This window comes from Pseudopodoces humilis, chromosome 7 (assembly GCF_049639895.1).
Source record: "Pseudopodoces humilis isolate 2021_Gansu_Grassland_sample_001 chromosome 7, ASM4963989v1, whole genome shotgun sequence".
NCBI lineage: Eukaryota > Metazoa > Chordata > Aves > Passeriformes > Paridae > Pseudopodoces > Pseudopodoces humilis.
The window spans coordinates 10264433-10813267 of NC_142206.1; the positions used below are offsets into that span (position 1 = coordinate 10264433).

The following is a 548835-nucleotide window of genomic DNA, read 5'->3' on the forward strand; positions in this document are numbered from 1 at the left end:
GTGTGGCTGAGAGGTTAGATGAATTTTTAGGGAGTAGTATCTATACCTTTGACGATCTTATGGCAATCCTGAGATCATTGTTTAATCAGGAGGAAAGAGAGATGATTAAACAAGCCGGTATCAGAGACTGGGACAGACGCAATCCACAGGGGATGCCAGGTAACCAGAAATGGCCTAGCGTAAGCCCGAGCTGGAATGCACAGACGGAGGAAGGCAGACGGAACATGATGGATTTAAGGAGCATAATTGTACAAGGTATAAGAGAAGCGGTCCCTAGGGGCCAGAATATTAGCAAAGTTTTTGGAGAGTGTCAAGGAAAAGAGGAACCACCCACTGAATGGATCGAGAGATTACGGCGAAGTTTACAGATTTACTCTGAGACTGACCCGAACTCTCCTGTGGGGGAGGTTCTGTTAAAAACACAATTCGTTGCTAAATCTTGGGAGGACATTAGGAGAAAATTAGAAAAGATCGAGGAGTGGCAAGATAAAAGCCTCCAGGAGCTCCTAAGGGAAGCTCAAAAAGTATACATGAGGAGAGAAGATGAGAAGCAGAAATTGCAGGCTAAGGTTTTAGTAACTGCGGTGAAAGAGGTCCAGAAACAAGAGCAGATGCAGGGTAAGTTTAAAACACTACCCGGAAAAAGTCGAGGTTCTCACTGGGCAGCCCCGGCCCCACGGAGAGAACCCCCTGAATGCTACTACTGTAAACAGGTAGGACACGTTCAGCGGAGTTGTAAACAAAGAATAAAAGATGAGAAAATTTTTCAGGAAGATTAGGGGTGTCAGGGGCTCTTTAATTTGGGGACCGGAACATCCAAGGAGCCCTTGATAAAATTAAAAGTGAGACCCCAACGACAGGAGGTAAGTTTTCTTGTGGATACTGGGGCAGAGAGAAGTACCCTGCAGAAATTGCCATACGGATGTGTGGCTAGCAGAGAAAAAGTTTTTGTAATCGGTGCAAAGGGAGACCCCTTTGAAGTGCCTGTAATAAAAGATGTGGAAATAGAATCTGAAAATAAAATTTGCTTAGGGAATTTACTATTAGTGGAAGAAGCAGATTACAATTTGTTGGGAAGGGACATGATTGTCGCTTTAAGAATTAATATCATGATTAAAAATTCTGAATTAGTGGTGAAAATATTTAAGTTGACTCCTAAAGATGAGGAGAAAATAAACCCTGAAGTATGGCATTCAAAGGGAGAGGTAGGAAAGCTAGATATCAAACCTATCAAAATAGAAATCGAGAACTCTGAGAACCCTATAAGGGTTAAACAATATCCCATCCCGATGGAAGGGAGAAGGGGGTTGAAACAAATAATTGATGACCTCCTAAAAGGGGGTACTTTAGAACCTTGCATGTCTCAACACAACACCCCCATCCTGGCTGTAAAGAAGACGAATGGCAGCTTCCGATTGGTCCAGGACCTATGAGCGGTAAACGCTAGGACCCGGACTAGATTCCTGGTGGTGGCCAATCCCTATACTTTACTAAATAGACTCACACCAGAAGATGTGTGGTATAGTGTAATTGATTTGAAAGATGCTTTTTGGACCTGCCCTCTGGATGAAAGGAGTAGAGATTATTTTGCATTTCAGTGGGAGGACTCAGATACAAACCGTAAGCAACAGCTAAGGTGGACGGTCCTCCCCCAGGGGTTTGTGGAGTCTCCGAACCTTTTCGGACAAGCTTTAGAACAAATGTTAACCCAATTTGCTCTTGAAGACAGGACAAAGCTTTTGCAGTATGTAGATGACTTGCTAATAGCTGGACCGACTGAAGAGAGCGTGAAGAAAAGCACGATTGCCTTGTTAAACTTTCTAGGAAAGAAAGGTTTGAAAGTATCAAAATCCAAGCTGCAATTCACAGAGCCTGAAATAAAATACCTCGGACATTGGATATCTCAAGGGAAAAAAAAAAAAAAAAAAAAAAAAAAAAAAAAAAAAAAGAATTGGACCCAGAAAGAGTAGCAGGCATCCTTGCATTGCCTGCCCCAAAAACAAAAAGGCAAATTAGACAAATTCTAGGGCTCTTGGGACATTGCAGGCAGTAGATTGAGGGTTTCAGTGAAAAAGTGAAGTTTTTGTATGAAAGATTAAACACTGACAGGCTGAAGTAGACTGAACAGGATGAGTCTAATTTCCAGAAATTAAAAACTGTTCTTATGACTGCCCCGGTACTAACTCTACCAGATACGAATAAAGAATTCCAGTTGTTTGTGGATGTGAGTGGACAAACAGCACAGGGAGTCCTGACTCAGGAATGGGCAGACAAAAGGAAGCCTATAGGCTTCAAAGATCTTAGATCCAGTCAGTCGGGGTTGGCCTACGTGTTTACAAGCAATTGTAGCAGTGGCTCTGTTAGTGGGAGAAGCGAAGAAAATAACTTTTCCTCCCCTGGTAGTTTACACTCCCCACGACGTGAGAAACATATTGCAGCAAAAAGCAGAGAAGTGGCTGACTGATTCCAGGCTTCTAAAATATGAAGCCATCTTAATCAGCTCACCCGATTTAGAATTGAAAACCACTGCACAAAAATCCTGCTCAGTTTCTATTCAGAAAAATTAGTACATGATTGTTCTGAGATCGTAGAGCTGCAGACCAAATAAGTTACATCAACACAAACTGTGATTGTTTTCCATTTATACATTTTAAATGTGCTTATTGTAAACAAATTTGAGTAACCCACTGTTGGGGAGAGTACAAGTCTAAGGGATTGTGTACCGATTGTCTGACTAAAGAACAGGAGCTGACAAGCCGTTTCTTAATACTTGTCACCCGGGCGGGGTTTTTAGAACTTGACTCTCCTGAGTGGTACCTGCTTTTTCAAAAGGGGATTAGAGGTAAACTTAGACTCCAAGGCAGAAACTTTAGAAATTGAGTGCCAAAAGACAGTCAAGGTACCGTGCAAGACAGACACAATTAAGTCGTCTCGGTGGGCTGCTTTCAAGAGAAAGTACGCCATTAGGACTACAAGGGCCCCTGAAGAATATCCTTGCTGCCGAGAAGATGGTAATCCCCGCCGTATATTTCTATATGGGCGAAGGGCGAGGCAGAGGGATACACTGGTGGGGAATCCTGACTGTCCTGAGTCTAGCCGTGTGCTTAGCTGAGGGAATGATTCCCGAGGTACCTCCGGGGGAGCGTCTCCTGGGGAAGTGTGAGCAGTGTCGGACTGCCACAGATACCAGACGAATAATTAACTGTCCTCCGGAACGTTGTTTGTCTAACGGCACTCAGTATAATCTTTGTGAATTAAAGGGGGAGGTCTGGTGTTACCACTCAGGGGCAAGTTTTAAAGACGGGCAGTCTAAAACTCCTATGAGAAAAAAACTAAAGCTACCCACTTCAGGTATAGGAGAGAAGTGGGGATGCTCCCTCCAATTCCAATCTGCAGCCAATGTAACAAAACTGTCTGGATAGGAAGAAAAAGACAATCCACCTTTTTAGCATATTATAAGGTTAACCCTTTATGTTACAATAAAGCAAACTTAAAAATGTGTACCATGGGGGAAAAGTGTATTGGGAAAGTAAAAATTTAAAACATGAAGAAAAAGCCTCTTTTAATAATGAACCGATAATTCTTGATTTGTTAAAAAGTGATGATGACCGAGTATGTTTGCAATTCGACCAAGTGTTCTGCTTCTCCAGAGATGAGGAAGGGATGGACCCTGAAAACAAAATAAACATAACCTGTCACAAGAATATTGTGAAAATTCGTTAACGGACTAGGAAGAAAATGAATGTGAGTGAAAATTATAGTCCTTCCCCCGTAGAATTGAATAAAATAACACGAATTTTTAATGTGATGGATTATTAGGAGGGGGACTGTGATAAATGTAACCTTGGATAAAAATTCGTGAAAGAATAAATAAGGATATAACTAGATTTGTAACAATGTAAAAAGTATATAAAATATAGTGTGGCCGAAGAATTTCCCCAAACCCAGCAGTAACTACCCATTCAGGCGGTAACGACCCTAGGCGACGTTCATCAGCCTGAAAGAAAAAGCAGGACACGAACGGTTAAGCTAAACAAAGAAAGGAGCCAGGCCGAGATGGCTATCGACCCCACACCGCACCTGGGCACCCCTCCCTGCAAACCCCAACTGAAGATGCAAACGGGCCGGACAATAAGTGGAAGCCCAGCCGAGATATCCGTCGACTCCACACCGGACTTGGATACTTCACTCTGAGAGCCCAAACCGAAAATGAAATCAAAGAACACTCAGAACTTCTTTACATATGAGGAGACTCTGCCCGGACGTCTATTTGACTCTATTCTCCAATGCCAGGAAATCAATTCATCCAACAATCAAGGACCCTTGGTGAATGGTGCCTACCTGGAATTTAGCCTCAGGACACAAAATCCCTATAAAAACCCCAGACAGTCTACCCTCCTGTGTGGATTTGGGAACACCTATACCTTTGGGTATAGACCCCTGTCCACCCAGCGCTGCGCTGTTTGTTTTATTGTGGTTTTTCCTCATTGTTTATTTTTATTATAAAAATTGTTTTATAATAAATTGTTCTTTTATTTAACCCAAATTTGCCTTTGCATTTATAACACTGACCAGCAAGAATAATCATGACCAGCAAAAAATATATGTTGACCAGCAGAAAATAAAACTGTGAAGAGCATGATCCAAGAAGGCAGAACCAGGGAGAGGACATGCTTGAATATGCATTAACCCCTCACAGCAAGGAGGAGATAAAAGGGGTATCCCTAGGATACCAGGTGTGTTCCTGGCAAGGTGCCAGGGCACCCGGCCGTTTTAACCCTTTGCTTTATTTCTTATGTCTCCTAATTGTCTTTTATTTATATTAAATTCTTTTTATAATTTATTAAGTGAATCTTGTTTTTAAGAATTTTGGGAGCTCTCGCCCGGGATAAGCACCTCACCTCTAGGACCACCGGAGATCCAGAACGGGGAAACAGGCGCGCCCCTGCTGAGTTCAGCAGACCCCGCTCCGTTTCTCCTAGCGTGGGCCAAGCGGCTGCAGGTCAAAACCCCGAGGACAAGAAGGAGAGGAATAAAGCAAAGGAAAGGGGAAAAGGCTCCCTAAAAACCGCGGTATTTTTGCTCCATAATTCTTGTGCACGAAGACCCAAAGAAGAAGACGGGTTGTAAGTAATCTTTGGGGGGAGCGGGAAGCGGGGGTTGCAAGATACCCCCGGGGTTACTGGGACTGGGTCTCAGGGGAGGGGTTAGCCCCTCGGGAAAGGGAGCCCAAGGTTTTCCTGGCACAATCCACTGGGAAAACAGAGTAAAATGTGGATTCTCTAAAACTTTGTCAAGTTGAGGATTAAATCCAAGAAATTTGGACTTAAAACTGCCAAATTGAGGAATAATCCAAGAAACTTGAGATATTTGACATATTACAGTGCCCATGGGCGTATATTAACAAGTAACTGGGAAGTAAAGAGCGCCTTATTGTCTTGCTGTGACTGGGTAGAGTTGAATGAATAGATGTGAGAATGTGTAAATAGGTGTGATTGTTGCGTTAAAGTTTGGTTTTTTTCTGGAATTGTGTTGCTAAAGAGGAAAGGTTTCCTCTGCTGTGCTGGAGTAAGAGTGAACACGGGTCGATGTTTCCACAGGGACTGGATCACGGTGAGGACACATGGAGTAATTCGCTTCCTCCCTGTGAGCTCCTGTCATGGAGCCCCGGGGGGGGCAAACCAGAACTGAGATTTGTAGCCCAGGAGCCGCAGGGGTGCTGTATCAAATCTGTTCTCAGCGGGTCTGGTCTCAGAGTAAAGCCAAGGTTTTCTTTAGTGGTGATGGTCCCTCCGCGCCTTTCTTCCCCCCCCCGGGCAACAAGAGCTGCTTGCAGGGGAGGGATCGCTTTGGTGAGCTGGTATGTGATTCAGCATTTGAAGTTGTTTGTTTTTTGGTTTTTTTAGAAGTTTTTTTTGCCCCACTGTGGCGGTGGTGAAAGGTTTTCCTGGGAGATGGTGCTCCCAGAGCTACTCCCTGCCGAGCTATTGGGACGGAGGGGCAGGTCAGCCTCAGGAGTGCAAGGGAACTCCTGGAGCTCCGGCGGCGGTGAGTCGGGCCGAACCCTGATAAGATCAGGGCACGGAGGGTGCCCTGAGGGGATGAGTTCAGCCTATCCCTTTTGAGAAAAGTGAGGGCAGGGGGCTTCTAAGTCTTGGTGCCCCTGGATTGTTTAAACTTATTTTGGAGCTCTCAAGCCGCAGAGCTGTGTTTAGGTGGCTGCCGGCAGGCTGGATTGAACCACAGATGCTGGTTCGGGTTCCCTGCTCCAGGCACAGGGGGATCAGAGGAGCTCTCAGTGACTCCTGGAACCTCCTGAAGCTGTGAAACAGGCCGGGAACATGCCCAATGGTGAGAGAGCCAGGCGAGTCCCTCTGGGACCCAGCTTTTCTAGGCCGGGGTCTTACGAGACCTTGGGCACATTAAGTTCTGTGATTCCGGGAGTAAGGACTGGTGTCAAACTGTCTCAGAGAGCTTTTTCTTAGCCAGATGTGTGAGTGAGATATGGAGCAGTACTGGCATATGGTATCAGCTCCAAACCAAGGGAGCTGCAAGTTGCAAGCCTTTGTTTTACCGGGTTCTGAGAGAATTCCATGTATGATAGTCCTGTGGGCTTCTGCAGCAGTAAGCTGTGTCGGTGATTAAAATTTGAGATTTCAGGAAGAGCAGAGAAGTTTTGAAGAGAAGCTTAGAAGAATTCCAAGAAATGCATCCTGGGAGAAAGTAGAAAAAGAAGTAAGCTCTGTTTGTTTTTTTTTTTCTTGAGTGACTGCAATATTTATTTTGTAAAGAAACAAACCCATTTCTTAGTATGCCTTCCAATTTCTTTACTTTAGTGAATATCGTAGAATTTTGTAGTTGATTTTAATTTTAAAAGCAAGTTACAGTAATTTGCATAGTAGTCACTTCTTAAGGTGAAAACTTATCAGGTTGTCAATAAGTGTCAGGGCTGTTAACCCTAATGTTGTTTGTGTCCCGTGCTGATGGGCACAGCCCATGGTTCTTAACAGCAGAACCTGGTACCAGCCTAAAAGCAAAATCCTATGGATTGTTGTAAATCTTTTTACTGCTGCTGAAAATTATTTTGTCTCTCTTTTCACAATATGAAATGCTGATCATCTCTCTGATGATTTCTAAAAAGAGTTATTGTGATGGTGTGTTTAAGTGAAGATCAGGCTCAGAACTGCCATGATTTCTTGTTCTTTTGAATTTGCCAAGAAAGTGCACGTCTCTAAGAGTGCTTGTGTTGTTTTGCAGCTGTGCTTATTACAGAAGCAGAAGTGGACCCAGTTAAAAGATTAGAATTAAAACTGTTAGTCTTTCAAATTGAGAAGAGAATTGTGGAGACTCTAAACTTGGGCTATTTTAATAAGTACATGTGTTAATTTAGAGATGAGTCTTATTTTGTGAAAGAAGAGTTTGAAAACAATTGTAAGACTGGTTCTTGCTATAGATTGTTCATAGTATATAAGCTGCAAGTGCTGTTGAAACATAAAGGTATTGTCAGAAACTTGTCAATGTATCTAAATTCCTGTAAAAATAAAAGACCTGATCATATCTTGTCATGAGAAAAGTTACACTAGAGATTATTCACATTAAGCAGCTGTGTGAGGATAGACTCCTTTGTACCTGTAGAAGAAAATTTAAAGAAGAATGATGTCTGTGTCTTCATTTCTAGCTTGACTGAAGATTTGTTCAAGGCAGTAGAAATAGTAATTGCAGGTTTGTTTTAGTTGGTAAAAGTAGCTGGCTAGCTGACTGGTCTCTGTGTCTAGCGCCTCTGGGGCTTTGGGGAGGGTCCCCAAAAAGGAGGTGTTAGAATTTGTAGTTGATTCTGAAGCAAAGTAATTTGTGTAGTGGAGATTCTGGAGGGATGTGGTGTAAAGAGTGCGAGATGATATTGGCAGAGAGAGAGAGAGAGGTTTGCGATGCCTTTCATTAGAGTTGTAAAGATTTTTAGAAAGAGAGTGAGAAGTGTCTTGTTGGCTCCGAAGAGTGTACACTGGCTTGTGAGGAGAAAAAAAAAACTTTCAAGCGCGATTAGAAGTGAGAATTGTGCCCGAAATAGGAGATATTAAGAGCATCTGGAGTGCTGAGTTAAGAGTTGTTAGGTTTAAGTGTTGTTTTATTGCTTTTATGTAAAGCGGCTGCAGCAGGACCCGGTCCCTGTGAGTGGTGAACAGCGGGGCCCGGTGTGGCGGCTCCCGGTCCTCTCCCACCCGATGTGAAGGGCGCGGAGCGCGGTTCGTGAGGGGCGCTGCTGGAGTGGGACCCGCCGTGTCTGTGCTGGGGTCTCGAGGGGTGCGAGGTGCCGGCAGCGCTCGCCGGCCCAGCAGCGGTGCTGGGTGAGGTTTGCCGCTGAGGAGCGAGCTGGCCCAGCAGAGGAGCCCCAGACCAGAGCACTGTGGACTCCGGGCTCTGCCCCTCGGCTGTGGTGGGAGCTGAGTGTGTTTGAACATGCCAGTCCTGTGTGTGAAGGGACGGCACAGCAGGGAAAGAGGGGACATGAGCTTTGCCCCAGGGTCAGCATGCAAGTGACAGCCCCTCCCTGCAGAGCGAGCTGCTGAAACAGCCTGCTTGGCCCAGAGCTGCGGCAGCAGGAGGGGGAGAGAGAGATGGCCTGAAAAAAAAAAAACCTGCTGTGAATGGGAAAGAAGGAACGGAACAAAGGCCAAAGAAACAGACCGGTGTATGATGAGACCAAAGCAAAAGTAGTCTAGCTCGTTAAGTTCTGAAAACCTCATCAAAGTGTTTAATTTCTTGAAATAAGATCTCTTTTTCTCTTATTTTTTTTTTCCCTTTCTTTCTTTTACTCTTGTTGTTAAAAGGAAGGGGTTTGTTCTAAGAAACCAATAAAAGAAGTTTGTGAAGCTAAACAAGTAAATATTAACCAAAGAGTAAAAAAGTAATGAATGTAATTTATTTGAAGTCAAAACTAACCTAGCCTTTCTTGTTTAACTAATTTGAACGCGCAGAAAGAGATTGGCTCCTATGTTAACTGTTAAATTTCGCTTAACCCAAGAATTTTAAAGAATATTGATAGAAAATTTTGATGTGATGTTTTCATTCTCCCTGTGTTATTAAGAAATTGTTTTCAGGTACTACTGATAATTAAGGCAGAGAAGCTGCAATCTGGACCAAAGAGTGAAGTTGGATTCACACCAATAAGATCAAAAGACCTGAGGACTGGACTGTAACACCCAAACCGAGTGATACAAACTGGACTCTTGGATAGAGGCCGGCGGTAATGAACTGAAACAATCCAAATGATCCAAGGAATGAGCTAAGAATCATGCCTAACTGAGAAGTAAGACCAAGCCTGTATCAGTAGTTTCAAGTCCTGCCTGGACAAGTTCTGGGACACTTTCGATATCCACCTTGGGGAGGAAAAATCCCACTCCAAACAGGAGGATTGGGGCTGTTTTGGTCGGGAAATCCTCGTATATTTTTGCTTTTGCCTGTGATTTGTATAAAGGAGGGGGGGAGAACCACAACTTCCATCAGTGCCACATCATATACCTTGTCTAAATCATCCCAATACGGGACATGCTATCTGGATTAAATATAAGTGTTTAAATTAGAGAATAATAGGTATTATGGTTCACAAAGTTAAGCCTCTCATTGCAGGAAGTGTTGGGTGCCAAATCTATTAAGAATAAGTTAAATGATAACTTTTTTTTACAGATGGGAAATTACTAGTGCGTGTTGAGTGAGAAGTACCTGAGGAACGGTGAGAAACTGCTGTTAAAAGGTGTCAAAAGAAATTTGCTTGGAAATTACAAAAGAGGAAGTGACAAGGAAATAGGGGGCAAGACCAGATTTGCCACTACAAGTCGCCACCGAGAAGAATATAAAACACCTGCTGTGAGCTGCAACCTCATAGGCAGAGTGGGTGGGGTGTAAGTCATACTGGACCCCTATTATTCCTTCTTCTGTCACTTATCCTTTTCCCTTTCAAGACGCCAGCAAAGCCATGTTACAAATGCTATCAAAAGCTTTACATGGAAAGACACCGGGGTTTCTTTCTTATTACCCACACCAGTATCAATAATCACTGCTATAACCCATCCAAATGAAGTACCTGTATGCATAAAGGGGAAAATATTAGACCACAGAAAATCTAGGAACAAGTAGTAACAGATTAGAAAACAACTGCCCAAAAAGAGAAAAAGATGGATTTGGTTCACAGTTGTTGCCAAGAAAAATAACCAAGATTTGGTAAGAGACATGGTAATAGAACCAGATTCTCCCAGTGTAATAATACAGGGAAAAATCCTTACTCTGGAATCCCAGAAATAGCCAAATTTTGGGAAAATATAAATCAACAGAAAAATGACTATTAGAAAGCACCAGATGTCTTATTTTGAGATATGTGAGAAAAGTGCATACCCAAAGCTCCCTTCGCAATGGAAGGGGAGTTGTACTCTGACGAGACAGAAATCAGTTGGGGGTGTTAGTTTTGGAGGTCCTAAAAAGAAATGAAAGAGAATGGTTTTAAGCACCTCAAAAATGGGGAGATGAGAAATGGCCCCTGAACGCATATTGGAAACATTCTTGGGCACAAGATGGAAGTTGGGGATATCAAACCCCAATTTTTGCATTATGAAACTCCAAGCTGTTGTAGAAATCATAACCAGTGAAACAGCTGGAGCTATAGAATTAATAGCCAGTCAGTGATGAAAGCCACAGCGGCAATATATCAAAATAAGCTGGCTTTAAACTATTTATTAGCTAAAAGGTGTGTTCTGTGAGAAAATTAATACATAAGATTGTTGTTTTCAATGACAATAAAAATGCCATTCTAGATATCGCCAAAGATATCAGAAAAATGGCCCATGTGCCGGTCCAAAAATGAAAATCAGTAATGACCACTAATTGATGGGATAATGTACTGGGGATAGAGTAGTAGAAGAAGCTAAGCTTCTTCCCCTTGTAGCAGTGCTACAGCTGGTTTAATAGTTCTTCTTTGTTTAATCCCCTGTTTAATTTGGCTGATCACCAATATAGTTCAAAGCATAGCAAATGCCTATAGACCTGAAATTAGCTACATCTGGAATGGAAAAGAACAAAAAAAAAAAAATCATGGTATTAAGAAAACAAAATAATGCGAAAAATCTGTTAGAAGAAGCTAAATTGATTTGTGAATAAATAAACGAGTGCTAGAAGCTAGAAAACAAGAATTATTGCTCAAGCCAAATGATTTATAAAAAAAAGAAGAGGAGGGGTTTGTTATAAATTTGTATTGTGATATTGGCTTTCGCAGATGAATATTATATGTTAAATACTTTTTAGCTATGTATGTACTTTTTTTCTTGTTAACAAGTCTTAAGTTTAAAAGAATTTCCTAGGTACAAGGCAAGGAAACCCCAGAGGGCAAGGACAGTGGGGCCCAAGCTCATATCAAGAGAACAATAGAGGCCAAACTGTTATCAGCGAAAGATATGAAACCCAGCTGTCCTCAGGGGAAGGATGACGACCCCGGACTGTTATCTGCCCTGACCATTTGCAAAAAGAAAGAAAACCAAACTCCAGAATAATGCTGACCAGCAAGAATAATCATGACCAGCAAAAAATATATGATGACCAGCAGAAAATAAAACTGTGAAGAGCATGATCCAAGAAGGCAGAACCAGGGAGAGGACATGCTTGAATATGCATTAACCCCTCACAGCAAGGAGGAGATAAAAGGGGTATCCCTAGGATACCAGGTGTGTTCCTGGCAAGGCGCCAGGGCACCCGGCCGTTTTAACCCTTTGCTTTATTTCTTATGTCTCCTAATTGTCTTTTATTTATATTAAATTCTTTTTATAATTTATTAAGTGAATCTCGTTTTTAAGAGGGGTACATGCAGAGGTTGATGGGGATGGGGTTTTAACTGGGGACCCGAAACTCCCACTACCTTTTTCCCCTCTTTTTCCAATGAAAGGATAATTTTTTGAAACACAGGAAAAAACTTGGCAACAGAAAAATCTCCCCTTGCTTGAACACTTTGTCCCCACATTATCCCAAAAATTTCCCGATTTAACAGATTCAGCATCGATCTTAAAATGTTTAAAAACCCAATGAATACACCTCTTTAACTCCCATTTAGAAAGCTTAAAATTTCCCGCTTTTAGGGTGCCCACGACTTGGACATAAAAGTCCCTCTCAGCAGGGGTCAGTCTCGATCTCGAGGACTGATTTCCCATCCTTATCCACTCCCCACCCAGCAGTAAAATAGCAACGAAAAGAAAAGCCCAAAAACCCTTCACGGGATTGACTTACAATTTCTCTTTGGCAGATGCCAACAGGTGAAAAGAAAGCTGGTGGGTGGGTGGTCACCTGGCGGCCGGTCCTCAAGGGCTCCTCCTCCTTGCCCCAGATGGTAGGCAAGGGTCCCGGTCACAACCTCTCGGATCGCCTCTTGCTAAAATGCAAGAAGGTCTCTTAGAGGGGTGGCAGCTCCAACAGCAACAACCTCCACAGTTAAAACTGCAGGCAGACGCTTCCCCAGGGGCTTCTTCGAATACCCCATGGTGAGCACCAGTTGCTGCGGAGGTGGAAGGGGTGCCGTGACAACCTGGAAGAAGCGGCCCGCGGTTGGACTGCCCGGGGGCACAGGTACATCCTCTGCCTGGTGAGTGATTTCGGCTCAGCTCAGCAGCAGCGTGCAGGCGACGCGGAGAGAGAGACTAGAGCGCTGTGTGGCGTTCCGCAGAGAACTAGCCTTTATTAAAGCAGGGCCTTCGGCAAAGGGAGCCAGTGACAGCAGCTCTCGTCGAACAGGGGAGAAACTGGGGTATTTATAGGGGAGGAGAGGGGTGTGGGGGAAACTGGGATACATGTATCGGGGTAGGATGGCAGGGGAGAGCACCAACGGAGTGTAACAGTTTAACATAACTAACTCCAAGATTTCTGGGAGTGACACTTTTCTCTCCCTGAGATAAAGTGCCTTGCCTCCAAGGGAGAGCCAGGATCTCTGAATCAGCTGGTTTCCCGGCCCCCACAATAATGCACAACTATTCAGTCTGCTAAAGACTCTGCCATGGCATCCAAGCCAGAACCTACCATTATTATATTTTACACATCAGGAGTCACGCAAATCTACCAGGTTTTATCACAGAAGGCAACGCCAGAGCAGATATGCTAGTGAGCCCTGCCTGGAGAGCACCACAGCCAGACACACTAGCACAAGCAAAAGCATCACATGATTTCTTCCATCAGGGTGTTTGAGCCCTACAACGGCAATTCCAACTGACAAACACAGAGGCTCATAATCTTGTTAGCACCTGTGCTGACTGCCAGGGCCACACTGCACCACTGCAGCTGGGGGTAAACCCTCGTGGACTGCATGCCTTTCAAATCTGCCAAACCTATGTCACACACATCCCTGAATTTGGATGCTTTCAGTATGTACACTTATCCACTGATACCTTCTCATCAGCAATATGGGCTACAGTGCACACAGGAGAAAAGGGTCGGGATGCCATTGCACATGGGCGGTCAGCCTTTGCTGTTTTGGGCATCCCTCCCACCATCAAAGCAGACAACGGCCCTGCATACACTTCACAGAAAACAAGACATTTCCTACAGCTCTGGGGTGTAGCACACCACACAGGAATTCCTCAAATAGCAATGGGACAAGCCATTGTGGAAAGAGCACATGGCACTTTAAAACATATTACTGAAAAAGAAAAGGCAGGAATGTCTGGTGAGACACCACAGAGCAAGAGAGCTAAGGCTATTTACACACTAGATCACCTAACAGTATCAGAAAAGTCCCAGTACCCAGTCATTTTAAATCCCTTTCTATCATTACAATCATCTGGAGATGAACAGTTGCCTAAACCCAAGGTAGTGGTGAAAGACCTTCTCACTAATAAGTGGGGAGGCCCATGGAGTTTCATTACCTGGGGAAGGGGATATGCCTGTGTTTCCACAGACACTGGAACAGAATGGGTACCTGCCAGATGTGTCTGTCCTGCTCTGTGTCCTGCCCGGGACCACAAACAACAGCCTCCTGACAGAACCTCAATGGATGTAATGGAGCAGATTGAAGAAGAGTGACCAGAACAACTTGTTCATCTACCTCGTGGAAATCAGAGACTCTTGAAAAGGGCAGTTCATTTAAAAACTCTTTGTTTACAAATTGTTTTTCTGCTGAGTTTTTCTCACGGTTCTAAATGTTGAATGTTTTTGTTTCTTGTTTCTAGAGTTCAAGAATAATGTCAGTTCTAAGCAGTTTCTTGTTTCTAATGTTAAGTTGTAACTTGTACCAATAAGTAGTTAACCCATGGCATGTTAACTTGAAGGATTCTGATCTTACCTGCCAGTTCCTGGAAGTGAGTGGTTGCAAACTCAATTTAGTACACAAAGCATGTTGCTAGCCAAAGAGAACTAAGTTAGTCAAATTGATTCAAAAACTTCAAATTAAACCTATGCTGTACCTGTTATCATGTCTGCAAAGGGCCCTTGCAGATAAGACAACAGAGAGCAATTTATATTTTTTTTAATTTAACTAAAAAGGGTGAATTGTTGCAGTAATGTCACATTGCAGCTGGTCTGGACTGGACCAAGTAAATCTAGACATAACACAAATCTAGTCTGGCTAGCCTAATTTATGTGTGAACCACTGCACACCACTGGCCAGGACGCTGGGCAGGGAAAGAAGTATCAGCCAATGGCTGTCTAGCCCGGGAAATTTGAACTGAGTATTTAACTGAGTTCTAAATAATAAATGAGGCTGTTTGTCTCATGAGCACCTGGAGCATGAGTTGTGCATTCTTTGTCTCCCCATCCACGACCATCACGTTACACACACCCACTCCTTCCCAAAGCTCCTTCCACAGCATCTGCTACAGACACATCCCCCGCTACCATTCCTTGGCCAGGAGCCTCGTGGCTCATGCCAGACCCTTCTTCCTCCCGAGGAAGCCTCCTCCCAGTAAGGGGGGAGCCCCCCACAGCCCAGGATTCTCCAGCTCAGCCCCCCTAGAGCCAGGCCTCCTTCGGAGCCCCACATGCCCTGAGCCAAGTGGGGATTGGTGGCCATCTTGGCCACAGCAACCACAAATAAATTTAGGTTCAAACATAGGACAAGAGAGAAAGGGCCAGCAAAACCTCAGCTCGGGGCATGAGGAGAGCAGACTTCAGGCTGTTCAGGGAACTGGTACGCAAGGTCCCCGGGAAAAATGTTATTGAGGGTGCTGGGCTCCATCATTGCCGGTCACTTTGGAAACATCACCTCCTAAGGGCACAGGAGCAGGCGATTCCCAAATGTTGGAACCCAAGCAGGCAAGGCAGAAGGCTGGCTTGCCTGAACAGGCAGCTTCTCTGGGAAAGAGGATGGAAAAGGAAGTTGTGTGCCCAGTGGGAGTGAGGTCAAGAGAAGAATACACAGATGTTTCTTGCCACTGTAGGGAGAAATTTGGTATGGTGAAAGCTCAGCTGGAGATGAAGGTGGCCAGAAATGTGGGACACAATCAAAAGGGTTTTAAAATACATTAATGGAAAAAAAACATTGTAGAAATAACATTGTCCCCTTCTAGGGTGTGGATGGTCACCTCACAAACAGGGACAGAGACATGGTACAGGGGTTTAGTGCATTCTGTGCCTCTGTCTTCAACACTCATCCCTCCCTTCCCAGTGGAAAACATTGCATTGTACCAAGGGACACTGCAAAGTCCTTGAAGAGAGTAAGTCCTGCTCAGTGGAAAGCAAACCACCCCTGTTTGATCCACAGCATTCCCATCCAAACTCAACATGTGACAGCTATTGGGAAGAAAGACACCTTATCCCAGTCAAAACCAGAGCAGTGGAAGCACCATGAGCACTCCTTGGCAAATCCCGATTTATTTATAACAGAGGCACTGCAGAAGTCAGTGAGCTGCTAGCAAAAAACTCGTCCTGCCCTCAACAGCCCGTTCAGGAGAGCTCCCCAGAGACCGAGGGACTTCAACTCCCTTTGTCTCTGGAGGATATTTTTAGGCACAGAGTAGTGTTTGTTTCCAGCTGGTAGTGCGGCAGCATCTTGGGAGCTGTGGGGTTGACACTGCTGGCACCAGCACCCTTCCTGATGTGCCACCATTTGGTCCAGGGAATGATTCATTGCAACAACGGACTGAGCTCCCGTTCTTACTTCCAGGCTTTTTCTAGCCACGTCCATCTTCAGAGATGAGCCAGTTCTGCTGACCCCTGAGGTGGGCTGGGCTGTGACGGCACAAAGGGGCTGAGAGCTGGCATGAGGCAGGGCTGTGATGTCCCACAGTTGTCCTGGCCACAGCACTGTGACATCATTGTGTTGTCACTCTATAACACGGGCCAGCACCCCCAGCTGCCAGTGCAGTCGCGATGGGACGTGCCGGAGTCATGGATGACGGTGTTGTCCTGATGACTGTACTTGTCCTGCTGCTGGCCGCTGTGGCTGTCTGGTGGGCTGTTGGCCACTGGCAACCATGGAGGCAGCAGACATGGAAAGCGAAGAAGATCAAGCACCGCTGGGCCCGGCCTAGAGGCTCACGGAGGAACCGAGGAGCCCCTGTGGCTCCGAGATACTCCAGGCCCCTGGCGGCCCCTGGCAAGTGGCCACGTGCTCCCGCGATCCCTCTGGACAGCTCCTGCAGCTGGGGCTCCTGCATGGCAGTGGCCCAGGAGCTGCAGGAACTGATGCTGCTGCTCTGGGATCGCAATGGGACATGTGCGCCGCTCTACTCTGGGATGTGGCAGGCACTCTGGAAAGAACTGGAGGAGCTGGTGAACCGAGGCCACCTGGCCTGCTGTGGCTCGTCTGGTTCCTCCAGAAGCCGCCATCACCCCAAGAGGCTGCTCCCAGCAAAATTCTCCACCACCCCTGGGAAAGCCTCAACCCCTGCAAGGATGGCACAGCAGCAGAGACCCACCATCCATGCAGGAACCTCAGGCTGTCAGAGACCCTCCATTCTGCCAGGAGCCTCTGCTATCTCTGACAGCCTCCATCCCTCGCAGAGGCTCAGGGAGACCTGTCAGGCTGCAGAAGGTGCAGAGCCCATGCACAGTTCTCCCAGCTCCCTTGGACTCCCAGACTTCAACAGTAAGGGTACAAGCCTGACCATTGACGTGGTCAGGGAAAGCCCAGAAGTCCAAGTGGGAGCCCAGCCCAATCCAGGGGAGCCTTCTCAGGAGCAGCTGGCGGAGCAGCAAGCATCCTGGGAGCAGCAGTTGTCATCCCACAGCTCCCAGAACTCTGGGCAAGTTGTGTCAGCTGCCAACAGCCCAAGCCTGGTGGTGGAGACGACCCTCAAGACACCAAGGAGGTTCCTCCATCTCCAGGAAGCTGCCCCAAGAAAGCCCTTGACTACCACAAAGGCCTTTCTAAGAGCAGGTGAGATCTCCCGAGGAGCTGTCTGAGGCTCGCCCAGTCCTCTTGAGGGACACCCCAGGCCAGGCCATGGCCCCTGAGAGCAGCCCAGTCCCTGGCTGTTTCCAGTGCCTCTGATGGCACGGCTTCAAAAACCCCTCTGCTTTGCAGCTGCTCCTGGCACCCCCCTGTGCAAAGCCTTGGGCTGTAGCCCCGGCCGTTCTCAACAGCAGAGTCCAGCCCACAACGCCGGGGACAGTGACAGTGACGGTGCCATCCAGCCACACTGCACTCCGGCTCCTGCAGCCTCTGCGTGCTCTGCTGTCCCAGCTCTGCTGCTCAACAGCCCGACGGCTGCGAGGCGGTGGCCACTGCTCGGCAGGCAGCAGGAAGCAGGTCAGAGCAACATGACCCACAGTGGCCCGGCCCGCTGCACTCGCGGGCATTGGGGGAGGTTCCTGGGCACAAGGCTGATGGCTCGGTCTTGGTCGCAGAGCAAAAGAAGAAGCTGCAGGAGCTGTACCAGCTGGGTCCGCAGCTGGGGAGTGGTGGATTTGGCACCGTTTTCTCAGGCATCCGCCTCTCGGATGGGAGCCCCGTGAGTGGCCGTGATGGCCGGGCGTGCGAGGAGGGTGAGGGATGGGGAGGGGCAGGACTTGAGCTAAGCCTCTCTCTCTCAATGCCTTGCAGGTGGCTATCAAACGCGTGGCTCGGGACAGCGTCCTGCAGTGGGACGAGCTGGTGTGTGAGCGGGGCCAGCGGGACAGAGCGGGGCACGGCTGGCAGGGATAAGCCCGGGGTGCCGCGAGTGGGAGGCGGTAGATGGCTGGGGGAGCGGGCATGGTCTCAGCGTGCAAGCCGGGGCATTGTGGGCCCAGAGATGCCAAACATCGACCGTAGGGCCGGGCAGGGGGCACCTCCAAGCAACCCCTGGGCAGGAGGAATCCCAAACACCAGGGAGTCTGCCCGAGAGGGCACTGGGGCATCCCAGGCAGGAGGCAGCACAGCCACAGGGCAGCATCAGGCCTGCTGGAGGCATTTTCTCTTCCTCACAGCCCGATGGCACCCGTGTTCCTGTGGAGATCGTGCTCTTGGAGAAGGTGGGCTCTGGCTGCCACAACATCATCCAGCTCCTGGACTGGTTTGAGCTGTCTGACAGCTTCCTGCTGGTGATGGAGCGTCCGGAGCCATCGCAGGATCTCCTGCACTTCCTGCTGGAGCAGGGGTTCCTGTGTGAGGAGGTGGCACGCTGGCTTTTCTGCCAGGTGCTGGAGGCCGTGCAGCACTGCACTGCCTGCGGCGTCCTGCACCGAGACATCAAGCCGGAGAACCTCCTCGTGGACCTGGAGAGCGGCCACCTGAAGCTCATTGACTTTGGTTGCGGCACCTTTCTCCAGGAGCGCGCCTTCACGCAATTTGCCGGTGAGCCCACAGCCTGGGCCCTGCTCCCAGTGCCAGGCACTGCATGGCCCCATTCCCTCCTCGGCTGCAGGCTGCATCCTTCAGCTGGCTGCTGGCTGCCCTTTGGCAGCAGATGCTGTGCCCCAGGAGCTGGCTGCTGGCCCTGCCGACAGGGGGAGCTGCAAAAGCCAGGTCCTGGCCCCTCAGCTTAGCAGGCCCACAAGGCCTTGGGCTGCTCCGCTGGCCTTCTTTGCCTTGCAGAATGGTTTCTTGGCTTTGGCCACTTGGCTGGGGGATGTGGGGTGGCCTCGGGGAGAAGCTGTGTCCACCGGTGCAGCTCCTGCCGCTGCCAGGAGGCGGGCACCAGGCGCTGAAAGCCAGCAGCCTGCGTCTGGACAGCGCCACCCATCTCCCCTAGGAACACGCGCGTACAGCCCACCCGAGTGGATCCACCTTGGCTGCTACCATGGCCATTCAGCGACCATCTGGTCCCTGGGTGTGCTGCTGTATGTCATGGTCTGTGGAAACCACCCCTTCCAGGAGGACCGTGACATCATGTTCGGGCAGCCCTTCTTCAGGCAGCAGGTCTCTCCAGGTTGGTATCTGGCCTCAAGAAGGCAGACTTTTGCAGATGGCAGCATGCAGCCCAGCATGGCCCTCACACAGCTCCACAGGACATCCACCTGCCCTCAAGAGCTGGCTGCAGGAGGTGGCCCGTGCAACTGAAGGAGCTGGATGTGTCCCACCGTGCCACTCTCCCACACAGGGCAGAGTCGGCTGGGAGGCTGGCGCAGCTCTGAGCACACGCAGGGCGGCCTGGGCCCCGTGGGCGCCATGAGCAGCTGAGCAGGAGCCTTTTGAAAATGACCAGCACTTTCTGACTTCTCTCCCCAGAGTGCCAACATCTGATCCGCTGGTGTTTGTCCAAGCACCCCGCGGACAGGCCAGAGCTGGAGGAGATCTTGCGCCACCCTTGGGTGCGGGGCAGGCGTTTCTGATGCCTTGCTGGAGCCTCTGCAGCACCCACTTACTGAATCCCATGCAGGACTGAGGACCCAAAAAATAAAACCATAAACCCATTCTAGGCTGTCAAGTCTGGTCCTTGTTAGCAACTTCAGCTCAAGAGACCTCTTGGGAAAAGGGGTAATCAAAGGCACTCCCTTCAGCCTTTGTCAAGCTTTTGATGCCTTTCCTCCAGGATGGTACTTTTGTGTCTTCAAGCACAGGCTGTAGTACAGTTAGGAGGGCGTTTAACAAGCCAAGAACTGCAACAGTGAAACAACAGCTGCCCTTTCAGACTGTCAAGCTTCTTGGTGTCTCCTGAAATGAAACTAGGGCTGTGTGTGCATTCCAAGGGCCAGCGGGTGGCAGGAGCAGAGATGTTCCTCTGCTACCAAAGCTGTGCTTCTGTAAGCACCAAAACTTCATTTCAGATTGAGCCCTGATGAACTCTTCCTCTTTCTTTCCCTTAAATGGAAGGCAGGGCTGGGCCTTTGACCAGCTGGGTCCACAGCTCCGGAAGTCATGGACATGGAGCTCAAGGGAAATGTTGAGATGCTGGTGTCACTCCCATGGTGCTGGGTTCATTGCACTTCCCCAAAATATCTTCCTCTGCCTTAAAAACAACTCATGGAGATGGAAAGTGCAGTAACTATTCTAGTCACAGGAAAGCACCCAGTTGCCTGCCCTGGCCCTGTGGGCAGGTGCCATCTACTAAACCTGTGCCACCTTCTGTCTACTGCACTCACCTACCAAAACGGGTGTCAGGAAAATTAATCCACAAACACCAGAGGTTTATGTCCAAAAAGGAGACAGAGGAGTCCTTTTTTCTTCATTTTTCTTCAAGGGAGAGGCCATGGGGCATTCCCCTGGGGTCTCTCAAATTTTTGGAGGGCGCAGCCTCCTTTTTATCTTAATTCCCGGCCACTTGTCCCTTCTCTCTTTCCCCACAGGCTGAGGTACTTGAGAGGTACAGACTTCCCGGAACGCCTGATACCTGCGATACCTTCCCCCCTGCACCCCCCCCCACCCCACCTCCCCAGTGCATAATCCCTTCTTAATTCTTAACTTTTATGGAATTCATAATGTTCTTTCAGTGCCTCTTTGATCTTTTAGTGGAATCCATCCCATTGTTTCTGTTGTCTCTCCCTGATAGCTGCATCTTATCAGCAGACCCACAGCTTGTTTGTAAAGACAAACCCATCATTCCTCCCACAGGGATTGGGGGGGAAATGGATTTTTTCATAAATGCGCCCGTTCTTTCATTTTTCTTCCCTTTTATGAGGGCTGCTGACCGTCTTGTGCCCTGCATGGCTCTCCACGCCTCTACCTGAAGACCTGACCTGAACTGTGATCCTTCCAGCCAGGACCCCACTGTGAGGGGATGGTGAGAGCTCTGTGTGTCAGCCCTGGTCTGGAGGCTGAGCTGGGAGTGATTAATTATCCCTTTTCCAATGACCTACAAGCAGTGGCTGCTGTAATACATAGCATAAATAAATTCGTGCTAAAGTTATAATCTCGTCTAATAAGAATCCTGGCATATTTCCAAGAAACCTTTTCTGACAAGATTATAGTGATATGCAGCAAGGCCAACAGGAATATGCATCTGCAAGGAGCATATTTCCAAGAAACCTCTGTCTGATAAGATTATAACTTGTGAATATTTGTCTGCAATAAGTGTATTTCCAAGAAACCTGACAGAATTACAACATATACACCCAAAACAGCATGAATATTCGTCTGCAAGAAGAGTATTCCAAGAAACCCCCAAAAAGCCTGAAAACATATAAAAAACACCCTAGGACAGTCGCAATTTGTGAAGCATGGTGAAGCGGTGCTAGCAAGCCCCTCCCTGCCTCACTCGATGCTGTTCGCCTAGTATAGCATCCAACTGATTTTTGCTTGTGGCTTTTTACGATTATATTTTTTTAATAAATTATTTTTATTAATCAAATCGGCTACTCATTTATAACACTGCCAATCCTCCAAGGGCCGTAACACATGTTCTCCAGGAGTGTGAGGTCCCCATAGTCCTGGGATGCTAGTGACTGCTCTGCCTGATCTGACCTGGCCCACAGCCATTGAGAGCTGGAGTTCTCCAGTCACCCCATGGTTTCTTCTCAGACTAGAGGAGATGGCGTCGCTCTGGGGGCTGCCAGAGTCTCATCTCACCTGGGAAGCTTTTGGGTGTTTGACACCTGTGGGTGTTTCCCAGGTTATCCTCATTTCTTCAGGTGGTGACCGCTTGCCCCTCACGGCTTGCCCTAAAATGGCGGCTCCTCCCTCACCTGGCGGTCATTATGAGGCGACATTGGGGCTCAGCTGCGGGTGGAAATGGTCCTAAATGGCCTTGAAGTCCTGTGAGAACCGTGCCAGCCAGAAGGTGGCACTACTTCTTTCAAGGAATTGCGGAAAGTCAAAAGCTCCCCGCTGAGCCTCCTATTCTCCAGGCTGAGCTCCCCCCGCGCCCTCAGCTTCTCTTCACCCGACTTGTACTCCAGAGCCTTCACCAAGACATTGCTTCCAGCTGCTGAAGCACAACCCCCCGAAAAATTCGCCTTGTCCGCGAAAAGGGTCCTTGTCCGCGACCCAGGGGGACCCTGTGCTTAAACGAAAGATTTTTTTCGGTGTGGCTGCCTGGGTAAAAGGGAAGGAGCCATTTCAGGCACAACTGAACAAACCTGGAAGCCGCGGATCTTCCCGCCCAAACGGCTCCGCAGCAGCCGGGGTAGCTCAGGGATGGCTCCCCCGGTGCCCCCCCGGTGCCGCCCCGGTGCCGCCCCCGCCAGGGCCGTGTGTGCCCGGCCCCGCCCCGCAGCCGTGCCCAGGAAGCGGGAGCAGGAAGCTGCGGGGCTGCGGGCATGGCGAGCAGCGGCCCGGCGGTGAGCGGGGAGCCTGCGGGCAGTGCCGGGGCTGAGACCCAGTGCTGCCCGGGCCGGGGGTGCGCAGCGCGGCCGCGTGCCCCTGGCCGGCGGCGGGGGCGGGGCCGGGGCGGCCGCAGTGCCGCTGGGGCCTGGCGGGGGCTCCCGGGCAAGAGCTGTTCGTGTGCTACCCTGCGTGTGCCTTGTCTGTTCCCTCGCGTCGGTTCCTGGCTGCACGGGTGGCACTGTGGCTGCCAAGTGCGTTTCAAACCTTCCCCAAGGGTACGTAGGTTGTACCTACGGCTCCCCAAGGTCATAGGTTGTGGTTTCTGGTGTGGCAGCGGTGTTGTGGGTGAGGCTGCTGTGTCGGTAACCAGCTCTGCAGAGTGCTGAACGCCTCTAATTTGTCCTGATGCACCTTGACCACATCCCTGCTGTCCTCCGCAAATACAATGATTGATTTCTTGCTAGGAGGTTTTAAATGTGCTTTGAATTAACATCTTCGTTTGTATTAACAGAAACTAACACGCACAGTGAGTGCTTCTGGTAAAGAGAGAGGTGTGTGTGGTGTGCAGCTGATAAATAACAATGGTTAATAATTGTTTTGTTAACCTCCAGTGTAAAAGCCACTGCCATGGGTCTCATCGACCTCATATGCACAGCAGCCGCAGCATCCATGGAGAAAAAGATCTCCCAGGCCCATATCCCATTGCTGAAGACCCCAGCACCTGTGATATTGTCAAGGCTACACAGTAAGTACATGTTCTGAGTGTGCAGTGTTGAAATAGATGGGAGAGTGCTCAAATGTGAGACAGGCTGGATATTTTTACAAAGGAAATGTTTTCAGTTTCATTTTCTCCCTGTAGTAGAAGAAGAAAAATCACTTACAGCTGCTATTGTAAATGGAAGCATTTAAAGCAAACTTGTTTCAGTAGGAAATTCTACTCATCAAGGCACAGCCCCACTCTTTTTATAAGGCTTCCAGTGAATGCAATGTGGAATTTGCTCCAGTAGGAACTGCTGGGTGATGCTTACTGAGATGTATTTTTTTCTTTAGGATGCAGCTGTCTCTGGACTGGAGAATACTGAAAAAATTATAAGTAAATTGATTTATTTTTATTTTCTTATTTAAGATATGGACTCCTAGAGCGATGCAAAGAACTGGTAGAAGCAGGATATGATGTTCGACAGCCAGACAAAGAAAATGTGACTCTTCTTCACTGGGCAGCAATAAACAACAGACAGGAGCTGGTGAAGTGAGCTGGGAGTCCCTGTGACAGTAACACAGCGTATTCTGTCATTGTTACCTATAATGACTTTGTTGCTTTTGTACTTGAAAACAAAGGATTGTGCTGCTTGAGAAGAAAAGGGTGTAATTCAAATTTTAATGCACTTATCTTTGTGAAAATGTCACTGAAGTGTAAAGATAGCCTGTTTATTTACATGTGAAATCATGTAGTACATGAAATCATGTAATACATGAAATCATTAGATTTTCCTGGGTTTGTTTCTGATACAAAGATGAAAGCTGAGTTTAGAAGTACCCTGCTAATGACTATATTTTTTCTTCACCATCTTCTTGAAACAGCGTTATTTACTACCAAACCACTTTTGTCCATTTGCTTCTCTATTGAATTTTTATTATTAATTGTTTACTCCTTTAACTATGTTATCTTTAGTATAATGTTTAGCTACTTTATTATGTGTGTTCCTGACCTTACTGTGTTGTTATTACACAGATATTACATTTCCAAAGGTGCGATAGTGGATCAGCTCGGTGGAGATTTGAATTCTACGCCCCTGCACTGGGCCATTAGGTAATGCTGCTTGCACCCAGTAACTGCAAATCTGTCGATGTTCACAGCTGTGGTAGTGTTTTCTGAGATCCAGAGAACAAAGCACTGGTTGTCTGTAGAAAACATAACCTGAAATAACTATTCTGGGAAAACTTCTCCAAGTGTGAAGTCTCCCATTGGACAATCAGTGCTTTCTTCTAGAGTGTCAGACTTTTGCTAGAGTCAGAGGTTTGGATGACTGTTCACAGGAGAAGTTACTGTAGAATAACCACTGTATTCTAAATTAATGCTTTGCCCTTGGCTCATTTATTATGGTGTATATATTTAATATAATTTCCTGAAAAAAGCCATGAGAGTCTGAATTTTTTTTGGGATGCCTGTGAGAATTGTTAAGGCGATGCTTTCATTTAAATACCCATTTTTTTCATCATCTCTGTAGTTTTATTTCACGTATCGTTATAGACAAGGACACCTTCCCATGGTCATGTTATTGTTGAAATGTGGAGCGGATCCCAATCTTATTGATGGGGAAGGATTCAGTAGCATTCATTTAGCAGTGCTGTTCCAACACATGCCCATCATAACCTACCTAATAGCAAAAGGCCAGGTATGTTGCTGATGTCCCTAATGTTGTTTTCTGCTTACGAGTAGCTGCCTGTGTGTAGGAGACATTTCAGAATTAACTGGTGTTTTTCCCTAGATGAAAAGCAGTGACTCTACACCTATTTTTCTGTGCTAGAAGTGCAGACAAATTTAGATCTTTTTTATATTTGTACATATTATTTTTTAATACTCTTCCCTATTCCTGTCATTCCCTATATCCAGATTCACCTGCATTTCAGCATGAAATATTTATGATTTGATTACAGTTTTGTAACTAATAATATGTGCAGTTCTTCATCAATTGAAGAATGCAGAATAAATGATCAGTTAGGTCTGAATTTTCATTAGAAATTTCTGTACTGTATCTGTGGTAGTTGATGTCTCTTAGCTTATTATCTGAAATTAACAGAATTAATGGCAAGTGTAACAACTTGCTAATAAGAATGACAGGAGAGTTCTTATATGACCTAGACTGATTCTGAGGAGCAATATAGTGTTAGGATTTAAAAGTTTGCTAAGTCTATTTTCTTTCTCATGAAGTTCTCTTTAGGGAGAGTAACTGTTTTCTGGAATGTAGGTATAGTGGTGTATATCACAAGCCTAATAAAGTTGCTGGCCCACCTATCTTCTACTAAAAATATCCAAGTGAATAATTCTTCTAAGAAAATCTGTGCTAATGTAATGATGGATGGAGTCAGGGAATAAGGAAACTTTTCTTGTAAAGAAGGAAGAAAAGTAAAAAAGAGGAAGGAAGAAAATTTAGGTTAGATATTTAACTATGTCTTGAGATATATAATCCTTCTTTGTTGTTTTAATTATCATGGCTTTCTTATTTTCTGTACATCTGTTATGTACAAATATTTACACAAGAAACATGGTTAGCATTGCTTTACAAGATCCTTATTTATTGTATTTCTTTGCAAGGAGGACAAGAAATACAGTTGACATGATTCACTTAAAAATATCCTTATTGGAGTCTCTCCCTTAAAAATTTCCTTAAATGGAAACTCAGAATATTCTGAAAGGAATGATATACAAGACTTGTAGGAGGATAACATTTTAAATGAGTGTTGGCTTCTTGGCTGATATAATTTGATTTCTGTCCGTTTTCTGTTCATTAGTGAAGCTAAGCTAGTTCTATAGCCTTGAATTCCACTGTTTCCTGAAATCACTGGTAATCGCTTGTTATCTTATTCTTAGAACATAGACACAATAGACTTCAATGGACAAACACCTTTAATGTTAACAGCACAAAAAGTCATTGGGTAAGTAGAGAGTAACTGAAGAAGAGTCTATTGTATTGTACTCAAGAAGCAGTTAGGTGAAATTTTCCTTACTGTTGTTTTGTTTTCTTTTTAATATGATATTCCTTTCCCTTCTATTTGTACTAAAATATGAGGTGTTTCAGAGATCAGGAGTTGGGAATAGCTCACTGGATATAGAAAAGAAAGTAAAAGAAATTTCTAGAAGAATTTTAGGTTTGTGGCTGAATCATCTGCAGCCTTATTGTATTTTCTGCAAAATGAAAACAAATGGGTGTGGATGCAGTGAAATGCATTTAAAACAAATAAAATGGGGAGATACAAGCTATGTATGGTGTTGTAGAAGATATAACCTGTGTTATGAACCTCATATTTGTTAAAATGGTAAGGTAGCATGGTCTGGAGAAAAACTCCCAGGGTAGGTCTGGAATTCTAAACATGGATCTATCACCGATGAGCTGGTTCTGAGAAGGCATTATGTATCTGCTGTTGTTTCACAAATGGGAACTCTTGTTTTATAGTGTTCAAAAGTTTCATTTCCAGTCTAGATTATCTTCTGTTTGTTAACTCTCATACTTTATTTTCATCTAGACCAGAGCCCATGAGGTATCTCTTAAAGTTTAACCCCTCTCTCAATGCTGTAGACAATGTTCAAAAGAATACTGCACTGCATTGGGCAATAGTCTCAGGAAATACTAGTGCAGTGGATTTGTTGCTGGAAGCTGGTGCCAGCCTGAACATAAAAAATGTCAAGGTACAATTTCCTTTGTGATACTTTGTCCTATGTGGCATGAATGTGTAAAATGAATGTAAAGGAAAATCACAGTCCTCTCCATGTTGTATGTGAATTACAGCAGGGGTCGGCTAAGAGCAGATGTTCTTAGTCTTTCCCAGAAGGAAGTAGCACCTTTCTTGAGTGTGACTCAAAGTATGGATGCAGAGGTTCTTTGCAACCTTTGTGTAACAAATAGCCAAGCCTTGTGTTCACTCAACAGTAATTGTGTCCTTTGCACATTCTGCTCCCTCACCCTTTTTAGTTTCATTTTCTTGCGGTGTTTAATTAGTTTCATTTTCTTGGGACCTTGTTTAAATTCTTTTTTATCTCTTATTTTGGCTGTTTTCTGTTTAAAAACGTCATGAGGACTTGGGCAGATTTAAAAAAATATGTTTCTTAGTGTTCAGTCAGACTTGTAAAGACTTAATTTTAAGTGAATGTCCTCCTGTGAAAGCTGATGTTTGGCAATGCCTGTTTGTACATTGAAAAGGTTATCACATATGAAAAGCTTCTACTTAATATTTGTAGAAATTGATAGTATAAATGTTGAGAGTATAGATTCCCATGACTATATAGACATGTTACTGGAGGCAGTCCAACAGATAAATAGGTGGAAGCTATTTGCAAGTATCAGTTTTTAGAACTACGAAGCTCTGATTTGAGCATGTTAGCACTCTGAATTTAGCTTACCTTTGCCATAAAAGAAATAGTGGGGGGAGATGGAGCTGGGAAGTAACTGCCCAGTTAGTCTTGTTTTAACTATATTCATTTCTTGCTTCTGTTAAAAATGAGAGTATTTATGTGTTAAGTACATAAATAAATAACCCTTTCTGTTGTTAAAGGGAGAGACACCGCTTGACATTGCTTATCAAAGTCAGAATCACTTCATGATTTATATGATACAAGAGGAAGAAAGAATGAGAAACAGGAGAAATAATAGGTTGCTGAAAATAATAGAGAAATATGAGGTAATTTCCTGAGTAATAACTAATGGAAATAAAGCTTGAGCATACTGTGGTTAGTGACATGCAAATTAACAAGAGTAATTTCTGAAATTGTGTGAAATTCTGAAATACCTCACCCCTGCTTTTGGTGTATTGATGTGTCCTATCTTATTTTGAGTCTTTCAGCATTTATTATTACATGAACTGAATACTTTTAGATAAGACCTGCTTAAGTACTTTGTCATATTTTAACAATTATAATTTTAACAGCTCTTTCTGATGTTGGCATCTTCCTTGACATTCATATGGGCCATTGGATATGTCATGGACTTGAGTTCTGATTCTTGGCTTTTAAAAGGAGGTTTGCTTCTCGGCCTGCTATTTGGGATGTCTCTGTTTGTGAGGTTTGCAGCTTTTTCTCTCTGTTTTTGTACTTACTTGTCAAAGGCACTTTAAAAAGTATCTGATGCTTAATTATTTTCAGAGTTTAGTTTCATTTAGTATAAAGGTACCTTCTGAGAAATGGTTGCATGGTGTGTGAAGAGTTTAAATACAGGTACTTTTTAGAATGAATGACTATAGAAATTGAATGTATTTAAGTGTATACAATAATAGTTTCTTGCCACTGAAGGATTTGAAAAAAAAACCCCAAACCCGGTCTGTTTGCTAATTTTATTGTCAGATCGTTATTAACGGTCTGCATCTGGTAGACATGGAGATATCTGCTCAGAAATGTCCTTTATCACAACGTTTTCCTGCTATATTCTGTCAAAGATGAGTTTTAATGAGCAGTCCCATGTTTCTCTGTTCCCCAGAACTCCCAGTATTATCTTGAGTTGTTTCTCACTTTTTTCTCCCACAGTCAGTGGTCACTGATATGACAATGCTGTCTGTGTGCAAATAGATAGATTGGAGTTTTCACCCAGTCCTACAGCACTTTTCTTATATAATATTGTACTGGAACAGAGCACTCTTCAGCTTTATTTTTGTATTGTTAATGCCCTGTATATGGATAAATAGTGCTTTTGAGTGGCAGTTCTTGACTGCTTTGAGAGACTTGAAGTAAACCGTAAATGAAATTTTTACAGTTACAAATAAGATTATTTCTATTCTATGGATTTATGTTTCAGATGTGTTTTGAAAAACATTTTTTTCTTTTAATGTTCTTTCAGGCAACTCATGGGGCTCAAGAATCTAAGGTATCTTCCCACAGCATTTCTGCTAAGTTCAGTTTTTTGGATGTCCATGACCTGGTTTTTCTGGTTCCTTCCTGATATCCTTTTTACTCAAGAAATGCAACTCTCCTTGGAGTTTCTTGTAAATCTAAACCTGGTTGTGCAAACAGTGATGAGCAGTTCCAGATAATTCCAGATAATTCCATGTGACTTAGTGTCAGTATTATTAGGTAAGATTAGTTTAATCCCATTGGGAAGGAGCAAAATGACTTTTAAGTTATACGCTGGCTAAAAATCTGTACCTTCTTTTGTCTGTAGATTTTTGTCTTTATAACCTGAACTATTTCATGTGTTACTGGAGTATCAGAGTGAAGATGTTTGTTATAAAATTAATTGTTTCTGTTAGCATCTCCATGTCACTCTTTAGTCTTCCTCGCTGAGACTGTTGTACAGTGATGTATTTTGGCATGTGGTATAACTGGGTAACACCTATATTAATAATAATTTTAAAAGCATCTCTTCTTTCTGAAATGGTAAGCGTTCGATGGTTAGTGGTATTCATGCTCCTGCCTTTAAAAACAACATCCTTTACCTCCACCTCCCTAAAAAAAAAGAAAAAATTTCTTTGTATTCCTGCAAAATAGACTGTCCAGTCTCCCATTTTTATTCACAGGTTACACTGAATCTTTAGTATACAGTGGATTAATTTCTGACATTTACTTTCTTTGAAGAAGCTTTTCACTGATGAGTACAAAAACAGTTTAGTAGTTTGTGCTCTCTTTCCATTGCTCTGCTCTTTTGTTACACAGTGGGTATCTGTTTATTGGTAAAGTTGTGTGAAAAGGCCTTTAGGAAAATACTTAGAACTGCATATAATTTTGTAGTAAACCAGCTATAATATATTGCTCCACAGTTTTAATTAATTTTTAATTTAGCCTTTAAATGACATTTTCTCTTGTACTGTTCCAAATTAATATGTCCTTAATAGAATTATTAGGATCAACTTTGATCTGATCAAGTATATTCCTGCTGGGGATTCACGCATATGCTTGTATAAATGGAAATGGTGTTATTCAATTGTTGTGAAGCTTTAAGGTTTGTTTTATTGGTCTCATCTAAGTTAAAAGGAAAAAATAATTCCACTGGCAGGGATTTGAGTCAGACACTTTGCTGAAGATAGTGAGCATAGCAATATTCTGAAGTCCTAACCATAGCCTGGTGAAATGGGCCAGTGGCTAGGTTTCCATTTCACTGTCCAATCCTATTTCTCATGAATGTGTTTTCCTTCTGGAGCTGGTCACATATCTGAGTGTCTTAAAAGTTTTCAGGATTTTAGTTAGCTGCATTTGTCTGTCAAACTTCCTCTAGACTGAATGAAAATCCAGTCATACTAATTAAGGATTTCTCTGAGCTCAAAAAAAACCAATAGCAGTGCAAATAGACCAGCAGTATCCACAAGAAACATATCATCATTTTGACTTCTAAAATTGTACCCTGCAACTGCATTGTAACAAACACAGCTGGTGTTTGTGCCACTATTTCCTAAATTATCATATTGATTTTAATTAGAACTGTTGGCAGTGTTGTTAGTTCATAAGACAAAACAACCTTGAGGTTGCTATCTTGCATTTTTAAAAATTATATGCACTGAGTGACTGAGGGGTCACTGGAGATGCAGTCCAGCTTGAGCTCTCTGCCTGCTCCTTGGTGGCAGCAGGGACTGTCCTTTAGCAGCCTGAGTCTCAACTTTGATGCTTGAATCGAATTAGTATGAAACTTGTCCCACTCCACATTCTTCTGTTGTTGTACAGAGACAATCTTGACGTGTTTTTCTTCCCCACTCATCTGATACAGAGATGGTTTTAGTTCATGGTGTAAAAACCGTTCCTAATATCCCATTACCTTCAGAAGCATTTAACAGTGTGTTTAGTGTTTTTTGTGTGACAAAAATAGTTTCAGGATGACTTCCAGTTACATTTTTCTGAATGAATATATTTAGTTGCTTTTAGCTAAAACGAATAGGACAAGGTAAGACTGCATGAGAGCCACCTGTTTGAGTTAGGGGTGGGTGCAGCAGCCAAACAAATCTCACAGCTGTCAGAAGCTTTATAGCTGTGCATGTCTGACTGATATTGTTTAAATAAAGTACAAAAGCTTCAGAGGGAAAGAAGAAATCAGATTTGTTTCATATCTGTGAAATAATCAAAGGCAAAAATCTGGAGGACTTTTGAGGACATGGAGCCATATTATGATGCAAATTTATACAGTTGTAAGAGTCTTCCCCAGCACTCAAACTAGGCAGAATATTCCATTTCTCTGATAAGATGGCCTTGGAAGGACAGAGAGGATCCTACTGTCAAAGTGAAAGTAATTTTTTCCTTCTTGTGTCTTGCTTGTAAACTAGTATAAACTAATTTTAGGATATTTTGCTTGTTAGACAAATAATGGTGTTATGAGTTATAAGAATATAGTCCTTAACCTGACTATCACATACCACAAATGTAATTCTTAAAATCACTGTCATGTTCAGCATGATGGGTCTTGTCTATTATTTCTATAAAACCTGGAGTACTGATCCTGGATATATAAAGACTTCAGAAGAAGAAAGGAAGGAGGTAGGAGATTTTTGTAAAAACAAATTGAAAGGTTGATGTGGTGCAACATGTATGTACTTCTGGCTTGTCATCATGTGCAGCTTTGTTAAACTGGAAAGCAGTGAAATATTCTTCCTCAGAGTTTTTAGCAATGTTGTTTAACAACACAGGTCTTGGAGAATTTCTCCTTCTACTGCTTTTTTCCTCATCTTCCTCGTTCTGCTATAATTTCCTTGCATCTCTCCTCTCTTTGAAATGCGAGCTTTGGCCAAAGGTTGTACAGACTCACTGGTGTTATCTGTGATATGAATTCTCATAGAAGTTCACTAAAAAAATAGAAGTTTTGCATAATTTCTGCTCCAGTTGTCTCTGGTTAGAAAGAAATAGTCACAGTGCTATCCTATATATTATATGCTAGTAATTATTTCAATTTTACCAGGCGCTTTGAGGATATGTATAATGGTTTGATTTTTGTTCTTGAACATTGTGCAACTCACATGCTGTTTCCGAACTGTTTTATAGTGGCCAAAAGAAATCATGAGCAGCCAATCAGTAGAGAATTTAGTGTCTGGTCTCCCCAGCCTATGCGTTAAGGAAAGCATTTTGTTTGTGATCGCGTGGCTCTCCTTGAGGTTGTATTTCTTCATATTGCCAGGGAGAATAAACTGCAGTTTTAAGATATTGCCACAGGACTCATAAACATGTCCTTATAAAGGAGCAGACTTGATCTCCCTGAAGTCTGACTGACTATATGAGAGATGCCATCTCATTGTATGGAATATGTAATTCACATAATTTTTTCATTTTGGCAACACAGAGATACTTTTCTGAGCAATCTTGTGTGGATGAAGGTGCATTAGTGTTTATTAGTTTGTTTTTTCTTGTGCTCCTCTTTATATAGCAAGTTCTTATTCCTGTTCATGCTTGGCACTTTAAATACTTAAAAAATGCAGAAGTCCTAATGTAGAACTCTTCATAGCACCTATGGAATTGTGATCCAAGTTCAAGCACAAAATACTTTGTCTTTCAGAACATAATAGCTCTTGCAGAAGCTGGTTGCTTGGACTTCAGAACATTCTGCACATCATGTCTTGTAAGTGGGGCTTTTGTACTTCTGTTCTTTGTGAATCTGCCTTTTACTCAATACTGCCATAAAAAGCCTTTTTCCTCACTGCTTGTCATTAAAGTGTTACAAAAGTAGTTTGTTATATATTGTTTAGATTTCTCTATTTCTTTTATGGTGACAAGAGATTCTTTGAGATTCTTGGACTCTAATCTTAAATTTAAAAAATTGATTCCATCTTTTTTTTTTTTGAGTATATAGTTCTCATCTATGTTCTGTGATGTGAGGTCATATTGCAAAATGTAATTATGCAAAATGTGGTTGTAACTGTAAGGTGATGCCTTAAACTCTGAGCAAATGCTTCTGCCATGAATGTATTCTTTTCTTTCATCCTCACCTAGGTAAGGAAGCCTTTGAGATCTGTGCATTGCCTTGCTTGCCAAGCATGTGTAGCCAAATATGATCAGCATTCTCTGTGGACTGGAAAGTGCATAGGTGAGAGTGTGTGTTTTATCAAATTTGAAAATGCCACATATTTTAAAAGTTGCGGAGATAACATTTATTGCCTTAAAGAGAGAGTACACGTGATGCAAGAATATCCTGTTGATACTGAAGGGGTAGGTGCCCGTTGATAGGTGCCAGAGGGAAATTAGTTGGAAGAGAGAAAAGCAAATAAGATTATTCAGGGGTTGTTAGAGTGGTCACCCTAAGGACACAGACCACACAATCTGTAACTCTTTCTTTGGAGAGGGAGGAAACAGGGGATATGATTGAGACTTTAAAAAAACGAAAGAAAAAAATTTATAAGATGGTGGCTTAAGTGAATACAGAATTATTAGCCAAGCACATTATAGTAGAACTAGGGATTTAAAATTGATAAAGGAAAAAATGTCTCCACATGGCAGGCAGTGAAATTTTAGGCCTTGTTGTAAGGGGTTGCAATCATAAGCCATATCAGCAGGTTCAGAAAGGGATTAGACAAACTTTTTTTGACAGTGTATCCAGGAATAGATACTAAAAGAACCAGACAAGTGTGCGCAGTCTGACATTTTAATGCAGTAGCTGTGGATGAGGAGAATGAACACACAAAGTGGCTGGACTTCTGTGACTTCCTGAACTTCCATTGCCTCTTGTCACTGTTAGGGACAGTTCTGAGTGGAGCAGCTGTACCGCTGAGATAATGCCGTAGGGCGTTTCCATCTTCTTGTGTTCATCTCACCCTCTCTCTTCCTTTCTGGCTCGTTACTGGTGATGCTCAGGATAGGAAGGTGATAGCTTCACATTTTTAACAATGTATTTCTCACCTTGTTTTTTGCCAATAGCTTTTTTCCTAGTGTTAAATGCTATATTTACAATGTTTGCTATTTACGAGGTGCTGAGTCATCCTTCTGATGCATTGTCTCAGAGGTTTGAGCAATACGATTGTAATTTAAAAAAAAACATCTTCATATAACAGTTTTTGTGACAGAGGTTTGGGGTTTTTTTATGTGTATGTTTTCAATTCTGAAGGACACAAGGTCAGACAAATTGAACAGCTTAGACTTCTCAGTCATATGAGACAGTTTTATTGTGCATGGGAGGGAGTTGTGGTTGCTTAATTAGTTTTCATCCTTCTAAAACAGCTGAAGATACGCTCTGAAGGAGAGACAAATCCTGGTTGACTTTATCTAGCTAATTCTATTATATAAATTGGAATGGCTTACAGGAGAAAGTTGAGAGAGAGATCAGCCTTGCCAAGCTCTCTTGTGGATGGCAGAGATTAAAATAAGAAATGGTTTTGACTCTCTTTTTATTTCTGCTAACTTCAGTGGGAATGCAAGTACTGCTGAATTTTAAAATGTCCAACTTTAAAAAATTATTTTCCTTTTTTTCCTCAATTTCAGGCATTGGGAACCATTATTACTACCTGTTGTTCCTGTTTTTCATGATGGTGACTGGTGTCTGGCTGCTTTATGGAACTTTTCAGTGTATGTATCCATGAATTCAGTTTTATTTTGCTTTCAAACCCCTCTCTGTGTGGTCTTTACTTTTCAGCATTTCATTTCCAGCAAGTGTAACCTGCACAAGTGATACCTTATTTCAGCAGTGATGTTACTGTGTAGCTTAAGTGAGACTGCATCCTTTCTGAGTCTTTGGTCGAATACCTTACTGCGTTTGTGTTGAGCAAGAACAAAGATGCTGCTGTAGTGGGATATCCATTGGAAAATTAAATAGAAGGAAGCATTTTGTTAGAGAGGAAATAGGAAAGCCATGTGGAGAAAGGTCAGGTTCTAATCTGGATGCCCTTTGCTGTAACAAAACAAGTTCTGTAAATAGTTTGTAAATACATTATTGCAAAAGCTTGATTTATTTTTTTTTTTTTAATTTGGAAATATCTATAATAAACACAAACTTTTTTTTTTGTTTTAAAGTACTTTAATTCTGAAGAGGAAAAAGTGTATTATCTTATTAACAAATCTGAACTGTTACTTTGAAAAATTAAAAAAATTATTGGAAAGGAGAGGAAAGCCCTTAGAATTTAGTTGCTAGGATGAATTACCATAGCACCAACCTTTAAAAATATGGATGTTTTTCTGTGGATCATGAGCACAGAGTGTAGAGATTATGCAGCCAGAACAGCAAGCAGTCATGCATCTGTGTGGGTGCTTTTACGTGGCAACAGGGTAGATGAAATGTGGTATTTCTACAAGACGTTGCTATGTAATATTCATTTTATGCAAATAGTCTTTGCTCAGCTCTTAAGGGCTTAAAAGCACAATTAACTGATTATGTGTCTTGTCAGATTGGTCCAACCACTGTGCAAGTTTCCTTCAAGATGGAGCCTGGACATACTTCACCCAGACAGTGTCCTGCTCTCCCTGGGTTTCCTACATCTCCTCAGTAGCCTGTTTCCACACCCTATGGGCCTCTGTGTGGCTCACTGTTCAGCTTTATCAGGTAATATTTTCCTTCAGTTTATGCTTCTTGTCACATTAAAGCTTTTCCCTGGATAATTTACTCCCATAAAAACTCTGTGCCTGCTCTCCCTGATTATTGTCACAGGAAGGTGCTTCTTTTAAATCTCAGAGCAGACCTTGAAGTTTCACAGGTTCTTGTGCACTCATAATTTCCCTGTTGGAAGCAATAGAATTACAGTCTGCAAATTGTTCCTATAACTGAGTTTGGGTTTACTACTCATCAGAAATTTCAAGCCTGTAAAAAGTTGTATTTAAAGACAAGAAATTTATTTGACTAATATAACTGATATTAATGACCCCAAAACTGCACTAAAGCTTAGCAGCATGGCTATTCCTGAGTTGAAAATTCTATGGCAGAGCTCATCCATATGTCATTAGACTGTATTAAATCCCACTGCTACCGTAAAAACATATGACCTGGATTTTATCTTGTTGAGGACAGTCAAATTTCTTGTTTATGTTTTTCTCAGAGAAAAACTTGGCTATGCAAACAAAATTGAGAAGAGCTGTCTTAAAACACCTGTGAAACAGCTTGTTTATCAGCTCTTGGGAAAGAGATGTCTTTGAAATACGTGTTAAACGTACTGAGCTAAAGGCTTATTTTATATCTTGTTTAGTAAAAAAAAACAAAAAGCAAAAGCTCTACAATTTTAGACATGTACTGCTAAATTTTTGCAGTGTCCAAGACACGGGGATATCATGCTGGTAAAAGATAGAGAGGATATTTACAGTTTAACTACTGTGTTTCATACACAGTGATTTGAAAACGTACTGCTTTATGGCATTTAGTGTCATCGTGAATCAAGGGATCTTTTTCTACCATTTTGTGTGGTAGACTGTAGACAAAAAATCTGAGGAGATTGGTGCTTAACTGTGATAGATTTTATACTTCTACAGACATCCCAATTAAGCTTGCCTTCTCTGGAAGCTGGTGTTAGAGCTTGCCAGGTTCTGTTTTAGCCCAGGAGACATTTAAAAACATACCTTTCAGTCATCAGTGACAGTAGTGGTTACTCATTTGTTAGATATGTCTAGCCTCTTCCCCACTGCTCCCCTCTAATTAGTACCTTTTGGTCTCACCAGAATTTTAATCTGTGATGTTCATGTTGTAAGCGTTGCTTGCATTTTTTTTCCAATCAGATTGCGTTCCTGGGGTTGACCTCACATGAAAGAATGAACATCCTGGTACAGAGAAAATCCTCTAAGCATCCTGTTCCACTCAGAAGGACTCCATACAAGTGGGTATTATTGAATAGAGTTTTTTAAGCATGTTATCTCTTCAGTACTAATTTGTTTCACTGCTTCATAAATGCAAAAACACTGTTCTGGGGGTGAGGGAGTACTGTCCTCAAATTTGTTCATCAGTCTCTGTGTCTGTTGTGTAGGGTCAGAAAGAGCATTACAGTATGAACTGGTCCCTTACTAGCTTCTCTTGCAGTATTTAGCTTTATTAATAGAAGTCGGTACCAAATTTTGCCTTTTTCCTCAGGTATACTAACAGAGGAGATCTTACTAACTTATAAATATTTGAGTTCAACTTAATCTACTCTCATTTGTTAATGTAAAACATGTTGTAAAAGTTCAGCAAAGGAACAATGCTCAACTGAGAGCTGTTTCTTCTCCCTGAGCTGTCTCCCTTGACAGGTTAATATCTTAAGTAATGTCTCATGGTGAAGTGGTATTTTTCATGCTTGCACTCTTCTTTTTTTAGGTTTATTAATGCATATTTTTCTCTTTTTTTCAGCCTTGGATGCTTCCAGAATTTTGCAGACTTTTTTCAGTGCAGTTGCTTTGGTATGTTCAAACCCAACATAATTGACTGGACCAAGCAATACAAACTTTTTCATCTGGCAAAGGAGAAAAATGTTCATTCTGTGTAAAGTTTTGCTTAATTTCTGAGACAGTTGAGCTGAAAACTACATAAAACTGGATATTTTGTTAAGTTTTACAATTTTTTCTGAAGCTGCTTGTTTTTATTTTTTCTTGTTGTTTCAAATATTAAACTTAACTTGTATAAGAAACAGCAGATTTGTATATGGAACAGTCACTGTGTGTCTGTGTATGTATAGTTTGAGCTGAAACAATTTAAAATTTTATGTGAGGAGATGACACAAATATATATATTTTTAAAGGTAAGTTTTTGGGATAGGATTTCAAAGTGATGTTGGGACTCTTTACTTTTCTGGTAATAAAAGACACTTGAATTTGAAAATTAAGGTGAATGTTCATGTTTAAAAATTTAATATTACAATTACATTGTAGTTTTATTGCTTATGTTTTGCAAACCTCTAGTAAGTCTTTGTATTTGAAGAGTTTATATGTAATAAAATAGAGCTTTCATACTTATAAATGTATTTTTGCAGTGTGAAATAGATGCAAGGGATATGTGACCAGTGAAGAGTGGGTGGGCACAAAACCATAAGGAGTGTGACTTTTATGTTTTTCATATATATATGCCCTGTTAGGGTATGAAAACAGGTACGTTTATGGTGGAAGATAGCAATATACATAAAGAGAAGCAATTGTTCCCCACTGCATCTGTAATAGCTAATGTCAGTCACATTCCCAAGAAAAGGAGGGGCTAGCTGAACAGTGTGATATGAAAGTAACAAAGTAGGTAACAATGAAAACCAGCAGGGAAAAAGTTCAAGATCAGGAAATTAAAATCAGATACCATCTAGAACTGGCATCCTAAGTAATGTAGTGAAATGCAATTATTGAAATTAAAAAATGGGGGGGTTAATTCATCATGGTGAAATCCATTTATCTGAAACATTGTAGAATGTATAAGCACAAGCAAATACAAATAAAAATAATGTGAAGCAGTAATTACTTTATTATAGCTTAAAAACAGACAAAACTTACTGTATTCTGAGAAAATGTTGGGTTTTTCTAAAAATACCTCCTTCAGAGAGAGAAAATTTAAAATCCTTTTTAATTGTCTCAAAGCAAATGACATCTACTTGTTATAACACAAATGCCAGCATGTTCAAAACTCAACTAGGAGACTGGTGGAAGTACAGATGAGTTAACATTGTGAACAAAAGAAAGTACAGTCTAACTGGGAGCACCTGGACCCTTCACTCCAGAAGGGATCCCTATCGTAATGGGGCACCATGATTCTAAAATTCCAGTCTAAAATGTGACAAGTACTAGTTCAAGAAGTAATAATGTTCCATGAGGTTCCTTGTCCTTATATACTAAACACAAATTTGAGTCTAGTTTTATCACTGTACCTTTTTAATCTACTCTAAGAATTTTTGAAGATGCAACTCATTAATTTTTCCTGCAAGGTGGAAAATCTTAATCAAATGCTCTAGGTTCTTAGAAGTATGTGGTGGTTAATGTTTTACTTGACAACCGTCACTTGGTGGCATCAGCAGCAGTTTGAGTCTGTTGCATCTATTTCTTCTCATTCACACTCTTTCTTTTCCACTTGAGTGAGGCCACCAAACCCAATTCCTTTGGGACCAAAATTTTTTGCATAGCAAACTGCAAAAGAAGGAGGGGGAGGTAAATGGCACTCTGAAGGCTCTCAGAGGTAAATGTCTTTTATTTTTCATTTCTAAATTACTATCAAATCTAAGTTGATAAAAAGGAAGCAAATTTGAAATAGTGTATTTCCCATAAGTTTATCCAGACCTTAATAGTGAAACTGGTATCACATATTTGAATTACACAAAAGTTGAATCTGCTGATCTCATAAAAAATTAAGAAACTATACAGATCTAAGTAATATTTTCATTAAAACTACTTTCCTGTCTGAAAATGCTCAGTAAAACTTGGTCTGAGGAGTAATACAGAGTAAGCCAGAGATTTTTAAGGAGAAGAACTTGATCATAATCCAGAAACTATTGATGCGCATTTAAGTAATTCCATTTGAACTCTATATTCATTAGTGTGTGCATAGTTATTTATCACAACTCTGCTAAGAGGTAATGGTGAGCATATTTCTCCAAATATGCCAATTTGATCCACTTTGGGTTGACAGACTGTACGCAAAATCACATAACTCTGGTATTCTTTTTAAGGGTTCTCTATAAAAATTAGCTTTGGATATTAAAGCTTTGCCTAATTTTTTCCCCTTTAGCTATTTCTAGAAGTCAGGTGAAGTCTGTGACCTTTCTGAATCTGAGAAGAACATCTAGATGTATAATTTATCATTTTTGCATTATCTTCTGTGCTACCAACGCAATGGAAATATCTTTAAATTTTACTGTCAAGAATTCTGATTTGGAGGACTAAAGATCTGTATCATTGTGGATTTTTTTTTTTAAGTGAGTGAGACTGTGCAGGTACAAGAGCCTGCCCAGCAGATATGGTCAGTGCTCTGTTAGAAGGTCTGACAGATTTGAGATGTCACATTTGTAGAAAAATCATAGCTTTAAAATTTAAATGTTAATAGTAGAAGTTGCAACTGCAATGTTACCATAGCACTTTGCTTTGAGAAAGTTGTTAAAAAAATAAAATTTCCTGGGGATGTTAGGTGTACAGCAAGGTAAATTGCAATGGCAATCATAGGTCTAAAGAGACTAACTTTACATTGACTGTACCACAGTTCAGCTCTCTGCAACTCTCACCTTTACAGTAGAGCTCTCCATCCTTGTCCGTAACATTCGTGGATTCTAAACTCTTCCCACAAATAGCGCAGCGGAAGCAGGTCTTGTGCCAAGGCTGAGCAAAGGAAGATAATTCATTGTGTGGCACAGAAAGTGCACAGCCAGCAGATACAAGGAACAAAGAAGTACTGCTTTGTGTGGTGTGGAAAGGTTAAATTAATTTGTTGATGCTGTGGCTTCCATTTTAAGTCATTCTGGGTTAGCCTTTTTAACAACAGTTACATTGTCTAATATATCTTCAATTGCCACTACAAATAAATGTTTATACCCAGAGATGGAGGAAGAGCCACCTTGTACAGTAATCTGTGCTTGGTCCTCAGACATCAGTAAGAAGCAAAAAGTTGAAAAATGTTTACAAAAAGTACAAGACTTTAAACCTATTGTAGCAATTTGCAAATTCATCCTCATATTTTCTTTATGAATGAAAATTTGAATTATCTAAGACCTCTTAGCTATAGTTTCTCACCATTATAAAAATGGCGGAGTTTTTCTCCTAGCACTGAAGTCAATACTTACTTTCCCTCCTCCCATGATCTTCTCCGCAGCATACACTGATTTGCCACAACGGGGACATTTATCCACATCTACCATCTTTTTGGCAAACTTGGAAGCATTAGTTGGTGTTGAAGGGCGAGCAGGCTTTGGTGACCCCCTAAAACAGAAGTTTTAAAGCTGCTTGAAAATGTTACCTTCTTTAGAAAAAGTATTTCATTATTTTTTAGTAAGGCATAAAAAAATACTAAATTTCTGGTCTCTGACATGCAAAAGAGAATAAAAAAAGAAGAAAATTGAAGTATTCTATTGAATTCTGTGTTGTGTGATTGAGAAGCTGGCAGCAGCCACATGCAGAAAAGATTATATTTAATAAAAATTGAAGTGAAAACCAGTTTTCTCTCATTGAGAGGCAAGAGGGAAAATGGATGAATGGAGGAAAAGATGTCTCTAGTCTTTGTAACTGGTTATCTGCTGGCACTCATCAAACTAAAAATAAAAATTCAGATTTTTCATGCTGTAATTTCATTAGGCAGTGAAATATTTGGACAGGGAATTGCGATTCTTACCTGGCCTGGGGTCAGGATGTCAGAAAAGTAGCTTTGTTTTTTATTTCTGAGCTTTGTGCTTTATATCTTTGTGCATAAAGCCTTTTGCAGAGTTATTTCTGAATTATCAGACAGTTGGACTGCAACAGGTCATTATATCCACAGGATGCAACATTTTTCAGTGCAGAACTCTGCCCCTAATGGATTTGTATGGTACAGGAGCTACAGTTTAATACATCGTTTAAGCTTTTATTTCCTACACAGCTTATTGGTTAATTGGTTTCTTTATAGTCAGACCACCAGAAGGAAGAAGCATCGTTGATTTAGAAATGTGCAGCTTTGAGAATTGCAGGAAAATCCTATAAAAATGAACTGTCAGAGCCAATTATGTGCTTTTGGAAGATGGTATCCCATTAGAATTTCTTTGTTCAAATACATTCTTAGTGTGTTTGTAAGTGTTATTTGAACCACAGGGAGGATTTAGAAATGTTATTTCCCGCATTGAGAGGAGAACTAACAGTATGGGGTAATGTGATTATTTCTCTAAGAGTAAAACGTTAACTGTATTTTAGCCTCCAACAGGAAAAAAAATCTTTTTCTGTGGTGAATGTGACTTTACCACTGTGCTGCAAATGGCAGATTACAATTGCAGTGAGTATTTACATGTGTGGTGGCATATAAAGGCTGTTTCTGCAGAATAATTGCCTATTGAAGGAGGAGATAATTTGAAAGCAGACTTAAAGAGATTGAACATCATAAAAAACTGTAAATTACTGTGTCCATGGAGGGAAAGGGTATAGGAAAGTCTGCTCTGTTCCTTATGCTGGATGTTGTTATGGAAACAGAATAAAACATATAAAACACCCTGGTAAGAGACAAGTAGGACCAGAAAATCATTGGGATTTAACTCACTGCTGAAGATTCAAGCCCAGGTGGTCTCCAGTGTCAGTGCTGAGGCATCCAGCCCCTTGTCCAAAGCCAACACCTTTGGGGCCGTATTTTCTCCCATAACAGGTTTTGCAGTAGATTTCAGATTCATGAGCTGCTACGGTGGTGCTGTCCAGAGCCTTCCTGCAAGCCACTGAAAACAGGGAGAGAGAGGCATGTAGCAGCATTTGCCTTTTCAAATTTGAATTTGTGTGTTTAAAATAATTAGAATTAGTGCTTGTTTTTTGTTAGCTTTAAAAATATGGGGAAAGGAGCCAGTAATTATAAAACTTGTCAGTGTAAAACTTGACTGGGCTGTTGCTGAAGTAAGGGGGAGGTGCATGTGCATGCACAAAACCTGTTATTCTTTCGCCTCTCTGAAGTTATCCTGTAACCCCAGGGAAATCTGGATCTGTGAAGCTTAAAATGGACTTGAGATAACCATCCTCAACTCCCAAACCATTAAAAGGCGGGGGAAAGAAGGTTGCAGGGACATCAATGCTACTGTGCATCTGGACTTTTCAAAATACTTGCTTTGAGTCTGTGGTGGCTTTCTCAGCTCAGCCCAGGCTGTTTTGATGTGGTGTGTTTCTGAAAGAGGCTTTAAAATCGACACCATGTCTGGAGTCAGGCCAGACATGTTGGGGTTCTTTTATCATTACTTGTTTGTTGGAGCTGTGGCACTAGGGCAAAGCAAATGTCAGATCTGTCAGACTTCCTCTACAATGTCAAGACTGTGGATGTAGTCATTCCCAAACAGAGCTTTTACAAATCATGTTTGGTACAGATAACGATGGTTTAGCTTAGCTCACTAAGAAAGGTCTGGCAGGCTTTTGGACAGAAGATGCCATAGGAATTCCCAGCTTTCATCAGGGAATACAAATTATATCATCTACAGCACTACTAATAATGAATAGGGGAAAAAAAATAGTAGCTACACTCCTCACTACTTGCTGAGGAGTGCATGCCTGTGTTTGCTGCACCACTTTAAGAACTCCATGTGAGACAGCCTCCACTCCACAGAGAGGAAGATCTTTCAATTCAGAGTCTCCCTTGAAAACCAGGAGTTTCTAGTATGCTAAAAAATTACTATTTCATACTTCTTATGAATTGTTCACTGTTCAACAGTAGTTTATTAGAAGTGGGGAAAAAATAGGCAAAAACTTTCTCTTCAGGATCCTTAGAATGAATACTTGCCCTCCAGAGGGCATTCCAGTCATGGGCTATTGATAGCTTCGAAAACAAAGTTGCTGAGTTCATGTATGCAACAGAAAGCTGTGAAATACAGACGTATTAGAAATAGCCAGTAGTGCAAGCTCTGGAGGAGCTACCTGGGGGTTTGATTAGCCCCTTTCCCCCACGTTTACTTTAAATGTCCTCCTCTGAATCCAATTTATCCACTGCCAGGAGTTTTCACCCTAGAACCTCTAAAGCTTTAATTACAGATTCCTAGAATGGTTTGGGTTGGAAGGAACTTTATGTAGTTCCAACCCCCAGACCAGGTTGCTGTTAAGGGGCAGTATGTAATACTAGTTATACATCCCCAGCTCTCCAGTTATCTTTGTGGCTTTCATCCTCCCTGCATTGCAAGGAGGAGGAAATAGTTTGCGAAGATCTTTATACTTAACAAATAAAATGAGGCACTTCTGTAAATGTGTGAACCTGATCTCCTCATCTTGCTTTGAGATGATAATTATATTTGCTAAGAGAGTTATGGGATGATGGAAACTCTAGCAGCAGATAAAGTGTTTCTATTTCTGGTACCCTAGGGATAGGGTATCAATTCACCACGACAGACGGAGCAAAAGCCCTTGAAGTGCTATTGTTGAAATAACTTTGAGACCTGTCATCTGCCAACAGATCCTGTTCTCCTACCAGTGCTGAGGAGATCCAGGTTGATGGCGTGAGATCCTGCCAAATATCCATCACAGCTGCACTTTGGGTAAAAGCTCTCAGTGAAACAACAGTCTGCAGGTAAACAGGAGTCTGCATGGGAAGGAGGGGCTGCTGGAAACAAGTTTCTCTCTTGCAATACTTGTAGGGAAAAACTATGGAGCAGAGAGGGCTATATAAAGTTTAGCTTGTCTGATTCTTCCTGTGTTAACAGGTTGCTTTGAATTGTTTCTAATTCTGCTGAAATTTCTTTGGTCAAAAAATACTGATGTGTTTTGTATGCCCGGTCAAATATAATGGGAAATAGAAGTTATATTTGAAATAGTTTTATTTAGATATGTAAAAATGTGCATCTAAACTAACTGTTTCCATGCCTGAGTTTAGGCTGGGGAGAAATCTTCCTTCTGTTGAGAAATGAAATCCTATAAATGGTTCATAGAAAAGCCCATGAATGTGATACATGATCCTGAGGCACCCATGGCTGCTGAATAGTGTATGTGAACCATGGGGGACAGTAAAGCCAATTAACATACCTTTCATATGCCAGCTGGGTAACTTTTAGGATTTGACCTTAAATATATTTCTGATGGGAACACTTTTTTTAGTATCTAGCCTATCAATAATTCAATTCAAACTTAAAACAAGGGGCAAATAAAAGAAAATTAAAAAAAAACAAACAGCAAAATACACCATCAACCAATCAACCAAGAAAAGCCCCACAGCAAACCAAATATTCAATAGAGCTAATGGATATAAGTCATTAAAGTCACTAAAATAAAATATTTCAGTTGTACTAAGAATGAAGTTTACACTTGAGAAATGTTCATAACTATGCTCTATTAGGATTGCTCTTTATTTTTATTTATTATTAATAAAATAGTTATAGGCAGAACATGGAAGTATTAAGAAGGTTCTAGTTGAGACCGAGATTTTCCTTCTGCCATTCTCTAAGAGTTAGCTGAAGGTTGTCAGTTAACTGAAAACTTTTTGAGGGAATCCTTTCTTACTTGGTCTTTCAGGCATCACTAAAGGCATCATTTGGACTTTTAGGCATCACTTTTAGGGCACCTGGAGAAAGGCAAAGACAGCTCAGGTGTGTCCTTTGAACTCATTCTGCAAAGTGCTGCACTTTATTAGCTAAGCACAAAATGTTAGTCTCATACCTTCAAATATGAAGTCTCTATCCCTCCAGGAAAGGAAGGAGAAAATTTGATTCAATGGCTCCTGAACTGTCATGATGGAAGTTGTACTAAAAAGGTACTAATCCCAAGTATTGTCCACAAAATAAATTCTTCAGTGATCTTTAGTTCTTAACAAATTGTTTGCTCTCTCCCTCTCTATAAAAGGCAAACAAAACTGAATTGGTACCTTCTCTCTGGTTTTCTTGGTTTTTATTTCTGCCTCTTCTGCAGAGAAAGCAAAACTGCAGAGAAGCCGAACATCACAGAGGAGTGTGGAGGGAAAGAGTAAGTGAAATAGATCTACATGAAATATGGGAAGGAGGAGGCTGAGGTATGTGCAGAGCATTGGTGGGAAGGTTTTGATGACACCAGGGTCTTTCAGCTTTTCGGTGTGAAAAAAATCAATGTCGGGATTCACTGTGAAAATAATCATCTCCTAAAAGTGAAGGAGTAATTGTCCTTCTGTCTAATGAGTGCTGTTTGTTTAGTTCTGCTGGACTTTTTAAGCTGAAGCAAACCTGTTACGTGCCACATTGTGGGGCAGAAGGAAGTGTTTCCTGGAGATGGGCCTAGATACCTTGATTTTGCGGCAACTCTGTGTCCCTGACAAAAAAAGGGACAAAGAAAAGCCAAGGGCCCAAGAGGCAGATTGCTCCAGGTAAAAGGCAGCAAAACTGCTGGCCAAGTAATACAAAAATAAATGTTCTGGCTTTAATGAAAGAGTTATACAGAGCTGTAGGGGTGCTGTAATGTTAAACCATTCAGTCCAGCTTACTGCAGAGGAAGCACGACTTGTGGAAACTCCTTCCATTGCACTGGATTTCCTCAGCGTGGTACACTGTCTTTTCACAGGCCCCACACTTGGCTCCTCCTCCCCAGTTTGGCATCCTTATCTGGAGGGCTAACCTAGGAAATAAAATTACATAAATAAATACAACAGAAAATGTGATTTTTTTTAAATGGAAGAGCTTGGTTTAATAAAAAAGAAAAAAAATTCTCCCTCTCCAGTCAACTGCTACTGCATACATGCGATATACTCTATCCTTGTGTGGTAGCAGAAGTGAGGGTGCTACCCTGGTGCTTTGGGAACAGGCACAGTCTAAATCACTGTGATTCTCTCTTGTAAAAAAGGTTATTCCTTAGCTTGGTATATTGTGATATAGATATGTGAAATAATTGCAAGGTGTTTCAGTGAAAAGGTGCTAGGATCATTCAACCCTCTTCTGGAAAAGAGGATCTAGGATTTATTTTCCATCAAGTAGTCATTTTCTTTCAACATTGCCCACTCCTGTACCCCAGCATAGCCTTTTCTGAGTTCTTCATGAAACAGCCACAAGGTCACTGTGCTGCACAGCCAAAGTAATAATGGATAGGTTCCTGAAGTGCTTAAGGCATGGGTTTTTTCCTTTGTCAATTGCATTTAAAATCTAAGCATCAGAGAAAAAAAAAAGAGCCATGGTTACTGTTCCAGTTCTTGCTATTCCAATTAGCACTGAAGTGCCTTGCCCAAGGTCACACAGGAGGGCAGGAGCCCAGCCCAGTTCTCCTGATGTCAGGCTCAGTGCCTGCCCTGTGACTGTGCTGTCACACACGTGGAACAACCCCAGCCCTTAGCCTGCCCTTCTGTTTTCTTGTTTGAGTCATTGTTTCTGGAAAGACTGGGACGTCATCTTGTCATCTGCACACCATATTATTGGGGTGTTCCAAGCTCCTGGCATGGACCTTCCTCCTCCTTCTTGGAAAACTGGTCACCTTCTTATTATAGTTACTTTGAAGTAACTTGTGCTATTTGTGTTTGATAAAATTCACCAAAAGGTACTTTTAACCAAGAGGAGGATTTTAAAAGCTGAATCAGACCTGCTACCTGAGAATTTTCTTCTGAGGTCAGGTGATAGAGAGAGGGGAATTTATCACAGCAGTGATGTAAAAGAGCTGATATTTTCAATTAATTGCATTTTTGACTAACATTTTACTATATATTTACATTGGACTAATGTCCTGTGCTTATCATCTCAGTCACTTCTGCACTTTAATCTTCTGAATTTCAGAATGAAATGAACAATGTCTATATGCCAGCTCTGCACCCTGAGGGGAATCTTTTCTGACAACTAAGACCAAAATTCCTGCACTGGTACAAAAGAATTGTCTGTCTAGCAAAAGGATGGTGCTCACATTGAATCAATAGCCCTGGAGACGTGACAATGGGGGGCAGGTTTTGCAGTCTTTGTTTGGTAACAGTGCAGATACCAGCATATCCAAACATCTCTGCCTTACCACAGCAGTTATTAGCATATCCTTAACCCTGTATAATTAAATAGTCACTCTTATGATTGCTACCTTCACTAGACAGCAGTACCTGTCATCCTTGTGCAAGACCCAATCTCTCCTCCTCTTTGTGAGGCTGATTTATGCTCAGCTGAACACCCACCCTCCCCAGCTCACTCAGCCCAGCGTTCTGCTGTCATACAGCAGCAGCATCATTAATCTCTTCCAGACCCTCCCAGCACTCTTGGGAGGCTGCTCAGGAGCAGAACTGCTCTGGCAGTTCTAAAACAGTAATGGTGAAGGAAGAAAAACTCTGCTTTCTTCTAACTCTGTGTATCTGTAATGTAACAAGTGAGAAGCAAAAAAAACCTGATGTGTCTGAAATAAGAAACGAAACTAACCATGCACAATGAACAGATGATGAATTTGATCTCTCTCTCAGTGAAGCCTTTACTGAACAGCACCGTTAAATTGGCTTTTCCATTTCTTTTAAATGTGAGATAAAGGACCAGAAAGGAATCTTTCATGTAGGTAAAAGATTATTCCCACTCTGCCATTCTATATTTTCTTCTGTTTTTAAAGTACTTTTGTATTGGTGCCATTTTTTCTTTCTCTTATGAAAACAGTTCAAGCAATGCTTCAAATATTTTAAAAGCAGGAAGAGCAACTGTGGATAAAAATCAGTTTTGCGACACTTCCTTGAAAATTAAAATGAAGTTTTTGTGTCTACAGTGTTCCCTTCCAAATAAGGTTTCCAGTGGAATCCCTTCCCAGCTGAGGCAGCACTGACAGCTGCCTGGGAGAAGAGTGGTTTGTACCTCTGGTCTCTGTAAAGCTGCTTCTTCTCTGTTAGCTCTCCTTAAAGGCACACCAAGCCTCTGAGTCTGTGGCAGCAAGGACAGTTGTTGGAAAGTAGCTCAAATTATATCATCAGTTGAAGGGGAAAAAATAATCTCTGAAAAAGTCTGATAAAGTGTGATAGTGAACCTTGTGCTGTCAAGGGCTGTGGTTAAAGCTCTTAGAAGGACCATTGTTCCTGAGGCTAATTATAGTAACATGACTGGGCATGCATACACATTTTCCATGTTTTTTTGCCATCACCTGATGGGAAGCTGTAGGAGAAAGAAGAAAGGCACGGCAGAAATATTCCCATAAGGATACTGGTGTACAAACAGCAGTGCACACCATGATGTCTGTGCTGGCTGGAGGAAGAGCTAGGTGAGGTACTAGGGCATGTCTCTGCTCTTCCTGTATGGGCTTTGCTCATCCCTCTGGAGATGAGTAGCCATCCCTGCAGATGATTCCTGTGCAGCAGGGTTACCTTGAGAAAGTAACCTCCACAGGGGGTGTGGCACTCATAGTTCTGTACTCATCTAAATTATAATGGTGGATAAAGCTCCATCCTTTCAATGTGCAAATAGAAATTGGGCTCCCATTTGTCATCAGAAAAAAATAGATCCAAAGTCCCCACTTCCCATAATTTCATTGGATGTCAGTGTCTAAATCCCCATGAAATTCCCTAAACTTTGTTGTCTTAATCTGGTTAACTTTTCGCATCTGTTCATCAAATGGTACCTGTTATATTCTGGTGATCTGGTGGGAAGTGGAGCAGACTCATCCTAAGCATAAGAAACGTGTGACACAGAAACTTGTGTTAGTGTTGCGACGTGTGGGCACTCAGGCTGCTGCTAAACTGGAGGAGTGTTCTTGGGCCTGCTCAGTTGCCACTCAGAGCTTGTGTCATTCTTCAGAATGCAGCTTCTATATGGAGCAGAATTTATATACAAGATGTGCAGCCAAGGATTCATGCCTCCCATTATTTAGAGCTTATATCACTACTTCGTAGGCTGGGCTCGGAAAAAGGAAGCCTTTGAAGCGTTGGTGTGCTCTGCACAGGCATGAAAACATTGTGAGCTGTCTTCTTTTGGGCTGTTAGTCATACTGTCCAAATCTGGGTGTCACATCACTGCCACAGAGTGTCTCTCTGTAATCAAAGTGCTATTGATAAGGATATAATCCAAAAATGTATTTTGATCCATTAATCTAAATGGGGCATAGGTGCAGTATGGGCCTGATGAAATGTGGAGGAGTAAAAGGCAGTGCTAATGCCTGACTGTGCTGCTGGTAAAAATGTAATTAATTAATTGATTAATTGGAATTCATTCTGGTGCTTCCTTGCTAAACACAAGTTTTCTCTTCTATGTGCTCATGCATTTGACAGTCTAGAGCTCAGGTCTTATCTGAATGGACTGCAGGGCTGTGCATTGTGTGGCTGGCAGGGTTATCTCGGGGCCACATGAGCTGCAGGATGGCTTTGAAGGGGATAAACAGAATGGGGAATATTGGTCTTTGTGACCACTGGTAATAGAAATGTTGAGTGGGGAGTGGTGGGCAGGGTGTGCCTTGCATCTCTCTGCATTCTAGTTCCAGCTAAGGTGCTTGGTCCAGACTCAGGTAAGAATACTGATTCCTTGATTCCTCACTTAACAAACAAGAAATAAAAATAAAAACTCAAACATTGCTGTCTACATTGAAATGCAAAGTATCAAGGCCATATTTTAAATTCTTTTCCCAGCTGAAGTCTGTGGGAATAGCCAATGCAGCCAGAACTTCACTCTGGTATCTAATCACAGCTCTGCTGTGACCTGTCCTGTGACCACCATGACTCATTTGACCGTCTTTAGTGGTTCTCACTCCACCAGCACCGTGGGGGTAGCAAGATATGTCTTCCTTTATATAATAGCAATAAAATGTTGCTGTGGTTTTTCTCTGCAACTGACACTCACAGTGAGGCTTTATTTTGATGTGTCTGCATTTGAGATTCCACTGCATCTCAAACAGCCTGGAGGTGTTTCTGTCAAAATCCAGCCCCTTGTCGAATGCTTTTCTCCCTCAGCAGGAGAGATTCACAACAGAGGGAGCATTTGTGTTTGAAGACTAAGCTCATTTGACGGAGATGTGATGTTATGTTTTTATAATTGTATTTCTGATATTCCAATGCATTCAGTGGACTGTGGCAGGTAAATTTTATTAGTGTCTTTCATTGAGCTTCCACCATGATCTCTTAATAACCAGCATTTCCCCCTTAATTCTTCAATAAAGCCACAGAGAGGTCAAGGGATGGGAATTCCAACACTGGAAAGTACTGATTTTTCACTGATACTGGTTACACTAAGTTACACGTGGCGCTTTGAAACAAAAGATTTTAACTGACTTATTTTAACTGACTTGATGTGAAGCACATGATGTACATTTCTGAGAGCTGGTAGTGTTCTATTTCCTTGCTTTCATCCATGTTTTCTTCCACTTTTTCTATTATTTTCTAGCCTAGTGATGCCACATTTCCTTTGAAACTTCCTTGATGCACACTTTTGCAGAAATTTAAGATTGCATCTTCAAAAAATACAGTATCTTGACGCCAGGAAAAGGTACTTCATTCTGACTTAGAAACCAACCACACCCTACATTCACATGCTTGTACATTTACACTCATAATTCAGTCTGATCCATGTGGCTGTGGGAAACTTCATCATGCTGTACAAATGACCCATTCCTTTTTCCAGGCCTAATCCTGGGCTATCAGCTTTCACTATTCCTTCCACAAGATCCTTCTCTAAATCCTTATCCCTGCACTAAGTCTTTTAAGTGCCAGGCAAAACTATTACAGACTTTGAAATAGCACTGTATGACTGAGGTAAGACATAGAATTATTTTATTTGCATACACAGCTTTATTCTCTGAAATAATTTTACCTTTAGGCAGAAAACTTTACATAGTAAAAACACGTATGTATTTATGTGTTTATTTATTTGAATTATTGGGGATTTTTCCTGAAGACTTGGCCAATTATGCTCTCTGAGAACGCTTGAATGATGGATTTGGGAATAATTCTTTCATCCCGTATTCTTTCCTAGCCATTTTCTGTCAAGTCTGCATAGATATGCAGATATTATTTGACATGAAACCAATTGGTCACTGACATTAAATATTTTGAAGATTGCGGGGGGGGGGGGGTGTGTTTTAATTTTTTTACTTCCAGGATACTATTATGGAAGCACACAAATTTGTATGCTGTGTACATGCACTTTCTAAAGACTGGCTGCTTGCAGAAAAATAATTCTGTAGCTTTGTAACAAAATTTTTAAACATTCTGAAACTTCTGTTATCCAGTACAAATGGGTGTCTCTAATCAGGATCCCCCCCAGCCCTGCTCTTGCAACACCAGTAGCTGCTTGCTTGGCTGAGCCAGAAGAATCTTTCTACTGGCTATTCCAAACCTAAAACACTGCTCCTATAGGACTCATATTTCTGTACTATACCTACATGGTTTTCTTTATCAGGCAACAAATTGCTTCTGTTAGGAATAAAAAAATACCCAAACCCATTTTGGCAGAACCCGTGAGACTCTACTTACCGGAGTTGCTTGAAGTTTCTCCCTCTTTTTTTCAGTCTCAACGGGTTTGAACAGGAGGGGTTCCTGCTCCTTTTAAATGCAGTGACCACCTCTGCCTGCCGTACAAGCTGGGAGGGGAGGGGAATCAGAGTTTCAGGGATCTGAGCAATGCCATTTGCTATCACCAAGCTGAAAATAACCTCTGACAAAAGCCTGGCATTTTGTTCCCTTATGTCCACTTGTGAGTAGGTGGACAACAATGCAGCCCCTCAGATTACACCTAAAGGACATTCCTGACTGCAGCCTAACAGATCAGAAATAAAGATTAAAGTTTTATAGTTGCTCTAATGCATTGCATAAATGTGAATCATAAAATAACTGTCCCGAAATGATGACCTAGTTATTAATGGTCACATTGCCAAAAGTAATTTACCAAAATAATTGTTAAAAATAATAATACATCAAAACTTGTTTGTAGCACCCCCAGGAAGACAACAGTTTTAAACTAAATAGCATTTCATTCTGCAGTTCATGGTTTGAGAGATACAACTGGTTTGTCTTCTAGGATGCAGAGAATTAGGCTTTTAACTCAAATCTTTCCTTTTTTTTTACTGTTTTTAGGAATTAAGATGGGTAGCTAACATGTATAATATTTAGCTTGTGTAATTATTTCAATTATATTTACCATGACTGACTGAGCCCCTTGGAAATGCATGAGGCTGCAGACATGTTAAAGATGTGGGCAGTAAAGTATGAAGCACTGTTTTACAGGGCTTTATTTTAAGGGCTTTGAAGGTTCAGAAGCAAATTCTCGTTTTCTGAACAGATGCCTGAATTTAGCACCATTTTTCAGGATCATGGACTTTGCTCTGTATGAAAGGATCCATCCCAGGGGTTAAGCACTAGAACTCTCAAGCTGAAAGTCTCAACTTGGGGGCTTTCATGGAAGCATAAAAAAATTAGATGCCAAATCCACGTCATACTTTAGGATTTAGGGGTCTGTTAGCTGAGGCTGCTAAGAAAACTCTTAGGAACCTATAAATCTGTTTGCTGTTGAGTCTGGCATGGATTTTATAATGCAGAGACAGGTCCTTGGTGTAAAATTGGACTATTTCTTCCCTGAGAAGAGGATTCCATCTCTTCTTGGTCATTCTCCCCAGATAGTTAATGGAACAGTTCTCTATCAGCTAAAGCCAAATGTAAAAGAGGGTGCAGTGTGTGGTATGAGGGTTCATTGTAGGAGGGGTTGGGGCAGGCCTGAGCTCCCTTTTGGAGTACATGGGAAGCACCAAGAAGCTTCTAAAGTCTTTGTATTTGCACCCTTGGTGACTCCTATTAGGACCCCTGACATTTGAGAGGGATGAACCTTCTCTAATGTCCATTTATATTTTATAGATCATGTACTTGGATGGATTTGCACCATAACCAACTGCAGGGAACTCTGCATACAAAGTTTTTGCCCCAAAATGTAAGTATTTTCCCTTTAGTTTTGGTAGAGGATTTAAGGGAAAAATGGGGTGAAGAACTTTTAGTTTTCCTGGTGTTGGGTGCTGCTTAATTTCTGTGTTGCTGTGTGCCCCTGTAAGGATTGTTGAAAGGCTCTTCACAGCTCCAAGAAACAGCTGGATCTATACAGGTTAGTTGGGATTACCTATCATTCCGAGTCAACTGTGGTTAGCACAGAAGTAACACTTCCTGGGATTGGAAGAAAAGACTCAAGATACGCAGCTGGAGTTGCATATGTACGAACTGGAGTGAGAACATAGTTTTCTGTAAATCAATGGACTGGATTTTCCCTGAGAGCTGGAACACAGCGACTCAAAAGGCAGCCTGGAGATCAGAGGGACTTCCCAGAGCCCATCAGGTACTCAGGGCACATTCCAGGGGAGGTGAGACAGGTGGGAAGAGCAGAGACCTGGGCTGTCAGAGACAAATGCAGGTCTGCTGGGGCATGAGATCCTTGGAGCTGAGAAATCAGATTTTCGGCCTGCAAAACCAGCACATAGGAAGAAAAGTGCTCATGAAAAAGCAACTGCAATGTGTCAGGAGCCAAGGGACACTGGACAGCAAGTCACAAAATATGCTCAACTTTCCAAAATACGCTCAGCTTTCTCAGCACCATGTGTGAGACCATTTCACCAAGCCTGATTACTGGAGTTTCTTAGTCTGTCAGGGGTGGTGCTCAAAAAATGAAAGGAGCGTAGTTTGTTTCCACTGAAAAATGCAAGTTTATGAAGCTTTTACCTTTATCTTTCCAGAATGAAATTCATAGGTGTAAGGAAGATCAGTTATCTCTTTGGATACTCAGTGCTCTAGTGAGAATTCTTCCCTCTTTCAGCTTTTATTCTTCTTTCCCCTTTGTTTAGGAATATTTCAATAGTGATCCTGTTCTGTCAGGTGTATTTTAGATCTCTGCACTGTTAAAGAGCAGATGAGTTTGTTTTACTGTGGTAGCTGTTTCAATTGTATTTTTTTATGCAGACCAAGCCTGAATCTTGGGTTTTGCTACCATTTTTCCTATACCAGGCCCATTGTACCTGGGAAGGCAGATATACTGTATTTTTATTTATTTTGTTAGCTGTTACTTGTTATATGAGTGTAAACTGTATGAGGAGCCTTCACCTTTCTTCCTTAAGTGTATATGAGACATGGCTGCCTGTATTTAAATTCAAGTGGTTTGATTGAACCTGTTTGAAATTTCTGTGACGTTTGGACACACGTTCCTGAAGGCTCCAGGATGATATCTTCGTTCCTGTTTTGTTCTAACCTGGTTTTAGGAGTTGTATTATCTACTGCTAAGAGTTCAGAAGTTACATTGAGTTACTTAATTCACTTTTTCACAAAATACCATTTTTTCCCCTTCCTTCAGAACACAGCAATGCCCTGCCTGACAAAAAAAGAATGAAGAGATGCCAGTGAATATGCAATGTAAAATTTAGGTAATCTAATCTGATCAAACAGAAAAAGCCAGTGTAGAGTTTTATGTAAGTTTAATCTGAACAAATCGATTTAAAAATACAGTATAAATAATTCTTAACTTATATAAAAATTGATTAAGAAAATTTTGGGGGGTTTTTGTGCTTCTTATTAACTTTACAAGAGAGCATTATTAAACATAAAATGTTTTGCTTCTAACAATAGCCTTTTTGCTAAGACGAAATATTTACACACTCACAGTACTTTTTTTTTGGTGCAAAATATGTACTGACTGTACCTTTCTGTACAAAGATAATTTCATCTTACTTTGCATAGAAGAAAACACACAAAAAACCCCACTAGATACATAACTTTGTCGTTAAAACACTTCAGATAAGCCTTTTGGAAAAATTAATTAGGCATTAACTTTCTCCTTAAGAGTCAGTTTTATTTTCTAAAGCATCAATTAAGGCTATTCCAGCATTGAGAACTTGGCAATACATGTCCAAACCATTGTCCATCATACAATGCCAGACGTGTGCAGTGTGTTACCAGTAAGTAATTTTGCCTGCTAACACAGTCAGCAATTCCCTATCCCAAAATTAGTCTTCTGAAACTTCAAGTTTTCGTTGAGGAATATACAGAGCTTCTTGAGAGGTTCTTCGGGTACCATCTGAGTTTGCGGATAGTGAAGGTTCTGTGTTTGGCCCTCCGGGTGTACGGAAAAAGTTTTCTGTAACTGTCTGAGGCTCCTGAGGTTCCTTTGGAGCAGAAGGCTGAAGAGAAAAGAGAAAGATACTTTCATTTATGGAGGAATAAAAAGTAAATTCTACTTCTAAGTTTCTGCAGGATGTCTGAAATAGAAAAACTTGACTTTTTACCAAGAAGGATATATCTGCATTCCTTGATATATATATAAAAAATACATAAAAATATGCTTTTTCTATTCCGTTTCTTTTTTAACACAAACAGATATTAGGCAGTACAGTATTACATAAAATATAGAGAAACTTCCTGGGGGGAAAAAAGTATTTAAAATCCTGTATAGTCCTACCCTACTAAAGAAAAGCCTACTAAAGAAAAGCTATTATTAAACACAAGAACTTGAAGGTAGATTAGGGAAATAACAAGAAGGAAAGATAAAAGAACAAAGGGACAATTTGTTAATAAGTACAATCTCAGATCTATGTAAAATCCTCCCTCTAAAACAGTTGTCTCTTCACATCTTGTCATCTTCCAGCTGGCTCCACTTCCACCAAAAATAAGTCACTTATCTTCCTTGCTAACCTCTCATTTCTACTGTACTTAGGCTGGCCTTCAATGCTAGCTCTTTTTGGGCAGTGCTGATTTCTAAAGATCAAAAAGAAATGTTTATTTATAAATTTTACCTGCTGTAAGGGAATTACTGCACCACACTTCCCACTCAACCCACCATGTTGGAGTTGCCATATATTTTAACTCACCTTCCCTTCTTGCACATTTGTGCTCCCTGAGCTATGGCTGATACTTTCTGATTGGGAAGAGACTGGCACATGCTGAAGAACAGGATTTGCAGCAACTTGCACACCAGCAGGTAGTAGTCCTATGTGTTGCAGCATAAAGTTCAGAGCTGAAGAGCTTGGATTTGGGGCAGAACTGGTACTGCTAGAATTGAGGCAGGAGTTGCTCAGTACAGGTGCAGCAGCTATGGAATTTGGTGACACCATTATGTTCAATGGTGTTATATGAAAAGCAGGAATATTGACTGTTTTCAGTTCTGAGGCTGGCATTGGAATGACACCTAGAATAGAAACATCAAGTGTTGAAAGGAATTAGGATAAACTGCCCCCAGCCTCTTGAGCCAGCCCCCCATGCCTTTTTCCCTGGACACGCACCAGTGATGGGAGAGCTGTAGGGTGTGTGCTGCAGAGAACACACCCCAGCCTTCTCTTTATTGGAGCACTCTGCCTTGTTGCCATGGGTGCAGTGAGTCAGAGGAATAAGATAACCAGATGGAAAAAAAGTCTGAAAAAGAAAGAAAGAGACAGCACACCTTTAGCCCAAACATATAATAAACAAACCCCAAATGTTTTCTCCAAAACTGTAATCCTCCCTCGCCTTGTTCTTTTTCTTTATCCTCCATGTCCCCAAGATGCCATATCCCACACCTGTACTATTTTCTGTCTGAAATGAGACACAACAGACTCGAGGACATGCTTTCAATTAAAACCACACAGAAGGTCAGCTGGCTTCATTTCCAGCTGATACTCTTGGTGAGGAACTATAAATCCACCTGGGATTAACACAGTACAATTTGACCAGATGGAAAAGAAACCCTGATACTGAATATCATTTTTCCAGAAGAAACATCCTGGACCTAGCAAATAAACATGTCACCTCATTCTTGGATTGTGTTTTTCATAAAACAAATATTGGAAGACAAAACTTTTGCATTTACACATTCTGTTTTTGTCAACAGAACTGTTCTTTATTCAGGTTCTCCACAGCAACCAGTCTTAACTGCAGAATACTGAATTTTACTGATGAAGAGAGTTTCATGTGATTCTGTTTCAAATTATTTGACTCTAAGTATGTGCAAACAAAGGATTGGGGAGGTAAGGGATCTCAACATTGCCCTCAGCTACTTAGTGTGACCTTCATTCCAATGGAAGTCTGAAAGCCTCTTTATGTCCTTTTATTTGTGTACTCAATACAGAAACAGAAATTCTACATTCCTACAAAATAAGGTTTTAAAAGCACACTGAAATGAATTCAACCAAAGAGAACCTGTGTAGGTGTAGTTCATTATAGTTTGTTTCTTTTGCTAAGGCTCCAAGTAGTATTTTCCCAGGGAATGGCAAGAAAATCTTACCTCAGGAGCAGGAATGGCAAATGCCACAGGTATGTCTTGTTTTGTTTTGATTTTATCTTCGTCTTCTGGAATATTTTCTTTTGTACATTGGTCACAGCAACTTGACATGTTTTGATCTACTGTTTTGGTCTCATTCTGTCTCTCTTCCTGGACATTGTCCATTTCACGATTCATTTGTGAGCTATTGGAAGGTGTTTTTTCATTCTTAGTGGATTCTCCCTTTGAAAAAAGTACATATAAAAAGAAAGGAAGGTGTTGAAAGGCTTAACGATCTCATTTAGAGCCCTACAACGATATTTATCCATTCTTAAAAATCGGAAAGCAAGCTTTTTACTTCCTCTTCATTCCCAAGTTTGTGCTATAAAAATTTCTGAGCCAGGTCCATGTTATCACCTCTTGTTTCTTCCCAGCTAGTGGGTGTTTGATAGCATGTGCTCTCATAAAACACCTATATCATATGATGACTGTTTAGGCAAGCCAAATTTACAACAGATTTATAATTTATAGAGATGTTAAAACAATCAGCAATTGAGGAATAGAAAGCAATCCAGCCCAAATCTCCATACACATCAAATTTATCTGAACCTCTTATTCTCTTCATGTGCTGTTCTATTATGCCTACAACAACCCAACACTGGGTGGAAATATTTAGCAGGTATGAGGATTTTGGGATGTTCCCTGTCCAGTGATTTTTATACATCCACTTTCTCTCCTAACTCCTCTAAAGCCAAGAATGGATGCCAGCAAGTTTACAGAATCCTAGAATTCAAGAGACATTGACCAACCTCACTCTCAGCCTGACCAACTCCAGAATCATGTATAAATAGGTACGTTTTGACATCATGGTGTTAGTTGTTTTATTTTCATTACACCTGTACACTTTGTCTTCTTAGAAACAAACCCCAGCCTCATAAACATTGGCAGACTCAGCAAGTGAACACCATCTCTTCAAGCCTGATGTTATTTAAAATGCCTACACTCACTGGCAGACTCCTACATCACTTTGAAAATGAGTAGGTGGCAACATCGCTAAGCCATAAAATGGCATTTTAAAACTAATTTAACTTACCAAAGAAGAATCAAGGCTTTCCTCATCACTTTTATGCCTTTTAATTAAATTATTCTCTGGTAATGCTTGTGATCTTTTAAGGCACCGCTGAGATGAAGTTTCTGATTTCGTCTCAGGTCTTTCTTCAGCTGCCAAGGATTTTGTAGGCTCATCTAGACCTTTCTGAGTGTCCCCTTCCTCAGTGGTTATTTTATTTAATACCTTTGAATTATTACTCTTAATTCCAGTTAGGTTAGCACATGGCAGAGGCTGCAACATGAAGCCTGGGCTGTATGTTGTCACCGGGTGGGCTTGGGAAGGGTGCAGACAGATTGCATATGAAACCCCAGACTGAGGATGAGGTAAGATGACTGGTGACATGGAGCTGTGGCTTGCAGGGCACACCCCAAGGGGCTGGCTCAGACCTGGCTGCTGAGAGGGTTCAGGCTTGTGAACAGCCTCAGGCGAGGACACGGCACATTTCATTTGCACCTCTTCTGCTGCCCTTCAGAAAAAAAAAAACAAAAAGATTCGCAAATGTGTTTTAATTCCTTCATGCAGAAATGAATGTCCTGACAAATTATTTTCTGTAATACAAAGACTTAACATGAACTTGTACTTCTCAATCCACCCAAGAGAAAATAATTGAAAAACGAGCCTGCAGTACTCAGGGTTACTGGTTTTTGCAGGCTATTGCCCCACCAAACAAATCATAACTTTAACTTGTTCTCATCTTTAAACTTGTGCAAACTTACTTGGATTGTCCTTCCAGCGGATGTTTAGTGATTGCTGGAAACTGAGTTATTGTATTTGGGAAAACTGGTAAACTTTGATAAGTACCTGGTCAGAGGAGAAGAACAAATCAAAACTGAGTACCTCAAATTCAGAAGTTAAAATTTAACTTTACGTTGAGGAGACTGCATTATGCAATGTAACATACACATTTAATGATACAACTTATCCTCAAACTCAGCCTAGATTTGATTTGATCAACTGGACATCAGCTTACATCAAACAAATTCTAAAGGCCCAGAAAGGATCCCTAGCAAGAACATGAACACTGACAGGTACTTTTCCGGACACTTTTTGGAATACAGAATTGGTTAGATAGTATGCTCCAAAGCAGAGTTTCTACAACAAAGTAGGTTCAGAAAAGATCCAGTATTCAGAGATTCAGTGATTCTAGACAAACAGAAGGTTTGTAGTCATTTCTATATTTTTGACAGTTCTTAAGAAGGATTTTTTGAAAGGAGGTACCACCCACACACCTGCATGTCCTGTTACAAGAGATCAAGCTCAAATATTCAATGCAAGACTACATCTGATTTTAAAAACAAAGAAGTTTCTAAAAGAAAAATTAGGAAAAGATATGTACTGGCACTTATTTTAACTGGGCTGGTTGGAGCAGACTGGATCTTCCTTCTGTCGTTCTCTATACTCTTAACTAATTTTATTAGAGATGAATGCCGAGTGAAGTTTTGCTTTCCTTTTGAAGGAAAAAGGGCTTTTGAGCACTGCTCTTTGGAAGGGATGGATTCTGAAACAGGTGGGGAACAGGTTGTAGAAGTTGCTTCCAGCTTAGTATCTGAAAGACAGAAAAAAAGAAGAAAATATGTACCAAATGCAGATTCAGTAATTAAAAGCAATTATTTGAGCCTGGCTTATAATTCTTGAAGTACCAGCAGCAACAAACAGGGAAATTCAAGAATCTCAGTAGGTGAACATCCACTATGTGCAAATAGATACTGGTTGCTGTGCTGTTAAGGACAGTGATGTGACTAGTAAAGGATTTTCTGCTTAGTTATTGTCTCTTTTGGTCAAAAAATTCTAGCAGAGAAAACAAAAAACCAATCATATCAGCAAAACAAAAGGAAATGATAGATACACCTACCCTGAGTATTTGGCAAGACATCAGGTCCTGTCCACTTGAATGCTGGTTTTCTACCTCTCTCCTCTGTAACATGAACTTTTTTGATAAGCTTAAGGCTGCTGAGAACATTCGCTATGTCATAAAGTCTTCTAATTTTGGCTGAAATGAAAGAAATAGTATAGCAGCTGCAATTAACAAGTTAGCATGTATCAGATAAAGAAATGTTGTAACATCCGTTAAGCAGCTAAAAGGAAAAAGCTTTTTAAAAAACTGTAAGAACAATTTTGTGGAACAAAATTTATACAATGAAATAACACTGTGATACAAAGTTTACACATAAAAATAGAACAATATAGGTACAGACCTACACAAATCCTGTAGTATCCTTAAATATAAGTAGATTAAAAAGGTACACACCTGCAATGGCAAACATGGGAACTGGAGGGAAGAGAGACACTAAAATAGAACAGGATAATCATCCTGCATGTCTTCCCTGTCTCTAGGTTGAGCTATTAGGGAAAAGTTTCAGGTAGAAATCAAACTACAGCTGAGTTCTAGAGCAAAGTGAACGTGCTTAGGTCATGGAATTTTTTGGCTTCATAACCAGGAACGTGGTAAAACATGGAATTGATACTTGAAATACAGGTAGACAGACGGAATGCCCTGAAAATGCTTTGACTGTGTATCAGGCTCTTATGGAAGAATAAAAGCAAGCAAAAACCACTACTGAGTAGCCATCCACCCTCACTATGTTGCTGTGAGGCAATGGAAAGGAAATCAAGAACTGAAACCAGAAAGGATCAGTATTTGCATAGACACAATTCCACAAAAAAAAACCAAAAAACCAAAACAAAAAATAACCCAAACAAGCAAAGGAATCTGAGAATCAAGCAAGAGTCTAATTTCCAATGAAACCCACAACCATCCCTCAAAAGCAGCACATTTTTAATTATTATATGTCTACTGACCTAGACCTAGAAATACCATTTCATTTGAATGGAGAGGAAGGGGAGGAAGTGCACAGGGAACTGAGAGAAATGTAAAAGGATGAAGAAATAATTGGCAGTTAGAGCACAGGGTTTCACTTCCTCTGACATGCAGATTGGTTACAGGACTTTTACAGAATTTCTTTAGATTTCTACCAAGTTAGTTATGTGGTCAGAACACAGATTTTGCATGATTCTGGGGCATCTTTGGTGAAATGATGCTGAGAACTTTGACAGGCTGCTTGAGGAAAGAGAAATTGTTACCAATATGGAGCCTTGTGACATTATTTCAGGAGGGAGGATTTAATGGACACTTCCTCTCAAGTGGGTATCAATGACCAGAAATTATGAACATCATGATTATCAGTGATACAAAAATTATGAACAGCAGAAGGTTAGTGAGTTTTTGGAGGCTGAAATAAACATCTGTGGCAGGAAAAATAAGAGCATTTTTTAGTTACATGCAGTAGTACTAGGATAATTCATTTAGCTTACACTTGTTGTTGTACTTACTTTTAAACTTGCTTTTATCTAAGTCTTCTAACTGATCTTCTCCAATCAAGATTTTAGCAGCAACTTCAAGGCTCACGATTTGAGGTGTTGACACAAGGAAAAGCATCACAAATTTCTGACTCATGACTCGTAAGGACTTGTATTTCCTGCCATTCACTGATGCTGCAGCAGACAAGAGAAAAGATTACAGTATTCAGTGACACACCAGATACAAACACAAAATACTGAAGAAATTTGTCAGTAATAATAATTGTAAGAATAACACAGAGACTAGTCAGGGTCAGTGCTGACTCCAGAATCATGTTTCTACATGACAAGGAACAGATAATTGGGTGGATACCAAGTCTAACTACAGAGGGGTAGATACATATATCCCACATATAAATTTCCCATTATCTGACAACTTGTACTCTTAAAGATGCTTAACCCTCAATTAAATTTCTTCCATGAATCGGAGCAAAATTAATAAAACAAATTGAGTAATTTATGCTTCAAGTTTCTATACATTCAGTAGTAACTTCTGATTTCTGTAATAGTTTAGTGGTAATGGCAATTGGATTGTATGTTGGTGTACTTGATAGTTTCACTTGATGTAGAAACAAATTACAAGAAACTGAGTGAATAAGACAAGTGAAAGAATGCAGAGCACTTTTTTCTCACCACAAACAGTTGTGGTGCCTTTGGGGCAGAACCACCTCAGAAAAAAAAAAAAGGAAGGCTAATAAATCTTCTTTTTCCAAGTTCATAGAAATGTAACATTTTAAGTACATATTATTCTTGGCATTATAAAGAATTATTACCAGCGTGAAATTCCACTCCTGGGAGCTCGACAAAAGACATTTCTGACTGGTCACTTGAGCCAAAAGAACTTGCCATTTCTTCATTTCTTTCACTGTCAGGATCAAATTCATGCTCATACTCTCTTTTCTTGATCATCTGGATTTGCTGTAAGTATTTGTTCTCTTCTCCCACCTTTTTCAGGGCCTGCAGAGTCTGGGGGAGGTTGTGGCGCCCATGCCAGACGTATCTGTTCCTGGCCAGGCGGCTCACCATGTGCAGGCTCTCCAGCACGTTCACAATGTCATAGATGCGCCTGCGCTCCACGTCTGCAGAGGGAAAGGTGAACCTGACATCTCTGCTACGTAAAATATATGCACTCATGCATTACCTGCAGAACAGATTTCTGTCCTTCCCCTTAATATACTTCTAAATAATTTTTGCCAATTCCATATCACAAACAGAAAATAGCCCTCACAGGTCTTGCCAGCAAGGAAAACAAATCATGCTTCATATATGGAACGACTTGCTGTTCCAGAGTTACACTTGACTTTCAGCATTCCTTAAGAAATAAAACTTACTGTTGCCAGAAGAGCCATTACATGGGTTTCAATCCAGCTTTAGAAAAAACAGAGCATTTTTAATTATACACTGAATTGATTTTAGATTGTGTCCTTAAATATCCATGGAAACTCATAAGAAACTGTTTTGTAACTTTTTTTTACATGTTATTTTATTAGCATGCTCTTCTTTTCTCATTTGTCTGATAAACTCTTGATTTTGACCAGACATTTCTTAAAAGATATGTTCTTTTGTATAAAGTATAAAAAAACGTAAATCATACAGCTTTAAAAAATTTTATAACCATCAGCATTTTAAAAGAATTGCTCTAGGAATGAGGAATTTAAAACTGGGTTTAAATAAATTTGAGAACAGTATAAGCATCCAAAATTGTATGGAGCAAAAATGTACTAACAAAAATGGTAGGTTATTGGCAAATTTGCATGAAGAAATATTTAATAGGATGAACAGCAACTTACGTAGCTCTTCAGTGACTTCATCGAGGCAAATGTAACTTTTCTGTGAAGGGCTGGGGTAATCAGGATATCGAGCTAAGAATTTATGACACAGTAATCCGAGACTTTTCTCTTTGCGACTTGGTTGAGATTTTTCATATTCATCCCCCAATAAGTGCTCCTACATGGAATAAGAAAAAGAGATTGTGAGTTTTTTGACAATATGTAAGCACAGATAATTATCAGCTTTGTAGTAAGCACTGAGGACAAAGGGCCAGTGTTCTCCCTTTGTCCTCAGCAGCTGTAAAATAAAACCAGAACATTGCCTGTTGCATGTAGCTAGTCAATATCCTTACTTATATTTGGTAAATGCTCCAAAATCAAAACTTAAAAAAAATGATGTGCCATGTCAATGTATAATTTTATACTGGATAAACAGCCTTCAGCTAACTTAAAAAAAAAAAAGAAAAAATAAATACAAACAACTTTACAACGTACCTGTGAACAGTGTTTTGTCTGTGGGACCTCATTTGAACTGTCTGACAGTTGCCTTCTCTGTTCTCTGCTCCTAATCTCAGGACTAGCTGCACTAATCAGCATTTTCAAGTTGGAAGTAGGTGTCCATGGATCTGCTGGAGGGGTTTCCTTCAGTTTCGGGGGTGTGGTTAGAGGCTGACAGTCAGGCTGTCTCTCTGTCAATACTAACTGTGAGGTAGCCGCTTGTTTCAAAGGGGTTTTCAGTATATTTTTGCATGGCTCAGAATGCTCATTTTCCTACATATCAAGAAAAAGAACAACGGTGATATTAAAACCCAGGTGCACCATGACCCATTTATCAATGTCAAAGGGGAATAGAGATCCATTGCATTTTTTGGGTAGCTCTGAGTCAAGGGTTCCAGTCCTACTCTGAACCAATGGGTACCTTCCCTGAAACCATTTCTGTGCCTGTAGCTTAAGACTCGAGTCCCGTGGCATTTATTCCTCGGGTAATTTCCCCTTTCCTTCCTCTGAGGCAAATACAATCAGAATGTACATCAATGCATAGCAAAGAGCAATAAATAATGCCTGAAACATATCATGACCCGGGAGCGGGTGTGATGTTGCTTTATAAATTCTTGTTGGGCTAAATAGACACCAGCCTACATGTTAGGGAACTCTTACCCTTTATCATATAATCGCCTTAACTCCGGCGACCAACCCGGTACTCAGCAGTCATAGGAGTGTTGGCAAACAAGCCCTTAACTTTTACAGTGAACTTTAACAAGCTCCCAACTCTCTCAAAAAAATTCGGAGTGGTTTAAGGTGTGGAATGTAATCGCGGGGCTTACCGAAAAAGAACATGAGAGGATAAAGACGGGAAAGTGAAGGAAAGGGGTGCCCGGGCGGGCTGGGTCAAGGATCGATCCACTTCCTTGTAGTTTCCCTCGGATTCCCCCCCTTTACTTTTCCCGCCGTGTCTCTGCGCATGTGCGGTCGGGCCCGCAGAGCCCTCCAATAAATGGGTCTGGGGTCTGCGGTGGTCCTGAAGCCCCTTTAGGTGAGGTGCCCGGGGCTCCAGGCGGGCTGGCGAGACTGGAATTGTGAGGGAAGCGGGCTCGGCCCAGCGCCGCCCCACCTTCGCGGGACCCTCTTCCAGTCGCAACTTCCCTGTCACAGCACTACAGAATGTCCGAGACAAACACGCTTTAAAACATCATTATACCTGTTTCTCCACACACCTCCTGCTAAGGAAAAAGCAAAGAGGAAAGGAGAGCCAGGAAGAAGATGTGTTCTTTATGGACTGTGTGGACAACGGTCGTGAGAGATGAAGTTCAGGAACTTTTGTTGAGGACAGAAATTAAAGCGAAGGTAAAACACCCTCGGTTTCTGCCATCCCGCGGTTTCTACGCGCGATCGTTCCGATCGAAGCGGTTTCACCCCCAGCGGGGCTGAACGCGGGCAGCGGGGCTGTCACTGCCCCGCGGGAAGCGGCAGCCCCGGGGTTTGGCGGCTCTCGCCCACCAGAGGAATTACCTTGTCGCCGGCCCCCATCTCCCCGCCCGCCGGCCGCATTCTCCCACCGCCTCAGGAGGCGACACCCGCCGCTCCTGCCGCGCCGCTCCGCATCGCAGGTCCCGCCGGCTCTACAGGGCGGGAGGAGGGACGGATGCACTGGTTGAGGGTCCCCGTGACGAGCCGGTTCCTGCTGCCCTCCGCGGCCGCCGGGCTTGTCCCGCCGCCTCCCGCCTCCCGGCCCGGCTCGCGCGCGCCCACCGCCCAACGGCCCTGGCCCCGCCCCGTCCGCCACGGCCCAGCACCGCCCATCGGCCCTGCCGGCGGCGAGTTTAAACATAGGGGAGACGCTACCCCTGCGCTCTCCCGCCCCCTCCGCGCACCCCACGGTCCGGGAGCACCGGCGGCGCCCAGGAGCGGAGCTGCCACCGCCGCCGACCGGGCCCGGCTGAAGCGCGGGGCCGCTCCCAGGGTCGATTTGAAATCAACGCGCGGGGCCGCCGCGGGCGGGTGGGGCGGGCGCGGCAGCCAATCAGCTCCCGGCGCTGGGCCCCGCGCGGCCAATGAGAGCGCAGCGCTGCGCGGCCTCTCCCTCCTCCTCCCGCCTCCCGCTGCCGGGCGAGCGCCGGCGGGGCTCGGGCCGGGGCTTTGGCGGGTTCCCTCCCTCGCCCCCTCCCTCCCTCCCGCCCCAACGGCCGTGGGGTCGCGGGGCGGAGCGGGCGGGGGGCGCCGGGCGGTTTAGCGGAGCCCATTTACCCGCTCGCCCCGTCCCGTCCGTCAGGGACCGCGCGGGCTCCGCGCGCACCTCGCGCTCTCCCCCGCCTGCCGCGCGCCCCTCACGGGGTCCCGCCCGCAGCTCCGGCGCCCGTTCCCAGGGTCTCTGCGGCTGCCGCGCTCCTCGGAACCCTCCGCACACATTGCGTTTAAAACACACCGCGTTTTGTGTCCGTGACCCGGCCCGGGCTGGGCTGAGCTCCGCAGTCGGGGCCGGGGCTGGACACCGGCTGGAGAGATTCCCCCGCTCCCCGCTCAGCAAAAAGAGGGGATAAAAGGTGAATGGCTGAGCCGGTGAGGGGGGCGCAGTTGGGTGGGAGCTCTTCGATCGCCCCTGGCCAAGGGGTGTTAGTGTCCCCACATAAGGGTCTCAGCCGTCTGGTGCCGCTTTTCGCAAAATCACAGAACCAGCTAGGTTCGAAAAGACCTCTGGCATCACCTAGTCCAATTTATGACCAACCCGACTATAGCAGTGAGTGCCACGTCGTCTTTCCTTAAACACCTTCAGGGACAGTGAGTGACTCCACCATCCCTCTGGCTAGCACATTGCATTGTCTGATCACCCTCCCTGTGAAGAAATTCCTCCTAATGTCCAACCAAAAAAACCCTGTCTCATCTTAAGACATCTTGTCCTGTCCCTTGTTCCTTGGAAGCAGAGCCCGGCCGCCACTGGGCTGCACCCTCCTGTCAGGGGTTGTGGAGATTGATAAGATTGCTTCTGACCTTATCACAGAGGTTGCTATACTTTTGTTCTGCAGGCAGGAGTCTGGGATTTAAACCCACCTCGCCTCGGCTGCGTTTTATACCAGAGCCGGGATTTGAAAACCTTTTAATGTGACTCTGTAATTTCTTCTGAAAGGGAAGTCTGAAAGCTTGTAAACCCAAATGAAAAAATTGACCCCAAAGTGACCTTCACTCCTTGGTGTCACCAGCCATGTAGCCGACAAGGGTTATTCTCTTGCAGTACAAGAAGTGGACATTTGCTTTTTTTCCTAGTTTGTGCTTTGATACAATTACTGTGTATTGGTTTCTTTCCATAAAAGGTGCACTGGAAGGTGTGATTGTTGTAATCTAGAGCTGGGGTGTGACTCGCAAGAAGTACAAATCTAAATACTAAAAAAATAATGTGTGTTTTTTCTTTACCCCCCACAATGCCAAACATGACCACACAGAATTCACATGGAATTTGAGTTACTTAGATGAGGAGCACTCACATGTTTCAAAAATCAAACCAGGAAAAAAAAATCAGGCTTTTACATTCAAGCTGTCATTTGAATATTTATTTATGTTGAGCTTTGAAAATTACCTTTATCACCTAATCAAGAAACCATTATCTCTGTTCAAACAGCACACTTGTGACCTTTGGTCAGGGGACTTCTTTCCTGGTCTCCAAGTTAACCTTACAAGCTGCCCATTATGACAGGATCAGGCATTTTAAAGTAAAGGTTAAAAGAATTTCCAAGGTTATTACATCTACTGAAATAATTATTCTGTTAATAATTTGTGTGCCTCTTTTGCCATGCTCCTTGCTATGCTAGTGCCTTTTGTGTTTCTGAGATTATGGAATTACATGGAGCAGTAAAGGGCATTCTCACTTATAGCCATCAATTTAAATTGTTTCTGTTTCTCTCTGCTCTTGCTTGAGTTGCATAAGAAACTGCAATTATATTTTTTATCAGGAGCCTCTTAAAGGAAAAACAACAAAGATTGAAAATTTTAGTGTCCTTGACATGGCAACTGAAGGTACCAGTAGCAAGTTAATAATGGGTCCTTTAATATATAACCTCAAAGCTTTTTGTGTGATGATCCTTGTGGAGGATGTTTGCTGTTTTCAAGTATTGTGCTGAATCAAGACCCACCTGATGCCAGAAATCAGAGTTGGAGAGTGATAGGTGATTTTATCTATGCTGGTTCAGCCAAAGAGTGACTTGTAGTATTGTCATGTGGATTAAAGAGAACGTGTGACATATCCTAGTGGTTTGGTCAAATCAAATCACTGATAAAGTGGTAAATAAGCAAAACATTTGTGAAATTAAGTGCTTCCAGTGCCTCTATTATAGTTAAGCATCCCTCCTCATCTGCCTGTAAAAATTTTCCTCTTCCAGAAACAGCTTTAGCAATGCATTGTGCTGAAGAAAGCACTAATCTGGTTTGCTCTGCATGCACTGCTTGAGTTGTATTTCGTGTATGAGCACATGTTGTTAATAATTGATTTGTTTCAGTGTGATCACAAGGCAGTAAAGTTCAGCATCTTGCACTGACGTGCATCCTGGATGTGGTGCTGCACTTCTGTCAAGAGGAATTGTAATGAATGGCTCACATAAAGAGAAAATACGCAATTAATTTTACTGGAGTAATTCTTATTAAGTAATTCCATGTATAAGACCACTTACAAAATGTCCAGGTGGAATCTTCATTCTTGGGGTTACTCAAAAGCCCTCTGGATGTGGTCCTGAGCTGCAGGAGAAGGGTTCGGGAATCAAGAGACAACTCAGTATGAGTTAGCTGCTTGTTCCATTTTATTGCAGTTTCAGATACATTTTTATAGTATTTTGGAAAGGTAACATGCCATATATATTCTATTATGATTGGATAATTACTGTTCTTCACACATTAGCTTCTACGTTTCTATTGGTCCAGCTCATAACATCTGAACTCCATAAGATACTTTTTAGCGGAACTTATAAGATACATTAAGTGGCTATATAAGATACATTCTGCAGAATTCACATCCTGACAAACTTCACAAGATACATTTTGCAGATTTCTCATCCTGAATTCTCATCCATTCTTCACTGTCTTATTAACACTTAGTCTTTTTCATATCTTTGGTACAATGTTGTGCCAAGGACTCATGCTAACTCAAAGTCAGGGTTGTGCAGGCCTTCCAAGGAGCTATGGCGTCAAGAAGCAAGCCATTCTTCAACACTGAGCAAGGGGCTTTAGTGATCACACTTCTAAGAATACTCTGTTGTAAGGTTACAGTTTAAAAAAAAAAAATAATTAAAAATCACCGATAACATAGTATGTGAATTGAAAAGATTTTGTGATCTCTACAACCTTCAGAAAGCTGATCTTTCTGTAGCTTTATGCCCTGCTGTCAGAGTGCTCGGACTATTTTAGGCTGCTTTTCTCAAGGAGCTACTTTGTTAGTTCTCTGTCTAAGGCTGGAATTGTGAATTTGAAGGTTGTAGCTGCCAGCCGGAGATTTGCGGGGAAGTGCCTCAAGTTCAGCATCCAGTTCCACTGTTGGAACACTGCTTGTGGGAATCCTGGCAAGTGATGCTGTTTATTGCAAATGTCTCTTTCAAATGGCATGATTTCTGGTAATGTTTGTTTTATTCAAGTTAATTTTAAAAGGCAATTGATATATTTCAGTTATTATACTTTAATTTTAGTGTCTAATGGGTTTCAAGGAGAAACTGCAGCCTTCTGCAGGTATGTACTTCTAGGCAAGAAGTTCATGAATAAGCAGACCCCCAAATACTTTAGAAATCTCTCAGTAGATTGGGTTAAATATTTGATATATTTTAACTATAAATAATGAAATTATTGTCTTCAATAAAAATGAAAATAACTCAGAGTAGTTTCAGGAGTACAAGGTGTTTCCTTATTCACATGCTGCTGTAATTTTAATCTCTCCAGTCACTTCAAAATTGTGTGAAAAATGACGTTCACTGTTCTGGTAAACTTTAAAAGGTTTAATAATAATAATTTAAAAAAAAAAGACAAGGCAATAGGAGACAAAGACAATAAAGCAAAGGATTACAATGGCCTGGTGCTTGGCACCCTGCCAGGAGCACACCTGGTGTTTTGCAAACACCTTTATATACCATTTTTATTGCATCAACTTGATGCATATTCATAGACTTTATGCATAGTCAAACTTTTCTATTATCTGGTTTACATTTTCCAGGAACTTTTTCATATGGCCACTCTTTGGGTCCACTTTTTTAGATCATGCGTGTTTCTTGGCTTGTGGTTTTAATCTTCTTCTCATCATTTTTTAATTTCGGCTTTGGCTTCTTCTTTCTACAGGCAGTGAGTGGTGATAGCAGCCAGGTGGTCCTCATCATCTGTTCACTGAAGGTTATCTTAACTAGGCAGACAGTTCAAGCATCCTATATTGACTATTACAGCAAAGCCATTTTAACATTATACATATAGCATTCCTCTTAATACTTGTGAAAAGCCAGTATTATAATATGTACTTATAACAATTGTGATGAAATCTAGATTATAACATTTATCCTTTTCTTGTCCTTGTCTTCATTCTGGGCTGTGATGTAACAAAAATATATCTTCATTTCTGAGCTAGGAATAAAATTTTGCAGAGCTTGCAGATAACTTCAGGCTGTGCCTCTTGCAGGAGTGGTATAAGTACTTGGGTTCACTAGAGGTCACACTTCTTTTACTCCTCCCTGTCTGTCTGGAAGACAGACTACTGCTCCTCATAGAGATGTGCTGGCGGGCTGTGCTCCTGTCATGTTATTTACTCAGCAAAATGACATCTGTAATTCTGTACAGGGTATAGCAGCACTAAATGGCTTTTAAATTATTTACAAAAAAACAAAAACAAGCAAAAAAACACATCAAACAAACCAAAACAAAACCCCACAAGGAAAAAACCCAAGTCTTTTAAGGATTAAACAGGGAAATTATGGCAAATAAATGACGTGGCAGACTGAAAACACAATGTCTAGAAGCGATCTCATGGATTTTTGTCAGACGATACCTTCACAGGCAGCAGCGTGTTGTCACAGAATCCTAAAATGGTTTAGTTTGGAAGGGATCTTAAAGCTCATTCAGCTCCACCCTCCTGCAATGGGCAGGGGACACTTTCCAGTTGGCTCAATGCCCCATCCAACGTGGCCTGGAGCACTTCAATGGATGGAACATTCACAGCTTCTCTGGGTAACAGCATATACTGTGTGGTCAGTAAGATCAGCCCCACAGCAGACAGACAGCTGTAGATGCATGCAGGCACCCAAAGGAATCACTACTGCCACGTGCCAGCCTGGGGACTGGTGTGGTGGCAGGGAAAAGAGACAGGGGAGGAATAATTGGCATCCCCTGATCCGGGTACGGGAGCGGAGCTCAGTGCAGGGCATGGCACCGCGTCAGGAGGTGGCAATGACTGTTCCACAGGGCCCTATGGAGTGCTCTACTGCAGCCCTAGCTAATTCTGTATTCACTAGTCTGCATAAAAAATTAAATCATATTAAGGCATATTATTGAACAAGCTGATTCAATTTAACTGGAGTTTCTTTGCTTTCAATTGTTGCATTATCTTTTAAAATTAGGCAAATTAAATCAGCTGGTCAAGCTCTGAGGTGAAGGCTAGGAAGGAAACAACCCCAAAACATTATGAAAACCTGGATTCCTAAACAAACAAATGCCTTTTTCAGACATGATAATTTCAGGGAATGCTAATTAAAACTTAATGCATGCACCAGAAACTACACTGCAAGAATATTAATAGCATGGTACGAAGAAAAATAGAGATACAGTATTTCAGTACTTCACTTCTGTAGGTATATTTTTCCTGCTAAGATAAATTATTAGGAAAAGAGGATAACAGCAAAGGAATATGTGTTCTGGAACATCTAGAGCTAAGAGTTTAGAGTACTCAGTAAAGAACATGTTTGTACTTTAAATGCGTTTTACTTTTTGTAGTCAAACATTTCACAGATAATACCATCTAAATTATTTTAGTGTACTTTGGATTTTGTTTTTTCAACATTTCAGAGGTGACTTATCTCTTTTAGGAGTCGAGAATCATGGCCATTTAAATGAGTCAATATTTTTGAGAAATTGAGAAGAATCCTGCTTACCAAAGGGAAACATATAGAGAAGTCTTTCACAACAGTTATTTCCTGAAAGTAAGTTGGAGCAAAGGTCTTCTTGCTTCATGTCCTTGAAGTAGAATAATTTTTTAAAATTATTTATATACCCAAGTTTTTTATGTGAAAAAAAAAAAAGAAAAAAAGGAAAAAATAAGATTGTTATTATTTTGTTATTTGTAGGAGCCTTTAGAAGATCTTGTTTCCCTAAGTGATGTGTTACTGAAAATACTTCATTTATTTTGCATTTGTTCTATCACATATTTGTAGTGAAATTCAGCATGGATTCCTAAAGCAGGCTATGAAGCATTTTTTCTTATGACCTGATCTCAATTTGTTCTTGTCAACAAGCAGCATTTAAGTTCTTATTTAAGAGATTTCCTACTGCACAGAGACATCCAAAAGATAATATTTGTTTAAAACACAGATTCTTACACAAATTCCTTCCCCCCTCAGTTCTTTAGCTGAGAAATGACACATGTAATTTTCAATGGCATGTCAATAGCAGAATACTTTTTATTGCGGGATTAACCAAACAGGCTACACTGACATTGCACAGACATACTTTACTACTCTGGTTTAACTGAACAGATTCTCAATATTCTCATGCCAAATTGTTTGCCATAACTCATTGAGTCAGAATAATGTTACATTCACATCAAGACATTTTCCTCTACTGCAAAATGACTGGTTTCAGAAGATTTACATCAGGAAGGAATTTAGTTTGAGAATGTTAATAGTATTTTCTATTTGAAGATTTTTCTCCATGTCACTATAATTCTCCTTTTCCTGAGTTTTTGTACCATATCATATTTGAAAGCTGTTTCTGTGAGTTTGCTCTTCACATGTCTCACTTAAACCTTCTGTGAAGCTCTGCCTTTCTAACTTGGGCCACCTTTTCATCTTCTAGCTCTGCGGGTTCTCTTGCTCTAACTTCTGATGGCTCAGAAGTGTTCCACACTGGCCCTCTTTTAAGCCTGCTTTTGGGTATTCCCACCCACAAGAGGTGTGTTCTTGCAGGCTGCCTACAACAAGTACATGGCAGGCATCCACCCAGGGACACGAATGTGCATTGTAGTTATCTCTGTTTGCGATGTACAGCTAAACACGTTGGACAAGGACTCAGCATTCCTCTGTCCTTCCTTCTGCCATCCTCCCAGCTGAAAGGATTGCCTACGGAATGACCTTCTGCTTTTCCAAAGATATTCAGTACCACATGCCCTGTATCCAGTCTTGCAATAAGTAGATATGAAAGGCAGACTGTTAGTTTGTCTGTGCTGTGGATTCCATGTTGTGGAATGGGTGATAAAACTTCCTGTCTTCTTGGAAATGGCATGCATTATAATGGCATAAAGGGAATAGGGGATTCCAAGCTTCTTCCATGTGCAATTAAAAGCAAAATTCTGTTAGGAGCTGAACACAGACTTTTCTCTCCATTAGCTAGTTTTCCATGTCTTTTGCATGTAAAGAGAGTTTTTCAGCACTGCATACATAATGTTTTTCCTTTTTCCCTGTGAGAATGCTGCTTGAGTGCAGTAAATCCACCACAAAGCCCATAATACCTGAAATAAACTTTACTTGCACCTGCCATCTTCCGTTCCAAATGCCATCTCTTTTGAAACACTCTATATTCTGTATGTAGCATCTCAACCAAGCTGAATTATTTCGTCTGCCACGAAGGGATTAAACATGTCAACAGTAATTATCTTTGCCTTAATCTCGGGCAGTTGCTTTTCCTTAAATATGCTCAGAGATTCATTATAACTTTCTCACTGAATCCCTTGCTGCATAAATCTACCAAGGTATCACTTGCAGGCATAGCAAGTGCTGACACATGTGTCCACTCTTGCAAACCGAAGTTTGATGGTGAGGAGGGTTTTACTCATAAATTCTAGTCTGTGCTGTTCTAGTAAAAATCCCAGTGGAACTTACACTCTGCTTGGAAGACTGTTAGGCTGCTGGAAAGTGATTCTAACCTATGAGAGGACTGAGAATTTTTGCAGAGCTTTGTGTTATTAATATGAAATACATAGTGCTATTTTTCAAAACCTATTAGTAATTCTTGCTGTTAAAATCAGTTTAACTTCATGTTGTGATTAATTAACCAGTTTTATTAGTTAAAATTACTGTAAAATATCATTGACCAATGCCTTGAAATGAAGGTTTTGATAAAAATATCACAGAAGTCAAGAGCAATAAAAAATTTTGTTACTATCAAGTTTTAAACGGTAGTGCTTTTTTTAATATTAAAGCCATATTTCACTCTTTTGAAATATTTGTACTGGAAAAAAAGTGCATCATCAAGTATACATTAACCTAAAACTTTATGAAAAGATAACTACAGTCCTCTGCTATTAAAGAAAACTTTTGTTTATTACCTATTCACTATAATCCTGCTGAAAGGCTAGCAATTAAGGCTAATAACTAGAGAAGCACATTTAGGGTTCTTTCTGGGCATTACAATATTCCAGATAAGGTTTTTGGCATAGGCAGTACAATGCAGTAAGACTTGTGCTCCAGGAAGGCACAGAGAATGACAAATACGCATTGTGGTGAGCCCATCAAAATAAAATCCCATTTGCTCTGCTTGGCAGCCTTGCCAGATCTTCACACAAATTATAATTCTCTGAGGATATTTTCTTGGGAAGACAGAAAGGACGAAAAAAAAAAAAAAAAACCTTAAATGCATTTGAATATTCATTTCTTAGCTATCTTGTTCTGGTTTGTGTCTTCCCCTTTGGAGAATGCAGGAAAATGTATGATGCTCTAACAAAGAGCCTTTTTTCCCTTCTGAATAATCTGACACAGGGAAATTCTGCATCCAGAGACAATTACGATGAACTGGGGTTTTCACTGTGAATTCCCTACTGGCTGTACTCCAGAACGTGGCCTGTCAGTCAGGTAGGGGTGATGGGCAGTGTTGGCTCCTTTTCCCCCTGAAGGGAAACACAGTGTTTAGCCACAATGGAGAGTTGTCCATTAAAATGACAGGGGCCTGGAAGGACACTTGGCAGGCTGAGCTCCAAGATAATGCATAATGGGCTGTTAACAGCCAGACAGGCATCTTTTTCAAGGACCATCTACCCTGAGGGAAGCTTGCTGAGCATCCTCGACAGCCAGGGATGCCTTCTCCGTGTTAGTTTAAGGAAGTGAAGCTCCTCTTCAGAGAATTTTGTGGCATGAAATGATGCTCTGCAATGTGTGGTTTGCCATCAGGCTGGAATAACAGCCAGCTGGTTTTACACCTATTCCCTTCTGTTGTTTCTTGTCTGAGTTACAGCACCATTCAGGAGCATCAGCTGAAATAGAGTCTGTTTTTATATGGTGTTCACCACCCCAAAGTACACAAGGATGGATTTTCCAGCAATCACGTACTTATTGGAAAGATGGCCTTAGATTTTTCTAGAATCCTTGCTCTCTTCAGTTGATTGTGGACTTCCCCCTAGCCAAGGCCATTCCAGCATCCCCAAACAGCTGCCTCTGGCTATGTCTGGGATTATTTTAAACTTTCTGCATTATAGATAAGCAAACATTTATTGGGCCAAATTTTCTGTGCTTAAGGCCTTCATAAAGAAACAGGACAGAGAAGTTCAAATGTTGCCATGTAGAGAAGAACTTCAACTGTCTTACTTGAGAGGATTTCCCTAGATGAATTTTGTGGGATGGAACAAAGGTAGTTTATTCTAGTAGATGGTGTAGACTAAAAAATCCTGAGGGAAAGAAGGTTCTGCTTGTCAAAATTACAGAGGCATGGGAGGGTGAGGGTTCAGCTTATTGAGTATGTTAAGAGCTCAGCTTTTTACCATCTTCTGAGCTTGTAGTGGCAAGAATTATTCATTTAGCCTAGATACCCATTGCTTTCTTAATCTGTTTAAATTACTGTCTTTACATTAAGAAAAGGTAAATTCTGGAGTGTATTTTATCTTGGCGGGGGGCGGGGGGGGAAAGCAAGGTTCAAACACATCTGTCTGTTCTCTGTTTCCCCACATTCAAGAAATCTGAGGAAGAACAGATTCAACAAATCTGTGAAGCCAGCACCATTCCTGGTTTTTAGTTCACATCTCAACAGCTGGATTTCATCTGAGCACATGATCAAGGAGAGACACTCAGGTAAGCAAAGATCAATGTTTTTCCTTTAGAATTTACAGTATGCACAAACTAGCATTAACAGACAAGTTGCAAGCAATTAAATACATGAATCAATGTACTGATTTGAGCAGTAGATTTAGGTGGAAGCAGCATCAGGTTCATTCAGTTATGTTCATTCAGTTCATTCAGAAAGACAAAAGCTCCCTATTCTGTGAGTTTCAGAGACCAGAGATGTGCTCCCAGGGGAAATGCAGTCTGACTATGGGTGGATATTGGCATGGAAAGCTATTGGAAAGGGCATGATGGAAGTTTTGTGTACAAAAAATTATACCAATGACCTTTGTGGCAGTGCTAGTAGTGCCTTAAGTGGCCTTTACACTCAGGCCAGGCTGCTCTTCCAAATTTTGTTTTCTTTCACCTAATTGCTGGAATGAGGCTGAGCGGGTACCCAGCCAGTTCATGGGGATGGTTTGCCAGGGTGACTGACAGGCTGTTGGGTTAGAGATAAGCACGCTGTTTGCAGAAAGTCCTGTCTTATGTTGAATAATTTCATTCTGTAATCAGTGAATCACAGATCAAGATAAACACTCTGCAGAGTCAATAAACCTAATTTTTATTTTTATAATTAAATCTTGAGAGCTACCTGATTCTGCATTGAATCAAGACTATAATTTCAGCAGTAAATATCTGATATTGTAATGAAGAAGCTAAGTATGAATAGAGCCACATTTTTGATTAATTAGAATTTTGTTGCCAAGGAATTAATCTGTTTTCTCTTCTCTGTGGAAAAAAACCTCAACCTTCCCTAAAATGAGTTTCTCAGCAGAGATAATTATAGAAATGTTGAGTGAACTCTGGCATCAAATATGTTTCAATGTTTCTTTGTTTTCCCAGAACAAGGGGAATATGGGGGAGAATAGATGTCCATTAAACACTGACTATGGCTGTTATTTTTCCTGATCATAAAGTAACAGAAAAGCTAGTCCTGGACCTAGGACTTCCTAGCCAGTAAGCTATTTCTGGGTGAGCTAAGAGCGAGTTTAGCTCAGGTTGTATTAAGTCAGACAAATATTCATGTAGAAATGGCTCCAGGCTGGTAGTCTATACTAGTTATCTGCTCCTGTGTTAACAGGAGAGCTGCTGTAGTAATATGCTACACAACTGTGCTTCCTTGGATGATCCTTTGGACCGATTCCCATCTTCTTCTGAGGCAATGGGGGTGATGCTAGCAGAACTGACAAGACCCCAAAATAAGTTAACTGTACTGCAGTAAACTTTGCTGAATTACTTGCAGTTTATGGATGTGAATCCATTTGTGCACATGGCAAGCTAACATGTAATTTCCATGGGTATGGATAAATAGAGTGACCATGTAGTATCTGAAAACATTACTTTCTGTCATAACTTACGGCAGCAGGGGGTGTGTCAAGGCTGGGACTAGGAGTCTGTATGACACCCAGCTCTGCCAACAATGATCCCAAATGGAGGTCCCAAGAAGGAGTGGCTGTCCGGGGAGTCTCTGGCAGTTTCCAGACAGGGGTAACCCTTAGGAGTGCGGCCTGAGGCTTCACGTGATCAGCTCTTTTAGAAGTGATTTCAGCCCTTGTAGTGATCAGCTCAGATCAGCCCAGACAGCTCTGCTCACAGGTTACCCCAGCCGACGCTGGGGTAGGTGACGACGTAGATGAGAGATGGGAGACCATGTGGAGTTCCACAGGGGTCCTTTATTGCAGGCTTCAGTGAAGGGAGCCAGTGACAATCTTCCACTGATCTGGGCAAAAGCCAGGGTTTTTATAGGGAAGGGGAGAATTGGGAAAAGGACCAGTGGTCTGAGACTGGGCTAAAATGACCAATAGTTAACAGGAAGGTAACATGGGGTCCTGGAGCAGGAAGGGGTCTGCAGCTTAATCACCATGACTAAGTAGTTTCATCTTATCTTAGAGGGTAGACCTCCAGGGAGGAGGCCTGTCAGAGAACGGGGCTTTCTCCACAACTCCCCTTTCTGTATTTAGTAAAAAGGCATCTCCTATAGCTCTTCTGAAGCCATGGAGAAGGCACAAGAACATAGCTAATACAATAATAACCATAATAAAAATCTACAAAATTCCCCTAACTAAAAATGACACCCATCCCATTAGTCCCCATTGACTGAGAAGGTTATTGACCCAGCCCGGGGTGTTTTCCACTTTTAAGTCCTTCACTTGTTCCTTCAGTTTCTGGATGTTTCTATGGATGGATTTGAGTGTGAAGAGAGGTTGAAGCAGCACATCCATTCAAAGGTCTCACAGCCATGTCTGTGGGCAAGTAGTAGGAAGTTGATTGCTGCTCAGTTTTGTAGGGATGCATGTCTTGTGGTTTCCTTGTCCTTTAAAAGATCACTCAGGGCAGCAGATGTTTTTTGCTTGCTTGCTAAGCCAACACCCCAGGTGATTTATGTCACCAAGGGCTTTAGCTGCAGCTCCCCATGGGTAAAACAGGGAGGCCGCGACTTGCTTTCCAGTGTTCCAATTGTAAATTTGGCTGTCACAATTTTCATTGAATTCAGAACAGGATAGTTTTTGGCATGCCAATTTGTTTTTTTGTTTCCAATTATGTGTTAATGTGATAGTTGTAGTGAAGGTAGAAAGCTTGCCAAGGCTACAGGGACTCACTGGAGGTGAGAGGGGATCCCAGTCCATACTCAGTCACCACAGATAAAAACATTCCCTGGGGCAACACTTTATGGTGGAGAGAGGACACAGAAAGTATGCGACTGGTGCAATTACACCTATTTAAATTATTGTAAGCTTTGTTAATTGGTAATATGTCTTTTCTGTACGTGTTTTTTGCCTGGTCAATTCCTGGCCAATGTTGACTTGGTCGTTTAAAGTAAAATTTGACAGTATGTTGCTTTGGAGGACCCCAGCAGGTCCAGTTCTTGGGGTTCCTCCAGAGCATTTGGCAGAATCTTTGTCCACTCATCCCAAGCGTCTACCGGATTGGGCCTCTTACTTGTGGTGCAGAGGAGCTCTGAATTAGAGATGGGCCAGTCATCTGCTACCAAGGGAATCCCTGCCAGACACGTGGAAAGTGGGTTGTCAATGCTGCCCATAAATGGGCACATGTTATCTTGTTTCAGTGTCCTTGCTAAGGTGACCCAAACCTTATGGTTAGGCTGTGGACTAATCCAGCCAAAGGCATGGTGAAGAGCATCCAGGCAGCAGTGAGGACAGCACCAACAGACAATTCAAAGTGTGGATTTTGAGCAAAAGAGAGAGTAATTGTGATACAGTGAGGTGCTGGAACAGAGTGAAGCGAAGATTTGAGGCCTTGAGGGCAATGAGAAAACTGTTTCCAGGGAAGCTCACAGAGACAGATGAAGAGGACTTTTGCCTTTGAATAACTCATCCTTAAAATGACATCCCTAGACTCATGACCCATACACACCTCAGAGTGATGTGAGATGGGAGGAGTGAGCTCTGATGACAGATTTCCGGGCAGCTGGCATTGGGGAAATAGAAAACTATAACAGAAATAGTTTTCTTGTGAGAAACTCCATAGATTAACAGAATAAGACTTCTGTTTCTCTACAAAGGCTGATGGAAAGACTCTAACAGGAATTGGGACTGTTTCAACCACCAAAGTTCTAAAGTTTTTTTGTCTCTATGTTGTCACGTGTACAAGAGAATGGTTAAATAGTGGGGGATAAAAGGGTTTTCTGGAAGTTTATTCTGGTGTTTTTATTCTTGTAGTTTTTGTTAATAAACTTTCTTTATTCCTTTTAAGTTTTAAGCCTATTTTGCTCTTGTTCTAATCCATATCTCACAGCAAGAAATAAGTAATTTTTTTTGTTACTGCTTTAAAACCACGACACTGATGCAGGAACATCTTGTTCAGTTCTCTGTGTTGTCTGCTGTCGTGTGACAGAATGGTCTTCTCTCTGGTTTGTGCATGCTTGGTGATGCCTTTGTCTCCATGCAGAGCTGGTCTGGTTTTGTGGAATTCTCTCTGTATTTGACTCAGGAGAATTCTTGTTAGTGTCTGTGTGGGCAGAGTTTGCAGTGCAGATACGGTTTTATGTTTATTCCTGGGAACCATCTAGGGCCCGATGGTAGTGAAACACAGGCATAGCTTTTTCCACAGTTAATCAGTGGGAAAGGCCCAGAAACCTGATGTGTCTCTGGGTCCTTTACCAGCACTGGTGGCTTCTCACTGAGCTTAGCTTGGGTTGAATTTGAGAAATGGCGAAGGATTGGAGGGTCAGGCTGTACAATTTAGGAAGTTAATGACGTAGAGGGCCTTACAGAGTCTCTCAACAGAAGATATAATTTCTGCTTCTCTCCGTTGCTGATGAAGGACTCTTTTGAGGGTTTGATGAGTCTTTTCTATGATGGATTGCCCTGTGGGATTTGCAGGTATGTCTCTCTTGTGTTCTGTTTGCCACTCACTGAAGAGCTCTTTCAGCCAACAAGAGGCATAGGCAGGTCCATTGTCTGTTTTGATGTTTTTTGGGACTCCCAGAGTGGCAAATGCAAGAGGAAAATGTTTGATGGTGTGAATGTCATTCTCTTCTATGTGAGGTGATGCAAATACTGCTCCAGAAAACGTATTGACTGACATGTGCACATATTTTGACCTTCCAAAAGGTGGGAAGTGAGTCGCATCAGTCTGGCACAACTGACAGCTGTTCAGGCCTCGGGGATTGACCCCAGTACCCTGGTACCCAGTATCTGGTAATTTTTGCAGCTTGGGCACATTGCGATATCCAGGGCGAACTGGAGTTTTCATTAGTCTGGAGCAAATGCTCTAGGTCTCCAGTAGTCAGTGGCAGGCATATGCATGTGAACCCACACCCTGCAAGAGAGCGGAAGTGAGTCCTGGCTTTTTTAATTAGACGTGTCATGATTTCTTGAAAGGTGGTAATTGTTTTTGTAGGTTGGTTGCTTGTAAAGATCCATTTGAGTATCAATAGAGGGTCTCTAAGTTGAAGGTCCCATTGAAAAATCAATCCTCGGGAACTGGACAAAATTCAGAAAACGACAAACTGGAAAGGTAGGCTGGGCTTGAAGTGATGGGCTTGGCGTGAAGACAGGGCTTTTTGGGTTTTGGTGATGGTATCCCAGGCTTCTGGTGTGAGGGTGCATGGAGAGTCCAGGTCTTTGCTGCCATGGAGAAGATTGAACAGGGGGATGAGGTCCTCTGTAGTAATTCCTATCAGGGGACAGATCCAGTTGATGGACCCACATAAACTGTGTAAGTCTCTCAGGGTTTTTGGGTCGTCTTGGATGGTGAGGTGCTGGAGTATGATGGTTCTTTCATGAATTTGGAGTCCGAGATAAGTCCATGGGCTGGAGTACTGCACTTTGTTCTCATGAATCTTGAATCCTGCTTTCTCTATGGTTTCAATGGTCTTTTTAACTGCCTTGTCCAAGTAAGTCTTTTCTGATGCACAGACCAGGATATCATCCATGTAGTGGTGGATAACTGCATCTGGGAATAGCTTCCAGATGGAGGACAGAATGTGAATGATGTATCACTGGCATATGTTTGGCCTGTTCTTGAGGCCTTGAGGTAGATAAAGCAAATAATATCTTTCGAGTGGAGCCTCTCTGTTAAGAGAGAGGATGGAGAAGGCAAAGCAAGGGGCATCTAGGGGGTGCAGCGAGATGCTGAAGAAACTGCTGAAGTCTTTGATGTCTATGATGTCTATGAAGGCAGCATCGATGGTGAGGCCAGGCTGGAGGGGACCCATGTCGTCAGTGACGTTGTTGATCTTGCAGAGATCATGAGGAAGTCTCCATCTGTCCTTTCCAGGCTTTTTCAGCACAAAGACCGGGGAATTCCAAGGGCTGGTGGTCTTGATGATGTGGCCTTTGGCAAGCTGCTCTTCAACTAGAGCTTCCAGTGTGTGTAACTTTACCTTTGAGAGGGGCCACTGCTCAACCTAGACTGGGTCCTCACATTTCTAGGTGAGCTGAGGGGTAGATGGCAGTGCGCATTCCTCAGTGTCCCCAATTAGAAATTCCAGCTGGGAATGTGTAAGGAAGCCCCCCACTGGGATAGAAGGTCCCTACCCCATTGGGTGATGAGGGCTCTTAGCACAAATGGCTGGATGGTTGCCAACTTGCCTTCAGGTCCTTCAACAATGACATTCTGCTTGCTGTGCATAGACACTGTAACTCCACCAATCCCTGAAATCATGCCTGCCACAGGCCGCAGTTCCCAGTTTGCTGACCATTCTGAGCAGGCGATGATGGTCACATCTGTGTCAGTGTCCAGCATCCCTGGCCGGTAGATCTACTCCCCTTACAGAATAGGCCATGCTCAATGGTAGGCTTATTTGAGCCCACAGTCTGTGTCCACATAATTGTGGGTTTGAGAGGAAGCTGTTCTATGTGGTTCGGTGGGAGTAGAGAGGCTTGTGCAATCGGGGTTCCCTGTGAAAGATAAAAGGTTAGGTCCTCTTCATGTGGCTTGGGATCTCCTGGGACGATGCGCTGTGATGCTTCCCATCTTCCTGGTCCTGGCTGTCCGATGTGAATCCTATAGGTGGGATGGAGTGAGATGGTTTTTGATTTGTTGTCTGTGTGTGTGGCTTTACTGCGCTGCACTGGAAGTTTCCCGAGTGTTGTTGGTATCACTGAGGTCTCTGGGGCCTTTGGTAGCCAGTGCGGGGCTCTCGGGTGGGTGACCTTTCTGGGCAGTCTTTTATAAAGTGTCCAAACTCCCCACAGTTGAAACAGGGAGCATTATCTCTGGAGGTTACCGCTGCAAATGCTCCAGAAACCCCTTCAGCGATGCCTTTAGCAACTGCCTGGCCAACTGTGTTTTCAGTGGACAAATGGTGTGTACAGCTTTCCACCATTTATTCAATGGTGGGTTCTGTATCCAAGGGTAAAGCCCTCAGAATAGTTTTACATTGTTCATTAGCATTCTTTATAGCTAGTTTACTCAGAAGTTCTTTTCATGCCTCTATACTCTCTATCTGTTCTTCCAAGGCATCCTTTAATCTATCCACAAAGTTAATAAAACTCTCATCTACCCCTTGTTTGATGTTAGCAAAATGTAGTGTGGGAGTAGAGTCATCTGGAGGGAGGAGCAATGATGTTTTTGCTGCAATAGCTACGTCTTGCAGTGTGTCCTCAGGTAAATCGTTAGCTGGTTCTGAGGGTTTTTGTAGGTCATTTTCTCTGGCTAGATATTCAACAGTGAAATTTTGCCTATTTGCACCTTTAGAATATTTGTCAGATAATGTTTTTAAATGTTTTTTCCAATGCCTTTCCCATATCATATATTCAGCAGGGGAAAGAAGGCATTGAGCAATATTTTTGACAACGTGTGGTACCATGTGCGTGGAGAAGATGGCCTCTTGGCAATTTCTAAAAAGATGTGCTCCTCGTCCATGTTCTTTGGCTATTTTAGGAAGGTCACAGGCTGCCACACTGTTCTGCTTGCAGCTGTTCCCCTCCTGTCTTTTTTATAAGTTACTGGAGAGGCAGAGATCTTTTGAGCTAATTCACATTCCCCTGCTAGAACGGCTTGAATGCAATTCAGTGCCCAGTGATCAACTTCATCTGAATCAGAATTAGTTGTGGGGCTATGGCCGTCATCAGAAGGGGAGTCAGTGTGTGTATGTGCTGTGCGATGCTTCCTTGAGTGCACCAAGGGTCCCTGGGGGTGCGCAGGGAGGCTGTGGCGGGGCGGTGGTCCCAGCGCCGCCAGGTGTGGGGCAGGCACAGGTCTTGGCAGGGCAAGGGTGCTGGGTTTTGCAGCGCTACAGCGGCAGAAGCTGTGGCTGCAGTGGCAGAAGCCGCAGTGCGGGGGGGAACCCGCGGCGGGGAAAAAGCTGTCGGAGGGGTGGGGGGAGCCACGGGGGTGGCGGGGGTGGGCGGCGGGGCCGCGGGCACGCCATGTGCCACGGACACACAGGGAAGGGGTAATGTCCCACCCCACGACCACTGTCGTGCACTGCCAAGAGTGGTGGGGTGGCTGCCTGTGGAGGAGGCTTTGGGGGGAGAGCGGGGTAACCAATGGGGGTGCCCTATAGGGCACTGCGGGGTAGGGATAGAGAGAGGATGTGGTGGGGTGTTGGGGAATGGGATGTGTGCTTCGCGTCCCGAAGGGGGGAAGTGGGGCTGGGGGAGAGATGGGATGCACAGTGGGGGTGGGAGGAGGGGGAGGGAGCACAGTAGGAGGAATAGGAAAGGGCACCGGTTGGGGGGAAGGGTCGAAAGAGTCGATGCCGTGTATGGTGGATTGTGCCAGGCAAGGGGGGTTGGGTGGGGTAAGAGCAGATTCCACGCTCCGTTCCCCAGCAGAGGGAGTGACCACGGTGGTTCTGGGCAGGAGCGGAGCGAATCCCCCTCTCCCTGGTCCAGCAAGCGGGGTGAGGATTGGCCCCGGAGGAAGCAGGGGGGCAGGGTGTGAGGGGATTCCAGGCAGAATAAACGGTTTTGCAGGTTGTAGCTCTGAGATAGAGTCAGGATCATTTGCAAATGTATAGGGGGGAAGAGATGCATGAGAGCAAGGGGGGGTGGAGCGAGAAATTTTAAAGTGAGAAGGGTTTTTTTCTACAGCTTTTGTTATAATGTGAAATAAGGGAATAAAACATGTGACCGAAAAATCTCCGTTAGCTTGAAAGGCATAGATTTTGGTCCCTACACTATCCCAGAAAGAGTCGAGACAGATAGAGCCCCTGTCAGAGTCAGGAAAATGCTTACAAATCATGTGGATAAACAGTTTCAGGTTTGTTTTAGAAAGATTTCCTTTAGAGAAAGAAAAACTGCTAGCAGATAGGATTTGTAGAATTTGGGAATATAGGTCTCTCTCAGTATGGGATTGATAAAAACTTTCCTAGTTTTAACCCCATATTTGTAGTCTAGATCCCAGCCCAGCAGAAAAAAAAAGAGAAAAAAAGCGAAAAGACCCAGAGAAAACGAAGTAGTGCACAGAAAAATGCTGAGTTAACTTAAAACTCTCAGCTGGTTGGGTCAAAATAAAGCTGCTGGGTGTCAGGTGGTTGACTTTTGTCCTAATCCTCAGGATTTCTTCTTCCAGGTAGTGAATGCGAGGGTACTAGAACTGCCTCTTTGGATATCCTGTGCTAGAACGCAGAGGGTGTCTTCAGAGGGGTGGCAATCCAGACAGTGGTTCAGTCCCGAAGCTTTGCTCTGTGGGATGATGCTCTTTCCCAGGACCCTAGCTGCTTGCAAGGGTCCAACTTGGGGTTTGGTGTGCCACTTGTTGGGGCTGGGACATGGGGGTCTGTCTGACCCCCAGCTCTGCCACCAATGATCCCAAATGGAGGTCCCAAGAAGGAGCAGCTGTCCAGGGAGTCTCTGGCAGTTTCCAGACAGGGGTAGCCCTTAGGAGTGCGGCCTGAGGCTTCACATGATCAGCTCTGTTAGAAGTGATTTCAGCTCTTGCAGATCAGCCCAGACAGCTCTGCTCATGGGTTACCCCAGCTGATGCGTAGATGAGAGATGGGAGACCATGTGGAGTTCCACAGGGGTCCTTTATTGCAGGCTTCAGTGAAGGGAGCCAGTGACAATCTTCCACTGATCTGGGCAAAAGCCAGGGTTTTTATAGGGAAGGACTTTTATATGAAGAACTGGGCTTCCTCCACAGGGATGCATTTAATTTCTCCTAAGGTTAAGGGAAGAAATGCCTTTTCTTTACGAAGAAAATCTACCACACATGATTTGTAGTAGGTAATGTGTCTGTTGCCATGTTCCTGCTTTAATATGCCTCTTTAGGATGCAGAAAGCTGTGTTCAAAATAAGGATAACCAGACAGCATTAGGAAATTCAAAAAGATACTGTCTCCTTATCAGAAGTGCAGATTCAAATGCCGCAGTTCAGGCTTATCAATATTGATTCAGATGTGAGTAATTGAAACTTGCTGTCACTCCGTGCCTCTAGCAAAGTGTGAAATTAAGGAACTGGAAGACAATACCCACATGCATGGATGCATGACTGCAGCCTTGAGTGCTTTCCTTGTGGGTTACTGAAGGATTTTATTGCCTGGTTACCCACAGAGTAGAGAGCACAGAAACTCTTAGCTATGAGAATACTTTGGGTCCTAAACTCTACTACTGTTAACTAAAAAAAACCCCAACCAAAGCCCTGTGTCAGACTGATTAATGTATAATAAGCAGTTAAGTCTTGCTGTTAACAAAGTTGAGACTCTACTGTTATGTTTTTAAATCAGTTTCTCTCAAAGAGGTGTAATGTAATTTTTCTTGTGTGAGTGATGACGTACATGGATTGAAAACTTGAACACGATGATCTGAGCTATTTCTTTAGAAAATGTTTGTGGCTAAATAAGGACTGGGTTGTTTCATCCGCCAGCTCATGCTATGCAAAGAGCTCTTCCCATACATAAGAACTTCCTTTTGAAGATTTTCTGCTGTATTAATGATTTCTCCAGTTGTAAGGAGAAGGATGAAGAAGAAAGAGGCCCTTGTATCTTTAAAAGCCATGTAAAAGAGCTCTAAATAAGTTTGCTCAGTAAACAGAGTTCTTGTCAACGAGGTACTAGTTCTTGTGCACTAGGGTCCTAATTAGTGGATAGAAAATCTAGTATCTGCAGTAAAATATAACAGATTGTTCTGTGTAGCCATACAACATAGAAGACCCTGAATATAGCAACTTGGTAAGAAGTTACCCCCAAAGAAAATTTCTATTTTTGCCTGTTTGAACAAGCAGCATATGGTTTATTTTGAGCTACAAATTTTTGTGTGAACTCAACTTTGAATTCTTCTAGGACACAGAGAGCTATTTTATTCCTTTCTGGTCAGGTACATTTATGTCTCATGAAAACAGTGAAGAAACGCTATTTAAATTAAACTACCTCAATATACATATTTATCATTTCCATGCATCCTTTTGAAAAAGAATAAAATGCTGTACACATCCCAGAAATTGCATCCAAACAGTCTTTTCACTCTAAGAGGTAGTAAATTAATCCAGTGAATCCAAGTTTCTTCTCTGTTCAAAATTCAAGTATCCTACTAAAATCCATAATCTGCCTTAACTCTGAAATCTTGTAAATCTGGTTATAAAGTGAAATGAACAGAAGGTTGAAATTGACTGCAAACTTATGGATATATTTAATTTTCCTTCTTGCTCTGATTAGTATTCTATTCTTTAAACAGTGTTTCAAACACCTCTGAGACTATTGTTCCAGGAGCTATATTATGAAAGAATGACAGATGGTAGATGAGGAGAACCTTTTTCATAAATAATTTCCTTCTGTGTTACTTCTATTTTATCTTCTGTAAAATAATTAGGTAAAAATATAATATTCTTTCTGGTATTAATGAGAAAGTCTGTAAACAAAGGAACTCTGACTCCAGGCAGTTGCATTTTACCTACTAGCCCTCAAAATACAAAAAAAACCCAAAACGTGTCAGAAGCTTGAAGTGGTGTCTCTTCCTGGTTGCTAGCAAATTTGCTTCTGCTTCTTGCACAATTTTATCACAGACACGGTCTTCAACCCTTCCTTCAGTGTTAACACTGAAACTGCTATTTTGGGTTTTAAAAAAAAGTCCTTTCAGTCTATTACAGTGTAACAGTATCATTTCATTTCACATTCTACCTCCTTAAAAGGTTGTCACAGCAGCAGTAAACCCAAGATTAGTTAAAAGCCATGACAAAATTGTAACAGTCCTATACATGAGAGAACAGGTGATGAAAGATTTCCACCCCACTGAAAATTCCTGCTCTCTTACATCTTCTTAACTGACACTTAGTGCTTGGGTAATAATGAGAACATAGGAAAAAAAGATTATAGCTTTATGTTAGTGACAGTGGAGTTATGGCTGAAGAGCTGCTTTCATTCTAAGCCTTCATTTTCAGCACTTATAGCTTCTGAATACATTACCCTTTGGGCTTCCATTACATGTGCAAAAGGTGGTTTGTGGCTTTTTGGTTTAGTCTTTTTCTTTATTTTTTTTTCCATTATATTTTCTTGGCTATTTTTTAAATATCTAAACATGGGGAAAAATATCCTCAGTATTTCATCGATAGCTCAGATTTTTTTTCCTTGCACATTGGTGCTGGTGTTTCTGCAGAACATCTTCCTTTGATACAGTAGAGGAAATTTCTTTTATAGATAACTATATAAAGTTCTTAAAACCTACCTGCTCTGTTTTGGTTTTTACTTCTTGAAATAAGCATGGAATTTGTCCTTAGAAAAATAATCCTGAAGTGCGATATCATAGTTAAAAATGTAAGTATGTGCTAACTTATTCACAAAGTTTCTCTGTGTGAATAGGGGCAACATGTGTCTGAGTAAAAAGAATAGATGATTTCTGACAGTTTAGAGGAGGACTCAACTTTCCTTTATGATGTGGTGGGAAAATAGTGTCTGTTTCACCAACAAATACCATAAAAAACAGCCAAACTTCATACACAGCTTCAGTTTTGAATTTTCTAATGCTCACAAACAATAGCCTCCCTTTGTTTATGTACAGTTTAGATTAGTGGGCCTGATCTGGGGAAAATGATGAGGAATTAGGAAAGTCAAACCCACTGTTATGGGTTCCTGATAGAGGCCCCAGCTGTCAGCCCCAACAATAATAATTTCAGTCTCTTGGCTTTCAGTGGAAATGGATTAACTCAAAAGATGAATTAACATCAAGGGTTTTGTATTTGAGTGAGAAACTATTCGATGTGCCTGTGCACAAGCACAGAAAGAATGAAGGATCAGCAACAAGAACCAAAGATCATTAAACACAAACAAAACCCCAGTCCTGAGTGGGAAGTTTCTCTCACACAACCATCATTTAGAGTCTTTCTCAGGTTCTTTAAGAATGTGAATGTTGTTTATTTGAGAGCTTATATAGGTACTTTGTTATGATTTAACTACCTTTAGGTACAGATTCAAAAATATATCAGTTTTGTCTGTTGTAATTCTAAAACAAAAGGGGTTTTTGTAGAGAAAAAACCATCTGTAGAAAGCAAATTGTTAATATCTGTACTACCTGTGCTCCTTGGACCAACTTCGCTGTAGTGCTTGGCCCAGCTGGGACTGGCAGCAGCATCTTGAAGTAACAAAACATATCTCACCCTCAGGGCCTCTCCAAGGCCGTAATTTCACAGCGAACATGGTCCTGGCAATGCTGCTGATCTCATTAGGACTGGGAGTATGGTTTGTTTGTTTGCTTGCTTGTTTGCTCCTGTTAGCTATGCCAAATTAAAATGCATTTAAATAAACATGTGAAGATTTCGGAAAACTTATGTCTCAGGCAGTGAGACTCTATGGAGCTCCCCTAAAGAAGGACATAAACTTACTGAACAACTGTCTTGCTTTTCCAAGCTACTATGGGGTATTGTGAAGAGAGACAGATAGAGGAAAATCCAAGGCAGTGCAGCACTACACGCTGTGAGCAAAACTTCTGCACTCATAAACCTAAGCATGACATCTGAATGCTGCTAACAAAAGCATCTCTTTGGAGCAATGGGTAGTTATGACAGAGATCCCATAAAAGTGGCCTTGGAAATATGTGGGCTTCTTTTAAAGGAAATAGTAAGTATGAGTCTAAGGCACAGTTTTATCCCTTCCCTTCCTTCCTTCTTTTCCATAATTTTTTCCCCCCTCCTCTTCCTCAAATCTCTCACAATAGCTTGGTCAACAGCATTTTCTTGCTTCATTGGTTTTGAAAAGGACTTGCTGTTCCCTGCTGTTAGATTATTTCCTGGAGACTGTCTCAGGTCAATAGTCATAACATTCTTTGCTCCACTCCTCCTCTCCCCCACCCAGACAGAAAAGTAATAAAATAAAACAAAAATAAATTAACAAATTAAGTTGGGAAGTGGATAAGGTGAGCATGTTTATATTTACAGGATTGATCCAGCGATTTAGGCTATGGATTCTTTTTGTGCTCAAGGACCTGCATAGAGAAATTTCACCTACGAGGCACAAGCAGTAGCAGTTAGATTTCAAGTGAAATTGCCGAAGAAATATAGGGACTTTTTATTGGTAGTAATTTTTTTCAATCTTCAAGAAAGAAAAAGATTTCTTCCTTCAAAAAGCCTAGGAGACATTGACTGTAAAGAACTTAGCCAAAATAAACATCACATCATCCAGTTGTGGTTACCTTGGAACTTGAGGTTCTTTAGTCGGTTTCTTTTTTCTACTCTTCTTCAGCTTTAACCGTGTATAAAAGGGCAGAAAGACGTTCTTCTGAGGCATATGCTGCCACCAAAGTGACAAGCACTGCAGAGGGCAGGCCCAGCTCATGCTGTTACCCTTGCTCTTTCTCACGCTCCCTCTTGCCTGGTTTGTTTAGTTCTCGTGGTAACAACTGTTTATACACAGAAGTGTTCAGTGCACAATTCCCAGCTGGGGTTCACCTGCAACTGTTCTTCCCTCCCCCCTGCATATACTATGCATTTAAATATGTCACAGGTTAGGACGGCCAGTATAAAGTAAATGTATTAGGTTTGTTTGGCACCCAGTAAATTTGGGTTAATGTTTGGATGGGCTTTAATTTTCTGTAACTGCTTGAACTGATTCAATTAGCATGGGAGCAGGTGGTCACAAAGAAGGACAGTTCCTGTGAACTGAAATGAAAATTTGATTATATGGTGTTTAAATAGGACAAGGTGTGATAACTAGCAACCATTGATAGTTTTACAGTTTACAAAAAGAAGGGAGATCATAGCAGGTGGATTTGACAGCAGCAGGAGTGAACAAGAAGGCAACTCAATATTCAGGTAACCTGTCTTGGGAACAAAAGTTTCCTTTATTCTTCAAAATCCGATTAAAACTGTCTTTGATGTGCATTTTAGTTGTTGTTACCTGTGTGTGCTACTGTAGAGTTACAGAGTTATCCAGAAGCCAAGATTTTTGTGGTGAAGCCCAGTTTGGGAGCTTGAATTTTGCAGATCTCTCTAAAGCTTCCATTTCTTTCCTTCTCTATGTATTATTTTGCCTACTTATAATCTATACACTGAAGGACGAGAGAGATTGTTTTGATCTTATATTCATTACCAGTCATTAAAACTGTTAGTTCAAGTTTTTGCTTGTACTTTTGTAGCTGAAAAATTCAGGCTCTGTTGATGACAAACTGCTGGTGCACAAGCATCTGCTACACAAAAAGTATCAGAAAAAAAGGAGAAGTTTTTGCTGGAACAGCCCCTATTTCAAAGATGGTTGTCTTGCTCATACAACTAAAGATAAAAATATGAGGTAATTGTCTTATCCACATACTGGGGGAATGTCTTAATTGTGAAGCTGTGGAGAATGACCCAGGGTATGTGACTTCCTGGCCTAACAGCAGTCATCCCTACAGGACACAAGAGCTTGGGCTGCAGAAGTTGAAGTTTCAAGTTCTGGTTCAAGCCAGAAAGAATATAAATTCTTTGAGTCTGGACCTTTTGCAACACACAGCTATTTGCTATCCAAGAGTATTTTGTGTTACTCAGAGTAGCTGAGGGTGGAAGGCATCTCTGGAGTTCATCTAATTTAGTCCCCTACTCATATAGTCAGCCACATCAGCAACTGGTTCCAGCATTTGATCACACCTAAAGTATAAAAAAAAAGAAAGCAAAACCAACCCAACAAATCCACCAAAAAAGTCCCAGAAAACAAAACCAAGACTTTAAAAATATTGAACCAGGATTTCCTGTATTTCAGCTCAGGCCCATTTCTTCCTGTCCTTTCAATGACCAGCAATGAGAAGAGTTTTGCTTTGTCTTTTCCCTGCATCCCTATGAGAATTCATGCACAGTTTTATCTATTTCACTGGAAAGAGATGAGGAAACGGTGTGGGATGCCTAGGTGCCTGTGATGCCCAGATGTTTGTTTTCAGAAGAAGCCTTGGGAGTATTCACTTACTCTCTTTTCTGATACAAGAACAAGAGGTATTGCCTGGCTCAGGCTATGAGCCACAGATTGTTGGAAGCTGGGACTACACACTACATAAATACCACTGTGCTTGACTTTGCTCCTATGTCTCCTCACAGACTTTGGTATCTGAGCTCTGCTAGGGATAGGACTTTGAACAAAACTGTGTTTTGGCATGACTTGATACATCTGTTTTTACTTTCTAAGGCTTTAGAGAAGTTTCAGAGGGATAGATGCCCTCCTACAGGAAAGAAAAATTACTCCTAGATGTTAATCTTGAAGATTGATTATTATAATTGTAAATAAAGGCTAATATGCATGTATTATAACTCAGATCTTGTTTGCTTTTTATAGAGTGTGAAATGAGCTCCCACTTGTAATTGCAGGTTTTCATGATTGATGTGAAGCTATTTTCTCTGTAAGCAGATATTTCTCAGTTTCTAGCTTTGTTCAAAGTATGAATAAAAACAAAAAACAATTTGGAAAAAAAATAGAATTGCAAGGAGGTTCATTTCCTTATGCCTCAGGACAGCAAGAACTTCCGAGTTAGAAAATTACATGCCCTTAACATGACTGTTGACTTTGCATTGAATGAAAGCTGTACATCAAGGGGGATCTCTCATTACATGATTACAGCACATATTCTTGGAAGATGCAAGGCACTTCCCCTTTGGGTCTTGCTTATGAATTTTTACAGCTTGGAGAACTGCAAATGTGTTTGAGAGGAAAGTGTATCTGTGACCAATGGAAGCATAAAAGAGGAAGAAAAGTTGCAAGACTTCACAGACCTACTGAAATTTCATGTCCCTGTGCTTCAAAGGCTTTGCCTCCTTTCTGAAGATGCTGTTTTTATCATTGCATATGATACCACATCCTTTGGGATGAATACTGCCAGCTATCAATAGAATTATTTATATACAAAACTTGTCAGGTTAGCAAAGGCACAGGAATGCAGCTGGTCATTAAATAGGTAAGTGCATTTAAATGTACTGTATATTGTTCATTCCAGTGAGAACCAGGACTTCTTTCCTTGCTGTGCCCTCTGTGTTAAGAGACTGGGTTTGATTCTGAGCAGGAGTGCATTTCTCTAACTCTACTGTCTTGGCTAAGTGACTTTATACAGTCCTGAATGTAGTAATTTGTAAAGAAATCCATTTCAGTACAAAAGTGTTCTGTAAAATCTGTTACCTCTAAAGGCTGAAATTAAGAATAATGTGTTCAAAACAACACTTCTTTTTCAGTCTGATCTATTCTCTGTTTATTTCCGCTACCATGTTGTCATTGCATTGAATCTGTGTAGATATAAACAGTTGTAAATACTTCTTACCAATTTTTCTAGTACTGTGAATTGCCTTGAAGGCATATGGGATAGATAGATAGATAGATAGATAGATAGATAGATAGATAGATAGATAGATAGATAGATAGATAGATAGATGAAAACAGGGGATTTTCCATATGATCTGAATAGTATATGATATTTTAAGAAGGCTATTTCCCATTTGTATGCATTCATCTCTTTGAATTTCAATCTTTAAATCATTAGCTTTTCTCTCAGGACTGCTGTGAGGCTTAATTCATTAATGTCCATGCAGTGCTTTGAGATTCTTAGATAAAAGAGATTATAGAAGTGGAAAATATTAAAGCAAAAATGTGAACTCACAACCTCTCTCTTCCTTGCCTCACCTGTTCATGAAGATCTTTATAATCATATAAACTTACCTTAGAATCAAGGCAAATATATTTTCCTTTGATGTACAGATAACATTTTCATATCAACAAAGTTAATGTAAAAACTTCTTAGCAATATTTCTAATCTTCTATTCTGTGCTTCCCCAGTTAAAAATGTGGTCCTGGTTATATCCAGCTGAATCTTATAGGACTGCATCGATGCTGAAAGATTTATACTGCTCTCTCTATAGGCTCACATTAGGAAAACAGAAGTTCCTCTATCAGGTTTATGTCACTTCAGACTGTAAAATAATTGCCCTAACACAGTCTTTTCAAAATACATGATTTGTTTTCTAAATGGGAACCATCTTCTCTATCCTAACATCTGCATTGGTTTCTGTAAAGCAGATTGCTCATTTTCGTAGAATGATTGGATAATTCAGATTAGAATGGCCACAGAAGATCTTTAGTCCAAACTTTTGCTTCAAGCAAGGACATCAGATCAGGTTTCTCAGGGATTTATCTTGGCATAGAATATAGTTGCCTACCAACTTCTATCTGGAGCCACTAACCATCCATTAACTAAGCTGCTTCTGTTTTCACCTTCAAAGCCATAAGAATGTCCATGGTCATTCTCGGTAACTTCTTTTTCCCTAGAAAGAAAATTGGAGAGAGAGGAGAGCTGGGTAAGAACAGTTAAAAAGTTCAGCTTATTAATAATTAATATAATTATTAAGAACTTAATAATGAGGTTAATAACCCTCAGGGAACTGTAAGCCTTTTTGAGACCTTGGAGTACACATATTTAAAGATAGAGACAGAGCATGGAAATAAGGGTTGCCACCTCAGCTTCTTGGTTTGGATATTGGAACTCCCATTCTCCAGGCCTGCTAAAAGAAGAAATTACCTCTTGGCTGTAGCCACTAACTAAAATCTGTAGAAAGCTGCTTTTCCCAGGCATTTGTGATTGCCCTCCTTATTCACATAAGGCATTTCATACTATCTTTCACTGTCTCAAAGAGGAAAAGCTAAGTTTCCTGTCTTCTGAGTCAGCATGAAAAGACTGAAAAAGAATGACCTGCTGCAGAAGGTTTCAGTTTTCTCTCCAGCGCTGATCTTACAGCACCCAGCTGGGCAATGCTTTTTAGTATTGCAACTCTTACTTACAAATAGGATGGAGAACTCTATATCAGTAGGGAAAAACCTCACTATTCTTAATTCAATGCTCAGGTACAACATTCCAGACACCCAGATTATCCAAGACAGAGAAGCTAGTCATGTTTTAAAAAAGATACTGTTGTAGTGTCTCTCTTCCCATTGGAGTTCATATAAAATTCTGACAAGAGCCAATGTATTTCAGAAATTCCCCTTTCTGCCACTGCTGTGACATTATCCAGCTCTTCCAGTTCAGCCATTTAAAGTAAGTAGGAAAGTCTACTGACCTCTATTTTCAGACAGAGCAGATATCTGTAAGTTACTGTTAGATAGCAGCTAGTTTCAATCTATATTTGAGTACTCAAATAAGCATACAGTTATTCAGATTTCTCTTTAAACTTCAGGTCTAAAAGTTTATCCTGTATTACATAGGCATGTGTTGATATAATCTGGAATTTTGAGTTGACTGTAATATTGCTACTAGATATTAGGATAGAATTGTTTTACCACCACTTCATCCTCAAAGGAGAATTAATCATTAACTTAACTAGAATGCTAATATGAATGTTTGTGTTGTTATACATATGTTGATTTATTTAACTTTTTCAGCCTTCTAGGTCCCTTTTGAAAACAAGCTTAGCCAACCAAACATAACAAGCTTTTACTTGAGTGTGTATAAACATTAAGTAAACAAAATATATTTGCTGCTTATGCTTGCAGTATTCAGCTTCATTAAACATGTTTGTATGCAGTCTATGGCCTTTTGCAGCATATGTGACTAACTTGTAAGGCACATTTCATTCAGATAAAAGAAGACACAGAAAATGTGTTTGGAGAACTCATTTGAACGTACCTCTCCCAAGGCACTCTCAAGGTGTCCTATTCAAGCAAAACAGAGCTCAAATCTTGAAAACTGTGAGGAGAAAAAGGACTGTTGTGGTTTAACCTCAGTCAGCAGTCAAGCCCCTCACAGCCACTCACTCCCCTAGGAGTGGGATCAGGGAGAGAATCAGAAGAGTAAAAACTTGTGGGTTGAGATAAAGACAGTTGCTTAGGGAAAGCAAAACTGTGCATACAAGCAAAGCAAAACAATAATTAATTCTCTGCTTCCCATGGGCAGGCAGGTGTTCAATCACCTCCAGGAGAGCAGGGCCCCACAATGTGCAATAGTTACTTGGGAAGACAAACAGCATCACCCCAAACATCCCTCTTCCTCCTTCTTCTCCCCACTTTATATCCTGAGCTCAATTTCACATGGTCTGGGAATATCCCTTTGGTCAGTTGGGTTCTGGCTGTGTCTCTTCCCAACACCCAACTTCCTCACCAGCATGGCCATATGTAAAGCCAAAAGGGCCTTGTATCTGTGTAAGCCCTTCTCAGGCATAACAAAAATATCTCTATATTATCAATATTAATATTAATATCTGTATTATTGTGTGTTCAGCACAAATCCAAAATACAGCTCAGCACAATCCTAACTTAATGTTTGCAAAGGTGTTTCATTATAGTAATGGGTGACTATGGAAGACACTGGCTGCCTGTGGACATAGGCCATGGAGGGAGCCAGTAACTTTGAAGAAACACTAACCATGGAAATACAGACTGACAACTCTGAGGACGACAGAGATATGAGATAACAATAACAACAGTGGATAGAGGGTTGTCCTTGAATATTTACATTGAAATATAAGGCACTGTTAAATAAATTCTTAGTCTTTAGAAGCCATAAGTGAGGAATCCACATATTTCTTACCAAAGAGGTCCAGGAGCCCATATTTTAACAAGTATAGGGGACATAACTTTAAAAAACAGCTGTCCCTTTTCTTTCAAAGCTGTTTTTTAAATTTAGTGTTTGAACTTTCTCTTTAGTCTAAATTGTTTTTAGATCACAGGAAAGGTGAAACAGCTTCTAGGATATTATATACCTGTTGCATTCAATTGATCAGCACTTGATTTCTTTTTCCAAACTTAAATGTTATTTAAAGAAATCTTTCATATTTAAAAAGGAAAACAAATCCCCCTCATGCCAAAGAATACAATAAAGAATGACAGGATCTGGCTGTCCTAAGGGAAACCTATTAGCTATCTCAAGGGTTAATCTTTCAAAGGTTATATTGGGTGTCAGTGAGGTAAAATAGATTCTAAAGATGCATTCTATCCCCAAAAGCAAAAACTTTTCTTAATGTACATACAATGCACAATAACATCTTAAAAATGCAAAATAAGACATTTTAAAGAATTCATTGCCTAAAGTTGGAACTTATATGAACATTCAAATTGATTAGCTACAGCCAAAAGCTAAAACGTACATAACAGAGCCTGAAAAATTAATGAACTGTTGCTATTTTAGCTTAACATCCCTGTTTTTTTGCTATCTAAACACTTCTACTATTGCAGCCATCAGTTTTGTAACATAATGTTTTATCAGACCCTGCAGCAGACACACAGACAAAAGAACTCAAGATTATCCTCAAAAGTCTGTGAAAACACCTCAGGAAATATTGACTTACAGTCTATGGATCAAAGCTGAATTATCTGAAGCTAAATGATTTAAATTCTTCAGATGATGAATCACATGTAGCTCTTCATGAATGTTTTGTTTTCTAATTACGAAACATTTTTCACTTGCACTTAAAACTAGTTCTTTGAGAGTATGAATAATATTCAATATTTTTAGGCATCTTTTAATGTGTTAGAACTGAACTTTCTCTGACATTTAGCAGTCTCAGAAAAAAGGCCATTGCAGAGGAAGCCTCATATTTCTAAATGCTTATGGCAATGAATGGGTTTATGGCATCACGACTTCCACAGCATTGAAGAAGCCTTGTATTGCAATGGTGATTAAAATTCATCAGGCCAGGTCCTGTTGTCTGTGCTAAGATCACAACTCCAAAGCATGGCCAATGTCAGTGTGCACTCAATCACTGCAGACTTGCTACCTCTGAGTTCCAGCCAAGATGAAGAGCATGTTTAGGACAACTTCTATAGAATTTGTGGTAAAAGGCAATCTTTTTTTAAACACATTTATGTTTACATACAAAGTGCATGAGTGGCATTTAGACTTTATCCTGTGGGAACCTAGTGTACTTCCACAGAACCTGGGGTGAGCTTAATTGACATAAAGCTGTCAAATTCAGGAGTCCTGAGTCCCAGGCTGCTGCTCCTACCCCACAATCTTTTACCTTCTGTAAAAATACTAAATAGCTTTTTCATGGGAATTGTACTGGGATTTGTTTGACATCCGTGGACTAAAGGTGTGCATTCAAAGTGCTTTTTTACTGATTTTTACAGGATGACAACTGTAACCTTTGGTTATGTATGGACTCTTAAATAAGAGATTTCTGTGTTAATGTCCAGTGAGAACTTGGACGTTGATCATTATATTTTTAGAGTTCAAGGGTGTAACTTTACACTTTTTTGTAAAAATCACTTTTTAGTGATTACTTTTACCTATCTAACAGGCTGGAATATATCAAAAGGATAAGAACCAACAAGAGCAGGAATAGCTTGTGGTTAAGATGCTGATTCAGTTGGGAGATATGGTCTTGGCAAATTCTCCTCATCAGCTCTGTGCCATTGCTTTCTGCTTTTAGAGCAGAGATTAAAATGTTGGGGTTTTTTTCCTCTTGCCTTTTGTCTGTCTAAATTGTAAGCACTGGGGAAGGTGCATATGTGCAACACCTTGTACACTAGTGCTTCTTGCTACAACCATAACATTTAATCAATAAAAATTAGCCTTGTGCTTCTTTGATTCATGAAATGCTGAAAGTCTCACTAGTCTGAGCCAGAGTGAAACATGTATTTCAGATGACCTTTAACTGGAAAGAGTGGGAGATCACTGTCCTTGCCTTTCAGTTGGAGAATATGAAGCCACTAATGCAAATTTTTAGGCTCTTGGCATGGAAATTAACAAAAGAGGTAGCAGTACACATGTCTTTTCAAAGCACAAAGCATCACATGTGTACAGGGAAAAAATAAAAAAGGTTACACTTCTGTAGTTCTCTACAGTCAAGCATTCTTTCAGAGGGAAAAATCCATCACTTTGAAGAATTTACAGAAGAAAACCTCCACAGCAACTAAAGCTGCAGGCAAGCAAGAGAATGCAACTGCTGAGGAAAATAAATAAGGGCCTTTACAGCAGTCCTATTGAATTGAAGTTTTCCTTTATCACAGACTAGGTTGTTCTAATTGAAGATTTTCTAGATATAAAAATGTCACAGTAGAAGAAGAGTTTCTAAGTAATGTATTATAAACCATCTCTTATCAAACTAAAATATCACCTGAATTTGCCAAAGAACCAATTTGGCTTAATTTCTCATTCCTGTTGTCTGCATGAGAAATATTGGTACAAAAAAAAATGGCAGTTGGGTCACACATTGACAGAAATACCATCTTCCATGGGAGCTGGCAGTCAACAAGTGCCTCAAAATGCTTGAAAAGGCCTTGGAGCACAGGCCAGACTGAGAGTCACAGCAGAGAAGCCTTCTGGAAGACACATTGTCCCCAAAGGTCCCAAGAACCACAGCAGCCCAGGTGTTTGTGATATCTTGTTTTTCCAGATAAGCATAAACAAAACCTCAGGCAACCTAAGTTCATAGGATACTTTTTATAGAGGCCACATACTTTGACATTTAGAATAGAGAAATAAAGAAACGGTCTAAATGAGATGTAAATTTTATTTACTGGTAGATGTACCAAATACTGGGCTGAAAACTCTACTGAATCAATCCTTGAGGATAAAGCTAAAAGCAGGGCAAGACTGTAGCCATAATTTTATTTGGGATTGAACTGAATTTTCTTTGTTCAGGAATGGAGTGCTACAGAAGGAATCACATTATAGGACTAATTAGCAAGTTTAGAGAGAAAATTAAGAAAATGCCTTGAAAAGGTGGGCTGGTGCCGGCATAGGAAGGGTGAAAGCTGCTGATGCTCCTGAATATATGCTCCCATGCAACATTAAGCACTCCTCGCTGGTCTCTCATGAAGGGTGGTTGGCAGGAGCCACCCTCGGTTCCTTGGACTGTAGTAAGAGCAGGCATTGAAGCGTGACCAGCTGACTGCCCTCAGAAATCAACAGTCCCTCAACATTATCCTACTTCTGTGACTCCAGTCAGCCTTGACTTTGATGGTAACATTCTGCTCAGAACACAGTGTTCCAGCACTCCCACTACAAAAAGTGCATTTCAGTTTGGGGCCAAATCTTTCAGTACAAGTCCTCCCTTATTTTGCATCTGTGATAGTATTTACTAGCACTCCTTTTGCTCCCCCACAGAACTTGCATGGGCCAGGCAGGGTGACCAAGGCTACTTGAAGTCTGCTGGGCCAGAAAGTCGTGTTGGACCAAAGATGGCTTCTGCTGAACCTTCTGGAGTGCAGCTACTTGTAATTTTCCGAACCGGTGTTCAGCTTCCTAAGCGGCTCTGCAAGGAGTGACCTAACTCCCAGCCTGTCTTATTACCTCTGGCTTGTTAAACCCTCGAGCAGGCTGGCCCAGCTCCAAGCAATGCAAGGATCTGCACTAACAAGAGGGTGATTCCACGTCTACGTTAGTTTTTTTTGAATACACACCTATTCAAGACATGTTTGGTACCAACAATATAGTGCATTAATACTGCTGTACGAGCAATACAGCCATGTGGTATCCCTCGAGCGGCATCCTCCCGATATGTGTGCCCGAGGAGCAGCGATGCTCCTACATCCGAAGGCATGGGGACGGGATGCAGGACAGCGGGCTGGGCTGGGCAGTGGAGGGACATGACATGCTCTGTCCAAAAGCCTGCCCGCAGCGTTCTGCTGCCGATACTGCAAAGTCGGGGGCTTTCTTTGGGCAGGTGACGCGGGAGAATCGAAGGGGCAGGTGTCCGGGGGGTGGCGATCGCTGCCTCCCGCCGCCCTTCGCTCCGGCCTGGAGAGCTACCCTTCCCTGCCTCCACCGGCCGCATACCCGCCTTCCATTGGCGTGGCGGCCCCACGTGGGAGCCCCCGCGCTGGGCGGCGCCGCGGGGAGGGCGGGAGGCAAGGAGGGAGGGGGCTCGGCGAAGGGTGGGCGCTCGTTGTCCTGGCGACGCCAGAGTGAGTTGTGGCGGCGGCTCGGAGCGGAGGCGCTGGAGCCGGAGCCAGGCGTGCAGGGTGCAGGGCGGCCCCTCGCCCTGCCCCGGGCGCATGGGCCGCCGGCCCGCAGGAGGAGCAGCGCCCAGAGCCGCCCGCCTCACAGCGGCAGCCCTAGCAGGTACCGGCGGACTCGGCGGGCTCGGGGAGCCCGGCCCGGCGCGCAGAAGGGATGCGAAAGTTTGTCCCGGTGCGCCCGCTCCGGCGGCGGGAGGGACGCGGCCCCGGGCGGGCGGAGCTCCGCGCTCCGCCGCGGGCCAGCAACGAGCCATGCCCGCCGGAGAGCGGCTCGGGGTGGGAGGGGGTCTTGGGGGGCTCTGCCCCATCCGCAGCGTGGCTCGGCGGGGCCGGCACCGCCCGCCTCGCTGCGCTGCGCGGGAGCAGCTCCTCCGCGCTCCCTGCGGCGGCGGGGCCGCAACTTGTGAGGGGCAGAGCGGTGCGGACAGCGCGGGCTCGGCGCCGGGGTCGCTCCCTCGGCGCGGTCTGGAGGGCTGGGCGCGGGCGGGGCTGGCCACCGGGCGGGTCGTGCTGCTGCTGCTGCCCTCTGTGATTATTAGTATATTATTGTTATTATTTTATCTGTCGTTGTGTGCCGGGCAGAGGGGCGCCCGCCCCGCCCCGCAGCCCACCCCGGGCGGACGCGGGTGGGGTGTCCCCAAACCCTCGGGGTTTTGTCTGGCACCTCACGGAGCCGCGGGACTCACAGGCTGGCGGGCTTATGTTCTCCGTGTGAAAAAAAGAACTTGTGGGTTTTCTTGTTGCTTGTCCCCGAAACACGGGAAAAATTCCTGATGCTGCGAGACTGCTTACACTTTAATGAGAAAATCTCCAAAAGTTGTGTTAATTTGCGTTACTTTTAATGAAAGGCTGGCGGACAGGCGGCGTCCTTGAGGATCTGGGTACCCAGCGAGATATTTCTGAGCCATATTCTGTGCAGGTGGGGACCTTTTTGGGACTTTTGTGTTGAAGATGGACCCTGGTAGGACATATCCAGGTAGAGCCCTTATGGCTTAAATTTAAGAATATCAGTTCATCTGTGGTTCATTGAGACGGTTAATGTTTGGAAACCATGGTCAAGTGTAGGCTCTGAGCTCTTAGGCCAGCTTATTCAGGGTGTATATTTAGTTGTAGCCCAGCTGAGTCTAGAGGCCGACTGGGGGGCTTTGCATGTTGCTGTGATGGGAGAATAGGGTAACACAGATTTCGGGTCACTTGGGTTTTTTGTTGGTTTCAATGTTTCTGGCTATGTGGTGATTTCCCCAGGAAACCCTACCTTTTTTTGTTCTTGAAGTTTTTGTTTTGTATTTAATGCCAATTAATTGGCATTAAATTAAATTTGTTAATAAGTCCATCTCCACAGTCAGCTATGCACAGAGATTAAAAAGTGGAACTTATTTTTACTGGAGATAGTAAGAATAAAATTTGGTCTAGATCTTCAGAAATGTTTTGGTTTGTAGCTGACTTGAAATGGTTCTTTAAGCTTAAGGATGCATTTTTTTCCTCCTGTTAATATTTTTTTTTTTAATATATGGATCTTAATGTAGCTAACTTGGGCTGTGACACTAAATACCTATAACACATGGTCTTAGGTTGCAGGCATGTGCTAAGTACTACATACAAATTGATCCTCACGTGTTTCCCCAGAGAGGCTGTTTCCATGATGGTTAAAGCTGGAACACTGAATGCACAGGAACTTCCAGAGACTGCACTTTTTTTTTTTCCTAGTTGAGGGGACCTTTCATGTTGTCCTTAGTTGCACTGGTTATGTCATGCTATTCCAGCATGGCATTACACGATGTGACTGATGCAGTCTCATGTGTCACATCACAGTGAAATCACTGGAGGGAAAAAGTTTTCCTTGGTGGGACTTAAAGATATTTATAAAATTTGGGTTTTTTTTGCTTGTGGTATTTGTTGCTAAGGTCAGAGGCCATATATTGCCTTCAAGGTACCTCTCTGATTTCTGTGGCTATTGGCAGGTTTGAAACTACAGATCAGGAGGATATTCTGGTTCAAAATAAAATTGGAAACCTCCTGTTTCTCTGTAAAATGGGTTAGATGTGTTTTTAGATTACTTTCAAATGGCAAAGCATTGCTGCAATCAGCTGTATTCTTTCCTGTGCTCTTTAGAAGAAAAAGAATTGGCTTAATGACCTACTGCTTTCATGGTGAGGAGCAGCGAGAGAGAATTTGAGGTGATAGGCAAAAGCAGTATTTCTACCTGTTGTCAAGATTTTTGCCTTGACTTAAAGAGGGACCTCAGCATGCAGAGCAAGCATTTCCACTGTGTTGTCAGAAATCTATTTTTTATGCTATTTATCCTTCAGTGGTGGGAGAGTATCTGATGATGTCCTTATTTATTAGTTCCTTTGTTACATAGGACAGAGGTTTGGATTTTTTTGGTGCTTACCAGGCTTGTAACAACATGCAGCTAAATATGTGCTCTTATATCATGCTCAACTAAGGTGTCTAAAATTGATTTAATGTTTAGCCTTTTTAGTATGGAGTTCAGTGTTGTAAATATGTTTTTCCTGATGCCTGCATGTTGAAGGCTGCTGATATTGATCCCACCTTACAAACTGACTCAGGAGATTCTTTGTCTCTTGTAGTAAACTTCTGCTTCTCAGTACAAAAAGAACAGGATTTTAAGCTGGTTGACCTGCTAAGCTCTGATTTCAGGAGCTGCTCTGCTTTCTTTCCCAAGTAATAATAGAACCTGTTTGTTCACTCATGGTTGTGCTCAGGATTTTGGGAGGTGGCACTCAGTAACTTTACAGGCTGTGGAGAAAGATCCCTGGGTAGGAGACCCCAGAAGAATAACAAATCTGTCTTTAGATCTGGGACTCTGAACCCTAAAAAGCTGAGTTTTGTGTTGATCCTTACAGGCTTCAGTTAGTGTTGTTGCAGTAGGTTCAGCTCTGATGTACAGTATTATTATTCCAGGCTGGTTTTATGCAAGAAGCCCCAAAGGCAAGACTCCAAATAGGCGTCAGAGCATTTTGAGAAGCTTGGATGAGGAATGTAGTATGTTCAAAACATGTAATATTGTATCAGTTCTGACTTGTGGCTCCTGGTGGTGGGCAAAGAACATCAGTAGCTATGTTTTCTTTCAAGGTGGTAAAAACTGCTTTTTTTCCCCCCCCTCTTCTAGGTATTTGTTTGAATACATAGAAGAAGATGACAAGTGTGCATGGATGGTTTTACATAATTAACACCTGCTAGATTTGCAAAAGGCAATTATCACTGCGAAGTGTTTACATTGATTTATGGGAGGAAGGTGGCCCATGAGAGGGATGCTGATAATATCAACACAGTGGATTAAATGCACATTTGCACCTTTATTGACATATAAATTATCTGTGCCAGGAATGCACTGAAAAGGCTGCTGATGGAGCAATAATGTGCCACAAACTACTGGGTTTGGATTCAGCTCTATCATCCTTCTGTAAGGCACATACTTCGAAACCTTCATCTGAACTACTATAGGATATAGAGGCTTACAGAATGGCTGCTTGTTAAGATAATGAGCTGTGATGGCAAACAGGAATTTAGAAGGATGATAAAAGACAATGGATGAGGTTTGAAGGAATTATTTCATCTTTTTTTTAAATTATTTTTGGATTTTTGTTGTTTATACTATGGATTTTTAGAGAAAGCTTAAAGAGACTGGAAGAGTGTTTGTAGCAGGGAAATGGAACCTGGCTCTGAATCCAGCCAACATCAGAAAAGAAAGACTGTGACACATGGACTGGAAGATCAAAAAAGGGTAAGTGACAAAAGGTGGGAGCACTTTCTGCTTAAATGACTGAAGAAGATGCAAGTGGCAGAAGAGCTCCACATAATGCTTTTATCACTTGCACTTGCTGCTTGCTATGCTCACCCAGCTGTAGATTTCTTCACCTGATTATATGTTTTAGAAAATGTTTGTCTTTCTCTTCAGGCTTCTTCCAAACCATGAAGCAAGGAGCTGAGGGAAGGGGAAATTGTTATATGAGTGAAAAAATGGAAAAATCTCTAGAATTCTGGCTGTTTGTTGATGAAGAGACATACAATGTCAGTGCAAATGAAGTATACTGACTCGTACTGAGTCTAATCAGATTACTGATTTATTGTAAGTTTAGCATTTTTTTTCCTGTTGATATATGAAAATAGAAACAGAAAAATGGCGTTTTCTTGGCATTTGGTGTTTTAATTTGATGAAAATGTTGTACACTTGTCAGTGTCCTCATTGTCCTGGTGGTACTGTTTGCATTTTCCTGCAGTTGCCAGACGTAATTTTGGCTTGAATCAAAATGTACCGTGGAACATGCTTAATGTCAGCTGTTGGCACTTATTTTTGCACAAGTACTTTGTGGCATCTCTGTGTGTCAAGGTGGTGTTGTGTTATCCCATCCTAATGGGTTGCTGCACTAAATTGACCCAAGCAAAGTCCTTGTCTCAGACAAAACTGTAGCTTGTGAACAGCTGGGACTCCAGAGTTGTTTTGTTGGCACCAGTCAAGCAAACTAAAACTTGACATGTTTCTGCTGTATAAATCATTGATGTCATCTTCCATGCAGAGTTGATGGGGTATAGAAAATGCCATGTTCAGCTCTGTGGAGAGCTCCTTTCCCCTGTATGATTTTTATTTCAGTTCAAAACTGAGTTGGAAAAAAGTGACCATCAGCTATTATTTTGCTGTTCAACAGCACTGTCTAATTTTAGGGAAAGGGAGGTTTTTTCACAGTTTTATCAGGTCTGCTGAAGAATAAAAGTGGTTTCCCTGTCACCCCATTAGAAATCTAAGCAGCCTGGAAAACTTTCAGAAATTGGATAAAATGCAGCTGCTTGCTTGGAGAGAAATGGCATTTGGGGAACATTTATTGGGGAACAAAATAAAACTCCTGAATGTATCTTAATTGCACCAAGCATGATCTATTAACTGACAAGCTTCCAAGGTCTTCCTTCTGTTTTTTTTACAGAAGCATTTTGGGACTGAAGTAAATCAATAATGGTTGAAACTAAATCCTTCTATTGACTTAATTTCTGGTGGCTGCTAGAACACTTTTCCCCTCCCCCTCCTTAAGTGTACAACATTATACTGCTTGTGGGGTATGATGGGAAAAACATTTGCGACCTGTGACCCCAAAGTATGCTGTAATTGTTTTGATGCACCAAAATTAATATGCAATTATGTCTGTCTCTCCTTGCTGATAGGTATGGGAGCCTACATCTCCCATCTGCTCCTAGCTCTGGGTGTTTGGTGCACATGTACCATGAAGCCTCTGAATGTATAATATAACCTCAAGTGAGGCTCAGTGGCAGCTGGGATAACATCAATTGGTCATGCTTTGCTGACATTCATTTTAACTTGAACTCTAGCCGTCATGGAGATTATTACATTTATAATGATATATGTAAGATCCATTTTAATGACTCTGCATGCTTGGGTGATCTCTCTCACTTCTGTTTGCAAAACAAGTCTTTATATAGAGTATTACATTTCATTTCCTATAGAATTTTTCAGGGAAAGCTTACTGATGAGAGTTTTGCTTAGACTTATGCTTACTGGGAAAAATCAGTTTGAAATAATAATAATGTTGATGCAACTCATTGCATAATGTTGATGTTATGGAGTTGAATAGTAATGTCGACTTTAGTGTTTCTAAGCTTAAAATGCTTAGATTTCTGGTAGGGAAAAGTGTACGTGTGATCAAAGGTCATTAAAATTAATCATCAATTGAAATTTTTGTTATTGGAAATGAGGCTTGTGCTGGAAGAAATAAGACCAAGCTCATTTTTAATCAGGTGAGTGCATTCTCCTTTTTATCACCATGTATTTTGTGGACATAAAATCAACCTTTGTTTAGTGTTTCTGAAGCAGTAAGAAATCAGTCTGTATATGAATATCCCTCGATGACATATCTGGCTTGTCTTCCCCAAGTAAAATACAGAATGCTACGTCTGCATTTGTGTTACAGAAATAAAGCTTAGTTTCCTGTTTGTTTGGGTTTTTTTTAAGTGTATTTTTAAGTATCAGCTTAGTAGCTATATTGATTAAAGCAAGACAAGATTTAATATTTGTGCTTCTTTTTAGAGGGATGTGGTTTTGCTTTTTATGTATTGGCTGATTGTCAAGAATTCAAAACTGGGCTGCCTCTGACTTCGTTGAAATCAGCCAAAACAGGTTCTTTTCACTCATCACAGCTTCCCAGGCTGACTTTAAGAGGACTCGTATTAATCTTTGGGATGGCGATGCAGCCATCTACATATCTTAAGTTGGCTCTAGTGGGAATTACATAGCCAAATTCCATGTAACTGGTAATGTACAAGTGAAGAATTTGATCAGGTTTAACAACCATGTAAGCTGACCGTTTGAAGGTAGCAGGATTACCAACATGAATACTAATGTGAATAGTGAGCAGGCTTTATAGTAGGATATGACCTTGGCAACGGAGTCTTTAATTACAAGAGTAATATAGGTGATGCTACAGACTTTTGGTCTGTAAAGCTTGTATATAGAGTATTGTTTTGATATAAAATGGATAAAGTGTCTGATCAATTCAGATACTTACTTCTTTTTTTTCTTGAAGAGACTAGACATAAAAATGGCTGCTAAAATAATCTGGTTAGGTACATTTTCATATCCTGTATCATGAAAAATTTTGTGCTGCCCTGTGTTCTGATATAATGCATTTTTTGCTGAGTGAAATGAAATAATTCTTCCATTGATTTCTATCCTTCATTCCCCCTTCTTCTTGACTTTTCATTCAGGTCCATAGCTCTAAGTTAGTGGGACATTCTTAGGAAATGCGTATGTACAATAGTGACAGAAGTGTCTTCTGCTCTGCCTGACTGAACCCTATTTGACTGAATCATGAGTAAAATGTAATTGTGAAATGCATTCCGACTTTGGAAGGATCTCTGTAAATGTGTATTTTATGCTTAGATGTGCTCTATTGTCTAACTAAACATTTGTCTCTGCTTAACTTGTAATTTTAATTTTTTATTATCAATTTATTTGCTCTTACCTGGTGTACTGGGCTGGTCAGTTTTAGGAAGCACTGTGTTTGTTGTCAGCAGCACAGGAAGTAGCATGGTAATAGTGCACAGGCTTATAGATGGTTGATTGCTTTTGTGTGTGGGTTAATGGGCATTTTTGGTTTTCACTGTAAAAAAATTGTCACCCTAGACTTTAAAATATCAGTTCAAGCTCCCTGAGCATGCTGCCACAGAGGCAGAGTGTATCTGGTGCTGGACCTAATAAAGCCCAACTGATGGTGGTCTTCCAGTAATTTTTTGCTACTTGATAGTAAACATCCACAGCTCTTTTCTTTTTTTATTATTTTTATTTTGAGTGAAGAATGTGTGAGCTTCAATTTTACAGTGTTACAAGCAGACTAACACTGTTTTCAAGGGGCATCTTTCTCTCCTGACTTGTTTTTGTTGGAGCAGTTGTTGTGATACCCATGACTGAAGCCATATGCTTTAGCTTTCTCCTGGGTTCATGTTTTTCCTGGCTTATTATTGATACACTTCCCATTTGCTTAAGGATGCTCTGCTGCTACCTTTATCTCAAAGTCAGTTTAAAAAGCATAAGTAGTCTCACATGTATTGGCCTGCTTATAGTGAGGACTTGTGTTGTTTAAAGCAGGGTAATGGTGGCTGAGTACCATGTTTATTAGCAGAATTTTGTGCTGAGACATTAATGCAGTTGGGTGGTGTGCTGCTGAGCCAGTGTGGGAGCATTCAAGTATAACCACTTATAAATTGCAGCAAGACATAGCTTATGAAATTACAGCAAGCTGTGTTGTGGTGTTTTGATAATTTAACTAACTGGGTTTTTATGGAAATAACATACAATAAAAATCCATTGAGCAGGAGAACTAAGAAAATGTCAGCTTCTACTTACTTCTTCAAATATTTAAAACCTTCTGTAAACATAACAATCTCTGTAGAATTTTAGTTCCTGACTGGATTTTATATTTTTATTGCAGTGATTAAGGTTGTTAATAAATTTACTTTAAACTTTATAATCACAGAATCAGATTTGGGAGATTTTAGTTACATGGATGTATCTTGGTGGTGTGTCCGGGGCTTGGCTTCTGCTTTAAGGTCATAAGTTTCCTGCTCTTTAAGATGCTTCTATAATGCTTCTATATATGCTGTGGGTGTATTGTCTGTGACAATTTTAAACCACACTTCACTGATAAATTGGCTCAAAGAAACAGGTAGTTGTATTTGTTATAGTGATGCAGATTTTCACCTTAATAGTTGCTACAAGGTATTTTTTTTTGGTCTATTTTATCTGAAAATTCTTTCTACAATTGTTTTAATGAGATTGTCATAGGAATGTGATTAGGTATTTCCAGACCTCTCCCAGTCAGACCCTGGTCATGAAGAAATTTTCCATATTGTCAAAAATGTTTATATAATATAAACAAAGGATCTTGCTTATTCAGCTGATGTCTCTTGTAATTTTTGTCTAGTTAAAGGAATTTGTGAACTTTTTAAGATTCAAGGGTGATTTTTCTCCAACTTGTTTAAGTTTATGTTAGGATGTGGTACAAAGGATTTGTGGTGATGTCAACCAATCAAAGATTAGACTGCAAGTGGTGGGCTTCATGTGCCTGAGGACTCTCTGGCATAGTCTCCACTAGAACTGACTAGTGTAATTCTGTCAGTCTTTGCCCTGACCTTTCCCCATGTCTGTGTTACTGTACAATGAAAAAAGCTTGTGTGTGATTCCTTGAGGTCTTAGGCTTGCCCACATTTTTGAGCTTTACCTCAGTTTTGTAAAGTGCGTAAACTACGTGTGGCTCAGCTACATATGCTATTTCTCTTCCTTATACCAAGTGAAGTTCATTATCTCGAAAATAACTTGACTAAAGAGTTTCAGCTGAAGTTCCAAAGATGTGGAAGAAAGACCCACGTGCAAGCAGATGGCTTAAACCATGAAGAACAATGAATGAAATGAATGAAAAATAATGGCTTTCCACATCAACTGTTGCCTTAAAGCCTCTTTGAGAGGGAGGGAATGAAGTTGATCAGGAAATGAAACAAGTAGCTGATGAGATGCATAAACAACTGCTGCTTGTGCTATGCCTCTGTAGCGGCAGGAGAATTGTGAATGAATCATGACACTACAAGGATGGGACTCTGGGAATCTCTGTGGAAAACTTCTGTAACACCTTTTACAAACTTGCTGATGGCACTCTTTGAACAGGATGCCCAGTTCTGTATCTCTATCTCAAACAAAAATAGGGTTTGGGGGTGAATTACAATATGCTCAGACGCATATTCCCCTTCCCCCACATGAACAAAAAGCAGAACAATTATTCTTCAGGGTTTATTCAAAAATCTTGGCAAACATGCCTCTGAAAAGGCTTTCATGGTAGACAGATTACACAGCAGATAAGTGAAGATTATTTCAGGCAGAAATTATTTCTATTTGCTAAAATTTTCTTGAATAACATGGAAGAGGTGATTATTCTCAATCTTAGAGTGAGGATCAGTGCTGAGGAGGACTTTATATGGCACCCCTGACTCTGCTCATGCCTAGAAGAATTTACCTGCTTACATTTCTGTGTATCTATACATCATATAATTTTAAACTGGCTTTTCCCCCTTTCTTCTCTTGTGGTAGATTAAGACTACACTGGCGTGATCTGCTCGTTCAAATCCTACAACAGTGTCTGGTATGCTGTGTTTCCAGTGGCACTGATCAATAGCTGATCTTTCAGAGCTGGACAGAAACCCAGCAATACGATGCATCAGCTGCTTGCCTTGTGTGTAGGGAAGAAATTCAGCCCTTCTTCCAGCTGCTGCTGCTGACGACAGGCTTTTAAACCCTAAGGCATTGCATATGATTATTGTTCTTATCTTGGGTGACTATGAGTATTAATGGTCATAAATTAGCTGGGATATTTCAAAATTTAGCCAGGCGTCTTGATTCTGTGGAAAATCTCCATCTCTGGGGTGGATTATATATTCTGTCACCTCTAGTTGGCTTTGGGATCCCTTGTCTGGGGCCCTTGTGAGTGTGGGCTAAAGAATGAAAGCTGGACATGATGCTGTAGCTGTGGCTCAGTGCATTAGTGAGCCTCTTACTCCAGTTTTCCACATCCTGTGGTATGAATGAAGATTTCATTGCTAAGATCCTAATGGCTTCATCAATCTAATTTCAAAGGTAATGAAATCAAAAGGATCAAGCAGCAAATACAGGTAAGTGCTATGTAATATAGGATATATTCTTTGGAGTATAAGAACACTTGTTTCAAAATCAAGTTAACTTCTGATATTAAAAAAGGTTGTAGGATGCTAAAAAGAACTTTCTACTTAGTAAAAAAATTCTTCTGTTGCTAGTTAGATTGTAAAAAAAATTACCTGTAATACCAGAGTGTTCCTGGAAATGTTTCTGCAGCTGTAAAATGCATTTTGTCTCTCATTCCCTTCTTTAACAGTGGTTTAGCAGAAGTTGCTGAATTTCCCTTATTCTTTCTGTGATTAAGATGTAATAAACCCTGTGCCATAGGATGCATTTCACCCGATGCACTGCTTCAGAAGCCAGTCCACTTCCCAGCCCTTAATCATGGGAAAAGTCCAGTGGAAATTACTGAGTGACAGATGACTCAGTGTTGCAAAAATTAGTTCTATGTCCTGTGCATTTAATAGGATAGATATCTCTGTCTTTTACATAAAAGGTACAAGAAGGTAAACACTAGAAGTTGTGTTTTCAATTATTTTTATAAAGCAAGTGTAACTTTCAGATAATATGCATTCTGACTCATTAGTGTGTAGTTTCCTACACACCTCCTTAGAAAAATGTTCATTATTATGCAAATGGATACCCTCTGGCTTTGAAGTAATTGTCACTTGGAATAATGTGTTGGCCATGGTATAAAATACTTCAAAACCTAAATAGCTGGGAAATTCAAATTGGACATTTAGACATTGCCTCTCGTTATATCTGTGCCTGGAAGCAAATTTGATATCCCTGAGGTCTGCTATCTATTGTGATATTCTTGGTGAAGGTAATCGTAGGAAAGGGAATGGGGAAAATGAGGAAGGAGTGTACAGGAGATAGTCTCTGTGATAATGTAGACTTCACTAATTTTAGGGCATATTGCAAAGCTTGGAGTCTTCGGGACTCAAGGGTCTTCCAGAAAGGGAGGCATTAGGGAGAGAGAGACACGCATTTGTCAGTATTTATTTTTAGGCACTCAGTGTTAGGGGTTTTTCTGGTTGATTATAGTCTAATTTGACAGACGTGGTATAGATTTATTTATGCTTGCACACTGCAGCAATTTCTAATTTTAACACAAATGCTAGTGATATCTTCCAGTAGCAGCAAAGCTCTAGTATATTCTTTAACAAAGAAATAAAGTTTCTTTGTTAAGGTGTATATCCATTACAACAGACAACTTTAAGTATATTTATTGGTCTTGGTGAGTGTGACGAATGTGTATTTCTTTGGTATTTCTTCTTGGAAAGCATCATATGTTTGTGTTTGCATTCGTGTTCATGGGTTGCTTTGAAAGGATTATTAAGAGGAATACTTAAAATGTAATAGAACCTGGCAGTGAAATAGGTGTGTTGTGGATGAAAATGGTATTTTCTTCTAAAATTGTTCAAGGTTACATTGGTCTAACTCTAAAATAACTGATAGGAGACTGCTGGACTAAGTGAGCTTATTCTCCCAGCTGAATTTCCTTTGTAATGCAGTACCTTATTATTGTTTTCTAGATAAGTCATAATTTCCCTTTGCTGGGGAAGACTGGAAGTGATAATACATCTGAGTTTCTTGCCTTTTCTTGCACAAACCCTTTAGCTAGTCAGTCCACTCACTGTTTCTCCTCTTTATCTGGCAATGCAACATAACCCAGAGGATGTGGCAGTGACCTGTGGTCTCTGTGCACAGCATTAAGGGGAGATGGAGCCAATGTAGATACCTCAACCTTTCTCCAACTGCACAAGAGTCTTCTGCAGCTTCTGATGGGAACCAAACACATTTTTGGGAGACTGAGAGGCTCCTGCAGCATTCCCATGGAAGTAAAAGTCAATGAAAGGATGGACGTCAATTTCTGTGGTGCAGTAAGAAAAAAATCTTGCGATTTTTGTGGTAGAATTATAAAAATCCCTTCTTTACAGAAGACTGTCATTCATCCTTTAGAAGGAAATGATCTGGCTTACAAATTAGCTTGTCCTTGCAATGTTAGGGAAAAAATAGCCTGGTATTGAAGACTGTGATTGCTTTTCTTGTTAACAGATTATGATGCATGGAAATCTCTTGAGGGTATCGCACATTGATGGTAATAAATATGTATTCAGACTTGTGTAGCTATTCTTGAAGTATTCTGCACTAAAAAAGGGAGTTGTATTCAAGGGAGCTGAGGGGCAAGAGAGTAGCTTCTGAGATCTGATAACAGTTGAGAAATTGTAGATAAGGCAAGCTTCTTATGAAAAACCTCACTTATAGGTGGAAAATAAGAGCTCTACGTGCTGCTAGCATTTAGCTTGCAGTTTATTTTCTAAAGTCTTTCAGTTCTTCATTGTGATGACAGCAGTGACTATCAGATCCTCAGTAACTTGGAGGATTTGTTTTGGATAAACAACATACATCCAATATGACTACTCCAAAAATATAACAAGGCAGATGGAATTGCCTGTGTTATTTCACTGTCTCTCTCTGAAGTCTCCTAATTCAGATGCCTTATTTTCTTCATTGATGTTTGCTGTATCATGTCAAGCAAGGTAGTGAATTTTTAAAATGTCGTTAATTTAGTACTGTGATACTTAAAATTTTTAAGTAAATCCTGTGAACACAGTAGGAGTGATAGTGGTTAGAAACTAGAGATCATATAATTGGAATGGTTAGGATAAGGAAAGTTGGATTATAGTCAATTTTTTTTTGTGATATGAGCATGAACTGGACCTCATTTGTTCTATTATTTTTCCATTGGTTCATAACATGAATGTTAAACTAATCAAACAAAAACTAGATGGTGCTAATTCAGTTATTGAAAATATGCCCTTCCCAAATCAGCCTTGATCAAGATCAACATAAGATATTGGAAATGAATGAAAGTTGCATCAGCCATCTCTTGATTGTATAATGTTTGATCTTAATGCTATTTAGGCTGATAGCTCACATTTTGTGAACGAGAAGACCACCACAAAACACCAGAAATGTTTATTTCAAACATTTAATTTTCACAGGTTTTACATACTGCACTCCACTGATGTGATGCTCATATTAATCTTATGTCCTGGTTTGTTGTTTTGTCTTTTTAATTTGCCTTCTAAACTGGCATCATTTTGATTAATATGCTGACTGCTGGAGCTCAGGTTTGGCAATGGGAAGAGCCTGCCTTCAAACTCCTTTTCCTTTAAGGTGCTTGACTAAATTAAAGGAAGATTAGTTATAGTCTGTATGTGTTAGGACTGGAATAAAATATTCATAAATATTTATCAGGTGGGGAAAATAAATACATGGGTGCATCCTTTTAAAACTCAGATGACATGGCATAATAGACCAGCTGGCAGAGGATGAAAGGTGAGTGTGGGGGAGATTTTTCATCCTGTAATCTATGTAGTAACCTGGATTGCAGTACAGCATGTTGAAATGCCAGAATAGATGGAAGCATGTACAGGCAAGGGCCTTTCTAGATAGATAGGCAGATGATTGCTTTTCTGAGAGCCTGGGGCTTGGAATTGATGGTGGGTGGTCTGATGTCGTGCACTGTACTTACAGTGGCTGAGTGTGAAGTCAATGTGTTCAACGCTTTGACAGAATTACAATGAGAAAGAAGATATGTACTGAGTGGCATTAGCAGAAAATCCAGATTTTGTAACATGCATTGTGATCAGTAATGGCATAAACACAGTGTTCTTAGTCTCCTATATTAATCTGTCTTGTTCTGTAGATAATATATTTTTGGCTTGTAGATGTAGCTGTTGGATTTTTCCATGTATAAGCATGGAAATTTTCCATGTATATTTTTCCATGTATAAGCATATCTCTTCATGGAGGAGAATATTAGTTTCCAATTGTCAATTGTAAATAATAGCAGGAAAGATGGAGCTCTGTGGTTCAGGAGTAGAGTGTGTGAAATGCTGAGGTGTTAAAGGAAATCTTCCCTCTCTTTTTCTTTAGGTTGTTTTGGCAGGATCTGAGTTGGGAAGTGCTGCAGCTGGGTGGTGATAATTGGTCCAGCCTGGGTATGTGCCAGTAGGAAGAAGCATCTCTGGAGCTTTACAAAAAAGTTCAACCAAAGGAACCCTTCACAATCTGAGTGTGTCACATGGGTTGGGCTGCTCTGTCTGCCACTGTCCTGCTGCTGCAGCTTCACGTTTCAGGGGATAACTTGTTTGGATGACCCCTTCAATACTGCCCAACGCAGATGAGAATATCTGAGAAACACTGCTCCCAGTATTGGATTCCTCTTGGATTAAGCTAATTTTGTTTTTTTTTTCTTGTGGTTCCCCCCTGCCTCCCTATTTGGAGGTGCACATTGCTTTCAGATTAATCCAGCTGTCAGCATGGCCTTGTGTGGCTTTTAGGCAATGTAGCTCCAAGATCTTTGGCTAATCTTTGGGAGAATAGAAGAGTGATGGAGGATGGGAAGCTGGAGGAGAACTCACTTATTCTTGCAGTGCTGGTTTTGTTTTTTATTTGGGGTTTTTGTTGCTGGTAGTAAAACTGAAGTTAGAAATTGATAATCTTGATAAATGATGAGAAATACTTGTTTGAGTCTTGCATCAAAGAACACAATACACATGGAAAGCAAGTGTGATGCAAGCATTCACCTCACATGAGGAAATGTACTTAAAAATTGAAGTGTCCTTATTTCTAAACAATAACAAAACCCCCTAAACAAACAAACAAATAGCTGTTACAAAACACAACACAACCACAATACTCTGCAGCCTGTAAATGACTGTACTGCTCCACAGTAGCTTTTTTTTGTTTTTTTACTGTTCCATAGTGGCTTTTCATGTGTGCGTTGAGGTACAGAAAATTTCTGTCTGTACAGAGTTTTGGTGTGTTCTAAAAAGAGCAGCTGGGCTGAGAGAAATGTCCCACAGAGCCAGAGGTGTATGTGGAAATGGAGGTGATCCCCCTCTGGTTCTGCCCTGTGCTCCTGGGGAGCAAGGACAGCTGAAGAACTTTGTCTAATGTGCATCAGTTGTACATGTTTTTGAAGCTGATGAAGCAGTAACTGCTGTCCTCTCCTCCCTGTCATTTCCTCTGCCATGGGGTGATGTACCATGACTGGTAACACTTCCTCTGCAGTAGAAGCTGGTCACTATCAAGTGCAGAAGGATGTAGGATTAAGGTTGTTCCAAGATGTTTTGAATGTCTCAAGAGGTGTGTATATATACAAATCATACATACTAATTAGTCTGTCTTGCTAGGTATCTTCCAAGTAAACCACTAATTTGTTTAATAGATCTCATGACTTTTGATGAGAGCATAGTATAAAGTTCTCTGGTGTCCTGCTTCTTTGGGTTACAGTAGCGGTTCTGATAACTTCTACAGTAAGGCCTTTTCAGGACAGAGAAAACTGTTTTTTTTTTATTTTTCAGTGACTTGTCAGGTGGGGGGAGTCTAAGCTAGGGAATGGAGAGAGGAAGACAAAGTCTGTCCTGTCTCAACCCTGGCAAGTGCTGTGTGCCCCACAGTCAGTGCTGGTAGATGTGCTTCATTCACCCAGTACTTCTCAGCTGCATCTGGTCCTGGGGTCAGAAGGACAACCCCCATCCCTGACAAACCTCCACATGGACTGTCAACAACGTCACACTGACAGAAGTGACCCAGAGTGCATTGTAGCTACTGCCCCAGCTGGGTTTGGGCCTTTTGAAGAGAGCTAATGTAAAGTCTGCTAGTGTGGTCCTCAGAGGAATACAACAGGATCTAATTATGTTTCCTTAAAGCTTGCATGATTTTAGCCAACTTAAGGGGTGTCCAGTTATCATGACCAAATTCATCTGGGAGTTTGGCATGACTGATTTTCTTATGAAAGAGAATAGTGTGCTGAAATTACTCTATTGCAAGTCAATTGCTATGATGAACTTAAATGATAATCTTTTGTTGCCAATTAAGATTAGTAATCTAGAGTGCTTTTTATGTTATGAGTTATTTTCCATTCCTATATCCATTCCTATTAAACTAGAAAGCAGATTTCAACTTAGAACTTTTTAACAGCCTCTAAATAATGAAAGCATTCAGTCTTGATTTGTGTTTAATGGCTGGATAAAGACTGTTTGTTTTTATTTGTAATGTAGTGTTGTCTCCTTAGCAGATAATGTCAAAGATATCATAGAACAATGTGACTGTTTAATAGGTTCATTTCATCCTTAATGTTTGAGAGGAAAATGTGACTGCACTTCAGCAAATAGTTCAAAATTGAGTCTTAGGCTCCAATATCTTAACTTACTGTGTGTCTGCAGTCCAAGCACGTTGTCAGTCAGCATATGTGGCAATGCACTGCATGTTCACAGAGAACACTGTGCAGTTAAACCCTTCTGAAATCATGGTCTTTGTGAGGCAGATCCAGGCAGTATGTCAGATGTTAGAGTGTTGAACTTTGGAAGCCAAGAACTATTCATAACCATTGATGATAACTTAATATCCATGTGTGTGGGTTTTTTTTCTTTTTGGCCATGTGCCCAGATTCTATAAGGGTGGGTAGTTATCTTTGCAACCTTTCACATTGTTGACATTGATTAATAACGTGTTGTGCACACTTCCATTGCATAAAATACCAATTTTTTGGGTAATGGGAAAAGAATATCTAATTAGGGAATTAATTTAATTGGCTTCACACATTATATATAATTCAAGTTTTTGTTTGATTTTTATTTTTTTTTTAAACAAGGGTAGAAGTAGTAGATTGAAGTATGATTTTTATGTAGTCATGAGGGTAGAATATTAGGTTTTAGGTTAATTTCTATCAGTTTCCATAATACAACTGAAATGCAAGCATATGAACACCCAATCGTATTTTCAAAGGATTTTACAGTGAGGAGGAAAATCTTTTAAATCACTAGATGCTGTATATACCCTTTTGAATGTTAAATCCTAAAGCAATAAAGATAGCAGATGCTTGTAAAAATGAGATGACTGCAGCTTAGAAGTCTTGTTTTTCCTGAGCAAAACTCCTTGAAACTGTCAATGTGTGTGCTGATAAGCGCTCAATATTAGGAACTTACCTCTTAGAGAATATGTAAAAAAGTGTAAAACTGATGACTGGAGATTAAGAGATGGGTACAATTATCATATGTGGATACCTTTCATGTGAGCACACATCCTTCAATTTCTGTATTTTATTTTTTTTAGTCAGTGGCATTTAACCTGAAGCACTTTTTTTGCCTTTTTGCTAGTATTGGAGTAGTTTGCATATCACTGTATCTATTCAAAAAAACCTGAACCATAAATTAGGTCACCTATGCTGATTTTCCACACTTTTTTTTTTCCCCTAAAGTGAAATTTAGCTTTTCTACTGTTTTTCTGTTAAACATCTTTACCTTTCAGGATTCAAGGGTTTTTTTGTGTTGTTACAGCTGCACTATTTAGCAATGCAGAGTCCATAGTTGTTTCATGATTTAGATGATATCTATGTGTATATATTAATTTCTATTCATGTGGCTAAGGACTGTATTCTTTCTGGTTTGTGTCATGGTTACTTCATTAACTGTGTTGAATTATGCTATAAATATTTACGGGAGCCCAGTCTTTGTAGTCATTCTCCATGGGGAATTTGCATTGAAATTGATGGGGGATCTTAGAGCAGAAAAGCTGCTTGATTGGGCATCATCTGCTCTTTCAGGCATGCAAGCCTAAGTGGTAGAATATATATATTTTTAACTGCTAATGCACTGTTAGGGCAATCAAGGGGATGATTTCCTCAGTGATGTAAGTGGTTAGGCAGGAGGGGGATATCTGTTCTCTCAGAAACAGAAGAGATTTTTATCCAGAAAAGCTCTGGATAAAAGCAGAGGCCAGCAGAGAAGTGCAGGAATATTTCAGTAAAACTGAACTTGTGATGATGGGAGGGATGCAAGTTCAATAAAACAGGATAGTGATGTTCCTTCCTTTTAAGTATTTTGAGCCTGCTGTGAAAATTGTATTAAAGCTGATATATTCTAGAAGTTTCTTCTAGAGTAGCTGTGTGCTGGGATATGAGCTCGCACAGAGCTACAGGAGCAGGGGAAGTTATTTTTGAAATGAATTTAAACAAAATTGGAAATCCTTATACAAAGGAAGAATTATACAAATTTACTCTTTTCTCTCTTCTGCCTTGGAAAGGGAATCTTGTTGAGTAGCAAATCTTGTGCTCCATGGTGGAGAAACACAGTTGGAACAAGTTACTTTTGCAGATATGCAAGAACAGCAGAAAAACAATACAGTGTTCCCACTAAAAAAGATCAAATTGTTATTTCCTTTTGCATTGACTATTTGGCTCTGACCTGCATTTCGAAAGGATACACACAAGGCGAATAAAAAACCGTGTTAAATTATGGAGTTTGCGTCTTTGCAAACTTCATCTTGATGTTTGTCTAAATGCATGGTGAGAGCTCTGGGACAGGGACTCCACTGTTTCTTTGTGGAAAGGTGCACACCAAACTGAAACCAGAAATAACAGGTGGTGGTTTTGCCTGGATCTTCTGTCTATAAAGATGCACTAACCTTTTTGGAACAATAATTGCCTCAGTTCCTTCCTTCTTCACTGAAACAAGGAAAACAGAGAACTAAGAAGCTTGGCACAAAACATCTTTGTGATGTCTCAGTGTGTTTCAGCATATATTCTACTGTAGTTTTTAGATATAATCTTTCAAATTTTTGGCTGACATAGATTAGTTGTGTTTATACTCCATGACCTCAGTGGTTCATCCAAGCCTTAGAGCACAATAAACTTGTGAAAGAGACAGAAAAAAGCTGAGAAATTGTCAGTTTTGTTGGTTTTCAGAGGAGGGAAAGGGTTTGTATTCTTTTTCATAATCTAATTTGCGTTTTACTGGGGACAGGCAGTGGTGATATCAAGGTCTGTATTATTTCCTAGGGTATTTGGAATTCGTAAGTCTGAGTTAGACTCTTCCGAGTCAGCCATGAGTTTCCCTCTGTGATCAACAGAAGAATTTTCTGTCTAACAAAAGCAAGGTCTTTTGATTATGCTAATATACTCTAATGAGAAATGGATTTTCTCATTTGAGCCCTTGCATAAGGGACTTTTCTTTTTGTTCTTTTTAAACTTGTCCTTGAAGTATCCTGGCCATTTTAGACCAGGGTAAGATCCTAAAATACATCTAGAGAGTTCTGCGAAGGGTTATACCCAGTGGTCATGCTTGTTGGAGCCCTGCTACTGTGCAGATAGAAGAATGCTTTCCATGAAACTCCAGGGTTTCCTAGTCTTGCATTTCCAAAGGTATGGCTTCCCCAGCAGCAGCCATTTGCAATTAATGACTTAGAGACAAGGAGTGAAGCGCAGAATAGCGTAAGAACTCCTACAAATATCAGCCACAAAACTGCATATCTTTTTCATCAGAAATAGTTGATTTTTCATTAAAATGCCTGGAGATGAGTACTGCTATACATGGGAACAAGTCTTATAGTGATTGGGAAAGCAAAACTGGCCAATTGCACTGCATTTACAAATTGCAGGAAGGTCATGTTGCTTTGATTGTGGGACTGGAAAGCTGTCTGTTCTGAGCCTTTGCAAGTTAATAGCTTAGTCTGAAATCCTCATATTCAGTTGAAAAGATTCCCTGTTGGATGGGGAATTACTAACTTCTGATACTGATTCTGACAAGGTTTTTTTTTTTTTCCGAAAGAAATACATTTTGTTTTTCTTGTGAATTCAAGGCGTGGGTTTGATGCCTCTGGAAAATGAACACTGTCTATTGCCAATTTGAGCACTCTAGTGGTAGCACTAGAGTCAGCTATTCTAGCAGAGAAACTTGTGTGTTATTGTTCATATTATTTCACCACATAAAGGAGTCCATTTTAGTAATACCAGTTGATTTAAAATACACACTAGTAAGCGAGTAATAAAAAAGCCAGTAGATAAAGAAGTGTTTCCTTCTTGCTTAACCTGTGTGGTTGGTAGCTGAAATTCCTGTCTTAGGCAAGAACAACTTGTATGACTTGTCCTTGAACATGCATTTTGAAAATCAGCCTTAAAGTTTAATCAATTAGTGCATGTTTTGATTATGTACTGTCAGCAGTTTCCCCATCAGATTCTTGTGGCTCTTCTCTCCTGCTTTAACATGCAGTCCTTGCACCTCTGTTGTTTAGTGATGAGGTCTGATGTAGGTCCAGGAGCTAGGAGAAAGCCAGAAAAAATAGTTTCTGGCCCATCTGTTACCCTGCTTCAAGTAAATACTGGATATTTTGAAGTTAGAGTAATACTTTTACCTTTTAGTTTCTTTCTTAATTGTATTTTGGTTTTATTGGATCCTCATTCTAGACCTTTGAAAGATTATTATGAATATTTTGCTAAGTAGCACTGAAAATACGAAGGTGATGTATAGAAAGATACAGGCCCATACCTAGAAGCACTTAATCTGTAGCTATTGTCACTCAGGTTCCCAGTGTGGTATTACTGCAAAGTTTGAATGTTTAAGTAGACTGAAATAAGGCTTTTTGAGGTACCTTTGAATTCCATGGATCAACTGATATCTGTAATTCCATGGCTGTGTTAACAGCAAGGAGTGAATCAGCGTGAGAACTTTATTAATACTCCTCTTCCTGTATCTTTTAATTTAAGATTATATTTTGTTCAATGGTTGCATCCAAGTTAGTCCAGCTTTTTAATGCTCATCTGAACTGATGGGATAAGACTAGAAGCATCATTGTATCACTAGGAATGATGTTTTCTTTGACTGCTGTGACAAGGATGTTGCTGAAGAAGTATTTCATTTCAATGGACTTCTAAGAGCAGGAAAACATCTTACTTGTAGCCTTCTTCTGGAGAAGAAGTTGGTGTAGACTTTCTAGTGATATTCCCTTAGGTACAAGTAGAAGCTTAAAATTTTGGTTTTTGAAAGTTTGGATTATTTACAATATTGCAGAAAAAAAAAAAGCTCAGCAACAAACACCAGTAGAAATGGGGCTGCATCTTTTGGGCTGGAACTCAAAAGTAAACTGGCTGTCTAAACACTTGTCTTGCCAAGCAGATGGTTTGGTGTAGTTTTTAAACTGTCTCTTGTCAATGAGGCTGGTGATACACAGCTCCACTTATCCCATGTTGTCTGTGTCTCCTATTGTGTTTGAATTCCAAGCTCATCCAGGGGTTGCAATAATTCCTCCTGTGTGTGTATCTTCTAAAGTGGTTAATGAGTTCTGGTGAATCTTATGTCATCCCTTCCCTCTTATCACAAAGAGGTGCATAATCTCTTTGCACCAGGATTTGTTTGGTCTGTGCAAATTGATATCCCTGATGAAATTTAAATAGTGGCTTTCCAGAAGAAAAGAAAATGCTGAGTTTTCATGACATGACTTTATAAAGCATTTCAAACAATGCCAGCAAGTCCTGAGAGCTGTTCTTATCCGGGTGGACATGGGAACGTAACAGTGTCATTGGGTGGTACGTGTGATGTGGGTGTCAGGGCTTTCTCACATTAGTATAGAGCACTAGCATGTTTGTTCCTGAGATCTTCAGGTGATGTGTGGTTTACTGATTAAAATTGTTAATGTTATTATTATTATTATTCTGATATACAGAAGTGTGTTGCACATCTGCAGTGTTTCAGTGAATCTCTAAGGCTGTGAAGATGCATCTGTGAAGAGTTAAATAGTGGAGCGTATAGTGAAAGTGATGTGTTCATCTGAACTAGCGTGTGTGCATGCATATTTATTGCACAATTTGGAAGTCTGAAAGCCCCTGTTCTTTCGTAAATATTTGTATGTTTCAGCCTTTCATTTTGGTTTAAAGTATGTAATCTACCATAGCAAATACACTTTTATTTTATCCCTTGACAGACCTTGCCAAATGATTACTTTTACCAGCTGCTCCAAATACTGGAAGAAATAATGAGCTTTAAAAAAAAAAACCCGACAGATTGTAGCTTGTCACTTCCTCATTCCAGTGTCACTAGAAGATGTGGACAGTAGCTCTGTTCTTAAGTACCTACTTACTTTAAAGGTTATGGTTGCAATGAAAATAACACCTTTGCCATTTAAATTTGTACTTGAAAAATCTCTTTTTTTGAGGGAAGACAGTCATCTACAGTCAGGTAGGCCATTGTACAATGATGTGACAAGTGTTATGTCTTAAAAATAAAAAAATACTGAATTTGCTCCCACCCTTGGCCAAAATTAAATAAACTCTAATATCCTTCATGATAGTTTCCATATTTCTTCTGTGCAGATGGTTTAATGAGGCTTTATTTTTCCAGTAATTTTGTGTAAGATCTAAGGATTGGTTCTGTGGAATAGAGCTCACCTTTGTGAAGAATAACAGAGGGTGGTGTGCAATGACCCCTTGTTGAGTTGTACTCATAATTTAGATACTACAGTGGGGTGTTTGATTTGTGACTTCCCAGAAGTTTGTGCCTTTTTGAAACTTCCTTCCATACAAAATTAGCCCCTTTTTTTATAACACCAGCTGTATTAGAGTTTACTGAGAGTGTAACAGTGTAATTGGAGGGTTAGGGTTAATCTTCACTTCAGATTAAGCTCAGACATGTTCTTGGTGATGAAGAGTAAACCCAAAGTTTAAAAGCTCAAAATAAGTCTTGTTATAGTGGTTATAGACAACCAATCAAATTGTAAAGTTTATTTATATAAATGCACTTATAGAGTGGGTAAGGTGAAGAAGTGTCTTTAGAGTGGGCTTTTCTTGCTGTGGGCAGTTCAAAGTAAAGAATATTATTTCAGTACCATTTTTCCTCTTCAGGCAGTTACATGTTTCTCCCTGCTGATACTCGTTTGGTTTTTTTGTATTGAGGTTGTTTAGGGTTTTCTGGGTAGGTCTTTTCCCTTGTATTTTCTTTGCTTGTGGCATCAAAAGCATCAAAGCTGAAACCCATGGCCTCCTGCTTTTGGTTCTAGCCTGTGGTCTATTGTACATATAATTATGGGCTGTAGAAGAAAAACTAATGATGCCGTTGATAGTTGTGCTAATGGGGTGTGTGTTTGCTCTTCCTGTAAATAGAAAAAAATCATGTAGATTCCCATTTGAAAAGATGGGGAAACCTGGAAGAAAATGGCAACAATCATTGTGTGGGTGACTTGTTCTGGCACACATATTCTTGTGAAGCTTGTTATCTGTATTAACTCACTGCTTATGTAAGGGTCTGTCTGGTATTTAAGAGGAGGTCCAGAGGCTGTTCTGATTTTTTTTTTTTTGTTTGGGGTGCATGAGTAATTTATTTGATTAACACTGGAGTTTTGAGTGCACATGTTTACAGTGTTCTTTACTTACGGTACCTGTAGTAGCTCTGCACTTACTTCAGCCCCCAACAAAGACTAACGCTTTGTCTTGCCCCTTCTGTGAAGAATTTCCTGTTTTCAGGGGAAAGTAAGAAACCAATTCCTTCTTGAATGTCTTTTTTAGATGAGACTGCTACTTTTTAGATAGCTAACCCAATAAATGGGGTTGTAGAACACAGATTAAGCTTGTAGGTAATGGAAAAGTCCAAGTTTTATCTGCAATGTTTCTTCTGTGAATGAATGTCCAAGTATGAACTAGGCTGGAGCATCTGTTGTGTGCTTAATATTCTTTCCAGTATGGGCTCAATGACGAATTTGGGAAACCTTTAGCAGTTGTCTTTGTACAAGAATGATTTCAAGTAGGGTAAGTGCTCTACTTTTGTCTTTTTATTCTTACTTAAGAAAAATTGTGCTTCTGTCTGGCATGACTCCAAATGTGCCCTCCTAGCTTAATATGCTGGGCATGACACCATATGGTCCCTTGGGTCAGCTGGGATCAGCTGTCCCACCTGTTTCCCTTCTCAGCTTTTTGTGTAACCCCAGCCTTCTTTGCTGGTGGAATGGCAGAAGGAGCAGAAAGAACTTGACTCTATGTAAACACTGCTCATCAGCAACTCAAACATCCCTGTATTATCAGCACTGTTCTCAGCACAAATCCAAACCATACCTCCATATCAGCTGCTATGAAGAAAATTAACTCTACCCCAGAGAAAACCAGCATAGGCATCCCAAGGTCCTTTATTTAGTGATCTTTCCCAGCTATGCCTCTGCATTAAGGCTTATCTGTATGTTAGATCCTGAATGGGAAATGAGTAGTCCTTTGTGTAAACATAAATAGATAAAATTTTATCACTCAGAACAGCTATTTCCATGTAGTGAGTTACATCTAAAATGCAGAATGACTGATTAAGGAGAAGATAAATTGGAAGATGTTAGCAATAGCTTGTGAATAAAAATTGTTAACATTATAGGTGTCAGGGAAGGACTGATTAGTGGTTTTGGAGCTAGAGAATAAGGTGGGAAGAAGCTGGAAACAAGGGCTATAATACTGGAAATACATAATCCTGCTGCATTCTGTTGTGTAGTCCCTGCTGTGAGATGGTGGTCAAGGGGCTGTGGTGTTGATAGTGCAAAAATCTGAATGAAAGAACCCTTTTACACCACAGAACAGCTTCTCCCAGTCTTTTTTCTACACTTTCCCCATCATTCCCAAATAATCTTAAAGCAGTCAGTGTAAATTAGCATTATTTTGGGAAACACATTTCTTAAAGCTATTTCATACTTTTCATTTCTGTCTGGACTGTGATGAGACAGGCGAACGAGTGGCTGCAAGTTCTCCAAATGCTGGTACTTCCCCTTGGCCTTTACCATAGTCCTGGCCCCCAATTCTTGACTAGTAGCTGACCGAGGAGGAATCCTAGAACATCTCAGTGTCAAAAATCCTCAGGTGTTTTGAGGCTGGAGCCAAGTTGATGAGGATATGTGGTCAGAAGCTGGACTCAGCACTGGGGACAGTGCAAATTAAGTTAATTTAATGATTACCTGTATCTAACATGTATCTGTGCAGAGTAGAGGCATAGTGGACACGTGAGAGAGCATTTGAGACAGAGCAGTCCTGGGTAGCATAGGGTTTTTTTCCTCCTGTTTATGTTGCATTAACTTTGGTATTTCCTGTGTGTACACAGGTATTCCCCACTGAACTGGGTATTTACAGTCCTGCAGAAATATTTATAAAGCACTTGCATTTGCTGCTCTCTTAACAGCTTGGCACAAGCTCTAGGGAAGTGCTGCTGCTGAGAGTAGTAGGCTGCCTCCTTCTGTGGGATTTAGTGACTTATTAAATGTCTCAAATTTATGTCCATTATATTAATAGAAATGAAATGAGCAATACTACCTGACTTCAAAAATTATTCTTTTCTTTGCTATTGGTGTCATAAATTGCATTTTCCTGTGTGTCAAGCAAAACAGCAGTCCTGTACAAGAAATTACTCTCAATTTCCTTTCTCTTATTGCTGTCTCAGTGCTTACTGATTTGGTGGAAAGTATGTGGGTCTTCGTAATCTTTTTCCTCCTTTAGGAATTTATTTATTTTAGAAAATAATGACAGCAGACAGCACTTAAAGGTGTTGTCTGTGGTCTTGTAACTGATATTTCAAACGTTCTGGTTATACGCTATTTTTAAAAGAACAGCACCCTGCCCTTTCTGAGGGAAGAAATTGATAGAAAGCTAGGAAAGTCCCATAGTACTAATTATATCTGAGGCTATATGGGGATGAAGGTTAGACCGGAAGTTTGTCTTTGATTTGTGACCCCTGATTAGTTTAATTTTATATATGCATATAATAAATCAATTATAACTAACAAGGATAAAAATACTTTTAAAAACCAGCCACCTCTTTCTTCCCAGGCGACTGTCTCTCTTTTCAAGGAGTCTGAAGCTAATTTATCTCAGAGCTCTCTGTCCCTGATCTCTTCTTCCCTGTTGGGTCCCCCTCTCCACACTGTCCCTGTGCTGAAGGAAAAGCCCGACGTGAGCAGCTTTGCTGGAGCAGCTGTCTCCAGTCTCCTTTTGTGTTCTGCTGCCAGCTTGGATAACTCAGTGTGCTCTTTGGGAAGACACAGGAACCTCTTGGTTTGAGCAGCAAAGGTTGCAACAACAGACCTGTCATTTTTTAGCCCTGGCACTGCTTAAGATGAAACTCAGTCCTGCTCTGAGATCTTGCAGCAGGTGGAAGTGTGCTCTTATGGTTGGATTTCTGTGCTATGTCATGAGAAAGGGACACAGTCTCTGAGGAGAAATACCAGAGTCCTTGTAGGAAAAGCACCTTATAAGAAATGGAGCTTTGAATTTGTTTTTCAGCATCCATTAAATGCCCTTTAAAATCACTGTTTCAAAGTGATTTCTCAAGATGGCTTTTTTTGCAACATTTTTATATGGACTAATAGCTCAATTTGTTCTTTTTTGTTTGCCCATCAAACGCTCCTACCTTGGAACAGATTGGCTTGTGTTGTGACTTCTCAGCCAACTGGTCATGTTAGGGCATTGAGAGGGGAAACCTGGGAAAGGGAAATGAGGGCTGGGACATCAGGGCTGCCTTTTTCTCAGGTGAAGATTTTCTTATCAGGCAGGACTCTGAAAGAGACGGGCACTAGGAGCTGAAGTCAAATGCCTTCCAGGGATTTACAGAAAGGATTGTACATCATAGGAGAGCATCAAATACAAATCTTGTGTGTTGAACACCTGCAGTTAAGATGTAGTGGGGTAACATTTTCAACAGATTCTGTTCTTAAAGCTTTAATAAACATAGTTGGTGTCAGCCCTGCACCTTTATTCCACCTTAATCCCAGCCAGAAAAAACCTTAAGTTGTTGTTTTTAACCTTTAAAAGTATAGGCTTCTTGAGTAGTTTTTTATGTTAATTAAATAAGTTTTTAATGATAAGTTTTAAACAAAATGGGACTCTGAGTCATTGTCAGTGTCACAGTGCAGTGTGATCAGTGAGATTAATCAGCTGTGAGCAAGACACAGGCAAACAGTTGTTCTGAAAGGAAATTGTAAAACAAAAATGGAGACACTTTCATGTGTACAGGTGGAGCAGCTGTAAATAGTGCTTTGCTAATATTCCCAGTAGAATCTGAGGTGGCTCAAATCTGGGTGAGGAAAATGAAAAATGCAGTTGCTCCTTGTCATGGAGGCAACTGCTGGACTCCTGTGTTTTTTTGTTTTTTTTTCTTTTAGCCAGTAAGCATATTATCTGCTTTTTGAGGGTTAAGGTTTTGTATTTCATATCATCAATCATTTTCCGAAGGTGTTTGGAATACACGTTCTGCTATGATTAAACCAACCTTCCACTCTGGAGGGACAGGGTAACATTGCTACTAAAATACATCACCTAAGAAAATCAAGGTCTTTTTGTAACCTGGTATGGAAATAGGTGATGTTATTTTGCTGTAGTAGTACACTGCTTTTTCTTGCTTTACTCTCAAAAACGGGAACTGTAAATTTGAAGTGACCTGGTTTTGTACATTTTGAGTACTGATCTTACTGAGATTATATATATAGTGCTTACTACATCAGTTCACTGTATTGCATAAACTAAAACAAATCCATTTGTAGCAAAATCAGTAATTGAGAGCAAGTGATTTTCTGTCTGGTTTTGGTTTGTTGTTTTAGATATTTTTTTTTTGAAGGTGGTGTGAGGTTAGCTTCTCTTCTTACACCACATTGCAGGGTGTTCTCTACCTTTCAGTAAGACAAATTGAGCCAGTTTCAGAGGAAATCCTTCACATTAAAGTTTTCATAACATACATTGTTTTCTTGGTTTTTTCCAGTCCTAAGCTGATCTCGCTATTAATGGGGTGTGTTGTTTTGTTGGTGTTTTTGTTTTGTTTTGTTTGGGAAATTGCTTATTCCCATTTCTTCTGCTAGTAAAAGTGAGATTGCAGATTCTGTTGTTTATCAGCCAGGAATGAGCTGTGATACAGAGCAATAGGAATTACTGCTCAAAATAATGTGAGTTATCATTTTTTTCCTAGTTTCTTTGTAGTGGTCCTTTACCTTCAGAATAAATCTTGTCTGTGGAAGAAAGGTGTGGGTTTGTTTATTGTGGGGGTTTTCTATACTCCAATATATTTTCACTCAGATTGGTTTTTTTCCCTTCAAAAGTTTATTTTTATGAAGTACACACTCTTGATTAAATTCCATGTACAATATACAATCTTCTGTGGATAACAGAAAAGGATGCATGAAGAAAAAATCCAGCTCCTGACATTTTCGACATCCCTGAAGGATATGGCTCCAAATAAGGCAGGTGACAAACTTTCTGTTATTTCAGTGGAATTCAGTTTGTACTCCAGGTTTTTTAAAAAAACCAACAAACCACACAACCCTCAAACAAACAAAAACCCTCAAGCACAAAACACTAAATCTGCTTGAATCTCAACTCTTTAAGCACTTCATTTTGGGAGTGTGAAGAGGTTCTTTTCATATATTAACTGCAGGACTAAATATTTACCAGGTCAAAGCATGGGCAGCAGTTGCTGCCTTTATTTTCTCAAAGGAATAGAAGTATTTTGCATTCAGTTCTATGCATTTACCATGTTTCTATCTGAACTGACCATTGCTATGAATATGAAAATGAAGATGTAAATTATAGCTATTCAGTGTATTTTTTGTATTAATGCTATTTTAATTTTTTAGATGATGATTCTTTGTCCACTGGGTTGGAAATGCATTCATTATTTCTTTCTTTTAAAAGTAAATATTGAAGAATTGGTAGACAAAATATAGTTGAGTAAGCTACTGCCTCTTTTTTTCATGCCAGTTGTGCTGGGATCTGTTTTTTGCTGTTGAAAGCAAACTTAGTCTTATCTTCAGTCATTTTTAGAAGTGTAAGCAGAAATGAAAGTTAGAAAACTCACGCCATAAATTTTATGGTTGTCTTTTGGTCTGTGCTCCTGATAAAAACTGGACTCAAACATGTTTGAATCAGAAAAAAAAAAAGAGGATGAAATAGTCTTTTCGACAAAACTGGCCTAACAGCTACTATTTACTGATTAGTGGCTTCTAAAGTGAAAATTTCATTATCAGTAATGATAGCTGCCAAAAACCTGCTTGTTCTCAAAATTGCCATTACCATTACATTCATTAGCTTGAATCTCTTTGCAGATATCTCCAGCTATTTAAGGTCAAAATAGCACTTAATGGGTTTAAGTAATCAATAGCCCCAAAGACTTCTGAAGATCTTGGCACATAAAATATTAATAGTTTATATTTATCTTTTTAAGAATCTACTAAGCTCTGTTAACACATTACAAAATGCTAAGATTGCAAAGTGCCTCTATTAAATGATGTTAAAATGCCTCCAACAAGCCTGAGATGCTTGTTTTATGTATTGATGTAAATAAATGCTATTTTTATTCTGTTGAAGTACATAGCTAGTTTGAAGTTCAGTGTTGAGTTTGATCTGCTGACAGACTTGTTTTACTGCATGATGGCAAGGTAGTCTTAAAAAATGTAATTTTTCTGCAATCCTTGTATTTGAAACTACAGAATATTTCTCTGATAAGAAAAATCCTTTAACACACTTTCCTGTAAGTAAATAGTAAATATCTGTTCAGCCCAATTCTGTTTAATCTGGGGGCATAATTAAGGTGTGTGGTTAACACCCACAGCTGGTTCAGGCACTGCAAACAGTAGGAAGTGCTGAGAAGGGTGCAGGTTGATGGATGTCAGGGTGCACTTCTAAAATCCCACAGCAACTCAGAATTAATAACCTGTTGTAACTATCAAGCATTTCAAGAGGAATGGTAGTTTCTAGCGGAATTTGGAAGATGAGAATGAGTCTCAGCCTAATTATCTTACAGAGTTAATGTGACTGCTCATCTTAGATCTTACTACAGCCAAACTTCAAATTCTCTTTTAGCCTCCTATGTCTAGTAAATGAGATTTGTTTATACTTTACTAAAATTAAATATACTCTTTTCTCTACTGGAAGCTGGACATCTTAAAGAAGGGTCTTTTTCATTAAAAACATTGATGGATAAACATACCAGGGGAAATTGCTATTGATCCAAATAGCAAGATAGTTCTATCTGGTCAGTCTTCTGCATTACTTAACATGGCCATTGTAGTCATATTGGCAATTTTTATTTAATGGCCCCGCATTCTTCATAATGTGTACAGAAAATGGAAGAGATTATGATATTTTTATTTAATTGATATTCAGCTGCTTTCAAGGTGAAACTGGGGATAAAAAAAAAAAAAAAGAAAATTCACAATTCCTGCCAGACTTGGCTTTACTGTGGGAGTACTTGAAGACCTTTACTTGGAGCATATGGTATGAAATTGCTGCTGATTTGGGTGTCATGAGTTTAAGCATAGAAACAGTTGGATACTGTCAGTCAGTAGCTGCCAAAAATTGAAATTTAATGAGGCAAGCTTTAACCTGCATACCTAGTGGGTACCTGTCTCTCAAATATCACCTGCATACAATTTATTCTGCATACAAGATGAAAGACTTTTTTTCCTAGTGACATATTTGTACTGAAACCTGATAGACCTTTTAAGCTTTGTCTTTTCTTTCCTCTTAAGCAATTGTGTGGCATTATTTATATTGAATTGTACTTAGGGGAGAAGAGGGAGGCTGAAGGACTCTCCTGTCCATCTTCTAAGAGCATGTTTTTAAAACATCACTGTTCTATCCATCCTTCAAGGACATGTTTTTGAAATGTGAAGAGCTATTTCTAGAAAACTTTAAGGCCACCAGTTAATTTTTGTTTAATCTTACCTCTCTCCTCTTAATAAGGCAGAAAAGTTGGTGAGTCTGGTAGCTGAATATCTCTCTGCTCCAATGCTTCCCTTGCTGCTCTGGATTGTAAACACCTGAGTTCTTGTTATCTCCCTCCTGCTGGCAGTGCCATTAGGGAGGTTTTAAATAGTACCAGCACGATGCTGGCTGCTGTCGAGATTCAAAATCCTGTTATGACTGTAAACTGTGAACCGTGAAATATTGGAGGACAGAGGTTGAGTGAGTATTCTGCTTATCTGCCTAAGATTTGGCTTTCCTTTTGCTTTGAAAGAAAAAAAAAAAGGTTGACTCTCCTAGTTTAGGGAAAAAAAAAGTAGAAGAAAAACCTGCATGTGTGAAACAGCGGTGTATTGAACAAAGCCCCTAACAAATGTCCATTTTTTTCTGTATTATCTCATTCCTGACTGACAAACAGAGAAAGCATCATGTTTGGAGCACAGTAGTAAGCACTACAGTCTGTTCTCCTGATGGTGTCCAAGATCAGTGCTTGTACATTGGAAGGTATAAAAACCCCTATCTTCCCATTTTATGTTATCAAAGGAGGTCCCTTCCTTCCTAGCTGTTGCTGTAGTTTGTCCATCTGAAGTTGTAAGGGAATACTAAATAACACTTGGTGGAGACCTTAGCTCTTATTTCTTCTGAGAAAATGCTCTGTTCTTTTAGGAGGATCTATGCAAACGGCTTATGTTTGTCTTATTGAATGGTTTTATTTGTAAACTGTTTTATTTGTAAATCTGGGTAACTGTACATCCCAAATTCTGTAATTTTTGGTTAATTGCTTGACCTTTTCTTGGTAATGCTGTGTGTTTGTGTGTTTTGCTTCTGCTGCTTCCATGTGTTTTCTACTGCAGACACATAAGCTTGAGCCTTTGCTGTCAAGTGTTTCTGCCAACCTGTCTGGCTGATGGTTTCCTTCAGACCAGTTTAGTGTTTGTAAATAGGCTTGATGCAAGTCATGTCACAGCAAAAATAATGAAACCCCCTGTATTAAGTGCTATGCTAGTTCAGTGATGCTGATAAGATCAGTTTGTCCCTACATCAGTGTAATTTAGAGAAATTGCTGTGTTGTGAATGGAATTTTAACAAGAAGTCCCCACAGGAAAAAAGGGCAGTTAAATTAAAATGATGTTTAAATCAGAACAGCACAGAGACGACATTGGATATAAATCAACTATGTTAATGGCAAACAAAGCTAATTATGGAAAGGGTGGTGTGAGAATGTTGTGCCTTGGTTTTGTTGTTTGCACCTATTCATTTGTGATATGTTGATGTTTTAATTTTTTTCCATCGCGTGGATTTGATGTTAAGATAGATAATATAGTTTTTTCAATGTAAAATGACAGCTGGACCACAAAACTTAAAACTTAAGAACTGCTACAGTACAAGTAGAGGAGAAAAAAAAAAGCCCATACAAAGAGTTAGTAGGCAATAATGAACTGCAGGATCTTTAATTTTGTAATATTTATGTCTTTGATTTAAAAAAAATAAAAATCAGATATTCTTATTTAGAGAGATGCCATAAATTGCTTGGTTGTGAAATAAACCTGTAGTGCATCTTGGATATAATTGCCCCCACCTCCCCACTCTAGATAAAAAAATAGGGAAATCAGATTTGTCTTGGTTGCTCTGAAGCAAAATGAGACAGAGGTGTAAGATATGTGGAAACTATCTGCAGCAAGAGCAAGTATCCCTCATGTCAGCTGGTCCTTGTATACATGAGATGTCTTCACATCACTGGTGGAGAAGGCTGTGACTGAGGGCCCTTTTGGTACAATGTACCACCCAGACAGTTCTGCTTGTCCCTCCAAAGTCCTGCTCATAGCCTCTAATTTTATCAGTGAGCTCACTGTCACTGCACATCAATCCCTGCCTCTCCTAGACCCCTGTAAAACTTTTTCTCTGGTTGGTTGAAATGGCTTGAACTAAAAAATGTTCATTAACCCCAAAAAATTGAGACTGACATTTTGTAGCCTTCTTTTAAACAGTGTTTGAGCCAAGCATTTTGAGCTCCAGCTCATTCCTATTCAAGTCTGAATTTGGAGGAGTCTAGAAGAGCTGGGCTGGTGTAACTGTTGTGCTTGAGAAAGGGACTTGATTGGGAGAGCTGGCGGGTCCCCAGAATGCCACAGGGGACCCTTGGTTTGCCTCATCAACCATTATTATGCTGACTTGAAAAAAATGTCACTAGGACTAGACGTTATCTTCAAGTAATATGGGATCAGCACCTTTATCAGTGCTCAGGATAGACATGACAGACTGTACTCTGAAGGAGCAGGGTGCTTTCTTCCTTTCCCTGCACAGTTTTTACTCTATGGCATGAGTTATTAGGTTACAATATTTTATTGATGGGGAGGAGGGAGAGAAAGGATGATCATGATGATAATGTAATAGAACATTGTAATGGTAAGTGTTAAAATAATAATCTACGTGTAATCAATACCTAACTCTCTTATGGTTGATCAGATATGCAGATGCTGGGTTTGAATTTTACACCTACCTTATCTACTGTAGAAGTGCAATGTGATTGGCTTCAAAATGCAAGTGAATTGTAGTTGCAGCTGGAGAGCTCAGAATTTGGAGATGGGATGTACTATCTTGAGTCTTTTTCCATGAGGTGGGAGTTGGATGTTTCTTTATTTACCAGCCAGGTGACATTTTGCTTTTTAAACCTTGGTATGCCCTGGACTTAGCTCTATTCACCACATTTTGTCCTTGCTTCAGTTTCACTCCTTTCCATTGTCCCATTTCAATTTCACTCATTCCTGTGATCCCATCTTCCCCTGTCTTCATCCAGTCTCAGTCCCTTCCTGTAGGGAAAACTTGCTGGGCTGGTGCTGACCTTCAGCTGGTGGGAGAGGCCATTGTTGAACCACAGCTTCCCAAGGATTCCAGTTCTCCTGCTTGAATGTGTGTTTGCTGGAGGCCTTCCCATGAGGTTATATTGGAAAGACTGTGGGAAGTTTTGATTCTCTTAGAGGAGAAATTAAGAAATAAATTTCCCATCAGTAAATTTAATCTGAAGCCTATAAAGAAGAGACAACCTGATAGCAGACAGAGCAGCAGTGTCAGCAGCTGTCAGACCTCAACTGACCAGTAGGGTGCTCTGATGGATTTCACTGCAGCATTTATATCAAAAGCAATTAAAAAATCCAAATTTGCCTCTTTTTGGTCAGAGTTTAAATGGACTCTTAATTGCCAACAGCAAGAGCAGGTCCTGAGGCAGAGAAGCTGATGGCAACTGGCAACTTTCAGAAGGATCTTGGCAACTTGCAGTATCTGTCTCTGTTTCTCTTTGGGTACTCTTCCTATGTCCCTGGGGAAAAAGAGAGCTGTAACTGCAGAGAATATTTATAATCATCAGATTGTCAGAGTTCTTTGTACTACCCTGTGCAGAGGAGCAATGCCTGAAGTTCTTGTCTTGCTGTGATGTACACACTTTCTACAAATTTGTTTTAGCTTTTCCTGATCATTTTTGTGGGATATGAATTTGAAAAAAACATGGACCTTAACTCTCTAGGAGCTGCCACATGAACTTGGTGTCCTGTGTAAGCTGATGCAAGAAATATGAGAGGTAGGAAACAAAGTCTGGGAATATGGGAATATTTCTGCTCATGTCTTGTAGATCCTTACTGCAATTATTCCTCTTTCATATTTTGGATTAATCATTGCTTACAAACAGTGTGGGTTTTTTGTGTTCTGGAGATTAAGAACTGATGTAGGCAGAAATTGTTGTGGGCTGTTGTTGGAGATCAGAGTTGGTGTTTTTGGCTCCTTTCTGACTGCAGAGATCTGCTGCTGGTGTGCGCACTATTTGAGCCTGCATATCCCCAAAATGATCTAACCAAACTTTCCCAAAGCAATCCATTAGGATTTTCACTTTATCTCCATAGTGCATGCTGAAGGAGCACCTGGGAGTGGAATTTAAGGAGAAATAAAATTTATTAAAAGCACTAAGTGTGCTTCAGTTCTGTTGCAGTCCGCAGCCTCAGGATCTCGTCCAGGGAAGCAGCAGGATTCTGGGGACCAGCATCGAACACCAACGAGACGGGCTCCCGTTCATGAAACCATTTTTTCAGCATGGAAACAAACTCAGGTCCAGAACAGAGAGCCCCGAACAGAGGCTGAGCAGGGGTTTTAGAGGGACAGAACTCTCAAGGGTCCCCACCTTTGAGGGTGGAGTTCAGGGTCAGGGACCACTAGAAACACAGCAAGGGAGAAACCCTCCAGGGACTCAAACCCAGTCAGAACACCTGGGCCACCCTTCACAAGGGGTTTGGGGTGGGACAGTGTAACTCTTTGTCTTCCCCAGGCACGTCGCCACAAGTTCAAATATCATTTAATCATGGCTGCTTTTGTCTTTTTCTCCTTCTAATTTCTGAAAATTTAAAGGAGTAAAGTTCAGTTAGTCAAGAGTGTAACTTACTAAATGAATGGTCCAAGGCTTTTAGACTTGGGTTTATTGCATTTTAGGTATTTAAGCTTTGGTCAAATATTTTTTTCTTCTGGCTTTGACACTGTCAGCAGGAGAATCTTCCTTATTTTCCTTTGTTCCACTCTAAAGGAAATATTAAATTCCTCTTAAAGTCACAAGAGCTTTGAGACAGGGGTTTTAGGAGAAAAGACAAATATTTCCGTAAATAAAAGTGAGATTTTTGGGGGGATCTATGTGAATTAAATTTCATAAAGTCGTTTTTAGGTGGTTACAATACAGGTACAATTGAATATTATCCAGATCCTTTTTGGGGAGTACTTATAGTTTTTTGGGGCAAAATTCTTGTCTTAGGAAAAATGCGGGGCTGGCATGGCAGTAGTGAGAGATCATGCTGGATAAGAGCAGTGTAGGAGAGGGTGCAGGCAGCTAACTTAATTCATGGCCATCGAGGTTCTCTGGGGATCAGTCCTCAGCTGCTGCGAATTATCACAGCTTCATTAATGCAAGTGAGTGATGTCAGGCTGTTCCCAGCTGATGTTCCAGCCTTGTGGCTGTAAAACCTTGGGTGATCAGCATGGCTTAGTGTTTGCCTGTGTGTTCATGCGTTCACACAATTATTTAATGTATTAAAATGTATTTAATGCATTAAACACAGGAATTTCAGACTTGATATGACTGTCACCGCAGAAGGGCATTCCAAGGATTTCTGTGAGCGGGGCATTAAGGCAGAGCAGAAAAGATGCTACATCCAGTTGGAATCCCTTCCAGGCTGAGGTATTTGGTGCTGCTATCTGCCTATTTGAAGTTCCAGTCTGGCTGGTACACTTCCCTTTTGAAGGAGAACCTGATGCTGTAGCTCCCTGAAGCTCACATTTTGGGCTGAATGCTACAGGAACTGAATTGCTGGATATGCCAGCCCTCTGAGAGCACCTTTCTACTTGTGGTTGTAATAAACTGCTGCTGGCTTTTGACTCTCAGAAAATTCAGGCTCCAGCTGTGGGGTGACTTCAGCTGTCCCAAATGGGACATCCTTTCTGTGGTCTGTGTGCTGGTGGATTCTGCTGAGGGAGAAGCAGACTGAGATCTAATCTGTCTGGAGCCGAAAAGCATTGATGAACCATTTCCCTAGAGATTACGAGCTAATGGTTTGTCCATAAAGCCATGCAGCTTTTCCCATTTCTTTGGGAAATGAGTAGAGCTGGAACAGAATCATATGGTGCATTGTGATAGCCTAATGCTCTTACAGAGCTGGGTGTTATTACCCAAGCTGCTTTAGTGGACAAATTAGACATGCAGAATCTCCAGATTTTACTTAATTCAGATTTTAATTAACTCAGTGTAATAAGATGTAAGCACATTAATATCAACAAAACTGTTATCTACTAATATTTAGATGAACAAGCCAAGGGTATTGTTTTCATACAAAGACCGGTGAGGTTAGGAATAATTGGCAACTTTTTTAGGAATTTGGAACATGCTTTTGAAATAATCTTGCATCTTCAGTGGTAGATTTCAAATAATAGCTGTGCTGTGGAAAGTGCTTGTATGGGATTTTTTTACTATCACATGTTTGTTTTTTTTAAGCTTATACTTGAAAAATTGATGGAGTCATTTGCATTCACTAGCTTGGACAGATGGTGTGATCCATAACAAAATACTCAATAGCATACTAAAAAGGATCATTTCAGCACCTATCCCCTGAAGAAGACTTTCATCCAGACAACAAGGAAAGGCCTCTAAAATCCAAAATCCTCACACAGGCCTTTCCAAGGTGAAAGCATTACCTGAGCACTGGCAGGTGCACACTTGCTGTGGCTCTGCTGGAGCTCAGGCTGCAGGGCATCTACACTGGGCAAGGCTAGAAAATACCAGCTGAAAAAAGAGCCATCTCCTGCATTTGCTTAAGAGTATTTTCTTGGGAATTGGGAGTTCTTCACCTGCCACTGGGGTTGCTTCTGGATGCAGTTAACCCGGTGGCAGGAGATGCTCAGGGCACTGCTGTATGAGGAAATCAGTAACCAAGGGAGACCAGGACATCCCAAATTGCTACAAGGCACTGAGAGGAAATGAGAGTAGCTGTGCTCTCTTGTATCCCAACAGGAATGTAGATGTCCTTTGATGAGCTATTTAGGCTGTGTGTACAAGACTAATTGTATGGAAATGTTGTAGGAGTCCAGCTTATATTTATTTAGAAAAAAATCCCAAACACCACTTTATCTTTTGATCAAAAGAGAAGAAGAAGGAAAAAAAAAAATTGTGTTTTCCACCATCTGCTTACTCTAGCATGGTTTAGTGTTTTTTATTATGTGGAGACCTTGGAAAATTTGGAACTGATTTCAGTAACCTCTGTTCTGTGTCACTTGTGTTATGTCTTCATCTTGCATGGAGACCAGGGAAAGCCTGATTGTCAGAGTATTTTTAAAGAAAATTCATTGGAGAGGACAATTTTTTTTAGTAATACTTGTAAATTATTTTAGCTAAAATAACCACTGGAATTATATTAAAGAACACATATGTGGTTGGAAATTAGGAGAAAAGAAAAATGTTTCAGATACTGCCAACTGAGCAAAGCTGCAATATTTTCTTAAAGTCAAGCTGTGTTTTCTCATTTTTGCACATCACAATCAGTAGTAAAGTCTTTGGGCCTAAATAAGATACTGTTTTACTTCTGAAACCACAATTTCTGTTCTGTTGTCAGCAGCAGCCCCAGTGCAAACCAGCCTACAGAAATTAAGATTTCAGCAGAGTTCAGTAAAGGGACAATTGTAGACCCACTTGGGAAAGTCCCAACTGGTACAGGAGGATTTCTTGGAGGTAATTGTACTCCCCTACGAACTGTTTTGTACTAAACTGCTAGCAATAAAGGCAAGACCTTTAAAGGCTCAAAATGTTGTTTTATAGAAATGGTTGATACTTTTAAGAGAGAAGTCAGCCCTGGAAAGCTTCATGCTCACACAAATGTGTAATTTATTTTTTTTTTTTATTCCCATACCACCCCCCCCCCCCTCCCCCCATTATGGGGAGCAACGGGGCTAATCACTAAATATTTATTTTGTGTGACTGTTATGAGGAAAATTTGGCAGATCTTGCTCATCATCCAGTTCAGCCCAGCATTTATGCTGCTAAACAAGGCATGTTATTACATACACCTTAAAAGTTTTGTGTGCTGCCAGATGTGTTTGCAGAGTAAGGGTTATAGAGGTATGGGTTATCTCAGTTCAGCTGAAGCAGCCTGTGGTGCTGTGTTTGATTTGAGACGTGATGGCCAGGTTGCTGCCACCAGGGCTTGGATGATGTTTTTGGACACCATCTCTCTCTCATCATCTCATCATCTCTCTCTTTTTTTTTTTTAATGTGAAAGAATGGGTTTGTAAATTATAAAGGTGTTGTCTCTTGAGTCCCCACTGCCTGACCCTGGTACATAGGGGCCATTGCACAGTCTCAGGCACTTGTGGATTTGTTTTTAGGGTTCCTATCCTTTTCCATATTGCTTTCTGTATAGGAAAAGTATGGTTTTAGGATGTAATGGTACTTCAATGTGAGAGTAAATTACAGAATATGAAGTGATGCATATTTTTACTCTTTTCTGACCCTTTGTTTTCAGTTTGGCTGAACTGGTTTCTGTAAACACTCGTGATCCCCGTGTCTGGTGTCAAACCCTTTGGGCTCTTAGTTTGGGACCAATATCCAGAGCAGGTATTACACGTAAAAATAAACATGGTTTGGAAACATCATATAGCCTCAAATTCTGGATGACAGCTATATTAATGATATTCCATATGGATGAAAAATGGACATTAGTCATGTCCTTTAAACTAGTTTATATTAAGCATTTGGACCATTCAGTTCAATAATCTTTTGGTCAATAAATCCTTTGATGAATCCTTTAATTGCCAAGTCCACTTTAGTTACCTAAACTGTATAGAGTTTTGCTTTAAATGAAAATATCTAATTTTTCCTTTTCAAAGCTTTCATTGCCTGTTGTTTTCAGTTCAGTATAAGACCCTAGAGAGCCCTGTATCTATCCTAACATGCTTTCTCAGAGTTAGGGTTAGGCCAGTAGACGGGGTTCATTTCTTGTTTCTGTCACAGATTTTGTGTGTGAGTCAAGTGCTTTATCATTCTGCACATTGGTTCCCAATTAGCAAATGACATTCTGTAATACCAGCCTGCCCATGCTTATATATGTTGTGAGATGTTTGACCAGCCTGAATTTGTCATTGTTTGATTATCAGAGCCTGATCCCTTGTAGCCCCAGTCTGAGAGTCCCTTGGCCTTCAGTACAGTCAGCAGCAGGAAACAAACATGACCATCACAAGCCTGGAATCCTCACTTACTTTCAGTACTGTCTAGATGAACATTGGCTGTTCCTGGTGCTTACATGCCATATTCTTGGGGAAGTACATTGCTTTTTCTTGTTTTTGTTTTCTTGATGTTGCTGATATGCACTTTGTTTGTGTTTAGACATAATTTTGGCTCACTGTGTAAAACAGTCTATTAAATATTGCTTTTTCAGAGTATCTTCTTGGTAATAAAGATGTGGTAATCATTTGGTGGTACATTTCCAGATGAACATATTGAACAGCCCTTAATTTGAAAGCCCATCTAGGTCATCTGTCATTTACTGCTGACACACACATCAATTTTCTTTTTCTTTTTTGTTTGTTCCTTTTGATTTTGTTCCTTTGCAGCTCCTGAGAAGTGTAATGATCTAAAGGTGTTTCCTCATGCCACCCAAGAGAAATAACTTCAGATGGATACAGCTAGGTGTTGAAGGGCCTCCCTGCTAGGGAAACAGAGGCTTGAAATTGAAGTTCATCTGATGAAAAGGCAAAACAACTTCTCAGCTTTTAAAACTGCACCTGCAGATGGAAGGATAAAGTTACTGAACATGGCTTTGCTCTTTAGTAATGCAGCCCTCCCAATGCCCAAGTCAATGACAAGGCAACTGCTGAGCCATAATTTCATTTACTGTGCCTGATTGTGGGTAAGGTGATACCAGTTTATTATTGCAGCCTGTTATTACAGCAAAAATATCCTGGTGGTTTTGCCACTGAACATTGTGGGATTAGTCCTTTACATGAAGAGGACTGACAATGTTAATGCAGTGTTACAGAGTCATGCTTGGGTTTAAAATGTTCTGTCTTGAAGGGAAAGGGGCAACTGTGCTGTAGTCTGGAAGGATGTAGAAACCTGTAATTCCCTCCCAGTGTAGATTACTTATACTGTCCTGCTGAAATTTGGAAATAAGAATCCTGTATGCACTGGCTAAACAATGGGTCAAAGACAGGACTGGCTCCTTGCCTTTTCAGGCTTTAAGTTGCTGAGATAACTCTTCTGTGTTCCCTAGTTTCTGTGTCAGATTTCCCCTGTGCAAGCACATGCCATGGTAGGGCTGTATGTCAGCTTTATTCCTGGTATCTTTCAGATGCATTGTGATTCGTAACAGAGGCTCAGTGCCCTGGGTCTGAAATCAATGTTAATAAATTGTCAATTGTTTAATAGATCTACCAGTCAGGCAAATCAGGATCTTTAACTTTTAATTAGTGGCCTTGATCTGAAAAGGAACATTTAAGTTAAAACAAATCACTTGTGTCTCAGCCAGATGGAGACTGTTCTTTTCCTTTCTTAAGGTAGGCAGAGCTTGTTCCTGCCCTCATTCAGCAATACATAAAATGTACATGTCAGGCTGAAATGGCTTCAAAGGACCTGGGATGAATGCAGTATTTAACTTGCTAGCAGCAGCTGAGCATAAAGACTGATTAGAGCAGTTACTCAAGATGGATTCAGATTATTAGGTAATATGGAACAAATGTCAACAAAAATAAGGTGAATAACTGTAGGCATATCCTGACAGTGATTTATTAGGCCTTCAGTGTAGTGGACCGCTAATAATCTCCCAGGGGATGGTGGAGTGATCCCCCTTTAGAACATTTCCAGGTGGGTCAGTGACATGCCAGCAAATATGCTGGAGACCTTATGTCCCTTTTGTCTGCTTGCCACCATTCTTGAACTCTAAGTATTGTCTCCACTCTAAACAGGGTAATAATCATAAATATTTTTTCATAAATGCTGTCATCAACCTGGAAGTAGTCCTACAGATAGTACAGTACTTACTTGGTTTCTTGAAGAGAAATCTAAAGTATCTCTGAAACAGCCTTTCTGAACCTTGCAGTAAAATTTAAGTATGACTTGAATAACTTAACGTCAAGCCCAGTTATTTTAATGTTCACTGGCCTTCTATTCAAGACTTGAAGAATTATACTTGAAATAGCTGAATAGAGTTGATATAGTTGAAAATAATGATTTATATTGAAATCTTCAAGAACAAGACCTCAGAGTAAATAATGTTTCTGAATTGTAACAATGATTCTCAAGAATATAATTTACATCAATATTCTCTATTTAAAAAATAATGGAAGATGTGAAACATGTTTTCATTGTGGTCCATTTTTTAAGTATCACAGTCTGTGCAGTGTGAGTATCTTGTACTATTTTTCCATGGTTGTTAGCTCTTTGTGGACTACACCTTTCAAATTCTTGGTGTTCATGGGATGCAGCATTAAGTTGTCAGAAGAAAATCTAGAAATACATCCTGTTCTTGATGAAAAAGCAAGATATCCACATCACAAGCTTTTCTTGATACCTGGAAGGCCCTTCTGTAGTTTGAAGCCATGGTAGCTTGAATTGATGTTTCTTCTGTAGAGAGTGGCTTGGGAATCTAAAAGCACCAGTTTGGAAAGAACACAACCCCTTCTAAACCTCCACTACTCCTGTGTTTTGTATTAGCAATGAACAAGGGCGAGATGAACTAAAAAAAATGGATATTCAAAGTGGGACATGAGTTTTATTAGTGAATTAAAGTTTTTGTTGTGATGCTGGCAGGTGTTTTTAGCAAGGTAAGGGCTGTCTGTGAGTTTAGGAAAATGAGTATCTCTAAATGGGTGCATGAACTCGGTCTGTGTGAGTGCTTTAAAAATATTAAGCTGTGGGAGACCTCTGTCATGACCGTCTCTGAGGAGATGGCCCCAAGAGGCTGATGGGTTTCTTGTTCAGATCTTTTTTGTGCCATCACTGCTCTTTAAAAACTTTGTTCATCTCACTCAGGTGCAGCCATGAGGAAAGCATGGCTTTGACTTTTCCCAGGAGGAGCTTTGTGGTTTGAGACTTGGGTTCTTGCAAAAAAGAATTGGTAAAATCGAGATTTAACGAATGTTGAATCTTTGAATGTAATACAGTTTCACTTGTGCTGCTGCTTCTCTGGAAAGGACCTGCTGTTAGTGAGTTTTGTTCCATGCGACATAGCTGCTGGCTGTTCTTTTAAATGAGGTAAGATAGCAGTTGTCTAGTGTTTGTTCTTATTCTTATTTTTGTTTCTGTATTTATTTGAGGCTTTTTGTGGTTTGTTGTCGTTTCTCCCCACCCCCTGCAGTGTGTGCATTAGAATTAAGCAGAATTTCCCTATCTAGCCTGTAACTTTTTCTGGGTGATCCATTTGAACCCGCTTTCATTGGATTCTAATGTAGTCTTGAGGTTTCACAGTCTTCTGTAGCTACTAGTGAGGGAAATTCCATAATTTTCAGTAATGTGGTGGTATATATGTAGTTTTTCTGACTCCTGACACTTTCTATAAACAAGATTATAGCTAGTTATTGTATTTGAAATACATGTCAATTTTCAGTAATTTAAAGCCCCCTTTCCCCCCGCTCCAATCAACAGCAAAAGAACACAACATTCAAACAAAAAAAGCTTATTCTGTTTTCCTTCATGAGATGTTGTGGTTTAATACAGAGGCAGAGACTTGCTGTCTTGCATGCTGTATTTGTTTTTAATTCACCCTATCCAGGAGACTCCCATTAGGTACTGGGTCCAATTCTGGTTATCTAGAATTTAATGTCATCCTTGGGGATGTGGTTACTTCTGTGGCTAAATATCACACATCAGAAAACAAAATGTCCACCTTGTTTCTTGCGGCTCTGTCAGGGTGAACAACAAAAGATGTGCTTTGGTCTCATTGTAATTAATTGGGGGCGAGCAAGTTCCCGAAGTAAATGATTTTTCATTTTCATTTCATGCCAGATAAGTCATCTGTCTTGTACATATGAGAGTGGCCCATCTAGCCATGAGCTCGCTGGGAGCTGGGGAGAACCTGAACCCTCAGAAGCTCTCTATTTCCTCTGAAAGAGCTGACAGCCGCTCACCTTTAATTCCCCCCATCTCCTGTAATGTGCCTTTTCCCTATTCCTGCTGGCAGTGTAAACTTCTTATTTTTTTGCTAAATCTGTCTTGCAAAACATGATGGTTGGGTAAGATGCAATTTTGCTTTAATTATGATTAAATTACTTTATGAATTAACCAGAGGATCTCATGGGACTGGAATCTTGACACATGAGAAAATTGCCTTTCTTTAACAAGCTGCTTCAAGCATGCAAGGTAATATTAGCATTTTTCAGTTATAGCTTCAGGGGATTAAATAATAAGGGGAAGTATTGTACCTACAATTACATGATGTGCATGTGTGTGTTAAAGTCTTAAAGACAAGTAGACACGGAAGGAATTAGTCAACCTGCTGAACCTGTGACATTATGCAGTAAGTGTGAGTAGGGATTTTTTTTTTGTTTCTTTATAAAATGGCTTTTTTTAAAAACCTGGGTATCTGAAGAATTTTTTGTTGTAGACTTACAAAGGTTGGTTGAACTTTGAGTACATTCAGCAAAAAAAGCATCCTGAACTTGTGTCACCTTAAGGGTAATGAACTCAATGCAACATTAAAGGGAGTAAAGGTAATTTTCGTATGTTACTTTGTTTTACTTGATTTAGTGGAGGTAGCAAATAGGCTAAACCCAAAGATTGGATGTTGAAAATATATTGCAAAATTAACCTTTATGTGAAGTACATGTGGAAAATAGTGCATGCTATTCTTACATTAATAACCTGTGATGCATATGATATCTCCAAACTCATATTCTTCTGTTTTAATACTTCTAAATGCACACTTAAAAACATTTATTTAGATACATTATGTCTGATGAGTTGCAATTGTTCAAGGTGCTGGTGAAATTGAAGGTGATCATTCATTTTTTTTAAATGAGGGAAGAAAACAGTACAACAGCTTGTGTCAAATTGGGAAGGAATTGGACAAGCTAAGTTGTATGACCTCTGCATATGTTGTATTCAGTGTGGACTTGCACCTGCATGACCCTGCTTGGTTTCAGAGGGTTGCCACTGGCTTGTGGTATCAAATCCAGTGAAGTGGAAAATTGACAATAAGGGATTTAAGCTATTGTTGTTGTTGCCCCAGCTGTTTGGTTGTTGTTTTGATGACAGGATTCATTCATGTTCTACACAAATCCATAAGGTAACAGTAATTAGTGGGACTCAGAACTTGGGGGGGTTTATACAGGGATAGGGATCCAGATGACAAAGAAAAATTGTTTAAGCATTGTGGCAGTTTGGTTCTAAAAGGAAGGTATGTGCATAATGCATGATAGATTAATTAATGTGCTCCACTAGAAAAGGCAAATTACTTGACTTGAAAATGGTCAGTGACAGAAACCCAACACCTTTGAGTCTTTAGTTGTATTTGAGGCAAAACTGCATGTGCAGTAACAACCACAGGCAATGCTGGTGTGCAAATACTCTCAGTAGGGCAAGATTTTTTCACCTATATTTGCCATGTCTTCCTTTAATCTAAAATTAAATGCGTATTAGTCATTACAACTATTATTACTGCTGTTGTACTGTGATATAACTAGCCTGTCTACACTCACAGCCCAAAGACTAAATGAGGTTGGTAATTTTAAACCTAAAGCTGTTCTGTGCTGACAGTGGGTAATACCTAGAAGATAAACAGCACAAATTACAACCTTGTGCAGGCAAGATCAGATCAGTGTTGATTGCATGTGGCTGAATGTTATCAGAGAATTTGAGAAATCGTTCAGAAGAAAGCCATGTTGTCTGTTTTTTATTTTTTTTATGGTAATTGTAGAGATTATTGAGAGGGTTCATATGGAGGAAGAACAAACCCCTCTACTATGTCTGTGTGCTTCTTGTTTGAATCTTTTCCTTGTGGTTTTGAATTTCCTTCCATTTGTTAGTTGACACTGAAGATTGTCTTGCTGCTGAAGGGAGCTTTGTGCTGTGTACAGATTCAACCCAAGGCTCCAGAAGTTTAAAATTAACCAAGTAAATTATTTGTCACCTTGGATAAATATTAGCTCTGACAAATTAAAAACACATTTTTCTGATGTGCATTGCACTATATCTTACAAAATGGTAATTGTTCTTACAGCTATTGCTCTTGCTTGTAGTAAGGCATCTGTTTCTTGTCTAAATGCTAGCATTCAAATCCTAGTCAGTTTAAAAATAACTTTTTGAGACTTCAAGATAGCATATCCCAGGCATCACAGACATTCCTGTTTCATATCTTTGGCATTGTACTTTTTATTACTAATACATTACAAACACATATACAATAAATTACAAATACATTAAAAAAACAACAAACCAAAACAAAACCCCTCACAAATATAAAGGAGTGGTTTGGCATAGGTTGGTTGTGTCTTGTACTGTAATCAAAGGCAATAAGAAGAAATCCTGGTGTTTGCTGTGCCTTTCACCGTCAGTGTCTGTTCATCCTCTGAGCCTGCTATAAATCATGGAGCCCAGAATCCACCACTGCCTCTTGCATAGCCACTTGAAGTTGAAAATCTGTTAAATGATTTTTACACTCTAACATGGCCTTGCATGATTTAAGAATAACTATTTTTATTTTTTCCATTTTGACAGTTAATCTCTTTATTTTTTTTTTTCAAGCTGGAATAATCATCTTTCTTCGTACTTGTCCCCTGCAGCAGGTCCTGCTGCTTTGCTTCTGCATGTCCCTTGGCTGTTGTTTTAAAAATCCTCTTTAGGGTTTCAAGGTCTGTACAACCAGTTGGGAGCTGTATCTTTTCACAATCCTCCTTGAAGAGTGAATTATCTCACCTACTGAGAGGATAACAATGATAAAAACACAGAGGTTCCAATTCTCCTGGATTCTCTGGAACTGGTGTGGTGATTCTTAAACTTTAATTACTGCTATCATCTTTCCCCTCATCTTCCATCACATAAAATAAGAAAATGCAAAACCTAAATAATAAAAAAAAAGTCCCCATCAGGACAGCTGAACAAAAGTCAAATACCTAGATGAGAAAGAAACATGAAAGCTGCAGGGGGTGGGGGTGTCCAGAGTGAGTTTGTTCTTGTCTTTATTTAAAGATTTTCTAGTGATACTGCACCAGCTGTAGTGAAACTGCTCATCAGGCTTATTTCCAGGGATTGAAGATCATGTTTATAGGTAGCTCTTTGGGGGACATGCTGTGGTCTCTGCACCTTGACTGCAGCCTTGCTTGCTGTGAGCCCTTTGGGTTGCTGTTTATCAGTAGCAGTGCTGATACTCTGGCTTTATCTTCATGCCTGCCATGTACTCCTGTTCACACTCCCCTGCTTCTTTTGTGTGAGTAAAAGGCCAGTTCTAATCCCTGTTACTCTTGTATTAATTCATTAAGTGCTCCAGATCAATTCTGGTCCAACTCTGGCTGCTTCCCTGGAAGGGGTAGGCAAAGCTGCATTCTCCCAGTTAAAAGGAAAATGCTTTCAAAACACCCCATAGAGCAGAGGTGCTCTCAATATGGATACCTCTGAGTGATACACACTCAGAACTTTTAGCTGTTACAGGCCCTTTACCCTCCCTGATCTCTCCTTATTAATGTTTTTGTGCTATTTTACAAAACCCTTTAAGTTTTCCATAGTAATTTCACAGTTGGTGGGGAGAAAAAGAAATTGAGGGCTAATATTTCAGGTGCATGTTAAAAAACTTGAACACCTCCCATTTGGAGTTATGTAGGAAACCTGAAATAGCTCTTTACTTTTTCATGTGCAACATCCAGCAACACATGGGGTGTTCCCTAATGGAGGTCTCTGCAGCTACCATGACCCCCGGTAATGGCCAACATGAACGTCTGACAGATTTTGTTCCTCCTTTCCCTTTCTTCTGCTTTATCCAGTAGTGTCTGTGCACCTGAGCAAAGAAGTCTGAAGAATTTCGTGAGCACATTCCTGAATGAAGAGCTGATCAAGATGTGATTTAATTGTAACAGGAGTAGTACTTGGTTTTCATCTGAATAAAATGGGGAGAGTTCTCTTCAGCTGCTTGCTGTGTAGTAGTAGCTTATGTAAGAGTTTCAATGTTTGTGTCTGCCCTAAAGGAAGTTAAGAAATAAAAATGAGATGTGATGGATATTAGCACTCTGAAGATGCAACAGAAGATGTCTTATTGGCACCAGGAAAGCTGGAAGCCAGTGGTAACTGTAAATACTTTTATCCAAAGTTTTCTGTTTGCTGGTGCTGAGCTCCACTGACTATCAGGTCAGACTTGTGAGTCAATTATTTCTAAGACTGTTAAGTGTACAGGCAGACTGCTAGGTCTGTGGATGGTGTGATGTTGTGAGGAAGCACTAGAAACCTTTCCCTGCTAAAGTGTGTTGCCAAATGCCACAGCTATTGCTTCACTTGGCAAACAGCCACTTGAAATCGGGGCTGGACAACTCTCAGGTGTCAGATGTGACAATGTGACATGTCTTACCTTTCCCCCCCTGCCTTCCCCCTTCTTCCAACAGTTTCTAATTTTTCTGGAATGAACTGTGAAATTTCATATATACTCTAAATGCACATAAACTTTAAGAGTAATCTTCCTTACCTTCAAAATGTTTTTTCCCCTGTCTCGATTCATCCAATCTGCTGTTTCAGCCACATTGTGCAGAAAACAGAAAGATGTGAGAGTAGTGACAAATACACCACTGTGTTTACAAGGGCAGGCTGCTTCCTTTGGTGGCTGTGCCAGCTTTTTCTGCCTTAAATTTATAGGAATAGATAGCAATATAGAATATTCCTATTCTATAGGAATAGACAGCTTCTTGGTGGTGTTGTGAAACTGAACTGTATTGTCAGAGATGCAGCTTTGAAGTTTCTGTATGAGGAAACCAGGAACATAATTCAGACACTTCTGAAATGGGTCCTGGCACTGTGAAAGACAGGAATTTTGGATATTAATATGTGGATATTAATGAGAGCATTTTAAAAATAATTCATGTGGGAGATCAATGATAAAAAAGGCTTGGAACTGTAGCATGATGTATAAAACTGCCTGTAGAGTCCTTGCCCAAAGTACTTGGAACAGAATTGGCCCATGTCAGAGCAGTGTTTGGTTGTTGTGTCCCCAGAACACTTTCTTTCTAGTATTTCACAAATTAGCAGAGCTTTTAGTGACAGTAGTGTCTTGGTTTCTGGTGGTTAGGGAAAGACTGCTTAGAGCTACTGTCCTAGCACTTAATAATCTGTGTTTCTTCTTTAAACTGAATCTGAACCTTGCAACAAAGCACAACTTGCATTTTTAAACTCTCTACTGTCACTGCCAAGTAATGACTCGTACTGTTTTACCCATGCCTAAAGGAGCTCTTTCCTCTTTAGGTTAATCACCGAATGAGATTAATTATGCTGATTAGACAGCAACCTTGATTCATGTAACTCATCACTACCATCATAGATGTTCAGAATGGGATGATTAAACCCTTTCCAAACTCAGATCTTGCAGCACCAGTGACTATCCCAGTTAAAAACTGCCCGGAACAAAACATATGGTGTAGAAAAGCGTGATGTGCATAAGCCTCGAGTATTTCTAGTCCAAGTTGTGTATCTCCAATCACAACTTCTCTCAGTTAAACCAGCGTAATCAAATTGCTTTCTTCCTACTGTACTATGGTTATGGCGGTTCATCCTGGTCAGGTGTTGATATTTCTATGCCTAAGCTAGTTTTAAATCCCTCTGCAAGAGTGACACCTACAAGTCCACTTGGACAAACAAGATTTTAATTTATTTTATTTTTTCCCCAGCCTATGCATGGAAGTCTTTTTCAGTGTAAGTGAAGACTCTTGAAAACCAATCCCTCAATTTCCAAAGGGAAGTCTCCAAGGCATGGCAGAGTATGTGCTGCTGTTGTGACTGGCACTGGTGCAGGACTGCTGCTCTGTCCGGCTGCTGGGCTGGCTGCCACCCCCTGGTGTGGGCACAAGCCACTCTTTGGGAACATACAGAGAACTGGTCTTTGTTCTCAGCCTGTCTGTGTGACCACTGATGTTCAAAGGATGGGAGGAGCAGGAATGAGCAGCTGAGGGTTTCTCCAGCACCCTTGGTATACTTTTTGCCAGAAAAAGAATTGCTGATGCCAGGTTTTTGAAAGCAACGTTTCATAGCATGTGTGTATCTCAGTATTTCACTATTTTCAAGGTTACCACATGATACTGTAATGTTGTTTAAAATGTTGTTTAAAACCAACAACAACCAAACAAAAAGACCTCAACTCACACACCAGTGAAGCATCCGGAGGTTGTTCTGTTTCCATTTTGAAACTGCGAATCACAGGAGTCCTGTCTGCATGTTCAGGGTATGAGTTTGGTAACAGCAGGCTCCTAGCTCTTCCCTGGGGTGAAATCTGGTGTGCTCTCAGGGTTTATAAAAAAAAAAATGTCATGGTTCTAAATATGGCAGGAGTTGCATATAAAATGAGGAGACTCAACACTGAAGTCACCAAATAGGATATCAGTCATATCCCTTATGGTTTCGAGTGGATTCTCTTTTTGTCCTTGGAAGCTTCTTCTACACCTAAAAATCCTTTGCTGAAAAGGAAAACGAATATATGTTTCAAAACCGGTTTTTATTTATATCAAGATTTACATATGTAATCTCTAATCCAGATTCAGGTTATGTTATAAAGCTTCAGTATCTAAACCACTTTAGGAAGAAAGCAGGGAGAAACTGTGAAAATAATCATACTTGTACAGATGGACAGATTTACAAAGTGCAGTTTGGTATCTGCTTTGTTTGATTTTCTATAGCTTGTGTGGAGACTTTATTTACCCCAGTTCCTACCCACTCATCTGTTTCAGCCTCTTGCTCAATTACATTTTGGTAGTCTTGTATCTTGTCATCTTACCCTCATTTTAAAAGTCTGCAGGAATGGAGCTGTAACAAAAGCTACCTTGAAATAAGAGAGTTCTGTGTGTTTCTCCTAATTATTCACAGTAAAACATATGCCAGATTTCTGTGGATAAATGTGCCAGACAGGCACAGACTGTTGTTATTTGCACAGAGGATCGTATTGGGGTGTAGCAGGCTCTGTGACTGCTGATGTGCTGCTTGTCCAAGAAAGGTTGTGTCTCTTTGTGTCTGTGCCTGGATGCACGAGGAAGAGTAACAAATCCAGCTTGAATTATGTGCATTTCTGTAAATTAACATCCTTTAAATTCGGGTGACAGACCATAGCTGTAGATGGGTGAAGTAGATCTGGGGGAATGGTTTAAGCTTGGAGTGTAGGCATAAACAGTGGATAGTGGGAAGAAGTAGATGATTTTTCTGTTCAGAAAATAACACCTGCTTATGGGGACCACCTTAGGAACTGCTGAGAAGACAGATGTCACAGCTCTTCTCAGAAATAGTTATTTCCCAGCTCTGAAAAGAGATGCTAAACCTCCAAGGCCCTCACTCTGTTTCACAGATGTGAGATGTAAGTCATGCTCATGTTCTTAAAGATGGTGCATCAGTGTGTGTCTCCATTTACTTCAAGTGTGTGATTTGGGTGGTCAGCTACATTTATTTCTCTAGTTTTATATTCTGATTTCCTTTTTCCTCACCCTCATGTTCCTCTCTCCAAGGTCTGTTCTAAAACTGAGGTTGTTTCACTGATGTGCAGTGGACCAGTGTTTCTTATTTCAGTTGATAACAGTATTATGGTTTTACAGTTCATAGTCTCTTGCTATTCAAGCCCATAAAGCAGAGGAACGGCAAAAAGCATCCATCTGGCCTAGTGCCAAGGCTGTTGTCCAAAGATTGGCATCCTAGCTTGGGAACACATGGAGCAGGAGCGTGTTTGTTCTCCTGCCATGGGAAATGCTGCCAGTAGAGCAGCGGTACTGTGGCTGGCAAAAGCCAATTTACCAGTTGAGGGCAGCTACAAGGGCTGGAGCAGAGGTGGCAGTGGGAACAGAATATCAATATCCACATGCACCATATGCTGTGGTTCAGCTGCAAGGAGAAGGAGTGAGAGAAAATATTGATTAGGAGATGTTACATTTGGTGGGGATATCCTTGGATGCAGTAGAGTCTGTAGCACTTGAAGACTGATGGATGCAAAATACTTGGGGTCTTGAAAAAAACCCCAAAAATCCAGTAATGTGTTGTATTCTCACTGTTGCGTTCAGTATGAACATGGCTTTAAGGCTGGCAGTTTCCCTTAATATTTATAGGGAATTTATTACCTGGTAACTTACACGTTGGTCAAATACAATTTATTATTCTTTTCTGATGGTTTAGCTATTAAGAGGAAAAGAGTAAGGGAAATAGTCAGCTGTGGTCTTTCAAAAAACAAATCACCAACTCTGTAGCAGTAATAGCTGATGTCCTGTAAAGCTGCTGTGTCGGGGTGTGACACTGGTAGCTCAGTTCTTTTCCTCAGCCCCAAGATTAACGAGAGAGAGAGAGAGAGACTGCTTTTGTGTTTAGGCTCAGTTGTTTGTTCTTCCTTATGTATATTACATATTTACAGACAGTGAGGAGTTGTGTGTACTACGCTAACATGCTACAAAATGGAGAGCGAAGTATCTCCTCAAGGTCTTTCAAGTGTCAATGTGCCCAATAATGAAATGCCAAGTAACTTATTTTCACTTAACCAATTATCCCATTAACCAAATCATTAACCTGTGTCCCACCATGTGGATTCTTCCATCCAATCACTTAATATTGCCCAAAAACCCTAGAAGAAGAAGGAGAAAAGGACAATGCCCTAAATCCTTCATGTTGTCTCTTATTCACTAATACAGCTTAAACCCTAAACTAACTTTCTCACTCAGTGACTTAATATAATTCTATTTAACTTACACAATTCTTAATTTCTTCACTTAGTTTTAGGAGCTTTATCCATGATTTTAGGTTAAACTCAGTGTTTTCTTGTGGGTCTGTGTGTCAGCACAGATACAGGGATATTCTCTATGCCTCTGATTCCAACACTGCTGTGCAATAATACAAAGCATCCCATTAAAAAAATCACTGCTGGTACTTAAAGTAACACTTTTGAGCCTTTGCCTGTGAGGGGGTAGTTGCTCACTGCCATGTATGAATGGCATATACCTTGGAGCTGCAGTGATCCAAAATGGGTTTGTGGGATTTTCCTCCTGATTTGGAGGCAGTAATGTGTTCTGTATTGAATTGTTTTGTTTTGTGATCAGGGTGCTTTCAGTAGAGTTCAAAAGGTAGAATACAAAGGATGAGTTACTGAAGATAAGATTTTTTACAAGATTGATTAATCAAGATTCAGCAATGTAGAAGAGCACAAAGAATGAGTGTTAATATTATGTATAACAAAAGGAAGGGCAAATAAGATGATTGCTCTTAACAGTAAACATGGTTTCTGCATATTCATGATATCCTTTTTGCCTTCTGCTCTGCTTTGAAAATGATGCATCTGTGTACATGGATTATGCCTAATTCTGTGATAAAATAATCCTTGTAATTTGAGATTATTCCAAGAATGGAGCACATTTTTTTTTAAGACACCAAAGCATTTTTTAAATGGAAAATAGGTATTTTAGATTCCTAAGATAATGAATTATCTTTTAGGGTCAATGCTTTTAGGTATGAAAGATAGTCCTGCTGTTCAAGAACTGAGTATTTCTATTATTTCTCCATCCCCTCATTATTTTGCTTTTTTCCTTCTGCTTTTAACTTCTGTTACAGCGTGTGCTGCAACGAGATCGACCAGAGAGCGACCAGCGTTCTCAGGGCCTGGAGAGCACCACTAAAGATTGCTGACGATAAAGGCAAAGGGATGGGTTCTCGTTTGGTAATCCAACAACTGGTTTGTTGAAGAACACAGCCTCGAATGAATTCAGGGATGAGAACAAAGGATTGGCCTAAGGGCACAGGGTTAGATGAGGGGCAGAAGGAGTGGGCACAGGGTTAGATGAGGGGCAGAAGGGGTGGATCTGAGCATCATGGGTCCAATAGGGACACGGGAAAGTTGTGCAGGGGGATGGCTAAAGATCTGGAGAACCAAGGGGCTAGCGGGTGGAACAATGTGGTAAAACAGAGCCAATAGGGGTTAAGGGAAGAAAGAACTTTCTAGGAAGGGTACATGAATGGTAAATGGGGGCTGAACAAGGGGGACATCAATCCCCACACGCTATCAGAACACCAGAACCCAAAAGTTACCAACATGTGGCTGCAAAAGGCCAGTGGAAGGGAGGCCTTTTCTTACACTGTGTTAGAGGGGTGTCTCTCCTCTTTTGCCTCTGTCCTTCCAGGGCTGAGGTATGATCACCCTGGTGACAGACCCCCTGGGCCTCCACAAACTCCCTTCTCCTCTCATTTTCTTTGCTGTAAATCAAGAGCAGGTCTTTTGAATTTGGCAGACTGAGGCTGGTACAAGGCTTGTGTAGGCAGTGTTTTAAACAGGGTTGTGTTGCCTCTAATGGGAGCCCTGATAGCAATAGGGGAGGAACAGCTGGGACCTTGGGGAGTCTGGTGGTCTGTTCTTCTGCCAGTGGAGAAGTTTATCTGGCAGCTCCAAGTCTGCTTGGAAATGACTGTGAAAGAGGGTAAAGGGGAGTGAAGAGCAGGCTGAGTATGTTTTCAAGTCTGTGCTGAATTTTTCCTCTCTGATGTCAAATAATTCCTTTTTGTCCTGTAACACCTAAAATATTGGATTTTGCAAGAGTACTGAGCCATTCTTGAGATGTACAATAACTGATACAAGGGCTGGTAGTAAGGGCTGAGACTTTAGGATCCTTGGAGCTGGACACTGAGTGACAGACACTACTGTGACTGGTCAGGAGAAGTGCTGCCCTGACTGAAACACTGTGAAGGCACAAAGGGGACCAGCTCCTCTTTTCTGTTTGTGACACAAGAGCCAAAGAAGAAGTGTTTTGTAAGATTTGGTTAAACTCCCTAAAAATAATGGCTGTATTTTTTCTGCATCTTCTCTCTAACACCAGCTCTAAATCCTGTCTGTCCACTTATTCCTGCTGCTTCAGCACCTGATTTCATACATGGATAATTTGGTGCTTTCTTCCTTCTCTTCCACTCCATTTCTGCAGTAGCTGTATGTCTGTCCTAGAACACATCTTGCCCTTACTCTGTCACTGCCCTTGTTCTCTCATCCTTACACCCCAGATTCCTGCAGTTAGAGCTCCTTTTCTCACATATGTCCTTACACTACCCTGTGGTATGCTCTCCTGCTTCCCTTCTCTCTTTGGCAGAAGTGGCATCTCCTACCCCTGTAACTTCAGGAAAGTTATAAGAAGGCTGTTCTGGAAATGATGTTTTTTGCCTTCTTTGTATTGTAGTCTGGAGGATGCAAACTTCCACTTCAGCTGTGAAAGAAATAATTTCCAGTCATTTTGCTTAGAGCTGTACAGCAGAAGGCCTGTGTCATTAGCCAGGAGCAGACCAGGGGCTGGATAGAACCCTGGCTGGCAGCATCACCTGTCTTGGGTCCTTCAGCCCTGAAGTGTGAGAGCTGCTAACTTTAGCAAGAGAAGTGTGGTGCTGCAATTGCTTCTTTCATGGTCTTCACAGTTGTAGTTGAAATAATTAAAGACACCTTGGATATACTTTGTCTGACTTGATGAAAAGGCAACTGATACTGCATGTTTTCTTCTGTGTTTTGTTCCAGTGATCTTGGGTTCAACTTTGAACTTGCAAAATGTGAGCAAAGCATGGGCATTGTCTTTTGCTTTCTAACTGCATGCTTAAGGGCAGACTTGGCAAATATGCATGGTTCTGTCTCTCCTTTTATAACACTGACACCCAAAGTCATTTCTGCTGGTTTAGAAATTATTTTGGCCTCTTCTGAAAAACCCTCTATTAACAGCTTAATTAGATGCTTTCTTGTTGCCCACTTCCACTTGGCTTTGTGAGCTTTGTATGGAGTTGGCTGCTCTGGTGATGTGAGATCCACCTATTCAGGGGGTCTCAAGCTCAGCTGATCTTTAGGTGAAGCAATAAGGATACTATGCATAAGACCCCTCTTAATACCAAAGAGGGCAGTTGAGAATTCTCCTCTTCAATTGCTTGATCCCACAGTTTTCCTTGCTCCATGGCTAGAACCCACAGACTGTTAAAATCCTTGTGTGCAGCCTTCAGCTGTGTAAGGGTCAACTCTTAGGTGTATTTTTAAAATACAGCTGAACTGACCTGCTGGCAGCTGCTGATAAAAATGTTGGAATTGAACTTTTTCCCCCTGGATAGAGACTCTTCCATGAGGACTTTTTCCTCTTGAGTGAAAATCTGAATCCTTGTTTAGCTTCTTAAGCTTGTCTACTTTGATGTCAGGTGAATGCCGGTTCTGGCAGAGGGGAGGATGTGAAGCTGTGGCCAAGGTTATGGGAACAGTATCACCTCCTCTGTTTGTTAATGTGGGAATTTGGTGTCCTGCATCTTAAGCCAGCTGCCTGAATTTGACAGTGCAGGACAGTTTATAAGAAGTGGCTGGCTTGTTTGTTTTCCTCTTTGAGATCTGGCCTTTTCCGTGGAGCTGCCTTGGAGCATTAGGGTCAGGGGCTTTTGTCCTGTAGCCTTCCTTGTACCCAGGGCAGGGGATAGATGTAGGGATTTTTCATTCTGTGGTTGCCTTGCTGTTCTTTGAGGCGTTTGTGGCAGGGCATGTGTGTGAAATTAGGAAGAATTCAGACACTGTACATATGCAAATTCCCTCAATCATTTATGTGTGATTTTATTGTTTTAGCCTTGTGATCTCATGGCTAAAAATCCCATTCTCTCCAGTCAATACAATTAGCTTTCTCTGTGTCAAATGCCACTTATGTGTGGCAGAAGGCCACTAATGCAAGTTAGATGTACTGAACCTGTGAAGAGATAGTATTTCAGGCAAAGCAGCTTACAATTTATTCGCTTTGTTCTTTCTAGAAACCTTATTATTATATCTCTCCAGAGCTGTCAAGGAGAAGGTGGAAGATTCTGTGCAGCTTCCAGGAGTGTGGTCATGCTGAGAGCAGATGGTCCATTCTTGGAAGCCATCCCAAACGATGGATTACTCATCTGATGCAGAATGATCCACCAGAAAATTGCAGATTCGCTGGGACTGCTCTTTGACTCCTTTAAAGCTTTGATTCTTTTAACTTTCTGCTTTTACTTGTCTGCCTGGTTTGTTGCTCAAAAATCCTTCACTAAAATAATCTCTGCCAGAACCGTAAAGACATTTAGAATTAGGAGAACTAGTATAATGCATCTGAATTGAGGGAAGACTTTGGAAGTGTGTTTTTTTTTTGTATTGTGAGGCTTAAAACAAAAACAGAACAAAAATCAGTTTTCATTAGTTTCTAGTGGGAAAGAAGGAGCCCAGTAGTATAATAGAATACTTTTGCACTTGTCAGTAGTATCACTTACTAATATTTTGCGTACTCAAACCTGCCATCAGGATCACCTCTTGTATCTGCTCTGTTTCATGTTTACGTGTGAACCTCACTTTGAAGCTACTTTAACAGTCAAAAAAATGTTTTAATTCATATGATACAGGATTAAGGTATAAAATGCCAAGTCATAAGAAGCTGAGAAGTTGATTATTATTCATTATAAATGTATTCAGTGAACTAAACATTTTGGAAGCTGATAGCTCAGGGTGTTGCAGTAGCTAATCTGGCAGGAGTATTTCAGGCTAAGTCCCTGACTGATGCTGAAGGATAGCTGTAAAGGATTGCTATTATTTTTTCCTTCCTGTCAATTGCTCTGATTTTTCACGTTGTTTCCCAGTATTTTCTTCCCAGCAGACAACCCCAGCCTACTGCTCACTGCAACTGCAGTAAAACATCCGCCTGTCCACCTCAGAGAGCTTCTTTTGTTAGCTGTTCCAGTATCACTGAATGATGTAAATGGATTTTTTTAGCCAGGTCAGAATTATTTCTCTAGAATATTTAGAGTTTCCCCTGGCTAGAATGGCAGGAATCTGCAGCAGGTTTTTATGAAAATCTGATGAAGTTACCTAGGCAGTGGAGGAAGCAGCTGCATAACTCCATGTTTTCCAAAGTCGAGCCTTTGCTGTGCTGTCGTTGATTGTGCTACTAGAAGCACTCTGGCGTTGTTGAACAAGGATGATGTTCTCCTTAATGTGCTGAGCAGTGGATGGGAGTAGGGTCCTGGGCCGTCTTTAAATGCCCTGGGCCTTCACAGCCCCTGCCTCTCAGTGGACCATGGTGTGAGCTATCAGTCAGGTTTTGGTACCTCATTCACACCTGCCTGCTAAAAATATTTTAATTTTAAAAATCAAAGGTATGAAAGGAGTCATGGTGGTCTGGAATTATTCAGCATTGGTTTTCTTTCCTTGTTTCCCTATCCATTTAATGGCTATAATCTTCTTCTTTGGAGACTGATTTACAGGAGATTTCCCTGTCTTTCCTGAAAACATCTAATTTTCCCAGGAGCAAGGCTCCTTGGACGTTTTCTGCTAGTCTTGGGGTGATGAAGACTTTGTTGTACCTGCACAAACACAAGAAAATGGGCTTAAGTTTACTTTCATTTACCCCAATTTAACTCCATTAGCTAGGGGAATTGACTTTTTCTTCCCTCTTCTTCAGGCAGAAAGAGATTTAACCATACTGTTTTTAATCTGGTGAGAATTTAACTCTTTGGGGCAATATATTAATATCACTGTTATATTTAAGACCCAAGAGCAGAACTGATTGAATTAGTTAATTATCTCTGAAGTTAATTTTCACAAACACTTTTTAAAATGAGTTGTAATATGTTACTTGAAACTGTAGCTTCATGTTAATCTGAACTATTCTTTTTGATATACTTCATGAAAGGTTGAGGTGTGTGTTTTAATATTGTTGGGGGTTAGGTGTCCTTCTTTTAGTTCTTTTAGTTACCTGTGGAATTTTTACCCATTAGTTGCGGGTACTTGGTGGATACCCAAAGAACACAAAGAGTTTGGCCTGGGCCAGGGTGGGGGGAGGGCAGGGGCAGTTTGGCGGCTTCTTCAGCTTTGGAGAAGAACACTTTGGGCGAGGAGCTGTTGCTGCGGAGAGAAGGGAGTTTCGCCATCACCCAGATGGAGCTGCTGCTTCTTCTCCTTCTTCCCTCTTCGTTGGTGGCCTCGCACCCCCTGTCCTGCCGGGATGTGCCAGTGCCAGGCACCGCCGTGGAGCTGCTGATACACCTCAGCCACCGGTCCAGGATCTCAGCTCATCCCTGCTGTTCCAGCTGAGTGTTCCTCAGAGCCCTGCAGGAGCACCAGCACTGACCGAGGGGTTTGTGAAGCAAAGCCTCTCCTCCATCCCTTCCCGTCTCGGTTGAGAAAGCTGTCACGGGGTCCATGGTTCTGTTCTGTTGTTAACGCTGTAGTTATTGTTGTTTGTTTGCCTTGTTATACATACTAGTAAAGAACTGTCATTCCTATCTCCAGATCTTTGCCTGAGAGCCCCTTGATTTCAGAATTATAATAATTCAGAGGGAGGGGGTCTACATTCTCATTCCAGGAGAGGCTCCTGCCCTCCCTAGCAGACACCTGTCTTCCAAAACCAAGACAAATATGTTGTATGCATCTTTTGAATTCTATACATGAAGAAAATTTACAATCTCTTGTGGTTCTTATTATTAGTATCTTTGTTGGTTGATCACAATAGAAAGGAATTATTCTCATTTAATTGAGTTCCTAAGTATAGTACCAGTTTTTGAAATCAAAGTTGATTTCTTGGAAGAACAGTTTGCTGCTAACAGACCAGTAATAAAGTGAGCTGTGACAACAAAGCATCCTGTAAACCATGGGATTTGTGTTGCACAGCCTCCACTCATTTAAACCAAAAATAATTTAAAGACCTGCTAATTCACAGGAGGTAGGGTGCTGCAGAAGTAATCTGGAATGTACTTTCATAGCCAGTCTTGAGTCATCAGTTTAAATGTAATGAATGGAAGCATATATTTGAACAAACATTAAAATAATATAGATTTTTTTTTTAAATTGTATCTTTATTAGAATTTTTCCTTTATTTATACCTTTGTTATGTGCCTTTTTCATTACTCATACAGAAATCAGTGTATTTTAATCAATCACAAGCTTATGCCTTTGGTAAGAATGAAGGATGGTAAAGACATGAATATTTTTCAGGAACAGAGTTTGAGGAAACTTCATCACTCATATTTGAATCTGTACCATATGAAATTATACATATTGCTTGAGGTTATGTTGCACTGTGTTCATACCCCGCTAGATGCAGAGTAAAAAAAGCTGCAGGAGGATCAGAGGAAAGCAAAGCTGTGCTAAGACCTAGCAGTGCAGTTTACTCACCGGTGTGAGTTACTAAAGCTGTGTCTTGCTGTCTGCCAGAACAGTCCTGCCCCTTTTGCAAACCTGATCAAAGAGTTTGACCTTTCCCTCTTTAATCTTTAGTGACTTTAAAGTAAGTCAGATTAATTATCTAGCCAGTTTTCTCCAGTTAATTTCCAGTTCTTTCATTAGTTGGGTGATAAAGGTGATCTGACTCAGGGACTGTGGTGCATATGATCCCTACAGAGGGAGTGGTAATGGTGTAGCTAACTTTGAGGAAAGGCAAAAGTGGTGTTAGCACAGTATTATGTTGTCTTAAACTCTTCTCAGCAACTTCTGCAAGTTAAATCCCCTTCCTTGCTGCCCCAGTGAAGAAAAGGAAGAGAGAATAACTGGTGTTTCTCTGTTGATGGGCACAAGCTGCAGAGTGTATAAAGGGACTGACTAGGTGAGGTTTAGGATGGGTGTGAGAGGGAAGTGTGGTTGGATTCTGCAGATGAGGAAGAGATTGGGGGGTTTCTGAGATTGCCGCAGTTGCTCAGAGCATGATACTAAATAACACCAGGGATGTGGGTTTGACCCTTGGATGTGTCACTCATTCAAGATTTGGACTCGATGATCCTGCTGGCTCTCTTTCAGCTCCAAATATTCTGTGATTCTCTAAACTCTAAAAGTTGAGGTCATCCATCCTAGGGGAAAAGAACTCAATTTGGTGTTCCAATTAAATTAAGAAATTTGGTTAAATTGTTGTCGCTCATAATAATCAGTACTTTTAATTCAGGAACTCCAAATAGTTCAGATAGGAACTGTGTTGGTGTTATCTCCAAACGGTGGATAAACTAAAATCCCTGCTTGGTAACTTAGAAATTTCCCCTATAAATTATTCATCCAGATTGTATGAACACAACAAGTCATCCAAATAATTAATTCCCTTTGTTCAGGTTGGTTTACTCATCACCATATTTTAATGACATTAGAAGTGTTGTTTTTTCATGTTTTTCATTTATTCCAACTGATGTAAGTGCAAAGAAAATCAGGAGGATTTTGTATTTCCTCTTATGGATTTGTAGCTGATTGGTGGAGCTGTAGTGAGATGCTCCTGTCCTGTACAGCACAGTGCTGGGCTTTTATTTAAAAAATAAAAAGTCAACAATCAAGACCAAAAGAGCAGAAATGTCAGACTTTATGAAATCTATATTCCAAGCTGCTTTTGAATCAGTGTAGATATGATGTGACAGAATTGCATTAGAATATTACCCAAAATTTCAGCCTTCTATTTTTCAGTTGTAAAACAAAACAAAACCAACAAAAACCAAAAAACACCCTTGTATATTACCACGCATTTTCCTGCAGGATAACTTAATGAAAGATTGAGGAGCTATCAAAAGCAAACTGGAAAAGCACAACCCATTTTGTGCAAAACAGTCTTGTGCCTGGACTTTTTGATCCATAAACTGGGCTCAGTGCCCTGCTACTGACATTGGCTTGTTCTTGGGGTTTGTTTTTTTTCCTTTGCCTTCTCATTGTTAAACGCAGAAGATCTGTTTCCTTTCATTCTGGAGTGAAAAAGAGAATGTGACAGCTGAACTGCTGTGAAAAAATGAGATGGGAAAACAGATAGGATGTATATAAATGTATAATTTCACTTCAGGGAGCAAATGTCACATCTCTACTCAACTTAGTTACAGAAACTAATATATATTAATGTAAGGCTACTGCCTGTTGAAAGAAATGTTATTATAGGGCAGGTTTGGACATGTATGTGTCTGGAATCCTTAATGCACTCACAGCAGATAGCAAACACAGTGTTCACCAGGACACGTTTGGAGGATGTGCAAGGGCAGGGTGGTGCCTCTGCGCTCCCCTGGTGACTGTAGGGCAAGAGTGGGACCCTGCTCCTCTGCAAACGCAGCTGAGAGCCCCCCATCTTCTCCAGTTTCCCTGCAGCACCCCCTTAGGACACCTCAACCCCAGGAGCTGCAGCAGTCTGCCTTTTCTGGCACATCACTGTGGCAGATCTTGGAATCCAAGGACAAGATCGGCGTGTAGACCAGTGAAGTGTTTAGTATTCAAGGAGGCACTGAGTGAAGCTTCTGGCTCTTTTCTCTATTTCAGGGAAACACTTTTAAATCTGCAGTGGGGAAGGTGGGACTGAGGGGGTATCTCTTTTAGATGGTAATAAAGCCAAAAGTTTTGGTATTGACAAGATTCAGCTGTGTTTACTGTCATTTTCAAGTACTATGCAGAACAGATCAGTGACATCAGCAATACCGGCTGAGATTTTTGTCAGTCTTTGTGTCTGTTCTCTATGATGATATTCTCTGCAGTCAAAAACACACACACAAAATATTTAATTTTTCTAAATCTGAAAACAAATTTTGTATCAGATCCTTCAGTCAAAAGTAATATGGACTTTTCAGCATCCAGACTTGTAGTTTTTCTTATTTTTTCCCTTTTGCTTAGATGCAAGCAGCAGCAGCATCACTAGGAATTGTGTCTTTTTTTTCACATACTGAATGTGCTTCTCTTGTCAGACCAGCAATTCTCATTCAGCTGTAATAGCATCTTTAAAAATGAGATTATTAACTGAGATAATAACACTGGTGACCAAGAAAGGGGGAAGGAGGATTTTGTTTGAGTTTAAAAAATATGCTTTAACTATGGACAAATGTATATTGTCAGGAAATTTTTGTATTCAACCCAGTAGTGATTGTGAAGGTTATTTTAAATTCAAAAGCAAGTCAACACTGATAGTCAAGTCTCTAAATAAGTTGGAAGGAAGTCTGAGATACTGTGCTTGCTGATTATTTTAAACTCACCCAAAAATAAATAAAACCTAATGCTTCCTTTCAGCTATGCTATTTTACATCTCTCCTGTTTGGTATAAATTAAAGTCACCAAATTCCTCCTTGAACCTAAGTGAGCTCGTGTCTTTGTAGCATGCCAAAATAGCCAGCCCTAATATTTTTTGGGGCTGTTAGTTCTAATGGATGTGGACTTTACATTATTTTCATCTGTGGCCAAGTGTGTTTCCATTTGTGTAAAACAGCTGCATTGTTATATGGCTCAGTTGTTTCCATGTCCTAAGTCGAAGAGGAATAATAATAAAGTATCAGTTTTAATCAATATCATCAGACATGATGGGAATTGAATTCTACCTTGCTGCTAATATATTAGGTATATTCTGCTTTATCTTCTTTTGCAGAATTGATTTGCCACTATTCAGTTCCCTTGGCTGTTGTTATGCAAATTGTGCCATTTCTCCCCCATTGACTGCACAAACTGAGATTAGACTTGAAAATCGAGTCTCACTGACCAGCTGCTCCGATATTTTTCATTTGATTTCTCCTTCCTTGCCTTCCCAGTGCCCTTGCCTTGTGCTCCCCACCTTGGCTGGTGAGGCGCTGATAATGCCGTCTCCAGGGAGCGGGCTGGGAATTGCTTGCCTGCAGCTGGGACTGAAGCCTGTGAATGAGCCTGGGATGTGCTGCTCTTTTCAAGCAGTTCTTTCTCATGGGCCTCAGAAGTTTGAGGGAAGAAGGGAAAAAGTATGAATTTTTTTGCTTTGCAGATATGTTTGTAGAGGATATGTAGTCCAGGCAGTGAGCAGTGGGTTTTGTTTAGTCTCTGCCCATGGATGTGGAGTGAGGACATGGGGAAGAGCTTGCTGTCTTCCCTATGTGACCTGGCATGTCAAGAGGATTGTTTTCAGTTGGGTATAAATTGGAGTTGTGGATGCTCCATCCCTGGAACTGTTCAAGGCCACTCCAGGGACTTGGAGGAGCCTGGTCTGGGGAAGGTTTCTCTGCCCATGGCAGGGGATTGGAACGAGATGGTCTCCGAGGTTCCTTCCAACCCAAACCACTCTGAGTCCAATTTAAGACAGGGATAGCAGAATGCAAAATAAGTATCAGAACAGGGTCTGTTCTTATAAGCTTTATTGTATTTTGTATGCTTTGTCAGAGTGCTGTTGGCAGTGGTTAATATCAGGGTTCTTTCCTCATGTTTGCTGGTTTTGAGGGTAAATGGTAGATTAAATATTTGGCCCAGGAGCTGAGTTTGCCATGATCTAAGTTTTCATCAGCTCCAAAAGGCAGAGGTCAGTGATTTAGTGGCATGTGATGTTAGGTACTGTTTCCAGTGCTAGAGCCCAGGGAAGGGAGCAAAGCCAGGCGAGCCTCTTTAGTTACGTGCGTGCTATTGAATCTGTTGTATCAAGAAAAATGTTAGGATGAAGTAAATTGAGGAAAGAGGGAGGGAGAAAGAGACATTTTAAAAGAAAAAAATCCCCAATAAGTAGATGGAACTTTTTGTGCTAATGGGAGATTTTCACTTTAGCTCTGTTTTGGTCTCTTACTCTATTATCTGAATACTGCAGAACCCTTTGTGTATTTAGTGTTTCTGCAAGATAGGGGAAAGATATTTTTAAAAAAGCCCCAAAACAACAGAGAGACACAAGAGATATGTGAACTGAGGCTGATTATTTGCTTTTCTCCAAAATAAATTCAAATGTTATAGGTCTGTAGTGATTCTAGACTTAAATATATTTATTTAAGAATCCACTTTACCTGCAATTGTTGGAATGCAAGGGCTGGAAATGAGCCTTTGCTTCCCTTCTTGTATCTCTCCTTCTTCTTCCCAGGTGAAATGTGGCAATGCACTGACTCAAATTTGATGGGGGACTGCAGTCACACCTGGTACTTACTCTGATGATGCCTCCTGACGCAAATTTTGGCAATAGCTACTTGAGTAGTTAGGGTCTTACCCTGAATTACTTCATCAACATGGTCCCCGCCTTATTACTTCACTCCCTTGCACTACTTGTTTTTAGCCTTTAATATTTGTAGCCTCAAAATTCAGCTAAAATTCAAAACAATATTTTTGACATTATTTACTTTATTGCATAGCTGTCAGCATTGGCAGTATATAAGTTTGGATTAACTTTATGAGAATATATTGAAGATTTTGCTTTCACTAATGAAAACATTTCAGAAGAGAATACTAAATTTCATAGGAAGTTTTCCTGGAAGGCTCTTAACCATGCGTTTCTTTGTAAATTAAGAGAAACTATATCAGTACCTGCATGGTAAATATTGTAATACTGATAAGAGGAAAGTATTTTTTTTATTGTATTAAAAATAAGTTGGATCTTTTCATAAAGTACAATGTAATTAATTCTCATTGAAGGCAGACAAACACACACATGTTTCAAAACAGATAATAGTGTAATGAGTTATTGTTGTGTATCCACTTCCAGATAAGTGATGCGTCCTTTGGCTCATGTTTGGGTTCACTCCCAGCAAATCAGTACCTGTGGTATCTGGGTACACCCAGATTACAAGTCTTTGCTGGTGTGGGCTGTGCAAACCCCTGTGGCCCAGTAGGAGTGGCCTTGACCTGGAGAGATTGACGCTCTGCTTGCAGTATCTGCAAATACTTGGTTTGAAAAAACCTGGACTCTTGTCAGTCTTAGACTAGTGTTTATTTACCCTTCATACTCCTTGGGAAAGGGTCACCCTGTGGGTGTTGAAAGCTAAGTGACTGACACTGTCCTCTTGCCTGGACTCTCCATTCCCGAATTAAGAGTCCGGAAGTTGCTTTTCACTTAGAAGATGCTCATTCAGGTTTCCAGGCAACCAGGCCCATTTTCACTTCCCCCCACTGAGAGATAAGAGCTGACTCCTCATGAAGGGAGGCGAGACCATGACGGATTTTGGCAGCCTTTAATTGGAGCTGAGGAATAAAATGTAGCCCTTCAATGTCAGCTTTTAAGAAAAAAGAAGGGAAAAAAAAAAAACAGAAAGAAAGGAAAAATAAGAAAAAAAAACAACCCCAGACTGATGAACAACAAAAAAACCCAACCTGGCACAGGCCTGAGAGTGATAAGGAGCAAATTGCTGCTGTTAATTAAGGAATGGTAAGAGGTATCTGCAGGACTGGTGGCTGCAAGCAGGAGTCACATTCAGCCTGACTGAGAAGGGCTGTCATGTCTTAGTCCAGGTGTCCAAGGCAGGTTGGAAGAAAGGGATTTTTTTTCCAGCTGGGCTCTTCTTTTTCCAGCTGATCCCTGATCCCTGGATCAAACAAAGGTGGCTTTCTCCCTATCCCTGAAGTCCAGTGGCCAGCTGCTGGTGCTCCCTCATTTCTTACCCACCCATGCAGAAGATGCTAAGACATGGCCTGCCACAGCATCACAAATCAAACTAAAACTTGATTATGGCAGCATGAAAGAAGCTCTTGAGAAGATGTGGACATCTCACAGCAGCATTTGGGCAGAGGTGTGATAGATGCTTAATCAGCTTCAAATAGTCATGTTTGGAAGAAGAGATTTGGCTCTGTCCCTTCCTTAGGGAGTTTTGCAGGCCAAATGGTTGCAGTAATAGATGTTGGAAGTGTTAGCAATTGTACTCTTGGGGATGTTAAGGCCGTTCAACACTTAAACGAAGTTTTTTACTGTGTTGGACTCTATGCATTGATACTGCACCCCTAATTCACATTAACCTGAGAATTCTGTTCTGATATAATGGTCTTTTTACTTGTCTCAAATCATGCAAATTCTGCAAAAAGTGAAGGAAAACCGGTCTGGTTCTCTGGCCTTTTACCCAGTGATTGTGTCTAGGTTAATGAATTTGTAATCTCAAGTAGTAGCTGTGTATGTTCAGTTAATGTCCTGCATATTTTATAAACCCTTCCTTAACTAGGAATTATTTATCCATGCCAGCTGCTGGGTGATACAGCTGCGGTGGTAACAGATACTGGCTAGCAGACAGATTTTTGGATGTGCAGTGACCAGCAGGGCTGCTGCATGGGGAGAGCAGATGAGCTGCTGCTGCAGGTGTGCAGGTGGCTCTGCTGCTTTAACTCTTCCCCAGAAGCTCTCACTGGTGGATTCAAGACTTCTGATTCTGTGGCTTCTCCTGTAATCTGGAAGACAAAGAGGGATGGATGCTGTTAGGGGCAGGGGTTTTGTTGTTCTCCCTGGGCTTGTGTTTGTCCTGCTTTATTGACATATTGGTATTCATTTAATGTTTTAGAGACCCTAAAGTAAGGGCAGAGGGTTAAGTGTTATCATAAATTGTAGCTGTGTTCCAGTATTCATCACCCTTCTGAGGTCCTCCTCCATCCCTCCCTCTGCAGCTCCTGCCTCCCTTTGCTAGTACTCCTATGGATAGTGGGTTTATTTCCCTGGGCTGGAAGTACTTCCCTCTAATTAGACAACTGAATTTTGGATGTTGCTTGAAATACATGCTTTAAATTCATTTTGGCACTGTGAGAAGCAAGACAGAAATAGGTGGAAATAGCATTAAATAGTCCTTCACCTGCAGTAACAGGAATTGTGGCTGATATTCTTGAGTAATTGAAATTTTATTGACAGGTGTTTTAGCTATTGCACCTTCTAGAATTAGGTCAGCTATCTTTTTTTTTGTGCACCCTCATATATTTTTGTTTGATGCTGTTTTGCCAGTTTAATTGGCAAAACACTTCAGGAACATAAGGTCTGTTAGAAAAGTTGTTTGTTGATGTTTATTCTTGACTTAAATGTGAACTATATCAAACTATATCATAGTTTTTGAATCTAAACAAAGCCTTTTTTCCCTCTATCAGTCAATATTTCATTGTGATTTTGCTTAAAAATATTTTCTTGTTTCAGCCTTAGTCCCTAACCTTTATTTAAACTTGAAATGCCTACATAACTTTTTTTTTTTTTACAAAGGACACATTGAATAACCTAGTGAAAAGTACTGAATCTGATACAGTAATTGTATTAAAATAAGATCTTAAATAGAAAATTCTCTTGTTAGCAGAGACAGAGAAGCCTATTAGTCTATTTGAATTTTCACAGCAGGAAAACAAATGGAGTTAGGAAGGGATTGTGTAGAAGGAGTGGTAGACAAAATTGGTCAATTAAATGCTACATCTGGGAATTTCTTTTTACTTACAAGTTTTGTGGATAAGTTGTTTCATTTCACTGTGAAAATGGAAAAAAAGCAATGCAGGGGGAACCAGTTTGAGATAGCTCAATGATATTTAAAATGCGGCATCTGACATGCAAGATCAGACTCAATGAATAAATATTTTTTCTTCTATTTCAATACAGTGTTGTACTGTTGTCAGTGTTTTTGGTATTAGATGTTAAATGAACTTGAAATTGCCTTTTTGGTGGCAGCTGAAGTGATTTGTCAGATTTGTCTTTCAGATTGGTAGGTTTAATTATTAATACTTCCATCTCTGGTGTGCATTACTAAATCATTATGACAATGGAACTCTTGCCTTCCAATATTATTTTATTAATCTTACAGTAAGAACTCATGAAGTGTGACTAATTGAGATGCAAAACTTAATAAACAATCCTAATGGCTTGTGTCTGGAGTTGTGGGTGGATGTCAGCCCAAGATCCCCTACTGAATGCAAATTTTGCAGAAAAAGGCAGACTGCTGGGGTTTGTAGAAATATGTGGAAAGGAGGATTAAAAAATATGCACCCATAACTCTATGACACAAATTAGTGATTTCTTGGCAATGCAACGTTCTCATTTGAAACTGTGTTTTTGCAGTAAGGATCTATGAAATGAAAGAGGACAGATTTAGATTGGAGATGAGGAAGAAATTCTTTACTGCAAAGGTGATGAGGCCCTGACACAGGTTGTCCAGAGAAGCTCCATCCCTGGAAGTGTTCAAAGCCAGATTAAGTGGGGCTTGGATAAACCTGGTCTAGTGGAACCAGGAGGTTGAAATTAAATGGTCTTTAAGGTCCCTTTCAACACAAACCAGTCTGTGATTCTGTGATCTGCTGACACCCTGATGAAGGCTGGAAAAGTTTCAGCTTCCCCTCAGCACCTGGACCAGCTGACTTTCTCCCCAGCACTCACATCTTGGTTGCTTGATTGACTTCTGCAGGAGTTTTCCACTTTTGCAAGTTGAACAAAATTGAACAGTTGTGCTACAAAATGTCTATGAAATAGAACTGCAATTTTACACCAGTCTAACATGTATGTATAGTCATGGCTAAAACTGCTTATTCTTTCAGTTTTTCTCAAAAACTGCAAAAGATGCAGCTCTCCCAGTGCTTGTGTTTTGTTGTGTAAATTCAGCATAAATTAGGCTACTGACCCTGCTGTTTATGATTTATAGGAATGCATAGGCATTTTGCTTGATCATTTACATATGTGTGTATGTGCATGGCTGAATAGGGACCTGCTGGTCAAACTAAAGGAAAAGAAGCAAATTTGCAGTGGAAACCAGGACAGGTGACCTGGGAAGAGCATAGAGACAAAGTGTGTTTTTGTAAGGAGGGTGAAGAAGGCCGAGGTGGAGCTGGAACTGAACCTGGAAAATGATGCCAAGAATAACAGGATGGGCTTCTACAGGTTTGTTAATCAGAAAAAGAAGGTCGAAGAAGGTGAACCCCCACTTGATAAACAGTGCTAGAAAACTGGTGACAACACCTGCATCCATTTGTGTCTTCTATTTGAACCTTTTCACATTCCTTGGTCATAGCTATTAAATTGAGTAAATTGGAGGTAATTTCCTTATTCCTCCCCCTTTAAAGTAAACAGACTTTAAAGAGTGGAATAAAACTGAGACAGGGCTTTATCCCCCCCCCCCTTTTTTTTTCCCCTGAGTTGTGATAAATATACATTGGTGCTTTGCTGTTTCAGATCTCAGATCCACTTTTCAAAGCTTGGCCTGAAGATAAGCACCAAGTACAATTTTCATACACTTGCTACTGCTAATGACAGGATTGGCAACCAAACCTTCAGCAAATAATTCATTTTTATTTACACCTACAACTACCTGCCATTGTGGTGGAAAAGAAAATTATGCTGTGTTTCTTTCTTGTAGGACTCATGTCACTTTCATAAGACTGCAGTCTCAAAGGCAGTGACTAAAAAATGAAAGTTTGTACTTTTTCTTGCCATTTCATTAGTGTTGGGGAAATTTTGCTTTCAGCATCTATTATTCCTGGCTTTACTAGGTAGGGGTGATAATTCCAGGCTTTTCTTCTTCCAGTGAAAAGCAGGGTTATATTCTCTACTCACATGATGCAAATGCCTTTTTTTTTTTCTTTCTTTGGGCAGAGAAAAGTGAGTGGGTTGGTAACACAAAGCATTCAGCAAAGAGACTGCAAATCCTATCTGCACACAATGATAAAACATATCCCTAAAAATGTAAATTAGCCCGCTTAGTCTCTAAGCTAATTTTCATGTGTATGGTGGAAACAAAAACATAAGAAGGAAAGATGTAGCTGTTTAACCAGATTATCTTTAAAAAGTGACAGAGATATATGCTGGCTAATAGCCATCTCCTGGTGAAATGTCTGCCTTACAAAGCACATAAGGCCTTTGCTTCCCAGAACTGCACTGTGCTTCGTAATCAGAGAAAGACAAAGAGTTTAATTCTGTTTTGTTATGTGGTGATAAACTGGACTGCATGATTTCACCAACCTGGTCTTCAGATGTCTCCATGGGCCATGTGGCTGCTGGAGTAGGAGCTGCAAGAGGTCTCACTGAGACAGGACCTCCAATTACAGTCATGTTAACAAAGGTTATGACTGACTGCTCTTCTTTTTAGGCACTAATTTATTCTTATTATATTTTTTCTTCATTCTACAATCAAAGTATTTCTAGTTATTTTGAATTTGAAAAGGAACTAAGAATTCACCTTGGCTGCAGGCTTTGGGATGGGTCTGATCTAATCTGGACTAACTCCAGTGAGTATTTGGACACTGCTGTAGTGGGGAGCAGCTTTCCTTAACTTGGCTGCCACCTTACAGAGACTTTGCTGTCCAGACTGAACAAACTTAATTCATAACTTTTTAGCACAACTGAAGCTTTACCCAGGGTTTTTAGGTAATCAGGTAGTTAAAATGTTTTTTTGGTGTCATATATGTTCAGATTAATCACAGAATCATTTGTTGATTTGGTAGTTTCTGGATATTCTTGGACTGGTTTAATTTTCGGTCATTCCTAGTTTGGGTGTCTTTATGTAGTACCACATGCTAGAATGATAAATCTGGTTAAATTGTTGAAAGGGGTGGAAAATCCCCCTGAAATTCATACTCACATACTCACTTCTCTGAATCTGATATTTCTGTATCTTGCTAATTTTTACTTGAACATCCTTATATTGATTTCTATTTTTCCAAATGAAACTGACCCCACTTTACATGTATTTTTCTGTGTTGTAGCTGAATTTTGAGCTTAAAGTGGGATGAAGGTATTGGAGAAGTATTCAGAAGTATTACAGAGCAACATTCATAATTATTCTTCTCTGTAATAATGTGAAAGTACTATTAATGTGAATCTATATGCAAAATATTTTGAATGTTTGTTACATTTTTTTCAATTTTTCCACTGTCTACTAATTCTGCTGCTTTGTCCTGTCACCCCAGGACATGCATTGTTACACCTTTCTTGTAAAGAAGGCCCTACCTGACTAATAATTTCTGTAGATCATGAATTAATGACTCAATACTGCTTCAGAAAAAAGTCTATGCTATGAATATACACGTACATTATGAATGCTACATTTATGAACTGGGAACTATAATTCTTTCAGCACTTGATAGGCTCTGCTTATAGATTTGCTTAAAAATAGAAAAATTAATGTACTGGAACAATTTTGAAAGGCCCATAAATAATGAGCTGAGGACCAAAAGCTTGAAACATGTCTAAGGTTATGTTAATTATGATAAATTACTGTGAGAGGTTTGTTAGAAGCCTTTTAGCAACTATTAACCATAATTATTGCACGTCAATGAAAGCACGGAGACGACTGAAATTTCTCACCCTGCCTGAAGGTTTATCCATGCAACTTTAGTTGTTACTGTGCCTTAAATAAGTATATAAAAGCTTAGTTCCTGGCTGTGATTTGGCTAATAAACTCTAATGAGATCTTTCTTAATTGACTCCAAAGCTGATCCAGCTGTGTCTTGGATTGATAGTGAAGACTTTGCAGCCCCAGCACCAATCCTGGTTATGTTCACTCTGATCTGTTGCTGTCTATGGGGTGTGAACTGAAAGTAGTTGGTTTATTTGGATTTTTTTTAAATAAATTAATGTACATCTTTCCCTGTGTATGTGGCTGAACAGGACACAGAACCTCTGATCCCAGGGCAAAGCTGTCAAAACCCAGACCTAGTCCCCATGATTTTGGATGCTTGGGCTTCTCTTTTAGGAAGAGAGTAAGAGAAATCCATATTCTGAGAGCTGTTTGGTTCCTGGTGCTGTCAGCACACCATGCAGCCTTTGAGAGTTCATCTTCATTCAGCTGGGATTGAGAAAAGACAGCTTTTCATAGCCAGCTTCATCTTTGCAGACACTTCCCCTCCCCAAGCTGCTCTATTCTCTTCTTAACTAAGGACAAGGCAGCAGGCCAGAAACGGTCAGGAAGAAATGTAAGAAAAAAGATTCAGAGCTTATTCTGCTAGTTCATTAATGAACCATAATGCAGTGTTTGTAAAGCACTTTGCCCTCTTCCAGATGAAAAATATATCCTAGCAGAAAAAAGTGAGAAAAAATAAAGGCAATGTTTTGTGTTGAGAAGTAAAGACTAAAAAAGCCAGATGTTTGATTTTCAGAATTTATCTTCTGGGCTTTTGTTTCTATAAAAATAGATTAGCTGGCTTATCTGAGTTGTGATCCAACCTTTCTCTGACTGAAAATAATGGCAAACTTTTAATTTTTGCTTATAACAGTGGATTTGCTCTTGCAATTTTTTTTTTTTTCACTCAAATGCCTTCATACTCTGCACATAATTCCCCATTAATGTTAATGGGACTTAAATGGGAAAATCTCTTGGGTACCCCAGGTTCCAGTGTGTGACTAGATCACCTATTTGCTCTCCTGTGATGTGATGGCATTTCTGACAGTATTTGGCAGGCTTTTTTTTTTTTTAAATGAATGCACTACAGGAGAACTGCATCCCTGGTGAAAAGGGATGAACTGACCTTTAATGAATTATTTTGGCCAAAGGAGGGAGAAACACATTGTCATTCAAATGAGAATTTCCTGAACTGTGTTATGAGTCTCTCATTATCATCATCTCTGTATGTACATGTGTGTATATATATATTTATTTTTTTTTCCTCTCCTGTAAACCAAATCCAGTGTAGTTACAGTAGTGTTGCTATGGTGACCCAAAGTGACAGCTGTTATTTTATGCTCCCAGGACTACTCTGTAATAATGATGGTCATTTTCCCAAGGGGAATGGTTTGATATCAAAATAAATCTGAAAGTAAATGAACAGGTAGCATGTAAATTAAGAAAAGAAATTCATTCTCATTAGCTGTAATTAATCAAGCCCTGTAGGATTCTAAGGCGGGGAAAAGCCAATTTTAAATGGAAATATCTTGTACTGCATGAATGTAAATGAGCATTGTGTTTGCTGCAAAGGGAATGCAAAACCGTTCATGTTCCATTATAGTAGTTTTCTGCTTACACTTGACTGCCCAGTCCCAGTCTAGGAAATGTTTCTCCTTGGGCCAAATCTCAAGGCATTTAAAAACCCCCACTGTCCTGCTTTCATGTGAAGTTGATAGAAAGATTAAAAAATAAAATATAATATAGACCTACCATTTTTGACTCATAAATGCACATATACACAATTTCCCCGCTCTGAATATTGTCAGAACTGCAATTTATGTTTAGAAATCCCCAAACATCACAAGATGGATGGTGGAAAGCACAGCATTGTCCTACCTTGTCCTACTGCTGCATGCCCCGCCCCGCCCCCTGGTAGCCCAGACACACAGAAGTACCTGGTTTGTTTGCTCTGCCTTCGTTCTGGGGCTATATCCAGCTACAGCCTTGCCTACAGATTCCCTGCTGTGTGGTTCTGACAAGAGGGATTGTCCCTTCTTTACTTCTTTAGGCAAAAGGTACTCCTGGATGCCACCCTGGTGGTGGCAACTGATCTGCTTGGGGAAGGGATGTAGATGAAAGGTATGTAGAAGCTGAAAATACGTTTTCATAGAGTGATCTGTGGTGGAAGGGGCTTTAAAGATCATCCCCTTCCAAACCCCCTGCCATGGGCAGGGGCACCTTCTACTATCCCAGGTTGCTCCAAGCTCCATCCAACCTGGCCTTGGACAGTTCAGGCATAGGGCAGCCACAGCTTCTCTGGGCAACCTGTACCAGGACCCTCTCTCACAGGGAAGGACTTCTAATATCTATCTAATCACTACCTCCCTTCTTTCAGTTGAAAGCCATTATCCCTTGTCCTGTCACTTCATGCTGCTGTCCAGAGTCCTTCCCTGGCTCTATTGTATGCCCTCTCTCTGGAGCCTTTTCTTCTGAATATCCCCATCTCTCTCAGCCTGTCTCCATAGCAGAGGTGCTCCAGTCCTGTGATCATTTTTGTGGCCTGCTCTAGACTCAGTCCAGCAAGTCCATATCTGTTTTGTGCTGATCTTATCACCTGTGCTCCTTTTACTGATATTAGGAGACTTGGTGAAATTTTAGTCTTCCACACTGATTGGAAGTATTTCCTGTACTGCTGTGATCCCATCATCAGCATTTCCAGTGCTCTCCCAGAAGTGCCCCACCTGGGACGCAGAAGTGTTTCCATGAAGGTGGAAACCTTCATAGCTCCATGTGACTCCTTGGAGTCTGAGACATTTTTTATGTCACCCTGTATAAATGGGCAATGAAAAGGCCAAGTTCTGGATTTATATTTATCCTAATAAGAGCTGGGAAGCTTGCAAGTGTAATAAAATATTGCTGTTTTCTAGTTCTTGTCCCACACAGCTTATATTCCTTTGTGTTCCAAGGTGTGAATGTATATTTATATGGTCATAATCAGTTAACCCCCAGTTAAGAATATTGTTAAATATTTTATGTAAATGTCAAGGTTTACAAAGGAGATGGTAAAAGCTTCACTGTGAGCACAAAAAAAACCCCACCACCACCACCAAAGAAATATGCATTTAGACCTTCAGATTTGAGGTGTGCATCTAACATGGGGGTTATCTCTATTGTGTGACATAAAGAGATAAAAACCTATTCAGTTTTCAGTCAGTGTTGGGGATGAAATGATGGTTGTGGATTGTTTTGACATACAAATTTTATGTTCTGCCTATCAAAAGGAATAAATAAAGGTGACTTGATTATAGTATGTTACTAACTTCAGTATGTGAAAATACTGAATGGCAGGAAAGCTATAAAAGAAATCAACCCCTGGATGCTGAAGTCAGGTAATCTAAGTGTGAATCAAGAATGTTTTCAGAAGGGAGGGAGTTAACATTGCAAAAGTCTTCTCAAAAGTTGGACTACTTCCCTTGGTGCTTTTAATTCACTACTTGGATGGTGGTGCGAGCATTAGATTTAATCCTTTACAAGTTATTTGGCTCAGCTTGAAACTTAAAGGCCAGAATTTGGGAAGGAAACATGGACAGGGAATCCTTCTGCCCTTTTCTTTTGTGCAGCTCCCTCTCCTGACTTGGATTTTGTGCCCCATCCTGAAGGTAATGGCATGGTTTTGAGCTTTAGGGTTTTTCTCAGTTCTGTGTGCATGCTTTCTGTAAGAAACTACTGTTTTCTACATCCTCTGACATCCTGTTTCCAAACAACGGAGGGAACCTCTTGTGCTGGGATTGGCTTCATTCAGAAAGGGGAGCACCTAGTCACAGGAGGCTGTTGCTCAAATGAAATGTTGTGAAGAATGCCTTCACCATGTGCTTATGAAACAGAATTAATTACTTTGTGCTATTGAAAAAACAGACAAACAAATGAAAATCCAAACCCCTAGACCCTGTATTTAAACCTGTGAAAATAATCATGCTACAAACATTTAGGCCAAAATCCAATGGGAGAAGTTACTACTGACTGATGGGGTGCAACTGCTTGCAGTTAGTGAAGCTCTTGATAATATATTTACATCCTGACTTGTGTTTATTAGGCTGGAGAGGGTTTTTTGCCTTCAAGTACATTTATTTGATTGTAGCTTCTTGATATCTGTTATGGCAATAAAGAAATTTTGAAGTAACACAGCTGTTCAAGAAACATGTTTGAGACGCAAGCTGTAATGCAGAAAATGATTTTGGTAAGGTAGGTGAGAAGGTGAAATAATGGTGTTGGGGTTTATAGCAGTTAGTTGGATTTTTGTTGGGACTGTTCAACAAGTTCTAATATTATATTCATTATATTAGCATTAATTTCTGAACAAGAAGTTGCCAAATGTACTGCTTAACTATTTACCATTACCTCTGTAAAAGACTTTATTCATGGTACTAAAAGGAACTATGAGCGCTGTGAAACCACACACTAAAAACTCAATTATTTGGCCTCTTGAAAGAAATAAAATATGGACATAATAATTCTTAAGCAGAACTGCTTTTTTTTGGGTCTTTGTGCATGTTAAGGTTTGGTTCCATGAATTATTGCCATTTGACTTGGAAGAATATTTGTCCCTTCACAGCATTTGCAGCTCCACTGTGAGCTTAATTAGATGTTCCTGTTGCTTTTTAGTTAACTACGGGCACCTGTTTCTCTGCTGGGAGATGATTTACACAGGCAGCCAAAAAAACCTTTTGAAACATATAAAATTTGCTTGTTAAGTGTTGGCTGCCTGCAAATAGCTACCCTGAAGTCTGTAGGTGGCAATTTCATATAGAGCATTTTATGCTCATTAAACAATTCAACTTTATTGTGCAGTTTAGACTAACGACACAGAATCTGGTTTGTTTTTACACCAAAGGGCTTGCATCTAATGGGCAGAGCAAAATATAAAGTAAAAATAAAATTTCAGCATTGTCTCAATGTCCAGAACTGGTCACTGGAAACATAGGAGATTTTTCTTTCACAGACTATGGATAAATCATATTTTAATTTCAAAAAGCATATGTGATTATTTTTATTTTTTTTTTAATACTGACTGATTAGGCACTTTGGAAATGAATATGTACAGAATTTTTTTGCAGTGTTGAAAAAGGCTGAGTGAAAGTGAACAGCTTTTGTTCTAAGGACCTAAATGGTTCCTTAGTGAAAAAGAAGGGTTTTGTATGTTTTATAATGTGCAGTAGCGAAAAAGCTTAACATGAAAATATGAAGAACTGCAGATCTCATGAGATCCGAGGGTAGCAAGTTTATCATTGCAGTGTTGCTCACGCATTCTCTCATGCATTCTCTACGTTGTGAGATGTATTACATGAGACATAAAATGGGCATCATTAAAGTTTCTCTAGGAGCTGCATAATTCTAATGTTTTAACTTCTCTGTGCCTGATTTCCCTAATTTTTCCATGATAATATTGACTACTGTCCATTTTTAATAAATATCTGTGACGATAGGTTTGCATCAATTGTTATCTTTAATTACCTTGAAGTATTATGCTCAGTAGAGCCTGTGTTGTAAATCCTGGAGTTGTTTATAATGCATTACTGATTTACAATTATTAAATTATATTGCCAGAGGGTGGTGGTGGCAGGGTGGGTAGATTATTATTCTTCCAAGCATCTGACCTTGGTAAATGCATTAATTACATATGGAGCAAAGCACTTTCCTTTCCCAGGCAATACTTTGAATTTTTAGAGATTTAAACAGACTGTGTACTATTTAGGTTGTTGAATATTTCAGGATGTGAGTGAAAGCATTTTCTGGCAGCACAGAAAACAGCTGTTGCTGCTAATGTCCTCGGATCTAATTCAGTGTGTTTTGTTGTTTGTTTTTCTTTCTTTGTTTGTTTGTTTTTAATAGCCCCTAAACCTCCTTCCACATCACTCCTAACTGAAGGCTCTGTCGGCATGGTTTGGCTTTCACTGCTTAGCCATGGATAGTATGAAAATTTATTTTTTTTAAATGTGCTAGCTTTTCATGGTTAAATGAGAAACACATATATTCAAACAGTGAATAATGATTTAATGTTTTTAGAGTTCTCATATATGATAAGCATTCCTACTGTTTGTCATAGGGTTTAATTTTACCAAGACTAATATTATGCTGCTGTACTCTGCTTATTTTATTAAGGCAATTCTTTAACAGAGTGGGGCGAAGAAGAGCAAATTGCCCCAGATTGGAACGGTGTTCCTGGTCCATCATGGACTGTTGGGCTGCTCAGCACAGGGGTGGGTGGCTGACATGGCAGTGGCTGTCGAATTTCTTTTTGATTGCTCAGCTATTAATTGTGGCAAATGACAATTTTATAAATCCTAGGGTTCAAGGTTCCCAGGCCAAGCCATGTTGTATTCATCTCTGAAGAGAGGGAAGGGGCTGTCAGCTGCTGCACTGGTTTAAAATGAACACAGGATTTTTCGTTTCAACTGGGGTTGTGACAGTGTTGTGGAGAGAGCAAATAAGGCTCTGTTCTTTTTTTTAATAAATATAATAGGCAGAAAATATCCACAGGAACATCCATGTTTCTATGGTTACAGGATTGTATTCTCTTTTGGACTGTAGGGATGATAAATGGATATGATCATCCTGTATTAAACCTGAAGGGAAGCTAAGTTACTAAACCTAAGGGGAAGCATGAACATGTCACAAGTTTACAAAATCCTTGATATCTTGGACTAGGGAGTTCCTTTAGATCTCTCTACTGGTCATGGACTACCCTAAAGTAGAAGCTTGCCATGAAGAATATTAACAGCTATTAAAAAAGCACATAAATAATAAAAGCTAATAAATGCATTCTTTCTATAAGGATCATGTTTCTAGTAACTAAATTAAAGAAGTAGAGGTAATTTTACAGTTGGATTTGATCTTCAAGCTCTTCTCCATCCTAAATGATTCTATGATTCTCTTTAGTTTGCAGTTAAGTTTAATTAAGAAAAAAATCACTGGAGGAAATGGTGGAACCTTGATCAAAATGCTGTAAAGCTTCAGTTTACTTCCTTTATGTATCTTGTAGTGGTTTCTTAACCCTACTACAAAAATAGGGTGTAAAGCAAGCCAGTCTACTCATCTGAATTATGTTTTTGTTTCCTTACAAACAGCTGGAGAAGTTTAATTTTTCTTTTTGCCCTATGTAGAATAAAGATATCTGGAAGATACAGTAGATTTTTTCTAATGGGGTTGTGCTAAATGAAGATGAATCCAGAACAAATCTGGATCAAGGGTAGGAATCACGGTTTTTCTGGAAAAGGAAAGTAGTGCTGTGCTTCCCCTGAATGAAATGTTACAGGGTTAGAGTGTTGACAGAGGGATCTGACATGATGCTGCTGAGGTTGATTGGATTATGAAGGGTTTAAGTAGTAATGGGATTGGAAAGTACTTCTTGAATGAAGAGACAGCTGTAGAGGATTTTGAAAGGAAGGTTTATAGTGTTGAGTCAGCTCAGCCTTGGGTTGTAGCCTTACCCAGAGTTTGGGGGCTGAATGAAGGCAGGTAGATCAGTGCTTGGAAAGCCTGATAAATAGAAATGCAGTATCTGAGCCTTCATTCAGGGAGTTGTACAGACTTTGACAGAAACTGACAAAAATGCCTGCTAAAAAAAAAAAAGAAAAAAAAAAAAAAAGAAAAGAGAAGTCTGCCCTATGAAATTTTGCTTTCTGATCAAGGTTGAAATGCTAAGTGTCCTACAGTAGCATGTTGGAGGTTTGTTTGAATGAGATATTACCCCAATTTCACCTATATCATTATTAAAGTCTTGTAGTATAAAAGGAGTTTATTCCTGCAACTAGACCGTACCTAAAAGGAGTTAAGAAAAATAATTGACCACTGTAATATACACTTGTACAATGTGGGCTTTGAAAATGAAATATCCTTGAAACTTAGAGGTAAGATCCCTTTTAGTCTTCCCCTGTACTTGGAGTAATTCCAAATGTTTGCAAGACAGGGTTGGAGGTTTGACAAGAAGAAAGTGTTGCAGGGGGAGGTCCTCAAGCACCTTAAGGAATTTAAGAGTTGATGCTTTCCAAACACGGCCCAAATGGTGAAATGTGGAAGAAGTGGTGGATTTTTGTATTGCCTGGATTTAGGCAGTTAATGATGCCTGGAACTGAACAGCATCAGCTAGATGGTTCAAACATATGTAAGATGAGACACCTTGACCAGAAGAAAGATGTGCAGCTACAGTGTGGATGAGACCTTGTGAATGGAAATAGATGCCTTCTGTCCTGTGCTCAGTTTTATGGCCAGAGGAGGGAAAATATTTGAATTCTTTTAGCTGTTTGAGGCCACCGAGTCTATTGAAAATGTCAACATTTAGCAGACACGTGGTACAAGGTATCTTAATAACTGTTAACTTTGCTCTTTCTCTTCTGTTTTCTTCTTCAGACCAGCATTTATCTTGGACCAGCTAAGTCTGTAACTGTCCAGTACCTTTGCTGCTGGTCTATACTGTGAGCTTAGTAGATACTAAAATACCACAGGTGTCCTGATGCAGGGAAGTGCATGGTTGGTTTTGAAAGAAACTGTCACTGTCAGTTCACTTTTGGCAACTAACAAATTGAGGGTCATTTTTTCAATTAATTTATTGCATTCAGCTTGAATCATAGCTTGAAATGATGTGTGATTGGTTCACTGGAGATAAGATCGCTGTTTCCCCAGATTAGTGCTGCTCTTTTAAAAATTGCTCCAGATATGATCAATGTTTTAAAAAAATTTGTTTTTTAATATCAAGTAGGATTTCACACTAGAATGGGTAAGGTGCTCATCTTCCTTGTTATTTTGATTGTGGTAACCATATTTAACCCCTATAAAGAAACTTTATTAGTTTCTTTATAGTTTAGAGATTACTGCAGGACCAGTCTCTGAAAACCTGTGTTTCTCTTACTTAGGTGCGTCCTTATATCTATGTTTCCAGAACTTTTGATAATCCAAAATAATTGACATTCATAATTTTCAGTGATAAATGTCCTGCTAAGACAGTTCAGGGAATTTTTTAATGTAATTTCTGCTAGTTCAAGCCAGCCAATTGCTAATTGACCATAAATGCTTATCAGTTTCCTTCCTTTTTTTCTTACAAGAGGTAAATCAACTGAATCTAGCCTGGGAGGTGAAATTTAACACTGTATATCAAGTCTGTGATTTCTGTGACCTGCTGTGGAGATAAGTACTATAGCTGGGATTTACAGTTTAAAATTTCAGGTCAGTTTTCAGTTTTCCAGTCTTTGAACTTTTATAAATGTCCCTCAGAGAGTATACTGTGAGAGAATGAGCAGTGGCACTGTCTTTTGTACACCAGCTTTTAGGTTTTGTATGAGGGATCTCATTCTTTGGGAGGTACTGTCCTGGTCTGGAGGACAGGTGTCTGTTAGGGAGGGCAGGAGCCCCCCTCAGAATGAAGATGCAGACCCCCTCCCTCTGAATTATTATAATCTTGAAATCAAAGGGCTCTCAGGCAGAGATCTGGGGATAGGAATAACAGCTCTTTACTAGTATGTATAACAAGGCAAACAAACAACAATAACTACAGCGTTAACAACAAAACAGAACCAGGGACCCCCGTGACAGCTTTCTTGGCCAACAGGGGAAAGGATGGAGGAGAGGCTTTGTTTCACAAACCCCCTCGGGCAGTGCCGGTGCTCCTGCAGGGCTCTGAGGAACACTCAGCTGGAACAGCAGGGATGAGCTGAGATCCTGGGCCGGTGGCTGAGGTGTATCAGCAGCTCCGCGGCGGTGCCTGGCACTGGCACATCCCGGCAGGACAGGGGGTGCGAGGCCACCAATGAAGAGGGAAGAAGAAGAAGCAGCAGCTCTGTCTGAGTGTTGGTGAATTCCCTTCTCTCAGCTGCAACAGCTCTCAGTGAGTGTTCTGCTCTCCAGCCCAAGAAACCAGCCAGTCCCCAGCTGTCCTTGCCCTCCCTTGCTCCCCTTCCCCTTGAGCCCAGCCAAACCCACTGTGTTTCTCAAGCACCCAACAAGTACCAGCACAGGTACTTGTTTCCCCATAACTAATGGGAAAAAAATTCCGTAGGTGAGAAGAAACTAAAGGAAAGAGACCCAACCCCCAAGAGATACTTACTGGAAGTAAGAGAAAACATCAGGAGTGGGCACCTGAACGTGGTGTATAACCAGGCTTTGGGGGCAGTCAAGACTGCAGCTCCTACCACTGAGCTACAGCCATAGCTCAGACATGATCTGTGAACTACTTTTTGGCTATGGTGTGGCAGCGTTTAGAAAAATAAAAATACTTGGACGACATCAGTTAGTAATTCTTTAGTGACGTGTCTTAATACTGCAGAAGAAAAGGTTATGGAGGTGTGATTAGGGACTTCCTAATCATAGTAGAGGAGTGTGTACCTGAGAGTTATCATTGCTATTAGTCTGAGGTGCCAAAACAGTGTTGTCCTGTGCTTGTTAGGTGACAGTTGAGTCTTTGCCAATGCTGGTAGAATTGCAATGAAACAAAAGGCAAGAATATCTAAAGCCCACTGATAAATGGAAGATTTAAATCATACAGTTGGTAAATCAAATGTGATTGCTTCAGTGCTCCTCTTCTCTTAATGTTTCTTTAAACATGTCATTACTTCTCCTAATTAAACCCCCCCCCCACTCTAGCCCTGTACAAAATAACATTTAATAGTCCTGCTTGTTTTGTCCCTTGCTCCCCATATGCGAGATGTGTGGGTTTTTTTTAAATTTTTTATTTTAACAGATATATCCAATATATTTCAGACACAGGGTTGCAGGCTAATTATGATTTAACTAAAGGCTTTGAAATGATCATTATTATTGTAGAAATACAAGAGTGTGTGGATGGAAGAGGGATGAAATAATATTTTCTGACAGATTGATGCATGTCTCAGGTAACCTTTAGGCCAGACAACTTAGAAGTCTAATGAGCCTGAATTATTCAGAAGTGAAGATCAGTTTGATAGTGAGAGTATGTATTGTATGTATTGATCTGCCAGCATTCTTTCTACAGCATTGAGCTTCCAAAATACTTAGTAACTTTAAAAACAGGTTTTTATTTTGACCAGAAAAAGAATTGGCTGGCATTTTTTCAGAAAAATTATGGTTTGTCACTCTTTGCTAAATGTTAATTGAAAAAAAACCCCAACCAATCCACACAACACCCGCCCAAATGCCACAAAAGTTACATTTTTTAATTTTTTTTTTAAACAGAGTGGCTAACAATACACATGACACTGTCTTATATCCTTCCACAAAAAAGATCCATTTCTTTCAGGCAATTACTGGCCTCTCTTTCAGATAAGATACAGGTTTATTGAGTTTCCCACTGTAATTACAGGTCTCAAGAAGAGATTACTATGTATGAGCAACCTGGATGATGGAGTGGATTGCAGTGGAAAGTAGGCAAAAGATATTGCATCATTTGTGGTTTTTTTGGTGGTGATCTGAAATGTATAGAAGGAACTTGGTGCTGCTGCTGATTGATTTTACTTCATGGCCAGACTGAAGCAACCTAATTCTTGCACAAACTAGTGATGTGAGGAGTTGCAAAATGGATTTCTTTCTTTGATAAGGAAAATACTAGGACCCACCCTTAGCTTAAAACACACTTTCAAATTTCCAGCTGGTAATGAGGGAAACAAATAACATTCCTTTGTATAAACTACCAGGATGGGAGGAAATGTTTCTGACTTCAGCAGTGCTGGATAAAATGTGCCTGTTTATGGCATTTATCAAAAATTATTAAATGTTAAGGACCCAAAGAGGGGCTCATTCATATGCAGACACTGTGCTTCCAGGATTAGCATTCCATTCCCAACACCAACTGCACCAGGATTGCCTTGTGAGACAGTTGCTTTTGGAAGGTGAGGACAATTATTTTAAAACACGTAGGAGGCGTATGTATTTTTTCTAAACTCTGTTGTCTTAAATGACTTCTCAGGACATGTATCTTCTTTTTAAAATTAATAAGTAGCATTTTGTTTCAGAATAACTGTCTTGCTGAAAACTGCTTTGCATTCCCATGCTTCACCTACGTTATGCTTGTTCAAGTTAGAAGCTTATGCAAATACTTTTCATGCCGTCACTTCTCAGCAAGGCTAAAGATTTTAGTCAAGGTTTGGAAGCCCAGCTTAGCTGTTTGTGCAGGAGTTATGCCTCTGCTATAGGAAGCTGCAAATTTCAGGGCACAACATAATTTTACATACAGCATTTTTTCTAATCTCAGTTTATGCTCCTTGTCTTAGTTATTTACTTGATGGAGTGCAATTCTATGTGCTATCTTTTTAGAAAGAAAGAAAATGGTGTCTCTCCCAGCAGAAGGGTACTGCAAAAGGAATCTGTTGCCATTACACTATCTGAGATTAATCTTTTTGAATCAAGAGGCCTTAAATTAATGGGAATTTAAATAAGAATAATACAAGCAAGTCTGTGCAATTGTAGAAGATGGATATTGTTTAACAGAAGTCAGCTGCACTGTGCTTTTAAACAAAAATAAGGCAGCTGAACCATTTTATCAAATGTTGACACCCTTATTATTTCTGTCATTAAAGTGTTAAATAAGTACAAAAATATCTGCTTACCTCTACTACCAGCTAGACAGTATTGCCATTAATGTAAATGTGATTCTAGTCAGTCACAAATGTCAAATATAATGCCAATTATGGTATTGCAGGTGTTTTAAAAGTGAAGCATAAATGTTAAAGTTATATAGCTTGTCCAATTTTAATAAAGCAGGTTGTTTTCCACTGATCACATTTTGATGTCTGCAGTTGTGGTGGAGTCCAAAGGGATGTTGGTGCCAGTGGAAGGGAATGTGTGGTCCTGCCTCAGAGTACCTTTTCTCTTCAAGGCAGAATTTGTAGACATGGACATGGCATATGGCATCAATGCAGTTGTAAAAATAGTAACTGGGTTCAGGATCCAGTCTTGGCTTTTTCCTGCTTTAAAAAATGTCTTGATTTCCATCACTTCAGAACCTTCAGCTGCCATGAGATCTTGGCCATCAGCAGTCATCACAGTGCAGGTCTCAGCTGCATTTTACAGGAACCCTGTAGTCCCAACTCCATTGCCCAGTAGCCAGTTGGATCCTTATCAAGTATATACGGGTGCATTTCCCATCCATGATGCATTGAGCTTCCTTTATTTTGGCTCTCAGTAGGGTGCCTTTGCTGGCCTGTGTCCTTCACACCCTCACTACTGTTTGTCCTTTTCTCTCCTTACCCTCCAGTCCAATAGCTGTACTCAGTAGCAAGTAATTTATCAGTTTTCTAAGTCTGGATCTCAGTATAATTCAGTTCAATTTTAATACTACTTATACACTTACCAGTCATTTTATCATCTTGTTAACATCAAGGCTGGCACTTTTTATACAGACAGTTGTTGTGTGCTGTAACCCTGAAGATTCCCATCATGTCTTTGTAAATAAGAATTCAGTGAACAGTTTCAAAAGATGGTAAATACTGTTTGTGTTTTCCCTTAAATTAATCTGTTTTAAGATTTTTTTTTTTCATGTATCCTTTGTATATAGTATAACATTTGCAATCTGGCAAATGATTCTGTGCTCTAAACTAGGAAATAGTGTAATTTATTGAAGCTATGGGGTTTTCAGTGTTTGCTTCTTTAGATGTTGCTAAGCCTGACTGGATGAGCCATTGCCTTTTTGAAATACCAGTGTTTAAAATGAAAATGCAGGCCTTAATATCTCATTTGGTCAACACCTGGTTGGTGGATTTCAAATCAATTAGGCAGCATGTGTGATTGGACTTGTTTTCCCTCAAAATACTGTGCTTTGGTAAGTATTGAGAGTGATCTGCTGATGTTCTAAATGCATGTCATGCCTGGCCAGCTGCTGGAAAATGCTGTTGAAATTGAAATGATTTAACCTGTAAAATCTGGTGTTTTACGTTTTTTATTTTAAAATAAATATTATTTACGGAATTATTATTGTTTGCTAAATATTTTCTTATTAATAAATATTGTTTACTGAACAGGTGCTCTGGATGCCATCAAAATGAAGAAAATACTTCAGAATCTTAGCAGGTTTGGAGCATTTAAAGAGGTGGTTTAGTGAACCTTTCTACTTACAGATGGAAGAATTAAGAGTTGTTGAAATCACTAATGTAAATCACCTCTACGTTGCTCTTGTAGGTAAAACTTTGTTCTGCACATAGACAGCAGAGCTAGATGGTCTTTTGACCATTTAGTATGGCTGGCATCTCCTCAGAGTACAGCTGCATCAACTTCTGAGACATATTCCCATTTTCTGTAATGATAAAACTTAATTATTTGAAATTACGTTGCTGCTTCTGGAAGCAGATTATTTCATTACTTTATGAATTTTTAAGTGTAAGTAAAATATGTGAGTGCAGAATATGTAATCTGATCCATCCAAAAGGATAGGAGCTGAGAAATTAACTTTATACCCCATCATGCCGATCCATGAAGAGCACATTGGAGAGTGCAAGGGCAGTGTGTCCAGTGGGCTCTGTTGGTGTTCTCCGTGGATAGAATGGAATTTTCTAAACTGGGTCAGATGCTTTCTATTTTTTGGTTGAGCACACACCACCTGACTCCAGCACTGCTGCCGTACTATGCATGCAGGGGGTCTGTATTTTAAATGTTAACTGCACTGAAGTTGGCTATTGGGCTGCTGTTGTTTGGCTATGTGTTCCTAATTAGACGGATAATCACTTGAATATTGCTTAAAGTTTTACTTTGGGAATTTGGCTCTTATAAACCCATTTTATAACTAGTTTATTTGCATTCTCTTTATTCCTTATTAATAAATCATGGTTCAGATTAAGCTGACTACTTTGATCGTAGGGTCTGGTGATCCACAGAGAGTTTTGTTCCCTCTTGGTATTTGAAATGCAGCACTGTGGCAGTGCAAGGAAACATGCCTGGACACAGTTTGAGGAATTTGTGATTCTGAGTATTGTAACATCCTCATGAATGATTCTCTCCTGTTCATATGTGGCTTGTTCAGTAAGCAGGCAAGGTGAGGTCATTCATCAGTAAATCCCTGGGGGCATGACCTCATGGTAGAACTCTGGTAGTAGAATATCAGTGCTTTATGGCATCTGTTGTCATCGATTTTCATTTATTTATTTATTAAACTCCAGGAAAATGTGTTTCAGCCGAGGGAAAAGCAAGCAAACATTTTGCTTCTAGGAAGCTGCAGTTTGGGAAATGTTCCTCTAATGAGGGATAATGATGGGAAAACAAGAACACCAAACCAGCAAATAAACAGGGAATTAATGGGAATCAAAGAACTTAATGAAAAATAATGATTGCTGTGAGATACTTTGACATATACTTTGACTTGTTCTAGGTAACTGTGTAGCAGAGAGCTGAAATTTCAGGCTCTTCTTTTGGACCTGTCTCTTTTTCCTAAGGTTAGCTGACCTAAGGGGCTTCTCATCTCCTGCAGAACCTAAGCCTGAAACCTCCTCTGAAGAAAATTATTTGCAGTGGAAACAGGGTGCTTTATACTGCTGCTACAATTTCTTTTCTATCCCTTTTGATGCTGCAGAGCTGCCAGGGTACATGGCTGAAACATCCTCCTGTTGGGTGTAGGCAGAGGGTTAATCTTTTCTGCATGTGTTCTGTGAAGATAGAAGCAGAAATTAATTCTCTCTTTTCCATAAATTCAAGTATCACTGCTTTGAGTGCAAGAAATCACTCCATCCAAAAGGTCTCTGCAGCTTGAAATAGTTTAGGACCTGCAAATCCTTCAGGGCTCAGGTTCATTTACCTGAATATACTCCGTACTTAATAAGAATTGCTTCCTAACACTTCTGCACATGAGGCAAAAGGGACATGTAGGAAGGACTCTTTCAGCTACATCAGTGAACTTCTACCTGGCCTTTGATGTAATCCTTCTCTGCTATAGCTTCATTGTATATGGAATGGAGGGAAATGCCAAGAGCTGCATCTCATTCACAGAAGTGCTCTGAAGTTAAATTCCCCATTATAAAGTATTTTTAGATCGCTGGAAGGGAAGCAGCAGAACTGCAAGCTGCTAGTCACTTATATATTGCATATATGAAGTAGGAGGAAAGTTACATATACATTGTATTATTATGATGCACTTTATCCAAAGGGTTGAGTCTAAATATAATAGCTAAACAAGAATGTGTGGGCTCATTGTAGTTCAATGGTATAAAATTAAGTTTGAAGCAGATATTTTTTTTATAGAGTTTGAAATAATAATATTTCTAAAAGATATGCTGATCAAGGAAGAGACCTGAATCAAGGGTGGGATAGTTTTTATGGATGGGGCACAAGGGTCATGCATTTCTTCCTACATGCTCTCTGTTACACTGATTTCCTGCATACAAGGCTACAAACACAGTAACTGTATCTGGGTACCTGAAACCCTGGGTACAAATATGCTTATCTGAAGGGGGTACATTTCACATTTTCAGTGTAGGTTTATCAGGAGATTATGGCAGTCATGAAGCCAGACTTCCTTATCCTAATGCCTGATATGTGTGCAAATTGGGTAACCTGAAAGCTAAGAGAATGGTCCGTGATGTCTCCCATAGAGCTGGATACAGAGTTCTGCAGTAAAATGGCAGTAGGCAGTTGTGCTTCCCATCCATCTTAACCTCTGCATCCCCATTATCCAACCATTGCTGTGACTGGATGGGCAGAAGGAAATTCAAAATTCAGGGACGTGTATGCAAGTTTTGTACATTAGTGGCTTGGTAAAAGAAACAGACCCAAACCAGCCCCTGTATTTGAGCAGGAAGAAGCAAAACAGCCTTGTTTAAATCTCCCTCTGTCTTATTTCTCCCTCTGTCTTATTACTCTGTGTGTTTTAGTGGCTTTGAGCAGATTCATGTATTAGTGCTAAAACAAGCAATGGGACAGTATTCACAAGTCACTTAAATGGTTAAGGTTTAATTTGTTCTTGCAGTTAACCCATTCCCAGTGGCAGTGGCAATGGTGCTAAGACTTTGTCTCATTGAACTGCTGGCATTTGTTGCCATAAAGTGCAGTAAGAGTTAATGTTTTCTTGAGTCAAATAAGATTAGCTTGATTCTGCATGCTGAGAAAGTATATCAGTGTAATTGCAACACTGCTTTCTAAACAGGAACTGGTTCACAGAACTTCTGTTAGCCATTGAATAGATTTATTTCTTGTCAGGGAATAAAAGTATTAAGGTACTAACAAGCATGGGGAGTCTCTAAATAGATATATTTTTTTTAAATTTCTTTTTAATAGCAATCAATTCAGGTTGTCTCTTTGCTTGGTCTGATTTCAATGGGACTCCTTAAGGAATTAAATTTCCCCTTTGGACACAGTAAGAGTAGAATTGGTAAAACTAAGATACTGAAATTTGCTATAGACCAGGCTTTGCTGCTGTGCCATGTGGCAAGAGGAACCTCCTTCTGTACTGATCTAATAAATATATCAACTTGAGGAGTGGTGAACTCAGTTTTTGTTTTTTGTTTTGTTGGGTTTTTTGTTTTGTTTGGTTTGTTTTGTTTTTTTTTTCCTTCTCTTTACATTACATTCTAAACCTGTTGTTTCCAGTCTCTATGAGGAGAATCCTCCTAGTGCCAGCCAGCTGTTAGCTACACCAGTGGTAATCTGACTTGACTCACAGAACAGATGTGATAGCCCAATCCTTAAGTCTGGATATTGCAACAAACTCAAATTGTGGCCTATGGTATTTTTTTCACTCACCTGATTCACAATCAGCTTCTGTCAAACCTTAAAATTCCTGCCAAAGTTTTAAGGTCCTCTCCATTTAGTTGGGTTGTACCTTGCCATGAATTCATCTATTTGTAGGTAAGCATGAAACTTTCCAGGCTATTTGAGCAACTCTGTAGAGCATAGACTTATAAAACCAAAGAGGGACTTCACAGACACAGAAAGAGCAGAGACCCACATTATTGAAGTATCATCTGCTTTTCCTTGAAACTAGAGACAAACTGCCTGTACTATTTAGGTATCCTGGGAATTTAAGCATAGAATGTATACATTGTAATTCCAAGAACTTCACCTGGTACAGAGGAAGGTAGGGGAGTTGTCAGCCTTTCTCGTGTTTGTAAATAGAAATAAAAAGCATAAAATAAAAAGATGTGCTGAATACTGTAAATTACTGAAAGTAATTTATTAGAACTGCTATCTGGTCATCTGTTTGGAGATGGCGAAGAGAAATCACAGTGAATATGCTTAATATGCTTACTCACGAATTTGTGGGTGCATTCAGCAGGTATCATATATTTTCATGCAGGATGACAGGTTATTAGTAACATTTGTAGGGACTTAAAATGCAGAACATGCCAGAAAAAAACATGTCCTTCTGATTTGTGGTGCCCATGGGAGCCATTTTCTTCAGAGGGTCATTTTATTTTGTAATAATTGGATGCTATCATTGATTTGAGCTCCAAGCCACCTGGTATCTTACTTAAGGCTGATGTTTACTGTTTAAGATGACACAATCTTTCCCATTTGGGCTGACTCCTGAAAGTCTGGGGAGTTGAGAGGAGAAAGCACTGCTTTATATAAAATGCCTGTGCAGCTTAGCATTCTTGTCAGAAAATTGTATATAAAAAATATAAATTTTATGGCATTAGTAATTCTTGAAATGTTTTCTCTCTATATAGAAATGGTACTCTTGCTCTAATATAATTTTAAAAAATATAAACTTTATTCTAATGTCGAAGCTCCATGTGAAATCTAAACGTTACCTTGATTGAACAGTGTCTCCACTGACTTCAGGCCACTTTAGTTTGTCTTTGCAAAGTATTCATTTTTTGAAAAAGGGCAGAAAAGGATATTTTAAAAAATGCTGAAATGAGTGTACTTTGTCATGACATCAAATGAACATTTTCTTACTTGATTTTGTCTGTAGTCCAAAAAATGACTTGCTCTGTGAAATGATGATGATAGATGTGGAAAGTGATTAGCCAACTAATTAACAAGCCATCATACTTATTAATCACAGAAGGACATAGTATGTCGCCAAAAGGGTGGCTTCATGCTGCTTATGAAGAAACAGCAAGATACTTTTATTTTTTTAAAACATCCTTTTAGTTGACGGAGAATAGGATTAATGTCTGTAGGCTGAAGTCACAGCCAGCCACTGGTCTCACACAGCTGGGTAGTTAAAGAGCTGTAGTGGTAATCATGTCCCCAGATTTATGTTGATCTAAACAATTTTAGATATGGCTAAATGAAAAGTTAGTAACAAAAAGGAATTCAGCTGTGAAATGAACTTCAAGAAATGAACCAAACCAGTTTCCTTGCTTTCATTCCATGCAGCAGAAATCACCTCTTTCTTTTTGTGTTTTTATGTCCTTATTTATGGATGTAAAAGATGGAGGCAAGACGAGATGATCTAAATGTGCACTGGGATTAGAAGATTCTTTTTTTATTATTTCTCCTCTTGCAATAATTTCAGGTAATGCAAAGAGATAACCTTTAAAAGACAGTAAACAGAAATATATTCCTTTTACAGGTATTCTTTCTTAATGTACTCTTAATAGCATGAAGCAGCATTCAGTCATTGAAATAGAAACCCCTGTGAGTAAAACTAGAAGGAATTATTGCTTTTGTCTTGAATCATAGAATCACAGAGTACTTTAGGTTGGAAAATACCTCTAAGGTCACGGAGTCCAACTGTTAGCACAGACCAAAAGCTTTGCCATTTATGGTGTGCTACAAAGTACAAGAAATATAATTATAAAATTGTCAGGCCTTTTGCTGAGCTGAAACACAGCACTTACCCAATCTCATTCCTAAAGTGGGTCCTTCCCATGACTCCTGCAGGCTTTAAAGGTTAGCTGCATTCATTTGTTGCTAATGTGCTTTGGAAACCCATGCAATCAATATTAGCTTCTGTGCTTATCTCCTGCCAAGGAGTTCCCTGTACAATTTCTGTTCCATTTTACTTCTCTTGAGCTGGTTTAATGCAAAACCAATACACCTTGTGGAAGAACAGATGCACACAGAAACAATCACTGACTAATTTTGTAGCCATTACCTGTCTGTTAATAGTAATTCTGATAGTAATTGTCTGTAGAACAATATCCACAGATCCATCGTGTACAAAGAACAAAACCAGGCAGCTGATGCTGCCAAACTAATTAATATTGGTAGTGTCAATTTTTCAAGTTACTTGGAAACGGCTGAAGACAGACTTAATTAAAAGTATACCACATCCTTTTAAATATGAATATTTAATGACCTCAAATATTCAATGCCAAGATCGTTCTCTTGGCCTGATACTCTGCCAGCCAGAAGAGGAATAACCTGTTTAAAGCCTCCCAGAGAGAATTTTGCCTGGTTCCTTATAGCCACTCTTCAGGAACAAAAAATGATCAGAGGGATAATCTCTTGTATGAAGACAGATTGTGAGATTGGGGGTGATCACCAACAGAAGGAAAGGAGAACTTATTGCAGTCTTTCAGTACTTTGCTTTAAGGGGGCTTATAAGAAAGATGAGGACAGATTTTTGAATATGGCGTGTAGCAATAGCACAAGAGGTAATATTGTTTTAAACTGAAACAGGGTAGATCAGACTAGATAAAAGATTATTCTTTTGCAATGAAGATGGTAAAATACCAACCGGAGAGGTGGTAAATGCCCCACCCCTGGAAACATTAAAAGTTAAGCTGGTCAGGGCCCTGAGCCAGCCTGATCTTAGTCCCTGGTCATTGCAGGGGGGTTGGACAAAATAACCTTTAAAGATCCCTTCCAACCCAATCCCTTGTATAAAAAGCTGTGTGACTAAAGACTGACAGTGGTGTGTGTCTGGCAGGAGTCACTTGGCTGGAGAAGAGTTTGGTGTTTCTACCAAGAGCCGCTCAGATTTAAGTGCTCCACTGAATGTTTTATTGCAGGACAGTTTTAAGTACTAAATTCATTAAAATCCTAAAGGGCAGGTATTTACTACTTGACTGCTTTGAGAGTGTTCTGAGGAAGACCTTGATGCAGTCCTGTGCTGACTCCCTCCCACAGTGGGCTGTTTCAAAAAGCTGACTAACCTCTTGCAAGACATTGTCAGGAAAGAATCTGAAGGGATATCTGCTTCCATCCATGCCACCAATGAACAGGTAATTTAGAGGGTATTACATTCTTACATGCTGGGGACTGATTTTGGTGTTACCAAATAAAATCAAGCTGAATCTATGACTTGGTCGTCTGCCAGTTTCACATAACATTGCTCTTTTGCAGCAAGCCATGGAAAACTGCTTATTGACAAAATACTTTTATCTGAGGAGAGCTGGATGATCTGATTACTGTAGAGGTTAGAGGATAATTTAATTTGCTTGGAGGATTTGCTGGTATGTCTATGTGACTATAGAAATGTAAGATTTTTCTTACAGTTCTTCATAATTATATCTTAAAGGCTTGAGGATGTCCACCATGTGTGGTTATCTGGTCACTGCTCTGAGGGAAATGGGGCCATCTGCTGAAGCAAAACCAGTTTCTCCAGGATTTCTTGATGGCCTCTTGTGCACACAATAGTTGAGTCCAGCTCTACTTAGTACAGCAAATCTAATGGAATCTGCAGGTCACAGCCTGTAGTAATCTTCCAAACTCGTGTAATTAAAAACTAACCATTTGTGTTGTCTGTAGTTTCCAGTCACAGCTGAAGTGTCACATTTTCCCTTTCCCAGGTCTGTCATCTCTGGCTGTTTCTAAGACCCTCATAGCCAGCCTAATTAAATGATCAAAACTACTGCTTCCATCTCCATAGCTTGTTCTCTTTCCTTTACTCAGTATTTTCCAGAACTTAACAAAACAGTAGAAACAGTAATTAGTGCTCTAATTAGTTATAAAAAATAACAGACTTTATGTCAAAATAAAAACCACAAGGCAATATGCTCATTGAGAATCTTTTAAATTCACAGCACTAAGGTGGTTCGAAGTAGTAAATTATATTGCAGCAATTTGCTTTAAAGAAGCATAACCTGTAAATTTATTTTATCCTGACAGCTGTGACAGGCTGCACTCCTAAGTGTGTATTTGTTTCAGGTCTGCTCATTTTTCTTCATCTGATCCATACTGACAATTAAAAGGTTGTGTCTATGCCTAATTTTGAATTTTCACTCTTTGCTGTGTACCGAATTCATGAACTCCATGTTTTGGGTATTTCCCTCAGCTTCACAATCCTGGTGAAATCTCAGCAGCCCCAATGTGGTGTCACCAGAGTGTTTTCTTTGTCTCTTGCAGCTGGTAAATTATTAATGACGCTACTAAAGGGGAGCGGGGTGGTCGGGCTGAGCGGGTGGGGATGCTGGGAGGGGAGCATGGGCAGGGGGAACTTGGGGGAGCCCTGAGCAGCTGAAGGGGGTGCAGATGGCAGGGAGGCACAGATCAGTGACTGGCAGGTTTGCCCATGTTGATTTTTATTTTCTTTTTTATTGCCTGAGGGCAGGTAAAAGGGTACTTTCCAGCAGGAGCTCTGGAAAGGAAATGGATGGAATACATGAGAAGAACTTGTGGCAGTGAGAATTTGTACTTTATAGATTATATGTTGATAGTTTAGCATTGTTAATCTTTTTATTCTTATTTAAACCTCTGAAAATGGATTGAAATGTTGTCTGGCATCTCCCCTTTCAAAATTAGCAGAAGTGTGGTGGGGGAAGGACACCTAATGTTTAACACTTGCCTGCTGGTTTAGATGCTGCACAGTGCTGATGTCTTTTATTGACACACAGTCCTGTCTGTGATTCATGAGGAACAATGAGGGAATCTAGAGACAGGTCTCTCTCCACCCACCCATAAGTGATAAATACAACCTTTGGCAGAATCCTCATCTTGATCATTTGCCATAAAACCCTTGAGAAATCTCTCGTGTGTATGAGACACAGCTGCAACCAACAGCAGCGTTCACTGCATATATATATTTTCTTTTTTTACAGGGAAACAGTGACAGTGCTAACTGAATTATTTAATGCTGCCTGGTTCTTATACCTTTATAGACTTTATTGGTAGCTGTTAACACTTGATAATGCGTATGAAGGCTGGTTTCAGTTTAAAAGTATCATAGTTTACTTTGTGATCTCTTAAGAAAGTGGAGCGAGAGGCTTTTTTTTCCCTCCCTTATCACTCTTGTAGGTGCTCACACTGAATCTCTGTCATTTTGGCTATTACAAGGGTAAAGGAGTCAGCAGTATATCCCAGCTAAAAAGCATAATCTCAGATTAGAGCTGTTGCTTTTCCCAAAATACACTGATTTGGGAGAAAAGGTGCTCAGGAAGGTTGTCTCAGCTCTTTCTTCTTCCAAGGCAATATAGTCCAGAGGCTATCCCACCTCAATGAGGTTGTATTCCCAGTGTTGACACTAAGAGGTTTGTTTGCTTGAAATAATTATTGTGACTATCCTGGTGTGCTTCTCGTAGCAGTACTCGGACTGTTCTGACTTACCTGCTGAAACACAGTCTATCACATTCTCCCCTAGCCCTGGTCATGGCTGTGCTTCAGTAATTCTGCAGGTATCTGCAGATACTCAACACTTTAAATTTATTTCAAATGGAACTTATTTCTTAGTGGAATTTGTGTCCTAAGATTTACTAAAGCATGTTAACAGAACTTTTTTTTTTTTTTTCAAAGTAATTATGAATTTGTTTGAAATTAGAGAAGAAATACTAAACCAGAAACCCAATGAAGCATCTAGACTGAAAGTTTTCATCCAGTGGATTTGTAAAACATCTTTGCATTTTCTACAGGATGCTTTTTCTCAGTAGCACTGTTCTTGGGATGTTCAGTGTGCAAATGGGTTGGTAAAGGGAAAACCTGGAGAGTTCTGTGTGTCAGAGGGAAGGTGTGAGACAGGTGACTTGAACAAGCTGGATAGAGTTGCCTTGATGGTGTAGTTGCTTTCCTCATGTAGTATAAGTCATAATATATAAAATGTTGCTAAAATATTGTAAATATCTCCTTTGATGGACCCTTAAAGGTGACTGTGAGGAGAGGTGTATACTCTTCAAGTATTAATTCTCTGCTACCTAAGAAAAATGCTTTAACTGTGATGGCACATGGCAAAAATGTTCCCTTCTTGCTAAATGTTACAGGGCAGAGAAGTTATGTATATCCTTCATTCTGTCCCTAGAATTCTTGATGGCAAGGATATATGGAGGATGTATTTACAATTCATGTTTGGATGTATAATTTGCCTGTATTTCAGAGCAGTAACTTTGTGGCTCTTGCTTGGTTTGACTCATAAACGCACTGAAGCGGGTCTGAGTTAACTAGTTTGTCTTGTAAATTGGTTGGAACGTAGCTCCAGGTGGGTATTGAACTGTAAAAGGAAATCTTAAATTATAATTCTTTTCCTAGAGCTTGTTGAGGTGGATCTGTTAGGTGAAGGGCATTTTCCATCTGAATGGCAGCAGACCATCCTCGATAGGATTTTGTCGCTGTTTAGAAAGGCAGAACCTGCCCTCTGCTGGGTTCTGCAAGTACTGAGACACTGATAATTTACAGAGCTTCACATTAAGACTAACAAAATGTGTATTTTGCTATAATCCACTTTAGCTAGTCTGTCCCAAATTTGCCGAGTTATTCTTCTGTGTTTCAGTATGCTGAATTATTTTTAAAAATTCATTAATCTGACTCACTGAAAATGAGCAGGCAGAAAAGAGCACTGTTGGTGCCTCAGAGATGACTTCCAAGTTATAAATTGCAGATTAAATGTGGATATTTGACATTTAACTAGAATATGTAGATGTTGACTTGGAACAGCAATCAGAGGTGAGTTTTTAATGTAGCTTTGGATTGAAAGATATTGTATAATGCTGGAGTTAAAAGTCTTGTAAAAATGTATACGTACCCAAACAAATGCAGAGGTGTGGCTGTGCAGAGCCTGACTTGCGAGTCAAGTGTTAGGAGCAAAAAGCTGGTTGGAACTGGCTCTGGGAACTGGGCTGTCATTATCTTACAGTGGTCATGGCCATACACTGAGGGTGGTAAAACACTGGCACAGGTTGCCCAGAGTGGCGGTGGATTCCCCATCCTGACCTGTCTGAAACACTGAGCAACTTGATCTAGCTGAAGATGTCCCTGCTGTTGGGATGACTTCTAAAATTCCTTTCAACCCAAACCATCCTGTGCTTCTCTTATCGTCCCATCCTGAGGTCTTACCTGTCTGGTAAGTCTTTTGTGTGAGTAGGCTTGTGGCTTTTTCACATGAAAAGTTGGGTTAAACTCATTGCTGGGGGCAACAGAGGTTATTGAAAACAGAAAAGAGATTAAAAGGGGAAGAATAGCCATAGGCTTTAAGAATAGCTGTTCTTCATGGGAAAGAGGTTTTTCCTTCAGGAAAACCAGTGGTGGATAGTGCCCTCATCTCTTGCAGATGCTTCTTTTCCAGAGGTGGCTGAATCACATTGCTCACTTGATTTATAACAAGAAATCGTCTTTTGAAGTCAAACCCAAGAAGCAGATATTGGCAGCTAAAGCCAGCCTGATTTGGTATTTATGGATTGCTACTGAACTTTGGGTTTGGTTTTGGTTATTTTTTCTTTTCTGCCCTCCTAAATTACTGGAGGGAAAACAGCCTAGCAGGCAGTACAAAACTGATGCCTGTGGCTAGCCAGCTGATTTATGGTATTACATCTTTAAACTCGGTTTTACATAGAAGAAGGGAAGAATTCAGGGCTTTTCTAAATTAACCTTATTTTTTTTCTGCTCTCCGAAGGATGTTGTTTGTATTTACTTTTAGTTTAGTTGACCTCCAAAGAGGATCTTTTAACCAACTCATTAAATCAGTGTCTCTTTAGAACACCAAGATAATTTCTCAATACTACTGTGTGCTGTTTTTGTATGTCTGGCCCCATGTCTGTAGGGTTGCCTCAGTCTTTGCAGTGGTCCATGCAGGCGTGGGCTGGTGATGCCTCTTTAGGATGAACCCTTGTCTCTGCTAAGAGCTGCACAAATGTTTCTGGCCCCTTGCTGTGGGGAGGGATAATAACGAGGCATCATTTCCTCCTCTGCCTTTTGTGTTAGTCCCAGGACAGGAGTTAATGACAAGCTAATAGGATCACAGGGGAAAGGGAATGTAGAAGTCCTGGCTGTGTATATCTGTTGGGAACCCCATATAAAGCTATTTTGTTGAGTTAATTTGATAAATACTGTAGAAAATAGCAGTTGGGAAATCACAGTGTGCTGAAAGGCCTCTCTACAATAGTCAGTGAGCTGAATTTGACTCTACCTCTGCCCTTGGCAGCTACAAGAACAAATGCATACTCTGAGCCAAGGTTTCTATATTGAAGTGGCTCAGAAAAGAGGTTGAAGGGCCCACCGGGCAAGCTAATGCTAGAAAATTTAAATAAGAATATCAAAATATATATGAAAAACTGAGGGAAAGTTTTAAACAAGTAAATGAATACATATATTGGGTTAAAATGCTTCTAATCAGAAACAAAGCTTTTGACAGGAAATACCTTAATTTTAGGCTTCTGAAATGATTATAGTTTGTCCTGGACTTGTGATACGCTTAAGTCACTAAATATAATTGCAGGTAGTTTTGAACCAACATTAAAGTAAGTTTTTATTTTAGTTTATTTCTTTCTCAAAATCTTTTCCTATATTTTGAATTATGGTTCCTGTGTGTTCCCTGTCCTGGAAGCTGGAAGGTGTGTTTTGCTTTCCTATGATGGAGAGGAGTGAAGCCCTCTCCCTAGAGGGCCAGTTTGTGTCAGATATTGGGAAGAAATCCTTCCCTGTGAGGGTGGTGATGTGCTGGCATAGGTTGCCCAGAGAAGCTGTGGCTGCCCCTGGATCCCTTGAAGTGTCCAAAGCCAGGCTGGATGAGGCTCTGAGTAACCTGGGATAGTGGAAGGTGTCCCTGCTCATGGCAGGGGGATTGGAATGAAGTGATCTTTAAGGTCACTTCCATCCAAACCATTCTAGGATTGTGTGATGAGCTGACAAACTGCTAATAAAAACAGCTAATAAAACTGCTAATAAATCCATTACAGCTCTAGGGTTTCCCTTTTGGGGGGAGGCAGGAGGGGATGGAGCCACCCTCATCCTTTCCCTTGGAGGAAACTGTAGCTCTTGACACTCCTTGTAGTGGATGGTTTTGTTGTCCAAGCCAGTTATATGAGCCTGCACAAGAGGTTAAAGCAGCAGAAAAGGAACTGTGAAATGCTGTGGGTGCAGCCGCTGTGCCAGTCCTGCTTCTGGAAACTGTTAAATTGGCTTAGTTATGTTAGAAAACTGCTGCTCAGGTGTTAAAGTCACTTCTATTTTTTTTATTTTTTTTATTTTTTATTTTTTAAATTTTTAAATTTTTTTTTATTTTTTATTTTTTAATTTTTTTATTTTTTTATTTTTTTGCCTTTAGCAGCTGCAGAAACAAATTTCTTGTTAAAATCCTGATTTGTGTATTTTAGCAGTGTTGTGTTAAACTAAGTAAAAAATGTGGTAGTGGTAGTATTAATACAAGTGTGTATAAGACTTGAGAATAGCAATCAGCCACACAGTTTTAAAACTTAATTTTTCCTCTACAAATGTGGCGAGCTAATTGGTTTACAGCAACAAAATTAGAGGTTTTTCCTTTCTCTTCCCTGCTTGGAGGGGTGTCATTCAAAGTTGTAGTCCAAGTGTCCAAACGAGGAAAAGCCAGACAAACACCTGTGCGATGCTTTTTTTTCTAGATTAATAATGCAGATTTTAAGGTAATTCAGATGTTTTGCAATTAAAGTTAAGGATTCCATGTAATCAGGAATATCTGCCACGTCATCCCCCTTCATGAACCTTCCTCATCCTCTTCAGTAGCTTCCAAAAATTAGGTTTATATAGAAAGACTGATGCATTAGGCACAGTTTTCTGTACTTCTATTTTAAATCAGATAAATTAACTGCATGACAGAGCAGGATTATAGAAGAGCTCTTGCCTGTTATGCTATGGATGTTTTCTAAATATGCACTTAAAGAGTGTATTAGCTAAAAACGTATAAAGAAGAAAAAAATCCTTAGTTCTTATTCAAACGGTAGATTCACACATTAGTTTATATATCCATCTCCACTCTGCTTACTGGTCAGGGAGCTAGAAGGTGCCAAGAGCCTCAGCCTCCTGCCAGTTTTTGGTTTTTTTCGCATGGGGAAACAAATGCCAAAACTGCTCTTGGGTCTATAGTTTTGATATTTATGGGCACTTTAATACAACAGGCAAAGGCATAATGTATTTCTTGATAATACTTAAGATCCTGTTGTCCCGTGGGAAAACACTGAGATGCAAAAAAGGTGTTTACAAGCAGATAATTGTAGATTAATATAAAGTAGGTATCATTAACTTCTCCAATGTGATTTCATTTTGTTTTGTTTTGTTTTGTATGATTGTGTTATTGTCATGGGGTGACTTTACCTTTAAGGTGGTTTTGGGAGCTAGGAGGAAGTTGAAGTTGCTGGTGGCTGATGGGAGTCTTTTCTCCTGACCAATTATTGGTCATTTCTAAGAATTGACAGCAGTTTTAACCATTGAAAAGTGAGATCAACTTGTGAACCCTACCTTAAGATGTAAAGCCAGAGTTCTCTTGTTCTCTTTGTTTCCTGGCTGTGAAAGGTAACAGAGCTCAGGCTGGCCTCCCGTTCCCTGCCTAGGCCGTGTGGCCCGGGCAGGGGCTGGGCTGGGCCCAGCGGCTCCCGGCCAGGAGATGGGGCCTGCAGGACTTGCCCCAGGCTCTGGCCGGGCCAGGCCGGTTCCTGGCTCAGCTGCAATTTTTGCCGTGACTGAATTCACCAGAGACTGCCGAGTAAAGAAAGGAAATAAAGCTCTTGATCTGCGGCGGGATGAGACAGTGACCACACTCTCCAGAGCAGCCATGAAGAATCTTCCATCGCAGACAGCTCCAGCTGCTGCTCTGTCAGAGATCACAGAACCATCTACAAAGCCTGGGCAAGATTTTAACCTTTTCATTACCCAGATGAGACTTACAGATTAATCCTTTTATCCAGAGAGAGAAACAGAGAGTAATCAACATGTAAAGAGACTTCATAAACTATCAGAGACAGTAAAGAAAAGAATTAAGCTTCAGAAAAGGTAGAGAATAAGGAGATGCTTTAATTAAACTGAAATACCTTTCTGTTGAGGCTATGGAAATGGACAATAAAGTCTTGAAAAAACTCCTTTAATTCATGTCAGAGTATATAAGGAGGAATAGAGTGTTCAAAGTGTAAATTTTGAGTAAAAAGTAGAGTAATTGTGATACAGTGAGGTGCTGGAACAAAGTGAAGCGAAAATTTGAGGCCTTGGGGGGCAATGAGAAAACTGTTTTCCAGTAGAGCTCACAAAGACAGATGAAGAAGACTTTTGCCTTTGAATAACTCATCCTTAAAATGGTATCCCTAGACTCATGGCCCATACACACCTCAGAGTGATGTGAAATAGGAGGAGTGAGCTCTGATGACAGCATTTCTGGGCAGCTGACATCAGGGCAATAGAAAACTATAACAGAAATAGTTTTCTTGTGAGAAACTCCATAAATTAACAGAAAGAGACTTCTGTTTCTCTACAAAGACTGATGAAAAGACTCTAACAGGAATTGGGACTGTTTTAAACACCAAAGTTCCAAAGTTTTTGTCTCTATGTTGTCATGTGAACAAAAGAATGGTGGGTAGTGGGGGATAAAAAGGGTTTTCTGGAGGTTTATTCTGGTGTTCTTATTCTTGTAGTTTGTTAATAAACTTTCTTTATTCCTTTTAAGTTTTAAGCCTGTTTTGCTCTTGTTCTAATCCATATCTCACAGCAAAAAAAAATAAGTAATTTTTTTTAGTTACTGGTTTAAAACCACAACAGTTATTTATTCTTTTTTGATAGGTACAGTTTCACAAACAAAATAGGGTTAATCAAAATCACTGCCAAAGTGCAGCTAGTAAGGATGCCAGTAAATAAATATATAAAGATATTAGTCCTGCTCTGGATTTAAAGTGAGCAATTCAAGTGGCTTTAAAATAATAGATCAGCAAAATTTAGAAGTGTTTTTAGAACATGAAGCCAGAGTACTGAAAAGAAATAACTTGCAACTGCTTTTTAAGGGAAGGAATGGTACTTGAGGAGGAAAAAGACCACAACCAGAAAATAAATTCTGGAGCAGCAGACAAATGTTGATTTTTAGGATAGATATAACAGATTCCTAGTTGCTCTGGTGGGCTATTAAAGTTTCTCTTTCTATTTGCACCACCTGGAAGCCACAACTATCCTTGAGGTACGTTCATCTGTTCTGTCCTGGAAAGGAGAAAAGTAAGTGACCCCACTGGCATTTAAACCTGTGGGTTTAAGGAGTATTTCACTTGAGATTAGCCCATTAAGCCATTTCTTCTGCCTATTTAAACAATTTTATTCCAAGAAGAACACAGGAGTGCAAATATTATTGTTAACTGCACTTGGAGGTAGGAAATGTGTATTTCTGTCACTGGTGAGTTTGTTTTATCAGCCCCTTTATTTTTGAAGGGATAGCAATATAACATGTTCATTAGGAATGCCATGATCTAAGGTTTTGGTTATTCCTTTTCTGTTGGATCATGTTTGGTTACACAAAAGTTCTTTACCCCTTATTTATCCTCATCTTCCCCAGGTACCAGGGGAAGCTCTGCAGGCAGGAGAAGTCTGGGGAGCTTCCTGAGTTGTCCTGATGGTTGCAGATCTGGTTTTGATCTTCTCACTGCAGGTTGGGCACAGCAAGTTTGCGTGATTTTGTGATATGGAAAAACATCACTGACAAATTAGTGCACTTGTTTAATTATCAAAATTGGGCTGTAAACTCATGTTGTAGCTAAGAAGCTAAATGGCTGAACTCAGCACTGATCTTTATTCAGTATAAGGATTCAGAGGTAAAGTAAAAGACTTCTGAACCTCCAAAAAACTCATCTTTTATTTCCTCAAACATTTTTTTTTTCTTCTTAGAGCAGCTAATATATTTTAATACCCAAAAAACCCGAGCCAGTTGTGTACACTTGATGTTCATGGTAGTATTTTTCCAAAAATAATAAAATACCAAGCTGAGAAAGCAAACTGCCTCAAGCACGCAAATAATGATTTAGGGACATTTTTCACTATGCAGAAATATATTCCTAAAATAATTCTTGGGCATGCTGCCTTTTGTTTTAGCTAATTCTGGTTATTTCTGGCATTGTGGACCTGCTGTTGGCTTCCTGCTGCTAGGACTGAGGTGTAATTTGCTGACAACAGGGGGCAGAGCGAGTTTGTATTTTAAAAGAAGAGAAATCCCTGTCAGAGCATTCAGTGGTTATTTTTTTTATTCCAAAGGTAAGGCTTGTCTTGTGAAAGAGTTAATAGCAAGTACTCCTCTGTTTAAATCTGCTGTCCAGAACTCGTGGATGTCAAAGCATTTCAAAGGCTTGCTTGCTGTCTTGGATTCTCTTTTATAAAGTAGATAAGGCAGTTAAGCTATAAGTTTGTATTTATTTAGGTTGATTCAAAATCTTTTTATTAACTGTTTATTTAATTTTAGCCACCCAATAGTGCTCTGGCAAGCTCTCAGCATACTTCTGGCTGCCTTGACTGTCTAAAGAGACTTTTGGCAGGGTCCTAGGTCTGGGATTTGCACGCTTTTTCCATCCTAACAGGCATGCTTGAGACGCCTAACCATACTTAGAAAATAAAAAAGGAACAAACTTCACTTAACCATGAAAGGAGTAGGAAGGGAATCTGTTGCTGCCGTTATTACCTCCATACTCCTTGATATAATTTGGACTTTGATGCTGATGAAGTGGCAAACTGGTTTCTATTACACTTAAAGAAATACATTAAAGAATCTGAAATGGTCCTTTTAGTTTTTGCTTTATTTTATTTAAAGGGATAAAGCATTGATTTGAGGGTGTACTTGTAATATTTCTCAAATATTCATAATTATCTGATAAGGTAATACATTGCTTCTGGAACAGACTAACTGCAGATGTTGAAGATTTTTTCTCAAATTATTAGTTCTTTACTGTGGATCAAGTGCTCCTGGCCTGAGTTTCATATTTATATGTATGTGAACAATCACCTATGGAAGATACTGGCAGGTATCAGAGCTGTAACAGCTCACAGGTAACAGTGCTCCATAGTCCAGAGCCTTGGATTTTCCCTCTCTTTATGTTGGACTTGGATTTCCCAGCACATCTGATGTACAGTCAGAACATGGGCTTCTTTGTATTTAGCTGAGCCCAGCTGAATTATTAGGGGCATTGTTAAGGCAATGGCTAAGGGCAGTCTCATTTAGAATAAGACATTGGAAATTCCATGTATGTTCTTTATATGGAAATGTTTATACAATATAAACTTCTGCTTAGGAAAGCAACTCTTTTTCATCTGGACAGTCTCTCTATACAATGCATCATGCCAGACAATAGATGAAGTGTTTTAATGGTGGTAAACAGTGTGTGTGTATGTATATACATATTAAAAATATATATTTATATATATTCAACCACATGTGAGATGTCCTTTCATTTCCTGCCTTTTAAGGGGAGATTGTATCACAGAGCTACCTACTCTCAGTAAGATGTGGAGCTCCCACACTTGAATGCCTCAGAGGTCATTTTTCTGAAATGAGAGGGAGACAAATTACCTGCATCTTATGATGGACAAATTAGTCCCTTAGAAGTTGTAAATGAAATTCTGCCACATCTTGCAAAAATTACAGGAAAATCACTTGGAAATTATAATAGCATATGTAGTAGCCATTTAAAATACAGCTACTGTTCATAAATTCCTGAAGACAATATTCATGTAACGTTGTAACTTTTGCGTGGTCTCTGTGTAGCTGAAGAGACACAGTGTTTCCCAAAATAATTTTTACTAGTTCAAATGACTGCAAATAAAAATTGCGAACGTTTTTGCTGTTCATGCTTACACACATTCTAAAACTGTTGTACAGTTGCTTTTAGAGATGAAAGGAAGGCAACAGCAGCACAACAGAATGCTCTTTCTGTCATATTTAAAATTGTGATGTTAAAAATTTCATTTAGATTATGTTCCAGTATTTTCTTTTCACTTTAAAGGAGACATGGTTGCAGTATATCCCCTTACCTACCACATACACTGTCTAAATGTGGCTTCTTTTTATTAAAATGTCAACTATCAAGCTCGCTGTTTCCCAGTTACTGCCTTTCTGCACTTCGTATCACTGGTGGACTCAGCTACTACAGATATCATGCAGACCTTCATTAAATCAATGCAATGTACACTGACTTGAGCAGTTGGACCAGCTCTGGCAGCTCAGGTATGGATGGAAAAAACCACTGAAGTTAATTGGAATGAATACATGCCAAAGTATCACTGACTTTGGATGGAATTGCTATCTGCTTAAGGCTTTACCTCAAATATAAACACTTTTCCCAAACAATAAAACTTGTTAATTAAAGAGCAGCAATATCTTATCACAGAATAAGATTTGGATTGGAAGGCACCCCAAAGATCATCTAGTCCAACCCCCCCTTGTATGGGCAGGTACACCTTCCACTATCCCAGGTGGCTCAGAGCCCTGTCCAACCTGGCCTTGAACAATTCCAGGGATGGGGCAGCCACAGCTACTCTGGGCAACCTGTGCCAGGGCCTCACCACCCTGACAGGGAAGAATTTCTTCCCAATATCCCGTCTAAACCTGCCCTCTTTCACAATCAGTAGTTGCTATATTTTGTGCTGTTTTCCCTTGGAATTCCTTGGAATATGCAAGCACTCTGCTATTTCTGTTCTGCAGCAATAAATGGATCTTGCTATTGCTCCTGGAAGGAACTGAAACTTTAAAAAGTCAATATTCAAAGATACAAGAGACAAAAATCATGTTTTGATTGCCTGATATGGGCATGGATACTATTTAATAGGCAAAATAATGGATTTTATTTCAGATGAGGCAAGCACCTGCTTCTCTTTGTGTACTGTGAGGGCTTGGGTGGCTTTGTTTGGGTTTTGTCCCTTCCCCTGCACAAAGGCAGTGTATGCCAACAAAAACAGTTTAAAATGGTATTAATATCCTTCCTCATAAGCTGTCAGATCCACAAATACTTTTTATTTGAAATGCACAGGGTTCCCTAATGAATCTCTTGGGCTGCACTGGGGCGGGAGCGTGCACAGGGATTTTACTGTGCATCCCAGAGGTAGCTATAGATGCAGTTCATTTTGACCTCCAGGTTCTGGGAGCGAAGTGAATGGGAGAGCTATGTAAGGCAATGTCCTTGCAGCAAGCATTGTGTGGAGGGGAGCTCTCCTGCCTTGGAGCTGTCTCAGCCGTCGGTGTGGCTGTGGCCGGGGAAGATACGCGCCCGGCCTCGCACTGCCGCCACCGCAGCGCTGTGCCCCTCCGTGCCCCGCGCTCCGTCTTCCTAACAGCTTCATTTCCCCTCTTTTCAGCGTATCTGTCAGCAAAATGCTTTCCATCATTTCGGGCTATTTTTGTCCCCTTATCACAGCTATTTCCTTGGGTAAATAGTTGTCCTGGCGCTGCTGGCGGGGCGCACTGCTGGGGGCTGGAATTCGCGCTGGGGTGTGGTAGCTGCGGGCAGCGTGGGAGGTGAGAGGAAGGGCTGCAGAAACCCTTTGCTATTCTCGCTTGCTCCCAGTGAAACAGCTCCCATGTCAGCAGGGTCGTGGCCGAAAAAGGGGGAAAGGAGAGGAGGGAGAAAAGGAAAAGAAGAGGAAAAAAACCAACCCCGGAAAAAATACTAAATTTTATGAATGTGAAATATATTCAGGGGGTCAAAAAAGTAGTCACTATTTTTTCCAGTTTGGCTAGCTGTGCAGTCACCTGTATGGTCATGTTGATTTTTAGTTATATTCCCCCCCGCCCCAGCTGTTTTAGAGTGACAGTGCCTCTTATCTGAGTACCTCATGGAGAAGGTTGCAGGGCAAGAGTGGAAGCTGTGGCATGGACCTCTCATTACTGTGTTTAAAGATTCTGTTATCTTTTCTTAAAAAAAATTAAAAAAAAATTAAAAAAATTACAAATCACTGTTAACAAGTGGGGGCTGAAAAATTTCCAGTCTTCACAGAAGGAGTGTGGAAACCAGTGCTTCTGTTGTTCTAGCAAACGTGTGATCCTAGAATCACAGGATATTCCAGGCTGGAAGGGACACACAAGGGTCATCAAGTCTGGCTCTTCAGTGGATGATCCATACTGGAATAAAGCCCATGACCTTGGTGTTACCAGTGCCATCCTCCAACCAAGTCAATATATGCTTCTTTATGTGCTCTTTGTTATGGTCTATTATAGCTTATTTTCAATAATTGAAGGGTTTTGCATGCTGCTCCATCAATTAGAAAAGTAATTGTTCTACTCCATACCTTTTTGGGGGGGATTTTTCTCAAGATTCCCAGGGAGCTTTTGTTCTTTTTTACTGAGGTTTACTGAATTTATAATAGCTTGAAATTTAATAGGGATGTGGAGGAGGGAATTACATAGGTGCACATTGCTGGAATGAACACTTGTCTGAATCTTGAAAGCTTTTTCCAGAAAATGCCATCCCTTTCCCCAAATTTTATATAAACTCAGTACATTAAATAGTAGCAGAGCAGGTACTGATTTAGAAGAATGTGTATCATATGTCAAACTATTTTAAAAAGGGAAGAAAAATATATAAGCACTTTTTAATCTCTTAAACACCTTCACTTTATTAGGGCTTAAGTTAACATTGACATGTGCAGCACTGACATACATTAGCTGTAGGACTTCTTAGCATTAAATTGGAGTAAAGATGTTTTACTCTTTATCTCTGTTACTGGATCATTTGTTTTGCAAATTGTTTTAAAAAATAAAATTTAACATATTAAAAATACTCCTGACTTCCTTAAACACACCAAAGTTGACCCAAGGAGGAAGTGCTAACTGATAAGCTTCCTTAAGAAAGAAGCAAATTTTTTTTGGGTGCTGTTGTTGAAAAGGATTGCCTTGAAGGGAATAAAGAAGCATATGTAATACAAGTTCTAAAATCATTGAGTTAGAAACCCAGCCTTTATTGTGTTTTTAGCTAAGTATTGGGTTTGAGGCCAATGCTTTTCAGAACTTGCCTGCTAAGTTCCTTGAAACTGTAAGATGCATCATATTTGGTATTTAGGTGGACTGTGAAAAATGGTTGACAAACTCAAAGGTGTGAGTCTAAGGGAGATCACAGGAGCTAGGAATGGAGTTGGAGCTGGGAATCTGGCAGAAGTTAATTTGACTGTGGTTGCATTTGAAGGTCATTTGAAATAATTTGACTGTGAATTAATTTGCTCTTGATAAAAATTACAAATTAGGTATCTAACATACTTTACTGTGAATGTTACTATTCAGCAAAACATTATTGCATTGGTGGTATAGTGATGATGCTGTGAGGATAATCACTCTAAAACCAAGCTTAAATTGCAACTTCCATTACGTTACTACCTTAATTTGTAACTGGATATTAACTTTGGAAATAAAACGTCATTAACCAAAGGCACTGGTGTGATGTTACTGCAGTTCTCCTGTTCTCAGTGTTTAGCCTGATCTATTCCCACAGTACAGAAAATTCTGTTGCTGTTTTTAATTTCTTTCCCTAGATTCACATCTTTGAGTTATGCTATGCTCCTACTACTCACCTTTATCTTGGATCCCAGCATTCTCATATGCATTTTGTGCCTTTTTTTTTAATTGAATCTCTAACAATGGGTTTCACTTACTAATTTTATCTTCTTTTCTTCTAGATATAGTGGCATACATTATCTGACTTGATTTAATGAAATAAAGATGGTTACCTGAAAGTAACTCTTCAGTGGAAATGTTGAGGTATTATTTTTTGTCTTTGGGCTCAGTAACATTTGGTGCCTTTTTTTTTTTTTTTTCTTTTTTTTTTATGTCCTTGGATAATTTTGATTGCAATAGGATTATGGCTTTGAAGGATTAATACCTGTAAAATTAACACTGCTGTAATTGGCAAATTGGCAGTTGCTGTTAATTAACAGTGAATGTCAGGAGTAAGTTCTCTCTTTTAAGCAGGACAGAACAGTTTCAGATAAACTTGAACTAGCCCTGATTGAACTTCTATCTGTGCCAAGAATTTCAGATCTTCCCATTGCATTGGGCGCCAAAATGAACCTACATCCTAGCTGAGGGAGAAATCAAAGCTGATTTTGTAGTGCTGTTGTTTAAGCTGTAGCTAAAGATTGGCCTGTTGTTCAGTTTGACTAACCCTGGAATATCAGTGGAATTTCAGTTGTCAAGCAACTAAAAGCTTTGCTTTGTGTTTTTATCTTTTTACTGATATCTGGGTGCTTTGTCATCTAGATTAGTGTGTGTTTCATACCACAAAGGATTCTCTGTATCTGATATTTGACCTGAAAGCATTACTAAAGGGAGCTGTTAAACTTACAAATCTACTTCCCACATGCATCCTACAACTCACAGTGGTTACTTGTGTTGTCACATCGTGAAACATGCTGCCCTAAAGGATGGTAAAGATCAAAATAATTCACAAAACCATGGAAAATCTGGGTATTTATTTTTATTTCAGCATTAATCTCACTCTAAAGGTCTGTGCCAGTACTTGTAACTTACAGAGGCTGATTTACCAGCTTATCACCATTTTGTACTAGCATGTGTCTCTTATCTAGAGGATGAAAAACAAATGATACTTGTTTGGAAGAAAGTTGACATAATTTGTGCCATGGGTTATCAATTCAAACAGGCTTTTTAAAATCTGCTCTGTTGAGTGGGGAAGGGCAAGGGATGAAGGAAAGAGAAAACAAGATTTATTTTTCTCTTTATTAAATAAATCACCTTCATTCCGGTTTGGAAATCTGAACAAATAATGGTGCAATCACCATTTTTCATCAAAAATGAGAGGTTAGAGATTTCCAGTCACTACTCCAGTGGTTTAGATGTTTATTCTCAGTGCCAGAGAACCTGTTTTGGACTCTCATCTGAAGGGTGAAGTGTGAATCCACATCTGCAAGAGTGGTCCAAGAGCATTTGGATGCAGTATTCAGGATAGGGTTTCATGAGCATCTTCTTTTCTACAGCCTTGGAAAACAAACAAAAAACTGGGGTTCTACATGTGAGAACTTCCTGCCTTGCCTCCAGGTGAGTGGCATAGCCAGCAGACACTGGAGTCAAATGAAATACTGTCAACAGGAGAGGAGCCATTTTGGCTTATCTTGAGACCCAGTGATTGCAACACTCGGCAGGCTTGTGCAAGGATTCATTCCAGTAACAGCTTGGGATGGGGCCAGCAGAGAGTTTGAGTCGTGGTGCTGTTGGGGAGTCCAAAACTACCACTGCCACATTTTTTGTTTTCTAGATTTGCCTGTGAAAAAACATGTTTTTAAATTTATGCTCTTCTAGTGTATTCAGTTCAAAGTCATCACCAGGAAGGGTTTAACCAAAATTAGATTTGAATGGTTAATGTATTTGCTGAAGAGATCATGCATCTCTGATAATTGGAATTTTCCTGTGATCATTAGGTAACATGTTTATGTCAATAAGAAGGCCTGCGAAGTGACTGTATGGTCTGGTTTGTCTTTCTGGCACTGAGTTTTATCAGTTGTTAGAAAATCGGTGTGTATCACAGCTGTGGGGTAAAAGAGCAGCACTGTGGATGAGCTCTGCAACTTGTCTCTTTCTATTAAAAATTTGTCATGGATAAATGGAAAATCCTTTTGTGAAGGGTACATCAGGTGTTCTTGACTTCTTAGCACTGCAGGAAACACTACAGAAAATAATCTCAGTGTTTAGTAGAAAAATGTCTGCCACTACCTAAAATAGATTTACTATTTAACATTGCTAAGACCTAAAGTTTTATAGTTCAAGACCAAATTTCTGATTTGTAAGTGAAAGTTGTCTGTACATCCTACTTGCTGCCTTTCTACCACAGAAAGAAAATCTACCAGAGATTTTGTTATTAAGCTACAACATGAATGCTGACAGGGTTCTTTGCCTATGTTTATTAGCAGCAAGTTGTGGAAAATCAAATTAGCGACAATTCTGCTTTTGGATAATAAGTTAACTTTGAAGTAAATAGGTACAGAATAGTAACTTGGACCAAGTTATCATGAGCGATTTTAACCTGCCTTGTGAATTCCAAGTAAAATCCATGTAAAGGAAGCATTAAAGTTATGGGGTAGAGATTCCTAAGGTTTCTTACCAGACCAAAGTGAGCAATAGAGGACTAATACAAATCTACTGTGATACAAAATCACAAATGATGTTTTCAACTCTTTTTTGTTGATTTGATTTGGCAATATATTTAGGAGTATTTAATCCCAGGTACATTTTAACAAGAAGGATGCCAACTAGAGAGTCTGGGCAAACAACTTGTTAAAAGTTTCTGGTTGCCTTCAGTGTATTTGTTTCCAAACTAGGTCTCTTAGTCTGTTTCCCATCACAGTGTCCTGAGAGGACCTTGCTGTATCTTTTTTTTAAAAGCTTTGGTATGTGTTCTCACAATATGTATGAATATTTCCATTAGAGTTAATCAATCAACACCAAATAACAAATGCTTTTACCATTAATGGGAGCACTGGGTGTGCGTGGAGGGCAGGACTAGGCATGTAAAGGCAGCACATGGAACAGAAAGAAATGCTGTGGGATATTTGCTGCTTGGTAGTATACCAGGCAGATCTCATGTTGGATTTGTGTGGTTACCTTTTGGGGTAGAGCCAGGTTGGGGGGGTCATAAAATGTGCACTTGTTTTCCAGTTGAGTATTTTGCCAGATAATGGAAGTGGGACCAGGGTACTACTTAAAATATATATAGACGGGAAGAAGAGACATGAATAACTAATTTTAAAAAAACATTCAATCTTTTTTCATGTATCAATCATTGTATTAATACCAGATCCACGTTTTCAGCACATCTCACCTGGTGGTCTTCTGCAGCACTGTGTGGTTCAAACAACACTTTCTGCTTTTCATGTAGCAGTGGTCAGGTCTGGTGTACTTGCATATCTCTAAAGCATAAGGAGATGTGTAATTAGCTGGTAATGCTACCTCAATCTTTACATGGATATGTCATTGTTAAAAGGCCGTGGTACACAGACCAAGCAGTACATGTCCATAAGTGATGCTCAAGGCTGAAGGAACCTTATCTGTCAGATTTTTAATTTGCCCTGTCTTTGAGCTTCTGAGACTGTCTCAGCTTAGCTGGAGAGTTTTATATGAGTGGGAGGGACAGTTGTGCTTTTTTTTTTTTTTATTACTCTGGGATGTGGGTTATGAGTAAATGACAGGGGCACTGACATAGCCACTGCCTCAGCAGCAGCTGCACTGCGAGGTGTTTGTCCATTGTATGTGGCTGTCTGTCCTGGTTTGCTTCCTTATTGATGGGGTTAAGGGCTGATGGGTTGAACCAAATAATGGTTATATGTATTATTCTACTCTTAAAAAGTAAAAAGAAAAAGAGGATGAGTCAGCCATAGATGCATCATGTGTCCTCTGTGCCAAGCATGACACATGGAGGCCAGGAGATGGGTCAGGCTTGCTGAGAGCTCAGCAGGACAAGGGGTGCATGTCAGAATCACAGAATCAGAGAACAAATTGGAAAGGACCCACAGAGATCACTGAGTCCAACTCCTGGCCCTGCATAGGATATTCCCAAGAATCACACCATGTGCTTGAGGGTATTGTCCAAATGCTTTTTGAACTCTGCCAGGCTTGGTGCTGTGACCACTTCTCTGGGGAGCCTGTTCCAGTGCTCAACAACCATTTGGGTGAAGAGCCTTTTCCTGATACCCAGCCTAAAAAAACTTCAGGCCATTCCCTCAGGTCCTGTCGCCTGTCACAGGGCAGAGCTCAGTGCCTGCCCCTCCTCTTCCTCTCATGAAGAATTTGCAGGCTGTGATGAGGTTTTCCCACAGTCTCCTCCAGGCCGAAGAGACCCAGTGCCCTCAGCTGCTCCTCATACGGCTTCCCCTCATTCCCCTTCACAATCCTTGTGGCCTCCTCTGGACATCACAGCCCCTGGGCCATGACAGGTGTGGTAGAGGATCAACCCCGTGCAGAGGGGCTTGTGCAAATGTTGTGATGTCTTGTATATCTTGGGTAATTCTTCCAGACACGTAATTATCTTGTATTTTCTTTCAGCTGAGAGACTCCCTTAGATACGGTTTGAATTAACGGGGATTCCAGCATTTCTTTGACAGCAGCAAGGTGCAGGCTTGAAAGTAGCTAATTACATGTCTTTGGGATTAGAGGATTTGTATATGCAATTAAATTGCCTTTTAGCTGCCTCAGAGTTCACCCTGTTTCCTTTAGTTTTGATTTGTAAATGGACATCCCTGACAAAGCTTATGTGCAGTTTTCTTAACCTAATTTGTAGTTGGTTGCTCAGCATCGTTGGGTAACAAAAGAAAAAATTAATTGGTATTCAGGCAGGGAATGTTTTATTTTTTGCAATTATTAGTGCAGCATTCAAACAAGTCTGTGTAATTTTATTTATAACCAAGTGTTTTATTGACTGTTCTTTCAAAGAGATAACAAATCTAGTGATAATGAATATGGCTGTTTCTTAAATTATTTCTAGCCAACTTGTTTTATTTAAGAAAATGTGATCTTAAACAAATTTCATGTGTACTGAGAACTTTTTTCTGGAGTTTCAGTATATAATACTCTGCCTTGGGGAAGAAAACTATGGGACAAGACCAGATTTTTTTTACTATATAACCTCCAATTTTAACAAGTTATAGCAAGTATAGTGGGTTTTCTTTAAAGAAACAACTGTTTTCTATATAAGTGAGGGGGAATTTATTAATTTATTTCTCTTCACTGTGGAATTCTAATAATTAAGTAACATGAGGAATAAGAGTCTTTTCTTAGTTAAATTTTTAAACTCCAGTCTCAAGTACGGGAAAGATTTCCTTTGGAGTTCTTTTGCATATGTGTTAAGCTGAAACTTCCTCTGGATTTTAGGTCCTTTCCTATTAAGCAACCACTTATGCTTGTTTCACTTGCATAGTTTTAGCATGAACCTCCCTTAGTCTATGCATGGAAGACTTGAGCAGAAATATCACACATGATAAATACCTGTTAAAGACTGTGAGGAAATCCTGCACAATCTGAAATAGCAAATGCTTTGCTTTTCCATGTTTCCAGGTGGAGTGAGGGAAGAAGGGATAAAAATACCTTCTTTTTTCCCATTTTATTTCTTTGTCTTGATTATGGGCCACATAGATTTCTAAATCAAACTTGCAGAAGTTAAATTTAAAAAAAAAATTAAAAATTTAAAAATTGCACATCCAGAGTATTCTTCAGTGTTATAATTGATAGCAAGCATCATGAGTCATTTATTGTTTGCAAAGGCGCTGAGACATTCATTAATGCCACATTATATTAATTATTTCAGAAAGGATAAGTTAATAGGTCTGAGTTAAGTCCCATAGATACTGTCAGCTCATTTAGTATTTTGTAATGTTGAATTAGGTGTACTTGTGCAGTATTAAATGCCCTGATCTGGCACTGATACAGTATTCACACACAAGTTTAATTTGGGAAGTTATGGGGAGGCTTAATCCTATTCACACATTTGTGATTGCTGCTTTTGCTGTGGGACATCATGCAGTCATAATTGGAAGGATGTTCATTAAGCATATTTCATTAATATATAATGAGCACCATAAATACAGTGACCTTTGAGATAATTCACTTACATGTCTTGATTCATTACTACATTTTCCACTTGTTTATTCTTCAGACATGTAAATGTATGGATTTCTGAGCTTCCCAATACCTCACAATGTATTAGTGCAGCATTCATGTGTTTTTTGATAACCCATAAGGGATTTTATGCTCTCTATGCTTTAAAAGTCAAAAATGACAGACAGAGGGAATTAAGCTTCATCTAGCATAGCTGTGACTATCCATCACTATTTCTTTATGAATTTAATGTAAATATGTAAATGAATTTGAATGTAAATTTGTAAATATTCCTTACAGACAAGTAAATTAATGAGTCACGGAGTCATTCAGGTCAGAAAGTCCAACCATGGACCCAGCAGTGACAGGTCCACCACTAAAACCATCTCCATCCCCCAGCAGTCCTTGTTGTATGAAATATTTCTGTTTAACTAGGCAGGTAGTAGTGTATATTTATATTCTTATGTACATTTAAGGAAATAAAAAGCCCAAATAAAAACAAATTTAAAAAATCAAGAATATCTATAATACTTAAAGTTATAAAATAACACTTGTGATGTGATCCTTTCAATTTAAGTCATCTTCAAAGAATGTGCAAAGCTATTTCAATTTCCTTTGGCTTTCTTCGTACACGACATACAAAATGTAAGGTCTTCTGAAAACTTTGAGGTGAAGTTAATTTTGCTATTTGAAAACAATTTTATTATAATATTTAATTATTTTTTGTTTACTGGTAAAGCAATGTATAAAGGTTGAAGAGCAAAGGCTGTCAAGAAAGTCTTAGATGTGCATAGTACATTTAGATTAAACATTCGGTTGTGATAGGAATGTTTCTATCCATGAGCAATACTTAGTTTCTTCCTCTTAAAAATCAAATTATTATGAAATAAACCTGAGGGGAATATCATTTAATTTGCTATTGTAGTGGCTGGAGTTATGAAATGAAGCTTCCATTTTCATTTTCATACCTTTTTTTGTGTTATACTTGCATATGTACCCAAAGTAGTAAAATGTTTCAATCAGAAGACCACAAAGCCTTTTTATTTCCTCTACACCAACAATTTTAATAATTTCCAAACTGTTGATTGATAGCAGATCTCATTTAATTAAGTCTCCATTTTGACTTTTCCTGATGGAGCCATTACCCTCCTGATGCTGTGATTCAGCAGGCACTTCTAATGCACACTTTGATTCAATTTATCTGGAATGGAAGGGCAGCTCTGTTGGTGAAGATTTTTTGTCTGTCCCTGCGGTTTGTACTGATGAGCTCCATGAGGAACTTCAGCTCACAGAGTCTTTAGAAATAATCTCTAGAAGTTGTGCTTCCCTCTTTACATCAAGTGCTTTGGTGAGCAACCAAGTGGTGTTAGACCTATTTTTGTCTGAAATGCACCATAAAACTCATCTAGAAGAAAAGTATCAAGCAGCTTTCCAGTACCTAAAGCAGCTACAAAAGAGCTGGAGAAGGACTTCTGACAAGGGCATGGAGTGACAGGACAAGGGAGAATGGCTTCAGAATGAGAGGGGGCAGGGTTAGATTAGAGATTTGGAAGAAATTATTCCCCATGAGCGTGGTGAGGCCCTGGCACATGTTGCCCAGAGTAGCTGTGGATGCCCCTGGATCCCTGGAAGTGTCCAAAGCCAGGTAGGACAGGGCTCTGGGCAACCTGGATAGTGGAAGGTATCCCTGCGCATGGCAGGGGGTTTGGAAGGGGATGATCTTTGGGGGTACCTTCCAACCCAAACCATTCTGTGATTCTAAATTATTAAGGACACCTTCAAGCTGTTCACTGCTTCACTGAGAGGAGCTGTGGTGCTTTAAGTGTGTTTAGTTTCTGGATATCTCTTGGAGTTGAACTTGTGCTACCAAGGAAGTAATCACAGGAACAAGAATTAAGGTCATGTGGTTGCTACTTATCTGGGTAGGGGTGTGTGTGTTAGTCTGTTTTAATCGAGTATATGGCTAAAATGTTAAGAGGCAGCATTCTCATATACTTTTATGGCATGGTAAGGAAAGTATGGTAACTTACCACATACCATAACTGTATGTGAAAAACCCAGGATGACAAAAAAGGGATGTAGCGGCACAGGACCCACAGATGAGTTAGATACTCCAGTGCTGTTTCACAAGTGTCCAGTATTGTTTTAGGTAGAAATATAATTAAAAATAAGTTATTGCATCTTATGAACTTTCATTCTCCTCCATATTTCCCCCTCAAAAAATTGAAAAACCCAGTCAATCACTGAAACATAGAGCTTTGTTGCTTGTAGTTCCCCCAGTATAGCAGCCTTGCCCTTCTTTCATTGTTCCTTCCTGCATTAAAAAAAATTCATCACTTTGAGCCCTTGGAGGCTTCTTTTGGCCACATGGAGGAGTAATTACCAGGTTTATGATAAGCTGGTCCAGTGTTAATAACTTGCATTGCCAGAAATGCAGATGAAATTTTGACTCGCAGGATCAAATCTTGACATGCAGATTGGTTTGGATTGGCCTTAAACCTGAATGTAGTTGTCTGGTCCCTTGGGTTTGGCCCAAGGTTGGTGACTAAAGCAGTGACTCCACTTTTAGGAATAGCAACCTTTTCTCATCAGCAGTGACTTCAGAGATATTCCAATAATAGCATTTTGTTGGAGGTTGTTTGGCTTTTTTAATGCAATTTTATGTATGAGAAAGTCTGATTTTTCAGTAAATAATCATTAAAATTATGTTCCTTCTGTCTTTCCCTAAACTGCTGTTTCATACCCATGTTTGATAAGAGTCTGGGTATGAATCACACAATAAATAGCCAGCAAACTCCTGGGAGCTGTGACTGACTGAGAAGCGCTACCCTAGCCTAGAGTTTCCTCAAGGAAGAAGAGAATTTTCCATCCCAATCAAGGGGGAAGAGAAATATGAGTGAGTTGATAGGTTGTATCCTTCGTAGAGGATGACTGGAAAGAAAATTCAATTTACAAAAAATAAGTTTCTTTCACAGTATTGAGCTACATCATATATTTTCTAGGATTTTGTACCTTGTGAAGGAAAATGTTAACTTTTTCTTCATTTTCCGAAGTCTGTATTCTTAGATCAACTTGGATATATGTTCTCTCAAAATAGTAGGTTTTAGTGCCTGAGAACAAAGCCTTATGGTATATTTGTACTGCTGGTAATAGTGTTTACCAGCTGCAAGTGATTTAGAAGTTTGGATCAGACACAAATTGTTTTGAATTTGAATTATTTCCATCAGAAACTTTTATTCCTCAAACCTATTCCTATGCTAATATATAATCTATCAACACACAAATAATACAGTATTTTCTGCATACCATGATTATTTAAGTTTCTATCTATGTTTTATGGTTGATGGAAAACTGGCAGAGTTGGATCTGGCATAGCAAGACTGGTTCAAATGATTATCAGTTTGCATGTTTGACATTCTTGGCCTGTTAAGTGTTGTATTTTACACTTAATGCTTCAAGATTAGCATGATAGATTAGCTTACTTAGATTAATATTTTTGTAATTTATGCTCTTATTAACTGTTCTGTTGATCCTAGAAAATGTGTCTTTTTTTTCCTTGATGGATGTCACATCACAGGAATACTGCTTGTAAATCGAATGCTTTATGCTGTGGTGATGTGTTAGAATCTATTTCAGATGATAAGTACTGAGATATACAGATGTAAAAACCATCAGGAAATGCAGAATGTCCTTCTGCTGTCTTGTAATGTAAATTCACAGCCCCTGTCACCTGGCTTGCAAGCTTTGCTACTATGGTGTTATCCATAAACATCACTGTATTTCCTGAAGATGAAACAAAGGAGCCTGGCAAGACCAAGAGGCGTCAGAGTTCAGGAGCTACCAAGAGCTCGTGCATCCTTCTGATAAACACCAGGATTGGTGAAAGTTGAAGCAGGAACAAGCCAGGGTGTACAAGAGAGTACAAAGCTTCTATTTGACTAGGTGTAAAGGCTGTCTGTGATCACACACATCTGTGCTTTTATACATGTGCATATGAGTATCTGGGACTTGGATGCTATTTAGGATACTACATGCAAGAGCAAATCGTGAAATATTTATACATTATATGCATAATATTATGCAACGTCTGTGTTTCTTTTTCAATCCAGATTCTGGACTATAATATGCCTTGAAAAGCAGCTGGAGATGTGAAAGAATTTTGGATATTTCCTTCAGATTTTTCTCCTGGATACTCTGGATTCCTCAGTTTCTTCTTGTGCCAATGGTTTCTCTCATTACAGTCAAGTTATGCAATCATAGCATGGAGACATATATATATAATAAATGCACGTATGCTTTTATATAGTTTGGAGACCTAAAGGCTGTGCTCAAATGTGGTAATTTAATATGGTCACTAAAATTTCAGTTCTCTTCCTCTGAAGAAGGTCATCAAATCTTTTTTATAACCATTTGTATAAGTAACTTAATTCTGTATTGATTTTTCAGCGATAACCTTTGGCTTGTTTTGCACTTCTCTGAGCTGGTTAAGCGTGAGGCAGATCCAATTTAGAACACATATATAGCTGTATTAGCATGTTATTGTACCTGAGATTGTAAGCCAAGGCTCTCAGCTTTGAACTTCAACTGGCTCAGGCAGATGTGGCTCTGAGCATCAGCTGAATATGGAACACAAACACTGATAGGATAAATCCTACCCTGTGGGGCCTCGGATCTTTCCATACTCTTTTGAGTGCCAAACATATAAAATTTTTATGTTCTTCAAATAATCATTTTTTCCCAGGCCTGATTCCAACCTTCACCTCAAAGAGAATATTGCTCAATACAAGCAATAGCAATATAGCAATATTGCTCAATAGCAATTCTGAGGATGGAATAGAGTAGGAAACATTGGCTGCTATGGGGATCTTTCAAAACAGACTTAGTGAGTGATTGAGTAATTACTCTTCTGCACAAATAATTACTGAGCTATTAATATGCTGAAAAAAGAAAGACAGCTTTGCAGATTCCATCTTCTTCATGTGAAAACCTCTAGCATGTAGCTTATGGTTAGAAGATCGTGGTAGGAGTTGTGGCTCCCCTTGTTATGTGAATTAAATACCTTCTCATTACATGTCAAAAAATTGTCACTTGCACCTCGAGAGGCTACATTAGAAACTCATTAATACCCAGGCTAATTTTAATTATTCTCTCTCGTGTAGAAATAGATCTTAAGTTAGATTAATAGCAGACCTCTCTGGGGCATTTTCAAAATAACCCAGGCAAATAGTTTCTGTAAATATATATATGTATATTAGTTAAGCTGTGATTTATTTTTTTTTTACTAAAAATACATTAGATAAATCCTCCAACAAGTACTGTGTGGGTAGGTGTATGTAAGCTGCTTTTTCAAATATCACCATGAAGTGTTTTGTGGAAATGTGTAGTGTTGTTTTCTTTGCTCTCACCATTCTCTTTGTGCACCTCCTTTCCATTCTCCTAAATAGTATTTAATGCCAAGGATCAGCATGGTTACTACTGCCATGAGAATATACTGCAGGAAGAACAAAAGAATGACGTGTGCTTTGAAAAGGAGCCAGATAGTGAAAAATTATTACAGCCTGCTTAATTACAGGCTTTTTCAGAGCAGCATGTTTAGTTTTGCATCACCTCAAAAGCTAATAACTTCATGTTTTTTTAAAACCAAGATAGCAGGAAAAAGTTTGATGTCCATTATAAAAAGAACAGTGATTGGGTTTTTGTTTTTAGTGTAGTATGTGGAAAAGTTTAGACTGAAGAACAGCTTTAAATAAATCATTGAACAAAAAGCAACAAATATCAGCTAAAAATACAGAAAATGTGATTCACTATTTCCTCTCAGCTGGAGTTGTTTGTTGCAGACCAGGTCCCTGCTGCAGGTGCAGTTGGTACCTGGGGTTTTTTTGGGGGGGGGCGGGGGGACAGCAGCATTCACTTACACCTGTGGTCCTCAAACCTCACCATCATACTGAGCAAAGGTTTCTGTCCTCCTTGGAGGTCTTTGCCCACCCCCCATCCCTCTGTGGTGCTGAGGTTTAGGTAGAGTTTGCACTGTTGCCATTGCTACCCAAGCAGGGCTTGTCAGAGGGGGCTACCAGGGCATCCCAGCTGATAGAAGTTACAGCAGCTTTCCCACCTTCCCTGCTTTTCAGGGGATGCTCAGCTGCCCTGTGACTTGTGCACAGAGCCTGTCTGGAGTGTGACCAGCTAGAGCTCAAGGAGACCCTGCTTAGGCTTTCTGCTCCTTTCCTGGTTATGCCTGTGTTGGGAGCAGCTTCCATCCCTCCCCTACTGCCAGTGCCTCTCAGTTCACGCTGCATTATCACCCCAGAAATAATCTTTCCTCCAAACTTGGAGGTGGAGCAGGGGATGACTTCTCAGTTGTCTATCAGACACTCTTCCTAAGTGCTTGGTCTTCATCCCACCCAAGAGACAGCCAGTACGTGGATTAAACTTTACAGGAGAATTGCTTTCCACTTTAGAAATGCAGAAGAGGAAAAAAAAGTCCAATTTTTCAAGTGTCATAGTTCTGAGGTAGAGCTGTTCTGCCCCACCAGACTTGGGGTTTTAATTGATGGTTGGTGAACTTGTTGGTTGGTGAACACCTGATCTTCTTGGTGTGGGCTCTTGGGCATTCATACAACTCTCCTGGCTCTGAGTCCAGCATCAAAGCCATGAACTCGCAGTTTTTGTTTCCCTGATGGAGCAGATGTCAGCCTGATGATTCTGAACCCATATATATGCATCCTGTGGACACACAAACCCCAACGAGTCTGCATTTGATTTATCGTAGATTAGACACATCTGATCAACCTCAATATGTCTTTAGAAATACTCTGGGTTGTTGGTTTTTTTTTAAACCAGTTGTTGATCTGGAACATTCCCGTCCTTTTAACAAGAAATGTTCAGCCATATCCTTATCTGAAGATGGGTTTTAACAAGTCTTTTGTTTGTTAATACCTGAATCCTAAGGTAACAGTCATCTTCTATTTAAAAAAAAAAAAAAAAAAAAGTTATCGGAGAGTTGATAGGGTCTTTATTTGGATATCTGTTTTAATTGAGAGATTTTTCTCCTATTTAATACCAGCATATGAAGAACAATTTACTGAAAGGTTGGATGAGAATGGAGGCAGTTCAGTTTGAATGTAATCAATTCTCTGAAGGCTTTTTGGGGAAGGTTTCTATTATGAGGGTTTCTAGGAAAAAACAGAGAATATTGACTTAAAATTTCTGGTATTTTATGATAAAGGATGAGAGGGGCAAAAACCTAACCAAGTATTTCAGTGCTGCCCCTTAAATAAATGACAAAAAGAATAATACATTTTCAGCATTTATCCTGTGTCTCTGATGCATATTTTTAATCTAAACATCGTTTCTAATAGCTCTGCACCTTGTTATCTACTTTTGTCAGCATCATGTATGTTTTCATGAACCCTTGTACTGAATGTGCAAAATCTCTCGTTTACCTTGAGTGTACTTTAGGTGAATGTCATTACAGTAGTATGGCACTTTCTCACTATTTTTAAAAAAGCAGGTTGATTTACTTGCTTATTTTTATAATATTGAGAGGAAAAAGTTGTTAAATACCACTATTTTGGATTCAAGAAGGGAATACTTTGTATGCTTCACTGCTGTCATGTAAAAGTCCCTAAATTGCTTTTGGCAAGTAGATAACTTAGAAATTGCTTTAGTGACAGAAGTGTTTGGAAAATAAACCTTGAAAGTGAATATGAAACCTGTAATTATCTAATGGAAGACTGAAATGGTTTTTAAAAGCAAGCTAAAAGGTAAACACTGGAGTTGCTGCAGTTATCGGACCTCTCCACATGCTGTGCCTTATCTGTGTGTTGTGGATACATAGGACATGATTTTCCAGATGCCCATTAGTCACAGAATGTTCGGGTGAGGCACTGGGATCACAAAAACATGTAAAAGGTGTTTACTCTGCAGGTAGTAGCATTTGTGGAGGCAGGCAATTTCTTGAAGAATTTAGTAATTTCTCACTGAATTTTTTATCTTTTTTTTTTTTACTTCTACATATTTCAGGTTATTGGGCTCACCACTGTCTTTCTGCTAGGGACAGGGGTATGTATTTCATGTGAGAGCTTGATGCCTTGCTGTACACAACTGTTTTACTGGAGCTAGAAACCCACTGAATGCTTGGCTTTGGACTGGGTAGAGCATTGGCTGCTGGTACACTCATGTCAGACCTGTGTTCTTCTCAAGGGTTTGCTGATGGTAGAGTTTGATTAAGTCACAGAAGATCCGAGGTCTGCCAAACTGAAATGCTTCTTTGTTTTTTTGTGACTGTGGCTCACTGGTATGTAATATTGTCACTGCAAGAGATGACTATTTGCCTCTTTAATAGTGAGAAACATTTGTTGCCCTGAACAAATAACTTGTCACCTCTGAGAACTGGAATCCTTGGAAAACTTCAGCAAGAAAAGCAGTTAGAAGTGGGAAAAGTTTGGCTGATACTGTTCATGTCCATTGGACTTTGAAGTTTTTGTTTGGTTTTTTTTTAAGTCTCTAATGTCACTCTTGATTGTGATTGAGACTAGATGATGACTTCTTCTCCCTGTTACTGCCATCTCAAAAAGCCTTCATCAATGTGAGGAAGCAAAATACCTGTCTTTGCTGCTCAGCATGAGTTTTGTGTTCACTGCTGTGGCAGTTCGGCCAATGTGCCCATTTCTGTGAGCAGCTGGATACATCATGACAACTTTAGGTCAGGCTGCCTGTGTGGCTGCAGGGGAGTGGCTCTTGCATACATGCATGCATAGGAAATATGAGTGTCAGAAAGCTGAGTAAATATTTTTTCAAACTGATACATGGCTTTAAAAGTGACTCTGTAATGAATTCTGTTCCTGAGGAGAATTGTAAAAAATTTTGGCCTGTGAAAACATTAATTTCTTTACTTCCAAAGGGAACTGCTTCAGCTGAAGGTAGGTAGCTATCAGTGATTGCAGTGATGTAGTATCGCAACACCCAGAATAAAATGTGTACAAGACACAGAGAACATAAAGAACCTTGTTAATCTGTTTTGTAGTCCCATCCAGGATAAGGCTGGCATTGGCTCCTGGCACTGCTCCAATGCCAGAAGAATCCTTTCTTCCAGTTACAGTTTACAGCCCTCAGACGCGGCTTTCATGCTTCCTATGATATGAAGGGTTCCTTTAGGTATTGAAGTAACTTCTGCAGCTTAAGAAGCAGCTGGGAAGATTGGCTGTTCTTCCTCAAGGTATCCTAGCAAGGAAGCTGCGTGGGACACTGATGGTGATGGCTGAAAGAGCAGTGTCTGATTTTAAACTCAAAGGAAGGATTCCAATGGGTCATTTTTTTACTAAAATTTGACTTTTCTATTCTTTTTGGCTAAAATGAAAGTAGGAAAACAAACAAATACATCTCAAAGGATACTTCATCTTGCAATTATTATGGCGTTAAATAATAGTTGCTCTTAACTGGCATAAGCTGGTGTTGCCAAGAGGAACAGAACAGTCTCACCTTCAGTAGCACCCTGTTCACATTCCTGTTGCCTTCTCCACTGTCCCAGCATATCTGCAGCTGAGCATTGACATGGGCTGTGGAACTGACACAAGGTAACAGTAATCCAAGAGAAATTGCTGGATTTTTGTGTTTTGGTCTTTCCTCAGCTGACTTAGCCACTCTCATTTGCCACCTGTCTCTCCATGTGCTGGTGTGATGGGGGGAATGATACTGGGCAGGAGCAAGGGGCTAAGGAAACAATCTGTTCCATGGGTGATACTTGTGCTGGCCCAGGTGATGGAAGAATAAAGAATTAAAGGTGTAGTTTCTGGTTTAACATGCAACCTTTGAAGTCTCATGTTCTACAGGACAGTGAAGGATAGTAGTGACCCATGTGCAAACTGCTGTGGTGTGTTACTGTTTTTCCAGATTTGAGTCATCAGCTCTCTGACTTAACAATTCTCCACAAATGCACATTGTCATTGGATGACTTAACGTCCCATTTCTGTGTTGGTGGTGTAGATCCTCTCATACTGCAGACACAGTGAAGCAACTCTGTTTCATAGAAGTCTTTTTTCCAATGGTTTTCCCCTGGTTTTATTTTGGTTATAAATGTCTGTAAAATTACTGTTTTTAATTCTTCTCCAGTGGAATTGGTGTGCTAGTTTTAACTACAAGCATGTACAGAGGTCATCTACAGATCTGGAATTAGTCAAGTAAAGATTAATTCTACCTCTGTAGCTGTTTTCTCCTTGCTTAAAAAGAAAACAAGTTAATTGCATGTGACTGGGTGAAGAAAAGCAAAGGAAAATTTTCTGATATGCCTCTGTACATGTGTTGAATGATGCTTGCTTCCTTGTGCAACTCTACTAATTCATCCAATATTTTTTAATCATTAAATGAACTTGTACAGGCACATAGCTATTTATCATAAACAATTTAGAAGCTTTATAGACTTTTTTATCTGTTGTCCATTTGAATTAAGGATCCTTTTCATAAAACACTTTGTGGTCTTCAATACATTGGCCACAATTTGCTTGTGTAGCTGAAATGAAGACAAAAATGTTTTTTAACACATTTGGGATGAATGGAAGCTTTACTGTCCTTATGACAGGAACTGGAGTTTTCTGTTATTTGCAGAAATAAGTTGCTGGCAGTCAACTCTTAAAGCCTGTTTTAACCTCAGTGCCCAGGGGCTGCTACATCTTCCACTCAGCACAAGCAGAGCACTTTGTAATGCTCTGGATACTGCGTGGAAACTTGGAAAGTTTGGAAGCTTGGAAACAGTAGAAGCTTGGAAACTGTTGTTTCTAATGTTGTTGGGAAAAGAGAATGCCAAGTGGGGTTATGGGGGGGGCTAAAGAGATGCGGGTGGCCTCTTCACAGCCATAATCCTCCCTGAAATGGAGGTAACTTACAGTGCTACCTCCTGCATCTGCACAGCTACTTACACAATACATTTTTGAAAACTTATAAATGGATAGGAGAAATGCAACAAATACCAAAACATGGAATAAGCCTTACTCACGTTTTAGACCTCGTGAGTTTTATGGTCTTTAAATTAAAAATTGACTTCTAAAAATTTATCTTAATTGTGCTGGAAGAACATCTTTCACAGCAGATGTTCAATAAAATGTAAGTTGGGCTTTCAGCATCTCTGTTTCTAGTTGTGATGTCTTTGTTGTGAGAAGTTGTCATCTGTCTGAATGCATCATTTTTTGAGCCGCCTGCTGTTCCATTTCCTCTTCTCTCTTCTTCCCCACTTGTTTCCTTTTGAGGCTGATGCTGAAAAGCATTAAACCTGAGGGCGGCCTCATTTCTACCAAACTTGCTTCTCACACTGTGCTCTCCTGCTTATGCTTATTTTATTAGCCCACTTCTTACCCTGGCAGTAGAGGCAGTGATGTAGCAGCCAGAGCACTTTCCCAAACCCGGAAATTTTATAAGCAGTACACAGTGGAAACATTTACAAATCTGTTCCAAGATGCATATTCACTGGGTGTATATATCCAAATGTAAATATTCAGATCTGTTTGTTGAGGCCCTTTTAAACTCTGAATATTCTGTCATTCTCTAAAGTTTTATATTCGGGTGTCCATGGAGAACATTCTGCTTTCTGTGGTCAAGATGCCAGAAGGTTTTCTAGGGAGGAAGAGAGCTATTTTCTTATCTTGATGTTCCCTGAGGCTTATCTAAAGTCCTGGAGCATCCATATACTGGGTGTTGATAAGGAGAGAGCTGGCAGCTCCACCAGGTCTGCACTGCTGCCTCCTTGATGCTTAGTCATTCATATGAAGGGATGGGCTGCTGCAGGTTTTAAGGTGTAATGTGGGTATTGGGCTTTTTTCATCTCTGAATGAGACCGTTTCCTGTTTTTTTGGTAAGTCATAACCTTTTTGAGGGTTTGAGGTTCTCTGAAGCCCTTCACTTGCTAGGTGGAAAGCTGTAGCAGCTCTTACATTCTTCAGAACAGGAGGCAGAACATTGACAATCATTAGGATGAGTGAAGCTTTGACCTCCTCAAGTGGAAAACTACATTGTGTTTCTCTCTACAAGTTGAAAAAATCTGAATAGTTTAAAACTGTGTTTTTACTGCTTGTGGTATTTGACCTATTTTTTTCTAAATTAGGACTTGTTGACTTGTAGGCAAAATCCACTTTAGGTGCTTAATATCTGGTCAGATTGTCTTGAAAAATGTCATCTTTCATTTCTGTGTAAATTCAGTATCTGACAAAAGACAGTGATCAAAACCTGTGTTTGAAGAAAACCCAGGCATTGAGAAACTTCAGCAATGATGGTTTGCCTCTAGATTAGAATTAAATGGATTTTTATAAAAGCAAGCCTCTCCCTCAAATACTGCAAACAAAAGTTCATGGGTTTCTAAATTTCTGGATGTGATTTTTAACCTTAGGTTTGTTCCCATTCCTAAGACTTGATGTGAGAAAAAGTCTTCACCTCAAGTGTCTGGTAAATCCCTTAAATTTTAGTCATCTGCTGAAGAACGTCCTGTCAAATGACAGTGAATCTTCAAATATAATGGTTTAATGATATTTTTCTTAATTATTAACACTATTTTTTCTTTTTTACTGTATCTGAAATATGATATATACAGTTCCAAGAGCAAGGGCGCCTTGCAGAAGTTAGCAGAAATGCCACATTTGTATTCCAGCCCTTCACTATATGAAATTATAAATGCAATTGCCTGAAAAAAACATTTGGTATCAGTGGAGCTAAAAAGCATGAAAAGGTCCAGACTTGACCTTTGGGATGGAAATAGTACCTGTGCTTGGTGAAGTACATCTTCACCTTTTGCTTCCTCTTGACTCAATTGGTATTTGAGGATTCACTTGAAAGTGAGCATGTGCTCCAGTGCATTCCTGAATTGTGGCCTCATCTCTTCCTCAGAAAGAGGACAGTGCTCCCTTCTTCCCTATGGGCCTTTTAGACCGTCACAGAAATGCCACATCTCACTCTACAGGGGCAGTATTTATCATTCCTGTCTGGCACACAGGTAAATGCTGACAGTATTTCTTGAAGCATCTGGTTTTGAGAAGAGTGAATGAAGCAAGGACCAGAGCCTGTGGGACACATTCTTCAGACTTGGTGGAGGTGCAAAGTGTTGGTGTGAAATTTATCTAGCCCTAGGCAAGATGTACTTTTTCTCATTATTTTCTTAAAGTTAACCTTCTGTTATTGGTCATGTATTATTACAAGTGCAGTAAGCTTTGGAAATTTTAATAAATGGTTTACAGTTGGAAAGGAATAGATACATCACTAGGCAAAGGAGGATCAGTTTGAGTATCCCAAATTTCATATTAAACACATTAAATAATTAAATTCTCTGTCTGCATTATTGCCCGTTTACCTAAGTAATAAAAGTTGCGGTTTCTTTTATATGATCAAGTTGAACAAGCAGAAGGGGACAGGAATTTGCAGATTGAATGGCAGTAGTTGCCAGAGAAATAAGGAGATATGAAGATTTTAAGGAGCAACCAAGAAACAATTTCTATTGAATTCATCTATGTATGAGTAGCATACGGTCATGGCAAGGCACCTGAATATACTGTGCTCTTAAATAACATTTCTCATCTATAACTTCGGTATTTTGACTCAAAGGGTTAAAGTATTTTGGCTTTTATCAGATTAAATTCTCAACAAATAAATTTTCAGGTAATTTCCTTAGCTGGTTTCTGTTCTTCCTGTTAGGCTGTGGTGCTTAACACTAAAACTGGTGCTTCTGAGGGGGAACTCAATCAAGTCTTATGAGTGTGCCATGCCCACCACAGTATCTTCATTCAATGAAGGGATCCTGGGATGTCCTACCCCCAACATCCTCTGATTTGTGACTGGTGAGATAGGAAGGTCTGAGGGAGATACAGAATCTGAATAGTGGGAATACCCATGAAACAAGCCTTCAAGTGAGCAGCAGAGCAATACAAACCTGGTTCTCTCTGGATTCACCTCATCTTTGGATTCTCTGGTGCCAAATGCAGCAAGGGTTTCTTCTTGGCTGTTTTTGAAGCCATCACAACTAAATTTTGGTGCCTGATATGGGTGGCTCCAGCTGCAGCCATTTCTTTTGTGGGAGTTTTACTCACATTTATGAACCCTGTTGGACCTTGATGTTTGGTGCTTTGCTAGTACAGCAGCTAAACCTGGCTAGTGAACCTACTTTTTTGTCTTTAATTCAAGCAAAAATTACGGGCAGGAGCTGGTAAATTGTATACGGACAATTGGTCCCAGCCAGGAATGGTTGTCATTGCTAACGCAGCTGTTTTCAAAAGTTACAGCAAGTTTTGTTTTCATGCATTTTTTTTTAAAAAAGGTTGAATTTTATATAGACATGCCTTGGGGTCAGGCTGTCATAACAAAGAGCAGAGTATGCTGTCATACAGTGACAGGTAACAGGAGATACATGTACTGGAAACGCTAACAAAAACATGCCTAATAAAACTAGAAACCACAATATTTTTTCATAATTTGCCTGATCTTGAAGCTCATCTATTCAAAAGAAAAACAAATTGCCACTTGTAAATGAAGTGAGTCTTCAAATGTCTTTTTCAGATCTTCTTTTAATAGTTTCTAAACATAGCATCATGTCAAATACTTGAACAGAGCATTTGTGTTTCCACAGCAGTGCTTCAAACTTCAGTCTCTTGTACTTTCATGCAACTTGTATCTTTGGTCTGTGCCAAACCATTCTGATTGTTACTGGTGCTGTTTCAAGGTGTTTTTTACCCAATTCTTTAGGGAATTTTTAATCTAATAAAAAGACAGGCTAAATTATGCTTTGGCCTCTCTTAATAAGAAACTCCTGAGATTTTCTTTTGTTTTCCTCTCTTTCAGATGCTGAGTCATCGTGTTTATGAAAATCATACATCACTATCTGGAAATTGTATAATTTATTTAGAAATGCTGACTGCCACACTTTATCTGCTAAACTAAGCAAGTCCTAAACTGGCCTTGATCAATGTGCCTCAGTCAAGGATGCTGGTAATTTACTGGCTCTGACCTTCCCTGCATGTTTAAGAGTCTTAAATGACAGGGAAGGTCAATGGCAATTATGGCATTTAAGAAACTCATGGGGAGTGAGCCAGCTAAATAACTGCAAGGATTTAGAGTAAGCTTTATTTTTTATTATTTTTTTTAAATGTCCATGTCATCACTTAGAAAAGGTTCCTTCATTTGTGGTGAATGAATAAGATAGATCTAGAAATCTAGATCCAGTGAGTTCAAATAAATAAAATCTGCCTTCATGCTTCTAAGTATAGTCTTTTAAGCTGTCTGGAGAACGTTAATAAAGAATTAAAGAATGTTGTTAATAATTACTGGCTCATTCTAAAACTGTTACAAGATCCACATAATAGTAAGTATAACACAGGTTGTTATACCAGTCCCCATGTATTGGACCAGCCTAATACAATCTAATCCTGTTTTCTCAGTCTCAAACTCTCCATTTTGGCCAGTGGGAGATGTTTAAAGATGCAGCACATGCAAACATATCTATGAACATTCCTGCAATGTCTTAATAATATTGGATGATTTTTTATCTGTCTCTAATCTGAGGTGCTTTTAAAAATCCTAATGATAGTGTGCCCTTTGTGTGGCCTGGACTTGAACTCTCAAGGTTTTTCAAGTTGAAGGGCAGGCAAACCCCATTAATTATGTTGTCTCCTAAGGTACAAGATGCCCTTAGAATTCAAAAGACGGTTGGTCTTCAACATGAAGCAAAGCAATCCTGCTTCACTCGTTGGTATGTGTTGTTCTGGGGGATTCCTCAAGGACAGAATGTGGAGAAGAGTTGATGGGACAAAATTATTCCCAGTTTTGTAACTGATGCTTTCAAAGTCTCAAACTGTCCTGACCAAGCTGTTTGCATTTTAATCTTGTAAGGTGAACTCTTCCAAGATACTTAATCCAGTGCAGCATGACAGAAATAAAATTAAACCTTGTTGCAACAGCTGGAATAATTTTGTCTCAAGCCTTTTCATTAACTTTTTCTTTCATTACACGGTATGTCTACCATGTGCTTCTTGGGTGTAAATATTGTGTTCAGCTCTGCATCATGCAGAATTTCAGTGTCTCTGGTCAGACTTTTGTTTAAAAAACATTTTGTGTGTCCCAGGAGGAATTGGAAAGTATATACGGAATTGTATTTGGACACACTTGTACAGGATTTCCTACTTAGAGTTGTTATTTTGCCATGAGCATGTGTGAACTGGCATTAGTGCTCCCTGCATTTCAGAGGTAAATCAGGATGGTTGTTACTTTTGCTGGGTCACTGGGATGTTAACTAAAAACACACATTTTCATCAGAAGTTAATCACAGTCTGTGTGTGTGTGGCTTACACTGTTGTATGCCTGACACAGTGGTATTTAATGCAGTTTTTAATGCAGTGGCATTTAGATCTGTGGGGCATTATCTGTGCCCTGGGTTGGCTGCTGGCATGGGTGTTGTGTCATCTCCAGCCTTGCCCATGCTCCCCAGTGATGACAGACTAAGAAAGTCATTATCTGCTACTCTCTGGCTCCCAAAACGGAGGAGCCTTTGCAGTCTGTTGTTCTCTAAGATGCTTTTGTTTGCTTCATCAGCTGAATATTCATTTATGCATCAAATTGCACATTTGTTAAGAAAAATGAGGGCTGAAGCTTTTCAGTGCTTAGATTGAGATGCAGAAATGAATCATAAATCACTTAAGAATTCTGTCTTTAAATCCCCTTACTGCAGTTGCAATAAGAACATGTATTTAAGCAGCCATCATCAGTGCTTTCTAGCGTAGGCTGTGCTTACTGCAGTGAAATTGTGAGCACCTGTATGAAGGAGACTTGTAAGAAAAAATGTTTAACATAATTTGAGATTCACTCAGAGTGCTTCCCTTCTACTTTGTCCAGGTTTACATTTTCAGTGGGACTTCCAGGAGTGAGAAGTTTATGGGTTGGGATTACATTTTGCCATTTTTATGAACTGCAATGTGGGCATCACCTTCAATACATCATAAGAAAGTGGTCTGATACCCCCTGTTGTGTGTTTCAGGACTTCCTGCATCTACTCATGCTTAGGGATCTAGAAATCCTGTCATTTTCTCTATTTCTTCTGCAATACACCTTCCATTTTTCTCATAACAAGTGAGAAATATTAGCATCTGGTCTGGTTGCCTGGGACTACAGTTATGCATGTGTTTAATTCCATTAAGCTATGAACATTACTTAAATTTGCATAGAAATAATTTTACTGGGGAAATAATTAACTACAGTCTGTCATAAGTGTGCATACGTATGAAGAATATGCTGTTACTGCAAGGACATGTCCTTTGTATGATTAATGCTCTGGTGTTTTTTTGAAAGGTGTGATGAAGAGGCAGAAGAATTATTCTGCTCTTATTTGATTCTCCTATTTGTGCTCCAAATACATATTTCTTTTACTAAATTGCTGGTAGTGAGTTTTAATAAATCAATTTCATGGAGGCAGAATACTGCCCAGAGGATGCTGGTTAATGTATGGAAATGAATGTACTTCATGTGCTTTGAAAAGTTGTGGTTGGGAAGAAGTGCAGAAATGGAATCCGCTCACAGTTACCTGTGAACGTAAAAAACATCTCAGTGAACCCAGAAAGCCACTTACACAGAGCTTTGAACTCACTGTTTTTATTCTAATTAGAAATAACTGCAAGGCAGCTGAATAAAGGGGTGAGCCTGGCAAATTCTTGATTGGCATTTTCTTGTCTGGTAGGCACAGTGGACAATTCTGCCAAGATCGTTTTGTCTCTAGTTTGTGAGGTTCAAAATCATCCAGGTGAGGAGTTTTTACAGAGATTTCATGTGGGAGAGACAACTGAAAGCAGGAATGTACTGATGTACTGTGGGAAGTAGGTTGTTTGCAGGAAATCAATAATGTGAGTGCATGCAAAGGACATGCCATTTAAGAAGGGAAAATGTAGGAAAGCATCATTAGTATATATTTAAAAAAAAGAAAGGGTGTTTTGGTTGATTTTTAAAAAAAAATGATTTTAAATTGTATTTCTTATGAGAAAGATACAACATTATCCCAAAGTGATTTTCTTCAGTTTGTCTTTTGGCCTGTTGGTTGTGTTGAGCTGACTGGTATTTTGGGTTATTTGGTATTTTTGAACTAGGTGTTTATTGTCTTTTGTGTACACTTTAAATATTAGTGAGGGCATGGACATTTTGATGACTCAGGCTGAGTCTTCCTTTGTTGTTCAATGTTCTGCCTCGAGTAGCTGCATTTTCTTTTCTGTCTCGGAGTAACATCATATTGGTGGGAATGAAAATGGAGCAAAGCCAGCAGGTTTTTAAATGCGGTTGATTTGACTTAGACTAGAAAGCTGCTTTGGGAGCTCTGGAGTAAAAAAATTTAACTAATGTTGCCTTATGCTATAAGTCAGCAGAAAGACTGCAGAAATATTTAATCCCCTTCATTTCTTGTAGCCACATGAAAGAAATCACCACTGAAAGCTTGGAGATTAATATTGAATATGCTTGTCTGTTAATGATGGCCCATTTCAAAAAAACAGCATTCCAACTGACAAATTTTTTTGAGACAAATTATTTTAGCCTATTAATAATCATGATTTAGAAAACATTTGTCTGTACTCACCTTGAGTTGTAGTCATCAGTTATGTGTGGGTTTGGTGTATCTCCTTTAGCCTTCCTCATTATAACCTTGCATCCCTTCCAAAGTCTTCCATTCTAATCTAGGGAAGTGGGACTTGCACAATTTAATTCACTTTGGTGGTCTTTTCTCCTGCTTGCCTGCTCTTTCCAGCTTCCTTGCCCTAGTTCTTCTCACACCTTCTGAATCTATTTTATTTTATTTTATCTTTAAGCCTACTTTAACCATTATGTCCCTGGTGAGTTCTATGATTAGTTCTTTATGCCAAAAAAAAAATTTGCAGTAGGAGCCCATTCTGTCTTAAACCTGCCAGTGCATCTACCACATAAAGACAAGCAAAATGTAATTTAAAGGAAGCTCATATTTTACTGGGCTCCAGCAATTCCTACAATAAACAAAAAGCCAAAGGAAAACAGCTTTGTTAGTGCTTCATTAACTTTACCGAACAGACTCAAAGGGAAATGAGCACACACACAAGAGTTCCATATGCTCCAGATTATTTTCTAACTTGTATTTCTCATGAGCTGTGTAAATTGGCCAACATCTGTGAAGATGCTAAAAAATATTTCTGCTTCTGGAAAATTAGAATATTCTCCTTCTGTAACCTGCCCATTGCTTCTTCCTCTCTTCTACCCTGCTGAGCCTGCTTCCAGCTCTGCTTCCATCTGCTTGTAGGTTAGCAAAGCTCAGATTCTCCCAAACTGCTGAACTTTGTCATACATGGCAATTTTTAGAAGCAAGATGTTCTTAAGGGTCTAAAGTATTATATATATATATTTTTGCATCCTTATTCCTTATACCAGAGCTGTTGCACATAACAGCCACATAACAAATGTGCCTTTTTCCCTTGTGCTGAGACCCTTACATATTTATGGTTGTTCTTAGCTACGTTTGCTATATATGATTGAGCTCTTTCAGTTTAAACAGTAAGTGTTTAGAAGGGAAATGTTCAGAGGTGGGCCACCGGCTTTCCCCTTGTGTGGCGTTTTTGTGCAGTGACACAGCAGCTGGTGTCAGTGGAACCAAGGAACTGAAAGGAAATACGCACCATGAGCTCCAGAGGGTATTGACTCAGGCAGCAGTGCTAATACTTAACAAATGTCTTTCCTGATCACAAGTTCATAGGACTCAGAAGTTTTGGAGATCAGTGTGGAGTTTCTTTGCTAATGCAGAATAGATGTGATAAGTGCCTCTTTGTCCTAGGCAGAAAGAAGCTGTGGCTTTTTCATGGGAAGCCATAGTGAATTCTTCATTTTATATTTTTAGATCGCAAGGGGTAATTTACTTGCCTTTTTCTTATGCCTCTTGTCAGAATTCATATTGCTTAATTTCCTTGCTCTGCAATTAAAACTCACCTTTGTGTTTACCACAGGCCAGAGAGACTAATCTTAGCTCCTAGTAATTAGTGTTTTTTTAATTCTTTGTGCTCCACGCATGGCCAACAAATGCCTAATATAGAATGTGCATATTTTATCTTCACAGTACGCTAGCAATCTGATAAATGAAAAGCCTTTTTCTTCTTTTCCATAATTCCTATCTTGCCCTTCCCCCCACCATATAAACCTGTGGATGTATTGAGCTAATAACACTAAGAATCAATTTAACCGTACTGCCGTAGCAGTAGCGAGAACGGGAAGCGATAGCGGGGGTATTTCTGCCAAGGGTGAGCTGCAGGCTAACAGAAATGTGTTTCCAGGGAACAGTGTTTCATCTGCTGCCAGGCAGTGGCTCCTTCCAGGGCTGTACTGAGCAGCTGCCAGTGCAGAAGAGGAAGCCACCTCCAGGGACAGTGTGTGAAGAGTGCATCCACAAGGAATGCAGGTACAGCTTGGACAGTTGTTCCTGACACCCCTCTCTCCCCCACAACCTCAAACACATCAGTAGCCCTATGGTTTTCCAGAAATGTGCATTTTAGAAACTCTTCCTACAGAAAAAATATATTCCTTCCTTTAGGGTATCATGTTAAGCTGGTGGGTAGCTCCCAGTTGAAGCCAGTAGTCTCATAGACTGCTACCCAGGAGATACCAGGAGCTCACAGGAATCTTCCATCTCTTCTGGCTGATGACTGCTCAGTGAACAGAGAGCTTGATACAGTCAGCCTAGTAAAATGTGCTGCTGCTGGGGAATTCAGAGTGCTACAGAAGGGATATACGTGGTCTACAGGCTCACAGCCAAGTTCATTGCATCCTACAGGTAGAACGCATCATGCAAATTTTTGAATTACATAGAATCACAGAATCCCAGAATGGTTTGGGTTAAAAGGTACCTTAAAGGTAATCCAGTTGCACACTCCCTGCTGTGTGCAGGGACACTTTCCCTAGACCAGGTTGCTTTAAGTCCTGTCTAGCCTGGCCTTGAACACTTTCAGCTATCTGGGCAACCTCTGCCAGGGCCTCACCTACCTCACAGGAGAAATTTCTTCCTAATATCCAATCAACTGGCCTTCTTTCACCCATTCCCCCTTGTTCTGTGCATGCCCTTGTCCAAAACCCCTCTTGGCTCTCTTGTAACCCCTCTAAGTACTGGAAGGGGCTCTAAGATCTCCCCAGACTCTTGCCCAAATTAAATAGCCCCAGTTCTCTTAGCCTGTCACTGCAGCAGGAGGGCTTTGGCCCTCTGATCATCTTCATGGCTTTCTCTGGACTTACTCCAAAAGGTCCATGGCTTATTATGCTGGGGACCCCATATCAGTAAGGTGGGAACTTTTAAACCTGGATAAATCCTTCTTATTTTAAGACCATGCTGGGGAACCAAGACAGGGAAAAGTAAACCATCAGTTGACACAGCTGAGAATACATTTAAAATCGTAAGTTACTGTGTTTTAATGCATAATTTTTGAACTTTATACAGAAATTTGCTGCTGAAGACTGTTAGATATAAATCTAAACCATAGGTAGATAGTTTAAAGAAAGATGTACAAGACTCCAGCTCTAATCCCAGACAATCACGAGCAATAGCTTTCTGGCATTAACAGGGAAGAATTCCTGCTGTGGTTCTCCGTGTAGGAATTCAAAGCGTGAGGGTCTGTACTCTAAAGTCAAACGGACAGGGAAAATGGTGAGCACTCCAGCAGAAAGTCCTCTTAATTTTTGGGTTTCACTTCCCTTTCCTGTTCTGCTGTGAACACCCAATACCATCCTCATTGTTGTCATGGTTTTCAATTTTCAGTGCTAGCAGAGGCTGAATTGCTTCTGGGGATGACTCCAGCAGTGCCTTTGGATCATGCACAGAGGGAACAGCCAGTGCAGAGTCATGGGGGCTGTTAAGTCCCAGATAAGCCTTTGGATTTTACTTGCCAATAGCCAAAGAATAGAAACCTCCTCTTGCCCTTCTCTTATCGTCATCTTCATTTTGTGAGATTAAACAGGATCAAGAGCTGGACTTTGTCAGGCTGCACCTTGACAGATATGTATGTATGGGATTGCCAGTTTGTGGGATGTCACAAGCCATCTCCTCCAGTAAAAATCCTCCTCAGCTGATGAGGAGCTGAACTGAAAGATGATGAAAAGATTCAAGATAGGCACAGTCCACTGCTTCAGAACAAATAAGCCTGAATGATAAAAAAAGTTGCTGAACAAGCTGAATATTTTAGAGTAAAAGCAGACAAAACCTCCAAAGTTAGTCATTGCAAATACTCTGTCTCTCGCGTGTATGAAGTACAGCAACACATTGCTAAATCCAGTGGAACAGGAAATTTTACTCTTTAGGGCAATGAATGGGAAATCTTGGGAAATCTCAGAAAATCTTATTTCTGGGATCTTCTCAGTTTTTCTGAGCCTTGTGCTTGGGAGCCTCCCTTCTCCTGATGTGCTTTTGTTTTACTGGGAATTGTTGTGTTACTGATTCACCTTCACCTTCTTTTGTGTATTTAGGCTACTTTTGTAAGGAATTTGTTTAGGATAATTCTGTTCCTCCTTTTTTCCTGCTAGTTCATCTTTTCTACTCTGCCTTCTTCCAGTACCTTTAGAACCCATTTACCAGTTCCAAATCCACCTGAAGGCAGAGCAGATGTGTCCTCTCTAGAGAGAAAGGACTCAGGAAGATTAATGAAAGTCCCATGCTGTCTGGAGGAAAGGTGTTCAAACTGATCTTCTCCATGAGGGAAATGCAACCTCAGGCTGCTGCTGAGGGCCCTGGAGGTTGTTCAAGAACATATGGAAGAAATGCTGGATAGTTTAAGGGAAATAAAGATACTGCCAAGGAGAGGGGTCTCAGGAGTAGTAAGGTAGTAAAGAAGTGGTTTAAGTCTTCAGGTTTTTGGGCGAAATGGGGAATGAGGCAGTGGGAGTGATTACTGAGAATCCCCTTGAGAAGAACAAAGGACAAGGACTGTTAATGATGGATGGAGGTGTGTGTGTATGGATGTAAGGCACAAATCCACAAGAGATATTTTCTTGTTCCACTGCAGGAAGGAAAACTTTTTTTTCTGGTGGCACCCAATTCATTGTGGTTTGGTTTGATAAAGGTTAATTTATTCCTGTGTCATAAAACTGCTGTGTTAGTATGTGTCGGGCTGCCATTTGTATATTTGAAGCAGCAGTTTTGCTGTGCAAGTTGGTCTGCTTTTCAAACAATGGTGCGTGAACTCCTGCTGACTTTTCCCTTTAGGTCAGCTTGCAGCTTCATTCCCACAGGAGCATTATATTGGCAAATCAAGAAATCACTTCTCCCTTTAAGCAGCTTGCTGCCACAGAATAAAAAAGTTGTTGCCCAAAGCTGGTTTTAGGATGTAAGATTGCTTTTTTCCCTGGATTTTTTTCTGGTACTACAACATCCTTGTAGGTTGTACAAATCCATTTTTATATGTTTTTGTGACAGCGGCTGCTTTAGCTGCTAGATATTGATTAAGGCATTTTGATATAAATATGAGCTGCCAGAGAATCTGTATTAAGGTGCCTTCCAACCCAAACCATTCTGTAATTCTGTGATCAAAGTCAAGGTGGCTCTGCTCAATCAGTTTATATCTACAGAGTAATTGTGCTGCTGTATGTATTTCTAGAATATGCGAAGACTACATGTGTTTCATGATCCAGTAAAAAAAGCTTTATTTGGTGAAGACTTAAATAATTTAATTTGCAGATTTCATAAATCTTTATTAATGCTGGTACTTTACAACTTCTTTCTTTGACTGTGCCAGTCAAAACTAAAAACAGGGCAAATGGGCTTGAAGATTTCAAGCTGCAAGTCTTTAAGGAGTTAATGCACATAATTGATGAGCAAATGGGAAAAGCATATATCTGATAAGATATATATGCATAGAAATTGTAGCTGCCTACAAAGAGACATGAAACAGAGCTGAATGAGCAACAAAATTGGAAATATATTCAGTGTTGCTTCAATTATTTTTGCAAGCATCCGAGATCAATAAGGGTATAAACTAGAGATTACAGTATTATATCAGCATTAGCAGAATGCCCTTCGCTTTATATTTAAAGGCAGTTAACATATGGTTACTTCTGAGTCCTGCTGTGACTTTGGTTTTGATGGAGCATATGTTTCTGCTTCCTATCTCCTTTAGGTGAAGTGTGCAGCAAATCGAGTTGGTTTCCTAGCAGCTGGGTCTCTATCCCTGATATCTCAGCAGGGCAGCCTTCCCAGGGATCATTATATCACTTGATTGGAACTTCTTAGCTCTGTGCAGTTTACTTTGGTGTGAGCACTCTTCTGAATATCTGAGTATTCCTACATCAGGGGAGGAGACTGCAGTGATGATTTTTGCTTGGATACATTGCTCTGTTCCTCAGTTCATGTGCCCCTCATACATCTTTTCATTTAGTGACCTTTCTCCAGCTTGTCCTGGCCAAGGGATAGGTGAACCAGCTCATTTCAGAGTTCATTATCACTGCTCCAAGCATCAATTAGTAGTGAAGTAAGAGCATGGTGGTAGTAGTGGGATCACAGCACTTTCACACAATTAATCATTTTCATCTGCCCTCAGGGACATGAGGAATTGTCTCCAAAATGCTTCAGTCATAAACTCAGAGAGATGGAATCACTGTTCTCCATCACTGCAGCATGCTTTGCAGTAAGGAAATCACAGGCTTAGCCTGTGCTGCTAGATCTGGAGCAGTTAATCAGGTTTGCACTGCTGAGGCCCCGAGTAATGCAGAACAAGAAGAGAAACCCCTCTGCCAAACCCAGCCTAAAGAGCAGAGATACAGAGCTGCAGCTTTATTTTCCAAATGAAAGTGAAGAACCCTATAGTTAAATTTCTGCATTTGAAGTAGTATTGGATGTGAAAGCTTGTGCAGATGAGTACAGGAGGAGTCTGACTGACTGTCAGCTTTCATTTCTCAGTCAAAGGATGTTTCTCTATTCATCTAGTGTGGCTCAGAGTGGCTGCTGCCTGGAGGCCACTCCACACCAGCCTGGGTATTCGTGGCAATGGGAGGGAGGGCTGTGCAGGGATGCTCTGGCTCAGCACGCGATGTGGGATGGTGCCATCCACTCTCATGGGGGGAGCCTCTCAGTAATGACACAGTAAAAATGGAAGAACTTGGGTGTAAATACCTGGAAGTTACAATGCAGGACATAGAAATTGTGAGTGCTGGTGGATGATGCTTTGGGTGATGCTTGCTTTGTGGCAAACACCAGCAGGAATGGTTGGTTCCAAGGTGAATGGGTTTCATGGGGCTTTTCGGCACATCCTGAGTCGCTGTTCCTCAGTGTCTCTGTTCCTTGTCTATACAATAGGGACAGGTACCTTGCTTTTTAAAAAGCTTACCTTTTTGCTTGTGTCTGCCCATATTGCATGCTGATTGTGGCTGATGGTGTCTCTTACTAGGTGTACAAATCCTACGTGATCTCCAGGAATACTGATAAAAGGACTAATCAAAGCCATCTCTGTATATACAGTTGAGGCTGTGATCATGTGGCTTATCCTGTGAGAGTCTGTTTTCTATGAAGAAACTGTCTTAGCAAAAACAGGGAAACAAACCCCTGCAAAAAGACGATGTTCAAGAATGTAAATGTGATTATTTATTAATTTTGGTTCTTTTTCAGCAGAACTTTCAGATAGTTCACAAAAGCTGTCGACATAAATATGATTATGGACCAGCAGCCAATTCCAATTCCCCCCAAACCATAGAATAAATTGATTCAGTCCTTCTGGAGCACAGTAAGGTGGTAAACAGAAGGAAACTGGATTCCATTTTCTACTCTGCAGTGTTTTGTTTGGCTGTTTTTTTTTCTTTTTTACAAAAAAAGATACATCCTAGTTGTGTGTACTAACGAGTTTAAAAAAGAAAAAAAGAATTATCCCCAGTGTGCTTCAATCAGATAAGAGACCAGGGATTAAGAGGAGCTTTAGTCTCAGCTCATTAATTGTGCAGGCTAAGGATGTACAAGCAGTGTTTTTTTGTATCTTACCTTCCCTGTGCAGTGTAGTGAAAGACACCCAAGCTACTGTATGTAGTAGGTATTGCAGACATTCCTTCATGTTCGTAACATACATAGAAATCTTGGGCAAATTGTGCCTCAGAAATGCCAGGAGCTGCCCCTGGCTGTTTCTTATCCTCTGCTTTTATAATGAAGAATCACGTTCTGCTGCAAACCAGAGTGTAGTTAGTTTATCTATGAAGGGGAGAAAATGATCTTTGTAATATAAGATGTAGAGCAATAAAATAGTAAATATAATAGTAAATAAATAAGTAAATGTTTTCTATAAAGTAAATAGTAAATGTTTTCTATATATAGTAAAAATTATAGTAAATAGCTGTATTAATAATGTGTAGCATTAGGAATTTTCTTTAATTACTAACCTTCTTTGTGACCAGTCAGGAAGATTAAATATCTTATCTCTCTCTCACTGCCACGTAATGAGCTGCCTTATTATTTCTTGCAGAAAAATTTTTTGATAGGCCACATTCAAAAACACTTTTGTGCTTTTGCAAGTCACAGTGCAAGTGGGCTTTGATTACCATGAGCATGTCAATCCTAGCAGTTCTAAGAAGTTCCCTGGAAAGCATTAGCCTTTCCCTAAGACTGGGCTTTGCCTCGTAAGCTCTCTAGGAGTTGTTGTGCAGCCTGTTGGCTGGAGCTGTCAGGATGCCCCGGTTTACTTGGACATCAACTGGCTCTATCCAGGCACCATCTGCTTGGAACCTGCTGCTGCAAGGGGAAGTTTGCACGTGAAATGGTGCTAGATCAGATCAACACATTGCTGTGCATCCTGATTGTTAGGTTCTTAGGAATCAGAAGGAAAAGTAGCAGGATATTTTATCTTTGTGTATAAATTTGGAGGTAGATTTACACTAGATTAATAATCTGAAAAAATAAAAAGTGTATATGGGTCAAAAAGCTGTACCACTTTTTCTCAGCACCAAAAAAGATTTTTCTTTTATAATATGCTATAATTAACAAGGACATATCTGAGATTTAAATTTAAAGTCTTCTAGGATATGCTAACTGATGTGAATTAGCCAAAAGCAGTGAGATGAATTGTGCAGCTAACCCAATTAATCTTCTTTACTTTTTTGCTGCAGTGGTTTAAAATAAAACCCCCCAAACTTTCCCATGATCTTAAAGAAAACTGCTCCCACATCAGGGACTTCAGAAGGAAAACTCTTATTGTAAGCTCACAGTGGGACATCAACTCCCAGCAAGCCAGGAGGATAATACTGTGGGCAAATTGAGCAAATGTCCTTGCCTCTCCAATCAGCCAGTATTTGAAGGGTATTATCCTTGCTAAACTTGTCATCCACTTTAAATGGAAGTTGGACTGCAAATGTACATACTCTGCTTAGTGTGACTTTTGAAGAGTTGCCTCTGCAGTTTAGAGGTTGAATTTACTTCTTAAAGACCTAACTTTGCTGCAGCTTTATTTAATATCTGTTTATTTGCTTTGCCATTGTTTGCTTTATAATCTAGGCAATGTGTAAGGAAACTACTAATGAATAAGTAAAGTAAATAAGAAACATCTTGGAAGGAAAAAAAAAGCTGAAAAGCTGAATATCAAATCAGATTCAGGAAATTTCTTTCTTGAAGTAATCAGAAAATAACTACTGTTACTATATTTTGAGGAGCAGAAATAACCTTTTTGACATGGAGTAGAAAGGGTGAAATACTGGAATATTTAGTGAAATTGTGGGTCATCCTCTCTAGCCAGTACATTCCACATAATTAAAGCTTGAATTGTGAAAGCTTCTGCTTGTTGTTGCCCATTTGACTCCTCTATTTTGTCCTATTATAGTAATTTCAAAGCTGGATAAGCCCAAGTATTTTTTAGTCTCATAAATACCATTTCTTCCTCATCCAGAGACTTCATTACCTAAATCTCCTTCAACCATTAAATAGGAACTGCAGCCTTCAACAGGCTTAGCCAAGTCAACTGACACAGCATAAGAGGCACATTTCCCCCTTTTAATATGTATATAATAAATCTGTCTCTATCTATGTAAATATGTACGTCATGTACATGATGTGAGTGGAGGAAGAACGTGTGGAGTGTGTGTGTGTGTGTGTGTGTGTGTGTGTGTGTGTGTGTGCGCAGACTGCTGAGACAGTCTGACCCTTTGATGTAGCTGCTGTAACAAACCAGGAGATTATTTCCTCATTGTCTTTTATTTTACCAGTCTGTAGACATTTCCCTGAAACACAAGTGGAGATGTCTTCTAAAAAGCAAACCCGCAACACACAGCCTGCTGTCGGTGCAGGGGTAGCAATAGCAGTAGTGGCTCCTTACAGCTCATTTTGCATCTCCAGACTCTCTGCTCCATTTCTCTCCTAGCAAAACTCATACATATTTGATGGGTTTGCATCAGGAATTCATCCTTTCTGCTCCGGTATGTGTGAAAGGCTGGCAGCTGGGGATTTCCACTGATGGCAAATCTTCCCACCTAACTGTGCATCATAGGCCACCAGTTTAGCACATCAGAGTGATAATATGATTCAAAACTGCAGCTTTATGAACCAGAAAGCCTCCTACATCTGAACCAGAGGTGATTTAGTACATTACACAGTATACAGTGCTCCTCAGTTTCAAAGTAAAAATGAGATTCTCTGAAAGAACGGACTGAAAATGAGCTAAAGAATTTTAACTGTTTAATTACTCAGCTTCATACCTAAAAACATGTCACTCTGGCTTTTGAATGTGTTGCCTTTAGCAGGCTGAATAAGATGAAAGTCCAAAGCTTTTAGAGGCTGCTGTAAGTGGAACAAGTTCAGTTCTCAAGATCTAAAGAGAACAGTATCACAGCTTGAAAATAGAGAAGGTGATATTTTGCCTTCCTGCAGCATAATTTGTGTTCCATATCATGGAATCCTCAATAAAGACATGGGTTGTTACACAGCTGTTGAACGTCATTCTGGGAATAGCCTTGTATCACTCTGGGAATTTTCAAGAATGAATGGAGAGCTAAGAAAAGGGAAAGGAAACCAAACAATTGCTACAATTCCTTCTCTAAAATCTCACGTATCAGTTCTATAGGTCTAACATACCAGTAAAATGTTTTTGCCTATTCTTTCTAATCAGAAAGTAAAATAAATGTTAAAAACATGATGATTTCGTCCCTGGTGGGATGTAACTTAGTCTCCTACTGAAAGATCTGTGACAGAGCTCATGTATTAGTGTGTTTTTTTGTCAGTCTTTGTACATGAGCTAATTAATAATTTGAATGTTTTCAAACAGAAGCCTGACTAAAATCAGCTCTGACACAAATTACTGCCTGGACTCTGCCTATCAAGAGATGAGCTGTCCTTGAAACCTAGCTCTGGTAAGGTTGTCTCTGGTGATTTGGATGATCATAATGATCCTAATCTCCAAGTATATTTCTATATTTTAATGGAAGAGGGTCTCCTTCAGCATTTTGAAATCTTTGGATTTATACAGATGAGAAGTAACAAGGGACAGAAATAAATTAAGGGGAAATGCTTGAAAAATGTCCTAGCTTTTGAGAAACAATCTCTTAATATTTCCAGGTGTCTCAGCAACAGACATAGAATGTTAATTTTCTTCTCTGGGATTTGGGAATTTGGGCTTTGTAGATGTTTTTTGAAAGATAATCTAAACTGACTGAAGCCTGGTCCCATGCATTGGCTGTGATAAATTCCCAAAGCAGCTAAAAGGGAAGTCCAGTTTTGAAAATGTACTAACAGTGAACAAAGGAATCATCTCTAAGTGCTTCACAATGTGTGTTTTTCTTCTCCTTAGGGAGGAAGAGTGCAGTGCTACTCTGGGAATCGCATCAGACATGACACCTATAATGAGAGCTTTTGCCCATTAGTTTAATCTGATTTAAGAGAAAGAGGGGAGGAAATAAAAAAAAAATAATCATAAATGCAGTATTTTTCATATCTCCCTCTGTAAACTCAGCCCTGAGGCTGAATACAGTTTGTATTGAAGGCAGTGCTGTGGAAATGGAGTTCCCACCTTGGTATACACCAGCTCTGCTGCTGCAGTGGTCTGTCAGTCTGTCTCATGTGCGTGAGGACAGTGTCAAGCAGATGCCATAGCACGGGTCACTAATTTCTTACTTTCTCATTGTCTGAGCAAGGCAGATGCATTTCAGATTGTGAATGACCATTTCCAGACCTCTATCAATATCTGTTAATAAAAGTAGTGATAGTTTTATGTGAAACCAATGGCTCCCTAAAGCAACAGACAATAGGAGCTATTTACTGTGGTGTGTCTGACACGTTAACTCTATTGAGCCTTGTGAAAATACTGCCCAAGGGCAGTGCTGGAGTCCTGCTGACCTAGAAATTGTAGCAGCTATCCTGTGACAAAGTCAGAAAGTACAGCATTGCACAGCAAAGGGCTTTGGGGTTTTAAAATAAAAAGTAATTGAAACAGACTTGCCCTTGGATGACCAGGCTCGCCATGTGTTTAGGAGTCCTTATTGCTTCATGAGATAACACTTCCAGCCTTTGACTCTGGGAACAGAGAGAGAAGTTTGCAGCTGGCACAATGTCTCTGCTCTCTAGGAAACACTTTCAGTTGCTCTGCTGTTCATCCTGGTGCAAAGCGACATATTAATTGGGTGACAAAATTTCACACTTGATGCTGGGCAAAACAGGATCAGTGTAATATAATTACTGCCATTCAGGCAATCGTAAGGACTTGGTGAAGACAGTGAATTCAGCTGTTGTATGTGCTGGCTGAAAGGTGCAGGAGGACACTTCAACCTGCATGTGTGAACTGCAGAGGAGGAGAGCATTGTGAACCCCCAAGGGTGAAGGGGATTAGTGTCTGTTTGCCTGGTATTTTTCTCACTTACAGTACAGGTGATGATTTCCTCATATTCTGTGACACTGACAATGAAATCCACAAGGAAAAGAAAAAAGTCTGATAACCCAGAGTAGTGGTTTAGATTAGACAATTTGAGTTTCCCAGCCAATGCTCCAAATAATGTGGTGGATTTCAGCACTGGCCAGAAATCACCAGTGCACTTACTCATTTTTTGCTGTGAGATATGGATCAGGAGAAGGCAAAAAAAAAAAAAAAAGGCTCAAGACTTTATTAACAAGAATACAAGAATAAGAAGCATCAGAATAAAACCTTCAGAACTCCTGGAGTTTTCCTCCCCCTGCCTAACTTCTTTCCCAACTGCCAACATAGAGATGAAACCTGGGATGTTAAATCAGATACCAACTATACAATAGTCTTTCATCAGTTCTTGTAGGGAGAGGAGTTTTCTCTTGCCATGCCATGGACACTTCTCCACAAGAAACAGTTCTCTTGTGGCTTTTCATTTCCACAAATAGCAGCTGCCCAGGGTAAGTTCTGCAATCGTGAAATCCCGCCTGTTTTCACAGCCCTACTACAGGTGTGTCCATGGGCCATGAACTCAGAGGGTATTATTTTAAGGATGAGCTGTTCAAAGGCAAAGGTTCTCTTCATCTGTCTCTGTGATCATCTCTGGGAACAGAGGCTTTCTTCATCTCTCCCTGGGGGCAAAGGGTCTTCATCACTCTCATCTCTCTGTCTCGCTGTTCAAGCTTTTCATGGGATCACAGCTATTCCAGCATCTGCTTGGTTTCCTTAATGGATGCCTCTGCTCACATCTACAGTTTGAATATGTCATCCCCCATACTCTCTCATGAATTAAAGGGGATATTTCAGTGTATCATTGTCCATCTCCATGGCCGTATCAAAAGAATGTTTCAGCCCAACACTAAGGCATTTCCTCATTCACCTTCCATCTAGGGATTTACTCTTTCTTTACTGATCTTGGTGTCTTCACGTTGTATTCTACGTGTCCTCACTTTATCCTTTTTTCTCAGCCGTGGGGAGACTTGTGGTCTGCAGGTCTCATCTGTGCACTGCAGATGTGGGCAGCGGCCACAGCAGTCACGATGTTGGATTTCAGGCCGCACTGGGCCCCTCCCTCTACCCAGCAGCTGCTGGGGGGCGGGCGGGCCCAGCTTGGCCTGGAGCCGTCTGTGCGGGCCAGGGGGTTTTGTGTCAGCAAGATGTCAGCAGCCGTGGCCCAGCCCAGCTTGGGGCTGGATCCCCACAGCCTCCATACCCTGCCTGGGATTCACTGGGGTCCAGCCCGGCCCCCTCCCAGGCCACACAGGCCATGGGGGAGCAGGGCTGGCCCCACCAGAGCTCAGTTACCTTCTGAGGCCGGAAGCCAAGAGAGAGTTCCCAGGCTTGCTGTTTTTAAAATGTGGATCTCACAGAGGCAGATCTAATTTCTGAATGGTTCAAAATGTTGTAATTTCTCAGAACTAGCCAGCTGTTGGCCTTTTCCAGGCACAGAGGAAGCTCCCAGCAGCTTCTCTCAGAGAAATCACTTCCATGGGTAGTTTCTTACTTCTTCCCCAAATGTCAATCAATTCAAAACCAGCACACCAAGATAATTTTTTCTGAAAAAAGTACTGTGGACTTTGTTAGGGTGATTTGGAGAGAATGCAGTCCCTCAGATTTCTTAACTAGGTTTATATGTCTACTGCATGGCTGTTATTATAGCTATAGCTGTTGCATTTATGATCTCTAAGCAAACACTGGAAACACCCAGTACAGTGTGGAAAATGAGTTTGTAACATGAAGTGGATTTTGAAAAATCTCAGTTTAAGAAGAGCTTGATCTTTGGAATAAGACTTGAAAATATACTTTCCAGGTAAAGTGTTGACACTGGATGCCCTGCTGAGAGATTACAAGTTGCCTTGTCAGGAATGAACCAACATTGGAGAAAATTATTGTAGGAGGCACTCTCACTGTCACAGTGCTTAAGCAGCTGAACAGCAAATGCAAGCTGCTCAATTGCAGAGCTCTTAGTGCAGTGCAGAGTCTAGAGTTGTGGTTTTTAGCTGGTCTTTTACAGTCGGCAAAATTATGCTCTCTCCTCTAAAAAAACCTTCTGAATCTGTAAGAGACAGTGCTATACTTTAAGAAGTATAAAAATTATGGGTGGCTGAGGCAGTGTCTAGTTTTCAGCATTTCTTGCAGGAATGTGGGAGTTCCAACACAATAAAATTTGTATTTTTTTTATTTTTTTAAACCAAAGTAACCTTGCTTATATCTGTGTAACCTGTATACATGATCTGTCCTAACCCTCTGGATGATATCCCAAAACATTTTATCTTTTACTATTGCAAGAAAAGACTTTAATTTCTTTCATTGAAGATAATACTTGTACTGCAACAGTTTTTGAGTATTTATTTGATGGAGCCTATGTTTACATGAGAGACCTTTGTTAATTTGGTTCACAGCAGCTATAAAAGTGAGCTGCTTCTGCTGACTGCATAATGCTTTCACTTGGAAAAAAAAAAAAGCACTGGGATCCAGGAGCGACACTTGGTTTATAAAGGCAGGGCATTCCCTCTGAGCATCTCAGGTGCCAAAAGTAGCTGCCAGGCTCCACACATTCTGGGATAGTTTTCAGGATAAAATTAACTTCCATGTTTCTGTGCATTCGCAATGAGCTCCAGTGACAAATAGCTCCCTTTGACATTTAAGCAGGTTTGTTGTCCTTTATAGTTAGATTCTTGGCTGAGATCAAATAACTCAGTGTGCTGCCATGGGGGGTCTGTTGCTTCTAGAGTGTGTGGATTTAAACTATATTAAAAAAATTAGAGGAATCAGTTAACATTCAAAATTATTGTAGACTGATGTAAGACTGCATACTGTATACTGATGAAATATATGTATACTGTATACATATATATATGTATACTGTAGACTGATGAATGAACAGCCTTGACAGCCTTAGGTCTGAGTTTGAAAACTTGCAAATGTTCCTGGGAAGGATATTTTTACTGTTTGAGGTTTTTTTAATATATCTTTACTGCTTGTGGGTTGACTCCATCCTCCAAAGTTCCAGGATTCAACACTGAGCTGAAAAACCCCAGCTTACATACAACCTTGGGATTGCTGAGAGTAAGTGCTCTAGCTCTCCAGCAGTTGTATTTTGTAAGTATTGAACTGGGGTCAACTGTAGGCAAACACGCTGTAAATATATGGCAAAGATTTACAGATTTCCTGGCAATAATTTTGACATGTCCTGTTTTATTAGTCTACATGCAATTCTTTCTCAAGAGGTTGCTTCATTCATGCAGTATTAGTTTTCTGTGGATACAGACTTAATTGTGCAAGGGCAGTGTAGGAAAGTTGTGTGGAACTTGCTCTTAGGAATTAATTTTCCTGCAAAATCCCTTTATAATCCTGTTTTCCTGCTCTGAGGTTTTACATACTCCATTGATTTTGTGTACAAAGACTTACTGATATAGATGGGTAAGAGAGTGCATCAGTAGGTTTTATCTTTCTTTCAGTTCATGTTCATCACAGCCTAGGAGTTCAGCAAAAATGTGGTTTGTCCATTTGGATTTATTTGAAATAGGAATAAACTATTCAGCTTCAGAACAGGAGGAAAAGGCAACAGTATTTTGCCCCTTCAGTGATATGAAAACTGATTCAGATGATTATTTCTTGAGGGAAGGGGTGGTTGTCATCTCAGACTTTGGAAGCTGTTCTTGATGTGTGTTTAAGTGGCTGATGAGACCCTGCAACTGAAATGAAACTGAAGCGTTGCACAAGGCAATGTCTGCAATGGGAGCTACTTAATCCAGTAAGCAAAAATTACTTTGGGATTTAGGGGGTGAGATGTTAATTCAGAAGCCAGGTTTTCCTTGCTCTCATCATTTGTGAGAGTTCAGGTCCCCATGTCCATCAGTCTCATCTTCAGATTTAGAAACATGAACTATCCTGATGGGAAGGGACATATAAAGATCGAGTCCAACTTGTGAGACATTACTTTTTTTGGTGACAGACTCACAGAATATTCTGAGTTGGAAGGGACCTACAAGGATTATTGATTTGTGCTCATGCAGGCTGTGTTCACACTGATAAGTAAGTGAACTTAGCCACAGTGCCGCCAATTATCCATCCCCCCTGTTGACCAGGTCCTGAAACAAGTCATTCCTCTGCTCTGCTGTGGCAACATCCACCAAGAACCAGTTTTCCTTGGCTCCCTTCATCCTGCTCTATCCTCTAGCACTACCTCAACATGTCTTGAAGCCTTGGGCACCCCTTGATGCCCTTTATGCCACAACTCAGGACACGAAACACACATCCCAATATTTCCTGCCATAAAACTTCCCAGCTGCAATGCAGTTGTTGCCTTATTTCAGGCACTTAACAGCCAGCGAATGATTCCTACCCCTGTTTTATTTAGCTGTAGTCAAGGAGACTGGAAAGACTGGGATGTGATTCATGAGCAGAGATAAAGCTGGCAGGATCTGTTTTTTCCTCGTCCCCAGGGAAACAGAAAGCAGCTTTAAGTGAATGGGCAATTTCTGCTCAAGATGGAAGTTCATTGGTACTTAAAAATGCAGCATCGCAGGTGCTGGGTAATGCCGCTTGATCCCGGGTTGCAGCTGGGGCTTCCCCTGTGGCCCTTTGCAGAGCAGCCATTGTCACAGCTTGTCCCAAGTTGTGATCTGTCATGACAGGCTCACACAGTTTTGGACTGTTGGCAGTGATTCTACAAGCAGCCCATGACAAGCTGGGATTGGAAGAGCTCAAAATAGAAGTAGTAGCTGATTGCTTTTAGCCCATGCAAGCAATGCCAGGGAAATCTCACCTCTGTTTCCTTGCCTAGTGTCAGTGTGCTCTCTTGCCAGCTGCCTAGGAATTCCTGGGAGTAAGGACTTTGTGTGAAGGGACTGAACTTGGCAGAGGCTCTCCAAATCCTCATTGTCCTTTCTCTGCCGTGTCAAACTTTGCAATGAGAATGCCGCATTTTCTGTTTGTGTAGAACATAATTTTTAACTCTGGTAAAATAGAAGATATGCTGGTTGGGTCACAGCCTATTGTTTTGAGGGGATGAAAGCCTCTTCCACCCTTTCCTTCCTCCTGTGCAAGTTAGGAAAAACATCAAACAAACTGCTTGAGGTGAGCCAGGCCCTTAGAAGGCGAAAGTCCTTGCTGGTGTCATAGGCTTGAGCAGATCCCTGGGCTGAACTGAGCTGGGTTAGTAAGCTTGACTTGGTATCTGTAAGGCTGACTGTCTTGTCAGCAGGCTGTTCATCATTCCAAGGTTCCTGCTTTTTGATGTGCAGGGGCTGGATGCTTTTCCCTCATGCAGCCTGATGAGTCTGGGGCATTGTGTGAAAACGAAAGCATGTGCTTTCTCTGGCCTGTTGGCCAGAGACTGCACCGATGAGTCAGAGGGTTTGCTGGGGAACTGACAGACCAGTGCGTGCTCCTTGGATGGTTCCAGTTTGATTTCTGCCTGAATAGCCTTCCTGAATAATTGTCTACCTTTGAATTACAGGAACAGGCTCCCGCATCCAAAAAGTAATAGAGAGAAGCAGGGTTTCTGGGAAGTAACCAAGCATGTGCAGTCAAGTGTATTTTTCTTCTTAGTAGCATTTTTTAATTTTGCTGTTACTTGGGAAATTTAATGCTTGTGAGAGCTACCAGGCTTGGAATCTTCAGACTGGATTGAAAAATGCAGCATGAACAGCAGCAGTGTTCTCTTCACATTCAATGACCTTGCTGTAGAGCATAGGAGTTATAGTTGGGTGCTCTTCACTTCTTACCCTTTTATCTGTATTTATTATGAGATGCACAGTTTTGCATTAAGAACTGGGTTTATCTTGAAGAAAGAGTCAGTAGCCATATAGAGTATTGTTCTGTTTTCTCCTTTAAAACTTCTGTAATTTTGTGAGAGTGGAAATTGTAACTTCACTGTGGGAATTTTTCTGCAGTAGAATCAAATCATCTGGTTTCTTACATGTTGGTAATTGCTTTTTTGATGTAGCAATACTGTGATAATTTAGTTTTTTAAAACATGGACAAAGTGGTCTGATAGCTACTTTTATGATTAAGAAAGCAGACCCCATCTCCAGTTTCAGGGTAGTAATTTCCTCAGGTATCTCACTGCTGCATAACTTGAGGAATGTTCTGTGATTCTGGATAGAATCACTTTTAGTAAGAAATGAATTCATCTTTCTTTAAACCTTTGCAGCATAGACATGTGCAGTTGAACTGACTGCCTTAGGGCTCCTTTTATAGTTAAAGACCAGAAATAAGCATTTTTAGGATGTGATTCACCTGAACTATTTTAGGTACACACCGTTAGATGATCTCAGTGTGCTGTAGCAGTGCTGTTTCTCCCCTTTGATGGCAAAGGAAGTTTTAGCTTAGCTTTAGTTTTAGTTCTGGCTTTCAGCATAATCATACCTTCTTCAAATGATCGTTCCTTCTGTGCCCACCCTGTGTCCTAGATAGATTTGTGTTACATCCAAGCTGATCTTTTCTCAAGCTATCTTCTCAACTAATACAGCCTTCAAGCATCCTGGGTACCTATTGTTGTGCTTTGAAGGTACAAGAAGACTTGTGCTATTTTTTTATTTGATACTTACACTTTTCTGCTTTTCACACTCATAATTCCTTTAGCAACAGGATTATAGACCAATTCAGCCTACCTTATATGAGTGAACCCTCTGAGTTCCTCCAAACCATTGAAATTCTAGTGTGGGATTGCCTTGGAAACAGCAACTAGAGAATTGATGTGTAGAAACTGCAGAAGAAAAGTAGCGAAAATGTCTTGTGTGGTTGAAAGAAATAGTCACATCAATCAAAAATATGGGAAGTAGTTAAGCTTATGTGGTGCTTTTTTAGCTTTAGTGCCAGTTTTGCATAGTAACAACTGATGGGAGGTGGGATGAAATTGTGTGTTCCTCGGGCTGTTGAACTTTTCCTCTTTCATTAACCTGTCAGGTTCTCCTCAAGGTAACAGTTATTTTAATAGAGCTGCCCAGCTGCTTGCCTGGAGGCTAGGCCATCAGACTCTCATTCTTTTCTAAATAGACCTGAAGATGCTCCTATGAGTCTGAAGCATTGTACTTGGTCCAAGGAGATGGCCCAACAACTGTATTACAAAGTTTAGGGTTTGCGGGTTTTTTTAATCCATGTCTCATGCAGCTCTCTATTTGTTTCTTTGTAGAAGTGAACAGCAGTGCAACTAGAAATGATAGGTAGCCTTCAAAATCTGCCTATAAAGACTAGTGAAGAGGATATGTGGATGGGGAATAACCAAAGTATTTGATTTGGCTTTAATAATCTGCATAACTTCATGATGATACTGTAAAATAGAACAAATTACAATAAGAAAACGTCTTTTATGCATGAATGCACAAGGAAAAAATGGCTTGCTTTTGATCCTGTTGTTTTCCTAGCTGGACTGACAGTTCAGCTAGAATTATGGGAGGTGCTGCATTGCCACTCTTCATTTCCTTCATCTGGAACATACATAAGACTTGTTTATACCGGGCCATCTTTCTTCTTAAAGCACAGTGGATATTTCTGTTCCATAGAGGGATAGTTCTCTGTTTATAGCCCAAAGGCTATAAATATGCTACAGTCTGCAGCATATTGGCTCAAGCCCTGATTTAGTTGCTGGTGAGCATGTCATTCATCCATAATGTCCACATAAGATGCTGAAAAACTGGCCCATATTCTGAAATGGGGAAAGAAACAAAATTATTATATTAATGTGTATATTATGTAGAATATGTGTTAATTATTAGTAAATCTTCTGGCTTAGGTGTGGGCTCAACTGCCTTTGGTGGAGCAAGGAAAGGCTAGGCCTTACCTCATGCTCACCAGGTGCCTGTGAGAGAGCCTGTGTCACTGCTGTGACACGCCTGTTTCTTCCAGCAGCTTCCTGGGGGTGAAAGTTCCAAGAAGCTACTGTTGGTTCTGCCAGAGATTTGATCATTACCTTTTGTTTGGACTGACCTTTGCTGTTGCATATTAGGAATGGAATTAGTTTTAGTCCAGCTGCATCCACTGGGGACAAAAGTCATGCTCTCATTAGCCTGTAATCACACACACACATTGCTTCTGCTACCCCTCTGCATTGTAACACATAGGTAAGCTTATGGAGCTCAGTGGGTTTAGTGGAGATGCCAGTCCTAAACCAGAAAGCCTGTTTTTGTTTTAATTTCCTGGCTCAAGCACAAATCTCAGTGACTTTTTGATGGCATGGAGCTGTATCCATTCTCTCTTCTAATCTCTATTTAAAATTAACAGCTCTGTGCTATTGGCTTAATATAGTTCACTTTTTATCACTGCACAATTCCAAACTGTCTTTGGGTGTTGTCAGCCACAAACACAGGAAATAATCTCTCATTAGGCCAAATTGTCTAGACACAGCACAGGCTAGGGAGGCCAGTGCAAATAGTTTAGTATTGACAAGGACTTCCTCTTTAGTACAAGAAAGTCAAGGCACCCGAGGTGAAACAACAGCAGATTCAAATTTCATCTCAATGGGTGCAGGGAGGTGACATAAAACTCCCATTCCAACAAAAACAAAACACCAGATTTTGGCCAATGGCAAAACTTTCTCTTTAGAAGGGATTCCAGTAAGTCACTCTGCACATGGCACATAATATTTTCAACCTATTGTGGTTTTTGAGAGGGAAAAATAACCGGTTTGGATTGGATGGGACTTTTAGAGATCATCTAGTCCAATCCTTGCAATGAGAAGGGACATCTTCAACTACACCAGGTTGCTCAGAGCCCCATCCAACTTGGCCCTGAATATTTCCAGGCATGGGGCATCCACCATCTATCTGGTAAACCTCTGCCAGTGTTTCATCACAAAAAGCATCTTCTTCATATCTAATCTAATCCACCCACTTTTAGTTTAAAACCATTAGCCCTTATGATAGGCTTAAATATTTTTTTTTTCTGCTTTCACTTCACAACACAGGCTGGACATTGAGCATTCAGTAAAAGTGTGTTAAGAACATCTGCAAGGTACAGGTAAAGAATGACTGGGGTGTTTTGATCATGCTGCAGCGCTCAGTGTTGGCAGAGGGGGCACTGGCCCTCTGTGAGCTATTGGGCTGTGTGTGATGTGGTCTCTACACCCCTGAGGTTTAGACTTTGGCAGGTGAGAGACACTTTTAACTTCTTGCTGTCCTATTCTGTCATTTCAGGATGATACCGTAAGTGTGTCTGATGCTTCTGTTTGCATGTTAGAAATTATTCTGTACAACTGGGTGCTAGAAAAATATTCTGCATCATCTATTTATTAAGACTATATCCATTCTTTTCTACCACAAGCTGCTATCTCTCCAACTCCATGTAGTAACCTGAGGAAAGGAGATTCCTTACTTATGCTAGGTAAACCCTGTATACATGAGTAAAACTATTGTGTTTGAGCATCTAATCCTATAGGTACCCATAGATACCACTGCTATCCAAGAAATTTGTTTTTATTTGCTTGACTTCTACATTATTTATATGCTGCAGAAGCCTCCTGGACAAAAAAACAACTCCCACATGGCTAGATAGCAGCCCACTTTGACTAAAACACCATGGTTTTGTTTAATATAAATTACTTCTCTTTTAAAGCCTGGGATTGTTCACATGTTTTTCTGTTGCTGCTTAGTTCAAATTTATCCATCCACCCTATTCTTGTGGTCCCCCTTAAGGTACTTACAGAGCACAAGAAGATCACTCCTGTAGCCTTCTTATCTTCAAATACATACGCTTAAGCGCCTCATCCAGTCATTTTAGCAAAGGCCCTCCCTGTGTTTTGCCAGACTCCCGTGTCTCTTATGGATATTCTTCAGAATATGTATGTTGCTTATGTTAGGATAAGATGTGCCCAGCTCCAGCTTATACTCAAAAATGGTCATTTGTAAAGGCATAGTAATTTTTTATTTTTTATTTTTTTTAATGTTAAGAAATTGTCCTTTGCTGAGTTGCATGAACCAGCATGTTGTTCTTCCTCTGGAAGGGGTGGGTGTGCTCTGGACTTGGCTCTCATGGCTGTCAGGGAGGAAGGAGAAAGCTTGCAAAAAGTGATGGTGGTGGTTCTGCTGTGCCATTTTGATGACAGTAACTGGCTTACAGAGCGACTGCTTTTAGCAGGGTGCAAGATCAGCAAGCTTCTCATCAGAGGCTGAGTTATAGCATGGAACATACCAGCTGAGAGCAATGGAAATAGCTGACTTGCTGTATTCACAGCCTAATGTTTGATTTACTTCACTCTTCACAAAAATTACTGGTATTGAAACATTTCTCTGCAATATTCTCAGCCTGATATTTGATTAACTTCTCTAATCATGCCTGCCAGAAAGTGAAACTTTGGGCAAGCCTTGGGAAAGTGCATTGAGAAATAAATGGTCAAGCAGTGATGGAAAAGCTGTAAAGGTGTGATTTGTATAATTGCAGGCCAGAAAGGAAATGTTGGCCCAGCCTCATGCCACTTCTTCCTGAGAGCATGGCATGAGGATCGGAGATTTTTCTGGAGATTAAGGGCAAAGGGGCTAGAAGCAGGAGAACACAAAACTTGAGTAATCTGGTATACAGAACTGTGGGGCTGAGCTGAATGTAGAAAAGAGAGTTCTGTGTGTTATCAGTTGTGCCATTTTTAATCCTTCCAGTATCACAAGGCTACTCCTTAGCATAACATCCAGTTTAAAAGCATAGTATTTTTTTTAAAAAGGGTTATAACCTGGATTTTTTTTTGTCCTTTGCTTCTTGAGCCTTTTTTAAAATACTTTTTGCTTTTGAGGGAGAGAAGAATTGGTCCTGCACAGTATCTCCTCTCCTTTGATGTCTCTCAGTCATGTTGATCCTGCACTTACTTGATGTTATAGCTAGATGTCAGCCTCAGATGTGAATCTGTCATTCACATTTATTTTTGCTCCTTGTCTCTCTGTACCATGGGACTGCAGAGATAGCATGAGAACTGGGACTTGACTCCTTCTCAAAAGCCTGACCTAGGGGTTTAATTATTAAAGTTATCAGAGCTAGTAGAAAGGATTTACTTTTAAGATGCTTGGAGGAGCATCTGTGCTCATGGTAAAGTTTGGCTTTATGTCGACTTCTCTGGTGGACTCCTTGTTTTGCAGGTAAAGCCTCTGCCCCAAAGCTCTGCTCGTACTCTTTCTCCCAAAACCTTCCTTCAGTAAAGCAGCCTTAATGGGTTTCAGGAGCTTTGTCAGCAGCTCCACATAGGCCAGTGTGGTGAGAAACATACCACAGGACAAGGACAGAGTCAGACCTGGGACAATGACAGCAGCCAGTGCTGGAAAAAGGGTGATTCAGCTGTTCCGGTGACTTGCCAGGGTGACTCGGCAGCCTTGTCAAACAGCAGGGCACATTTTGGTAGATGAGAGGATGCCTCAGCTAACAGAGGGTTGTGAGTCATGGGGTGACTGATGCTGGGAGCAGCACAGGGTCATGACTCCAGGCCTGATTTGGGGTGGCTGGCTGAGGTGAATGGGGAGAGGCTGGGCTGTTTTGATTTAGGGCTGCACAGATGTTTTCTTTGCCTGTGCATGGCTCTGTCTGAACTGCAGCAGCTCAAGGCCTGTCTTACGGGAAGCTGGAATCACGTGTGCATTGGGAATGGGGCACACAGTTGGTCCTGGTGACTTTTTCAGTCCTGTCTCTGAGTCAGCATCATGGGATGGGATGGACAATGCAGATTGTTACTGAAGTTTCAATAGAAATTTTCAAGACTTCAATGAGAAAATTGTAAATTATATAAGGGTTGTATATCCACCATTGAAAACAAGCAGGCAAGCATAAAAGCCCTTGTCTTTCTGTGCTAGGCTTCAGAAATGTCTGATGTGTATGTTGCCAGGAGCTTGCTGCTGCAGGCATTTAAATGCAAGTGGTTACCTGAGGACTTACTAAGGTCTGGTTCCTATCTCTAACACAGTTCAAATTATCTAAATAATGTTTTAGCCCAATCTTCTCTTTCCAGGAAGAAGAGAAATTGAGAGGATTCTCTCCTGCAACTCACTGTGTTTCTTGTCTCACTTCAGTAGGTTTAAAGTAAAATCAGCTCCTCAATTTTTTGCAGAGTAGATGTGGTGATGTGCTTTAATATCAATGTATTGAAAAAAAAGTGTTCTGAATTACAGGTTCTTGAGCTTAAGGGAACTCATCACTAAACTGGGCTGAAGCTCTGTAGCTTCCTTTTCCCCTCTACTGAATTACTGGAGTGCCACTGCCATCTTCTACACTGTAAACAGCAATAAAAATTGGGATGACATCGCATGTGCCTTTTGTTCCGTCTCTTGTTCCCCTTAATTTCAGCTATTTGCCTGCACAGAGATGATTTCCATTCCTGCTTTTGTTTCCTGCCAGACTCAGGATAAGGAAAAGCAGCAGGTGTAAACACAGAGCTGTCAGCAGAGCAAACTCATGGGCGGTATTTTGAATGCTTTAGGTGACTTGCTGTAGAAGCAGGAACATTTTATTATGATTATTTTTGGTTTGGCAGGGATGCTTGTCTGTTCAAGGTTTTTTTCCTTGAAAAAAATGTTTGTTTTTCTTTTTTAAAAAAGAGTTGCACTCCTGACTGTGAGACAAAAATCTGGGCTCTGTGGCTTAATTGCTAAAATCCTAAAATAATTTATGTTGGAAGGGTTGTGTGGAGGCCATCTGGGAGTGGGAATGTGCGTGGGAGTGTTCTGCATGGTGCCAGGGCTGTGCCCTGGAAGGGTGCAGGCTTCCCCCCCTGCTCTGCACAGGTGCCAGGGACCCAGGCACTGCAGTCTGCTCGTGGCATTGCTTCCTGCTTCCCTCCCACCATGACTTTTGGCTGCTCCAGGGTGGCAGCAGCCAGACCTCTCTAGACCCCATAATTCAGGAATTGAAGCTGAATGGGTACAAATAACGTGTACAAAGGATGTAAGACTTCTGTCACAACATCACTCTGTGCTTGCTGTATCTCCGAAGGTTATCTCAGAGAAGAGCAATTACTTTACAGATACTGAGTCATCCTTGGGAAGTGCTTCCAGAAACTGAACTTAAAAGACTAATGGAAGGACAAAGGTCTTGATTTAGGTTTTCAAAAGTACATCCTTATTCAAATCTGGAACTTACTACCCAAGGATGTTGTCTCCCATAACCTGTATCTTAAAATACTTTATCCCAGGGGAATTACATTACCCTTAGCTCTTGAGAATGTCCAGCCAGATTTTGACTGCAAGGTGAACTAAGGTGCCAGTGTTTTCTGTTTTTCTTTAGGAAACCAGTAGGCCATACATTGCCCATCAAGAGTAGCTTTATGGCCAGTAGTCATATTTTGCAGTGTGTCCTTATGCATCTCTTGCATGTTGTAGCAGCCACGTGATAGTTCTCACCCGTTTTGGATCTTCATTTATAGCAAAGACAACTACACACAATATAAATAGAAATAACCACTGGGTTATGTAGGAAATAACTCTATTAAGCATGCAACCCGGAGTAATGTAAAAACCAAATGGTTATTTTTCTCCCACTCAGTAGCTTATTTCTTACTGGAAGTAATGAATGCAGACAATTATCTGACAGAATGCTGTGGATTTTTAGTAATATATAATAATATGGCAGGAGTTAAAATTGATAAGTGACTGTACTTAGTTTTCAGTGAAAATGCTTCAAATGTCAACTTTTGTAAGAGACTTTTGTAATGTTATCATTGCTCCTGATTAACATTATCTGTAATGTCACAGCACCAAACTAGGACAATAAAGAAGCTGTCCTGTTCTGCACAGTACCCAAATAATGGCAGTGTGCTTGACTCCATCTCTGATAGAGTGAAGTCACATGAGAGTGAGGGCAGTCCTTGGATAGTGCAAGTGGATGGGAAATGCAGGGACATGGGGGATTTGGCAATGCTACTCTTGCTTCTGAGTCACTAGTGAGCTAAAACCCTGGGCAGAGTATGAGGGGGTGTATTGACACGTCAAATTGCTGTCACAACAGCTGCCTCTAATCTTATTTTCTCATATTTATAGTGTGTAAGATAACATTTTCTCTCGAGTGAGCCCTCTGGCAGGCCCCTGGGCACAAAGGGACCGTTTTCTATCAGCATCATGTGGAGCAATACTCTGATTACTCAGAGGGAATTGTTATTGCTTCCTTGCCAGGTTTTGCCCAGTTTGTCTTCAGGTTGAATTTGAGAGCTCTAATGTCCTTGATTACAGACTAATAACAAGCTTTGATGCTGTGCTTAAACCCGGAGTGGGGAGAATAGTAAACAGAGAGGGAGCTGAAATATGGGACCATTGGGACAGTTTCCAGCTTCAACTTGTGATCTTTCTTTGTGCTCCCAAGCTTTACCCTGTCTGTGAGTCAATTACTTACTTTATACAAGTATGAAAGATTGCTCTAATGTGGCTGGTTCTTTGTTTCTGAGGGCTGTTTTCAACCAATGTCCTTAGCAATTGGATTTGCTTCCACATTGTTGTATCCAGAGCTGCCTTTTATTTGCTGTAATTATCTGCTCCCAGCACAGCTCTGCCACACAAAGGTTTGTGCCTGTGCCCTCATATGTTGGAAACCGCTGTCCTTTTTTGCTCTGGCTCTAGGTGGTAAAGCATAATATGGAGAGGAGGAGGAACATTTTGTGGAATTTTTGGACCAAGGGAGCAGAACTAAGTTTTTGAAGTCACAAACACCTGTGGAGTACCCTCACCCTTCTGTTTATGGGACAGGGAATCAAAATACTGAGAGTAAAAGGAAAGATAAACACTACCTTCCTTTATTTCTTCCTTCCTTCCCTAACAATGTTATCAGCATAACCCTCCCCACTTTTCATCTTATTTGTTTGAGGCTTGGTAGTGCCATAAACATGAACTCAGATAGTAACATCAAAAGAGAAAACTGTTATTTTAGATTGCTTTACAGATATTTTTATATATAACCTATCTGTTATACTTTATTTATTTCTACTCTTCATTAGCTTGCTTATACATCCAAAAATGTTTTTTCCAGTGGTTTTGTCTTTTCCATTTGTCAAACTTTGGCTCTCTATTCCTGCTTCCAACTGCTCCCTTGTTGTGATTTATACATGTTTGGGAATAATTACAGCTGTTTTCTTTATCTGCTGCTGCATCCATGTGTGTAAGTCCTCAGGATATGCCAAAGAGCCCAAGTCTGTAGTCTCACCTGGATGTTAGCTGTACCCTTCAGGATATGTAAAATCAACTATTGTGCAGTGGGGTTTTTAGTTTTGTCTTGCTAAGGAGCTAAAAACACAGATTCACAGAATATTCTGAATTGGAAGGGATTCACAAGGATCATTGAGTTAAATCCTTAAGTGAATGGGCCATCCAGGGATTGAACCCACAACCTTGGTGTTATCAAGAGCATGCTCTGACCAACTTAGCAAAACACAACCAATATAAACTTTGTTTGTTTACTAATTTCAATCAAGGCTGGGAAAAGACAACACACTTAATAGTCTTTGTTCTTTGTTCTTTACTAGGGGTGCAGTTGCTGCCTTTGCCTTCCTGTTGGATCTGCCCACATATCAGCTGTGGCATCCCCACATCCCCTTTAGTGCAGAGGAACCTGGCTTTGGGTCACACAAATATAGATCAGCATTAATTACACAGGTGGAGAATGTTCCCATGCTTAAATTAAGTATCTATCTGGTAATATCTCAGTTTCTGAGGTACTTCTGTTAACAGAGCTGTCACATTGCCCTGGACAATGTACAGACTTTTTTATCTGGTTTTACAGTTCATAACGAGAAAACGAAGAAATACATTTCCAAAGCAGCAAATAATTTTACTTGTTTCTATTTTGGGCAGCCTGATTTGAGGTGTTTGCCAAGCTGTCAGGCCAGCTCACCTACATTTGCACGGGAGCTCGGCAGTGGCACTGGGCACTTATCTCATATCCTTGACTTCCAGGGTCACAACTCTCCTGCAGTACAAGCACTTTTCCTTTTTGCTTGAACTGGTCAGATCTGTTGTGCTCTGTTCCTGTTAGGAAGTTCAAGTTGAGTAAGTGTGGCTTGCGTCCTGACTACACTTCAAACACTTCCTGGCTGGTCACAAGGGCTGCCCTTGGGAAAGATCAGCTTGCTCACCTTGCAGCGCGGCACTGGAGGTGGTGTGGAGCACGTCAGTGGCCTCACGATTTCCGTGATTAAATTGTTGTGGAGATATGAACAGCCATCTGCTATTTGTCCCCCCCACCTGCTCACTATCCAGGGAGCCTGCTCCAGCCTTGCCTGCCAAGCCTGGCTGACAAGGTGCCAGGCTGTCATGTGGAGCGGGCCTGGCTGCCGTGGGGACTGGGGCAGAGGCTTGGTGAGCCATTTGCAGGTGACATTGCACGCCAGGCTGTCAGCAGAGGGACAGAAGCTGTACAGAAGGGTGCGATGGGTGCTGGAGTACACCCGGCGCAGCTGCTGCCTCTGCAGCACTGAGGGGTGGGTGATCTTGGCTGTGCTGATAATGTGTTCTCGAACTCTTCAGATGATAGCAGGCAGAGCTGGTCTTGTGCCTGTTCCTTCCCTGAAGAGAGAGTTGTGTGGGACTCATCCCAGCATCACTGTGTAGAGATGACCTTGCAATTGCTGCTGTGCTTGTGGTGGGATGTTGAACTTCAGTGGTCCTTGTTGGGTCCATTCCAGCTCAGGATATTTTGTGATCTTGTCTGTGCCAAAACTGTTGGGACAGGCTGCAGGGGTGTTTGTGTGGAGCATGGGGATGGGGTGTATGGGCTGTGTGCACATATACTGATTTCCCAGGATGTCACCGTATAATAGTAATTGTAAAATCTTCTGTGCAAGAGTCTGAAATTCTTTGATATACCATCCAATATACACTGTGAAACTGGAAATATTAAACTTTTTGAACAAATGAAGTGTAAAAGAATATTAGGGTTGCTGAAATACAAAGGTTAAGGACCAAAAGTATAGGAAATGCCAAATACAAAATATCCCAGATACTTGCTTTTTACATTTTCTGACATAAAGACTATTTGTCATGATGATTCAGTTTTAAGGGCATTATTATACACTGCTTTTTCCAATGCTGGCCTTACAGAGCAGCAAGTTAGCAACCAGTTATTTAACAGTATGTTTAATTAAGAAAGAACAGTATGTGGTATGTGAGACTCTCAGCTTTATTTACTATACTTAACTAAATTCCTCCCTAATGGCAAAATTTGTGTTTTTCTTCCCTCCTGACACTCTCATGGATTTTTCCTGGTGTGTGCTTCCCAGTGCATAGTGCTGATAAGTTTAATATCCAAATACTGTATTGGCAGTAAAGTGCCATCACCTGATCTGTGGATGGTGTTTATTGGGTTATGGGGATGCTGTAATCTCTGTTACATAAATACAGGCCTGAAACACTGGGAAAGTTAAAATAAGTATTTTACTAACTTCATACATGAAATGTGAACCTGATTTTGGGGCATGCACTGGGTAGTGTTTTACAGGTTCAGAACTTCCATGTCCTAATCCTCTCTCTCTTTATTTCTGGGTGTTCAGCCCAGTCCTGTTCCCATCTTTGGCTCTACTCTTCACACCCTCCTCTTTAGAACCAGCTTCCATCTCCATGTCCTTCCATAATCCGTGCTCTCAGTCCCACATACAGGTTTTCTCTTCGAGTCTTGTTATCCTCCCTGCTGCTTAGAATCCTCTTTTTATTTCTTCTGGTTCCCCTGGACTGGGGAGTGCTCAGTTCAGCTATGGGCTTTGTCCCTCATTTGCGGGAGCAGTGTAGTGCTCAGTAGCACAGACTCAGCAGACCTCAACTGCTGAATTTAAGCATTCTTAAGCATGTATAAAATGATTTTAAAATCAGCTGTCTTGTGTGTGTTTTTTAGAAAACGCATGTTAAACTTTATTCTGGAACAAACATAACTACCTTGCCCAATCCCAAATTCCTTGTTCAAAGCTCTGGACCTGTGCCTGAGCTGTTGAAGCAAAGGTCATTGGTGCTTTTTGGGTGTGGCTGAGTGAATGACATACGGTTCTACCTTAGTTCTGGCATTTTGGCTAAAGCATTCCAAAATTTCCAGCCTGAGGCAGTCACTGGCACTGTGTGCTTCATACAAGAGTGTTAAAATTGGACAAAATGATCAGCAGCTAAGAATGAGATATTGGAGTGAGGGGTCTCTCAGTGGGTTTTAAAAATTTGATAATGGTGTTTAGAAAAATGACATGTGCTATTTAATTATTTCCTAATGAAGTTTCAGTTTTCTATGATCGATGTGTGTGGAGTGCCCCTGTCCAGGGAGGCAAAGATTTAGTTTTAGATAAGCATTGTTAAAGTGAGAGGCGTGACTCTAAAGCCTGGGAAAAATAAATTCCACCCTCTGCCTCGGGGGATGTGCCCTGTGAGCCCAGGAAGAGTTCCCCACCCCGGACCCCTCGTGTGGTGGCAGCCCAGGGTGTTGTGATTGGTTCTGTGCCCCTGGGGTTTCTGCCTTGCTCTGTTCCTATTATACCCCGGCCTTAAATGTCACCCTGGCTCTGTCCCATAAAACCCCCACCCTGCCTCTGTTCTGGGCTCTCTGTCTCTGGATTTAAACTGAGTTTGTTCCTGTGTTGAATAAATGGTTTCCTGAGCTTAACCAGAGACCCGTCTCGTTGAGTCCCATGTCGGTCACCAGAATCCATAACATCCCTGAACTTGATCCTGCAGCTGTGAAACACAGCAGACATGGGTGGTGAAGGCACAGACCTGCCTGCCCCAGTGTATTTGGGCAGCAAGTGCTCCTTGTGGGCTTACAGTGATGAATTCTCATTGCTCTTTGCTAATGCCAAGTTAAAGCTTTGGTATTTGCAAGTGCTCTGATTTTTTTGCGGCATGCTAATTATTCCTTTGAGTTGGAAATGCTTGTTCAGCACAGGGTAAGAGAGACAGCAATTGGTAATGCTGTGCTGCAAATAGTGCCAAACTTTTCCTGTTTATGTCAATGTGCTGTTCTGGTTTTCTCAGGTCAAATTAGACACATTTTCATTCAGCTCACAATACATGTGTGTGTGCACACATACATATGCATACACAGCTGTAATTTTTTTATTGTTGTACTAACAGTACAGAGATGTCCAGGGGAAATTTTTCCTAACATCATGGTGGAAACACGATGATTTTGGAAATGTCTGCAGCTGTCTGAATATGTAAAAGAAAAGACAAAATAGGAACACAAATATTTTGTGTCTGTGCAGAGAAGCTAAAAGGTAAATAGCCAAGGGTAAATAAATGGCTTTGTTTTGAAAGACCCAAAATGGAGACCCAAAATGTTTTGAAAGGTTTTCTGGGTGATGGCATTTCTGTGTTCAAAGTTTCAGTCCAGAAATCTCTGACAAAAGTGATAACTGTTGGCAGGGGAGAGTAGTGGAAAGTTATGCCTGCTACAGGAAATCATCTCATTTTTAAAAGTAAACATTGCTATTTCAGGTTTTAATTTTGATAATTAGCAGTAGCTAATCCTCATCCTCAAATTGCACTTCTAACAGTTGGTGGTCCAGAATTGCATGAGGTAACTTAATATGCCCTTTTTTTCTGAGTCTGTAATTCGAAAAAGACAGGAACAGCTAACTGCTATTAATTGCACAAGCTATTTACAGCACAGAAAATTTGGTTTCTCATTTGTATACATGCAGAACAGTGTTAGCACTGCTGCAAAGTTCTGCACTTCAGAGGTTTTGCTCTAATACTGAGTTTCAAATATTAGTTCCTGTTACTGAAGGTCTGCCTTGGCCTGTAGTTCACAAGCCCTTAGCCAGGGTACCTCACCTGGTTCCCAGTTTGGTGTTAAAATATTCCCCAGGGCTGCTTTTCTTCTGTGTCCTTGTAAATTCCTCTCACCTCCGCAGTGGATATGGCAGCTCCTTGTATGGGATTTCTCATGGTTTACTGCTAGCCTTTCTGGTGTCCACAGACCTGTGGAAGATGCACATCTCTCCTGGGTCATGTTACACCAGCTCTGCCTGCGCTCTGCAGATGTAAATTTGGATGCCTGAAGAGTCTGCTGAGAATGCAGCAGGTAGCCAAGGAACTTACTGAGATGTCCTGGTGCTGCAGGTTACACATATGTTGTACCTTAGGGTAAAAACATGCATGGTGGTTTGCTTTTGGTGTTGAAATCACTCTTAATGCAGGTTGGGTTAATGTAAATTGCAAATCCTAGATGTAAGCTTCTGTTCACATAATTCAAAGTGATAATACATTTGTGTTTGTGAGAGATGTGAGAGAAGAACTGAAAGGAAGATCACACTTAAACATGTGCTAATGTTTTCCTCCTAAAATCTGATCTGCTGGTATCTTCTGCTGGCCGTCCTGCCTAAGCACTTTCTCCTGATGGACCAGGTTATTGTTCATAGCTGGTTTCTACTTTGGGTTCTTCCAGTAGATACTAATGGTATTTTTTATTTTTTCTCTTTAATTGTGTTTGGGAATAGTTGGGCTAATTCAGATTGAAGGGCCTTCAGAAGGTCTTCAGTCTAACTTAATCAGAGCAGGGTCAACTATGAGATCAGACCACAGTGCTCAAAGTTTATCCAGTCAAGCCTTTCAGGAGTGACAAAATTGTATATAGATGGATGCCCAGTGATGTGATCCTGAACAGACTAATAGTGAGATAAGGAGATACAGAGCTGGTTACAACTAAAGTTTGCCTTGGTTCTTCAGAAAGCCAGAGATGCAAAGCTTTGAGCTATAATTGAAGGTGGAACAGATGTTACACGTGTATTGGAACTTCACTGTGGATCACCATCTAAAAAGATTTATAATTTCCCAGTTAATTTCCAGATGATCTTTTAAAACATGCTGAGGGTAGCAGATGTGTTTGTTGTATCCCACACTTTAAAGTCATTTTAGGAAGTTAAACAGATGGATGCCTTTTGAAATTCAGCAGCTGTAGTGGCGTTGTTTCATGTGCCAACCAGGATGGAAGGAAACAGAGCAGCTGAGAAGTGCTGTGATGAGCTGACCCACTTGCCAACAGCCAGTAATGTACTAATGTTGTGACAGGAATGATTGACTACACCTGCTTTTACAGTGGAATCAGTTGAGTTTCTAGACAGCTGGGCAAGCTTGAATACAGGTTGTTTTACCACTGGAATAAACAAAGCTCATGTTAATTCTCATACAGGAGGTGATTATATCTCAAAACACAGAAAATCATTCTATCATCTGTGTGCCATTTATTTGAAAAAAGGTTGTGTGTTACAGTGTTCTTGCTACTAAAATTTCCACAGGAAATATAAAATTCTGAAAATTTCTCTCTCAGTGCTATGTCCTCAGTGTGTTGTTTGTTGTCCAGTGATAAACATCAGCCAGATCTTTAATATGGCCATGGGCTGTTTTGACACTGATACCTTCCAAAAAATATTCCAGATAGGGAAAGCAGTGTTATTAAAAATCATATGTGGGGTGTGTAAAATAAATGCAAGGCTGTTAGGTCTTCATACCATAACTGTAAACCATTGAGTTCAGTGCAGCATCATGGGTAAAACTCAGGGTGGCAGCACACCTGTCACTTAAAAAAATAAAATTGATTAAATGTTGAAATATCAAAGCTGTTTAAGGCAACAAACATATCATTAATCATTACAGTGGGAACCTCCTTTGATTTGGTAGGAAACAAAATATTAGGACAGCATTCATGAGTAGGTTTTGATGTCAGTTTTGGGTGGTGGATATTAAAAATGCTTGAAAAAATCAGTGTTAGAACAGCACAGGAGGGTTAGTTATCAGTTTGATAATAGGAGAATGGGAGGACAAAGGAAATATAAAGAAATTCAAGAAGGGAAGCTTGATCCTGCCATGCGTGAGGCTGCGCAGTGGCCCTGCAGCACTTTAGATTTGACTATTCTGTGTTAGGTTAATGGAGAGATTAAATAATTGTTTTCTGTACATTTCCTTGCAAAGTAATCATTTAAGCTTTCTGGTTTAAAATTGGGTGTGATGTTTGGCAGGTGCAAGTATATGGATGCTGAAAGCAGGCAGGGAGCACAGAGCCTGTGTGAAACTAAGTCACACAAGGTTCTCACTCTGGCCTGAGAAATCATAAGGAGGAATCCAAACAGTCCTTGGAGAAGAAAAACAACCTCTGCAGGTATTGTTTGGATCCTTGTTGTTTACTTGCAAGAAATAGTCAAAGGGTGTAGTACCCAATTATCCAATGATGGTGATGTGTTGGTTTAATGACCAATGAGAGTTTTACCTCTTGGACCTTCTCAGACCTGTCTATAAATGGAGATCAGGAATAATAAAACTTGCTCTCCTGTACAACCACAAGAGAGTCTGTGTCGTTACTTTCGCCATTCCCAATATAGTGCAACACAAGTAAACCTCTCCCTCAAATGGACATGTGGTTTTTAAAAATAAAAGGAATTATTACTTTTTGCTGTCCTCTCTCTCAAATGGACATGTGGTTTTTAAAAATAAAAGGAATTACTATTTTTTGCCATTCCTCCCCCTAGTTTATGGGTTAGGTAATCCTCATCAAATTCCCTTGCTAGATCATCACAGTGGGGATGGGGATTGGTTTTGAGGATGTTGACTCTCAAGAATGGTCATTGCTGTTGGGTTGATAGTTGACTTATGTCTGTGTAAATCTGAAGAAATTTCACTGAACTTTTTGATTTAAGAATTTCAGTAGAACCATTATCCCAAAATTTAGCTGACTAGGGTGTGCTTTTATTTTCCATAAACATCAACTCATGACAAATCTTTCTTTAAAGGAGCTGTGGAAGGTGGGCAATGTTCATTTCAGGGCATGATGTTAAGTACTTTATGTGTTTCCTTTGATACCACTGTGAACAATCTAGGTTTGTATATTATTTTTTTCTGGCAGCATGTTCAGAAATAGCTGGTGTTTGTAACACTGCAGTTAGTGCCATTATATGGTGCATTGCGGGTGACTTCCAGCAGAGAAGTGCTGCTGAATGGTTGCCCTGTGGAAATGCTCCGGGGTTTTTTGGATTCTAGGGAAGAGTGACTGCCTGCAGGCTTGGGTTGTGAAGTGTACTTGGCAAAAACTGGAAGTGTAGGATTTTCATCAGTCCCTGATATCAGCTGGCAGTTGGTGAGCACCACAAGCTCTTCTCTCATGGCTCCAGAACTGGACTGTGCAGCACTAGCTGAACTTGATGCTTGGGCTCAGTAGGCAAGAGGATTTTTTTAATACAAATTGATAGAAAATGCATACTGGAGGGAATGGAGATAGTGTGAGCATGTGATAAGATTGGATCATTCTGTAAAGAAGATTTTCCTGAGTACTTTGAATTTGGAAGACAAATTCTGATGTTGGCTGTAGAGAAACTACTTGGATTTAGGGCAAGTGAAAATCTGGTTCTTGCCACTTAGTTTGAATAGTGATACTTTGCTCTTTACAAAATAGCTGAAGTTGCTTAATGATAATCTGGCCAATTTGTGTTTGTTCAGAACTGCTGATGTGGGAGAGACTGACTGATGGCAGCTGAGGCTGGGTTGGAATGCTTAAGCAGATCCAGTTGTAAAAAGGCTTTGAAAAACAGCCTTTTCTTCTGATCCGTTTCTCAGATGGTTTTTGCCTTTAGGCTCTGACAACTCTTCCAGATGATGGAGCAGGTGCATTTGAAACATGCTGGCAAGGTTACAGAAGGTGACTACCTGATGATGTGAGGTTGTTACCTTGTAAGTGGTGGCTATTTTTAACATGCCACTTCTCAAGAAGGTAGAGAGATTATCAGCAGAGGGAAGAGAGCATTTTTTTAGGTCCTCTCTGTCATATTTCATCTTAACTTGACGGTTCTTAAAGTCAAGAGTAGTTTGTGTTATATATATCATTATCATCGTCATCACCCTTCTTCTGTGATATTCTTATTATTCACAGATGTTTTGTTTGCTTTTCCAAACACGTGAAGCCATAGGCAATGTCAAGTCAGGCATAAAATAATACAGGAGCTAGTACCATTAACTTTGTGGAAACAAAGGGCACATGATTAATAGATTAAGAATACCCAGATGTACATCTCTGTCGGGAAGACATGATCTGCAAGTCTCTTTCCAAAATTGCATTGCAGTATTAATTCCAGGTGCTATTAGTGGCATGGAGAGATAATGTCCATTTTTATGGTCGCAGACACAGAGATGTACAAGTTGAGGTGAGCTATAGGCTGGCCTGACAGAGCTCCTCTGTTAGGATCATAAAGTTTATTCATGTGTATATGCTTTACACCATGGTCACTGCTGTGACCATGGCATAGACAAACAGTAAGCATCTAAATCTTACACCACCACAGAAAGCATTAATTCTAATAAGCTTTTGCATTCCTCATCCCTTTCAGTCCTCTTCTGGATGAATTTGAGGAATGAACTTTACATGCAAAGTCAGAGAGATGGACCTTCCCAAAGCCTATCACAGAACCCCTATCAGCGTGTGTCTCAAGACATCTAAGCCCAGTTTTTATTAGATTGTGAGAAACTGATATGGCTACAAATCTCAAAGCAATGGGAGCATAGTGAATTCAAAGCTGTGAGTGTGCATTTGCTGTGACAATAGAAACTTATGAAGCTATTGAGTGAACCACTGTTGCAGGCTTACATTACAAAACCATGAAGCGCTTTGGTACAGAAATGGGATTAAATGTGAGCATTGTTCAGAAGATGCTAATTTTAAATGGTGCCATTTTCTGTCACCATGCAAGAGCATCTGCTTGTATCATTAGTGTGGCCAGTGAAATTTCCTGTGTATTTTCTGAAAATGAGTAGAATAGATGTTCTTGTCCAGGTGGAACTTGGCTTGTATATTTTTTAAAATTTTACACCATTATAAAATGAAGTGGAATTAAACCCAGTGAGAATTAGAAGCATGTCAGGGGATTACAAATGGAATTTTAGATCAGAATTAGTGTAATGCAGACAAGATTTCTGTCAAAAGAACTGGGAACAGAACCAAGGTTTCCTCCTCAGTGCTCTATATAAAGGGCTCATATGTACAGATTATAATTGCTGTGGTGAGAGAATGCCAAATTATATAATGCTTCTATCCACATTCCTCTTTCTAATCTCTACCATTCCTCTTGGGGGAACACAAGAAAAAATTATGGGGTTTACGCCTTTACTTCTCTACACCCTTACAGGTTCTTTCATAGAATGGTAACATGAATGCACAAATGGGATCAGGCTTTTCCATATTTGATATTGATCAGGGACAAAAGATGGATGTGAATGTGCAAAATGCCTGCAGTACCAAAAATAGATCTATATTTATTCCTGTCATAACTTCACTTAAGTTGATAGAGCTGTGCCAAGGCTGAACATGGCCACAATCTGTAGGACAGCTGACTAGCAGCAGTAAAGCTTGATGAGAATGGGTTTGAGAATACAATTAAACCTTCTGATTGTGACACTCTGTGGTGACATTTTAGGGATGTTCACCTCAGCTTGAAACAATTTTTCTGAGAGATTGCAGATACATCCTTAATGCCTAAAAGCTGAGGATAGCATTGATCAAGGTATTTACAAGCCTTGGGTTCAGTTCCATCAATTCTGAATCACCAGACCAGCTAATGAGGTGCTCTAATTGATAGCATAATTCTACATAGTTTTTCCATTTAGGTTAATGTAACATTTGGCTTCATTGAATATTAACCACAAGTTGAAAGGAAGGTCTGATTCAGTGATCTTTTGCTACATTTCATCAAGCTTTTAATTTTACTTGCAATACCCACATGCAATTCATACAGGCATTTTCTTTCCACTTGGGTATAGAGACCCTGTTTTGTTGTTAATTGATAATGTGTGAGCTGTGGAGGCAGCTTCAATGGTTTTACTGTTCCAGAAACATTCATCTCATTCATGAAGATAATCTGTTCAAGAGCAGTCAACCCTGGGCTTTTGTTCTGTTTACTGGCTTTGTTTTGGGCAATGTGCTGACTTGCCTACAAGCTCTTGAGCTACAGGACATTCAAATAGTTTCCTCTGATGTGTTAAATTCTTGAGTTCACATGAGTCTGTTCACTAAAATTTTGAGAGTATTAAGCCAGTTCTCAACACCAGAGTCTTGGTACTTGAGTTGACACTTATGCTGCTGAGCAGCCACAGCTTGAGTCCAAAGCAGTGATACTCTCTGAGCTTCAAAATCAGCTGTGTAAGCCAAATCAATAGGGTTTATTGTGGTTTCATTGTGGGGTGTTTTTTTGTGTTTTTTGTTTGTTTTTGGGGTTTTTGTTTGTTTTTTTTGTTTTTTGGTTTTTTTTTCCTAACAGGGAAGTAAAGTGCTTGTTTATAGCATTTTTCCTTCTATATTCCCCCATTTGGGGAGTGGTGGATGCTCCCTGGACTACAGGCAGATAAGGAGGGGATGTTGTGGCTATTCAGGCAAAGATACTCATCAGACTTAAAGCTGCAAGGGAATTTCTTCTAGTCAGAGGCTTACCCAACATTTCTGGGAATGAATGAAGCTCTTGTATTTTGTTTAGATAATTTGCCTCCTTTTCAAGGTTACTTACTCCTAGCTTAGACACAGAAACTTGGATGATTCAAAACGGGGAAGTGAAAACTGGTTGGGTCTTTCAAAAAAGATATGAGAGAGGTTCCCAGATCCTTTTGACTATCCAAGAAAAGTAGTGTTGCCCTGAGAATCAGGCCTTTTGATATTGTTTTCATAATTTCTAGCCACTTTCCCAGGAAAGTAACTATAAACATAGGTGTTTATACATTCCATTAAAGATATGCCTTTTGATGGACGTCTCATGGCCAGTGTGGCTGGGAAGGTGGTAACCTGACTATCCAATCCGTGGTAGTTGTCGAAAACCTATAAATACTGAAAGAACAAATAAACTTCTCTTCTTTTTTCATCTCACTTTGAGCTGCATCTGTGTGAATCATGTCATGTCCGACACTGACAAAGTAGTTTCTTTTAAAAATCCTAGCCTTAAAAACAGATACAAATAAATTTATTAAACAATAACAACGACAAAAACAACCCAAAACCAAAACAAAACAAAAAATCCAGACAACCCAAAAACTAATCACTTCCAAAGACAGACCAAAATTGATGTTGCCAGTCTTTGCAGATAAAACCTGTAATGTGATGTAATTTATGATCTCATGGTGTGACTGCACTGCCATTGGATACAGCAGCTTGCATTTCAATGCCATTATGCTGTGCTGTTTAAATATATAAAGCAAAATATGTATAACATAAAAACTCTCCCAGGGTTTAGATGACAAGGAATTCTTAGATGCAAAATGAATCCATGATAGAAGCAGTAATTCTAGGTCTTCAAATGTGTTATCAGGAATTCACATTAAGGTTTGATGTAGAATGTGTCCATTTCACTGATTTGACAAAATTTGACAAAAAATCCTGATTTGTCAGGATCACAGACTGAGTATATTCAGAAGAAATCATCTTCAGTAGGCAGGACTACACACTGAGAAATCAATAAGATTCCTTTAAGTGTTCAGAGAAACTGTGGAATATTCAATCCTCCATCTTCAAAGGAGCAGATTCTATAACTGCTAAGGGAGCAATGAAAGGAATCCTTTTACTTCGGTCAGATTAACTTTTTGACTGTTTTGGTATCCTGCACCCTAGCCAGTTTTCCAGGAGGAAAACAGAACAACAAAAACTGGCAAGTTGGGTGCAGAAGGGATTGGTGGCCTGAACCTCATAAAACATCTAAGTGAAGAACAGAACATAAAGCTTTTAAATATGACTATATTTTATTACAGACCTAAAATTAGCCTTGTTGTCAGGTCTGGATCTTTTTCAGGATGTCCATGCTGGAGCCCAACCTTCTCTTAGACATCAGGGCTGAGTTCTCGGCATAGAACGATGGAAGTGGTGTTGGAGAATTTGACATATTTCTGCTCCAAGGACTACTAGTCCTCTCAGATGGTAAATTTACATTCTTTATCAAATTGCAGGGTACTGAAATGTTCTATATAGCTCTGTTTAAGCTGACATTGTGCATGGTTATGACAGAACATTAGAAGTTTTGTCTTGGTGAGACGGATGAAGAGAGATGTGTGCTTTCCCATCTGGAATTGGTAGATAAAGAGACTGAGGTGGAAGCAGTTACTTAAAAAAAACCAGCTACCATAAAATTTACCCCTTTGTAGTTACCAGAAAACAGCCTGCAGAACTAGTACATGTGAAAGCAAATGTGCTGAAAAATCCCAGCAACAGCCAGAACTCAACATGTGAGCTTTATGTGTACCGCGGGAACTTGAATTACCTTTTACACTGCAATGCTGAGGAAGAATAGTACTTGCTAATAAGCAGAACACAATTTTTGACTTAAGTTTTTAGCTCTGCCACTTAGACACTGTGTAACCTTGGGTAAGTCATTGAAGATTACATATGCAGAAAGATCCAGCAATGCTGTCTTCATCCTGGAGACACTTATAATACAATCTAAGAAATGCCTCATTTTTCTGTCTGAAAGAGTCTCAGATCTAAAAACCTGAGGTTTGCACATTAAAAACTTCCTCAAAAGACTAGGTGTTAAATAGGCAGGTCCCAGCTCCCCTTCTCATGAGTGATTGAGCATGACTGAGCCTTCCCTTCCCCAAGCACTGCTCGCAGCCTGGATGGGGCAGGAGCAATGGGGTTGGGGTTCCTCTGTCCTGCTGAGTCGCTTTACCCAGCATGTATTTCAAATATTTCAAGTGTAGGTTCATTGCTTCTCTGGATGCCCCATCCCTGAAGTGTTCAAGGCTTGGTTGGATGAGGCTTTCAGCAACCTGGACTACTGGAAGGTGTTCCTGCCCGTGGCAGGGGGTTTGGAAGTTTTAATCTTTAAGATCCCTTCCAAACCAAGCCACTCTCTACTTGCTGGGATCACTCTTGTCCTTGCCACCCAGTCAGCGATTTAGGGGTTCAGTATTTGGGGAGTGGATGAGGTGGGAATAAGGAGCTGAAGGAAGAGGCCCTACTATGGAAATAAAGCAATTAACTGGAACTGTGATGATGATTTGATTTAAATGCACCTTTTCCTTCCATGTCTCATGTTGGTTTTGTGAATATTAATCTGAGGCATCCTCCTATAATCCTTATAACTATTCTATAATCATAGAATAGTTAAGGTTGGAAAAGACCTCCAAGATCATCAAATCAAACTGTTAATCCAGCACTGCTGGACTACAACTAAACCATGTCCCCAAGTACCATATCCATGTGTTTTGTGAACACATCCCTGAGCAGCCTGTTCCAATGCCTGGCAATCTTTCCAGTGAAGGAATTTTTTCTAATACCCAATCTGAATCTCCCTGAGCACAACTTGAGGCCATTTCCTCTCCTCCTGTCACTTGTGGCTTGGGAGCAGAGCCCAGCTCCGACCTGACTACAGTCTCCTCCCAGGGAGTTGCAGAGAGCCAGAGGGTCCTCCCTGAGCATTATTTTCTCCATGCTGAGCCCCCCCCCAGCTGCTTCTCATCAGACTTGTGCTCCATTCCCAGCTTCATTCTCTTGTCTGGACTCACTCCAGCCCCTCAATGTCTTTCTTGTAGTGAGGGCTAAGTCAAAGCCTTTGCTTGCCTTTACAGACCAGCTGAAAACTGGGCACTGTATGTCCTGGTGATGAGCCCACTCCATGCAGTCTGAAGGCATCGCTTGGTGCCTTGATTCGCACACTGATAATCTTGCACTATCTAGGATGGTGCAGGTGTGCGCAGGAAGAGGAATATATGCACTGAAATGTGTCAGGATGAACAGGAATGAGGGATCCGAGGGTTGTAATGGATCCTGGCATCCAGCGAGCAGCGTGAGGAGGAACCCGCGACACTGAAAGCCTCCCCAAAGCCAAGTGTTGCTATAATAGGGCCGGATTACTCACTCTGCTTATTCAAATTCCTGTTTTTGCTGGCAGCGGGAGTTTTTCCCGAAGAGCCACGAACAATGAGTCACCTCCAGGTGTTTTGATTTGAAATTTTTTTTTTTTTTCAAATTTCAAAAAAAACCGGTTCACGGCTCCCTCCGTGCCGCGCCCCCGGAGCATCCCTCCAGGCCCCTGTACCCGCCGCGGGAGCCGAGGCCGCTCCTCCCCCTGCGGAGAGAGGGAGCGATTTCTTGGTTATTTTTTTATTTTTTTTGTTCCTGCTCGGAGCGGGTAGGACCAATCCAGGGCCCGCCCTGCCCACTCGGAGTCGGGCAGCCGCCGCCTCCCGCCCGGCTGGTCCCGGCCCCCCCGGGATGCGCCGAGCAGCGCCGGGCGGGAGCCCGCTCCACTGCGGGAGGGAACGTGAGCTGCCGGCTGTTTTCTCTTCCCTCTCGCAGCTGAATCGCTTTTCTTTTTAATTTTTCTTTTTCCTCACCCCCCTCCAGGTTTTTATGCTTAGCACTGGGGGAGCCGGGAAATTTTGTGGCCACTGGCATATTTTGATTTAAAAATCGCTGTCAGTGGACATTTCTCCTTCTGCTCCGGCATCGTTGTCCTGTTCACAGCTATTTAGGCTTAAGAGGCTTGAGTCTCTAAGGCTTGTATCCAAGGGCATCAGTCATTAACACACTGAGCTACATCTGCTTCTTGGCTAAGACCGAAGAAAGACATCTTAAACTGGAAATCCTGCTCGCTCACTCTAGTGTGTACGGAAGGGGAAGCATATGCAGCAGGTTCTTTTTTTTTTTTTTTTTTTTTCTTTCCCCAAAGGCTGCCTCATTCTGGAGATGCAGTGACAAGATAATGGAGTGAAAGTCTCTCATTTCCAGGCAAGAAAATTGCAGGAGTCAGAGAAAGGAAGGAGCAAGTTACATAGCAGAAATACGAAAGAGGACAGTAGTAAAGAACTGAAAATAAGATCAGAGGAAACAGGTGGAAGGCTGGCATAAAGCTGGGAGATATTTTAGACTGAAACTGGTGTGGTTTTCTCTCTTTTTTTCTTTTTTCCTTTCCCTTTTTAAAGTTTTTTTTAAAATTGGATTTATTGTTGATTTTAAAATCTAAGCTGATTCTGGAGATCTCTGCAGTAGCCAGGCTGCTTTAGAGTAGAACAGCTTCCCCAACGTGTCATTTTCTCTCTCCCTGCCTGCTGTCTGCTGTTGCTGCTGCTGACAGAAACGTGTTAGGAAAGCAGAAAGAGAAAATGCCAGCCATCCTGGTGGCCTCCAAAATGAAATCGGGACTACCTAAACCCGTACACAGCGCTGCTCCAATCCTTCATGTCCCAACGGCCAGGACCATCCCACAGCCCTGTTACCTGAAGTTTGGGAGCAAGGTGGAGGTAACGAAGCCATTGTATTCCAGCCAGATTCCTCTCAAATCTTCCAATGGACAAGAAAACACAGGAGATGGCCTCCCAGCAAGGAAGAGTAGCTCGGTAGAAAATGGATTTGACACACAGGTTAGCCAAATTTTGGGGAGGTGTTTTTCTGGGGTAAATAGCAGTGCAGGAAGGAATGTGCATGTGTGTATGTGCCAACATCTGTCTGCAGTGGTGGGATGTTTTATATTCCTCACAGTAGCATGTATAATTCTGTCAGCATGATGGAGCTGATGGTGGGGTGCTGAGGGATGGGGCTGCTGCTTGCCTGTGCTGCCTTCTCCGTCACCTCTGCTTGAACTTGAGGGGATTTACTGGAGGGAGATGGTAGAGATGTTGTTTGTGGGGTATGTTCTTTGTGTGCGTTCTGTAGGTGCTAAGTCTAAGGGCTGGCTTGTGTGCCTGGGCTGGGGGAGGATTGCTGGTTGTCGTGAATGTGTTTTGTGTTCAGTCATGTACAGTACCAGAGCACTAGTTGTGTGAATGTTCTGTGTTTGTAGCTGTGTGGGGAGTGAATGGGAGGCAGTGCTTGATGCTAGATTACAATATTCATGTCATTCAGTGCAGCTAAATTAAACAGATTGTGTAGGAAATGAACACTTAAGCAGAATTGCCTGTATAATGCTATACGTGCATGACATCATAGATGCCGCACATCATCAATAGACACATTTTAGGTTTTCCTTTCATCTGTGTCAGTCTTCTAATGTATTTTTATGTATGCCGCTTGCTGTAAAAGGAGGAGAAATGCCCATTCCTCAGCTGGTTTAATTCTGTGGGCAGGGTGAGGTTGTCAGCATGGCTGGGGCTGCCATGCCCTGGTAAGCTCCGCAGCAGCGTGGGCATAGCATGTCTGTTACTGTGCTACGGAGGGAACAGAGCAGATGGGCTGCTGCAGCAAGCACAATTGCTGTACAGCCCTGTGATGTATTTTGGCAACAGCCATATACATTACACGCTGCTTCTGCCAGTGTCTGAGCCTGGTGGAAGGTGATACCATTATGCTGAGAGGGAAGTGATGAGAGATACTCACCTGCTTTTTCTTTCTTTGAGGAATAATGGATCATCCCTACCACCTAGATTCTGAAATCTGTGGCCTGGTAACCCTATTCCCTTCAGACAAGCGCGCCTCCTGACTGGGCATGTTTGACCGCGTGCCCTGATTTCAGGATATGCTGCACTTTTGTTGCTGGTAGACAGGGTGACGTATTGGGCTGCTCAGGCCAGACAGATAGGACTGGAGCAGCTCCTGAGGGACTGAGAGCAGGAAAAGGACACAGACAAGCATTGATGCAGGGTAGTGGTAGCAGACAGACCAACCTGTGCATCACATCTTGCCCTTACAAGAGAATCAAGTGCTCTCTCTCACTTGTGCCTGACTGTCCTTCTGATTATGAAACATCAGCAAAATCTCATTATCTGCTGCCCCTTCTCTCACACATGCCATGGTTTTTCTGCGTGGAAATCTACATTGTCGAAAAAGTGGTTATTCAGAAATAGTTTATCTTGTAACAGATTTTGCTCTCTGTGATCTGCCATTGGGAGCCATTTGCAGCAGTAAGGGCAACACTATGGTGGTTTTAACCCTTAAAAGGATATGGAACAAACCCAAGTTTTTGTAGCCTGATGATGAAAGGATCTTGATGCTAACTTGTTATACTTGAATGGGGGGTGATTTTGGCTAAAGAAATGTCAGATAATTTTACATTTTTAGTTACTTCAGCAGCAAGAGAAATCTTAAGCTTTGCATTCTCAGTAACCTCCTCTGGCTGGCAGTCTGAGCAGATGACCAGCACCTTTTAAGGTGTGAACCAGTGAAGCTTTTTTCACTATCTATTACCTTGAATAAACACAGTCATTTTTTGTTGTTCTTTTTTATCCAGCTTTGATCTTTCTGCCCACAAAAGCGTGCAAGGTTTTGCCATTCAGGGTGGTCATTTGGAATGCCAGTCTGTATCCAGAGGGAGATTTTTCCAGATGTGTTATATCAAAGGCATTGTTGTTTCCTTTTCCTATTGTTCCTCCCTGCCAAGGGAGGAGGAACAGGATGGATGGACAGCTGCCAGGTGATATGTCAGCAGCTGAAGCACTTTTATCTTGGAAGACCTTCAGCTGCATTCAGGTCTAGAAGTGCTTTCTGATAATAAGCCTGGTAAGATTTAGTTTTGGACATTTCACCCATCTGAATGTCTTGAGAATCTGAGAGTGATCACTTTGCTTCTCTGGGTGGTTTATCTGAAGTATTAATATGACCCTCACTGTTTTACTGGACAGGTACCTGGTATCACCTGTTAGGGAGGGAAGTTATATTCTTACAGTAGAATTTAGTTTAGATCCACAAGCTGGATCAATGCCTAGTGTTTTGGCTCTTATCTTCTGTAGATCATGGTCCCTATGCAGAATTTTTAGCCCACAAGGAAGGACATCCTTCAGTGTGGGTGGAGGGAGAATGAGAGAGTGATTGTGTCACTTGGACCAATTCTCTTGGTTCTGGGAGTATTTCAGGGAGTTGTTCTTAATCTCATTGAAGTGGGTCATTTTTGCAATACATAATGCAAAATTTAGTGACTTACTTGACTGAATTATTGACTGAATTATTCTGGACAAGAGGTTGTGTTCTGGACTAGAGCATAGTCCAGAAGCTGCCGTGTTCTCATGCTGGGTTACCATGTTTCAAGCCACTTAGACACCAGTGCAAAGCTTCATGAGCTCTTTTGGTGCCAGGTGGTACCTTTCTAGAACCTGATTCTTCAGAGAACAGGAGCACTGCAGGTGATACTCATTTATGTACCAATTTTTTTTAAAAAAACTATTAAAAAAAAATTAAGATGTCCCACTCACAAATGTGGCATCAGTGAAAACTTCTAAATGTTTTGCTACTTTTGTTCTTCTTGATATGGTTTTATGTGTGTTAGCTGGATTTTACAGTAACTGGAAGTTTTCTGCCTTAAGGTCTTATACGGGCAGTGTGTTTTTTAACATGTGCAATTTATAAAAAGCATACTTCAGAGTATTTCAGACACACTTTTCAAAGAAAGGTCTGAGGGTTTTAGCATCAAGCCCACTGTAAATGCTAGTCAGAAATCTTAGGTTGACGAATCACAGCAGTATCATTCCTATTTTACTGTTACTGATATACACACTCTATTTTTCCATATTATATCCCCTGTGTTGTGCACAACAGTATCCAGCTGTAGCACTGGTACTTATTTTGTCTAATTTGAAAACACCGCCAAGAAATTGTACTACACATATTTAGAGAGAATTGTTTTGGAAATATTTAACTTTGTTACCAGAGAAACTTCTGTTTAGTAGATAGCATGATTTTGATCTCTCATCTACAAAATGGTATTTCTCAGTGATTCTGAAAAAGTCATGCATTTTGATGCATTTGGCCATTAAATTTGCATTAGTTATTTAAGAAACAGGTCATTGCCAATTAGGAGTCTGTGGTCGTGGTGTAATTGTGTAGATGGAAGAAGGAAGATGCCATTGCAGGCATACAGTCTGCTGCCTTGTCATTGTGAATGTCACTGAAGGAGATCGTGAATTTAATTACTGTGTTTATTGCTGCTGTGTTGTATTGTCCAACTTCTTGATTTTCTTTCTCCAGAGGATCTGAAAAATAGTCACTATTTGTACCTTCAGTAACTGAAGCAGCCGTAAAGGCACCAGGACCTTACTAAATGGTTGGTTTAGCAACCCTTCCACTAAAACACTTCAAGTTAAGAGACATCTGTTTAACCTGGGTTTAAAGTATGTGTGTTCAGCAATTACCTGTAATTGTCCTTAGTTTGGCTGGGAGGGAAGGGGGTAGGAATTGGTATTTCTTTGCCAACTTCCTTTGCAATATTAATTTGCAAAATCAGACAGTTGCCCTCTCCTGGTGGACATGGCAAGCAGGTGCTCACTGGTTCTGTTCACCCCGACTTTTTCCCTACACTAGGCAAAGGCTAGGATTTCTAGAATTTGTGCAACTCTCTATGCTGTCTACAGAACTCTTCCATTTCCCTAGACCACTTTTTTTTTTTCCTTTAATAATTCAGTTTAAAACTGGTTAGATAACATTGTCTGAAATCAAGCTACCTCAGTCAGCTAGATTTTTCTTCATATTGCTTTCCCAGTTTGTGAAGATCTTGTTGCATTGGGCAGCCTGGATCTGGGGTGGGCTGGTGCTCAGGTGTTCTAGATGTCCTTATTTTCTAGTCATACACTAGATTTTTCACCTAGTGATTCTTCCCTAGTTTGTCACACATCTGGGATGTGCTCCAAAAGCATTTGTCACACCTGTTGAGGTTGAAAACATCTCTGTTTTTTTCCTCATTGCCTATTCTGTAGTCCAAGTTTGGAAGCTCTGTTACAACTACCTGATATAAATTGAGTGGATAGCTGTTCCCAGGTTGGTGGAGCACTGCTGGCATGTTCCAGGAAGTTTTCAGTCAGCTGTGTGCTGCTCTCTGATTAACTTAATAAGTTCCTCCAGTATTTTTCCACACTTCAAATTTAAGCTCACATCAACTGTTTGATGAGCCACATGTGACCCGTGATCTGTTGTGGGCCATCGGTTTCCCTTCTGTGCCTCACTGCCCTTGTGCCCATGCCATTAACAATCCAGATGAAGCCACATAGTTCAGATATTAGTAATTATATTTCTGTATTTTAATTAACTTTACCAGGAGCCGTTTAAACCTTTGTATCACTGTCTTGTGAATGTGAAGCTTCATAGAGAGAAAGATTAAGCATATTGCAGAGAAATTATGCCTTCCCTTCTCAAGTGCATTAGCCATTTCTGTGTGTGATACTGGTTTCACAGTTCTGATACTGAACTGATACTGCTTGCAGAAGGGATAGGGATCAAGCACATCTTTTCCTGGACCCAGTGAAAGTCAGATGAACATTGATTGGTTTCAGTGCCATTGCATGAGCTGCCTCAATGGTGTGAAATTTTGTTTTGCTATGACTGCTAATTATAAATGAGATTATGAGAAATGTGGTCAGTCATACTAATAACTTTAACATAAAAGATCACTTTTTGCAGTTGGAAGAAACCAAATGGGGTTGCATTTAGGATGTGAACAAAGTAAGAAAGCTTCATACTGAAGCTGGGAGAAGCCAAGATAAACTATAGATTTGGGCTATCCAAATACAGAAGCACAAAGTAAATTGGAAATTGGTATTAATTAACTCATTGAGAAGGCTTTAAACTAGGTTTGAAGGAGGATGCAGCTGGGCTGTCTGGAAGCAGGAACAAGGGTGGTAGGCCTGAGTTAGGGGTGAAATCAGTAGCCCAGCTGAACTACATGTTCAATGCAGCATGGGTAACAAACAAGAGGAGCTGGAGGCCATGGTGCAACAGCAGAGCTATGATGTAGTTGCCATCATGCAAACATGGTGGAATGACTCACACAGCTGGAGCGCTGCACTGGATGGCTACATGCTCTCCAGAAGAGATAGGAAAGGGAGAAGAGGTAGAGGGGGGCCTTTTATGTTAGGGAGGCTTTTGACACTATAGATATTGAGACTAATGATGATGGAGTTGAATGCCTACGGGTATGAATTAAGGGGAAGGCCAGCAAGGCTGACATCCTACTGGGACTCTGTTATCGTCCACCCAGCCAGGAAGTTGAAGTAGACAACTTATTCTATAAGCAGCTGGAGAATGCTTCAGGATCACCAGCCCTTGTTCTTGTAGGTGGTTTTAACCTACCAGGCATCTGCTGGGAACTTAATACAGCAGAAAAAAGGCAGTCCAGGAAGTTTTTAGAGTGTGTGGAGGACAACTTTTTGTTGCAGCTGGTGAGTAAGCCTACCAGGGGAGGGACTATGTTAGACCTGCTGTTTGCAAATAGAGATGGGCTGGTGGGAAATGTGGTGGTTGGAAGCTGCTTGGGGCACAGAGATCATGAAATTATAGAATTCTCAATATTTGGTGAAATCAGGAAGAACATAAATAAGAATTCTACATTGGACTTCAGGAGGGCAGACTTTGGCCTATTTAGGCAACTTATTCAGAGAGGTCCTTGGGAAGCAGCCCTTAAAAACAAAGGAGTCCAGGAAAGGTGGGCGTGCTTCAAAACAGAGATCTTGAGGGCACAGGAACAGACTGTCCCTGTGTGCCAAAAGATGAGTTGACGAGGCAAATGTCTAGCCTGGGTGGGCAACAAGGTTTTGCAGGAACTTAGAAATAAAAACAGGATGTGTCATCTTTGGAAAGAGAGTCAGGTCTCTCTGGGAGTATTTAAGGGAGCTGCTAGGGCATGTAGGAAAATAATTAGGGAAGCCAAAGCTCAGTTTGAACTTAAATTGGCAACTTTTGTAAAGGACAATAAAAAATGTTTTACAAATATATTAATGGTAAAAGGAAGGGTAAGACCAGTCTTTGTCCCTTATTGGATGCAGGAGGGAACTTAGTAACTGAAGATGAGGAGAAAGCAGAAGTGCTTAATGCCTTCTTTACCTCAGTCTTTAGTGGGAAGACAGCTTGCCCTCAGGACAGCTGTCATCCTGGGTTGGTAGATGGTGTGAGGGAGCAGAGTGGTCCCACTGTTGTCCAGGAGGAGGCAATCAGAGAACTACTAAGCTGCTTGGATGTTTAGAAATCTATGGGCTCAGATGGGATCCATCTCAGTGTGATGAGGGAGCTGGCAGACAAGCTTACGGAGCTGCTCTCCATCCTTTACCAAGAGTCCCAGCTCACTGGTGAGGTTCCAGATGACTGGAAGCTGGCCAATGTGGCACCATTCACAAAAAGGGTGGGAAGGAGGATCCTGGTAATTATAGGCCAGTTAGCCTGACCTCAGTGCCCGGTAAGGTAATGGAGCAGTTTATACTGAGTGCCATCACGCACCACTTACAGGTTGGCCAGGGTATCAGACCCAGCCAGCATGGGTTTAGGAGGGGTAGGTCGTGTTTGACCAACTTGATCTCCGTATATGACCAGATGACCCACCTGGTGGATGCAGGGAAGGCTGTGGATGTTGTCTATCTGGACTTCAGCAAGGCCTTTGACACTATCTCCCACAGCATACTCCTGGGAAAGCTGGTAGCCCATGGCTTGGACAGGAGCACTCTTTGCTAGGTTAAGAACTGGCCAGGCCCAGAGAGTGGTGGTGAACAGTGCTGCATCCAGCTGGCAGCCAATCACCAGTGGTGTCCCTCAGGGGTCTGTGCTGGGGCCAGATCTGTCCAATATTTTTATTGATGACGTGGATGAGGGTATTGAGTCTTTCACTAGTAAATTTGCAGATAACACTAAGCTAGGAGCATGTGTCAATCTCCTGGAAGGTAGGAGGGCTCTGCAGAGGGACCTGGAACAGTTGGATAGATGGGCAGAGTACAATGGAATGAAGTTTACCAAGTCCAAGTGCTGAGTCCTGCATTTTGACCACATAAACCCCCTGCAACGTTACAGGCTGGGAATAGTGTGGCTGGACAGTGTCCAGGTGGAAATGGACCTGGGAGTACTGGTCAACAGCCGGCTGAACATGAGCCAGCAGTGTGCCCTGGTGGCCAAGAAGGCCAGTGGCATCCTGGCCTGTATCAGGAATAGTGTGGCCAGCAGGAGCAGGGAGCTCATTCTTCCCCTGTACTCAGCACTGGTGAGGCTGCTCCGTGAGTGCTGTGTCCAGTTCTGGCCCCTCAGTTCAGGAAGGATGTTGAGACACTTGAGCGCATCCAGAGGAGGCAACGAGGCTGGTGAGGGGCTTGGAACACAAGCCCTGTGAGGAACGACTGAGGGAGCTGGGGTTGTTTAGCCTGGAGAAAAGGAGACTTAGAGGTGACCTTATCACTCTCTACAACTTCCTGAAAGGTGGCAGTAGTCAGGTTGGGGTTGGTCTCTTTCTCCAGGCAGCAACTGACAGAACGAGAGGATGCAGTCTTAAGCTGTGCCAAGGGATATATAGGTTAGATATTAGGAAAAAGTTTTTCACAGAAAGAGTAATAAAGTACTGGAATGGTCTGCTTGGAGAGGTGGTGGAGTCACCATCGCTGGATGTGTTTAAAAAACTGGATGCGGCACTCAGTGACATGGTTTAGAAGTGGTGTTAGGACGTGGGTTGGACTCGATGATCTTGGAGGTCTCTTCCAACCTAGTCATTCTGTTGAATTCTGTTGCTGTTAACGAGCTTGTTCATATGATTATGGTTATATATCTGAGTTCTTACAAAAAGGCCTGTGCTGTATCTTTATGATGGATTTTTTTGTTACACACTGTAAGCAATTTGAGGCTTCTAAATAGCCAAATTCTTCTTCTTCTATTTATGATTACAGTGGGGTTATGATTACAATTGATATATACTATCAGCAGATATATTCAGCTATATACTGAAAAATATTTAATTGCTGGGGTGGTTGCTCCAGATGAAATGTTCCCAGATAGAAAACAATTCCAAAGTTGTTTTATTGTGATTATTAACATGGATTTTTCAATGATTTTCATATAAAGAGCTGCCTTTTCTAAAGCCCTGCATTTGAACAACAGGTGTAACATTGCACTATAAATTAAGGAAGTTCTTTAATAATTGGATTTTCATTTAGAATATGCAAATGATTACTTTGCATAAAGTAACTTTGTTCAAACTTCTATTTGGTTTTTTATCATATTGGAAAATGTGGGTTTTTTTTCCCCTGCTTACTTGTGACATTGTATCTCTTTAGAAAATTTGAATATGATTAACCTAAGAGCACCCCTTAGAGGTAGGGATATTGTTCTTATTTTTTGGTGAACATTTGTTAAGTGGATGGCTGAGGCACAAAGAAATTTAGCCAAGGTCAGAAAGTCTGTGACGCTATAGGAAATTACTAGCTAGTCCCCTGATACTAGATTATCTTTCTCCTTTGGTGCTACTTGTTAACAGCTCAAAATGCTCATGCATATGGTGTCCATGTGTTCTCCTTCTGTCCTTGAAACTGTTAGTTTACTCCATGAAGTTGAATTTCTTAAGTGAACACTCGCTTTTTTTATCACCTGCTCTGACACTGGATGCACAGTGACACCCAAGCAGAAAGAGGTACAAGGATATTAGTGAGAAGAACAGAAGATACTGCTTTTGATATCTGCTGGCAAAACCTAATTTTAAAGAGGTTGTAAACATATCATGAACCTTTCCCAAGTCTCAAGTATCTAAGAATTACCCCCCAAAAAATTTATATGTCTGTATACATACACACAAACACATATATATGTGTGTGTGTATATTTATATATAAATTAGGAGACCAACACCACTTGCACTCTTTTTGCCTATCCAGGGGGTATTCGAAAAGAAAACTTTTATTTATTAAGAGAGTGTGGATTACATTCTGGATTTTAGAAATTACGGGTTGCTATTGGCTGTTTTTAATTTGCTTTTAAGAATCCTTTGAGAAACATTGTCTGTTCTGTAATTTCATTTTCCAGATTGTCTCATCACTAGATTTAAATTAATCACCATTGTGGAAGAAATTAAGGAGGTACTTATACCAATAATTATTTTGCTTGAACTTTGCTTGAAGTTTGCAACAGATTGAATATTCTAAGTGCTGTTTAAGAAGATACATTTGTGAATTAAGCAGTAGCTGGACCTTTAATGAAAAGGTGTGTGTTCTGCTGTTGACCTTTTCTCCCATTTGGTTTTTTTGCTTCTTGAAGCTTTGGAGCTAAATATTCTACTTTTTATTTTGGTATAAATCAAGAGATGGTCTTAAAATTTTAACCCATTAATCTATTTTTTCCTTGCAGCAAACTGTAGAATCTCATTTTCCTGAGAAATTCACCTGGCTAAAAATACCCCGCTTTAATACTAATTTTAGAAACATCTATATTTGAAGTATGTAAATGGCTAGATGTTATGTGTATTATTAGACATGAACTGTTGGTACATTTTGTAACAGGAAGCTACTGGTTTTCCATTCACGAAGAACTGGAATTCAGTCAAACACTTGGCACTTAGTTGTATGCCTCTAATTTTATCTGTAAATTGTTTTTTTCAGAAATAGTTTGTGGAAACAGTTTCGGTTTCTTCAGTATTGCAAAGCATAGGCATGGAAATAACTGCTAAAACTTAAAACAAATAAACCACCTATTAAAATAAATGAGAAAACCGGTCACTTCTTATTTTAAGAGAGTCTGATATCTGAAGATTTATTCTGAGTCCACTTTTTTTTTTTTTTTTTTTTCCCCCTTCTGAAAGTATTTTTAGGTGTGTTATCCTTGGATTGTTTTTCATTTTAATTTTGGGTTATTTTAGAATTGGAAGTAATGTGTGGAAAAACAATGCCTGAAAGAAAAAATACCGAACTTCTGTATTTGGAAATGCACTTTTACCAGGACTTTTTCCCCTGTTTGTGTTGAATTTTGGAGTGTCATATCATCATATTTTGACAATGTCTTGTTTACTTGCATTTTTTAGCTTGTGTTCTTCCTTGGTCTTGGACATTTCCTAAGTCCTTTTCCTTGTGTGGATTTTTTTTTTTGTCTCTTTTGTAGCTATGGCTACAAGTTGCCATATCCTGTCTTTCACAGTCGGAAGGAGTCTCTCTGGCTTTATTTTACCTGTCCTGTCACTAATATTGGTCCATTTCTTCTGTCTTGTCCTTTATGTAATGATAGCCATGGTATAATCCAAAAGTACCTTGGCTTTACTGGGCTGTGAAAGCCTTCTTGGAGAAACCTGGAGATGTTTGTCTCACCTGCTGAACAAAGTGAGCTAGTTATGCATATCCAGGCTTTCTCATGAAATATATAATCCATAAATAAATAGAAACCCTAAAGCTGATTTACTCTCTTGCTGCAGCCAGTAGCTCTTCTCAGTGCTGAGGTCTTGTTGGCTTGGTCACACTTTCATCAAACAAAAAGACAGATCCAACTTCCCTGATCATTTGCATGTTCTTCCTCATCTCCCAGATAACATTGCAGGAGCTAATAAGACCTTTTAGCCAAAGAAACTAGATTTTTCAGAGGTGTTTAGGAAGAACATCTTCTAGAAGAGCTGTCTGAGGATGCCTTGCTCTTGGGAGAAGTGGGAGAAGTGTGTGACAGGCTGGAATTGTAATTTTATCTATTTTATGTCTCATGGAATGACATTCTCAGTCGTGAGGGCTGTTGTAGTAATACCTTTTTGTTTCAGGCAATGAAGGGATCTTCCAAGATAAGATTGCTTATTGTTTGGAAATGCTGACCAAAAATTATTATATTGTCTTTTTCTGCCGTCTATTAGTTCTATATAATTGCCTATTGGTAGAACAAAATGAATACCCTGGTTGGGATTTCATGTTGCTGATCGAGCTTGTGTGATATTTTATGGTGAATATGGGTACTAAGACTTTGTTATATTTGTATATCTTGAAACAAATATTTAGAAGCAGATTCCTTTTTTCTTTAGCCATCTCCACTTGAGCTGTGTCCACTGTTGGAAACTACAGGTAATTTCGGTACTGACATTTTGATCCATAAAGATCAATATGCAACTTTGATTGCAGCTGGTGGAGACAGTAATTAATGGATCAGTCTGGTAAGATGGATTTGATTCTGTTTTAAATTATTCTCCATTTGCCAGAGACATATGGATATTTAAGTCTTCAAAACTAATCGAAAAATGTCACGTGTTGTGTCAAGATCAAATGTGCATTGACCATTTGATGCAATAGCTTAGAAATGGGTTTTGCTTTTCTTGCTCAATAGCCAGGGGTCAGTCTGCTTCTCAGGACACATGTATTCCAGAATTGTCTGGGTCTTAACTGGGATGGATTATTTTGGGAAGGAGTATTTTTGGCATTGCTGCATCTTACTCTTCCAGGATGCTCTGGAGCTCACAGGAACATAGCTCTCCATGGTAATGTGCCAGATGGTCACTGCCAAAGAAAGCTGGCAAAAAGGTGCCAGGTCCTCTAGCATGGAGCTAGAAAGGGGAGGCAGCAGCATCCTGTCATCCCTATGGAGACTCTTCAGGGGAATCGTAATGAATTTGCTTTATTTCACTGCATCAAACTGCTTTCTGCGAAGAGCAGTGGTTGCCTAGGATCCTGTTTCCAAGCAATCAGATACCAACTTCCCACACTGCAGCAATGTAGATTTTCCTTTTCTGCCTGTAAGGTGCCTTTTGGCCTTCCCCTAGTAGGGTTTGGACCATGTGGAGTGTTTGGTGGTTCAGCCACCAAGGTGCAGTATTGTGTGGTGGTGAGGTGCCTGTGGGTCACTACCACTGGAGGGCTGGTTTATCAGGTTAGATAGCAAGGCAGTTTACCTTATTTTTAACACAAGAATGAATTCCATCTTCCCCTTGTTGAGTGGGTCAACAAGGAACCTGAAATAATAATTAAAAGAGGAGTTCCTAGACTTCTTAATAGCAGATCCTTCACCATCCTTCCAATGTTTCAGCTTTGTGCTGAAACTTAATCTATTGGCCATGACAGTGTGAACTAAGGAAGATTTAGCCCTCTTTATTGCCTCCTGAGTGCACTCAGATTCAGCAGAAGAGGGCTTTGTGTTGAATAAACACAGGTTTTCATCTGTTCCCTTCACAGTCTGAGAAATGTCCACTAGTGCTGGACGTGATGGAGGAGACTCATGCCACCCTTGGCTGCTGTGTCAGCATTTCTGAGCCAATGACCTGTCAAATCCACTCAGTGTTTATTGTACAGCATTAAGCAAAGAGAGATTGGAAATTTCAGTGTTCCACTGGCAAATAGTTGAATTTTAAATAATTACTCAGCGGTTCTTAGTAGTGTATATAATTGGATTTTCAACAAATAAAAGCCCCAGGCTTTCCATGCACATGGGTGCGTTTTGGTCCTGCAGACAAGACCTGTGGTGGAAGGAGGCTCTTGTGAACCATCTTGTGAATAGCTGCAGCATCACTCAGAGCCACTACTTGCCTTGCCTCCTCCTTTCCTCCCTGACAGCAGCTGAAATGGCAGGGCTTGGTTTGGCCAGTACTTTGCATCATTTAGAGCAATGCTACTAAACACTGGACTGAAATGGATGGGAGTTCAGCTAATTTGCATGATTTAAAATGCCAGCTCAGTTTAATGTACAGCAGCTGGTATATACTTAACTCCTTCAGGAGAAAACTTAATACCAGCAGATCACATTATCCAGGGATATGCTACAAGTATTTATTTATTTACTTACTTACTTACTTGCTTATTTAATCTATCCCTTCTCCTCACTGCTTCCTAGAACCTTTGTAAAGATCATTTGTGCACAGCTGGCAAAGGGCTCTGCTCGCTGTTGATATTTCTGTGTCTCTCAGAGTTCGCAAAGCAATTGGTCTCACCTTGTGACAAATGCTGTTGGAACTCCTGAGCATCCACTTACACAGTGACCTTAGCAGACAGGACTCTAAATTAAGATGTGTCATGGTGAAGGGTGGTGAGATTAGTTGGAAGAGGGACAGGTGTAGAGGCCAGGATTATGTGGATTACTGTATAGTCAATTTCCTAGTGTTAAATTTCAAGGTTGAAAATGGCTAATTCCACAATTATGGAGTTAGGATATGCTGTGCTGTTCCTCTGCGTGCTGTGCCGGGAGACAGAGTCACCTTGTGAGGGAAGGAGGACTTGGAGGATCAAAGTATTCCTCTGCTCCCCTGAAATAATTAGCATAGCCTCAGTGAGAGGATGGAGGGAGCATAATCTTTTAATACCAACCTTTCTCAAAATTGACCTTGTCACAGGCAGAGTCAGCCTCTCACAGGGAGACAGTTGTGTGGTAGAGTCACTTTTACTGCAGCAGACATGCTGGCACAGTATCTCTTCCTCTGCCAAAATTCTCTCTCCCTGGATGATCAGCCTCTTATGCCAAAGACTCTGAAGTGCCTTTGGATGTCCTGTGGGATACTGATGGACCTTACAGAATCAGGGCTTCCTCAAGACACTTACAATGGAGCATTTTCTTTCTCTGGAAATTCTTTATTCTGTCAAGCTCGAGCTGAGTTTTCTCTTTAAACAACAATTTCAAATGGTCACTTTTGAAGACCCTGATCAGTTTCAAATGTGAGCCATTAAGCTGGAGATAAAACCTGTGTTAGGTTCTTTTGACATGGGTAAGTCCTTAAGGGCTGCATCTCAAATTTGAGTGCTTCTATTACCCTTTATAAACTTTTGTGGTAGACAATACCATGTAGTTACTTGGTTGATTTCAGTGTTGCGTTTGGTGGATGGGACAGGAAAGTCATGTGATGCCAGAGAAAGGACAAGTCTTCCCTAATGAAAACTGATTATTGTCTTTTTTTGTTGTGAAAGGAAAACCTCTAAGAAGATGACCTCCCATAATCTTCTTCCATGAATGCAGGAAAGATAAATTGTCTTTGGTGATGAAATATTTCATTCTTTCATCTTCTGTTGTCCCTGTGTGTAAGCTCATTAGCATGCCTACATGCTGAAGAAGATGATATATTCTATACATAATTGGCATTATATAGGCAAATTATTTGTTGTAGTGTATGTATACCACAGCTAGGTTGAACATGTGAATGTTTTTGATATGTAATATGCAAATAAATTCAGCCATCTGAGAAAAAGTCTTTATTCTTGCAGGCCAAAAATACAGTTAAGCAACACGTATCCATCCTTGAAATAGATAGAAACCATTTTGTGAGAAAGTTTAGAAGGTTCCTTTCTAGCTGAGGTAGAGCAGTGTGGTTTAGTAATTAGTTGTCAGGCACCAGGTCAAAACTTGGAACAAACAAGGCTATTTGTGTTTGTCAAGTCTGACTCCAGGCTTCTGGAACAGGAGCAAATTAGCCAACTTTTCATTTATGCTGTGTGTGAGAGCTTGTAAATCCTCACCAATCATGTCACTTGGGTGTCTCAAGTATTGTTTAGTTTCTTTTTATAGCTAAGGGATAAATTTATTTATTTATTTTAATGTTTTTCTATTGGTTAATACAGACTTTTCATGGATCCAAGCTTGGCCTCTGATGCTTATTATTTTTCATTCCTTGCTATTTTCCACCACAGATATTTTTATTTTGCTGTTTTTAGGACTTTTCCGACTGGTCAGAAGGTTAGGAAAGCTAGTTCCAGTGGACTGGACATGCTGTGAAAAAGCTTGAAGAAATGATAAGATTAGTTTTTATGGCACCCTCATTTTGAGCCCTGCCTTTCTGCCAGGAAGGGTTTTAGTCCTAAAGGGCAGGGAGGATGCGGGGTGAGTCTGTGAGACAGGCCATCAGCACCATTGTCATCTCCTTGCTCCCTGATGCAGTTTATCACCAGCAGCTCTGTTATCTCACAGGTGTTCTGCAGAGATAAATCCACTATAATTCTAAGCAGCTCAGGTAAAGTGATACCTGGAGCCATGAATTACCTTAAGTAGCTGACTGTGGGACTTCTAAACCTTGATCATGTGTGTCTGTTATTTTCTTATTGATCTTTCTTCTTAACATAATATTTGAGTCAAAGCAAGAGATACTTAATTTAAAGTTCTTTCCAGTAATGATTTATGGATTTTAATAAAACTTGTGAAAATAAAGTCACATTGTTAGGAGAAGGTTCTCAGCCATAAGCAGATATCATTACTTTTGGCTGTGCCTTCTGAAAACAGCAGTTTATCCTTTACTGCGGAAAATAACTTTAAGAGAAGACGAGAACTGAAGAGCTGCTAATGCTATTTCAAATTATAATGAGGAGTTTGTGGGCTGTGGGTTTCCATCTGCACTCCACTACTATGCCATCTGCCCACGGGAAGAAAATCATCAGCTGAGAAAATAAGAGGATGTCCTTCATTTAGGCAGCCACAGAACCATCAGAAACCTTGTGAGATTTGTAATGGAACCTGAGCCTGTGGTAGTACTCGTCTGAAAAGGAAAAGAGGAGTGTGAAAAAAGGACGTTGAGATTTTGTAGGATGGAAAAAGGAGATTTTAAGACTCATGAAATGCATGATTGGCCACATTAGCAGAAATGAGGAATCTGCAGTGTTAATTTGTAGTATGTAAAACAGCTGAGAACTCTCTGTGAAGGCTGAGATTATGCTAATGTATGCAGTCCACACTGCTACTGCAGTTTTAAAAGCTTTTTTTTTCCAGAGATCTAGAGCTACTGCAGGTTCGCTTTGCATTTAACTCTGCAAATTTTATCAGTTTCAACACAAAGCAAAGCCTGACTTATGTGGTCTTTTTATCACAGAATCACAGAATAGTTAAGGTTGGAAGGAACCTCTGGAGATCTAGTCTAACACCCCTGCCAAGGCAGAGTCACCTACAGCAGTTTACACCCAGACATGTCCAGGTGGATTTTGAATACTTCCAGAAGGGAACAGTCCATGACCTCCCTGGGTAGCCTGTTCCATGGAATAATAGGATATGTGGAGTTAGAAGGACCCACAAGGATCATCAAGCCCAACTCCCAGCCCCTGTGCAGGATGTCCCAAGAATCACACCAGGTGCCCAAGAGTGTTTTCTAAATGCTTCTTGAACTCTGCCAGCTTGGTGCTGTGACCACTTCTCTGGGGAGTCTGTTTCAGTTCCCAGCCATCCTCTGGGTGAAGAGCCTTTTTCTGATATCCAGCCTAAATTATTCCTGACACAACTTCAGGCCATTCCCTCGGGTCCTATCACTAGTCACCAGAGAGCAGAGATCAGTTCCTGCCCCTCCTCTTCCCCTCACAAGGAAGTTTTAGACTGTGATGAGATTTCACCTCAGTCTCCTCCAGGAGAAGAGCCAGTGCCCTCAGCTGCTCCTCATATGACTTCCCCTCAAGGCCCTTCACAATCCTTGTTGCCTCCTTTGGACACTCTCTAACAGCTTAATGTCTTTTTTATGCTTTGGTGCCCAAAACTGCCCCAGCACTAAAGGTGAGGCTGCTCCAGCTCAGAGCAGAGCAGGACAATCCCCTCCCTTGCCTGGCTGGCAACGCTGTGCCTGATGTACCCCAGGACAGGGCTGGTCCTTCTGGCTGCAGGGCATTGCTGACCCATATTCAGCTTGCCATCAACCAAGACTCCCAGGTCCCTCTCTGTGGCACTGCTTTCCAGTGTCTCATTCCCAGTCTGTCTGTAAATCCAAGGCTGCCCCATCCCAGGTGCAGAATCCAGCACTTTCCCTTGTTAATTCCATGTCATTGGTGATTGCCCAGTCCTCTAATCTGTCCAGATCTCCCTGCAGGCTCCTTCCAGTTTGTATCATTGCAAACTTGCTTAGTATTCCTTTGAGTCCTGCATGCTAGTCATTAATGAAGATGTTGAAGAACACAGGGCCTGAGATGGGGCCCCTCAGAACCTCATTAGTGACAGTCTGATGCCACCCCATTCATTGTCACCCTTTGCACCCAACCCATGAGCCAGTTGCTCACCCATCATATGATGTGTTTATCCAGCTGTGTCCTGGACATTTTGTCCAGGTCACTCTGAGAGACAGTACTGAAATCTTTACTGAAATCCCAAAAGATTACATCAACTGTCTTCCCTTGATCACCCAGGTGAGTTACCCTGTCATAAAAAGAAATCAGGTTTGATGAGCAGGGCTTTCCCTCAGGAAGCTCTTGCCATGCTCTCTGGAATGGTACAGTGCTTGCTACTGTTCCAGTCACCGTGGGACTCTCTTTGGTTCCACCACGTTGCATCACTTACATTCAAGAGGCTGAAAGGGAAATGTTGCCCCATTGGCTTAGGAATGGCACAGAAGTATTAGTGGACACTGTGAACACCTGCAGTGCTAGGCCTGATGCTGAATGCCCAAAATAATTTAATAAAATTAAGTGTGTTTTGGGTTTTTGGCATCTGATTTTGTTTTGCAGAGCTCAACACCTGCTACTCAGATGTATGGTGCTGTGAAGTACCTTGGAGAAATATTTGGCTCGTCTTCTGCCACTCTACATGTCACTGTTTTGGCTGTTTATGGGATGTAAGGAATGAAAAGGCAGGGGGGGAACCTCCATGTACTAGTTGTTACTCAAACCAGTTTTCAGGTTGTCATTTGAACTACATTTCCAAAGAATGTGGGTGAAAATGAGAAATAAGAAATGTGTTGCAGCTGGAGGCAGTGGCTAATTTCATATTCTGATCTCGTGTTTTAAATTCTGAAGGAACTAGAATGAATCTTGCAGTTCAAGTTATAATTTAGCATTATGAATAGAATTACAGACAATACTGGAATTTAAATTAAAGACCAAAGCAATTTGGGACAAAAAGTCCTAATGTGTAATTTGCATTTGAGCAGCTGTTCCTCTGACAAGAAGATGCTTTGGGTTTTGACTACCAGAAGATAAATCCATCCTAAGCATGAACACACTCAATTTTAGAGTGATGGATGGAAGCCAAGAGAATGTAATTCCCCCTTCCCCTTTTTCTTCTACCACCTTCAGTCACATTTCCTTTCCCACTGAAATGGGATGAGACTTCTGATAAAAAAAGCTCATTTAACAGAAAATTGTGGTAGAGAACAGTGCTTACAATGCAAATTATTCCAGGTTCTACCTTAGGGTAATATAGAATGGGTTTTGACTTAAGTCAGTGGGTGAATCCCTGCAGGCCAGAAGTATGGCTGTTAGGAAGGGAACGCTGATCTCTCTGCAGCTGGAGCTGGAAGTTCCCGGTGGTCTAAGGTAACTGAGTGCTCAGAACTGTAAGTCTGAAAAGCAGGTGTAGATTAGTGACTTATTTCTTACCTTATTCTACTTCCAGATGGGATACTGGTGAGGTTAGATCCCAGATGTTACTTTATATATTTAGAATTTACCTAGGATTATATTTTTCCTACAGCTCTGTTTAAAAAAAACCCCAGAGATCTGTTTACTAGACTGCTGAAAAGTATAGAAACTGTAGTCCTGGGATACTGGATGAAGCCAGTTTGCTCTTTAATTTACAGCATAATCATTCAGTGTGATGTCTGCAGCCTGTGTTTACAATGGCAATTAATTTCCATACACCAAGCCACCTCTGCCTCTTGCTTGAACTTAAAATGATTGGTAAAGCGGGACCATGCAGTCCTAACTCACTTATATAAAAAACTTACTGAAATCTGAGAAATATAAGCCACTTTTTGGATCTAGCTTTCTCTTCAAATCCAGGTCTGGTGTACTTCCATAATTTCCAAGTTATCAAAAAGTATTTTTCTTTTTGCTTGTCCATATATTCATGTCGATTATATATACAGTGTTTGGATAGAGAATGAGTGGAGTCTTGCATGCTGTTCCTTCTTTGAGCCAAAATACATTGAAGGGGTGTCAATTTGTAGAAATCAAATTAATATGATGGATATCTGCATGAGGCGGCTATGCCTTTAGTGCAATAACAGCAGGGTTTGCCAGATTGGAAGTGTCAGTCACAGGTTCCTGTGAGCTGCTTAGGTTGGACCCAGTCTTTGGACTAGCTCATGAAGCAGGAATAGCTGTGAGAGTCCTTTTTATTATAGATGCTTAGTCTGACGCCGAGTTTAAGTTAAAAAAAGCTCCGGGTAGGGCTGAGTGGAAGGAGAAAGGGGAATAAAGCAGTTGGTGCTGCCGGCGTGCTGTGGGATGGGTTAGCTGGGCTGCTATTGCCACCTGGTGGTGCTGGACAGAACCAAAAGCACATCTCATTTTCCTTTGCTTTCCCAGATGAGTTGCATGGGATTAAGCCTTTACGTATGGATTAGATTTATTATGGATATGCTTTTATTACAGATAATTCTTTCAATGTCGGGAAAAAATCCACAGTATTTTATGAATGTCATTTATTTTGGGCATAGATAATGTAAAAAATACGTAATAGAGCTTTTCTTTCAGCATCATCATATTCTGAATTGACAGACACCAGTACTTGTGTGGCTGGAAACTCATGCAATAAATATGACTGATGAATCCAGAATCCGCTTTTTCTGATACAAAAATGGTAACATAGTGTCCTCCCAGCCTTGGAAGTGTCTCCATCAGGGACATGCTGTGACCTGGTGGCATCTGGGTGGAGAGCTAATGAACATCTCTGAATTGCTTCAGCAGGGTCTAGTCACTGCATTACTAAGGCAAATTTGATTACCATAAGTGATTAGTGTCTTATCTTGCTGAAATTAGTGGATCACTATCAAATGATGACTTTTTGCACGTAATGTGACTTAATTGTCCTTTCATTATAAAGAGGTTTATTGCAATCCTTTTGGCAGGGCAATACAGATTAAGCTGTAGTTACAAAGAGAAAAAGGAGATCACTGTTCAGCCCCTCATGTTCATTGACAAAGCCACATTCTGTAGCATAAGCTGTAGATTCTGCAATAAACATCTGCATCTGCTGGAGCATTTCAGAGCTTTATAATGTTTTCCAGTGAAGAACTGGCATAGGGTATTTGCTGTGAATCTTGCAGGCAGCACTTCAGAGCTAAGATCAGCTTTGTCATGTATGGAAATTTGATCTGACCTGTGGTAGGGGTCTGACCTAAAAGTCTCTTTCCCTCTGTTGTAGCTGCCATGAACTGTGCCACAAAAATCTGTTTTGAGGGAAAGCTGTAAATCCATTAAAGTCACAAGCATTTGCTTGGAATTACATCTGAAAGTTTTCCATTGTGTTGTCAGGCCTGGAAATTTTCCCTGGAAGTGTTTAAGGCCAGGGTGGATGGGGCTTTAAGGAACGCAGTCTAGTGAAAGCTGTCACTGTCCATGGCAGAGGTGTTGGAGCTAGATGGTCTTTAAGGTCCCTTCCAACCCAAACCATGATCCTCCATAGTGAAAGAAAAATAATTTTAATGCAGGAAAAAATATTTTTGAAGTGTTCTTATATCTATCATCTTTGGATTTCATGGCAGTGTGAGCCAGGATCTGAAATACAACTAAATGGTGCCCTTGTCTGCAAAGTCCCCTCCCTCATGAATATCAAGTGCTAATTTCACTTGGCTCTTTTAAGCCACCTTCACACTGTATTTTGGCTGCAGAAGAACCATTCTGACTACAAAGTGTAGTTATTTTGTGGCTTGCTGTTCTGTATTATATAATGCTTATTAGATTTCTAGGCTTATTAGCAGTAATCATAATTTTGCCTAGAAACAGTTAAACCAGCAGGAAGCAGAGCAATTTTTGTCAATCATTTGTTAGCAATTTCAGTTATTAATATTCCCTGAAATGGAAGCCAGACTTTATTTCCCATGAGTGATGGTTGGTTTGTTTTTTCTTTCTTTCTGGTTCATATGTGCTTAATCCTCACAGTACTTGGAAAATGAATTGGATCACGATGGTACAAATGCTGCTCACAGTGATTCTGATTGTAGTGTGCAGTGAAAGGGGATGAAAAGAAATGTATTAAATTTTAAGTATATTTTTTGTGGGTTTTTTTGCAAAGACTTAGTCACTGAACATATCTAGTCTTTTCTGTGGTTCTGCCAGCACACCAAAAAGTCTTTAAAGATCACTGTTCTTCCCAGTCCTCTGGTGGACACCTTCTTGCTCTTCGTCATCCCAGGTTCTGCTCACCCTGGAAGCAGCAGGTAAAAGGTGGTGACACAAAGGTGGTTGCAAGAGCTGGTTCAGGATGGGGTTTTAGGTGGGTTTTATTGCCCAGGTGAGCATGGAGCTTCTCAGGTGGGCAGTGAGTAAAGTACAGGCACCCTGGCACAAGTAAGCGTCACCCTGGTGCTGTTGGGCTGTGCTCAGAGGATGCTGCAAGGTGAGGAGTTTAGCTGAGCTGGCTCTTAGTGACAGGTGAAAGTAGATTGAAATTAACTTGTTTGAAGACACTTTTATTGGGCTTGCCCTTTAGATTTAAACCCACTTAACATAAGGGAACAATATGTGACTGAATGTTCCAGATGGAGACAAAGCCTGCATTCCCCAGCTCAGGCAATCTGACCTGCACTGTTCAATTATCCAAAGAGGTCCCCCACTTTTTTATTGTTCAGGAGTGCTCTGTGTCTGTGACAGAAGGACAATGCATTTCAAAACCATATGAATAGGACACACAGTTTTTGGAAGGAATCCTCAGGCAGATGTCTCTTTTTACCTCACTCTCTTCCCTCCTCTTCTTTCTTGGGACTTGGATAAACCAAACCTCAAAGTTTCCAAGGCAAAGGTCAGTGGAACGCTGCTTCTTTTGGGCCAAGTGCTTGGAGAGTAAAACAAGCAGCATTAATAATACTTACGTGCAGAGAAAAACTAATAATAGCTTGTTCTCAGGTTTATTTATTTTTCCTACTCACACTAGTGAATGCTGTAACAGTAGCAGCAGAGTCTTTTTTTTTTTTTTTTTTTTTTTTTCTTCTTGGTCTGCAGTTTGAACTCTGTGTAACCAGACTAGAGGTTGGAAACCAATCTTGTTTTCAGAGGCTCCTTGCCTCTGAAAATAACATTGCACTCAAAACTACCACATTTTTGGACATTCAGAGCATACTTGACACTATTTTAAAATCTCTAAATAGCTTAAAAGCAGTATTAGCATCTCTTCTTTGGGGCATGGCCTGACACCAGTGAAAGATTGCTCAATAAAAATGAGAAATGTTTAATTTCATGTAATCAAACAGGTCTGATTCTTTTATACCTTGCAGCTTATGTAATTGCTAATTACAGGAGTTGACTATTAAGGTGAAATGCTAAATTGCATGGTCAAAGTAAAAGGCAAGGAAGAGTCAGATCCCATAAATCTTAATTGGATTTTTCTTTTTTTTCTTTAGTCATCATATTAAAGTACTTTGAGAACAGGCCAGCAATAATTTTTATTACTGAGATATAAGCTAATTAGACACACAAGTGGTAGGAAATGGTGCAAGTCGGGGGGAAAATTGCCTGGTATTCTTTATAACTGGTAACTTTATAACTGAAAACCTGTTAACTGTCTAAGTGAATCCCAGTCAAATTGCTGATATTATGTTTTTAGACAGGCATCTCAAATTGAGGCTGATAACTGAGTTACCTTAGTAAATGCTAATTATTTTGTTCAAGTCAGACTGGGCTGCAGGTCATAGTCTAGATTGGGTCAGTCTGGGGAGCAGATTAAAGTAACACACACTTCTTTGCCCTAACATGAAAATATAGTCGAATTCTTAGAGTGATTTGAATGGTAAAAAAACTCTTTTTCACATTTATGGGGTGAGGATGTGCTCTGTTCATTACTGCAATACAAGGTAAACTCAGCAAAATGCTTGTGGTTGTTTACAGTGGGACATGCTGTAGCTTCTTTTTATTTATTCATATTTTCTGTTTGTCTCGTATTTTGAGATACAGAAGAATAACAGTCCCAATAAGCCATGGGAGTAATTCTTTATGATGATAATATATGGGAGAATACTATTAAATGAAAAACCTATATTCATAGCTCTGGGCTATTTTACTAATCCATCAAAAACATAAACTGAGTTTTGTGGAGAATTATTATGTTTATTTTCAAGCAAGTGATAATCCCTTTAGAATACCAGAAACATTAATTGGATATCAACTACAGGGACTAGAAAAGCTTTGCTTAGGTACAGCTTGTTTTCAGAACCCTTACCTTAGGCAGCTCATCATTTGTTTACCCTTTAGAGGAATCTCTGTTTTTTAAAGTACCAGGAATATGTTAAGATTTGTCTGTCTGTATCCAGCACTGTGAATAAGAATTTGCATTTCTATTTGATACAGCCTAGAGCAGTCTTTCATGATAGATTATCAGCATTTTAATTTATCTTTTTGTCATTGCTGTTTCTGTCCTCAATTTCAGAGTACAGGGGAAAGGTAGCAAAAAAGTAGCTAAGTAATATCTTTAGTTGACTTTTAGACAGCTGCAAACTCTTTTAAGCTTTACTGGATCTTGAATTTTTCCCCCCTAACTGACAAGGTTGATGATGTGGCAGGATACAAACTGAAAGAAAAGTTGAAAATAAGTGGAAAGGAATGTGAAATAATAATTTCTTAAAAAAGGAGGCAAATTTTAAGGAAAAATTGTTTTCCAGTCAATGGACTTAATAGATTATATATATATATGATCCTGAAGAGTAGGGAGAAACATGAAGTAAGTTACATCTTGTCACTTCTGCTATTATCAAACAGCAGAAGAGCAAGAAAAGTTCCAGCTGCCCACAAGTGCAGTGACCCAAGGGGAGGCTCATAGAGGAGGTGAGGGGGAAAGCATCTGGAAGGGAGGTACAAAAGAGCAGAAGTAGCCCAGACAATTGGAGTTTTTGATCTAAAAGGCTGATCTTTTAAGATGTTGGAATACTATGGAAGGGTGCGCTACAATGTGTTCCACTACACTTTGAAATTCTCAGTTATTGCACATCTTGTATGCACGTTTCTACCCTGCTTTTATGTTTAGAATTCAAGAGATTATCAAAGGAGACATGCATTGTACTCTGTCATTAAGGCTCTAATTATTTAATTCCTTGTATCTTTGTTTTGTAATGTCAAATTAGCGCTGCTCTGGCTGCAGCCTGTTATTCCCCCATGACATGCACAATGAGTGTTATTCTGTGAAAAATTGAAGAATTGGTGCATTCAACTCAGCAGACTCTGAGTATGCAGAGGAAGAATTACTTTTTACTATGTATGATCATATCAAGTAATTGTGTTTTTCATAATACCGTTCCCTGTATTAAAAACAAACAACAACAACAACAAAAACCCCCAAAAGACAATAAACAAAGAACAAACAAGTATTTCTCAGTTTCTCACTACAGTTTAATTTCTTAGCTCAGGTAGAAGGTTCACTGAGAGTACAGAACTCTTATGGGAACTAAAAATCAATTTTGGCTGGGCTCCTGAATGAAATGTGATTTTATTGAGGAGAGAGGGGAGAGCCTTGTTGGGCATCCAGCTTGGGTACCTGGGCATCCCTAGCACAGGATCAGGGTTTTTCCTCTGTTTCCATGTGTCCATTAAAATATGATGTGTGGGCTTTCAAAACCAACTGTTGCTGTGCAGCAACTGGGAATGTGCCTTGCTCTAGTTGCAAGCCTGCACTAATGGCTTTTGTTCATCACCTCACCAGCCATTTTGGGTAAGAGATGAGATCTACCCCAACGCTGCTGTCCCCACTGGTGTTGGTCTTTGACCAGCTCTTCCAGAGTAAGAAGCATTTATAATGAAGATACTAGAGTGCATTTCATAACCTGTGTTTACATCTCCAAATTGCTGCCTTCAGGGAGCTGATTATGGCTGATGACTGAAAGGCAAGTGATGCACCCCTGAAGTCATCTGTGCCCTAGAGGCTTGGGGAAGGGGGCACACAGAAGGTGGTTCTGTGGGGCTGGCAGCACCTCCCTCCCATCAGGTGGAAAAGCAAGGGGACCTGTGCAGGGCTGCCCATGGTGATATCAGCCTCTGACTTGGAGCCATGCCATGAACAAAGCCTGAAAGCTTTCAAAGTTGGTGCTCTAATAGACAACCAAAAACTAATGGGATGGCCCTTATTAATCCATTAGCATTTTCCCATGCCATTGTCAACAAACTCAGAACAAGATTGGGCATTGTATTTACTTGTTTAGCATTGAAGATGCAGGTTCAGAATGCAGTGCTTGGAAACCTAAGTGCGAGGAGAACAACAGCATCCAGAACCTTCTGTAGATACTAGAAATACTTACTTGAAATCCATTTGGTAAGACTTGATTATGGCACTTCCACCAGTAGTGGGTTAACTGCAGCTTTTACAGGCAAACTGCTTGATGGATTCAGCTCCAAATAGAGCCATAGGATTGCCTGGGTTGGAAGTGACCTTAAAGATCATCTTCTTCCAACCCCTCTGCCCTGTGCAGGGACACCTTTCACCAGACCAGGTTGCTCAGAGCCCCATCCAACCTGGCCTTGGACACTTCCAGGGATGGGGCAGCCACAGCTTCTCTTGGCAATGTCTGCTAGGATCTCACCACCCTCACAGTAAATTTCTTCCTTAATATCCAATCTAAACCTACTCTCAGCTTGAAGTCATTCCCCCTGTGTCATGTAAAAAGTCTCTTTTCATCTGTCTTTTAGGCTTCCTTCAGGTACTAGAAGGTCACCCCTAATAAATGCACTAGTAATAAAGTCATGTATTTCAGTATTTCTGTATTTGTGTCCATATATAATTTCATAATAGAAATTTCAACTCAAATCTACCATATAGATTTGGGTCACAGAATTTTTTGCTTTTGAATTAGCAACCGCTTAATTTAAGAGTGAAGTATAAAGACTTTGGTAAAAGGAACTGGTGGATACCAGTTGTTATGAAGTGTTCCTGGTGGCTGATCAAGGCTATGAAATCTTGGTATATGTTCTTTTGTGGGACAGGTTTCAGAAGTTATGGTGAGAGATCCTTTGTTAGCACTGAGTAGCTTTGTTATAGACTAATTGAATCACTTTTTTTTGTACTATTCTGCATCTGCTTCAGTAGAATTGCTTAGTTAGTTTTAAATTCTTGCTGTTCAGGACCGTTGGCAAAGACTCAGCAGAAACAGAGCAAATAACATTTTCCTCTCTGTATTTTAGTCTGCTTATTAAAATAGTATGACTCAAGAACTTGTCTTAAATATAGTAAGTCTATCTATTTTTGTTTGATATCAATATTATTATTTTTTACATGTTGGGAAACTGGGGAAGGGCATGTCAGGTCATAGAGCTGGGAGTGTGGGCTGGGATTATGTTCTAATCCAAAGACAATACTGCCCTATGATTTTTGGAGGAGGACCCATAGATTTCCTTGGTAAAGATAACCACTGGATTACTGTCCTTTTCAGACCTTTGGACTGTGGGACCAGGGTTGGTTAGAAGTGATAATTTGAGCACTTGTGTCCCACAGACCACAGCGAGAATTTACTGGTCTCCATTATCTGGGTGGCCTTGTTAATATTGTCAGCATTGCTTAACCAGTGGGTATTCAGTATACTGGTATTTTTGTTACCTTATTTAGCAGGTTTTTTTCCTCAACACATTGTGTTTTGAATCAGGAATTTTATATTTTTTTAAAAAAAATCCCCCAGACCCCAGCTATTTCTTGGTGCACTGGTGAGCTTTTGAGTACCAGCAGACTAGGACTTGGGATGGAGCACAGGAAGATTTCCATTACTTGTATATTCCTTGAAATCCTTGAAGGCATTCGTTACTCTGGAGGTGGCAGAAGTCAGGTGATAATAATAATTCAAGGTCGGTAGGAACCGATCTGTGGCTGAGTGATACACTTTAATGGGGAACTTAGAAATAACCTTTGATAAATAAAACAGCAATAGATGTGATAATTCACTCTGACTTCCTCCATAAAAGAGTCCACATGACTTCTGCTGACTTGCTTTCATTTTTTTTTCAATTAGTTCATGTTATGATCTCATATTTGCCTTTACTCTTCTCTGACAAATGAAATGGAGCTATTTGAATCTTGTCTTGTGATCTGCATATTTCAGTCCTTGAGTCATTCTTGCGGCTCCTCTCTGAAGCCTCTCCAAAGGTTAAACGTGCTGAACTGTTTTATGCAACCAGCATTAAACCCAGCAGGTGATAAAGCCTGTTCTTATTTGATAACCACCTGTTCTTATGTGCAAGTATTGCATCACCCCTACAACCAGAGCACAAACCCTGGCATCCTGATGACACATCATGGCTGTGATGCTCTCTCCAGGTTCACTGAACTCATGGAGAGTGTTTTACTTTGTGACATTCTTAGGTTCTCCTCCTTACAAGATTGCATTTGCTGTGTTAACACCTTTTTACAGTTCTAGTCAGTATAGATGAGCTTCTTTTACTTCGATCTTACTCTTCTTTTACCATTGACTTCTTCCATTACTGATGTGCCACCAACAAATTTTGTAACCACTTTCTAGGGCTTGCTCAGAAAATTAGGGCTGAAAATGATTCCTGTGAAACACAGTCAAGCTGCTTATTTTTGTAAAGATAATCTCCCAGTTATCATATATTTTTAAACCAGTTAACTCTTTTTCAGTCCACCAGAAGTTTGCTGTGTTGATTTGTTATTATTCTGGTTTTCACCATGTCAGGTGAAAATGAGTAAAGAGCCTCCTCACAGAATCACATCTGTGTCATCACTTTCGTAAGCTCCTGTGAACTCAGCAGAAAATACCAGTTTAACAAGATGTTTTCCAGAGAGAGGATGCTCATTTGCCAGTAATAATACCATCTGCTTCAGCTGTTGATTAATTTAGCTTCTGTCTCTTTTTGTACTTCTCTCTGGGATTGGTGGGAGGCTGTGACTATCAAGGCCATCTCATTCTCTTTGATCCGGCACCCAGCATGAGCTGTCTCTGTGTCTCCAGAACCTCCCAACAACTGCTGAAAATCAAGAATAACCATGTGGGCAGCTTCTTCACTGGGTCCTCTAATGGTGCTACTCAATGCAAGGTATCCCATCTGCTGGTTTAGAAAGTGTTGAATTCAGAGGCTCTTGCTGAACACCATTTTGAGCGCTTTTTTGGAATGAAAATTGTTGAGCATCTGTTATGATTCCATGAGCTAGGCTCCTGTTCTCTCCCATGTCATGTTTAGCAAAATACTGTTATTGACAGCTTCAAGATTTCTAAGATGCTTTCAAGATTATAATTTGTAGATAATTCCATTCTGTAATGCATGAAAGGAAGACATATGTCATATAGTAAAATCAAATAAAAACCCAGCTTTCAGTGAAAGATTGTAGTATTTTTGACCAAAATGCATTGCAAAGCAGTAATAAAACTTTCTAATATACTTTCTTTTCCAGATTAAAAAAAAACCAACAAAACAAAACCCAAACAAACAAACAAAAAACTAGCAAAATGTTTATGTGTTTAAAAAGCAAAAGTAATGGGTAAGTACAGGAGTGTGGCTTTGTTTAATGACTGCAGAACAAGTTTAGGACACATTTTTCATAGGCAAACAATGAATTATTAGTGAACGGATTTCCCCAAGCTTTCTTTATAGTAAATATTGCATGGACAATGACTGTGTGCACTGAGTTCATTCATAATGTCTCCAACACCTGTTTCCTCCTGTTTTTCCAGCAGTTTTATTTGGAAAGCATTGGAAACTGGAATGATGTCTCGTTAGAGCACAGGGTTTGCTGGGGACCTGTGTTTCTGTGTCATTGAAGACTTACTGGTGAATAACAAGTGCATTGTTCAGCACGTTAATAGGGAAGATTAGATGCCCATTAGGGCTGTAAAGAATGTCCTTTCCTGAAGGTTCAATTTAATATTGACCCCATGTCATCATGTATATGTTGCTGAAGATGATAATAAAGGCTTGGAGAGCTTGGGTGCTTTATGGTTTTAAAGGATTCAAATACAAGCAAATATCAGGACCTTGTTCACTTTTGAAATTGAGCATTGTATGGGAAAGGCATCTCCTAGATCTGTCAGCAAAGCTGCGGCACGGCAACTGGGGAGGAGCTCCTGCTGCGATGCTGCCAGGGGGCAAGAGGTCATGCATGGATTTTACCAGCTTCAGTCCTAACCTTATCTCGTTCCCTCTGTTGTGGGAGCCTGAAAGGGAGATAGGAGGATGAAAGGCAGCTCCAAAGTCTTACTTTTTAATGGAGGAAATAAATTCTGGGTACACCTGGCAATGCTATCAGAACTCGAGGGATCTTCATCCCAAATCAAGGCTGGCTTGGGAAAATCCACTAAATAAAAGTGTCTAAAAGCAACACAGATTTTAGTTAAGGATATTATTAGCTTAAAAAGTGATTGGGAAGCACAGAGCTTATGCTGTAACCTCAGGAGCTTTGCTTTATTAGTATTTCAGGCTGATTACATGTGAGCATCTCTATCCACATTCAGTGTGCTCAGCTGGCACAAACAGGGATAAAATGAGAAAATACTCAAGCCTGAGCCACACTTCAGTTAATGTAAAAACAGACAGCAAGCTGTGTTCAAAGAAACAAGACTGGTTGGCTGGAGAGTCTTTCCATCCGTATCTGGTCTGTTAATCTGCCTTTTGTAGCTCAGGCTGTTTGGCTCTACTCTGTTCCCTGTGTCCCAAAAATGGGAGTTTTTCCTGTTATGGTAGACAAAAATCTGCCATTTTCTGAGGTCTCGCCTTTGTTTCTTACAGTTCCTGATTTTGGCATCGGGCTGAGCGTGAATGAAAGTATTTGGCTGTTCAAACTGGCAAAGCAGATCATCAACATCCTTTTAAGAGCCTTAGGAAGTGTCTGAGGCAATTCTGACTTATGCTGTGGGTTGTCTAGGCCCTTTGTATGGGCTATAATCCTGCAAGTGTAAAGCTCCACTCGTCTCAGTTCCCTTGGTTTTTTGCCTGAAGTTGGTGTGGTTTTTGGAAGCAGAACACCATCATGTCATGATATTTAGGCAGATGCCAGCAGGTGTCTACTACAAGGAAGCCCTTGCGATGCTCCCACTGTGCCGGCAGCAGGGAAGGGACAAACTCAGAGAGGAGTGTGCACTGCAGGCACTGGCAGCTCCTCCAAGGTGCTGATGAGATGCTCTTAGAAAATCCTTTTGGCATCACACTCAGGCTTCTCCCTCCCAGTGCATGCATTCATTCCCTCATTCATGTGTCTGTCAGCAGGTTTTTGTCTCAGCCTGTGACTCTCCTGAAGACCATACATCTTATGTTCAAGTCCTCGAATGGGCTGTGACCTTCCCCTCTTCTGAGTGTTGTAGGAATGACCTTTCAGCAGGGTACTTGCTTATGTAGAGGGCTGGCTGTGAAGATTTGGCTGTGCCAGGGCTTTGGTCCACGCTGGCCTGAAGGGAAGGAACAAGACTTTATTCTCAGAAGAGGATTCAGATTTTACTTTTATGGTTCAAAGGTAACCTGTATGCATAAAGTCTTTGAGTGCTTTCAACATGGAGCTCTTTCTCTTTACACAGCTATTCAAGCTACCAGACTTGGTGAGGCAATTCTTTTTACAGTGCAGGAATATGATTGTTTCAATAATTATTCCTTCTTCATTATCACTTATAATAAACTAGAACAAGAGAACAATTACAGACTGAAAGAATTAAATCTAAGTCATGGAAGCATAACTGTCAGGGAAAAGACTTCAGTAAGAAGGCACATGTGTTTTTTCTTATGGAAAACTATTTACAGACTTTGAAATGCCAATTTACTGATTTACTGTATTTCTTCAGCAACATACTGAGTGGATACATGAAGCAGCCTTGTGTGTAAAATCATACAAAAGGGGAATCTTTTGTATAAGAAAGTGAACAGTTTGACTACAATTTGTCAGTTTTATTATTTTCTTACTATTTTTTCTATGTTTTAATATCTTTTTACTGGATTACTAAATGATTTAACAATTGGAAAATGATGTTGAACTGCTCGTGGGCTCTGGATCCATTAGCTATGGGTTATGCCTGTGGTCATTTCTTGTTTCCCCTCCTGCAGCCAGCAAAGTTATCTTTATGTGAATCAAAATTTGTATTTGGAGAGAGGGTGCAAAAAGGATGGCCTTCAAATGTGTTTTGATTCCCCATATTTCCTTGGCCTGGCTTTTATAAGGTGTAGCACCTTCTGCAGAGCAGAAGGGTGAGGAGTGTGGTTCCCACTGATTTCATGGCGATTTCACAGGACCTTGGGCAAGAGCAGGCTTGAATCCTCCCACAGCAGTCTTGTCTGGACTGCTGTGCTGGGCAAGGTGCTTCAGGGGAACGGAGGAACTATTTCAGAGGGGTGCAAGACAGCACCTGTGGAATAGCCTGGAATTTCCAAAAAATCTTTAATAGCTGTATCTCAAATATGATGTGGCAAACTCTGATATACTAATTATTCTGAACACTCTCCCTATTCTCTTATGTTCCTAAAGCCGATCTGCGATGCTCCACCTGTTGAATAATTTTTAAGGCAGAATATTCTTCCCCTTCACTCAGGGCAAGCCTGGTCTTTTCCCACCCAAACAGACTTCAAGTATAAACCCAAGTCTGAGTGGAAGCAGTTCAGATCGCGCCAAATGCCGGTATAATCTATGTTTTTAACAGAGCCAGGCTGTCAAAATGGGGAGAAACCCCTGTAATTTGCAGTTTTGCTTTACAATACGCTCGGTACCCTTAAGCATCTTGCTAAAACGCGGTTAATTTCTGTTTTCGAATGTTCCGTCCGGGGCTCAGTTTCCCCCGAGTTCCCCGCCTCTGTACTAAACCCCTCCCCGGGCCGGGGGGTCACCCCCGCCCCGGGGGGTGCGAGGATCCTCCCCCAGCGCGGAGGGACCGCCCGGCCCCGCGTGCCCCGGTATGGCCGGACCCCGCCAGCCGGACCCGGGGACTCCCGCGGGCAGCCCCGGGGCGCGGCAGGTGCCGGCCGGACCATGAGCGTAATGCTGTGGCGCTGGGAGCACAACAACAGCACCATGAAGCTGGTAAGAACCTCGGGAGCAACCCGGGACTGCCGCTGATTGAGGAAAAATTACCCTTGCACGGTTCTCATTAGCGAGCAGGGGTACCTGGGGTGGCGGGGCTAATGCTGGACCTATGTGCTCTCCAAGCGGATGCTCTTTTGCTATGGAGTCGCAGCCGGATTTGTTACACATTAATTCATATTTTGGGCTTGTTTAGGTCAGTCTGCTTGTTGTTTCATCTCTGTAGCTGAGCTCATTTAAAACTAAGAGCCAAAGCATCAGTTCCGTGTGTAGCCTTCTCCCCTCTTCTTCATTTATTTATTGTCTTTCTTCTTCTTGGAAACAATTTTCTCTTTCAGTTTTGCTGGAATAATTTTGTCGCCTGGAAGCATTTGGAGTTTTATTTGCTCTACAGTTTTTGTTTTTAAATTCCTTTCTTCCCCCCCCCCCCCCCATCCCCTTTCCTTTCTTCTCCTTTCCTGAACAGTAAAAAAAACGACTGCACCCTGTAAGTAAAATGTGTGTGGCTACTCCATTCCTGCAGCATAAATGAGCTCAGGAAACCCACATCTCTGCCTGTCTGCTTTAATTACTTTCCGTACCAAGATATAAACTCTGATCAAAACTTAGACTTCTCATCAGCAGCTTATTTTTTTTTTAAAGCTATTTGATGTAAAGAATCTCAAGACAGTGGCTACCTAAGATAGCTTTAAATGTGTTTTCTCTGTCTCTCTGGCAGTTTATTTAAATTTTAAAAAATACATTTTGATGCAGTTTTTAGAGGAAAGATTTATTTTCCTGAGAGTTATAATAAAGCCACAGGATTTGCTACAGGTCTAATCCTTTAGCCTTTATGTGTGAAAATTCTGTTGAAGTCCACGTGGGATTTAAAGGTTCCCAGCACCTCTTCCTATCAGGCTCTGCAATCAAAGAAATTTATAGTGAGGCTGGTAATGTAACAATCTCTTTTTACATACTTTCCTCAAAAGGAATGAGGTGATAAACACGTGTTAGTGAGGGAGTATTCAGCCCTGGATACAACAGCAGCCCTTCTAGTGGGATCAGATAGTTTCGGATATTTCACGCATGAGTAGCCCCTGGAATAATGAATTTGTGAACTGGCAGTGGAAGTTGGCGGCTTTGTGGGGGTTGCCCAAGCCTAGTTCCAGATGAAGCCAAGCATTTTGGGAGGGAGGTTAAAGTGAGTCCTTTCTCTCGCTTTTCATATGCAAAGAGCCCTTTAGGAAGGAGAAAGAGCTTATGTACACAGGTGTATTGCAAAGTCTTTGCATATACATTGGCCTTTAAACCCACCCCCAGTGGGCTGCCCAAGCAGCACCAGCACCTGTGGGAACTGAGCTATGAAATCGAGCAGAGAAAAGGAGATGTAAGAAATCAAAGAGTTGGTAGTGTCCAACAAAATCCAAATGATGCTCAGAGTGGAAGAAAACTACTGGATTTACCCACTCCTTGGGCCGGAGGAGAATAGCTAACATCCTTCACCCCATACCCTGCTCCTGACTCACATTCCTTGTCAAGCAGCAGACATTTATTGCTCCTGCAATTAGGGAATTACATGTTGCCCAGGGACTGCCTCCTGCCTGGTGTAGTTTGCTGAGTGCTGGAGCAGGGAGAACCATGGGTGCTCCTCAGTCTCGGGGGGGCCTGGCAGGGTTCTGTATTGATAAAAACAGAATAAATAAATAAATACATACATACATACATACATACATACAGAAAAATACCTTTCCCAGAGGCCTTGGCTGGTCTGTATTGACAAAGTGGATCAAAGACAGCTTTTATATGTGTGGGTGCATATATATGTACATACATACATACACACATATATATAATGAACAAAAGAATCCTCACCTAAGTGAATGTCAGAGTAAATACCTCAGACATTGCTCTTCTGCTTTCTCTCCTCCTCCTTCCTTTAGCTGAGTGAGGTTTCTGTGGAAAAAAATGAGAAAATGCTTGCCAGTCATTGCGTAGGGTGAGCCGAATATGGCTACTATGCCAACAAAAGCCAAATACATTCTGCTGAGAGTTTGGGTGGTGATGGCAAGAATCATACAATGGTTGAAATATTAAGATTCAGAGTGTGGAAGCTTAGGGTTTTTTTCAGATTTTGTAATATAGGGCTGTGGTGGTTTCAGTTTGTAACCGGGCAGAAACACCAATTTCGTGTAGTGGTTTAGGTTCAGGAATTTAAGTTTCCTGGACAATGTGATGCCTGGAAAAGGCTGACCTAGAACAGAGGCTAGACAGAATAAGAATAAAGTAGGTATTTATTGAAAGGCCATAATGGACACACCTTGGGCAGTACAGGAGCCTGGCCAGGGCTACACCCAAGATGGACCTAAAAATGGTCACAAAAATGGACGACTGGTCGTGAGGTCTCTATATTTTTATAAGTTTTGGTCCATCTGCATATCACAGTTAATTGTCCAATTACAGCTTCAGGTTATGAAGTCCCATCCTTCTTGTTTTCTCTCTTCAGTTGTTTATGCTTTTGGGCCTGAAACTTGTAACAATTTTCCTTGGTATCAAGCTAGAAAAGGAGTTGTTTTGTCTACCTACTCTGTGAAGAGAGCTCACTAACACTTAATATGAAGTTCAAAACTATACACCTAGGCAGCACAGAATATGAAAAATACAAAAGCTAAAACTTAAGGCATCAAAGGCACCAAATAATGTGGTGGGCTTAGCATTGGCTAAAATCGCCAGTGCACCTACTAGAATTGTTTACACATTTCCTGCTGTGAGATATGAATTAGGAGAAAGGCAAAGACGGCTCAAAACTTAAAAGGTATAAAGGAAACTTTATTAACAGAACTAAAAGTATAATAAAAATCAGAATTAAACCTTCAGAACACTTCTTCTCCCCTCCCCACAACCTCTTTTCTTTCCCACTGACAATGTAGAGACAAAACCTGGGACTTTCAATCAGTTACCACTTCTACAAAGGTCTTTCATCAGTTTTTGTAGGGAGAGGAGTTTCTCTCGTCATGCTATGGCGACTTCTCCACAGAAACAGTTCTCTTGTGGCTTCAATATCACAGCGAATCTACCGCCCAGGAAAGGAAAATTAATGTTCACAGTGCGATAGTTCCTCCCATGCCTTGCAGCTTTCCCAGAACTGCATTCATTGCCGCTCCTGGCCTCGGGGCCGCTCCCAGCCCGACAGAGCCTCAGGCCGGCATGGCCTGGCGGTGCCGCTGGAAAAAGGACTGGCGGGCTCCGCCGGGAAGGGGTGCCGTGGGAAGGGGTCCCGTGGGAAGGGGTCCCGTGGGCTCCCCAGTGAGGGGCTTGGGAGCCCGCTCACCACCCCTCAGGGAGCAGAAAATCTCGGCCAGGCCACATGGGGCCGGCCCGGCCTGGGCACGCAGGCCGCGTGGGGCCGGTCCCACCGGCACCCGGTCACCTCTTCAAACGCTGGAAGCCAAGAGATTTCCTGGGCTTGCCCATCTTTAAAATGTCAATCTCACAGAGGCACATCTCGCTTTTTTAATGGTTTAATAGGTTGTCACTTCTCAGAGTTAGCCAGCTGTTGGTTTTTGCTCGGCACAAACCAAAGAGGAAGCTCTTAGCAGCCTCTCCCAGAAAAATAATTTCCGTGGGTGGCTTCTTCCCTCCTCACCAAATGTCAATTAATGCAAAACCAGCACAAGGGATTTTCAGGCAGCCAGGAATTACTGTCCACCTGCTGTCATCATGGATTCCCCAAAATATTAGATCCTGCAAGACTTAACTCAGATAAGTTTGTAAATATTGTGATGTTGCCATAAGGATACAATGTGGAATAAGTATCTAACTCTTTTGAAACTTTATCTTGTAACTCCTTTTCCATAATACTGTCCATGATTCATTTTGGGGTATGGTAGCCTAATTTTGGCTCCATACCACTCACTATACAATCCATTCGGCTGTCATCTTGAATTAGCTGCAGAATACAAGGTTGCTTTCATTGTGTACATGTTTCCTGGGCAATCATGACAGGTTTCTTGCCAGCCTATCTGAAGCATATTGATGTTATTACTGGACATTCAGAGGAGTAGCCAGACAGTAACCAAGATAATTTTTTTTGCTGAATAGACTATGTCCACTTTCTAAGGTATTGCCTGCTCTTGGGAGAAAAAGAATTAATTGTGGAGCTTGCTACTATTTGTGCTGAGTGACTTGTGCACAACTGATAAAATTATTTTGACCACAAAGTTCCTTATTCCTGGGTTTCTAAAAAAAAATGTTTAATTCTGATTTTATTTCCATTTAACATTTTAGACTAGCAATATTTCATCATAGAGTGTAACACCTCCCTCGATCTCTCTTTTTGTTTAACTGTTCTGAGTCAGCTTCACACCTTAATGCAAACACCTTTTTCTAATGTAATCAAAACAAGGATAGTTCCCATGGCTTTGAGAATTCACAAGGGTTAAGGTATTGCTTTTGTGATGATTGAAGGTTGTAAAAAGCATGTGAACCTTTTACTGTATGCCAAGTTCAGATTGTCCTGTACATATCCTACAAGCCCCCAGCCTTCTAGCTTGTATATACAACGTATACAAATATGAGACTGTTGCAGCCTTTTACAAGGGTTTTCCTACTATTGTTTCAGTAGAAACATGTTAACTAGTTGTCAGTTTTTTACTAGCAGTAGATAACCCTTCCAGTGTGGGTTCTCTTTTGTGGCTTGGTTGGTTTGTGTTAGGTTGGGTTTGTTTGTGGGGTCTTTTTTTTTGTGTTTGTTCGTTTGTTTTTTTGAGCCTTTAAGAAAATAATGAATGAAAACCCTATGTGTCTGACATGGTGTAATAAATGACCCCAGGATAAGCCTGTATTGATAGATTTCTTTCTTTGACTGGAGTAAAGAAACTTGACTGAGGAGCCACACTAATGTCAGCAGAGGCTGTAGCATTTTCTTGTGAAATGTACAATAATGGTGTTTCCAAAAGAGGTTTCAGATGCACAAATATTTGAGCTTTTTAGGATTTTATTTAATGTAATTTATTTGTAACTTTTGTAGCTTTAGTCTTCTCTCATTTGAGATCAGATTTACGGATTATACAGAACTGGAGAAAACTGAAGGTTGCTCAGTTTCCCTTTATTCTTTCTGTTTTCAGTTTAGAAAATATGAATGGTACTTACTATTAAACAGATATAATTGTTTCATGACTTTTCTCTCCCCATAATTATTTTCTGCTTCAATTTTAAAACGTTTAATAACATGACAGAAAAGAAACATGCATGTGTTTGCATGAGCACTTCATGTGTGCTGTAATCTTTGAGCAGGACCAGATTCTCATTTCCATAGCAGCAGACAGGCTATGGGTGTGGGCGTATCTTAGTGTTCCCATCCTTGTCCTTGCTCCATAGGAGACCCTGAGATCCAAGGAGTGGGAAAATTGCTCCTGCTGAAGGTCAGGAGGTGCAGGAGGAGTTGGGCCATGTCCATATAGGGTGGGGAAGAAGGAATGACTCCTACTCTGTATCACCCCAAATGTGTGCCAGGGGCGAGTACCAGCTGGGTCAATACCTGAGGTTTGCAAAGTTAACAGGCCCAAAGCTAGGTAAAACCATTTAAAAAAACATGTTATTGCAAAAATTGGGGGAAAAAATGTTATTCTTGTAAAATAGTGAGCTAATTCAAAATGTTCTCTGTGAAGAGAGTGTTAAAAGGTTTATCTCTATGTATAAAATTTCAGTCCTGGTTTACACATGACTTCTCCCTCTAGTAAACATTTCCCTTTAATGCTGTTATCTCTATGTGCCTTCTGGGCTAATGTGGAGCATACAGCAAAGGAAATGTACTTATTTGGAGGAAACACTTCATTCTGGAAGAGATTTTCAAGTGCTTAACTTAAAAACTGAGAGAGAAGAATTGACTGGGCTGATAAGAGATTTGCACAGTTATGATTTGATAGGCCTATTTTTGCTAGCTGACTTAGCAATACTTTTCATTAAGTAAGGGAAAGAATTCCTGCAGTTCCCTAAGCTTTTGCCATCTCTATTAGTGCTTATAAGCAGTTTATTGTAATTGCCATAGTACTATCTTGCAGTTGACTATTGACTGGGTGTTGAAACTGGACCACAGCTTGTTACCCAGGTTTTCCAAGCCAAAATGTGTGGAACTTCGGCCAGTTGTTAGATGTCTAGATCGAAGGCTTAGTTGATGGCACTCTGCAAAGATTAAAATAAATAGCAAAGTATAATTCAGTGTTTTATAGGGTAGGATATGTCTGAAAAAGGCTGTTGCATGTAATCATACATTCTCCACACTTCTATTTAATCACACAGCTAAGAAAATATTCTTTTGACGCAGAAGCCTGTGAGCAGACAGTGTGTTGAAAGAGCACACACATATTTTTTTCTGAGGATCAGTCAGGAGAGGACAGCACAACTGAACTGCTGCATCCTAAGACTATGCAAAAGGCAGACCTGTTCCTGACAGGTGTCTGGAAAGGTGCAGTCAGCAGAAATAAGGAGGTGTGAAAGCAGTGAAACTACCAGGAGGCCGGGGAAACCTCACCCAGAATCTTATACATAATTGTGGTGTCAATTACGAAAGATTGGTGTAAAGGAGAAAAGGGACGTTGGGTTGACCAAGAGAAGGAAAAATCTGTTTTCTTGGCACTTCTAACCAGAAAGAAAAAAGGACTATGTGAGCGTATGAGTATTCTCTGTAAAGACATCAAAATATACATCAGGTGCTTATAATCATCACAGCAGGGACTAAAACAGGCTCTCTTTCAAAGAGGGAAGCTTCAACACACCTTCTAGGAGAGACTTGGATCATTTATGACAGCACTTGTAATTAAATTCCCAGATACAGGTACTGTGTGTATTCATAGGTTTGCCAGGGACAACCCAACGCAGTGTGTGTTTTTCTGTACAATATATAGATATTTAAATATTATCAAAATCTAAATATCTAAAATTGTATTAATTATTTGTTTTAAGGAATCAGTGTCGTTACAAGACTTTAAGTAAGTAGAAAATAATCACATGAAAACTATTTAATGTGTGTATTCAGATGTTTATATCTCAAGAGAAATAAAAACCACATTATAAATGCTTTGTTACAAACCATACATGTCATATTTCAGTGCACGTAACATAAAGTCCTAATACAAGGAGTTTCATAAATTGAAAACTAAAAATGTATGTGGATGCTGTATTATGCTTGGTTTAGGCTTTCTGAAATATTCCAGATTAATCTGTTTGTCTGTCTCAGTTAAAAATTCAGGCGTAGAGGTTTGAGCTTCACTTAATTTTGTTCTGTGATTATGGCAATAAACAGTCTGGAAAGGGATTTGAGGTAGGTGATCCTTCAAAAAGCATTCCTCTTCTGTTACAGGATGCATTTTGGGATTTCAGCTTGATTTTAGTTTATTTACTTCTTTCCCTCTTAGGACACTGGGGAAAGATTAAAAATTCCATACACTTTTCTAAAAGCCTTACTATTTCTTTTAGTCCCAGTTGTATTTGGTTTTGTGCTAAGTCTTGCTCTGTTTGTGGAGCACAGAGGCATAGATGCAGATGGTATTTAATAGATGTGAGATAGAGAGTTGATTGTTTTAATCAATGTCAGACTTTACTGTTACAGTGTACTGATTAATGTAACAATTTCACCGTTTCTATTAATAAAAATTCTGAAAACCACTTGGCTTGCATTCTCTCATTCTTGGTGGAAAGATGCCCCTGAATTCTCCTTCAGCCTCATCTGCTCTGACTCTCACAGCCTTTTCATGTGCTTTTGGGGGGTTGTTGCCAGCAGGTCTGCTGGCTGCTCTGCTTCTCCTCAGTATTCTGGGCAAAGAACATCTTACTAGGAAGTTTGAATAAACCTATTTCTAAGAGTTTTCTTTCACAAGACTTTCTCCTAATTTCCCAGGTAATTTTCTGTATCATTTCTGGTCTGAATTCTTCCTGAACACAGGTGGCAAGAACCATACGAGATATTTCAGGTGAAGCCTTACCAGAGCATTGCCCATTGCACAGAAGTTTTAATATGTCTTTAATTTAAAATTTTTGCATGTGAATAAGCATTAAGTCTCTCACACAACCAGCACTTGCCTTCTTTTATTAGCAGGTAGTTCATGATTAGGGCTATCGTGGTGATGTTGTGACTGCTCAGATGTTTCCTGTGTTACCTTTCTGTCTGAGAAATCATAGTGGATCTGCTTTTTTATTTTGAAATGACAAACATTTCTTATATATTATTTGCACAGTTACTAATTTTATTATAATGATCCTAATCTTGTTGTCTAAGAATCATGACCCTACAGAACTTTTATCAGGATGAGTACTGTTAAAGTGAAGAAGAGAGGATGATTTTGGTGTGTGCAAGGGTTTAACAAGGCTTCTGAACTATGCAGTAATTGTATATCTTTTTTTATCAGTATCTTTTGCAATGAAGAGCTAGAGAGCTTATGGAGCACTCCTGAGTATCCAGTTTCAAGTAGTCATATGATGTCAATGTTCTGGCATCTCACCCTTGTGCCCACGCTGGTATGTGATAATGATCACCTGTGAAACAGTTGGGTATTGTAGGGCAAGCTGATTTTCTTTTCTCTGCTCTGCATTCAGAGATTTGCAATATGGGCTGTTTCCTTTTTGTAAAGAAATCTTTGGAGGTTTTTTTTAATGACCAAAATGCAGGTAAATAATCGGGGATCCGAATTCTACACCAGTGGATTCAGTACTGGGCATGTGAAAAGACCAGCACTTTCAAAGGCTTACCTGACTGTGGCTTGGTTTTTGCAGAGGCTTCCAAAACCACACAGGTGCTGCTTTATTCTCTTGTGCTACATGCCTTGGTATTCAGAAGGTAGAAATATTTGTTGTTTGATTTTGGTTTAAGACATTGCAGTGCAAAATTTACATTAGGAGAGGGTCCACAGTATAGGATACTGAGATTTATGAGGATGAGATGTCTGTGGGGAACAAGTAGTTTGTTCTGGCCTTCTGTAGAAACATTTTTATGACTAAATATGGATTTGGGATGCAAATTTGTTCCCTTTTGAAAAACTTTATTTAAATTTTGAGTGGATTGCCTAGATTGATTTACTGAGATCACAACCAAATTGTGTGAGGTGTTGCTGAAACTTAAAGTGGCAGCTGTTGTTCTGGAGGTGTATAGTATAAACATGTCTAAGAATTATTGCCTAAATAAAACAAGGAGTGGGAGGGGTGACAGGCATATAGAAAAGTAATGAGATATACTCAGTGCTGAAAAAGTCCTTTTCAAAGAATAAAAGGAAACACACCTGCCACTCTGGATACCTTACTTAGTCTCTTGTAAATATGATTCTTTCCGTGTGTCATTTCAACACCCTGTGTTTAAAATATTGCAAATATTGCCTGGTTGGCTTTTTCATTTGTTGAGAGAGAATGGATGTATTTAATTAGGTTCCTTGCCCTCACATCCACATTCTGTTCTATATCTGTCCACATATAACCTGTCCTTAACTGATTAAAAGCTCCAGCACAGAATGGCCCTTGCTGCCAGGGGAGAAAGCCATCAGGTTTCTCACTTTCTTAATTGCATTTATGTTGTGTGGTATTTGATTTTTCTGTTCTGGAGTCATCAGTTGCTGTGCCAAGTCCCATTTCTGCTCAGCAAAGCTGAAGAAGGTGTATATCCTCTTGGGAGAAGGCATGTGGTGGGTGCTGATGGGACAAGCTGAAATAATTTTTTTGGCAGAAGCCAGAGTAAGGGTGCTGCTGATTGTTGGGTCATTTTGGGACCTACCTGTTCTACTAAGCCCAAGTAATCTTCCCATGAACTGTGGGCCTTGGGAGACTTTGCTGCCTTGCACTGGAGATCGCATCATCTCTTGGTGCACTGGGGGCTGTATGGTGACTCCATGAAGCAGGTGAGAAATAATAGTCTTGAGTGGGTGCTTGGGAGGCCCTCCTGTAAGGTTTTTGTACTTTGTACACAAACAGAAGTACACAGAACTATACTTATGGTCCCTTTGAGCTAAAGAGAAAATGCTTAATAATAATCCTCAATAATTTAGTTGGTACTCAGAGATAAAACAGTACCTTTAATCCAAATTGCATGAAAGCAATAGCTTACTTTTTATGATGTAAATAGTGTTAGGCTGACTATTCATCCACAAGGAAGTATTTTTGTTTTATAAAATAAAGATCCTTTAATGTCATTTTGAATTTGGAGCGCTTGGCTATGTGTGTTTAACAATAATGTGAATGGGGCCATGTGTTGGGTTCAGTTTGGTGTCAGCTGATTGCTGATCTTTGACTGGTTAATTTAATGTTCTCTGACATTTGCTCAACAAACTTTTTTGTTTTGCTTTTTTTTTCTGACAAGTGATTGTCAATGAATTGACTGATGAGAAAATAAGGGAGTTTCAAGGTGGTGTAAAGCAGCAAAGAGATATATTTGGGAGCCACGGATAATTCACTGAATGGAAGAAAGGAGAGGGAAATTTTTAACCTTGTGTAAAAGTTATGTTTTATTACTTTGTTAGACATCTGCTTTCCTGATGCTAATTGTGTTAATCCTTCTTGGGGGTGGAGGCTGGTGTCAGGGCTACTCAGTACTTTTATGAGGTCTGCCAGTCTCAGCTGCCCTCATGGAAATATCAGGCTGCTAATCTCATCTTTGGGTTATTTGCTTTTTGAGACAAGCATCTGCAGAGAGTTGGGAGAACAAAATGTTGTCCGTGCAAAGCAGGTGTCCATGAAGAATATGTAAAGCCCTCCCTTATCCCTTACCCAAGCATTGTCACATCCTAGTTTATATAAGGAGTAAACATAAAGGATCACATTAAATAGATACAAGTGGATAAAACACTACAAAGACTCATTTAGACCCTCAGAATACTTTAATGTACTATTTACTACTAGTTATACTAAAAAAATGAAAAATTAATAATGTAGAAATACAGGAACAGATAAGCTAATGCAGTTATATTGTCTGTAAATCCTTAGTTCAGAATGTGTTGCTGAGAGCTTGCTTTCTGCATTATTGATTTGCAAAACTCTGGACAAATGTCAGCATACAAAACTGCACAGCCTTTGTCTCTTAGTCCATGGAGAAGCCTGATTTAGGCTACCAAACAGCAGCAGTATTCCAGGTATGTTTTATACCACATGGACCCTTGGGGTTTTTCACTTGTTTCTTTTTGTGCAATCTCAATATCTCAGTATGTAAGTTTGAGGACCTCATGCCAAAACATCCATCCTTCAAATCCTCTAGGAGCTTCTGAATCATAGTAAAGAGATCTGTATCTTTTGAAGGAACTACTGTTCCAACTTAGTAGTATTTTTTACAGTGTGTGCTGGGAAATGTTAGTTCCTGGTGTTTCTGTATGCTCTTCAGAAATGCCTCTGCGCGTGACTCTGAATGAATCTGTGGACTTCTCATGTTTCAAAAACTAAACTGTGCCCTGATTTGCTTTGTTTCTTCTTTGGGAACTCTTAGATAGCACTGCAGTGAGAGTAGATGAGCTGACAGTAATTTCCTTAAGGATCCATTTTTCCCCACACCTACTGTAGATATAAATTTGCCCTGTGGAGCAGAGCAGCTGCTCCCTTTGTCAGCTCCCATATAGTTCAGTAAGACGTTTTATCTTTATTGGCCTTTGTGTCAGAGTCACTCTGATGGGGACAAACCTGCTCTCCCTTGATTGATGCCTGGAAGTGTCACTAACCTCCTTAAAATTATGCCCATGTTTGAGAACTATGGAACTGACCCAGAACCACTCACTAATTGTCAGCTGCCTGGATCTGTCCTCCCGATGTTCACATTCCTTGGAAGAATTTGTCATCTTGCTGAGGCTGCTGTGCATGTTCTAGTGCCAGATGCAGCTATGGGTGAAAAGCTAATGCCTAGCAGTCTTGCTCCTCAAGAGTCCAGCAGTGATGGCTCAGGAGAAAACCTGCAGGAGGTATCTGGGAAGGTAATTTGTAAAGATAAAAATCAGTTTGTAACCTCATTATCATTATGGGATTGCATAAGCAAATTTTTCAACAGAAGTGTTGTCAAAGGTATAAAACAAACACTGGGAAAAATGACTGTTTTAGGAGATTCATCAATAGAATTGTTTTGTTCAAAAAACAACAACAAAACCAAACAGAAAAACACCCGCAAAGCAAGAAAAACCTCAAACAAACGAACAACCCCAAATCCAAGTGGTGAGCTGCTTTTTCTTTCAGGTTGTTTTAATAGTAGTTTTAATTTTCATCTGCAACTCAACCATTTGCCCACAGCTTAATTAAATTGTTACAATTTCAACTTTTAGATGATGCTCTTAGCCTGCCTTTCGCAAAAAGTGGCCTGTAATCTAAAATCTCAACTTAGTGCCACAGCAGCTGCTGCAGCTTTATTTTTTAATTTTTCTGGGGTTTTTTTGGGTTTTTTTGCCTATTTCTGAAGTTTTAAGATTGCAGAGCTTGAACTGTAGTTAACAAAGAACTGGGCAAGTAATGCTATAAATAATAGTTGTTTGATCAGGATAACAGGCAGCCAGTCCTGATAGCTATTTTTTCATTTTTTTCCCTCCTACTATTAGTATCTCTGCGGTTAATTTATGAATCAACATTTTATATGGGTGCATAATTCACTTTCTTTTCTTTTTCAAACTGGCAACATGCTCTTTGTTCTGTATTCCTCCAACCCTTGCTCCAGGCAGAAAAGAATAACTGATGTTGCTGATGTCCCTAAGCCTTGTTTCTGTGCCTAGGATCTGTCTTTGGAATGATTGCCAGTAAATTGCTCTGATTTTATCTGCAGCTAAGCCACTACTCTTATCTGATGTTACTTTAAACCATGCTTAGTTTCATACTAGGTGGACTTTCATCTGCATCCTGTGAGAACATTTGACCACATCTATGGCATGGATCAAAGTGAATTTTCTCATCTGAAGGAAAAATAAGCATTGCAGAAGTGTATTACCTGTAAATTCGATATAATTTTTCTTCTTACTCAGTTAATTTTAGCAATGTAAGTTTGCTGGAGTAACACTTGCCTAGGTATAGGTGTTCAGACAAAAGCAGGACTAAATGGGAAACTAAATGCAGGATATCAGAGAAAGGGACTGTGTAGGTGTGTGTAAAATTACGTTGGAATTTGAGTGATTGAGGCCCTAGTGAGAATAAACTGCTGTCATTGCCTTGTGCTTTCTGAGTTTTCCAGAGCTTACAGGTCTTTTGATCAACTTCCTTGCTGCCATATAATTCTTGAAGGACTATTAATAATTATAGAAGTATTTCAACTGTCTGCATTTTAAAAAAGGGATATATAAAGAAAAATCGTAAGAAACTGATAATAGTTTTAGCCCGGTGTAGGTCATGCTGTTCAAGACTTGGAAATTCCCATTAAGTATCTTTATGTTAAAACTCTTTCTGCAGGAAATAGATGAAGCCTACAGTTGATCTGCCTCGTGACAATTCTATTAAAGGACTGTGCTGTATATATATTTCCTAAGAAAGCTTCAGGAGCAGTGCAAGAATTATTCCTTTTGCTTGGATGATTTTTTCAGGGAGGTACAGGAGGCCTTTAAGTGGCTAATGGCTGTGTGAAGAGGCTCCCAGACAGAGATGCCCAAATCTCCTGTACCTGTGGGAATTGTGCCTGTACTGTCACATCTTGATCAACCATTAAATAGACTTTTAAATTGTTAATTCTGGTCTGCTGTAAGTTTTACTTTCCTGGATTTTTATTTTTTTTTAATGTAGAAGGAGGTGTTAAAAGTTAAATGTCAGAATTTTTAGCAAAACCCTACAGCATTGATTTTAATTGTCAGATCAATGAAAGCACAGACTGGTGTCACTTTAGTGGACCTCTCTGATTAGGAGCATAGGATTTGCTATCACAGATCATGCCAATGGTTTACTGAGTCTTTGAGCATCCTGCCTGCAGCAGTGCTCACACCAGCTGGCTCTGATGGAAGTAGCATCCTCCCTCCCTCCTTCCACAACAAGACATAAGGTCAGTGGGAAATGAAAAAGCAGAATTTTCCTCTTGTATCATTTTTCATCCCAAAGACAATGAATTGGTAACTGGGGTCATTGCCAGCCTGTCTGTAAGTGGCCTTTAGGGATAAAATTACTAATTGTTTATATAGTAGCCAAACTTAGGTACAGAGGTTTGCTTCTTCCCATTAGGAGGGTTATTTCTTAATTATTTATAAATATACAAGTACATTTGATTGAAAATGTCTTTGTGACACAGACTGTCGTGGAAAAGGGGTGTGGACAGGATTTCTGAGCCTGCGAGGAGTTTTGGCCTGTCAGGGGCTCATCTGTTCCCAGGGGAACAGTTCCTGGGAACAGTTTCTCTCCAGAATTGTGTTATTGTAAAGAGATAATATTTCTCAAAACAATATTGAACAGATGTCCTTGGTGTGTTTTCTCTGGTCCCACCAATGGGACCAAAGAGGGTGTTGTTCCTTCTACCAATCAGGTTAACCTGGTTGGAAAAACTATATAAGGGTTGAAAAAGCCCTGAATAAAGGCTTTTTAGCCAGATGAAAACTGGTTGCGTGTGGTGTTTGAGATTGGACTCTCGCCTAATACTTTGTGTCCTCTAGCGACAAAGGGGAACTAAATTGTTTTCTATAACATCGGCACTCCTAGAGCTTTTTTCCTATATTCCCTTAGTCTGCATCATAGCTGGGGACACTGCCCTTCTTTGCCCCTTTAAATCTGATCTAGTGCCAAATGTGTAGCTTTAACTATTGCCAATTTTCATCTGTCTAATTGGCATATAGATCATGATACAGAAAGCACTCCCAGCCTTCTAAATGGAAGCAGGAGGAGCTAAGTTGGAAGCAGGGTCAGCACTGACAATTTAATGTAATTTAGAAAGTTATCAGTCAGTGGAAGATTCAGTTAGATTTGTATCTGTGAAACAGATGGCCAACTGCAAGACCATTAAATTAGGTTTGTTATGTTTGTGGAAATTAATTCAGCATGTTATTTTTTGTTTGGGGAAGGAAAAAAAGAAACAACTTGTAAGTGCTTAGCAGGAACAATTTATAAAGATGACCTTATTTCCTGTAAAATATGGCAAACCCCTTGTGATCCCAGGTATGCCGGAAGCTTTTTTCTGTAGCCTGATTTCTGGGCTGTGTGGCCCAGAATTTCTGGGCTGTGAATGACATAAGAAAACCAAAAATGCTTCCACCTATGTATAGATGGTTGTTAGTATATTCAAATGCAAGAATTTTACCTCAAGATCTCATTAACAAAAAATTTAGGGCCAGATACCTGTGTGGGCTGCATCCCCTCATCTGTATGTTGATAGAAATATATGCAAATATTTCCTTTTTCTGTACTGAAAAGTTAGGACCGGATTTTAAAAATGCTGGAGATCTGGCACTTGTTTAGGTTTTTTTAAACTATCTGAAGTTTTCTGAAAGACTGATTGTTTCTTTTCATGGCTAGGAGGAAGATGAGCTCTTGGGATAATGTAGCTCTAATGGGAGAAGCTGCATCCTTCTGAGATTCTTAGTCTTTTTTCGTGTCTTTGGGATGGAGTCTTTGCCACACAGATTAATGCTCAGCTGTCAAAAATATGTTTCACTATCTTAAAAATGCAGCTTAAAATAAAATAGACTTTTCAAAAGTAGTTGACACCTAGGATTTGTCTAGCCTGTCTGTTAACTGTCCTGTTTCTGACAGTGCCCAGGAGCCGGAGATAGCGTTAAAAGTAGGAATATGGGTAGAATATAAAAAAAGTCTTTGGAAAGGTAATTGGTTCCTTCTTGTTCCTACTCTTACCATCAATAAGCTTTAGAAATAATGGAATTAATATATAATTTTTTAACTACCAACTTCAGTAGTGTGCAGTACTTCAGCATTCCTGTTCGGAAGAGTTAAATGTGTACTCGGTAATTGAGAATTGAGGATATGCTTGAAGTGATCATGTGGTTAAGTTTTGCTCAAGTTTGGGTCTTGTTTCCTCCTTTCTTCATTTCTTCCATCTCCAGATTTTGCATTGATCTTGCTTGGCAGATAAAGTGATGAATAAGTTGTTTGCCTTCCTAACTCAACTGCAGTGATTTTTCATCCATGGGTTGGTTGCCTGTTGCTTTATGTCTTTCCAAGTGTCAGAGAACACTGCCTCTTGCCAACTTCTGGCAGCTCCAGAGGCATTGCCTCTCGTGAAAAGCCTTGGACTTTTGGACTGAACTAAATTACATTTTACAGGGTGAGGAACATAGTGCAGATGACTTACTCTTTTTTGAGTGGCATTAGACACTCTTTTTGTAGGAGACATGGATATTTGGCTGGTGACTGAAGTGTTGATATGGACTGAGCCTACCCAGACTCTGGTTTTGAAGTCTCGTTTTTGTCCATCAGGCATTAAGCAGACCCAAAAGGGAATGTTGGCTGGTCCTTCTTGGCTAAAAGAGGGCTAGGATTTGGTGCAAGACCAAGGCAAATTTCTGTAATTCCCTAATCCCCACAGCAAAATGATTTTGTTAAAAATTAAGAAAAGCTTTTGCAATATTTCCTGGCCTCAGTGTTTGGATCAGATAACTTTCATCTTCATACACTGCTAGGATTTGAAAGAGTTTAGTATCATGTGCCTTAGAAACCAATTTTACTTTTACTTGGAGTTGCTTCACATCTGTGAGAGATGTTTTGACAAACTAATCCTCTAAGCAATCAAGAGAAAATGAAGTAGAGGAGTGAGTTTGTTCTTAAATGCTACATGGCAAATCAGGTTCCATTTCCAGCCCTCTTCAGATTATTATCTCTTGGAATCTTTTCTTTGCCCTTTGTTTCTCAGAGTCCAATCCAGCAGTAATAGTTCATCTGTTCTGATCCCTCCTGCGGCCATGGCTTTCTGCCAGAGGAGATGATAGTGCAAACACACAGATTTGTGACCCCAGGTGAAAAATACCAATGAAATTACAGCAGCTGTTTGGAACAGTCTCCCATACCTTTTCCAAATAGATAAAATGAGTCTGTCTTTATTAGAAAAGTTTAGAAGACTTCTTTCCTGTCACGAGCCAAGTGTGCCAAGACTACATGGAGTTTTGGGAACTGACCACATTGAGTTCTGGGTGCTTACAGCAGCAGTAGCAGCCTGGAGTTAGATCCTTCTCCCATCTTCAGTGGTCAGGGTTTTTGGGGGAACACGTGCAAAATTCCCCCCTTCTCACATTCAGCCTGGTGCCTGTCTGCATTAGCAGAGCTGTTGCTACAGCACAGTCCTGATCGCATCAGAGCCTCAGCCCTCTGAGCTGTGGGTAAAACAGCTACTTCATGTCACAGTATATCATGTTCACCTCAAACTCCATCAAAGCCCCTCTCATCCCTCACCTCCCCAAAACAAACACCCACCTCTGCCACGGTGAGGGGGCTTTGCTGGGGGGAGAGCTAATGTGGAGACACTGTGGCTCCTAGGCTGTTTGCTTTTCATGGAGCAGTTAAAAGAGCCGCATGGATCTGACTCTGGCAGGAGTGTGCCTTTTGAAAATCAGCAGTGGAAATGTCAGACATCTATTCTTCAGCTTGGCAAGAGAGGAGGTGAAGCAGCCATTGCTTCTCACCTTGGCAACATCGGCTGTGTTATTTTTTTTAATATAAAGAATTCCAGCCAAGCATCTTACAAGTGCCAATTTTCTGTGTTTTTAAGGAATGCCAGCAACAGTGGTCAGACCATGGAATTAGGGCTGACTTGCACATGGTGGGGTCTTGCCAGAGGGCAGGCAGCCCTTGCTGCACCAAGCTGTGTATGTCCATTCCAGGTCGAACTCAGCCTGATGCTTTTTAGATTGCATTTGTGGTAGATAAAACCTTCAAGTATTGTGAATGCTTCTAAGTTCTAAAAAGGGGTGTACCTGGAGTTTTTTGTCATGCAAAATCTTGGGCTTCCTTTCAGAGCATTAATTTCCATAAATGTTAGGAGCATTTACATGAAGGGGGTTGTCTCTATAATAGGTAGAAAGCCTCTGTGTAAAAAACCCCAAACAACCCAAAACAACAACAAAACAAAACAATCAAAACCCCAACAATTTCTTCATTCTTTTAATGCCTACAAGTGTCCAACACAAAAGACCTGCTGAACTTTATTCTTGCTGTAAATAGCTTTGATATGGTAAAATATACTGATCCTGTTTGAAATTGATGCCAAACATTGCAACTGTGTGTTAGACATAGTTGTAAGAGAAAGGAGCAGTGGGGGCATAAGGGAAGAGCTGCAGGAGGGGTGGGATTTGTAAGGTGTGACTGTGTCAGAAATCTGAGCACTGTGCATGTGCTTCTGCAGCTAAAATTAACAACCCCAGTTTTGTGTGCCAGCATACATATATATATATATATATATAATATCATTTAACTGTGGACCCCTTGAGAAGGAAGAGCATGCTGGACTCAAGCAGAATATATTCACATTAAATATGCCTATAAGTAGTATGACCTTCCAGGTCTCTGTTCGTGGGAGAAGTAAATTTTCCTGTGACCGTTACAAAACAGTAAGCAGCTCTTGGCTCCTCGATCATGGCAGTGGTGCTGTTGAACAGTAACTAACTTCAGCCTTAGAAGTGTTGTTTTGTTTTGTTTTTTCGCTTTCTTCTGCAGCTTCTTAGGATTTTCTGTGGTTTCTCTTGGGAATAGATATGTATCACCTTTCCAGATAAGCCCTTTTCTGTCGCTGTTTGTGGGTGGTAGTAGATGTAAATGGGTATATTTTGGATATGAGAACTGTGATACTTGAAAATAACTTGCTGTGCACTTCAGACAACTTTTTAGAAAGCACTGAAAAAAATAGTGCATTTGCTGCTTTTGTTGTCTGAGGTAGATTATAATTTGTTGCTGTGAGATCAATTCAGTTGTTTCACTATGGCCAAATGTGACTTGGAATGGACTTTGCAAATCAGCTCAGCAAACTAAACTCTGTTTCACTTTGGGATACAGGAAGGAATCGGTGCAGGTGTGAATGCAATCTCATTTTATTCAGGACTTCATGGGTTTTTTTGCATGGGGGAATAAGAGAGTGGCCACCTGCTTGGCGTAGTGTGTGTGGCTCCAGTTTGACAGGGATTTGTATATGGTAAACGTGGATAATGGGAGCATTGAGAGCTCAGCGTGCTGGGTGCCAGCACAATCACTGTCCTTGCTTCACCTTGGAGGCTGCTCCAGAGGAAAATGCTGCTCTGGTGAGAAATATCAAACCCTCTGTGTAGGCAACACCTGTCAGTAACAGGGTTCAGAAACTTTATAACTGGGGGGAAAGAAAGGAATTCTCTCTTTGCTCCTCTTTTATATTAAATGTAGTAAAATATTCAGTATGGTGAAAATAGGAAAGGTACTGGCTGGGCAATTGAAAGCATGATGCTTGTTTAGTATGTACTAAAGATTTGCTCTAAACACACTCAGTGCCTGCTCTGAAGTGTGGACAGTCCAAGGCTCTATTCCTGGAACGGTCAAAAGCCTACTAAAATTGACACATATGCTTGGCTCTGTGTGTTGTGAGTCAGCCTATTGCTTTTGAATAGTAGTCATATGCATGAAAAAGCCCTCCTCAGTTGGGAATAAGGCTTTAAACAGAGATAAATAAGTAGTCCCAGTGGTTTAAATTACCCATTTCTCTAATTTAACTTCCAAAGGCTAATTAATGTACACAAATGTCCAGTAAAATGTAATATTCAAAAGAATATCCCCCAACAACTGGGTAATAATTCAAAGCAGTTGCAACAAACACTTGCACATCTGAGTAGAATAAATAATTTAGTTGAGTTGCCTTAAGAAATGAAAAAAGAGAAGCCGAGTTACCTCTGTTTCCCCAGTAATGTGGGAACCAAGTGGGAATTGCAGATGGTTATAGCTCAATTCTCAGTAGTTGATGATAACTCAAAAGTGCCAGCACTTTATGTGAGTACTGGCATCATAGTAGATACTAATTAGTAGGTGTATGTCCATATGTATGTGACAGCTATTTTTAGGTGATTGCAAATCATAGAACCAGAGTGCAATTTGGGTTGGAAGGGACCTTAAAGATTATCTCAATCCAACCCCCTGCCATGGGCAGGGTCACTAGACCAGGTCCACTAGACCAGGTTGCTGAAAGCCCCATCCAACCTGGCCTGTTCTCCATACAGTGACATTCCAGGAAGGTAATTTTGCTGTCTCACCTGCCTGCTGGAAGGAATCCACCTGCAATTCAGCCCATCACCACCTCAGACCTGGAGTTCCTGGTGGTTTCCTCCCTTTATTAGCTCACTTTGGTGCCAAGGTGCTTGGTAGGATTGAGTAAACAAAGCTCCAGCCTCCATCCTGGCTTTCTGGATGTTTCCAGTGTCTTGGAGCAGAGAGGAGAAGTGATTCACTGCTTGCCTCATGTATCCTTCTGAGCTGGGGGTCACAAGGGACTCACGGGCACTACTTAGGACAATGTATGTTCGCTTTGAGTCCTGCTGTCCTCTCACCCTCAGCTGTATCTTTACAGAAAAGGAGCAGACATAACTCTTTGCTCAAAGCCTACTAACACCTTTAAATTATCACAGAGAAATGGTCTCACGTTATCCATCCTGTGTCCTGTTTTTTAAGCATTTTATTTTCTTTTGTTTTGTTTTGCAAGAACTTATACTAGGGGAAAAAACATGAACAGTCTTTTTGGATAGCAATGTAAAGCTTCATTTATCCAGGAGAAGTTGGCACTGCCCTTTTAGTGGGATTTGTGTCTTGATACAGATGTACAGATAGAGACTTCTACAGGATTTGAGAAGCATGTAAGAGCAACTAAGGCCATAAATTGTAATAAATATTTTGAAAATGGTTTGTGACAAATGCTATTAAATGCTTTGAAAAAAGATCTGTGACAAACTTGATTATGTTTTATTTTTTTTTAAATTTTTTTTTACCATGTGCTTCCTTGTTGTCCTTTTGCCAGTAACTCAGCAAAATATTGTCAGGGTCATAATCTCTCTGCTTTCAAAATAGCCATTATCCTTCCTGTGCTCTCTTGGAGCCCAGAGATGCTTCAGAGGGATGAGGTTTTCAGCTAAACCTTTGGCTTTAGTTATTTAGCTCTGGGTTTTGCAGTGTGCTGTCTGTTAATGAGATCATTGTGTTGGTCTGTAGCATGGATCAGCATGAGACTGCAATTAGTGTTACCAATCAAAAATCGGGATTTCGTGACTCCGCATGTGCAAGCCCCGTGACAACTGGGCAGCAGTGAGTATCTCATGGGCTTTTTCAAAACCCCACAGTGTTGTAAGGACTGCAGGCATTCTGCTTCGGATCATCTCAGTGTGTTGTGGCTATTTTTAGGTTTTGGGGTGGTTTTTGTTTTCCCTGTGAACTTCAGCAGTCAGTGTGGTTGGGTTAGCAGCAGCACAGGCACTGCATTGTGGTAGCTGTTCTGGAATGGGAGGTCATTGATGTGACTAACCCTGCTATTCAATCATGAAAAAAGCCTTGCTCTGCTCTAATTATGCTACATGATGTCAAAAAGATATTCTTCAGCTCTTACCAAATTTGTGAGAGCCTGATTCATTATAATTATTGGGAGAAAACAATTGGAGTCTGATTAGTTCAGAACTGACACGGCAGGGGAAGGGAAGAAAGATTTGAAAATTTACTTCGGCATTGATTATAATTAGATTCTTGTGTGTGTGAAAATGAGTAACAAGGAAGAGATTCAGGCATATTTTCTACTTGCATAGAAGAGAGACATTCTTTTCAAGTAGTTTCATGTGAATCCTTTCCTTTTCATGAGTGTATTTCAGAATACTGACTCAGAGGCAAAAACATCAGGTAGTTTCCATTTAAACAAGACCCTGGAGTACATTAAAATACTTTACATGCTAACCTAATTGCAGCCCCACAAACACACTGTCTCTAAAGGATATTCCTGGATTCGTTGCTCCCATGACTTTATTCATGCAATGTATCCTGGTTTTACTGATCACTTCTGCCCCACAGCCTTCTTCAAGTGCTTGGGGGTGGCTGTGTGGGATTGAACAGACAACCAGTTCTGCAAAAGGCACCTTCTATACTGATTCAGTGTTCAGGTGCAGGGCAGGCTCAGGTGTGCTGGGCTGTGGTGGATGTGCTCTGTTAGCACAGCCAGAAATGTTGCAGAAGGTTTGGAGTGCCAGGGAATTTCAGGGGTTTCCTGGCTGGAAAGCAAGATTCCTCTCTCATCTGAAATGTACTTTAAAGAAGCAGATGTGAGGCTAAGGAAACAGCAATGGGGAGAAACTCCATTAAATTTCAAAATTCTTCAATCTTACTGATGGAAGACAGTGTTCAGGCCATTTTCTTTACAGACATTACAAAATCTTTAGAATTTGGATTCTTTTTTTCCCCAAACCTCGCTGGTTTTTTCACTGCTTTTTAGTGCTTTAGCTATGACTCATAATGTACTGAATATTTCCAAAATTGATACTTAACTGTAGTGCTCTTAATTCAAATCTGCTGGATCAAAGGGGGAGAGAAAAAGAGAGAAGAAAATGTTTCACATACGTTTTTAATTTGTTCCCAGATAACTGGATTCCTAAGATCATACACTACAGAGAGAAAAAAAAAACTACCACACAGCTGAGTCCACCTTTAACAAAAGCTGTGACTTAGACCTGAGTTAAACATTAACCTGACTTGGACACAAAGACCTGCTTATGGTGATAGTGCCCAAATCACCATGTTCACTTGATTTTTGGAACAAAAGTAAGGAAGCTGGCTCCAGTGATTTTCATACTGTGTGAAAAAACGAAAAAGTTTTAAAAGTCAATACTGGTATTTATAGTAAGGCAGTATTGGGTTGTAGTGGGTTGAATATTTCATATCACAAGATTTTTATATTTTTAATTAGACAACAGTTCAACAAAGGTCATTTTCACATGAATATTCAAGCACGTGACTTCATACCCATTTGCTGAAAATACCTGAGGAACACTCATAATTGATGTGCAGAGAGAGGAAAATGGAAGGTTTCTCAGCAGTGTTTTCTTAGTTCTTTTATTATTGTTTTTCCAATTATTTGCCTGGTTTTGAACATTTGAAAACACTGTGTGCTTTGAAATGTATTTCATGTGTCTGGAAATAGCAGCCATTGTGCAATATTTTTTTTTTCCACTTGTTTTTGTGGAAAAGGAAAAGAAACATTAGAAATCTGTTTGTGTCGTACATTACAAAGACTTGAAACAAACAGGTTTCCAAAACATCCTGGAAAGTTTCAATGATTAGCTTTAATATATGCCATAAAAATCAGTGGTGACCATGAGGAGCTACTACAATAAGTCTGGGTAATACTGTATCCCTAAGAATGCTTCAGAGCTTGTAAATATATAGCCCAGGCAGTTAAAAAAAAATAATTTGCATGTTAAGTATATTGCAAAATAATGTTGTGTGATAACATTTTTAAGAGAAGCACAGGTTTATTATATCTGTATTTTCCTGTTAAATTCTCTCCTAATCAAGTAGTGGAATGAAATGATATTCCACACACTTAAATACCCCAGAAACAAATATTTCCTCCATACTGATATTCATTTCATAATAAGCATAAAAGCTCTGCTTGTAGGAGGCTGACTTCAGCACCTGAAGTGTGGTTTACAAGAATAATTTGCCATCAGAGGGGATTTCATTATGTGTTATCATAGGCAGTGAATCAGGCAGCTAGTATTTGGGGTTTTTCAAGTTGTATCCTTTTCCAGGAGGATTTAAGGGACTTCAGGGATTTCTTTGATGCAGTCTGTTTATTTCCATGGTATGAATATAAGATCTGGTGTTCCTGGGTGCAACAGGAATTAGGGCAGTAGGAAGCAGGTACAGGAGAGCAGTTTTGCAATACCAGCCATGCATTCTCATGCTGTTATTTGACTTAAAAATCAATCCTAACTAGCTCTCAAGGTCTTGCTGTTGCTGTGATTTCAGGCTCTGCCAGGAGGGGTCTGCTCCTGTTTTAGGTCTAGGACTGATCCAAGAATTTGTCTGACTGCATGATGATCTGCATCATGGAAATGATCCAGGATGGAACCGATGCATCAAACTATAATCTTATATTTTCTGAAAGTCCTTCAGTGATAAATTAGGACATTCATTACAGCCCTCCCATTAAAGGAAACATGGTTATTGTATTTGATAAGTTCCTTGTCATCTGAATTGCAGGGATGGCGTGGGGGGTGTGGACCCTTGCACTTGCAAGGTAAATGTTTTACTCATACGTCTTCACTCCTCAATAAGAAAGCTAAAACCATGTGGCAGAAAAGTAGGTTAAGTCAATCCTAGTTCCTTGAAGTCTTTGAATGCTTTAAAATATTTCCCTGTTATGGAAAATGTTTTCTTGTAAAAGGAGCTAAGGAACACAATGTCTGGTTTGTGCAGTGTGGGGTTTTTGTCCCTTTTCTTTTCTTGGTCATCTGGGGAAATCACTCATGTGTGCTCAGCCTTTATTTCATGGAGATGTTATTCAGTTGTGGGGGTTTTATTTCCACAAAGGTGTTCCAGTGTGCTTTTCTGTTTAAGCCCATGACGCTGTTGGCATAGGAAGTGCACATCCTGCTGCTCTGAAGGGGAAAGTAAAGGATAAATGGTGGAAAATAGGGGCATATCTTTCAGATATTAAGTGATTTTTTCATGGCTGTGACCAGTTGTGTTTTACAGGTTTAAAAAAAACAACAACAGAAATGAAGACTTTATAACAAAAACTCTAGTCAAAACCTCTGTTCTTCATTTTATCATTTTAACATTGAATCAGCAAGTGCAAGAGGAGTGTGAAATTACAATCCTTGTGTCGCATTATATTGGGAATGGCGAAAGTAACGACACAGACTCTCTTGTGGTTGTACAGGAGAGCAAGTTTTATTATTCCTGATCTCCATTTATAGACAGGTCTGAGAAGGTCCAAGAGGTAAAAACTCACATTGGTCATTAAACCAACACATCACCATCATTGGACAATTGGACAACTACACCCTTTGACTGTTTCTTCCAAGTGAACAACAGGTATCCAAAAAACACCTGCAAATGTTGTTTTTCTTCTCCAAGGACTGTTTGGATTCCTCCTTATGATTTCTCAGGCCAGAGTGAGAACCTTGTGTGACTTAGTTTCACACAGACACTGTGCTCCCTGACTGCTTTCTTGCATTCAGCATCCATAATCCTTGTATTACATCCAGATTCCTATGTCTTGCGGTAAACACTTGCTCCCTAGACTTGGCAGCTGGCTCTTGATTCCCGTGGAGGAGAACATCATCACGGCACTGGAAATCCAAGGCTTGAGATGGTTCTGAAATGAGTATCTGTGGGTCAGTGATTTAGAGGATCTGCACTGCTCACCACTGGGGCCCGCAGGATAAGAAGGATGTGGAGCTACTGAAGTGCAAAGGAGGTTCATGAAGATGATCAGGGCGCTGCAGCACCTCTCCTAAAGCTGGAGTTGTTCAGCTTGGAAAGCCACCCCTCTCCTGGTGCTCTTTTCGTTCTATCTATCTGTGGCTGTGAGGGAAAACAGTATTTCCTGGGCAGTGCACAGGGGGGGCTTTCCCTGTGTTTTTGGGGTCTGAATGCTGTTGTTCCCTCAGGGTCAATAATTCACACACTGATATTGAGGCATTTGTCATCCCCACAGGGGTTTGTAGGGTCTGTGAGGGTTGGCATAGCTCATGTTCCAGGAAGCACACTGAATCTACATCTGCTTACTGATAGACTGGATTGGGATGAATGTGTTTCCAATATTCTAGACATTCTTCAGAGTAGGAGTGAACATTAATATTTAGATATTTAAAAGGTAAAATCCTGATATTTAATTGTTTTTACCCTGTTTCTTTGGAGCATAATAGGTAATTTAACAAAATCTTTATTTGGAATATTGTCCTATGTAAAGAATACTGTTATTTAATTCATAAGCAGAAATTCCTAATGAAGTAATTTAGCTTCTTTTGGATAATCTAGCATGAAAAGTTTTTAGAAGTTTTCTGGCAATCTTGAATAAGTTGTGCTGGCATATGATGAAGCAGACCTTAATTGGCACAGTCGGCTCGCTGTGACTCTGAGTCTGGTCTGGCTGGGCAAGCATGGCAAAATGGAGGGACAGGAATGATGGAGTTACCCAAAATACTTTAATGATGACAAAATACAAACCGTAGAAACCACACATTCTGGGGGCAAGCTCCAAAGACCAGGGGTGTGGCAAATTTAACAATATACAGGGATAATTGAGGGCAGGGGTCCAATTGTGAACATGGACCAGGGACATGAGCTATTATGGAATGATCCCAGTAGCATCCTAATTTCCATCCTTTCAGTACCCCGCCTCCCAGGTCTCAGGTTAATGCCTTCTGTACAAGTCACATGAGCTAAGACACTATCCATCCCAGCAGGTTCAGTTCTTACACTTAGTGCAAATTAGGGAGACATTTTGACTGCTTTGTGTGCTTAGTTTTCAGGTAATACATTTTGAAATAAATTCCAACAGCTGGAAGTTTGCATAACAGATTAAAAATTATTTAATAGGCCTGTTTAACCTGTGAGATGGAATTTATTAGAATTGGTGGCTATTTAGGACCTTTAAAGGTTACTCTGGTAATACAGTAAAGGAGTTTCCTCATGATTAAACTGCTGTATGACTAATATCCACCAGAAGTGTTTTTGGGAAAAGAACCTTTAAAACTTTCTCGATAACAGCTATGAAGAAAAAAACGTCAAAAGGAAAATGCAAAAAAAAAAAACTTGTGTGGAAATTGAAATCTCTTGTGCACACACTGCTGCTGTAGAATATTCTGCTGACTTCCTGATGGTCCATTCAAGCTGTAACATGTTCAGGAGCTTGCTGTCATCTGCCCTGAGCTTTGATGTCAGGTTGCTGAATAGAAAAATCCATACTAGAGTAAGCTGAAATCTTGATCTGCACAAGGCCTTGAATTTTAATGCTGTTGACTTGTTTCAAAGAGGGGAAAAAAAAAAGCAGTGATCTGAAATTCCGAAATCAACCTTTTGGATACTGGGGGGTACAAAGAATTCTCATTTTTCAGGTTGTGTTATGAGTAACAGTTTATTTTTTTTTTTGTCTGTCTCCTAACAGATTTATACTGATTGGGCTAATCACTATCTAGCAAAATCTGGTCACAAAAGGTTGATAAAGGATCTACAGCAAGATGTGACTGATGGAGTCCTGCTAGCTGAAATAATCCAAGTTGTAGGTGAGTGGCTTTCTGTGTTCATTGCCAAGTATCCACCAGCTCGCTCAGGCAATCCCTTTTTTTAATCTTCTACACTAACACAGAGTGCATGAGGGGAAATCCATCAAACTGCATAGAATTATATAGATCATTTTCCTTCAGAGGTTTTGCTAATTAATTTGAAAAAGCCTTGTCTTATAGTGGAAAAATATTGGATGTTGATGCAGTAATACATAGCAATATTATTCCACATGGCTGAATGTTAAAAAACAGCTCATGAGATACTTTTTTTCTGGTAGGATGCAGTTAGCCCTCACTATTTCTAATACCTCTTCAGTACTGGTCTAAATATAATTCACAGTGATATTGCCTCCTGTGTTGAACCTCCTGCCTTCCAGTTGGATTTGGGAGATCCATATATACAGCTGGGAAAGGAGAAGGGGTTTAATATTTGTGTGGCAGAAAAAGAAATCTTTCATAATGAGCTTTCAGATGAGGAAAATCACTTACCATTAGAATAAATCTCAAGTGCAATTTTATCCAAAGCCTTTAGTTCTCTTAAATTAGTGCATTAATGCTCATAGATATTGAAAGGTCTGAAAAATTTTCATGTAGTGCTGCATATTGTCCCTCTTCCCTTGGGCCTGGATCCTTCATTAGTTCCTTCAAAGGCTCATCCATCTAGTGCTGGGGATGCCACAAAACACATGTATGGGCCAATGGAGATGGATGGAATGGGAAAGCCTGCTAATGGGAATTAGGACAACCATTGTTAGGAGCAAACTGACAGATTTAAGATGCAAATTAAGAAGCCTGCAATGAAGGAACAGGACATCAGTGCATGCATATTTATTACATGTGTTTGAGATGCTGTAAGGGAGCTAGTTCTGGGTTTAAGGTAGGGATCTACAAGCACTGTTCTGGAATGACACTGTGAAGCATCTTCCAGTGATTCTACTGGGATATGTTAAAATAAGATTTTGTGTCTCTGCTGTAGAGCAACATTATATCTCAGTAGCATTTTAGACCTGCCGTGCAGTTACAGAGGTGTAAAAACAGGCCATGAATTAATTTATGATTATGTGTCGACAGGTATTCACTATGAACAATGCTCCTTCCTATATCCATTTCCTTTAATAGGAAAGGTTTTTGGAAACTTGGGAGCAGTTACATGTTGATTCCTTTCATGCCTGTCTAGCTACCCTGCCTTAACACAGTTGTAGGAAACTTCTGCATGAGAGCATGTGTGCAAGAATACCACCATCAAAATGTGGACGTGGTTCCTTCTACCAAATATTTAAATGTATCTCTTTGAGTATTGACTTGTGAAAACTTATATGAAATTCAAATTACTCGTTCTAAAATACCTAACCAATTATTGCTTTGATCACCTTTGCAGGTTTGGGGTTTTTCGTAATTTTTATAACTACCTTTTGGCTAATATTTAAGATAAGGTCTGCAAGGTTTCAAAAGTTGGGGTAGGAGGGGAAGTATTTCTTTTTCAAATCACCTTTTTCATGTGAAAGAAAGGTTATATTTAAACATTCTAGTTTAATCCTCCACATTAATAATGAAGAAAAGTAATTTGTATCTTCTGTGCATGGCTTTTAGGCAGCTGCATATCATTGTCACAAAGATGAGGAGGGCTTTCACATCTAGAAGCAGCTTTATCTATAGCCTGCAAAATCCATCCTTTTTTTCCTAACTACATAGTAAGAAAGCTTTGATAGGCAGTGCAGGAGAGGGTCTTTTATGTTATGGTGTGCTATGTGTAAAAGCAACTATTTGCGAGGCAGTTAAAATGTATTCATATCATTCTGGTTCATTTCAGCTCAAAATTTATGAGCCTGTAAAAGAATGTAAAAGAATGCCTTAGCAATGCCATATAAACATAGTAGCTGCGTTTAAATCCATGAATGCAGATACACTGGGTCTGACCTAGGTTCTTAAAGGTGTCTCTGTACACATGTCCCAAACAAGAGACAGCTTGTATACAATTTCATTACTCTCCTTTCAAGTAATTGTGAATGGTGCCAATTTATAGGAATACAACTATCAATTTTTAAAAGTGTTATAAATTTAGTTGATGGAGATATTTCATGGTACTTAAGTGAGAGATGGTAAATATTACAGGATGGGTGCACAGGACTTGGGAAATGGGCTTTAATGAATGCAACTTTGTTTCTGTATGACCAAAGCTGAGATGGTGTTCCTGGAAGCAGTGTGTGCTCTTCACGTGTAGGGGCTGATGGACCACTCTGGGGAGCGCACTGTGGATTTAGCTGCAGTCTTTTTCAGATTAGCATCAATTTTTCATTGCATTGCTGTGGGATAAAGGTGTGCTGTGACATGGATATGTAAAAGGGGTCCTATCAGGCAAGAGTGAAGTTGTGTCACTGCTTTGTTTCTCATGGCTATGACTGCTACTCAAATATTGTGCCAAATGTGATCCTCTTAACCAAGGAAATGAAGTGGGATGGAGTTCTGACTGGTGTCCTCAGAATACATGGGACTGCTAGAAAATACAGCTTTTAATGGATGAATCAAATGGGATGTGAGTGCTTGCCTTTATTACAGTGAAAAAACTGTGAAACTGAACTTCGGTTGTAACTGGTTCTTCAGACTCAAACACAAAGTCATTTCAGCATCCAAGGCTGCAAGGTGAAACTGAGCAAACTCAAGAATGTAAGGCAAACACCTTGGGGATTTCACTGTTTCACCTCTAACCTTAAAGGTGGAAACTGTGTTCTTCTGCAGGTTGGAGTAGCATGTAAGCCATGGTCAAGAGTCTTGAAAAGTTATTTAATGATTTGTGCTTTAAAAAAGGAAAAAAAAAAATATTATTAGTTATCATAAATTTCCCATGTGGATTTAAAACGTGTATTCACTCTCCAAGCAAACCAACTGCCATGCTAACATCTCTTCATGTGTAGTGCTCACTTTTCCACCCAGCAGTAATTCAGCTTCTAGAGCTCACATCTTTCTTGTAGTTTAAAGGAATTCCCCGTCACAGTACAAGAGGTTGTTAGAGCAGTTGGCTTCTGCCCCAGCTGTCTCTGGAGGCATGACCCAGTAGAGAACTCCAGCTGCTTTTTTGCTTTTTGTGGCTCTCAGTGTTTCACACATTCACTTGGCTTGGACAGCTACAATCCAAAACTCCTTTACTGAGCGGGTGAGCAGGTGCTCAGGAAATCATTGTAAAAAATAGATGCCTTTGGTTTAGGTTTTCTGCTTTATCACATTTTTTTTTGCTTTTCAGCAAATGAAAAGATTGAAGACATCAATGGCTGCCCAAAAAATAGATCTCAAATGGTAAGTAGTAAAGTGGTCTGTTGTTTGTGTGCATGGCTGAGTGAAAGGCTGGGACTTCAATGTCTGAGACTTTTAATAACAATTTTAATTAATTTTTCACAGTAGTGAACTAAAAGTATAATCTTCATAACATTAATATTACAGTTCTTGCCCCATTGTACTCCACAGTAGTTGAATCAGGCCTTATAATTTATCACATTATATTTACAATTGAGATTAATTTTTACATTGCAACTGTAAATTTCTGAAATATCACATAATTGAACAGAAATACATAGAAATAAAGAATTAGATATTTGAAAGTATGATTGAGTTCCTGTATCTTTTGAAATGAAACAAAGTAAATGAGCAATATGAATGAAAAGAAAAAAAATCATAAAATTCAAGATGCAATTTGTTGACAAATAAGAAATCGGTGTGTATCTTGCTTGTGTTTAATATTCAAACCTGGAGAACCAAAAATCAGTCCAGGAAAATGAAAGGCATAAAACACCTCAAGATTGTATTTGCTTTCAGTATTGCTAAAGGTATAGCAGAATTTTATTAAGAACACAAATAATAAAAAACTGGTTTTTAGGGTATTTAAAATTTATGATACTTCAAACAAGGTTACTTCCTTCTGTATCTTGATGAAAAGTCATTTTACAACATAAATTCTGATTCCTTTTGGCATTGCAAATGCTTGCTTTGGGACACTTGGATGTCTGTTCTCTGTGTGAAGCTATTTTAATGTTTCTTGTATTTTTATGAGTGTTCCTGACTGCTCCTACTTTCATGACTTCAACATGAGCACAGCCACTCATGTAGTAAAATAAAATAAAGATTTAAGGAGAGCTTGACATCTTAAGTCAAAACCCACATTCTGCTCTGCTCTTCCCCTTTGGCTTTTTGTTGTTTCTTGGAAGTTGCCAATCTTGTTGAAACCGTGGAGCAAGCGCTCTGTAAAAAGCAAGCCATCAGAAAGATTTATCATTGCTCCTTTTTGCTGCTTTGAAGAAGGTGGTTGCTGTTCTTGCTGTAGCCACAGCAGCTGTCTGGAGTGTAAATAATGAGAAAATTTTGACAATTACTATAATTTAATGTTCCACAAGTGTGTTGTAAGAAGTGAATTTCATTCAGGACTGGAGTCTGTAACCAATTGCGGGACATTGCAGCTAAAAAAGTCACTTCAAGTCGTTATTGCCAATGAAGAGAGTGTTGCTCTATTGGATAGTGGGATGCATGTAGCAGGTTGCTTATGGAAGCCGGATCAGGTTATAACCAGAGGCATGCAGGGGGCATGTGCTGGGTCAGGAATGCTGGACAGGGCTGGAAGGACGCATTTGGTCTGTGCTGCCTCCTCTGACATTACTCCACTGATATTACTCATTCAGGAGGTAGTGGTGAGTGGGACAGTCCCCCCCACTCCTAAGACCTGCAGTCACAGCTGGGCATACCCAGAAGCTTTCCTCATGTGAGGAAAATGAGAATTACGCCTAGGGCTTTTTATCAAGTGCACATGCTTACAGAGCTCTTTGTCATCTGACTATAAAAATACTGTGGTTGCCCAGAAAAGCTGTGGCTGCTCTATCCCTGGAAGTGTTCAAGGCCAGGTTGGATGGGGCTTAGAGCAACCTGGTCTAGTGGAAGGTGAAACTAGATGATCTTTAAGGATCCTTCCAACTTAAATCATTCCATGATTCTTCTAAGGCAGAACATAGGAATCTTCATAGGGGTGGTGTTCATGCAGTTACTTGCAGTGCTTAGGGAGACAGCCCTTTGTCAGGTGCAGGACAAACGTGGTATAGTGCTTGTTTTAGGTACGGCAGTCTTCATCCTTTGCCTTTCAGAGTACTCTATTAATACAGCTTACAGGGTCCTGCAGAGTGTGGTAACTGGTGTTTGTGTCTGGTGACCCTGGCTCAGAGAGTATCTAAGGCCACCTAGATACTTAGGTAATGTCCAGTCTTCTTTCAAATCCATCTTTCAGTTAGAAGTGTCCATATCCATACTGAAAGGTGAGCACCACAGATGAGGTGATCTGGGGGGATTAAAAAAAAAAAAAAAGCAAGCACCAATAAATGGAGATTTAACTTTGCTCATTGCAAATCTCAGAGGGAAGAAAACCTTCTACTGTCCTCTTTTCTCTTTGTAGAGTCCCAATGCCTTGAGCAGGCACAGGAGCTGTGCTGTGATGAATCAGCTCACTCCCAGCCAGGTGTATCAGCTTAGAAAGCTGGACCAAATCTGTGTAGTCCCAAATCCATTAAAGGACATGGGGAAAAGAAGTGTCTTCACTTCCATGTGGCTCAGTCCCAAGCTGGTGATGCCAAATCTGAGGGAGCTCTCTGCAGAGCCAGATCCAGCCTCTCTGCCTTGTTCACAGTGTTGGAGAGACCAGTCAAATTGGCCCAAACTGAGCATTAGAGACAGCTTGGGTCTGTCAGGCTCCAAGCCAGTGCTAATAAGCCTTGTCAAGTGAAGTTTAGTACTGCAGAACAATGTGGGACCATCCATGCTTATCAGTCTCATCCCAGTGCCAAAAATGACATGACAAGGTCCCCACTGGCTCCATGAAAAATCACTTAGGTGAGAACCTTTCCTCCCATCATCATCCTGTCTGGGTTTTTCTGCTGAGGGGAGTATTCCTGTCTTCCTTTGCTCCAGATAAGAGTTGGCTGGCTTTTATATAATCTATTACAGACTATTCTATAGCTTGTCCTCTGCATAAAATCTGTTTCAGGGCTTTTTTCCCCCCAGCCTCCATATTTTTGTACTGTAATTCTGATGATTAGTTCCAGCTGGATGCAGAAAATACTGTGGGTAAGAGAGGATGTACTTGTATGGAGCTCAGGCTCTGGGACCAAGAACATTTGGAGAGCATTGCAGTATTTGGGTTTTTCAAACCCCAGAAAATGTTGTCATAGTTCTTGATAACTGGGTGAAGGGCAATAAATCAAGGCCAGTTTCCTCTCCTACACAGTTCTGAAAAGAGGACCTAGGTGAATAAACCTGAGTAGGGCTATCTCTGTTGATATTGTTTGTTTATAGAAAAACAGATATTTTCCCTTTTTTTTTATTTGCTTCTTGTTTAGGGCATGATTTTAGAGTATAACATGTGGCATCTTGCAGATCATGGGAGGTTGGTACCTGCCCTCCTAGGTACTATTGATTATTCTTACTGTTGTGGGTGCCTTTGTAAGTGCTGAATGTTACCTCTTGTAAAAAGATTCATACCATTTGCAGTTGTAAAATGATAAAACCCAAAGTGCATAGTTGTCTATGCTACATTATATACGTATGAATATAGCAAAACTGAAAGGAAGAGAATTGGAGAACCTGTGGGTGGATACACCAGACTTTCATCTTCCTATGTCTGGGGAAGTTATGCGACACCCAGGACAAGAATTTGGAGCAACAGAAAGGTACTTAGGCTTAACTAACATCACAGCACCTCCTATAAATATGTGAGGAAGTTACTGTGGTTCGCCTGTGGGTTGGTGCTCGGGCTTTAATATTTTTCTGGATCACTTTGTGTCTGTATCTGTTCTCAAACACAAAAAGGGAGGTATTTATTTTTTTCGTGTGTTGACAGGACGTTTTTAAGAATTGTCTCTTTCTGATGCAGATATGAAGCTGTAGTGGTAAACTAGTATCACCCAGTCTTCCTACTGCTGTTTGTCTTGGAAACAAAGGATCTTGTACTGACTCCAGTGTGGGTCAGAGCCAGCATTTCTTCCCAAGAACTGTATGGAAGTTGGGATGAAGGCCGTGTTTTCATAAAATAATTTAATTTTCAAGGAAACCTTGCTTCTAGTGATGGGAATTTGACTATTATTTTCATATTTGACTGATTTTTTGTGTTCTGATAATGAGCTATTTTGTAATGTGTGTAACTCCTAAGGAACAGTTTGTATGGAAATTTTCCACCATGGTGAGGACCTTGGTTTTGATTTGAACAGTACTGAGAATATTAATTCAGCTGTTGGGGAAAGGTAACCACTCCCCTCCTTAGTGTGATCCTTGCCAGCTCCATGAATTATTTTTTTTATTGTCAAAAGAGCATAGATGTTGAAATCTCCATTACTAATTTCTGAGTATGGCATGTGTTAGTCATATTTCTGAGTTCTTTTTCTCGAGAACTTTAGTGAATTGATGTAACAGATGTGAGTGCTGCCATGATGTGGTCCATACTCACAGATTATAGGTGGGCTCACACATTCATGACTTGGTTGGAAGGAATAATATGAGCTGGAACCATGTGCATGCATCTGCATGACCCGAGCAGCTCTCTATGTGTGTGTAATACCCGCTAAGGGAGGGAGCTGCTGTGTTATGTATAAATAACTAAAAATAGCTGCCCTATTTATAAAAAAAAAAAAAAAAAAAAAAAAATCTTAGTTACCTGTTTTCTCACAGAAAATAATTCTGTCTCTGCTCTTTGAGAACAGGCACCCACTTTAACCTGCTCCTCTAAACGTTTTGAGCAGTTTTATACAGCCAGTGTTGTCCAAACATTGCTGTAGGAAGGTGTAATAAATCTTCCAGGCTGTTGCTCCAGCCCCTCTGAGTCCCAAAGCCAAGCAGGGCTCTGCTGCCGGGGCATGTGCTGCTAATTCAGGGGAGCAGCCCTGCTGGAAGATCAAAAGCCTCACAAGCACATTTCTTCTCTGTGGATTTCTAGCATAGGATTTTTGGAAATGTATCCCAGGGGTTAAATATAGCTGTGTATTTTCAAGTAACCCAACTCCAAGGCTGAGCAAATGTAGTAGAGGGAACTTTCCCATCATCTAAGCCTTCCCCCACTTTGCCGGGGGAGTTTGTAACCAGGAGCATATGTTTGGAAATTTAATCTGGTTTGATGTTACCATGGTAACAGATGGGTGTCTTCTGGCCCTAACCTGTGGTGCAGTTCCCCACAGCTGAAGGTCAGCTAAGGGGGAAGACATCCCCCAGTGCCCTGGCCAGTGACAGACACCAGCTTAGCTTCTGTGACTGCCTGTGCAGGGACATGGCCAAATAGCAAGTTCTGGAATGTTGAAATAATTTTCTATATGCTCTCAGGGTTTCTGTTGGTCATGTATGAACCCATGCTGTGATGCAGACAACAATGATTTACTACAGAGATGATCTGCCAGGTTGCATATACTTACCTGTTCTTCAGCCTCAGTTTATATGACTCTTGCTCCAAATTTGTTTAATTTCTGGAAGGGATGGCTTCCAGAACTCTTCTCTGCATGCAGGGATGGGTCATAAGGCAGTGTGTGCCTCCTGCATTGGATGGGTGTGTAGGGTGCCTTTGGAGACATTGCTGCTGACACACTTATTTCAGTTCCATAATGGATCACCTTCGTGGTCCCCAGGGGGCTGCTGTCAATTCTTCACCCTTTACAGTGATGCAAGAATTTGTACATCATTTGTCTCGGAAACAGTGTGAGGTTCAATAAAGAGCAACAAAGTAATTTTTATGGAAAAAATGAAACATATGAGCTTTACTATAAAGACAGAATTAGATTCTGTTTGATCATTTACATCAGTTAAATGGAATTACTGCACTTTGAATACCTATGGTTCTGCTCACCCTGTATGGACTAAATACATGAAAACCCAAATGGATTGAGGGGTCAGAGTCATTCCACATGTTTATATGGAGATGTCTGTAGCTTCCACTTATATATTTTCACCTACACCAAAGTTTAGAAGCACCATTACCATAATTTTCTGCCATGACCATTATTGATGTAAAATTATTACATAGATATACCTTTTATACAATATTTTGCAAACACATAGCTTGTTATTATGCTTGGCATAAGTGGGGAAAACTGTGAAATCATGGATGAGAACCTTTTCTAACTAAGAAGAAAAAGTTTGATTGATTTGAGGATAGGTGGAAGTAAAAATGCATTTGTTACTCTCCTTCATTTTGGTGCTATAAGAATTAAGGCTGTTTGTATGGAAATTCTCATTCTCATGCCTGGGTGTTTTTTTCCACAGGAGATGCAGTGATAAGCCCTTCACTGTGGAATATGTGTAAACAGATCATAGCCATTACAAGGAATTAAACAGTCCAAAGAAATAAACTTCTTGTCTCTGTGTCTTGTCACAGATCTTTCATTTCCAGCCATTGCTTATACACTGTAACTGTGTGATAATGGTTATTTTAATTAGCTATTCCTTGAAGGTAATGCATATCTAGAGCATTTTATTCTTCTGGATTTTGTGCAAAACTATTTTTACATATACAAGCAGTATTATTGCACTTGTCCTGAGCAGTTATGCAGAAGAATTTCAGTAGAAGATGTTATCCAGGATCCAGGTGCAAGGAATGAGGGGGCACATATGTGTTGGTGCCATGAACAAATCCCTTGGGAACAGGTGAAGCTGAGAGCCTCAGGCCTGCAGACACAAGAATGCCTGTGAGCCCAGTGGGGAGGGAGCGCTACGCCTGGGAACAGGCTGTGCCCACAGCTCCCTTCCCAGGGACCTTCTTTAGAAATAAACAACTGTCAGCCTCTGCATTGCAGGAGGCTCTTTCTGAACATGTTTCATTAAATTCTGGATTCCTGCTGAAAATTCAAGTTAATGATGCACAGAATCTTCAACATATGAGCTGGTGTAATGATACACAGGGATCTGCCAGCACTTGGTGCACTGAGTGGTGTTGGTGTCAGTCCTTCCTTTTAAGCATTTGTGCACTCTGAAAAATATTGGTTTATGTAAATTTCAAGGATGTTTTAGGAAGAAGTCCACCTTTGCTAGATATTTGTGTTATTTTAGATAGAATCATAGAATGATGAAATTATTTGGGTTGGAATGGATTGTAAAGACCATCTAGTTCCAAACCTGCCATGGGCAGGGACATCTTCCACTATCCCAGGTTGCTCCAAGCCCCATCCAACCCGGCATTGGATATTTCCAGGGATCCAGGGGCAGCCACAGCTTCTCTGAGCAACCTGTGCTGGGGTCTCACCAACCTCATAGGGAAAAATTTCTTCCTAATGTCTAATCTAAACCTGCTTTCTCTCAGTTTAAAGCCATTCCCCCTTTTCCTAATTGCACAGTGCATAACTTTCAGCCTGGGAGCCCCAGATAGAAAAAGGCAGCCAGGGAAGGTAGAAATAATGTATCCATGAGAGTCACTGCTGTCCTCATTATGGGTTTATTAAGCACTGCCATGACTTCTCCCTACCTTCTCCTCTTTTCAGTAACACATGAGATTCAGTGCCGAGAAATACAGTTACTGTGGTATGTGCTAAAATATTGTCTGGAGAGTTTCATCTATATCCTAAATTAATGATTCTCCAGAGGCAGGATTCTTTGTTGATTCTTGTTTTCCAAAGTTGAGCTTGTTGCTTAATCATAATTTAGAACATCTCAAGATCTCAAATTATTCACAAATTATCCACTTTAACTTTTCAAAGGTCTGATTCTGAAAAGCTAATCCAAAAATATCTCCAGGGATATTTTTCAAAGAAATTGCTCTTCACTTTTGTTTTTCTCCATGGGAAACTTTTAGTTTTAAATAAATAAACCTGAAAAAACCCAACCTGAAAGAAACCTGAAAAGCTGAATAAAGCAGGAGCATTTCTACAACACTCCATGTGTCTTTCCCTGAGAAGATCAGCTTTGGCAAACCTTGGGATTTGTCCTGGATGGCCTGAACCCATTCACAATACAAGCGTGTCCCTTGCATGCTCTTTGTTGTCATAGAATTTTGGCCAGTGTGCTTTGAAGCACAGTTTTCTCTTGTGGGGTTTACTGCCCTCATTTCTATTCATACTGGGCATGTTGGGAGTGAATGTTGAATATTTGTCCCATTATTTGTGCAAGAAGAGCTGGAAACACAGGATAGCAAAGGTTTTACCAGGGTCAAAGAGGATGCACAAGATGAGGCTTACACTGGTTCTCCAGCCTTAGACTAGTGTCCAAACTCTCCTTGTCTTTAAAAACACAAAGGCAATTTTAAGAGAAGAGTCAACTCTTCATGTATATTTGAGCAGAATTTTGTTTCTGTGGTTATATCTGCCACAACCTGGCTTCAGAATATGGATTAGCTTCATTTGCCCTTCCTTTACATCTTTTATTTTATTTCTAACATGCCCACCAAGTTCTGTCAAAATCCTGAAACTTAATTTTGGGAGACTTTTTTATCCAAGTAGTCAGGAACAGCAGAAGAACACAGGGAGCAATGTATTATTTTCTTTTTAAAAAGATGCATTTTGAACGGGATAAGTACCAATGAAGATTTATTTTAAACAGAGCAATAAGGGTTAGTATTTATATCCTTCTGGGACAAATGGAATTTGTAGTTCCGCTTTGGTATTTTTTTATATATAATTATGTTTAGGAAATAGAGCAAATGAGATATTATTGGAATGGAGAGCCCTTCTTCCCCCAAAACTTCAGGGTTCTAATGATTGTCAATGTAATTACTTAAGATTTTAAGGCTCTTTCTAAACTTTAGGATATGAAAATATGAGGGTAAAAGCCTTATTCAAAATAACAGACAAGGGATAGATTTTGTCCTAAGAAATATTTTGTGTTAGGCTGTTTCCTTGTTTCTGCACTGTATGTGAAGTCTGCTGGAATACTGCATAAAGGTTTGTGAGGCCTTAAAAACTTCTATATGAATTCAATATTTTTTTAAAGTTTCTTTTGAAAATTAATATACTAAATCTAAAAAATTTAAATTAAAAATTAATATACTAAAATTAATCTACAACACATAACTGAGCCACTACACATGACTGATCCACAAGTTACATGTCAAAACTGGTTTCAATGTAAAAAGTGGCTTTTCTGGATAAGCTCATCAAAACTCCCCATTTATCACTATAAAAGTTGGGAGCAGAGGTCTTGCATCACAATGTGAGAAACTTCACCTAGTGTATAAGTGAAGGAACCTACAACAAGTTTAATTCTTCTTTTTGTTTGAGAAAACTTCTGTGTCCATGCCAAGGGCAGCACTGGTTATCCTTTACCTTGTGTATTTGACTTGGCAGAGTTAGAGAGACAGCTTTGGCTGGAGGCAGTGTCCATACTCATGTTTTTGTTGGATATAGTCAATGTTCAACACGGCAGTGTCCACCTGTGGGTATCTATTTACAGGCTACAGGATGGGGATATTTGGGGTTTGGGTTTTTTTTTTCTGGCATATCCTGTTCTGCTTATACAGGCCAGGGCATGCTTTCTCTGTAGCACTGGCAAGAATAGAAATTGAAATTGCTGCTATATGACAAGCACAAAGACTTGTGTGATGATCTGGTCTTGGATAGTTCTCCATGTACAGCACTTAGTTGCGATGCCTTCTGTTCCCACCTTGTCAAGTTATTCATGTTAAGAGGAAGTTTTCCAGTAGCTTTTCCTTCTCTGAATATGAGAATGGGAGTGATATGTTATGTCTGAGCAGAAATTTAATTTTACGGGGTTGTTGGGGTTTTTTTTCTTATAATCTCCTAATTAAAAGAAAGGAGAAGGAGGAACCCCAGAGGCTGGCAGCCCCTCTGGGCTCTGCAGTCCTTGGTTGGCATTTAGGGACATTTCAAAATAAATACCCATCATAAAAAGATGTGGGACTGATAGCACACGCTGATGGTTGATTACACCTGAAATACTTCAAATGTGGCCATCTAAAATTGCAAATTCATTGGGTTATTTTGGCTGGGAAGTTTAATAAGGCTCAGTTTTGGTTACCCCTGGTAATGTTTCTGAGTGAGATAATCACTGTGGGTGGCTGTGCTTGGTTTTCCTTCTTTTGCACAGCTTTCCCTGGTTCTGGGTAGGCAGGGAATCAGAGCATCCAGCTGCCATCTTTACTGCTTTGCTTCTGCTGTGTTAAACGTTGCTGACAAAGCAAATGAGAAATCAGAATTGTCAGCCAAAAACCAATTGTAGCTCACAGTGAAATGGAAAATATCCACTCCTTTTGGCATATCAAATCCTTTCACATCTGCTTAAAAGGTTTAAGCAATATGTGGACTTGGCAAAAAAAAAGGGCCCACAATGTCTGGGTGATGATTTTCTGCTGAATGCTGTAATTACAAGGAGGTGTCGCACTATATTAGGAACAGTAAAGTACGACACAGACTCTCTGGCTGGGTTGCACAAGAGAGCCAGTTTTATTATTCTAGATCTTCATTTATAGACAGGTCCGAGAGAGTCTGAGAGGTAAAACTCTCATTGGTCATTAAACCAACACATCACCATCATTGGACAATAGGGTACTGTTGACTGTTTCTTGCAAGTAAACAGGGATCTAAACAACACCTGCAGAGGTTGTTGCCCTTCTCCAAGGACTGTTTGTATTCCTCCTTATGCTTTCTCAGGCCGGAGTGAGAACTTTGTGTCACTTAGTTTCACACAGACACTGTGCTCCCTGCTTGCTTCTTGAATGTAGCATCCACAAGGAGGCAACTGTACTTTGTGTTGGAAGTCACCAGGATGCAGAGTCATTGGGGCTTTGCTTGGACTTATAGAATGGTTTGGGTTGGAAAGGACTTCAAAAACCATCTTGTTCTAATTCCCTGCCATGGGCAGGGACACCTCTCACTATCCCAGGTTGCTCCAAGCCCTATCCAGCCTGGCCTTGAACAATTCCGGAGATGGGGAAGCCACAGGTCTGTGCCAGGACCTCACAACCCTCACAGGGAAGAATTTTTTCCTACCATCTAGTTGAGATCTATTCAGAAACTTCACTTTTATCCTACATACATCCAAATGGTCTAACTATCATAGCTTGCTATCTCCAGCCCTGTCTGCACTGCGGGCATCTTCCTCCATAAAACAATATTTTCACATTATTAGTAGTAAATACAGCAGAGGCCAGGGACAGAATACTTCCTTGGAGCTTTTATGGGTGAAATTCATGGCATGTTGCATTGTTGTGAAGTCCTCTCTCCGAAGAAGCAACATGGTTTCTGATGCATTAGGCTGATTCAGCCAAGATCAGGGTTCTTGACTCAGGCCAGTCATTGTTCTGTGGGAAGGACCTTCTTATCACCCCTAAATTTTAATAATTTCAGCTATAGTCCTGCTTTAGTGTTTCACTTTCTTCAGTTTTTCTCTAATTTCCTCCTGTTTTCCTTTTCAAGTTCTATTTTTCCTTCAAAATCAACCAGTTCCTCACATTTATGCCATGCTGCCATGTAATGTTGTTAATGTCACAGATACTGTGTGAATCTTAGCAAAGTCATTGATATGTTTATATCTTTCAGTTTTATTCTTTTAGTGAATTCCTTGTTCATGCAGTGCTGTACATCCCCACAGATTCTTACCCTAGTAAGATTTTCATTCATTTTCTGAATGTAAAGGATGTACTTTTGCACATCCCTGTTACTCTCACTTGGTTTCATCATGCACGATGAAATTAGGGTATTTTCCATACCAGTGCAGCACCAAGAGCCCCTGTTTCTCACAGCTTTTAGCCAGGCATTACCACTGGTGTGGCAAGGCAGCCCATCTGACCTTTTGTATGGCAGTGAGGTTCCAGGTTGCTCAACCTGTGGTCCAAATACAGACCTGAGATGGAGAGTAATCCATCAGTCTGAGGGTGCGAGTGATTTATCTTAATTCAGTGGCTACAGTGCTCAGAAAAACTGGGGGGTTATCCCATAGGAGAAACTGAGTGATTTTAAAGGGGAATCCCTGAATCTGAATAAGATGAGATGAGAACATCAGCAAAGACAGCTCAATAGCACCAAGAATGAGGACATGGATGAGGAACTCACTACCCAGATGTAAATCTTAATTGTGTGCTCACTCTGCCCTAAAAGAGAGTTTATGCAGAGATGAGGGGCCTGGGAAGCGAAGCAAGCAGAGCACAACTGAGAGGTACTGCAGATCTGGAGTGGGGGTGAGATATTGCTTATCTTTGGTCACTAATCTGCTTATTTGGAGAGGAGACATCTACCCACAGCTGTGGAAGTCTGGAAATGTTCTTGGAATGATGCAACTTGTTAACTGCAGGTAGTAGGAATAGATTGATCCTTCTATGTGGTGTTTATTCTTGAAAAGGTGAACTTTGGTTTCCCAGCCAGTTCCCCAGACACCTCAATGAAAGAACTGTGTTGAAAACTTGGAAGGGTTGTTGGGTGCTGAAGAGGGAAATGGGTCAATTGACTGTTGGATCATACTGAACTGTGGATAAATGAACCTTTGAACTGCACCCTCCTCCAAGTTCTAAGGTCTGAGCAGTACAGGAAATGTATTCTTTGGTACCTCTCTGGGTTTTGGAGTATATCATTTACTCAAAGTGTACTATATACTTTGTGTACTTTATATTGTGTCTCAAAGTATAATGAGGTTGATAAAAGTATTTCTAATTGTTGAAATCACAGTTCAGCAATGCCAATAACTTACCCCATCTCCCTGACAGAAGAAAATGTTTTTATTGTTACAGTTATAGACAATAAATTAATGTACCCTGAGAGAAATCCATGCAGGAAGTTTCCAGGCAGCTTCCCGGTACTTTTTTATTACTTTGAGAAGGACAGGGAGCTTAGGTCAGGTGATGAGAGCTCAGGTTCTAAAATGCTGCCTTAGCCCTCAGTTGTGGGGTTTTTTTGAGGGCAGGCAGGAGCTGACAGGACAGCTGGATTTTTCATGTTTCCTTTTGATGTCTCCACACTTCACAGAATAAAGGCAGTTATGTCCACCAAGTGTGGGGCTTAGTGTCTGTCTCCTTCCTTATCCGGTGGATGCAGTGTTTGGTTGCAGTGTTTAAGGAATTAATAAATTAATGTTCGAGAGAAGTTCAAACACAAAGATGCTATTTTATCACTTGCTGATTACCATGGTTAAATAAAAAAATTGCTCAGCAGTATCATCCAAGAGTTTTTTGTGTAACCACCTACATGGTATTGCCTAAAATGTTCGTTGCAGCCCCTCAAGGTGTCCAAGCTTAGACTTTTGCATGGAAGTGCTTTGGTCTGAGGATTGGCATCTCTCTGCATCTTCTGGTTATGACAGCAGAGCTTCAGTGGGAGCTTGGTGGGAAATCAGGTGTGAGGCTACTGCAAAATTCTTATTGTGATGTTGAGATAGAGTATAAAACATTCCTGACTTGTGCAGCCTCTCTGGAGTTTCTTAGGTAGGGTTTGCATCCAGTCTGTGTACAGCAACTGGAGCTGTGTATAGCAACAGACAGCTAGACCTGTTGTGCACAAGTCCTTACCTGGTGAAAATTGATTTTGTCCCAAGGAACATGTTCCCATTGTCCCATCTCTGTGAGGGGCAAGACATGCCCCTCAGCGACTGACCAGAGTGGTTTGACATTTCTGACACGTGAGGAATGCTGTGAGGAAACGCTTTTCAGATTCCAGCTGGGGTTTCCAGTTACAGCTTTTATATTGAACTCTTGGTGTGGCTGGAAACTTTCGCCAGCTGTCAACTTCGGAGTAAGTGGCAATCTGCCTTCTCAAACAAATGGCCTCGACATTTATTTTTGGTTTCATGTTTGTTACACTTGTCAGTTACAATTCCTGGCACAGAACATCCTTGACCCCAGAGTAAGAAGTGCAGTGATCGCCTGTTGTGAGTGGGGCTTGGGATAACCTGTTTCACGCAAAGGCAAATAACAGAAGGCCCTGAGCTGTGAAAAAATCAGTTTATAATCAATGGAATAATGGACCTCAGTAACTGAGAGGGTTTCATGCTATGGTTTCCACATCATGAGCAGAAGGATTTTTTATGGGATGCAAAGACTGAGTGTGCTGAAGCGTGGTGGCATATGGAAGTAAATAATTTTTACAACGCATTTTCTTTATGTGCCTCCTTTTTTCTGTTTGTTGTGTTTGTTCTTCAACAGATTGAAAACATAGATGCATGCCTGAGTTTCTTGGCTGCTAAGGGGATTAACATCCAGGGGTTGTCAGCAGAAGGTGAGTCCACTGGTTGTTTAAGATTTCATGTTAAATGAGGAGCCTGAATTACTACCTGTGATTGCAAGTAGAACATGGAGTGTAATGGAAGATTAATAAGGTCAATTTAAACTTCTGACAATCTTCTTTTTTTCCCCTATTCAGTGTGAAAGGTAGATAAAATACGTATCTAATTTCTACACACCTGACTTGTAAAAATAATCAATGAAACCAAATTAGAATTCAGTCATTTCTTTACTATTTTATGTTTAAAACCAGAAATTTCTTACCTCAGTTCTATAATTTGCACATTAATCAGTGTATATTTTACAGATATAAGTGAACTGCTGTCAGTTGTTTGCTTTTTCAGAGAAAAATTTATTTCCTTGTTCTTAAATTATTCTCTAACAGGAACAACGATCCTGCTTTCTTCTCATTTTAAAGATTTTTCTTGCTTCCAAGTGCACAAAACAATCAAATCCAAATATTTGGAGCAAAAACAAAAACAACAAAAAACCCCACAACAACAACAAAAAAAGAGAAGACATTTTGACCTCTAATTAAACACTCTGCTTTTGAAGAGCATCAGAATTTTTCTGAGACGAAACTAGGTTTACTCTGTTCCTTTATGCCAGGCTGTATGGTACCTGTTGGCTCAGAAGCTGTTTAGCTGTTATCTTATTATGAGATCATACAGATTTCTGTCATCCTCAGCACCAGCTTTCACTTGTATTTTCATTTAAATATGCTGGAAAAGCAGTTGGGTTCAGTAGCTGAATATATGATATGACAACTCCCAGTGCTTTACAGAACGAATCATTGAATGTGTGGCAATAGATGAGACTTCAAAGGTACATTAGATGACTGAGTCTCTTCACAAACTTAGTTTGGAGGAGGAGACTGCAGCAAAATAGCAGATATTTAGTATACATTGTTCTAACTTGAATATACCACATCTAGCAGAAGAGGAGGCTGAATGTTAGATGTATTCTTAGGCTGGATTAGAACAGCATTAACAAATACTTTCTTTCAAAGAGAGGCTTTACTACGGTCCACCTGAGTTCTGCCAGCATTATATGCCTCAGTTGCTCAGTTATAATCAGAAGGATTCTCGTATCAAGAAAAGAAAGCATAAGTTAAACCTTCAAACAGCAGAAAATTTGTTCACCAGGAAATGATTAAAAAGAAAATGCAGCTGATTCGGTTGTAAAAGCCAATTTTGACCTTAGTATGGAAATATTGTAAAAAAGCATTTCACATTATTTACCTGTCTTGATAGAAAGTAAAATCTAAGTAAAGCAGCAGATCAGTGATGGGAAAACTGCCTGAGTGTACAGAGTTGGCAGCGTGGTGTTGCTCATGCTGGGGAAGGGACAGCATGATTAATGCCCATGGCTCTCCTGCCAAGTCACAAGTCAGGCCCAGCAGGTTCCATGTTATCCTATGGCTTCACTGATTTGGGATTTCTGCCTTTCTTTTACACTATCTAAGAATTAGTTATTAAGTCACACAGAGGCTAAGAAGGGACCAGTAATGTTTGCTGCCAGCATATAAATGAGAGCGTTTACTGGCTCCAGCATTAACATTGAAGGAAGAAAGTGACAACTAGAGAGGGGGACAGAATGAATACATTTTTAGAAAATAAATTAAAAGACTTGAATGCAACAGTAATTTTCTCTTTCTAGTTGATCCAGCACTGTGCTGAGGAACACAGAATAATTTAAAGTGAGGAATTTTGTTACCAAACAAGCCAGTGTTTCTGTGCAAGATGCCAAGACTTGCTAGGTCAACTGCAAATAACTTTATTTACTTCACTGGCAGATCCTCATCTAGGAGGAAGGAAAAGGTTGTGATTGTTTCCAAATGGGAATAATCACTGAAGTCTTCTGGGTTTGTTAAGAGCATGTATTTTTCAATAGTGTAGCTTCAGTGTGGAGGGAAGTTAGTAATTCAAAACTGGAATTTGGATGACTACTGAATGTTGAAATAATTTTGGGCTGCACATGTCATATCCCTCCAGTGTTGAAAAATCCTGCTTTGATATGTGCATGCCACTTACACAGTCTATTTTGATGGATTTATGCATTGCAGATACTGAGCATCTGCAATCACTGATGGTGACTGTGCTGTGCTAGAGGATTCCCTTCCCCAGAAACGTGGAGGCAAAGAGGCATCCCCTTATCAAAGATTCTAAAACATCTAAAGTCTCCATTTGTAGTTACTAGGAAAACTATGGAGAGCTGGAGACCTCTTTTCACTTCTTGCTGCAAATTTTTATTGTTCATTCTTTGAACTGTCTTTCCATACCCATGCTTTTAGACTTGTTTTAGACTCCTGCAATTGCAGCTGCCCAGCAAAGCTTGCTCTCCTTCACACAATATCTACTTGCTCTCAAGATATTGACAATATTGGAGGACATAAATGTGCAATAGAAACTCAAATTGATATCACAGATAAGCAGCTGCACATCTTTTGGATAACAGATGAGCTGGATAATGATCAGCTGAACACATGGAACAGTGATGTAGGGGAAACAAGCACCAACAGGGATATCCCAGGATGGAAATCAGCAAAGAGTGGATTTATGGGGTTTCCTTTGAAAACCAAATTCCAGTTTCCTTGCAAGTGTCTGGAGTGTTTGTTTCCAGTATCCAGGACAGTAATTTTTGGCTCCACATTTTGAATGGGTGGGTGACATCCTTGTCCTTATCTGAGTCAATATAAATACCATGGACTGGAGAGGACTTGAAGCAGGAAACATTTGAGACTCTGCTGATGTGCAGAGTACTGTGAGGCTGAAGTACTCTTTGAAATAGTCCTTTTGTATGAAGTGCAGGGTAGAACTGCCAGAATTACCTCAGTTTTGAAGATAAAAGAAACAGAGGTACCTCTGAAAGTCCAGTTTAAAATGTTTTGTTTCAAATCCAGAGGGAGAGAGACTGGTTTAACTCATTAAAAGTATTCTTCATTTGATTATTTGGTCAAAAGCAGGTTGCTCTTCTGATGAATTCAGCAGGCAGCCATAGAAATCAGCAAGTTATAGGTGGGTTACTGTTATCATTGCTTCTCACTTCACTTAGAAATCAGTTTCCAGTTGCATATAGCTTTTCTAAATTTAAACAAGCAGGACCATGGTAATTTCCTTTATCTTCTGGCCTGTATTTGTGCAGTTAAGCTTCCCAGTGCCTCTGGATCTGTTTAGTTATGCTTCAACCTGTGATTAAATGCTACTTTCCTTACAGTTCCCATGAGTAATTTGAGTTCTTTACTGGAGATAAGGAAATTCTTTTTACTGTATTCTGCTGTATTTTGTCTGTCCTACTTCCATCCCTGTCCTCCCAAGCTAAACACAGATTATTGAAGAGAACCTGCAGATTAGAGAAGGAACCTGCCTGGTGCAGTGAGAGAAGGCTGTGTTTGTGCATGGCACTGCATGGGAGCAGGAGTGGGCTGGGAGAAGGGGAAGCAGGCAGGATTAATTGGGATCCCACTGTTCAGGAATAGACTAAAATTGGCCAAGAAAACAAAGGAAGAATGAAAATGGCTGCTGAAGGGCCCTGGGAATGATAATCCTTTAAACAAGAGAATGGAGGGTCAGTGGTGGGAGAGAGCACTGATGGAGGAGCCAGGCTGCAGTTGGAAATGGAGTCAAGAAGTACGAGAGGAAAGGAATATCCTGGGTCTGGGTGGTGACCAGGGCTACTTAGAGAAGGTCTAATATTCTTGGAAGATGTTGGCATGGATTGAGACAAATTTCAGAAAGAAAGTAAATTATATTAGTGGCTGGGAAGGGAAAGTAGATTGAGGTGCAGGTAGATAAGTAGACCAAAGCTGCAAGCTGGTACTGAAAGGGGAAACAACAGTTTTAAACCTTGAGCCTCAGATCTGCTGGGTAAAGTGCTTAGGATTAGGAGCAGAAGCTTCTTTATACAGCAAAGATGAGCAGTGTGAGCAGAAATGTATCTGGGAGAGTGAGTAAAGGATGGAGTGAGGCCCATCACAAACTCAGAGCAACTTTTCAGCCAGAACTGGAAACAAAGGAAAATTCAGGTTGTTGACTTTGTGCTGGGCCACTGTCTTGCCACACCTCTCTCTCTCCGTCTCTCTTTCTCTCTTTCTCTCCTTCCTTCCTCCCTTCCTCCCTCCCTCCCTCCCTCCCTCCCTCCCTCCCTCCCTCCCTCCCTCCCTCCCTCCCTCCCTCCCTCCCTCCCTCCCTCCCTCCCTCCCTCCCTCCCTCCCTCCCTCCCTCCCTCCCTCCCTCCCTCCCTCCCTCCCTCCCTCCCTTCCTCCCTTCCTCCCTCCCTTCCTTCCTTCCTTCCTTCCTTCCTTCCTTCCTTCCTGCCTGCCTGCCTGCCTGCCTGCCTGCCTGCCTGCCTTATGCCACTTCCTTCCTTCCGCCACTTCCTTCCGCCACTTCCTTCCTTCCGCCACTTCCTTCCTTCCGCCACTTCCTTCCTTCCGCCACTTCCTTCCTTCCGCCACTTCCTTCCTTCCTTCCGCCACTTCCTTCCTTCCGCCACTTCCTTCCGCCACTTCCTTCCTTCCGCCACTTCCTTCCTTCCGCCACTTCCTTCCGCCACTTCCTTCCGCCACTTCCGCACTTCTGCCACTTCCTTCCTTCCGCCACTTCCTTCCGCACTTCCGCACTTCTGCACTTCCGCACTTCCTTCCGCACTTCCTTCCTTCCGCACTTCCGCACTTCCTCACTTCCATCCTCCCTCCCTCCCTCCCTCCCTCCCTCATAGGGCAACAGTCAGCTCTTAGTTTAACACAGGCAAAAGTTCAGCTGTTTGATGTAGCTTTTTTAATTCACTTTTTTAATTTAGGAAATTAAACATGCTAAGTAATTAAGTCACAGCACATTAAGGTTGTCTGCAAGGAAAATTTTGCCCTCTTGTGTATTTATTATGATAGAAGTGGTTAAGTGCATGGTCTGATATACCTCTTCATCTTTGTATTTCTGTTTGCTTTTACATTTTTGCATTTGATATTGCATAGAAGAGCAGAATGACATTCAGGAATGGAAAATTTTATGCACTGACTATGAAGCTGTCTTTGGGTACACTGGGTGCCCATCAGCTTGTGATAGTATCAAAGATGGTAATTATCTGTTTAAATACAGCTATGTCATCCAATAACCATATTTTCTAGTGCAAAACTTGCATCAAATTTTCTTAGTGGAAACAATTATTCTGATATTCCAGAAATACATGTGAAAATGGAGTGGTTTTCTCCTTGTACAAGTTTAGAACTGAGAAATCATTTACAGTGTGATGTCCTTAATAAAATTGTTGTTGTGGAGGTTCTGTTTTGGGGTTTTTAGCTATGTTAGTTTAAAGGAAAGATTTAAAGGGACTTGCTTTTTAAGCACACTGGCATTAACACAGACTACATCAGAAATATGAGATATTGCTCAGTCACCACAGGGGAGAGATTATTTGTTTGTTGTTGGTGCTCACTGGCAATCAACTGTAGTGCCAATTAGATGTGCAGAAAGAAACTAAAGGAGATCCCAAAGGAACTCAGTTCAAAGAGTGATCCGCAGATGCAGTGGCTGACCTGCTGCACTGTCAGAGAAAAAGTACCCACTGAATGGCTGACAAGTCACTTCTTAATTTTGCCTTACAGAAATCAGGAATGGGAATCTAAAGGCCATCCTGGGCCTCTTCTTCAGCCTGTCTCGTTACAAGCAGCAGCAGCAGCAGCAGCAGCAGCAGCCCCAGCACCATCCGTCCCAGCAAGCAGGGCCTCCATCCCAGTGCCAGGTGGGCGTCCCTCAGCAGCAGGTACCAGCTCTGCTCCAGACTCCGTGCCAACAGCCCCCACAAGCTGTGCAGCATCAGTTCAAAGCACAACCAGAAATGCAGTCCAGGTGGGGAAATCTCCTTAAAGTTGGGCTTATCTTAATTTTTTTTTTTTTTTGCTTCTCTTTGCAGGTCTTAAAAAGCCAAAGAAACTCCTTTATTTAGTTCTGCTCTAGAATAAAGTATGTTGGGAATGGAATGCTGTGTAACAATTGACTTCAAGCCTTTAGAAATCAAAACATGTGTGTTTAAATACATTCTCAGTGCTGGAAATCTGAAGCCAAATGAGTGTAACACCCCTGCTAGACCAAGTAACCACAGGATTGTAGAAGGATGTTTTTCTCACTATTCCTTTTGCTTCTTTCTACTCACAAAGCATGTTTTCCTTACTCACATTGTCTCCCTTAGAAAACATACATTTTAGGCATATGAAAACCAGCTTTAGTTCTCAGATGACAAGAGTTTCAGTCCTCACTAAGAAGTGGAAGGGTTACCTTCCACTGTGGAGAAGGGTTACGCTGACAGTGGTAAAAGAAATAGAGCTCGTAACGCCTGGAGGCAATCATAATCAAATCTAGTCTTTTTGGTAAAAAATAATATGCTGCTGGCTTTACATGAAAAATAATTTTCATAGTTGGTGTTGGCACTCCTAGGTCAGAGTACAGACGAATAGAAAGGGGTTTTGTTCCTTGAATGTCTTTAATACTAGGAGTGCTCCACCCAGGTTGGAATAAAAGCAGTTTTCTGAGGCAGTACCACAGTAAATATATGTGCAGCCTTCTACTGGTCTGACCCTTGCACTGCTAAAACAGGGAGTGTTTAGTGGGGATAAAAAGCAGAATTAAAAGCAGAAATAATACTTGCACAATTACTAAAGGATGAAGGCTTTTTGTTTTTACATATCTCACATTGAGCCTTGTTTGTGTTAATACACCTTGAGGTGAACACCGGCTTAAGTGCTGCCTTATGAAGTTTATAAATAGTTTCACTGAAGCCTTCCAAGTGAGACTACTCAAAGGTTATTTAGGATTGGCTTTTATGTCTTTCTTCACAAATTATGCTCATTTGGGTGTAAACAATAGTTTTGTATAATTGAAAAATGTAGTGTTCCTACAGCATGTATAAACAGGAAATAATTACTATAAAATAAAGATGCATTTGAAGATATTTCTGCAGCTTTTCTGTCAAACATGCAGAGATGCTGAATACTGTTTTGCTATTTTTAGTCCATTCTGTAGATTGGCCTGGGTTTCAAATAATCGCAAAATATATATATGTCCTGAAGATCTTCAATGTCATGTTTTCTTAGTATGTACTAAAGTCAAATTGCTCAGATTTCACAGAAAATACATATAATAAAGGAACAAGAAAGAAAAGAGGAATACAATTGGGGGTTGCATGCAGATTTGCATGTTCATTACTCTGTAAAAACTAATTAATTTCAGACTGTGGTGGTTTTAACCTTAAGTCATACTTGGGCAAGAAGCTTTATATTCCTGTGAAATTCATAAAAAAACCCTTTTCTCCCTAAAACCAGTTCACTGGCTTTAAAAAAAAAGTTTCTTTGTTCAATGTTCTCTTCCACTTTTTCTTTCCTGTCACAGTGCATCTCCCAGGGACTCATCTCAAAGCAAAATCATCCGATTCACTCTTGGTCAGAAAAGGTCTTCTAGGTTAGCATTTCTTCATCTTCTGCAAAGCATGAATAATCCTTTTGCAATATTTCTGGGTGCATGTTTAGGGTTCCTGTCAGAAACAGTTTGTAACTAAGCCTTTACAAACAGCTGAAACTGGAAAGTTTTAGATGAATTTAATTTTTTTCTCTTTTTTTTTTGAGGTGTGGAATGTATTTTGGCCCTCAAGGAAATAATTTGATTTTCTTGTTCTTAGGAGCTTTTGCTTTTGAGAACAAAACATGGTTCTGGGAGTTCTCACCCCACTATATTAATTATATTTTGATCTGCATTATTGAATTCATAGAATCATAGAATATTTTGGGTTGGAAGTGACCTTAAAGATCATCCAGTTCTATCCCCCATCTGAGCTGCATCAGGCTGGTGTCTCAGCTAGTTAGGAGAGTGTTGTGTGCATGATGTGAGCCCCAACAGCACTGTGTGGCTTTTGCTCATCAGAGCCACTGCTCTCCCCAGTGCTCTCACATTCAGCACCTGTAATCTGCTTGGAAGTAAATCATAGGTATTTCAGTCCATTTTTTCCCTGTATCCCAGCATGACTTGCATGCCAGCTTATCTGTCCATCTCATCTCAGTGATCGTAAGGGTTGCTGTGGTTATTAATCTAGTTAATAATCTTGTTATTTTACTATTATATTTAAATGTTTGACTAGAATATAGTTTTATATTGGTAAATTATACCATACCATTTTTGCTGAGCTTTGGAACTATAGTTTATGATTTTTATTTGGTTTGTTATAGGTTGTTTTATCTGCTGTATAATTTAGATCTCTCACATCTTATTTCTTATATGCTAACAGTGAATCTCTGCAGAATAATCCGTTTTCATGTTCTTCCTTGATCATAATTATGGCTTGACAGCTCATATTTGCTTAACAGAGGTGCTGAGGAGTAACAAAAGAGTGTTCTCCAAGCACAGTATCTTCTCACTAAATAGCAAGAACTATGAATTGTCTCCCTGAACCTGATATTTTTCCTTAGATTTCACAGGCACTGCTGGGAAGTATCTTGATCTAATACCAAAAGCAGGGCGTAAAAACAGTTGGTTAAACTACAGTGGGGGAAAAAAAAAATTAAGAGAAAGGATGTCTTCAAGAGCACTTTTAGTATGTTGATTTTTTATTCTTGGTATGTTTTTATTGAGAGTGACAATACTGACCCAGATGGAAAATTTATCAGTCCTTAAGTGGTCACATGTTTTGAGGAGCTTTGTTTACTTTAAAATGTGTCAGCTTTGCAAAACCTGTGGGGATATGTATGGGGAGCCTTTTCTTATCCATCAGTACAGGAAGATTGTCCCTTCCCTACTGCTGGAAAACTCCCCTCCCATACTGGGGCCCTCGTAGCCTGGGGTGGGTGCCCCATACTCAGTGTTTCAAAACTGGGTGACAACTTTGGGCTGAGGTACCTTGTAGAAAATCTAGCTTGTTTCCTGTCAAACAAAATGACTTTTCTTGGACTTCTTTGTCTTGGTGACTTTCTCAAAAAGTTTTATTTGTCTCTGGTTGCCCTTAGCTTCTTCCCCTGTGGTCTCCTCTACAGTGGATGAAGCCTCTCTGGGTTTTTCTCATGGGCCCTTTGCTGCAGTGATGAGTATGGACAACTTTTTAGCACCTCCCAGTGCTGGAAAAAGCTGGATAATTTGAGAGACTGGTCTAAAAGTCAACCTCAGAACCATGATGTGCTGTGGTGGTTTGAGTTAGTCAATTAATTTTTGGGTTTGTATTTGAATGATGCCCTCATGTCTTAGACTCTTTTGAGCTTTGAAAGCATGTGCATGCAGCTGCTGACATTTTGGCTTTTTCTTCATGTTTCTTTTCAAATTTTCTATTTCTTCACTAGTCTTGGATAAATCAGTTTATTTAGGAAGCCCTGCCAGGTTCCTTCCTGGCTTCTCTTCCTTCTCTCAGGGGCATAATGGTGATTTGGTCAGTTGCATCCCCACTCTCTCTGACAACTGGGACTTCCTTTTACCTTACTATTGACAAAGTAATTTAAATAGATTTTTGTATTTTATATAAGGAAACTTTAAAAGGATTCTGTGTGTGAATAGTGTTCTGAGATGTGATGCCAGTGGCTTTCCTGATTCTGTCAGGCTTTTTAGAGAAGTTTTCCACCTTCCTTTTTGCCTCAAAAGCATAAAAGCTTGTCTATTTACTCCAGAACAACTACATTTTTTTCCTAGTTAAATCAGCTAAATCTGGTAAATACAGGCTATGTTAAGAAAATGCTGAAAGAGACAGATGCCCAGTTTAAACCAGAGGCTTATACCAGCTCACTGATAATGTGGTTACTTTAGGAGAGGGTGTTGAAGCTTTGAGTGATTTATATAGGCTAAAATAATTAAACCAAGTTAAAGTTTTGGTAGGCTTGGCTGCTGAGCTTTGGTAGTTGTCAGGGCAGAGATGTGATGTGCTTCTCTACAAGGGAAAAGGCAGTCAAGTTCCATCTCATAGTTATTTCTGAAATAAGGGTAGCCCTTATGTGGGCAGCATGTGATGAAGTGTCCAGCAGTTTGGCTTAAGACAATGAGTTAAGGCAATAGTGCCTCACTTAGTCTTAACCTTTTGCTGGCATTATTGCTCCACTGATTTTACCTGCAGCTATTTCTGGTTCACCAGACTTACGTCAGGTGACTGTTAATTTTGTGTCAGGGCTTTTTCTCTGAATTTTATTTTTCTGAATTGTAAAACAATTCAGACTGTAGCTTGTTTGAAATACACTTTTCATCTAAGATGATTCTTTGATTTGTTCTTACAGAAGTAGAAAGACACTTACGAGCCTGTACTTGTGCTGTTGATCCTTTTATTTTCAGCTTATGCATGGTATCCCATAGTTTCTTGCCCAGAGTGCTTTTTACCTATGTTTAAACATGCTGTAAATTCTCCACCAGGCTTCCAGGTCCCACCACGAGGGTGTCCACTGCAGGCAGCGAGGCCAAAGCTCGTGGTTCCATCAGTGCCAACAACAGACGCAGCCAGAGCTTTAACAACTATGACAAATCTAAGCCTGGACTTCTCCCTCCAACCCCAACAAACAGCAATGACAAAGGTAAGCACTTAATAATTTGGATTTTTCTTAATAGTGGCTTCATTTGGAGGAAATTGGATTTTCTGTTAATCTCCAGAAGCTGTAACACTGTCTCAAAGTTGTGTGTTATAAACATGACATCTACAATCCAAAAGCCAGCTGTCTTTGAAAAAAGCATAGTCCTCCTTTAATATATCTGAACTTGTGACTTGCTGGCTTAAAGGTACATCCAAAAAAAAACTTTAAAAAGTCATGGCACTGGTGAACCATGTTTTTTCATTTTGCTTCAAACAAGGGGGAATGAATTAATGATAAAATAAGGCATTTTGATGAGTAGTTTGACAAGAATGAAAAATGACCTCTAAAGATTTCTGCTGAGTTTTTATATGATAAATGTACCATTTGCTTTTATTTCCATCACTGTTGTGGAAGATCTTGTAAGATACAAAATTACACAATTTCAGTCTAACTTCAGGAATCATCTAGTGTTGTGTTTGAAGAAGGAACATGTTATGTTTTATAGATGTTGCAGTGAAATTATGTCTGTGGCAATGCATCAGAAACACTCAGAGCTATGCTGTGTGTGAAGCAGAGCTTTTTTAAATGACATTTACTGACTTTGTGTCCATTCACTAGTTTAGTGAGCTGACAGCATTCATTAACTTGAGCTTGTAGCTCTGAGTGGGGCTGGGGGGATGTGGCTGGTGAGAACTGAGCGCATCTCTCCAGTCTAGCATGGTCAAATTGTCGGCGCGGGCTGGCGGCAAATTCCACATCCCTAAAGCCATTCTGCTGACAAAGAGGGGCCAACACTGGACTTCAGCACAGGCTCCCTGCAGTGACTTAACAGTTGCAGCCTTCAGGCTCAAGTCTCCTTGCTGGCCGTGCAGAAGTTCTGATAACTGTAATGAGCATTTTGCTCCAGGGAAGAGCACTAGTCTGGGTCAGCTTCTGTGTGGTTCTCATGCTTGGCTCTTTCCAGGAAACTCTGGTCTTCCTTCTCTAGAAATTGTTTTCCTAGGACTGTGTCAGTAGGTTTTGGAATGTTACCCCAAAAATGTTAGAGTGGCAGTGGAGGATCCTCAGCATCCTCCAGGGACATTCTGAAGCACCCTGGTCAGATTTGATATAACAGAAAAAAATAAAATTCACCTCTGTATAATATAATTATTATAATTATATTAAAGATTAATGTATTAGCATAATAAGCTAATAATTTAGCAGTATTCTACCTTGGTAAATCCATGCATACTCTTTTAGAAGGTGCAATGTATAAACAGTAATGATTTAGGTGTAACATCAGCATGTAATAGTTGTCTCTGTGTCTGAATTAGGTCTGGCTTTCAGTTCAAAGAACAAGCTAACAGGTTTTAGTGTGAGCAGTAGAAACCTTGTTTTCCTGTATAATCTCTCTCCAGTCTCTTTCTTTGTCCTTCTTGTGAATATTCTTCTGCTTATGTCGCATAAGCACTGGACTGGGGAGAGGTGGGGTGGGATTTCTCTTGTCCTGCAGCATGGGTTGGTTGGCTGGATGATCCCGACTTCATATGGGATGTGTGATGTTATGCTGCATGGAAGAGAGGACTTCCAGCTATTTTAGCTTTTACTCAGTTCACCAAGATTACTAAATAAGGAAAGTAATGTACTGGTTTTAGTCTTCAAAAAAGAAAAAGAAAGAAAAAATTCTTTAGGCATACAGAGAAATAACAATAATTTGTCAACTAATTTAAATATCAAATGCTTTTAGATAGTCAGTCCTGGGAATTCTCATTCCTAGCTGTAATTCATCTCTTGAAAAGATAAACTGGTGGTTGGAAAAGCACAAGATGAACTGCTTTCTACAAATAATACAAAATGACTGAAGGAAACAAGGCTAGTTCTTAGGCTGGTAATCTACATAAGTTGCATTAGCTACTTGGAATTTCGCTCTGGTCAAAATTTCCAGTCATAAATGACAATCTTTTAAAAAAAACAAAAAACCAAAAACTTACGTAAAGTTGAACTTAAAAGTATAATCATGACACAGAGTTGGTCTGCATCCATGAGAAACAAAAGCAATTGGTCTGACAAATTTTTAGCTTATTTTGAAGTTAATTGTAACATTGCCAGGCAAAGTTTATTGTCAAAGTGCTAAGACAATTCAGGTTTTCTGGCCCGTATCCTGTGTTTTGCCTAAGAAAATGAGACATACATGACTGTGCTTTGTGCCAGGCTTGGTAGGTTTTCATCTCTTTACCCAGTGCCTGCTCCGTTGTGTGTTTTTGAGGAAAGAAATGGGAGAAAAAAAAAATCAGCCTCTTTTGGTGTGATTGGTCACTGTGATAGAAGGTGGCCTTCAGTGTTTGAATGTTTGAATCATTTCTTACAAAAAGTGGGTTGTAGTTTTTAGCTTTTATTAATCTGTGGCCTTTCCCCCTGAATGCAAACTGTCTTGTTAGTCAGTCGTCTGTGTCTTGTGGCAATGAAAGTGCATTAATTGAAATAGAATGCATCAGAAAGGAAGAGGACAGCAAATGGAGCATGGAAGAACAGCCAGCTACTAGGAAATAAATAACCTAGATTTTTTAAAAGAATCTATATATCAGTTACTGGTGACACCACTGATTTTGTAGAAATCCTGGGGAAAAGATTTGTGTAATATCAAAAATGATTGCACTGTTGCAGAAAAATAAGGGGGTCTTGGTGAGCACTTGTTTGATGTGAGGTACACATGTGGTCTTAGCAAAGGAACATATAAAGAGATTCAAATCTTCTCTTCCCCACAGCTGACATTGTGTCCTCAGTATTTATTTTTTTTCTCTCAGCCTCCACATGCTGTCTGACTCTACTTTCAACATATAGAGAAGTGTTCTTTAGTAAGGATCACTCAGACACCTAGTTCAGTCCTATGGGCACCTTTGAGGTTAGGGCCTGATAGCATTAACTTGCTTTTTGAAATTAGAGCCTCAGTTTGTATATAAAATTCACCTTTTATAAAGAATTTACCTAAACTCACAGGAATTTCAGGACCCTCATTCCTCACATCATAAAATGATAACACACTGTAGTATGGTTTTTTATTTACTGTCACAGTGATTAGCCATTTATAATTGCAGTTACATTCCACACAGGGTATTTTTATGTGTGTAATTGGTGTTGCAGGCTTTTATTAAAGAAAAATGCCATTGAAGTCTTAATTGCATTTTTGTTTTGTGGGAAAATAAGCACTTAGGCTTGTGAGATTTGGGGTTTTTTATGTCATCCTAATCCCTTCATACAACTGGAGCCTTTTAGTTCTCTTCTGAATTATCAGAATTACTTAGCCCATGCTTATGTAGGAATAGCTTTGGTTTACTTCCTTGTCCTTTAATATCCTTGAATACCACAGGTCTACTATGTCATGGACAGCATCCCACAGTCACAGACACTTCCCACAGTCACTACAGAGCTCATATAAGTTATCAAAAATTTTTCTAAGGAATGTAGAGAGTCAAATGAACATTGTATTTCTATGCCTGTGTGCAGTTAGTAGTTACCTTGAGGCTCCACATTACCATGTCCTTCTAATTTCTAACAGGATCACCAGATAAAATATAGTGAAAATTTGATTTGCATATGCAATTTAGAATACATAAATCTACTTTTTATCCATGTCAAGGAGGAGCAGAACTACTCCTAGGTAGTATCAAGAATGAAACTTAAATATAATGAAACATACAACTTCAGTAAAGACTTCGATACAGTAGGTTTTCTCATGAGTTTATGTCAATGTTTTGCTTGCACAGAGTGGAGAGTCTCTTGAAAGATGCTCTGAAAGCAGCCTGCAGTTCTGCAAAATGGTGGGAATGTTTTTTACTAGCTCTGAACACCCTCATATACCCACTGTCTTCACTGTTCTTCAGGCACTCAGTTTGCATTTTGCAGTCTCAAAAGTCTGATAGTGCTGTCTGAGAATATTTTGCTTATTACTTGTGTCAAGTCTATAAAATCAATGAAGTTATGAAGCTGTAAGAGACATCAACTTAATAAGCCACCTTCACCATGTTGTACTGTGACAAGCTTACATGCTTTCTTTATATTTTTTTCTTCTGCTTTGTTCCTAGTATTTTATTTAAAATAATCCTACAGAGGGCAGTAGACATTTGTGGGAAAAATTACACCTTTCTTGTGGATTGAATGTCAGGGAAAATATTAGTAGGAAAAAAAGTTTTACCAGACTTTGCCCATTTCTGCTTGAGATCAAAGGAAATGTTTATTACTCAGATTTATAAAGAAGGCAGGTTGATGTCAGGTTGCTCTTAGTGTCAGAAAAAGGAGAAAACCCAAGAATACATGCATACAGATTCAGACAGTGAGGTGAAATAAATGACTGTTTTAATAGCAGTGTCCATATGGGCAGGAGAGTAAGAAAAGTGTGTGTTCCTCTCCTGTTTATTTTTTTTTTTTTTATTTTTATTTTATTTCTTTGAAATTTTGAGTAAACCCTTTTAACTTGGAACACTGTATGTATTGAATAACTGTCTTTTAATATGTAAATGGTAGTCATGTTCACAAGGATGTGTGATGACACTTCAAGGGGCACACTTTTCTTTAGGGGAAATCCTGAAGTCTGGAAATAGGAATGAAATTCTTCACTATGAGAAGAATAAAACATTGGAGAAGTTTGTCCAGAGAAGAGGTCAGATTTCACTTGCTTGAAAGTATTTAGGACTTGCCCCTAAATACCTCATCTCAAGTTATCCAGGCTATCCCCAAATGCTTTCAGGTGAAGGCTGGGAGGAATATCTCCAGAGGGTTCTTGTGACCTAGACTGTTACCATGTTTTGATACCCATAAATATTATTTCCTTTTAATTTTTTTGCTAAGTGTAAACTACTTAAATAAGAAGAAATACTAAGATGTTTTGAAGGACAGTTAAGGAATTTCTTTCCTTTTAACTTTTTAACTTCGTGCTATCAAAATTGAACTGACTACCATCAGTAAAATATTAGCAAGGAAATGTCACCCCACTCCAGTGAGCAAACTGGTGTACAGTTACACATGCCACATGTGTGCTAAAAATGTGTGCACTCTATATGTAGGCAGTTACATTATTAGGTTCAAGAGGGCAGGGCATCAGGTTCAAGGGCACGGTTCAATGGCAGATCTCAGTTTTAGCAGGAAAGGCTCTTTAGAGTTAAATCAATATCTTCAGGTCAACTTTACTAGGAAATCCATATTTATTTCTCTAAATGCCCTCTTGAGAAAGAGTAGAAAATCCTGGATTTTGAAATTTCTACTCCTGATGATAAAAATGTTTCATATTCAGTCCTGTATTGATATAAAAATGCATGACAATACACTCCCGTGCTTTGTTTCTACATGATACTGAGCTTGTCTTGAACTCAGTGTTGCTTAAGGTAATTTCAAAATGGCAGATTTGGATTATGTCAAACCCTCAGATTCAATTAAAAAAGGCTACTTCAGCAGCTGAGAGGAAAAATTCTCATCTTCATGTGGAACAAGGTGAGAAATGTGCATAAGGAAATCAAAACGGAGTTCTTGTGGGTAATGTCTTGAAGGCTAATATATTCATTTTTATTCAAATGGGCTTTGAAACAGAGGGGTGCTGATAAAACAGGAAGAGCTCTGCATAAATAGAACTTTGGAAAATCTCCTTTGCAGTTTGGTACTTAAAGAGTTAATTTATGTTCTTAGTCTTAAAGAAAGGTTACAAGATTCCCTTATTACATACAAGATACCTGTAGAGACATTTATAGTAGTAACAATTGTTCCTTATCTCAATAGATAGTGTGTGGGTATCCATTTCTCAGAAATTTGATAGTAGCCCAATTAAGACTACAGATGGGATTGAAATTTTAAGAATGAGGGTGCTTAGCCATTGGAAGAGATTAAATCAGACATAATGAGTTAAAATCTAATATTTGCCCATAGCTGGTGTTCAGACAGAGGTTGCAGTTCTGGCTCAGAAATTACGGAGCCTTTTTGTCTTTAAGATCAACATGGATGATCTGGAAAGTTTTCCTGAAAGAAAAATCTTTCATTTAAGCACATTAAAATGGAGGCCAAGTCTTCTTTTGTAGATTTATGTAAAATGAGATTAAATATTTGACATTCTGAATGATTGGATTTGGCTCCTGCACCAAGTAAAGGATAATCAAGTGGCATTACACAAACTTTCTTGATGGAAACATTCTATTTAACCTCATGCAGTTTTTCCACTCCAAATAAATTAATAATTATAAAGAGAGACAAAACCCAGGCTTTTGCCTTTTCACCCAGTAATAGTGTAAGAACTACAAAACCCAGAAGTGATGAGAAAAGAGCTCTGGGACTTACAAAGCATGATAGAAATTTGTCTTAGAGCATTTAATTTTTTTTATACCCATTTATTAAAAGCATTCAGCCTGAATGGGAAAGAGAAGGCTTTTTATGGCTTCAGGTGCATTCATAACAGGGATAGTTATCAGGATAGTTGCCACAGGGAGCTGGGATGTTGGATGCAATTCCTGTGGTGTGGAGTCAGCTGACCTAGTGCTGCCAAAAGGTCACTGGGATGGCTGAACAGACTTTACAGTGGGCTGTTTGACAAGGGCAGCTTGTGACAGGATGTGGGAGAATGACTTTAAACTGACAGAGGGTGGGTTTAGATTAGATATTAGAAAGAAATTTTTTACTGTGAGGCACTGTCAAAGGTTTTCCTGTGGCTGCCCCGTTCCTGGAAGGGTTCAAGGCCAGGCTGAATGGGGCTTGGAGCAAACTGGCCTAGTGGGAGGTGTGGCAGGGAGGTTGGAACTGGGTGAGCTTTCAGGTCCCTTCCAACCCAAACCAGCCACAGTCCTATGATTCTGTTATTACATAACAGTTGTTACAGTAAGTCTTATATTTTGAATTACGTGTTTTACTAATCTGGACTGGCTAATCCTGAAGTGTTCAGGTGCTTGCAGAAGGGAGAGTTCATACAAACCCCCAAAATCAGTGCTCCCTGCTGAGTCATTGCAGGATCCTGTGGCACACAGATAGGACATACATGTGAAATTTTAAGCCTGGTGTCTTAACCCATGTTTTCTGTAGGCTGAGGATTTCCAGCTGTGGACTCTCTTGCACTAAAGTTGATAGTGAAAAGGCATTGACCCTTTTGGTACCAACTGCCAGGTCATCACTGAACCTGTTTTTAGCTGTGCCAGTGGATTGGTGCTGAGCCCAGCTCTGCAAGGCTGCTGGGAAGGCTGGGGGAGAGGTGGGGTGAAGAAAGTTTTGGAAACCAGGACCAGCAGAAAGATCTCAACAATTCACTTGAGACTAGCAAAAATAAGTAGAGTTCCTGAGATTGAAAGATCCCTGTGCTTATGGGTGAACAGTATATGGATGTCAGAAAGATGGGAAGTGATTTTACAGAATGAAACATCTAACATTTACTTTTGAAATTATGGCTTGATAAGACTGTGCAAAATTCACTATGATTAAAAGGATTGCAAAAGTGGAAAAGATTTTATATTTTTAAAGAGGCATAAGTCCATCAAATATAAAACTAGTTTGCCCACACTTTCAAATTTCCTGCTGGGAAATAAATGTGATTGTCTCAACAGCATGAAAATGTGATAATTACTTAAATTTCAGTCATCTGACCATGTAAAAACGTACCAGTGCTTCATTCAGGTCAGACATGAAGCAAGCATCATATTCTGCTTATTGTTTAGGGTGCTGCCTCTGTGTTGTCATTCAAGAGATGCTCTGGTTTTATTGACTGAGCATTTTCCCTGTAAGTCTGACAGATGTAAAATAAATTTACAGAATTTGTCCCATTAAGTCCATTACCAGAGTAATGGGTGTTTTCTATTGTATTGCTGTGTGCACTACAAAACACAGATGCTGGAGTAACTCTATCCAGTTTTCTAAATATAATATACATTGAAGGTATTTACCAAATGCTCAGGGTGATTTATTTTGCCTTGAATATAGTACAGTGATCACGAATTTGATGATGCAAGAATGAAAATGGAAACACAGGGGGAAAGGAAGGACCATGAGGTAATCTGAAATATCTGCTGAGGAACCTGGTACTTTCTTTTGTTGAGTCATAACTTTGAAGTGCAGCTATGGCTCCTGGCACAGTTTAAAGAACTGTGCTTAAAATTTTTACCAGTTTGCACCTTACACTATATATTTGTAGAATTGCCTTTGTAAAGAACATGGGGAGTCTGTGCTCCAGCTCTGAAGGAAAATCAACTATAACTATGTAGAAAACACCTATACCTGACAGGTGTTCACAAGTCTGTTCTGAAATGTCTTGTGACAGGAACATGACCATCTCTTAAACTGTATCCCTTACAGTTGCCATTTGGTCCTAAAAGTAGCTATTAAAAATATACATATAAAGCCATTCTGTGTGGCTAAAAATAAGGCATATTTTTGCTTTTCCTTCATCTTTGTCCTGTTTATAAGTCTTCCTATATTTGAAGGCTTAAAATGTCTGCTTCAGCCTTTTCTCTTCTAGACTAAGCAACTACCACTACTCCATCCTTTTTCTTGTATGTTCCTTGTGATAAATCTCTTTAATGTGATAAATCTCTTAAATGTGATATATCTCTTTTATGTCTTGATGGTCTCTACTGGCCTCTTTCTAGTCTGTGAGTCTCTTTTAGACAGGTGCTGCAGCTGGATACATTACTCCTCCTCATGCCTTATGTCGCTGCTGAGCAGCATGGAGTAGTTAAGTTCTTTGTCTTCTATCCTATGGTTCTCCAAACCTCTTGGAGGCTAGGTGTCTTTCCTTTAGTTCTGGCTCACCTATGGAATTTTTACCCATCAGTGGCTGGGAAAACCTGAATGCTGGTACTTAATGAGTGCTTGAGGAACTCCAAGAGTTTGGCTGGGCCCAGGGGAGAAGGGGGGCAAGGAAAAAGGGAGGGTGGGGGCAGCTGGTGCTGGCTGGTTTCTTCAGCTTCAGAGCAGAATAGTCGCTGGGAGTTGTTGCAGTTTGGAGAAGGGAATTTCGCCATCACCCAGACGGAGCTGCTGCTTCTGCTGCTTCTTCCTTCTTCCTTGGTGGCCTCGCACCCCCTGTCCTGCCGGGACATGTGACAGTGCCAGGCACCGCTGTGGAGCTGCTGATACACCTCAGCCACCGGCCCAGGATCTCTGCTCATCCCTGCTGTTCCAGCTGAGTGTTCCTCAGAGCCCTGCAGGAGCACCGGCACTGCCCGAGGGGTTTGTGAAGCAAAGCCTCTCCTCCATCCTTTCCCGTCTCGGCTGAGAAAGCTGTCATGGGGGCCCTGGTTCTGTTCTGTTGTTAACGCTGTAGATAGTGTTGTTTGTTTGCCTTGTTATACATACTAGTAAAGAGCTGTTATTCCTATCCCCAGATCTCTGCCTGAGAGCCCTTTGATTTCAAAATTATAATAATTCAGAGGGAGGGGGTCTGCATTTTCATTCTGAAGGAGGCTCCTGCCCTCCCTAGCAGACACCTGTCTCCTAAACCAAGACAGTGTGATTCTCCTAAAGCATTTCTGAATGGCATTTGCTTTCCCTTAGTGCCACATTATGAAGAGTGCAGCTGCATTCTTCTGCAACTCCTATTGCTGCAGTGCAGTTGCACAGCCGATGGTTTGACCTTTTAAATTTAGGCATTCACTTTCTTCTTTCTCAGCACACACCTCTTCAGTCAGCCTCAGTGCATGAAATCTTACTGACTGAAGTTTCTATCTCCAAAATATCAAATGTATTAATGCTGAGAAATTCCCCAGACATAAGGCTCCTGCCTTGTGTCAGAAGGTGACCCCTACAAGATTCATTAGTGTCAAACAAAATACTCATCTTTGGCCAGCTGAGGTATATGTATATCCTGGGGTATTCTTTGCAGCCTTTCACTTTTCTAATCAAATGTGCTTTTGAAAGATTGGCTCATCCTAGTAAATCGTCAATGACATGTTTATGTTGGATGTGTTCCCATCAAACAGCTTAAAGACTGTCAGGAAATAGCAAGCAGCATGGCATGTTTATAGGACAAGTTATGAGTATGCAGTGAATCATATTTTTGCTTAATTTTGCAACTGTTCATCTGGCTGAATCTGGCATTTAAAAATATGTCCTCTTCTACCTAGACAAAGCCTGGCTGAAGGCTTAATTATGGCTGAAGTGGAGCTTTACAAGACCACAGGACTTTGAACATAGTTGGTATAAGCTTTAGAAATAAATGAAACAAGCCAAAAATGTATTTAAACAAAGTTTCAGAAAAAAATACCCCAAAAATATTAGACAGTGACATGTTCATAACAGTACAGTTCGTGAGGATAAAAATCCTGAGTTTTGAAGTAAGATTTAACCTTGAGAAGCAGTTCTTGCCCAGCGTATATCTGCATAGTTGTGTTGGAGGTGGTGGAACCATGTTAATTTATACCAGCTGAAGAGCTGGTCCAGCATTTCATGGCCTTTGCAGTGTTACATGTTTCTACATGTTTCCTTTTAAAATAAATATTTACAGTTTCTCATAAATTTATTGCTGGGTACAATGTGCTAGAAAAACAGTCATGGAAACAAAGGTTCACTATTAAATCATGGGAAAGCAAAGAGCAGTGGTGCTACATCCCAGACTTCCCCAAGTGCCAGCATGTTTCTACCACATCTATAGAAGCCCCTTCTTGCATAGGAGCATCGTTCAGCCTCCGTGGCCCTTCAGTTTGTGGCTTCTCTACTGAGCCTTTTGCCTGTTCCTCATCCATAACCAAATATTCCTGAAGAATCTGTGACTGGCAGCAGAGAACTGAAAGGGAGAAGACCCCACCATAGATTGTAGTATGTATGTCAGTTTGTTTTGATATAAATGGACAGTATTTCCTGACTGGAATTCTCAGACCACTCAGAATTTTCATAGTGCCTATTTCATACAACCTGCAGGAGAGATGTGTCAGAGAAAGGCTGCTTACTGTACATATTGTCCACTCCAGCTAAGTGTAAAGTCTAATGAAAAACTCCATAACAGCTTCCTGCCTGGAACTCATTAATGCTTTTGAATAAGTCTGTTATGAGAAGTCTTGGGGGATCAGACTGTACAAATAGTGAAGAAGGAAATGGAGAAGAGTGAACAAGAATGGTATTTGTCTAGTATAAAATGGAAAGTGCTACTTGTTTTGAATGGCACAGTAAACTTGGTTTCATTAATTTTATGATCATCTAACTGGTATGTGGTCAGTAGAGGTCCCTCCAGCTTTTCTTAGGCATTCATGTCGACAGCATTTTGAATTTTACAGTAACTAAACAAAAACAACGAGGAATTCAAATGTCTTAGTTGGTTATGGTGAGACAATGAGAAAAGGGGCTGCCTGTGCTCCAGTTTTATTTCTCCTCACCTCAGCAAAAATGCTGAGTCTCAGCTAAGTGAACTAGCCAACAACAGAACTGTTGTTCCATGCGCTGGAGCTCTGTGTGAATGGAGGCAGCTTTACAAAAACATGGAAGTTGAGTTTCTGATATATCCATGGGCTTTGGTGAGGGTTTTCAGAGACAGAACATATTTCTGTGAATGTGTGGAACTGCTGTTGAAGTTACAGAGTTTACAACACTGGGATTGAAGAAGCAGATGTGATGGAAGTGAAGAATAATACCACAGAGTAAAGGTAATTTTTGTGTTGTGTTACATGGAAAATCAGTAGGCAGAAGCTGAAGGAAACAATTCTGCTCAGTTAGAAAGGGTCCTAAGCAACCTGGTCTAGTGGAAGGTGCTCCTGCCCAGGTCAGGGAGATGATCTTTAAGGTCTCTTCCAACTATGGTTTCAGCTATAATTCTAAGATTTTATCCTCTGCAAAGCAAAAACGTTCCCTATTCAGGCTTTTCTCAGTTTATACAGAACTTACCTATCTGGCAATTTCTGCTTTAAAAAAATAATTTCTGTTGAGTTTTTTTGTGGTCCAGAATGGAAGAGAGAACAGAAAGCTTCAGCTATCCTGTGAGTGGAGGCCATACCCACCCCAAGCTGGTAGCTCAGTTAGTGTCTTCCTGCCAGCTGCAGCTCTCCCAGTGTTACAATTAAAATTGAAATGGAAATTTTTGTTGGCTGCAAGAGTTGTGCTTATTTTGAGGAGGGACTGTGTGCTAGATCACTCGTGTTCTGCTCTACCTGCTCGTGGTTTGGATTATGGAAAGATTTGGATTTTTATATTCAGCTCCTGGTAGGAATGCAGATATTTCCGTACTTACAGGGTTTGATAAATGATCACTGAAGAGGAGAACAACTCAGCTAAAAAGTTCTTCTCTGTAGGACTTTATGTATAGTGCTTTAAAGGAGAGTCTTCGGGTGGGTGGATGGGAGGGGTCAAGATTCACCATTTATTCTTCTAGATGGGAAGTGATGAAGCTGCCACAGCAGTTTCTGCAGTTCTGACTAATGTTATAGAGCAGAGCTGCTTTTATTTCCTACATTAGAATCTCATTGTGGATTTGCTTTTAAATCTGTTATCTAATCTATAGAGTGGACTAAAATATATTTCTCTACATAAGAACTTACTTTTCCCATAGCTGTGAAATAAAAAATAAAAGTTTGTTCATTCAAAAATGGGTAAAAATGCTGTTAAGTTCTTGACCCTCCTAAGGAAAGTAACTATGAGAACATCCTTTATCTGTGTGTTGCCTTTCATGCTTATAATGATGGATTTTGAAAGTTTTCACTTTTAGCAAATCGAAACTTAATTAGAGTGAACATGACAAATGATGGGAAATTGCATATTTTTTTTTCCTGACCTAATTATAAGCTCTCAAAGACTTCTGTGGAAGAATTAAATCATAAGCCTTCAGATTCTTTTTTTTTTCTTCTTAAAAAATGGGTGGGTTTGCAGATGCAGTTCAGTCTTTGCAGGAGCAGCTGAAATCAGATTTACCCATGCTACAGTGTTTATTGGCATTGTAACTGGACCACCAACATCTTTTTTAACAGGAACATTAGGAACAAAATAGATTTCATGCCAAGATTTGACTTTGAAAAGAGGAAAGTAATCATTATTTATTGTAGACTGGCTTGGATTTGAAAACATTTCTTTTATAGTCAGTTTTAGTTAATGCAAGTTGCTGAAGAAAGAAAATAACCTCCGTCACAGAGGAACACATGGGAAATAATAAGCTTATTAATTGAATGCATGAAACCTGCTCCCCTTTTCATGAAAGAAGGGCCTATGCTATGTTGAATAAAACTTTCCCCTTTGCATACTGATGTGTTCTCCACAAATTGATGTTGCTGCTTCATTAGGAAACCCAGCATTTGAAACTGCATGCTGGCAGTAGAACTCCTTTTGCTTACCTGTGGACCTAATTTTCTGACTCTGAGAGAGTCTTCATCCTGTCAGTGAAAAATTCTTTTCCCAAGAGAAAGTTTCTTGAGAAAGTTTTTCTCTCAAGGAATATTTTTGTAAATAGTTCAAGGTTCTCCAAACAATATTGTACAGCTGTGTTGAGTGTGTTTTTCCTTGTTCCACCAATGGGACTAGAGAGGTGTTGTTCCCTTTACCAATCATGTTGAACCTGTATTGGAACACCTTATAAAAAGGGCTGAAAGTTCCAAAAAAAAAAATTCCTTCTGATGATCCTCTTTCTGCTGCTGCATTGAATCCATGCTTCTTATTTTGTGTCCAACAGCAACACTTAACAAACTTGGCCAGAGGATTAAAAGAGCCAGCACTTGTTTGTAAGGAAGAAATGGAGAATCTTGAAAACCTGACATTTTCGTAAGCTGGGGCAATTTTTCATGAGAGTGTTTTAGGGTGAACCTTTTATTTCTTGCAGTAACTGTGCATGGTGCAATGCAATAAATCACTTGAGTATGTTCAATTTCCAGTTTCACTGTATTTGACCCAAGTACAAATCAAAATCCACCGTAGTTATGTCAGAAAGTACCTTATTTCCTTTCCCAAAGTGTTCCAGCTTAACTGTAGACTTTGTGAATATTTTTCATTCATTACAAGTGCATATCATTCAGTATTCATAGAATGCACTTTGTAGAAAATGTTAAGTAGACACTCTGAAAATTACTGTTGCAATATATTATATTTTTTTTATTGTTACAGTCATAGTATTGTCCTAATTCTGGTTTCTCTGACATGTCTGTAAACAGAGCTGCACTGTGCTCTTCCTACGCCACTGGCAATGGAAGCAAAATGCACTAACAGACAGGAGGGTGTACGTGGGGGCGTTGAGACAAAGAGAGTGTTGTGTTTATAAACAAATAAACTGGGAAAAAATATATTTTAGTCTGTGACCAAACATAAATAAGTAAACAAATAAATAAATTTCCTGAAAATGTTAAAAAAAAAAAAACAAAGGAGAAATAAAAAACTTCTGGATTTTGCTAGGAAATAAATTTTGAGCAATGCTTTGGGATTTGGAAAACAAGCCATTTCACTTTATCCAAGCCAAGCATTTTTTCCCAGAGGTCTGTGAACTGTAGCACTCATCTGTGCTGTTAGGATGTAGCTGAAGTCCCAAGTCAACTAACCCTTTCCATTCACTTCCAGAAGAACATTGTGGAGCTGGTCAGAGCCACGTTTTGATGTGGTGGCCTCTGCTGCTGTGCAGTGTGACCTAACAGCCAGCTCAGTGTCTGAGACAGGGTCAGATTTCTCAGCCAGGTTATGGACCTGGCTCTCAGGTCCCTCTTGTTTCAGGTGAGTGACTTTGTGTAGGCTCTGAGTGCTGGGGAATGCAGGCTGGCTTTATTCATCCCATACACATGGGACCTGTATTGTTCTCAAACTGTTGTGAAGCACCTGTTTGAGAAGGCAGATTTCTTTTCTAAGAAATCATCTCAGTTGTCCGTGTGCTCAGACCCGGAGCTGAGTTCTTGTGCCTGCATATGTTGTACTAGCAAGGTGTACAACCAGCTCTTCTACTTTATATAGGTAACAACCCTTACTGGTTATTTTCATTTTGTCACCCTTCTATTGCCCCAGTCCTGTTTTTCTGAGCAAGTGAAGGCTTCCCTGCCCATATTGATCAGTACATTGGGTCCCTCCCGGGACCTGGTTGTAAATGCATCCTAGCCATCTTCATGAATCCCAGGCAGCTCTGATGATTTCCGGGCATGGCTGTTCTTTGTGCTGAGATTTGTTTAGCATGATGAGGCCAGAAGACATGTCAGTTAGGAACTTAGTGTTGAAAGTACTGTCAATCTCCAGTTCCTATAGCAATATCTCAATAATGAGATGGGCTATTACTATTTTTAAAAATAATCTATACAAATTAGCTGTACAGTATGCACAGTTGGGATTTTTATGAAGCTTTTACTCCATTGCTGCACATCTTCTGTGAAAGGCTGAGAAAAAGTCTTGCTTGTTCTGAGTGTGCAAAAGGAGCCTGGTGTGGTGTGGGGATGTGGACTGTGATGAGCAGGAGGACTTCAGGAAATGAAAACAAAAACAAAGCAGTGTACAGTAAGAGACATGAAGGAAAGAGCAGTGGTTCAACTTTTGAAAGCAGAGTGAGGAACTTTGCTGGCAGCTTGTGAAGAGGTTGCCACCTTCCTTCCTCTGTGTCTGTGCCAGGGCACTGTGTCAGGTCACTGCTGCTGTTTGCACTGGGAGTCACTAGGACTCCTCCCACAGTGGTGGAATCCCTGGAAGTGCTCAAAGAAACCTGCAGGTGTGGTGCTTAGGGGTGTGGTTAAGTGGTGGGTTTGGCAGTCCAGTGTTAATGGTTGGACTTGATCTTGGTTGTCTTTTTCAACCTTAGTGATTCTCTGATTCCTATGCCATTATCTTTTTGGTCCTCCTTAACACATTGGGTTGAATTCAGCAGGCTTGAGCAGAGCAGCGAGAGGCCAGATGGCATCACTGTTTGGGATATTTGGTGGTATGATTTTCCTTCTGTACTAGTGTAAAATAGGAGTAATGCCCTGGAAGTCAGCAGGCTGGCACAAGCTTAAAAGCAGCGTGATTCCTGTCTGTGTCTGTCTTCCAGCTCCATGTGGGTACTTGGCCATAGGAAGAGGACAAGAAAAACGAGCCAGTATAATAGTTACTGGCTAAGAGTCCTGGAAACCTTCTGACTTCTGAATATTTTTTAAAGTATCATTAGTGCTATTAGTGCTATCATCATGCTATTCCACTTTGTCCATAACCATGTGAAATGGTTGAGGTTATTATAATACTCTTAGAAACATGATTCTGTGCTAAGTCAGGAAGATGTATGTGACTTAAATCTTCAGTAGATCTGGTTTGGATCAGAGGAGGGAGGTTAACAGAGCTGTATCTTCACTGAGCAACTGAAAGTGAAGTTAAACAGTCCTTGTGTGGCTGCAGCAGCTCATGATTTACAGGGCTGGATTCACAGGGCTGCCCCTGCTGCCGAGAACGCACGCTCTCAACTGCTGTTGATTTTTGAATTAAAAAAATGCAGCTCTGTACACAGTTTACTTTCGTGCTAGATGGCAGGGAAATATAGGTAAGAGCCGTTAATCCCCAGCAGGCTGCTGGGCAGGCGAACAGACACAGATGACAAAATTTAATTGGAAACATGAGCCGTTTAACAGAAACCATATTTGTGATAATTGAGAGAGTAACATCTCCAAAAAGGAAATTCTGCAAAGAGAAACTGATTCAGAGGAGAAGTGGCCACTGGTAGGTGAGTGTGATTTTTCAAGCTCTCTTTAGGCTCGGAACTAATTTCTTAATAAGAACAAATAACATTAGGAGGAACTAACTAAATAAAAGATTTGTTTTCTCTGTGGGGGAGGGCTGTACAGGTACTGTCAAAAGTTTCTCTTACAACTGTATTAGGATATGTGATAATACTTAATTTAGGTTCTTTACAAAAGGGCACAATTACTTTTATTTTTGTATCTGGAGTTTTCTTCTACCTTTGCATTATGAAGATATTACCACCCCCACCCACAATAACTGAAAGGACTTTAGTTTTACTTTTTTCCTTACTCCTGCATTTTTTTGTGTTTGAGGTTTTTCTAAGAATCAAACTTGGACAGCAAGTATTTTGCCAAGAGCAGAGGGAACCCTTAGTTACAAAATAGGGCTGTGTTTTTGCTAATGAAAAAGTATTGTGGACTTAATAAGGGAGAGCACATTGCAGAACACATTTTGGTTTGAACTGGAAGAGATTCTTTTTCTTCCTTCTTTTTCTTGAAACAGCAAGTAAATGTAAATTATACAGTAGGAGCTTGTTGCTGTTCTGCTGGGTAGAAAAAAAGCTGGCTTTTATTTCATTGGAATTTCACTGATGTTGAAAATACTGATGTGTCTTTTTAATATTTTCAGTGTGAAATTCTTGATGTTTCATTACATAAACAACCTCATAGTAACTCTAATACCGGGTACTACTGTTGTTTTTTGGGTTGTTTCTGTGGTTTTTTCCAGAGCCTGCAGACAGCATGGCTTTCCAGCCCACAGGAATGAATGAAAATGTCTCATCCTCTGTTCAAAGCTGCGGTACTGCTGTTCCTTGCAATAACTCCTCAGCCATCCCTCAGCCCAGCTCTGCTATTAAACCTTGGCGCAGCAAGTCCCTCAGTGCCAAGCACACAGCGACGTCTTCCATGTTATCCGTGAAGCAGCCAGCACTGGAGCCTCCAAAGCCACCCTCAGAAATCACCAAAACAGCTCCCAACGGTCAGAAATCCATGCTGGAGAAACTAAAACTCTTCAACAGCAAAGGGGGCTCCAAAGCAGCAGGGACAACACTGGAGTGTCCGGGCTCTCGGGACAACAGCTGTGAAAAGCTGGAGACGCTTCTCACCTTTGAGGAGAGTGAAGAAATTGATGCCACCAATCAGAATGTCAACAACCTAGGATCGATGTCCAGCAGCCCCAAAATTGCACTCAAGGGAATTGCACAAAGGACTTTCAGCCGTGCACTGACTAATAAGAAAAGTTCTCCAAAGGGTAATGAGAAGGAGAAAGAGAAACAAAAAGAGAAAGAAAAGGATAAAAGTAAAGACATAACAAAGAGAACATCCATCACTGAGAAGCTGGACCTGAAGGAGGAACCTAAAGAGCAGACAGCAGTAACAACAACAACAGAGATGCCAAAAAAGTCGTCCAAGATCACAAGCTTGATCCCTAAAGGAGGGAAGCTGAACAGTGCCAAGAAGGAGGCCTCTGCCTCTTTGCACAGTGGAATACCAAAACCAGGAACAAAAAACACCACAGGGAAATCCTCAAGTGCCCCTGTTCCTGCAAAGGAAGGCGAGAGGAGCCGTGGCGGGAAAGCCGGCTCAGGGCTCTCACATCAGAAGTCCCAGCTGGACAGCCATCATTCCAGCTCCTCCTCCAGCCTGGCTTCCTCTGAGGGGAAGGGCGTTGGGGGCCCCCACAGCAGTAGCAGCAGCCAGGCCGTGAACGGGCCTGCAGTGACAACCCACACCACAGGCAGCAACACCGTGAGTGTGCAGCTACCTCATCCTCAGCAGCAATACAGCCACCCCAACACCGCCACCGTCGCACCCTTCATGTACAGGTACAGGACACACCTCTGGGGGCTGGGGGAATGGGGTGCCCAGAAGGGTCATTCTGGACACTTGCAGGGGAGTGAAGCAGCAAGGTAAATGCCACATCTTGGAGAAGTTTCTTGCTTCAAGTGTAGGCAATTTATGAATTTTCACAAAAACTGATGGCGAAGGCTGTATGAGAAGTTGTGATAGCAGGGGGAATAATGGTTGAATCCAACCCTGCTAGCAGGAAAGGCGACAATCTGAACACCTCCTTGATGAGGTGCTTCTCTTCCAAAGGGCACAAGAACATGTATCATGTTTGTTTTGTGCACCATAGCTTTGAAAGTTGTAGTAACTATGCCAGGACACATTCAGGGTCTTCATTGTGGCTGATGGTGGTGGAGCTGCCTCATTATAAGCAGGAGTTGGAAATTTAAATTAAAAAAAAACCAAAAAAACCCAAAACCCAAAAAACTTTCATTTAAGTAAGGCCACACAAGTAGTCTGTGGTTTTGTATGTGTTAACCCTGAGATAATGAAAAGAACAGCCAAATGAAGTCACAGGTAACCTTTGTCTAGTCTGTTTTCTATTTGAAGCACCTTCTGCTTGACAGTGGCAGTAGAGAATACATAGGGAAGTATCCTAGGGATAGTAGAGAAGTAATAAGAGGGAAATCAGTAGCAGAGATTCTTAAGGACACAGCATGACTGGGACAAGAAGTTTCTCAGAGGATAGGATTTTTGGTTTTGATAGCCATCTCGTGGGGGTTTTTGACACTGCTAAGCTCTTTCATAGGAAGAGGATGCAAATGTTTGCTCTGTCTTTATTATCCTCTTGCTTCTCGTAATCTGAAAGAACTTTCTCATCTCCTTTTCAGATGTATCCTTTCTAGGCTAAGGTGGCCTAGCCTCTTTAGTTTTCACTTGTAGAGATTCTGTTCATGACCTTTGGTCATTTTTGTTGCCCTGTCCCATGTTTTTTTCAGCTCTACTGTACACATTTTGGCTTGGATCTCTTGGCAGATGTAGCATAAAAAAATGGTCAGTCACATTTTTTAAATAAGAATGAATGTCAGTGGAATGAACCTGAAGGAGAGGGATGCCAAAGGCCTGTGTAGGAATGTAGAATGGAAAGAGCAACCGTTGGGTCTTCTGGCCCCTTTGAGAATTCTACCTGTGTGTATGGAATTAAATGCCAGGGACCTGGGAAGCAAAAATTTTTGGAGAAGAGTTGTTAAGTTTATCACTACAGTGTTCATCTGGTATCACTACCTTCATTGTTCTTAGTATTGATCTTAGTCTGAACACAGATATCATCATCTAAAGTGTAAAAGTAGATTCAGTCCATACATTGTCTGTAACCTAAACATACTGATAAACTCCACACAATATTTATTTGACCTTTTACCAAAATCAGGAATGAAACTGCCTATTGGCAGCTGGAAAATTGAAAAATAATGTTTACTTTTCAGCGCTGGAGAAAAAAAGGCCAAACTCTGTAATCATGTTAGCTTTAAAAGGAAAGAGAAAAATCAGAACATACTGGTTTGCAAGGCAAACATAACACATTTTTATATTTGCTGTATTTGCTGTCCAGACATTTTTTCAGGCTACAAAATGCACTTGTTAATACATTGCAGTAGAATGCTCAGGTGTTTTCTGACATCAGTTAAGGTTACTTTAATTTGTATTTTTCAGCTGCCTGTAGACTTTTTGTTTGGGTTTGATGGGGGTTTTTTTAAGCAAAAGGCCTAAGAAATTGTCCTGCATTTTGTATAGGGTTGTCCTGGGCAGAAAGGGAGCTTCAGCAAAGTTTATTAGAGAAGCCCACCCATTGAGTTAGGAGATGCAGAAAGGACCTCCTTGCTTTCTAAACTCCTCCTCAGAGAGGAGTTCTCGATGAAGCTGGATCCAGGCTTAGCACCAGACTTTGTTCATGTCTATATATGATTATATAGGTGTAGTTGAACTTCATATAATTCAACTGTCTGGTAGGATTAAGGATGGCGAACCAGATATATTTATATGAAAATAAGTGATTTATTTTGACAATGATTAGACTAATAGTTTTCCATCAGAATTATTTAATACACAGTAAGGATAGCTGTGATTACTAGTATAGATAATTCATTATTTTTGAAACAATATCAAAAGAATTATGTTAGAGTTATATTAAAAGCAATTATTCAGTAGAGATTGATGTTATTCACCCGTACCAATGACTGCGGGCACATCTCTTTTGCTTACTCACCAGGATGTCCCCACTCAAGGGAGGATTCTGCATGAACTCCAAGGAGGGATGTGTTAGAAGGCCTTGCCATTAAAGAGTGGGATTGGGCTTTTATAATATGAAGTGACCATCAGTCATGTGTCTTGGCCAGCTGTGTAAGCCCAGCATCTCTAGTTACCATTGGTATCATTGTTGGTTCCTTTATCAGGTACTTTACCAAGTCTGCCACATCTTCACCTCCCTGTCAGGAGGTTGAACTTCAGGGTTGATGAGTCAGGCTGGTTTCAGCATTATTCAACACCGAAAGCAGCAAGAGGCCCCTTCTCCTTCTGCCACAGACAGCTCTGTAAATTGGACATTGTTCCAGTTGTTTTACCCCCACTCCAGGCAAAGCATCCTGCTACAAGAGTGTCGTGGTTTTAAACCAGTAACTAAATAAATTACTTATTTCTTGCTGTGAGATATGGATTAGAACAAGAGCCAAACAGGTTTAAAACTTAAAAGGAATAAAGACAGTTTATTAACAAATTACAAGAATAAGAACACCAGAATAAACTTCTAGAGAACTTTTTTATGTCTCATTACTTGACTATTTCTTTGTACACATAATAATATAGAGACAAAAAACTTTAGAACTTTGGTGGTCAAAAACAGTCTTAATTCTTGTTACAGTCTTTTTATCAGTCTTTGTAGAGAAACAGAAGTTTCTTTCTGCTAATTTATGGAGTTTTTCACAAGAAAACTATTTTTGTTATAGTTTTCTGTTTCTTTAATGCCAGCTGCCTGGAAATCTGTTATTAGAGTTCACTCTTCCTATTTCACATTACTCTGAGGTGTGTATGGGCCATGAGTTTAGGGATGCTATTTTAAGGATGAGTTATTTAAAGGCAGAAGTTGAATTAAAAAGTTGAATTACAAGTTGAATTTACTTTTTAATGGTCAGAACTGCTGTCAATTCTTAGAAATGCTTGATAATTGGTCAGGAGAAAGGACTCCCATCAGCCACCAGCAGCCTCAACTTCCTTAGCTCTCAAAGCTGTCTTAAAGGTAAAGCTACTCCATGACATTCCACTCCTTCAACTTGTAAACACCTACTCAAAAATTATCAGTTATATTCAATATACAACTTAAAACAATAAAACTAATAAACTGACAGAAAAGAAGAAACAAATATTTATTACTTTCCACCCTTAGATTTTTTACTATCACTACTATATAAACTTAAGACAATCATGCTTTGCTCTTAATTAATCTTTTATCTCACAGTAATACTATTAATGTAGTAGTCTAGATTTGCTAATTTTATTTTCCCGGCCAACACACCAATTAAATGTCGTGGTTTTAAACCAGTAACTAAATAAATTACTTATTTCTTGCTGTGAGATATGGATTAGAACAAGAGCAAAACAGGTTTAAAACTTAAAAGGAAGACAGTTTATTAACAAACTACAAGAATAAAAACACCAGAATAAACTTCTAGAAAACCTTTTTATCTCTCATTACTTGACTATTTCTTTGTACACATAATAATATAGAGACAAAAAACTTTAGAACTCTGGTGGTCAAAAACAGTCCCAATTCTTGTTACAGTCTTTTCATCAGCCTTTGTAGAGAAACAGAAGTCTCTTTCTGCCAATCTATGGAGTTTTTCACAAGAAAACTAGTTTTGTTATAGTTTTCTATTTCTCTAATGCCAGCTGCCCGGAAATCTGTCATTAGAGTTCACTCTTCCTATTTCACATCACTCTGAGGTGTGTATGGGCCATGAGTCTAGGGATGCCATTTTAAGGATGAGTTATTCAAAGGCAGAAGTCCTCTTCATCTGTCTCTGTGAGCCTTCCTGGAAAACAGTTTTCTCTTTGCCCCCCAAGGCTTCAAAATCTTCACTCTACCCATTTCCAGCAACTCACAGTATCACAATTACTCTCTCTTTTTCTCAAAAGTCTACACTTTGAACACTCTATTCCTCCCCATACTCTAGTCATGAATTAGAGTCTTTTTAAACTACTATTGTCTAGTTCCATAGCTTTAACAGAAAGATATTTCAGCTGTAAAGCATCTCCTTTTTCCCTCTTTCTTATTTAAACTTAACTCTTTTCTTCACTGTTTTTGGTGGTTCTATGATGTCTTCTTCATGTTGATTGTCTCTCTTTCTCTGTCTTTTTAAGAAAAAGGAGTAATCTGTACGTTTATCCAGGTAGTAAAAGAATTAAAAGCTTTAAGAAAGCTGCAAGAGTTCATGGTGTCAGGTTTCAGTCCAGCAGCAGAAACTGAAAACTAAGCCAGGCCGGCCGGCTCTGCTTCTCCTCCCCCCCCCCGCCCTCCCTGCGGCCTCGTCCGGCCTGGAGGGGGGGAGGAGGAGGCCAAGACAGAGCCTTGTTACCTTGTCAGAAGCCGGAAACCACAGAGAGCAAGAGACTTCTGACTGTACATCTTAAGGGGGTGTTTACAAGTTGAATTTACTTTTTAATGGTCAGAACTGCTGTCAATTCTTAGAAATGCTTGATAGTTGGTCAGGAGAAAGGACTCCCATCAGCCACCAGCAGCCTCAACTTCCTTAGCTCTCAAAGCTGTCTTAAAGGGAAAGCTACCCCATGACAAAGAGTCAGGTGACATTAAGAGTATTGCAATAGTAATTCCCCACTCTGTCTTCACTTTTTTACAGTACTTACCCTTAGGGCAGGAGAACTTCCAGCTGCCTGTTGGTTTGGTTCTATGAGCAAAAACATAGCACAATTAGTAAAGTGAAATGAGTCACAGTATCTTACTCAAATTTAACAATAGATCCTTACATCACCTTTCATTATCTAGCAGCCATAATATCAGACAATAAGTTGGAGTTTGAAGTTGGTTTTGCCCAATCATTTCTTTTAAAATGGAAGTGATGTTGAAGGGAACCTAGCATGAGTGTAACATGCCATCTGATGCTTCCTGCTTTATCTTCATGCAATACAAACTTTATAGGAGAGGATCAGATTAGCCACAACTGATGTTATTGATAATTAAAACACATCTGGAAATCCAAGTGTTTTAAGACCCCATCTGATGAGCTGTGAAGCCTATCTTTGACTATGAATTTTTTATTTTTTACAGCTGAGTGCTTGTTTCCATTTCCAGGACATAATTCAACATGGGACTAATGAATTATGTAAAATCAGTCTGCTGGTCTGTTCTGGAGAGTGGGACAGAGTGGCTGAGGGCAGGTGCACTCATCTTGTTGTTATACTTGAGATACTTTAGATGGAGAGTGACTGCACATTCCTGTTTTGTTTTGCTTTCCAGATCTCAGACAGACAATGAAGGGAACGTAACAGCCGAGGCCAGCACAGGAGGGATCAGCATGGATTCTGCTCTTTATGTCAAAACTGCCCAGCCTGCTGTTGAGGACCTCTCAGGTAAGTCTTGCAGCATGACCCGTTACTGGCTGTGATCTGGTTAAATAAGAATGGGCTAGAGCAAGTTGATTTTATTCCTAATGCTTTAGTTCTTAATAACTATATTTCTTTCAGCTCTTCAGCAATGAAAATTGGGTGTCAGTAATTTGAGCTCTAGATGCTTAAGTTCAGCACAAGTGTGCTCCCCAAATCTCTTGAAATCACCAGGAATTTTGCCTGCTTTAAGTTTGTCTAGGAGATGTGCATAATTTTTTAGGATTTAACTACTATAAGGAACCTAAGTATTCCCAAGCATTTAATATGCATTGTTTAGTTTTAAAAACTTCATTTCAGAGCTTACAGAAGAGGCTGTGTTCATTTCCTTTATGTTTTGGTTTGGAGGTCTTGAGTGATCTCAGTATCACTCACATAAATCTGATCAATTTGAGAAATAGCCTTCGCAGCAATAGGGCACCAAAATTCAGCTACACTCCATTGTGTCCAGCATACAGAAGCAGAAGCTGGTTGTAGCTAGAATATGAGCAGTCTAAATTAGAAAGTACCTGGTATATTTATCTAGAATTCCTGCTACTGTAAGAAGTATATGCTAGTTAGCAAAAAAAATTAAACTTACCAATATAACAAAGGGATTTTCAGCAACCATATTAGAATCTATTAGATTCTACTAATGTGATCTAAAATGTGTTTTTAAAGTCACAGTCTAAACTCTTCCTGTTCCTATTTCAGCAATATCTATGACTTTGCATACTGTGTGCTATTGCAGGATGTCTCATTTGTAGGATATCTCAGGTTTTTTCCATCTACTTAGCCTTGGTGTCCCCCAGTTTAATGTGGGGTTTGAAACCAAATGCCCTCCTTGGAAAAGTGATGTGGCTAAAAGTTTCATAATGAGATTAATTTTATTCTGTATTGCCTATTCTATCAATGCTGCCTTTATACCTGTGTGCTGATAAAGGTGAGAAGCAGAGTCACTGGTGAGGAAGAGGGCTGCAGGAATGCTTAAATGAACTTATCTGTGTGTACAATTTATACATAGGTGGATTAAGTACTTAAAAGGCTGGTAAAAGGCACAAGGGATAAAATCCTTGAGAACATTTTTGTGTTTGTTTTTAAATATAAGAGTTGCAAGTAAGAAACACAGTGTCCAGCTGCTTAAACTTTTTCAGCGTTACCTCTTAATCATCATATTGGCTGGGCTGGATGTATTTCAGCCTGCAAACTGAGAAGTGTTTCTAGATCACAAAAGGCCTTTGGTCTTTAATGACAGATATTATGTAAGTAAAACTATAACTCAACTATGTAAGAATATGTAAGTTTTGGGATCCTGAGGCAGAAGACAGCTGACAACCTCAAACAAGGGAGATGCCAACCCCAGCTGTGCACAGTCAGACCAGACAGCAGCATCCATGAAGGGGCCTTGGGGGAAACAGAGCAAACTAAACAAAATAGTCCGTCACCCCAAGTGTATTAGAAGAAATAAGGCACAGATATCTTCTCTTCCTGCATAACAGCTATTGATGCTGTTAATTTAAAAGCACATGTGAAACAAAAGAGAGCATAGGTAAGGAAAAATGGAAGCAGAATTGTTTAAGAATGCTCCCTTCTCACGAGAAGCTAAGTGATTTCAGAATTAAGCTCTAGGGGCCAACTACCCAATATCTGTCTTTTAAGTATAGTTACAATTCAAGCAGTGGAATGTAATTTAAGTGAAAATTTGGTATCAATTTAGGCATGAGTGATCTCAGAAGAAATTGATTTAGTTTGTCTCTTGTGTGTTTTCTTAAGAAGTTACCTACCATTGTCTTAACATCTGTGAAATGATCTGTAAAAGAGCACCGTGACATTTGTTAAGCTAAAGTCTTATAAATATTTCATGTTTTTTTCTACAAAAATTTGTAGATCCATGAGTATAGAAAATGTTTGCTGTTCCAGAGACCCACTGGTTGAAGTAATTGGTCTTGTTAGGTGGATGTTTTCAGTCCAGCCAGCCCATAATTGTTTGACCCTCTGGCTTAAGTGAATTGTAACTCAGGGAGGTGATTTCCCAGAGAGTAGAGACTGATTAAAAGAAAAATGCCCTCATGGGCACTAAGCACTTTGGTCAGTAGTTTGTAGCACTGCTGCTTTGTAGGCAACAGTGAGTGAGTGGGTTTTTCTGTGCCACCAACCTGGCATCTTTTAGAAACATGAAATTTAAAGCAGAGAATGTAGAAAGTTCCAACAGCTTTTTTTGTCTGGTTCGTCTCATTTCTGATGTGTGTAATGTATAGATATCCATCTAAACTAGCAATTGTGTGGGTGCCCAGCATCCTGGCAGCTCAAAAATGCATCACTTGTACAGAGAAGGCTGATATAAAATGTGAAAAGTTTTACATTTACTGTAGTATTTTCTTCAGTCACGAGTTGTAAACCTTTTAGACTGAAATAATTTCCTTCTGTGCTCAACAGAAGCTTTGTGACAGTTTTTTGTTCCAGCTTTCAGCTTACAAAGAATATGCCAGCACTACTAGAAATTCACTTCTCTTCAGCCTCTTAGAGGATTTAACTCTCTAACGCTCAGCTGAGGTAGCAGCCGAAGCTTTTCTGAAATGACAGCTGACAGCACGTAAATAAATTATGCTGGAGCACTAATTAAATTATTAATTTGATAAAATGAAATTATGCTCAGGCAGTAAGAAGACTTTTTTTTTGTGTACATAAACTCTACTTTTAAAGAGCAGGACATGAATGTGTTTTTGAACAAAGTATTTAAAGAACAGGATTTCTCAGTGCCGTGAAAACTAAGCCATCCCCCAACTTCATGTCATGTACCACGTTTTAGGAATAGTAACTGTGTCGTGATGTTGACATCTTCTTCTTATTTTACCTGAAACATCACTCATCATGGAACACCCACCCAGTCAGCACTGTTTAGTTTATGGAAAGCTGTTACTGTAGGACAAAGAAGATCTAGTGAAAACACAACATTGGAGAAATTGATTGTGTCAGGTTAATGTTAACTGTGTCAATATATTAGATGGAAAGGGTGGTATTGATGGAGTGTATATGCTAATGAGGTTGAAAGTTAACCTTTAATTTAAATTTGGAAATGACATGGGAAATGACAGTACAGCAACATCTCAAAGGCAGCCTGTGCAATGAGGGTAATGCTGCAGAGCTCATTTCAGTCAGGATGTGATGATGGCAGGTGCCTGCCAAGGGGGAATGAAATCTCAAACCTAACCAGCTTAGAAAGTCAGAAAAAAGTGCATTTGAGTCAGATTCAGGCATAGGTTGCAGCTCAGTTCTGTGCTGTTCCCTGCCTGGTCCTTACTCAAGGCTTATTTTCCCTGTAGGAGAGGATCCAGAGACTCGGAGGTTGAGGACTGTGAAAAACATCGCTGACCTTCGGCAGAACCTGGAGGAAACCATGTCCAGTTTGCGGGGAACCCAGGTCACCCACAGGTAAGGACACCACTGTGTTCGTAAAAAAATGGAAACCACTCTGCTCTTACTTTACATCTCTTACACCTGGCTGGGTTGCATCCTTAGAAAAATGATTAACACTGACAATGGGAGATACTGATCTTGTAATTTTTGTCTTCAATGCACAGAATTTGAATAATGTTGGCTGGTTATCGAGAGGTATGAGGAGGAATTGATGGGATGGGATTTGTATTGACTCAGAGGTCAAGAATAATCACTTGTTAAATGTGTGAGGTGATGTTTGAATATAAGTTACAGTTTAAAATGTTTCTTCTTACTGTTGAGTAACTTCTCATTACTCTCTCCCCCTATATGTAGTATTTTGTTTAAATAAGAGGTGAACTGTGCTTGACCCACATTATCAAATGCGTAACTTAAATTCCTGACCAAACTTTGGACAAACAAATTTTTTTAATATTGTTAGTCATCCCCTGAATGTAATGGCATTTTCTTTGTGAAACAGAATTTGGAAATCTTCAGCAATATTTAAAATATGCTGCAAATAAACAAAGATTAGTATTACATCTAAACATTGTGTAAGTTAGATCTTTTCAGTGTTGAACAGGAAGTTTGGGAGAATAAGCTGTTTGACTGTTTATGACGTTAGGGTCCTACCTAGTGCTTGGTGCCTTATGTACCCCAGCCCTAAATGAGTTTACTGGGGGAACACTTTTTTGCTTTGCATCTGAAACTGAAGCTGAGCTTGCAAAGACGAATTCCCAAAGCTATTTTTCTTTGCAAATTTCAATTAATGTGACATCCTTTCATGGTTTTATTACTATAACCAGAGAATACGAAGGTTTTTGCAGTTTACATGTAGCATTACATTGAGAATGGTACAGTGCTGTTTATTTTTACTAATATCCACAGTAAATAAGAAAGTGGCACTTAGTTGAGCAGGAAAACAAAAGAGGAGTTTGTGTGGGTAAGAGAAGTTGCAGCTATGGATTAGCTGCAAATAAATTAGCTGCAACTCAGTGATGAGTATTCAGAGTATAGCCTTGCAATCTGTACACATCACTTGAAAACTCATGGTGTAGTCCCATTTTTAGGGTTCCATATATAAATATTATCAATATTTTTTTAAATATACATAACTCACGAATATATGAGTAATTTATTGCTTTTTCTGATTCGGGTTTGAACATCTTCAAAGTAAGTCATAGTTCACTACTGGCTTGTTAATATGCAAATTATATTTTGAAAAAAAATTTTTTTTTTTGGCTCTTGTTACTTTTTTCATTTAATTCTCTCCATGGCGTAGAAATAGCTTATGTCTTGGTGCTGGGCCAAGATATGTCCAGAGTTAGAATTTTCATGAATGCGGGCAATAAAAAGGAATACATCAGAAAAATGGTACTTCAGCAGGTTTTCCTTAAGTCAGCATATTATCCTATTCCCTTGCTGTTGTATGTGCTTGAAGATGAGAAAGATGCGCTTTGATATTGTGGATAGTCCATTAAAAAGCTCCTGCTTAAGTCTTTTCACATCTATGTAGAGCACCTGGTGGCATGGGTGCAAGAGTCTCTTTTGGAACATGGGGGAAAGACCTGAAAAGTGAAAAGAAAGGATCTCCCCAAGTGTTGTAGCAGTAAATTGTTAGTTATTACTATAACCAGAGAATAGGAAGCTACATACAATCAGTAACTTGCTGAGAGTTCAGAGCCTTGGAAGCACCTGAAATCTCACAGCATTCCATGTAAGAGCCACATTTGATCCAGTGCATCTGACGCCTTGGAATGATGCCTAGAACAGAGGCTAGACAAGATTAGGAGAGTAAAGTGGGTATTTATTAAGGGCCTTCAAACAGGTACCCCTTGGGCAGTCAGAAGTCTTCCAGAGGCTACACACAAGATGGACGATGGTCGCAAGTTTTTAGACAATTATAAGTTTGGTCCATTAACATATTGGGGGTTAGTTCTCTAATTACAGATTCAGTGTATGTGAAGTCATATACCCCCAGTTTGCTCTCCCCCCAGTTCACTTTGTTTATACTTTTGGGGCCTGAGGCAGTAGGGTGTCCTTGAATTTCAGGCCTGGATTGTTTTGTCTGACCAAATATGGAGACAGTTAACTAACACTCTATATGGTGTTTAGAGTTGTACACTAAAGCAGTACAGGATTTGAAACATATAAAAGCTAAAGTCCTAAGGCATCACATCTCTCCTTTCAAGCACATTGGAGACCACATTTGATACCAACGTCACCACTGAGATCAGCGGGCGCAGCATCCTCAGCCTGACGGGCCGGCCAACACCACTGTCCTGGAGACTGGGCCAGTCCAGCCCACGGCTGCAGGCTGGCGATGCGCCGTCCATGGGGAACGGGTACCCGCCCCGGGGGAATGCCAGCCGCTTCATCAGCACCGAGCCTGGTGCCGGGCGCTACCTGTACTCGGCACCGCTGCGGCGGCAGCTGGCCACACGCGGCAGCAGCGTCTGCCACGTGGACATCACCGACAAGGCTGGCGACGACATCGACCTCGAGGGCATCGCCATGGATGCCTCCGGATACATGAGCGATGGCGATGTGCTGGGCAAGAACATCAGGGCTGACGACATCACCAGTGGGTGAGTTAATGCCTCGCTTTATGTGATTCTTCCATTCTGTTTATAGCCCTGTATTTCCATGATTATTTTGACAAATAGAACCCAACACTAAAGATATTCTATTCATTTTAATAAGCCTTTGGAGAGACAGCTCATTATCACAGAGGGATTTAAACAAAATTCAAGTTTGTAAGTGCACATTAAGAAAATATCCCCTAGATATTAAGATACCTAGAATGTGATTAAATGTTTTCCTGAGTCAAGATTCATCGTGGTTGCAACATTCATTGGTGCCCACAAGATGGAAGAAGTGAGGCACATTTTGTACTTAGCTGAACTCTTTTGCTCCCTGAACTTCCAGGAGCCAGTTTACTAGAAGGAAATGAGTTTGCATCTCTGTGTTAGATAAAATACTGGTACGTGTTACAAAACGTTTAAAGAGCAAGTCAGTGTGCAGAGATACCAAGTGACAGACAATTATTAACAAGGTTTTACATCAGCATTTTACCTCTGCCTTGAGTGGGAAAAGTATTTGTTCTTTGCTCCAAAGTCAGTATTCAATGCGTCTACTTTCAGTTCTTACTATAAAAGTAATTTTTTCTTAGCTCAAATACTTTAGCATTGGATTGATTTAAAAAATGAACTTTGAGATTTAAATTATTTGGTGGGTTTTTTTGTTGTTGTTTTTCTTTGTTTTATTTTGGAGGTTTTTTTGGTTGGTTGGTTGGTTTTTTGTTTGTTTGGGGATATTTGGGGTTTTTTTTGTTTTCTTTTTTTTAGCTTCTTTGTTTGTTTGTTCAGGGGTTTATTGGTTTGGTTTGGGTTTTTTTTTGTGGCAGCCCTGTCTGGCCTTCTTGCACCCTTTGCTTTTCTGTAATTTTTTTTTATTGGTGACTGGTTAGGGCAAATTTGGGAGAAAACCTCCAAATGCGGTTCCGTCCAGAAAGCAAATTCAAACAGCCCCTCCCCAACCTGGTTTGGGAAAAAGATTTCCTTGGAGAAAAGTGGAAAAACCTGTTTATTTAACAGAAATTGAATATTAAACAATAAAACCTCTCAGTGTTTGAAGGGATGGCAAATCCAAAAAAGTCCTTTTTATGGGGTGTAGCTCAGCTTGCTCAGTCTCGTATCAGTCCCTCTGACGCTGGAAAGTTCCGAGGCCCAGGCCCTGGTGGGCCCCAGGCATGAGCTCCCGGGGTTTGTCTGGGTTTTCAGTCCAGAGCAGGTTTGAACTGATCTAAGAAAAAGGAAAAAATACAGTCTGGGGAACTTCTCTGCCTCAGCTAGCTAAAAACTAACTAAAAGCAAAGGAGAGCTCTGTCCCACTGTCTGTCTGTGCTGCAGACAACACAGTCCAGAGAAGCAGAAGGGAGTGAGTGCAGTTTCTGCAAACAAACTGCACATTTCTTCTTCCCTCCACTTCACTCTTGGAACCAATCTTAAAGGTGTAGGACTTAATATGTAACATAAACTGAACTGGCGATTGGGGGATACCAGTCTGCTCAGGACAGTGACATTTCTAGTTGCATTGGCTTGTTTTGAAATATGTAATGTCTCTTACTGGAATCCAGCTGCTTCTTTGTCATTAACTGAACCAGTTCAGTTGCACCATCTGGAAGCCTCCATTAATTATGTCCATTATGAGTATTTGGATATTTTCACACTTCTTGAGAAGTAAGACACCTTCTTTTTAATTTAACTAAATTTTCATTAGGGAAGAATATAGTGAAGTAGTTGATGTAAAAATCAGTGTAAAATTCTGTTTCTGATGAAACACCAGTAGCTGTTGCTGCATTAATAATGCATCAAATCACTAAAGCACCTTGTGTTTTCCTCATATAAATCAACTAACACCTGGAATTTGTAATGTTTATTGTAGTAACAGTTACTGCTTTTCCCATGGACTTTGAATTATATTTAAATTTGTGGCTGTAGTTTTGGTCTGGAAGTGAGGAAATTAAATTCTAAGTAGCACTGTGGTTTCCATAAAACATCTTGAGTGGTAGTTGAGAATTATGCCTGCCAGAACTGCCAGCTCAGCCTTCTGTTGCTCAGAGAGGAGCCCCAGTCTTTGCAGACCTTTACTTATTGTATAAAATTCAGATTCCAGGTTGAGGAAAAGGAAAAAATAGAAAAGCTGTCAAATTTATGGATTATATAGCCAGAGAAATCCCTACCTTCACTCATCTCTGTGTATCATTTCCTTTTCTATGTCTGGTCATCCTGCAGGGTAAAAATTGGGAGTCTCCATAGTCGGAAAGTACAAGAGTGGTGTTTAGATTCTGGGTAAGAAAATGGTTTTGCCAGTTGGTATCTCTGTCACCAAAGCAGTGAGTTATATACCAAGAATGATAAACATAGCAGAAGAGTCATATTCTCCACCCCACCTCACTCCTGGCCTTGAGCATTGGGACGTCTTTAACTGAGTATCTGACTCTTTTTTCCCCACTAGTTTTTAAAGCAGTGAGATACTTTTCACTTTTTACTCATGTAGTAGTCACATACTGATAAATAAGATCTCAATTTAAGGTTCTTAGGACAAGAAATGTGAACAAATATATTTTTCTTTTCCACATCTCTTGCCTTTAATTACAAAAGTGTTTTGCCAGATAGTGTGAGTTGGTTTATCAATTCATATAGCACTGTTGGAGTCTTTGGCTAAGTTCCAAAGACAGAATTGGTGTTGTAGGTGAATCCATTGTTGGAAAAATGCAGTTCCATATCCAGGTTTTGAACAGGGTTTGGAGATGGGCAGTTTTGGGGTCCTCTCCTTGCTGCACTCATGGGCATTTGGAGGGAGAGAGTTGCTGCAAGCAGCCCCACAATTCTGGGGTTGCAGTCTGTGGAGAGTAATCATGTGAGTGGATTCCTTGAGAAGGGAATATTGCAGTATTAAATTGCAATAACAGCGTTCCAATATTAAAGGAGAAGGATAAAAAAAAATAAGGTTGTTATCTTTGGTGATCGCTAATGACACTGGGTTGCCATCTCCAGTGTGAACAGATGTTTGGTAGCCTGTTCTATAAGTTATGTTCCCCAAAGTCTGTTTAATTCAAATAGTAAGAAAAAATAGGATGGTATTGTGTTTTTGTGGGAGAGGAATAATAAACTGCTTAGAAATCAGAGAGGTTGCTTGTAAAGAAAGCATCCGTGTGACATGCTGCAGAACAAATCACCAAGATCAGTGGTAGGGCAAACAGGCTCAACATTTCCAGAAGCCTAGCTACACTATGTGCAGAGCAGCACAAGAGGACATTTAGAGCATGAATAGCTCTTTATTAGTTTGTATATGTTTCACTTTGTCATTTTTCAGAATTGTCACAATCCTAGAGTCTGAAAACCTTGGAGCTATGTTTTCATTGGCAAACTGATAAGGAAGGAAGCCAAAATATTTATTTCAGCCAAAATAATTCCAATAGCCAAGAAAAACTAGTTTAGCCCTGTGATCCTGGTGCTTTCTCTGAAATGTCCTGGGTCATGGGAAGTTTTGTTTGGCCTCCCTTAATGAGTCTGCTCAAGCAGAGCTCTGGCAGACACCAGGATTGCTTTCCTAGGGCTAAGACAGGGTATCCAAAGGGACAGGAACAGCTCTTAAACTAAGCAAGTCTCCGGGGGGTTGATCAAAGGTAAGAAGTTCCCTTTTCACAGGGTCTAAAACATAACTCAGTGATGAAGCAACAGGAGTAGGATTTGTGTGAGCCCTGGGGATTGAGTCCCCAGCCCACTCCTTTTGCTGGCTCGCTGAGCTGGAGGCTCAGAGCCTCAGTGGAAGGTGTACCAGAATTGTCTCACCTCTCTACCCTAAACATTGTCCCAGATGGGAATGTTAATTCTCATGGACTTTTTGCATTTGTTCAGAAGGTTTTTGCCCACTTCAGTCTCTTTCTGGCTACTAACATGCGCATTCCTACCTTTTTTTGTCTCCTTAGCCCCAGTTTTCTTTAATGAGATGTAGAGTTAATTTTCTTTTTATCTGTTATTGGAATGCAGCAAGAGGGCTGTTGGTCCCCAAAAAGAAAAAAGCCTTTTATAATTATTTTCATTTAATTAATCATCTGTCCCTGTTTTCATTACCATAAGTGTGCAGCTTTCTATGCAGAATTAACAGCATGGATATGCTGATTAGTGCTGATCACAAGTTTTCTCAGAAAATGGCTTTGGGTATGCAGACACACCTTTGTCAAAATCATTTGTTGCAGAAGCATGGCTGTTCCAGCTGTGTTACAGCAATGGTCAAGGCACTGTGCTAAAATTCTCCTTGCAGCCACCTCCTGTGGGTGCAGTGGTTGTTGTTGGGGAATACATTTTCCAGTTTTATTTATCTCCCCGTATTTGATGATTTGGTGGTGATATATTCCCATTCCACATCTCTGTTTCCACAACTTCTTAATATGTTTGCATGCACAATCCTCATGGGGTTATGATTGCTTCTTGTTTATTCAAACCTTTATGCCCCCTGAGGATTGTTTTACAAGCACTGGAAGCAGTTGAATTTGGAACATGCATGAAGGATGCTAAAAGGGAGAACAGGCCACTTTGGACTGGGCAGTCAGATTTTGCCCCTGCTTCTGCCCAAGTATCAAACTCACCTAAAAGCACTGTGCCCCTCATGGACCAAAACCGTCATTGAAATATAGTTCCAAAGTAGGCTCACATTTAGGAGTTACATCTGTTGGGAAGCAAAAAAGAGCTGAAACTGAGGACTGATTGCACTGAATGTTGAAGTGTAGTTGGTATTTGTAGGATTCTTGCAGCTGTTTCTTGGTTTTGTGCTATTTACCAGTCAGACAGTGACACAGTTTCTTCAGATGTCAGGGTCACAGGTGGTATAACAGACCTCCTCTAGGGCTGAGGTTTCACAGGAGGAGGAGGAGGAGGATTCTGCAGCTTGCTGCTAATGAGAATTTGTTATTGGTAACAAAAAGTGAGAGAAACCCTTTCCTTTTAAGCTGTCTGCAGCAGGAGTAATTGCTGTTCCAGGTAACTTGTGGCTGGCTGGAAATCAGGAGTGCCTGAGCTAATCCTGGGCTGAATGAGAATGGGTGTCATGTGCATTGATTCAATGCTCTGTCTATAGGCTTTTCTGACCTATTTATTTCCTTAGTTATTACCACTGTATTTTTTCTATACACTTTCGGTTAAAGTGTATTAGTCATTTACTGGACACTGCTCTTTAAATAATATGGTTTTAGTGATAAGGTTTCAGCTAAATTCAGTGGATGGGTGAAACTGCATTCCTTTTATGGCTCTAGCACTTCAACATGACTAAGACTCATTAGAAGGTTGGTTTTATTTTTCTTCTGTGTTTGAGCAGAGTGTTCATTTGAACTGCTTTTTATCTCACTAGGGCTGGTTATTTCTATACTGTGATCTTTTCAACATTGCAGAATAGTATTTATATATGGTAAATGGATAATTAACACAAATAATGAAGGGGTCAGGCAAGCAAACTCAAAACTGATTTTCCTGAAAAGAGATAAAGAAACATTCACTTCTGACTTTATAGCAAAGAAGGTTGCAACTAAGTTTGGATTTAAAGTCAGAGATTACTTGGTGCTGCAAAAATGAAAAGAAAAAATTACGGCAGTGTTGAAATAAAGATTGTATTCTTATTCCAAGAACTGTACTTGCAGTTCTTTGCAGGAGACATGGGTAGGATATTGCACAAACACATTCAATATTATTAATTTTGTATATTGTTTTAAATATTCTTAAATATTGCACTCACTTCAGGAGTAGTTCTTATGTCAGCTTCATCACTAAGACAGCGTTTATAATTTATCTCAAGTGATATTTCAGATCACACACTTCCATAGAACCTTTCTTGCAGTGTGATTCAGCACAGGAAGAGAGTGTAGGCCTATGAGTTATAACCTTATACATCAGATTTTTTTTTCAGTATAGTGGTAAAATACCCATGTTCGGTCATATGTAATGTTAATCAATAAAATAAATGTAGTAGTTGTGGTGTTTTGTATTTTTGCTTACTTCTACACACTAAAGTATTGTTAACAATTACCAAAATACCATTTAATAGCAGTTAACTTATTTTGGGCTTCTTTCTGTAATAAACACTTCAGCAGTGTTTGAACTGCTGCATCAGTGCCAACAGGTTGTTGTAATTTGAGTGAAGGTACAGCTTCTAAAGGACAAAACAGGATCCCAGTCTGGGGCTAGCCAGTAGAGGGGGATGCAGTCATTCACACTGTGTTGATGTGGATCATCTACAGGAAAAGAGTGGGCACGAGGGAATAATCCAAAGTTGCTGTGGAGTTACTCTTGCTCTGCTGCTGATGCTGCTGAGAACCTCTGGAGAAGCTGCACCCCCTCCTTAATCCTGTTTGGTCACAGTTCATTCCTCTCCTGAAGAGAATTGAAGAGGTGATGAAAAATGGATCACTTATTCTATAGCTTAGTTCTACGATTTTCATTGAAATGGACTCTGAGAAAGAATTCAGGCATTGAAATCAAAATTAGCATGTGCAAAGCCCCATTGAACAACTGCCTGATTCTGGTGGGCCTTCAGTTGGCTTCAGGCCAGCAGCCTGGTGGTGGTGATGCTTGGTGGGTGTGAGTATTGTCCTTTTTTCAGTAATGAGTTTCCACCCATGTTTCCCTGGGAATCAGAGTGGTACTTGCACACCTGAAAGGATTGACCTCTTGAGTGTTTTCCAGTCTGACTCCAGCCCAGTCTGTCTTGGCTGACTAGATTTTGTAAGGAGTTTTAAAAGCAATGGTAGAGCAGGCCTCCTCCTTTAGGTGAAGGTGAATTTGTGGTGCCCTTGGTAACAGATGGAGTGAGTGTTGGAAAGAGGATCATACACTGGAGACTCTCCTCTGGAACAGAAATGGCTGCAGCCATATGAGAGACACTTTTTTTCAGTCTAGTACTCTTTTAAGCATTGACAGCTTCTCTTTGACTATGTGTATCTAAGACTGCTTATTCCTCAGGAAACTAGTTTCTTCAAAAGCTCTGTCAGAAGCTGTTGTTCTGAATGTGGGGGTGTGCAGGAGCAGCAACCACCCAACTTTCTTACAGGCTGCACTGTCCTTGGAGTTCCTTGCCTGAAGACTGCTTGAAGCTGAGAAGACATCAAAAAAAAAAATTAACCTTGGACAGCAGTGCCCAAAAATTCTTATTTGATGGCTGTTGGAGGACTTATGTGCCAGGCAGCTTCAATACATCTCAAGACAGAAGAGTACTGATTTCATAGAAGCCACTTATTTCTGCAGATTTCTCTTTTTTTTTTCTTCCATGGAAAAAGGCCTGAGCATTAAGTAGTTAATGGGATGAACTTGTTTTGCTTTTAGACTAGTTTAAACAACATGAATAATTAGCGATTTACACGTGAGAGGTTTCTCTAAACTATGAAACTAATATATACTTTCTAAGTTTTGCATAATCTAATTTTTCCTGTTTTACCTGTTAGTGTAACAGGTATCTCCTCCTTTCCAGCAATGATTAGGATTTTTGAGTCTCCAAGTAATTTGTTCAGGTCTTACTCAATGTTTGGGTTAAGCACCTGCAAAACAATTTGTAGTTCATTCATCCGTTTACTGATTATTAGCAAAACTCTATTAATTTATAAATTATAGACTATCTTAAATATAAATTAAATTTTATTAATTGAGCAATAGGTTTGCCCTTCTATGAACTTGAACTGTAATATTTGGTCTAATATTAGGGATTGGGCATTATATTAGGAGTTCCTACTGCAAGCTCAGGACCTAATCCTGTTCTTGAATGTTCTTGTTGAAATTCACAGGGATCAATAATGGAATTTATACCAACCCCAGGCTGGTAGACAGGGTCTGTGTCCAGCCCTTTGGTTAGAGAGATCGAGTACTTATCAAGTACTGATTCAAGTCAGGCAGGAGCAGTGATTGGAAAGATTTTGGGGCATATAAACATGGGAAAAGCCCATATGGTCTAATGCCAGTGTTAAGATGAAAAATGCAGATCAAATTGATACTAAACTGGAAATTTGCAGTTGTCATCATCCAGCTGTTAGGGATAGCATTTCTTTTTAAGTCAGATTTAGGACATATTCATAGCTGCAATAGCAGGATGGTTTTGATCCCATTTGGCATATTTCAGTAACAGCACTGGGGAATTCTCTGCTGTGGGTTTTTAGCGACTGGCAAAGTTAGAGTTGTTCTTTGATACTCAAAACTCCTTAAGGCTCTTGATCTCATTTAACTGACTGTAATGACAAGACAGATGAAGCCTAGTGAAAAGAGAAATTTAAAGGAAAGCATTAAGGATAACAGTGTTACTGCTACATCAATAAGAGAATATTTCCTCACGTCAAAGCAGATGTTATGTGAATTCCCTCAAGCTTTTTGTTTCTTAAAGTTTCAAACTCTTGGGTTGCTGGGCAAGTCCTCTGCCCAGGAGATACCTGGGCAGCTATTTCCACACCAGCCTGTAATCCCAAACACCAAGAAGAAGGCAGGAGCACCTGAGCTGCCAGAGTCAGTTCCCATTTGAGGTACCTTGCTGTTCTCCTGCTTGTGGGATTGGGATTATGGAATCACAGGATCCTGAGCACGTAAGGGTCAGCTTGCCCAGTCTGTTGTGTGTTGCTGATTTACCTGCTGCTCCTTCTCTTCCTAATCCTTAAGTAAAGAATATTTTTCCCTTGGCTATCTATTTTCAAACTTGGAAAATTCATATTCACGTGTTAAGGAGTGAAATGAATATATATGAAGTGGTAGAGTAAGTCAGACCATAAAAGTAAGTGTGCTGTGGGCTGGCTGTATCTGTCAGTAAGTAGAGAGTGCAGACAGAAATCAAGTGATTCAGACTACTGGATTTTGCATGACCATTCGTGTTTCCTCAATGTGCCTTTCAGGAAAGGAGACTAAATCACTTCAGCATCAGAAATACTCTAAAAATATTACACTTGGAAGGGCTTGTTACGATGCTCAAGATTTCAGAGGCACGGAAAGGGTGTATTTGGCTAAAGAAAAGAGAAGCTTAAAGGTTAGGTTGTCCAAAGCAAGTTATGTTATGCCTGTAATGCAGGGTAGGTAGCCACTTTCTAATCGGAAAAAAGTGTCACCTAGGAAGTGGGCTAGAAGTCCTAATTGTATGTTAGAAATGCATAATACTGCTCTTGTTTAACCTGAATCTTTTTATATTATCAGAAATTTGGTTATCTTTTTTTTCCTTGCTGATGAAGAGCGAAGCTAGAGCGATGAGTATTTGGACATTAATTTCCGGAAAGATCAAAAACTCCTTTTAACCAACCTCATCACTGTTTCACTGCCCATTCATTAAATATTATTATATTCAGCTTCATTAAAGGCAGTCATTCTCCTCTGGCTGTTGGTAGCATTCATAAAGTATCCGTGAGATTAAATTTTTTGTACAATTTACCTACCTCTATGAAAGTCAGAATCTGGATTCTGTGCTTTTCCACATATGATATATTTAAACTTTTTCTTGTTTTGGGGCAGGTAAACAAATACTTTGAAGTCGTGTTTGTTTTGCACTGAATGTGCTTGCAGAATTCTTAGCAGTCATGCCAGCAAGGCTTTTAGTGCAAATCTGTCATGATTTTTAGTATGAAAAGTCAGATAAATTACACTTAGGCCTAGTACAGTTGTTTGGACTGCAATGCGTCATTGTAGAGGAGAGGCCAATATTCTTGGGTTCCACATTGTATGGATGTGATAGGACAATTAATTCCAGTAACTCTGAGTGCTGTTACAGTTATATACAGGATAGTATTTCCTTGGTCTTGTTTCCCCCTGCATAAAGTATTGGAAGATTTTCTTTAGAAAAATGTGCCTTCATTATATTCTCCTTTCCCATAAAGCAAAAATCTGCAGTAGTAATAATGTATTCATAAGGGCAAGATAGTTTCTTAAAGCCAAGACAACTGAAGTTTGAAGGGATGGAGAGGAAGGAAAAGAAGGCAATGGCTGGAGGTTTGTGGCACCTGTAGCTTTGGATAATAAAGGTTTTTTTTCATTTATTTTAAAGTGTATTTATTTTAAATGTGTTTTTCTTCACAAACATTAGAAGCTAGTGCCTTTCCTTCTTCCTACACCTTGCTGTTGCATGCAGGACTTAAGGCATTGTTGGTTTTGGCATGTTTTCCGAATTAAACATTCCTAGGTATAGGATATTATGTGAAATAAAAATAAGATATAAAGCTTTCAAACTGTGATTATACAAGTCTGTTTCTAAATACAAAAATGTATCCTATATTGTTCTGGCATGTAAGAAACTGGTGTTATTGGCATGGGGGGTAAAAGTCAGCATTTATGGCTGTGCTTTTTCACATGGACTTGTTTAGTAAACTGTCATGATCTAGTTGTCAGAGGTGACAAAGCCATCTAGCTTCCATTGGCTAATGTAAGATTTATCAGTGCTTGAAAAAAATGTTCAATTTGAGCTACTGTAGTGTTATTTTAATCTTTTAGCTCATTTGGCTTCTGTGTAGAAGATTAAATACACTGATGCTAGTGAAAAGGCATTGATTTCAGTATGGCTCACTCTAAAGAATATTAAATTTATTTCCACATATTCTGAGTGATAGATATGAAAAACAATCTATTTCAGATCTTTTTTATCAAAGGACTAATATGCCAAGAATCTGAGCAAAGGCAGAAGCTGCGTTTTCTAGCACGTGTACAAAGTGTATTCACACAGAAACTTGTTTCGTGTGCAGACATGTTCCTGCATTAAACCAATCAGTGTATGTACACGAGATGTTATTGCAAAATACTCTTTGCATGTTTTATAACACTGTGGTCTGAAGCTCTGCTTTTCTTTTCTTCCCCTTTGTTTAAGTAGCTTAAGGAAAAAAAAATATTCTTCCATGATAAAATATTTATAAACTGTCAAACGCAAGTTAGAATGCCAAACCTAAGGTGAATTCTACATGCTAGACCACAACTGCTCCTTGTGCTTTTTACAGTCTTTGTTTATGAGTTGGGAGAATCCCCACAGATTTGCTGAATGGGGAATACTCCTGTGTCTGACTTGATGGGCTTGGCAACCTCTTGGTTAGACTCCACAGAGACTCCTGAGTTGCTGCTGGGATGGCCCTGTACAGATTTATACATCGAACTGCAATGCTAGTCAACATACTGGGCAAGGCTTCCCAGCTGCTCACCATCCCATTTTTCTAAATGTAGTAATCAAATCTGGGCTGGGTAAAGTACATGTGCACAGTGAGATCTCGCCAGCAGAGACACTGCTTCCTGCATCTCAGAGCATTGGAGCATCTCTCCATTCCTGCAATAGGTGAGGGAGTCTCACTATCAGGGAGAAAGCTGTGTGCTTTCTTATGCCAGAGGAAATTGTCCTGAGTATCTGGATATTATTGTGTGGTCTGGTGTCAGAGTTGCTAAAGGATTGAGGAGATCCACTCCTTTCAGCTCCTGTCTCAGTGGGATGTGGTGCTTGTCCAGCAGTGTGCTGGAAATGGTGACCGTAGTGCTGGGGGTTGTTGGAGTTATTTCAGTCTCAAGTATGTGAAAATCTTCATGGTGTGTTTACTCAGCTGTCAGTGCTGCTCATATAGACCTGCATCAACTGATGAACTGATGGTGGTAACACAGGGCTCGATTGCCTGCCATGTATTGTCTCTGTTCAATTTAACATTAATTTTTCATTTTTCTAAACCAGAAAGTAAGAAATGTGCTATCTTAGCAATTTATGAAGGGTCATATGTGCACCTGGCATTTCTAAGTGCCTAAGAATCATGATAGTAAATAGTAATTTTAAAATGCAGGTGTGTCTAGGTCACAGTTACAGCCAGAGTAGAATGTAAGAATCAAAAGGTTGCAAAAAACTTTTCATCCATGGTGATTTCTGTAAGTTGTGGAATACTTTAGTTTTATTAGTCATTGACAAAATCTAGGGATTAAGTCAATGTAATTTTTGCAGTTAACTTGTAAAAGATTTGAAATTTTGATTGTGTTTTAGCCCATGCAGAAAAATACAGGGTGGTATAGGCCATGTATTTTTTGGGTAAGAAAGGGTCATTAATGATAGCATTCACAAATATTAAATTACTTCCATATAGGTATCCTTAATGAAAGCTAAGTTTTCTTTAAGTATCTGTTACCACATTTATGTTGAAATTCGAGTCTTGGTGATGAGAGAGCATGCAAGGTATAATGGAGAATGATGAGAGGTGGAGGATACCTCTGATCTAATCAAGAATGATATTTTCCTTGCTTCTGATTTTGTGTAACATCCTTAACTTAAAAACGGGGAAACTGCATCATAGGTGCTATGATAATATGTGAATTTTTTATTGTTATACTGAACATGGCATTTCGTTGTCAGGTACCTGACTGACGGTGGGCTGGGGCTGTACACACGGCGGCTGAACCGGCTGCCCGACAGCATGGCCACGGTGCGGGAGACGCTACAGCGTAGCACAGCCCTGGGGCTCGGCGACGCCGACAGGTAGGGGCTAAACACCCTTGGCAATCCAGGCACTCGATGCATGGATATAAATTTCTCCAGAGTATTTTAGGTTGTGTGTTCATGGAGGTGTTGAGAGAAATGCTAGTTTTATGTCTCCTGAGTGCTTTGCTGGAATCTCCCCTGTGTTTTTGTGGATGGGAAGCAACACAAGTGTTAAACTCCTGTTTTAGTAGTGTTTCAAATGGAAAGGACTGAATTCTCTCCTCATGTCCATTGATTCTCCTCCAATTTTAGTGATTCAGTGTGAACAGTCAAGGCCAAATGTCAAGAATTAGGGGACTGGAAAGCCATAATTTACGGGAGTGCAGTCACAAAGGAGCCCAGTGAAAATTCTGTAAATGTAAAGATATAAATGGGTTAAATACTGTTGCTTTTAATGAGGTCAGCACAGCTGCTTCTTCCCCTTCCAAAGCCTGATCAGTGTTACTGTTGATGCAGTAAGTGACTGTATCCTTTTTCTTCCATCATGGGCCTCTAAGTATGGAACATTAATTTTGAGGTACACATTCAAACCAATTTTTGAACTAAAACTTTTTTCTCTTTTTTAAAATCTGTAAGTCATTCCCAGGACATAATTTACTTGACTGAGCTGGATATTACCAATACTTTCTTCATTGTGATGCAGGTATTACTAAGGAAACACAAGCGATGGCTAATCTAACCTTATTTTCTAAGCAAACTAAATCTAAATCTGCAAAGATTTAGACCTAAATCTGCTTTGGTGTCCTTGTGATATTAGTAAAGAGCAGAATGTCACATCTAAACAAAAGAACTAAAACAGGGAATCTCAGCTCAGTTTGAATTACAGGTCAGCATATGCTTGCCAGTTGTAAAATATGCCTGTACTTTTCCAGGAACTCATATCTCTTGAAATTTGCAGCTTGAAACCCAACCAGCACTCACTGCTAGTCCTGTGAGTGAGGGCGTTTCCACCTTGTGATGCAGCTAGAGTGTCATCTGCTTCTGCTGCTGTGGCTTCTGAACATTGCCACAGTAGCAAAAGCATCTGTTTAAAATTCAGCATTTGTCTAAGATAAAGTATATTGTTGTTTAAGTAACAGCTTTCTGAAGAGCTGGTGTTACATTCCTGTCATTGGCTCCTCCCCCCATCCAATATTTTCTGTGCTTGCAACACTTTTTGTTTGCTGAGCTCCTTTCCTGAAGCTACCACACATCAGGCACCAATTAGGAACATTTGACAAGAGGGATTATTTGAGTGTTTAAGTGTATTCCACCTAGAATGGGGCTGTGACCCACTGAAATGCAATCCCTAGGATGTCAGTTGTTAAAGCTTTGAAAATCATCCTTTCAGTTCACTTAGAGGGGGACAGACTTTACACACAATAAAGACTCTGCATGGCAGAAAAATAACCCTTGGCCCCAGAGCTGATGATATGTTGCTTTGATTTAGTCTTTTCTATTTCGAATATAATACCTTAGCAGGACATGAGGGACTTCTGACAGGAGGACAGTGATTTAAAGATAGCTCGTCTTGGCTTGCTGGGTGACCATGATGTGCAGATTAAACAAAAAATTAATCATAGTTCAAGGAGTATTCTCGGGTGAAAATGGCCATAAGGAAAAGGAGTTGAATAAAACTGTGCAGTAATTAATTGTTTTCTTCATTCTGTGAGACAGTGAGGAGGGGTACTGGGTTGCTTTATTGGTACATGCAGAAAAGATATTAAGATTCTATTTAACTTGTTCAAAGCAGATGTTAACTGAATGCATGCGAGTACAAGTGTGAAAGACTGTGAACCTGTGGGCGTGAGGTTAATCATTAAAAAGTTATCAGGAATTTTTGTGATATGCTAGCTTGCTTAGTTTCTTATGCTATTAGTTGCAAAAGTTTAGTTGTGAGGCTTTTACTCATTGGCTCTGGTAAGGTAAATCACAGACCTTACAAAGTACATTTTCCCCTGCAGCAGGGAAATCCAAACAAGGGCATTGGATTCAGTGCTTGATTGCAAGGTTAATGGAAGCATTGCACAACACAGCTGAGCTTACTTGTTGACTTCAAGATAATTTCAGTTTGCCTAGAACAAAGGGATTTTAAATCAAAAAAGGCAATAAAATACCTTTTTATTTAGTTTGTGATTGTTTTTTTAAATTTAGTTAGGTATTATTTTTTTTCAAGGTTGGACATAAATATCCTATTTTTTTGTCTGTTCTATATATAAAGACTTGGTGCGAGCCATCTGGTTATTTCAGTTGATTTCACATTGTCAGAAACAGCTGCTTGATCTGAGACTAAATCTTGCCCTTGCCTTCCTATATATAACTTGCATTTGTAATATGTGTAGGTAAGTTAGATCTGAATAAATCTTTCTGTAATTGCTTACCTGTGTAAGCCGTTATTTAGAGGAGATAACAGACCTGTGCTGATTTATCAAATCCTTGACTTGGACAGGAGGCTGTGAATGTGACCTTGTCAAGAGTAACTTTAATGCTATTAGGGAAGTGTCTATATGACCTTTTGAAAAAATCATCAGTGATGAAGTGCTTAAAAAACTACTGCTGAGCATGATTAACTCGGATTGTTTCTCTTCTACAGTTCTATTTGAGGTTGCATTAATTACCTGGCTTTGCATAAAGGCATAGAAAGGTCTTCCTGTCTCCTTATTGTAATGACTTGTCTTGTCAAAGAGTGGATTGTGTTGTCTTGGTGCTTCCAGCAGCTACAGCATTGATGGGCCATAAGTAAAAACAGTGCTGAGCTTGCTCTTCAAGAGTGTGTCTGTATCCTGATCACATTTGATGACTGCAGTACCAGTCTTGTCAGATGCTTGGTTAAAAACAAGTCCACATTCAAATTAGCTCTTACTCAGATTTGTGACTGAATCTGCTTCCTGACAGTCAGCATTTTAGAAGCATTTCCTGTTTTCGGAAGGATCTTTGAATAATCCCAGAGGAGTCTGTGGAGCCTGAACAGGAGATGGACAGGAAGGAAGAGTTGGAACTGAAGCAGAAACCGAGCAGAAAGTCAGAGGACATTCCATGCAGAGCAGACTTGCTCTGCATACTTTGCTATTAGTAAGAATGTCATTGAGTGCAGTACAAATGGTAAAAATTATGGCTTTCAAAAATAGCTGAAGAGTAGTATTTTGCTGCTACTTTGCATTTTATAAAAACAGATTAAGGTTATTTTTATGTCTCTTGGCTCAGGTAGTAGACAGTATTTCACATTTGTGGAGTAAACCCCTTTGTCTGGAGTACGTTTAAATTCACTAACTGCAATTTAGTTTCTTGAATCCTGCTACAGTGATGAGATTTCTACAAAGATGGGTTAGTTCTTGGTGGTGGAGGGAGATTTTTGGATTGCCTTCTTAACCAGAGGAAGTTGGATCGTACTTCAGAAGGGCTGAAAAGCAAGCTGAAGCAAGTCATCAAGTTGGGGGAAATATTGGCCTGTCTTAAAAAGTGGGGAGAGAAGATGTCACTGCTTTTCGAAGGAGGCAGATTCCACTGAAAGCAGAATTACAGTCATGGTGCTGATGGGTATTGCTTAAGAAGCTGCATCAAATTTCCTTTCCTGCACCGATTTTTTTTTTTTTTTTCCCAGGTGCTGGTTTATTGTAGACAGTAGCAAATTTTATAATATAAGGAAAAGAAAAAGGAAATTTTTAAAATAATATTATTTTTGTAATTTTATGGTAGCATAAGACAGCTTAAAGTTCTGACTCGTTTCAGTTTTTCTTCTTAATTGAGACAGTGAAGCTGAAGTAAAATGAAGGTGTAGCAGAACTGCTCCATGTCATCACTGCTGGAGTTTTAATGCTCTAACAGTGGTAGCACAATATATATATAAGAATAGGGACAAAACACAGAAAATTGTTCTGGAATAGATTTCTGTAAACACATAGACTGGATAGCCTTCATCTTAGATTTTTAAAACATGACTAGGTTATATCTTAAACTTCAGGTGGACCCAATTGGTGTCATAATATGTAGAAGCAAATATTTTGCCTTGTAATGGCAGTGGAATTCCCATCATCTCCTTCCCCCACAGCATCATCCCTACTCCTGCTTTCTCAGGAGTGTTGACATAAGTGTTTGTGGAGCAGGAAAGGAACTCACAGGGAGGTTCCTCTGGTGTTTTGTGTGAATGAGTTTGCAGAGGGAGGATGTCTCCTGTCAGGAGAAGGAGTAACTACATCCATTGAAGTCATCTACAGACCTCAGGAGGTCTGAGCTGAGAAAGTTGCTGCCACGCTATTTCCACTCTACCTGGAAGATTACATGCCATCAGTTCACAGTTCCTTCACTTCCAGAACATCCTGGCAGTTGCACTTGGATTAAGTTGCTACAATTAAGATAATTTATAAGCTCCACTTCTCCCATTTCTTTTCCTTGCTGGCACAGTGGAACAACCCTGTATAAGGATCCTGTATACTAAAGGAGCATTATTTTCTAGAAAATAACTTAAACTCTCTAAATGATTTTTAGGATAATATAGACAAATAGGAGTTTTGAACATTCATTGCTCACTGTGTCTGTGCTGTGAGTCACTGCCATTTGTGTATATATGCCCATCTAGAGTTGCTTAACAGCAAAGTCACAGGACTGGTGAAATGATTCATGCCTAGCAGATCAACTGCCCTGTTTGACTATCTGTTTGGATTTTATCGCTAAATTAGAAAAAAGTGCTACTGCTCCTAAATATGCAGGTTGTACCTTGGTACCTGTAGATATCCATCTCTCTGTCTTTGAAAGATCCCACATTTATCTTGAAAACTGACTCTCAGAAGCAGGGGAAATTCACATTGCAAAGATTCTTTGAAGTTTATGGCTCTGGGATCTGCTGATTAGAATCACAATACCATATACTTTTATTTTCCAAGGAATCTTTTTGCAAACTGCAATCCAAAGTGGTTTTAGATTACATAAAGTAATTGCAAGGTTAAGCAACAAATAGTTCAAAACAAAGGTATAGTAGCTATACCTGGGGGCTGAAAGCATTACCAAAAGGAAGAAAAAGACACTACATACAAACACGGCAAGGTTAGTCAAGGGAAGCAGTGTCTTCAGACAGATCTGTTTCAGTGGTCTAAAAGACGACAAACTTCTTGTAAAGTTTTCTTCAGGTCTAGAAGCAAAAATTTTCATTATGTAACACAAGCTTTCTGTGAATTTGCTCAGCACAGTAATAATATTTTTCCTTTTTTTTTCTTTTGTCACAATTTTTGGGGGGTATACATGCAGTACACTGGATGAAGTATTCTAGGCAGTACTTCTGTAGGATTTTGTAGTGTTAATTCTGTTTAGAGAGGCATTATGGAATGGAGATAAGTTTGAAAGTTTTGTTTGTTTCTCAGGCTTGGTCTAATTTTACTCATTGTATGATGGCAGCTAAGAGTGTACTTCCAACAACCAACTTAGGCTGGGAGCTGTTGGAAGGCTAGAGAGGGTTTGAAGGATGGGATCACTTTAGGAAGTAGATAATTTTCAGCTAAGTTTAAGTTTGCATAAAAAATTCTATCCAGGCTCCAAAATACCATGGCATGTAGCAATAACAGATGTATGATTGACCTGTGGGGGCTGGCTGTTGAAGCAGTTTTGTGCCTATTAGTTAACTGACTTTTTGTAAAATTAGAATTGGTTTTCCCTGGGGACAATTCCTTCTCCATGTATTCATGGCCACAAAAAAGAGCAGATTTTATTGCAGTAAGGACCTGTGTGCATTCAAGAAGCCAAGAATTATCCTAATCTTCTTTTACTCAGGTATTCTCTAATACTTGGTTTAGTACCTGCACAGGCTGATGAGGCAGCTGAGAGCAGTTCTTTGCCTTTTTCAAGAATTTCTTCACCTGAGAAAGTGCAATTCTAGCACTCAGTACAAAAACCAACCAAACAAAACATGCTACAACTGCAAACTCTTCCCTACAAAGTCAATCTCCATGTGCTTGATTATCACTGTAGTTCTAATCCTCTTCAGAATTGCCTGTTTTGATTAGATGTAAACATCTGTAAGAGATAGTGTGGACCTAGGCTTTAGGAGCTGCATTTCTTGTTGAAACCTTTCCCCTGGTGTCGTGCCCTTTGTTTTTGTAGCTGTGATTTTCATTCTTCATTCCTATATTTTAGGGTGTATTTACATCTCTCCTATAGCATCTAAGTAAGATGTTTAGTCCAGGAGCTGCTATTCACTACAAAGCTAAAGGAAGGTGGTAGGTACCCTCAAGGGAGCAGTTCATCTGACTAAGCCAGGACTTTGTTTTTGCCCATGAAAATAGTTTGTGCTTCCCTGGAAGCCTGCACTGCAGCATGTGGACAGCTGAAGGGACCTTGCCATTTCCAGAATTATGGGTGCCAATTCTGTGAAAACAGGGAAAACTGCCTGATTTAAGCAGCTGAATAAGTAATCTTGCATCTAGTAATGGCAAAATCACAATCCTAGACCACTGTAACTAGATTTTCCTAAAGAGATAGTTCCTTTCATACACCTCCACTCAAAGTATGTAAGTATAAAGTTGATCTCAGTGCTTATTTGAAGGCTCTTCTGAAACCCTCTATTTCTGGTTCCACTGCCAGAGATTAGCACTGTCTTTTCTATTGTATGAAGTGGCTTTCAAAACACTTCAGACATGTGGGAAGTTAAGCTTGTATTCCAAGGGTAAACAAGATTGTAGATACAAAGACCATTTTGAACTGTATCAGGGTCTTTGTGCTTTGCATGACAAACCGAAGAATGTGAAATGCTTGCTGACACAGAGCAGACTTTGTTGTTTGGTTTTCCATGTCGAATGGCAAGAGAGTCAACACAGTCTCACAACTGACCTACACCAGTAACCTCTGAGTTTGGGATTTGGAGGTTGAATAGATAAAACTAATAGCAGACAGCTGTCAGGCTCCCAGAGCAGAATCCCACTTTGGGGCTGTTTGATGAGCATGGAAGCTCATTGTGGCTGTAAAGTAAATTTCCAGACTGGTGATTTTTTCAAATATTGTGTTTATTACTAAATATTACTGGAAAACGTAAATGTTCTCCTTTTGATCTTTGTTTATCTGTATTTGTTGTCCATAATTGTAAATTTCAATATTTATTTGTTTTTCCTCCTTCTATACAGTTATGTATTCTTTTGTGATTATAAAAATAGGTTATTAGTATTTGCTTTTATGGTAATAGAAATATTAATGTTAATAGCCAGGATTTAAGCTTTCTTTTTAGCAGATGAATGTTTCCTATAATGGTATAGTTTGGAAAATCATATCAGAATTCCGTGTCCAAATGTAAGAAATGTGTTTTCCTGTAAGCATATGCATTCTCTTCTGAGCTTTGCTGGACTTCCTTCCTTCCGTACTTCCGCACTTCTGCACTTCCTTCCGCACTTCCTTCCGCACTTCCGCACTTCCTTCCACACTTCCTTCCTTCCTTCCCCACTTCCTTCCTTCCCCACTTACTTCCTTCCGCACTTCCTTCCTCATTTATTCCCAGTTTTGTCCTCTCCAGTGAAGAGATTTCAAACACTGCAGGTGGAGTGAAGGGTCTCCATTACTGGGACCCCTCCAAGGAATTCAGGATATCTGGATGCTTTGGTCCATTGTATATACATGGAAATGAGACTCATAAGACAGTTAACTAAAATATCTGAAGCTGGATGGTACTACTACCCTGGTTTATCCAATGAATATCCACATCTGCAGCATGGGAGCAGCAGAGGAAGCTCTAAGGTATCCACAACTTGGAGCTCATATTTGAAATTCTCTGTATTTCACAGTTATCTCCTTCAGCTGTCCTCAATGGCAGCTCCTGTGTTTTTAGAAGGTAATGAAGCAGGGGGTGCTTTTGGGCTGATTGATACCAAAGAAAGTGAAAGCATCTCTGACATGGCATTTGTGGAAGCAGATGTCTTCAGATGAAAAGAAGGCTCCTTCCCTGTTTCCATGGCACTTTACAAAGAGGTGCACTCTCTTCCACTTCTGCCACAGGCCTATAACTGAGTTTCAAAGAGTAGGGCATGTCTCATTTCCCGTGTATGTCCACAGAGAGAAGTGCAGAGGATGGAGTGTGTGGACCGTGTGGAATGAATGTCTGTGCCCAATGGAAGGAAATTCCCCCACTGCAGAGCAGCTGTGCTTCATTTTACCAGTTGGGATGTGGAGTGGCAGGGGCAAAAGACTGTAACTATATATTTGCTGCTGCAGGATTCTTGGAGCTAATGCTTATGTCACGTCATTCCATGGTGTCATGATAACTTCCTTGGTGTCCAACTAGATATTCCATATTGGGGGGTCCATACATTTCTTTCCTATCCTATCCTATCCTATCCCATCCCATCCCATCCCATCCCATCCCATCCCATCCCATCCCATCCCATCCCATCCCATCCCATCCCATCCCATCCCATCCCATCCCATCCCATCCCATCCCCTCCCCTCCCCTCCCCTCCCCTCCCCTCCCCTATCTCCTATCTATCTCCTATCTATCTCCTATCTCCTATCCTATATCCTATCCTATCCTACCCTTCTCAATTCCTCAGCTTCCTCACGATATAGGGATTTTATAGTAGCGTGGTAAGGTGACTTTGTGACCCTTTTATGACAGCTAACAAGTGACATTGAGATTCCACAGAACAAGCGGTAGCTGCTCTTCCTGCATTGAGCTCCGACATCCTGAGGCTTAAACTGCTTAGTGTTACACAGCTCCATGGGACTTAAAAACACATTGTATAAACAGGCATTAAGGCTTCCACATGATGTTCTTATGTTGCTTAAGTATATGCAGTTAAATATACATTTGGCCAGGATAAATAATTGTGTGCTCCACAGTGGAAACACTCAGAGTGGTATTGTGTCACTTCAGCAGTATTATGAGAACGTGTATAATTTGTTTTTATTAGTCAAAGTTTTTTTATATATATTCTCACTATAAATAAAACATCTAATTTGATTAAAAGTGATTTCTGCAATTTGAGGCTAATTAATTGGACGTAAGTGGCATTGGAACATGTGAAACCTGTGTGCAGGGTTAGCACAGGGAGCCTCAGTAACCATTCCTTTGCTAGAGGCTGTTTATGGGTGTCCAGGTATAGATGGTCAATAAGTAGCCAGGGGATAAATGCTAAACACTGGAAGTCTGATTAGTGCCTGAGCAAAGTCCAAGGGCTGAGCTCAGCTCTTTTTAACTATATGTTATTTTTCTGTTGTTCCTTAACTTACAAAGGCTCAGCTCAGCAGCTACTGTGGAGTTACCATGTGCTCTCATCAGCCCCAAGTAATATTTAAATCTTTTAAATCTAATTTTAACTTTAAAGTTTATATTTTCTGACTATGTTGGTAGTTTAAGTTAATTTTCATATATAACAACTAATTCATTCATTTTGGTTTGGGGGAAATGAGCAAACCACTTCGAGTGTTCAAAAAGGTTTCATTCCCTCTTTCATGTTCATTGTCAAGGTTGATTTATTCTTGTTATGAAACTTGCAGCTAGAAATTCTCTTTGTAACATGACTTAATGCCTTAAACATTTCTTTGAAACCATTCATGTTATTTGATACCAACTGATATGCACATGCATAATTTCATTTTTCATTTGCATTTTTAGGCAAAGACTAGATTTTTGTTTTCAGGGATGACTGAAACATAATACTGCATTTGCAGAACTGGAACTGTTTTGAATGCAGAAGTGATGAACAGAGTATTATCTGGGAATGGCTGGAGATGTATTTATAGGCAAGTGTGTATCTCTATGGAAAAAGATGAGGGGGGAAAGGAGAAGGAAGAATCATCAACATGAGCCTATGGGAAAGAAATTAGTATACACTGTGCCAGGTCAAGTTCACAGAGGTTACATTCACCCAGGAAAGCTTTATATTCCACTTAACCTGTGTTTTGGGACTGTGTGTATCCTCTACTCCTAGGGAGAGACTTTATTCATTTATGCTTTGAGAGCATTTCTGAAGCAAAGGACTTGTGAGAGGGAACAGGTGGTGGAAAGAAATCTGCATTTACACACTTCTAAGGTCTTAAATGTGCATGCAAAGGAAAGACAGAAATTTTCTGAAATCAAAAGACCGTGATTTCAAGCTGAAATCAGGCTGTGAGTTTCGTGCTCTTATTTCTGTTGAAATTCTTTGTTGGCTTCTAACTATAACCACTGAGTCATTTCTTTGTTAATAAAGGTTAAAAGCCAAAATGCCATATGGCAACAAGAAGTTGCTTGTTATTCCTTTTGGTCTAAGTGTGCTGGTGGTTTGACCTCCAACACCAACCCCCAGAGGGCAGAATCGGAGTTGTCTTCTACACTGTGACTTAGAGTTTTGGCCCCTTTCTGCAGTAACTTCTGACAGATTCTCGATTTTAGTGACATTCCCATTCTCACACCATGTTTGTATGGGCTGACTTCACATCAGCTGTAATGAGCTAAACATGGGACTGATAAAATAATAATTTTTTCTGTGAGTCATACCATATGTTCCCCTCTCCCCACCACCACAATTCTGGTCATTCTTTTCTTTGAGTTATTTTACCCTTCCTGCATCATTCCCTCTATGCCACCAGTTTGCTTTCCCTTGCAGCCATCCATCTCTTTCCAAACAATGCCTTGTGCTGTCGGATGGGCTTTCATCACATCTGCCTGTACCCTCAGCAAATTACTGCAGCTCAACTTTGCCTACAAAATGTGTTTGAATCTTAAAGTCACTCCCCACTTTGGATACATTCTTCTCTTATTTATTGACATCAGGCTCTGATTTCACCTCTAGATTTTAAACACCCTTAAAATGACAGGGTTGCAATATGTGGTGATGTGGTTGAATTTGTTATGGCAATGTGTATGTTATCAAATCATTTAGGAACAAGGGATTATTTTAGAAATTAAAAAATGAGAGCCAAAGGTAACTTATGACTTGGCTAAGCAAGTCTGGGTGAGATCATGGGAGGAGAATGAAACTTTGTTTGGACATTTTCAGGAATAGTAGTGAACTGTAGCTATAACTTTAGTAGAATGGATTCAAGGCAGACAAGAAAAACAGGGTGATTAGAAGAAAAAGTTCTGTGGACTTACTATCTTATAAACTAATCTCTGAGAACTCTGTTCTTGGTGTCTTTAAAACTGTATTTGAACTGAAGCACAATGACATATTAGAGGAAAAGTGGTTGGAATAACCAAGAAGGGGTTTTCCAGATGAATATTTCTTTATTAATCTTGAAGTCAAGGACTTTCTTCAATTTGTTAGGTGTGCCTGTTAAAATGCTAAGTATGAGTGTGTGCATTAATCTAACTATTAATCTGGTTTTTATCCTTTCATCCTGTCTTCCCTTGTGTGGTTCAGTTCATTGAAGTTTCTAAACAAATATGTCCAATGACCACTCCTTAGTTCTAGAGGAATTCACTGAAACAGAGCTGTGTTTAAGTTCTAGTTTGTCTCTGATAGCAAGACACCATTTCACAGCTCAGCCTTAACTAGATGGCCACACTCTGCCAGTGTTGAAATATGACAGAGAAGCCAGAGGCTGGTTTAGAATTATTTCATTATTGCACATGGATAAAACAGAAAATAAGGCTTTGGGTTTTGTTCTTGTTTTTTTCCTTACGGAGTAGTGATGCAGTGATTAAGGCCATAATGTACAAAGTTTAGTTGAGGTCACTGCCATGCCTCAGTGGAGCAAGGATCTCTGTTTTGGCTTCCTGTATTAGGGTTGTTTCTGTAAGAATATTTCTGCCTGTGTCTCCTGCCAAATTATTTGCTGGAAATAATATCAACATAAGATACTGAAAGGTGTTGATTGGACTCTTGACTATTGTGGAGCTATCAGGACAGGAAGTGAAATGGAAAGAATTCAGGTTGAAGTCCTTGAACTCCTACATCTCTCCCAGCTGATTTAACTATGAAAATTAACAAGGGGTCCAAAGGAGTTTTCTTAGTGTTGTGAAGTCACATTTTTTCATAAACCAGCAGAATATTTAATAAAAAATTTCCAAATTTCTCTAAAGCAGGGATGTTTGCTCTGCAGTAGCAGAGCTGGCAGTTGGAGAGTTTAAGCTAAAAGCTTGCCAGACTGGAGGTAGAGTGACAGTGCCTTAAAGCCTCTTCTAAACAAAATAAATCTCTGACAGGGTTCCAGTCACTTCTGGACATTTCTTGTCACTGTCTCAGCTGCTTTTGTGCCACCACTGTGGTGTAATGGTGTCTCTGATGAAGACAGACTGAGAGAGTTGTGGTTGTTCAGCCTGGAGAAGAGAAGGCTCCAGGGGGAACTGAGTCTCTTCAGTGCCAAGAGGGGCTACAAGAACGTCCTGGAGTGACTGGGCAAGGGGGAATGACTTCACACTGACGGGGTGGGTTTAGAAGGGATATTAGGTAGAAATTATTTGCTGTGAGGGTGGTGAGGCCCTGGCACAGGCTGTGAATGCTGAATGCTGTGAATGCTTTCATCCCTAGAAGTGTTCAAGGCCAGGCTGGATAGAGCAATAAGCAATCTGGTTTACTGGAAGGTCGCCCTGCGCATGGCAGTGGGATTGAAATGAGATGATCTTTAAGGTCCCTTAGAACCCAAAGTGTTGTATGATTCCGTGCTGGTTCCCTGAGTCACAGCCATTTATCATTGTAGAGCAGTGATCGATCCACCACCTCCAGCAGGCTCATCATTCAGTTCCAGACTCCCTCTAAATTTGCTTTCACTTTCCTTTTCTTTTTTCCAGTTATTTTTCACATACATTATTGGCTTCCCTTCTTACCTTCTCTGTTCTCCAAGGCTCTCCAGAACCAAATAAATATTTTGTATTGCAGGACAAGGTTTCTCAGAGAAACTGAGAACTCAATAGAAAAATCATGTCTTATTTTCTAATGATTCTCGGGAAATGTTGTTCTGTTTTAACCAAGACCAAAGTCCATCCTTAGGTTGGCATGCAGCTTGGAAAATTTCAGGCGAAACATCTCAGTTTTGGCAAAGTAAAAATGAACACATTCCCCCTACTAATTACTTCATTACTGTAACACAGCCATCTCTGAAGCAGTGGGTGTAGCTTCTGAGGGAAGAAACATGCACCGTGAAACCCAGTAAGGCTGGGGAAGGGATTATTGGGCGGGAACAGTTTCGTAAGTTTTTGCTCTCACAGAAATGCTAGGAAAGGTTAAGGGGTCCTGCAGAGATGCTGGGACCTTGGGACTTCTGCGGAGTAGGGAGTGCAGGAGGGAAGCAGTGCCGGCAGCAGTGATCGAGGGCTCTCAGCAGGCATAGCTGATGAACGGATCTAGCAAGCAAGTCTTGCTCACCTGCTGAAAAGTAGTAAAATTGTGTTTTTTTGTTACATTTCATAGCTGGAACGATTAAAAGGTTAAATTCTTCGGAGGTAGAATAGGAGGGGTAGGCGTGATACTGGGAAAGGTTTATGACTTGCGCAGTTGAGCTTTTGCTTTCTCACACTTTAAAAAAAAAAAAAAAAGGGATAGAGAAAGAAACCTAGCTGCTGCTTTAAACTTGTTATCAGTTAGGAATTAGAGAGATAATGTGGGTGAAGGGATGGTTTGGATAGGCTGCGGTTCGGCCGCTGGGGCGGGAGGGGGGTGCGGCTCCGGGGAGAGGCTCCACAGAGCTTTGAACTGCATCAGTTGCTCGAGGGCAATTAAACACACAAGACTTCCACCCTTAAAGAAAGGCACAGAAGGGAGTCTCCCTGTTTTCTGTGCTGGTAATCAGCAAGAGAGAAGAATGTGTAAACGAAGAAAGAAAAAATGGTGCCGTTTGGATGGAGGATGTCAGACCCCCAGCAGGATGCCTGCTCGAGTTGCATCTCACTAAATAATAATCGCTTGTTATGCTAATAGGCACCATTTCCAATTACATTATTTGAATACAGATCATATGCATGTAAATTATGCTGTTCACGTAACCAGTAACGCACACTTTAGGTCTTATCTTCGGTATTTTCATGTGTAAAATGATGCAGCATGGAAATGAATATTGCAGAGTTTTCACGTGCAAATAGATAGCTAGCTGATAGAACGAAGAGCCAGAGAGCCCTGAGGTAATCAGGAATACCAGGAGCAATTTCGGAAGAGGCCCAGGATTAGTGTCACTTCTGACTCTGACAACACCTGTCCTCGCACCCGATTATAAAGAAAATAAAATGAAACAAAAGGTTGCATGATAATGCCATGAGGCATTGCCCCCTTGTTGGCTAATTACTAGGTGCATACTTGTGAACATTGCTGTACCTTTTACTAGAGCACAGGACTTAGTCGTTTTATTCTGAGGAGGGGGCAAACAGGTGGGACCTGGCTCTTTGGAGAGGTGGGAAAATGTGGATAGTTACTCCCTGAGTAACTGAGGAAAAAATGCTTATATGGTTTTATGGCATTGCAAACTAAATATTTAACATAGTTCATAAGGTATATGATAGAAATATTTGCCTGTTAGGAAACTATAAGAATATAATATAAAAAGTCATTGTTAGGTTAATTTTTCAGGTATCAGATAACGATGTGAGGCATGAGATAATCCGGGCCCTACAAGGCACAGGCGTTTGGAATTAGTAGTTCAGTTTCAAAAGAAGAAAACTGTTACATGCAATATAGCTCACTATGTCAATAGTCAGTTGTTATTACCATCAGTTTTCCCACATCCTGCTGCCGTCTAAATGTGTGTCTTTTCTGGTCAAGTAAGAGCAAGTGGTTTCATTGTTATGTTTGCAAGAAGAGTGTTTTTTCTATATGTAAGTAATTTTTGAGTAATGGAACTGGTGAAGTAGTTAAAAAGCTGACCTTTTGCTGAAAGCAAGTCTGTTGAATTTTTCTCCAGTCAAGTGTCAGTCAAGCTGAGGTAGCTCTCTGAAAAGCAGCTAATCTGAAGGACCATTCTCAGGTGATTTGCAGCTACGATTTTATTAGGGTTTAGCTGAGGTCAAAGTTCACCTGGGTGAGTTGTGATTACCACAGGTGTTCATGAGATAAGGCGTTTCATGGAGGACACACCTCTAATTGGCTGCAATTTTAAAATATTAGTTTAAATTTAGTGCTTTATCGTTCACACTTGGGCTTTTTTGATGCTTAGTTAAGAATTTATATTTTGTTTCTAAAGCAATGAGTCCATAAGAGTTGTCACCATTTTAAACAATACCCAAGAGCTAGGAGAAACTTTTGTTTAAAAATATGCACTGGTTAGAGCTGCTGTCTTGTAGGTTAAGTGGATTGATTCGGTTCATTTTGTGTTAGGAAGATTGTAAATTTAAAAAACCTTTTGTTTACATAACCAGGTATAGTTAACAGCGGCAGGGCGGGGAAATGTCCAAAATTCTATATTGCATTAAGACTCTGTTGTGAATGTGGAAATAGCAAGTTAGTCTATTTGATGGACAGAAACAAAAAAATTAAGAAAAAAACAATTCACATGAAAAAGTACATCCAAGAAAGTGGAAATACTTTGCAAGGTAACCTGAGAAGGACAGATGTCTTTTGGCTCAGATACAGTCTTTGGAACATCCTAGTGTTGTATGGGTGGAGTCAATCCCTTTGTTTTATAAGAAAAAACAAAAATGGACTCTCAAAAATAAAGCAAAATAATTTTTTTTTGTTGAAATTGAGAGTTTGTGTCTTTGTTCTTTGTACACGGTGCAGTTGAAGTGTTTATATGGTTTGAATGTTTATGGATCAGGTGATGCAGAGGATTTGAAAACACTACAATGATTTAGTAGTGGTATTTTCATTAGAATAAATGAGTTTACTTTTCTAGCGGGATGTGCAAGCTTTACAACATCCACAGCAACAGTAAATAATAGTAAATTCAGAGATATCTCTAATTAGGGGAATGCTGAAGCAATTAAGATGGGTAAACTATTGATCATAACTGAACGAGATCCATACAGATGACAGCAGTGGTTTTACAGTGGATGCCCTGACATGGTTAATGACTGCTGTTGATTTAACAGCAATGATTTTAGTATTTTATTGGGAGTGTGGGTAGGAAGGTTAAATCAAATTTTATAGGGCTTCTCAAAACCATACTACAACCACTTGGAGAGCTGCTTGTTCAGCCAGAAATATCTAATTCTGTAGATATCACACTTGGCATATCTTTCCTGGGCCTGAATGCATTCTCTGACACAGAGCCCTGTACCTGCTGACCAAACAAAAACCTGTAATTAAAATTTTCTCTCTTTCTGAGATATTCTCTATATCACTGCTTCTACATGATGATTTGTATAGCTTCTTTCATATCTGTTTCTGTTCTTCACTCTACTGCATGTTGACACAGACATGATGTTAGAAAGCTCAGAAAACAAACTATAAATTATATACGTACATCTCTCATAGATTCACCCCAAAGCATTTTTTCATGGTCATGGTCATGAAAAAAAGAATTCATGCCAGCTGCACTATGTTTATAAATCTGTTTGGTAGGGATCAAACTGAGAACCTTAATGGTGGCAGGAGACAGTTAAGTCTTAGAACATTGTAGCAGTTCCTGTTACTCTTTTTAGGTACTCTTCTAGGTTGGAAGAATTACATTTTTTTCCTTAGTGGCATATATGTTAAAATCTTTCTTGTCAATATTATGTTATTTGGAAGGAGGACTGATTTTTATAATTTGGAGAAGGAGATAAAGAAAACTGCATTTAAAACAGTGAGAATGATACATCATTCTTGCATTTCACCATATTAACTGCACTTTAAGATAAGATTTTTTTCCCATTTTTATCCAGTGTTCTTACAAAAGGGCTATTTGTCTTTTGTATTTTTAGTTGGGTTTGTTTATTTGTTATATCTGGAAATATTAGCATAGAAATCAATGAAGCAAAAGCATGTGTATATAGTTCATATGTTGATATTTCTCACTCAAGGAGTCTGAGATTTGATAATATGTTTAAATATAGAAACATTTTGGATCATCCAAGTATAACCCCTGGATTCAGCATTCATTTGGAATTCCTCTCAGATAAGAATATGCAAGATAAATTGCTGTTCAGCGTCCCCCATTTTTGTTAGATTTTCTCCAGTTCCCTGTCTTTTTTTCTCTCTATAAAGTGGCCATTTGTGTTTTTCACTCTGATGTGCTTATTCATTTGAAATGAGAATAGTGAAAAGTATGCCTCAAAACTGTGTCAACACACATGGAGGCTACTGGCATTCTTTAGACAATCTTTGAAGTACATGTTAAAATGTTACAAAACCATTTTAGTCATACATCACACACACACACACACACACACACACACACACACACACACACACACGGTCTTTTCTTCTCCATCAGGCATGCATCTCACCTTGTTGGAAGAAGCTGGGGCATTCCCTAATGGTTGCTCAGTTAAAAGCAGCCCCTTGGAGGAGGATGCTAAGTCTATCTCATACTGTGCAATAATTATTAATATTATCCTTATTAATTATTAATTTTATTTGAGTTTTCTGGTCAAATTCACAGTCTCCTGGGGGTCAGAATCCCCTTTACTTAACATCTTGCCCAGTTCCTATGCATTACAATACATGGCTATGCAGCAGCATACACTGATGGTTCCTTTTTACTTCTGTGTGATACCATTTGAGTGATTTAAACAAAACCTCAAAGTATTCTACACTTCATGTGTTCACTTATAAAAATAAATAAATCCACACACCACCACCATAATATAATTGTCTGCTCTCAGGAAAGCCTGAGGCAACAGAGGGTTCTTCCCATTGAGATTTAAGGATGTGAGGAGTGTTTCAGAGCAGATATCCCTTGTCAGTGTGCAGACTCAGTGCCTCTGAAGAATAAGGGAAATCAAAAAATGATGCTTCATTTTCCAGTCCTACTTTTCCTGTCTTCCAAGCTCCCTTTGGAACCTCACTGAAAACCCATAGGGTGGTAGCAGCAGGGTTTATTTTCTGCTATACCTCCTCCTGAGGGTTTATGTTGCTGCCAGTGTTGCTCTGGTTTTCAGTAGAAATACCTTCCTAGGATTAACAATTACATGAGTTCAGTAAGCTGGGGTTCTTCATTGTTTTTGTTTAGTTTTTGATTTTTTTTTATTTAATGTAAAGGTCATTTGAATAGGTAGTTACATAAAGTTTTAGCCCTATACTATCAGATGTAAGAGTTGTAATGGTGCAGCAGTGCTGCTGTAGTCCTGCCTTTAGTTTCTCATGCAGATACTCATACTCATGACAGTACTCTAAAAAGGTATATTTGTGTTCCATGTACTCTAGTTCAAAGGATGGAAATGTGTTCAAAAACATGTTTGAGTTTATTCAGAATATGTTTTGTTATTACAAATACTGGTGTTTTTTAATTCAAATAATGTCCTTTAGGAGGGAAGAAATGAAAAATAAAACTTTAAAAATTGCTGTTGAGATTATTTTGAGACATTGGTTTACCCAGTGATAATGGAGTCCCTTCCAGGGCAAGATGTGTCAGGTGCCTCATGCCACACAGTATCCCGAAGGTTCCAAAGACTACTGAAGTGGGATTTCTTTACAAAAGCATATGCTGCTTGTGTTACTTTTATAATCATTCTAGTTATCAAATGATAGATCTCAGCTACTGAGAAACAAAAATAAAGAGGATTTGACATATTGCAGTAAACCCACAATTTTCAGGTATTTTGGTGTTCTCCAAGGGAGCATTTGAAATGCAGCAAGATTTAAGCTGCCTTAACCTAGAATGCAAACTTGTAATTGTGGGTTTAGGCCTTTGCAAATGAAATGGAATGAGGCATTTCTTTGATAAGTTTTTGTTTTGCTGCAAGCAGATTTAGTTCAGTTCTGACCAGCATCACAGCTGTGCCTGAGGTTAATGGGAATAGCGCACGGGTGTTGGGGTAAGGAACAAAAGGGATTGGAGGTGCAGTGATTCTATGACACTTTGTATTAGAACACTTTGCAGCCTTTTCTAAGCAGTTGTTCTTTTGGTAAATTAATATGTGGGGTCTCTTTACTTCTCCCCAACTTTAACTATCGTAAAATAACTTAATGTAAAGCTGCTCACAGCTTATCTCACCCCTTTGCTATGTGAAACTTCCAACACAAATGCTTTTGTATGCTGCAGCCATAACACACTAATCTTCTGAACTTCCTGACCCATAAAACTGTGATTATTGCTACATGTAAAATTCATCAGGAAATATCCCCCTGTATTTAGTGTTACGGGTATTACATTGCAAAATCCCTCCTTTGCATTGGAAGGACTGCCAAGGAAGGGAAGGACAATGGGGCTGTAGATGGGTGTGAGCATAGTGCTGTACCTTGATCTTGTTAATTTGGCTTTATTTGGAGCTAGAGAGCTGGTGATTCAACAGATGCAGTATCCTGATTTTTTTTTTTTTCCTGGATTACAATTTCAGATTAGATTTTTTTGTGTTTGGGGGGGTTGTTTGTTTGTTTTATTTATTTGGGTATTTCTAATTAGAATATTTCTAGCTATTCTTACTTGCCATTAGCAGTGGATCAACCACTAATTTTCTAATATATTTTACTAATATACAACTGCATGGACAGATAATTGAGAAACATCAGTTGAGAGAGGTATTTGAAGGAAGACAGGAAGGGTGTTAGGGATGAAAAGAAAGCTTTACTGTTGCAGTTGTGATTCTTTTAAGTATCTGGCATATTTGAGAGTTATCTCTGCTCACTATTCAGCAATTAAAATAAGGAATGAGAAGCAGTTTGCAGCTTCTTTGATAAAGGATAGCAGTTAAAATGCACCAGAGGCAAAAAAGGAGTAATAACAGTCCATGAGGATCTTTTCCCTCTTTCTTTATAGATAATACATGGCTTTCTTTTTAAAAAGCCATGTGATTTTTGTCTAATCTCCAGCAAAGATAGTGACATCAGCAGCTTTGCATTTGTACATGTGCACATCACAAAGGGGGTGGTTTGGCTGCACTCAAAGGTGCAGATGAACCAAAAAGCACAAGTCATGTTTCTACCTTTTTTTCATGATCAGACTAACATAATATAGGTAATCATACAGCTAAAAAAAAATCTAAAAACTTTTAAAATTAAGTGAACAGGCCTTTTTAATTTTGAGCCACAAATGTTTGTGTTAAATGATGCTTTTCCCAAGCCACTTTATTATTAGCATTGTTCTAAATTGCAAGTTGTCACATCCACCAGCCTCTAAATTACTCGTCCTCTGTGTTGCCATAGTTACACAGTAGCCATGAAAATACAGACTCCAGTGTAGAAAGGCAAGCTCAGACTGAGACTCATTTATTTGAAGGTTTTGTCAGCAGAATATCCCCACAAAGTCTTTGTTTTATAACCTTTGAATTCTTGCATTTTAACTCTTTCAACCAACCAAGTGTTGTGCTAAAAGGTGTGTTTTGTTTAAGACAAGGGTACTCAAGCTGAATTGATAAATATATAATGGTATAGTTTACTTCTCACTAGGCTTTCCTACTCTTCTTTTTGGTTTTGGGCGGGATGATCCATCATCTTGAGGTGAGGCTAAGGCAACAGTGTCATATTCTCTCCATTTTCTCCATCCTAAAGGCTTCCCATCTTCTTTCCAGAACAGGATCCCTTGCTGGTTATCTTGCTGGCAACAGAAATTTATCCTGGCACTACTCAGCTGGTGTGATTTCCCATATTAGGGGAAAAAAAAAATAAATAAAAAAAAAACCAAAAAACCCCCAACAAAACAACAAAACCCCCCACATGTTCATAAGACTGCATAGATCTTGGAAGAATCCTGTCAGAAACTATTTATATTAAATTAAAATAAGAGTTTTGAATGTTAACCACCAGGATTTTTTATCAACCAAGTATTTCTAAATATCCATCTCTGTTCTATTTGAAATAAGGAGAAGTAATAAGTCCCCCTTACTCTACAGTGCTAAATAAAGAAGAATCAGATTAATATTGCATATCTTGTCTCAGTTTCTTAAGTTCTTTGCTGGAGATACCAGTGGATAAATTGCTATTTTCTTTACCATTCCTATTGGAAATGTTTTTATATACCACCACTCCCCACCTCAAAAAAAAAAAATTAAAAAACTACCAATATTCCAAATGTTTTGTATTAAAACATGTCAGGTATGTCTCCTTCACATAAAGCAATACTTGCTTCAGTAGTCACATAGTTGAACCCCTCTGTAGAAGTAGAGTGAGAAAAATGCTTTTAGAAGTTGTAGGCTTTCAGCTGAGATCAAACAGTGCCATTTGGTACCTCCAAGTACAGGGCTGCTGACTTGAGCTTTTACTTGGTGGGATACAGTACCTGATCTGGAGGCACCAGTCTGCCTGGTTACTGCCATCAGGTTACAGCTTTCACAGATGACCTAGTCCCAGCAGAAAGTCTTGACCTCTCGCTTTTTCAGCGCTTTAGAGGTTAATTTTGTTGAGGGATCAGATTTCTTTCCAGGGGAAGTTTCTGATGATCACCTTCTAGCTGGGTTTTACTTTCCAGTGTCTCTCAGAGCTGCTGTATGTGGAGGGGTCTGTTGGAAAACAGCCTTGCTCCAACTTTTTTTCAAAGGCTCTTCCTAGATAGTCAAGTTACAGGCTGGTTTATTTAAGGGGGGGTATTGGACGGTAGCCTAATGAAGGTATCAACCTGCAAAATAAATCTGAGCACCTTTCCTGGAATTCTTCATGGGCAACAAAGTGGAGAAGTACTTTGGCTGGGCAATATTGCAAGGTAAGAGATTTTCTGCACTTTTGAAAGCACGGGAATGTGTTGTGTTGCGCCTTTGAGTAAGGAGGTTTAGCTTTGCAAATACTGGCAGCAGTGGAAACACATTAGATGATGGATAAATCCGAGCAGCTTTCTCCCTGCACTGTTTCTTTTCAATCACTGTATGATGTATTAAATCAATACATTTTCAATAGATTGCAAATATTTGAATAACATGATAAAAATTTTCCTGTGTGAGAACAGACAGCTATTGCTGTGTTTGCTTTTTCTGGCTTAATTTTGTGATTCTGTGGGGTTTATTGATACTCAAAGGCTGCAATCTAGCCGACTATCTTTCCACTAGTGTTGCAGGCTTTTAGCCTCAGAAAACTATGGAGCTTTGTTATATTTTAGCACTGTAAGTCTGTTTTCTTTGCAAAGGCGGAACCTCTGTGGGAATGAGCTCACCTTGCAGGGAAACAAAGGCATGTGTGGGTCTGTTTCAGGCCAGATCCCAGCCCAGATTGCACTTGCTTTTCAGTACATAGTATCCAGTTCTTATTCTCACTCCTGTGCAAACTTCTGGTAGCTTCCTGATTTGTCTGAGTAAGGTTGTAAGATTCCTTTCCTTTTTGCAGTTCCTTCCAAATAAGCTGAATTTTAAAGGCTCACATGAACCAGGAGTTATTTGTACTATCTAGAATGTTGCAGTTCTGCTAGGGCAAAAAAGCTGCTTTCAGGGTTGGTAGTAGCTGACATTTTCCATGCAGCAAAGAATAAATTATTTTGCTTGATTATGAGTCTGTTTGTTCTGTAAATCGTTGGTGTGATAACAATTGTTGTTATATATATATATATATATATATATATGTTGTTCAGTGGCTTGGCTTCCTGAGGGATAGTGCTGTGCCCTATGATCAAATTAACACTTTTTTTGTAGCCAAGTTCATCTTTTATCTTAAGGCATATTTCAGCAGGCTGTCATGCATTCAGAAAGACAATTTCTGTTGTTTTCCGCTTCTTTTTCTGATGGGAGAACCGTGAGCATTATCTTTGTCTCCATGTGGTCAGCTGCAGCTGATGCTGCTGTGAAATAGGAGCAATTCTAATGTGTGAAATCAGATTTGCTGTGCACAGGTTATGGCCTTGATCAATTTATGTAGAAGCTTTGCAGTGTCTTCTGAGTAGGGAAAAGCATAATAGTGAGTGGGAATTGCTCTGAGTCTTCATGCACGTATGTCTTCAGTTTGTGCCTGTGTGTTTCTTGCTTGGGGTTGCAATCTGCAGACCTAAAAGATTTGCACTGGTGTCAGTGGTGGAGTTACAGTGTTAGGATGGATTAAGAGAAGATGGGAAGCGAAGGAGCCGTATTCTGCCTGCCAGCTGTAGCTTTTGGCTCTGGGGGTGTTCATTATCTACCTCTTCCTGGGTGAGGATGTCCAGTGGTCCCAGCTGGCGACTTGTTCTGGGGCAGTGGGTGACTGAGTGACCCTGATCAGGAGGGAGATGGCCACGGGGCGGGTGGGTCCAGCCCCTTGAGTCTTTCAAAAGCACACTCATCAACAGGGAATTTAAGTGCATCTTGCATAGTTTTGTTTCCATACTGGCCTTCATTCCTTTCCTTTCATATTTTTGTTACATCATTCCTGTAAGAATTTAGCTAATCTATTTTTTTTCTTCTCCTTGGTGTTTAACCCTGTTTTTATTATGTTTTGAATCCTCTGGTGAAGCAGCTGCCAGGTACCAGTAACTGCTGCTGAGCTGCTGAGCTCTCACCAGCTACCACTGGGCTGGAGGAGCTTGAGGTGGGTGTCAGAAACTCTGTCAATGTGTCCAGTGGATGTTTTCCTCTTCTTTAAGTCTTAAATTGTGTCTTTGTACGAGGAGGTGATGTGATCCAGAGTGTCTGCTTTTGGGGGAGAAGTAAGTAGTAAGAAAGAAGTATTGGTAAGTAAGACTGGGTAAGAAACCTGGACAGTCAAGTCTGGTTTTCACTCTATCCCCTGGGCAGGCTGCCTTCTCTGTCTGCCTGTAGTGAGGAGGTGTTTGGGCTGGGACCTTGCTGAGTGGGAGTTGGAGGCATATTGCAGTGGTGACCTACACCCAGATCTTTGCCAGGGGCCTCCTCCCCATTCTCTCATCCCCTCATCCCGGGGAGGACTGCAAGGAATTAGGGCAGTCCATTGCTGCGTCCCCAGCAGTCTGGGCTTGACCTCTGGGTTTCTTCAATCCATTGCTGTCACATCGACACTTTACAAGGATTTATTTTTTGGAAGGCACCCAAGGCTTTGTATGTAAACAAGGATTTCTGACTTTGATTAGAAGACTTTTCCCAGCACTTCTTACTGTCATGGAAACAAAGGCAGAACAAACAAAGTATTTTTTTTTAATGTGATGACTGAGATTTAACACTGACATTATTGTGATATGAAGACCCTGATTTTGTTTCTGGCTTTCTCTGGTGTCATTGTAGTGACATAGACATGACAATCATAGACATGAGCATCACTCCCATGGCTTCCAAAGCAGGGAGGTGAGAGTGCAGTTGACCAAGGGGTGCTCTGTGCACCCAGTTTAGAGCTGGTCTGTTAAAAGCTTTATAAACACAGTAAGTCTTCAGACAGAATAGTAGGTGGTTTATACGTGTGATGTATAATAGTACATGGTTTATAGATTGTGAGTGCATGAAAAAGGGGCTGGCAGCTGATTGTAGTAGTGTACACTAAATTTTTCAGACATAGCTGGGAGCTCCTCCAGCACCTGTGTCACATGCAGTGCCTTGCTTTTCTCCCCTTCCCTGAGGCTGTGGAGGTACCAGAGGAGCCCTGGTTTGTGAGCAATGGCCAAAAAAACAGGTTCTACCAGTCAGGCATTTTGCAATTGAATACAGTTGTGCTGGCAGCTGGCTTGGTGACCCCAGACAGCCATGGGCCAAAGAGGCACTGAGCAAAGTGCGCAGGTGAAGAAGAGGCCTTCGGAATTTCAGCTTCAGAGCAGAACACGATGGTGGAAAGTCAAATCAGTTCATGAAAATCAAGGGTGTTCTAACTCCTTGAGATCAGGTGGATTTTTAAGAGGTCCTCTGTGTGTATGTGTGTGCTCAGCTGTGTTGAAGTTTGTCAATAGCTTGGTCGAATTCCTGGTTAGATTTTAAGGGACAAAATAAAATCCAGTGTTATTTTTATAAAGTTATTAGCACTGATATAGGAAGATTAAATAAGAAGAACATGTGCAGTTTTCTAACTTCTCCAAATCTTTTCTTATGCGAATTTTTCAACACTGAATAATTTTGTTCTGTGAGTTATTCCCTTTGCAAATAGGTATTTTAAATGTAAATCCTGAAACCTTATCTTGGATGAATTCTAAACAGAGCTTGACAAAGAGCTACAGTTCAGCTTGCTGGCAGTAACCCAAATAGTCACTAACATGAAAACGTCTGAGTAGCTCACAGCACACTTCCAGCACTTTAACTCTGCACCAAAAAATGTCATTAAAAGGATTAGATTCTGCTCCAGAAAGAACAACTGGGAAGGCTCTGTATTAATTTTTCCTGGTTTACTTTTCTTGGTCTGGCTTTACTAAGTGTTTCAAGGTAACAGTCTTGTTCCTGGGCTCTGCTTTTCATAAGAAATGAAGTGGTTTATGTTAAATACCTATAGTGAGATGTAAGAAAATAGTAACTGGAGATAATGGGGGAGGTGGGTGATTAATAGCAGGTAAAACACATTAATTAAATTAACTTCTCTTGAGGTAGATTTCCATCCATTCTTTTACAAGTGGTTATGTTTCAGTTTCAGAACAGTTTGAAAAGAAAACTGTGCAAGGGTCTGTGTGTGCTTTCTGGATTTCTGGCCCGATTCTCACTGCTGCAGGAAATCCCAGAAGAAAAGAGTGGAAACTGCAGTATTTACTGTCTCATGTTATAGCATATTTAATTTTTCCTTTAAAATCTTTGAACATGCTGTGAAGTTTCAATAATTTTGTACCTTGATCTTACTTCTTGTTGTTGTTGTTCACCTTTCAACTCATAAATAGTTAAATTTTTAAATAGAAGAGGATAATTGCCATGTTTCCACTTGAAAGATTGTAGAGCCCCAAGGCCCTTTCTTGGACAAATGTATTTTTCAGCAGCTCATTGTAATTTTGGTTTTGAGTGAAGATCCAACAAAATTAAAATCCATACCCATCTGTAGAGAAAGGTGTATTTTCAGACTTCAACAATAGCATTATTTGGAGGGATTTTAATTACTCCTTTGCAAAGAGGGAAGATTTCTGCAACAAGAGGGGCTGTCCTGAGGATCACAGAATGACTTTGCGCGCTGTCCAAGTTGACAAAGAAGAGCCAAGTCTGTGGGTGATGATTATGCAGATTGGAAAAGTGCTGATAGACTGTGGAAAAATACAAGTCTAAGCCTAACAGCTTTGCAAACCTGTTTGAAAAAGCAGCTTTGAGCAGTTGATCTGGTGCTGTACGTGGGCGATGTGTAGTAGCAACGTTGCATTAGGGTGAGCAGAGTGAGGTGGGGAGGCAGAGGGAGGTCCTTGGGGTGCTTGGTTTCATAGAGAGTGGGAGGCAGCGTCATGGCAGTTTTTAAGTGGTGGCAGGGGTGGATTTTAAGTGGGTGGTAGTATAATTTTCATATATAATACACTTAAGATTTTATTTAATTTTTTTTTAAATTTACATTTTTCAGTAATCAAAGTAAAGTTTCAGGTGATTGATCAAATAAAGAAAGGAAAGCCCAAACATTTCAGCTTCAGGTTATGTTTGAGTAGACTTTTGCTGACATCAGAAATTATTAATTGCACCAGCTAAATTACAAAGATGCTATCTTGGCTCTGGGAGCCAAGAACACCATAATTACGGCTGTTAGATGCCCCATTCTGCTTCCTCACTTTTGACTTTAACCATCAAGGCACTGGATCAAGGTAAAAATGAACTAATTTATGTGGAGGGCTTGGGGTGGTTTCAAGAACAGCATGAAACAAATGCCTCAGTTCGGTGATGATTACTGTCCCCTGGAGGAGCCACAGCTTTACCCAGAATTTGTGGCATTGCTTTTTAGCTGCATATGTTGAATGCTCATAAAGTGGTTTGCATTGGCATCTAGTTTACAGAGTTCAGTGAATTCTACCAGCCTTCTCTAGTGCTATTTCAAAGGGCAGCATCAGTAGTTGTTTATGTAGGTATACCAAATTATTTATTTCTTAAGGTGTTTTCATGTTCTCTTACATGCTGTTGTTCTTTCTAGCTAGAGACTCAGCACTCCCACCCTTCTTCTGAAGTGATATTTGTTAAATAAAGCTAAAGCTATCTGAGTTTAGACAGGTATGTGGGTTTACACATACTGCCCTGTCAGAACAGCTTGGGCACCAGTGTCACCAGTATACCCATGAGAGCTGTGTCATTTGGCTTGTGGCACCCAAAATCTATCCAGACATCTATCTTCAGACCTCAGAACAGCTAATATTTTATTTTTTATTTTATTTAGTAACAGATATAGTAAGCTTGAAAATACAGAGTTGGAGTAATTCATTGTTTCCACCAGAACATAAAGGACGTAAAGCCCAGGATACACACAAGGGGAAGCCACAACCATCAATGTATTCCGGTGCATGTTTCTGCCTTTGTCCTCAGGCACATGTACCAGTTCAGAAGGGCACTCAAATATTTTCATAATGCCTTAGATTGCCCAACTGAAGCCAAAAGGACTGTCTGATGCCAGAAAAACTACTTATGATTAACATTAAACACATTCTTTAGATGTTGATGAACTGGGGCCTGTGGTAGTTTAAAAATTGTGAGTGCTTGAAGATAAATTGTTTCAGTTTCTATACATTTAAGATGGGACTAGGAGTCACACAGAGGAAAATTAATTTTTTTTTTTCCCCACTGCCATATTTCCATAAGAAGGAAATAAAACTATTAAACACAGAAGGCATTTGCATTGATGATATTATTACTGTTAGGATTGTTATTTTATTTTAGGTCCAGAAATAGGAAATAAGTTTGTTGCTACACAAAACTTTGGAAACCACAGAGCATATTTTTTTATTCAGTAATTTTATTAACTGTTTTGTAACCTTATTTGTAGACTTACCTAGGAATTGTAATTGCTTTATGTGATAGGTTTGGAAAGAGAAATGAATATCAGTTATAGGACATTTTTTCAAAACTGAAATTTAGAAGTAATACGGCTTTCGGTATTTTGCCTTATGATATTTAATTGCCTATTCTTAAAAAAAAGTGCTTCAAAGAAGTCTTTCAATCCTTTTCTGGATTTTTAAGTCCCCCTATCATTTCTTGGCATAAGCAACACATCTTTCATTCAGTTATGCTGGAAAAGATATTTCAAGATGGCAAATAAAACAGGTGTGTCAAATCTGCCTGTCTGGCTTTCTCAGATTCAGGAGGTCTCACACTGTGAGTTTTATTTTAATATGGATTTCTATTTTGTATTGCAATGGATTCCCTTTAACCCAAATCTGAGAAAGGCAAATCTGGGGAAAAAATTTCTCTTTCCTTTGAATTGTGGCATCACTTATACTGTAGACTGCAGCATTCCTTTCCAGTCACGAGAGCTGGAGTGTCTGCAGGCTTATCAAATAGCGTTTGGAAAATCTTCTTGGAAATCCTGTAACTGGGACACCCCTGAAAGTCAGTCAGAGCTGGCAGGAGTGAATTCTCATGAACTGGAGAAAACCAGATGAAGGGTGACCCCAAGGGTTCATCAAAGAGAGCCTGTGGCAGGGGCCAGCAGTGTGTCCCGGTCCCTCCCCATTCCTGTTCTCTGCCAGCAGAGTGGCTGAACATCCCAGATTTCCTTTCTTGGCTTGCTGGAGCTGTTGATCTGAGCTTCCCAGCTGGCTTATCCACAGGGATATGGGAGAAGGGGAACAACTAACTGTGCTGACACATTGATGAAGACCTTCACTGGAAACAGAGCACTCAGCGAGGAGCAACTGCCAGCAATAAGCCTTCCTGTGACATGCAGAGGAGGATGTCCCTGTGGCCACACTTCATTTGTGGTTCAGCAAATTGTGCTGCTCTTCAAGCTGTGCTCAGTTCCCTAAAAGGCCTTGTACAGATATGGGTGAACATTGTACTCCCAAGTAAGAAAATGCAATTAAAATTATTAAAGCAGCATTAAAAGTCATGCAGGAAGGTGTTTTGCTAAGTGGGAAAAAATGAAATGCCTTTCATTTCAAAGCTGACAAAGTTTATGTAGAAAGGCGATAGTAAATCAGTGGTGAAGTGATGAATAAAGATCAAGCAAACAGAGAAAGGTTGCCTTTCTTTACACAGTTCTCTTAACACAGTTTAAGACAGTTCAGGTGTTTAGGTTTAAATGCATATATTAACTGCTCAGTATATTGGTTTGTGAATATAGCTTTCACTGCCCATCCAGAAACTTCATTGGAATCTCTTTGTTACAAGTTTGTAAAGCAAACAGAAATGTAACATGGAAGAGAGCCTGGAGCTCCCAAAATCTGAAGCTGAGATTCTAAATGTTGTTTGTCCTAAACTTCCAGCGACGCATTTCTCATTTACTGGGAAACGTTGAAGCTATCGCATGCTGGAAGAAGGTCCTGAATAGTTGCTCTTCTTGAAAAGTGTGGTGCAACTCAGGAGCGTTATCTGTCATCTGAAGGACTGAACTTCTAGTTGCTAATTTTGTGAGGCTGCTGATGCTGTTGATGATAGATTCAGGTTGTTGCCCAGGTCTGTGAAACACCCAGGTACAAAAAGTTGCTTCAGGCTGAATTTTTTTTTTCTTACATTCAAGTTCCATCTCTGTTTTACAGCTTAGCAAGTCAGTGCTATGCCTACTTGGAGATCACAGAATCATAGAATGTTTTGGGGTGGAATCATCTTAAAGATCATCTTGTTCCATCCTCCTGCCAAGGGCAAGGACACCTTCCACTATCCCAGGTCGCTCAGAGTCCTATCCAGCCTGGCTTTGGACACTTACAGGGATGAGGCAGCCACAGCTTCTCTGGGCAACCTGTGCCAGGGCCTCACCACCTTCAAATGAAAAACTTCCCTGCTAATATCCCTTCATGCCGCTACATTCCCCTGCTCTGGGACTGCAGGCACACGTTCCAGATGAGTCAGAAAGAGCTGTGTCGCTGGTGCCCTTGGCTTGGTGATGGCATACACTGGCCTTTTGGGCAAGTGCAAGTGGGCTCAGTGTTGTAGAAATAATACTTTTCCTTTTGAATAATGTCTTGTCCTCTGACTCTTTTTTCTCCCTCTGTTGTGTTTTTTCTCCAGCTGGGATGACAGCAGCTCTGTCAGCAGTGGGATCAGTGACACCATAGATAATCTCAGTACCGATGACATTAACACCAGCTCCTCTATCAGCTCCTATGCCAACACACCTGCCTCCTCCCGCAAGAACTTAGATGCACAGGTAAGAGGTTTGGTTTATTCAAGTAACGTTGATATTTATTATTTTCACTGGGCAGGAGGTGTAATTGCTTTGGGTTGGTTGAACTTGAGCACACAGCCAGCCTTCAGTGTAGACAGTATCAATAGTACCCACCTTGTCATCCACGGCATTTACAAATATTTCCTCTGTGGATGGAACCTGCAACATCTCTGCCATGGTGATGTCACAACAATTGGGTCTCACCTTCCTAGAAAAGCTGCACAGAAACAGATGTAAATGGGATTTTATATAGATTTTTTTTTAGGTCTAGAAAAGGTGTTAGGTTTTTCTCTTAAATAATTGAATACAATAAAGTTAACATGAAAATTCAGAAGTTTACACTTTTATCAGAAATGTAAGCATGCTGTGCAAATGAAATGGATTTTATTAAATTTCCAGAGCTGTGTGTTATTGAAGGCTTTCTGTGTTTGTAAGCATTTCACAGGAGGATAAACTTTGCCTCCACTAGCAGGATACATGTACATTTTGTGCTTAGACACCACGTATCCAAAGAGGTGGAACAAGTGAAGACATCTGAAAGTTTTTCATCAAATAAACTGTGTAACACAGAGATTTGCACTAATATAAGCTGCTTTTTTTTACCAATTGCATAGATTTTTGTTTGGGAAAGTGCAGGACTACAGAGTCCAGCTTTGTTCTTTGTATAGCCTGCTTGAGGGACTCAGGTGCTGTGTGCTGAAGCCACTGGGATGTGGTGACCTGGCAGTGCCGCAGGTAGAGGAGAGGGGTGCTCCTCTGTTTCTTCCCTCTTTTAATCTTCTCCGGTTCTTTTCATCAGTGGATCCTAAATCTGTTTTTGACATCAGTTTTAATGTAGACATGTGGTTGCTGTGAAGTATTGCTCTGTCTCCAGAGCTGTGGTGCAAGCAGAGTAGTCTTTGTTCCCTTGCCATACAGTGCATATTTAAGCCTACATGAAGGGTTTCCAGGTAGCCTCTGGTTGCCTATCAGTGACTGCACAGGCACTTGGAACTGATAATACAAGTCTCATGCAAGCTGAGAGGAGTTAAGATCTATCAAGCATGTTTGTCAGTACCTGACAGAGAGTAAGATGGGAAACTAGGAATATTTTTTGACAATTGTTACTGTCTCAGCATTGTAATACTGTTGGGATGAAAAAAGGAAGACTTAGGGAGACGTGACTAAACATTAACCTAAGGGAAAAAAAATAGAAACTCATATGACTTCTATCTTCTAATGGATCAGATTCTTGGAAACACCTCTGAGAGATCAAAATCTGTGTTGACAAACTCCTCTTCCTCCTCCACAACTGTTACAGTATCCAAGAGGGTGCAGACAGACACCAGAAGAAAAGCTGCTGGAGCTTGCTCAGGCAGTAGAGTGTAGTTATTGGCAGAGGAAGCTGGGAGCCAAGAACGTACAAGTTGTGTTTGCAATTTTTTGGTGTGATGTGTGTCTCTGACCTGCTTCTCTCCTCAGTTTTCATGAATGGCAATCTTTATTCCAGGTATTCTGTTATCTGCAAATTATTGCCTGTAAAACAGTTCATTTTCAGTGGAACAAACTACCTGAGTCTTGTCAGCCAAGGGAATGAAAAGAACTTGGAGAGCTGAAATGCGTAGCTTGCAGGGTTAGTTTTTTGCTGCCAGTTGTAGACCTCAGAGCGCATGATGCAGTGAATGTTGCAGAGACACCTTTTCTGTCTTTCCTAAAGGATTCTGTGATGGCCAGTGCCCAGGTTTGCCTTGCCCAGGGTGATGAGCCACAAAGGACTAGCACTCATTTGCAGAGAGATGAGGACTCTTCTTCCCAGGATGTCCCTTGCTTTGATTCTCCTAAACAGTAGGCACTTTTGGCCTGCTGTGGTTCTGTCACATCTCTTTGAGGGGGTACAGAAGTTGGATTTCAGATAATTAAGGAGAGAGCTTGAAGCTAATATATGTGCAGCTGGGAGTCCAGGCAAATAATGCAGCAACATCAAAGGGAGAGAGCCTGAACATGTCAGTGTCGGCTGATAAAATCAGTAACTCAGGCAGAATAATCTCTGAAAAGAAAGGCATAGTTGCAGTAGGAAAAAATCTCTGTTGAGAAGCTGATTTTCAGAGCTGATGAGTGTAAGAGCCTGATGAAGAGATGGGGACTTCAGACAACTCTTCTTTAAAGCACTGTTTATTCCATAGACTAAGTTACAGCAGTTGGGGGTCATGGGTCAGCCTGCAGCTGCTGGCTATAGGCAAGCCATGTGTCTGAAGACCATTTAGTTCTGGTTACAATGTATATATTTTTCTTTGCTGAGCATCTTAATACATAACAACCAATCAGCATCATACACAATACCTTTACATTTACATATAACCTATCAAAACTTCTAAAATTTCCATATTATGTTAGTGACTAATCAATCATTAGGGTTAGTAGTTACGTGTTAAACTTTGAAACTTGTTTTGCAGTGGAAAATTCTTCTTGCTTTGGTAAAAAACATCTTTCTGCCTGCCTATGCTTTTTTCACTTGGTAGAAAATATGCTTTGTTTGAAGACCACTTAACCTGTTGGACTTTAGCCATAAAACCTCCTTCCAACTGACTAAACCTTTGTTCTAAACCTTCCAACTCGACTAAACTTTGTTCTCTCAGCTGTTTCAGCAATGACTGGCCCTAAAAACATCTTTTATATATCAAAACTTGCTTTCATTTCTAGAGAACCTTCTGCTAAACATTCATATCTGTTAAACTTTTCTGTTAAATTTTCATCCTTCCCAACAGATGAGTACCCATACTCCAGAAGCTGTAGTTTCTCCGATCTTTGAGAAACCAGATTTAAATATTATATTAACTCCATCTTCAGAGACATTCATAGCTGTAGCCCCTTTTTATAGCAGTGCAGTGAAGATGTTTGCAAGTTGTTTCTGAGCAAGCTGTTGATGGGAGCCAGCATTTGCCTTACCACATATTCCATGTCTTGCTGTGATTATGCCAAGTACCAAACTACTTAATGTAGTTATATGCATTTTGGCACCCTAATATTTTTCTTTTTTATTGCACAGAATTAGGTAAGTTACCTTTATCACAGTTCTACACCTAGTGTGCCTTTAAAGTCACACCATATGCATACTTTAAGGAGAAATTAAGTCCTGGTAGGCATTTAAAAATAACTTATTTAACTGAAATAAGATGGGAGAAAGAGACCAAGTAATAAATTCAATCATATGATGGCAAAAATATCAGAAAATAGAAACGTTCCTTTAAATAGAAAACTGCAGCATCCCTAAGGAGTTGTATAAGACATCTTCTCAGCAAAGTGGGTTTGGTCTGTTCACAGCTTCAGATTTACAAAACTTTATGAGTGAGTTGAGAAATCCTGATGGTTTGCTCCCAGCTCATGCTGGCTGTGTCTTGCCATGACCTCCAGCCAAGCGTATTTCCACTCTCACCCTTCTGGGCGGGTGGAGTTTCAGCTGCAATCCCCAAGCCAGGTTTCACTGTGTTTTGCTTTTAATTCCTTAGTCATGTTTCTGTGCTGTTCTCAGTGTTTAGCATTAAACAGAAATATCTCTGGCTAGAGGGATTCAAAGGTGGAGGTGCAGCATTTCAAAGGCTGCAGGAAAACTTTGGCTGTGGGTGTGGTAGTGGAATGAAATGGAGGAGAGCAAAGGTAGAGAACTTCTTGCCGTCCTGTTCTCTCTGTGGAGACTGTACTAATTTTACAGATTATGGGGTGGGAAATAGAAGGTACAGGAATATTTCCTGTCAATCAAAACTCTAGAATAAGGCCTTTGCTAGCAAGTAGGTGTATTTCTTGTTCTTGAAAGCTAACAGTTCATACACACAATTCCAGGCAAGGAGCTTGGAACAAGATACTGAAGTGACCACATGAGGAATGGTGGCTTTGTTGGTTGATTATTTGGTACTTTTTGCCTGTGCTCTCTTCCAAGATCTGTCAATGTAGGACATGTTTGCATGAAATAGTGGTTTTGGAGAGGCACGGGACATAGGAACAGTCACACTGGGAATTTATTACACACCTACTGATGGTCAGAAATAGAAAGGTGACCCACCAACCCCAAACCTGGCAGGCATAGGAAGAGAAGGGAGTTAGAAAGCAGAGATCCACTCAAGCCTACACTGTTGCTCTCTTTGAATGGAGAGGCAGGGAAACAACATTTGCGTAGCATGAGGGAAGTACAAGAATATATTATCCATAAATCCATAATTCAAACTGCATGTTAGTCTAATGACTCAATATGTAGATAAATAACCCAAGCCCTGTTTCCCAACCGAATAAAGACCATTGTGATATGTGGTGCCAGCTTTCATACACTGATTGCTTAACTAGTTTTTCAGGCTTTAAAAAAAACGTAATTGCAGTAAAAAACAGAGGAAATTCAACCACAGTTCCCCTAAATTCTTTAATATTAATGGTGTGATCTGATAGGAAAAGTCATAAACTTAAAACCTTCTTTAGGAACTTAAAAATAAAAGCTGAAAAGCATGGTAAATAATCTTACAGTTTCTCCTGTGCTGTGTTTTTCTGATTATCTAAAGGGAACAAGGACTGTGAGCTTCATAATGCTTTGGGATATTCAAAATAATTTCCTTTCAAATGAATTATTCCTTTTACTTGCCACACAGTTCTGAGCACATTCATATTGTGCTGAGGCTGCAGGGCAGAGGTGGCACTCAACACCACACCAAAACCCATCAGTCCATACTTGGGAACTGCACAGTCAAGTATTGAATTGTCAGTCTCTTTCATGGTGCTGTGGTCATTGGCGAGCACTTCAGCTATGATTTTTTTTTATCCCGAACAGAGTTAAATGTGGGGATATTTGTCACTTGTGCCTGATCACAAAATGGTTGGTTTTTGTTTACCACATTTGCCAAATTTAATCAACAGCATTTGACTGGACTAGAATTCTGAAAGAATAATCATTAGCAGTGGAAAGTGTTAATGTGTGGTGAATATATAAAATATTCACATATATAGGGTAATAGATTTAATTTCAGCATTTCTGAGATTTTGGCAAAGTTTTGCTAATGAGAAATTTTTTTATTTGACATTGAGCTTAGTGAAATTCTTTATAAGAGACTGGTAGCAGAATCAATCTGTGCAATGAGTCAGGGAAGAACAGTCTTGCAGAGACACTAAAGGAAATTAATGTATTGAAGTCAGTCTTGAGTATTGTTAGAAAGCTTTTCTTCAGTTCTTCGGTGTCCTTCTACTATGTTAGGTTAGAATTAACAGCATTCCACATATTTGGATCTGTTCCAAAAGCTGCCTCCTCATGCTCTGGAGATCAGATTGCCAGACAAGAGATAAGAAAGAAGCAGGAACAAAGGAAGTCTGGCTGCACAGGTTTGAAATGCTTTTTTGGCATTGCAGTAAAAGGGTTTGTCAGAAATTTGAGATGGAGGATTATAAATGTCATAGAGCTGAGTACGTTCTTTATAAATCAAGAAGGGTTTTTTCTTTATTTATTCCAAGAGCATGGCTGTTGTGTTTTTTGTATTTTTCTCACAAAGCATATTAAAAAAAAAGTCATTTCTGGGGTTAATTTCTTGCTGTGACATTTCTTCATCAAAGTCATGTCATGTTTGGTGGTACTCAGAGATGACTGCTGAGCTGATTAATCAGGTTGATGGTTCTTACTTAGGAAGCTTCTTAAAAGAAAGACTTGCTCTGAAAGTTGTCTTGCAATTCCTTGTCTGTCCTAGACTGATGCAGAAAAGCATTCCCAGGTGGAACGGAATTCCTTATGGTCCAGTGATGAAGTCAAGAAATCCGACGGGGGATCTGATAGCGGCATAAAAATGGAGCCGGGATCTAAATGGAGGCGGAATCCTTCTGATGTGTCAGATGAGTCTGATAAAAGCACTTCTGGTAGGAAGAACACTGTTATTTCCCAGACGGGCTCCTGGCGACGGGGCATGTCAGCTCAGGTTGGCATTACCACACCAAGGCCTAAACCTTCAACTGCCCCAGGCACATTAAAGACACCTGGAACAGGTGAGAAAAGGCTTAAGATGTAAACAAGCCAAAAAGTGTGTTCAGTGTGAAAACAGTTTAAATACTTTGCAGAGGCAGAACCTGAACTTCAGGTAATCCTGTCTGTATTTTTAGGCATTGCTTTAACCTGAGCAGCATCTTGTATGTCCACGTTTCTATTTCTGTCTGAAAATGTGTATTTCAGATGTACACCCTGCCAGTTGTTTTCATGAAAATTCTGGTCTTAAGCCGAGCTATTTATTTGGCACAATATTGTTGTGTGAAGAATAAATAATATAATTTTAGTTTTTGAAGTCACTAGAACATACAATATATATATGGTTGAGGAGTTTGGGTTTTTTTTCCTCTTACTAAACAAACATATTTCTTTATACTAAACATGATTTCTGGCTTTTCTTGTAAGTGTATTAATGATTTTAGCACTTGCAGATACGTGAATGAAAATGGATTGAATTTGCATAATCAAAAAATATAATTTAATACCTCTCTTTTTATTAGGTTTTGTACACAATTGTATATGAAAAAGTTAAAGTTAGATACTGTCTTGAGCAATACAAATGTTTTAACAATGCCTTTGAGGGAAATTATGCTATCAACCTAACACTACTAGTGTGTAATGATAGAAATTATCAACCTGTGATAGCTACAGAGGGAAACTTTTTTTCTTATCTGTCACTATTATGTAAGGCTGTTCTGCTTTTCATATTCTTGACAGCAAAGGCACCACATACTTTCTTTGGCAAGTCTGCATGTGTAACTCACTAGAGTGGCATGTAAGTTCAGTGCAGACTAGATCATAACTTTGAACCGCACTCCAGTGGCTAACATGCTTTTGCTTCTCATGCTGCTTTGAGTTTCATCATTTGCTTGATGTTTTCAAGTCATTAAATATTAGAATTCTTTTTCTATTTTTGTAGGGAAAACTGATGACGCCAAGGTATCAGAAAAGGGTAGACTATCTCCTAAAGCTGGACATGTTAAACGTTCCCCATCAGATGCAGGACGCAGCAGTGGTGATGAATCCAAAAAGCTTCCCACAAGTAATTCTAGGACAGCTGCTGCTAATGCTAATACATTTGGATTTAAGAAACAGAGTGGGTCAGCCGTAGGCATGACCATAATCACTGCCAGTGGGGCAACTCTCACCAGTAGATCGGCTACCTTGGGAAAGATCCCCAAGTCATCTGGACTCATGGGTAGGACCACTGGTCGGAAGACTAGTGTTGATGGCTCCCAGAACCAGGATGATGGCTACTTAGCACTTAGTGCACGAACTAATCTTCAGTACCGTAGCTTACCCCGGCCCAGTAAATCCAGTAGCAGAAGTGGAGCTGGGAATAGATCTAGCACAAGTAGCATAGACTCCAACATAAGCAGCAAGTCAGCTGGTTTGCCTGTCCCTAAAATCAGAGAACCTGCCAAGGTAATCCTTGGAAGCTCTCTGCCAGGATTAGTCAACCAGACTGATAAAGAGAAAGGGATTTCGTCTGACAACGAAAGCGTGGCTTCATGTAATTCTGTTAAAGTGAACCCTGCATCACAGCTGGCTGCTAGCGGAGCTCAGAGTACCCACCAGCAAGGAGTCAAGTACCCCGATGTGGCTTCTCCCACTCTGCGCAGGTAGGCAACAAATTCCTCGGTTGTGCAGTGGTGTTAGTGGGAGCTGAATGAGCAGGACTCTGCCAGCCAGGCCTGGCTGGCTTTGGTGCAGCGCTTACTATTTAGTGTCCTATTTCAAGGTCTTTGTACTTACATTTAATTTTACATGAATGGTTTGGCCAGTGTTGTGGATACTTAGGACATGATGTGACAGCAGCAGAAGTCTAACATTTAGGAAAAAAACCAAACCTGTCTGGCAGAAAGTTTGGCAATTACGATTTGAGTCTCCTTGTTGCAGAAACCATACCTGAAGACTTTTACCCATGCAGATATCATAGGGATAAGAACTTTCTTACCTGAAGGTTCCTGAAGAGTTCTTGCACAAATGTTTAGGTAATAAACCTGGAAATCTTCTAGTGGTGGATCAAATTGTAAACCAACAACCGGAGGGTTATCTCAGATTTTCATGACAGTGGCATTGACCTGCCATGCTTAGATCCATCCAAAGCAAACTATTATAAGTTGTGTGGATTAGCCCAGTATGTTGCAAGACCCAACATTTTAGCCTGTGTAGAAGAACCCTAAATAAAGTTACTGTCTAAGCTAGGTCAAATTTTATTATTTTAGTACTATTTTTTGGACAAAAATCCTATCTGTGTTCTATTTCTCCAGGAGCACCCCACACATTAACATTAACAAATAGTTGGTGAGGAGCTAGTTTCTTGATGCAGTGTATGTCAAAGCCTTGATATTGGTAAAAAATTCTGTTAATATTATTTTTCAACAGAATTTGAGTAGCTTGTCTGTTTCAAGTTGCAGTGTTTTGCATTTCATTTTGTTGTGACGCCCATAATACCCATACAGTTATGCTCCATCATTCTGCTTCCAGTGATGTGAGAAAGCCACATTCCATCTGAAGCACCAGTGCAAGCATAATGGATGTGATGGCAGCTTAGGCTGATGCTGTAAACTGTTTTTAGATGGGTGTTTTTATATAAAGAGTCTGTGTAAGGATAATTGAAGATACTTTATTTTTGTACCTGGTTAGCAATAGATAAGCCATGTACTTTGGAACATGTAGTTTTCATCAATGGCTACTTAAAAACTCCAGTAGGCCTTTCACTTCTGTAAGATACACAATGAGAAATGCAGATTTACAGTGTTTCCAGTGATTTCAGTGTGCCTCAGACACATTGGTAGGAATGTGATTGGGAATTTTTTTATTACTGAAAAGCTACATTGATGGCTGTGTAATTGAAATGCTGCATTAGAAATACATGAAACTTCAAAGAGCAGACACTGAAGCTGAATTTAACTATTCTCTCATTTGATTTACAATTTCACACTTGAATTTTCACCAGCCTTTCAAATTTGTCATGTGTTGAAATGCGTCAGAGTTGAATTGGACCTCATCTGATATTACTGATTTCTAGGATGACAGTGAAGATTTTGAGCATAATTTTCATAGTCAGTTGAGTTGCAGACGTTTTTTGCATATTTCCTCTTGGTCTTATTTTTTTTTTTTGGTATTACACAGTGAATTAGTGAATTAGAATCTATACCTTTGTAATGATACAGACTTACCTATAAGTTTGTGAATATATGTAACTTCCATGTTGTCATAAACAGGGAGTAGCTTAAAAAACATTGTAAAACTGTTGTGTGGGTGTTCAGGGTCTTTTAAGCTCTGGGATCCTTTCTTTAAGAGTGGTTTCCCCAGTGCAGCTGAAGAGGTTGTATGCTCTGGCACAAAAATACCTTAGGGAATACCCTAAGCTGGTATAACTGCTGAAGGCCATGCAGTCATGGACTGTTTTAGGTGGGAAGGGACCTTGAAGATCATCTCATTCTGACTCCCCTGCCATAAGCAGGGACACCTTCCACTATTCCAGGTTGCTCAGAGCCCCAGGTCAGCCTGGCCTTGAACACTTCCAGGGATGGAGCAGCCACAGCTCCCCTTGGAAGCCTGTACCAGGACCTCACCACCCTCACAGGAAAGAATTTGTTATTAGGTCTGATCTAAACCTGCTCTCCCAGTTGGAAGTGTTATCCAGATGCCTTGTGGCAAGTACGCAGCAGCAGCTGCTCAGCTCAGGTGTGTTCCAGGCACTGGAGCTGCAGGAAGCACCTGTGCAGTGTGGACACTGCTGTTGGGCAGCACTGGGCTTGCTCCAGGTGTGCTGCAGGTGCCCAGCTGTAACGCAGCCTGTGTTTCTGAGAAGTGATGGACAAAGTGACTTAGTGTCCATGTGTCCAACAACCTGGGCATACTCCAAAACAGCAGAGGTTCTGCCTGGTGCACACTCACCCCTAAGACTTTAGGAACACTTATATGGAAGTGCTGTAGTCCTCTATTCTGAGAAGTTTCCCCCACAGTACTCCACAGTGAATGAATGTTAAAAGAGCAAATCCGTACAGGTACGTGTGGGGAAATCTAAGGTTCCAAAGGTAGTTACAGGAGCCAAGTGGTAGAAACAAAAGCAATGTTTTTGGATGGGTGTTTGAAGCTGGAGTGGAAGATACACTTCCTAATTTTGAAGATCGGTTTTGGAATGATTGATAATTTAGTCCAAGGAATGTTTACTACTGAGTCATTTGGGCACTTCTGAGAAGTTTCCCATTGACTGTTTATGAGGGAACTAGAGTCTTTGCATCCTTGGCAGTGCAGCTGCATCACAGGCAGCAGTAATGCTGTGATCAGTCTCCTCCATCCCCTCCCTCCCCAAGTTCTGGAGCTCACTTAGTGTTTCACTAGCCAGTTCCAGATGCCAAAAAGCAGGTAACATCACATTCTCCACTAAAAAAATACAGTTTCCAGACAGCTTGGCTCATGGAATGAAATAAGCCTACATTTGGTAAAATGAGTACATTGTTGCATCCCAGCAAAAGCTGCTTCTGTGCAGAGATTTGTGCAAATTTGGTGATTTGTGCAGAATTTACCTCATCAGTAAGCTTTCAATCTCTAGTATTCCATACATCAGATTGTTTCTCTGGTATTCTTTTTCCTTAAGGAACAGAAGATTATATAATTGTATCTTAGTTCTGTGAAGCTGTATTTTAGCTTTGTGAAAGTATTGGTTGATGATTCAAAGATAACACATCTGAGATAGATTTGAAGCTGTTGTAGTTGCCTCTGGGCTTTTGAAAGGGACAACAAAGACAAGGAAATTATAAATGTATAGCTGCATAGGTACAATCTAGGATCATGTACTCAATACTGGTTTTCTGAAGCTAAGATGATATATATGGTCTAGATATAAGATATCATTGTGTTTACTATTCCATTTTATGTATTTTTCATGCTGTCTTCTTTTTTACAGACTTTTTGGTGGCAAGCCTAGTAAACAAGTTCCCATCACAACAGCTGAAAATATGAAAAACTCAGTAGTCATCTCCAACCCTCACGCTACCATGAACCAGCAGGGTAATCTTGACTCCCCATCTGGCAGTGGTGTGCTGAGCAGTGGGGGCAGCAGTCCCCTTTATGGTAAAAACACAGATCTCAACCAGTCTCCACTAGCTTCCAGCCCCAGTTCTGCACACTCGGCTCCTTCCAACAGTTTGACGTGGGGTACCAACGCTAGTAGCTCTTCTGCAGTTAGCAAGGATGGCATTGGATACCAGTCTGTCAGCAGCCTTCACACCAGCTGCGAATCCATAGACATCTCCCTGAGCAGTGGAGGTGGGCTGAGCCATAACTCCTCCAGTGGCTTGATTCAAGCCTCCAAGGATGATTCTCTGACTCCCTTCATCCGAACCAACAGTGTTAAGACTACATTGTCTGAAAGGTTTGTGGGTTTTTCTCTTGTTTCCATATATTTGTATCTCAGGTGGGAATGAAGCCCTGCCAGCAGTAGCCAGCACTGCAGACAGAGATCAAGTAATGCCTCTTACCAGATAATGCACATAACTCTAGGACTAGAACATAAAGATAAGTTATTTCAGGAGAAGAGCAGGAGGATGGGTTCAGATGAGGTTTTTAATTTGCTGTGACAGCCAATGTGACAACTTGTTTTTGCTACCAGATGGTACCTAATACTTGAATTTTGCATCATTGGTTATCTTTCCAAAGATCTTCTGTTAATTGAGCTGATAGTGATATTTAAAAAGCCTCCGAATTTTGATTTGAAAAGTCAACTGTTTCCTGTTAAACTTTTAGATTATAGAATTTGACAACTTTCAAACTGGAGGTGACGCTGAAAAGACAAGTCCCCATCTCCATAGTCGCTTGATCCCTTCTCATCCTCTCCCTGCTGCCTTATCCCATCTCCAATTGCTCCCTACAATATTTTAGCACAAGCATTCATGTGAATGCGTGGTGAGTCCTATTAGAAGCTGGATCCAAGTGAAAAACAATCAGCTGAATTGTATTTCAGACTGATCAGTTCCCCAGCTCTGTATACGATGAGATTCACTGGTACCTGTGTGGACACAGGGTAGGACCTGAGAGGAGGCTGAGCAGGGAGGAGGGAACAGGGCTTTTCCAGCATCAGAGCTGCATTGGTGGCACACTGAGCTGACACTGGGGTGAACTCGGCAATGGTCTCTGAGGGACCCCTTGTAGATGGCAGTAGAACCCTTCCAAGAACTAGAAATCAGCTACATCCTGATGTATAGTGATGAGTTCAGGTATCAAGATTTTTGTAGCTGTCTCAGTGGAGAAAATTGCACCTGAATGTAATGTTCTGACAGTTTGGGGTTCTGATTGTGTTTTATTGTAACGCCTTTTTTGTTCTCTCATCTTTTCATTCTAATACTCCTTCTCTTGTTTTCTGTCTTGTTGAACTGCTCTTTCCAGCCCTCTTTCTTCCCCTGCTGCTAGCCCCAAATTCTGCCGAAATACTTTGCCCAGGAGACAGGACAGGTAATGCTGTCTCAGGACAGTAGTACGCTCAAGGCTGTAGGTTTTGTTGCCCATCTCAGTGAAGCAAATTGTTTTGTGCCAGGCTGTGCTCAATTGAGCTGTGTTCAGTCTGCTGTGTTCATCATCCAGGTGTGAACTGACACAAAGACATGCCAGTGAGAGTCCCTGTAAATACCCATCTACCCACCCAAATCAATCTGGAGAGGGGCATGCAGCACAGGTGGCATGTTTTTGGTGTTGCTGTTGTTTCTGAGAATGTCCTTTGATTTGGGGGTGTATTTTTAACCCACCCTTCATATCTTTCCAAAAGGCAATTTGTAAATCATGCCCTTTTTTTTTTTCCCTTACAAATATAAACTCTCACTAGCATTTCAGCATTCCTCTGGCATGCTGCTTTTCTCACTGCCTTTCTGGCCTGTCCTTTTTGTCGTGAAGTCCCTTTGTCATTCAGTGTCATCAGTCTCTTACTGCAGCTTGGCTCATGAGTGTTTTCCAAGTACTTAGGTACATTCATCCTTGTACAAATGAATGCTAAAGTTAGGAAAAGATGACACAAATCTAAACATTCCAGCTCACTTTTGCTCACTGATGTATACTGTAACTTAGCTATAAGGGTTGTCATTTAATTAATTTACTTAAGCATGGGGATATTTTTTTAAAAAACAAATTAACAGGCTCTGCTCATCAGTTGTAAAAACATAAACAGAAATAGCTGAGCTTTGGGTGACTGATTGGTCCGTTTTACTTTGCTAATGGAACTTAGGCTAAGATTTGGAAATTTAAAGTCTGGGCTCAATACCTCTGTACATTCCCTAAATGGTGTCTGCTGAAAGAAATGATGGGAAGGTGGTTTAGACTTGAAGATTCCCATCGGGTTTTACCAACAGCCTGCTGAAAAGACCATTTTTAAAACACCCATTTGATGTTTAAAGAGCCATTTTTGTTCACTGTGGGTAGGAGAAACAGTGAAATGATGTTGTGAACAGATGTGGTGCATTGGCATGGTACCAGCTGCATGTTTGTGCAAACCCCACCTGGGTGAGGAGGTCTGTGCATGTTTCTGTAGGGAGGCCCCAGCACCTTTTCCTCTGAAAAGGTGATGCAGATGTTTGTACGTCCTTCGTCCTGATCTTATTCCTTCCCTTTTGTTCTTCTCTGAAGTTCTTTTCTTTTAACTTTCCTGCAGTGACCCACATCTTGATAGGAACACTTTGCCTAAGAAGGGACTCAGGTATTGGTGTTTCCACGTGGTTTAACATGTTCTGTGGTGCCTTTGGAATTTGCTTTGTGTTTCTGTTGTGGCTGGTGGTGATGGTCGCAGTTTGCAAGAGGTGGCAACAGTACTCTTTCTTTTTTCCTTCTTTCTTTCTTTCTTGCTTTCTTGCTTTCTTGCTTTCTTGCTTTCTTGCTTTCCTTCAATCCTCAAAGAAAGCCATTGACAACTGTGCTTTTTTCATCCAATGGCCTCTCTGCTTGAGCAAGAACTGTGTCTTTTGCTGGCTTAATTGCTGAAAAGCATCTTGAACCATACCTGGGCTTGATTTAAAAACAATGATGTTGCTGTTTCTGTGGCTGTTACATGGAATGACCTAAGATTGTTTTTTAACCCTGGGAACCTTGGTGTTGTTATATAAATAGAAATGATTTACAAGATCATGCCAAACCTTTCAGGATGAAATTGGATATATTAATTAAAAAAAACAAAACAACAACTTGCATCAGAATACCTAAATCTGTAGGGCTCTACTCTCATAGAAACTAACAAAAAAAAATCAAATTAACTTTCAGGAGTTATCTTCTCACATATTTTGTACATCTGTAAAGCAGTGAATTTATAATATACTTCTTTTTTCCCCATTGATACAAGCAATTCTAACCAGAATTACTATTGGCTATGTTAATTAAATGCTTTATGCGTTAGAGAATTTACAGAAGGTATCTTTGACAATTTAGGAAATTGCAGCTTCTGAATTGCTTAATGCAGCTTCTGGGATCGCTGCCTTGGAACTGCAGCTGTGATTTTTTTTTCTGTGCTATGCATCTTGTTCTTCACAGCAGCCTTGCACCATGAAGCTGAGTACTAAAAGCCTTTCTTAAAATGGCAATTTGTTTTAATGTTCCTATGGTCCTCAAGTATGTCTCTAATAAATGCTCTCTTCTAAGACCAAAACATTTGAGTGCTGAAGAGGTCGGTGTTAATGCTGAAAACAAAAATAAATCTGTAGTGTGTTAAGGTAACATGGCTATTTAAAGCCCCTTTCTAAATAAACTGATTTATATGCAAAGTTTAAGAGATGCAGATTGTCAGGGACTGCTGCTGAAGTATTGAGGCATAAGCAGAAGCATGAATGTATTTTTTTAAACAGTTTGACTTTTTAAATTATTGCAGTGTTTCCATTGATTTAAAATAGTCTTAATAAGTGATGTCTTACTGCTGTAGGGTATTTACTTGAAGGGAATCAAATTAATTAAATAGATAATATCAGCAAATAATAGGCTCTAAGTTTTTGGAAGCAGAGCTAGTAACTCATAAGTATTTGTCGAAAGGCGATGGCATAGCCCAAGACAGACACTGAATTCCATCAGCAGACAAGTGTTTCCATGATGCTCTTGCTGTTGATACCTGTACCCTATCATGAGCTCACATAACACCTATCCTGATATATCTATTTTTCACACATATACACAATAAATCAAGCTTAAGCTGAAGCCAGTGGGTGTTTTGCCACTGATGTTGGCATAGACCATGTTTCTGCTATTTTCATTACCTTCAGAAAAGGCTAAACATAGTCTCCTTTATGATGTTTTAATGCTGTTTAATCCCATTTTGAACTAAATGGGATACACTTCCACAGGCCTTATATTAATGCCTCTGGCATATGAAATACTGGGTCACAGCTTGTTGAAAAAAATCCTGATAATGGTTTGGTTGACTTGAATTTGGTTATAATATCACAAAAAGTCAGCTAAGATTATTGATGTACCAATTATTTAAATTGTGCTAGAATTTTGGCATAACTTGGGGAAAGAGTTTCCAAGTTTCAGTTTTATTTTTAAATCATATGATGTAGCACACACTACATATTACCCTACAGTGCTACACTGCACAACTTCTACCTGTAACATTTGGTGCACTCTGGTTGGTTACACTTGAAGCCATAGGAAAGTCTGTGGTTTGGTTTTTCCCCCCCAGAGACAGAGGTGAAATTATGTAGGAACATGTTGGAAGAGCTTGGAGCAGCTCCTTAATTAAGAATTCTATTTGGTTTATATTATTTAATCCTTTAATTTCGTATGAGGATTCTTCCATTTTTCTTTTTCTTTCTCTCCTACCCCAAGCCTTGTGGCATTTCATGGTTGGTTTGGTTTTTTTAAAACAAGAAAGTCTAAAAAATATCAAAGTTCATAGTGAAAAACCTGTTTGTTTTTGCAGGTATACTCCATCCTCCCAGCTCCGTAGTCAAGAGGATGCAAAGGAATGGCTCCGGTCCCATTCAGCAGGAGGATTGCAGGACACTGCTACCAATTCTCCATTTTCATCTGGATCCAGCATAACATCACCGTCTGGAACTAGATTTAACTTCTCGCAGCTTGGTGAATAATTATCTGTTTGAATAATCATGGCAATGCATTCTATGTCCTGAAAACAGCATGTTACACAAGACAATTTTCTTTCAGCAGCTCCAAGGCCCACATTGAACCTGAGGAGGCACCTTCATTGAAATGAGTGTGACTAATTAGCATTATCTTGTATGCCCAAAGGTGCCATACTTTCAGTAACTTTGAAACTGCTTCTCTGGGAGTAATCAGATTCCTTAATATAATCGTGAGCTTTATAAAATATTCAGTAGAGCTGTCAGTTAATATCACATATTGGGGGTGCTTCGAGCACATAAGATGTTGCCTGCTCTACAGTAATAATTCTCTAAAATCCAAGCATTTTACATACTGTATATGCCAGTTTCATCAGTCTGGAATTTTATCTTTGTCTTTTTCAAGTGGCTTGTTGGAAAATTGCAGAAAGCTCAATCAAGCAATGTATAAAAGTCAGGGGAGTTTCAAGTCAGAAAAACTGCCATTCCTTCACTCTATCTCATTTATAAATGTGTTTTAAATGAAGGAAACAATAAAAGCTGATTGGCAGGAAGCATTGCAGGTTTTAGCTGGCTGTATCAGCAGTTGAAATAATCTGATTTAAAGTGTAGTGATGCTCATCTCTGGTGGGCTGGTTAAATACGACTTAGTAGCTTTGCAATTTCTTCGGATTTGTAAATTTTTTCTTTAAGTAACATTTGGAAAGAAAGCACCTGTTTGTTTATGACTTTCAGAATCCTCTCCATAGTAATAATTATTATTTAAAATAATTATATTGTTTATGATAACTTATATATAACTATTTTATATATAATAATTATGTGCAAAATAGTTAGGCTTGTACTTGTGGACTTCTTGGGTGAATTTGGAGCAGATTGCACCATCACTTACTTCTAGTGTAGTCTTGATTTGTGGTAATGACATTCTAGAGCCTTTCTTTGATTGTTCAGGAAAGAAACACATTCAGTAAGTGGCTTTAAATAAATTGACACTTAGCAAAATTTCAGCTGAATAAACACATAGCGTAGCTACATTTCCAACAACTAGCAAACTGTCAGGAAGGTTAATGAAATTTTTTAAAAAAAGTAACCAAAAAGTGTTGTCATAGGCCCAAAAATATAACTCTTTATGTGGAGTTTTGGAGATTATTTGTATTAGCTTCAAAAGCTATTTGGCCACAAACAGCAATGAATAAAAGAAAAAACAAAAAAGAAAATATGTTTTTCTATGTTCTTAAGAAGAGAGCTTAGAGATTTTGGAGTTAAGAGGGGTCATTGTATTTAAGAGCAAATGATGATATGAAAGTCGAGCACCTGTAAACTGAATTATTGTGTCTTCTACAATAGTCTTTATCAGTTGATGGTCTGTATAGAAACAGGTAATGACAGCACACTACGAGGAACCTGCCCAGATGAACAGTGATTTTGTTCTCTTTTTTTACCCGCAAACCAACAAATTCTTAGTAAATAGTAGGCATAATTTTAGGAGAGAAGTTCTTTCAAGAGATGCGAGATTGGAGTACTTTTAACACTGGCTGGGAAAATATTTGCTTTCAAGGCAAAACTGATATTTTACAGTTCTCAGGACATCATAGTGGAAGGAAAGTTCTGAAATATACAACTATTAGGAAATTAAAGCTCTTTATACTTGTAACTAAAATACATAGAAAAATGTAATTTTCTTAGAGTTTGAAGGCTTTGAAGAAGGTAAGTCCTGCTCTGTATAGACAAAATACTACAGCTTTTGTAGAAGAACAGTTCCAAATTAAATGAAGGGTTAATTAGCTCATGCCTGGAAGGTGTTAGTGAGGTGACTGAGCTTGTTTGTGGAAGCACAGACATATCACCCAGTGTTTGACCTCATTTTACTTGATTTTTTAGATTCACTAGCCTAGTTTGCTTACCTCTTACTTGAAAAACAATGAAGCCTGGAGAAGATGATATCAAAACTTTGTGTCTTAAAGTAGGGGGGAAAAAAGTTTACTGGTAGTTGCACAAAAAAAAAAAAACAAGTACGGAAATCTGTGGTTCCTGGAGTAACTGTGTGTTTGTTGCTGGCTTTGCAGCAAGCCCCACAAGTGCAGCACAGATGAGCCTGTCCAACCCCAGCATGCTGCGCACGCACAGCCTGTCCAACGCAGACGGGCCCTACGACCCCTATGGCGACACACGCCTCCGCAACAGCTCCATGTCCCTGGATGAGAAGAGCCGCACCATGAGCCGCTCCGGCTCCTTCCGCGACGGCTTCGAGGAGGGTCAGTAAAGTCCTGTGGTGCTAGGAATGCTCTAAGAGTGGCGTTCTCACAGGAACTCAGCGCTTTTCAGTTCAAACACAGCTTTCTCAGCTCTCAGTGTTAAGTAAAACCATAGTCCTTGTCATGGTTGTTCTGATTGTAGAATCAGAGTGTTGGAAGAGACCCACAAGGATCATCAAATCCAGCTCCTGGCCCTGCCCAGGATGCCCCAACAATCACATCATGTGCCCAAGAGCATTGTCCAAACACTCCTAAAACTCTGACAGTTTTGTTGCTGTGACCACCCCCCTGGGGAGCCTGTTCCAGTGCCCCATCGTGCTTTGGGGGTGATTTTCCTGATGTCCAAACTAAACCTCCCCTGACATAACTTCAGGACATTCTCTCAGGTCCTGTCACTTGTCACTAGAGAGAATGATGATGTTTATTCAATGTTTGTTTTGGTCAGACACAGGAAATAAGTATTGTACCTAGACCTTGACTTTTCAAGAAACGGCTTAAACATATCCTGTGCTTCATTTTTAGTGCTCTCAGAATGACTAATTCATGCTTAGAGTCAGCCTGTTAGTGTTTCTTCAATAGGGATATTGTGAACTTGCACCTCCACAGTTCTGCTTATAGCATAGATAACTGATACCAGTTGGACTGTTTCTATCCCAGTAATTTTTCCAGTATTTAATCTGTACTCAAATTGTCTTCGCTTTTCATTTCTGTTGAATGTCCTGGCTTGATACAATAGATCTTCCAAAGAAATGAATTGAGTAGTTCTTCAAAACATCTAGGCTTGGGTTTTTAGTGCTTCATCATCTTTTCAAATATAACCACACCTGATAAAAAGAATCCATGTAAATATAATTTTAAAAAGCATTTACCTTTAAATGAATATTTAGTTTGGTTGCTCCTGGTCAGGCATCCCTGTGGCTGTAGCAGGAGTGGCTGTGAGCACACATTAAAATCCTCAAGTATTGCACTTAAGAAAAGTCAAGTATGGAGTGGTTCATAGGAAACTCTTTCAATATTAACTCTTCAAGTCTTAAATCTCCTTTCTGGCAAGGGTTGGGGGCTTGATTGTACTTTACAGACCACACAGGCCTTTGATGACTCTTTCCTCTGCTTCTGAAGACCTGCACTTACTCAGCACCATTAATACCAGTGTCCCATGGTTGCTGCTCCCCAAGAGCCAGGCGTGCACAGGACCCACACTTCAGTGCTTGCAGAAGCATTTGTGAGCCACAAAGTGCCCTCCTGGAGATTCTGGTTACCCCATCATGTTTTTATGCCATTGGAAGAGGTAGAAAACATTGGATATGGCTCTGGAAAGATTAATTAATTAATTGGTTATTGAATTTAGTCAATCTGACATCAGTATATTAAACTGTATTTTAGAGGTCTGTGGCTGAGGATTTTCATTAGGGGTTGAAAATTATTAGAATAATGCTGTAGGGCTAAAAGCTGGGTCATTGCAGGAATTAACCTTTCTTTGCTCTCAGAAGGCTGAATGATCATAAACAGTCAAAGACTGCCAGATGCTCAGTCAGTCAAGTTCCATACTGTGATGAAGTCATGCTCTTACTAAATTGTCCTCTAATATAATCTGTAAAGGAATTTGAATCACTGCATCTGTGTCACACTTCAGTGATTTACTGAAAGAGCTACTGCAGCAAAACTTACTTCAGTTTTATTGAAGACATCCTCCAAAAAATTGTAGCCTTAGTCTTTTAACTGTGCTGAAGATTGCAGCAAATCCATTTTGGCACATTGGAGGTTAAACTCTTCCTTGTAGTTCAGAAATTCTTGTCCAGCAGAGAGCAGAGAGGCTAGTTTGGATAAACATTTAATAAATATTGCATGTTTGAATATTGCGTATTGAATGGTTTATACCACTAAAAAAAAAGAAGAAAAGGAAAATTTGAAAAGAGTTAGGTGAAATGTTCTATTAAGCACTTTCTATTGATTTGGAAAAAAGTAATGGAAATTAAGTCCAAGAAATATCCACTAAGTTATGGACTTGAAAGGGGTTGGAAAATGCCACTTTTGTATCTGAGGAATGAATTTGACCCTACAGTGGACACGCTGAAGATCCCTTTCAGATTTTCTTCCATTTTTCACACCTAAAAGGATAATATTTTACCAGATGGATTGAATGTTTAGGTGTAGTCTCTGTACTTTTGTCTTCAGGAGAAAGGTCTTCTATCACTTCCCTGGCTGTAGAAAAGGAAGGAGTCACCTGCTTATTAGCTCCTGCTTATTTCTTAGGGAATCGCAAGGTCTAAGTGATCAAGTGTTTCTAAATATAGTTTCTAAATATAGAGATTTGCCTTCACCTTGAGAGAATAGATTAAAAAAAATATTATAGAAATTTAAATTTGTGGTTAATGAACAAATTGATTTTATACAATCATTGAGTGTCAATGAAGCATAAATCCAGGTCTTAAATAAAGCTTACCAACCTACTTCTTAATTATTTCCTAGCAGATAACGAGATATTTGTTTCTCATTAACTTCAGCAGGGCCAGGATTTATTCTTTAAAGCCTTTTTTTCTCTTGTCTTTGGGTGTGAAGTGCAGTCATGCATGTATGTCATCTTGCAGTACATAACTCTTGTGACAGACAGGGTTCAGGGCTGTGGAAGTGCCAGCAGGAACAGCTTTCAAACTCTCCAGGACTGCATGGGGAAAAAATATAGCATAAAAATTGCATGGTCTCTTGGCTCTCCAGTTTCCCCACTCCCCCAGCCAACAGTCTTCCCCAGGAGCTGAGCTCCACCCTGATACTTCAGCCTCCAAGAGAAAAAAAAAAAATTAAGTCCATTATCATTGGGATATAAATTGTTACTCCTTTTGGTGCTACTGACTGCATGCAACACCAGTTCTTCTTTCTGTTTTCTGGGCAGATGATCACGGCTAGGAGCCTTTCTTTTCTAAAAATTATACATGCTTGCCTGTGCATTTACAGTGCTTTAAAATAATAGCTCCAGACCAATTTGGGTTTGTAGCCTGCGTGCAGATGCATGCTGGCTGCGAAAACCAGGAATTGTATCAAGAGCCTGCCTTCAGGCCCCTAATTAAATAGCCTTCAAGTAGCCATCTGCAGATACATTAAAAAGAAATTGCACAAATATATTAACTCCTTAGTTTTCCTTGAAATGAGACATCTGAAATGATACACAGGATCAAACGATGCACATGAATCACCATTCATGGAGGAATTTAAGAGCCATGTAGATGTGGCACTCGGGGACACAGTTTAGTGATCACCTTGGCAGTGCTGGATTAATGGTTGGGCTGGATAATCTTAGATGTCTTTTCGAGCCTAAATAAATCTATGGTTCTATGTGATGGTGATGTTTCACAAGGCAAGAGTAGGATTCCCAGAGTCATGTGTTCTTTCTTTTTTTTTTCTCATTTTGAGTCTTCTCTCCTGTATTAAAGTCGCAATGTGATCTTAAAAATTCTAGCTGATTCTAACTCAAAGATGTGTGTGACCAAGTCCATGGTAAAGGTTTCTGTTTCCTCTCTGTCCAGCTGGTAGGGCTCTTTTTTGGTTACATCTCTTTTAGGAGAAGAATTCAACAAGGAAGAATATAGGGAGGCAGACCAGAAAATAATATTATATTCCCTGTATGGGTCCATTTGTGGCCTTGTGCAATATTGCTTCACTTGGGGCATTCCATCTTGAAAATCTTAAAGGGAAAATGCAAGTAAAGAAAAGTGAGAAGGAGATCTTAAGCACAGAACATTTATTATACAAAATCAAAATAGAAATCTTAAGCTTGGGAAATGATGGCTGAAGGGATGTGTATTGAATTTGTTTTGTTGTGGAGATCGGTTATCCATTCCTTCTATTAGCACAGTGGCATGGAGGTACTCAAAGAACTTACTGATTCAGCAGCAGGTCTAAAACAACTGCAAAGAATTACATTTCTGAACACAAGAGAATTTTTCGTTACAGACAAAATGTATCAGTGGGTTCAGTAGCAGTTAAGTGAATTAATGGTAGAGAAGTCACAGCAGGCAAAATAATGGTCTGACTGCAGTTTCCATCCCTGGAATTTCCATCTTTGCTGATTCCCAGAAGGTGCAAAGATGTACCTGGGGAATAATCACTGTGTATCTGTCTCTTTTCATTCTTTTCAGTAAGCATGAGCTGTGGTTGCACCCAAGGTTGGAACACATCATTAGACAGAGCCTGGCTCTGACTCACACCACTTATTTTTATGTTCTTAGTGGAGTATAGTCCTTAATGCCTAACTAGAAAGATCTTTTAATTGAAAATATGATTACCCAGAGAAAGCAAATTGATGTGATGTTCTTTTTTTTACTTTCTTGTGGGTTTTTTTAAATTGTCTTACATTCCTTCAGAAGCCAACTTAGACCTTGTTTACTTCTCTTTCCAGTATTGCCTTAGGATATAATGTCAGTGGGAAAGCAGAATCCATTTATTGCAAATGTAGAATTGCAGTAGGTAATTAGACCAAAATGGCAGCTTTCCTAAACTTTTTTTTTTTTTTTTTTTTTTGTGGCTGGAGGATTTAGGAAAAGAAAAAGTGATTTTATGCTTTTTTACATGATTTGTGTTCAGTTACCTGAGTTTTGAATTGAAGTTTCATTTCAATACTGTTAGTTTCTAAAAATAAAGGAAAAGTAATTTTGCATGTTTCAGGAGCAGAAAGAATAGCTTCATGTACTTCTTTTCAATAGTATAATAAAGAATGAAATGATGTTATATTTATATGTAAACCCTGATGTCTGAGTGATGGTAACAACCTTCAGAATCACAGAATAGTTAGGGTTGGAAGGGACTTCTGAAGATCATCTACACCATCAGTGTATATGTATGTCCTTTATTGAATTTAAATGCAAAAATTGCTTGAAACTACACCTTTTCCAGAAAGTTTTGTAGCCATGTTTTCACTGTTAATTTCTTTATGAGAGAACAAATTTTGCCTTGTTAAAAAATGTTGTTGCTTTAAAGAAAGACCAAGAAATCCTGCAGGAAAAGGGAATGTTTGGTTTATTGATGCACTGATACAGCTCCCTTAAGTCAGCAGAAGGAAGATACAGCTGCATTTCCATGACAATTCACAGGGCCAAAATTGTTGACAATGTTGTTTTATCCTGGGTCCTCCACATTTTCTCCTGGAGCATCTGGTTACAACACAGGTGTTGTGGTTTTCTCAGGACATTCCCATCCTGAAAAATAAAGAAACCCTGTCAATCTCATCTAAAACTGAAGATTAAATACTTAGATTTAATTTTGTAATCTCTTTTGCATTTCTTGGGTTTTTTTTTTAATCTTGAGTAAGCCTTTTTGCAAGAATTTTAAGATAACTGTCCAGAGAAATATGTATCTCTGAACAGATCTTCATCAAAACTCTATTAAACTTTCTTGGCCACACCTAATTTTCCCAAACAAACAAGTATTATGAGAATTTTAAAACAGCTTTACTAAATCCAAGGTTATGGATCATATATAACTGGACACAGATTCTTCAAACCATACATTATTGGTGCAAAAATATAATTAAGTTTATGATGATGGATGATGAAATTTGTGAAAGTATTTCTTCAATACATTTGTGGTTGACAGTGGATGATTTATGATGATTCCATTCTGTGGTTAGTGCACTTATATTCATTGTGCTTATTTTCTTTCCTTTAGTGCATGGTTCTTCTCTCTCTTTGGTGTCCAGTACATCATCTATTTATTCCACAGTGAGTATAATGAAATCAAGAGTTTATTTATTCATCAAAATTATTGAATTGACTGGTCTTGCTATTTAGTTTTGCCATTCAAGGAGGAGGAAAAAAGCAGTTTTCATTTGACTGTGTTCTGAATGTTAGCTACAAAAGGAATATTTATGTTTTTGAAGATGCCTGTGGGTATTTAGCAGTATCCTCATTAAACACAGACTTCAATGGCCTAAAAGCAGCCATTGATTTTTTGAGTCTGTATTTTATGCTGTGCTAAGTAGGTTTTGTTACAAAGCCCCTCAGTAGATAGGAGATTTGAACTTCATTACTTATAGCACCCCAAAATTTGCTGAATAAAGTCATCCCATCCTTCTATTAATGTATTGCTACTAAGGAAGTTTAAGTCCACTTTTTAATGCACAGATATTAATAATTCTAAAAAAAGGCCATTTAGTCGCTATGCCAGTAACATTTTCTCCACAAGTAGATATTCATTAAGGCTAAAATAAGGCTTTCAAACTGGAGTTTGAAAATACAGGTGAGCACTCAGAGCTTCAGATTCCTGTGCTTGCTGCATGAGTGGCCCCAGTAGTGTGTTTGGATAGCTGTAATTTTCCTGGTGGCTGTTAATAGGCATGTTTACTTAGAAACAGTGGAGTGTGTGACCTCCTACCCCATACTTCTCCTTAGCTGATAACTGTGGTTAGAAACAGGCCTTAGTAGCCACAATTCTATCATGCTGACCACAGTGGATGGTCAGTACATCCACTTGGCACCCTCACAACTGGCTGTGTGAGGGTGCCCTCACATTTTCATTGCCGCAGTGCTTAGGTAGCACCCAAGTGGGAGGAATTTCAGAATTTTTTTTCACATCACTGGAATGCAAAAATGTGGCCTCCTTCCCATGGAGAGCTGAGCATGGGATGAAGAGAATTGCCTAGGATCCGCCAAGTTCTGTGGCAGTCCTGGTTCTTCAGAGCCTCATGCAGTCCCTTATGAACAGAGCCAGGACTTCTTCTTGCTTCTGTGATTGAGATCAGAGGTACACTGGTCAGCAGGCTGGGAGATGGAGCCCAAACTCCTTCCTGCAGAAGGAAGTACCTCCAGCAGCCTATTTTCTTTTTCCTTGAGAGTAATTAGGAAATGAAATTAGACTGAATATGGATGTGGGAATCCAAAATAAGGAATTCACATTAGAGATTTTGAAATACAAAAAAGAATTTGCATAAATTTGTCAGTCTGGTTATGTTGTAATATCCTCACATACTTCCTTTTATTTTACAGCCTGAAGAGAAGTGCCAGTCAGAGGTAAGAGCACATCCTCTTTGGCAAGCATAAATGACACTCTGCACTGTGTGTCTTGCTTTTTTATTTCTCCTTGTTATGATGCACTGAGGTGTTCTCCTAAAACCCGCAGATTCGCAAGCTGCGGAGAGAATTGGATGCATCCCAAGAAAAAGTGTCAGCTCTGACAACTCAGCTGACTGCTAATGTGAGTACAACTCTGAGCAAACATTAACCTGGAATGCATTTAATGCAGCAACTACTACCCATATTTTTTAAGTGACAAAAAGATATCATATGTATAACATTCAGTTCATATTACTGATGTGTTTAAAGAAATAACTGCATGCATGTGTGGGACATGTCCAAAAATAGCATCCTCTGCCCTACTAAATTATCTTACACCTTTCTTTAAAAAATGAGTTATAATATTAAATTGGCTTTGTATGTATGTGAGCCATTCTAAAGTCTGGAGAAATAATTGAGGACGGGTTTTGTTTATAAATAGTGTCTTGCTTTGACATTTGGATGGCATGAGATAGAGATTATGATTGGTAGGAGTAAAAGTTAATAGAAACAGACTGAAATGCATTATGTTTTTCTGTTGCATAAAGATGAGGGTTAATGGCATGATAGATAATACAGGCGTAGGGGGCTCTGGAAACTAATTTAAAGTTAAGCCTAAAGAATGGAGATACCTGACTTTTTGTCAGTGTAGACAATGCTTCTGCTTGTTCCTTTCAGGAATTTGAGGGATAAGTAATTTAAGACACTCGGGGAAAAAAAGTACTTGGAATCCAGGAGGTGTTGAGGCAATATTGTATGACTCTGAGCAAGTTTATTTGTGTGTTCTATGCTACAGTCACAGATAGCTACAACACAGAAGCTTGCAAGGAGAATAAGCAATTCTAGAGTAAATAAGATGCAGATGAATAGTCAGCAGATCAGATCATACTGACATTCTGGTTTATGGGAATGAATAAACATAAGAACATGTGCTGCTTGAAGGGGACATTCCTCTCCATCAGCTCTTTGAATCTGTAGGAAAGGACAGGTTTCACCTAAGCAGTATCACAGGAAAGGTTCAAGGGGAAATCTGTGCTGTCCACTGCAGGCATCACAGTGCTTCGTCCAGCTTGAAAATGGGGCCGGAAAACAAAGAACACAGTTATAACAGAAAAGTCAAATAAAAGGGCTTTGACTGCATGAAACCACCTAGTCACCGTCCCAAGAGGAAAAGGAAACAGTTTAAACATCTTGCAAAAGTTAAAATTTGTATTTGCCTTTCAAATACAAAGTGGATGCATACATGAATTGGTTTTCCCCCAGAAGTTTCTTTTACTTGTGGGAAAGCAGGACCAGGTTCTCTTGCATAGCTTTTTAATGATGTTGTTAAATAACCCAGCTTGTTTCCTTCACACAAAAAACTTGTCAGCTGAGCAGCTCATATGGCTCTGCCTTGGCTTTATTGCATTCTCCTTCCCTCAGTTCAGGGTCACTGGGCCGGTGCTCAGCTCAGGCTTCTCGCTGTCTGGCCCAGCTGCTCTTCATCTGCTCAAGAATTTCTGTGTGGTTACTACTACTCTTTGCAGAGAACAGTTTTTAATGTACACTCCTGTATGTTTTTGTTTGGATTGGGGTCATTTGGGGTTTTGTGGGTTTTTCTTGTTTTTCTTGTGGGCTTTTCTCAAAAAAGTTAACCTATCATTTATTATTTTGATAATATTCCATTTTTGCTTATTTCCTTTTGTTAAAATTTTGAAGTGTTTTATTCATGCTATTTAAACATCTTAGACTTGAGCCTGCCTTTCATTTGTCCATAAACTGGCTACAGATACGTTGCTATAACTGTCCTAGTATTAAATTTCAGTCTCTAATCACCTCCTTCCAGAGAACATGCCCTCTTTCTATGTAAAAGGCAATGTCTGTTCTCAAAAAGATTGAGATTAATAAATATTGTTAGTTAAGACACTTGAACATTTCCTTTAGACATGATTCCTTTAATAAAAGGCAATTAAAACTTAGACAATTCAAATTAATCTCTTCAATCTACAATTTTTTTTCTGAGTTTCCTTGCATAGACACTGCAATTGTTGATGCTTCTCAAGCCATCAAGGGCATGAATTTGAAAACAGTTTTGCTCCAGCTGTAGAAAGTGAAGATACATTTTTTTCCATAACTCACTGAACGATTTTGAGATAGGAATAATTGCAACATCCGGTTTTGAAAGAGCAGCTGGTTTTTAAGACTCAGGTCAAAGCAATGAGAGTTTGTATCCTGTTACTAACCCATGCACTCCTGCTTGCCTGTTTATTTTCAGCTTTTGAAAAGTATTGCTGAGGATCAGTGGACATCAGCTTTGTTGTTCCCTGTTCATCTTCCCCAAAAGAAGCTGTGCACTCTATGTTTTTAAAATAAATATTTAAATTTTCTTATGTGTGTAGTGTTAGGTTTTGAATTACTTTTTGCCATTTTCTCACAGTTTTGGCTCTGCTTATTTTCATTGTGGTATCCCCATGTTATTGTACTGCTCATGCTTGTTTTCATTGTGAATGTGAGAACAGTTATTTAGGATAAGTCAACTGTGTGCTGCTGCTGAATGAGTCTGGAATAACTCTGTGAAAAGTTTTGCTATTCTGTATTTTTTCAGGTGATAAAATGACCTCTTCTGCTTGGAAAGATTTCACAGTTTTACTTGTCACTGTGCATATAGAATTAATTTTAATAGATAAATAAAGCTATTTTTTTCTATCATGTGTAGATTATTATGGCTAATGAGACCAATATCTATTGAAATATACCTGTGATCAGTTATATGTGTGTGCATGCATATGAATGGTCATTAAACAGTGCCATGTCATGTATCTAGAAATACAGTTTCTTACATTCTTTTCCATCTTCTCAATCTGTTTTTCCTTCTTTTTGCTTCTCAGTCATTTTCAGTTCCTAGCTGATGCCTTTCATGTAATGGACATTGCATTCTCCATGCTTCCTGGGAAAAAGAGTCAACATTCTTCTCCCAAGAAACACAGATAAATCTTTCTTTTCTTTCCTTGGGAAATGAAAATAGGGTAATTGGCCAAGCAGCAGGAATTTTGGATGATATGTAGCAAGGTGCGCTCAAATATTGGAGGAGTCTTTGAGTTAGATACAGGTATATCAGCTGGCAAAGCATCTGCTCTCCTGGTGGGATAAACACAGTGAGAACCTCCATCCCTGTGACTGCCAGTATCTTTTTGCCTTAGTTATCCACAAGGAAAATAGTGGCTTAGCTGGAGGGAAGTTTCTGCCTGACTTTTCTCTATACAAAACCTTGATTTATATTTTATTGTTGGCAAGCATTTCCATAATGTAACTCTACTCATTTGACCTTTTCTAAGCAGTGTTGCTTTCTCTGCACCATTTACACAACAATGCTATGCACTGGATGGACTGATTAAATACCTGGATAAAAACTCCTTTTGGGGGGAAGAGAACAAACTCGTGTGTGGTTTGATTTCAGGCTCACCTGGTGGCAGCATTTGAGCAGAGCCTGGGGAACATGACGATCCGACTGCAGAGCCTGACCATGACAGCAGAACAAAAGGCAAGCTTCAAAAGGGTTTGGGAAGTCTTCATTTCTGTTTCCAGCATTGTTGCCTGTGCTCCTTCTGTAGCTGGGGGGGGTGGAAAAAGTCACATACACAATTTGCCTGAGCTCCCTCATTTGTGGTGGCAGAGTAAAATACAATAAATAATTTGTATAAAACAATTACATTTTCTGCACTGGGATTTTGTGGCGACTGATCAGGTTGTTCCTATCAATTGTTGCTTTGGACACAAGTCTTCAGTATTACATATTACTGCAATATCTTTCATCCCAATGCGTCCATACATGGGCATGTTTGAAAGAAACACCAAGAATACCTACAAGACTAGTGGCACCGTAGTGTTTTTGGACAGTATACTTGAATAGACATTATTTCTGCATTACAGAATACATTAATTTTTTTGTATCATAGTACCCAAGCTATTTTGCACCCTGTTGAGGGTGTGCTTCCCCAGGTATCCCAAACCTCATTTTCACCTCCTTGTACATATACCATAAATTCACTATGAACTACCAAAACTTAGATGGAAAATCAGCTTCTTTGGAGTTCTTCTTCCATGTACCATCATATGTTTTTTCTTCCTAATTCAAGGACTCGGAACTGAATGAGTTACGGAAGACAATTGAACTCCTGAAGAAACAAAATGCTGCTGCTCAGGCTGCCATCAATGGAGTCATCAACACACCTGAGCTTAACTGCAAAGGTGAGAGGCAAGCACCACATACAAAGACCCCAGGGCTCTCCAGTGAGACTTCAGTCTGATGTAACCATTAGAGCTACCCAGAGACCAGAGTAACCCAGTAATTTACTGGGATAAATTGCTGAAGGAAAAGTTTGAAGCATCTCAGATTTTAACCTCATCACAGGAAACAAGGATTTGAAATATGCAATACATCCATTGGGATAAGTGATTGTCTGAGTGCTGGGTTTCCTAAATGTTCCTTCAGGATTGCATGATTAATACCATTCATCACATTTCCTAGATAACTTTGACACTGCCTCCATTCACATCCAGGTCCTGGAGCTGCTCAGCCCACGGACCTGCGGATCCGGAGGCAGCACTCCTCAGACAGCGTCTCCAGCATTAACAGTGCTACTAGCCACTCCAGTGTGGGCAGCAACATTGAGAGTGACTCCAAGAAAAAGAAGAGGAAGAATTGGGTGAGTGTGTTTTAGCAACCTGTGTGAGGTTTATGTGAAATTGTCAGGACATGCATAGTGGAATCCACCCAGCTGCTCCTTCCTGCCTCGTACAGCAGGTCAGCACAAGGACTCTGCACTGCTTAAATCCTGGGTAAACTTTCCTGTGAAGGCTTAATTGAGTTGTAAGTGATGTATATCCTTGTGTTGACTCTGCATAGGATTGAATTTTAGCTTGGCAGCTAAAAGGCCAGTCTTAAATTAGAAATAGCTGTCAAAGATAATTTCTGGCTAAAGGTAAAATTCAGCCCCTTAAAGAAAATGTGGCATCTGTCATTAAAGTAAAACAAACCCACAAGAGAAGATCATTCTTGTGGGTTTTGTCTTTTTTTTATCTCTTAGGGCTTTCTTATAAGTGAACATATTAAACACTTTAATAACTCTTTGTCCAGCATTAACTTGGAGTTCTAAGAGTAATATAAAAAAAATACTGATCTTTAAAATTTTCTTGTGACAGACATCTCTTTTGGAAGTTTTTGCAATACTTACCTGTCATTTCCCATTTTTCCCTCTTTGCTCATCACGTACTATGTACAAGGTACCTTGTACTGGAGGAAAGGTATATTATCTTCAACTCCATTTACAATTAGACCATAACTGCCTTAGTTACCTAGTCTGACTGTAGTTTGGACTGAAGTCCTAGATCCTTTATTGTAGCAGTAAAATAACCCCTTTCTTCCCACTGAATTTAAATCTCCCTGGGTCCCTTGGATATACAGGTAAATCTGTAGAGTTGCAAAATGTGGTTAGAGATGGTAAGAGCTTCATTCTTATTTGCACAATCCTCTCAGAAATGTTGATGAAACTCTGAACTGTCAGAAAGAGCTTCCTGAACAAGTTCTTGTTTTTATTTCTCTCTTATCTCAGAGGTTTCATTTTGGTATTTCTTGGTATTGCCAGCTGCTTCACAAAAGAAGCATTTCTGCTCTGCCCCTTAAATAATTGGTTGAATAGAAAAAAAATCTCCAAATCTTTCTTGTGCTGTACATTAGTATAAAGACAGTAAATGGTTGTAACTTCTAAATATCTAGCAACCCTTAGTTTGTGACACAAAACATTTTTAGTCATTAAGCATTGGTTGTGATAAACACTTTATAAAATTCTTGTTTAGCTTCTATTCTTTATTATTGTAACATAGTGGATATGGTCCTTCTTCAGCCTACATTTCTCATTCATCAGATAAGTATTTTTTAAGAAGGTTAAGGGAACATTTCTATATTATAAAGATAAATAAATAATAAAGCTTTCATGAAGTAGAAGAAACAGGACAGTATTTTTATGTTGTTATTAAAAATGAGTACATCATTGCTGTGAAATGAAGACTGGAAATTAAAACGCTACTGGGAAAAATATGTGAGTTGAATCTGATTCACACATTCTTTATTCCACCAGTGCTGAGGAAGTTCTCAGCCAAGATCTTTGTGTTCTTTGTAGAAGCAATGCAGCTGTCCATCCAGAACTGAAACATCAGATTTTCAACTTTTCTTATTGTAGGAGTCTTTGTCTAGCTTAAAAACAGCTTCCATCTCATATTATGCCAGCATGTGCACAGTATGCAATTTGCAATGGCATTAAAAGGTGTACATAGAGTATCCTGAGTGGGAAGGGAGCCACGAGGATCAAGTCCAGACCTTGATTCCATGGGGATTTAACCTTTAGGGCTCCTTGAAAGTGAAACTAAGTATCTAAGAACATTGTTCAAGTGCTTCTTGAACACTACCTGTTGAATTGTAACTTTAGGGTAACATCTGTTTAATGACATGAATATTAATTCTTGTCTGGAAAAGGGCAATCACATTACAGAAGGTTTTTTTAGTTGCAGGTAGGTAGAGAAGTTGCAGTCTTTTCACATGATGAAATACCTTTTCCTGCATGAAAAAATACATTATTAACTTGGCTCTTAGCCAAAGCACTCTGCCTGAGCTAAGGAGAAAATGTAATTTAAATAGTTACAAGAGTTTGGATCTGGTGTCTTCTTCAGGTAATGCAAAAAAATGGTTGTATGTGGTTTGAGACACCCGGTTTTGGAAACAGGGTTCCGGTTTTAAAGTATTTGTTTGTTAATCATTGCTGGTGTTTGTCTTAGAAATACAAAACTTCCCTTATCAGTGGCTTTATCTGTTAAAACATGTTTTTTTTCCTTTCCCCACTTCCTTTTGCTTTCACTTCTTCTGGCAGGTCAATGAGGTAAGAAGGACCTACTTTAAACTTGGAGGTACAAAGCTAACCCACCATTGACACCACTAACCCTTCTAGCACCATTAACCTGGCTGGGCCCTGTGCCAGCACAGCTGCAAGCTGTCACCACGCCGCTGTAAAGCTTGTTGCACTGAACAGGATTTGCTGTCAAATAGTTCTTAAAAAATAGGAAGTATCCATAGCCACTCCTATTGACCTTATTAATCTGATAAAATAGTTAAGGAGAAAAAAAGCTTTGGTATTTTTCACCTGTGTTACTATGTATGTGAGAATGGCTGTAGCATCTGGAGTATTTGCATGTTGAGAGTTTTTACTCTGTGGCTTTTTTTGCCTGATTTCACTCTTAATGATGGACCTGCTTCTGTGGTCTTGTTTTTTCCAGTTACGCAGCTCCTTCAAGCAAGCTTTTGGGAAAAAGAAATCTCCCAAGTCGGCATCTTCTCATTCAGACATTGAGGAGATGACTGATTCTTCCTTACCTTCCTCACCAAAGCTACCACACCACAACACCACTGTTTCAACACCACTGCTGAGAACTTCCCACTCCAATTCCCTGTAAGTGATTTTTGTAAACTTTAGACAGAAAATAGCATGGAAGGCATCTTGCTGCATTGGTAGAGGAAAGGTAGAGGACAGAAATGCTGAATTCCTGTATTCAGAGATTTAAAGATGCATGAGGTGACTCCCAACCCAGTACCTTTGCATTGGTGTTCAGGAAGCCAAAAATCACTGCATCAGTACTGAAGTGTAAATATTTCATTGGGTTGCTTTCTCAGCAGAATGTACTGACTATCAAGAATATTTATAATCAGGGTGACCTTGAGATGCCAAAGTAATTGGATCTCTTGCTGTTAATTAAACAATCTAGGTCAAATCTGGGATTTTGTTTCTCTTGTCTAAACACAGCACATATTGTATTAATCTGCCGTGGTAAATTCCCAATTCTGTTGACAAAGATAAAGGAAACAAAATCAAACACTGTGGTTTAGTGATACAGATGAACTCACCTAACCACTTGTGCTGGGTGAATGGAGATGATCCACCTCTCTTTCCTTCTGTAGCTCACTAGCCACCTGTGCCTGGTCCTTTCCATGGCCACCTCTGAAATAAAGTTTAACATATCCCTTGCCACACTGTTTTCAGTCTGAACTCACATTTTAGAATGTGCATGGAAAATTTAGTAAAACAGCTTTTATGTTAATTCCATCAGTAGCTTTGTTACTTAAACAGGATAAACAAATACAGAAAGTTTTAAAAGGCAGTATTGTGAAACCTGTAATTACCAGACATCCTCCTGACCTTGGGAGGTCGTGTACAGCTTCCAGCCTGATTTCAGAACAAATGCATTGGAGTTGTTCCCCTCCACTCTTTTTCACATGAAGAAAACAATAGCAATAGTTTCCAGCTGTATAACAGTAATAAAATGTCAGTAGCAGAAGATAATCCTCTATGATTTTTGTTTCAAAGCTTCTTCTGTCTCTTGAGCCTAACTTGGTGCATTTCTGGTGACTACAACAAGTTGTGCTCTAACACTCTTAGGCCAGAAAATTGTCAAATGATGATCCTATCTGTCATCAGCCAAAATGATGTGTGGGTACATCTCATCTTGCTATGGAAGCCAAAAGAATAAACATGAACAAAGAGTAAATATGTGAACTGGGGGAAGAACAGGGCACAAGTAAAACTACTGTGTTTTGGCTTATTGGCTTTTTGGTGGTGAAAACATCTCTCATTAACCTGATTTAGAGGAAGGCATGTTAGGTAAAATCTTCCTTAAGGCTGGCAGCTGTGTTGTTGATCTTTATACAGATACAGTTACAAGTGTGCTGAAATGTTGTTACTCACTCAGAAACTTTATTTTTTTTGTGGGCAGAGGGAAGAAAAATGCCACCAAAATTTTTTTAAGCATGAGTTCTTTAAAGTGAGCAGGAATTTATCCTGCTTGAATAGGTGTAGATTTCCAAAGCCCTCCAGAGCAGTTCAGGGAAACCCAGCTGTGCACACCTGGTGAGCTTTAAATCTGTCCGTGAACTCATCAATTTCCAACCAACTGCTGTTAAATGGCTGCACCCCCTTAATTTATTTTTCCATTAAAGCAACTACCTTGAAAGAAATTAAGACTATCCAATAGTAGGTGATTTCAGGTAATTGTTTCAGATGCTGATTAAAGGAAAATAACCCTCAGGCATCTTTATTTCATTAAACTCTAAAATTTCCATGACCTGTTTAATATCTGATTTATGGTATCACTAATTCAATAAGCCAAAATTGCTATCTGCTTCAAGCAGAATTAAAAAGGCTTTATTCCTCTTCTCCTAATAAATCCTGGAGAGGCACCATGAGGAAGGGAACATATGTGTTTGTCTGTGTCCTGCAGTATTTCTGAGTGCACTGACAGTGAGGCTGAGACGGTGATGCAGCTGCGAAACGAGCTGCGGGACAAGGAGATGAAGCTGACGGACATTCGCCTGGAAGCCCTCAGCTCTGCCCACCAGCTGGACCAGCTCCGCGAGGCCATGAACAGGATGCAGGTGAGGAACAGCCACCCCACATCCTGCAGCCTGGCCAACCACCCGCACAGTAAAGATCTGATGTTTCTGAGTGCTTGCTAAAGGCTGTGTGTAGCTCTGTGCCAGTGTTAAACCTTCATTAAAAGTCAGCTTGAACACCTGACTTTGCTGCCCTCAGCTGCAGCTGTTTCAACCCCAAGATGGGGACAGCATTTTGGTGGCTGTCAGAATGTTTCCATGCTCTCTGCCTTAAGGTAGTTGTATTTCAGAGTTAGCGAGTTCCCATTTAGGTATTTTAGGATACTTTGAAAAGTTTCACAGAAAGGACATTCTAATAATTAAAATCCTTAATTATAATATTAGGAAAACAGCATTTCTGCTAAACTACCATTTATTCTTAAGTTTCTTATGTTCCTATCTTGTGGTCATGTTTTCACTGTGCCTTCTAATGTCTGACTTGTGTTTTCAAGAGTGAGATTGAAAAGTTAAAAGCAGAGAACGATCGGCTGAAATCTGAAAACCATGGCAGCTGTAGCAGGGCTCAGTCTCAGGTTTCCATCTCCTCCTCCCCCAGACACTCAGTGGGTCTCTCTCAACACAGCCTGAACCTCACGGAGTCAATCAGTCTTGGTGAGTTTAATGAGAAGGATGGTGGGGCAGGTTTTATCCTGCACTTGGAAAGCTTGGGTTGGTTAGCCATGGAAAAATGAAAGCATGAGGATTATTAACACCTGAGGTGTGGAAATATGTCACAAGCTGGCACAAAGCCTTCTTTTAAATATCATCGTAGGTCTGCTACAGCCTCAGTCAGAAGTGTCCAATTATGACCTCAGCTCTGAAAAGTCATGTTTAAAGCCATTTAATGGTGCACATTTCCCAGGGGATATATCATAGGAAGGAAAATACAGAGTAACTGGCTAATAATTTTCAATGACCTTCCCTTTTTAAGAGGGATGTGTGGCAGGGAAGTCAGTCAGCCTGGTTCTCATGTTTTACCTTGGGCCATGTTAAGCCCAGATGTGTTGTGTTTGACTACAATAAACCAGAATAGCCTCCATTGTAATTGAGCTCCAGCTGTGAAGCTGTTGATGTTTACTGTCCACAGACATGCTGTTGGATGACACTGGAGATGGCTCTGGCCGGAAAGAAGGAGGCAGGCATGTCAAAATACTTGTCAACTTCCAGGATGAGATGAAATGGAAGGAGGTGAGTTGTGTTTCATCCCCAGCTTTGAAACATAAGTGACTTTGGAATGTGTGAGGGAATTCAAGTTTACCAAGGAGTTTTAAGAATTTTCCCAGGAAAACAGTTCATTGGTATGTTAATAGTGATAGAGAAAGCACTTGGCTACCTCTAGCTTCCTTGGAGCTGACAAGAGGGACCAAAATACCAGAAGCACCAATCTCATGGAAGAACTTGACAAATCCAAGCTGGGACCATATCATTCTAGTTCAAGTTGTCCTCTCTGGCACAAGTACCCTGTTTAGAATGACATCTTTCAGATGTTTACCATCCACAAGTATGTGAAAGAATCCTAAATACCAAATAAATTGCAAATATTGTAAAGTTGCATCCCATCTTGTGTGTTTAATGTTCTGCATGCATAAAAGTATTACACAGTCTTTGCCAAGCAGTGGCTTTGCTATCTAGCATTTTTGAGTACCTGTAAAAGTGTGTTTAAGAAGTGACTTCATGTCTTCCTGAGGCGTGGACAGAAATCTGAATGATCAGAAATAAAATGGACTCAGCAGATCTTTACGTTAAATACTAACTTTGCATTAATTATCACAACCCTGGATAAGCAGTGAAACTGCTGCTAATTGACTGCAGTCAGAGCAAGTTTTAGTAACACTTCAAATCTTATGATAGAAATTAGTTTTCTGTTCAATTAATGTTTCACAGTGAGTGCAGCTGTAGAGAAACAGAAAAATTATATTTGTTCTGATTTCTTTTATCTGCCTTAAAAATCACTTACAAAATTCAAAATGCTGTGATACATCAAATATAATATATAAACTCTCTTTCTATATTACTACTTTTACATAGAGCCATGTGTAATTTCTATATATATAAAGTTTCTATGCCCACAGCAGAATTTCTAGTAATAAATAGTATAAACCTTGCAAATGTAACATACACATAACACAGACACCTAAGTATTCTTTAGATTTGTGATCCAACACTGGAAAATGTTTATCATGTGAAGAAGATTCCATATGCCATTCAGAATTCCCCATATAGAGTAGTAAGGATGCACCATTATTTAGAAGTAAATGGGAGGGGGCAGGGAAGCTAGCATTTTAATTACATTAACCACACTTGTCTGATAGAGTTATTCCTGTGCATTTAGGATTCCAGGCCTCGCACCTTCCTCATAGGCTGCATTGGAGTCAGTGGGAAGACCAAGTGGGATATTCTGGATGGGGTTGTAAGACGCCTGTTTAAGGTCAGTGGGTACAAAATGCTGTGAGCTCGAGTTCTCCAGTGGGGTTTTGATGGTACCAAGCTGTATTTAACTTTGTGCATTAAGTACTGTTGCAGCAGAAAAGAAACCTCAGTGCTGCCTTTTTGTGTCCCTTTTCCACCCCAGGAGTACATCATCCATGTGGATCCTGTGAGCCAGCTGGGGCTCAACTCAGACAGTGTTCTGGGCTACAGCATCGGGGAAATCAGGCGCACCAACAGTGCAGAGACCCCAGAGCTGCTGCCCTGTGGGTACCTGGTTGGAGAAAACAACACCATCTCAGTTACTATCAAAGGTAATTTCACCTGACCTGACTGGTGGAGTTTTCACTGTTGAGTTTTATTAGAGCTTTCTGTGCCAAGAAACTCAGAGGAGTAGAAACTTTTTATTGCACTGCTTTTTCCTGTTCCTACCATTTATTTACTTCCTTCTATTTTTATTTGATAAAGTCAGCACTTGGGGACTTGCTAAGTCTGTAATTTCAGCAAGTTTTCAACCTGTAACTCTAGGAATAATTACACACTCCACAGATACTGAGTTGTCCTGGAGAAGACCTCACACCATCATGGATGCAGTGGAGCTGTTTGAGCAGCAAAGTGCTTCCCAAATGAGTCAAGCCTCAAAAATTCATTAGCTCCTTATCACAGCTATAGTTGTTATTTCCTTCATGCAGGATGGAAAAAAAAAAAATCTTGACTCATTTGCTTGATTGGTCTTGCTGAAGGGTCCCTCCTTAAGTACCAGGAAGGAGGGAGCCCAAATTTTCTGAAACACCTTAAAATCTGGATTTTTCAAAATGTATGGTTTTCAGAATCCCCATCAATTTCATTCCGTAATAGTGATAAAAATTTAGTATTGTGTTTCTCATTTGGTTTCTCAGGGGAGCACTTTTTTATGAAAACTATACTATGAAGCTAAGTTCAGGGGTAAAACCCTCAACTGATGCATTTTGAACATATATCACTTTGCTCGAAGTTAGACCAGTGAAATCTGCAGACAGATGGTATTTGAAAGCAGTGACAAACATTCTTCAGATCAACTTTGAAATTTAACTGAAAGCAGATTTTTGAATATTGGTGGAAAAACCAAGTTGCCTTGTACAGCAAATGAGTGGGCAGGAAGACAAAATAAACTGTGAAATACATCAATTTACTGAGGCTTGACATGAACCCAGGATTACTACTTACATAAAATGCACTGTCCAGTCAAAAATCTGAAAAATCTGCAAAATTTCAAATTGAAATATTGCATAAGGTCTACCTGTGTCTGTAAAGCTGCAATTTGAGTTTATATTTAACGTGCACTGGTGTGATTTGTGCCTTGAAAGTTCATAAGTGATAACAGTTTTCAATTAAAATAGAAATGTATTTAATCAATTTATGGAAAATCACTTACATATATCTTTGTGGTATAAAATATATAAATATTTATATAAATATAAATATTTAATAGTTCAAGTAACCACTGAGATGCAAACATTCTCTGGGTGATCTGCCAGCTTCCCTTCCTGATGTTTATATTGAAGCACTGAGTATTTTGCCTGAGCCAGTTCTGGCTAAAGTGACTGCTGACATGGCATAAATGCTTATCAGTAGGTGTTTTCTGTTAGGGGAGATAACTATCAGCATACAGAGAAGGAATTCAATTACAAGCATTTGGGAAAGTAGGGGGAGTTGATGATAGCTGGGTTGGTGTTTTTTGGTTTTTTTTGTTTAGTGATCCAAAAGTAAACAGGTACATTCTGGGTGAATGCGTGGTGAAATGTTGTAAAATGGATGGTTTGCGCTTGAAAAGTGGTGACTTGGAATCCTTTGGTGTGCCAGCTTCCAAAAGGCCTTAGAGACACAGCTGAGGACTTAAACAGGCTAAAGGAGGATCCAGGCTAAGCCCATGTGCAGGTCACCCTGCACTTGTTCTCCAGCTTTGTATGTGCCTCTCTCAACCACAAGGAATACCAGGGTGGGGAAGGGGTTTAACTCTGAAGTGAAGAACAGCTTGATCGGGCCAATTTGGATAAAAATTGGAAATTCCCCCTGAAAGAGGCCTGTTTCCCTGCTGCAGGTATCTGTGAGAACAGCCTGGATGGGCTGGTGTTCGAGTCGCTGATCCCCAAGCCCATCCTGCAGCGCTACGTGTCCCTGCTGATGGAACACAGGAGGATCATCCTGTCTGGCCCCAGTGGCACAGGCAAAACCTACCTGGCCAACCGCCTGTCTGAGTACATGGTCCTCAGGGAGGGCAGGGAGCTGGCTGAGGGCACCATTGCCACCTTCAACGTCGACCACAAATCCAGCAAGGTGAGCATGCACAAACCATCCTCGCACAATCACGTGTCCAAAATGAGAGAGCTTTCTTAATCTCTCATTCTGAACTTCCCTTTATTTTCAAAGCATTATGTTCCTCCTAAAAGAAACAATATTTAAAGGTTTTCAGATTCACCTGATTATGAGTCTAGAACAGCAGGCTTCCAGGTGTGTATTTAAACACCTAAAGCTGTCATAATTTTGAAGTGTTTAGGAGTCTGAGAATTTCCCAGGAAGTTAAACACCTGCATAAAATTGCCAGAGACTTAAGTAATCCCTATTGCATGCGGGCACTTTCCCCAAAGCCCTCAAATGCATCTCCAGGCTGTCAGGAGCTTCTGCAGCTGCAGGTATCAGCAGTTGTAATCATGTGCTGAATTTAGAGGGGCTGTTGCAGAGACACATTCTTGGGCAGGTAAGGCATGTCTTCACTTTTTTATGTGCTGCTGGTTTTGCCTAATATACTTCCAGTGATCATCTAGATTAAAGAAAATAAAAAAGAAAAAAAAAAGCTGTATATTTGATGGCCTTAGGCATATTTTCCTCTGGAGGAATGGGATGATTGAAATTGTGGTTTTAAACCACTGATATGATTTCAGACATGTTTTGAAGCTGCTGAGAGCATTTCAACCACTCATCAGCAGCACCAAAAGCTTGTCCTTCTTTCCAGCATTACTGAAAGCATCCAAATTTTGCCTCTGATGAGGGATGGTTTGTTCCAGATTAGTTTTGTCAGCTGTATTTTGATGGAAACACAGTTGCAAGATTATATAACAAATCTAGGTGGAATGCAGAGTTCAGTTTGGTGTGGGGAAAGTTGATCAAGTTTGTGAAAAGAAACAAAAATGTATTTCAGACCTCTTAGGTCTGACATTGATGAATAAAAAACACAAACTAAATTATAAAATATTACCCCTCCTAAAGCCCTTGTCTCACACAGGATTTCTGGTACAGTCTCTGGGTCTTCAGCATAACCTACAAAAGAGGAAGAAAACTGTGTCTTCTATTTTCTGATAGAAAATATGTGATTTGTTAGATGTCAGACTCTTTTGCTTTAGATTTTGTTACCAAGCTTATCTATCTTAATTGATTATTTTAAGAAATGTGAAGAATTTTTTTTTTCTTCTTTTCTTTATATCTGCTTTGCAGGAACTCCGCCAGTACCTGTCCAACCTGGCAGATCAGTGCAACAGTGAAAATAATGCTGTGGATATGCCTCTTGTCATCATTTTGGATAATTTGCACCATGTTAGCTCCCTAGGAGAAATTTTTAATGGACTCCTAAACTGCAAGTACCACAAATGGTAAAGAAATAGTATCAGAACACATTGCAGATGTAAATCCTGTACTCAGAGCACTGCTTCTGCAAAATCCAATCAAAATACCAAAGTGCACGTTAATTTAGTAATGTGGAGGAAGATGATCAGGTTGTCCATATTGTGGATAGTGCTTCAGAGGGATCTTTTTCCTCCATAAAATTATAATTTTTTCTGAAATAAGTAATTAAAAACTTATTTTTTAAAAAACTAGTTGTATTTGCTTCATGACATAGATCATTAGTAGTAAAACCCCATTTGTAGTGAAAGGTCCTGTTTTGTGACTTCTGGTTTGTTTTCAGAATTTGATGTTCTCAGCATCTCAGTAGAGAATTTGGTCATAAATAACTACAAAACCTTCCTTGGCAAAAGAGTTTTGAATAATGTTTTTTAACGTTCAGTTGTTACTTAAAACTTCTTCACAAGTTTGATTTGCTTGATTTTTTTTCTCCCAATAGCCCATATATTATTGGCACAATGAACCAAGCCACCTCCTCCACACCTAATCTTCAACTTCACCATAATTTCAGGTACTGTTTATTCATGTTTCTCACTCATGTTTGTGGGCTGGCAAAGAAGTAATGGCTACTGAGTCATCTGAAATTGCTCTTATCAGCTGAAATACCAAAGTGAGACAGAAATGCCATTTGCTACTGCCTGCTGCCCTGACATGTGCAGCTTGGTTATGGTGCTGTCATTAAAGGAGATGGGTTCATAAAGCTTTTGTTTTACAGAGGATTGTTAAGATATTTGATCTCCTACCAGATTTTCAGTAAGACAATATTTAGACAAAGCAGATTAATGATAAGTGAGCTGAAACAGTGCACAATAAAAATTGATTCATCTAGTGAAATATTCCAGAGTAACTTTTGCTGAAAAACATGTATGACTGGAGAAGCCCATTTTGATGCTGATAATCTGGAAATAAGAAATGTAGTCAGGAACAGTTACACTCAGTAGCATGGCAGAGAAACAATGGCTATTTCTGCTGTTCTGCCATAGATGGGTGCTGTGTGCAAACCACACTGAGCCAGTCAAAGGCTTTCTTGGCCGTTTCCTGAGAAGAAAACTGATTGAAACAGAGATCAGTGGCAGGATGAGGAATGCAGAGCTGGTTAAGATTATTGATTGGATTCCCAAGGTCTGGCAACATTTGAACAAATTCTTGGAGGCTCACAGCTCCTCTGATGTTACTATTGGTAAGTACTCTGCCCAGGCATATGTAAATATATGTATTTTATTTCCTTATATATCAAGTGTATCTTTGTACACTTCCTTGTGCTATATCATGTAAAAAAGACTTTTTTTAAAATGTTACTTTTAGATAATATCAATATTTTTGATGCTTATTGTGATTGGAGTGTAATACCTGAATTTCCATCTCCAGGTCCACGGCTCTTCCTCTCCTGTCCAATAGATGTAGATGGTTCTAGAGTTTGGTTTACTGACTTGTGGAATTACTCCATCATTCCATATCTTCTGGAGGCAGTAAGAGAAGGGCTACAGGTGAGCAGGCAAAGGGAAAAATCATGGGTCTAGAATGGGATCTGTTCAAAAGGCAACAAAACTCAGTAGTGGCAACATTTTTGTAACTTTGCACATTGAATATCTGCATGTCTATAAAAATGTAACCAGAATTGTCAGTAATTTCAGGCAGAACCAGTCTCCTCAAGCATTTTTGAAACAGAAAGTGGAAGAAGTGATTAGATGCCAAACTGCTGATGTTTTCAGTGCAGGGAATTAGACATACAAATACCTTTTATTACTTTGTTCCAGAAGCACGCCTTAAAATTATCCTGTGCATCAGAAAAATATGCTTGTGGTCATTAGCTTTGTTATACAGGATTTTCCTCTGGACATCAAATCTTTCAGCATAGGAAGAAGGCTGTGTATGGAGAGAATGTATTTATGAGTGACAGGAGGAGTATCAGTGACATTTTGATTACTTCTCAGAACATAAGATGACTTTTTTAGTAGATTCCTTCATAATTCTTTCAGAGGATGAAATGAAATCATCATTGATTGTCTGTGCTTAGTAATTGATTCATAATCTGGCAATTTGGAATAGTTGTTGGTGTCTGTATGACTATGCAGTTTGTTGAAATCGGGAGGAGGGTTCAGCAGAGAATTGCTATGGACTTGCCATTTAGGTTGGGGAAAAAAGTAGGTTTTTTAATAACCTTCTCTTTGTTTACAAAATAAGCCCAGCAGCATCTTATTTAAAATATGGTTTAGAACCATATTTTACTAATGGCTTCTTACAAATTTGTGAAATACATGAATTATCCAAGTTGTGGGTAAAACTTGGGCAAACAACAGCTGCCATTTGAAATTTGTTAGTACTTGGAGACCTCATTTTCTTTGGGACAATTGTGGTAGACACTTAGACATGAGGAAAACAATAGGTCCTGGAGTACAAAACACACTCAGGAACTTTGCTAGAAATAGGACAGGAGAACCATTTAACATAAAACTTGTTATAAAGGAAGGTAATGGGAGCCAGGAATCTTTCCAACCTAAAACAAGATAAAGGAGAGCAGGTGACTTCGTTTGCTCTTGAAATGGAGAAAACTGATACTCTCATTAATGCACAGGCTCCTTGTACTGGGTTTTGGAGCTCTCATATCACTGATCAGTATGTGTGGAAAGCATTGAAAAATTAGTAATGGAAGTGGGGAAAGAGAGAGAGCAATTGATAAAACCATCCTTTACCTTCCTTGTGCTGTCCAGTATCTCCATCCTCCATCCCATATCTTAGGGTATTTGAGTGGCTTGTGTTCCACATGTAAGGACTTCAGTTTCTCATTTTGTGCTTTAGGTTCTTTATCCCCTTCTGTCCCATTTCCCCAAATTGCACTAATTCATCCCTATTTAAGTAATTTTTCTTTTGTTTGGTTGATGGATAAGAAGATGCACTTTAATACTTAAAGAGTAGCCAGAGTGGTGCTAATGAACAAGCTAATGTTAGAAATGTGTGTTTCATCTGGGGCTGGTTTTTTTGTTCCTCACACCCACAAAGACTCCTGAGAGCACATCTTTCCTGAAACTGCCTGCCAGAAAGGAAAGGTGGACTCATAATTTCTCTCTGATCTCTGTGGATCTGCTCCCAGCTATTTTTATATTTCTGTTTCTCATTTAGAGAATTATTTTGGGTCAAATGCAAACAAGCCAAATGGATCCTTACAATAATTGCTCCTGTTTTAGTTTACATGTTTTTCATATTCCTAGGTGTGTAGTTTTGAACTTCATAGTAAGTGTTAGTGAGCTCTCTTCACAGGGTAGGTAGGCAAAACAATTTCATTTCTAGCTTGATACCAAGGACAATCGTTGCAAGTTTCAGGCCCAAAAGCATAAACAATGGTAGACTGAAGAGGGAAAACAAGAAGTATGGAGCTTCATGACTTCACACATGGAATGTGATTAGACAATTAACCCTGCATATGATATGCAGATAGACCAAAACTTATAAAAATGTAGAGACCTTGTGACTGGTCATCTATTTTTGAGACCATTTTTAGGTCCATCTTAGGTGTAGCTCTGGCCAGGCTCCTGTACTGCCCAAGGTGTATTTAGGGGCTTTCAATAAATACCTACTTTATTCTTAACTCTCTCTAGCCTCTATTCTAAATCAGTCTTCTCAAGTCTCCCATGGGAGCTGACTTGTTTTGCTCTTCAAAACAGGGATGTGAAAATTAGAAGGTTGTATAAAACCTGTGTTCTTCCTGACTGGTGTATCAGTACAGAATGCAGCATCAGCAAAAAGAAGACCCCAGAGTTCCTGTGGCTTCCTGCCACTGTCACTCATACTCCAGTGATTTTTCTTTCATGTTTTGTGGAGCAACATGTTCCATCCTTGTCTTATGACTTACTCCCTGGAAAAAGTGACAGTGGGAGGGGTGAATAGACCTGGTTGCCGTGGAAAAGGATTGTGAGTCATTTAGTCTCTCCTGAGCTCAGATCCACTCAGACTTTTGCAGGATAAAAGATGTGAAAAATACAAAATTCTCACCACTTAACAAATGACATGTATCATTGTAAATTTGAGAACGAGATTAAAATATGAAATCTAGTTTGCCACATCTTGAAGCCATTATGCTGGGAAGATAACATAGCAGGCCTGAAGAATGAAGGGTTTGGGCTGCGGAGGAGGCTGTTTCAGATTGCATAGCACCATCTGCTGGCATCTCTGCTCTCTCTTGCTTCACAGCGCACCACGGGTTGGTTTTCAGAGCAATTTCATACTTTGTGCATGCAAAATCTAAACCCACAAAAAATATACCAAGGAGAAATAGTATTGAGGAAAGTGAGATAGTCTTAGATCCATCAGAGAACTGGTGAATTTCTTTGCTAGACTTTTGTTTATATCCTTGTGCAGGGGCATAAAGGAAGGGGACAGTGACAAAATGTCAGAGATAAACTCCAGTTGCTGGAGTATGTTGATGGTGATATTTATAAAGTGGATATAAACGTTTTAAAGCCACTTTCAGTTGTATTTATGCTTTTGGAAGTCATGAGGCATTAAAATGTGTTGTCTAGCTAAGGCAAATGGAATTTAACAGGGAGAATACAAGTTGGGATTCAGTAGCTCAGTCTATTCCATACAGAAAAACATTTTTGAAACAGAGCTTGGCTACTTAGGAAGCTGACCATAGACAAATGCTGCTGGTGCTTTTTCTTAGTTGAATAAGAAAAAAATCTGACTTGAAAACTATGCCTTGACATCCATCATTATTTGCCTCATGTCAGATCTCATGTTTCCTCCTTCACGTTCCATGGATGGCAGTTTGTAAGGTAGCTGCCAGTGCAAACCACATGTCAGCACTGATGGCTTCTTTTGTGTGCTGACATTGTTTAAGTTGACTTAATTAGGTGATGTTATTTTCAGCCATTTCTTCCTTCAGCTGGTGCCAAGAGAAAGGCACTGCAGTCTCAAAGAAGGTGGCCAGCTCCTTCCAAATCAGTGCCATGACAGAGAGCTTTGTGTGTCCTTAGAGTAAGGAAAGTTTCATGTTCAGCTCTGCTTCCAAAGTATAAGACTCATGGCACATTCATTTTGGTTAGGTAGGCACTGGATAAGATGGTTGGAATGTTTGACATGGTTTTGTGCTCTTTCAGTTGTATGGGAGGAGAGCGCCCTGGGAGGATCCTGCCAAGTGGGTAATGGACACCTACCCCTGGGCAGCCACCCCTCAGCACCACGAGTGGCCTCCTCTGCTCCAGCTGCGGCCTGAGGATGTGGGCTTTGATGGCTACTCTGTGTCCCGGGAAGGCTCCACCAGCAAACAAGTTCCAGTCAGTGATGCTGAAGGAGATCCTCTGGTAAGCTCTCATTTCTGGAACAGCAGAACTATTTCATTTGCCTTGTTTCTAGGGATTAGAAATGGGAACTGGTCTATGGCTGTAGACTAGTCCCTTCAATCATCTCATTTTCTCCTTTACTGGAAAACCTGTGTTTTATCAGTAACTTGAATGCTGCTATGATTCCAGTCAATACCTCTTTTCTAAGTCTCATCATTATTGACCCCACTTGTTTCTCCCTTTTTTTCCTTGCTCACTGGCCAAGAGAATGACGCTGTAAGCAGTTGTGTGGAGTTAATGTTGTTCCTACCTCAGAATACAAGTAATCATGAACTTCCTTGCCTTTGCAGATGAACATGCTAATGAGACTGCAGGAGGCAGCCAACTACTCCAGTCCCCAGAGTTACGACAGTGACTCCAACAGCAACAGCCATCATGATGACATCCTGGATTCCTCTCTGGAGTCAACGTTGTGATCTCCCTCAGACAGAGGTCATTTCCACTTGGCAGGAGCCCTGATCACAGACTCATGAAAAGAACATGTTCCTGGGCTAAGGATCTCAGTATTAGAGCTGCAAGAACAAGACATTTGGAGCAATCTTGAACCTGGGTGCAGGCAACCCAAGTGACCTTTGTATGGTTTTTTCTTTTGACGATGATGAGAACTGCACTACTCCTTTGTTTCCTTCTTTTTAGTTGCTGTAAGCTCTCATGCTTAAGATCCTGAAGATGTTAAAAATAATCATCATTACTAAGTCAAAGGGACTGGGGTGGGGGGCAACTTCACAGCTGTGAAGCAAACAGCTTTGTGCCATGTACTTTCTGGAAAGAGAGGGGAAAGGGAATATTTGCCTATGCTGCTTCTGATCAAACACATTTATGTGAGGGCTGGACTTTTACCAATCAGCTTCATGGATTAAACTCAGCTTCATGTAGTTCTGGTGCTATAACAATATCGCTTCTCTCAGTAATAATACTCAGTGAAGGCAAAGCTGCAAAACAGGGAAGTTTGAATAAATATTAAAAAAATAGAAAAGGAAAAAAATAAACTAAAACAAAAAGCGCTGCTCTCCTTGCCAGTCTGAGACCTTGGCTTTCTTTCATTGTGTGTTTATAAAGATTATATATATAAATAGGAATATATAAATATATATATATACAGTCTGAACAAATCAGGTTTTTTTCAAACACTGTGTAACAATCAATCCTGCTACAAGTGAAAGATCAGGTAGCCCTTTGCTAGTCAGGGCCCAATTCTCTTCCTACATACATCCACACCACCAGCTGGGCTGACTTCTGTGGCGTTTACACCCCACTAATCCACCCTGAGAAGAGGGGGCTTCCCTCCTTCACAGAAGTCAGTGGCAGGGCTGTGCTCCATGGTGTCCTACAGCTCCAAAGGACCCTTGGTATTTAGTGCACAGGTATAGTGAGCTCTGTACACAGAGGCGAGCTACACCCCTGCAAAGTGATGAGTCAGACTTCCCGTTTTTAATTCTTGCCATGAAATGTTACAGCTGTTTTCTAAAAACTTTGGGTTTTGTTCAGAGGTTTCATTCCAATCAGCACAACCATAAGCGGGTTAATTAAAATTCAGCTCTTTGACAGTTCCAGTGCTACTCTGGTGACAATATTTACTTCCATGACTTTTCTTTTTAATTGCAAAGTAAAAAAAAAAAATTGTATTTTAGCAGTATTCGGGTCTGGAAAAAAAAAATAAGGTACTGAGTACTGTGTCTTTTGAGTTTAACTGTGCCATGCTTTTGAGTTGTGGCAGAGCTGTGAACCTGGTTTGGTTTCTCCTCCTCTGTGAACGCACACACCTACACTATCAGTGTTAAGGCTTGTACTTGTGTTGGGGAACAAGAACACCTCCCAAAGAGTTGCACTTTCCTGGTGACACCACCATCCCCAGCATGTCAACTGTACCTCAGCCAACACCTCATTCTTCAGGAGGGATTCATATGAGCCTTTCCAGCTCTCCTTTGGTGCTGACTTTTTAAAGTGATGCCTTATTTTGTACTAATTGTGTTTGATTAAATTAGTGCTGTATATTATGGGATTTTATTTAAAGAAATAGGGCTAAAGTCATCTCTTGAAATATAAGTTGCTGTGAATATTGTTTGTATGAGATACTAGAATTTGTTTAAATGTGACAAAAACGGAGGAAAATGAGATAATGTTTTGGGTTCATGTCAATCTGCAGCTAATAAATCACTGAAGAGCTGTTTATCCATGCAGGAGGGACAAAAGAAGCTTTTCAACTCTAATAAATTACAGGAATATGCTTGTTTTTCAATGTAAAGGAAGAAATTTTACTACAAACATGTTTTCAAGAGCTTGTGGGTTTAAAGCAACATAAGAGACAAGTTCGTGCTTCTGTGACTCAGCTTGAGAGGATGGTTTTATTATACCTCATGACTTTCTGTAATATAACTGTACTTTGTCTTTCTAAGCTGGTCTTGAATCTGCTTCTGTTACAACTTCTAAGTGCTGATTACTTTTTTTTTAAAAGAAAAATATTGTAAAAGGAAAAATTTAAATATTTTAATGGTGGGGGGGGAAGAGCTTGGTGTTGTTACTGTTTTAACCTTATGAACTCTGATTTCATTATTTCACTGAATGGAATAAGAAGGGTTACTCAGCCAATTTTCCTAATCCAGTTCTTGGTACTACTAAAAAAAATGGGTTTGATCTGTACAGAATCAAATCCATAGCATGCTGATGATGAGTTTGAGAGGAGTTAATTTTTCCAGTAGTCTTGACAATTCTGCTCCCCAGCACTGACTTTACCTGCTACTAATGTGAATTTTGGTACCTAATCCCCCAACTGAATCCATGCAGACAGAGCATGTGCCTGTAAAAAAAACCCAGTTGCAGGGCTAGGGCTTTAAATGGACTTGATATCCTAGAAAATGTCTCAGTTGACTTTTAACTGAGTGCTAAAAGACCTGTTTAAAGTAGTGTTTTATTTGTAGGGAACGGGGTATTTTTTTTTTTTTCTCATGTTTAATCCTGTGCTTAAGCTCAGGAAGAAATTTCTATTTTCTGTTCTTTTTTATTGACACTAGCTTGGCTTAAAGTGAGAGAGGCAATTTTGAATAGGCTAGACATTCTGAGCATCACAATATTCCGTGTCTTTTCTGAAACTTCGGGAAGCAGGGTTACCTGTTGTGCACACGTCTTAGTTTTTATCAAGATTTTTCATAGATTAAGTCTTTCTTAGGTGACTTTCTTCGCATTTAAGGCTTTTTCAAAACAGTTCCTTTTTTTTTTTCCTTTTTTCTCCTCCTTACAAAGTTGGCTTGTTTAAAAAAATATCAACAAGAAATGCAAGATTCTATGCAACATTCATGTTGAGTTATAAATTGGGAGAATAAACCATTTTCTTTCCTTCAGATCTGCCAAGAATGATACAGGCCATAAATGAAATATGGTTTATTTGGGTAAGGGGAGAGAGGGGGTTGGTTAGCCTTTTTGTATGTTTTGAAAGAAACAAACTTGATATTTCATTGTTGATGCTTAACTTCAATATTATGTGTTTGAAATCTTGTCTAAATGTGGCAATTTTCTTTCAAGAAAAGAATAATATACAAAAACAAAGCAAAAAAATCTTTGTTGATATTAAATGGAAGGTTGCTGTTTTGATCTAGTTGTTTCCAGTGGAACAGTTTATGAAATATGTTCTATAAGATGTACATTTTTTCATTGTAACATAGAAATGTAAATATTTGATTAAAAGTGCTGCATTTTGATGAATTTTTTCTAGCCATTTTTAAAGAGAAAACTAGGAATTGAGTATTTTGTGTACATTTATGATGTTTTCCATTTGCTCCTCTCCCTATTTAATTTTCAGTTCTCATTTAGGATTGGAATTTGTGAATGGTCTGAGATCATGCCTTTCCTTTCTCACTCTCACCATTTCTACCCCTTCCCCACCCTGTGTCATGGAGAATAAAGCTTATGATTGTACCAGTCTTAAATTATTCATGATTCAATAAAATTGATGCTTATTTATTCAGATTTGTGGCTTCCCAGAACTTTTTGTCCCTTTCTAATCACCATTTTATAATTTTTCATTTGAAGATTGTGGGGTTCACTCCTTTGGTTTTGTTGGCTTTTTGTAAGTACTTGTGGGGAGGTGCCAACAGGCCTCACCTTTCCATCCAGTCTGGTCTAGGATGTTTCCAGGGGCACCTTCCACCCCTCTGGACAGCCTTCACATTCCGGACAGTATGCCAATTTCCTCTTCACCCATTTGATAGACACATAATGGTTATACAGTAGTAAATACCCAGTCAGTAAAAACATGTAGGAATCTATTATACTTCATGGCAAATAAATACTCTGACTAAAAAAAAAATAGTAGAAGTTCTCTATTCGGAAAGGATAAATGTAAACACCTCTGCACTTAAAATCTTAAGGGTTTGTTTTGGGTTTTCTTCTGGAGACTTACTCCTGTTTAGACAGTTCCTTGTCCACTTATCACCTATTTGAGTGATTAAAGTTGGTAGGATAGATTCATGTGTAGAAAACTTAAAAAATAATAGAGAAGTTCTGTTGAAGACTGATGGTCTGCACTCAAGTTTGTTCAATCCAAAAATACTCCTAATGGCACAGCAGTGTAAACGGTAGCTCAGAGCTGATCTTTAACGTAGGCATTGTCTGTCCTCCACAGCAGTTTTCCAGAGGCAGAATTGCTTTGGACATGCTCAAGCACATTTTTCCGTGTTCTGTAAACTGCCTTAGATTCACAGAATTGCATGTCCTAGACTTGGTCCTGGAAAATACTTCAGCCATGATCTTGGACAACTTTTGAATCCATACTGGACTGCCAAAATGCTTATTATCTTTCAGGAATTCTTCCTGTCCTTTCCCTTTTTGGCTGCCCTGCCCCTTTCCCACATTATTCTTTTCTCTGTTCTATACGCACTGTCTTATACACTTATCTTTTTTTCCCTTTACCTCATCTTTTCTTTAACCTTTATTTTCCTACTTTTCTGTTTCCAACATCCTATTTCATTTTATGTCTTTCCTGGATCCATGTCATCATTTCTCAGTGCCATAGGATCAGTGCTGGCTTGCTTTCTGCAATGGAAAAGTGAAATTCTCTGGAGTAATTTTATAAACTCAGTCTGCAGCCTGTAACATGTATTTTCACCCTTCTCATTCCTCTGACCTTTTCCACTGGGGTAGTCGCCTCAAGAACCAGAGAGGAAATTCCTCCTGATACCCTGCAGGCTCCCATCCTCCATTTCACACTTTCTGTCCATTTCACTACTTTACTGGTGTCCAGGATTCTGGCATTCATCTCTGTGGTAACCAGGGGTTATCTGTGGTTTCTAATGTGGGTGTTTAATCTGGGCTTTTGGGGGTTAGAGCAGAGCACAGCAGCTGAAGACAACTTTCATCTTTGCCCTTGGCAGTGGGGCTGACCATAGGCAAATCTTTCCCTGTCATCATCTTTGTTGGCTTAGCCACACACAGAAGTCCGCGTTCCTCTCTCCTTCCTCAATCACAGAATGGTTTGGGTTGGAAGGGACCTTTAGAGGTCATCTAGTCCAACCCCCTGCAATGAGCTGGGACATTTTCTATAAGAGCAGGTTGCTCAGTCACAGGTATTTCTGATTTTCTCAGAGGCTTGAGAGATGTTACAGGGAGTGGAGACCATGCTCTGGCTAAACATGGGTAATTCCTCCTCTAGGAAGTTCACCCATGTAGAACTGGGCAATTAGGAAGTCTGAAGGACTTTACATAGAATGGGATCCACAGGCAGATGGGAAGAGTTTGTGCTTCCACTGAGATCCTGACTGAAAGCCTATTGTAGATCAAGGAGCTGGTGATCCACATGCCAGTGAGCCTGAGTATGGCCAGGACTGTGCTGTGCTGTTCTGCCCTGTGCCACGAGGACAGGCTAGATGCACAAAGCCCTTGTCCATAGGATCAGCTCAGCCCACTCTAACAGAGAGGCACGCAGCTCCTGCTGGGTATCAGGGGGTTGAGCCGTCCATGTGTCCTTGGCTTTGTCTAACCATGCAGCAAGAAGATCTCATGGGTACCTCCTTTCTGTTTGACAGCAGAAATGGTTAATAGAATTCTTCTGCTGTGAGAAAACATCCTCCTGTAAAACCTTGAATGCCCACACCCATGTGTGGGTATGGCCAGGATGCTGTGTGTGGGTGCTGCTTCGCTGAGGGTTCTCAGCATCTGAAGGGACAGAAGATTGACTCTGCTGTTCCCATCTTGCAGTGTTCACTCTGACAAATAGTATTTGATACCTCACTAGGTCTGAATGCCTTTTTATAGGGATTGTAGAAGCATTGTGATTGAAGAACCAGCACCAACCAGTGCAAAAGTAGAGTTAGGGCACAAAGCCCAAGCCCAGTAGGGAAGGAGCAAGCTCACAAGCTCAGATCTGTTTAAGCCACCAAACCTCATCCACAAGAAGATTTCTGACAATGTTATTGCACAATTTTCAGCTTCACACTTACTGCCAGACGACCAATCTCCAGTCCCTAATCAGCCCTGACTGTTAAATCTATTTCTGCACAGGAGTGCCCAACATCCACAAGGATCCTGGAAAGCTCTGAGAAATGCTTCCCGCTGCAGATGCTGTACCTGCTGTCTCAGAACAGCCCTTTGCTGGTTGGATTTAGTGCTCACAACCTGATAATATTTACTGCATACCTATCGGTGGTGGCCTTGGATATAGCCTTGGATATAGCAATAATAACATTGTGAGGTTTCAGATCCTGCTAAGAACACTGAAGACAACTAATAGGACAAAACCGCTGTCAGAAGCACTAAATCTTCCACTCCTGAAACTTCCATATGCTCAGAGTCCAGCTGTGAGGGTCTGTGAGAAGCATCCAAGGAGAGCACAAGCAGCTTATAAGGGCTGGGAGTTGCTCAGAAACAGTCCAACCCCTACAAAAGGAGAGGGAGAAAGCAGAGCAAGAGACCACCCTGGCTTAGGAGGGGGCTTTTGGATGTGCTTAAACAACAAACAAAAAGATAAATACTGACCACAGGAAGGTGGCCAAATACCCATCAACGACTACAAGAACCTTGCTGAGGCATACAAAGTTGCATTTAGCATGGCTAAGCTTGGCTAAACCTAGGAGGGGTATGAGAACCTGTCCCATGAGGAAAGACTGAAGCAGTTGGGTCTCTTCCTGAAGAAAACTTGTTGAAGACCTCGTGGCAGGACTTCAGTACTTAGAGTGCAGCCACAAAGGGGATGGATGGTCTCTTTTCACAGGGATCCACATGGAGAAGACAAGGAGCAATGGGTACAAGTTGAATCAGGAGAGGTTTTATCTTGCTATCACAATGGTATTTTTTACAGAAAGAACAATCATTATGTGGCACAATCTCCTCAAGGATATGGTAGAGTTCCCATTGATGGAAGATTTTCAAAATATGGTTGATCAGGGTGACAGTCCTCAACTGGTTTGTCTTTCCCACAAAAGACTGGACCAGAGGATTTTTCCTGATGTCTTTCAGCCTGTATTGTATGATTTTATGAAGTATTTCGCCCTTTGCTGGTTACATGGGAGGGAAAATTAGGTAAAAGCAGCACACCTGGCACATGTGCATGTCCAGTAAAGGCACTCCTGTGAGGCATCACTCTGCTGGACTTCCCAAGTGTTAAATCCCTGCCATGTGGACTAGGAAAGTGGTGCTGGTATGGGTTTTGGAGCTTGAAGGACATTATTTACTCATATAAATTAAATTTTTGTTGAAAAATACAAGAGCCCTGAAGATTTGGTCACTTGAAAAGGACCAGCAGAAGGGATGATCTTTCCCATCCTTGCTGAGCATTTCTGCCATGTGCTCCCACATGCAGTGGGGCAGTTCCAGCTGCTAGAAAAGTAAATCAAGGGAACAGATCAATTTTCTGCTCTTCAGTCCAATCACTTCTGCTGCCAGCCCATGCACACACACTGGCACACAGCTGGGCCTGGGGAGGGAGCACAGCTAGGAGTGAGGCTCTGCCTTGCTCCTCCTCACAGTAAGAGGGCCCACAGCTTTCTGTCAAATCCACCTTGAACTTCCCAGGAAAGGGTTTTAAATGCCATCAGTGTTTTCTAGGACTGAACTTGGGTCTCTTCAAACCAATAGTTTCCTGTAAGATGGGGGTTTAGAACTGGTTGGGGTTTAATATCCTGCCATCACTCTCAGCCTTTGCTGGTTGCTTCTGGAAAGTATGACCTTGCATCATGTGTTCTAAAAGAGGTTATTTTATTTTATTATTTCATTTTTTATTCATTTTTTATTCAACTTGCTCCCAGTAAAGAACTGTGCAGGAGGTTTGTTTGCCTGGTTGTGGCTGAGTGAAAACACCTCCAGCTCCCCTGTTTGTGCAGGGCACTGCTGGAGAAGCCATGGGACCAAGGAGTGGGACCAGAGAGACACACTCCAGGTCTGTTACCAAGAACTCTGCAGGCAGCAACAGTACAGACTCCCTGAGAAAGTGATTTATTTCCTTTTCTCCCCCTGTCCAAAAGACACTCTCCCACACTGGCAGGAACAGACGTTGAACCAGCTGGTTTCTTAAAGGATAAAATAGTTGAGAATTTGCTGCACTGAGCTCACAATCCCCAAAGTTAAATCCCCCTCTCTGCCTTATCCATTCCCCAATCTGAGAGATTTGTCTCCTGGATCTGAGAAGGAAGAAAAGACACACAAGACCTCTGGGCTGTTGAGTCATTAAAAAGAGCTGTTTGATATCATAAAGCAGAGGCTGTTATAGTGTGTATTACACATGGGATTACCAGAGTTTCCGGAACTGTGGATGCTGCTAGTCATTATGGAAACCATTCCATCTCCATGAAGGCAGGAAAGACTTCTTATCATCTTCTCTCCTTTCCCAAAGCATATAGAGAGCTGCATTAAAAACAGAGAGAGAGAGAGAGAGAGAGTGCTGAGCTTGTTTCAGGGAATAGAAGAAGGTCATCTCTGACACTCTGGCTAACAGTAAATTATGGAACATTTTGCTTTCAGAAATACACCCAAGCTGAGCTCCCAATGCCATGCATACCAGGACAAACCCAGCTGCCACTAGATCCTCCTAAAGTGACTAGAATCTCTCCACATTTGAGGTAAGAGAATAGGTTTATGCCTTTGACATTAGGTATCCAAAAACGGTGCTACTTCTGCAGTACTTCCCATGGCGCAGCTGTGCCACATGAGCCATCCCATGGTAGCTGTGAACTCTGGATTCTTCATTCAGAGTGTACAAGGGACGTGTTGGAGAAGGAGGTCACCTTCCTGCAGCCAGAGATGCAGTCTGGCAGCTGTTGGTAAAAAAAAAACGGAACCCTTTAATTTCGTATTAAGATATCTCAAATGTTTGTGCTTAGTAGTCACCACAATGTTCTTTTTGCTATTAAAAAAAAATAAAAGACTCTGAAAGGGGAAAAGAAAAAATGTGTAAGATTAATAAATGTTACATTTGGGTAAGGATTTTCCCTGTTAAATGGCAATTCCATGCTGTTTTTCCTTTAGTACAGCTATTTGTCTAGCAGTAATAGCCCTCTGAGATGAAATAGCCCTCATGCTGAAAGAAGAAGTCTTAAACAGTTATTTTTGATAGCATTTCTAGTGCAGAGAAAATGCAAAGAACAGAGGGAAACAAGAAGATCAGAAATCTCTGTTGAACAATTGTTATAAATAGCTCACCAAAATCGGGTTGGTCAATGCTGTGGTTTTAAAGCAGTAACTAAAAAAATTACTAGAAAACTTACTTATTTTTTGCTGTGAGATATGGATTAGAACAAGAGCAAAACAGACTTAAAACTTAAAAGGAATGAAGAAAGTTTATTAACAAAACTACAAGAATAAGAACACCAGAGTAAACCTCCAGTAAACCCCTTTATTCCCCACTATTTAACCATTCTCTTGTACACATGACAACATAGAGACAAAAAACTTTGGAACTTCGGTGTTTAAAACAGTCCCAGTTCCTGCTAGAGTCTTTTCATCAGCCTTTGTAGAGAAACAGAAGTCTTCTTCTGCTAATCTATGGAGTTTCTCACAAGAAAACTATTTCTGTTATAGTTTCCTATTTCTCTGATGCCAGCTGCCTGGAAATCCTGCCATCAGTTCACTCCTCCCATTTCACATCACTCTGAGGTGTGTTATGGGCCATGAGTCTAGGGATGTCATTTTTAAGGACGAGTTATTCAAAGGCAAAAGTTCTCTTCATCTGTCTCTGTGAGCTTCTCTGGAAACAGAATTTTTCTCTTTGCCTCTACAACGGCCCCAAATCTTCAACTATTACTTCTCCCCCCTCTGTTCCAGCACCTCACTGTATCACAATTACTCCACCTTTTGCTCAAAATTCACACTTTGAACACTCTATTCCTCCTTATATACTCTGACATGAATTAAAGGAGTTTTTTCAGGACACTATTGTCCATCTCCATAGCTTTAACAGAAAAATATTTCAGCTTATAAAGCATCTCCTTATTCTCTACCTGTTCTGAAGCTTAATTCTTTTCTTTACTGTCTCTAATAGTTTATAAAGTCTCTTTACATGTTGATTATTCTCTTTTTCTTTCTCTGGAAAAAAGGATTAATCTGCAAGTCTCATCTGGGTAATGAAAAGGTTAAAATCTTGCCCAGGCTTTGTAGATGGTTCTGTGATCTCTGACTGAGCAGCAGCTGGAGCTGTCTGCGATGGAAGATTCTTCATGGCTGCTCTGGAGAGTGTGGTCACTGTCTCAGCCTGCCGCAGGTCAAGAGCTTTTTCCTTTCTTTACTCGGCAGTCTCTGGTGAATTCAGTCACAGCAAAAATTGCAGTTGAGCCAGGAACCGGCCTGGCCCGGCCAGAGCCCGGGGCAAGTCCTGCAGGCCCCATCTCCCGGCCGGGAGCCATGGCAGGCTCAACCCAGCCCCCGCCCGGGCCGCATGGCCTGGGCAGGGGAACAGGAGGCCAGCTAAAAGCTCTGTTACCTTTCACAGTCAGGAAACAAAGAGACCAAGAAATTCCCAGGCTTAGGTCTTAAGGGGTGTTCACAGGTTGATCTCACTTTTCAATGGTTGAAACTGCTGTCAACTCTTAGAAATGGCCAGCTGTTGGCTAGGAGACAAATTCCCATCAGCCTCCAGCGATTTTAACTTCCTTAGGTGTTTCTCTTCATTTTCTTAAATGCCAATCTATCACAGTCAATCAATAAGGCAATTTATTAATTCATTGATAAGGGACGAGCAAGCAGCTCTGGGGACGTGAGGAGTCTCCGCTCCACCAACACGCCCACTTTACCCCTGGTCACCAGCTTTTTTATAGGCAGTTTCTTGTTGGGCTTTGTCATGCCTTCTGTGCTGGGTTACAAGTCCAGGCAAGGCCAAACATGTTGGCTATCTCCCCAGCAGCAGCGGCTGGGAGCCCCCACCAGGTCTGGACAAAGCTCCAACATGTGGCCAGCTTACACTCCTAGCAAACATGTAACAGCAGTAACAAGTTTTCACATGTTTGCACAAGCCCATTGTTTCTTTTTACATGAAGAGTGGGTACAATTCATAATTAAACAATTACATAGTGGCAGAAATACTACCACTTTTTACTGTAGCAAAAGCTAGCAATTCACAGCAAAGGGATTTAAACAAAAATAATAAAATCATTATCTTTTCCTTTGTCTCATGTCCATGTTTTACTTTAAGATCAGTATTCTTGTTTATACTGATCCCATGATGTGTTTCCATAATAACACAAATCACTATATAACGTCTCACACAATGAATCAGGAGGGGTTTTGTATAAGCAATACCCGTTCTCATTTTGGACATGTTCCTTTCTAGAGTGTTGCAGTATATGTGATGGCACCTATGTTCTCTGGAGTAGCCACTGGATTTTAAAACAAATCGTGTTTTGAATTAGTTCTGTCTTTATAAGTTACTTAACTATAGCCTTATGTTTACTGGATGTGCTGGTTTTGGCTGGGGTAGAGTAAGTTCTTTCAGTGACTGGTAGAGGGTTGTATTTTGGATTTGTGCTGAATGTACAATAATACAGACATTAATAACAATATTTTTATTATTGCTAAGCAGGGCTTGCACAGAGCCAAGGCCTTCTCTGCTTTTTGTTCTGCTTCAGTGGTGAGGGAGCTGGGGGTGCCTGGGAGAGTGGGAGGAGAGACTGTCAGGACAGGTGACACGAACTGACCAAAGGGATATTCCAGACCATATGACATCAGGCTCAGGATATAAAGTGGGGGGAAGGAGGAAGAGGGGGGATGTTTGGAATGGTGGTGTTTGTCTTTCCAAGTAACTATTTCGTGTGATAAGGCCCTGCTCTCCTGGGAAGGCTGAACTGCCCATGGGAAGCAGTGAATGAATTCCTTGTTTAGCCTTTCTTTGCATGGCTTTTACAAAAAACACAACAAACCCAAACCAAACAAGCCCTTTTGCTCTTTCACTCTATTTTGTGGGAGAAACACTGTCTCTGTCTTTTCCATCTCTTCTTCCATTCCGCCTATATCAGGTGTATGTTATCAATTGCTCATGGCTTCAAGGTGTCAGAGAGATAGATGATAAGAAATGTGACAATGTGTCCCAACTCAGATATGTCCAACTATCTAATTGGAAAGAGGTTGAAAACCTGGAACAGCCTTTCTAGCAGGACTTAGTCATGCCCTGTGCCTGGCAGTATTCTGGAGGCTTTTGGACAATGCCCTTTAATAACACCTTTAATTTTTGCCCAGCCCTGAAGATGCACTAGATAATTTTTGTAGGTCCCTTCCTAATGGAATCACTCTATTTTTCCTTTCACACCTTTCCTTATGGCTGTGCCAGTGAAGGGGAGCAGAGGGAGAGATGGATCTGGGGGACATCTGCTGCATATTTTTCTTTTGGTGTGTTATGACTGGTGGACATTAGAGATCATGGACCAGAAAATAAATGCAGTTTTGTAATGAAATCTCTATTTCAGAAGAACTCTACCTGTACACAAGGCAAAACCCACTGACATTTCTGTAGTGTATAGCAGAAATGTAAAAAACAAAAGCAGGTGGGTGGTTATGGATTTGCCTGGTTTTGTAGTAATGATCCTTGGCTGGACATGAGGCTGAAGAGTTAAGTTTATCTCTTTTATTCTCTCTACCCTGTAAGAATGGTCTAATTACCTACTTCCAGTGTATAAACTATAGCATCTTAGTGATGTGTGGTGAGTTTCTCCCTAGTTAAAAGGCAGGTAGATATTCTTGTGAAGTAACTTAATTAGAAACTGATAAATTCTTATTGAATCACTAATAAGGTAGTTTCCTCTCCCAGACACAAACTACAACAATGTGTTTTCTAGAACCAAGGACTACTGAATGATCAAAATTGGAAACCTACTGGGTTTTTTTATTTGACAATCATCCACTTTAATATATATACATATTTAAAGTCTGTACATGGTAAAATACAAAATAAAAGTGTTTCTTTATAAGTTACACAAACAGCTGCATTCACCTGTAGTTTAGCTGTTATTTAATTAAAAAAAAAGAGAGAAGCATTGTTGAACCATTGTTATATTCACTGACAATAACGTTGGTATAAAACACCCATACAGAGTAAGTGTACAAAATAGTGTACAGTTCATATAAGCTGTGCAAAGACAGCAAAGTTCAGTTAAAAATCAAAGAGGTGTCTCCACTTTCCTATGTCCACACCATGGATAGAGGAAGCAAAGTGGAAAATAAGCACAAGTTTGTGGGCAAAAAGGTGGATTAGACAGTGCTTTGAACACAATATTGATGAATAAATTAAGATGAAAATCATAAATATATAAGATCTCCATTACAAAGGGCATGCCTGTATTATACCTTCAAAGTCATTCCAGGTATTTCAATGGATCTGTTGCACAAGCATGGTGCAATTTGGGGTGAGGAGGGAGGCAGAGCTTGGTCTGTATCCCTCAAGGTTATTTATTTTGGAAGAAAAGGTTGCTAGATCAGACAAGTCCTCAGTAGCAGCTGAAGTAATACAGTAGCTGGAAATTCACTTGAAGGGTAATAGGAATGGTCACACCATCTCTATTGTATTTTTGATGATTTTTTTGTCTGGGGGAAGAAGTTTCCTTTCCTACAGGGAAATTTCCCTTTTCTCCCTGCTGTAGAGCCAGGAGCTGCCTGTTACGTGTTTTTTGGGAGAAGGTAGCTAATTGAGCAGATATTGATTGCTAAGCAGAGAGTTATGAAAAGTTGGGCAGACATTATGAGTATGAAAACCTCCTCATGGTGCAAAATGAGGAATACCAGTGAGAAAGAAGTCTTGCAGCTGTTGTGATAAAGAACCCGCACTGAAGAAGCATGTGGACATTGGGGTGGGACAGCACCTCTTCAATTTATAGCACTCTGGTTTATTTACATCTTTGCAGTGTCCTCATGTGATGGTAGGGGCAGGCAAGTGACCTAAGAGACTGTTATCTCCTCCTCTTCTTCTTCCCCTTCATCATCCTCTTCCTCTGAGTCTGAGAAGTCTGAAGGTTTGCTGGGGCTGCTAGAATGGGATGGAGAAGGAGACATCTGGGAGTCCAGTCTGTCCCTCAGGTGTAGATGATCTGGGGACTGGTGGTAGGTTAGGGGATGCTGGGGGCTGGGTGGGCACATGGGGGGAACTTCCTCCTCCTCCTCTCCTGAACACTTCTTGCCTACGTCACTGAGGTCTGGGTGAGGGTTGAACTTGGTGGGTAGGGTCTGTTCTCTGCAGCCACCAGAGGAGAGGAGCTCTCTTTCTTTGGAATTCCTCCATTTCATCCTCCTGTTCTGAAACCAGATCTTCACCTAAGGGACAAAGCAACAAAGGAGTGAAACAGTTCAGTAAAACAGGGACCAGAAAAGGTGTTTTGGCTGCACTCTCAAAACCCTGCACATGCCCATACTGAAGCTAACAGGAGCCACAGAATCTGATCTTTGGAGGACCCTAGGAGAGAGCTCAGGGGCAATCAGGCTGTGGTCCAACTCACCCAGATGGGAATTGTGATATTTTTGGCTCTGTTGATCACCTCTGACTTGCTTTGGGTGTTCTCCCTGCTCCCGTTTCCTTCTCCCTGCTCCCATCCACTTCTCCCCTACTGCTCTCAAGCTGCCTCCAGGGAGTGGGGGATCTTGGCTCCCCACACACTCTCTGCCCTCCCCCCACCTGGTGCCCCTCTCACCTGTGAGTCCTTGAGGCCCAGCTTGGCTGCCAGCTTCTTCCTGTCAGGTTTGCTGATGTACTTCTGTTTCTGGAACATCTTCTCCAGTGCCTTGCGCTGGACATCAGAGAAGACGGCGCGGCGCAGCATCCCCCGGCGGGGCTTGCCCCTGGCAGCCAGCGGCCAGGAGAAGGTGCCAGGGATGGGGACCACGGTGGAGGCGGCTGTGGGAGAGACATACGGCACTGAGCAGTGCGGGACCGGCCCCCACCATCCCTCCCTGCCCTTCGGGAGCCCTCATCAACCTGGGGCCGTGAAAAGGAGATTTAAGCTTAACCAACCATCCCCCTTTCAGGCAGCGATCGCCGGGATTAGATCTATCAACTCAAATGTGGAAAATGTGTCAATGGTGGCCGGTTTTGTTGGGAGATTCAAAGGTCCCCGGCCTGAAAAGGCAAAGCGAAGCGTACAGGCTAAGATAGAGGTATAATAAAAAAGCTCTCCCTCCCACTCAGAAGCATTTGATTTTTTTTTCAGATGCTTTTATCATTTCAGATGCTTTATTATGCTGGAGATGAAAATGAGGACTTTTCTGATTCCGAACAAAACCGCTCCTCTTCAGATGCAGTTTTGATCAATCAGTATTCATCTTTTTATAATAATCTCTTCTCTATCCCTCCCCCCCCCCCCTTCCAAAGTTGGAGAATCAATTCGAAGACATGAAAAGTAGCAGCTAATTAGCACACTGCCTGGTTCCCAATGGCATTAGTATGATAAAAAAGGGCAGAGTTTCGCCTTTAAAAAAAAAAAGGAGGGGAAGAACCCCCCCAGGAGAGACAGAGATGCTAATGAAGCGTGAATGGTAATTGTGTAGTAATGAACTAACAGAAAAAGACTGAGGACAAGCAGCTAACGCCATATATTACTGGAACAAAAGAGATTTACACTTTCAAACTAAACACAACGGCATGCCAGGCTCCTCGGGAGAATACTGATGGCACAATCGTCTCTTTCCAGAAATCATTTTCATTAAATGGACATGAAAAGCTATTTATAAAGCTCAAGTTGTTTTTGTTAGGCTATTCACATGCTGGAGAAAGGAAGCAAATTCCATTATCCGGAGGATGAATAGAAGAGCTTAGGTTATTATTTTTTTTTTTGCTCTTTCCCTTTCCCCGTTTTCTTTTTAAATTCATAGCTTGTTTGTGTAATTAGATTTCGGGTGTTTTTGGTTTTTGTTTTTTTTTTTTTTTAATTGTTCTCTCAGTATCATAATACTTGGGTGCTGTGACAATCACAGCCCTGTGGCCTGCTTTCTCGCCTTTCCCGTGTTGTTTGACGGTGTAACCGGGAAGATGAAGGAGGGAAGGGCTGGTAGGCGGCGGAGGTGATGGAGCAGAGGATAAAGACGCGGCGGAGGCGGAGCAGGGCAGTCACTCCGCTCCCGCAGCTCGCTGGATCCCCCCGTTCCACAGAAAGTTCGGGGGACACCCACAGGCTCCCTCCCTCTCTCTATCCCTCCCTGCCGCCCACCTTGCTCGGTCGCGGAGCTCGGGCGGCGGCGGGAGCTGATCGCTCCTCGTGGTGCTGAAACGTCAGCGCCGGCCGGCAGGGAGGGAGGGAGGCAGGCAGGGAGGGAGGGAGGCAGGCAGGGAGGGAGGGAGGGAGGGAGGGACCCGCCTCGCCTCGGGACCGTGACAATCCCGGCTAATTTGCGGATCAGCGGGGGGAGCGGGCAGGGAATGTCAGGCAGTCACTGCCTGTGCTAAATCGGGCAGCAAATTGGCGCGACTGATGCTTGAATGTTGTACTCCCTCCAACCTCTGAACTGCGGCATAACCCCGCCGGGGGGAACGCAGGGACGGGGAGAAATCACGGGGCTGTGCCGGCAGAGGGGCCCGCCCGCACACAGGGACACTTTTAAACACCTACCTGGGAAATAGGAAGATCTGAGAAAGGGCTGGAAGGATCCTTCAAAGTACGGAAAGGAGAAAGTCTTTGGCGGGACGCTCTGAAGCAACGCAGGAGAGGTTTCTAGTAAATAAATAAAATTAAATTAATCGGAGAAAACCTGCCAGTTGGACTAGACCGACGGCAAGGTTGGGTTCTGTCGCTCGGTCTGGAGTCCAATGCTGTGGTACTTTTAGAAAAAAATAAAAGAGCCAGACTGAACTCGGAACGGCCGGGGGAAAGTGGCACTTCTGCTGGTTTTGCCAGCAAAGCGGCACTCGTGAGGACAGAGTCAGCCATAAGACAGTCCCGGGGAACTCGCTTCTGGGAGCCCTCCCTCCTCCTCCTCCTCCCGTCCCGGAGAGGGACCGGCCGCCGGCAGCGCTGCCCCTCGCCCTTGAAATCTGAGCCATGACGGGGGGCTCTGCAGCTCGGGACTTTTCCTAAACCGCCTCTCTTCGCTGCCCCTCGCCCGGCACCCCCCTCCTGAGGACGGTGTGTCTCCAGCGCCCGGAGCCGCGGCCGGCGGCAGCTCGGGGTGTGCCCCGCTTACCGGCTCGGGGTGTGGAGGAGAGGATGGCGTTGACTCCAAACTTCAGGAAAGTGGAGTCGCTGCTGGAAGTCTGTGGCGAACAGATCCTCCTGGAGCTGGCGTTGGTGGAGCTGGGGAGCTCCGGCGTCCCCGAGTCCGTCCTGGCCGCCGAGGCTGGAGGGGACATGCTGGGTGCGGGGGCAGTCCTGGGCAGGTAGCTGGTGGGCCTGCTGATCCGGATTAAATCTTCCACCAGGAAGCTGGAATGGCTGGAAAAAGCCGACTGCAGTGACTGAGGCAAGGTGAGGGTGGGGGTCGGCCGGAGGAGGCTGGGGTAGACAGCTGGAGGGGAGATGAGGCTGGGGAACATCATCGCAGGGGCCGTCCGCGGAGCCGGGCTGGGGCAGCTCGCCTGCTTATTTGTTTGTTTGCTTTTCTTTTCTGCTTTGCAAACCTGGGTTGGTAAAGATCCAGCCAGCGAGTCTGGCGGGGTTCTCTCTGCCCCTTCCTCCTGGACCATGGGTTTTATAGTGGTCAGCCCCGCTGAGGCTCTTTCAAAAGTGACAGCCCCAACAATGGGGTTCAACAAAGTTCTCCACTTGAGCTTCATTCAGGGCGAGCTCCCGGCTTCTCCATTGGTCCGGGGCTGCAATTTATGATTGGATTAGACTTCATAAGCAACCAGGGCACAATGGCCCAGCCACAAAGAAAGTGTAGTCATCAATTTTGCATATTGACCGCCTCTTTGGAATACAGCGCTCCAAAGGCTCCCAGCAGGGTTTTGTTCAGAGGCAACACACACAGGCTAATTAAATGCCTATTTTAAAGTTTCAAATGACACCTCGCCTCGTAGAAAGGGAATTATTTAAAGAAAGCACTAAATTTATTTGTTGCTCCCCTGCTGAGTTTAGGAAATAAATCAATAAATATTCATATAAACTTATCTGCAGACTCTAGGAAAAGCACTGGTTTTGTGAACTTGAAAATACAAATTAGAAAACATGGAACTAAGCTTTGTTGAGGGAGAAACACTTTTGGAGGGTTTGAACATATTCTGTTCCTGCTATTAGTATGAGGCAGAATTAGTGTGTAGATGGGTTTGGTTTTCTATTTCATCAAAGGCCCGGAATAAGGCATATTTGCAGTGTCAATCTCTCCTTTCAAGATCTGAGCTTTGTAAAAGTCTTGTGTACTTGTGCTCAGGCAAGAGGTTTGCCCAGACTGAATTGTGAGCCTTGATCTGGCTGGTGAGAAGCCTGCTTCCACAAAATTTGAGTATTGCATACAGGAGAGACCTGGACAGCTTTGTGGGACCAGAACAACACCTTCCGGTTCTCAGTCTGTTGCTCTTCTGTAGCTTATCTACGTTCAAAATAGTGGGAATTGGTACCCTCCAGCTGCAAAAATGAAGACAATTTTGTAGAGTTTAGATCCTTTTGGCTGAAGTTATCCGAGTGCTTGTCTGAGTGTCGATGGCTTGAAGCAGACAAATTCACCTGATCTCACTTTTTATCTGCGCACGTGTGCAGGTTTTCGGAAGGTGCGTCGTTCAGTGCGACGGAGCCCGGAGTCCCCTAACTTTGGTGCAAGGGACAAATGACATCGTCTAACAGGAAAGTAGTAAACAGGGATTTTACTGGCAGAGAGGTTTTGTTTGTGGTGGCAAAAAATGGAAATAGGCGCAAGCGTAGTTAGTCTCCTTTGGAAGATGAATCATCTCCTTTGGATGATGAAAGCGACTATTGAGAGTGGTTTTACCTGATTTCTCTGTTAAAGACTGTAACAGATGTGTTAAATGTCCTATGTTTTAAAAGCACCCCATTCAGCCCTTTGGTGTGTCTGAACCTTTGCAAGCAGAAGTGTGCAGCTCAACCATGCAGCCTTTATCCTATTAACCATGAACTAACTGTCACCTTCAGCTGTTTTCCCTTTCTACTTCTTAACACAAAGCTTTCTCAAAAATCTTATTAACCAGCTTTATTTCTTTCGATGGTTTTTGTCCGGACGTTTTGTGTTGATTATCTCCATGTCGATGCTTTAACCATTCAATAAAAGTGCATCTGCGATTTATATCACATTAGGGAAGAAAGAAAGTCTGTTAAACCTCTCCCTTGATTCAAATCAAAAAGTTATTTATTAGAGAAGATGGAGTCAGCCCTGGAAACTGTATGATCCTGACAAGCTTTCCCCGTGCTGTTAGCTGGCCCCCAGCAGGCGAACACCTGCAGACCTGACTTGGAAAGTCTGAAAGCATCACTTTGACATAAAACCTCTCTGGAGTTTTTTCTCCGCTTCCCAGTTTTGTTGGTCTTGATGCTTAGCAGGTAAAGAAAAAAGGGAAGGAAGGCGTGGGCAGAGCACAGGGGGCTCGGGGATGCAGACAGGTCCTGCCAACTGCCCCTCTGCCCCGTTCAGGCCTCCGGTGTCGGGGGTTCCAGGGGGAGCAGGGGCTTCCCCGCCCTGCTCCGGGCTCAGTTCCCCCTCGCCCCCACTCAGGACACTCCGTTGTTACCTCAAGCCCCGTTTCTGCGCAGCACTGCTCTCGAGGTGTTATTTAGCAAGCGAGCGGGACAGTAGCGAATGCAAAAAGCAAACGGGGCTTTCCCAATAAAATAATTACCTGGCACCCCGCCAGCTCCGGGTCCCATCTCTGTGCCTTGCTCCCTGCCCCTCTCGAAGCCGTCCCCCGATCCCGGCGCTTTCCAAATGAGCTCCGCCCGGCTGCTCCGAGAACACTTCGTTTTTTAGTCATTATACGTTTCCTTTGAGATGATTTACTCCTTTCTTTACATATACATTGGGGCCATTTTGTCTCACTATAGACCAACTGCTGCTAATTTCTCTGGTTTTAAAAAAGAGGGGCTGACATTTTCGGGAAGGTTGGGTCAAACGCATGCTGGGGCACGCGTGGACCCCGTTCCTTGTGATGCGTCCGAGCACACTCATAAAGAATTCCTTAAGCACCACGGCAAAAGGGACTAGACATCTATTGAAAGGGAAGATAGACCATAAGAAACCAAGAAATCAGACGAAAGGATCTTATTTTAAGAGATCTCCTTTGGAAGTTTCTTTTCAAAGGCAGTGATCATTTAAGAGAAAGGGAACTCTAATGTCTCAGGATAAAACCTGTGACTAATGCCGTTTGACCTATGCTCAGGCAGTTTTGTGTTTCCTGCCATTCATTTTAATGTCGTTATCTTCAAATTTTTTTTCTTAAAAGTCACTCACTTTCTTTGTCAAGTTAAAAAAAAAAAAAAAAAAAAAAAAAAAAAAAAAAGGAAAAAGAGCTCAAATCCAAAACTGCCGGCGGGTGAGGGGTAGGGAGGGGGAGGTGGGGGTAGAAGCTGCGTGTGTCCCGGTCCGAGGCTGGTAATCCGCATGAAATTGGGAGAGCCAGCACTTCAAATCCGGAGACCAAAGGGCTGGGCAGGGCCGGGCCGACACCCCCCCGGCGGCTCGGAGTCACGCTCGGAGCCCCATCGCTCTCCCGCATCCCTGGCCCCAGGAGACGGACGTCTCAATCACCGCCACGGCACGGCCCCACGCGGGACACCCTCCCCGGGACAGCCCCTGCCTCTGCCGGGCCGCTTCCCGCAATCAGGTGGAAGCCGAACTTCTCGTCCCTCCCTCCCCAAGCCGGGAGCCGCTCCACAAGGGACCAGCCTCTCCGCGCCTCCCATGGCTGCCCGGGCCCACAATGCCCGCTTCTTCCAGAAAGCTGCGGTGCGAATGTGTGTGTGTGCACCTTTTAGGTTATTTTCTCCCTCCACACCTTTTGCTTTGTTTGTTTGGTTTTTTTTGTTTTGTTTGCTTTTTTTGTGTTTTTCCTTTTTTTCTTCCGCCGGAGAGGGGCCTGAGAGAGAGGGGAGGAATGCTCAGTCTCTGCTGTGTCCCAGCTCCCTAACGATGTTCAACGACCACGCCGGCAGCTTGAATGGAGGCTGCGGGGGCGAGGCTGTATTAAGACACCTAAGTCTTCACCTTTAGAATTCAAGCACAAGGAGCAGCAACTGTTGGTTCGTTCAAAGCTCTTCTAGATCCCCCCCTTTTCTTGAAAATCCTTCTATTGTGCCAATCAAGCAGATGGTTTGCAGGAAATATAGCTTGGCCCCAGTGACCGAAACTAATTTTAACTAGCTTTCCAAGCCTGGCACGTTTGTTTTGCTCTTACAAAATAGCTAAAAAAACAGCTGGCAAGGGTGAATTAAATCCATTAAAGACACATTTATAAGAAATTATATTCACATAGGTTGCTTGAAACCCCCCTAAGAGGGGAGAGATGAGCGTATTGAAATGAAAATGTCCCTGAACACACTACCCTCCTTAACATCGCCTGAGAGTCTCAAAACATTTTACTAAATAGATTAACTTGACTATTGTTTTGCATCACATTTATCAGCTTCATTAAGTGAATAGCTGAACAAATATATTACGCATGCATGAAAAGCTCTTTTGGGGGCTGCCTTATTGTGTCCTCAGCCCTGACAGGTGGTTAACTGTGTTTCTCTCTCCTCTCCCCCTCTCTCTTTGCGCAAAGAAAGAGGGATCTTGGACAGAGCACACAGCCCAGACTTGGCAAAGGGACCTCGAGGGGAGAGTTACTTTTTTTTCCCTCTCCATTCATGCTGGCCAGCCCAGAGTGCACGCAGCCTGAAATGCAACCAGATGATCTGATCATGTCAAAAGTAATTAACTTTAGTTTAGTCTCTGTGTCTTGCTTGCACTTTACTAACTCCTTCCAAGACTGTTTAATTTGCATCCTTTCTTCCAAAATTGATTATTTTTGTCCATTTCATCCTTTTATCCTCTCTCCAGCCTCCACCTTTGTTTTAAAATATAATCTGGGGTTGAACAATCCCCCTTCCTTCTTCTCCACTGATCTGTCTAATAAACATCCACACAACCTCCTTAAAAATAGTTCCTTTCACAAACCAATATTGGCACATTTTGGAGAGCTAGGATTTGCAAAATAAAATATGATGGTTTATTTGCTGCCTTGATTTCTTGATTACTTGGCCCAGTGGAACCTTGTTGGGAATTGGGCAGTGGCTGTTTGGATTTCAGATGTTGGTGGACAGGGTCCTGTTTGTTTCAGTTGTGGTCTCTGCCTCAAGAGATTTCCAAGATTTCCAAATTAGACTGTGCAGATGAAATGTGGAGGAGGATGATATGAAACATGAAACTTGTCCATTTATTTTCTCAAAAACATATTTCTCTCATGTTGCTTAAGTAGGTCAGAAGAACTAAAACTCCTTTTGTCTTTCAAATAATTCCTTAAGAGTACTCCTACCTCCTCACTGCAAACTGAAGTTGTGATCCTTTGCTTATGATGGTGGCAAATTTCTCTGCTGATTGATCCACTGAAATCTCTCTGCAGTGGGCAATTTTAAGTGCTGGGACTTGAAGATCCCCTGACTTTTCCACTCATTAAGATGCAGTTCTGTTCTTCACTCTCCAGGTTATGACAGGAAGGACAACTTTCTTTGGAGGACAGGACTCTCAGAACAATTCAGCAGGAGAATGAGTATGTCCTGGGGTGGATTTTAGAAAATCTGAGAGTTTGCTGTCACCTTGAACTGAGGGTCTTTGAGCCCACACACTCCCTTGGTGTCTGCCACAAGAATGGATTTAAAGGCTGTTCTCTACACCTCTGCAGGCTGGAACATCACACAAGGACCTCTGTCTCTCAGAGAAAGAACAGAATTGCTACTGTAGGATAAAACCAGGACCTTCTTTTTTTTGTCCACCTTTTCTTAAGAGGGCTAGAGCATCAACCCTCAACCCCTTTAATTCTTCCATACCAGCCAATTGATGCTTCACTTCCTTTGGGCTTAAGTCTCTTTGGGAAGGTTTATAAGGCAGACTCAGAAGAGAGATCTTGATGAGAGCCCAGGTACCTGTAAATACTTTACCCAATGGAAAGCCTTCCCCAAGCAGTGTGCTCGTAGCCAAAAGGATGGTGGTAGGCTGGGAGGCTCACTTTGCTCCTTCTAGGTGAAATTACCTTCAGATGTCATGATTCAGTGGCAAAAATAGCTGTTGTGGAGAGACTGTTTCTCTCTGAGTCCTAAGTGAAGGTGCTGAAAGGTCCTTTAACAGGGATTCACCTGTGATTCATTTGGTGGGACCCAAAGCCATGTGATAAGGAAGGAAAGGAAACTCAAATACCGTGTAACAGTTCTTTAGTTAACACAAATGCAAAATTTCCTTGCTGGAATACCCTAATGCTCTCACAATTGAAATGAGGGAATATCTTAAAAAAAAAAAAAAAAGTGAATGCCAACATATTTTGATCATCAGCTTCCCCAGGCATTTAGTGTTTTCTTCTTGTAAGTATTGCACTTGTGACCTTGTCCTTTAAGCTATGAATTTGCAGTTAAATGGTTCCATTACAGACCATGCCCTGACCACAGCTATGTTCTTGTCGACAAGGTGCTGGTCAAGTGTCCTGCATCCATAGAAGATGAGACTAACTGTGTGGACGTGTTTAATAAAGACAAAATGCTTGGTTTCCAGAAATATGAAGCTATTCTTGTAGATGTTGATGTGGAGTGTGTTTGATCTCTGGAGCTCTGACAGAAGAATGACAAACTGCCCCTCAGAGTTCGCCTTCATAGAACCACTGAGAAATGAGTTAGCAAACCCTGGGCCATATGGCCCATGTGCTCTGCACCCAGTTGCTTTGTGTAAAATGGGAAGTGAGATGAATGAAAATTGCTGTATTTCTGTTGTCCCTTGGGGATGCTTTTACCAAGTGAGCTGCTTCAGGTACAGAAAACCAAGGAGCAATAATACCCAAGGCATTAATATCTTCATAGTCTTAGGCATCATGGACGTCTCTTCAGGATTCTCAAGGGTGGGTATCAAAATTCAGGATGACTGGATTCCTGCAAAACCAGGAGTTTTTCCACTGGATCTCCACTTGTGAGAAAGAGCTGTTCTCCTCAGAAAACACTTGGCTCATCCTGGAGACTAGAACAGGACCACCCTTCTGGGCTTCGCTTTGCAAGTGGTGCAGCTTCCTGAAGTCCAGGGCTTTTCCATTTAATCATCAAGAAAAGCTGATGAGATCCTGGACTGTTTGGGTCAAAGGCACAGAAAATGTGCCCTTATCTGTGATACCTGGCTCTGACACCCAAGAGAGCACTGAGTTTTACATAACACCACTGAGACAGCTGTCAAAGTTAAATAGAGAAACTGGGGATGTGAGTGTGTAAGTGTGTAAGTAGAGAGTTTTCTTAAGTCACTGGGTGAGAAAGATAGAGTTTAAGGTTTAAGCTATTTTAGAAAATGAGACAAGATGGAGGACTTAGGGTGTTGTCCCTTTCTCCTTCTTCCTTCTTCATCTTCTTCTAGAGATTTTGGGTAATAATAAGTGATTCGATAGAAAATGCCACAGTGCAGCACACAGGTGTCGGGTCATTGGGTCACTAACAAAAATAATTTACTTGACATTTGTTAATTGGACAAATAGACATATAAAAGACCTTGAAGAGATTCTTTGTTAGCCATTTTGCACCTCTCTATCTTAGTATATATAGCTCCTTGTACTCTGTATATATGTAATATAGATAAGAGAAGAATAAACAACCAAGTCTGAATACAAGAAACAGCCTCTGTCTCGTCACTCTCAGTCCCGGGGAAAAGAACCCAATTACCAGCATCCCAACACTGGACCTTGAAAATCTTTCTTGAAATAGCTGAGGCCTTTTTCCTGGGAGCTTCCCCAACCTGCAGAAAGTACATCCTTTCTCAGAGAATTGTGTTTCTTTCTGACAAACAGAGGAAAACACCCTACTTCTGTTCCAGCAGCCATGAGATCGGACAGATACACAGCGAAGTGTGTTGCCCATTTATGCCTTCAGCTCTCTGAAAGCAAATGGAAATCTCTGGGTCTAAGGAGAATGTGAGCATGTAAAGAGAGTTGTAGAAAAGCTTTTCCCCATGCCTTTGGCCTGAGAATGTTGCTTGTTCTGTCAGGGCTGAAGTCAGGGGCAAAACCCATGGTAATTTCAATGCAGTGGGGTTAAGCCCTAGAAGAATTTGAATGTACTTGTCTCCTTTCAGGACTTTGTCAGAACTGTTTTGGTACTGCAGGGGGAAATATCAAAGACAGCTGTTAGAATGAGATAGCTAGGATGTTTGAAGGGGATCTTCATAAGATGAAACAGCTTTTATCAGGTTTCTTGTCACACCTGTAGCAATGAGAAGTACTTTACAAAAACCACGTTTTAATGGTCGAATTCACATTTTTGGCTGTCATCATGTCATGATCTTTGTCTTTTTTTTTTCTCTGTTTTTCCTTGTTCATTAAAAATGTAAGTGGGTGAAGTACATCAAATTATATGTCTCTAATAAGGTCTTTAGAAGCATCAAGTGGGATTTAGCAGATTTAAAGTTCAACTTCATGAAATATGATAAAGTCATGTTGTCCTGGCAAAGGACATCACTCTTTTTGAGGACCCATACTCTGGCTGTGACTCATCAGACCAAGGAAGGTCAAGAGAGAGGAAATTAATGTAGCTTTAAGCTACATTAGCATCCTCCTCATTCATAGATATACTGGGATAAGGGGTATTTCTCTAGTGTCTTTTAAATTGTTCTGTCATAGGTCTTAAATGGAAGTTTAGTCCCTCACCTACCAAACTTTATCTAACTTTTCCTAATGGTTTTATATAAAAAAATTTTTATCCCCCTTTTTTGGTGAATGTCTCCTGCTCCTACAGATAAATAAATCAGCAGGAGGGAATGTGTAGAGACAGGACTACGCTGCTGACTGTGATCTCTCTCAGGGTAGTTCAAGCAGCAACACAGGACTTCTGTGCCATGGCAATTCATGTCTGGCCCTTTTCCCTTCTGCACTCATAGCAGAAGCAGGAGCAGGCTGGACAGTATCGAAAATTTCCATCCTCTGCTGTGTATATGGTAACTGTCTCCAGATTTGTGAGAGGAAAAATGAAAAATATCTCCTTGTTACCTTCTGCTATTTCCACAGTGTCCTGTAGCCAAAGAGAAGATGGCTTTTTGATCTCAGTTCTGGTGTCCAGACTTAAAACTTAAAAGACTGTTTTAAGAAGGATGAAATAATAATCAGATTTATGAGGTGTACTGACCTTAGCAGGTTGAATCAGTAATCAGAGGTCTCTCTTTGGAAAGATTGGTACACACAAAGGTTTGCATCTGGTCCCAAGCCCCACAGTGCAAAATAGGATTGACTTCAGACTGGACTGGCTGAGTTCAAAATTGAAAACTGGGATATTTGAGCTCTGCACAGATGAAACAGGGCTGTGAAACAGTCTGGCTATTTCCAAGAAAAATATATAAGCTTTGTATGAAAGGTTTGGGGGGGAATCCTATTTTCCATTTAGCATCATATCCAGGTGAGTATAGGCCTCTGCTCTGATGGAAAAGGTAGGGATGACATACTCTCTAACATACTGCAACTCTTTTTCACCCCACTTGTAGTGTGTCCAAGAAGTCAGCACATTCCAGCTTGCTCTTTACATTGGGAAACGGACTCCAGTACACAAGTCAATTGTCTGGCCACATGGAAAAAACCCACAAAAACAGACAAGTCAAGTCATCCTCCTGGGCTGAGGAGTTTTAGGCTCTCCTGACAGGGATTTGGGATGTCCCTCCGTGCTGGGGCCATGTGGCCAAGAAGTTTTTTCCTTCCTTCTCTTCCCAAGTTCACCATGAAGAATGTTTTAAAGGTAAAAAACTACATCTCTAACTTTCTTATCTGTGTTTTAAGTGATGGTTTCATGAGGACTTGCTGTTAAATCACAGGGTTTATTTAGTTTATGATGTATTTTCAAATCAAGCTGTATTTAAGCAAGAAAGGCAAGTAATTACATATAGCTTTTTAAGAATGTGCACTTTGTTTTTTTTTTCCTCTTCATTTAAATTCCGGAGTGCACACGACTCCTGTTTTTAAGTAGATTTTAACCATGACTAGAGAAGCTCAGTTATCAGTTATGCACTATAAACAATATGCAGAGGGGGAATGTTTTGATCTGAGCTATTCAATCCTTGCTTGCTAATCTAATTACAAAGTGTAGGTTTTCTGACACAGAACTGCTTGCACAGAAAAGGCTTTTCTCACACCTGGTGGATTGTTTAGCCAAGCTTTTTCAATGCTTACAGTTTTAAAGTGAGGGGGAGGGAAGCCTTTAAAAAAACAAGTTCCTGTGCAAGGCAATAGAAAGAATTTAGTGGTTGTCAACATGAGTTTAGTATGAGGGTGCTGTGTAAAATGTGGGTTCACATTACACTGACCTTTGGACGTAGTAGCACCAAACATTGTTTTATATTTTTTTTTAAAGGGTTAAGGATAGTATGAAAGATAACAGATGTCAGTGACTGTATTAAATTGTGTGCATGAGTGTTATAAATATCCATGTATGGCTGGACACGATGGTCCCAATATTTTTTTTATGTTTATTGTTCAAACCTCAAGTGCTCAGCAGCTCTGAAAGGGCAGCTTTGAATCACAGCCACAGAAAAAACCAGAATTTTTGTGTTGTTTAGTGCCCTGATTCCTACAAACAAAATTAAGTACCTTGTTGAATAAGGGCCATTGAGCAGGAATGATGGGTTAAGAGTGGGGGTCTGAGGTGGCAGCGTGGGTGCTTGTTTATCAGGGAGGAGTTGTCAGTTGTTGGCTGTGCTGCTGAAAGGAGGGACGCTGGAGGCTGATGGCTGGGAGAGCATTGATGTGAGGTAACGGGGTAATCGGATTGAAAGTTAGCCATGGTATTTATGTCAGTCCACATTTCGTCAAATGAATAATATGAGGTTGCTACCTAGTCCAGGCCTTGGCCTGGGGGTTGGGTTATAAAGAATCTAAGGCCTCATTTGATTCAAATATAAATTAATTCTCACTGGAGCGTTGGCTGATTAATCTATTTGCATAATAGTAGAAAAACTGCAGTGTGGTTACTTTTGCGGGGATTTGGACAAGAAAAGCCTTAAATTCATTTGAAAGAATATTGTGTGAGAAGTCAGGGAAGCAAAAGCACCTCTATAGGGCTCCCTCAAGCCATTTTGCCCCCAGTCCTGATGTGCAAAACTGAAGGCTAAACTTGTTCACTGGGGAGTCTGATACCCTCCTGAGAAAAAAACCTGTGTTCTGATGTCTAGCTACACTTGCATTTTTGTATTTGATGTTGCTCTTATTGTAATTATAACTATGGCATCTTTTATAGTTTTTGATATTTAATAAAAATGAAGCCTAAATAAAGTTGCAGCATATGTAGGTGGAGTAAATGTTGGACTGCAGTGAAGCTCTGTGGGGAGATAAAGAACTAGTAGAGACAAAGGCACTTGAAATGTTAGTACTGTTTTTGAGAAAGTCTGGAGATCCTGTGAGACATGGGAATGAAAGATCCCACTTCTGCTGACCACATGCACTTACATACAGTGTGGTGAGGGAGGAAACTGAGTGAGTCTAACACCAGTGCTTACACCAAGCAGAGGCTCAAAGAGGAAAAAAGGTTTTTTTTTTGCTTTCTCTCCTACCAAGCCTCTCCATTTCACTTTTGGACATGACACCTGAAGCACATCTTCATAGAGGACAGCATATGGGGGGGGTGAACCCACCCATGTACAGTCACATAGATGTTTTTCTATCACATCCCATTTTCCCCTTTATTTTCCTAAATTCTGTGCATCTCTATTGCATGTATAAAATGCAATGTAAGGTTTGGGTTTGGTTATTTTTTTTTCCTTTACTATCCACACATCTGTAGTGCTTGACTGTTTGGCAAAGAATATTATGTTTGCATACAGATACTGAGACTGGTTTTGAATCATGTGACCTCTGAGGACAGTAGTGTGAAAAATTCACAAGACACAGTAGGGAGAAGCTTAAAAAATAGTCCAAATCTTGCTTTTAAGCCATGTCTGTTGACATTTTGCCAGCAAGAAAAACACATGCCCTAATTAAGCAAAACATAAAACTTCCAGTAAGGATGTCAGGATGCAGTTACAGCGGAGCAGTGTCCATACAAAGAGTGTGAGGCAACCTCCAGGTCCACATTTGCCAGAGTTAGTTGAGAATTTGCAGGAAATATGGCCTGTTTCTCAGATTCACTTCAGTTTTAAAGCATCCACTAAGATTAAAGATGTCAGTGTTTTGTGGTGAACCTGCCCCCACTGCATAGTACCAAGGTTGTTCCTGCTAAAATATAAAGATTTCCAGCACAGACAACGGGGATAGGAGATTTGTCACCTACCCCCTTCAGCTAGGAGTTGAGGAAGCTCACAGTGGCTATTCCTGATGAAAACTCTGAATCCAAATACACAGGGGAATCAAATTCATGTTACAGATTATAGTTATGCTAAAGCAAATGACACTGTAAGAAGAGTTTGCATTCTAGGGAGGAATTGGGGAATTCTAGGGAGGATCTACAAATTGTAATTTGTAGATCATTTGGAAGTGTGTCCACAGATGGAAAACTGGGTTCTTCCTGCCTCATCCCCTTGGTCTTTGTTTCTGGGTTCTGCACAAGCCCATGAGTCACCTCTGTCATGATGTGAGTTCAGGCTGCAATGTGCAACTTCATACTTATTTATCTTATTTATCTTATTTATCTTATTTATCTTTGGTTACTTCTTTTATCTCCTGATTTTGTTTTTCTTTTTTTCTTTCTCTTTTTTCCCCTTTTTTGTTTTTCCTTTTCTTTCCTGGTGTAATCATTATTTTAACCTGGCTTTCACTCTGTTGATTGCTTTTCAGAGCCATTTGGGAAGGATGTGCTGTTCCTCAGTTCAATGCCAATGCTGTCTCTTTACTAAGCTGGGAATTAGGCAAAAGATCTTGACAAACTGCCATTGAAAAGGAAGGGTGGTGGTCAAAACTCCTTATTTATGTAAAAAAAAAGTCTGCTATAGTGTCTGTATGTTTGCTGTTGCAAGATCAGTGTCTAAAAGCAAAAAACGAATTGATCTTATCCATGGTCATAAAGCAGCTATGTTGCAGTATTTTTGTGGTTAATTCTTGTGGAAGTGGAATGTCTGGGATCTGCAGAAGGTTGGGCCACACAAGCAAATGACATGCCTGATTAACAAAACGTTGTTATGAGATAATAGTGACTCTGCTGTTTTGCTCTGGTATTTATGAAGAATAAACAAGACCAAGGAAAAGCCAAGACATCTGTTTTCTGAACAGAGGCCCTCAGCCTGTTGACAACCTCCTAGCGCAATTACTCCATGTCTTTTACACCCAGTGATTGATGTAGGTCTGATGGTTTAATCTGGGGAAAGTTGAAGGCAAAAGAAACAGCCTCTGTGCTTCTCTGACTGACCTGGGTAGTGTAATGTATCCCTTTGAATTAGCCAGGAACACTTCAGGCAAATCCAGGACTTCTGTATATGTTGATGACATGACAGGAAGAGGTGCCTGATGCAGTGAAGACAGTACAGGGCACCAGATTTCCTGGATTCTTCTCATGGGCCCATCTGCAACACAAGTTTATGTAAATGGATAAATTGCACTCAGCCTCTCTTATTCCTTTCATCAAGCCTGGCTATAATGCTCATAGTACTTAAATCAAGAAGTTTTTTTGACAATTAAGTCATGGATCTACTTTTTTCCATATTTTACCAGAAATGGACATTAAATTAATTGTGCTTACAGCTTAAAGGAAAGCTTTAGTTTTGGATTTCTTGTTTCTCCCTAGTACATTTGGTACTCAATATACAATTTTTGCACTTATGATATTAACTGATTTCACTTCCAGAAACTCCCATTGCATTAAAGGGGAGCAGCAGAGAAGAAAAAAGGCAATTTTTTGTGTCTCCCATATCAAAATTTTCAAATAACAGTACATGTGACAATAATTAGGATGAAAAAGTAGCTGTTGCATGGGCATTTCCAATGTGCCCAGGTCCTTTAATGTGCTTACAACAAACCAGTCTGTCCAGGTTGCCCAGCTGAAGCTGGTAATGGTGATGCTTAGAGGGTGCTGCTAGACAAAGAGGTTGAGCTCTGCCAGCAGCTTGCAGTGCTGAAAGTAACACTGCAGAATTACACTCCTGTTTGGACCACATGAGTCAGTGGTTTCACTTGTGACAATTCTGCCACTTGTTTGCCTTCTTTGTGAACCAGTTTTATTCATTAACTCAACTGGAAGCTCATCAGGGGGAAAAGAAAACAATATTTTGAAGTGGGATGATGCCTAAACAAAAGGAATTTGTGCAGCTAAGAACATATATCTATTTAATTTGATTACTCTTTTCAGGTTAAATTAGTGTATGAGAGAGATGCATGTCAGGCAATTAAAAAAAGGAATATTGTCCAAATTTAGAATGGAGCACATCTGACCTTCTTCAACCAGATTTGTCAATCAGAAATATTTGGTCCAGGCTAAGTTTGAAAACCATGAGTTTTGCACACTTATTTATTCTGTTTTTCTCATCCTTTATTATTCTTTTCATGCCTTCCTATCTGCAAACTGTCACAGAGAGAGGACAGCTCATGTAAGGGTAGTAAATCCAGAGCAAAAGACCAAGTGGGAATTTCTGGGCTGGAAAGCCATGAGTACAGCATGAAAACCCTGTTGTTCGCTCACAGTTGTCTTTGGTAAGGGAGTAAGATGGGTAAGCAGGCAGGTCAGCTATGAAACTGCAGAAGAAAAAACATCAAGTAGGCTTTCATGCTTCTTCCTGGAGCTTTTTCAATGTAGGAACACCACTACAAGCTGTTCAAAGCTCTCTCACCAGTCTCTGTCCACCCAGCCTCTGATGTTTCACATTGTTTGTTGGTTGAACAAACCTGTGTCTGATATTCTGAGCACAGTCCATTGCTGGTAAAAAGGAAACAATTTTGTGTCTGCTGACATAACACTGACATATGACACTGAGAGAAATGATCTTCCTCTCAGGGCTGCAGGAAGCTGAAGGGCAGAAGTGAATAACTGACAATGGGATATGCTCGACAATATTTATGTCAGCTTTGTGTTCCCAGATACACTTGGATGGCAGTGAATTGTCAGTTACTATATCAATCTGCCAAGTGTGAATAGCTCTTGAAGAGCTTGAACCTTCTCAGGTTAAGGCATCTGTAAAGATAATAGAGATCATGCATGATATGGATATGACCTCATTCTGAGGGCATATAAATTAAACCATTCCTTAAGCCAGGGCTTTGGCTTGCTCAGCAGTGTTCACATGCAAACAGGAGACATTTTGCAAACAGGCAGATCTGGTAATTCTCTGACACATTGTTCAAACAATTGTATTGTTTTTGTACTGTGCCCATCACTGTGGCTGACACACAGAGCTTGAGAGTTTTCATTTAATTGCATTTATTTGACAGAGAATCTCTCCTGGAGGGAGTGGAGTTTGTGCCATAGATATCTTACCTAAAACACTTTGCATGCACAAAATAGAAAAGTACCATTCACCACTTCAAGGATGTAGAAACTACAAAAGAGTGGAAGGGTTGTTCTGGTCACATCCAGGGAGGAAGTTTTGGCTGTGATGTTAGAATGGTGACTAAATTGAAGTCTAAAGTTATGGCAACAGATTATTGACTTTGTTACAGATCCAGTAAAGGATCCAAGTCAAAGGTACTCTTGATTCTCTACCTCCCTTCAGTACAATAGTCAGAGCTCATCAAACTCAATTCTGAGAGAAGATCCAAGTTTTTGTTTGGGTTTTTTTTGGTTGTTTTTTTTTTTTTTTGAGCAGACAGATTCTCAAAAACTTTAGGAAAACGGACTTACAGAAGTAATATTTAGAATATTACTGCCAAATCTAATCTTTGTGTCATACTAGAAAAGTAATTCAAGTTTTCTGGAGGCCAAAATTGATCAGATAAAATCTGCAATAAAATTTTATGGGTGTGTGCCGTTCACTGACATCTCAATCATTTATTGAAATCACATAAAAGTAGAGCTGTCCTGAGAGTTTTTTTTCTTGAACAGGATGAAAGGGTTATTTTTAATGTAAGATATCTGTTAAAAATCCTGCCATAAGGCCAAGTGAGTAGTCATTTTGGCTACAGTGCTTCCTTTGCTAGGGCATATCCCAATAACCCCCACTCTGCTGATACTATGCCTTTCCTCCCAGGGTTCTCAAGACCTGAATGGAAGTCTAGATTTTGACTTTGCTGTAGTGACCAGAGGCTGATGCTGATCACAACTGTGTTTCTATCATATCTCCCAAATCATTAATTGGCAGTTTATTTGTCTAACCAATACCTAAAATGCTGCTTGAGAATAAAAACGGAAGATATTTCTGTATATTCAGGTTAATGAGTCTCTGCTTCCATTTGCTGTCCTGTATCATCAAGTCTCTAATTATGTAACAAACAAGATCACAAAACACAACTTTCAAGCTTACTTATATCTACCCTACTTAGGGCCTGCTTATACCAGCTGTTAAATTTAATTGCTGATTTTTCATGATAAATTCAGGATCTAGGAAAGAGAGAGGATGGAAAGACCTGAACTCATACCTTCCAACTGAACTGAGAGACTTTCTGCTGGGTTATACAAGCTATGAAGAAAGACTCCCATTTTCTCCATATTTATATGGCACCTGACACAGTGAACCACCATCTAAGGCCTCCAGATTCCTCTTTCCTTTTTCCTGCCATTTGTCTGTGCAATGGGAATGAAGGGAGTATTTAACTCTTTTGAGTTTTTTATTTTACTGACTGATGCTTACTCTGGATTGACAGGTATATTTCTGATTCCTGTCCAGTGCCAACTGGAGGACACTTAGAAGGCTGCATAGCCTTCTAAATTGACCAGAAATATCTGCCATTACTTACTTTTATTTTTAGGTTTAAGTAGCAAAATGCTCTGTTACTATGGGAAATAACAGGACAAAATTATTTTCTGTAGTAATCAGTTTTCATATTATTTATTGTTAGTCTTAAAGATATAATTATTTCATTATATTTTATTATTTTAGTATTAGTAAAGGCAAAAGGAAGACAAAAAAGATTTTACTGTCATATAGAATAGAACAGAATTTTCTACTGATCAGTTTTCTAGTAAAATTATTTTGCAGTCACTGTATTTGGGCATGAAGCATGTACCTTGGCCACAAGTAGGAAATGACTGCACCATAACACATTAAATGATCCTGTCTTATTGGATTCATCACAGTATGATTCTACTGTGCTATTTCAGTGGCTTAACACAGTCAGCTTCTCCCAAGGAAAACCCAATTTCATCCTTGGTGTTTGTTTTCATTTTGCACCAGTGATGGAGATTTTTACTTTACTTTGGTATTTTCCTAAAAGCAAATGGTATATTATATATTATATTACTAACATACCAACAAAACCAATTCATTGATCTTGGCTCACCAGAAACAAACCACACTGTTTATTCCATTATTATAGGATCTCATTCACTAAAGAGAACACAAACATTTTAACTTTCTAGTGAAGGGTGGCCCATGTAATATTATGGGGGTGGGAGGTATTTGGTGCGTTTTTAATAAAAATAAATTATGATGATAACATGCAATTGGAAATCCAATGATTTTGCATCAACAGCGGATAAAGAGGAAAGGAGATGGGATGATGGGTGAAGCTGTGTGTGTGTGGGTATTTTTTAAACTTTTTTTCTCACTTATTTCATAAGCTGTATTGTGTAAAGGTCCATAGTGCTGCTTTAGAGTGTGATCCTAGTCAGTACAGAACAAATCTCTGGGGACAAAGTTGTTAGCAGCCTGTTAGGACCTTTAGAATTCAGATCTCTAAAATCATTCTCTGAAAAGAGGTGAGCCACTATCTGAAGTAGGGCAGTACAAAATTAAAACACCCCTAATCTTACTTGTCCAGTAGTCTCTCTTCTAGCAGCAGTTCCACTCACTGCTCTATGAGTAGGAGGTGCTATTTCCAAACCCTTAGTATAAAAGAAAAATGCTCAAAGACATATTAATTAATTAAATATAATTTCCTTTTTCCTTCCGAAGTATGCTTTCATATCCTTCCAAGGCAACCAGCTAACATAATTTAACCACAAACAAACATAAAAAAACAAATCGTGAAGACAGACAAAACCCTGCAACATTTTCTTTCCTTTTTCCACCTCTCATTAATTGCTTGGCTCTGGGAGGAAAAGGACTCCAAGCCTGAGCTTTGCACAAAACTCATCCAAGAGTGAAGAGGGCAAGCCGAACACTGAGCCTCTCCAGCTGTCCTGGAGTGAATGGCTTTCTGAGGGGTATGAATGCTTGCTGTCTTTCCCCATACAATGTAGGTGTTACTGCTCACAAGGAGAAAAAAACAAAACAATAATCACTTGAAGGGGAGAGAAGGAATCCTGGGCAGGGGGGCAAGCACAGTCCCTGTGAAGGATAGAAAACCTCTTCTTCTCTGTGAGAGGGGCTGGGCACAAAGAATGAGGCTGGGTGGTGCTCTCTGAGGCTGGAGGCACTGGGGAAGAAATGTTCTGCTCTGAACAAAATGGGATGAAAAGTGCATATTGTGGTAAAATGGCAGAAAAGCTCCCCAAACCCCAAAAGATAGAGTAGCACATCTGAAGATCCTTACTGCTTCTTCTGGTTTTGATTTCATGCCATTAGTGTATCTATACATGGCTGAGCCATTAATGAAATCATAGCCTTGCTGTTTTCCTTAGTTCATAAAACTGAGTGCAAAATTAAGTTATTACTGACTTTCCTGTAGGTGGGGTCTGTTTGCAAGGAGAGGAAAGCAGATAGTGATCACTGGGATAACAAGTCTGCACTTTTCTGGGGTTGTGTATTCACCTGTACACGTGAGAGAAATCTCATCTCATCTGGAGAGAGATATAGAGATTCAGAGATGCAGCGAACATGGGGTAACAGGACTTTTCTGTCTTCATCCTCCAGCATTAGTACATCTGATTTTTTTTTTTTCAATGTTTGTTTTTCCCCACTTGTCTTTGGATTTACTACACACCTTTGGGAACAAGGGTTCCCAAGAATGGAAGGCAAGCTGGGTGAGATCAGATGCCTGAACTTTTAACTCTGATCTTGTTCAGTTTGCATTTAGACTGTCTGAAGGCCTTTTGCATTAGTTACTTTTGGTCTGAGCAGACCTTTACTCTTATATCAGCACAAAGGGGTTAGGTGCAGTGCCTTCTGTGGCAAAAGCCCTCACTGGGGCTGAGCAAAATCTCAGCTTTTTCAGGAGTGCGGCAACACAAAAGATTTAAGGGGGGAAATCATTAAAAGGGAAGCCCTTTTCTCTTTGGGTTGAATGCAGTAGGGAGATTAAAACTTTCATTTGAGATTTTGTTGTATTCATAGTAGTGAGGCCATGAATAGGTCTAAGTCAGAGCCCACAGTGGTTGTGGTGTGCCCTTTTATTCTCTGGCACATCTTCAGACACAGGTTGTTTTGCACTTGAAAGAGGTAAAAGAGGGGAATGTGGGATTTTGACAGTTGATACTAGCCTCTGAGCTCTTGATGGGGATTTTCTAATTAACCCCAAGGGCCCATCAGGTGGATGGAATGGAATGATTTCTGTCAAGAAGTGCAAAATTGGAATTATTTATTACTATTATTTTTATATTTTTTTATTTTTTTTTTTAATGGGACAAATACACTGGGGATTATTTTTAATGACATATATTATGAAACAAATTATAATGAAAATTCTGGAAATTTTTAGGGCCTGAATATCTCTAAAACCTGAAATTTCAAGGAAATCTTTCTCCCTTGCAAAGATTTCTTGGCCTTTATGTAATAATAATAAAGCTAATTTAACCAAATGCCTTTTGATCCCAATTACTTCCCACAAATCTTTACCACTGAGACAATCTTAGTTGGCACACTCCCACCCTGTCCTCTCCAGCTTAGGGGACTGGGGGTGGTCAGTCCAAGGGAATCAGGATCTTTACTGTATGGATGCAAGTGGCAAAGCTGATTAGAGGAGCAGCTGTAAAGCAGGAAGGTTGGTCTAAATCTATGATAATTTTGTTCTGCAGAAACCTTGCAAAACTTCCTCATGAAGTTTTAGAAGGCAAAACGTGAGCAAGCCTGCCTGTGTGTGTTGCACTGATTTTAAAGTTTTGGTAATTGCACTATGTTGAAGCACATGAAGTTTGAAGGCAGCTGTCCTGGTCGTCCTGTCTCCTAAATCCATGGTGCAGAATGGAGGATTAAGATGCTAGGGAAAAAATCTTGAGCTGCGATACCTGTGAATAAGGAAAGCTAACAGAAAGGCATTTAATGTTGGTTTTGTATGCTGCTGTAAGAATGGAATTATAGCTTCACAATATGTGACTCTTTAAAGACATTTGTATGGGATGGAGATATGTATATATCTCTATCTCTAAGGTCTAAGAATCAGTGTACATACTTGAGTGACTTGCTCAAGATAATATTAATTTACATTTTTATATCTGGAGTATTTGAGAGTTGCAAAGTAATGGAGAAAAAGGCAGAAGTAATATGAAGGAGATGAAGAGGATCCTACTGAATTAAATAATCTAGAAGTCATAACAAATCTAGTTGTAAAAGGAGATGTCTTCCTCCATTCCTCTGCTTGTCCTGCACATAGAGCCAAGGGCAAGAAGTTGCAATGGTTTCATCTTCCAGTCATATGTAATATGTCTGTCAAAAGTAATATGGGACATCTCTGCCTTCTCTGTTAACTCCCAAACTAGAAGTATCCTGTATCCGTTTCCCATATCAGTCAAGTTCAAATTTCACAGGATTTGAAACTCATCTGAAAGTAATGCCCTGGGTCAGCCTTAGGTTTGTGCTGGACAAGAACACAGATGCACTGAGGGGAGGAGTGAGATAACAAAGGTGAATATACATAAATAGTAAGTTCAATTAGTAAAGAGTAAATAAATTAAGTGAAGAAAAAAATAGTAAGAATGCTGCTAGCAAAGAGTGGTAGTTGTAGGGAGTAAACAGAAAATTTAAGGATTTCAGAACCAGACTAAATGTTTCAAAACAAAATTTAAAACCAGACAAAATTTGCTTTCACGCAGATTTGGCCACCAGATGTTTGGTGGAGATCCAAAAATATTGGGTTTTTTCTTCTTTTTCTGGAATTCAATGAGTGCATTTTGAGTGCACAGAACCAAAAGCTGCAGAGACTGGTGTATTTCTGTATTTATTACTTATCTAATGCCTGGAGACAAATAGAGGTCTATATTCACTTCCATAAAGTAGAATACATGCTCTGACCTCTGCTTCTGCAGAACCATAGTTACTTTAGCAGGGTGTGTGAAATTTTAATTCAGAAGCCTGCCTGCCACACAGGCTGAGAACAATCTCATTTGGCTATCAAGACCCAGGTAAATTTTAAGACTATGTAGGGATAGTGCTCGGCTTGCTTAAAATAGGTGCTAAATAACTGCAAGAAAATAAGTGAAATCTAGAAAATCAACTCCGAGTGAGCATTTTGAGAAGTCCAATTCCTCTACTTCTGTTAGAAAGAGGTAGCCCCCCCAACAATGGAGATTTTTGGATGTTCGGATGACATCTGCCTGATTATCATTTAATGGTCTTGAGAATATGAATGAATAGACTTGACTTGGCTCAGGAGCTTTATGCTCTATTTAGCCTGGGATTATTTTAAGAAATCTCATAAAACATAGACATTTATCCATCTTTACTGAAATAAAATTACTACTATTTCTTCTTGTCTAAAACCTGTTGGAAACAGATGATTTTTTTTTCCCTCCAATGCTGATCAGCATTGCAGTGTGCATGGACAAGATATTCATCTTGCTGACACATCTTGTTTCAGCTGTTGTTGTGACAAATTGTTTCTGCTGCAGTTCAGCTGAAGTGCTGCAGAGGTTTTTTCATAATGATTTTAAATTGTTTTTTGAGAACAGCTTTAAGTCAAAATCAAAGCGAATGCTGAAAGGTTGTGTCAACCACGGACAACTTAATGCAGACAGAGGGACAAAAAATCTCAAGGTGGTTCCCAGTCCTCATGAATCTACAGAATCTGCCCAGTTTCTCAGCAGTGTTCTGCACAGTAAGTTTTGTCAGAAGATGTAAGAAAGGAATGTTTCCTCTTGGAAATGGAGGATTTGGCTTCTGAAACAAAATCCCATGTCCACTGTCTATCAATGAAATGCATTGTTTGAGAGCTGGCCTGTGTATTTTATGAACACTCCAGTGTTTCATCACCACTGACTGCTTCAGACTGAGATAAAATTTCATATGTTTTGGCAGAGGTGGAGAAAATAATACTGCCATTATGATGATGAGAATGCTATGAAATATTAAAGGCAACCACATGCTCACTCTAAACTCATCAATTTTCTCCTCATGCTTAAGAAAAGTGTAAAGACCCTATCTCTACTTGGAATGATTTATTAGGATAGAGTTATCATCCTGTACTCACCCAAGAGCTCACCAAGGCACTCCATATTTATGGGTGCTTTCTTTCCACTTGGTGGCCTTCGGTTCTGTAATATGTTCCTTCCCCAGCTTGTCACTCTTGGTGTAGATTTACTTCAACTTTAAACTAATGATCTATGAAGAAAAACATCTATTGGTTCACAAAGGATCAGCCCAGTATCAAAAAGGAAAGCTTGGGAGTGGTTACAAGTTCTCTTTTATGTCACAGTGAGTTTGGAAAAAGCCATGGACTTGTGATTGTGAACATTTGAATATGTCATGCCTTGCCAATTAACAAGATTCATTTTCTCCCACACAAAAATTTGTCAGCTGCTTTGAAAGAAACTGGGAAGAAGTGGAACATTTTCTAATTCCTCTTCCATCCTTCTAGACCAAAGAGACTTCATTCCATTTCTGTCCCACAGGTGTCTCCTCTGTGTTGTCCCATGCATTTGCAGAAGTAAGAGCTCTAAGAAATGTCAAACCTTACAGGAAGAAATATTTAAAAGGGAATTTCAAAGTAGAAACTCTTCAACTTCCTGAGTCTTTTAAATAGTGGTGGAATCAAATTGTAAATGATGCTTACTTAGTGCTTTAACTGTAGAAGTTTGAATATCGCTTTAGCAAAAGGTTCTCGTCACTATTAGTTTTTGTGGGGATATAAATTCATCTGCTTTCATACTTACTTTCTATGTTCTTTTTTTTTTCTTGGTCACTGTCACACAGCGCAGGAAGGTGCTTATTTGTAAAATTTATTTATTTTCTTTGTGTTTACAGAAAGAAATATGCAATAGCATCTGCTCTAGAAATAGTTTGGAAAAAATAATATCAGTGTATTCTCGGAACAGAAAATTTATGGATAGTGTGTTTTGTCCAATTCTGACATTCTTGTGTTTTTTTGAATCCTGCTTTTTCTGGCACCCTTCTGTCTATAGCAGTTATCAGACTTCCTGAATTAACTTAGATAGCTTTTAGTAAGAACTAAAACCTCTCAGAAATTAAATTGCTTTTCTTTTCTCCCCTGAGCACCACATTCTGATAATCTTTTTGTTGCTGAAACAAAGTTTATTTTACATACAGTATCTATGCCTCATGTATATTGTGTCCTTTTACACAATACTTTCTGATTATAAGGGCTTATTCAAAGTTTCTGCCTTAATCACTGACCCACCAGGAGATTAAGGCTCATCTCTAGAGTATTTGGTAAACCAGCTAATTGTGGGTGAAATCGGAGGTCATTAGAGGAAGCTTTGAGAGCTTGAATAGCTTTTGGGACAGGGGAGAGTGGCAGCCGCTGCCTGACAAAAAATGCTGAGGCCCCTGGATGCTGTTTGCTGGTGTTACCCTTACAGATGAGTTCTTACTTCTGAAGTGTGTCTGGTCTTACAGTGCTTTCCATTGCTTCCCTTGTACAGCAAAGAAATTCAGTTGAGAATTTGTGGGCCTTCTCTTTCTTGTACTTGATCTAAGGAAAATTATTGGTAGCTTTGAATTTCCGTGCTGGGAAGAAGCAGTGGAGCAAAACATCAAAATCTATATAAATGTGCCTAATGTGCTTGTATAATGTAAAGGTGATGGTGCTGTGAATGCAGATGGGTATGTGTGGAAGCAGATGAGGGATGGGGAGAGGGACAAGGCCTTTAGACAAGGACATAGAGTGACAGGATGGAGGAAATGACTTTAAGGTGAAGGAGAGTGGATTTTAGAGCCCAGAGAAGCTGTGGCTGCCCCATCCTTGGAAGTGTCCAGGGCCAGGTGGGATGGAGCTCTGGGCAAGCTGGTGTAGTGGAAGGTGTCCCTGCCCATAGCAGGGGAGCTATGTGATCTTTAAGGTCCCTTCGAACCCCATAGAACCTTCTGTGGTTCTATGAAATATGTAAGAATGCTTGTAGAATTAACAGAATAAAAAATTATTGCATAATGGATCACTCTTAGGGGTAAAAAGCTGGCCTTAAACTTCCAAAAATATATCTACAATCACAGCTCAGTTCTAAGTGGGTTGAGGTAGGGCCTGCTTCTCCATCAGAGCAGCCACGAGAGGGCAACATGAGCATGAGCACAACAAACAGTGATGCTAAGGAAGAAATCGGTGATGTAAAACATAACTTGCCATTCCTGCAGCATTTGTTCAGCTTGCCTTGCCTTTAGCTCATGTGTGGGAGGACAGAACTTCTTCCTGTTCGGCATTTGCCTTGTGCCTTGGGGAGCTACTTAAAGCCTGGGGGAGGTAATGCATGACTGTCTTACATGGCAAAGTTTCACTCCTGTTTTCTCCAAATGTAGAGGTTGTGTAAGATTTGGGATCTGAAGTGGTGGCGCTGCTTCTCTATAGCTTATGGCTGACCTTTATATGTGAAATACATCTGCTTCTGTAGTCTTCTGAATATATACAAGTTTCAGATTGCAAGAAAATAGTCTTGGTCCTCAGACCTGTACAGAAAACCATTAAGAGGTGACTTCAACTAAAAAGAGAACAAGAAGGATTTATGATTTTAAAAGAGTAGTAGTATCATGGCAACTGCCTGAAAATCAGCCCTATGTTGGCTTGTCTAAGAAGCTCAGGAAAGTATCCCTACCAAGGAAACATAAGGATGCATCAGACTGGTGGCAGATGAAAACTGGGCCAGGGAACTGCAGCTTTTGTTTCAGGGTCCCTGCCCAGAGACTTAATGAGAAGCAAACTTGTGGGAAACCAAGTGCTGCCTTAAAACAAAACTGAAGCTTAGGTTTGTATCAGCCTGCAGCAACTGAACCATGGGGAAATATAGTAATGCAATTATTTTCCCCTTAATGAATATGGACTTGAGCTTTTGTGATGTAAAGTCTTGCATTTGAACCCCAAAGAGGTGGTAGGTTTGCCTGTGTTTTCAGTAGCTGCAGCTGAGCTATCCAGGGTATGGGAGAGAGTCTGTGACTGTGTGACCCCTTCCTAAATACTTGTGCACCTGCTGCACAGATAAGACACATAAAGATGAGTGTGTTCTGTCTGCCTGGGAAAAAGATACCTTTGTGGAAAATCTGAAATCAAGAAATTCATGTAAGACTGAAAAGCTGTAAGAAACTGCAAATTTTTACTAGGATTTCAAAGAAATAGCTGGAAGTATTTCCTGCCCTGATAAATTTGAGTTAGGAGAAACTGTGTTAATGTTCGATTGATTTTACATTTTCAGCATGGTCATTGTGATGCTTTGCAACCACTCTTTTAAAATCAGGGTGTGTCCTTAATGGAAAGAACAATTTAGGAAAGAAAACAGGAAAGAATGTATTTTCCTGGGGTACCCTTAGAGGACATCCTGCCTATGTGAGTGTCTGAAGTTACTATGATGGATACCTTTCCTACAAAGCAATCCCACCCTTGAGGGGGGTAGTACTCCTATTTATGACCAAGTTATCCACACTACTGGTCTATGGTGAAAGCTAGGTGCTGGTCAGAAGTGGTCAGGGCTTGTGAGCTTTGCTCCTTAGCAGAGAAGTCTCTGCCCCCAGGCAGAGCACACTGACACACAAATTAGGGGAACACTCTTCACGGGGAAGAACTCCCATTGATAGAAGAGCTTGACTTAGCCAAGTGCCCTCCCCAGTTGGAGGAGATCCTGGCAGGCTCTTACAGTAAAGTGTTCACCTTTATTCATTCTCTTCAGTTTGCCTTCTTGTTTAATTTAACTTGGTGCTTCCCGTACTCTTCTGGTTTTAATTTTAGCCTTTAATGTTACTCATGGAACTCTTAATGTAATTAATGTTTCAACCAATTCTTGTTTATTTCAGGAACTGCCCAAGGTAGTGTCACATACAACTGTTGGACCTGGTGTATTCATTCATTTATTTATTCGCCTGGCCTCTCTGTGGGAGCAAGATGCGTGAAGATCCCACTGTAGCTGTAGGACCAAACCAGGATTGCCAAGAATATGGGGAATATGGGCCGTGGAGCTTCCAGATGGCCCTTGCTAGTTTGTGGGGAGCTCTGGAAAAGTGATACCCTGTTAATCCACACTCCACCTTCCTGCTTTTGTGGCAGCAAGAAGTTCAGATCCATTGTTTTCCATTTTTATAGAGCCTTGCAGACACTCTTTTGTGTCAGGTTGAAAGATGCATCTCAACTGAATATGACAGTGGAAAGCATTAATGAACCTAATACACTGTCTCTTCATATCTTAATTATTTGTGTTACTATTTCCCTTTGCCCTTTCTCCCTGGGCATCTATTTGATGTATTCATGTGAAGAGATGTTTTGCAAAGAGGGAGGAAAAAATGTTCACCTGTTCAAAAAGCTGCCACCAGGACACAGATACAAGCAGAGATTCTTTCTGTCATCACCACATTATTTTCCTGAGCACACTGTAATTTCATCAATTTTCCATGCTTATGGTCATGAATGCTTGACATTACCATGTCTTTGAATTAACAAAAAAGAAATTTCATGGCTTAAGATTTCCCTAGAAGAATAGGGAAAGCGTGAAAAGCCAGCCAAATTGCAGAGCACTGCAGTGTCCTTTGTTCCACAGCAAGATGGTGTTGTGGAGAAATTTGTATTGTATGTTTTGGGTTGGTCACCAGTTACACATTTAGAACAAACTAGAAGTTACAGAGTTTTTTTTTCTACTTTAACTATTTGCTAGTTTTCATCTGAGGGGTGGTTTATTAGATTTCAGAGTAAATGTGATTAAATGTTTCAGATTAATTGTGAATGAAATGTTTAAGGCTTTGGGTATTTGGAAGGCACATAAATGTTTGCAAGGCTGGATCTTACTCATCTTGGAGGTTGGACTAGAGGATCTTTAAATGTACCTTCCAACCCAAACCATTCCATGATTCTACCTTCAGGCAATTTGAATAAACGTGGGGTTGTGTTGGTTAGTGCTAGGCAAAGATGCAACTCCAAATATTTCTAGGTTAGAGATTTTTCCGATACATGACAGGGACCATCAGCAAAGAGCATCCTAACAAAGAGGCAGGTGGGTTTTGATGGGTATCATGTTCTTTACATTACAATGGGGATTTCATCTTCCAGGCCAGTCTGGCCATTACCTGAGTCCTTAATAATGAACAGGATGTTTCTAAGTGACCTTAGAAAACTTCAGACTTCTTGTAGCTCAAGTTACCTGTTTTCTTCTTTGCTAATCACACAGAGGTGATGATGATTCTGTCAGGGTTGCCCTTGCACTTTCCTGTGACTCTGTGAAGGGAGTACATGACATTGCTTTTGGACATGGTGAAATATGTATCTTGATTGGCTGACACACGGAGTAAACTGAGCCAGGCTGGGAGAACTTTCTTGTCTATTTTTATGGAGAATGTGGAAGCTGCAGTAGAGCCTATAGAGTCTTGTTTGCCAGTGGGGATGTGGTAATACAAATATGCTTTCCCAAGCCACCAGACATTTTTGTGTCCAAGAACGTCCAAGACAAGTTAAGACCTCAATAAATCCTTTTTAGAATGTGTTACACTTCTTGTTTGCTAACTCTGAGGATGTTGAGTGTTTCTAGCAGAAGTTATATTTAATTGGCCAGTTGATGATTGAACAGGGAAATTCTTTTAGCTGTTCATAAAAAGTAAGGTCTGAGTAAGAGGAAGAAATGGATCTGGCTCTTCTGAGGCAACAACATAGACCCAGAAAGTGTGAGGCAGAGACCACTGCTCTGTTTGCTGTTAGCAAATAGCTGTGTATTTCTTCCTATGGAGCACTTCCAGTTGAGACTGGAAGGATTGGAGTTGGCTGCCTCTGCTGCTGTGCATCAGGACCAACTTCATACAGGTCAGCAGTTCCTAAAACATAAAGCTGGAGTGAGCAAAAGCATTGCAGAACCTAACAAATAATTCCCATGGGAAGACTTGAGCTACAAAACTGCACAGAAGTTTTGCCCTCTGTGAAAATTAAATTAAATCAGACTTCCATATTCATTCCTCTTGTCTGACAGCTGAACCTTAATTGGTGTCCTGTTTCTTCCCTTTCCATAATCTTTCAGCACAGTGCAAAAAAAAAATGCTAATGGAAAACATGAACTGGTCAGACACCTACTCCTGTGCTATACTAAGGATAATGTCACCAAAATATTGTTAGGGACAGTAGGAAGAGTGAGGTTTTACAGATGGCTGTACAGATCTCCACTACTCACGGAGCTTTTGCTTCAAAGTCTGCAGTTACCACAGCAAGGATTTAATACTATCCCAGCTGAATAAGTGACTGCTATTTCATTTAGGCTGATATAACCAGATTTAACTCTGTCTTGTGCATTCACTTGGAATTGCTTCTTATTGGACTTAGTGGGAGCAAAAATTTCTAGGATCAACAGGTGGGAACACTTCTAGAAGTATTTTGCAGATGCTCGCTATAAAACCATGAGTGTTTGGTATCTACATCATCTGGTATGATCTCAAGGAGTACCGGCTGCTTGGGAATGGGATGGTTTTGGCATTTGGGAATAGAATATGCTGGCATAAAGAGCTCTGGGCACTGTAGGGTGGGAATGGAGGATCACTCTCCACCTCTCCCTTGCTCCCCATCACCTTTCTTTTTCTTATCCTTCCACTACAGTGAGAGCAGCAAGGCAGGGATTCACCCCATCCTGGATTCTGGTCTGGAATGATAATGGCTGAGATGTGACTCCACAGACACAAAGGAGGTAAGCAGGTTGTTCAGTCATTGCTGAAGCAGGGGAGCTTGAATTGATAAGACACAGGTTTAAAAACCTGTCTTAGGTCTCCTCAGACTATTTAGGGTCCCAGTAATTAAGATTTTTATTGATCTTTCTCAGCTCCGGTAACATCTGTGGAAGTATTCATAGTGCTGCTTGAAAGTCACTGTAACACAGTAAAGTACATAAAAAGTATGCAATTAGACTATGGTCGATGAAATTGTGACATTACAAAAAGGAAAGAAAAATACTCTTTTTAGAGCAATTAACTAATAATTCTTCCATGATTTATGGTTAATAATAGTATGAGCTACTTGTACAAGTGGAAATATAAAGAGACTTAAGCAGCACCGTCATATTCTAAATCAACACACATGAAGGGGTGCTGCCAGCAAAGCATAACCAAATTAAAAATATATATATTGAGAAAAGTCCTTGAGTTTTACGTTTTAGAGACAAACATGAAGATTTTCAGAGGAAAATTAGTCCATCCATTAGGATGGTGTGTCAGTTGAATCTTTGGAACAATCTGATCAGTGGGGAATCACAGCACTGGTAAGTTGCTCTTTGCTACTGCAAATGTTTGTTCCACTTCCCACGTTCAAAGCAGAAGCTTCTTCAATCCAAATATTTATGTCAAAAGTGAATTCTGCCTGGTTTATATCCTTGTGTAGTAGAATGCTACAGATGTGACCTCATCTTTATCAATTTCTTTTAATTATGAAGTTCACTTTTCTCTTTATTTAGTATATTCCTCTCTATTTATTTCCTTTTTGTTGTAGCAAGGCCTGAATGTATACTAGACAGTGTTTTTCTGTATGTTCTATTAGAGAAAGATAATTGTTTATTTTTTTGAGGACATTTACAATTTTTGCAGTTAAAAGTGAATTGCTTACCTTTATATATATAATTCACACACTTGTAGTTTGTGACCTTCACTTGAATTTCACAGCTCATATGAACCTGAAGGTCCACAGGGTCCTGAATTTTTAAATTTATATTATTATATTATTTATTATTATAATTATTGCTTACTCACTTCAGCAGTTTAAAACAAGAACAGGATTTTAAATAAACTTTACAATCTGACAATTCCATACCCTTGCACACAATAGAGACCTGTTGTTGATTATCAGCTTTGCCTTATTTTCCTTTCTTTTTGACTACTTCATGTACACATAATGCCTGTGCTTCATAAAATATTCAAAGTTTCAAAAAAGATGTTTCACTGCTGCCTAATGACTTTATCTCCTGATAGGCAGAATTACATCAGCAGTGTCTGAGAAACATAAAGTTGTGTGGGTTTAGGTTCTCTTTTTTGTTGTTTTGTTTGTGTGTTTTGTTCTTTGTTATTTTTGAAAGAGTTTTGTGAGGTCTATTAATTTCTTTTCTTCTCCCTAAAACCACGAAGATATAAAAAGTCCACTGAAAAGTATTAAAACTCCTCAAGTCTGGAATGATCCAAATAGGAGATTTTTAGCTGGTTCTTCAGGTTCTAAAACCCTATGACTTGTAAGACAGTTTTGTGGAAAAGTTTTGTTTAGTACATTTAATAAATTTAATTTAATTTGCTTTCATTAATTTGATTAATTTGAAGAAAAAGCTGTAAACCTCAATGCTAATGCACCAAGAGAAGAGCTAAAGTCCACGATCAAAAGGGATCAGAGCAGCTAATTGAACCACATTATAAATGAAGGGAAATCTGTCCTAATTTCTTGGAAAAGATCTTATAATTTTACATTGGTGGTGTGATTTGAGAGAAGAACTAGAGGAATTGTCTCATATTCATTGTATTGCCTGGACAGTGGCTCTGAAGGGGTGTAACTATTCTGCTTAGGCTGCATTTTATGTGCCTTCAAATGCTGAGCTCGACTTCATGCTGCCTCTGTGATGGTAACCTCAGAACAGGGGGCTCCCTATGGAAAATCACCCCTTGGATTTCCAGCCCTGCTGTGCCCCATTCTGAAGGCTGCTCTTGCCATAAACTAGCCCTATATCAGGACTTCCCAGAAGTAAATGTTTGAAGAAGCTGCAATTACTTATAGTATCTCAGACTTCATAATTTTCAAAGCAGGCTCTCATCACACCAACACTCCCATAAATTCTGCAGTGTGCTCATCCAAGGACATGATTTCAGACTACAGCCACTGTTTTACTGCTTTGTAAAGGCTGTAGCACATTTTAGATATAGTAATAACAGTAACAGTAACAATAAAAATAACAATAACTTTATTCTTCCTTTGATGACTGTAGAATACCCTGGGTCACAGGTGTGATGCTATAACACTCATTTGCATACTGATTATGCTGTTCTTTTGCTCTCAGATATAATGAGACCAGAGGCAGAGAAGCAAAACCTGCCCCATGTTTTACAGAGTATTGAAATATACTTGAAGAAAGCAGAAGATGAAAAGAAATAGAGGTAGATGTTGGTTCTCTGATGTACTCAATATCTGAGTGGCTCTGCTTTTATGAAATACAAGAGAAAACAATGTGAAGTTTTTTAAACTTCTGGGTAGTAACATCTCTCTGTATTTAAAAGCACAGCCAGCCCAAGTGGCAATGGTTTGTATTATGATGCTGGTAGGGAAACCCAGAATACATTTGCACTCATTTGCTGGCACTTCCTAACAATTAGTTAGTGGTTAACAATTATCATGATCTGATATTTTTGTTGTACCAGCAGAAATCAAATAGATGTGGCTGAGCCACCCCTAAATGTAGTTGTAAGACTGAGAAATTCAGTATGTTGGCATGAAATTATCTCAGTCTACAGACAGAAAATTACAGGACCGAGATGGAGACTTATTGCATAATCAGTTCAACAATATTTCATCCATGGGTTTTATCAAGCTATAGGACAGGCATATCTGTTGTAATTATATATTACATTTGTAATGTGACACGTTAATGAAATGTGTCACTACATTGGTGTTAGGATCCATTTCATTAATGCAAAAGACTTTTGTTGTATGCTTTACATTTGGAAACAGATTTAAGTATTAAGTGGCTAATGTCTGTAGCTGGGAATCCTTTCCGAATTTGTAACACTGACCAGAACAGACCACATTACACTCTCCAAATGGTGCATTTTTGCATTTGAATGTCTGAATTATCCTGGTTTCTTAGAGACGACCACAACACCAACATCTTAAATCCTCAAAATATTGTCCGCTTCATTGAATGCTCATGATCTAAGCATATGTGTAATTATTCTGTAATTCTCCCCAAAATGTGATTCCTTGGAAATGCATACTAGATCTCCCCTATTGTAGCTGCAATGACTATTTCTTTGTGCCCGCTTCTTTAAGTACGGTCACAAGGAAGCCTGTGTGCCTTGGTGCACCGCATGTGTAATGATGATTTTTTTTTTTTTCTTCTCCCCCTACTCCTAGTACACCCATGAGGAGGAAAAAAAACAAACCAAAAACCTCCACCAGAAACCTGCTTCATTTGTTTCAGGGCATAGGGCAAGGTCACAAAAAGACCATTATGATAGTACATACAGCAGTAATCTTCTGACAAGAAGCGGGCCTAATACCATGCACAATGGGCTTAGGGTTAGGCAAGTATACAAAATTAGAATTTGCAAGAGTTACCAAACCTGGCTCCCACAACATATGCATGTGCACACTTTGGCAGAGGGCAAAGGGGAATCCCATGTACCTTAAGCAGATTCTCAGCACACACCATGCAACAGGGAAGATGATTTTTCAGAAATTGCTGTTAGTGCAAAACATACATATGCTTAAAAATAAAATCCCATTTGTCTGCAGGAAAAATTCAATTTTGTTAATTTTAAAATTACAGTTTATTCTATAAGGCAAAGAAAATTTACATGCATTTTTTACTGAACATTTACTTGCTTTTCAATCACAAGAAGAAAGTTCTTTGGCAAGAGAACTGTTGCAGACACCAGAGGTGCAAAGGCGGAGGTCTCGTTAATTGTTCTAGTTCACAAGTGCTTTTACCGGTCCATCTTTAACAGCTGTATGTAAGATTTGACTTCTAAGTCCTTTGTAATAGTTTCTCTTAAAAGCTTCCATTAAAAAAAAAAAAAAAAAGCTTTCTGGGTCTTTATTTGATAAAACTTAATAGTTAATTCTTTAATTTCAAAGGAACAAAATTCAATCAGAATCAGAAATACATGAAAACAATGGATTATTAAATAAAATCAAGTAGTTACAAAACATTCTGCAAGTTTTGATCTCTGTATATATAGAAGTGTTCATTGTTAAATATATTTTTCTCATATTTTTCAGGTTAAAAAAAACCCCAAAACACTTTAAAAGTGTGAAAACATTTTATGGATACAGGAAGATTTTTCTGAGGAGGCTTTATAAAATTATGCTTGCTTGTTTCTCAAAACAGATATTATTTGGGATAAATACTATGAAAAATCTTCCACACTAAGAAAGGTACATACTTAGAGGGTTTTTTTCCTTTTTATCCTAAAAAACTATAAAGCTCTATGTCGAGAAAAACAGATTTAGCTGGAGAAATAAAATAAGTAGTGATACATGTAAAGAAATTTGAGTGTGCTGAGGAAATTAAAGCTGTTTAAAATAGTTCCTGCATTTACTCAGTTTGAGAACTCTTAGCAAGTGCTAAGAGTTTCGCTCCTTGCACTATTTCACCTTATATTAATAAACAATTTGACTATTAATGTATTTTCATTTTTTCCCTGATAGATTTTCACAGCTAGAATTAAAGTGCAAAATACATTTCTAGGGTTCAACCAAGAAAGAAGTCACAAGATTGAGGAGCTGCAACAAATGGTTTAGTATTGCTCTGGCTTTCATTTTTTAATTGAAAAAGTACTGTTTTGACTGTGTTGAACAGAAATTGGCTGAGCTAGACTGTTGCAGTTGAATTATTGTCTGAGGCACTAAAATAGTGTTAAACCCAATGGGCGAGTTCCTCAAGCCCTCCCCAGAGACGGAGAGGTTTCCTCCACACACTTTCCTCCTGGTGGCAGCTGTCAGGGTTGTCCTTCATTTCCCACCAAGCTGAGGTGGAATTCCAGGGTAGGAATTTGTACAAAGTACCTGTGGGATTCACAGCCCTGGTGCAGCTCTCTGACAACCATGGACTCATTAGGCACAAACCTCTTCTTTGCCAAAATAGGCATTTCTGCCGAACATGGTGGTGGTGTGGCACCTGAGCTGGAAAAGCCATTCAAGAGTGGTCTTAAAGCAAGTCACTCCCTGCTGCACCTTGTTCCTCTGCCTGAAGGCAGGAGGAGAGTTCCCAATGCAAGGATATAACAAATTCTAACCATATAAATTTGGTCTGGGAGCTGTGAGATAAAATTCTGACCTTGTGAAGTGGATTGTGAAATGCTGAGTGATTTGAACATGGCTTGTCCCTGCTGAAATAAAACAACTGGGACTGAGAGCTCCATGTGTGTCACAGGACTGCAGGACAGAAATGGGAACATATAATTCACTTTTTAGAGCAAGAAACATCAAAATCAATACATCAAGGGCAAGAGTGAGATTTTTGTTATGCAGTCTAGATATGTTTTTAGTGTGAAATGAAATAGTGACTGAGAAGTGACTTTCATTTTAATAGCGCAATTTTTCATTACCGCATTCCTCCTCTCATACTTTCCCCTATATCATTATTTGCAATATCTTTTTCCTAAAACCCTGAAACATCATCTGAATGAAAATTATCTGAACAAGTGAGGAAAGTACCTATAAATAAACATTTGGCAGGGAATCTTTGCTACTGTGTGAATATTGATGGCAAAAATTTTAATGAGGCCAGCCTTGGGTTTTAAAAGAAAAAAAAGTTGATTGTAAATCAGGAAAATGTGCTGGACTTTCTAAGCTCCGAGTTGGCAACAGCTTGTTGAGAGTAAATCCTCTCATGGAAAGTTTTGCTAATCTGAATAAATTCAATTTCAAAATCCTTCCTTGATCTAAGCTTGCTTAAGCTCTTACCAAGGCCTAAGGACCCTGAGGGTCAATTCCAATAACAAAAGATAAGAAAAATCTGCCCTTTCTCATATCTCTTTGTAATACACTATAAGCTGTTACCTCACTGCAAAAAATCTTTGGCTGTAATGAAGTCGCCTTTTGATACTTGTTGAGGATGAAGTTCAATGTTTCCCACCCTGGTGCCTGTCAGCACTGCTGCCACCCAGCACCAGTGTCTCAGAACCTGCCTTGCTGCTTCCCCCTGCAGAAGTCCTTGAAACCACTACACAGCTCTAAGAAAATATATTAAATGGAGCTTTATGAAATAGAAGGGGGAAGGGTGGGGTAGGGAGGGGGTGTGTGGAGGGGTGATGGTGCTAATTGATACCAGGCTGTGCAGTCTGCACCTTTTTTTTTTTTATATAAATTAAAAATTCTTAGAGGAGAAAGTTCAGCTCAAAACCCAAACAAATTCTGGGGCTGGGATGTGATTCAGAGTCAACTCTGCTGCTGCTGAGCAGGTGCACTACAGATACCTGTTACTTCTGGATGTTGCATGAATGAATCTAAAAGTGAGAGATACAAACAGAACTTGTGGTTGGTTTGAATTTTTCCCCCAATAGTCCTCTATTGCATTTTCCTTTTAATTTAGGCATTTTTATGCTGAGCAGTCATTTATGTAAGACTGTTAGACCTCATCTCTTTGCAATAATTGGGTAAGTAATATAAAAAATCACCAACACTGGAGTTTTTGAATAGATACTGGACAGTTATAAACTGGTTCTAATCTTGGGCAAAATTAATCTTGTTGAGTGTCTTGGGCAAAAATGCTCCCCAAATCAATTTTGTTATGATACTTAAACTTATAAAAGGAAGTACTAGAAGGATTTAGTCTCTTTCTCAGATATTCTATCACAACACAACTTCAGACAGCAGAGAAGGGAATAGTTACAGACAACTGCAGACATGGCAAGCAAAGCAGAATCTTCAGGTGGCCATGACATATCTGTGGAGCAGAAGGACTTCACAGAGGTTACAAATCTGCTCTGTTTCTGGGTGGACGATTTGGAAAACCCACTCTGTCTCTGGTTAGCTCAAGAAAATGGATAAAAAAACCTAACAAATTTTGGTAATATGAAACCAAATTTTCTGATGTTTTGTCTGCCTGGGTGTTGGAAGAAAGACTGTAAAAATTGGAACTGCGTGTTCCTGGGTATGAATTTCTTTTTTTTTTTAATGCTACTATTGTTCTAAAATAATTTTCTCTATAACTTCATAAAGTTGTGTTATTTCAGTTTGGCAGGATGAGGCTGTGCTTGTGCTCATTGTTCAGTCTAATAAGCCCAGCTGTGACTTGTCCTGTGGCTTATGCTGAATATTGGCACTGCTGCAGCACAAGGATGCTCCCTCCTAGTGCCTCTAGCTCATGCTGTGACTTTAGCACAGGCTCTTAGACACTCTGGCTGCTAGACTGGCAAAAGGTAGAAATAAATCAATGTAACAATGTCAAAAGATTAGTGGGAGAATTCATTATTTAACCTGTGTGAATGAACAGAGGATCTCCAGATGAATCCCTGGAAAATGGAGGTCTGACAAGTGAAGAGGCTTCTCTTCAGAAGAGAATCAAGACCCATTTAACAGGTTCCCCAAACCCAATTGATGGGCTTCCATTAGGCTCCATAGGGAATGCTTCTGAGGAAGAAATGTGTGGACAAATTTTTCATAAAGATATTCCTTTATCGGAAATTGCATTTTCTACCAAAATTTCTACCTCCTACATATAAGCTCCAGCCTGAGCACCTTGCTACTCTTCCAGTTCTGCCCTTCAGCCTGTTCCAGCTCCAGAACTGAGTCTGTTTGCTGTGGCTTGATATGGACAAATGGCATTTGATTTAACATGGTGCTTCCCAGAGGGACTGTGCACTGTGCCGAGAGAAAGAAAGTGGGGTTGGTCTACATACATGCAATGAATGAATGGTCCTCAAAGGAGCAGTGACAAATACTCCTGTGAGTAAAGCTCAAGAGTGAGTAAAGCACTATGGCTATTTGCCTCACTATTTTTGCCTTTACTATTTTTCCTATTTCCTTTATTAAATTTTATGTATTAAACTGACTTCTGTCTCTGTAACTTAGGCTTTAAAACCATCATTTAGAGCTAAAAAATATTTGTGTCCAAAGTTATTCAGTGAGACAAATTGTGTTACTAGTTATTACCCAGCTTTTCTCTACTAGTTATGTAACCAGCTATTCTCATGGATTGGATAATTTGTTCAAAGTGGTGCTTTTTGTCAGAGCCACAGCTCCTGGAGTCATATCATTGCATAAGGATATCGTCTTTCATTAAAAGAATCAGTCCCACTGGAAGTGAAAAGATGAAAAATGGCTTAAATATGATAGAATGCTATAATTTTGAAAGTCAAATAAAATATCCATTGTAAGTTTTAAAGAAGATGTAAAATAAAGTGATTGCTATGTGATATCTGAAGTTTTGCAGTAACACAACTAATTTGTGCTTGTACTTCATCTAGCATCCTTTTTTCTGAGTTCTCAAATATCTTAAAGTCATTGCAAGCAATTTGTCACATGCAAAAACAATATTAAGTGTTTAAACAGGAAGGACATGGATTATGGAATTGACTGATCATGGGGCACGTGAGTTAACATGACTGATATTTCTACATTCCATTTCTGTCATTATTTTAGTTTCATTTGCTTTTAGTACTATTTGTTTTGACATCCTTCAATCAGATCTGCTTGCACTACAGGTTATTTGCTTCCACCCACATTTCTTTTGCAGCTCAGCCATCCTCAAGTGACACAAATACAGGGTTTTAATGAAACTTAATTTGGGATTAAACTTTTTAATAGGATAATTATTTCCATTGTCTCTATGGTACACCCATGTCTTTACTGAAGAGCTTTCTTTGTGCCTTAAAATATCTTTCTGTCAGATATACAGTGCAGTTGTTATTGTGGAGTGATCATATTGAAACTATAACCAATTTTGTTTTCCAGTGCCAGTTTTGTTTTCTAATTTTGAGCTGAATATGAATAGTAAGAAAAATTACTTTGCCTTGCTGTTTAATGATTCAGGGAGTGTCCTGGAGATCAGTTTATACAAAGCAAAAATAGCATTACAGCTGAAAATGTTGATTTTTGTAAATATGCAGGCAAACCTGGGCAAGTGATGTACCTTTCTTTATTTTCAGTTCTCTTTTGTATCGAACCAATTTCCTTTAAAAAAATATCAAAAATTATGCAGAAATGCAGGCAAACACAGACACAGTTCCTTACTAGGGATTTCTTTGTTACATGCAGATGAGATACAAGAAGTTTCTGTCAGTGGCAATTCAGTGTCATGAATAAACACCTAAACCTGGGTATGGTAAAACATCAGCAGACTTTTATAATTTTCTGTGGGCCACAGGAAACACTTCTGTAATGTCGCTACACTTTCAAAAATTGCAAGAATTAGCAATGAAAGTTGAAGAATTCACTTTCTTGTTTCTCCTTTTCAGTGGATGCGCAGATTAGGTTTCTATTTCTAAAACTTCTGTCATGTAGAATTAATTTTTGAAGACAGACTTTGGTCAATAGAAAGATCATTCCTGTTGTGGGTATGACAGGATCATGCAAAGAGCTGTATGATTTTATTTCCTCCCATTAGTTGCTGTATTGAGACAAGAGAATGGACTAATTGACCTTTCAAGCTCCCCAGTCTCAGCTCAGAAATCTGTATTTTTTTATTATTCTTTTTCTAGTCCCCAGCTTTTGGAGTCATACAGTTACAAAGAAGTTGCTGCCTTCTTTCTTTTTTCATTTAAATGTATGCTTTTGTCTCTTTTGACTGTGAAATAAATCTTGAAAGATTTATTGAAGGTGTTTTTTAGGAGCAAAGATCAAAAGGCAAATAATAAGAATACATATTTTTTAAAAAAAGATCTATTTTTGAAGGCAGTCTCTAATTTTCATTACTGAGTATACAGAGTAGATGACATGGTAATATTTACAAACAGATTTTCTTATCATTTTTTCAGTCTGTTTTCAAGTAAAAGTAGTATTATAAAGTATAAGGGTTAATGAAAAGTAATCCTTTTTTCCACAATGTGGACTGGACAAAGATTTGATATAAACTAGACAGGGTAAGAAGCCAAAGGTTGATTTGCACCTAGCATGTCCAGTACTCATCTTCTGATACAGAGAAATAACTAGATCCTAGAAAAGCCAGGAGCACTGCTGTCAAAGTAAAATGTATTTCTACAAATGAGATTTATTTTCAGCAGTAACCTCTAGTTTTTCTCTTTTTTCTTTCCCCATGAACTCCCTTTCAGGGCCTCTTCCCTGGGACTGTAAATCCACGAATTTTTCTTTCAGATTCAACATACTAGGAGTTTCTTACATTTTTCTACAATGTGTTGATGTTTGGGAAAAACAACAGGCATGAGTACTCAGAAAATTCAAACTTGACATGAACCATAGATTTCAGTTTGTTCTTTGCAGCTCATTTGGCCTTCCAATATTACTTGTTTTATAACTTCTTTCTCACTGTGCTATAGTAGTTGTTTTTTGCTTTTTATTCTGAGATTTTGGGAAAATGCACAAAGACCTGATTCTCCCTAGAGGTCTTTTATATGTGCATAGATCCCTTACTCATGAAAGTGCTGTTCCTCTTGCATCTCAAGCAAAATTTAATTCCTTTTTTGTGACATCTTCTCTCTTGAAATTAATGTCCTGTGTTATAGAAAATTCATTTTACTTTTCCCTTATCCTAAATAAAAGGAAAGCAACAGTGATCCCCAGATGGTAAAGTAAAAGCTCAATACATATCAGGCAGCACTCAGAACCCATCCCTGAAGTCCAGCATGATTTTCATGTTGAGCAAGAGAGATAGATACCAGGAAGTTATTTTAACTGTATTTTTAATGACACTTTCTGTGTTAATTAAAAAAATTGTACTGTTAGACCCCTAAGACATTAATTTGACCATCAGTAATGCAAGAAGATATGAAGAGAAGCACCACAGCAAACAGGGATGTCTCTTACACCAAGTTTTTAGGGCCGGAAGTGTTGGGGAGCACTGTCAAAGCTTCTTTGTTAATGGTATTAATGGCAAATAAAGGCAAAGCTTCTCCATTAATGGTATTTATGGCAAATAAAGACGGCATTCATCAGTCAAAAACCCACTAGGACAGTTGTCCAAGCTCCCTGTCTCAAAGGCCTTTACAGTAAGAGAAATAAGCACACCTAAAGGTGTGTGACTCATCAGCACAGGCTGGCATTTCAAACAGAACAGAGGATAAAAGCCTAAAAGAAGACATTTTTCTGCAGAGCAGGCCAGTTCAGATTATCTGTCTGTCCTAAGACCTCAGAAGATAGCAGGTGAATCTCATCCTAAAGTCTTTGCTGATGAAGATAGGTAGAGAGATTCTTTTTTTCAAGCAGAGATTATATGCAGGAAAAGACAGACAAGCCCTTTTGAGTAATTTTTGAGCATTTTGCAATTAACCCTGCAGCTTTGATGTACTTCGTTAGATCAGGTTTTACATGGAATGTAAATATATATTTATATATATATATATATATATGTGTGTGTGTGTGTGTGTGTGTGTGTGTGTGTGTGAATATATATTCCTATAATATAGTAAGAAAACATTTGGGCTCATAAGGATTACTTCAGTTTATTGTTGACAATTCATGTAAGCTCAATGCACATTCCTTAAAAAATAAAAAAGAAATTGTAGCATAAATGACAATCTTGTACTTGAACTAATGAGTCTTTAATGTGAGGCTGGCAGTCTTTTACTGTCACTGTTGAGCCTCTGTCACATCATAACAGGAATCTGGAACACTTTTTTCTTGTGAGTGCAAAAAAAAGAAAAAAGAAAGGAAAAAGAAGTTCATCCCATTGCCTTTATTGCTTTACCACCATTCAAGTACAATGAGAATGGCCAAAAAGCTTGCATGACAACCAGAGTGAGTAATACATGAATAGGAGGTCTGGTTTCTTCACTTCTCTATGACAGAGCTGAACAGATTTGGCGCTTCTTTCTGTTGGTTTTTTTCCTTCTTTTTCCTGATTCTATTCTTCTATATAACTTCTGCCAGAGAAATCAGCCATGAGAACAAAGGTTTGCTACAACTGTCACCCATTTTGTGCTAACATTTACCAAGAAGTACACATTCTATATAGTAAGTATTTGAGACATAGTGTGGGTGTGTACAGCATGCAGTCATGGTCCCTTTGAGAAGCACAACAAATTCCATAATAATTCCCAAACTCTTTTTATCCCCTCTGATTGTAATTTTGTTTTTAATCCATAAATTTTAGCAGTTTTCTCCTTATTCTGAAAGTAGTTTACAATAGATGGCATTATGGATTGTCTTTTTGATTTTTTGTTTGGTTTTTCTTGTAAAATTCCTGGTCTTTTATAAAGACTTTGGTGGGTACATGTACCAGAAATTAATAATGAATGATGAAATTTATATGAATATTTGATTCTGTGGCAATAATAAATTGGGTGAGAACCTTCCCTTTGTATTTCCTTGGATACATCAGAAACCGACTCTTGGATTTTTCTTAGCTCTGTTGGATGTATTTTATAGTTTTGCAGCAATATCTGAGCAAGACCATAAGGAATACTTACCCTCCTGAATTTAAAGTCAATTTTATTGTCAACATTAACTTTGTGTGCAAGGAACAGATGATTCATTAGTTCTCAAGATAAATACTAACTGTGCTGACATTGTTAGTGGAATAGTTTCCTACTGGAGTAAAATGAATTTTAAAGACTAAATTAACTGAGAGTACCACATGGTTAAGAGTTTCCACACATTTTTTTTAAGTTCAGAGGCATTTTAAAACTGCATATCAAATAGGATATGACAATCTTAGATATTTGAAGTAGGTTTGAACAGCTGTTTGAGTAGCAGTCTGAAAATCTTAAAACATATTTTTTGGTAAAGAACTTACACCTTCAAGGCAATAATTTGTTTCAGTGTTTAAAATATGGAGGTTTGCACAGGCACATTGGAGCACTGGAGTCAGCTACCTGATGACCTCTCCTTAGAGACCCCTCTAAATATTTCCTGAAGTGATGCTGTGAGATTTACTATTATGTTCATTAAAGTAATTAGCAAGATTTGAGCCAGTTTCTGATTTTTATTTTTTTTTAAATTGTAATCGTTACAAGGAAACATATACACAGATGTTGTGGGAGTTTGGAAAAAAAAAAAAGGGGAAGAAAGCCCTTAGGTAGCTGACAGCCTGACAACTTTGCATATGTGTGTTAACAGGAGAATGTGCTGTGTTTAGGATGAATGGAGAAGCGGGCCTAAATGACTTTCAGATTAGCTGGAACAGATGGAAGGGTCACAGTTGAACAACTTTACACAGGAACATAAAGGCAATGTTCAAGTGGAGTTCATTGCCTCTGACAGATACTGTCAATCAAACAGGGGACTCTCAGTTAACCAGCAGCCTGTCCTTTTAAAGATTAAATGAAAAAAAAAAAGTATTGTGAGGCGCTGACTGGAGTTTATCTGGTCTATGTCAGGCATAAACTCCACCCTGAGTGACTAGCATTTTCAAATCAGGCACAATGAGGTGGGGATGTTCTGAAGAGAAGTGAGTTACAGGCTGCTTTGGGAGGCAGGACTATGATATCATTTCTGCAATGTACAATCTGGGCTATGCCTTTCTAAGGGTGTGTATCAGGGTATGGTAACTAAGAATCCCTTGCTGATATCCTGGGTGTCAAAAATTAAATTATCCTAGGCAGTGTAAAGCAGATTAACAGACCAGGTCTGTGGCAAGGATGGAGGTGATTTGGATATGGAAGATAGAAAGAGGGACTTGTTTTCTTAAAATAGGCACCTGCAAACCATCTACATGTGAAGTGTCTTAGACACTGGCACACACTCAGACACTTTTTGTTTCCTCCTCATTTCCAAATAAATGGACACAAACAGAGAAATTACAGTCCCTTCAATATACATGAGGATAGACTCAGAAGCATAACCTGTTAATACAGCTATCTCCAGCTCACAAGCTAGAAAAGCAGCAGCAGATGAATATAGCAAGAATAATTTCTAGCAGATGAAAAGTTGCACAGTTCACATCTTTGCCTAAGAAGGCTTTCCCAGACATCAAATCTTTTTCCCACAACTTCCTTTGTCACTTCTCTAGATGAGTGTGTAGACTCAAGTGAGGAAAAAAGGGCTTGATGACATAGGTTTATTATTTGTATGATCTCTGATTTTACTCCTAAGTGTCTGGGAAAGAAGTCTTCAGCTCTGAGAGACTCTGCTTTACCCTCAGCTGCTGACTCAGTCACAAACACTGTGTAAAAGCAGAGATTCAGACCATATAGATCCTTAGATAAATAAACTATGCCTTCCTGACCATTGTATTAGATAAAATGAATAGTTTAGCGGCGATGTCTTGGTAGTTTACCGTACAGCTAGGCCAAAATAACATTTCCTATTATCAATCCCAGAAATACTCACAGTTGGATCTAACTAGCAAACAGAATCAAGGGCAGTACTTGTGCTTTCTGCACCAGTATCACTGCCAAACTGACAGATTTGACTGCCAAATCTGAAAAGTCAGAATTCTTACAAGTTAGCTTTTTGAGGCTAAATTACCAGTCAGTAGCTTGTGTGGTCACCTGCTTTTGTTGGCTGTTTATTTTAAATTGTCTTGTCTCTTAGCTGATGGTTGCATGTTGACAACTCTTTGCTTTGTGCTGAATGCAGTGCCAGTGCTTGCAACCTCTAGTCTGAAGGAAACCTGTCATCTGCTGCCTGTCAAAAAATAGCTGCAATTCTACGAGAACTGCAATTACTGTGAAAATCATGGAGCTAAAAAAAGGAGAATGCTGGTGGTGTGCTTATGTTCTTCTGAAGACACCCACTCTTTGCTGCTGTGTGAAACAGATATTGGGGGGTGAGGCTGGGGTAGTCCAGTGAGGGGTGGACCCTTCACAGCAAAGCAGAGGCTGTGCAGGAAAAGCAGATGACAGAGCAAATACGAACACAGCCTAAACCCCGCAGGTAAGTGCTGCAATAAAAATAAAAAAAACCCAGAATGCTGAAGTGGTGTTGCACCAAGAAGATGCAACATTTCATTTGACTAAGACAAAGCATAGGCATACCCAGTATGACATCACTTACCAGCACATTTGTCATTTGCCACTGACTAATTACAGCTCAGAGCCATCAGTTAAGAGCATCCAGCTTATGCTATCCTGCATGCACTGGCTGGATAAATTTGTGAAATTTTTTCAAGGTAAAATTGAGTTTTCCCCATTTTTTTTTTCAGGTGGAAAATGAGTATTTATAAAAGAAAAAATCGATATTTTATTGGGGTATTTTTAGGTCTCAAACCTTTTATGATTTGAGACTAAAGTATATTGACTCAGCTCTGCCCTGTATTCAAATTGCTTGTAAGTTTTCCTTCTAAAAAGGATGAAAATCTTTCCTAACTGAACCATTGACCTCTGGTAATGCTTATAATGAACTGTTATTCTGTTATAGACAATATGCTATTTGTACTCCTGTAAATTATTCATGCAATTTACCTTACAACCACTGTTTAGTTTTCATCCTATTAATGAAATCAAGAGTTATAATGCATAGGTAGCTATGTTCATTAAGGTAGCATTTATGCTACCTCAATATTTTATGGGTAGAGTTTAATTCTTAATGCAAGGATGATGGCTGAATAAAAAAAAAATCAAAAACATAAACAAAACCTTCTTGAAATATATTTCACAGCTGTTAGCAGTCACCATGGTATTGTAATTGTAACATGCTACAGAAGATATATTCTTTAATTGTAGCTTTGTCTTCACTGGAGCTCCAGAAGCTCCAGGAGCAATACAGCTTCTCTTGTTCTATGGAGCTGGACTTCACTTGGCAAATCAGTCTTTTCATCTTCCACCACTTATATATCGATACACACTTAAAACCTCTTTTTAGGTTTAAAAAACATGAGTGTCACAATTCAGAGAGATACTGAAATTGGGAAATTACAAATTATTCCTGGTTTATATGCTTAAATAGAGCAAAGAATCAGATTGTAATCTGCTTTTGATCTCAGTCAAGTGGGAATGAAGGGGCTTTTTTTCCCAATAGATCACATGGGAGCAATGTAAATTAGGAGATTATTGCTAAAAAAAAATTAAAATAAAAATAAAGAAATAATCATTGAGACAGGAAGATGTTTAACTATACAAAGAACTAATGTGACACATTCCTCTTTTATTCTGCATGACACTGACCTTATTAATCAGACAAGCAAGCTTTAGAAACAAACATCCAAACAAAGAATTGCAGAGATATTGCAAAGCATCCATTTTCCATTTAGAATCCCTGACACAGCAGTAAAACAAATGGGGCATGGATTAAAAAATGATCCCTCAATACATCATTTAAGAGCCTTGAGTCAACTGCAAATAACAATGGCCATGTCATGCATCCCCTTAGGTGTTCATTAATGTACCACAGTTCTGCTTTTTTTTGCAATCATGACAACTGGCCAAGATGCTTAATAAATCAGCCTTTGTTTTGTCAAAGTTTGAAACCTGGCTCTTATGCATGACTGCTTGTTTTGTGGTTGGTTATGTGTTTTTTTTTTAACAAACAAGGCATTGGTGAAGAGGTACCAGATGAACAATAACAGCTGCAGACTCAAATCCATCTTTTCTTTATGGCTAATATTTTCCATTCTTTTCTTCCCTTGGCTTTGGGTTGGTGCCTGTCAGACTAGAAAACAAAAGTCCTTAATCAGGAAAGGACCACCGACTGACACAATTGACCACAGCTCCATACAGAGCTCCAGAGAAATCAGTATTCTTGAAGCTGAAGAGGTGGAAAATTTTGGATTAATATATAAATTTCCCTTGGATGAGCAATGCTGTATGGCCTTAAATTTAAGTTTTATGAGCCTCCCAACTATGAAAAAAATTATCCTGTCCTTTGTAGTAAGACTTGTTGCCATTTTAAACTAATTAACATAAGCCAGAGTGAAGAGCAAAATACTTGTCCATTAATTAACATTAAGAATGGTGTAAATCTGCCTGAAAATATTACTGTAGCTGCACTAGCAGTAAATGTTAAGAAGAACTTACTCTGTTCCTGTGCTATACCTCTTGTGTTGGATTTTTTCATCTTCTCTGCCACAAACTTTCCATGGACCTAATGGAAGTTACTCTCTGTCTCCCTGTTGTTCCCCCATCCCCTCACTATTTATGCAGGTTATTTTTGAAGAACAGGTTGCAGACAACCTACCAAGTCAAGATTTATGTTTCCAGCTTCTTAGTGCTTCAAGTAGTAGCAGAATTTGTGCCGAAGTTTATAATTAGAAGAAAGTAATTAGGAACCAAATTACCCCAGCACCTATAAAATAGACATCTCTAAATTTCCAGAAAACAACTTTTTGAATCAGATTTAATTTAGGTTTGATTCCTATAAAATTCCTATGGTCCTCTTGGAACACAGGAAGTCCAAACCATATGTTCCAAAGTTCTTTCAGTGGTTCAAATTACTTTATGCCCAGGGATAGATGTTGCATAGGCTGGAGGGGTTAAACCCCTCCCATTAATGCATGTCAGAGTCCATGATGTAATGCTGCTGGGAGGGCTTGGTGACCCCACCTTCCCTCTCCAGGGCTAGCATACTGCTCCTCTGAATTTACTGGGTAGATTTAATCAGCTAAACTTCAGACTGTATTAGGCACTCAGCCTCCTATGAGATGAAAAGAGAAGCTCCCTAAAGCATATTCTCAGGAGGCTGATTTTGCTTGGTGATGGTTTTGAAACACCTGTCTCCAGGAAAGGATTTTCTTATAGTTAAGCCTCCAACCATCAATTTTATTTAGTGCTAGGAACTTCAGTATCTGCTCAGAGTGTTGCACCTGAGATGTTAAGATATTGATTCTGAAAACAGTGACTAAAATGTTGCTTCGTTTGCCACTGCAGTAGTTGACCTGGAATTAATATTAATTTGTTGAGGACCAGTGTTCTTTTCAATACCATAGGACACAAAGCAAAATATAGCTTCTACCCCTGTTGTCAGGAGGAGCTGAGTGTTTTGGAGAGTTGAATGACAGCCAGAAGAAATGGAAAAAGGAATTGCAGGATTGATCTCATGATAAACTGGCAATACCCATTACACGTGAAATATAGGTGACCAGAAAACAGACTAAATTATGCAGACTTCTCTTTTTTGTTAATGACCAGTGCTGATTGTGATGGCAGATGCACAAATCTTGACTTGTCTGTTGTGCCTCTAATCCCTTTTGTTGAAGATTTTTTACATGTTAACTGCAGTTGACTGGTGGTTGGGCTGTTAAGATTTTGAAATATTATTGATATACCATTAGAAACAGAAAGAGAAATTGTGTCATTTGCTGTGCAACCTGATTTGTTTTCCCTCATTGGTAGCTTTTTAGAAGGGACTTACTTGGAAAAATCATAAAGAATTATTGGACAAATAATATCTATAAATAGTGAAGTTTTACAATTGATCTTTTGGCAGTGATTCCATGTATAATTTTTTTAAATGCAAGTAATGTTTAAAAGCCCTGTGAAGATGTTTTGTTTGCTGTTTTTCTGTTGTTTAGGTTTTTTAAAGAAGCTCATATGGGTGGATTATGCTAAGGATAGGACTGTGTTATTCAGGATCAGTCTGAACCAGGTGCATTTGAATATACAAGATTTTGTGGGCAAAGCCCTACACATATGAGAAAATTAGATATTCAACCACTCCTGCCCTAATGAAATAGTATTGTCTTGGCAGTAAAGACAGTAGAATTTCCCCCATTACTTAGAGATTAAAATTTCAAAGGCTAAGCATGCATTTGTAGTAATCTCAAGTCACCCAAAACAGTGCAAAAAAAGGAATAGAAGTACCATAAAGTACCTTTAGCCAGAAGGTATGATGTAGCATCCAGCAGAGACAGCAAATATTTAAAAGCAGAGTGCAGTCTCTCCCTGGCATTCACACACACCCCAATGTGCAAACATTGCTGAGAGTGCCTTCACCTGCAGAAGAAAGCACATTCCTCCCATGGAGGGATGGCCCCATTTTCTTCTCTTGTTCAATAAAGAGCCTGGGGTTGTCAAGCTTTGATTCAGAACAGGAGTGCATTCAGAGGCATCCTCAGGCTGGGCTGGGAGCTGCTCACATCCCCGGAAAATTCAGTGGGAGAAAAAGTTTATGGAAGCGAGTAGCAGTTTATTCAACAGTGTCTGAGGCCTTTCAGAATCATGAGTGAGTGTCTATAAGGGGGCAATCAAGCATAGGCTGGGAATTATCTCTATTGGTTGCCTACCTGTGACAGGCCCTCAAGTGCGGCTAAGAGGCTCATTCAGTGCTGGGCAAACAATAGCTGAAGGGGAACAAACAATTCAGAGGAGTCTATCATTCTGTATGGTGTTATCTTTAGCACTGAATAAAACCGGAGTTCCCCCTTTCTGCCTCATA

The 548835-nt window shown here is 40.2% G+C and overlaps 5 protein-coding genes across 19 annotated transcripts; 2 read left to right on the plus strand and 3 right to left on the minus strand.

The window, feature by feature from the left end:
* Positions 1 to 22209: 22209 nt before the first annotated feature.
* Positions 22210 to 38427, plus strand: ZDHHC13 (zDHHC palmitoyltransferase 13). Of its 5 annotated transcripts, none has more exons than XM_005531596.3 (17): positions 22210 to 22596; positions 23194 to 23327; positions 23709 to 23831; positions 24315 to 24392; positions 24834 to 24978; positions 26175 to 26239; positions 26828 to 26990; positions 27854 to 27979; positions 28226 to 28359; positions 29128 to 29228; positions 31621 to 31745; positions 32755 to 32817; positions 33189 to 33282; positions 34671 to 34754; positions 35570 to 35724; positions 36885 to 36982; positions 37489 to 38427. In XM_005531596.3, exons 1-17 carry the CDS (start codon positions 22576 to 22578, stop codon positions 37622 to 37624), a joined length of 1845 nt encoding a protein of 614 aa, XP_005531653.1. In that variant the 5' UTR covers positions 22210 to 22575; the 3' UTR covers positions 37625 to 38427. The 5 variants fall into 5 exon arrangements, with proteins under 5 accessions (XP_005531653.1, XP_014115719.1, XP_014115722.1 ...); XM_014260244.2 differs by lacking the exon at positions 22210 to 22596 and adding an exon at positions 22736 to 22857; XM_014260247.2 differs by lacking the exon at positions 22210 to 22596 and having other exon boundaries at positions 23312 to 23327; positions 23709 to 23864; positions 24811 to 24978.
* A 130-nt stretch (positions 38428 to 38557) lies between these two features.
* Positions 38558 to 52220, minus strand: CSRP3 (cysteine and glycine rich protein 3). The gene is made up of 6 exons (XM_005531595.3): positions 52084 to 52220; positions 46180 to 46310; positions 42316 to 42484; positions 40880 to 41015; positions 40325 to 40418; positions 38558 to 39236 (listed from the first exon to the last, which is right to left on the minus strand). The coding sequence occupies exons 2-6, from the start codon at positions 46289 to 46291 to the stop codon at positions 39157 to 39159; spliced, it is 591 nt and encodes a 196-aa protein (XP_005531652.1). The 5' UTR covers positions 46292 to 46310; positions 52084 to 52220; the 3' UTR covers positions 38558 to 39156.
* A 2815-nt stretch (positions 52221 to 55035) lies between these two features.
* E2F8 (E2F transcription factor 8) lies at positions 55036 to 66241 on the minus strand. Of its 2 annotated transcripts, none has more exons than XM_005531594.3 (13): positions 66053 to 66241; positions 64538 to 64813; positions 64064 to 64220; positions 63047 to 63352; positions 62247 to 62408; positions 60769 to 60906; positions 60253 to 60462; positions 59633 to 59717; positions 58899 to 59382; positions 57830 to 58048; positions 56853 to 56982; positions 56442 to 56758; positions 55036 to 55754 (listed from the first exon to the last, which is right to left on the minus strand). In XM_005531594.3, exons 1-13 carry the CDS (start codon positions 66089 to 66091, stop codon positions 55581 to 55583), a joined length of 2697 nt encoding a protein of 898 aa, XP_005531651.1. In that variant the 5' UTR covers positions 66092 to 66241; the 3' UTR covers positions 55036 to 55580. The 2 variants fall into 2 exon arrangements, with proteins under 2 accessions (XP_005531651.1, XP_087913325.1); XM_088057199.1 differs by lacking the exon at positions 66053 to 66241 and adding an exon at positions 65368 to 65493.
* Positions 66242 to 101472: 35231 nt separating this feature from the next.
* Positions 101473 to 486888, plus strand: NAV2 (neuron navigator 2). Of its 10 annotated transcripts, XM_088057234.1 has the most exons (39): positions 276922 to 277454; positions 336487 to 336604; positions 339843 to 339895; positions 353682 to 353754; positions 359362 to 359605; positions 361142 to 361210; positions 364124 to 364281; positions 381589 to 382687; positions 388174 to 388286; positions 391622 to 391730; positions 393926 to 394321; positions 406611 to 406733; positions 436561 to 436699; positions 442411 to 442702; positions 443620 to 444322; positions 447622 to 448089; positions 449100 to 449165; positions 450352 to 450396; positions 452599 to 452759; positions 454825 to 455013; positions 460672 to 460724; positions 461988 to 462011; positions 462121 to 462195; positions 465490 to 465573; positions 466169 to 466280; positions 466593 to 466738; positions 469359 to 469531; positions 471354 to 471507; positions 471957 to 472116; positions 472592 to 472692; positions 473837 to 473932; positions 474077 to 474245; positions 476012 to 476247; positions 477403 to 477557; positions 478028 to 478099; positions 478572 to 478768; positions 478957 to 479075; positions 482685 to 482888; positions 483218 to 486888. In XM_088057234.1, the coding sequence occupies exons 1-39, from the start codon at positions 277197 to 277199 to the stop codon at positions 483341 to 483343; spliced, it is 7332 nt and encodes a 2443-aa protein (XP_087913360.1). In that variant the 5' UTR covers positions 276922 to 277196; the 3' UTR covers positions 483344 to 486888. The 10 variants fall into 10 exon arrangements, with proteins under 10 accessions (XP_087913354.1, XP_087913356.1, XP_087913359.1 ...); XM_088057228.1 differs by lacking the exons at positions 276922 to 277454; positions 449100 to 449165; positions 450352 to 450396 and adding exons at positions 101473 to 101623; positions 104654 to 105268; XM_088057230.1 differs by lacking the exons at positions 276922 to 277454; positions 449100 to 449165; positions 450352 to 450396 and adding exons at positions 101473 to 101623; positions 105153 to 105268.
* A 10379-nt stretch (positions 486889 to 497267) lies between these two features.
* DBX1 (developing brain homeobox 1) lies at positions 497268 to 500847 on the minus strand. Its single transcript, XM_005531589.1, has 4 exons — positions 500496 to 500847; positions 499925 to 500026; positions 498014 to 498216; positions 497268 to 497639 (listed from the first exon to the last, which is right to left on the minus strand). The coding sequence occupies exons 1-4, from the start codon at positions 500845 to 500847 to the stop codon at positions 497268 to 497270; spliced, it is 1029 nt and encodes a 342-aa protein (XP_005531646.1).
* Positions 500848 to 548835: the final 47988 nt, after the last annotated feature.

Coding starts and splice junctions, on each gene's coding strand:
- ZDHHC13 (XM_005531596.3), top strand. CDS start 22,576: ATGGCGAGCAGCGGCCCGGCG. Junction 23,328..23,708: donor GATATTGTCAAGGCTACACA/GTAAGTACATGT, acceptor TTCTTATTTAAG/ATATGGACTCCTAGAGCGAT. Junction 32,818..33,188: donor CATTCTGCACATCATGTCTT/GTAAGTGGGGCT, acceptor ATCCTCACCTAG/GTAAGGAAGCCTTTGAGATC.
- CSRP3 (XM_005531595.3), bottom strand. CDS start 46,291: ATGCCAAACTGGGGAGGAGGAGCCAAGTGTGGGGCCTGTGAAAAGACA. Junction 42,485..46,179: donor CAAGTCGTGCTTCCTCTGCA/GTAAGCTGGACT, acceptor CCCTGTTTTCAG/TGGCTTGCAGGAAGGCTCTG. Junction 40,419..40,879: donor AGATCATGGGAGGAGGGAAA/GTAAGTATTGAC, acceptor TCCTTTGCTCAG/CCTTGGCACAAGACCTGCTT.
- E2F8 (XM_005531594.3), bottom strand. CDS start 66,091: ATGCGGCCGGCGGGCGGGGAGATGGGGGCCGGCGACAAG. Junction 62,409..63,046: donor AGGAGTGGAATTTCACGCTG/GTAATAATTCTT, acceptor TGTCTGCTGCAG/CATCAGTGAATGGCAGGAAA. Junction 59,718..60,252: donor CCCAGTTAAAATAAGTGCCA/GTACATATCTTT, acceptor TCCTCTGACCAG/GTACTTATCAAAGTTTACCA.
- NAV2 (XM_088057234.1), top strand. CDS start 277,197: ATGCCAGCCATCCTGGTGGCCTCCAAAATGAAATCGGGACTACCTAAA. Junction 277,455..336,486: donor AAAATGGATTTGACACACAG/GTTAGCCAAATT, acceptor GTCTCCTAACAG/ATTTATACTGATTGGGCTAA. Junction 476,248..477,402: donor TCGACCACAAATCCAGCAAG/GTGAGCATGCAC, acceptor TCTGCTTTGCAG/GAACTCCGCCAGTACCTGTC.
- DBX1 (XM_005531589.1), bottom strand. CDS start 500,847: ATGATGTTCCCCAGCCTCATCTCCCCTCCAGCTGTCTACCCCAGCCTC. Junction 500,027..500,495: donor CTCCTCCACACCCCGAGCCG/GTAAGCGGGGCA, acceptor TTTATTTACTAG/AAACCTCTCCTGCGTTGCTT. Junction 498,217..499,924: donor CAGATCTTCCTATTTCCCAG/GTAGGTGTTTAA, acceptor TCTCTCCCACAG/CCGCCTCCACCGTGGTCCCC.